Source organism: Triturus cristatus, chromosome 3_2 (genome assembly GCF_964204655.1).
Source record: "Triturus cristatus chromosome 3_2, aTriCri1.1, whole genome shotgun sequence".
NCBI lineage: Eukaryota > Metazoa > Chordata > Amphibia > Caudata > Salamandridae > Triturus > Triturus cristatus.
In genome coordinates this window covers 900,638,540-901,215,255 of record NC_140584.1, presented here as the reverse complement: position 1 = coordinate 901,215,255, position 576,716 = coordinate 900,638,540, and the positions used below count along the sequence as shown (strand labels likewise).

The 576,716-nt window shown below is 45.6% G+C and overlaps 2 protein-coding genes and 2 pseudogenes across 3 annotated transcripts; all 4 read right to left on the bottom strand.

Moving 5' to 3' along the window:
* Positions 1 to 114,023: 114,023 nt before the first annotated feature.
* On the bottom strand, positions 114,024 to 538,175 carry ALDH3A2 (aldehyde dehydrogenase 3 family member A2). 2 transcript variants are annotated; one of them, XM_085649335.1, is made up of 12 exons: positions 538,032 to 538,156; positions 483,313 to 483,476; positions 403,133 to 403,364; positions 346,227 to 346,312; positions 342,146 to 342,354; positions 319,506 to 319,623; positions 313,159 to 313,300; positions 273,267 to 273,433; positions 248,599 to 248,698; positions 189,860 to 190,095; positions 165,605 to 165,730; positions 114,024 to 117,680 (listed from the first exon to the last, which is right to left on the bottom strand). In XM_085649335.1, exons 2-11 carry the CDS (start codon positions 483,472 to 483,474, stop codon positions 165,647 to 165,649), a joined length of 1,536 nt encoding a protein of 511 aa, XP_085505461.1. In that variant the 5' UTR covers positions 483,475 to 483,476; positions 538,032 to 538,156; the 3' UTR covers positions 114,024 to 117,680; positions 165,605 to 165,646. The 2 variants fall into 2 exon arrangements, with proteins under 2 accessions (XP_085505461.1, XP_085505462.1); XM_085649336.1 differs by lacking the exon at positions 165,605 to 165,730 and having other exon boundaries at positions 538,032 to 538,175.
* LOC146858421 (uncharacterized) lies at positions 197,038 to 200,035 on the bottom strand. The gene has a single exon (XM_085649337.1). The coding sequence runs from the start codon at positions 199,416 to 199,418 to the stop codon at positions 197,871 to 197,873; it is 1,548 nt and encodes a 515-aa protein (XP_085505463.1). The 5' UTR covers positions 199,419 to 200,035; the 3' UTR covers positions 197,038 to 197,870.
* Positions 215,671 to 228,270, bottom strand: LOC146858420 (uncharacterized; annotated as a pseudogene).
* LOC146858419 (large ribosomal subunit protein uL23 pseudogene) lies at positions 401,025 to 401,492 on the bottom strand (annotated as a pseudogene).
* Positions 538,176 to 576,716: the final 38,541 nt, after the last annotated feature.

Sequence of the window (576,716 nt, the reverse complement as noted above, 5' to 3'; positions counted from 1 at the left end):
TGTGTTGTGGCATTAATAGTCTAATATGCATGTCCCACGGTCAGTGGTCTGAAACAGCAGCGAAGGGAGAGGCCGTGGTGCCACCACCTCCAATTCTATGCATAGGTGTGGTATGTCTGGGAAGCCATGCATCCAATACTAGGCATGTGCACCCTTTGCAGCTCTAGAATATAAATTAAAATCCGGTGCCCCCAACCCGCCCATAGAGTAAGGTAGTACTAATATCTGCCACTTTACCCGTGGCTGCTTACCTGCCCATGCCAATCTAACCATGAGTGAAATAAGGCGGTCAATAAAGACTTGCGGGATAACCATGGATATATTGGTAAAAAAAAAAACAGAAGTCGTGGGAGCACTACCATTTTCATGATGGATATTCTGCCAAGAAGGGAAAGCAGTAGATTTATCCACTTCTCTATGTCATCTTCTAGCTTGCTAAAGGCAGTCCCATAATTCTCTCTGAATACAATGTCGGAGTTCGTGTGTACAGCCTCCGTGGTCCACAGCAGGGAATAATCCATGTCAAATTGGGGGGTGTTCGGAGTAAGAGGAAAGATAATGGACTTCGACCAATTGACATGTAGCCCCGAAAGGCCACCAAATGGCACCACCTCCAGTAGCACTGCCGATAGATTAGATTCCGGGTGTCGTATGTACAGGAGAGTATCATCAGCGTATGTGGATACTATAATTTTATAATGCGGGAAGCATATACCCCGATTCTGATGGTATTCTGGTACTGCACAGGCTAGGGGTTCTGCAACTAAAGCGTAAAGCAGCGGCGATAAAGGGCAGCGCTGTCTCGTGCCTCGTGTAATGCTAATGGGGTCAGTCACTATATTGCCTATTTTTATACGGGCCGTGGGCTTGCTGTAGAGTGTGCCCACTAATTGTAGAAAAAACGGGCTAACTCCCATCCTAGTTAGCACTTGTGTCATGAATGGCCGCTCTACTGAATCAAATGCCTTTTCTATATCTAGGAAGACCGCCACAGCCGGTGTTTCTGGGTTGATGTGTTGCAGGGTTCCAAAAACCGTTTGTAAGTTATAAGTTAAATTTCGGCCGGGAACGAACACCGCTTGTTCCAGAGCGACTAAGATTGGGACTAAAGGGACCAGACGATTAGCTAGAATCTTAGCAAATATCTTCGTGTCCACATTTAAGGAGGGACAAGGCACGATACGGAGCACAGTCCTCCAAGGGTTTTCCAGGTTTAAGGAGAGCAACTATCACAGCCTCAGACATGAAAGGTGGCATTTGTCCCGTAACACACATGTCGTCAAATAGTGTAGTTAGTCGCGGAAGCAATAAATCTATGAATGCCCTGTAGAATGTAACCGTGAGTCCATCGGAACCCGGAGCACTCCCTTCCCTCTCTTCGTCCGTGGCAAGGTTTCTGGAGGCATATAAAGCAGTATAGTATTGTCGAAACCTTTCCGCGACTTCTGTGTTCTCAGTTAAAAGCTCACCCTCCGCAGTTAACCACCACCCTATGCTGCACCTCCTACGTTTCTTAAGTAATTGTGCTAAAACTGTCCCCGGTCTCTCACCCTCACCATATCCCCTAGCAGTGGCATATTTACCAAGGTGTTTGATCTCATCGTCAGCCGCCATATTATATTCTTCCACCAACTCCGCAAGTTTTACCCTAGCCGAGCTATCTGCATCAATCAGCAGGCTGCGCTCAAGAGTTTTGATTTTTCCCTCTAAGTCCGTCAGGCGATTATGTATAGAGCGGTGAACCCCCGAGTGGTTTGACATGGCGATCCCCCTGATATAAACTTTAAAAGCTTTCCTGACGACTTGGTAGTCTTCCACAGAGCCCACGTTCTTATCAAAAAAGGTCTTAATTGCTTCTGCTAGTTCTTCTTTGAATACAGAGTCCAGTAGCGAATAGGGGGGAAAGCGCCAAGTAAATGGGGGTATACGCTTGCTAGGAGAGTCCAATATCAACAGGATCGGCGAATGATCCGAAAGCGTTTGTGAGAGGACCTGGCACGAACGAACCTTATCGCACAGGGAGCTAGCTGCAAGCCAATAGTCTATACGTGTGTGTAAATTATGATATGCTGAGTAGTGCGTGTAGCCTCCTGTGTTTGGAGGTTTCAAATGCCATACATCTCTCAAGTCAAACCGAACTAGCAAACATTCAACCTCTCTGGCTGCAGCTGTCATGTGTCTCACAGGACCTCCCGATCTATCTAAATTGGGATCTCGAACCAGGTTGATATCGCCACCCCACAGCTGAAGTGTGTCATCATGACCTCCCACTCTATTAGCCAGTGCAGTAAAAAACTCAGGATTATCAAAGTTTGGACCATATACATTCACGATATGCAAATCCATGCCCTTCCTGCAGCATCTAGTAATGACATATCTACCTTCGGCATCAGTTTGCAATGGGTGAATCGTTAGTGCAGATTTAGGGTTTACCCATGTAAGCACGCCCGCCCGTGTGTGGTGAAACCCGCAGCATGAATGTTTTTTAGCAAGCCCCTACTACGTAGCATGGGAGAACAAAGAGCGAGGTGTGTTTTCTGCAGGAGGGCCACATCTATATAATGCCTCATCAGATAAGAAAGGACTTTTCAAACTTTCCTGTGGTCATTCAGTCCCCTTACATTCCATGTGAGTGCTTTAAGTGTGTCTTCTTGAGGATTTCGATCGCTCCCATCTGATCGTGGTTTAGGATCGGTCATCGTCGCCATATCCCAGTAGTGTGGGAAACCGTGGCACCGCATAGAAAGTGTGATCGCTCAAGAGCAGGTACAATATAATGTCTGAGTCTTAATAACCCCCCACCCACATCAAGGTCCCCCCAACCAGCACATGACCAAAAAATACTCATAACTCCTCCTGTAACTGAACATACATTGCGCTGCCTCAAGCCAAAAGGCAACAGTCCCTCCCACCAAGAAGCAACTAAAACAATTCACCCTGGTGTGGATTACACTCGTAGGCGGAGGTTGCCGACTATGCCCCGTCAGCTTACTGGGCAGCAATTAACAACCCTTCGCACTCTCACACGCAAATTATAAGCATTAGTAAAGAACACACCCCCCCCCACACATAATATAATAATGAAACTTAATAAATATTCAAATCTGCAACACCCTTAGTCATCAGGAAATAAATCCACTGAAGTAGGCATTATCAAAACAACAGACCCGCCAAGTCACCTCCCAATGTTTCCCGGCTGCCAGTATCTTTAATAAACAATAATAGCAAACTACTTCCCCCCCCAAGGACATGGATCTTATCTGTGTTAGGAACAAGCAGATATCAGTCCTGCTCCTCCATGGAGCCGTCAACCGACCCAGCCGAGGCCTCCCGGTCCGGGCTGTGTTGCTTTTCCCTGGACCAGTCTTTCATGGCCTTTTGCAGTAACTTGGGGTCTGTAAAAATGTGTGACTTGCTCTGACGGTTGACGCGTAGGTGGGCTGGATACAGTATTGCATAGTCAATGTTTCGTTCTCTTAGCTGCTTCTTGATTGGCACAAACTGGCGTCTCTCCTCCTGCACTTTTATAGTAAAGTCTGGAAATAAGGCGAGCTCAGATCCCAAAGTTTGTTTCACTCTTGCAGATCTTAACGCCGCGTCTCTATCACGGTAATTTAACAACTTTGCTATTATTGGCCGTGGAGGGGCAGCAGATGCCGGGCGCGGGCCCACGGAGCGATGCGCACGCTCAACCACAAACATGGGCGAGAATGTATCAGAACCCAGGAGCGTGACCAGTAATTTCTCTACAAACTGCTCCATATTACCAGTAGCTGTCGATTCTGGCAGGCCAGTAATTCGTAGGTTTCCTCTTCGAGACCTCGCCTCTAGGTCTTCAGTCTTATCCTGTAGGACTTGTAGCATCCGGTCTATATGTTTCTGGCCTGAGTCCATTTCAGTCTGTGACTCTTCCACTTCGAAGATATGCCTTTCTGCCATATCAATGTGTTCCGCCTGTTTGTCGAGCCTTTCGGACATCCGGTCCATGCAATAAGAAAGTGAATCAATCTTCGTACCTAAGACCGTGAGTGTATTTTGCAGACCCTTTTCCATCGAGGCAAGCATATCCTTGATGTCCCCAGCTTGGGAAACTTGCTCTCGCTCATCGCCTTGCTCTCGATCATCAGCTGACTGAGCGCGTTCTCTAGGCTTGCGCTGCTCAAAAGATAACTTCTGTTGCGTTTTATCCGTTCTACCCATTGCCACCAGCAGCGAGAGAGCCCACAAGGTCCTGAAGTATTAGCGCACCAGCAGTCCATAATAGCGTATGTTGCAGCGGATGTTAAACAAGAGGAAAGGGGCAATGTACCACCACAGTTTGTCACACCGCTCACCTAAATGATAGCCGAGCACACCAGACCACTTAAAGGGCTCCCGATCCACCAGTATGTGTGACATCAGATCTATGAGCACTAGGACCTAGCGCATCGAGACCTACCCCACCGAGCAGTGTAAGCTCCCAGCAACACAGCACCGTGGGCATCAAATCAGCAGGACCACACGTGTCGACGAAGGTCAATAATAATGTACTTAGCAACTGTGGGGAGCAGAACCAGCAGCCAAACCGATTGATAGGCGTTTTAAGGATAGAAAGGCCAGAGGGGGGTTGTAATGCTCAGTCCTCCAAGCTGCCTATCTCACAATAGGTTCTATTGGACACTGCCAGCAGCGGGACGCCCCCCTCTCATTGTGCTATTCAGTTAGGATCGGACGGCAGGAGCAAGCTTTCACAGTTACGCGGCAACGCTCCCAGGAATCGGAGCGTGCCACCGGGCAAGGATGCCGCGTCTCACCCACCTCACCTCTGGGCCGAGCGCACCCACCCTCCGCAGCTGCCAGAACCACTCTGATTAACTCGACCTTCCAGGCAGGCGCGTCGGTAAGTCCCAGCACACCTTCTCACACCAGGACAGAGCGTCGCATGCCACGCACTGCCAGCCACAATCCACAGCTGCGTCTTGGGCGATTTACGCCGCCAAAGGCTCCGACTCGCTCCTTCCGGTGCAGTGACCTGGCGCGGATGCACCTCCGGCTAGCAAGTCGGTGAGGGGAGATCGGGGATGTGCGGCTTAGTCCGCTCACAGCGTCGCCTCCAGCAGTTCTTCGAGTAGCCCTTAACCCAGGGCAGTCAGGGAGCATCAGTAGGCAGAGAATCACTTCCGCCTCAAAATCCTGCAATTTTCGGGAGGTGCTGTCCCAAGCGAATACAGGATAATTGAAGGATTGTTAGTGAGAAGTCCGGAGCCTCTCTGTTAGGCGGCCATTTTCGGCTCCGGCAAGCTACACCCCCAGAATAATGTATTATTTTTTAGTAGTGGAATGCTGTTTTTTTATTGGAAATGGGTTAGGATAATGTTATGCATTTTAAGATTTTAGTTTTGCATTTAATAGTTGGCATTATCTATTTTTTATTGGTATACTGTTGATCTTTCTATATTTATTTGTTTAAAAAAATATTTTTTTGATTATTTAAAAAAAAAAATTTATTATAATTCTGAAAATGTTTTAAATGACATTTGGAATATAAATTAAGACTGTGATTTGATCGTTATTTTTTGTTTTGAACATAAACAAAGATTTTATTATTTTTTATTAATACATTTTGCATTAGAAAATGTTTTTTTTCTGTACTAAAATTCAATAAATATACTGTACATAATGTAAAAAATCAACAAATATATATTTAAAAAATAAATGTAAGGTATTAAACTAAATACCAATTTTTTTAATTAAGTGTTTGAAATGCATTTCGTATTTAACATTTATTAAATAATAGTTCAGCATAAGTTGTTATAGATTTATATATATTACAGTGATTTAGTAGTGTTTTGTATTTTTTAATCATTTTTGGAGTTAGTATAGTAGCAATTACCCCTTTTGAACCCTAGATGGTTTCATTTCGAGAGGAAGTAGTACATCTGACTCCTTTAGTGTCCAAAACCTTTCTCAACATGCTCCAGTCTGGATTGGGAATAGTACATCTAACTGCTTTAGTGTTCAAAACCTTCCCTAGAATGGATTAGTTTAGAGTGGGAATAGTGACTCTCATCCCTTTAGTGTTCAACACCATCCCCAACACAAGTGGAGAGCGCAATAGGCTCCCAAACCCAATGCTCACAAACCTTTCCATGGCGCTTCCACTGCCATGGAAAGGCTGTCCACATACAACATCGTAATTTGGCGGATGGTGCCTGCTAGGCACCGCCTCCATTTTACTGATGAAGACCGCTCCGCCAGGCAATCGTGAGGATTGCCTGTGGCGGTTCCGCGGCAGACAGTCTTTGCGACCTCCACGGTCTCAATGAGATTCCCCCGCCATCCAAATTTGACGGGGGAAAATCGCGGTCGGAGGATGGCAGGACCGCCACTGCATGGCTGGCGGTGACGGTCCTTCCTCTATCCGAAAGAGCCCCTTAGTTTGGAATAGGCATAGTACATCTAATCACTAAAGTGTCCACCAACCTCCCCAAGATCATTTCTTTTGGAGTGGGAATAGTAAATCTGACCTTTTTAGTGTCCAACATCTTCCTCAAGGTGGTTTAGTTTGGAGAGGAAATAATAAATCTGACACCCTTAGTATCCAACACCATCCCCAGGGAATACTTAATTTGACCACCTTAGTATTCAATACCTTTCCCAAGATGGATTAGTTTTGAGTGGGAATAGTAAATAGGACTGCTTTAGTGTCCAACACCTTTCTCAACATGGTTTAGTTTTAAATATGAAAAGGAAATGTGATGGCTTTAGTGTTCACATTCATGGGAGGTTAGTGCCCTAGGTATTTTTTCCAGGCAAAAAAACCATGAGGTATGGGCGCACTTCATAACCTTGCCTTCCTGTTGGCAAAGCGTCTCCTAACCATGCACTGGAGAGTCTCAGACCCCTCAGATCTCTACCAATGGCACAAAGCACTACTCAGATGGGGAGCTGTGGAAAGTTCTGCGCTGCACAGGGTAGAAGCCCAACGCATACGCCGATGCCCTATTGGCACAGCCTGGGACACCATGCTTATGCAGTTCTGGGAACTCGCTGACAAGGACCCCTTTTCCCCATCATCCCAAATCTAGAGGCCTTTTGGTCCTGGGTTCTTTCGGCACTGACCCTGAAAAGTACTTACAACCGTACTTGCCACTAACTCAATTTTCTCCCATAGGAAACCATTGACTGTTTTTCTGTGAAATTTTTTCTGTGTCGGTTTTTGCAAACTACAAATATTCTTAAAAAATCGTGCCAACTGTGAAAACGTAATTACTTACCTGTTTTAGATAGATGCCCCAGTACTGAGCCTAGGAGCCCAGCACTGGATTACAAAAGTAACAAGAACATACTTTACCCTTAACTTGAATTTTCTCCCTTAGGAAACCATTGACTGTTTTTCTATGAAATTTCTTCTAAGTTTCGATTTTGCTAACTTTTAAATATTCATTAAAAATCGCCTGTGTAACTTAAACGCAGTTTCTCAACTGCTTACAGGTGGTACACTAGTGCTGGATCTAGGATCCAACACTGACCTAGAAAAAGTAACCATAACCCCACTTACCTGCTAAGTGAATTTCCTTCCATAGAATAACATTGGTAATTTGATTAGAAAAAGTTTCTAAGTGTCAACTTTTAAAATAGCAAAATATTGCGTAAAAATCACAACAGTAACTAAAACAAATTTACTCACTTGTTTCCAAGAACTGTCCCAGGATGCAGTCCTGGAGTTAGAAAAGTAATCCTGAAAGTAATCAATTGCACATAACTTAAAATTCCCATTGAGTTCAATGTATTATTGTGTTTGAAATTGTGTTGCCTATTGCAACAAAACTGTAACTATTATCTGCAAAAGTCAATTGCCTATTGCAAAGTATTTAACTAAAGCATCTCACTCTGAGAAAGTATATTTTGATACCTATTGTTGGTTCTAAAATAAAACAACCATATATTTTTTATATAAACCATTGGCCTAGAGATCAGTTCTTGAGTGTGTGAGACCATTTGCTGACTAAGTGTGTACAACAAACACTTTACACTGTCCTCTGACACTGCCTTACTGCTCGGCCAAGCTACCACTTTAAAGAGTAAGGTTATATCTAACTTTAACCTCTGCCAAACCTCTGGGGACTGTGGACTCGGTACACACTGTACCTATTTGGGAACAGTATATACAGAGCCACTTTCTCACAGTGGGAGAATCTTTTCTTTTCAAAATGACATAGGACAGAGTGGTGTTTAATAAATACAGTCAGAAGGAGTCCACAAGTCAAATGATCTCTGCTGACATCTGAGAATATTCAAGTCATGAGTTTGGACTTTGCAAGTACTTCTAGGTAGATAATTTGGGTGATGGAAGAACACCTTCTTGAGAGTACACATTCTGTGTAGCGGCGTGCTGCCCTATATTAAGCTTATTTTCCAAGAACGAGAGCTACGGAAACCCAGACATTTAACATGTTAGTGGCATCCTTGATTTAAACTGCACCAACAAACCATAGGTGTCTCGTTACTTTTTGGTGAGCCCTTAGCTATCAAGTGTCTTTGTCTCATGATCTACTTGGAGTCGATCTCAAAATGTCCTACTAAACAGTCACCATCCACTGCCTTTTTCTGTCAATTTAGACATTTGCCCCTCTTACTGCTTTTAGCTCCATCTTTTCACCCTCAAGCCCCTTCACCACCTTTGCAATTATACCCACCTCCTTCTTGGATTTCTTTCCCTGTGAGATATCTACTCTCCTCCTCTGGCTTTTATTTCAGGCAAACTATAATTAAGTTACCCACAACGTTTTCCATGCTCTGTAGTCGGCAGCACAGTAAATACTGTCTGTAGGGAAACATTTATTTCCCATACCCTTAAATGTTACTATCCTACAAACAAATGGAGCACTCAATGGCGGAAACACAGACAGCACAGATACAAAGATAGAGGAGTAAAAGGCTGGAAGGCTGTGCTAAGAAAGTGGGTGTAAAGCGACAGCGAGGGGGTAAACAATGGGACTTTTTACAAATGAAGAAAATAAAAATGGGAGAAAAACCTTTGAGAAATATGCGGTGTAAAACCATATATTCTGACATGTGGTGGGCAGACTATTTACAACTGTATCAGGGGTTAAGGCCAGGACAAGGCCCTGCCATTCCAGCATCCTGACCTGACTAGTGCTCAGGGTGCACATGGTGCCCCGCCCGGATTATAGTGAGCAGAATTCCGAGGCCCGAGCAATCGGCGATGGGCGGGGCACCATGTGAAGCCTGAGCACTAGTCAGGTCAGGAGGCTGAAAGGGCAGGGCCAGGCCTTAACCCCTGATACAGTTGTACACTAAACCAGTAAGTAAAATCCAAACCATCCAAGTCACCACGCTCAATAAAAAGCAGCAGTAGGTTACTTAAAGTTGCATGTCAGCAACAGCCCACACCATTTAATCATGGTATTCCCTAACGCAGTTCTGTTAACCAAGTGGCAGTCCCAGCATAAGCTGCTGAAGTGGGGTGCTCTGTGGGGTTCACTATGACATTGATTCCCACTACTATTTCAAGTAACAACCCCACTTTATGTTAGCGGGCACAGACAAAGCTCTGCTTAATACAAATGTAGATAAGAGGTGAGGGAGAATTACGTCACCGCAGCGGTAATCTAACAATTAGTCGTAGCGTGAGCAGTGTGACCCCAACAGTCTGTGGGCAATGGGATCATGTGAAAATGCACCCCCAATTTGTTGGTTGAGGATCAAACCATAACAGATTATTTTGGTATTCACTTGGGCCTAATAGGACTAGGCCTGGGTGGTGAACTTTGCTCCATTTGCAGTGTTTGCGGAGTTTTCTGCACTCCACACTCCGCGGAGCTCGCAGAGTGCAGAAAACTCCACTTCGCGATGTGCAGCCGAGTCTTTTCCCCGCTCACGATCATTAAGTTCACAATTACAAACGGTAAGTTCGTGAGCATGAGCTGCCGCTCAGTTAGTATTTCTACCTGAGCAGCAGGAATAGCATCACAAACTGCAGCTCGCACTGCACTTCGCCACTCGAGGAACTTCGCAGAGTTTTTTTGTAACTTCGCGGAGTTCCGCTGAGCAAAACTCTGTGAATTACGCCCAGGCCTGAATAGGACAAGCCAAAAGATTGCATCTGAGACCTCAGAAATTGACCAGATTCTCTTTGCTAAAAAGAAATGCAAGTGTGAAGTCTATTCTTTGTGTCCTGGAGATGGAGAATCAGCGGTTACAATATGTTGTGGGTACTGTGTTTATCACTGGTGTTGTAGGGCCAGGAGTATTATTGCACACCAGTTTTATAACTGCATTGCTCCGGTTGCAAGCTTGACTCTCCAAGGAAAGTGATGAGTCACCACACTCGATAACAAGCATTTGCAATGCAATAGGTCTCGCATTTATAAGAGTTTGAGCTATTGGCATTGTAAAATTTCAATGCCTTTTATTTATGTTTTGGTTTTAAAACAAATAAAAGGCATTGTCATTTACAATGTCAGTAGCATAAACTTGCATAAAAGCAGTGTGCTGCATGCAGCAGTGTCATGCAGCATGCCGCAGTGAGTAATGCAGCAGTGTGCAGCAGTGTGCAGCAGTGTGTGGTGTGCAGCAGTGTGCGGCGTGCAGCAGTGTGTGCCGTGCAGCAGTGTGCGGCGTGCAGCAGTGTGTGGCGTGCAGCAGTGTTTCGTGTAGCAGTGTGTGGCGTGCAGCAGTGTGAGGCGTGCAGCAGTGTTTCGTGTAGCAGTGTGAGGCATGCAGCAGTGTGAGGCATGCAGCAGTGTGTGGCGTGCAGCAGTGTTTCGTGTAGAATTGTGCGGCATGCAGCAGTGTGTGGCGTGCAGCAGTGTGAGGCGTGCAGCAGTGTGAGGCGTGCAGCAGTGTTTTGTGTAGCAGAGTGAGGCATGCAGCACTGTGTGGCGTGCAGCGGCATGCAGCAGTGTGCGGCGTGCAGCAGTGTGCTGCATGCGGCAGTGTCGTGCAGCATGCAGCAGTGAGTAATGCAGCAGTGTGCAGCAGTGTGTGGCATGCAGCAGTGTGCGGCGTGCAGCAGTATGTGGCGTGCAGCAGTATGCGGCGTGCAGCAGTGTGCGGCGTGCAGCAGTGTGCGGCGTGCAGCAGTAGGTGCGGCGTGCAGCAGTGTGCGGCGTGCAGCAGTGTGCGGCGTACAGCAGTGTGTAATGCAGCAGCATGCATGGGTGAGTGTGAGAGGATGGCATTTAAGTGCTGCGGGAGAAGACTTTATGCTTTGCACCCTCACTGCAGGCTCCGTTCGCGGTCACGAGATCCGGGTTTAGAGCGAGTGCGTGATCTTCTGGGAGACCCATGTCCGGGCAGTGAGAGAGACTCACTGTTCACACAAGTTATTCACAAGCGCAGTTAGCGCACTCGAGGTGTCGGCGGTCGATGTGAGATGAACTGAAGCCCAGCCATCGCCTGGTTACACCATCTACTATGGGGCAACAAGATGTATGTAGTCTTTTAAGTGATGAAATGCCGACTGGAATTTGCGCCGGACTCTCTGGGGTACAAGTTTCGGGGGGGGGGGGCTCAGAGCGCTGCCGCTGCCATGGAAAGAGTTAATGTGCGCACGAAAGCGGTATCCGAATTTAGATGGGAGGCTCTTATCACCGGCAAACAGAGCTTCAAGTCTGTAACTTAAAAATAATAGAAGAAAAAAAACGCCTAGGCGTTCAAAGCCCTGCCCCTCGCAGAGCACGGCATCCAACAGCAACCACTTCGGCGTAGAGGCTGGGGTCGTTTTATAAGCTGCGCTCTGACTCCATGCCCGCCCTCCTAATGTATTTTGAACAGCTAGTGAAACAAGGAGTAGAAGGAGTGTGAGAGAAAGAAAGGGAGAGCAGGCCACAAACGCATAAAGAGCCTGTGTATGCAGAAGACACGTCAAGAAGTGTAGGAGAGCGTGAGTTTGAGGGACGGAAACCTTGAAAAGGCAAGGGAAAGAATTTGTGCTTGAACACCTGAAGTTAACCACATGAGAGATACAGGATAAGTGTGTCAGAGAGCGAGAGAGAGGGGTAGGAGAGAGAGAGAAAGAGAGAGAGGGATGAGTGGGAGAGGCACCCAGATGTGGGGTGCATTTATGTTGTATTGAGTAAGGTGTTATTATGTGGAGTTTGATTCTGCTGCAATGAGTGGTATTTTGTGGAATGTAATGATGTATGGTGTAGAATTGTGTGGCATTTCATTATTTGGTATTGTGTGGAATTATGTGGGATGGTTTGGAGTGGTATTATGTGGCATGGTGTGAAGTAGTATTTTATGGTGTGGAATTATGTGGCATGTTGAGAAGTTGAATTTATTTTGTGCAATGCCAATTGGTCATGCTTTTGCGAGAGTTAGAGCTATTGGCATTGTAAGTGAAAATGTCTTTTACCCATGTGTTATGGAGTAGAGTGGATGTATGTGGTGAGGAGGGGAATTATGTGGGTTGGATTGGAATTGTTTGTTGTGGAATTTTGTAGTGTAGAGTGGATGTGTGTAGTGGAATTATGTGGCATGGTGTGCAGTGGAATTATATGGATATTAATTATGTTGGTTTGAGTGTACTGGAATTATGCAGACTGGGATTATGAGTTGTAAAGACTGGAAGGGCTAGGGCAGTGTTAGCAGAATGGCAAACCCTACTTGATGTGCAACTCACAGCCACTGTAAAATGCAAAAAATATGGTGGCTTTTAAAACTAAATATGCTATATGTACACAGACCAAACATAAGGATGGTTGCATATTTGTAATCAGTAGTTGCACATAATATAATATTTAATGCAAACAATATATCTCTTAACACAGCTGTTTGCTGCGATTCATGAACCACAAACTGTCACACGGCCAAGTGACACTCATAACATGCACTGTTGAAGGCAAACGATCGGACTTTCAGGTACAAACACTTTGATGCTTGCATTTCATTTGTGCCTGACTATATTTGTGTGTGTTAGCTCCATAACACAAAACATGAACTCAAGCACTGATCAAAAATACATTCTTATCATTAGCAAGTCATGTACTCGGCGAAGTTCTGAAAATGCCGCCATTTGTAATGAAGTCTTCCTGTTTGACACAGGCACTCTTGCAAATCAATTCCAAAATATGCTTTTATCCTTAACGAACGACTTAAAATTAAATGTATTTCATTTATGTATGCCCTGCATTTCAGGAACATATCTATTTTGTTTGTTTGCACACATACAATATTAAAAGCAAGCACGATTTCCAATTTTGAATTAAAGTGAATAGAGCAGTATTGGGCCAATCAGTTTGAAATGAAAATGTTTCTCTTCTGGGCACAGCATGGTCATTTGGGGCAATTGACAGTGTTTAGAGCCCATTTCCTGTGCATGGTAAGATCTCTGCAGACTATGGAGCCAGCCAGCGTGCTTTCTTTCCACATTGTCACTCTGATGTGCACAACACAGGACTCAAGCTGTCAATCTATGTGTCAAGCACTATTGTTGGTTCACTTCACTTTACAGCACGTGAAAGGAGTGTGTCTTCCTTTCTTATTTATATTATAATTTGCGAGCGTTACCTTGAGATTATGGAGCACAAGTTGAAAGAAAAGAGAGGAAAGAAACAACACCAGGGATTGAGTAGATGGCTCTACAGTTCCTGTCACTGCGTTAGGCAGTGTGATTTGGGAACACATGCCTGCTTGGTACACGGAATGGAAAGTCTTTCAAGCACATCGCACTGTTTTAAAGCTTTTGCAAAGGACGCCCTGCTGCCCCCGAGTCTTGCTGAAAGGCCTTTGGTGGTGCTATCAGTCACAAGAAAAGAAGAGCTTTATCTGGGGGATACAGGCGCGCCTCTTTCTTCACTCAACAGAGATTTAATGAGGTCTCCTAGTAAATTATGCTCAGTAAACAGTGCAGTCTGCGAGTGAAACTCCTGTGTGCCGCGCATCGTAGGAGCGGCTGACCGAAGACAAGAGAGATATCTTTACATATCAAACCCTCTCACCAAACACCAGTCTGAAAGTATGCTATGAAACCCCACAAACCATTGCACTATGTCCTTATCTCATGGTTTATTCAGGAGTTTTGCACTGGACTGCATTTACCCTGCAAGTGACGGTCATACCCAAACAACAGAAGTATTTATTGTTATGTTTAGCATTTGTTTGCGCCTCCCAATATTATACAAATACTGAAAGGGAGTACGGAAGAAACAAAACTGCCAACTTTTGATCTGGGGACTGGGTTCGCATCTCCGCATCGGCTCCACCCCTTCGTGTGCTGATTTGTTGTTATCTCCGTTGTTATTGGCGTCATCATTTATGCAGCAAGTCACAACAAGCAGGAAGTGGGATAAGGGAGGGGGTGGCAAATGGTGAGCACTTTCGCGGCGGCTTTGATGTTCTCAGTGGCCGCGGCGGCTCACTGAGAACATCAAAGCGGCCGCGAAATGAGCTTTTGTAAACGGGGGATTTGAAAGTGCAAACTAGTGCTTTCAGGCTGCCAAATGGTGCGCGCGCCCGGCGCACATGCACTGTATTTGGAGGCCTGAAAAGCACTAGTTTGCACTTCCAGGTCCCCCTTTTACAAAAGCTCTCGCGAGAGCAGCGCTAAAGCGCTGGCTCAGCGAGATCTAAAAAGCAGCGTTAGATGGTTTGTATTTTACTTGCTGATTGACTTTACAACTGTATCAGAGCTTAAGAGGCAACAGCCCTGCCTTTCCAGCCTCCTGACTTTACTAGTGCTCATTACTGCTCACTCGAGCTGCACACAGTGCATTTGCCCCGCCCGACGCCGGTCGCACGATTGCTCGGGCGGCGGCCTTGGACTGCTCGGTTCATCATAATCATACCAAGTCACCATGCTCGAGAAAAAGCGGCGTTGGATGGATAGTTTGGATTGTACTTGCTGTCTGGTTTATTTTACTGGTGGCACTGCCAATATTAAGAGGCCTGTAGCCTGCTGCTTCTTCACGTAACAGTGCCCCCCTCCGCCTAGATGCCTGAACTGGTGCTGCGGTGTGTGTGTGCTGGGGCAAGGTCAGAATTTAATTTGGAAAAAAAGGTTACACAGGCTGCCACAGCCCCTACCCCCACAGCCCAATCAGTGGCCCGCCCACCGGCAACACTGAACCGAAGGCAAATACGCATGGATATTATGGAAGGTTTATCAGCTGTCAGCTCTAGTCTCAGGATGAGCATATTAGCAACACTTTTCTTCACCGGGGGACTCGGTAGACTGTACTAGTTTAAACAACACTGTGTAGTGTCGCGGTCTAGTGGACGCGCGCACTAAGGATTGACGTAGGGGCGCGTAGCGGCCGTCCGGACGCTACTGCGCATGCGCGAGAGATAGCGCGCGAACGAGAGACGCGATCGGAGCGTGTTGCCCGGCGCTCTCTCTATAGGTGTTCTAGAAGTTAGAATAAAGGTTCCACCAGCACCTAGAACGTCTCCTGTGAGTCTGTGGGGGGTGAGCAACATATACCTGGCACCCAGCAACATTACAGTGGCGACGAGACTGGGACAAGAAGAACCCCAGGTGCAACAGGCGGAAGGTGCCCCCCCCTAACCTGCATCAGAGAAGAAGCCCACCAGGAGAGACACCACCATACGCGGTGAGAAGACCGGAGGGACTAAGAGCAGACACCTACACACCGGGAGAGCGCGGCAGAGGCAGATAGAAGCCGGAGAGTGGCACGTGGGCAACGAAGGAGCCAGCCACGTGGTAGAGGATATCGCAGGCGGACGGCGGAGCCGCAGAAGAGATCCTGGCGGAGTCAGGGGACGACGGAGCAGCCGGCTCGAACGCAGTCCCAGGTACCCGAAGCAGGGGAGCGGGGACGGACGCACCAGGTAGCCCGAGGAAGCAAGTGGACGCCAAAATGAGTGCACAGTCGGCGACTCTGACGACGCCGATACCTTTCCTACCACGCCCGGGAGAACCCATAATGAAGTGGGAAGACTGGAGGGAGTACTTCAGAAACTACCTGGAAGCGCTAGAAGATGAGAACGAGGAGGCGTTCTCTAGCGCCAGGAGGAAGAGGATACTTCTACACAACCTAGGACCAGAAGGGATACGGGTGTTTCAAAATCTTACACCGATCACCAGACCAGTAGGGGACACAGACGTGTTCACCCACGCCATAGAAGATTTGGACAACCACTACCGGCCAGCAGTGTGCACCTCCATCGACCGCTATAACTTCCAGCAGAGGAAGCAAGAAGCAGGAGAAACCGTGGATGACTACGTGGCGGCACTGCGGAAGCTGGCGATGACGTGCAGGTATGGCGGACTGCAGGACGAATTCATCAAGGACCAGATCGTCATGCACACGACAAGCAAGTCAGTACAGGACAAACTATGGGCGAATGGAGATGCGACACTGAACGAAGTGATCGCCATAGTGAAGAGAGCGGAGCTAACAAAACGCTGTGCGGAAGCAGCCAAAAGGGAACAGGCCCCCAGACTCACAGTCAGCAAAGTAGACGACGCGGACCACCAGATGCGGGGGAAACAAACGACGGGGGAGTACAGAGGAGCGGCCACAGGGAAACCAAGACCCGGACCGACATGGAAACAAGGCAAAGGCGAGGCCATGAAATGCTACAGGTGCGGCAGCTCGAACCATGCAGCGCACGACAAACGGTGTCCCGCATTCAGAGCCAAGTGCGCGTTCTGCGGCCTAGTTGGCCATTACGAAAAGGTATGCCGCAGGAAAGGAAGACAGCAGGCGGTGAAGTTCGTGGCACAGGACGAGGGGGAAGAAGCAGAAGGCCGTGAAGAAGACGAGGAAGTCCTGTGTATTGAAGACCAGGTACTGGGCATAGAGGAGAGAAGATCGCGCAAACCCCAATGCGACATGATCATAGGAGGCATACCCATCACCATCGTGGCGGACTCAGGATCTCCTTACACGATCATTCAACGTTCAGTATGGAGCGAGAAGTTCAGACCCACGTGGGGCGCACACCTAGAACCCCCCGACATTCGACCTGTCACCTACACAGGGGACCCAATCCCGATGGTAGGGTTCAAGACAATGAAGTTCCAGTTCAAGGAGCGGAGTGCACTCTGCAAGCTGTACGTCGCGGAGAAAGGACCGTCAGTCCTGGGCTGGATGGACCAAGGAGTGTTGGGAATACAGCTGAACTCAGGAGGGGACACCCAGGTGCTAGTGACGCTGGACGGAGAGGAGTCGACGGCAGGAAAATGGCGGAGCGGGCACCCGAAGGTCTTCGGCGGGAAGATAGGGAGGCTGGAGAAGTTCTCCCACAAAATCGTCCTCAAGGACAACGCCCGGCCAGTTGCGCACAAGGTACGGAACATCCCGATTGCCGTTAGGGAAGCGGTGCAACAGGAGCTCCTCCGACTGGAAGAAGGGGGAATCATTGAGCCCATTGACAGCGCGGAGTGGTTGGCTCCCTTGGTGGTGGCCATGAAACCGTCAGGCAAAGTGCGCCTCTGTGTGGACCTCAGGGAGTTGAACAAGTGCATAGTGGTGGAGAGGTTCCCCTTGCCACGCATTGAGGAAATGTTGGCCCGCACGAAAAGAGTGAAATGGTTCTCCACCATAGACTTGCAATCGGCGTACCATCAAGTAGCACTACATCCGACAAGCAAAAAGTTGACATCGTTCATCACGCCGTTCGGATGCTACCAATTCTGCCGCATGCCCTTTGGTCTCGCCTCGGCAGCGGCGGTGTTCCAGAAGCTAATGGCCCGCCTATTCAAGGACATAGAGGGAGTGCAATACTTTCAGGACGACATCCTAGTGATGGGGACGGAGCTGGAGGACCACGACAGGAAACTGTCGGCAGTATTGAAGATCCTGGAAGAGAAGGGCCTAACAGCAGAGTGGGAGAAGTGCCATTTTGGGATGACATCAGTCACCTACCTGGGACACGAGATAGGGGCACAAGGAATAACGCCGAAGAGAGGGAACGTAAAGGCCATCTGCGAAGCACCGCCACCCACATCCAAGGAGGAAGTACGGTCGTTTCTAGGGATGGCAGAGTACTATAGTAAATTCGTCCACCACTTTGCCACGAAAACCCACCACATGAGGCAGCTCACGAGGGACAAGACGGCGTTCAGATGGACTGAGGAGACGCAAGAGGAGTTCGACACAGTGAAACGGGAGATTGGCGGAGCGATCCCGCTGCAAGGATTCGATCCCCAGGGGCGGTCGATATTGATGACGGACGCGAGTGAAAAAGGGCTGGGAGCCGTGCTCATGCAGGAAAGACCAGAAGGCGGAACGGAGACGATCAGCTTCGCGTCCCGGACGCTGACAGCATCGGAACAAAAGTTCAGTGTGATAGAGAAAGAGATGCTAGCGGTAGTGTGGGCCATGGCGAAGTACCGTCAGTTCCTGTGGGGAACCAGATTCCAGGTGAAGACAGATCACAAGCCTCTCGTGAAAGTATTGACATCAGATGGCCATGCCAGCGCCACGCCCCGGATTGCGAAGATGACACTGAAACTCCTGGAGTACAGGTACGACGTGGAGTACATCCCGGGCTCCAGGAACAAAATAGCGGACTACCTCAGCAGGGCATCTGCGATGGACAGCGCCTCCAACGACAGGGAAGACGACGACGAGATGGTGGCTCTGACGGACGATCCGGAAAAAGCCATCAGCAGGCAGGACTGGAAGAACGCGTATGAGGCGGATGCTGACATGGAGGAAATCAAGGCGTGCATTGTGCGGGGATGGCCGGACAGGAGGAAACAAGGATCAAAAATCAGGCAGTTTTACGAAGTCAGAGAAGAGCTGTCGGTGGGCAACGATGGAGTATTCGTCTACAGGGGTGACAGGGTGGTGCCGCCGGAGAACATCGTACCCACCCTGCTAGCCATACTTCACGAAGGCCATCTGGGAATTGTGAAGACAAAGGCCAGGACAAAACAAACTTACTGGTGGCCAGGGATGGACACGCATGTTGAGAGGCACGTGAAGGACTGCGCGCAGTGCCTAGGGGCGGACAAGACACTCAAACCGATGAGACCACCCTTAGGGAAATTCACTAACCCCAGCAACCCGTGGGAAGAGGTAGCAGTAGACATCCTGGGACCAATACTGGACGACCAAGGTATCCCCAAATATCTATGCGTAATAGTGGATAAATACTCGAAATGGCCAGAAGTGCACATCAACGAGGTCATGGACACGGACGTGATACTACGCTTCCTCAAGGAGGTGTTCCTTCGGGAAGGCATACCCAGGAGCATTATCAGCGACAATGGCCCCCAGTTCATCTCCGACAAGTGGGTCACGTTTGCGAACAGGAACGGCATAATGCTCAAACGCACCTCGATATACCACCCATCCAGCAATGGACAAGTAGAGAGGTTTAACAGGGTGCTGATGGGCTCCATACAGGCGGCCATCACAAGAGGCAAAGACTGGGAGAAAGAGGTGCTCAGCACGGTATGGGCGTACCGCATCACCCCCACCGGAACGGGGTACAGTCCCTTCCAGATCTTACGGGGACGGCAACCCTTTACCAAAGACAATGTGGCGTGGCAGGAGAAGACCATCACCAGCAAATGGTCTCCAGCAGTGGTGCAGCACAACCTGCAGAAGGCACAACGCATCTATACGGAACACTACAACCGCCACAAGAGGACTAAAGAAACGGCGTTGGAAAAAGGGGAGTGGGTCAGAGTGAAGCTGGCTGTCCTTAAGCGGAAAGGAGAAAGCAAATACTCCCCACCCCTCAAAGTAGAAGAAGTGTATGACCGGGCGGCACTGCTCAGTGACGGTAACGTGTGGTCACACGAGCGCATGGCCAAATGCAATAAGATCCTACAGTGGCCCCGAGAGTGCACGGAAGGGGAAACCCCGGCAGAAGGGGGGATAAAGGACACAGACTCATCCGAAGGAGGCCCCGGAGAAGACGTGGGCGGTGAGCAAGAGAGAGAGAGAGACAACTCAGGGAGAAGAACCTTGGGGGAGACCACGAGAGAAGATGGCGAGGTAAAAGAGAGAGAGAGTCCGGGCACTCCGAAAGGTACCGACGGAGGCCTGGTCACAGAGGGAAGCCGAGAAGGACATTCCACTCCGGTAAGACACACCCGGGGGGGAAGAGCAGTGGTGAGACCATCCAAGTTCAGAGACTTTGAAATGGACTGACCTCCGGGTCGGGGACTTTGTGGGAGTGGTATGAAAAGGGGGAGATATGTAGTGTCGCGGTCTAGTGGACGCGCGCACTACGGAGTGACGTAGGGGCGCGTAGCGGCCGTCCGGACGCTACTGCGCATGCGCGAGAGATAGCGCGCGAACGAGAGACGCGATCGGAGCGTGTTGCCCGGCGCTCTCTCTATAGGTGTTCTAGAAGTTAGAATAAAGGTTCCACCAGCACCTAGAACGTCTCCTGTGAGTCTGTGGGGGGTGAGCAACATATACCTGGCACCCAGCAACATTACACACTGCAATGAGTGAGTGAGTGAGTCAATTATTTTACTGTGAAATATGATGGCACGTGCAGTGAGTGCAGTTGAGTTCTTGATGTAAGTTCAAGTTGGCAGTGTAGACCCGGCCCTGTCGAATAAGTGCCAGTGCAAAGCACCAGAAAGCACCGGCACAAATTAAGCACTGCTTGCACCAAATGATTTCCAACATACTTCTGCAACCATTTTGACTTTGAAAGGAGATCAATGCCAAGTATATGTCGTAATCTCAGACTTCATTAAAAATCCATTGATCCGTTAGCCACTTGAAGTGCTAGAGACTGCAATACTGAATCAGTTTCTGATGCTATAAGAAATTCCACTACCTTTTGTATGAACTTCAAATTACAGATATGATCCTGATCTCCACCCAGTCCTGGGATAGGTGACAACTAACCTTCAACCATGTCAGTCAACCACTCAACCAGGCTGCTGTGTGTCGATGCACTTTCTTCAGGTAACATCAGTGGCTCCAAGCTGGCATGATGGAGCAATTGCATGCCAGGTTGACACATTAAATAATGGTTCAAGCAAAGATCCAATGCCCACTGAAAATAGACACCATAGACAGTGGAACACGGGTTGCATGCATCCAAAGCAGACCATTCGAAATGTCAGGGACCAATAATGCTCCAGTTCTCTCAAAACCATGGTGCTGAATATCTGAAGCATCCTGTCATGACACAATTAAAGCACCTGTTCCTCAAGGTGGCCCATAGACGGTGCATCCCTTGTTGAACAGTCGAAATATGAACAGGTCACCCTTATTTAGGAACAGCCACAACGTGGAGAGACCAAACACATAGTCAACTCTCGACTTAATGAAACTCTGAACAAACACAGTACATAAGTATCAGTCATAGCCTGAACTGATAACATATGTCAAATAAGCCTATACATTAGGTCTATGAAGTATGAACACTGATGTTCCATCTCTACAGACTACATAAAGGACAACTGAGAACAATAATGACTGTGTTTCACTACACATTCATAACACCTGCCTCACGAAGGTCAAGCAACCAAATCTGAGACCTACATCATGATTAAACCAACATGCACTCAGGCCACTTAGCTGATGAATTTTCAGAGTAAGAATGCAAGGCCACAACAAACTCCCTATCCCCATGTGTAGAGGAGGCAATGAGACACTGTTTGAACATCATACGAGCTGGGTCAGCATCGAAACCAAGGCCATTCACAATCGCATACCAAATACATTCGTGGAACACAAAGCAGTCCGACCTCAGCCATTGGCAGAGCATGAAACATAGGTTCAAGTATCGTAGTGCTGCAACAGCTGATCAGCAAATGAGAAGCAAGGTCCACAACAATTGCTAGCCTGGAAACTCCATACCCATCAACAAACATATGACAGTTGTACTATTGATAGATATACACAACAATGGCCAAATAATACCTTAGTCCATGACTTACGTAACAGGTAGGGCGAAGGTGAAATACTGTGTTAGACAACCTAACATCACCACAAAGATACAGACACACTGGTTCATGTGTCATGCATACTAGAAAATGAAAGAACCTGGTTATGTCTGACAAAAGACACTGTGTGGCAGCTACACAGCAAACTGACTGTCTGCTACATGCACTTCAAAGTGCCCCATGTGTCACAATGCGGAGCATGGGAAATGCATATGTTGCATGCCAAGGAATGGAATCATGTATGTGATTACAAAAACCACTACTGTAGATATCAGTCTGACCCAAAGATGTATGACGTTGAGTCTGTGACTTCTCAGCAGGGTTAGCTAACCAAAATACAATTGGCACATATTCAGATACGTGTCAATGAAAATGATTGATTGTCAATAGGATGCAAACAACATCTGACAGGCTTCTGCAACATATGACAAACTCCATCTGTCTGATATGTGTGAAAACAGATTCAAGGCAAGTAACCACGTTTAATGTTGTGTTGTGCATCACAGCAATGGTAAAAAAATCTCTTACCATGTGAAGGAGTTCATGCTACACAAGATCACTTTTATACTGACATACCTAAAAATATCTATCCAAGATTGGCCCCATCATAAGTCAATTAATTCACAAAAGGGATTTTGTGTAAACATGTGTGCCACATTCTCCAAAACGCTTGGGAAATGTGCGAAATTCCGAGTACACACTATGGAATGTGTACAATGTCCGTCATTTATTATACAAGATTTATTGCAGTACACTACGTATGTCATACACCATAGTGTGACCTTACATAAACACTACATTACCTGTTACTATGCACAATCATGTCCCGTTAGCATTGGTCAACAATTGCTAATGGCAAACATCATCATGCCAAGCATATATGCATAATTGTGGATGCTTAACCAGGGCTTGTCTGTTTGGGTAATGAGACAACTAAATATTTGTCAGTCAGCATGGCCACAAGTGTCTCTGAGCATTTCCATGTTTGTGTCTTCAGCTCCTTTTTCCGTATCTGATTCATAGAACTAGAAGGATTGGGTAAAGCACAAGGGCGTATAATGTGGAGTAACATATGGTAGGCCACATCCAATGTCAGGGTTTACTCTACAGTAAAGTCTTACAAACAGAAAGGAAGACACTGTATCGAATTAAATTCAAATGATGATGTTAAGCAGGATGTAAACATTGTCAGAGGTATGACAGTATATTCTCAAATGTAATGTACCATGCTGGTCATATGCCATAACCCATGTATGTGAAATGAAACTGACAATACATGTGAGCAGTGATTACACACCACCTTAAATCCTCTGATGATGTCAATGCCTACACCAGCATTGTACTGAGGTGTCAGTTGAACCGTGTCATTAGGTGCCCCTTAGCACAATTCTCAGCATTGCCACAAATGCCAGATAACAAATAAACTTACAATATTACACATGATCTCCTCGATACATGTACCTCATATGAAGCATCATTTGTAGGTCTGTGACTTAATGACTCACTGTTGTAAGTGTATGATTTGTGGAATTTCTTAGTTGACATTTAGAACATAGTAAACAGATATGTTAGAAATGTGAGTGAACTGACACAATATATGTCCTTTTCACTTTGAATGATTGAGCACACATTAAAAATATGAAGTGAGTACATATCCGACTAATGACTTACCAAGACATGATGGCATTACTAGGTGTAGCTGACATTGCCATCCAACATTGAATAACAAGGTATGTTGTCAAGTTTATTCATAAATTAATCAAAAGGATTCAAAGCTACCTTTGTTATGTTGGCATGTAATGCTGCATATCAGGAACATATGTTCTACTCATACTCTTGGTATTTGAAAAAACCATGAACATGTTAGCCTTCATGACATTTTAGCATGCTTGCAATCTTGTGCAGTGTATGCAATTTTAAACCACAGGTGTGTCATTATTGTACATAAAACTAAGTTAACTTGTCATTTCAGCATCCAGCCGGGCAAGTAGAGGAGACAGGGTCCAGGATTCTGGTGATGCAGCTGGCACAAGTTGGCCAAATCTGGAATCCGACAGCAATGTACTCAATTGCCAGGAGTGTGATGGGAGTACCACGGAGGACACAGACACTTCAACATCTTTTGAGTTGGACTCCAGTGGACACTTCCTGTGCACCCTGAGGCAGATCCACCTTTTTCTGCCACCCCCTATCTAATCTTCACCCTCCCTGCTGCTCACCAAGCAGATTTTCAGGGCCGCCTCTTTAAGAGAGGAGCCGTCTCCACACCTCCAGGCACCTCTGCTCCTGTGACCCCAGCTGCCCTTGGTGAGGAGGCCATTGACCTCCTGAATCAGATTTGTCTGACAGACTACACTGATGAATGCCATCCAATGTCTGGGTAGCCAACATGCTCAGATGGCTGCTTACCTTGGTGGCATTCATAGTGGTATGTGTGCCCTACAGGGATCTTTTCAGGCTCTGGCTTTTTCAGCAAATCAGTTTTAACTCTATCCCAGCCTTCCCACCCACTTCATTCATCTTCCTCATTCCCAGTCCACATCCCTAATCATGTGACTGTCCAGACTCAAATTACACACATCCGTGCATGCACCCAGACAGACAAATGTAGCACACAACAACCATCTTCCCCCCGTTACCCAACCCACCACACATCCACACAGCTAGCCACCCCCAGTCACCCAACTCACCACACCTCCACACAGCCAGCCATCACCACCCAATTACCCAACCCACCACACCTCCACACAGCTAGCCATACCCCAGTCACCCAACCCACCATCCCTCCACACGGCCAGCCACCCCCCCCCCACAGTCACCCAACCCACCACACCCCCACACAGTTAGCCATCACCACCCACAGTCACCAAACCTACCACACCTCCACACAGCCAGCCATCGCCACCCAACCCGCAACACCTCCACACAGTCAGCCATCCCTCCCACACACAACACTACAGTTCATTCCACTCCCGCTATCTACCCACCTGATCCCAACTTTGTTTTATCTGGACCCTCCGCCCAAGCCCAGTTCCTCTTGTGTTTTGGACATTGCCCTGTAGGAAACCACCCATCCATTCCGCCACCCAAGTCCGCTTTTACCATCCCCATTCCTTATGCCACCATGCCCAGATGGTCCCGTAGAAAAGTTGCCTCCAGAAAGAGAAGGAGGAGGAGGAAGGCTAGACCTTGGAAAAGGAAACAACCTTCAAGGGCAAAGTCCAACACCACACCTTCAACACCTCAGCCCCCCTCTTCTGCAGAGTAGTCTGTCCCTTCCATGTGTGGTGCCTGAGTTGATCATATGTTGCCCAGAGGTGGAGTAGTTTGTGGCATTTTACGGTAGGCAATGGTGTAGGCACATATGCCAAACATACATGTTTTAAGCCAAGTTGACATGACCTCATCATTATTCATTGTACATAGTTGTTTGTTCATTTTATTAAAGCTTATTTTAAATATGAACACTTGAGTACTGCCAACCCTTAATATCTAATTGGTTTCAGTGAAGACATTATTTGCTATTTATTTTAGCACATGTGATGACCTCACATATTGAGCCTTGTGGACTAATCTGAGAAAAACTTGATGGGTTTGTGATCCACAGATGTAGGAAAAATCAACAGGGGCATTTAAAGTTTGCTAGGTTTGGTACATGAAATATTCTGACAACACTGCTTTGCAACGTTAATGGCCATTATGTGTATGATTATTGATTGATGTGAAAGGTTACCGTGGCTGAAAGGTACCTGCACACTTACTTTAAGAAGTCTTTGTGCATGTTGTGGAGAAATTGTGTAATGTAGTCAGAATTCTGCATTCTGGAATATGTCCAATTCTTGCAGCTGGTGCTGAACATTTTTGTTTGTTGTGCATCATGTTGACAGTCATGCAGCATGTGGAGTTAACTGTGTGATGTTGTTCCAGATGGGCACAGGGTGAATCCACATATGGCTAAAAAGTCTGCTTCATCGTGTGTTGGTGATCTGGTTATATGGCCCTGTAAAACACAACAGGCAATGCTGGCCATGAACATGTATGTTTGTTGAGTTTTGTATTCCAGGACTGTGTGTCTGGCATGTTTCTCAGAGGCTGTAGGACAATACAAGTGTATTTGTACTTTAAAAAGGTGATCAAACAGATTTGAGACCTCCTTATGCAAAAGTATTTTCTTAACACCTAATATTTGTGCTGTGTCACCAATGATTCATTATTTGACTTGCCTTGTTCATGTCAACTTACAGACTGACATTAACTGGGTTATTATTGTACATATGTACAGGTCAACGCCTATCAGAAGCAGGCATTATGGACAGTGCGGGTCCTGGGTGTTTATAAGTGGTCCGGAGTCCACTGTCGGAAGAGGTCGGAGGACTTCAGACGTAGATGCCGCTAAATCGCAGAGTACCAGCTGGGAAGGTCCTCCCCCAGTGCAGGGTTGAGTGACTGCCCTTGACTCCTGTGATGGCCCGTGCCCTGGTGGTGACTTTTCCTGCCCATGATGGGCATTTGAGGGCCCAATAGCAGCAAGGAGGGGTTGGGTGTTGCACTAAGTCTACACAAAGTTCAGACATGTTACTCCCTTTCCAGAAAAATGCTTCGTACAGGAGAGGACCTGGTGTACTCCACACTTGAGGCTGGTGTGTTATGACATGGCTGAATGGAGAAAGATAGACATGTTCTACTGGGTCACTCATATCTGATGAAGGTATCCATTCTAAGAGAACATTGACATACAGCCTATTTAAGGTGTCACATTAGTTTTTGGTGGTCCATAATGGAAATAATGTGTGATCTTTGGATTGTCAGACAACCCGCTTATGACAGTCACAAGTAAATGTTCCTGCATTTTCTACAACAGATATGTGTGGCATGTCGTGTGGAATAATCACAAATGTAGAACTTGAAATGGGTCATTTAGTCCCTACTGTTCCCAATTTGGCCTTGCTCTGATGATGTTTGATCTGTATATTGTAACCTGTATATGTGCTTTCATCACATGGTTTGTATGACACCTGTTGTTCTGTGTGGCTCTGAGTTGATATTAAACATGTGTGAGAAGCTGGCCTGGTATATGATGTCCACTGATTAAAGTGGGCACCTTGCACCTATCCAGACAACTCTTAAGGTGATTTAAGAGGTCTCAGACAACCTTTTAGAAATCTGTCCAAGTGGTAGTTGTGGAGAGCAGCCTTCAAGCTTAGTCTTGAAGGATTGTAAATCAGCTTGTTTTACCAGAATTCAATCTTATAGTATAGATTAAATGAAAAGAGAGCCACACAGTAGTTATAAAAATATGTATTTATTATATAACACTATCTAGTACGTTACAGTATCTCCTTCATGGAGAAAGACATAAAGCGCGCAATACTTCAGCAAAGAAATGACAGTAAATAGCACTAATATACAGTAGACACCAAGGGGGACCACGCCATCCACTAAGAAAGTGGTAAAAGAACCACAACTCGAGTCAGGACGATGTCGAGTGGACGTAGAATTGCTGGGACCCCAAGGAAACAACCAAGGTGAGTAGATAGGGACCCCACAGAATGCGTGTGCAGTGTGTGAACACGACTGCGTGCTCTGTACAAGTCTATGTGAAAGTCGCGGTTGGAGTTTTTAAGATTAGAGACCCTTCCCAGTGGACTTCAAAGAAACCCAGTGGAAGACAGAAGGTTGGGGAGCAACCCCACCCATGGGTACCGAAGGAGCCAAGTTACCCAACCCAGGGGAGCCGGGTGCATAGTTATGAGGTGGCGCCGGAAACGGCCATCAAACCCAATGGAGGACTTTGAGAAAGTGGAAGACTGGAAGACGAGAAAGTGTCAGTTGGTATCCAAATGTGGATTCTTGTTGAGGAGTACATGAAAGCAGAGGAGATAAGAGTCTTGGCCACTTTAGGGTGACCAGGGGCTCGGTAGACAAGTACCCACTGATGCGGGTGCTTCAGGATAGTTGACGGTGAACTTTACTCTGATGCTGCGGGGACCAGGCGCCATTGAGGATGACCAGGAGCTGGATGCCAGCTTTCCCACGAAGGATGTCGAGTGCTGAGGGGTCCGGTGGGAGCACCAACAAGTCTTGGCAAAAGCCAACTATGCAGAAGGTCAAGGAAGTGTACGGTTCGGACAAGCAAGGTCCTGGAGACTCACCACAGCCAGGGGAGTCACGGCAAGCCTAGAGCAACCAGGGGAGCCCAAGAAAATCAAAGTTGACCCTCAATTGGACCCACAGGCCGGAGGCACAGGAGTCGTGAGAGGACCTCGAGCAGCTTCACAAAATAACAGGCCATGGAGCACTCGGTGTGAGGTGACTGAAGATCTTTGTAGGAAATGTTGCCAGAGGTTGGGGCTACTCGGAGCACAATGCACTTATCAAGGAATTGCCAACAAGCACATACACTTGCAAATGCACAAGGTGCATAGGGGTTCGGAATTGCAGCCCCCACGAGGGATACTGGCTTCAAACTCTGTGAGAGGGCAGCTCAGACCTAGACGGTTATAGAAAACCACCTCCTGTGTTGCAGGACCCGTCGGAGTCCGTAGAAGCTTGGGATCAGCAACTGGTCAGCAGTGTTGCGGTGCCTGTGAATGCAGGCGAGTGACTCCTTCACTCCAAGGGAGATTATCTTCAGTTGTCTTGGATGCACCACAGGTCCTACAGGGATCCTGTACAGTGCACAGGCACAGACGATGCAGCCGACTGAGAGGGAGACAAAGTCAGGCCCAAACGAAGTCCAGAGTGCCCAGACGGTCGAAGTGCAGTGGGTTCAGTTCTGAATCTTGTCCACAATGAATCTAGGGACCTACAGCAGGTAAGGTTTTAAGTATCCTAGGGAAAGGGTTGTGAAGATTCAGGGGACCCTCCCAGTGGAGCGGCTGGACAGGGGGGAAGGGGTAGTTTACTCCCATGTCCTTTGTTGAGTTTTGTGCCACAGCGGGAGCCAACGGCTTCCCAGGACTGATTTGAACTGGACTATGCACAGGGACACCAAATGTGCCCCTCATGCAGATTTCCAGGTGCTTTGCAGGCGCACCTATCCAGCCCTGATACACAAAATCCTGTCTGGGATGTGGTAACACCTCCCTGTGACAGGATGCCATTTTTCTGCCTTCCCCCGCTCGAGCTTGGCTCAGCAGCAGAAGGGCAGAAACGTGTCTCTGGCCGGCAGCAACAATTTTTTGCTGTTCAGGTCAAGAAGGCTGGTACCGGGATAAGCAAAAAGTGGGTGTAAGCATAAGAAGCAGATCCTACTTTCCTACAATATGTTAGAGAGTAGATTGTGTTTCCTGGTCCTGTTCTGGCAGGTATATGAAGTACATTGTGTTATCACTGTGATTTTGTGTCTAGTAGCCTCTACACATACAGTGTGTCATGTGTAAGTTGAGCATTCCAACATTGTAACAGTTTGTTGACCATTTGTTCATGGTCTTCTGGGTGACCTATGTCTGTATCTGACCGCATAGTCACAATTGAGCTCCACAATCAGATCATCTATGTGTGGTATGTGACATGTTTTGGCTAAGTGGAGTACTGTATTCCACTGTTGACGTATGACGCACATGACACAAAGGTAAATGACATATTTAGAACTGATGTAGTCTGGTAATGTGTCCATACAATGGTGGAGACTAATTGTTATTTTGGCACATGATATACACAGATGTTCCCTTCCTTGTTGGAGACAGGTGTGCCACCTTCACAGGTAAAGCACAATTTGGGATTGAATGTCTCTACTGTTTATTAGAGCTATAGTGTGGTGAGGATGTTGCTATGAGCAGGTCCTTTGTTGTGGTAGTGGTCTCTTGCTTGGGATACTATGTGTGAGCAGATAGAGTGATATTAAACCAGTAATGGGCATACAGGTATTAGTTGATGTTATTGATGCAGTACTGTATGCCACTTTGATGTCACTCTTGTGCCAATGTTTGATGATGGGTACGTACATATGTGTCACACCTGTTTCCACAGTTTATTTTCTGCACCTACATAGCCAGGAAGAGAAGACCGTGCGGACAAAATGGTGGAGGCAGCTGGACAGAGTGTCTCCAGCTAGGAGACTGACGGCAGCGGAGGCACATTTTCGGAGAGTGAGGGGTATGCCCTGGAGGAAACCTTCTCATCCTCATCATTCTCGGCGGAGTCAAACTCCAATGACAGCCCTGAAATGGTTGTGGAACCCACAGAGAATGTGTCACAAATACCCTTATCCAGCATCAACCCTTCCATCTCCACCCTCCCTACTGTTCCCCACAAAGTTGTCCGTATTTGTCCCCGTAAGGGGCGTGACATCAACTTTGCCCCAGGCACCTATTTTCCAGTCCTGGTGCCCACAGCTGGCCTGAGTGAGGAGGCTAATGGACTGTTGAGTGAGATCTCTGTTGGACAATGCACTCCAGGGGCAGTCCAACGTTATGACACAGACACTGGAGTTCCTGGAGGGCATTCACAGTAGCATGTCTGCTTTACAGAGATCTTTTCAGGCAATGGCCTCCTCACATATGGCAGCCTTCCCCCCAAATCCATCCTTTCACCCCTCAACCAGACTCTTCCACCTTCCACATCCCGTTACCCATTCATGTCTCAACTAAACACAGACATCATCACACTCACCCACAAGCACCACATTGTCACCAAAATGCAGGAAAATTGCCATGCATGCATCCGCAGGGCAGACACATACAACCCTCAGCATCCCCACTACACACATACCCACAGACCACCTACCATCAGACACAATCCTTTCAAAAGCAGCTTCAGACTCACAGACACCAGCAACAGGCGCACCCATAATACCGACTTCCTCTGCCTCCAAAAGCCCACCCCTTGTTATTTACCCTCTCCAAAGTCAAGTTGGAATGTCTGAGAGTCCCAGTGTGTTTCCCTGTTGCCCTTAAATATGGAGGTTTCCTTGGCAATGTGTTTTGGCACGTTTTGGGGTACTGCACAGTGATGGATCCCAACTCAGCATTGGACTGGCCTTTGTCATTCATTTCATTTATCTTCTGTATAATAATAAAGTTTGTCCAGCAGATACCATCTTGTTGGATTCATTGCTCATAATGATGAATGACGTAATGCTTTCATTCATTTCATACTACTACATTGTTGTAGTTTGGAGCTGGGAATTGGTGGTCCTTTCTCAGTGGTGATTGCGATCTGAGTTTTGCAGCTGTTCGGGAGATGTTATGGAAGAGGGGCAATGTACATGCACTGAATGTTTATCCTCAACACCTACTGGTAGCTATGTAACATTGTGCAAGTATTATACATTGTCTGTTTCTGCCAACTATGGCTGCCCTTCTCCCAGTGATGTTGTTGTGATATGTGTGCTATGTGTTTATACACATGCAGTGTGTGTGCCTGCCATACTTTTGTTGGCTTTCCATATTTTATGTCCATTTGAATGTGAGTAGGAATCAGGTACTACCTGTGGATCTTGGTGATGTGATTGCTAGCATTAGGTGCCACGGCTCATTCCCTACACGTGTGGGACAGTGTGTGGCTATTGTTTGCGCATGAGATGCTTCATGAGCCAAGTCAGACTGCATGACGCATCTCAGACTGCAAATGTAGTTTATGTACAATTGCCAACTTGTGTAGTTTCTCCCTGTCCTCATATTGTGTGCTTTGTTTGTTAGATGGTGTGATTGCTATTCTGCCTGAGGTGTTTCATTTTTTTCCTGGATATATTTGTCAATCGTTAGATGTTGTGCCTTTAGGTGACCTTAGGCTTTGTAGTAGAATGTGTCGGTGAATATGGTGTGGCTATGCAGGTTTGTGGGAGTTATTGGATTTTGCTAGACATATGGAATGGTTCTGGGTTAAGGACTGGGCCTAGACAGTGGAATACATGATGGGGAGATGGTGACTGAGTCTTATTGTTTGTGTTTCTTTGTAAATGCCTCAGGGTAGGTAGGTGCGTGTGCTTCATGCAGACTTGTGAATGTGTGGGGTGGTGTTGAGGTGCAGAACTCATGACGTTCTATGTGTACCAGGATGTATGGTGTTTTGGATGTGTGTTCATGGGTGCAGAACAACTGGTGGTGTAAGTGTTGTTGATGTCCTCAAACTGCAGACATCACTGACAGCTTGCATTGTTAGGTGACCCAAGTATTTTGGTGCGTGGTGTGTAGTTACCATTTAGAGACTGGGAGAGTACACTTCAACTTGCATTGGGCATTGTAATTGTAGTACTACGACATGTAGTGCTGATGTGTACCAGAGCGTGATATGGTCAGTGCAATGTGATGGTAGTGTGAGGTTGCTGTACAAGAGTGCTAGGTTCCTGGGGATGGCATGTTGGACAGTCGTAAGGCTGATGTATATGAAAATTCATTTGACTTGGGGTCGAGCGGCAAAGATTGGTTACATGGGGATTGATTGTCCTTTTTGTATGTAATCACATTTCAGTTTGTATTATTGACCAGTGTTGTAAGTTGACATATGTTTTTCTTTATCTTTCCAGGTAGCCTTTTCCTTCCCAGTATGCAAACCCTTTGTTCCTGTAGCAATTTGACTTTCTTAATAAGCCATGCCGGCCATCCCTGAAATCTAGGGTTTGGCTGGATTGGCAGATGAGGTGGCCGAAGGAAACACCAACCTTGTATTTAGTCCCTGCCCTGTCTCCCCAGCTCATTCACTCACAACCCATTAATCTCCTATTGTTTCTACTATGCTCAGAACATTACCTACACCACACTAGACGCTACACTATAATAACATTTATAGCCCTCATTGTATTTACCTGGGTGTTGTGTTGCTGAAAGTTTGTTGTATTCAGCATTGGTTCTGGTGCGCTCACTTTCATGACAGTAGGAAGTATCAAAATATGTACAAGGATGGCAAGTTTTGATTCCTCTTAATAACTAACAGACATCCCATGCAAAGATGGCACAGTTCATAACCTTGCAATTCACATAGAATTCTTCTTTAAAAGCTTACAAATGGTCCCATCTTGCAATAAAATGTATGATTTTGCAGTAGCACCGTAACTGAACACTCTTTGCAATAGTCACTATGTTAGACCTGGCATCCTTGGCGTAGTTTTCTCTGACTTTTTGCCTCCACCGTGTGTTTTTGATGCTGCGCTGGAGTTTGTCTTTGCTGGCTTAGATGCTTTGGACACTGCCCCTTCTGATCAGTGCAAGTGCTCACTGTGTAAATTGGTATTGTGATTGGTTCTCCCCGAGTGGCATATTTAATTTACTAGTAGACAATTTGAAGACCGGCTCTCTTGGACGGCATGCCCCATGCTCCGTTTGCCTCATCTCTCACCACAACAGGATGATATTCTCTGTCCCTTGGACCTGAACTCTAAGTCCACAGCCCCACGCTTTTCCGAGGAATCTGGAACATATTAAGCCAAACCCTCACCAGTCACGCCTGACAATCCTTAACGCTAATTGCCATCTCATCCTTTTCATCATTTTTTGCGATTTCTGTCACACCTTAGTACCATTTTATACCTTCGCTGCCAGGTTAGTTCTCTCCTACGTATCTTCCCTTTGTTAATATGTTCTTGCCCTCGCGTTCTATTTCTTCCTGCCTCTGTTTATCATTCTCAGCCATTCATCGCCCACCTCCTATCGAACCCCGCTCTCATGCACTCTACCTACCTGCTCTGAACTCTCCCCTTGGAGAACCCCCCTTTCACTCTCATTTTCCTCTACTTCCCCTATATGCTCTCCTCCTCCCCATCCCTCCTCATTGCTTCTTATATCAAATCCACAAGTACCTTAAAATAAATATATTGATCCTATTACCTTTTAACTATTGTCTCTTTCCTCTCACTTCCTGTCATTCTATTCACCTCATGGTCTAATCTCGATCCATAGACTCACACACCATAACTCCACCTGTAACGGTTTCAGGACAGACTAAATTCTATGACACTCTTGTCTCTCACTAATCTATCTCATACTCCCCTAATCACTCGCCATTTCAACGGACTGTGTATGCACCATCACTTCCTGTCTCGTTCCTATGTTCACTATTATTGCTGGGTTTTTTTCCACTCCCTGCATTATATTGTATTATCTTCCCCACTCCTCACCCACGAGGAAACACCACTGTCTACTCGAACTCTGAATCTAACATCACTCTAACCCTCCTGCGTACCTCCTCTCAATCCCTTACTCCAACCCACTGCCCCCCCCCCCCTATCTTTCTAGCTCCGAACACCAGCCTGGTCATCTACCCCTATCCGCTCTATATTGGCAACCTTCCAAATCATAATCTCCACCCGTCCTACCCTACCTTGCCCCTAAATCTCTCATTCCCCCCTCTAACCCTGCCTTTTCTACGTCTCTCCGACCCAACCCCCCCGAGTTCTGCTGTGTCTCACAAAACGAACACTTCCCTCCCTCCCACTCTCCCCCCATCCGCACTCTTACCTTAATCCTCCTTCTTCTAAACCTCTCCCCCCTCTTTGCCCGCTCCCTTACTCTCCCCCAGCCAAACCTCACCAGCATGTCCCTCCTCAATACCACTCACACACCACACCCCCATCATGCCCCAACCGACAAACACTCTGCCCTCACCAAACACGGACCCAACTCTTGGACCATTCCATACCCTCCCTACCTCTCGAAAAATGCCAAAAATAATCTTAAACATAAATTCCTAATCCGACATCCTGAAACCCTAATTGAAGACAACTACCACAGCCCCATGTTCTCCATTAAAACTAACTATATCTTTTACACCAAACGCCCCTCCAAATGGAAGAGCACCTTTTTACACATCCTCCCAGTATCTAGCGCAATTAAAATCCCCCACGGCTACAAACTTGCCACTTCCCCTACCTCATATTTCCCTGGTGAAATTACCATTTCCATCTACAAAACTGGAAACGTCCTGATTCAAGCCTCAGAACAGCACCTCACAATTTTTGAACTCCTCTTCAGCACTCTTTATAACCAGTTGACACTACCTACTCCTCCCCCAACACCCTCTCCCTAATGACAGTCCCCATATAAATACTCCTACCCTAGCAGCCTCACTGGAACTGTCCCCTGCCGCAATCCCACCCCCTCTCACCACACCTGCTCCCTCCCCCACCCACTCCCAAATCTCCTCCGCCTCCCAGAGACAAACCCCGCTCCCCCATGACACTCCTTCCCGTTGTGACACATCCCTCTCCTTAACTCCTAATCTACCTACCTCTCTGGAACCATTCACCCCCCTCTCCTCTAATTCACTCCTCCAAATTCCCATGTCCCTTAATGACCGTCCACCTCAAACACCCTCTCACCTCCCTAGTAGCCCACCCCCTTCTAAACTGTCCCATAACAGCCGTAACCCCTCATGTTCTTTCCCCCTCCCTCCACAAACGTCACTTCTCTGCCAACCTCTCTTGAACTCTCCCCTACAGCAATCCGATCCTCTCTCCCCACTCCAGCTCCCTCCCCCACCCACTCCCAAATCTCCTCCGCCTCCCTGAGATAAACCCCACACCCCCTTGACACTCCTACCCGTAATGACACATCCCTCTCCTTAACTCCTATTCTAACCACCACATTACCCCCACCCCTAACACCCTATCACCTCCCTAGTACTACTTCCACCCATTACACCGTTACCACATCCCCTCTCGCACCTCACATTCTCCCCTCACCTCTCCCCCCTTCCCCCTCTCTCCCCTCCAGGCCATCTCACATCACACCCATCCCTCCCTCCCTATACCGGACCACACCTCCCCCCCTCCTCCCCTGGCCTCCCACACTCCGCATTCAAACACTGATCTTCCCACATTATCCCCTCCAGATGAACCGCTCACCCCAAGCGGTCTACCTTCTCACCCTACCCACTCCGTCCCTAACTCCTCCTCCATTCCAACCACTTCCACTTCCCTCCTAACCAACCTCTACCAGACTCTTCGTAACTTGGACCACAATCTATCTACCATAGCTACTGAACTTACCCTACTCAGAAAGGATTTAAATCGGTTCAAATCCCACAAACCGCCCCTCTTGGCCCTATTCCCCATATGCTAGCCCACAAAAACACGCATATCCCAAACATTGGTTAACAACGCCTCTCCTCACCCGCTCTCACAGACCCCATCGAACCTTGAATACCTACACAACCCTGGATCTCTCTGTCCTCTGCAATGCCTACCTTAACAATCCCCCACCTAACGATCTTTCCCCCCTCACTCCAATATCCCTGTTATCCTGGGAACCAGCAGAATCCCTGTGTCTCCTAGCTTCCCCAGACCCCCCCCTCAACTCACCAGCATTCAATTACTCCCCGCCCCTATCACCAACCCCAAGCCCCTTTCCTGCATGCTCGTGAACTGCCGCTCGGCTGTCCGGCATGCGACCGAAATCGCAGAAACCATTCTCAACGAAGGTACCGACATCACCTTCCTCACCGAAACCTGGCTCAAAGACCACTCTACACCCATCATCGACCTTCTTGCCCCCCCTGGCTACTCTATTCTCAGAAGAGACAGACCCAAAAAAATAGGGGGTGGTCTAGCAATCATTTTTAAAGAAGAACTACAACTTTCCCTGATTATCAACCCTGACTACACAACCTTCGAATACTTAGGAGCCGAACTCAAAATAAAAAGCTCCCCCCAATACGACTGCATAACATCTACCACCCTCCTGGTGAGCCCCTTCCCTTTGCCGAAGAACTCTCTGACCTTCTAACTAAATCTCTACTTTCCAGCTCCAAAAACCTCTTCCTCGGAGATCTGAACCTCCACTGGAATGAACCTGATGACCCTGCAATCCTTCTTCTCAATAACCTCCTTGAGAACAGCGACCTCAAGCAACTTTGCCACTCCCCTACCCACGCCAAAGGAGCTACTCTAGACGCCATCATCTCCAACCCTGATCTTACATCCTTATCCAACATTATCCCCATCGACTGGTCTGACCACCATCTCATTCTGTTCACAATCTCCCCTCCTGTCCCACCCGCCCCTATAAAAATCAATAAAACTACAATTGTGACCAGAAATCTTAAGCAAATCCCCCCTGGCGAACTGGAACTTAAACTCCAATCCCAACTTAGTCTCACCCCCCCCTCTTCAAATGCAAATGAACTCACTGAGCACTTTAACAAAATAGTCTCTGATGCTTTAGACTAACTTGCCCCTCTAAAAACTAAAACATTAAGAAATACCCCATCCAAATCATGGTTCACCCTAGACCTTAATAAAGAAAGACGCTCACTGAGACTGGCAGAAAGAACATGGAGATAACATCCCTCCCCATCCCATCTTGCTCTCCTCAGAGTTGCGAAATCCTCTTACAAAAAACACATATTTTCTGAAAAAGCATCATTCTTTCGTCTACAACTCTCTTGTGCCAAAAACAGACCTAGGGAACTGTTCAACATTATTAGAAATCAAACCTCCCCTGCACCCCTTAACCTGGTGGCCTCCACTAACAAATGCGAAGAAATTGCCAACTTTTTCAACGAAAAAAAATCGCAAAAATTGACCGTGCTTTCCTCTACACCCAACCCTCGCTCACCCCTCAACTTTCCCTGGAAACCACACCTCATCCATCCCTCCCCTTGAACACTCCCAAGACTCCCTCGCTCCCCCTCCCATCACATACCCCTCCTGAACCCCCCCCCCCACTACCCTACCGCTAAAAAACAACGCCTCATGGCACAATTTCCACTCCGTCTCTGAACGGGAAGTCTTTAACATCCTAGCCAAACTCAAACCTTCCTCCCACACCCAAGACCCTCTCCCCTCCGCACTTGTCCAAGATCTCAAACACGTCATTGTCCCCCACTGGACCAACAGCATTAACGCCTCCCTCCTAACAGGGAATGTTCCCATCTACCTTCAACTCAGACCAATCACTCCCATCCCCAAAAATCCCAAGGCTGACCCCAATTACCCTAACAAGCTCCACCCTATCTCCAACCTCCCCCTCCTCTCCAAAGCCCTCGAAAAGTGCGCCCTACTCCAACTGGACAAACACATTGACATGTACAACCTTCTTGACCCTCTTCAATCTGGCTTCCGCAAAGGTTGCAGCACTGAAACCGCACTGTTCAACATGGTCGATGATATTCACTTAGCCCTGGACAAGGGCGAGACTTACCTACTCATCCTTCTTGACCTCTCAGCGGAGTTTGACACAGTTTACCAACCTACTTTACTCAATACACTCAAAAATCGCTTCGGCCTCAATGGCACTGTCCTTAACTGGTTCACCTCCTACTTCCAACATAGAACCCAACAAATTAAAATTCAAAACTGCCTCTCTAGCCCAACTCCTGTCTCCTTATGTGTCCCTCAAGGATCCATCCTCTCCCCTACTCTTTTCAACCTCTTTATGGAACCCCTTACCCATATTCTTAAACAAGCGAAAATCAACTATCACCTGTACGCTGACGACACCCAACTGTACTATAAAATAAAATCCCATGCTGATATCCTGCACCTTAACACTACACTAACCAAGATCCAAACCTGGTTCCACCACAACCATCTTAAACTCAACCCTAACAAATCAGAAATCATCCTCTTCTCTCCCAAAAACAACCCTCTCCCCATTCAAACATGGATCGCTGACCTGAACGCACTAAATTGCTCTCTCTCCCTCGCCGACTCTGTTAAATCTCTCGGCATCACCATCAACAATAAACTCACACTAAATTCCCATGTAAAGAACTCAGCTAGAAGTGCACTCTTCACACTCTGGCATCTCAAAAAAATCAAACCTTTTATTCTAGCTGAAGACTTCAAATTAATTTTCCAGTTTCTTGTCCTATCCAAAATCGACTACAGAAATGCCCTTCTCTCTGGTACTCCCAAAATCCACCTTGTCCCCATCAAATCCGGCCTCAACCTCGCTGCCAGACTAACAACAAACTGTAAACGTTTTGACCACATCTCCCCTGCCCTCAAAACCCTCAAGTGGCTCCCCATTGAAGGCAGATCCTCCTATAAAATTGCCTGTATTACTCACAAAGCCCTTCATCAGAAGACTCCAACCTACCTTGCAACTAAACTTAAAAAAGCCGGCTGTGCCCGAACACTGAGAAGCACAACCACTCTTCTCCTCGTACCCCCCCCCTACTAAAGAAAAAACACCTTGAAGTCCCGCTCCTTCTCTGGCAAGGCCCCGACCATTTGGAACGCCCTCCCCAAAGACCTTCGATGCAACCCCTCCTATTCCAGCTTCAAAAAAGCCTTTAAAATTCATTTTCTCACTAAATTTTGGGGATAGTAAATCCCGGTACTCCTTTCTGACTACATCCCCCCCTCCTTCCTTAGGCAACTCCTCCTACCCCCCCACACTCACCCACACCCTCCTGACACCCTCCTCACCTCCATCCCCTCATTTTACCCCCCCCACTCCCTACTATGTCCAATGAGTCCACCTTGGCAAACTGTGAAACCTGTATTTTCAAGAACATTCTGGTTCTTTCAATTTGTTTTTCTGTTTATCCTACATGTACCTCTGCCCACGATGTCCCCTTAATTGTTCCCTTTACTTTGTTCGACCACCTGTGTAACCTGTTTCGTTGAAATGCTATGATTGTATCTTTGAGTATGTACTTTGCTGATGTAAAGCGCTCGGATACACTCGGGTGGAGTTAGCGCTATATAAAACCTTCAAATAGGTCCCTAGTAAAGTGCACTGAGTGTGCCAGGGCTGGTAAATCAAATGGTTCTAGTGGCCCTTCAGCACTGATTGTACCAGGGACCACCTATGTGGCAATATCCTATGTACCATCAAGGCCCTCCACCACCATTTTTTCCACCTGGCATGCAACAACCTTTTCCATCTGGTATGCAACAACCTTTTTTAGACAGAGGCTGGGGCAGAGGAAGAGGGCGCAGAAGAGGGCGACAACAAAAAAGAGTCCAGTGGCAGGAACTCCCCCCCAGGACAATGGAAACCAGGAGTCAAACCAGGGACACGAGAGATTGATTGTCAATCTCTCCCCCCGAGTAATTACTCCTGTAGAAGAATTGGTACTCCAAAAAGGACTGGGTTATGTTCCTACACCCAAAATTGATAGGTTTCGGGACACATGCGAGGTTCAGAACCTTTTTCGTAAAGTGAGACTTCAAGCATTCTTCCAGGATCGCCCCCCGCCAACCATTGACGATTCAGGGCTTCACAGACCATCGACCTTCACACCTACTCGTAGCATGGTCCCCCCTGAAGTACTGACTTTTGAGCAGGCAGTCCTGAAGGACCTGAATACTGAAACCAAGCGCGTTCCCTTCAATAATTTGTCCAATATTGAGTCATTGGCCATTAAAACCTTGGCCGATGATAAATCTATCGTTATCAAGCAAGCAGACAAAGGTGGTGCCACTGTGATTTGGTCCTCAGATGAATACAATATTGAATGTCGTAGGCAACTTAACAATACGAGATACTATGTCCCCATCAAAGATGATCCCACCCTGAGGTTGACCAGAACCATTTGTGCCATGGTCTCGACTGCGGAACTAGAAGGTTGGATTTCGAAAAAGGAGGCCGGATTTCTGACAGCAAAAGATCCGGTGACCCCCTTTTTCTACTGTCTCCCCAAAATACACAAAGGGACCACACCGGTGCCCGGCCGACCGATTGTGTCAGGCATAGGGTCCATTCTGGAACCGTTGTCACAATTTGTTGATCATTTCATTCAACCCTTAGTGACCATGACACCCTCCTACATTCGCGACACGACTGATGTCTTGCGCCTGCTTGAAGGGTTTCCTAACCCAGAGGAAATAGATCTTTTGGTGACTCTTTTTTTTTTTTTTTTTAAAAAACCTTTATTAGCATTTCAACCAATAACAAGTATGGGCCTACAACCCCCCGGGGCCGGCCGCTAAGCAATCAAAGCCACAGAGATCCAATGTTGACACAGGCAGAACCTCGGGGAGCAGAATCTCCATGCTAATATATTCTCGGCCAGTGAACGGCGCAAGCAGGACACCAGGATTAGGAAGGCTTTCATTTTATAATAGGGAAAGACAAAAGGATCAGGTGCCAAACAATTTCCCAGCAGCGAAAAATGGCAGGCAGAATAACAAACGTAAACAATAAACGGCAATCTATTGAGTCAATGGCGCTAAGACAGGAAGTGCAGGATGTAGAGAAGTATCATGACCAGTTGCGCCTGCAGTCCCATGCCCTAAAGCCCAGAAAAACACCCCGGAAATTGTGGCACACATGAAAAGGCAGTGATTCACAACAAAGGAGTTGTACCACGCTGATCCCTGAAAGAAAAACAAAGAAGAATCAGAGAGGAAAAAGGAGGCCATGGAAAAAAGGGGGTAAAGACTAAAGAATCCCCTTCCCCAACCCCCCACCCTGCACCTCTGCAGATAAGTACGGCCCCCCCCCCCAGCAGTGTGCCTGTCGCCCTGGAACTAGACCCGAAATATAGAAGAACAGAGAAAAGGGAGTAAGAAAAGAACCCCACCAGACGGGGGGGTAGAGAGAGTATTAATAAACTGGAGGAGGGCCTTCAAAACATGCCCCCGGCTTCTCCCTCCCGCACGGTAAGTTTCCCCCAAAGCAAACAGTAAGCAGCACAGAATCGACCATGTCAAAGAAAGATGGGGAGCATCATGCACCAATTATACTAATAGCTATGCCATGAGAGCACGCAACCCCTGAGCCCGCCCGTGTACTAGATGACCACCCCTGAAGGATCAGCCTTATCCTTGACCACTCTTTGCAAATCTGCCCATGTATACCCCTCGACCCAGCGCCATGTCCAATGTTACAAGGTAAAGGAGTGTCCAAAAACGACCGGGAAGCGACGCACACAGGTGGGGTGGAAGTCTCTGAGTACCAACACAGTCCGCATCATGGAGGGACGTCTTTCCCAGTGTTGCCCCAGGATCTGCACTGCACACAAGGTCCAGGAAGGCGGAATCAGCCAAAGTAGACAACTGTTGCTTGAATTTTCCCTGGGTCGCCGGAGGCCGTGCACGGGACGAGGCCACCACCTCCCACTCAGGTCCAATACCTCCGGAACAGATCAGACCCACAGCCAGCCGATCACACGGAAGCATACTGTCCGGAGTTTCCAGCTGTTCACTAATCTCAGGGGTGGCCGCGACATTGTCCTCCTGTGTGCAGTGTGGGAAGTCCCTGTGTACCTGAGGACAGGCAAGCCGCAACCGTCCCGGCGCTGATGCCACACCATCGAGCTTACTCCCCAAGACCCCGATGCCATGAATCAAGGTGGAATGAAGGGCACCGAGAGCCTCGAGGAGGTCGCCGTACCCCAGCACAGCTCTCTGCGATCGCTCTGCCACACTCACAAAAGTCACACACTCCCAATCCTGCTGTGACCCGGTGGACAGGATGGTAGGCTTCATCATAACAAGATGGCCGCCGGGTAGGCCCGACCCGTATTGGGACCGGGACCCAGGGACAAGCGCCTCAAGGTCCACGTCGCTGGAAACAGGGTTCCGGGGGCAGGCAAAAATTTATCCATTGTATGGTCACGGGCAACAGTCGTCCCCACCACGGACCAGCGCCCGCGAAAATCCGGGAGCAGCCCGCGAGAATCAGGGCGAGTTACGGGCGGCGTCCGGGCAGCTCACCGTCGAAGGCAGGGGCAATCGCCGGAGTATCTCAGAATTGCCACCCCGGGCATGCACTCGGTCCGCTACGTTTAGCGGTAGGAACGACCACGGCGAAAGGAAGGCCGAGGTGTGCACCGCTCCGGTGGTCCGACTCCACCCAGTCACCACAGGCCGCTGTTGTTGAACTGCCACCCGGCCAAGGCGTCCACTCGAGGTCCTGGCTCCGGGGCTGCACGGGCCGCAAATTTCAAAGGCACATTTCTCCGGCGGTACCGCCGCCAGAAACTTCGGAGTCACACGGTCGGTTGCCACTCCCATTCACAAATACGAGCGCATAGCGCAGGCTGAGGATCTCATGCAGGATATCCGTGCGGGATGCGGAGGTTCACGGAGCCGGGAGTCTACGCTGCCGTCCCGGTCGCCATCTTGGCTCCTCCCCCCTTTTGGTGACTCTTGATGTTGAGTCGCTTTACACTAATATACCTCAACAAGCGACTCTTGAGGTTATTGAGGATGCCTTGATGAACAGCGATCATACATCAACCACTCCTGTGCCATTCATCATGGAGTGTGCCAGTCTTGCACTCAACCAAAATTTCTTTGAATATAATACCCAGTTGTATCACCAAATCCAGGGTACTTCCATGGGCAGTACATTCGCGCCGAGCCTAGCATGTATGTACATGTCGGCTTTCGAAGCGAGGGACATACACCACCCTTCCAATCCCTTTTCCGCGAATGTACTGCTCTGGAAGAGATTCATTGATGATATCCTCATCCTTTGGAAAGGAGAATACACTGAGTGCTTAGCATTTTGCACATGGATGAATACATTGAATCCTTATTTGCGATTTTCACATACTATTTCTGACTCAGAAGTTCCCTTCTTGGACCTTTGTATCCGCCTTAGTGACAATAAGGTCACCACGAGCCTTTACCGCAAACCCACTGACAGGAATAGCCTGCTCCTCTTTAGCAGCTTTCATCCAAAGGCATTGAGGGAAAATCTGCCATTTGGGCAATTCTTGCGCATTAGGAGAAATTGCAGTTCTTTGACAGATTACCAGAAAGAATCAGGCACACTCTTGGCAGATCTGCTCAAACGAGACTATCCTCGTCATGTGGTAGAAAAGGCTCGTAAACGAGCCCGGAATAACAACAGAGAGAGCTTGTTGGACATTAACATCAGGGCACCTGACAAATCCATCACTTGTGTCACGACCTTCACTCCGGACTCCAACAGGATCAAATCCATCATAAAAAAACACTGGGGTATTCTTAACACTGGTGATTTGGAGTTAGAGACCCCCAGATTTGCATTCAAGCGCACAAGTAACCTGAAGGATCTATTGATCCATACCAGACCGAAGAAATCTACCAGCAATTCGCAAAGAATGCTATGGCATCTTCCCCCAGTCAAAGGGCACTACCCCTGTGGGTCTTGCTCCATGTGTGCCCAGACTCTCACGAGCAAAGAAGTGACATTCCCTAATGGTCTAACATGGAACATTCCCAAACACACAAACTGTAACTCTTCGAACTGTGTCTACATGATGAAATGTCCTTGTGGTCTGCCCTATATAGGCATGACGACCCGCCCAGTGAAGACACGCATGTTAGAACACAAGAGTAGCTTTCGATGCGCGAAAACTAATACCAAAATGACTACTCATTATCATCTTGAACGCCATGCCCCCAACTCATTTCAATGGATTGTTCTTGAAGCACATCCTCAGATGTCACAGAGAAGCCTTTTTAGACTCGAACAGCGTTGGGTCCTAAGACTGGCTGCTGACACCACGGGACTCAACGAGGAAATTCCTTGGAGTATATTGACCTGAATTGACCAATTTTTCTGCCCATACCCCTATACTCCTCGTGGTGCTACTTCCTGTTGATTGTCACCCCCAGAAAATAATATTTTCATTCCAATTAGTTAATATGAATGTTTTGGGTCCGTTTAATACGATCTCCTCAGTTCCTTCGCGACGTCACAGTCCAGTGCGCGCCACTCTGACCCATTTTGAGCCTCTCATGAAACCCTAGTGCCCCCTGCACACTGCCACTCTGCGCTGACCTGGCGTGTGTTTTTTTTAATAATCCTGGGTTACCTTCGTGTATTTGTTTACGTTTCTATGACGACGAGCAGGACGCACAGCCCCGTACGCTTTGGGCTGTTAGCGTTCCAGCTTGCTCGTCGTCATCACGCTGTCTTCCGGCTTCACCGGCCTCTCGCGTGAGTTCGCCGTTGGGGGGCCGTTATACAGACACGGCTCACTTACACACCACCAGTCTACAGCGGCTGGCGCGTCACTAGGTAGACGGCGTCTTCGGAGCAACGGAACCGTGAGTACTGATACTAGACAATGCGATAGTCAGCATTGACATTAACGCTTCGGTTCCCCTTGCACATCATGTTTGTAACTAGGGCACCGCGCTGGTCCTACTAATACGTTTTTGGTCCGCGCCCCCCTTCAATGGCGAGACTAACTCCTTTTTGTTTATGTTCCCCCGATCGCTTGCGAGTCCAACCTTTGTAGCTCGCACACGGGTGACAGATCCTTAATTGATTATTTGCCTTCGCGCGCCACATGACAAATTGGTAGCCTCCTGACCTCAGCGTCCCTTTCAGGGTGTCGAGGCGATCGACACTGAGTTGTTTACCGCTTAGTTTGCGAGTAGTTAGACAGTAGTGGTGCTGGGAACGCCGCTTCACGGACTGCTTCCAACTATGTAAGACACATTTGTTTAACAGTTTGTGATTGTTCTACATCCACTTTGTCTCCCTCATCCCAGGACACTAGCATTTAGTGTGTACTCCCCCCGGCCCTGGATGCAGCACAACCCAGGAGGGTGAGTTCGTTGGATGATTTATCCAGCATAATCTAATGGGTTCTGGGCGCAGTGATTTGATATTGTGTCTCCTCCTTGTATTTGCGTTTGGTTCATTGATAAGTCCTCCATACTTTGCTCAATAGCTTTGCATGCCACGGTTGGCTTGACACCACCATTTGTCTTAAGTAACTGTTGTTGCAATGCTTATGTTGTCTTTTAATTCTATTTTGTCCCCTTTTTACTTGTTGTTATTTTCCTTCTCTGCAGGTGTGCTTTTTAGCTACGGTACCACACCTTTTTAGGGTGCTGTATGCGTGCTCACTAATTAGTCTCTTATAGACATTGGGCACCACCAAATAGGTGTAGGTAGCTACAATAATTCCCTGGTCCTGATGAATTGCCATTTATTATATACAAAGGCAAGAAACATGTTGACCTATTGATCACGTTAGCACATACACTCACTTAACTACTGGTGTCACATGTGCGGATTATACAGTTTTTAACCAGGATGGTGACCACACTACATTAAAATTATTTAGTGGATCACCTACCCCTGTTTTAACCATTGCACTTCAACCTCATTTGCACCTACACTCACCTATGTCTTAATATTGGTTTTCCCACGCCACACACACATCACTCACCGGCGTTGGAATAAAAAGATCTCCGCTAGGAAGGCCCTATTAGGTGCCTGATCGGGCATTGCACCCGCCGGCCCGATAAGGAGCAAAGACCCGGTGATGAAGCAAGACACCCGCTTGTTGGGTGTGTGAGGGTCTTCATTTTCCAAATAAGGAGTAACTTATACTCCTGCTCTTCACCACAGTTCCCTGTCAGCACCGTGTTACCCTCTTGTTATTCTGTCACACTTTGCATTTACGTTAGGAACTGCATACCTTCTGTTTTCACTTATACTTGGGCATGTATGCTGGACCTTGATAACAATAAATTCATTGTTATTTCTTCAAGCCCTCTCTTCCCTCGATTTGTTTGATATTGATTGTGCGGGTGCCCCCCGCGGGAATATCAGGATACCAAGTGGTTAGACACTGTCTTCTTGGACCATTGACCTCTAGAATTTGTCACATTGTGACTTATTCCTATCTGTACAAATTTATGTATTTTATGTAACATACAATATCACCCCCCTTTTTCCTTACTCTCCTATGGAGGACTTTCAAGGACTAAGCTTTGATGATGAAGCTGCGGCAGCAATACTTAGAACACCTTCATTGCTGTCCGCTGATGGCTCTGTGGCCTCTGGGAGCCATGGAGAAGATTGGACGTCCTTATCCAATCTTAAACACGAGTGGCTTAAAGTGACACTCCATGGGGCTATGATGACTGAATATTTAAGAGCAAATATAGCACCCAACGGACTTATCGTGAATAACTTTCCCCGGTTATTCCTAGAGGATGCGCTATTCAAAAAAGAGTGGTCCCTGGTAGCATGGAAATGCACCAGGGACTGGCTCATTCTCATTATTAACACCGCAAAGAGAATAGCAGATGCCTTGCTTATTAAGATTCAGACAGCGGAGGGTGCGATTAAGGTCAGCATTCAAACCACAACATACAAAACCAAGTTAGCAGAAATTAATGCTGAACTTGCTGAGAATAGGGAGTACCTGATGAAGCAAAAGATATCCAAGCTTCAAAAAGATATCAAAAAGTTTTCTACAGTTAAGGTATACCCCTATCTCCAAGCAGACTACACCTCAACAGTCACAGGGTATTCGTCAGATGAAGGTTCAGGACCCTCTAGACGGAATTCCTCAACAAATAGCGATTCTAGTACAGGGAGTTGGAACGGCAGTAATAGGAAAGCAAGACCGTTCCAGGCCCCTAGATTTCCGGCATTTAATATGCCCCCGTACCAGGGACCACCTATGTGGCAATATCCTATGTACCATCAAGGCCCTCCACCACCATTTTTTCCACCTGGCATGCAACAACCTTTTCCATCTGGTATGCAACAACCTTTTTTAGACAGAGGCTGGGGCAGAGGAAGAGGGCGCAGAAGAGGGCGACAACAAAAAAGAGTCCAGTGGCAGGAACTCCCCCCCCCAGGACAATGGAAACCAGGAGTCAAACCAGGGACACGAGAGATTGATTGTCAATCTCTCCCCCCGAGTAATTACTCCTGTAGAAGAATTGGTACTCCAAAAAGGACTGGGTTATGTTCCTACACCCAAAATTGATAGGTTTCGGGACACATGCGAGGTTCAGAACCTTTTTCGTAAAGTGAGACTTCAAGCATTCTTCCAGGATCGCCCCCCGCCAACCATTGACGATTCAGGGCTTCACAGACCATCGACCTTCACACCTACTCGTAGCATGGTCCCCCCTGAAGTACTGACTTTTGAGCAGGCAGTCCTGAAGGACCTGAATACTGAAACCAAGCGCGTTCCCTTCAATAATTTGTCCAATATTGAGTCATTGGCCATTAAAACCTTGGCCGATGATAAATCTATCGTTATCAAGCAAGCAGACAAAGGTGGTGCCACTGTGATTTGGTCCTCAGATGAATACGATATTGAATGTCGTAGGCAACTTAACAATACGAGATACTATGTCCCCATCAAAGATGATCCCACCCTGAGGTTGACCAGAACCATTTGTGCCATGGTCTCGACTGCGGAACTAGAAGGTTGGATTTCGAAAAAGGAGGCCGGGTTTCTGACAGCAAAAGATCCGGTGACCCCCTTTTTCTACTGTCTCCCCAAAATACACAAAGGGACCACACCGGTGCCCGGCCGACCGATTGTGTCAGGCATAGGGTCCATTCTGCAACCGTTGTCACAATTTGTTGATCATTTCATTCAACCCTTAGTGACCATGACACCCTCCTACATTCGCGACACGACTGATGTCTTGCGCCTGCTTGAAGGGTTTCCTAACCCAGAGGAAATAGATCTTTTGGTGACTCTTGATGTTGAGTCGCTTTACACTAATATACCTCAACAAGCGACTCTTGAGGTTATTGAGGATGCCTTGATGAACAGCGATCATACATCAACCACTCCTGTGCCACTCATCATGGAGTGTGCCAGTCTTGCACTCACCCAAAATTTCTTTGAATATAATACCCAGTTGTATCACCAAATCCAGGGTACTTCCATGGGCAGTACATTCGCGCCGAGCCTAGCATGTATGTACATGTCGGCTTTCGAAGCGAGGGACATACACCACCCTTCCAATCCCTTTTCCGCGAATGTACTGCTCTGGAAGAGATTCATTGATGATATCCTCATCCTTTGGAAAGGAGAATACACTGAGTGCTTAGCATTTTGCACATGGATGAATACATTGAATCCTTATTTGCGATTTTCACATACTATTTCTGACTCAGAAGTTCCCTTCTTGGACCTTTGTATCCGCCTTAGTGACAATAAGGTCACCACGAGCCTTTACCGCAAACCCACTGACAGGAATAGCCTGCTCCTCTTTAGCAGCTTTCATCCAAAGGCATTGAGGGAAAATCTGCCATTTGGGCAATTCTTGCGCATTAGGAGAAATTGCAGTTCTTTGACAGATTACCAGAAAGAATCAGGCACACTCTTGGCAGATCTGCTCAAACGAGACTATCCTCGTCATGTGGTAGAAAAGGCTCGTAAACGAGCCAGGAATAACAACAGAGAGAGCTTGTTGGACATTAACATCAGGGCACCTGACAAATCCATCACTTGTGTCACGACCTTCACTCCGGACTCCAACAGGATCAAATCCATCATAAAAAAACACTGGGGTATTCTTAACACTGGTGATTTGGAGTTAGAGACCCCCAGATTTGCATTCAAGCGCACAAGTAACCTGAAGGATCTATTGATCCATACCAGACCGAAGAAATCTACCAGCAATTCGCAAAGAATGCTATGGCATCTTCCCCCAGTCAAAGGGCACTACCCCTGTGGGTCTTGCTCCATGTGTGCCCAGACTCTCACGAGCAAAGAAGTGACATTCCCTAATGGTCTAACATGGAACATTTCCAAACACACAAACTGTAACTCTTCGAACTGTGTCTACATGATGAAATGTCCTTGTGGTCTGCCCTATATAGGCATGACGACCCGCCCAGTGAAGACACGCATGTTAGAACACAAGAGTAGCTTTCGATGCGCGAAAACTAATACCAAAATGACTACTCATTATCATCTTGAACGCCATGCCCCCAACTCATTTCAATGGATTGTTCTTGAAGCACATCCTCAGATGTCACAGAGAAGCCTTTTTAGACTCGAACAGCGTTGGGTCCTAAGACTGGCTGCTGACACCACGGGACTCAACGAGGAAATTCCTTGGAGTATATTGACCTGAATTGACCAATTTTTCTGCCCATACCCCTATACTCCTCGTGGTGCTACTTCCTGTTGATTGTCACCCCCAGAAAATAATATTTTCATTCCAATTAGTTAATATGAATGTTTTGGGTCCGTTTAATACGATCTCCTCAGTTCCTTCGCGACGTCACAGTCCAGTGCGCGCCACTCTGACCCATTTTGAGCCTCTCATGAAACCCTAGTGCCCCCTGCACACTGCCACTCTGCGCTGACCTGGCGTGTGGTTTTTTTAATAATCCTGGGTTACCTTCGTGTATTTGTTTACGTTTCTATGACGACGAGCAGGACGCACAGCCCCGTACGCTTTGGGCTGTTAGCGTTCCAGCTTGCTCGTCGTCATCACGCTGTCTTCCGGCTTCACCGGCCTCTCGCGTGAGTTCGCCGTTGGGGGGCCGTTATACAGACACGGCTCACTTACACACCACCAGTCTACAGCGGCTGGCGCGTCACTAGGTAGACGGCGTCTTCGGAGCAACGGAACCGTGAGTACTGATACTAGACAATGCGATAGTCAGCATTGACATTAACGCTTCGGTTCCCCTTGCACATCATGTTTGTAACTAGGGCACCGCGCTGGTCCTACTAATACGTTTTTGGTCCGCGCCCCCCTTCAATGGCGAGACTAACTCCTTTTTGTTTATGTTCCCCCGATCGCTTGCGAGTCCAACCTTTGTAGCTCGCACACGGGTGACAGATCCTTAATTGATTATTTGCCTTCGCGCGCCACATGACAAATTGGTAGCCTCCTGACCTCAGCGTCCCTTTCAGGGTGTCGAGGCGATCGACACTGAGTTGTTTACCGCTTAGTTTGCGAGTAGTTAGACAGTAGTGGTGCTGGGAACGCCGCTTCACGGACTGCTTCCAACTATGTAAGACACATTTGTTTAACAGTTTGTGATTGTTCTACATCCACTTTGTCTCCCTCATCCCAGGACACTAGCATTTAGTGTGTACTCCCCCCGGCCCTGGATGCAGCACAACCCAGGAGGGTGAGTTCGTTGGATGATTTATCCAGCATAATCTAATGGGTTCTGGGCGCAGTGATTTGATATTGTGTCTCCTCCTTGTATTTGCGTTTGGTTCATTGATAAGTCCTCCATACTTTGCTCAATAGCTTTGCATGCCACGGTTGGCTTGACACCACCATTTGTCTTAAGTAACTGTTGTTGCAATGCTTATGTTGTCTTTTAATTCTATTTTGTCCCCTTTTTACTTGTTATTTTCCTTCTCTGCAGGTGTGCTTTTTAGCTACGGTACCACACCTTTTTAGGGTGCTGTATGCGTGCTCACTAATTAGTCTCTTATAGACATTGGGCACCACCAAATAGGTGTAGGTAGCTACAATAATTCCCTGGTCCTGATGAATTGCCATTTATTATATACAAAGGCAAGAAACATGTTGACCTATTGATCACGTTAGCACATACACTCACTTAACTACTGGTGTCACATGTGCGGATTATACAGTTTTTAACCAGGATGGTGACCACACTACATTAAAATTATTTAGTGGATCACCTACCCCTGTTTTAACCATTGCACTTCAACCTCATTTGCACCTACACTCACCTATGTCTTAATATTGGTTTTCCCACCCCACACACACATCACTCACCGGCGTTGGAATAAAAAGATCTCCGCTAGGAAGGCCCTATTAGGTGCCTGATCGGGCATTGCACCCGCCGGCCCGATAAGGAGCAAAGACCCGGTGATGAAGCAAGACACCCGCTTGTTGGGTGTGTGAGGGTCTTCATTTTCCAAATAAGGAGTAACTTATACTCCTGCTCTTCACCACAGTTCCCTGTCAGCACCGTGTTACCCTCTTGTTATTCTGTCACACTTTGCATTTACGTTAGGAACTGCATACCTTCTGTTTTCACTTATACTTGGGCATGTATGCTGGACCTTGATAACAATAAATTCATTGTTATTTCTTCAAGCCCTCTCTTCCCTCAATTTGTTTGATACTGATTGTGCCATCCACATGAGTAGCCCTGAAATTATGTCTCAGACCTGCCACCGCAGTGCCTGTGCGCAGTTTGTCAACTGCCATGTTGACTTCACAAGTGCCCACACTTGCCAGGCCCTAACCTTCCCTTTTCTTACACATAGGGCACCCCAATGGTAGGCCCCAGGTACACCCTGGGCAGGGTGCAGTGTATGTGGAAGTACAAATATGTGTTAATGTATTTAACATGTCCTGATAGTGAAATATTGTCAATTTCATTTTTTACTATTGCAACACTAGCTTGCCCCATAGGACAGAATGGGGAATGCTTTGTAACATTTTACAAGCATGTCTTCCCATGGGGATCAGATAGAAAACTGAAGTTTGGTATCCCTGAACTCAGGATTTAAAAACTCATATTTTAGTAAAGATGGTTTTTAAATTGTGTGTTTGATAATACCACTTATAGAAAGTGGCTATTTTCTTGTTCAACCATCCTGTGTGCCTCTGCCTGTTTGTGGATTGACTGGTTTCAGTGTGACAGAGACAGAGGATGTGGATTCCCTGTAGACAGCCTCTGGGGGGAGGTGTGCCTGACCCTTCCTGGATGACTCAGCCCTGAGCGGAGTAGAACCTGGCTGAATATAGATTGGTGGGAGAAGATTTACCTTGCACCTGAATGGAGCCTGTCTCCCTCGCACAATGCTGTCTCCACCTCCTCTGGTCGTGCTGCCCCAGTGAAGGCAGAACTGGTTTGAACTGGGCTCAGAGCCCCCTGTACAAAGAGAACAAAGACATTTTGGGGTATAAGTATCAGACCCAAAACCCCAGACTGTAGACCATTCCTGGAATTCAAGAGGAATCTTTGCCAAGGAAAAGAGCTGGAGAGACAGAGGAGGAGTACTGCCCCTTTGCTGTGTGTGTGTGTGGGGTTGGCCTGCAGGTGTTGTTCCTGCAAATGAAAGGAAAAGGACTTTGCCGTGTGCTGTATCCCCTGGTTGAAGGAGATCTCCTAGGGCCTGTGTGTGCTTGCTTCCTGTTCTGAAGTCTCAGGGACACAAATACTTCACCCCCAGCTCCCGTGAACTCTGCTGTTGTGAGTTCTGACCTACCCAGAGGTGCCTGTGCCAGTTTTGGGCCTCTGGAGGTTTTTGCTGCTGTTTGGGAGCTGGAAGAAAGCAGAAACTTAAAGAACTACAGAAATCGACGAATCGCTCTTCTTGAGGCTGTTTTTCTGATGCATCTTCATGGAGCGAGAAGAATTGCCACGCATCGCCGCGCCTCTGCGAAAACCGACGCAGCGCCGGTCGTCGCTGCAAAAATTGACGCATCCCAGATTTCCACGCATTACACCTGTGCAGCAAGTTTTCCCGATGCATCACCCGTGGACTGGAACCATCACGAAGAATCAACGCATCACTTCCCCCTACAGACCGCATTCCACACATAACTTCTCCTGCGTGCAGCGGAACTGTCGCATTGCCTCTCCAAGGTCTCAGGAACTAACGCATCTCTCTGTTTTTGATGCTTCCTCACTCTGTGGCTGTTTGGCCTTGTGAATTTTGATTCATCTACAGGTACTTTGGTGAAAAGTCACACATCCATAGTTTTCTATGGTACAAGTCCTTGAAAACCTTTTGAAAGTCATATTTTTAACTGTGTGTTAGATTTTGTCATTTTGGTCCTGTTTAGTCTAGATAAAGATATTTTATTTTTCTAAACTGGTGTGGTGTCCTTTTGAGGTGTTTTCTCACTGTGTTACTCTGTGTGTTGGTACAAATACTTTACACATTGCCCTTGGGATAAGCCTGTCTGCTCATGTCAAGCTACCATCTAAAGTTATCTAAAGTGTGTATCCCCCTTTCCCTGACTACAAGCAAGGATTCCTATTTGGCTAAAGGTACCTACCTCTGCCAACTAGAGACTCCTAGATCTAACACAATAATATTATTGGTCAAATGTTTATTGCTGCGTGTCTTGGCAGCCTAATGAAGATAAACATTCATAAGAATCTTGCTATTGAAAATTCACCAGGCTTTTTTTTAACTGTGTTTTGAGATGTGCTTGCTTTAACTTGAAAATTGTTGTTGGTTCCCATTGCATTTCTGGGTTGCTTGCGTTAGCTTGATTTATGGAAATTGGCAGAAACGGGATTCCTGCTTGACAGTGTGATCAAGAAGGGAAATGATTAAAGGGAGCTGATATCTCAAGGTGATCCCTATTGCTACTAAAAGGTAGAGCATAGGTCACTTAATATGCCACTTCTGTCCCATATTAGTGGAGAGCAAGACACAGCAGATTGCAATTGTCAACAGTTTACAAAAGCAGTAACGAAGTCTAGGAATTAACTATCTTTTGTGTGATGTGCTTCCCCCAGATGTATGCCCTGCCTGCTTTGCTAGCTTTAGAACTAGGTGCGCTTTACCCCTATTAACCAGTAGTAAAGTGCCTGTGATCCCTCTTCAAACATGGTTTAAGTGGCATGTCCCTAATTGGCACATTTATCTTGCCTATATGTCTCTAGAATATGATATAGAAAATGCACCCAGGGCCTGGAAGTTAAATGCTATTTGTGGACTGCAGCACCTTATTGTGTAATACAAAACAGTGACAGGGCAAAACTGGCTCAGGTCTACCCTGTGTATCCTGATTACTGCTGTAAAAAAGCTACTCTGAAACCATTTTAACTGGAGATAATCTTCCTTTAAATTAATTAAGATGGCAACCCTATGTAAAACTTGCACCTCAAAAGGCTGGATGTATACTATTTAAAAGCAGGGTTTATGGAAATGTGAAGTTAACATGTCCTTACAGTGACTAGCACCCAGAACTATTTTCACAGTAAGAAGGTTCTAGCTGTCGCATAGGAACTAATGGGAAGTGGGATTAAATATGAATTCTGCTATTTTTGGATTGTGAAAAAGTAGAAATATCATTAACCCACTCATGTTAACATTTAATAAAAGACCAACTTAATGGTGAAGTCAGATTTTCAATAAACATTAACAAAATGTAACTTCTGGAAAGTCACCTTGCACTGCTGAAAGCGCCTGAAGGCTAGTCTGCATTGCTCTCGGGCAGTAGTCCAGTGGGTGATTAACCTGATGAAGTGTGAAAACTCCTCCCAGAGCAGAAATAATGATCTGAGTGTTGGCAAGTGTTTTTCTTCCCTTGGCAGGAAAACCATTTGGAGTGTACCAAGGAACTTAATTTAGTTCAAAGGGGTCTTCCCAGTCACAAGTCAATGGTAGGTGACATATGAAACGGCCTTAGCGTGTTTCCTCCCAGCCAGGCAGTTCCAAAACCCAGTGTGGGAGAGCTGCTCTCAGAACTGTTTGGAGTGGACTGCTCATCATCACCCTGAGGAAACGTCTGTGTGGGCACACCAGCACTGCAAAAGGGGAGAAGAGTTTCCTCTTCTTGAATTTTGGGAGTGAGGTGCACTGTGGGATTGTTTGTAGTAGGGCAAACAGAAACTGGTACAAAAGTGGGTAAGGTCAACACTAGTAACTTTTACGTTTTGGCTTAGGATGGGCCAAGCTTCACTCCCATCCACTAGCTGGTTCTAGGCATAAATGGCATCCCTATTCACCCTCTTCAGAACACTTTCTGGATCTCCAGAAGAAGAGAAGAGGACTGGACCTGCTGTGCGTGACCTAAGGGGAGCCCTCACGACTGGACCGGCTCCCTCATGTACCCAGGACAAAGAACTGGACAACAAGGGTCAGCTGAATGTAGGGGGGCACTGCTTGACACCAATGTAGAAGGAAGCGGACCTCGAAACTCCGGCCCTTGGCTTCCCTGTCCGACAACATCCTGAGCCCCCAGTGCCTCAAAAAACGGAGGTATCGGGCGCTCCCCTCCCGGGAACCTGCCTGCTTGAGGGGGTGAGGCGACCAGCAACAAAACGTCGAGAAACTCAGAGCCAGGAGATGCAGAGGTCTCGAGGGGCGGTGCTCAAGATGGGGCCTGCGGCCTAAGCTGGAACACGGAATCTGACATCTCTGAAGAAGTGCGGTGAAGAGTGGCTCGTAGTGAGCACTGCGGTGGCTGAGCGGCCATGCAGGGCAGACACAGGGCGTGGTCATATGCAGCTGTCGCGTCAGAGAGAGCTGGGAGTGAAGTGTGAGCCCGCCTGACAGCCCCCTCGGTGTATGAAGTGTAAGCCCTGAGGGGAGCACAAGTCTATAAGACGCTAGGTCTACAACTTGGCGTGTGGAAGTGACCGCTAGGTTCTGATGAGAAGTGTCTCGTTGCAGGGGAGACGAGCCATGGAACAGGACCGTACTGAGCGGTGATAGAGAGCATAGACCCTTGTGTGGAACGGGCTGTGACAAAGTTCGACGCCGGCGAGACCTGGTCCAGGGCCTAGGAGTCTTTTAGCCCTGCACAAGAAGCAGGAGGGAGCAGTAAGACCCCCTGAGGGTAGACGGAGGAGGTGTGGGGTGGCGCAGGGCGGTGAGAGGAACTGAGGCGTAAATTGCTCACTGTGCCCGGGCAAGAGAAGAGAACCCAGCTGCGCAGGCTCCCATCTTGGACACGCTGAGCGGCCATTACTGCACCATCTAGCCTAGACCACTGAGAGATTGGCATCAGAGGGTGATTCCCCAGAGGTGACCTGCACATAGGTTGCCACAGCCCACACATAGAGGCCCTGGAAACCAAACCAAAATAGACGCCATTGGTACCGATCTCGGCCCCTTGAAGGACGATCATCGCCGACTAGTAGAGAGGGTAACTGGCACAGAGAAAACGCTTTCAGATTACCCTTCAGAGGTTACAGAACTAAAGAAATCTCTCACGGAGGTGACGGCGAAAGTTAAAATCCAGGAGGTCCTCGCTGAAGATAGTGATGGGAGGTCTCGCCACAATAACCTGCACATAGTTGGAGTGCCCGAAAAGGAGGAAGGGGATGACATAGTGCAGGATTGGATCCAGAAAGAAGTGACGCCTGAAGGACTGTCTCCATTTTACGCAATTGAAAGGGCGCATAGGGTGCTGGCTAGGCCTCCCACACTGGACTGACCAAGACTGATTATAGCTCGCCTGCTCCATTTCAGAGAAATCGACCATATACTTAAGCAGGCTTGACAGCTGACGGACCTACAAATCGGAAACAGCAAGGTGATGGTATTTCCAGATTTTGCAAGGGAAGTGCAGCGGTAAAGGTCTACATTCCTAACTGTAGCTCCCCTATGCCATGCTGTTTCCTGTCAAGTTGCGGGTCGTGGAGCCCAAAGGCACACTGTTCTTTTGGACGCCGAAATTGGCTGAATACTGTACCGGGACGGAGATCGGGTGGCAGTTCGCCGAGATCGATGGCAGTAGATGGCGGAACGAGTCGTGGCCCACTGAGAGGGCCAACTTCGACAGAAGCCCGAGTCAAACGGAGCAAGGTCATAAGGGTGGCTGCGGAGCTCAGTCAAGCGGGTCTAGTCCTAGGTGATCAAGGAGTGATCGGGACGATGGTCGGTCGGAGAGTTCTCCAATACTGAGTGCTGCGGAGGATTCCAAAACAGAGTTGCCTGTTGTGACGCCTCACACCGCAGATGAGTTGAGCTGACTTTGTTGATCCAGAGGTCCGGGAAAACAACTGTTGGCGAACTGTATCCTTTTCGTGGAATAAATACAAGGGTCTATATGGAGGGGGGTTACGGTAAGCAGTGTTGTGGACACAAGAGCTGAGGGGCTGGGAGGGGCCAATAGTTTTCGTTTAGGGAGGGTTCTGAGGTGAGGCGACAGCCACTACATCCATATACACATTATTGTTGAAGCATTTGGATGGAATGGGGGTCACTGCTGCCTGTCCTGGGGAAAGGGAGTTGGGTAGTTACATTGTTTTGGGAATTTTCACTGGGGACCAGGCGTGTTTGAAAATGTCTAGGGTCTAGCTCAATGCATTTTCCATGGGATCCAACATAGATTACAATTGTATCTCCTGAAATGTCTGTGGGATGCACTCCATGACAAAGAGGCATAAGATGCATGCATTCCTAGAGCATAGAGGGGTGCAAATTGCAATATTGCAGAAGACCCACATCAATGCAAGTGAGGGGCCTGCTCTAAAGCGCCGCTGGTGAGGGCACTTTTTTACACAAGTTATTCGGCTTTTGCCAGCGGAGTGTTGGTGTGGGTGTGAGCGGGCCCCCCTTCAGTGCACCAGAGAATTTATAGATCCATACAGGAGGTATGCAGTGGTGCTGGGTAAACTGGATCGGAGGGATGTCACGATCGGGATCATATATGACCCAAATGTAGACTAAGCTTCGTTCTTAGCGGTCTTCTCTCGATCACTGATGCATGCGCTGATGGGAACGGCACTCCTGGGCAGGTATTACAATAGTGTTGAAGATGTGGGGTTTGATCGGTCACATTCCCCACTCCATGACTCACCTGCTCACAGAGCGGCATGGGCACGCAGAAACTGGCAACAATAATGGGGATTGGCGGACTCTTGGATGGCACACCACCCCTGGAAATGAGACTACTCTTTTTTCTCCCCGTAGATGAACTACATGTCCGATTGGGCGCCATTTTGTGCACTCCGGGTGTCCTTGGATATGGATATGTAAAGACTAGCGAGTTCTTGGCACGTACGGTTTCTAACCAAAATCTCAGCTGGTCGAGGGTTAGAACGAGTATTCCCACCTGGCATCTTAGGCCAGACAATTTGGAGGATACGGTGTACCAGACTGAAATCCGCAAAGTCATTGAAAAATACTTTGCGGAGAACGCAGGAACGGCCTAGACACTCACGACAGAGTGGGAAGTGTTTTATTTGGTGGCTAGGGGTAGATGCATTTCCACAGCAGCAGGAGTGAAGATTACTATTTTACAGGACACACTACAAGCAGAGCAAAGGCTGCGACACATTGAACGCGACAGTCTAGAGAATGCAGATAAACAGAGGGAATTACTGGAGACCAGGGAGGAGGTGGCGGTTTAATCAATCATGCATTTGTTAAGCGCTACTATGCACCCATGAGGGTCTCAAGGCGCTGGGGGGGGTTCGCAGGTTCCAGTCCATCAAGGAGGTGGTCTGTCGAAGAGCCAGGTTTTGAGGTTTCTTGTGAAGATGGGGAGATATGTTGTCTGTCTAGAGTGGAGAGGGAGGGCGTTCCAGGCTCTGGCCACGAGGAAGGAGAAGGAGCGGCCACCTGATTTGGTCTTTCTGGTGCGGGGGACCACAGCGTAGGAGAGCTGGGCTGATCGTAGGGTCCTTTGGGGTGCGTGGAATTCGAGTCGGCTGTTCAGGTATGCTGGTCTGGTGTCGTGGAGTGCCTTGTGAGCGTGGCTGAGCATCTTGAAGGTGACTCTAGCTTCAATGGGCAGCCAGTGGAGTGTGCACAGGTACTGGGAGATGTGGCAGTGTCTTGGCAGGTTGCGGACCAGTCTTGCGGCGGCGTTCTGGATTTCCAGTTGTCGGGGAACGATGCGGTTGCCAGGAAGCGGTTGATGGTGTGGCGGAGCATGGGTGCGATGGTGTCGGCGGCTCTTTGAAAATGTGGTGGGGGCAGGGGTCCATGGGGGCCCCGGAGTGGATTGAGTTCATTGTCTTCAGTGTGTCTTCAGTGGTGAGGGCTGTCCAGTTGTTTATCGTTGGCTTCATGGTGTCGGGGTGGTTGGTGAGGGTTCAGTGTGTTGGTTGAATTCGTCGAAGTTGTCGTAGATGCTCTTGATTTTGTGGTGAAAAAGGTGCTCAGTTTGTCGCAGAGGTCATGTGAGGGTGGGATGTCGGTGGACTCGCTGGTAGGCTGGGTTAACTCCTTGATGATGTTGAAGAGTTCTTTGCTCTTGTGTGCGTGGGTGGGGATTCTGTCTTCAATCGCTTTTTTCCTCGTTTTTCTGATGAGTTGGTGGTGGACACGTAAAAAGGTTGCCCTGTTTTGATTATAAAAACTATATGGCTAGGACGCATTCCGAGATAGACAAGCTTGGCTGGCCAACCTGGCTAAGAGGGGATCCATTATATTAGAAATGAGAGGTGATCAGGGGGAGGTGTGGTACCGCCACCAGACTATCAACCAGCACTTCAGCGACTATTAGACCCACCTTTATAAAAATTAAGCTTCCCCTACAGCTGCTGAAGTCGCCGACTTTATGGAGAGTGTTCAATTGCCAAAATTAGGTGAGGAAGAGGCAGAGGTCTTGGGGAAGGAGATAGAGCAGAGCGACGTCAAAAGCGCTGTTAAGACTATGGCCAGGAACAAGACACTGGGTGCAGATGGATTCCCAATAGAAGTCTAGGCTGCATATATAGACCAGCTGAGACCCCGACGCGTAGCGCTATATAATCAGGCAAAGCAGGAGGGAAAACTTCCAGGGACCGCTAGAGAGGCCCTGATCATCCTAATATTAAAGCCTGGAAAGCAGACATGTGACAAGATGGCATATCGACCACAGTCGATGCTCAATCTTGACTATAAAATCCTGAATAGGATTCTGGACACTCGACTCCTGCCACATATGATGAGTCTCATACACTGGGACTTTATACCGACACGCAATACGGCAATGAATGTGCAACGGCTGCTACGAGTACTGGGGGCGGACCCTTATTGTAAAGAAGAGGCTACTAACCTGACAATAGACATCGAAAAGGCTTACAATAGTCTTTAATGACAGTATTTATTTAGCGTGATGCAGGTCTTCAGGTTAGGGCAGGAGTTTGGGGCATGGACAGCTCTGTCTCTGTTGTACAGAGACTCCAACGCCCAGGTTTGGACAGGGAAGCTTATATCGGACACATATGAGGTAGAAAGATGGCAGGGGTGCCCGTTATCACCACTGCTGTTTGCGATGGCTATGGAGCTACTGGCTGCTAAAGCCAGAACTGGAAATTGGTACCTCGGGCTCGAAGTAGGGGTACATGTCCACCACATAGCCTTGTACGCAGATGACCTGATTCTGTTCCTCAGCAATACAGAAGCAGACCTTGAGGGAGCCAAGGACCTGCTGTTGGCGCTAGAGAGAGTAGCAGGCCTCAAAGTGAACTGGAATAAGTCATGTCTTTTTCCCATCATGCAGGGGCGGGAGAAACCGCAGACAGTGGAGGGGATTGAATGGGAGGGGAGAATCATCCTGTATCTAGGGGTGCAAATATATCACGACAGGGCAGATATCCTGGAGGGGAATGTGGTAAAGGTCATATGGAGGACAAAAACCAGTTTTGACTTCTGGGGAACCCTCCCCTTGTCACTAGCAGGCAGGGCCTGCCTACTAAAGATGATGACTCGCTCAAGGCGTCTGTATGTATTTGGGGTGGTGCCGGTGTGGATCCCAGTGGAGAGGTTTCAGCAGCTCCGCACGATGGTGATATATTCCCTAAACGGGGCTGGAAGGAGGCTTTAAAGACCTTGATGCAGCCCAAAACAAAAGGTGGGCTGGCAGTGCCGGATTTTGAATATTATTATATTGCAGCACAAATGCAACGGCTAACAAAATGGGTGGCTAGCCAGCTACGGGGAACAGTGCAGCGGGGGGATGGATGTCCAGCAGCAGAACACTTTCCTAGAATAGTGCTGAGATTACCTGTACCAGAAAGGGATATGTTGGCAGGACTGCGGGTGGCTTGAAGTGTTGGGCCCTCAGATTGCAGAGGGCTAAAATGAGGTGCCCCTATGTGCAGGAGATACTTCTAAAGTACTGCCTGGTACTATCACACTGGGCAGATTGGAGGAGGGTAGAGGTGTGGGAGGAGGCTGGAGTGCTCACTATGGGGCAGTTGTACGAGGATGGCATGCTACTACTGTTTGAAACATTTAGTGAGAATAATGAGATACCTGGGGGCGACTTCTTACTTTCTGCAGCTCTGACAGCTGAAACCTGTAAACATTGTAGGAGAGGACTGACTGAACCTCCTTTAAATGAAGGATGTCAATATGTGGTGTCGACAACAGGGACATTTACGGCGGTTACATGTTTATATAGGAGGCTGAGCATGGCGACGCGCCTACCGCTTCAGGGGCTGCAAAAGAAGTGGGAGGAGGACTTAGGGGAGCCGATAAAAAGGAAAAAGCATGGGAAGAGCTCACGGAGAGGATCAGTAAGATCTCTAGTAATACTAGGTTCCAGCTGGTAAACTTTATGTCTTTCATAGGGCATACCTTACCCCAGGGTGTCTCAATAAGCATTTTTATATGGTAGCGGCAACTTGTCCAAGATGTGGAGAAATAGGCATAGAGGTCCTTCATATGTTCTGGGGTTGCCCAGCGATAGGACATTTGTGGAGAGAGATGACAGAACTATTATCCAAAATTACTGAAAAGGAAGTGCACAGGAATCCAGCATACTGCTTACTCCACAGATTTCCACACACTTCCAAGAACAAGGTCATCAGTAAAATTCAGGACCTGGCATTGAAACTAGTGAAGCGGGATATTACGAGTCACTGGAAGGCAAGGAGAGGTCCTAGCATAGGCAGATGTAGAAGAGAGTTTGAGCGGTGGGTAGGCTGTGAGGGAACGGCAAGGCTAAGAGACGCTAGGCGGAATGAGAGTGAGAAGATGTTGGACGCAGTCAGGGCTTGGGAAGCTCTGACGCTGCACCTTAAGCAGCTCAACAACATCTCGTAGACGAGGGTAATAGGGAAGCCACATAGGTTGACTGTTTGTAAAATGCATTGGATTACTGCGTGGAGGGGAGAGAGGACACTGCGGGGTGCTCCTTTACCAGCAATCGTCTGGATCCCACGGATCCCACGATGACGGGGTGGAAATTACTAAAGAGTAGCCCTAGGAAGATTGCCTGAGCACAGTACGTCCCGACACGTGGGGAGGGCAGAGAGGGTGGGGTTGCCACTTGGCAGAGGGTGAGGGGTTAGGTTTCTCATTCCACTGCTTGTCGACGTCGGATGTGAGCTTTTTTGTCAATGCATCTCCTGAAGGACTATTGACTGAATGTGGCAGTCTATGCAGCAGTGATGAGATGCACGTATATAAACAGTGGATCCATGTTAGTTCACATGCTCTCTCAAATGTCTATACTGTACTAGTATATGCCTCGTAAATGCCTAACAATGTTTGTTTACAAAAGGGTCAGTTGAATGTATGCAAATTGGCAAGATGACTTTTACTGAAGTCCCCAGGTGACAAGTACCAACTGGAACTCACCCTTCTGGTGGTGTCTACTGGAGTGAGTCTTGATTCCGGAGTACTGTTCCTGAGGTTGTGGGACCTTTGACTGTGTGGATGTGCAGTTTTCCTACCACTATTTAAAACCTGTGACTTATAAATATTTAAATTTCCATACCTATAGAGGACCAGGACAAACCCTACCATCCTATCTGATCATTGCACGACCTTCCTGGCCTAAGAAATCAGGTTACTCCTGCTCAGAGCTTCTCCACAGCAGCAAATCTGTTTCAGCGGACTCAGCAAGAAAGTAATCAGCCCTATGAAACTCCGCATGGGATTGAGTCACAGGCTTGCCCCAATGAAGCATTCTGAGCACCAAAATAGTGGCTTGATTTAGAATTCAGTGAATGAGTTTCTCTATCACAAACATGACGGATATTCCGTCCACTGCATTACAATTGCATTATATCCTGTGGTTCTTGTAATATGGCGGATGGGATATCCCTCATATTTGTGAGGGAGTAAACAGTAAATCAGGCCCTGAATCTAAAGGTAAAAATTGCGACTGGCCGAAGGCGCTAAGAGTATCCGATCAGTGAGTGGGCTGCCCTGGGTACGAAATTGTAATTTCTCCTGCTCTGAACTTTCCAGGCCAAAACCAAAGACTTCATCTGTACCTCATCCAACAACTATCCAACTTTGTGCAGACTTCCTTGGATGCATCCTACTGCTTTGCTCTGCTAAAGGATATTCACTTCCAGAAAAAAATTAAAGATCCCAAGGTAAAACTTCTTGACATGGGAAAACCTGGTTGATTTATCCAACTAGGCTCCACCGTGGTCACCCTCAAATCATGCCTAGTTTCACGTGTACTGCGACCATTGATTACTAATGGCGCTTTGCAATTTGTGGCACTATTTCCACTTACGAATTTAAAAATTCATATCTCAAATTCCCCTTGTTAAATTTCTGTTCTTTTGGTGTCATATTATTATTAATTATTATTTATTATTTTATTTATTGCACTTTAATCTATTTTTTAAATTCAGTTTGATATTTTTTTTTGCTTCATGTTTTGGGCTTTATTACTGTTTTAGATTTGCCCTAGGCTAGGCTTGCCTGCTCTGTGCCACAGCTACGAAAGGGTTGAAGTCAGGTTAATTTAGTGACTTTGAGGGTTCACCCTGACAAGAGATGTGATTATTCCTTGAGGTTATTATTCGCCCACCCCACAAAATCCAATTTCCTACAGAGAGGTTTGGCAAAACAATCAGAATTTAATTTGTCATGGATCTCCCTTCTTTCATACACCGTTTGTAATTGAATTTGTACTCAGATGTTCAATGGTATCACTTGTCTACGTATGCGTATACAGAACCCTTACCAAAACTCCCACTACTAATACAACCACTGCAGCTATGAAAATCAAAACATGTCCTAAAATCATTGTCTTCTTGGGCCGGAGGTCCTTTTTTGCAGGCTCCACAGGGGAAGAGAAGTCCTTAAATGGTTGCTGATCAAAAAGATGACCGTCTGAGATTCTATCAGGGAAATCTATATTGCTCTGGTTCTCTTCTTTCTCTGTAACAAATGAAAACAAAATGAATTACATTAATTATCATGTGGAAGAAAGCTGACACTTAGCTCTAGACAACTGCCTGAGCAGAAGATCTGAATGATACAGACATTTAAGGCCTGATTACGGGTCTGGCGGTCCGAGGACTGCTATACTAGTGTGGACACGGTGTTGGAGGTCTCTTGACCGCACAATTACAACTCGGGCGCAGGGACCGCCGCAGCCACCAGGGAACTGCTGTTCCCTGGAGGTGGCATGATAATTCTGAGGCCGCAATATGCTTGGCGGGACCGCCGTGGTCCTGCCAAGCATATTACGAGTTTCCTCTCCACCAGGATTTACATGGTGATTCCTCCTTCATGTAAATACAGGAAGACAGCAAACAAAGGGGGACCTACAGTGCCCCCGTGTGCCTCACGCCAGGTAGATGCACACAGGGGGACACAACATGTGCCCCCAGTGTGTATGCACATCAGTTCCTGCACGGCATGGACTTTTGAGTTATGCTGTGCAGTAACTGTTTTTGACGTTCCCATTGCGGTGCCTGTTTTAAAAGGCGCTGCTGTGGGAATGCCATAAAAAAGCCCCCAAGCACGAAAACACTAAGAATACATGAAGGTTCTCTAAGTTTGGAATACTGATGAGGGGATACGTAGTCAGTTGTGTTTTAGGGTCCGCAGAAAATACAGATAGTTGTTTTCAATGGCAGTTATTGTTTATTTTTAGTTCCATTAAATTGAAGAAATGTTTTGCATTTCAAAAAAACACTTATCTGCTTTAATGTAAACATTTATCAAATGAATCGGAAATAACATTCATGTCAACAAACCAGTTAGGATTCTGGCACAAAGGCATTACTATATGTCCTTTTCATTTGTTTATAAGCTCTAAGACAGGTGTGGCCTAGCCAAACTGGGATATTGGAGATTTCTTGACAGGCCAGTGACTCTGAAAAGCTTACTGTCAGGCTGGTTGAGGCAGAGGCAATTGCATGCAACCGTATCTTGCCCAAGTTTTAAACAACCAATTAATGAAACCGTGGGCATATATGTTGTCTCACGGTTTACTGATCCTCGCAAATGTCCAGCTGCATTTGCATTTCACAATATATAAGTTCGATGGAACCTGCAGGCTGGGAGATGCGGACAGGCCATGACCAAAGGTTTGGTAGTGCCTTTTAAGGGTAGGCTGCACACAACGCAGTTATCGCAACAAACATGTTACACTCACGACTTAATGAATTGTGCAGAGGATCACAAAAAAGCAAAAGTCTGTTATCAAGTTGTAGGTCACTACACATTTGAAACACACTAAAAGGTTTGTTTAGCATTCCATAGATGACATTTCGAAAAAGAATTGAAATGAAAGACATTCAGAAAAAACTTTGGTTCTAATAACACAAAAATGAACATGCCATCTTAGGGCCTGATTCCGATCTCGCTAGAAAAGCCCTCCGTATGACTTAGATCCAGAGGGCTTTCCTTGCGAATTGCGCTCTGCGAGTCCGAGCGACCGATTCCAATGCACCCGTACAGTGACGGACTTGGTTCGCTCGGACTCCTATTGAACTCTATGGGAGCCTGTATACTGAACGCATGCACAGGCTTCCATAGCAAAAAGGGGTGGGTTGGGAAAAGCGTACACCTTGTGGCGGGCACCCCATGGTGCCATCACACTGTGCATTCAAGGAAAGGGAGGGATCCATGGGTACCCCCACGGGACCGATTTGGAGGGCCCCGGGTGAAGGGATCCTTCAATGGGTCCCCAAAGAATGATTCCAGCAGCCTTTTTATTTTGGGCAAACTGATTCGGAAAGGCTGTCTGAATCGTTCATTGTACTTGCTCGCTCGGAAAGCAAGTCCATAGAGTTGTACACATCGGCTCCGGAAAGGCTCGATCTCAGCGAATGCTTTTCGGAGCCAATTCAGTCAGTGCTAAGGGTTTCCAGGCATCGTATTTGGTCGTTCGGAACTGGGAACCATTTGGTCAGAAGCAAGGGCTCCAGATAGGTTTTGGCAAAGCCAAATCCAAACTGGAGCCCTTCCGACCATAAACTAAGTGTTTATTGCATCAGCAGAGTGCTTTTTGAAGATGGTTCGGTTGTTTAGCTCAAGACTGATTTTGTTTCATAACGCGACAAGATGCACTAATAACAAAGATCAATTTCAGCTCCTTCGGTATGAAAGTAATGAACTAATAACTAAACATGCATTGGAAATTCCAATCGGTCACGCTTGCCAATGTTGAACGTACAACACATCAGCTTTGGGATGAATTACTGCACTACAATGTATGGCAAGTACCTCCCTTTAATTACCCTGTGCCTACATTCACCAGAATGCAGCCATTTGTCTGCTGCACATCTATTCATTACACTAGAAAAATGCTTGCAGAATCTCCAAAGGAACCTTCCTACAGTACAGCCATTGCTCATTCTAGCTATAACCAATTCAATATGTCAGTAACTGAGCAAGGGAAAGAAAATGCTAGTAAATGGATTCAGATGAGTTAGCTTACTATGGAACCTTCCATAAACTGACACTGTACATAGAGTGAATGGTACATATTAGGCCTTTCAGGTAGATTAAACTGGTTTTGTTAAATACATATTTTTATATCAGTCAAACTTTTTAAAATGGAAACAATTATGGCTGCAAACGAGGAACATACTGTGAGGAGAAAAGGGTGATTTACTTTCACAACTTAGCAGCCTCTTGCTCCTAAAGGGAGCCTATGGGCCCGTTTTAGATGTTGGCAGGACTGATCCTGCCACCGCTTTTTTGGCAGTCTTCCCCCCCGCCACCCTAGTGGTCCGCCCGCCTGATTAAGATGCTGACTGGCAATGGAAAAGAAGAACGCCACAGTCTCGCCAACTTCGCCAAGACTTTGCTCCCCGCCCCTTCAGTTGGATGGGCTGCAGTGAACGTCTGGGGGACTCCAGCCAGGATTCCCTTCCTCCAGATTTGGATGTGGGCTATTTCGAAAGGAATTTCGGTGGTAATCTCTACTACTTCGAGTTGGCGAAATGGGATGAGAAAGGTTGAAAGTTCACCTTTTTTCGGGGTACAGCCTGCGTTTTTAGTCTCTTCTCCTTTGTCCAGGTCCCCCCCTTACCCGCTGCACCATTCATTGAGACAGAACGGCACCCCATTTTGACAAACCCAAAGGTAGGTGCTCATGATGTGTGTGGATATACACTGTATGGTGTGTGTAGGTTGATGTGGTGGAATGCAGAATTTACAAAATATACTCACTGAACATAACCTATGTAAGCAAGTAGGATCTGCTTACATGGTTACCCCCACTTTTTTCTGGTGTCATTCTGTTTTCTGACTACTCTGACTGTGATCCTGCAAATCAGGACCCCAGTCTCTCTGCTACCTCCCTAAAATGGACCATGGTGAGTACTTAGGTGGTGGTGTACCCTTGTAGGTCCCTAGTATATGGTACTAAGGTACCCAGGGCATAGGTACCCCAGGGCTACGCTATTGGCTGATGCATATATTATCCCACCCATGGGGGACCACTCAAATTCTGACTACAGGCCTGCCGTTGCAGCCTGTGTAAGCTGGTGCTAGCACCACTTACAACAGATATACGTTTTCCTATATCTGAAGTCACTACACTTAAAAGCCTAAGGCAGGCCTTTCAATCCTGAAGGCAGAGTGCTTGGTTATAAGTGTGTGGTGCCCCTGCATGAGCAGGATGCGCCTATAATCCCCGGAGTCCATTCTCTAGGCATTGTACGTGCATCAGCTATTACGATATATGAAGTGGCTATGCGTCATTACGCGATAGCTAACTCTAAACTGGCTGTAACGCACCCTGGCACGTTTGGTATCAAACATTCTGGAATCATACCCCAACACCATAAACGGTGTTGAAGGTATGATTCAGTTCACTGTGGGGCTCCTACGGGAAGCCCTCCGTGCTCCCGGTATTATTCTTTCAAAATCTGACAGCAAGCTAAGGCTGCTGCTGCCCACAGACATGATTCTGCCTCCCTGCTGCTGAGCCAGGCTCAAGCAGGGAAAGGTAGGACAATAGGTTTTCTGTCACAGGGAGGTGTGACCACCTCCCAGACAGGACTTAGTGTATTGGACTAGGGTAGGGGCACTTTCCAACCCCTCTAGACTGCTTTGAAGAGCACATTTGGTGCCCTCCTTGCATATTCCAGTTGGAACCAGTTCAGGGAGCTGTTGGCTCCCGCTCTGGTGCAAAACTGGACAAAGGGCATGGGAGTTTCCTCCCCAATGTCCAGCCCATCCTCCAGGAGATACCCCTGAATCATCCCAACCCTCTCTCCAGGTACTTAAGGGCTTACCTGTCGGTGGCTCTTCAGATTTGTCATGGGACAAGATTCAGATCCAAAACGACTTCATCTTCAAACATCTGGGCACTTTGGACTTCATTTGACTTTGCTTTGGGAACCGGGACTGCAACTGGAAGACTGCTGCTGCTCCTGGTCCCATCATCCTGCCAGTCTTCTGCATCTGCTGTGCCTGTGCATCATACAGGTTCTTCTCCAGGCCTGTGGGTATCCAAGACAAAAAAAAAATCTCCCTTGGAGTGAAGGTGTCATGCCTCTGCATCTGCAGACATCAGAACAAAGCTAACAGGTGTGCTGTTCCTGATATACCCTGGACTCCGAAAGGTTCAGCAATACAGGTGGCTGTTCTGCAACTTCCTCGAGGCGTGCACTGTCTTCACAGCAAGTTTGAAGCCAGTATCCCTTGTTTGTACCGCTGGAGCAGTACCCCTGTGCACTCCATTGACTTGCCATTGCCAACGCTTGCTGACTCTGTTCTCCAGAGATCTTTGGGCTCCAAGAAGCTCCAGCCTTCAGCATATCTTGCTACCAAGATCGTTGCCCTCACTGCATCCTCTACACCGTGGGCCTGCATCATTGATGAAATGCTCGAGGTCCTCTTACGACTCTTGTGCCTCCAGTCTGTGGGTCCTCTTGAGGGTTTTCTTTGGCTCCAGAGGGCTCCACTGCTTGCTCGGGGCCTACACTAAATTACCTGCACTTGGTGAATCCCTTGGACCGTGCTGGTCGACACACTGCACCTTTTTCATCTGCCACCGTTCTTGCTGCTGCCAAGGCTTGTTGGTGCTCCCACCGGACACGGCCCCCTTGGCTCTTGACATCTGACATGGGATAGCTCGTAAACGGCTCCTGGTCTTCCACAGCATCACTTGGTCCACACGGCTATAGCACCAAGGTCACGTCAATTCTCATGCATCTTCCAACATTGCTGGGCATTCATCTTCCGTGCCTCCTCTTCATTCCTGAGTGGCATAAACTCTGTCCCCTATGCTTGCAGGTACTTCTTTGCCTGAATCTACCCTTGGGTTCCACAGAACTCTTTCATCTTCTTCGCCAGCGGCGTCTTTACTGAAGTCCTCCATTATGGTCTACTGCGGTTTCCAACGTCAATACGCACCTATACACCCGGCTTCCCTGGTGTGGGTATTCTGGTTCCCAGGTTGTCCACAGGTGGGGTGCCTCTCCAACTTTCCATCTTCTATGGGGTTTCTTCAGGGTCTTCTGGGAAGGGTCCTTCTTCTTGAAAACTGCAACCGCAACTTCCACTTTGTCTTGTATTGAGCATGCAGTTATGTTTCCACTCTATACACGCCCTCTGTGGGGTTCCTGGATCTCCAGCTCTTCTAAAGTCTTATGGGACAATCTTGACTTAGGTTGTGGTCCGCATTCCCCTTTATAAGTATATGGTTTGGTCTCCCCCTGTAGACCACTGTGTATTTGTGCTGTTTACGTGTTCTGTTACTGAAGTATTGTGTTTATTGTGCTTATATCACCGGGGAGGAGATATTGCAATGTGTCAGTGAGTGTTTATAATAAATACATACTCTTATAACCAAACTGTGTGGTACTTTTTCACTTAACCTACATTATATGATTAGTACTGGTAAAACAAGTTGCTTCACACTCCTTCTAGACTAAGCCTGAAGGCTGCTCTCCAAAGCTACCATTTAGAGAGATTTCTAAGGTTGTCTAATACCACTAAAATCATCATAAGGGTTGTCTGGATTAGTGGAAGGTGCTCTACTTAAATAAGAGTGCACCATATACTAAGTCAGCCTCCTACACCTACGTACACATATGTAAACATACACATCATATATGTGTTTTACGTAAATATTTTTTTTTACTTAACTGGCTCCCCTCCACCACGGTTGCCCCTGTAAGTACTCTACTGACAGGACACTGCCAGCCCAACGGAAGAATCCAAATCTGCTCAGCAGGACCCTGCTATCGAGAGGGCGGGCAGTTCACTGGCACAGAAGACTGCAGCGGTCTTCTGTGTATCGCATTTACATCTAAATATGGTGGGTGGAAGACCGTCAGAATAGCAAAGTACTCAGTCCCATCGCTGCGGCAGGATGGTAGGAAGACCACCAAGATGTAAATCAGGCCCTAAATCAGCCACTGCATTGACACTCCTAACATTTTAAGAATTTTGAAGAAAACATAACACTCCTGCTGAGGGGTTGGAGCTCACTATTACCCTCCAGGAATTTTATTTGACATTAGTTTGAAATTCAGCTTAGTGCAGCATCATGAACAGAATTGTCTATGGGTGCCGTTGAAAGACTTTCTGAATATTATTTAGGGTCAAATGGGACATTAACAACTACATTAGTTGTATTAAGTTTTCCACTCTGACTTGAATTGTTCTTTTTTTTATTTTTCAAACGTGAGGCACGTGCAAAGATTAGATGGAAAGCAGTCCTACCAAGTAGGCCTGAGGTACAGTGGTTACATGGTTTTTACAGGTCCAAGTGGGTAGCATTTTATTCACAAATTGTGTGATGTTTGGCAAAGTGTGTGGTGTCAAAGTAGATCTTGCTAAATCCGAAATCTTAAACATTGGCCTCCCTCCAGAATTCACCCACGAACTGATAGAGAAAACCCCCTTTCATTTGTGCAATAATAAACTAAAATATTTATGAATGTACATTATAACAAAACGTAGCACACACTATGCAGCTAACTCAGACTGCAACACTCCATCACTACTGACTTGCACAGACGGTGAAATCATTGTATGTCATGGCGGGGCAGAATAGCTGTGATTAAGCTGAATGTGCTTCCTCGTCTACTTTATATCTTTCAGGCCCTCCCAGTAAAGATTCCAACAAGGATTTGAAGATTCTTCAAAAAGCTATAAGAACTTTATTTGGGAAGGCAAGGGAAGAGCACATAGGAGATCGGGTGATTGGGCTTACCTAATATAAGACTTCTCACTAGGGCTTTCAAAACTTGATTTTGAGGTGTGGGATGTAGGAGGATGTCGAATGTTGATCTAAGGACATCATATCTATACTACACTGGTAGATGTAAGCCCAAGTCCAGCATTGCCATATATGTGTGAATTACACGTCTGCCAGGGATTTCGTTCTTTCTCATGTTTTGTGTTGCAGGTGGAAGAAACACTCTTGTTAGTTAGAATAATGTCTTTGTTTTATTGGTCAGGCATGGAGAGTAGGAGATACATTGTAAGCTCAAGCAGATAAGGGTAATTGTTGTGTTTTCACAATGGAGAAGGTCTGAGAATCAAGTTCAACATGTTGCAAATCAGAACACAGCTATCACATGGAAAATTACCTATGAGGCCATGTTCAGATCGGATCATGTGACCTGCAGGGGCTCTTGGGAAAAATACCTGTAATATTGGGATGTTGAAAGTAGGGAAAGTGCCCCACTTCTTCTCTGCCTTCAGAGAGAGAGCATCTTAGAACGAGCTCTGTCTCGACATCTTTATGCTATCCGACCCATCGATGGTGGAGAGGTTTCTTAGGAAGACTCCACATACTGACATTTTGCATTCCTTTTCCTGAAAATGCTTAAGTAGGGATGTCATTTTAGCTCAAGAGTAGGGATAGATATATGCTTTACTTTCATTAATCCTCGATGCAGGGAAATTTAGAATCATGCTTTTGATCCTCTGCATCCTACTTCTTGAGTTAATTTTTTTCTACATGTTGCACCGCCTAAACTTTTTTGCAGATTTGGCTTTATGCTGCTTCTGATGTATTTTTACACTCTTGTTTTAAGGTGTCTTTATGTTCAGTTATTTTAGACTTCCTAATAAATTAACTAGTCTTACCTAGTTGGCTGTGGTTACTTTGTGTGCAGAGAAATTCCTCTTGAATTGATTGGCATTGATAACGACTTTCTCCCCTCTACACTTACATGCTGCTCACAAGAACTTACATGCTGCTAAAAAGATCCATAAGATTGTGATTCTAGAACAGGTCCAGAAATTATGGGCCTGGTCCTTTTAACTAGTTTCATTATGTCATGTAGAGGAAAGCTACATACCATAGACAATCACAAGCAAGGTAGAAAGAGCTAGGCTGCTGAGGATGTACAAACATTTTGGCTGAGATTGACAAGAAAGCCACTTACTCAGGAGAAAGAGTTGACTCTGTGGAGTATTTTATATAGTGCTGCCTGCAAAAGCCAGCTTGACCTGTCGGTAGCAGGATCGAAAAAAGTGTTGTCTTAAGCATTTTCAAGTCATCTTTCTTTTTCTGAGCCTGGCAGTAGTTAGCGTACCCACTTCACTTCTGGTTCTATTTACAATCGCCCATGATCAAGAACTGATCAATGCTTTTTGTGCATCAGATATAACGTTTTAGGATGTCACCGGTAATTAACATTACAGAGTTGAATAATTAAAAAAAATTCCAGAATCATAAACCTTTAGTATTTATGTGGAAAACACATGCAAACCTGCAACTGCCCAACTTACATATTCTGCTATGTCAAGAGGAGCAGAAAGGGAATGCCCACGTGAAAATACCCCTTTAAAATGAAGAGCAAAACATGTTTTGGAATAGCTTGCAGGTATCAACACTTTCACAGCTACAAATATAACACTTTCTGAAAAAACTTTCTGAAACAAACCTGCATACCAGAATTAATATATCTTGTCTCAAAACAAATATTGTAGAAGACAGAATTATAGAACATGTAGCAAAAAAATCTGATGTGGCAGAATGGATATACTTAGTGAATGACATCAATAACACGTATGCAAAATACAATAAGACATACGAAAATGTGTGTCAATCATACTGTATTGAATATGTCCCTCACTAAAAAGAATATAGCACTTAAATATATATGGCATGCAGTAAAAGAACATCGCAATTGCTAAAGGGACTGGCGCATGTCCAATGGAATATGACATGTTAAAATAATATGCTACAATGAAAACAATATATAACCTACAATAAAATAAATATTTTGAAATGAGTATAATACATGTTGAAAAATATGACACACCTTGGAATGGACACTACACAAGATGATTGGTGTTGAATTGAACAGGATCACAATAATATGTGTATATTATTTTTTAAACTTAATGACACACTTAAAAATGAATATGACACACACATGAAAATTAACCCTTAGCATAGTCCGCGAAGTTACAAAAAAACTCAGCGAACTTCTGCGAGTAGCGGAGTGCAGTGTAAACTGCAGTTGGTGCTGGAATTCCTGCCACTCGGGTAGAAATTCTACCCAAGCAGCAGCTCGCGAACTTACTGTTCACGATTGAGAGCAGGGAAAAAACCCTGCTGCACATTTTGAATCAGAGTTTTCGGTACTCCGTGAGCTCCGCGGAGTGTTAAGTGTAGAAAACTCTGCAAACGGAGCGAAGTTCATCGCCCAGGCCATGAAAATTAATACAAGATATGATGAAGTTAATATAAGTCATGTTTAAATGAAAATTACACTTGTTCAAATTAATTCAGTATGGCTTTGGAGTCGTTCATGACTTTGGGCAATTATGGTCAAAAGCGTGGGTTCATGACATCTTCTGGTTCACCCATTAGAAATGGGGAACACAACAGGAACCTTTTACAGTCCCTACAATTGCCAATCCAAATTGATGTTGTGGAGTGTGCTGCTCATCGTTAAGGTACTGACTATGTTACAGTTGGTAACCAGTATATAGATGAGATGGTGAGGTAGTGTGCATTGAATGCACACACAATCAATGAAGAGATTCTGAAAAACACATCTGATGTTACTGGTTGTACCTTGATGTTCTTACACACACTAAGAGTAATCCTTCCCTTGCTCTCCAAGGCTACACAAAAAAAACACAAAATGAGTAACATGCAAAAAGGCTATGACCAAACTGACAACACACGTTTTCAAACAAAAACACACAGAAAGAGATATGCAATGGGTGGTGTAATGTCGTGATATGTGCTGGGCGCTAGGACCAGCACATGAGAAGGGGATGTGGGAGGAGAGCGAGGGGCAGCGGAAGAGGAGGAGCGAGGAAAGGGCGGAGTAGAGTAGGGTCAGGAAGGAGAAGGAAGCAGGGAAATAAAGATCCTACAATAAACGTAGTGTCTGCGTCGTCTATGATACAAGGGCGACACTACAACTGGCAACGAGGGTACCACAACCTGCGCGTACCGCTTACCTGCTTCCTGCTGTGCGTGCGCTCCGCTGCCTTGAAGCTGTGCTGCGGATCGGGTGCCCGTCCCGACCGCGTTGTGCCTGCTGTCGCGCTGCTTCGCTCCACTGCCTCGGAGCTGAAGAATCCGTGGAATCGGTGTTGCGCGCCCTGGGTGGCCACCCCAGCCGCGTGCAGTTGTCCCGGTGAGGTCGCTGGTTTATGCACGATCTGGGAGCCCACCCCGGTCGCGTGTGGAAAAGAGCCTGCTGGTTTACGCGCGATCCGGGAGCCCACCCCGGTCGCGTGTGGTGAGGAGGCTGCTGTCTTGAACTCCTGCTGCCCGTGAATGCCTGCTCGCCCAGGAATAAGGCCCAAATCTCACGAGGAGTGAGATCTCACAGGCGGCCATCTTAAAATCAGGCACCTCACCCAATCCCCTGCGCAGAGGACCCGGCGGCCATTTTAAGGTCAGGCATTTTGCTGTTATTGGAAACAAGCATTGGCAAATGGCCATGAAAGCTGATTTCTGAGGCACTGTCAGGAATCACGGGAGGTTTCCTCCCTCTAATTCCACTGTGGCTACTATTTTTGCTTTACAAAACCATTCAAGCACAAACGACCTCTTTAGCTGGAGCAATTGCTGGCATCGCAGAAATTCCAACATGGCTGCCAATAATCCAATACTGCAACAGCATACCGCTGTTTAGCAGTCTAGTGTTTTTTATATCAACTGCCTGAGGAATGTTCTTCAACATTCCTCAGTGCACTTCACTGAGGAAATCACGAGAGGAACACCTGTTTACAAGCGTCGTGGAAGATAGTTAGGGTAGAAGCGTTCACTCGGGGTTAGTAAGCGCCGGTCTACATACACTTCAGGAAACAGGTCAGCCTAATTCATTCTTGTTTAATAATATTGTCTGAGAGAAAAAATATCGAGTTCATTAAAAGACTAAACAGTTGTTAGAGAATTCAAAACTACTAATTATAGAGGTGGTTTATAGGTAATGAACATTATTGGCAAGCACAATAATTTCTGATCTGACTAGAGTATTCAAGTGCGAGCGTTTATCTATTCAGACGCTGCACTTGACTGAGAAATCCCTTTGTAGCACACAACGTAAATCCTTGGAACAAAGACTCCGGTTGAGCTCTCGTCAACAGTGTTTCAGAGCGCAAAACCGGCACCCCTTGAAACCGCCAGTCGGAGGCTTCCGCTGACGTGTTCTAAATTTAGCCTGCCAAGTAATCAATTAACTCGACGCTGGCTTTCCTCATGCAGCGTGACACAGTAAATTAGGCATTCACGCTAACCGAGGAAATACGGTCTCGAGCAAGTTAAAAGAAAAAGAAAATAAACACGAGGCTAATCTCATAGCACTCCGTTTTCGATTCTTGAAGAAGGAGTCATACTCACGCGGTTGTGTAAAATAAACGCGTGCATTAAAAATCACATTTCCGAATAGAGGAAGAACAAAAGGAATAGCGCTACAAGTATTTATAGGATGCTGTAATCGGGTGACAGGTCTAAAACTCCAGTTAAGGAAAAATAACTATAAAGACAGCTGACATAACGGAGAACCCTTCTCCCCGATTCCATAATAACTGACAGCCAAGAATCAATCATCCAGAGACTATTATACCAGGCTTCACCAGTTTCTAACCTCGTGAGTGGAGAGAAGGAACAAGAAAGACATATAGCATCACAATCATACTTATAGTTAGCAACATACTCACCCTATTTTTCTCACTCCCTCTTAGTGCAGAATCAAGCAGGGGGACAGCCTGTAAAAGAAACAGAGTGAAGACTTCACTTGGTGTAATACATCACACAAGAGAAGTAAGAAGAGTAGCAAGCTCCAAAAGCCTTCCTGGTAAGATAAGTTATCTATAGATTAAAATACAGTAAGTTAAACAGAAGTACAGATTATAAATTGCATAAAAAATGTTTTAGCCAGAAGACCAGAAAGAAGACCGATAGAAGACGTAGCAGGCCTGGCAGAGTTTTTGGAGCTGTCTCTTCTCGTCCCATTCCCCTTTTCCCTTCTTTGGAACTTACCTGCAAGGAGTCCTAATATCCGGCGGGAAGTTCCGAGCGGGGCATAGGGGGCTTAGCATCATTCTGCTCCTGTGCATCCTTATGCAAGTTAGTTGCAACCTCTGACAGAGTGAAGTGCCCACGTTGGTACTAGCACCCGAGCAGAATGGCAGAAGGCTTAGATCTAAAAAGGCTAAGCGACATTCTGAGCAATATACAAAGGGATTTGGAGGCAGTCAGGGAGGATAATAAGGCGTTAAGACAGGAGATTATAACCTTTAAGACAGGAGCTTCAGGTCAAGGAATTAGTCAGGGTACCACATCCTTTGGAACTCTAAATCCCAACCCAAGCACATCGTCTTTTGCCCCCACACAAGTCATACACTCCTTGTCCCCAGTAATTCCTCTAGCCCCACCAGAAAGATTTAATGGAGACCCACAGAAGGCCCAAATTGTTTTAACTCAATGTTCACTCCACTTTATGTGTCGCCCCACGATATTTCCCGATGCCCAGTCTAGGGTGGCATTCATTTTATCCTACCTCAGCGGGGATGCAGCTTCATGGTCCATGCCATTAGTGACTAAAGATGATCCAATTCTATATAATTTGGATGATTTCAAGAAAGAATTCCTTCGAATATTTGACCGGAGAACAGCTTCCCAGGCTTCAGATAATGAGCTCTTAGAGTTGAGACAGGGAAACAAGGAACTCGTAACTTATCTAGCTCAGTTTAATAAGTTAGTAGTGGAAACCAGCTGGCCCGAAGATAAACAAGCGGCAGTGTTTTATAGGGGATTACGAGAAGAATTGAAAGACGCCTTATCGCAAATTCCAAATCGTCCTACCGACATCTCAGCATTGGTGGATTTGACATTGGAAATCGACTATAGGCTAAGTGAACGAAAGGGTGAACGAAGAAGAGAGTTTAGATCTAGTGTCCCACGTTTCGACCGAACCAAAACGGAGGCTGTTCGGTCGGCAGAAAATGCTTCAGGAACAGAGCCTATGCAAATTGGAGTAGTTAGAGGCCCGCTCACGAAAGAAGAAAAAGAGAAAAGAAGATTAAACAAACTATGCCTATACTGTGGAGGAAGCGGGCATTTTGTCAAAAATTGTCTAAAAAGACCCAAGTTACCGACAAAGGAGAAGGGAAACTAGAGGCACCACAGGTAAGCGGAGTTGGACCTGTGGATGCGAATGGAGCAACAACTCCAAACACTCACCAGTTGGCAAACACCTTACAAGTTTCTTCACCCCATTTGATTATGACAGTGACACTAAAATTCCGAGGGAACATTTTGAATGGAGTGGCTGTCATGGTGGATTCTGGAGCAACCGGGAATTTTTGTGACCACAAATTCGCAGACCAAATTGGATTGCAAGCAGTCAAAAAGGAAAAAGTGGAAAAGGTCCGCGCAGTGGATGGTACGGAGTTAACTTCTGGGCCAATTACTAGCCACACTGAAGCAGTACATATGACCACAATCGAAGGACATCAAGAGACATTGCAATTTAACTTGATCGACGCCCCCCAATTTCAATTGATTGTAGGACTTCCATGGTTAACTGAACATAACCCTTTGATAGATTGGGGAGCCCGAACAATTCAAATGAATTCTGAATATTGTATGGAACATTGTTTTGCAGAATGGGCTAACCATACTGAGGCCGGAGTGGTTACACCGTTATGTACTAATGGCAGTTCTGTATGTGCGATTCAAACAATGGAGATACCAGAAGCATATCAAGATTTTGCAGACGTTTTCGATGAGATCAAGGCAGAAACGCTACCACCTCACAGGCCCTATGACTGCAAAATTGATCTAGAACCTGGTGCCAACTTACCTTGCAGCAGAATATACGCCTTAACTGAAAAGGAGAATACCCATTTGAAGGAGTATCTAGCAAAAAATTTGGAGAACGGTTTTATCAGACCATCCCAGTCCCCAGTCTCTTCTCCCCTTTTCTTTGTTCCGAAGAAAGGAGGAGATCTTCGGACTTGCATTGACTTTAGGGCCATCAACAGAATCACAGTAAAAAACCGATACCCATTACCTCTTATATCAGTACTGATTGATCAAGTGAAGGAAGCTAAAATCTACACTCGTTTGGATCTACGAGGAGCGTACCATCTCATTAGACTTCGAGAAGGCGACGAGTGGAAGACTGCGTTCAGGACCAAATTCGGACTTTACGAGTACTTGGTGATGCCGTATGGTCTCTGTAACGCACCCGCGGCCTTCCAGTATTTCATCAACGATGTATTAAGTGACTTCATTGATCAATGTGTCATAGTCTACATCGATGACATTCTGATATATTCCCATTCGACCGCTGAACATCAGGACCAGGTTAGAGCCGTGTTGCAACGTCTACGTGAGAACTCGCTCTACGTAAAATTGGAGAAATGTCTATTCAACACCGATACCGTGGAGTTTTTAGGCTTTGTGTTGTCCCCTAATGGAGTTCAAATGGATGAACAGAAGGTGCGGGCAATAACTGATTGGAAATCCCCTACTTGTATCAAGGAAGTTCAAAGTTTTATCGGATTTTCAAATTTTTACAGAAGATTCATTCATGGGTTCTCTTCCAAAATTTTGCCACTGACTCGTCTCTTGAAAAAAGGTGTTTCCTTCCAATGGTCTGCAGAGGCGGAACAGGCCTTCCAGTCGATGAAGAACAGCTTTATCACAGCACCAGTGTTACTCCATGCGGATCCTTCTGAACCCTTCTATTTGGAAACGGATGCTTCGGATCTAGCCATTGGAGGAATACTTTCTCAGAGGCACAAAGACACGGGGCAGTTGCATCCAGTGGCCTTTCGCTCCCGCAAACTCAACCCTGCGGAATGCAACTATACAATTACTGAAAAGGAACTCCTGGCCATTAAGGATGCCTTCAAAGATTGGAGGCATTACTTAATGGGGGCTAAACACACTGTCACCGTGTTTACAGACCACCGCAATTTGAAGTTTTTGCGTTCAGCTCGCACTCTGACTCCACGCCAGTTGCGTTGGTCTCTGTACTTCGCGGATTTTGATTTCGTTATCACTTTCCGTCCGGGATCAAAAAACGGGAAGGCTGATGTTCTTTCCAGATTGGATACCGAAAATCAAACGCCAGTCATTGAAAATCAACAAATCATTCCAGAAGAAAAATTCATCGGACTCATTGCAGTGGAACCGTTTGAGCAGCTTGTTCGTGATTCATTGTCGAATTGGGATATAGAGACCTGGGCCTCTGAGGATCCACTTCGCTCCATCCGCCTTGGCCTCCCTTACCACGGTTCCACTCTGTATTTACCCACTAAAGAACTTCAACTGAAAGCAATGCAGGAATGCCATGACAACCCTCTGGCTGGCCACAAGGGCATTTTTAAAACTGAAGATTTACTCAAACGAAGCTTTTGGTGGCCATTCATGTGCCGCGATGCTCGTCAATATGTTCTAAGTTGTGAGCTGTGTGCACGGGGTAAATCTGATAGGCAAGCTCCCAAAGGTTTATTACAACCCATGCCCACTCCTCCATATCCCTGGCACACGGTTTCCCTTGATTTGATTGTTGATTTACCTTCATCTCAGGGCTACGACACCATTTTGGTAGTGGTTGACACCTTCAGTAAAATGGCGCACTTTGTCCCTTTCAAAGGTACACCCACTTCTAAACAATTGGCACACCTTTTCAACCAACATATAATTCGCCTTCACGGTATTCCTAAAGTCCTCATTTCGGATAGGGGTTCCCAGTTTCTCTCACATTTTTGGAAGGCTTATATCAAGGGCCTCCACATTGATCATCGTTACTCTACTAGTTTTCACCCAGAAACTGATGGTCAGACTGAACGTGTCAATCAGGAACTTGAACAACACCTTCGCTTATATTTGATTGACGACGAGGGCGACTGGCCTAATCATTTATGGACTGCTGAGTATGCTTACAATAATGCATTCAATGTCTCTACTGGTTACTCCCCCTTTTTTATCAATTCAGGCAGACACCCGAATTCCTATGCTAATTTTGACAATGCTACCACTCCTGCCATCGGAGACATTGCCCAACAGTTCACTAGGATTCACCACACTGTAACCCAGAATTTAACAACTGCTAAGACCCGTTACAAACACTTTGCTGATCGTAAACGAAAACAGGCACCTGAACTTCATGTGGGAGAATTAGTCTGGTTGTGCACAAAAAACCTCAAACTCAAGGGCCCACGTAAATTCCAGCCCCGTTTCATGGGTCCTTATCCCATTGAGAAGGTCATTAATCCTGTCACTTATCGACTATCTCTCCCTGGTTCTACCAAATTCCATCCGGTCTTCCATGTTTCTCTACTAAAACCAGTTCACCCAGGATTGCGTAGGTCTTCTCCTCCTGATCCTTTAACCTTACATGGTGAGCCTGAGTATGAAGTCAAACGGATCTTAGATTCAAAATTCATCCATAATGACCTTTTTTATCTTATTGACTGGAAAGGTTATGGTCCGGATGAACGCTCTTGGGTAAAGAATACTGATGTCCATGCTCCTCGTCTAATTAAAGCATTCCATGCCAAATTCCCTGCTAAACCTCATCTGGAGGAAACCCCGTTGGGAGGGGTTCTGTCAGGAATCACGGGAGGTTTCCTCCCTCTAATTCCACTGTGGCTACTATTTTTGCTTTACAAAACCATTCAAGCACAAACGACCTCTTTAGCTGGAGCAATTGCTGGCATCGCAGAAATTCCAACATGGCTGCCAATAATCCAATACTGCAACAGCATACCGCTGTTTAGCAGTCTAGTGTTTTTTGTATCAACTGCCTGAGGAATGTTCTTCAACATTCCTCAGTGCACTTCACTGAGGAAATCACGAGAGGAACACCTGTTTACAAGCGTCGTGGAAGATAGTTAGGGTAGAAGCGTTCACTCGGGGTTAGTAAGCGCCGGTCTACATACACTTCAGGAAACAGGTCAGCCTAATTCATTCTTGTTTAATAATATTGTCTGAGAGAAAAAATATCGAGTTCATTAAAAGACTAAACAGTTGTTAGAGAATTCAAAACTACTAATTATAGAGGTGGTTTATAGGTAATGAACATTATTGGCAAGCACAATAATTTCTGATCTGACTAGAGTATTCAAGTGCGAGCGTTTATCTATTCAGACGCTGCACTTGACTGAGAAATCCCTTTGTAGCACACAACGTAAATCCTTGGAACAAAGACTCCGGTTGAGCTCTCGTCAACAGTGTTTCAGAGCGCAAAACCGGCACCCCTTGAAACCGCCAGTCGGAGGCTTCCGCTGACGTGTTCTAAATTTAGCCTGCCAAGTAATCAATTAACTCGACGCTGGCTTTCCTCATGCAGCGTGACACAGTAAATTAGGCATTCACGCTAACCGAGGAAATACGGTCTCGAGCAAGTTAAAAGAAAAAGAAAATAAACACGAGGCTAATCTCATAGCACTCCGTTTTCGATTCTTGAAGAAGGAGTCATACTCACGCGGTTGTGTAAAATAAACGCGTGCATTAAAAATCACATTTCCGAATAGAGGAAGAACAAAAGGAATAGCGCTACAAGTATTTATAGGATGCTGTAATCGGGTGACAGGTCTAAAACTCCAGTTAAGGAAAAATAACTATAAAGACAGCTGACATAACGGAGAACCCTTCTCCCCGATTCCATAATAACTGACAGCCAAGAATCAATCATCCAGAGACTATTATACCAGGCTTCACCAGTTTCTAACCTCGTGAGTGGAGAGAAGGAACAAGAAAGACATATAGCATCACAATCATACTTATAGTTAGCAACATACTCACCCTATTTTTCTCACTCCCTCTTAGTGCAGAATCAAGCAGGGGGACAGCCTGTAAAAGAAACAGAGTGAAGACTTCACTTGGTGTAATACATCGCACAAGAGAAGTAAGAAGAGTAGCAAGCTCCAAAAGCCTTCCTGGTAAGATAAGTTATCTATAGATTAAAATACAGTAAGTTAAACAGAAGTACAGATTATAAATTGCATAAAAAATGTTTTAGCCAGAAGACCAGAAAGAAGACCGATAGAAGACGTAGCAGGCCTGGCAGAGTTTTTGGAGCTGTCTCTTCTCGTCCCATTCCCCTTTTCCCTTCTTTGGAACTTACCTGCAAGGAGTCCTAATATCCGGCGGGAAGTTCCGAGCGGGGCATAGGGGGCTTAGCATCATTCTGCTCCTGTGCATCCTTATGCAAGTTAGTTGCAACCTCTGACAGGCACATAAGTAAATTTCAAGGCCATATAACAAACGTATGAGACTGCATGCACATCTAGGTGCATACTCTCAATGTCCAGTGGTGCGAGTGACCAGTCATATCTGTCCAGGGGCTGGTGGACTGTTTGTTACGCCATAGGCGCCTTCATACTGATCCTACATATTAGAGACACTAAAGAGGGGCGTTGACGGTGCCAGTCTGGCCTGAGCAGCAAGCGCTTGGAGGACCCCTGTGACTTGCACATTTCGCACAGCCTCTGCCTCACTAGTTTCATATGCCATGTCGGGATCGCCAACGTCACGACAAGGTCATGCCTTTACCAGCGCCAGCACCAGGCCGGACTTCTCTACATCCACCGGGCACATGGCTGGACCCGGATTCGGCACGCTCGGAGTCTCCTTTCTATGCCCACCGGAACCCCTGGCCCTCATATCGGGGAGAGGTATGTGCCTTCGCTGGCAGAAGACTTCATGAAAGGGTCTTGTGTAACCGAGGAAGAGCAACAACTGATTGCATTACGCAATTTATTAGGGAAGGACGTTGGTCAGATTATAAAGGAGCTTCTGGCCGCGGCTGCTTCGTCCTATGGCAATGTGCGCGACGCACTAAACAGAAAATGTTTCACAAACGGAATGTTGACTATGAAAGATATACATTCAATTTGGCGTCACAAGAAAAAGATTAACCCATGAACACTTTCATCACGCGACTCCGACGCTTGGCCCGCTACTGTGAATTTGATTCTTTCTCGACGGAAGACGCACTTTGCCTGCGAATCATAGAAGGAGGTCAGTCCAAGTCGTTACGTAGACGTCTGCTAAAGAAGAGCTACTCGCTGCATGAGATCGAGGAAATCACGCGAGTACATGATCAGGCAGAAGAACATGCCAAGAAAATGGAAGCTGGAAGAGGCGAAAAACGTGAGCAAGCATTTTGGCTCCAATCCTGTACCACCAACAGGTCCTCCCCTACAAAGCAAAGATCTTCAAGATCCAAAGTTCAGTCACATTATGCAAGTCGCCGGCGTCGCAGTTCGAGCCGGACTGATAACCGACCGGCGCGCCAACTTAAATGTTATCGCTGTGGATATGGCTTCCCTCACACGGAGACATGCCCTGCCTTAGCCAAAAATTCAGGAAGTGTGGTCAGGATAACCACTTTGAAAACGTTTGCGGAACCTCTCGCAAGGACACCCACAGAGACAATTACAGACAATTCAGACAGCCTAACACTCGCCATCATGCTAAAGCAGTGTGGGACTACAGAGATTCCTCCACTGGGTCATCACAGTCCAGTCGTCAGTCTCATGGGACATTTCGATCTCGCCGATCGCCATCTCGTGAGTTAAGGTCACTGTCACCAATATCTAAGGACAGTGATGAGTACGTCTGCATGGTTGCGGACCCGGACCCGGATCGACTAAAGAAATATCCGCGACTAGATATTAAAATGGACACACACTGGGCCAAGTTTGTTCTGGATAGTGGAGCGTCTCTCAATTACATTTCAGTTGCATAATACAAGAAAATGAGTCCATCACCACATTTGCATAAAGCCAACGTGCGAGTGTACACCTGGATGTCGAAGAAACCTCTTCCGTGTTTAGTACAATTCCCAACTAATCTTACCTACAAGGACAGAACTATTCCAGCTCACATTCACGTTATTGATGGTCCAGAAGCGGATTGTCTTCTCAGTTTGCCCACGGTGGAACGTCTTCGACTAGTGAACATTTTGCATAAAGTAGATGATGAACTGGACATAGTCCACAAGTTTCCAAAATTATTCACCGGCCTTGGAAAGATGGCCCACTGCCAAGTTCGACTGCACATAAACTAACGAGTGACTCCCATAGCGCAAATTCCATTTCATCTGCAACAGTCCGTAGAGGAGGAACTACAGGATCTTCTCCAGGCTGACATTATTGAGAGAACGTCAGGACCCATGCCCTGGATCTCTCCGGTGGTTGTCGTGCCTAAGAAGGGCTCTCCTGGCAAAGTACGCCTCTGTGTCAATATGAGGGTACCCAACAACGCAATCGAACGAGAAAGACACCCGGGACCCCACATCAGCGACATGATTGTGTCACTCAATTGTGTGCAAATATTTTTCAAATTAGATCTCAACAAGGGCTACCATCAATTGGAACTTCATGAAAAATCCAGATTTATTACCACCTTCTCGACTCACCAAGGTATATTTAGATACAAAAGGATTAGCATTGAGGTCTCCTCGGCCGCTGAGATATTCCAGGAGGCCATCAGAAAGGTAATCCATCACATTCCCAACACTCTAAATTACAGTGATGACATCCTGGTATATGGTGCAACCATGCAAGAACACGACACAGCGCTGGACAGAGTTTGCCATGCTCTATTGGAGGCCAATCTGACTTTAAATAAGGACAAATGTGAATTCCATAAGTCCACTTTGAAATTCTTCGGACACATCTTCCCAGGCGCAGGGATGAAACCAGATCCAGAAAAAATCGCTGCGCTACATTACACTCCCAGGCCGCGAGATGCGGGGGATGTACGTTCCTTCCTAGGCATGGCAAGCTACTGTGCAAGATATGTCAAGGACTATGCCACTATTAGCTACCCTCTGAGAAAGCTGACCAAACAAGGACACCCATTTCAATGGACCACAAGATGTGATCAGGCATTTCGTGAAATCAAAACTGCGGTTGAATCTGCCAACAATCTGGCATATTTCAATCCGAGAAGAAAAACCGAAATCACGGTGGATGTGCTGCAGATCAGAGCTTAAAAATTCTCCCTACTTCCACGGACAGAGTAATTTCACAGTCATGCGCACATACATTCATCATACGCTGGTGGGGCCCATTACACCAACATTCATTCTATTACTCTATCCACACTGAATATAAGAAAGAATCCCTAAATCAATCTGCACCTAGTCAGACGTCAATGCAACCAAATTGATTTGCCTTGAGTCATGATTTCAAACAATTTAACACATTTGAGATCTCAATAACATGACAAAGAAATAACCACCCGACACTGTAATTCAAACAGAAATTTTTTTATCTAAATTAGTTCATAAGAAAGCCATTCAATTGCAAAATTATTATTCTCATATTTACCTATTCTGGCTAAATGTCGTACTCTAAGTTAGGACAGGTCTCTCAGTAAAGAATCAAAGTCTCTCGAGTCGCCGTCCTTTCAGTCAGCATCGATCCTCTTGAGCATAAGTTCAGGAAGAAGTGGCCTTAGACCCTCTCTAGTCTAACAATATTTATACTAAAATTTACATACTAAAAGTTACAAACAAGCTCTAAAACGTCAGTTGAGCAGAGCGAGCAGGAAAGGATGTTAGCTTGCAACATTAGAAAAATCTCCGCTCTCGGATATCTCAAAATTCAAAACAAGGAAATAGGAAGTCCAAAACTAGTTTGCAACATCCATGGATGCTCTTCTCCGGAATTGTATCACTCGCAGTGAAGCCACCGCAAGTTTATCAAAAATGTTCATTTGTGACAAATGTTCTCTACCAAGGATAATTGGCGACCATCCCAGAGTTGTCGTTTTTTCATAACTTTTAGTTCAAGCAGAGGCCGAGGTCACAATCAGCGAGGCCTCTCTTCATATTTCATCTACTCAAATGCAGGCTGTAGATGTCGGCCATTTTCTTAGCAGGCCAAAATGGACAACCTAATTAAAAAGAAACACAAAACAACGTTACTACATTGTATTGATTATACAGTGTTAATTCCCACTAATACCCTTATGTGTATGTATTTATCTAGCCATTTGCGACATAAAGAAGCATTAAAACATATTATTTTAAAGCGCAATCACATAACAAATATCACATAAGCAACACTTATTTAATTAATTTGCTCACCAACTTAGTTCACTTATTAATTTAGCAATTGCATTCCCATGTATAGTTCTTTCATTAGTAAGGTTGGTTAATAAAAAAAAACTCTCGACAAAACTTAGTACTTAATAATTAACTATTAGTAATTTTAGTTATGACATACAAAAATATAAGCTGATGTTTGGGTTTAAGTAGAAAACCCTGCTCCAGCAGATGCAAGTCCCGTAGGATTAGGGGCGATATTAGCTCAATATGACAATGAGAGTGACCAACGGTATATTGTCGCATATGCCAGTAGGAGCCTCATGGACACAGAGAGAGTCTACTCTCAGCCAGAAAAGGAAAGCCTCGCGGTAGTCTGGGCCTGCGAGCATTTCCACATTTTCATTTATGGGAAGCAATTCACTCGTATCACGATCACCAGGCCCTGATAACCATCTTCGGAAATCCCCGAGCCAAAATGCCACCTAGAATAGAGCGCTGGGGCATCCGCATTCAGGAATACACTTATACTATAATCCACAAGCCAGGAAAAGCTGCAAACCCCGCTGACTACATGTCACGACATCCCAAGGCAACGTTCAAATCCAATCCATCACTGGCTGAGGAGTACATTCACTTTGTAGTGGCTCAAGCAAAATTGCCTGCAGTTCCCTTAGAGGCCATATTGGAAGCTACAAATGAAGACGTCACACTTCAAGACATCAAACATCGCATTCAGGCAAACAGCTGGAGGCACTTGAAAGGAGTAGGACAGAGTGAACGGATCGACAAGCAGGAACTGGCTTCTTTCAAACACATGACGGAGGAACTGTCCATCACCGTTGACGGCCTCATACTAAGGGACAAGCGGATTATCATTCCGAAACAGCTGCGTCAAGGAGTCGTCAACCTAGCACATGAAGGACACGAGGCATCGTAGCCACGAAGCGAGCGCTGCGGGAACGGGTCTGGTTCCCTATGCTGGATCAAATGGTGGAACTTACACTGAAGGACTGTCCACAGTGTCAGCTGGTAAGTCGAGAGGATCCCCCTGCGCCGCTTCAGATGTCCGAACTGCCGGATGGTGTGTGGCATCATGTTGCAGTGGATTTCTTTGGACCGCTACAATGCAGCAAGTATGTCCTAGTCATCATGGACGAATATTCACGTTTCCCTATTGCGCATCTCATAGCGTCCACCAAAGCGGCCACTGTTATACCGGTACTTGATGAGGTATTCGCAGTATGAGGCATACGAAGGTTGTAAAAACAGATAACGGCCCTCCCTTCAATGGACAAGACTTCGCTGAATTTGCCAGACATCTCAAATTCAAACACCGGAAGATCACGCCTCTGTGGCCCCAGGCCAATGGAATGGTAGAAAGATTTATGCCCACTTTAAAGAAGACAATACAGCAGGCAGAACTCTCAAAGCGTGATGTACAAGTAGCTCTAAATGAAGTATTACGCGCCTACCGAACCACACCACACATGACCACAGGCAAGTGTCCAGCAACCTTAATGTTGGGTCGCACCGCACGCACCTGAATACCAGCTTGGGAAGATGCAACTAGTGGTTTGTCTCAAGTCTCTGAGCACGAAGAATTAGCAGCCACAGACAAACTGAAAAAGGAGAAAATTAAGGAATATGCAGACCGACGGAGAAAAGCTGCACAGCCGTCTATCCATGAAGGGGACTGGGTATTGGTGAAACAAGAACAGAGAAAAGCGGACTGTCGATATCAAGCCTGCCCACTCCTAGTGACAAAACAAAAGGGAACTATGATTACGGCTGAGACGGAGAACAAGAGGGTCACGAGGAACGTGACGCATTTTCAGAAATGCACGCCCAATATCCAAGAAGCGTTGACTGTGCCTATCAGTGTAGAAACAGGGGATGCATCTGGGTCAGTAAGTGATCATCGACCGTCCATGCCTCCTGACAAAAGTGAACAGGTGGATAGGAATGTTCATCCCTGGCCACAACGAACTCATAGAAGACCAGCTCGCCTAATTGAAGAACTGTAACTATGTTAGTTCATATTACGTTGTACCTTTGACATGCATGGATACAGGTAACACAGTTAAAAGTGTTTAAGAAGGGGGGAGCTGTAATGTCGCGATATGTGCTGGGCGCTAGGACCAGCACATGAGAACGGGATATGGGAGGAGAGCGAGGGGCGGCGGAAGAGGAGGAGCGAGGAAAGGGCAGAGTAAAGTAGGGTCAGGAAGGAGAAGGAAGCAGGAAGCAGGGAAATAAAGATCCTACAATAAACGTAGTGTCTGCGTCGTCTATGATACAAGGGCGACACTACAGGTGGTGATTGACAAACCTTTACTCCCGATAAAAATCACAGACTGTAGCAGCTTTTTACTGTAGCTGGAACAGAGATGGGTACATAGACTAAATAGAAGTGAAAGGGGTCTGAATGATGCCATTCCTTGGCACCATTTAGACAATATCCAATAACCCATAATTCAATAAGAAAATAATCCTAGATCAAATCCTTAAATCCACTGAACGAATAAAAGGGACTTAGGAGAACAGATGATGGAATAGTGAACTGATTCTCTTCCTAATCTAATATGGCGACCGCATTTATATGGCCGCCGCATTTATCAGGGAGGTTCGACATAGATTGTGGTTAAAGCGTATTACTAGTAATTAGAGGTGGTCTGTGAATTAGAGATCAACATCATGAAGATTATAAATCTCTTCAGAATTGATGTATGTTTTTAATTACATGAGAAAATGAGGAGGACTCTGTAACTACCGGTTAAATTCTTTTGGGAAAAACCACCCAAAATGCATGGCCTCAGAGCTTTACAAGTAATTCAAAAAAGCCCCAATACGATGAACCTTGTTTATAATCCAACATGGCATCCTTATTCAGTATGAAGGAATGCTTAAAGTTTCCATTCTAGTGGCAAAATGGAAGCCAGGGAAGGAGTCATGTGATCTATGATTCCGATACAGGGGCTGTCGGAATGTAGACTCTGTAACTACCTGTTAAATTCTTTGAGTAGACACACAAATATAGAAACCGCCCAATATGCATTGCATCAGAGATATTACAAGTAATTCAAAATAGCCCAAATACGAGGAACCTTATTCATAATCCAACACGGCGGCCATATTCAGTATGAAGGACTGCTTAAGGTTCCCGTTCTAGTCGCAGAACGGAAGCCAGGGATGGAGTCAAGTGACCAGCGATTCCTACACAGGCTCAGTTAAAATGGAGAGGCTGAGTGTAAATGCGACACCATCAGAGGGTTGCAAGTTGCCAGTAGGGAGACGTTACTCCTTGAAGAAGTAAGTGGGCAAAAAATCGGGGGAGGTGCTCTCTCAATTTTGCACCGTAGTACTAAATTAAGAGCAATACCGTGGGCGCTGCCTTGCTTCAGACTATGCCCTAAAGCTGGATCATGCACCACATATTGACAGAGTAGCATGTGTTCTGGCAAACTAAGCATCCCTTTTGAAAGGAGTTTGTGAGAATATAGTGCACAATTAATCTCGAACAGCAAAGTATAACTATTTGAGTTCGGTGCTAGAGGGCAGCATTGGGCAATTGGAGTTGCTAGTCATTTAGCTACAATATGCTGACAGCACATATATTGACTGAGAGTTGTCCTACAAAGCACCAGTTGTTCCAGTTACAATTTCTCTATGTGTATCATTTAATTAAGAGTGTGACTACAGGAGAACGTTCCTACTCAGACCCCGAGTTGAGATTAGCATCAGTGAAATTCAGACCTAAGTGGCACAGATGATAAATCAACAGCTGTAAGGAGATCAAAAAGAGCAAAGGTACCGAGTCAGAGGCACGCATCTCCTGAATGGACCTATCTGGCGGCTAATGAGTGGGAACAGGAATATTACAAGTTTTGTGCGAACAATACGGGTTCATTTGAACCTCCCTGAAGCGAACTGTGTTTTTGATTTGAATTTCAATTTGGGTGTACCAACTAATGGACTGACAGTCCTTTTTGGATGTATTCATTAATGAAGCTGATATGAGAGTTTCCCTATACATGAGAACATTTTTACCTTCGCCATAATTTTGCTGAAATTGCTCAAACCATTGCTGCTATTTATCTTTTTCTAAAGTTCAAGGTCTGAATCTTGATCAACCACGTAGTCTGATTCTGGAATCACTTTCAAATGTAAACGTGTATATACTGCAATTCTTTCTACTATTGTTTTGATATTAGTTGTAATGCTTATTTTCCCAAATCTGCCACATTACGTTTCTGTCAAAGATTCAAAGCCTACTATTTCTGTTGAAGCTACAAAGAGAAATGTTTCTGATTTACTTGACATGAATGATGTGAATCGGTTCCATTATGGTGTGCTGAAAATGATTTTTAGCTCAACTGTTTATGCTATGAATACACTAAATCCATGGATGTTGGTGATTGCTACCTTTGCATGCAAATAGCTTCTGCAGTTGCTGAGGGTGCAACATACCACCACCACTGACATGTGAAATCTCTTGCAATGTGCTTGCTAGTCTATTTTATGGTACAGATGAATGGATGTATTATTTCCCAAATCAAGATGGAATCTTTTCTTAATTTACTGTGCTCAGACATTTAAATCTGCATCCTGAAGTTACAACCATTGAGACTATGGGTTACATTTTTAGACCAAAACAAAATTTGAACTTAGAAATAATCTGACATGTAAACTAATAGGGACAGAAAATAATTTTATAAACTTGGTCGAAAACAGACAAAATCATGAGGAAAATAATGTTAGTGTTTTTCCCACATTAACTTCTTGGAGTTTGCCACAAGAAGTAAACAACATTTTAGAAGGAATTGCTGCATTAGCTTTAGAATGGCAACGTAAAGGTAACATTTTTTATATAGAAAAAAATCAAATGTAAATATAGTTTTTGTAGGAGTTAGTGAATGTGCATATATTTGAAATGCATGAAAACTGGGGGAGATATTTAGGTGTAGACCCTGTTTTCCTTGGAATACGTCTGTGGAAATAGGGTTTATGATAAGTTACCAAAAAAATGGTATTATATGTAATATGGGAATATTGTTTCCTAAAATGTATCATATTAAAAAGTTAAAAGAAGAACTAATAAACTATCATGAGAGAGCAAAGAGAAGTGCAAGTGCCAGTGAAATTGTAGGTGATATATTTGGATTTCTAATACCTTCAGTAGGAGTAGCCTTAAATTCTCAGAAAATATGAAAGTTGTCTACTATTGTTGATAATTTTGCTACCAGTACAACTGGAGGATTTCCGGTTGCAAATGAGGAGAGAATATCGAAGAGATTGATGGCAATTCAAAATCGACTTGCCATTGATATCCTTCTCGTGAAGGAGGGTGGAGTTTGCCAATAATTGAAAGTTCAACATTGCTGTGCTTATATACATGACAGGAGTAAAAACCTGGAAGGTTACATTTAAAATATCTACAGTTTAAACAAAGACCTGAAAGATTTAAAAGCAGATGGTATTTGGGAAACCATTTGGAAAGGATTATTAAGTGCAACCAGTTGGTTAGGAAACCTAGGAAATAGATTAATGATTTATTTTTTGAGACCTGCAGTGGTAATGTCTTTGTGCACAAATCCCTAACGAAAGGGGGTTCCCCAGGGAAATTGCCTTAGTACTACTCTTTTTAATATATATTTGCTCCCCCTAGCCAATATTATCAGAGATCATGGCTTTGTTCTTTTTTCATATGTGGACAACACACAACTTCTTCATTCGTTTGATAATAACACAGAGGAAACAAAACAGCTCTTTGCAGACAAGATGCCAGCAATCTCTGACTGGATGACGAAGAATTTTCTCCAGTTGAATGCTGGTAAAACAGAAGTTATTCTGTTAGGCAAAGCACAAATCTTGTGGTCCCCCGATTGGTGGCTGCTAGAATTAGGCCATGCCCCCATGCCTACATCCAAGGCTAAAAATCTGGGTACGTACCTAGACCTCTCTTAATCTATGAAAGATCATACTACGGCTGTTTCAGGAACTTGTATTTTGAAAATCAAAATACACTACACATTTATAGGTGGAGTACATGAAAAGGATGAAATATAAAATTACACATGATAGACAGGATACATAAAATAGAGACAAGTGTAGTAGAAGCATCGTAAAAGGGTGCTTTTAAAAAATCAGATGTAGAAAACATATGTAGAATAACATTAATACATATAAATGAAGTTGCACTACTGAAACTTACGCTAATAAATTAAAGTCTGTGCTAAAATGAAGTGGCTTAGTAATATGGTGCCTATTGTTAACATGCATCATTTATAAAAATCGGTGCAAAAATATGTAAACAATTAAATATAAACTTGATATTCTACAGCATGATATTACAGATGTAATAGACTATGAAAACATTCAAACGAGATTAGAATTTTGAACTTTGCAAAAAATGTGCATTTATGAAATTAATGTGAAATTTGTGGCAGGATATTTTAACATTAGACATTTCATGTAATAATATTTGTGAAAGTTTATACATTATATATGAATTGATTTAAATTAATTAGAATTAAGTTAGAGTTAAAACCTATTTAAAAAACTATTCAAATCTTACTTAAAGGCCTTCTTTTCTAGATGCTTTTTCACTGGTATTGACCTTTCCCCTGATTGAATACAAAGGATCGCTCTTTGCCAAGATGTAATGTCACTTGTTTGTTATGTACACTACAATACCTTGACATAATGATTTTTTTTTTCAAATGTTCACACAAAATGTTCCTGTGGAAATAGAATTTTAGCTATGACCGTAAACTGAAACTTTGTATTTCATTTTTAGCAATGGCAGGCCTATGTGGACTGGCAAAGTTTTGTTTCTCATGACAAGCATGGGAAATTAGCTTGATATTTCAATAATTTAAGGTGACATCATGTGACCATAAGCCATGTGATGGTCTTTCGATGGTGGTGTGATGCTACTCCAGTAGGCCTTTACCAAAGAACTTATAAAAGAAGAAAGCCCAAAGGAAGGGCAACACACTTTCACATTGACACCATTTGATTTTACACTGACAACAAAACCTTTCCTTTTTAGATGCTTTTCCAAAGCATGCTACATTGCATTCCAGATTAGGACGCTACCCGATTTTTTAACTCCTGTTAACTTTGGACTGCCTAGTCTATGCTACAGTCAATGGCAAATGGACTGAGTTTTTATGCTGAAACATTCTTAGATCTTGTTCAAGCTTTACTTATGGATTTTCCCTTATTGGACTCTTACTGAACCCTTTCCATCCCCTTAGAAATCGAGCTGTTATTGTACAAGTTTTCCTTGTGCCTATTGTCAGCCAGACTTTAAATAATTTTGTGGCTATTTTTGATTGAAAACGCCTACTTAAATGGTTGGCATTATTATTAAAGCCTGCAACAAACACTACCAGGAAAGCCCTCACCTGGACCCTCAAGGAAAAAGGAACAGAGAAAGGCCATAAAACACCTGATGTCAAGGCTTCGAGGTTGACTGCAAGGAGGTGGGTTACACCTGGAATCAGATTGAAAGAAAACCACAGGACAGAGATGGCTGGAGAGTCCTGGTTGTAGGCCTATACCCCAGGTGGAGGGGTAGGCATAAGTAACACGGAAGCAGCATTTCCCTGCCAGGCTTCATACTTCTCTAGCTGCCGTATCCTCCTGAGCGCAGGTTCGGGCCTTGGGGAAAGTGCTGGAGCCTGAGGAGGAAGAACAAACTCCTTCATCAATTTCTTTCTGAGGGGGATCCTCCTTATATAGCCTAGCATAAACGACAACAGACCCTATTCAAGTGAGAGACTACTAAATGTGAATTGCTTTATTTTAGCTTTCTCTTGTCTGTAATTGCTTCTGCTTCAAAAACAGTTAATGGGGAAAATGAATTCCACTGATTACTTTCGGTTGTGCAGTATTTAATTGGGCCACCCATGGTGTATGCAGCCCATTCGATCTGGATTGTTTTAAAATATTCAGATGCAAAGTACACACCGGCTGGTCTTCATCTATTATGTCATTGGGGATATCCTGTGTAATGCCATTAATTAACTTATTGAGGTAATTTGTGAAATCTTTGATGATGACATATAATGCATCTATAGCATGGAATTTGTGGGAGGAACTATTGTTACACAGTTAACATGCATTTTGACGGTTTTAAAGATTTGGATTGTAACAAAAATATACCTTCAACTGCAAAATATTCAGGTAATTTTAAATATTTTATTAATTTAAGTTAATCTGTGAAGTTATTAGATAATTAAAACATCATCTTTTTCTCAGTGAATACATATGTGTATGTGTATATATATATATATATTCACTGAAAAAACCATAGGTTTCACACATGTTATAGTTAGCTGTACATTTCACTCGTAAAAAATCAATGAAATTCCACGTTATAGTTAGTGCAGGCAACTATAACTCACGCGACCGCAATCCTCTGTTGATGCTAATACTGTATCTTTAGCTATACATATATTACAAATATTTATTTTTCATAAAGACACATATGTCATCAGTGATGTAATATCTGACATCATCAGCAGAGGATTGCGGTCGCGTGAGTTATATTTGCCTGCACTAACTATAACGTGGAATTTCATTGGTTTTTTACGAGTGAAATGTACAGCTAACTATAACATGTGTGAAACCTATGGTTTTTTCAGTGAATTTGCAAGGTTTTTTAAATGCTAATTCCTAACTATAACGTGTGTGAAACCTATGGTTTTTTCAGTGAATTTGTACGGTTTTTTAAATGCTAAGTTATGTATTTATTTTTAATTTTTGCGCGCGTACGGTAAGCTTACCGTACGCGCACCCCGCGATTTTTTTTAAAAATTATTAAATTTATTTTTCATACTTTTTGGTCCTTCGTGAACCCCCTGACGAACGCTAGGGGGTCTGCAACTCTCTTCGTTGCCCCCTTTTCATGTTATCAACCTTTTTTTTTCAGTGCGACAGACAGAAAATGGCGGCCGATACTTCCTGGTTTCGACCGATTCGAATGTTTACTTTGATCTAACAACCAATCAGAATCGCGCTCGCGCACGGCACCGTACGCGTACGGTAAGCTTACCGTAAGCGCACGGTAAGCGCACAGAGCGCTGCCACAGATATATATATTGATTTAAATGCTATTTTCTCAGGAACTACTGAACAGATTTACACCAGACCTACAAAAGGCACTTCCTTGACCTGCGGACTACCTCTCTGCCAAATTACAAGTAATTCTGTTCAGCCGTTCGGGCTGTAGCTGTGTCTAAAGGTCCTATGGAAAAATGCATGGGGAAAACGCATTTTGGGACCCCCCTTTTTCTCAGCCCCCGCTTGACGAATCCCCCCGAGACTTTCAGGGTAGGAGCGTAGCGTAGCGCCCCATTAGTTTTGAAAATTTCGCGAGGATTTGTCGACCGGCGCCAAAGTTATTCCAAATAGAATGTTGCGGATTTCCTATGGAAACAGGGTCCTAACTATAACTATCTACTGGCGACCGCCAGTAGATAATATATGTGTGTTTATATATATATATATATGTGTATGTAGACATAATACTTACGCGTAAGCAGTTAACTAAAAGAAATTGTGTTTTTGAAAGTTGTATGGAGATTAAATCCTGGTGCCAGGTACTCAGACTAAGAGTTATCCAATAAATAATAAAGCAATCGTTTAGCAGGCAACAACATTAAAACTGATTATATATGCACAGGCCTGGCAGCCATGTGCTTCAATGCTTTTTGAAGCTCTCAAAATATATCCAGTTCCCCTTTATTTTACATTCCCAAAAACATTATTATAGAACCCCTCCAAGACTTGCGAGTTCGCTCTCTCTTACCATTTCCGGCCCCATTCGTCACACCTCTTCCTCCTCCCACATCTTGAAGGACACAAGGTTATGGTGTAAAAGGTCTGCAGTTTTATTGCATGTTACATAAAGCATGGATCAACATTTCACAACGTTCATGGTTGGTCATTCGCGACCCATGTTTAGCCATTATTAATTTTTTTTAGTCATAATGTCCCCCTCATTCTGTTTCTTTCTACCCGACAGCACAAATCCTGAGCAATGGTCAGCCCCGCAGGTATTCCAGAGTTTCCGGATTCTAGGCTTCTCTTGCTACCTACCATGTGGGCGGCCGTTAGACCTGCCCGGGCTGCAAGCAGATGGAGATGGCATCCTATTCGAAATACCTGAACATTACCATGCTGCATTTTTTTGTTCCTGAATCGTTCTCGTGGTTATAAAATGTAAATGTACAGCAAAACTACTTTAACAATGACCATTTGTTAAAATATTGACACGGCTTGAGAGGTTTGTTTTTTGTATGTTGTGTGCACTGAGATACACACCATACTGCTATTCATAAAACATGACCACTGGCAAGCATAAGCACACTGATTTTCACCAAGTACAACAAAAACTAGCACCAATGGAGGAGTGGTGTTGAGGAAGACTAAAGAGTGTGGCGGAGGGAAGGTATCAGAGTTCAAGGAAGAGATAAGGAGAGGTAAAAGGTTTGAGAGAGAAGCAGAGAAAGATGGAGAGAGGATCGGAGATGAGAGTTGTATGTAAAAGAAAAAAGGCAGGACTGGAAGGGGACGGAAGAGATGCACTTGAAAAACAGCAAATGTGACAAGAGTGGTGCTAGGAACTACATGCAATATAAACAAGAAGAATTTGGAGCATCCCGACCTTGGGAGGATGACAGGCTGAGTACGCCGTTTTCAGCAATAAATTGGTTTTAGGGTTTTGTGGGCCCTAAGGTGGTAGTTCCTTCCTCTTTAGGAGCTTGTATGTGCCCTAAAGCTGCAGGCTTGCAGTAGGCATGAGATATTTATGAAATGGGAGTCTCACACTATGACCCATGCATGCTTGGCACCCGAATGCCCCAACCTCCTTCGATGTGACTTAGGTTTATCTCAAATTACTCTGGCACTATTAAAATGGCAGAGGATGTGGTGTTAACAGCTAGAGCGGCTGACCTTGAAGCTGGGTAACCGGGTTCGAGCCTCAACAACCTAAGATTAACAAATCACATCATCTCTACGTGCCTAAAAAAAATTAATATGTGTCCGTCTGTAATGCAACTAGTGTTCCTGTAAAGTGCTGAAATACCTTCGGGTCAAGAGCTCAAAACACAAACAGGAAGTTACAAAACAATCCGAGTAGTGCACATACCAAAACATATGGCCCAAATAGAAAAGATCCATGTACCAGGGGCAGTCTGCAGGGCAGGTAGAAAACAGCCACAAGGCCGAGCAAATGTTCTCTATTCACCAAGGAATTTGTAAAGGTAGACCAAGCAGCCAAAGTAAAGCGGTGAGCGTGTGGTGGGTGTGTTCAAACTCCACAGAGGGATTCCAGCATGCCGCGCAGAGCAGTGCATGCGCGCTGCTTCTAGGCTCGACCTAAAAAGTAGATCAGTAATTTGGAGTGAAATGTCTGAAAAGTATTGACCCAGCATGAAACGTAGTTCCAATAGGCTAATAGGCAGAGGCCAGTCTGTAGTTGACATGCAATCATGAAACTCTTCACACAGTTAGTGCAACTGGGTTGTTGGCACTGCATTGGTCTACAAAAACAGTTGAGTTCCTTACAAACATCCAAAGGAAATAACTAAGCACCTTGTGTGACTTGAATTGCAAGGTAGCTTATTCACAAGAACAAACCCAGTTAGGTCACCGCTCTAACTTCAGCTGACTCCAACTGCCAATCTTTTGCTCCCATCCTTCGCCTGCGTGGATACCAATAGAATCTGTAAGGCCATATACAACAAAAATTCAATATTGTCTGGAGCGCCGATTAGCAGGAACCGCACACACTTCAAAATGGTCAGTGACGCCTCCAGAGGGCACTACAGTTCACCATCTTTGCAGTGAACTGAAGACTTTTGAATCAGAGTCACTACTTTGAATTAATTTTATCCTTCACTCAAAGCTCCCGGTTAGACTGATCAGAGGTCAAAGTGCATGTAAAAAAAAAAAAGTAAAGGAGCTGCGATGCTGTGCACAATGGGGGCGGGGTCAAAGGCTTGGCTAAAAAATAATATATGCTGTAACTTTTTTTTTAGCATTTCCTTAGGTATGTACATATAAAATAACAGCTGAAATATAAAATATATGCAAGTCATGTTAGTAAGTGGGAAATGCACTATTGTACTCTATGAAACCTCTATTAGTTAATACACTGCAGAGGCCTGTGTATGTAACCAACCAGCCATGAAATTGAATCCTGGCGGAAGCTGTGGAGAAAGATTAGGGGCTAACACAGGCCACTGCTCAGCTGGTAACTCCTTTCCAATGCCACTCAAAAAGAATAAATCTGTGCCATCAGGAAGCATCAAGCGAGTATATTAATAGAAGCCAATATTTGCTTCTGAGCTCCCTATACATTTGCGGATTGACCCGTTGAGCCCGTACATTCCATTCAATGAAGCAGGCACCCTGGGAAAAAGCTGGTTTCGCTGTCTACCCGCCTTCTGTTTCACAGTCCAGGAGACTCCCTGCCTTACTAACACTGCAGCTGTAGCAGTTGAGCTCTCGGAAATAACCATCTCGGGCCGGTCATCTTTTCACAGAAAGTAGGGAAATTGTTCATAAATTTAAAAAGTATGGGCATGTCATGACCCTCCGATCCCGCCTACTTCAACCACTGTTTATCAAACAGGGGCTTGCAGGAGGAATCCAATAGACAAAAGGGTTGTATGTTTTTCCTCTCAGAATATCATTTGGTATAAACATTCAATGTATTCCAAGTTGGAAAAATTGACGAAAGAATAGGACGAGTCTGTGAAGAACATTGGTCGATATTGTTTTTTCTGAGACCTTCGATTCCTTAGTTCAATGTTCTGTGTAAAAAACTATTTCAGCCACCCTAAATTGCTGGGACAAAATTTGAAAGGTGTCAGCTTCCAAGCTTGGGTGCCTCTCCCCAGTTATGAGGGAAGAAAGAAAAGATCTTATTGGAACTCTGGGTCATCGGACAATCATGAACAACCTCAGTACACCAAGGCTAAGTCTAAATCCAACCGTTTCCATCTCACTACAGTGGTCAATAACTGATTGAACAGGACAGTCATTTCACAAGAATATTTAGGTCAGGACTTGCCCCCTGCAGCTCTCATTTATTAAGAGGGCAATTTGTTTCATGCACAAGGCTATGATCTTCACTATGCTGTCAAATTATGTTCGTTAAAACATTGCAGGCTCTTTGAGCTGGTTTAATTGTGCGTTTTAAGCAACAATGTTGGGAAGATGACTCCCTCCTTCACTTGTTGCCACCAACTACTTGATCTTCAATGCCTTGCAAATGTTTTAATTAATCCCTAGTGGATTACTCTTTCCTCCCTGTGATAGCTGTCTGCTTATGTGTATGTGGCATTTTATTTGCACAAACCCAGTCAAAAGTCAGGCGAGCGTTGTAGATATACATCTTAGTGTGGAAATGTGGATTTTCCTGGTCAGTTATGTCCCCTATCTTGGACCCCAACGGTTCTATATGCATGTTACAAGTACATGTATGTTCCCTCCAGTTCCAGTTTCTAAGACGCAAACATATGTGTGTCTACCGTCGACATGTTCTCTGTCAGATCCGCCATCAATGGGCTGGATATTCGATTCCTAAGTATGAAAGGCCACCGACTTTATATGGCTAAGTTACTCCATTTTTACAGTTCAGGCAAGTAGGCCCGATTCTGTCCTCAAAGCCTTTCCCTGCTCTCTGTCTCTGACAGCTTCAGCTTGAGCTCGCATCTGTATCCATGAACTTTGTCCTACTCCCTGTGCAGCTAACGGTGCCTGCCTCGGCCAGTTTTCGCCTGCCTGCCAAGAAGCTGTATTTCACCTTCGAATTATCTATTTTGCTCCTCAGCCGATGCATTCCTGTCTAGTAGTTTAAGTAAACATTCTTCCAGCTACCAAGCAAAGGACTCAGCCTTTCCGTCCTCCTGCAAGTGATTCATAGCCCTGTTGCCATGGAAAGTTTTCTGCCTCTCGCATCTCATATAGACACTTAGGCGTTTGTGCACGCACACAGTCAGTATAGACTAGATTCTGTCCGAGAGTCCTTCCTTGTGGATAACATAGTTCTCTAAACATAGGATGTTAGATATGATTTGGGATTAGGTTGACTTGACCCCCCAGACTTCTTGTCTCCACATGTAGAGCTAAATGTCAAGTCCCCTTCACCCCCTAGTTGCACGTCAATCACACGTCATACTGCTGCGCACGCATCTATGTTAAGTATTATCGTATAGATCCACCTATGTAAGATAACCAGAGCCAATCATGTTTCTTTTTTTCCTTATTACGCCTAGTTTCGATTACGTACCTGTTATGTCACTTTTCTTATCAAATGTTACGCCTTCTACATTCGTTTCATTGTAATGTAATTATTATAAAAATGCATGTCTGTCAATAAAGTATTGTACTTCACTTCCTGAACCCTCGTGGTGACGGAACCTGAAGGCCGCGACTCGAGTCGGCCATTTTTGATGGAATAAAGCCCATTTAGAAAACCTCTTATACCACGGATTCTGCCTCTTGTTATTTTGAGCTATTTTACTTTATTTAAAGATTCCGTATGAAATTCAGTCCGGTAAAAAAGATTTTATTTACCACATAATGGCGCCCGAATAGGGACACTTTCTCATCTCACGCGCCGGCGGTGCGTTGCAGGCCCGGTCTCCTGCCACAGCTGGACGGACCATAAACGCGTACCAGCAGGATTTCCTGTAGCTCCCTCCGGTCAAGCGGGGGCGACTGAGGCTGCGATCAACCCAGACGAGGCGGTGAGAAGTGCGAAGTATCCCAACCAGAGCCTAGCTGAGAGAGCAAGATCCGAGGTATACAGAGGCCCACCAGGTTTCTCGAAATCCCGATGTCCAGAGGGTCCGCTGTCCGCAGTCATCGAGTCCTGTCCATTCTCTGAGGCCTTCCGTTTCAAGGAGCTACTCGGTGAGTACCATCGCCGGGGAGGCGTGTTGACGCGCACATAGGTTGTGCCGGTCAAGACGGATTTGGGTACACAAATCCGGTCTGCACTGTTTAGCAGTGTATATGTACTGTTTAGCAGTATATCAAGTATTCCGAAGTATGCAGTTATTGTCAAGAATTCAGCGTGGTGATTAGTTAGGCAGACTGTCATCATTGTCGGTCATTGTTAAATGTTTAATGTTTAATGTTTTTCAGAAATGTCTTGCATATTGTGGTATGAATGATTGTTCATTGTACACTGTTCATTATTGGGGTTTTTTCCGTATTAAGTAAGTTCAAGAGTAAGTATCAGATCAGTTGTCAATATGCCGCTCTTCTCGAAGTTAAGACAGATTACTACCAGAAAAGGGGTGCTTGAAGAAGCAGTTCCTATTCCTCCTAGGGACACTCCAGGGCATTTTATGTACCATAAGCATGGCTTAGATGCCATATTGTTTCTTGATCTATGGGTAGATTATACCAAGGAATTGCCGGAAAGTCAAAGGTGGCCCGTAGCGGGAACCTGGGATGCAGAATGCATCCTGAAAGTGGAGGAAGAGTTATGGAAAAGAAAGGTCAGACAATCACAGAAAGACGCTGTTGAGTTATGGCGTAAAGAATCTCATAGACGAACAGAAAAAGCACGTAGACGAGAAGAGAGGAGTAAAGAAAGTTCAAATAAAGTTCAGGAAAATCTATTAATTAAGGAAGGTATCCGAGTGAAATCAGAACAAGTAAATAGACAAAGAAATGCCCTTATGAATGGTATGTATCCCCTTCTAGCCGAAGGACTACCTAAGGCTACTCCAGAGATGCCAAAAGACTTGCCACCCCCATTATTTCCAATTAAGGTACATCCAAAGGGGCATCCCAGAACCGCAGAAGATGTTTTTCTTTCCTCATATCTAGACGACGCAGCTCCCGAGTATGCTAACGCCGCACCACATAGACCGTCTGGTGTAGGTGTTCAACGTCGGGATCAGGTATCTGTCCCCGTGCAACAGCAAGTCCCGACACAAGCTTCGGCAAGCACATCTGTTTCCGCATCTGTCTCCACAGTCGACTCTACAGAGGTATCAACACCCATAGTTGCTGTGTCACGTTCAACGAACCCATTCACACCCGACGCCCCAGATGGGGCCACGGGAGGTGCTAGCATTACCTTTACACCACCTAGAATAAATAAACTTGTCTTTCAAGAGTCAGCACATTCACGTACACCTAAATTCGTAAGTGAACGTACGCTTAAGGAACTCCTTGTAAATTGTAGATATGACCCGGTAGTTGGTAAAGAGGACGAAATGGTCCTGGCATCATTACGTATCAGGCGAGCCGCAGAGTATTTAGCAAGGTTACCAGGAATGACTACGCATCTAGATAACATATATCATTTTGTTCAAACAGGACGAGATCCAGGATGTATTAACAGAGCTATGGAATTCCAGAAAGTAGAGATACAGGGGGAACTGTTACGTTTCCTCATAAACTGTGTGATCAGAAATCAAGACCGTCCGGGGGTAGACCCGAATGCAATGCTTATTCTTACAAGATGGAGTCAGAATATATCAGAAGGGAGACACGATAAGCAAAATTGTATAATAGCCATGTGCCGAAAAATCCGTAAAGAAATAGAGCGTATTCATGAAGAGAGATTGGGAACAGACGAGTTCGAGCAAGATGAAGTGTCCGAATCAGGGAATTCCGCAAGACAGTCAGAGACCATAGCCTATGTAGGCAGAGGAGGATCCTGTGATAATGCTAGATGTTTTTCTGATCCCATACACTCAGTATGCCCAAATAATAGCAGAACGTATCCGACGCCTATTATAAATCTGAAGTCTCCTGAACATTCGTTTCAAGCCGCAGATAAAATACTACGAGAACGAAGGGGTTACCACCTCCTCGATTCCATGGATGAGCAAGAATTAGCCAGATCAGCTGTTCACTGGATTGAAAGTCCTGAAAAATATGGTGATGAGACCGTAGCACACACGTTTTTTAATCTCAGTATAGATGAACAACGTTTAGCTGGAATCTATATGATTCAGCAACTCCTCATATTATATAAGAGCCAACATGCTGACCCTGGTCCTTTACCTGATATATTAACGGAACTACTCACGAACAGATGGAGAGGTTCTAGTAACAAGCTAATTAAAGAGATATTAGTGTCACGTAAGCAGTATGTCCTTTTTGTAAGTCCGGATTCTCTCTCGCTGCCCCGCAGAGAAAGAGCGCCGTACTATATGGATAGACAAAATCCCCTACGAGAAGTGCACCCAATAAAAGGCGAGGACAATGAGTTTCACCGTGTATTTGTTTACACACCCATATCAAAAATGGAATTATTAGAAATGAAAAAAGTAGTACCTAGTCATGACAAAGACCCAGCGGGTTTCCACCGAGAAATTAAAGACATGTTACTGATGGGAGAGTATACCTTTCCTGATATTATGACGATATTAAAGGTGCTTTTGCCTGCTGGCATTTATGAAAAACTGAAAGAAAAAGAGTGGGAAGTGGGTGACCAAAAGATAGACTGGACAGCATTAGCAGAGGAAGAAAGGGGCCGAACTGCAGGTTCAGGGCTCGGGGATAAAGTTAAACTGTTACCAGGTTTACTAGTACAGGTACTGCCACGTTTATTAACTACAAAAAAGGAAGATTGGGGTGCAATCACAGCCTGCAAACAAAAGCAAGATGAAGACACAAGCGATTATTATGCTCGATTTGAAAAATGTTTTGGTATAAATAGTGGTATAAAAGCAAGTAGTGACTCATATCCACATTTATTTGTGACAAAATTAGTGGAAAATGCATTGCCTCCAGTAAAGAATAGAATATTGAAATTCGAGAGTACCTGGCAAAGTAACACTCCGTCGCAAATGCTACAAATGTTACAGTATCATCACAATAGAATTAGGGATGAACAAGAACACGAGCATAGACGCATGAAGGATACAAAAATGAAAATGCTAGTTTCTCAGACAGTACCAGCAGATGGTCACAAAAAGGGTGTGACACATTCTGGTGATTCTGCAGTTCCTGTAAAAGGAACCTGCAATTACTGTAAACAACTAGGCCATTATGTACACGATTGTCCAGTCCTGAAACGTAATATAGCTACAGGTATTGCAAAGGAGAGACCACGATTAGTTAGACAAGATCAGAATGAACAAGGAGCTATGCAGCATGGACAGTCCATGCCAGTTCAACAGCAATCCATGCCAGCCTCACAGCAACCCATACAGTTTGTGCCAGCTGCACCACCGTTGCCTGCTACTGCCACACAAACCACAACACGACAAATGTATCAGACTGCACAGTATGAATACCCTGAGTATCAGCGTTACGCATGAACCAGCCTAGAGAGGGAAGTTGACTTACCGCTTATCGAGATTCCTGTAGATCAAGAAGGACCTTATGTACATAGTGAATTATTAGGTCAAGATAGAAAATTCTTACTCGATACAGGGGCAAGTCGAACAACCATAAAACGTAGTGAAGTTCCAGGGGCACCCCTCTCAGGCTCTCAAAATGTTTCCCTTGGTTTTTCAGGAAAACCTATTGTTAATGAAGTATCACAGCCTCTACCACTTACGATAGGACCTTTGACACGAACTACAGATTTATTGCTTACTAAATCATGCCCAGAAAATCTGTTAGGAATTAAAACTCTGAAAGCACTAGGAGCCATAATATGTTGTTCTCCGGAAGGAGTAAAGTTGTTTTTACGTGATTTTAAAGGTCACTATGTGTCTAGAGACATGGATCCCCGACTACAGACTTTACCAGTACATCTATGGGCACAAGGCCCTACGGATGTTGGCTGCATGAACATTACACCCTATCGAGTCACACTGAAAGCAGGAGTGGTACTACCACGAATGCGACAATACAAGTTACCGCATGATGCTGTAGTGGCTTTGCTGAAAATCATTGATGAGCTGATTGCCCAGGGAGTAGTTGTAGAAACAGACTCCAATGTATGTAATTCACCGATAATTCCGATTCTTAAACGAACTGATCCTACTGCCCCACCAGTGTACCGATTGGTTATTGATTTGCGTGAACTAAACAAGTGCATTGTACCACAATTCCCTGTGGTCCCTGATATATCATCATTGTTGACAGCAATTGATTCCGAAGCGACATTCTTTACTGTAATCGATCTCAAGAATGCCTTTTTCAGCGTCCCAATAGATCCGGAAAGCCAATACTTGTTCGGATTCAGTTTAAATGGGCGCAGCTTTAAATTCTCACGCGCTCCCCAAGGATTCACAGAAAGCCCCAGCATCTACAGCCAAGCACTGAAACGAGAACTTGACAGTATCCACATGCCAGTCAATACTGCACTGCTTCAATATGTCGATGATCTGCTGATCACAGCGAGAAGCGAGCCAGAATGTGAAAAAGCTTCTCTGACAGTTTTACATTTCCTAGCCGACAAGGGGCACAAGGCGTCTCCTTCTAAGCTGCAATTCTGTGTCCAGCGAGTTATTTATCTTGGTCACTCGCTGTCCAAGGAGGGAAGGCAGCTTACACCAGATCGCATCCAGTTAATTGCTAACATGTCAATACCCCAGACACAAAAGGAGGTGCGGGCTTTCATAGGCCTCACTTCATATTGTAGGCAGTGGATCCCTCAGTATGCATTCCTAGCAAAACCACTCATTCAGTTAACCACACAGGAGGCAGCCACATCGACTGTTCTCCCTTGGACTCAGGAACATACACAAGCTTTTGAAAGCCTAAAGGAAGCTTTATGTCAAGCACCTGTTTTAGCAACACCATGTTATAGCAAACATTTTACACTCTTTGTTACAGAACGCGAAGGTACTGCCTTGTCAGTACTCACTCAGGATCAAGCAGGATCACGCAAGCCATGTGCTTATTTTTCCAGTACATTAGATCCCGTAGCTCAGGCTTTGCCTGCATGCCTGAAATCAGTGGCAGCGACAGCTTTAGCAATCAGACAAAGCGATGCCATAGTATTAGGACACCCATTGACAGTACAAGTACCACATGCAGTAGAGGTTCTTGTGAACCGAACACAAACACAACACTTGACCATAGCAAGATTTACCGGTTATGAACTGACATTGTTTCAACCACACATAGAGATCCGACGGTGTAATACATTGAATCCTGCTACACTATTACCTGTAATTGGAACAGACCCACTAGCTCATGATTGTGTTGAAATCATTGAAATAAAGACGAAACCTAGACAAGACTTGACAGACGTTCCATTGTTAGATCCAGACCTGACGTTGTACGTAGATGGATCGTGCATGAGAACAAGTACGGGAGATTTAGTGGCCGCGTATGCAGTCACAACAGACACTGAAGTTATTGAGACAAATTGTATAGATACTTTGTCAGCCCAAGCAGCAGAACTTATTGCTCTAACACAAGCCTGTATTCAAGCCACAAATAAGAAAGTTAATGTATACACTGACTCACGTTATGCATTCGGAGTTGTACACGACTTCGGCGTGCTGTGGCGAGAGAGAGGTTATTTAACCTCCCATGGTGCCCACATTCAGCACGGACCCCTCATTCATGCCTTGTTAGACGCAATACATCTACCCACTGCTATATCGATTATGAAATGTAAAGCACACACGAAGGTTACTGATACCATTTCTCAAGGCAATGATTTAGCTGACAGAACAGCTAAACAGACTGCTCAGAATCGCACATTAGACATGATAAAGCCAATAGTTCAGACACCAACACAGTGTATGACAATTAAGGATCCCGCACTTGACGTAATTGACATACAGACACATGCCACAGCAGAAGAAATAAAGAAGTGGACTGAACTAGGAGGGATCCAGACAGATCAAGGATGGATGACGAAGGAGAAATCTGTATGGTTTCTCCCTGATTCCATGGTTCAAGCCATTATAGCTACAGTTCACAGTCCAGCACATTTAGGAGAGAAGGCTATGCTAGACAGCATTCAGCACATTTGGTTCAACAAACATTTACGAGCAGCAGCTAAACAAAAAGTTTGTACCTGTATGATATGTTGTCAGTTTAATCCAGGAAAGAGTGTTCCCGTAGAGCAGGGTGGATTTCAGCCTCCTGACCATCCTTTTGAAGTCCTCCAGATGGATTATATTCAGATGGAACGTTGTCGAGGATTCAAATATGTTCTCGTAGTTGTTTGCGCTCTCTCCCGTTGGACAGAGGCGTACCCCGTATCAGATTACACTGCCCCGACTACTGCCAAGCAGCTAGTTCGAGAATTCTTCCCACGGTACGGTTTACCACGTGTTGTATATTCAGATAACGGCCAGCCTTTCTCATCCGAATTAATGAAACATGTCTCGCTTTTGTTGGGATATCAGTGGAAATTCCACTGTGTCCGACACCCTGAGGCAGCAGGTCTCGTAGAAAGACATAACCAGACACTGAAAATCAGACTGTCCAAAATATGCAGAGAGAAAGGTGTCGACTGGATAGTAGCATTACCAGTTGCACTCTTTTACATGAGAATGGTAGCACACTCGAGAACAGGGCTATCCCCGTATGAGGTGATCTTCGGTAGACCACCGAATATGTGGGGGACGCCTATACCCCGTAAAATAACTGATGTTGACTGTAATATGCTGACAGATTACCTGGCTTCCTTGATGTCTGCACTACAATCTTCTCGTTCACAGGTAGCTGCAGCCTTTCCCGACAACACTGAGGCGAAACCCCATGACGTTGTTCCGGGTAATCTTGTCTTTGTGAGAAATTTCGACAGGAAAAATCAACTGGAGCCCAGGTGGAAAGCACCCAAGTTGGTCCTGTTGACCACAAGAACAGCCGTGAAGATCGAGGGACGCAAAGGTTGGATTCATTCAAGTCACATAAAAAAATTTCATGGACTACCTTCAGATATAGACACTGTGCCCTGCACTCCCTCACAGACTGATTCAAAACTTCCTTTGGTGGAAAAAACTGAAAGCGAACTTTACAGAGTTAAGTTAAGGCCTAGGACGTCGAGCAATTTGATTGTTTAAGTCCTCTCCAAGGTGAAGCGGTTGAATTGTCTCTGACATGTATCCCCTGGACCTAAGTAGAGGAAATACCGGAAAAATGTTGAAACGACAGGCGTATTGTAAATCACTGCGTAGCCACTGCATAGTGACATTATTAATCTTGTTTTTATTGAGTCTTTTAATAACTATTACAAGTATGTTGTTGCACATATATTACCCTATTTCTAGACATGTTTATAATGTTACTGCTGAACATTCTTTTAGTGACTTACCTCCGCATGAATTGTCTTATAGACTTGCGCTGCGCAACAACACCTTCATTAGTATGTTGCATCATTCCCATCAGACTAGTAATGCCACCAATTGTTGGGTGTGTGGCCGACTCCCTCCCTATTAGAATAACAAAGGAGTTCTGCCTTTCTTTCCACATCCGTTCACACACAATGGCTCCTGTGGAGCATGGTTTAATTTATTAAATTCCATAGACCCAGACACAGCAGTTTATCAACAACATTGGATATGGGGAAATCTGAATCTAGTTTTATTCAAAGTCTGTCACCCTAATAAGGAGGGTCACCCCAGTAGAACAGGAACTGATTTAGAAAATGAAGTGTATAAATTAGGTAATTTTACGCCTAATCTTATGATTTTGAATATCAAAACCGAAGTTGAACTAATTCTGCCCACTATGTCTGTATTTCCAGTTAAGGGTGAATTATGTGTGAGAAAAGTTGGTTCCATACATATGGGCCATAGCCAATGCGTTACTACAGTAGAATATAGTGATCAAGGTAAATCTTCATTTAGAGCTTCTCGCCATTCTTACTTTATATGTGGTCAGACTGCATATATGCGTCTGCCTCTAGATTGGGATGGTACCTGTTACATAGCATTCCTTTTGCCACCTGTTTTCCTAGCTCCCCCTGATTATTATCGAAATGTTCATTTAGTACACAATAGAGAGCGAAGAGATCTCCCAGTTGTCGATTATACTGAGACGGCATGGGACAAGTATGTAGATTTCAATAAGGGTATCTTTCCCTATATAGGTACAATATCAAATAGTAAACTGATACGCAGACTAACCAAGACTCTTGAAGCTGTAGTAAACGAGACTATAGCCGCCCTAGGCAATCTGACAGAGGAACAATAAGTGATAAGAATTGTTGTTCTCCAGAATAGTCTTGTCCTTGACGTCATCCTGGCCGATAGGGGCGGAGCTTGCAGGGTCATCGGATCCAGCTGCTGCATATTCATACCAGAAAATTCGCCATCCGTATATAAAGCCATCACTCGCCTTCATAAGATAGTAAGCCAGATACACCAGAACCCAGGCACTTGGACTTGGTCCAGTTGGTTCTGGAATACGGTATCAGCCTGGGGATGGAGAGTTCTATCCTTCCTAGGTATTGGCCTTCTCATACTATTCAGTTGCTGTCTATGTCTACAATGTGGACCAGCAATTTGTGGTCTGTGTGCCACATCGTGCATTCCACATCAAGATTTTCATTCAAGATCACGGAAGAAGAAAGAAGAACAAATGATGCTATATGAACAGATCAATGGATTAATGAAGATTGATATCTCGTGAAGGGCAAGAAGGGGACAAGGAGGGAATGTGGAAATGTGGATTTTCCTGGTCAGTTATGTCCCCTATCTTGGACCCCAACGGTTCTATATGCATGTTACAAGTACATGTATGTTCCCTCCAGTTCCAGTTTCTAAGACGCAAACATATGTGTGTCTACCGTCGACATGTTCTCTGTCAGATCCGCCATCAATGGGCTGGATATTCGATTCCTAAGTATGAAAGGCCACCGACTTTATATGGCTAAGTTACTCCATTTTTACAGTTCAGGCAAGTAGGCCCGATTCTGTCCTCAAAGCCTTTCCCTGCTCTCTGTCTCTGACAGCTTCAGCTTGAGCTCGCATCTGTATCCATGAACTTTGTCCTACTCCCTGTGCAGCTAACGGTGCCTGCCTCGGCCAGTTTTCGCCTGCCTGCCAAGAAGCTGTATTTCACCTTCGAATTATCTATTTTGCTCCTCAGCCGATGCATTCCTGTCTAGTAGTTTAAGTAAACATTCTTCCAGCTACCAAGCAAAGGACTCAGCCTTTCCGTCCTCCTGCAAGTGATTCATAGCCCTGTTGCCATGGAAAGTTTTCTGCCTCTCGCATCTCATATAGACACTTAGGCGTTTGTGCACGCACACAGTCAGTATAGACTAGATTCTGTCCGAGAGTCCTTCCTTGTGGATAACATAGTTCTCTAAACATAGGATGTTAGATATGATTTGGGATTAGGTTGACTTGACCCCCCAGACTTCTTGTCTCCACATGTAGAGCTAAATGTCAAGTCCCCTTCACCCCCTAGTTGCACGTCAATCACACGTCATACTGCTGCGCACGCATCTATGTTAAGTATTATCGTATAGATCCACCTATGTAAGATAACCAGAGCCAATCATGTTTCTTTTTTTCCTTATTACGCCTAGTTTCGATTACGTACCTGTTATGTCACTTTTCTTATCAAATGTTACGCCTTCTACATTCGTTTCATTGTAATGTAATTATTATAAAAATGCATGTCTGTCAATAAAGTATTGTACTTCACTTCCTGAACCCTCGTGGTGACGGAACCTGAAGGCCGCGACTCGAGTCGGCCATTTTTGATGGAATAAAGCCCATTTAGAAAACCTCTTATACCACGGATTCTGCCTCTTGTTATTTTGAGCTATTTTACTTTATTTAAAGATTCCGTATGAAATTCAGTCCGGTAAAAAAGATTTTATTTACCACATTAGGCAACACTGCACTTTTCACTTTCTCTTAGTACTTAAAAGAACATTTATTTATTTTATTCTTATTTAACATTCCAAATACTTAATTCAGTGTATTTATCAACATTGACCCCATGTTTCTAAATCCACCACTCTCTTAGGTTACCTTGCATTAAATGTGTTCTCATTTGCACATCCTTCTTTGCGGCATGATCTGATCACTGAATTTCCCTGTTAGTTTATTTTTTATTGGAGAACATTTCATACAAAATATATGTTATAATTTTCACTGTGCAATTCACACAATATCATGATAAACTATAAAAAAAATCATATTTTACATTTGCCTCTCTCAACCAATTACAGGATCATTTTAGTTTATCGATTGTGTAAATATTATCTCACTTTTTGTTTTTTATTCCATGGTTTTAAATAAATCTTGCTCGCTGCTATCCTTACTGCATGGTTTTTTATCAGTTATAAAAATGTTTACATTTGCAACTTCACTCCACAACATTAAGTATATGGTTTGATTTACAGTAGAAAGTGATTACCAACCTTCTCACTAATATACACACAAAAATTACTCATAATATGCAAAGGCCATCTGTCAAACTAGTTTGAGTATCATAAAAAAAGCTAGGATAGGATTCAAAGGGAGGTTAACCTTCATTTGAACTGTAATATAAGTACAAAATATTCCTCTAAAATGAATGTATTCATTGCCACGTTATATGAAACCATGTTCACTCAGTTTGTGTAATTCATCTGACCAGCCACAGCTCGTACAGGTAAGAGCGGTGTGGGGGGAGTCAGGGGGGGATTTTGACAGACGACCACGAGGAAATTAAATAAATAATTAATTTTCCCTCGTGGTCGTCTGTCGAAATCCCCCCTCACCCGGGCCCACAGCTCTTACCTGCTCGACCAGCAGTTGCATCTGACACAATGTGTCCTAATATTTTGGTAATTTTGTTTAAAAACATAGGGGATATATTAAGTAACAATTTAGCAAACGCATTGCATTAGCCTAAAATTGGCCTCTCCAATGGCTTCCAGGTTCATCGGATTACTAGTTTTCATTATTTCAGTAGCTAAGGTAATTTGTACTTCATTTCCGCATCATCTCTTTGTGGCTTTTAAGAACTACATATTATTCTTACTTACCACAAGTATGTTGTACCATTCCTCAAATCCATGTGGTGATCACAGTGATATAAATTAGAAAATAGTTAGCTATTTATTTGGTGTACTTTGTGTCTTCACTTGTAGAAATATGCTTTTTCATTTTTGGCACTCTATTGTCTACCTACAGTTAATACTGGGATCAATCCATTCCCAAGCAACTTTTTGTCTTCACTTTTGGAATCGTTTCTTGCTGTAGTTTTAAAGGGTGTTCAAACGCATTTGCTATGTTACCTTCTGGATTTCGGATCTGCATTAGTAATAAATGTTAACTTCATCTTCTACATTCTTAAAATTCTCAGTTTAGTGGAATACGAACGAGATACTTTTCTGCTTTGAAGCTTTTGAAATAGCAGTTTGAATGGTAAATCTACATTCTCTTTTCAAATTCCACTTTTTTCTTCTGTGTGTACTATTTTCATTCTTTAGCGAGTAATCAGAAAAATGTATTCCTGTTTATGTAATTTTACACAGGAGCTTTCGGCTTCACTTTCTTCTCATTTTTATTGCTATAAGAATCTTTATCTTTAAACTTTAGCTCCAATTTTGCATATTTAAATTAATTATTTGTTTTTTCTTATCTTTTAGTTTCTCCTACTGGATTGATGATGACAAATGCTTTGTAGTCAATGTTTCAAAATTACAATGTGACCTCAGATTCTTTGTCATGGTCTTCTCACTATTTTGTGAAGCTTGTCTTCCTAGTACATACTTGTTGCAGTCATCATTGTATTGGTGAAGGCCCATATTCTTGCCTCCAGCATTGCTACAAAGTTCCCCTTTTATCTTTCCCCCTATTGCCTACTTTATGTAGCACCACAAAAATACCACGATTTCAGTTTTCAATCTAATACATGGACCCTTAGTCAAAATTCGATCTACTTTCTCCCACGATAAAATTGTCACCATATGTTAAATAAGCCTTTGTGTGGACACCAATACTGCAAACGTAGTATTTAGTTTTGAAACAAATAAGGGCTTTCCATACTATAACACTATACACTTATACTAGCTCAACGTGTGTTATGTTTCATTTTTATACACATCTTCATTGAAAGTTTGAAATTATGACTGGATCCATACTGTGTACAATTTCAAATTAAAAAAATAAAATCTACCTCAAGATAGTCAGGGTTGTCCAGATGACACACTGCCTTGCACTTAAAAGACTATCCATTGTTTCAACCTGAAGGTCCGAATTCAAATTACAAAGCCAACTTATTTGCAAAGGTCTTTGAATAATGTAGCTGAACCAAAGGCTCTACCATTGGAAACAATTGTGCAAAAGTGGTGACATGGTATTTAAGGATGGCACTGTTGCAACCATTGGAACTTTGATAATAAATGCCCTAAATTTTCATTCACTTAAACCACATCTATTAAAACAACAAAATGCATAATCTAAACGTGAAAGAATGATGCAAGCAATGCATATTTTATTGATTTCTTGCTGTAGAAATGTGTTATACAAATTTCAAAATGTAGTTCGGATTTTCTTTTAGATACACATTTACAGATGCATAAAACTTCATTCTTGATATCCTAATTACATAAAAAAAATAAGTAGAACGTTTGACAGACATTATTTTTAAGAAGTTCAGTTTTAACATAATCCAGTATAGATTGGAACATTAAACTCCATCAATGTTAATTCATTCACCTATTTTTAATAACTCATTACAAGTTTTATACACAGATTATTCACATGACAGAATGGCAATATGCAGTCTTTTAAATAAAATCATACTAATGGGAGTAGACTTAATGGAACTATACCTACAGCCCCACATAAGCCCCTCTTAAAGTATTGCGTTAGTTCCCTAATTTTATCACTCATCCCATTTACCCCAAACAGTCCTGAATAAAAACACATCTAATTTAAGGGCATATTGAATGCTATCTAGAGAAAATATAAATGCAAGAAAGGTCAGCGTGTCAATATCCATTTCAAACAGAACCACCAAACTGGAAGTGCAATATATTGAACAGAGAGATATTCAGCCCTTTATTTCTCACCTTTCTCTAGGATGTAAATCAATTACGCCTACTCCTTCTTGAATACGCTTAGTAATTCTGCTTTGAACTTTATCACAATCGTCTGGTCAGTTACGACTTTTTCAAATTTTCAAGAAAAAGGCACATGCCGTGTATTGTATTTTAAGTCATATACTCCAAATGTATTTTTCTATAATAGGCTCATTATTGCTAGCTTTTATGTATTGAGATGATTTGGTAGTTTGTCATCTCAATGTTTTTGTTCTTCTAGCGTATATGCACCACTCCTCCCTCATATTCCTCTATAGCATTTGATTGGTTGAGTAAACTCCATCTGTCTCAGTTTTCTTGAATATACTCACTCCTACTTTGGCAAAATTGGGTTGCTGTAAAGAGATTACTTTTCTTTTTGTTGAAAAGGCAGACTTTCAATGTATGACTATTACACTGGGTCAGCTAAGTCATTTGTCTTCAGATTTCTTAAAAAAACAAAAACCTACTTGCCATACGGTATTTCATACATTCCAAGCAACTTAAGTAAAATAACGTCATGTGCCTTAGATTTTATTGCTATAGTGGTTGTGACCCATTTACAGGAATGGTCTAAAATACTATTTACTAAATGTTAGAAATGGTTATGCTATGCAAAGCTAGTCCTTCAAGATTAGGTTGAACCATGTTAAAAATGGTACATGATAAAATAAACAAATTAAATGACCTCTAATGATTGAGGGATACTCATCTGCAATGAATAAATATTTGGTTGCATAGATATGAAAGAAATTGAATGCTTGGTTTAAAGAGGAAATTCAACCTCATGTATTTAAATCTGTAGTCTCGACTTCTTTCCCTTCACAGTAGATTTTTGAATCCCTCAAAGAGGGTGATTTTTAAGTTACCAGAGAAGTTAAGTTTTCTTTTCTGTGTTAGACGTGGGACGTCCATCGGGTGTCTGCAGAGGCAATGTAGCAAGGTATAGTTATACAACAAGAGCCCCTTTCAGTTAACACACAACTCATCTTGCTAAACATTGACTGGGAAGACACACCTATCTGGAAATCAAGACCTGCAACATACCAAGAGGTATCAGACAAATTATGACTGTGGCCTCCACATCGAAGTACTGAACTTTCTATTAACCCTCTTGAAACTGAAGGAAAGAGAGAACGCTGAGGCTTGAGTAAAGCAACAGTGGTCAAAGACAAAGCCCTCATTTGGAAAAATGTTGATAGATATTAGAAATTATGACCCTGGTTCAATATTAATAATCAGCCTAAATTAACATTATTACTTCAAAATGAGCTTATAAAAAGCACTTGCCATAATTGAAAATCAAGGGGAAAAACATCGAGAATGCATTCATCTAGAGGTGATCAAGTCTACTGCTGAAACTACTAAGCTGAGACTACTAAGCCATGAGTATGGGCTGAAGAAGCATGAATTGATAAAAAAAAAATCCCTTGAAATAGTGGTAAGAAGAGAATTATATAAATTACCTAAATGGTGAATATGATTGCCGATATACGGTTAACTCAACAGCACCGATAAATGTACTGCAAACCACTCTGGAACGTTTGATGGTCTTTAGAGACAACAGAAAAAATGTATCCCACAGAACAGACGCAACGTCAGGAGACAATAACATGTCTCAAACAGCAGGCCTCATCACTGCTCAAGCTGGTTCAATTCAAAGGGATAAGTTATTTTCTGCAGCTCTCTGGGTTTATAGGCCATCTGCTTTTGTGACAAGTAATAAAAAACAACAATAGGATAAGGTATTCAGACACTATGGGTAGAGGTTTCATTGAAGTCTCCCCAGATGTCTGCAGCAAACTGGTAATTCTTCAGCCAACAAATGAAAGAGAACTGGTTTGTTTCTCGGGTTCACAGGTCCACACATGTTTGCTCAAAGCCTCTGCAATATCCCAGCAACTGTGCAGCTGATTCAATAACTTGGGGCCAATTTGCAAACAAATTCAGACTGTAAACTGACAAAGTGTTACTAGGCTAATGGAAAGGTCTCTTGTGAATTCACATGCAGTGCAAATTCTTGCACTGCAACAGGCCATACCGAGTGATGCCAAGATGTAATTCAGAGCATGTAACGTTTGAGACCTCAAACGTGATATATTCATGTTGCAGTTTTAGAGTGGCATTCTTTAATGAAAACATCATAAAGCATCGTAGTTCGCTCAATAATGAATGCAAATGAATTCAAGTATTAATTTTAAAAGGTGCCTACAAAGAAGTTTTGACAAAGACAACAGGTCTTCACTTTGGAAGCCTGCAATCTTTTTAAAGTCATTTTTGCGAGCATATGAAATGTGAATTACATGTGTTTAAGCACTAAAAGCTTAGAAATGTGATTCTGAAGACAGTGTTCAGGTGTTTGCAAAAACATGATTAAAAAATGAACCCTTGCAAAAAGGAATTTAAAAAAAGTTAAATTAAAGTAGAAATTGGTCCGCTAGCTCTGGCACTAAAATAGACTATTTTGAAGGAGGTGTGCACATGTACACAAGCAAAATTCCATCATCCATCACTTACAGTAAGAAAGCCAAGAGCTGAAGTGTGTGGACACACTTACCTATACTGTATGATGTGGTGGACACAAACAAAATGTGAATGACACCTGAACTGACCAATGGATGAAGAGAGTTGTCCAAAAGCCCCTGCAAGTATATAAATATAAATGTATGTATTTTAATTTTGGATTTTTGGGAAAACAATGTGCTGGTGAGTGCTAAAGTTGTCCCTAAACCAGACCTAAAATGATCATGTACGCCGCAGTGTGTACATGATACATATCTATACAGTCATGTCCATCAACGGATTTCAGTACTCTGCTGTAGTATTGTTAGTTATGATTTTGAACAGTAAGGCTGTAATGAAAAAGTGCATAAAAATCGGTTGTATATTTGGTTACTTTCAGCTTCAAAATATTTCTATACGGGACAAACTAAAAAGATACAATTAAAAACACAGAACACGATGATGTAATTATGAAGAGAGGAATAAACGGGTCCTGCCGGTTTCTCAATGTAGGTTTTGATCCTTCTTAGTTGGACAGCACCATCTGCAAAGGAAGAGAAGAATAAAAATCACGGGAAATGAAGGCTGTGTTGAATCACGTTCATTACTAGAGCCACTTTGTCTCTCGTTTATATGCTATACCAAAAGCAGAATATACAACGCAAATAAGCAAACGCGAATTATATTCACCTTTCAGTCTGCACTAGGACTTCCATGCTTTTATCAGCTACTTGAAATGAACAGCTCCATTAAACGACAAAAATTTCTAAGCCCTGGATTGCTAAACATTTAGACTTATTAGCAGAAGACGGAACAACGCATGACTCCTACTTTTAAATGCACAACACAGAATTACTTGCAACAAGGACATAGGTGAAGCATGGCACAGTAATCAAATTTGTTTAAGAGTAGGTCTCCATTCACACAAATATTGGAGTATAAACGTGGCATAAGAGACAGAACTGCCGACTTTGGAACTGAGGAACCAGGGTCGCGTCTCTGCATTGGCGCAATATCATGTGGTTCTGGGCAAATCACTTAATCTCCTATGCATAAATTTAAAAAAATGAATGTGTCTTGTGTAATGTAACTGGTTGTCATGTTAAGTGCTCTTATACATTCGGGTCAGCTTCGCGTGAGAAAGAAAACAAAAACGATTTTAAAAAAAATACATTGTTCTGATGATAAAATTCAATGTTGTCACTTCACTTGTACCAATGAAATTTGCTGCAATTCTGTTCTGAAGAAGATGCGCTGCATCAAGATCAAAACGTTTATCATCCACCACCCGAAAGCAAAGCTACATCATGGGTCACATGCCTGCGGGGCCAGAAGGACAACCCAGATTCTGGCTAGACGGTTAGAGCCCTATTTCACCCCCCCTCCACCTTTAATCCACCATCAACAGCAATGCCACCAGAAATACTGTCCTTTGAAAGACTTGTCCTACGTGAAGTTATGGGCCTCCAGAAACAATTTGAATATGTCCCCTACAACCTCACCTTGGTGGAGAAACAAGCACTCCTGGGCCTCAAGGAAAGGACCGATCTCATCATTAAACCCGCAGATAAAGGGGGAGGAATCGTGGTCATCGACATTGACAAATATGACCTTGAGATAAAGAGACAACTATCCAACACTCTTCATTATCGCAAACTCACGAAAGACCCACTACCCGATTTAAAAATCAAGATCGAACAAGTTACCAACCTAGCCAAAACTAAGAACATCATTTCACAGAAAGAATTTTTATTCTTGAACAATCAACATCCTCAGACACCAGTGATTTATGTACTATCCAAGGTGCATAAAGACAGCAGGAACCCACCTAGACGACCTATAGTTTCTGGTTGTGGCTCCATTCTCGAGCCACTGGGAAAATATATTGATGCCATCATCAAAAAATGTGTTCCGCTGACCGAAACAATTATACGTGACAGTATGGACCTGATCAAAACCATTGAGGACAGACCGAACGATACCAACAGTGAACTCATGGTGAGACTCGACATAGAGTCCCTTTACACCAGCATCCCCCATGAGGAAGGCCTCTTAGTCATTGAAGAACTACTCAAGCAAAGACGTAGACCTACCTAGATCCCCACGGACTTTATCATGAATCTACTACACATCGCCCTGGAGAATAACTACTTCCTCTACGAGGACACATTTTATTTACAGATCAAGGGTGTCTCTATGGGCGCATGTTTCACCCCAAATGTTGGGATTCTTTTTGTATACAATCTCAAGATGGCACACATACTTACCCCCAATAACCCATTCCACACACACATCAACTTATGGCGTCGTTACATAGATGACATCCTTCTGCTGTGGAAAAGCCCATCTGACTTATTGGACTCCTTTGTCAACTGGCTAAACCAATCCCAACCCCACTTAAAATTCAAATCAGACCACAGATCCAACAATTTACCTTTTCTGGACATCACCATCCCTGTAGAGGACGGCATAATCGATACCACCCTGTATCGCAAACCTACTGAACGCAATACTCTATTGCATTACTCAAGCTACCACCCACGGGGCCTCAGGGATGGTTTACCCTACGGCCAATTTTTGCGTATCCATAGGAATTGCAAATGGCGAAAAGACTACTTCAGGGAATCAGATATCCTCTATCGCAAACTTGTCTCCAGAGGTTACCCGCCACGCTTGGTTTTCCGTACCCGCAAGAGAGCCGGATACTGCCACCGGGATCAAATCCTTACACCTCAACCTAAAAAAACAAATACCAGAACCCCATTCACCAACTGCCGGTCCCAAAACGTGATCTACGCAATCAGATGCCCGTGTGATCTCGTTTACATCGGTCAGACTACCCAAATGGTGAAACAGAGAATAATACAACACAAAAGCAGGATTCACTGCAAAGTCTTGACTGCCCCCCTTGGTGACACACTTCCATGAAAAAAAACACACCGAATTGGCTATGACCTGGCAAGTGATCGATCAACCATCGCTACCCATCAGGGGCAGCAACCTTCAAACCTTACTAAACAGAAGTGAATGTAAATGGATTACACTCTGCAATTCAGTGGACCAGGGTTTGAACACCATTGATGAATGTAACAGTACAGAATAAGGAATATGCTACTTACCAGTATGCATCTGTTCTTGGCATGTAGAGCTGCAGATCTACACACTATGCATAGATCGCCATCTGGTGTTGGGCCCGGACGTTTGGACTTGTTTTTGTCCTGGAAAGTCTTTGGAAGTCACGAGATAGGCGACTCCTCCTTTGGATCACAGTGCGCATGGGCATCGGCTCCATCCTCAGATTGTTTTTCGCCAGCATGGAAATGATGGAGCTTTGTAAGAAACAGGAAAGATGCCCATGTATGCTGTATCTAAATAAGATAATACTGGAACAGATAAAGGTAGCCGGGGAGGCGGGTGGGCGTGTGTAGATCTGCAGCTCGACATGCCAAGAACAGATGCATACTGGTAAGTAGCATATTCCCTTCGAGGCATATGAGCCGCAGATTACATACTATGCATAGATTGTATAGCAGTATCCCCTCTTAGCGGCGGCCACCAGTATCTGTTGCGGTAGTTTGAAATAGTGTTTTGAGTACAGCCTGGCCCAAACTAGCTTGTTGTTTAGTTTGCACATCTACACAATAGTGTTTTGTGAATGTGTGCGGTGTAGACCATATAGCTGCTCTGCAGATATCATCTAAGGGAATGCTCCCTAAAAATGCCATTGAAGCCCCTATCTTTTGTGTAGAGTGGGCTTTAGGAGGAACAGATGATATACGTTTTGCTTTGTGGTAGCAAATTTGTATGCATTTGACAATCCACCTAGCTATCCCAGATTTTGATGTGGGGTTGCCTTTGTGTGGTGGTGAGAAAGACACGAAAAGTTGTTTGGTATTACAAAAAGGTTGTGTTGTCTCGATGTTGTAAAGCAATGCTCTTTTGACATCTGAAGTATGAAGAGCTCTTTCTGTGACTGTTTGTGGCAGCCAGAAGAATACGGGCAGCTCCACAGATTGATTGAGGTGGAAGTGAGAAATGACTTTAGGAAGGAATTTAGGAGTAGTTCGGAGAACAATCTTATAATGATGCATCTGCAGAAAGGGTTCCTGAATGGTTAGTGCCTGCAGTTCGCTAACTCTTCGTAAAGAAGTAATGGCTACTAGGAAAGCAACTTTCCTTGTTAAGAATTGTAGCTCACATTTATGTAGAGATTCAAATGGAGGACCTTGCGAGAACGATGTTTAAATTCCACACAGGTGAAGGTTGTACTCTGGGGGGAATTATTCTTTTGAGGCTCTCCATAAAGGCTTTTCTGGCAGGTACTCTGAAAAGTGATAGATGTTGTCTATTTTGTAGATATGCTGCTATGGCAGCAAGATGCAGTCTAATAGACTTGTAGGCTAAGTTGCATCTTTGGAGGTGTAGTAAGTAGCCTATGATGTGTTGGATAGACACATCTAGGGGATTGGAGTTGTTGTTACGACAATATATTACAAAACGTTTCCACTTGGCTGCAGAGCATGCTCTAGTGCTGGGCCGTCTAGCTTCTTTAATGACATTCATACAGTCAGGGGGAAGGTTAAGGTAACCAAATTCTAGGACCTCAGGAGCCAGATCGCAAGGTTGAGCTGAGCTGGGTCCGGGTGTCTGATCTCTCCATGGTTCTGGGTTAAGAGGCGTGGAGAGAGGTGTAACTTCTGGTGCGGAACTACGGAGAGTTCCAGCAATGTGGTGTACCACGGTTGTCTGGCCCAAATTGGAGCAATTAGGATGAGAGTTAAGGAATGTTGCTATAGTTTGCGCACCACTAGTGGAATGAGTGGGAGAGGCGGAAAAGCGTACGCAAATCTACCTGACCAGTTCATCCATATCGCATTGCCTTTGGACAATGGGTGTGGATATCTGGCGGCGAACCTTGGGAATTTGGTGTTTTCGTGGGTGGCGAAGAGGTCTATCTGTGGTTGCCCCCACATTGGAAAAAACGGTTGAAGAACTTGCGGATGAAGTTCCCACTCATGGATCCGTTGTGTTTGACGGCTCAACAGATCGGCTATGGTGTTTTGGACTCCTGGGACATGTTGGGCTAGGAGAAAAATGTTCTGAGGTATAGCCCTCCTCCATATGTTCTGTGCTAGCTGAGAGAGCTGCAGCGAGTGTGTCCCGCCTTGTTTTTGTATGTAGTACATGGCTGTCATGTTGTCCGTGCGGACTAAGACAGCCGTGCCTGATATTTGTTTTTGAAATGCTTTTAAGGCTAGGAATATGGCTAGTAACTCCAGGTGGTTGATGTGGAGTAACTTTTGTTGAGTGTTACACCTGCCCTGCATGGTGTGATGTAGTATGTGAGCTCCCCATTCAGAGAGCGATGCGTCTGCTGTCATAACTATTTGAGGAACCGGCTCTAGGAACGGTCGCCCTTTGGAAAGGTTCTTGGTGTTCCACCACTGCAGAGAGCGATGAGTACGACCGTCTACCAACACTAGATCTGTTAACTGACCTTGAGCCTGGTTCCATTGGCGTGCTAAGCACTCTTGGAGAGGACGCATCTGGAGTCTTGCAGGAGGCACTATGAATATGCAAGAGGCCATCATCCCTGTGAGTTGCAGGAACACTCGAGCTGGAAGAGTGTTGCGATTGGAATTTGGTGAGAAGAGCCTGCATGCTTGCTATCCTGGCGGGACTGGGATAGGCTAACGCTTTTGAGGTGTCTATTGTGGCACCGAGGTATTGTATTGTTGTGTGTGGGACAGTTGCAGATGGGACATGGTGTGGTTTACTGTGAACCCCAGGTCGTGGAGTAGTTGGATAGTGTCGTACGTGTGTTGTACACACTGGTTGTATGAGCTGGCTTTTATGAGCCAGTCGTCCAGATATGGGAAGACGTGAATGTGCTGCCACCACCGCTAGGCACTTGGTAAACACTCGTGGTGCTGTTTTGACTACAAAAGGGAGTACTTTGAATTGATAGTGCTGACCGTCCACTACAAATCTGAGATACTTCCTGTGAGCGGCGTGAATGGGAATGTGGAAATAGGCGACCTTGAGGTCTATAGTAGCAATGAAGTCGCCCTGTGAAAGCAGAGGAAGGACCTGGAGTGTGATCATGTGGGAATGGTCTGAGTGTATGTATAGGTTTAGGGGTCTGAGGTCTAGAATAGGCATAGAGAGCCATCCTTCTTTGGTATGAGAAAATACAGGGAGTAAAGTCCCTTGTTTTGTTGGTGCAGGGGAACTGGTTCTATTGCTCTTTTTTGTAGGAGGGAGATTACCTCCTGCTTTAGTAGTAACAAATGTTCTTGTGACATTGGACGCTGTTTGGGTGGTATGTTTGGGGGTTAGATGTTAGTTCGAGACAGTAACCTGATTGAATTATCTGTTGCACCCACCTGTCTGAAGTGATGTTGGTCCAGACAGGAACAAATTGTTGGAGTCTTCCCCCGACTGGAGTGGAATGGTCTGGGGAAAGTGGAGGGAAGTCAATTGGTGGAGGCAAAGCGGGAGTTGTTGGTTTTTTCTCTGCCTTTGTTGTTGTTCCCCCTGTAACCACCTTTTTTGGTAACCTCTAGTAAAGGTGGAGTGGGTGGGAGCTTTGTAAGAAGTGGAGTGGCTATCCGAGGAGTAGCCTCTGGGGGTGCTCCTGAAGGATGAGCAACGAAAGAAACGTCCGGGAGCTTGCGACTGCAAGGCTCCCATAGATTTAGCTGTGTATCCTTCTTCATTTTTTCAAGGGATACGTCAACCTTAGGGCCAAATAGGTGTTGCTCATCGAATGGTTGATTGTGAGTGGAAATCTGGACTTCAGGTTTGAAACCTGAAATGCGTAGCCAAGCATGCCTATGCAAAAGGACACTGGTGTTTATTGCCCTTGAAGCGGTATCTGCTACATCTAAGGCACAACGGATGGAGGTGTTAGTAATGGTTTTACCTTCTTGTATGAGTTCATTGGCCCTATTTTTATACCTGTCTGGAAGGTACTGCATTATGGACTCAAGCTCATCATAATGTGCCCTGTCATACCTAGCTAACAGCGCTTGAGTATTGGCAATGCGCCAGATGTTTGCCACCTGTGACGCCGTTCGTTTGCCAGAGGCGTCGAGGAGTTTAGACTCCTTATCTAGTGGTGGTGCGTCACCTGATGATTGGGAATTGCCTCTTTTTCGTGCATTTGAGACTACAAGAGAGTCTAGTGGTGCGGGGCCTTTAATGTAGGCTGGATCAGTAGGGGCGGCCTTATACTTTTTTCGATCCTAGGGTTGATGACTCGAGCCCTGACCGGGTCTTTAAAGACCTCTGGTGCATGCTTAATGACCTCCTTAAGCATGGGTAAAATTGAGGTTGACTTTTGTGTGGTGTCAAAAGTGTCCATGAGAAAATCCTCCTCCACGGGGTCTGTGTGTAGGGCAACCCCGTGGTACTAGGCAGCTCTGTGGAAGAGTTGGTTAAAGCCCATAGTGTCTCTGGGGGGGGGGGGGGGAAGGACTGGAGGGGTAGATGTCTTCTTGTGGGAGGTTAGGGACGTCTGGGATGCTATAATCATCCCAGGGGTCTGGGGAGCCAGTAGGAGTAGGGTCCCCTAGTGGTTGATCGTCCGCACCTCCCCCTGCATCATCCGAGGTGTAATCATCATCACCATCTACTGGAGTAGGGGATGGTGTAGGAGAGTGGTGTGGTGGGGGAGGAGGAGGAGGAGGAGGAGGAAGAGAAGGGATCCTTAATGGAGAGGTAGAAATGTCTCTCTTTTTTGGTGGTGGAGCCGGTGCAGGCGTATCTAGTGGTCGTTTCTTGGAGCTAAGAATCAAGTGACCAGTCTTAGGATCCTTTACAAGAGTTTTTTGGGTAGGATCTGGTCGAAACAGTTCTTCTGTGGGAGGCAGATCCTTCGGTTCCGATGCTTTTGGTTCCGTAGGCTTTTTGGGCACCGACTCGGTAGCAGTTCTGGTTTTGGTACCGTGCGGTTTTGCAGTGTCTTCGGCCAACGGAACCTGTTTCCTCGGTTCTGAGGTCTTTTTCGGCTTTGAAGCATGGGCGTCGGGGCCCTTTGGTGGCAGTTTTTCGCTCGGCTCCGAGTGTGTTTTCTGTATTGAGGAGCCGGTGCCAGTCTTCGGCCCGAGTGCTTGGATGTCGAAGCAGCGGTCGGCGTGGATGAGGAAGAGGACGGCTTCTTTTTCGGTGCCTGTGGATGTTTTTCGGCACCAAGGGTAGGCTGACTCGAGCCCGAGTCACCTGAAGGCTTAGTAGGCTTCTTTACCGGGCCCGGAGGTGGGGCATGGGAAGCAGTCTCTCGGTGTGCACCTGGGCCCAAAGGTGAAGGTGTGACCGAATCCTTTTTAGATGGTGGCGAGTGGGGGTCGACATCTGTACTTACGACCCTCTGTGCCGGAGGTGATGTCCTCGACGTCTGAGTCATCGGCTTCGGAGGCGCTGACAAGGCCTTCAACACGCCCCTGCTCTGAAATGTCGACGCCCTCTTGGAAGATGTCGTCGGGGATTGAATACGACGAGCGAGCCATGGTCCTTCGAGGCCGTCGGTCCCAAATCGTCTTCTTGGAGCGGAAAGAGGCACAAGCTGGACATTCTCTGGCCTCGTGCTCCGGTGAGAGGCAGAGGTTGCACGCCTCATGCAGATCGGTGTGGGAAACTTCGACCCACATCGAGGACACTTTTTGAATGGCATCCTTTCCATGAGCCAGATGATAAGGCCCAGGTAGGCCCGAAGGCCTTTGTCGACGACCAGAATCGAAGAAGTTGTTTAGAGTCGCGCCGACTGGGAAACGCGATCGAGACAATACCGTCGAAAAAGGTGAAGGATTGCGCGTCGAAAGTAAGATCGTAAACGGTTCCGAACTGGAGCACGAGAAAACATCCTAGCCCGATGGCGGAAAAAAACAATCTGAGGATGGAGCCGATGCTCATGTGCACTGTGATCCAAAGGAGGAGTCACCTATCTCGTGACTTCCAAAGACTTTCCAGGACAAAAATAAGTGCAAACATCCGGGCCCAACACCAGATGGCGATCTATGCATAGTGTGTAATCTGCAGCTCATATGCCTCGAACACATGATTTCCAGATCCGATCTTGTACCGCCCCCTAAGCCTCAGCTTGTGCTATAGAGCTACTGTTTGTTGTCCCTGTTACACCTTTAGACCCTGTCCCTGACATCCACAGAAACTTGACCCCTTTCTGTATGTGTCAACTTTATTATGGCTTTGTATATAACACACTATTCCTAAATCATGTTATTATTTTTAATCTCAGTTGGACTTTGTTAAACTGTGGGTGATCTATATGTCTCCGCTGTGTGCTTCATATGTTCGTCTACACTGAATACCAGTGGATAGCCTTCACTGTACTATATCCAATTGCTCTGATTCCCCTTTGTTCCAGGCTAATTTTGTATAAATAATGTCTTAATTTTATGTATTTTTTGTGTGTCCATAATGACCTCTGACACTGAGATCTCTGCCAATGGTTTTGAACCGTTTAGTGCGCTTATTGTATTTTATTCATTTTGCTTCACTGTACCATTTCATCTGTTCACTTCCGATAGGATCCATCATTCAGCCCGAAGCTATCCTTCCTTGTCATGCCCGTCTTTAAATCAACAAGATCTGTCTCTGCTCCCTCCTAGAGTCAGCTTTGTTCTCTCCTCCTTGTCCGCCTTGCTCTACACGCCTCTTCCTTGTGCACTTCACTACGCCCAGGCGTCCCTAACAACACCCCTCCCCCCTTTGACATGACCATGCCCAGTCATGGCCATGTGACACCCTGACGTCACATATGCGGAAAGACGTTTACTTTACCCGCATACAGCCGTCTTCATTCTGAGACACCGGCCGACAACCGCACACGTTCGTGGCGGTCCGGATTCAATCGGCGTCCCTCCAGCCCTTTGATTTACTAGAGCTGACAACTGATTTGCATAATACGGTAAGCCTGTGCCTCCCACTTCGGGTTAGGCACCCTTCACTCGATTTACCGATAATTGCTACAGTGGCCGCCAAACTTTTTTACATGGCCCTCCCTCCGCTTTCTATCTAGGTACCCCTGTTTGGACCGCCGCAGTGGATCGGGGATCCGACCCTGCCCACGAGGCTATCAAGGACTACTCCGATAGCCAATAGAGCTTTTCTAGCTTTAATTCAGCAGACGCCTCCCACGCTGAACCATACCCGGTTTTCCTTTCATCCTTGCTGATACCTGGGTCCATCGTAGGTAAGTTAGTCTTCTCGCCTGCCCATGCGTGCTCTTCCCCTCCCGGTACAGATTGCTCATGCCTTAGTTATGTCCTCTAGGTATCCTCCCTTACCTCGCGTAGATGGTATCTACACTACGCCTTACCCGTGTCTCATCCCATACACGCTGGCACTAGTTGATTCACTTTCAACTGACTTGTTTGCTCCCTTGATCTACAGGTAGGCCATTCTCCTACCACCCTTGTTTAACCACAACTTCTGCACCCCCATACCCTGGTTCCCTCACTGAACTTCTTTTTCCTCCCCTTCACAGCACTCCAAATACTTTGGCAATCCGGTCCTGATGATGGTCCTGAATATATGGGGCTGAAACGCCGTCGACCTACCTCTCAGTGCAACTCACGGCGCACATTTCACTCTGGTTCTTCAAAATCAGAAACCCTGTACAGTCACTGTATATAATTATCCATGCTGAACCAGTGATCATTGTATATAACTTTTTGTCACTTTGCGCTGTCCTTTTTTTTTTTTGCACTAGTCACTTGCGCCGTCACTCTTCTTGTCACGAGCACAACGTGCACCAAGCCCCTTTGGGTTGCCATCACAATTTATGCTCACAGTGCTGTTATAACTGTTCTGTATAAACTGTGTTTCTAAATATATGCCGCAAGGAGCACTTTTGAACAAAAAACAGGAGTCTCCCTCTCTTCTTCTTAATGTCATGTACATACCAATGTATTTGCCTTTCCCATTGAATCCAGTTGAGACATTGTTGCTAGTCTTTACTTACTCACCCAGATGTCAACCTGGTCTATGGGTTATACTCCTGTTGTTATTTACTACTTCTCCCAATAAGCTCACTATGTGAGGGAGCTCACAAACAGAGGACCCCGGGACCATGAGTCTGGTGTGATGTGTTCTGGTTACATGCGCTACACCCACCCACACATATGGGGTAGTTTTTTATTAGAAGAGTGAAACCACTGGGTGGTAGGAATTGTATGGCTCTGCACACATTCAGAGCTTTCCCCCAAAGAAATGAGAATAAAATATGTGATTTTAGTTTGAGGTTTTCCGTTCTTTTTAGTTAGAAAACTTTGTAGGATCAACACAAGGCACACCACCCTGGACTTCCACAAGTGTCTACACATAATCAAAGAATGCAAACCATAACACAGAAACAAATGCTTAGGATGTATATTGAGGACTCCATTCAAGACCTGATCCAAGTGTTTGACCTCAAAGTGGTATGCTTATCTCTGCTAGGGTTGATTTCATGAATAGCATGATCATGGAGTGTTCTTCAGTTGAATGTCCCGTTCTCGAAGTGAAAAGCCATCCTCCTTCCTGGAGGTCAAATGTCTATGGAGACAGCGGTGAAGTGGGTTCAAGATGGATTTTATTTAAATGACAGATAAAAAGGGATAGGGATAAGGTTAAAATACCCTTGGTCACTTAGGGCGAACATACCAAACACAAGATGATGGACAGAGTGCTGAAACTTTTCAATCACTCACTCATAGTCGAGAGAGAATATTTGATTTGTTCCACATTCCGTCCATCATTTGTGTGTTTTTTTATGTATCTGAGTTGGCATGGGCTCTTGATCATATAGATCACATACGTGTTCAGTTGGAATGTCTCCACAAAGCTCAATGTACGTCATAATTTAGTTGTAAATTTTTTGTCGCCTTAGATAGATGACATACGGTACAGGATCTGCATGGGTAGTGGCCCATGCTGGTTGAAAACCCCAGGTTGAAAGCACAGTGGAGGCCTGGTTTGATGCTGTGCATGGGCAGTGTGGACAAGATGAGCCCGTAGGTTATTTTTCCTTTTATGGGCAGACCGTGGATTTAGCAAATCTAAGTTGTTTGATGTTAGGATAATCTTACGTTTATTGATGGCTTTTTTTACGTAGATTTAAGGCAGAAAGATATGTTGTGACGCAAGGGAGAATGTTGTCATCCTTAGTTCTATGGGATGGTTCTAAGACTTTCCTGATTTTGGTTTCTTGCTCGTTTAAGATTTGTCTAGGTTTGGCAAATTTTCCTTTTTGCCAGATGACCCCCCGAACCCCCTCCCCCCCAATCTCCAAACAATGTCTCTATTCTGTTCCTCCAGCATCGAGTGAGAGACACCCCCACATTACACTTACCTCACTAAATTGACTGATTTAGTTAAAAGATTCCTCTACTTGGTCATTCTCGGTCTCACTTAAGCTCAATGTTTACTGTTCTTGTGAACTCTAGTTCTCCCCACCTGCAACAGGAGAATTCCTGATGCACACTACCGAGAAGCAACCATGTATATTAAGGCTCCATCCATATTGTCCACAGAAAGATACTCATGACTTGTTGGACGACTACATCTCAAATATTGCTCTGGCCATTGCAACCACCGCCGAATTGGCACCTATGATTAACCTTTCACAGAGCACGATACCAACTATCTTGTCCCAAAGAACCAAACTTCTACATTTCTCTGCAAAGTCAATGGCAAACTGAAGCATCATTGTGGTCCAGACTGATGCCTGTACACTCTGTTCATCACAACTATTAGCTCAGCGCTGAAGCAAAGCTGGAAGTAGTGAACACTAAACAAACCACAATCTTGATTTACTAATACTCGCTCAAATCGGGTTCTGTGACACTTCACATACTATTATGAATCTTAGGATCCTTCTGAATTACTCCACCACCAGTCAGGAATGTTCTTCAAAGTAAAGCAATACCCAACACTGTATTTTCATGTTTTGTGCGTCTTTCTCTAGACTTCAACCAACAGCAAACTTCCTCTATCAGACTAACCATTAACTATCACTGTCCTGCTGACAATTATGTATTTACAGAAGAATGCATGGAGCTCATGACGAACCAATCAATTAGTTGCAACAATTACATCTTTCTTAGAAACTTTAATCTTCACTGGAGCAGCTGTGATGAAGCAGCAGTTAATCTCCTTCCCACATTCATCTCTGGAGATTACCTGAAATAACACACTCTTACCCCTACCTATGCCGTAGGCTTCACTCAGGACTTGATTATATCAAAGAAGGGACTTCTGATCGCAGCAGACCCCATAGGTGGAAATTGGTCCGATCATCCGCTCACCCCTTTCTCCATTCTCCTCTCCCACTGCATAACCAGAGGCAAACATAACAGATGCCAATTTATTTACCCAACACCAAAAATAAAGCCCTAAACAATTTTTCCAGTAGCAGATAGAATCGACTCCTACGAATTAAACCCAACTCTGACATTAACTACTTCACCACTCAGCATGTTAGCTCTCTCACATCTAATGGACAATCAAGCTCCACTCAAAAGCAAAATGAAAAGACCTAAACCACTAGCTCCCAGGTTCGGTTAGAATGTATTTGAAAAAACAGAAAATCCCTGAAATTAATGAAGAAATTATGAGATTTGCCTTTCACATCCAAACAGGGCAGCAAGATCTCTTTACAGCAAAAACAAAAATCTTTAGCACGTAGGTGACCATTCCAGATTCTTTATCAAAAACAAGAAAAACAGCCCCAAGAAACTTCAATTGTCAAGATCTGCTAACAACCCCCCTCTATCTGTTAAATTTGATGACCCAGCACAAAATCAGAAGAATTTGCACACTTCTTTAATAATCAGGGATATCCACTGAATAATCATTAATAGCCAATTTCTGACTTGCAAATCAATTTGGGCATCACCTGCAAATTGAAGATTGCATGGCAATAGTTTGACTTGGAGTTAGAGGATGACCTATCGCAAATCATCTTGAAGGACAAATGTTCTAACAATTTTACAGATTCAGTACTTGGGAATATTGCCAAATACTTTGCTCGTTGCCAGTATCCTTGTTGGACAAACCTAGTGAACCTCTTAAAAAACCTTAGACAGACACGGGTGATCTCAACAATTTCCACCCTGTACCTAATCTTCTACTTCTTGCAAAAGTTATTGAAAACTGTGCAGCAACAGAGCTAACTCAGCCTATCCAAGAGAATGACATTTTGGATAAATGCCAATCTGGCTTTAGTAAAGGCTGCACCGCAAAACCTGCACCATTTCAAGTTGTAGACAGCAGGGTCCAGAGCATGGATTCAGAATACACTTGCCTCATTATCCTTCGGAACCCATCTTCAACATGCAATACAACAATTCAAAGGAAGCTTATAAACACACTAAAGATACAATGGTGCTTAAATGGTTCACTTCCGACCTAAGGATAGCTCACATGTATGCATGTTTTGCATTTAAAAAAATGCATGTGTTTCTGAAGCCAACTCGTGTTTTCAATGATTTTGGGGTTTGTCTTAACAACACTGTCTCTCATAGATGGGGCTTTACTGTATGTGATGGACACCCTCTGCGGTAGCAGGGGTCCAATCACAGGGTCATTAAGGACCAATGGCCAATTAGCTTAAATGATCTTTTGTACAGTCTTATGTAGCCTGCTGTACCCAATGAGGATTCTAAATTGATTGGAATCATCAACCGTCCCTGATCTCTTGGTGTCTGTGACTGCATGATATTGTAGCTTGTCTCTCAACAAAATATCTCTGTCCATCAACATGGTTTTTGAAATAGCTTTGTTGATGGTATTTAGGGAATAACCTCTCTCCAAGAATCTGAATTTGCTGTTTTCTTGTGCCAGTCTTAAGTCAGATGCGCCCGAGCCGCAACATCTCTCCGTAGGGTATGCTGTTGATCAGGTGCCAAGGATGTGCGCTACCGGCATGCAAGGTGGAATTACCTGCAGTTTTTTTAAGATATAGACGTGTCTCAATTTTTTGGTTCTGGATATAGACCTGGGTATCAAGAAAGTTGACTGTGACTTTGTCAATGGTGGCTGTAAAGTGTAAGTTGATACTATTTTGGTTAATGGTGTGAATAAATTCTTCTGCCTGTTCTTGTGTACCATCCCAAATAACCATACGATGATCAATGTAACTAACGTAGCCACATTTTGATCTTAGTATCTACATGATGTCTATGTTCCACCCTTAGGACCAGCTCCTCCCACCAGCCCATGTGGAGACATGCACCATCTCAATCAACATGCTACTGTGTTCCTTATAATGAGGTGCTCGCTGCACCAAATAATTTTGAATAGCGTTTATGCCGTCCTCATGACGAATACTTGTATACAACGGTGTTACGTCCAATGCAATCAATAAGTTGCCATACAAAGTTTTTGATTTTTCTCATGAAATCACTTGTGTCTCTGACGTATGAAGGTAAAGATTTGACATGATCTTTTAAAAAAAAGTTGACATACTTGGGCGCGTTTTCTAACAGTCCATCCCTGGCTGTAATGATTGGTCGTCCTGGAGGTTTGATGGGATTTTTGTGAATTTTTGGGATGAAATACATAGACTGAGTAGTGAGATTTTTCTTGATCATAAATTTATATTCTTCCTCCGTGATAAGTCCTTTCATTTTCCAGGCTGATAGTTTGATGTAAAACTCATATGTAGCCTTGAGATTGACCATATTACTTCGATTGTAGCAGGATCTGTCATTTAATTGGCTGAATGCCTCTAATTTATAATCTTCTTGTGCCCAGATGAAGATATTGCCGCCCTTGTCGCTGTTATGTAAGACAATAGAGTTATCATCTTGCAGTTTTTTCATTAGATTATTGTATTGTTGGTCTTGTTTATTGTATTTTTGTTTAGTCATAGAGGTGCTTTTGTGCAATTTCTTGATTTGTGCAGTCACTGTCTCATGGAAAAGGTTGATAGAATCTTGAGGCGAAATCGAATTAAAGGTGGATTTAGCTCTAAATGGAGTGGGTTGTATTTTATTATTCTCACTGTTTATACTGGCCGAAGTGCTTGGTTGAGTGCATCCCCTCTCATTACTTTCCCATAGATCTTACATGTCTTTGATGAGGCGATAATTCGATTGTGTAAGATGGAGTAGTTTCTTTTCTGTAACTCCAGTTCTGTAGTAGGGGTATCTCTGTTATAGTCATAATCTAGTGAATAGTCCCGCCCATGTGCGTGGACCCCGGAGCAATACAAAATAATCTCTAAAGGTGACAAATCATGCAGACCTGCATACACCTTTAAGAGAGAATTTAATTTAAAGACAGATAATGCAGCCTACACCCACAGGCTACACTGTCCAGTACTTCAACTAGAATTCCACCAACATCCACAAACAGCACTGCCTGTCCAGCTTTTCTCCACATAGGAAACAACCCTGCCTCTACCAGCAAAAGCCTCTGGAATGATAGAGAGGAAGGAGTGGACAGACAAGCCCCATAGGCTGCCATTATGTGGCTTAGAACAGGATACTGTGCCTTTAAGAAAACTTTCCAGATTTCCAGAACTTTCCCCAGTATCCCAGAATGCCCAGCAGGTCCCTTTTACTTTCAGTTCTTTTTGAAGGCGTAGCACGCCAGACCTGTAGCATTCTTCATATGAATAATTATCTCTCCACCGGGGAGGAGGGCGGGCGCTTATGACTATAACAGAGATACCCCTACTACAGAACTGGAGTTACAGAAAAGAAACTACTCCTTCTGTAGTAGGGGATCTCTGTGTATAGTCATAATCTAGTGAATAGAATGGCAAGCCCATCCCCACACAACAACAGCGGTGGAGAACAAACAAGACAAAACCACTACTGTGCGAACAAATTTCGCAGCGAAGCCTGCCCAACCTGAGCATCTGCCCTGGCATCCGAGTCCAGACAGTAATGCGCAGCAAAGGTATGGACCGACTTCCAAGTGGCCGCCTTGCAGATTTCCGCAATAGGAACATTACGCAGCAAAGCCGTTGTGGCAGCTTTGCCCCTGGTGGAATGAGCCTTAGGTTTACCCCCTAAGATCTTATTAGCCTTTTGATAACACAATTGTATGCAGGACACAATCCACCGAGAAATGGACTGCTTAGAGGTCGCGAGACCGGTCCTGACTGATCCATAATTAACAAACAATTGGTCAGACCTACGAATATCCTTTGTCTTATCCAGATAAAATTTCAACACCCTCCGAACATCCAGGGAATGGAGAGACCTTTCCGCTGGCGAAGAGGGATTCTGAAAGAACGTAGGTAAAGTTATGGTCTGGTTGACATGAAAATCAGAGATAACCTTAGGAAGAAATTTAGGGTGAGTACGCATCACAACCTTAGCAGCATGAAATACAGTATAAGGTTCTTGACAACATAATGCCTGAAGTTCACTCACCCTGCGGGCCGATGTAATGGCCACTAGGAACGCCGCCTTCCAGGATAGGTGCTGCAATGAAGCCTTGTGAATGGGTTCAAAAGGCTCCTTCATCAGTCTGGACAGCACCACATTCAAGTCCCAGGAAGGCGAGGGAAGTCTGAAGGGAGGAAACACTTTCTTCAAGCCTTCCAAAAAATCCTTGACCACAGGGATCTGAAAGAAGGAAGTCTGTGAAGGGCATTTCCTGTAAGCAGTCAAAGCAGCCAGATGAACCTTAATGGAATGGAAATTAAGGCCAGACTGCGCCAGATGTAAAAGGTACGGAAGGATGACATCTTCCTTACATGTCGTCGGATCAAAGATCTTGGACTTACACCAGATACAGAACCTCTTCCACTTGTAGGCATAGGATGTCCTAGTGGAAGGTCGATTAGACTCCTTCAGTATGTCTATACAATCGTCTGGTAGATTCAGATGGCCATATTGCACTATTTCAGGAGCCATGCCGCCAAACTCAAAGACGAGAGGTTGGGGTGCACCATCCGCCCCCCGAACTTCGTGAGAAGGTCCGGCCTGCACGGCAACCGCATGTGAGGAAGGAGAGACCGGTGAAGTAGGTCCGTGAACCACCACTGCCTGGGCCATTCCGGGGCGATCAGGATCATCCGCGCCCTGGACTGGGACAGCTTGATGAACACTGCCGGAATCAGGGGAATGGGTGGAAAAGCATACAGAAAGCTGTTCGACCGACCAATCGATACATAGCGCATTCCCCAGCGTCCCCCGCTGGTAGTACCTGGATGCGAAGTCTCGGCATTTGCTGTTTTCGGCAGTGGTGAACAGATCTACGTCTGGAGTCCCCCACCTTGCGAAGACTTCTCCTAGTACTTCGTCGTTTATGACCCATTCGTGGTTTTCCTGAATCAGCCTGCTCAAGGCGTCCGCCTGAGCATTCTGCACCCCTGGCAGATGCGTGGCCGTAATCGTCAGTCCTCGGGCCAGAAGCCAGTGCCAGATCGCCTGCGCCTCCTGCGACAGAGTGCGCGATCTCGACCCCCCCTGCTTGTTGAGGTAATACATTGTGGTTGTATTGTCCGTCTGTATCAGCAGCGAGTTCGTCTGGAAGGACGGAAGGAAGGCCTTCAGTGCCAGGAAGACAGATCTGAGTTCCAGGAAATTGATGTGGTACGTTGATTCCAAAGGAGACCACTTTCCTTGAATCTGCAAGTCCCCGGAATGCGCTCCCCAGCCCTGGAGAGACGCATCCGTCACGACACTCGTCGTGGGAATGTCCTTGTGGAAGGGAACCCCCTTGAGGAGGTTTTCCGCCGAACACCACCACTTCAGAGACTGAAGAGCATGCAGAGACAGTAGTATCTTGTCGTCCCAAGAGCCTGTCCTCTGATCCCACTGATCCTCCAAGCACTCCTGCAGTGGTCTCATGTGTAGCCGTGCGTGAGGAAGATACAGGAGGCCATCGACCCCAGTAGAGAAGACACCTTCCTCACTGTCGTCGATGGAGCAGTCCTGAGGTCCTGAGCCTTCCGAAGGAGTGATAACCATCTCTCCTCCGAAGGAGACACGCTTGCTGACCGCGTATCGATGGAGGCTCCCAGGTACTGTGTGCACTGGACCGGAGTCGGGACCGATTTGGACATGTTGACGTGTAACCCCAGCTTGTGCAAGAGGGCGCACGTCCACCGGAAGTGATCTTGCGCTTCCGAGAAGGATGAAGCCTTGATCAGCCAATTGTCCAGATACGGGTAGACAAACACCTTGTTCCTTCGCAGATGTGCCGCCACCACCGCCATGCACTTCGAGAAGGTCCTGGGCGCAGACTTTAGCCCGAATGGCAGTACTGTGTATTGATAGTGATTGGCGCCGACTTGGAATCGCAGGAACTTCCTGTGCTTCCGTGCTATGGGCACATGGAAGTACGCATCCTGTAGATCTATGGCACAGAGCCAGTCTCCCCGTTGCAGCTGAGGGTAAATCTGATGCAACGATAGCATGTGAAACTTCTCTCTGCGAATCCATTTGTTTGCCCGTCGCAAATCCAGAATGGGCCTGAACTTGTTCTTGTCCTTCTTGCGAACGAGGAAGAACCGAGAGTACAGACCTCTTCCCCTTTGAGACAGAGGTACCTCTTCTACCGCCAAGATGTCTGCCTCCGCCTGGAGCTCTCTCAGCTGGAACTGAGAGCTGACCGGCGGAATCGTTGGAGGCGGGCTGATAAACCGAAGACTGTATCCATTGCAAACAATATTCAGCACCCACTTGTCCTGAGTAATTTTTCTCCACTCTGCCGGAAAAAGTTGAATGCTTCCCCCCACTGGAGTGGGTAACGGTTGAGGGGGAAGTAGCCGCTCAGGGCCGAGACCCGGCCGGGCCCTTGGTAGTGGTAGCCGCCTGCTGGCCTCCTCTACCCCTCTGGCGTTTCTGGAAGGGCTTGAATGAATGAATGAAAAGAAATTTATATTGCGCAGAACAATAACCCTCAGGTATCAAGGCGCCTAACAAAAACCAGTAAATGATCAAAGGAGGAGACAGGAGACCTTACATGTAGGCTTGCCGAAAGAGAAGAGTTTTTAGAGCGGAACGAAAGTCCTGTAAGGACGAGAGAGATCTCAGGTCCAGGGGGAGGTCGTTCCACCACTTAGGAGCAAGAGTGGAGAAGGCTCTACCCCCCCACTTGGCTTTCCGCACACGGGGAGTAGTCAGACGCAATTTCCCAGAGGAGCGCAAGTTCCTTCCTGGAATATAGTGGGAGATGATGGACCCAATTCCTGTGTCGCTATTTTTGGCAATGGCTCTGTAGGTCATGCATAGGACCTTGAAACGAATTCGGTGTTCTACCGGCAGCCAATGTAGTGTTTTCCTGGCTGCGGAGGCCGAAGAGCGTCTGGGGGTGTCCAGGACAAATCTGGCTATAGCGTTTTGGACTACCTGTAAGCGATGCAGCTGGCCTTTGTTAAGCCCAGCATACAGTGCATTACAGTAGTCCAAGCGCGATCCAATGAGCGCCACAGCTATTTGTTTTCTTGCCTGCAGGGAGAGATAATTCCTGATCCTTCGTAGGGTATGAATCAGACCCCAGCAGGTGGAAACAGTTCTGCTCACCTGGCTGCATAAGTCGAGAGCAGGATCAATTAGCACCCCGAGGTTCTTGGCAGAAGTTGTAGGGGAAGGGCATGTCCCTAGTGAGTCAGGCCACCAATTGGCGGACCAGATGTTTTCTTTCCCCCCAAACACCATCACCTCAGTCTTCTCCCCATTCAGTTTTAGAGAGTTCTGAATCATCCAGTGACCAACCGCCTCCATACAAGATCTAAACCTGGAGGCGATTAGATCATCAGAATGGGGAAGAGAGACGAGGATTTGAGTGTCATCTGCATAAGAGACTACCTCCATCCCGAAAGATCTTATTAGTTTGGCCAGTGGGGTCACATAGATATTAAAAAGGGTTGGGCTAAGAGCCGACCCTTGAGGGACCCCACATAGCACAGATCGGGATGGAGATAGGAACTCCCCCAGCTTGACTCTCTGCTCCCTCCCTGTGAGGAAGGAGGTCAAAAGATCCAACGCTGCGTTCTTCACCCCCACCTCCCTCAGTCGAGATGTAAGGACTGAGGGGGAGAGGGTATCGAAGGCCGCAGTTAGATCCAGCAGGACCAGGAGAGAGGTCTGGCCCTCATCTACTGTCGTGCGAATTTTATCTAACACGATAGTGAGGGCTGACTCGGTGCTGAATTCTCTTCTAAATCCATGCTGGGAAGGATCTAAGCATTCCGAACCCTCCACAAAAACAGCGAGATGCCCGTTGAGATAAGTCTCAAGCATCTTCGCTGGGGCAGGGAGCAGAGAGATAGGCCGGTAGTTTTTTAGATCACCCGGGTCCAAGGAGGGCTTTTTCAACAAGGGTTTTACTACCGCCTTCTTCCATTCCATAGGGAAGATACCATCTCTGATAGCTAGATTCATTACCTGTAGCAGTGGGGGTAAGAGGGTATCCCTACACTGCTTGATGACTTTCAGTGGACAGCTATCCAGAGGGGAACCAGACTTAGTCTTAGTTAGCAGTAAATCGAGATCTTGCAGGACCAACGGAGGAAAAGAGTCCAGGGTTCTTGAGGGGGAGATTTCTGAGATGGTCAGACTCATCTCTACCCCAGGTATAGAAGCACTAAGACCAGCTCTTTGTTCCTCGAGGGCCAGATGGATATCTTGGATTTTAGTGTGGAAAAAGGAGGCTATCTTGTCGCATAGATCCTGCGAAGGAATAACAGGGTCAGGGGCTTGCAGTTTGACCAGGGAATCCACCGTTTTAAAGAGCTCCTTCGAGGAGGAGAGCGAGGTGGTCACAGTAACAAAGTAATCTTGTTTAGCTTGCAAGATTGCAGCCTTGTATTTTTTAACAAGGAGTTTATGGGCTTCCTTGTTCTTAAGGTCCCAGCTAGTATGCCAGAGCCTCTCCTTTCTCCTCACCTCCTGCCTAAGGAGCCTGAGGGAATCCGAAAACCAGGGAGCAGATGGTCTCTTTCTGGCTCGGCGCCGAGATTGTACTGGGGCCAGTTTATTCAAGGCCTCGGTAGTTACCTTTTCGAAGCGAGCGACTGCAGTCTGTAGATTATCTTCCGGAACTGCTGCTGTTGGTGCTGCTGCTGTCCCGAACCCTGCCCACGCCCTCTGCCCGTAGACCCGAACCGCCTCTGGAACGGGCGCTTCTTCTTCTCGGCCTTCTCCAACCCGACGGCCGTCAGGGTTTCCGCCTCCGCCTTCATGCGGGCCATCTCATCATCCGCATGTTTTCCGAACAGGGTTTCCCCCCGAAAAGGGCAGGTTGGCCACTCTGTGCTGCGCCTCTGGTTTGAGGGACGTCAGGCGCAGCCACGAATGCCGCCTCTGGTGGACGCCATGACAGTAGGCGTGGGCGGCCAACAAGGAGACATCCGCCGCCGCGCCGATCTCCTGATTCGAAACCAGCATGCCCTCGCGCACTGTTTCCAAGAAGTCCTCCTTCCTGTCCCGGGGCAGCAGGTCCGCATACTGCTGCAGGGACTCACACAGGGCCCGGTCGTAAAGCCCCAACAAAGCCCCTGCACTCGCCGCGTTCATGGTGGTGGCGGCGGTCCCACACACCTTCCTGCCCGCAGAATCCAGCCAGCGGCTTTCTTTGTCAGGCGGGACCGTCGATGAAGGAGCGGTCGCATGTTGTTTCTTCGCCGCCGTCACGATGACCGAATCCGGCTTCGGGTCCACCCTCAAGAAGGTAGGGTCCGACTCCGGGGCCCTATACTTTTTCATGAGCCTGGAGGGGGCGGCTTTCGTCACCGCAGGAGTGAGGAACAGCTCCAACGCGGGCTCCACCAGTCCTGGTACAAGAGGCAGTAGAGGGCGAGACAGATGTTTCTTATGAAGTGTCTCGAATATCACGGACGTCGTGGGCGTTGGAACCGTCACCGTGATACCCAACTTTGCTGCTCCTCTCAACAGCACCTCTAGGAAAGAGACCAAATCGTCCACCGGAGACACCCTAGTCCCCGGCGAGTCCGACAGCGTCGGGGAAAAATCTCTGGTCGAGGACCGCGTGTGCGACCTGGACCTGTGCCTCCTACGGCGTCGTCCTGAGTCCGCCGATGACCGTCCATGGCTCCGTGATCTTCTCCTCCTGAGAGAGCGGGAGCGTGACCTCTTCGGCTTCGGTCTGCCCGCTGGTCTAGCCGGTCCCGGCGACCGCGGACGTCGCGGCTTCGGAGTCCCCTGCGGCGGAGTCGGGTACCTTGGAAGGGAAACCGACCGCGGAGGAACCGCCGGCAGCCCCAACGGAGTGCGTGGTAACGACCGAGGTGGGGGCGGCAGAGGCAGTGGTGCTGGCTGCGGATGTGGAGGCGGTGGTGGCGGTGGAGGTGGTGGCGGTGGTGTTGGCGGTGGTGGCGGAGGCGGACTCGGAGGTGGTGGAGGAGGAGGCGGTGACGTAGGCATCCGAGGAGGCGTATACACCACAGAGTACATCGATCCCGATGACTCTCTCTTCCTCGACGGCGACCTTCGCCTCGATGGCGATCTGCGCCTCGACGGCGATCTGCGCCTCGACGGCGATCTTCTTGACGTCGATCGTCTCGACGTCGAACCTCTCTTCGACGGCGACGTCGACCGTCTCCTCTTCACCGACTGCGAACAGCGATCTCCCCTCGACGGCGAGCGCCGACGCCGGGTCCAATCTCGACGCCGACTGCTGGACGTCGACGGCGTCGTCGCAGAAGATTCCGATGTAGTCGACGGCGGCCTGTTCAGGTCCCTCGACGTCGACCGTCGACGCCGCTTCTCCCCAGAGCCCTGGGGAGACGGCGAACAGATGGTAGTCATCCCCCTCGACGCCGCCGTCGACGCCCTCGACGTCGACGGGGAGTGGGGACGCTTACTGGTCTTCCTGCCCCTGGGGAGCCCCCCAGAGGCCTCAGTATGGGCAAATCAGCCCCTCCAGACCCACCTGGTGCCTTCAGCCTTCTCTCCTCCAGGACTGGAAGCCTGATCTTCATTCTGTCCCTCAGGGTCCTGGCTGAGAACGAGTGGCAGATTTCACAGTCTTCAGGCACGTGGGACTGGGGAAGGCAACCTATACACACCTCCACCTGTGGAGAAGTGTGGCTCAATGATTAGAGCGGCAGACCCTGATGCAGAGGTCTAGCCCGGGACCAGGGTTCAATTCCCCACCTCGGCGGGTCTTGGGCTCAAAAATTCCACGGACCTGATAATTCTTGCCTCGGTGCCTATTCCAATCATCGAGTCCCACTCTGCAACTCTGGGCAATAGCTTGCTTAATCTCCACAACGGCCCCCACAACGCTAAGGATGCCTGGCCTCCACCTTGGGGGTGCCCAGGAGTGGACGCCTCACAGGGAAAGCCAGGATGGGTTCCACAGCGGTATTCGTACAAGCGCCTTGAGACCCTTGCGGGTGAGTAGTGCGCTATACAAGTATCAAATTTACATTTACAATTTACATTTCACCTCGTGTGGATCTGTTTTAGCCTTTTTTCTACCACACTCCGGGCACTTGTCGAACAAGCCAGGCATGTTGACAGTACCAGCCACTAAGCACTTGAAAAAGTGACAAAAATTGACAAAAACTACAATAAACCCTTGAAAAGGGGAGAGCTCAATGCTCCAGGGTCCTGCTAGCAGGAGCCGGAAAAAAGAACTGAAAGTAAAAGGGACCTGCTGGGCATTCTGGGATACTGGGGAAAGTTCTGGAAATCTGGAAAGTTTTCTTAAAGGCACAGTATCCTGTTCTAAGCCACATAATGGCAGCCTATGGGGCTTGTCTGTCCACTCCTTCCTCTCTATCATTCCAGAGGCTTTTGCTGGTAGAGGCAGGGTTTTTTCCTATGTGGAGAAAAGCTGGACAGGCAGTGCTGTTTGTGGATGTTGGTGGAATTCTAGTTGAAGTACTGGACAGTGTAGCCTGTGGGTGTAGGCTGCATTATCTGTCTTTAAATTAAATTCTCTCTTAAATGTGTATGCAGGTCTGCATGATTTGTCACCTTTAGAGATTATTTTTTATTGCTCCGGGGTCCACGCACATGGGCGGGACTATTCACTAGATTATGACTATACACAGAGATCCCCTACTAAAGAATTACATATGCACTCATTTTGGCAGTAGCATTGGTTTGTTGCTGATTAACTGGTACTTTTTAAGTTTTAATTTTCTCACTCCTTTGTACAACTCCATCTGTGTTGTTGCATAATTGAAATTACTGGGTGGAGAATACGAGAGACCCAGGCTGGGTATTTTGACTTCTTCTTTTGACAATTTGATTTTGGACAGGTTCACAACTGTATTGTTTGTTGTTCCGTTGTCATTTATTTCTTCTGCCACTATCCTCTGCCTCTTTTTTGTTGGCATTTGTAGCGCTTCCTGTTTGCTTTGCGCCTCTGCCTTCGCCTGAGGTTTTTGGCAACTCTGCGTTATTCCTCTGTGGTCTGGGGCGGAGTGTCAGCCTCCGATCGTGACATAAAAAATTAATTTCCTCGATCAGTGATGGTGTGATTAGTTGCCTTTCACCCTGGTTATTTCTCATATCTGACTCGGATTCGCTACCTCCAGCTGAGCTAAGATCGGATTGAGATGTGTCATTATTCGGTGCTGCCCTCCTTGATGTCATTCTTATTTGGCCTTCTGTTGGTTTGTATTTAGACACTCTCAGTGCGTCATACTTTTTAGCGAATGTGAAAATCTGCCCCAACTCATAATCATTCTTATCTCTTTGGAACTTATATGCTTTGCGTTCCTTGATTTTGTCTTCTTCTTTTTTAAGTCTGGTCATCATTTCATTGTGCAATCTGGTCATTTCCTCAGTTTGCGTTAATTTGTCCAAATCCTCGTTTATTTCATCAATGTCTTCGATCAATTGAGCACAGTCAATATCTGCATATTTGATTAATATTTGGGTCAATCTCCGAGAGGATTCAAGGTTACATTCAGCCCATTCACGCATGAGATCAGGGTTTGGATCCTCATAGGTGGGGGCAGTGAGAATTATTAATCCCCTTGGGATTCTGCCTACGTCAATATACCTTTGTAGTGATCGTGACTCCCACCATCTGCTTTGTTCCATTTTCATTTTCTTCTCTAGATTTTTTTATTTACTTTTAACGGAGTCATTGTCTATTGTGCTGTCAGTGTTTCTTTCTTTGGCATTGGATGGCCCAGGGAGGGTATCGGAAAACATTTCCATTGCTTCCGCCTCCCTGTCACACACCGTGTCGGCCGACATTGAGAATTTGAAGTATTGGCGAGCTCCAAGCGAAATACAGTCCCGTTTTAATACAGCTGGTTCCGCTCTACGCGCACACTCCCCCACCCTATAATACCCATATCTCCTACCTGGGCTCAGATGTTTAATCCGCGTCCTCTGATTCGGTTTTCGCACCGCTCCACAGGCAATTTGTGATGTCGGGTTCAAGGGGGGGCAGGCACACAGTTTCCTGTTTGGAATCCAAGATGCTTCCAGGTTACCCCGGGAGTAATGTTCCACTTCGTGCGTCGTCCAGATTAGAGGAGGCATCGGTATAAAACCGAGTGAAACAGAATGGTCCAATACATATTTTTTCATCCGTTTATCCTCGGATTCAATCAGATTCCTTCAGAACGGACACAGACCCAAGATAAGTGCAATGATTTTATTCTTCTCTAGTTGCCATTACGCGTTTCAGCTCCAGCGAGCCTTGTTCACATGACAAAGTGCTGTGAATTAACTAGCTTTTTTAAAGTGACAGTGCTTAATTGGTGAATATCACGTGGCAACAGGGAATCATAGGCATGAAAGAAATATTCAAACTTGCTCGATTCGGCACATGTAACATAAAAGACAATAGTGGCTAGTACATTTCTATAGCTATCTGTATGAGACGTCCTAGAACAGTAAATAAATGCATGATTAAATATCTTCATTCCATACATGCACTATCTAAAAGATACATGTAAAATATATATATATATATCATACTAACTTTAATCAAAGACGTTTTGATGTATACACTATTTTGCTAAAATCTTTTCACAGACACTAATCATTCTTTTAAGACTGTTTGATGATATTGAGGCAGTGACTACCTATTGGCTTTGTTTTCTAATCTATTCATCCCAAATTTGGGAGGGATACCCCCTTTGATGGAACTGTGCTTTGATATTTTTGTAACGTTTTTCAAACTTTTACCCTCTTATGTATTCCATTTGACTTTCCAGTTTTCACAGCAGGAGAGGTGTTTGTTCATACTTTTTTACTGAGAAATTACATTCGTTTTTTACAGTTTTAATAGCATCACTTTGAAAATGACTGTGTTCTATTGAAATGAATTATGAACAGCGTTATTGTGAAAAGCAATGCTTAATTGTTTTCACAGTGAACAGATAGACTGAAAATAACTAACTGTTATCAACTCACTTTTAAAAAATTTCCAACAGTGCCACTAGACAAATGTAATCATAGTGGTTAACCCCTTCGGTGCTCATGACGGAACGGTTCCGTCATGAGCCACGGTTGAGCTGTGCTCATGACGGAACCGTTCCGTCATGACCACGCCCGCGCAAGATTCCGTCAGCACAGCGGCGGAATTTGCGCAGCATGGAAGGGGTTAACGCTTTACCCCAGCCGAACAACCATATACTTACTTAAAAGTCTTAACCTATCATGAATCCTTTTTCTTTAACCCTTTAACATTAGCCATTATCCTATAATCCCTATACCCTAAACTCTGTTCACAAAACCAGTATACCTATACTCAAACCCTTGAGCCTAACCCATAAGCTTAACCATTAGCATTATGCCCTGAAGCAGTAAATCTTAATAAGATAATAACAGAACATAATCCCATAATGCTAACCCAACACTTAATTTCATATCCTAAAGCATTAATCCTAGACCTTTGTCAGAACCCCTTTCTAAGGGCTAAGGGGCATGCAGGGGCTACTGGGCCCAACCGTGGTGCGTGAGGCCTTTTAAGCCCCTCCTACTATGGATCTTGAGCAACTGGGTCAAGTATCCTTTCGGCACTTGACACTCCATGTTTGCTGTGATCGAGTAGTCGAGGCTTCCCCGGGGGAGAGGGACCCGTCTGGCCACTGGGAGCCAAAGAAGAGATGCAAATCCAGAGCGTCAAACACATTTACTGAGGTCCATGATAAAATGAGTGATTGATGCCTGGGGGCACAGGGGGTTAAGAGGAGGGAATGTTACCATAGATTCTTTGCTGTGTTTGTCCTGCTTAGATACTTGAACGTGGGTCCTGCTCAGATACTTAAACGTGGGGAAACAGTGTGAGAACTGGATTAACATTGTACGTTTACCATTTGCTTATTACAATTTACTTTGTGACTCAGCATGTCGAAATGTACTGCCAATGTCAAATGTCCCTGCACTTACAAGGATGAAAGGTACTTTCTGACTGACTTACACAGACAAAAAAACAGGCCTTGCATTTTAGCAGGAAGTCCTCTTGGTGGGCGGTTATGCACTCACCGGGAGAAAATGAACATGGCAGCTCTTAACAGATTCATACACCACTAACAGAGAATATAGACACAGGACAGTGAACACGACTCCTAACTCAAAATGCCTACAGTGCACAGAAAAAAAAGAAGAAAATCAATGACGGTCCAATACTCGCTTTTCTATTTTATTTCCAGATGTACATATGCAAAGGTATACGACACACAGAAGCAATAACACAATCGGCATGGAGACAAATATAAACTGGAGAAACTAAAGGAAATGCTTGATACTATCCTAGAGATGAGGGTCACAAAGCAGTGGAAGGTGAGCAAGTTGGCTCACTTTGAGTATGGGGAGGGGGCAGGAGACTACTGGTCTGGAAAACGAAAACAGACAGAACACGCAATTTGATAAGAGAAATTGAGGACGGCGAGAGTAAGGCCAAATTAACTACTGATGCAGAAATAGAAGGAGCTTTTTAGGACTTCTTTCAGAAACTATATTCGGAAGATAGCGTGGTTAACAAACACGAATTTGAGGAATGGCTGAGCTCGAACATTCTCAACCCTTTAGACACATCGCAACAGCATCTCTTAGAGCAGGAAATTGCCCAGGAGGAGGTTATAAGAGCTGTATTTTCAAGTAGAGGAGGAAAGGCGGCAAGCCCAGATGGTTTGCCAACTGAGCTATACAAAATCTGGGTGATGTTTTAATTCCAGCTATGACCGTGCTTTTCAAAGAGATCTTAAGCGATGGGATAAAATTACCTGGTTCCTGGGGCGGGGCAATGATTACTTTAATAATAAAGCCAGGGAAAAATCCTACTAGCTGTGAGTCATACAGACCCATATCACTGCTTAATGCTGATTATAAGATCTTTGCCAAAGTCCTAGCTGATAGGCTGGGTACAGTTACAGGTGATATGCTACACCTTGACCAAAAGGGGTTTGTCCAGGGCAGAAATCTGTATGAACTTACTTATGGCCTCATTGGTGCGATAGACCTAGCCTCAACACACTCACTCCCTCTAACAGTTATGACTTTAGATACCACAAAGGCTTTTGATAAGAGTCAACTGGGTATACCAGGCAGTTGTGCTAGAAAAGTATAATATTGGCAAGAACTTCCGCAGAGCTATCCAGTTGATCTATCAGGATCCATCAGCAAAAATGTTGGTTATTGGAAATGTAACTCAATCTTTTAAAATAACCAGTGGTACCAGACAGGGATGCCCCCTATCCCCTCTTCTTTTAAATCTTTATATCGAGCCGTTTGCCCAGAAACTTAGAGACTATGTGAATATTCTACCATTTAGGCATGAAGGGTGGGAGAGAAAAGTAGCCCTTTATGCCGACGATATACTGTTATTTTCCTCCGATATCTCTGCTGCCCTGCCAGCCGTCATAAAGCATGCAGAGGAGTACGAGAGGGTGTCAGGGTACGAGGCTAACTCAGGAAAAAACGAGATTATGACATGTAATCTAAAGGAGAGCCAACATCGGACCAAAAAAGATGAGATATCTTGGGGTGAAGATAGTACAGGATATAGAAAAAAAATCACAGAAGCCAACATGTCCAATGCTACAAGGGAGCGCTCGTGGCTTATGAAAAGCTGGGTCCACCTCCCCCTGTCAATCTTCGGGAGGGTGGACCAGGTTAAAATGATAATACTCCCTAAAATCACCTTCTTCTTTAATACAATCCCTCTACATTTTGGCAAGTCCTCCATTGACAAACTTCCGCAGGCCATAAATTCTTTCATCTGGGCCTATAAAGGAAGTAGAATTACTTGGAAAAAGCTGAGACGTAGAAGGGAGAAGGGAGGACTATCCCTCCCGGACTTACAGTATTATGCGTGGGCCTTCCTACTGACCCACTCCAGAATGTTGTTAAAATCTCCAGATTTTTCTGAGGTAGGGTCAATGTTCTCAGCTATGTTGAAGGGAGCTAACCTTGGCAAGGATGGTTTCATGTTTAAGTTCGGAGACCCCAAGTTCTTTAAAAAGATAAGGTTAAAGGTGCTACAGGCAATGGCCAGAACATGGGCAAGCATCCGACAGTCGATGGGCCTCAGCTATTTCTCTAGTCTTGCCCCCTCTGGAATTCCCCCGGAACACCGGACTGTTTGAAGGACAAACTAGTGCAGCCACTAAGGGAGGCTGGGCTCAGCGTATGGCAAGACCTTGCTCAAGAGGGTACAATTCAGCCTTGGTTAAAGTTACATGCCTCTCTGGAGGGGGATATCTCTAAATTTAAGTATATCCAACTGAATAGCTGGGCCCAAAATCTGAAATCTTCAATTGGCTTAGGCAACTTCTTAGAGGAACACTTGATGAAAAAAACCCAGAGAAGAAAGAGGTTTCCACTTGGTATTGGGAAATTGAAGAAGCAATAGACGGGGACTACAGATTGGCAGAAGATCTTTGGTGTGCTTGCCTGCCGGGAGAGCCCTGGGAACAACTCTGGCAAGTATCACTGGGCACTTTGTTCCTTACAGTTAAGCCGGCCTGGTTAAGGAGGAATCATCTCTTTTCAACTCACAGGGCTTACCTAACCCCTCAAAGATTAGCAAACATGACAAAAGGGCCTCCTGTAAAATGCAATAAATGTGGCCTGGAGAGAGCATCAAAGATACACGTTCCAGGAATGTCTGGCTATTCTTGATTTTTGGGTAAAGGTCGGTGATACCATCTCGAAAATTCTTGAGTTTCAAGTCAAGATAAGCCTCTCTGATTATCTTTGGAATCACTAATGTAGTCACAGGCCCTGCGAGATCATTTCTTTTCTATGTCATATTGTTAGCAAGAATGGAAATCTGTCGCAGATGGGTGCAATGTTCCCCTACCTCCCCACCCCCACAACACTCGGATTGGTTAGAATCTGTAATTTCGACGTCTACGTTAGATCTGAGAGGGAATCAATCTAAGCAGAAGAAAACCCTTTGGAACTTTCTACTGAGATGGCTGGATATAGAGGCAGGGGTAAAAAGATCAGGGCTTCTCTATATATCTCGACAAAATTGCCCTATGATTATACCTCTCTGGATCTCTTTAGACTGATGGGCCCTCCGTTTCTTCTTCCCCTTATGCCATCTTAGCAGTCGCCGGGTTTATACCGGACCAAATCTGAGAGTGACCTTACCCGTTTGGGACAGTACCTTTCCAGTATGTAGGTGTACCCGCAGGGGTGATGATTCCCACACCTGCTTCCAGGGCATATTGGGTACTGGCGTCTGGAGCGGTTATTGTGGTCAGAGGTGAATGAGGACCAAAAGAAAAACACAATCCTCCCTTGAAGTCGTGCCACTAGTAGTTATCAGGCATATGCTTGTCCCACCTCCGTCGTGCAACGTGTTTGGCGTTATTCCTCCATTCACCGGTTGCCACATCCAAGGAGTGAAAATTATTAGGCAGTATTCAAGAGTTCCTCCCTTTGACTCATTGGGAATTAGTCAAAAGTGTGTATGATGCCGCAGCACCTTTAGCCGCAATTCTGCTACTCTGCAGTGTACAAATAATTGATGCCATTAGAGAGCATGTATCACAATTCTAATTGTTAAAAATAACTTCTGAGTTGATGCCACCATGTAGTAAAAATACTTGCCAGAGCAGTGCCAGTTGTAACCAATTTCCATAGGAAAACAGATGTATAAAATAGGATTTTCAAGTCAAGGAAACATAAAATACTTGACTAATCTATTTCCTCATAGCATTCCAACTCTAGTATGCGAATATCCCCCCTCATTACCCTTTTTTCTGCAATCGAGAGGACAGAAAAGGCAAAAGTCTTCCCATCATTAACAGGAATCAGCATAGCTGCAGGATCCTCCCCCTTAGCCATTTCAATCCTTTGAGTGCATGTCACTGGGAATATTTTCACAAGGCAGCCCAACATCAGGTTGAATGTGATTTACCGCTCCCAGGTCAAACCAACACTTTCATTGAGGAATGCATGCAATTCCGCATATCACAATCAGCTCAGACATCATCATCTTCCTCGGGGACTTCAATTTTCACTGGGGTACCGAGTGCAACAAATCTCTGGACTCCTTCAACTTCTTTCTCAATAACAATGACCTCTGAAAACACTGTTAGAAGCCTACACACTGCAAGGGATCCATTCTGATCTAATCATATCCAGAATGCTCCACTTCTTGGCAAGTGATTACATTTCAGTAGACTGGACTGACCACTGGGAGATCCCTTCTCAATGTCCTTCTTCATCTTTAAAACTTCTGGCCAACCTAAGAAGGAAATCATTTAATTCAAAGACACAAGTAACCATAACATCAATGCCATGGCCAACATGGCCCTCCCAAACCTTGTCCTGATTATGCATAAACTTGATATTACGATGCCACAGAAAAATGCAACTTTTTCATGGAATCCTTGATTGAAGTTGCTCCCCTCATGATCAAATACAGCAGACCCAAATCCTCTCCTCCTTGGAACTTAAAAAACCTCTATGAAGAATAGACGTCACTAAAAAAGCTTGAGAAAGAATAGAGACAAGCACCCTCCCCACTTAGTCTGTAGAGGTTGCAATTAGCAAGGAAAAACTACAAAGGTCATATTTCGATGGTCCAAGTCTGCTCACATTACATCTCTCTTGGACTATTCAAGGAATAGACCTAAACTATTATTTGTGGTAATCAATCATGCTAGCGACACTTCTCCCCCTTTCACACCCAAGCCCTATGCAACAAATGTTTCAAGTTGTACAACGAGAAAGGGATTTAAACATCCCCTTTCCAGCCACATGGCACACTGTAGTGCGAAAGAAACGTTCCTGCAAGGCACTGCAGCCATAGTTCTCTTTCTCGCCAATCCCAGAATCTTACCTACTGCTGATCATATTCAACCATCAAACCATCCCTGCGACACTATTCCTGGCTCCATCAGAAAACCCCTCGCCAAACATCTACTCCCCAACGGACTACCCTGGTCAACTCCTCCCTTGAACAAGGTTTATTCCCTAACAGTCTAAAAGGGAGTCAAATTTCCCCTCTCCCAAAAACACACTCTAGCTCAGCTAAACAACTTCAGTCCAGTTACCACATTACCAATCTTAGGTAAGGTCACTGAAAGCTGGGTAGCCTCTCAATAAGCACGAAATATTCAAGCAAACCTCCTTGATCCCCTCCAATCAGGCCTCCTTGAGGCACAGAAACTTCTATTCTCCAGATTGTGGATGACACTCTTTGTGTCCTACACAAGGGACATTTATGCCTTATTGTCCTCCATGACCTCTCCGATGTCTTTGGAACAGTCAACTACCCAGCTCCGTTAATACTTTGAAGCAGGAAATGGGATGTGAAGGCGTCATGTACTGGTTCACCTCCTACCTGACAAACTGCTCCCAAATAGTGAAAATTGGAAACTTTGTCTCAAGGGCAGTTGACCTGCTGCCAAACTCAGTAGGCAGGCCCTGTAACACTGGGGGACCACCAGTACATGGACTGCCCCAGAGCCAGGAGCCTTAGACCCACAATATAGGAGAGCATTCTCCCAGTAGATCAGGTGATCCCCAGAGGTTTCACTTGCTGCTTGGGCTGCGGCTTGCTGCCTCTAGCCCTCAAGCGTGAGACACTCCTTCTGCATCCTACAGAATGTCTCCCTTGTGGTCCCACCCCCAACTTGCCAACCAGTAATTTCAGGCAGGTCACCCAGGGTGGTAATATTCTCCCTGGTTTGCTCAGGGGCTTTGTTCGCAGGAGCCCCATCAAGCTTAACTGTGGGAACTTCAGGGGCTTATTTCTCATGCACCCTAAACCTCTCCTTCTTGGCAGCTGTCTGAGCCATTGTTCCAGGCTCCAAATAACCTTGGCGCCCATTTCAGGCAGCAATGGATCATGTGGTCATACAGACCCACTCAGGCAATCAAACAGCTCCAATTGTGACCTGAGCTCTACCTCCCTCCAGGCAGTGTGCTCCAGTTCATTGCCTAACAGACAACCTGACGGCATGGCAGGGATCATAGCTACTTTCAGAGAACCTGAGCCCTCCCACTCAAAGAGAACTAGAGCCACTAGTAGATGGCTCTCGTGATGGTAGGCAACTATGGCTTGGTGGAATGTGTTCAAAAGGACCTACTCTGATGACACCAGCTAACTCTGGACAGTAGTCATACTGGCTCCGGTCTCTCTCAGCGCCTTTCACCTGCTGCCTCGTGAGGGGGACATACTGTCTAATCCTGGAAGTATTAGCAGGCAGACTGGGACTGGTTACTACTGCTCCCTTGAGAATTATTTAGGGAGCCTTTAGAGAACTCCTTACTTTTAAGTTTGTATCCCCCCCCCTTTCTTCTGGTTCAAACCCGGACCACCTTTGTGGGAATTCTCACCCTCACCCCCAGATACCTTTTTGGACACCCTGGTGCTAGCCCAGAGGTCCGACTCCCGACCAAGCTTCCTGGGGTCAGCCAGCTTGCTGTTAACTTGGTACTGGCGCAACTCTGTAAAACAGATCCTGAGCATTTGCTCTCTCATGATCAAATTGTACAACCTAACAATCATTAACTTTTCTGCCCCGCACCCCATCGTTAAGTGCATTGTTGGAGTAATCCACAAAATCTACCCAGGATTGACTGGGGAGTTTCTGGCTGCCTCTGAACCCTATGGGGTACTTCTCAGGGGTCAGCCCACATTTGCCCAGTAAAATGTACTTCATGGGGGTGTACTTGGTTTGGTCCCCATCCACTAGTGTCAGTAGTGTGTCCCACCCCACAGTAGGTATGTGTTTCCACAGACCATTCCACCAGTGCTCTTCCGGTACCTTGTTAACCCTCAGTGTGACCTCATAGGCACAAAACTATTTGTCTATGTGAACTACTACCACATAACTTGGCACCAAATCCTTGGGTATGCAAACTCCTTTTTCTACCTCAGACACTGCAGGTATGCTCCTACAATCACTTCTGAAATTTGCCTGCCGAGCCTAGATGTCCAACTCTTTTAGAATCAGTTCATGAGCCAGTAAAACTTTCTTTTCTTCCAAGTCCCTTTCAGCCTTGGCCTCCTCCATGGCCAGTATCCTTTCCTCCATTTTTAAATGGACCAGCTGCAGTTTAAATTTTCTCTCTTCTCTCCTCTCCCCCAGTTCCTCTGGGGATAGGCCATGGGGAGGGAATGCTCCCTGCCCTTGCAGGGGGCTCCATTCCAGTGGGTAAGTCAACCCTTTCTACTGAAGGCTCCTCCATCACCTTGACTTATCCTGTGGTCTTACCAGTTATGGAGTGAGCTTCTGCCCAGATCCTCAGAGCCTTTTGCAGTTCCACCTACCTGGTGGTGCTCTTGGTAGGAAGTTCAAACTCCTTGCAGAAGTCCTTGAGCTGGGCTAAAGTGTATAGCTCCATGTTAGCCAGCCCAAATCCTATGCTCGCTGGTGTGGTTGCAAATCCAACAGACAGACATGATTTTGGAAAATCCAAAAATGCTATTCAGGGAGAATTTAAAATTTGAATGGGTCTCGGATGTGGAATAGTAATATACACCAAATCAATGTAAGACACTGTACAACCCCAAGTCCTATCCTCAATGCTGATCACTAATGTTAGAAATTGGGTTGGTACCTTACTGGGTCTACCTAGTCAAGACGCAACCACAATCCTAATCAGGGTAAGAAGTAGGCAACCTTAAATTAACCTGTACTAACCCCTTGGTAGCTTGGGAGAGAGCAGTCGGGCTTAACCTTAGAAGCAATCAAGTTAGAAAACCAGAATTTCATTTAATAAATAACCAAATATAGACCAAAATGACAAAACTCCAATCTGTATTATCAGAGTTATGAATTTTTAAAGAATACTCTGTAAAATAGTGCCTAGAAACAAAGCACCTACAGTGTCTATATGGTCGTGCAAAGTCAAACGTTCAGGCCCACAGCTATGAAGCGCTAGTCCGATGCAGTCTCAGATTAGTCACGTGAAGGTTTACATTCTCAAGTTTTGTGCCAAGAGTCCAGTTCGTGGGAAATATGTTCACCGAGAGCAAGCAGAGCGTCACTCGTGATAGTCGGCAGGACACGAAGAGCAGGCCAGGATTCGCGGTTGGCAGGGCTGGAGCCACGCAGTGGCGATCCATGCAGGCAGACGTTGCTAGCTGTACGAAGAAACAAACTTGCAGTGGCTCACACTAGTTTCAGGTACGAGCGGCGCGATTCCAGTGCGAACGGGCCCATTCGCAGTTGTGAAGAGCCCAAAAGCTTAAGACCTCGAGGACCACACCAAGGACCCAGGACCTAAGAGGCACCTCTTGGGGGGGTCGGGAACTTGAAGATGGGTCCATGAGCTGTGGGGAGCCTGTTATGTCCCTGAGGCTCACATGAGGAGGCCAGCAGACTAGCCCTTTGAGTCACTCTGGCCCAGAAGTGTACTGAAATGGTGGTGCCCAAGGTCCAGTACTTATACCCAGTGCAGCCTTTGAAGTGGTAAGACTTCAAAGATAGGCATTTCAAGTGCACAGAGGTCATTTTCTTCCTGCCCTGGTCCCAGACTCCCTACAGGGGGTATGCAGCCCTTTGTGTGAAAACAGGACACAGCCTATCCTATTTAGGTGTAAGTGAGGCTGGGTCCAGCTTCTCCCTCCCATCCTTCCAGGATGGCCAATCAAGTCACAACTAAGCTCGCATTCTGTGTGGGTATCTATGGGGAATACACAAAGTCCAGCTGTCACTCACCCCAGACATGATCAGAGACAGGCAGCAGGCACCAAATGGCTAAAGTAAGAAAATGCCAACTTTCTAAAATAACCCTTTCTAGAATTGCAATTTAAAATCTGACTTCACCATAAGTTTGTATTTTAAGTTGTGATTCCAGAGACACCATATTGGAGGCATGCATATCTCTCCCTTTGGAAATTACTCTTATACAATGCAATAAGGTAATCCCGATGTTCTCCTATGAAAGATATAGGCTCTACAGTAGTGAAAAACGGATTTAAAAGTTGACTACCAGGACATGTAAAACCTAAAAGTTCATGTCCTCCTTTTTAAATACATTTCACGCTGCCCTCTGGGCTGTCCAGGGTCTACCCGTGGGCCTGGCTAAATGGTTTATTTTGCCAGGTCGACATGGTAATGTAACCTCACACAAAGGCTCTGCGATGGCAGGCCTGAGCTATGGTTAGAGGGCTACTTAAATGGGCAGCAAAATAAGTACTGCAGGCCCACCAATAGCATTTAATTTACAGGCCCTAAGCACATGTAGTGCACTTTACAAAAGACTTAGAAGTAAATGAAAAAAGCCAATTGGGGATGAACTAATATTACCATGTTTACTTGAGAGAGCACAAGCACTTTAGCACTGATTAGCAGTGGTAAAGTGCGCGGAGTCCTGATCCTCATGTAAAGCGCTCTGATACCTCCGGGTCTAGCCAGCGCTATATAAAACTTTGCATATAAATAAAATAAATAATACCAGCAATAACTGTTGTGTAGTTTCAACCTCAGCGTTTGTGGACAGCATAACTGTTGGAATGGTGCCAGACAGATTCCATGCCCCCCTCAGGATATGTCATCCTATAGGCCTGCTAGCTCACAGAAAATGATAGTGATCAGAGGTATTAGGGCAGTGAACGGAAAGAAAAGTTCCACTATTGTGCTAAAACAGTGTATACATGCAAGCATATAAAACAATATAGAAATCTGGCATACTCCTACTATGCGTCCCCTAACCTAAGTGTCTAGGGCATGTGTATGTGTTCTGCCAAGAATACCCATACCAACCCCTATTGCCTGAAGGGAAAGAATGTAGGTCCCCGTAATGGTCACAAGCTTGACACCCCTCGTAAAGAAATCAGCAGGCTGCTGGGCCGAAGCATCAGCATGTAGAGGCCTCTCCAATGACATGGAAACAGATGTCTATTTATAAGAAAAGGCATTCGTGCCTTGGGAAGAGATCTTGATCACGCTGCCATTGTTTGTGTGTTATAGATAGCTGTGTCGCCATATGTACAAAAACAACAAGCACATTTGCACAACGTATGCATAAACCTTATACACTGTGTCAAGGTGGCATGATAGTGCTTTTGCAAAGTGGATTTTGTAAGCAAGAATAGTTTCTAAGAAACTAATTCAGATTGTCACTGTTGCTAATGTGTTTCAGAAGTCATCGTGTACAAATTTAGACAACTTTAGGAAATACCCTATACATATAAAATGGCAGTGTTTTCTTCCAGGCCTAACTGGGACACATGACAAAACGAGTTCAGAATAAGTGGAGGAGAAAGGCAAAATGTTAGGGGAAGACCACTCCAAGGCTGTCAGGTCTAACACCAATCCTCTCACTCTTCAGTCTATGCTCTAATCTGTCTGAGATGGTTTATGCTATTTACATTGTGAATGGTTTTCGGGTACTGGTCCCATTATAAACAAGTATTGGTATAGCCAATAGGTCTCGCTTTTGGGACCTTCTAAGTATTTAGTTATGCAGCACAATATCCTTGGTGCAACCACATCAACTGTTGCGTGGCTAAACACTTATAAGGTGCCAAAAGCGAGACCTATTGGCTATGCCAATGCTTGGTGTGGTTATGTGTGTGGTTGTGTGTGTGTGGTTGTATATGGGTTTGTGGGTGTGGGTGCAGTTGTGGGTGTGTGGTTGGGTGTGTGTGGTGTGGGTGGTTGGGTGTGGGTGGTTGGGTGTGGGTGGTTGGGTGTGGGTGGTTGGGTGTGGGTGGTTGGGTGTGGGTGGTTGGGTGTGGGTGGTTGGGTGTGGGTGGTTGGGTGTGGGTGGTTGTGTGTGTGGTCGTGTGTGTGTTTGTGGGGCTGTGTGAGTGTGGTTATGTGTCTTTGGTTATGTGTGTGTAGTTATGTGTGTGTGTGGTTGTGTGTGTGGTTGTGTGTGTGGTTGTGTGTGTGTGTGGTTGTGTGTGTGGTTGTGTGTGTGGTTGTGTGTGTGGTTGTGTGTGTGTGTGTGTGTGTGTGTGTGTGTGGTTGTGTGTGTGGTTGTGTGTGTGGTTGTGTGTGTGTGTGTGTGTGGTTGTGTGTGTGTGTGTGTGTGTGGTTGGGTGGTTGTGTGTGTGGTTGTGTGTGTGGTTGTGTGTGTGGTTGTGTGTGTGTGGTTGTGTGTGTGTGGTTGTGTGTGTGGTTGTGTGTGTGTGGTTCTGTGTGTGGTTGTGCATGTAGTTGTGCGTTGGGTTGTGCATGGGGTTGTGTGTGTGGTTGTGTGTGGTTGTGAGTGGGGTTGTGTGTGTGTGGGTTGTTGTGTGTGTGGGTTGTTGTGTGTGTGGGTGGTTGTGTGTGTGGTTGTGTGTGTGGGTGGGTGGGTGTGTGTGTGGGTGGGTGGGTGTGTGTGTGGGTGGGTGTGTGTGGTTGTGTGTGTGTGTGTGGTTGTGTGTGTGGTTGTGGTTGTGTGTGTGGTTGTGTGTGTGGGTGGTTGTGTGTGTGGGTGGTTGTGTGTGTGGGTGGTTGTGTGTGTGGGTGGTTGTGTGTGTGACTGTAATACTAAAAGCATCTCAAAATAAAGGAACACAAACATCGAGTTTGTGGAAAGAGAAAGCACGTTGTAAGTCAAACGGGCGCAGCAAAGCATTGACACAACAACAAAACATGATCACTTAGCGAAGACTGAGTGCTGATAATGGATACACACAGCCCATCATCTTAAGAGTTCGATTGCAGCCAATGTGCACTCAATCCTGCCCCCTCCTTGTGAATTGCACCCCATATTTCATAAGTTGTAACTGCTGCACCCACCATAGTGCTTTGAGATCTAAAGCGCTACATAGGTCTAATCGATTAACCAGTCGCCAACATGCTGTGCTTTTAAAGAGAATGTGCCAAAAGTTTCCAGCTTCCTCATCATGTCCTCAGGAAAGCACCAACGAAAGGACTCCCTGAATATTGCAACGGACATGAAGCAGCCGCTGCGATCAGAAATAAACACTGTGAACGTTGTCTAGTTTCACAGTAACATTTCCTTAATGTTCTTTAAGTCACAAAACAGTAATACTAAAAGCATCTCAAAATAAAGAAACACAAACATCGAGTTTGTGGAAAGAGAAAGCACATTGTAAGTCAAACGGGCGCAGCAAAGCATTAACACAACAACATGTTCTTTGATGTTCTTTGAACGAGAACATCAAAGGGGCGCCGCAAAAGTGGTCGCGGGTCAAGGTGAAAGTGATCGCGGGCGCTTAATGAGCATGACGAGGTTTGCCATATGGCGCCTCTGCTCCTAAGCGCGCACATGCACTGTAGCTCTAGGCTGGCCGTGGTAGGACTTTTTTGAGCCCTCACAAAAAGTCGCGCCAGACCAGTGCATGCGCTGGGTCAGGCGAGACCTAAAAACACTCTGATGCCCATAGGCCAAGTCCACACTATATATACGGGAACATTGTTTGTATTTCATTCCAATTGCATCTGTATAGTGCTATAACGCTGATGAGGCACTGGAAAGCATTTTTAGACAAACGGTTTTAGTGCTGTGTGTGATAAGAATTGCGCTGGTGTTGCTACTCCCATGGTATGTATTCAATTAAAAGGCATGAGATTGGACGCCAAGGCTTATAAGGCACCCATGTATGGATGGAGATGTGCGTGAATGCAGTGTCGCCCGTGCAAGGAAAGTTTTGAGTAAAGCATAGTACAATAGAGGGAAGGGTAGCTGTGGATGTGCTTACTGCCCAGGGAGGTGATTTAGGCCAGGTTAGGGCAAGTACGAAGATTAAGGTTCAGAGTTGAATTTCAGCAGTGGAGCACACAACAGGCAAACCTTTGTCACTGTATTAAATTACAATGAATGGCAAGGGCGAGGTGTACCTGGTAGTGGAGGGGGAGGTGGTCAGGGTACATGGGAGGAGGAGCATTTGTGTAGACGTGGAAGGAGGTACCATGGTGATGGAGCAGTAGTGCTATGAAGAGTGAGGTGCCATAGTCTAATTAAGAGGAAAGAACGAATAGTTTCTTACCTGTCGGTGTAGTTTTGCAGCTTGAAGATCTTTCTTGATTCACTATGCTGTGCATTATTCCGCGATCTTGTGGTTGGGTCCGGATTCGTAGTCTTTTCTTTGTTTTTTTTTTGTTTTTTTTGTAGCCCAGGTGGGCGGCGACGACCCACCATTTGGTGCACCTCCCGTGACGTTGTCGTGCTTCCTGCGGAAGTCCCACCTTTGGGGCGCCATCTTCGGGTTCTTTTTTCCTTTCCTTTCCTTTTTTTTTTTTTTTTTTTTTTAACCCTAGGCGATTGATTAATCCTTCTTGTCCATTTTTCTGTACGTTTTCCTTCCTTTTGATCTTTTCCATTTTACCCCCTTTTCCTCCAGCCTCATCTTCCTGGCAGAGGTGGGTGGGATCGCTAGTGAATCCAGAAAGATCTTCAAGCTGCAAAACTACACCGACAGGTAAGAAACTATTCGTTATGCAGCGTGAATCTTTCTGGATTCACTATGCTGTGCATAGACTTTGTAGCGGTTTTCCTAATTTTGTGGCGGCTGGGTGGTAGATGAGCGTTGGTCGTTGAAAATGTGTTGAAGCACCTTCTGTCCAACCTGTGCTTCCTTGTTCATCTGAATGTCCACGCAGTAGTGTTTCGTGAATGTGTGCACAGATGCCCAAGTTGCCGCGAGACATATGTCCTGGATGGGCGTGTTCGCCAGGAAGGCAACGGTGGCTCCCTTCTTCCTTGTGGAGTGAGCCTGAGGCCCCTCCGCTAGCTCCTGTCCAGCCTGTTTGTGGCAGAATTGAATAGTGAGGGCAATCCATCTAGCGATGGTGCCCTTAGTCACTGGCCTACCCATGAAGCTAGTAGCAAAGGACACAAACAGCTGCTTCGACTTCCTGAGATCCTTGGTTCTCTCAATGTAGTGCATCACCGCTCTTCTTGCGTCGAGGGTGTGCAGGGCCTTTTCTGCGTTTGAAGTCGGGTTTTGGAAGAAACTTGGTATCTGAATACTCTGATTCATGTGGAACGCCGACACCACCTTGGGCATGAAGTGTGGGTCCGTCCTCAGCACTACCCTGTCCTTGTGAATCTGAATGTAGGGTTCCTGTAGTGTTAGTGCTTGAAGCTCGCTCACTCTGCGTAGTGAGGTGATGGCCACTAGAAAGGCCGTTTTCATCGTCAACATTTGCAGTGTGGCCTTGTGAATGGGTTCAAACGGTGCCTTCATGAGCTCCGTCAGAACCACGTTTAGATTCCATGCCGGCGGCGGCACCCTTTTCGGAGGGGCCATTCTTTTGGCTCCTTCCATGAATCTCTTCACCACCTGCGAAGTGAAGAAACTTCCACCCTTTTCACCTCTGGTGTATGCAACGATCGCCGCTAGGTGTACCCTTATGGAGCTCGAGCAGAGGTTACTCTTTAGAAGGTGTGTGAGGTACCTCAGTACTGTTGAGTCTCTTGTCATTCTGTTTTGCAGGCCCTTCTCCCTGCACCACACAGTGAATCTCTTCCATTTTGCGCTGTAGCATTTTCGTGTAGTTGGTTTCCTTGCCTCCCGTAGCACTCGCATAGTGCTCGGAGGCAAATCTTAGGTGTGCGAACTCTAGGTCTTCAGGAGCCATGCCGCCAGGTTGAGGGTCTCTGGCTCTGGATGCAGGACCTCTCCGTTTTGCATTGAGAGCAGGTCCTTTCTCCTCTCGAACCTGTATGGATTGCCTTGTGCCATTTCTTGAATTTGTGAGAACCATGTCTGCTTTGCCCACTGCGGAGCCACTAGGATCAGTCATGTTGCTGGTTCTGCACTTGTCGAGCACTCTGTGCAACAGGGGTATCGGTGGAAAGGCGTAGGCAAATGTCCTCGACCAGCTTATCCATAGGGCATTTCCCTGGGATTGCTGATCTGGTTGCCTGGACGCGAAGCTTTGGCATTTCGCATTTTGGCGTGTTGCAAATAGGTCTATTGTGGGAGTTCCCCATCTCCGGAAAAGCTTCTCCGTTTCCTGGCCATTGAGCTCCCACTCGTGCGATGCCGAGGTCTGCCTGCTTAGCCAGTCTGCCTCCACATTGTCCTTCCCCGGTAGGTGAATTGCCAGTAGATCTATCCTGAGAGGTATGGCCCATCTCCAAATCTCCTGAGCCAGAGAGGAGAGAAGGAACGACTGTGTCCCCCCCTGTTTGTTGATGTAGAACATTGCCGTGGTGTTGTCTGTTTGAACCAACACCCTCTGGTTGTACAGGTGCCTCTGGAATGCCTTCAGGGCTAGCAGGATTGTTTTCAACTCGAGGTAATTGATATGGTGAACCGCATCTGCTCGAGCCCACAGACCCCTCACTCTGAGGTTGTCCATGTGCGCTCCCCATCCCTTTTGCGATGCGTCCGTGGTAATGGTAATTGTTGGGTTTGGTGGTGTCAGGCTTCTCCCTCCTGTCATGTTGTCTCTGTTCCACCAAGTTATCTCCTCCTGCACTGCGTGCGTAACAACCACTAGATCCTCCCAACTTCCGTTTGCTTGTGACCATTGCTGTTGTAGCCATTCCTGGAATGGTCTCATGTGCAGGCGTACATTCGGCACCAGCTGGATAAACAACGCCATCATCCCCATCATCTTGCTCACTGACCTCACTGTCAGAGCTCGCCCCTTCTGGTAGAGCCGCGTCTCCTTCAGCAGGGCATCTGTCCTCCTGTCGCTGGGTACCACTGTTCTGTTCAGGGAGTTGATTTTTGCCCCCAGGAAAATCTTCACCTGCTCCGGTTCCAGCGATGACTTCCCCCAGTGAATCGAGAACCCCAGATTCGTGAGAGTGTCTGTTACGCGTTTTGCGTGCCTCTCGCACTTCTCGCGTGAGTTTGCCTTGACCAGCCAGTCGTCTAAGTAGGGGTAGACTTGTATCCCCTGCCTTCGTAGGTGGGCCGCGACCGCCGACAGGCATTTTGTAAAAACCCTTGGCGCCGATTTTAATCCGAAGACCAGGGTTGTGAACTGGTAGTGTTCCTGGTCGATGTTGAACCTTAGAAGGCCCTTGTGTCTTCTGTTTATTGGGATGTGCAGGTAGGCATCCTTGAGGTCCACGGTGACCATGAAGTCCCCGTCTCTTATTTGGGGCAGTACCTCCTGCAGCGAAGTCATTTTGAACCTTTGCGTTCTGATGAACTTGTTTAGGTACCGCAGGTCCAGGATGGGTCTGAGGTTTCCGTCTACTTTCGGGACCACGAAGTAGTTTGAGTAGACCCCCTTGTTGCGTTCCCTGAACGGCACTGCCTCTATGGCTCTCTTTTCTAGAAGTTTCCGTGTTTCTTCTCTGAGTAGGGCCAGTTCTTGAGCCGATTTCTGCCTTCCCTTTGGTTTCCTGTTTGGAGGTTTTTTCTCCAAATCTACGCAGTATCCGTACTGCATGACGTTCAGTATCCACTTGTCTGTGGTTATACGCCGCCACTCCTGAAGGTAGAACCTCAGTCTTCCGCCTACTGGTGTTGTATGCTCGTAGGCTTTTGATTCTTCTCTCCCCCCCGATGTTACTGTTTTGCGCCTCACCCTTGGGGGCATGTCGAGGGTAGGCGTCCTCCTGCGTGCTGAGTCACTTTGATGAGGGCTGATCACCCCCTCTCCTCCTCTGGCCACGTCCGTTCCCTCTCCAGCGAAAGGACTGGCCCAGAGGTTGGTACTGCCAGTTTTGCTTCTGTTGACCTTGACCGTGACTTTCACCCTGCTGACCCTGCTGGAACGTCTGGTGCGACGCCCCCTGCTGGCTTCCTCCCCTACCGTAGGGTCTCCTCGATGGATTGCCTCGCCTCATTCCCCTCAGCTGTAGGGCCCCCATGGACCTCGCCGTTTCGTTTTCTTTTTTCAGCTGGGTGAGTTTCTCGTCTACTGTTGCTCTGAACAGTGTCTCTCCGATGAAGGGGGTGCTAAGGATGTTGTTCTGCACCTCCGGTTTGAATCCCGAGATTCTTAGCCATGCATGCCTTCTCTCGGTGACCCCTATGGCCATGAGTCTTGCTGAAGTCTCTGCCCCGTCTAACGCCGTCTTTATACAGGAGTTGGCGATGTTTTTGCCTTCGTCTACCAGGTGCGAGGCTCTCTGGCGGTATTCTTCGGGGAGGTGCTTTACTAGCTCCCCCATCTTGTCCCAGTGCTGATACTGGTGTCTATTGAGGAGTGCATTGGAATTCGCCATGCGCCAGTGCATTGCGGCGTTCCTCTCGACTTTTCTTCCTGTGAGGTCTATCCTCCTGCTCTCTTTATCAGGTGGTGGGCCCGAAGTTGCTGGTACGTTGGCCCTTCTCCTGGCCGTGGAAGCTATGATGGAGTCGGCGGTGACGCTACCTTTGATGTAAGGGGGGTCCAGGGAAGAGTGCTTATACTTCTTCTCAGTCCTGGGCGTGATCGAACGGCAGGTCGCTGGTTCCTTGAAGGCTTCTCTCCCCTGATTCATCACACTTTGTAGCATGGGGAGGAATTGGCTCCTCGTCTGGATGGGGAGCAGGGTCTCGAGGAGAAAATCGGCTTTCGGCTTCTCTTCGTCGAGTTTGACGCCGAAGGCTGTCGCTGCGCTCCTGACCACCATATTGTACACCCCGATGTCGTCGGGTGGCGAAGGCCTCGAAGGGTACGTGTCCACGGGCTCCTCCGGGTTTTCGGTGTCGAGATCCTGCCATTCGATGTCGTGGCTGGTAGATGGCGCCGAGCCGTAGAACGACTGCTGGTCTTCTTCCTCGGCTTCGCCGTCATGATAGGTCTCGTCTTCCTCTTCGAGATCCCTCGTCAGGCCCTCGGTGTCGAATTCGACCTCGACGAAGTCCGTCGGTGGAACCGTTGGAATCTTGAATTCCTTCATCTTGGCGTCGAACTCCTTCTTCCTTTGAAGGATGTTCTCCATTTCGGCCTCGAGCCGCCTCTTCTTTTTCTCCATCTCGGAGATGCTTTCGGCGTCGACCGCGGGTCTTTGACGAAACTTGCGTCGACGTCGACCGTTCTTTCTGCGTCGATCGTCCCGTTTCCTGGGTTGTCTTCGACGACCCTTGCTTTTCGGCGTCTTTCGGCACCAGGGAGTCCTTTTCGAAGGATCCGCTCGGCCTCTTGTCCATGGTTCCCCCTTTGGTCGAAGTTTTCGGCGCCGGGGCTCCCTTCGTGGACTTTGACTCTGATTTTCTCGAGTCACCCTCGTGTTTGAGGTATTTTCTGTTTTGCGCTCGACGATTCTCCTACCTCGTCTTCTTTTTTCTTGTCGGTCTCTACGACCGTGAAGTTTTCGGCTGCCTCGGCGACGTTGTCCTCATCGTCCGTGGAGAGGCCCAGATCGTAGAGTGACGGGGCCTTACCCTTGCCATCCATGCTGGCGTTGGCTCTTCTCTGCCGATCTCTCACCCGGAGCGTCTTCGGCGCGAAGGCTGAGCAGGCGTTGCAGTCCTTACTCTGGCGTTTGACCGTTAGGCAGAGGTTGCAGACCGGATGCTGGTCCTTCTGCGCGAACTTGTGGTGGCAGTTTGGGCAGAACTTGAATGGCGTCTTGTCCATTGCGCTCAGGGCCTCTGAGTGCGCATTCTCCAAGGTCGTTGAAGAAAAAAGGCGCAGAACCTCCTTTCTTCGCGCTCCTGATGAAATCTCTTCCTTTCCCGTGATATCTTCGTAGTATTTATTGACGAAACTCGCTTTTCTTTCTTCTTCCTTCGATTGTAATTCTGGAGCTTCCCGATGACGATCCAGACCCAACGGCGGAAAAAAGAATCTGAAGATGGCGCCCCAAAGGTGGGACTTCCGCAGGAAGCACGACGCAGTCACAGGAGGTGCACCAAATGGTGGGTCGTCGCCGCCCACCTGGGCTACAAAAAAAAACAAAGAAAAGACTACGAATCCGGACCCAACCACAAGATCGCGGAATATCCAGAAAGATTCACGCTGCAAAACAGCAATGCCATGTAGAAGTTGGAGCAGTATTGCAACGAGGAAGGGGGTGCAGTACTGTAACGAGGTGCACGTGTCCAACTCTATCATCATATCTCTCTAGCCAATATGTTCTAATTTGTACACATGCCATGCCCACCTATCCAGTTTCAAAAGCTTGGCAGCTGTTATAAAGGTAGGTATTTTGTTTATAAAGCATGTTCATTTTGTCATTTTTCGTCTTTGTATGAAATTGGTGCTGCTCCCAGGTTAGATCAGCTGCAAAACTGGCGAATTCTGTTTCAATGCACTCTTCACTTCAACTTCATGTTTACTAGTCTGTAACACGAAAGTCAAGAAAACTGCCATTCCAGGGTTAATTTGCATTTCCAGAATACCATGGGCGCTAACCACCGATTTGGGCTGCTTTCTTCTGTTAAATTGTCTTTTAGCTCCGCCAGTCATCTGCTCGAACATTGCGCGTGGACAGCACAGAGTGCGTGGGAAGTGCACCCTGGCTCTCAAGATCACCCTCACTTTGAAAACTTTCCAGATTATACCTTTATATACCACTCTGTTCTGGTTTTCCACAGCTCATTTTCTCTGCAGGACCCTACAGCCTCTCCCTCCTGCTGATCTCAATGTGAAAATTGGAAGCAAAACAGAGGTTAGTGGGAGCCGACCAATGGTGAGCAATGGGGGGGGGGGGGGAGCGGGGGGGGGTAATGTTCTTGGTAAGCCACATTATGCTTTTTGGGGTGACCTAAAAACGTGCAGCTGAACATGTGGGAAACTTTCACTGGAGCTGGCTCGCTGTGGCTGAACCACATGAACAATACCCGTGCCTTTTTACCATAGCCAGTGGGCAACTAAAATGAGGGCTTTGAGCGATTCACCTCAAATGTAATGAAGCAGGGTGGGTGAAGTCAGCTAATTATAGGAGACCGGTGTCTGGAGATATGAGTGTCAGCATGACAAAGGATGTTAAAAGTGGAATAAGACAGCAACCATTAATCTCTCCAAGAAACCAGGAAGACTCTTTCAAACTATATAATTTAAACCAGCTAAACCGAACCAGCACTTTGTCTCTACATTTTACAAAATGTAGAACATATTTGTTACAACAGACCATAACCTCACAATTTTTCACAGGCCATTTGCTGCCTTTACATCCGATATGCCAAACACATCGCCACGGTACACTGTAAAGCATTGGCACACAAAGCCACACGCTGGCATAAAATTACCACAGTACATTGTAAAGCCTCGGCATGAAGCGCCAGGCGGTGGAAGAAAAGCAGTATGTGCCACACAGATCACCAACAGGATGAGTCTACATTTCATACCTCAAAGCAACAGTCCATTTGCCGAACTCGGAAACCTGTTGCTCACTTGTGCTCACTGAGCCCATCAACTCTGAGAAGTGGCAGCAAAAGCAACAGCGCTTTGCCTTTCAGCACCCAGTGGTATTTCTGAGAAAACCCAAACGATTTAAAAATTATTACAAACGTCATACAGCAAGCTTTGTGATACATCCAATACAAAATTGGAATTGGTCTTAGAATCTGAAACAGATTTCTGTTAAGGGGCCTTCACTGGGCAACCAAGATAAATGCATTCTAAAAAAGGTACTTCATATTAACTTTCATATTAGAAAGTATATCAAAAAGAAAGACATACTTACCATAGTAACTGTAGCCCTCTTGTTCCATAGCTCCTTCACATTATTAGCCTGCAGCAAGAATTGTACTCTGCGTGGACATCTTTGAAAAATGAGGCAATGATATGCACAGCCCATTTTAGGGTACCTAGCACCCTGCTCTCTGGACCAATCCAAAGAGCAGGATGCCGGTCAAGCCAGGCAAGTTGACTGTGAATGTGTGGTAAGAACGTTGAGTTTGACACAAAAAACAGAGTATAGGCAGCTATCAAACTTTAAATAATAATATGCCTGGCCGTTTACTTCGTCTTGGACCCTCTGATGGAAAAGATGTAGGCCATCCGGAGGACAACCACAGGAAAGCTGCATTCATGCATCCAAGGGAGGGAGTAATACGACTGATGGGGGCTTAGCGAGCTGAAAATCTTACTTTTGGACTTCTGTGACAGCAGTAGGCTTTACAAGATGGGCCTACTAACAAAAGCTGACTGACTGAAGTACAGAAGAAGGCACTTTCTCATACACAATTTGGGGGTGCAGAATTTGGACAAAATAGTCAAGAACTCTCCCACACAGTTGAAACTTCAGTCCCGCGGATGCCACAATGTCACATGAAGCATCCTGAATGATGCTGACGTCGCCAGAACTAATCTCACCCTGTGTCCCCTTGCACTACTGATGGCTAAAAAACGGCATTGTGCTAGAATGTGGAAATTCAACATGCGCAAAGAGAGTGAGGTAGTGCATACACTGTGAATTCTGTCAGTGGATGCCAGTAAAGCATTTCATTCTGCGAAATTGTCCTAAATATTATGGGTGTTTGAGAAAATGGGATTAAGCTCCAGACAAGTGACATGGATTAAGCCGCTTTATAGGTCAGCAATGCTAGGGTTATGTTGAACTGAAGGTTGCCTCACCCCTTCTGTAACAGAGGCACCAGACAGGTTTTTCCCACAGCATCAATTCCTTGTGCTGTGGTGCTGGAGGCACTTGCACGTAGGATACAAAAAAGATGCATAATTAGGGGAGTGACATAGTGCCTGGAGTGGAAAAGACAAAATCAGGTTGCAGGGAGACAATATTTTGTCACATATCACAAGCTTTACAAAAAAATAACTATTTCGGATAATATTTCAGATCTTCAGCTGGTTCTTGGGTTTTTTAATTAACTGGGGAAAGTGAATACTGTACCCTGCACGCGAGTGGCAGCGCACAACCAACACTACTTCTCCACTTAACATAAATACAGAAGGCTTTAAATAGCTGAGCATATCTGCAACAAGAACTGAAAAGAGTTTTTTTTAGTTAAGAACCGCTACCTGATCGTTGCGGGCAGAGAGTGCCCCCGAGTGGACTCCCCCCGCGGTCTCTTCTAGTGTTAGAACATGATAGAATGCTCTTGCCTTCTTTATATTTCGGAAAGAGCGCTTGTGGATTTGCCAAGTGCTCTTGTGGGTCACAGACTTTTTTTCTTAAACGCCCTTCACATTTTACAGGATTCCTTATGGGAGGGTGGTGCACCAAGAATCTCCTTGCAGATCCTCTTTAAGAGGTTTATGATGGGGGAATCTTCCTGAATGATGGGCAGAATTATTATTCGGGAATAATCAACGAGTGGGTTTTTACGGATCAGAGTGATCCATCTCGTAATATAGCTACATTTGCAATGGGTTGGAAGGGATACCGGCACTATCGATTCAGGGGAAGGACACTCGTATCCCTGTTCTCTCCAACAAAGGTGATAATAAGATAGACAGGACCACCACTGGCACAGGATGGAAAGAAAGCAATCCATAATACTCCATTATGCATAGAAAAATGTATGAAGGAGGTCAAGAACCTAGGTTTCAAATACCGGGACAAGTACACAATTGGAATTGCTAACATGAGAAAACAAGCATTGGCATAGCCAATAGGTCTCGCTTTTGGGACCTTATAAGTGTTTAGCCATGCAAGTTGCATAACTAAATACGATAAAGGTCCCAAAAGCGAGACCTATTGGCTATGCCAATGCTGGTTTCTGTTTATTACTGCTCTGTAGTAATGGCGCCGCACGGGTGCCACCATTACTACATAGAAGTAATAAACAGGAGAAAAAGCAAGCATTTGCAATGCAATAGGTCTCGCATTAGGAAGAGTTAAAGCTATTGGCATTGCAAATGATAATACTTTTTATTAATCTTTTTGCTAAAAGTAACAAATAAATGAAAGCCATTGTTATTTAAATGGCAATCGCTCCTCGCATGTAAATGCAAGACCTATTTCCTTTGAAAGAAGCGGCTACTATTGCCCCTGGCTGTTTGAAAAGTGTAAGTGCACATGGCAGTGCTTGTTGCAGGAAAGCATGTTATACCTGCAGCAGGAGAAACACATCAAAGAAAATAATCTCTACGGATTAAATAAGATATAGTGTGTAACAACAGAAGTGAAAAGGCCAGTTGTTATGGGAGGTTAGGAATGTTGACAAGGCAGTACTAAGAAGGGACTAACAAGCTTAGCAAGGCGAGACCTAAAAAGGTACATTTGGTTGTACAGTGTGTTTGTGGATTCCAAGACTGTTGATCTTTAAAGGCCATTCAAACGTTTTCTTTAGCTTTTTCTTGAATGTAAAACCGTATACCGCATAATCTTGGATTGCATTATTTAAATCTTGGCATATTCCGGGCCAGAACATTGTAGGGTAAATATTTCCAATATTTGAGTAGTAGATATTCTGGCTGTGGTTTTTTTGCTGCAGGGTATTTTTGTGCTCTATATTCTGACAGTCTACCGCTCTCTAGAGTGACACTCCATTTCATGTCAGTGAGAAATACACACATTTTTTGCTTACAGTTTTTCAATATCTATCTTTTCCGGAAGTTTTAGGAGGTTTACTAGCAGGATGGGATGCGTTAATGAAGACTTCTTTTCTGAACAGTCATAGGCCCGTGTGCAGGGTGCGTGAGGTTAAAGACCTAAGGGGCTCTGTAAAAGGCGATGCGGAGGCTGCAGAAGAAAGGAGGGCGCGCGAGCAGCATGTGGAGGGAGCTTTACAAGGTTCTGCCTTCAGCTATCCATACATGGCGGTCTCTTCACCAGCACAGCGCTGGAGTGTCACAATGCGTGATATTATGATAATTAGGATGATATTCCAAACCCTGCACTTTGTACAAATCATCCGTTTACGATAGTGTACTTAGTATGGCATGCAACAACCAGATGAGCCTCATAACATTTTTTGCAGAAACGCAGACTATGCTTCACTAACATACGAGAAGCAGATTTTTTGTTGAAATAGGAGGTGGGGGGGGCAAGGTATCTAGTTATCCGTTTTTTTAAGATATGAGGACATGCATACTGGATGCTATTCTAACATCACAGCCATTGTTTCCTGTTATTTCGATGCGAGACAAACGAGCTGCACGAACGTTCTATTTTCGTTTGCAAACCACCATTTCCTGGTTCTCGCTTGCCACGCTGCATTGCTGTTTTTGCAGGCTCTGCGCCAGGGCTGGCAATTCGGAGCGTAGCGGGCAGAGAGCTCATTGCAGGGCTAATGAAAGGTGTCAAAAAGACAAGGCTGTGTCACTGTGGTAAAAAGTGCTGAGGTGACGCTACCAATGCGAAATGGTAAATGTAGCATTGTTCCACGTGTTAGTGCGTGTTTGAGGCACCTCGATAGGTTAGTTGTGAACTGTTGCTTTATAAACATTAAATGCTGTGCATTTAAATTGAATGTTTGGACGGCTATAGAGAATGCAAACTGTTGCATTTTTCCCCCTTGTAGTGCATGTTTTAATATGTATGAGAGCCCAAGTAATAGCTAACGAATGACCTGTGTTGTTGCTGGGGCCTCACTGTTCTTTCTGCCTGTTTTTTGCGAGCGTTTGAGGAATGTGCTTCCTTGAGATAAGCACAAGTGTTATGGGGCTCCCTTTGCTCGACCAGAAGAATTCCTTGGGTTTGCTTTTGAAGTGGAGTGGGGGGCGGGTGTTTTATGACCCCCTCCGTCCGTCTGCTTAGAAACCTTTTGCAGACGTGAGCTGCATCTGGTGCCGCGTTGTGTTGAGCCAAGGTATTTACTGGTTGTGATCAACAAAGGCTACCTACCGTACCTATATTTGTAATTACAGAAGTATAGACATTGTGTTTAGTAAAAGAAATGCATGAACTTCAAGTGATATGCCGCAGTTGTTTTTTAAAAAATGTAAGTGAAGTTAAATCCAACGTGGAGTTAGTAAATGGAATGGGTTTGTAAGAATACGCGTAGCAATGGTGAAAGGGTGTGCCTAACTGTGGTTTGAAAGCGCATATTAAGTGAGTGGGAAATCGATGGCGCCGTTGCTAAGAAGGGCTTTGCCTGGAACTGTGTGAAGGTGGCAAACAGTCACAGCATGTGACTGGAGCCCAGAACACTTTGCTCGACGGTGTGAATTACAGTGTAACAAGAGATGGTGAAAGAGATAGTTTAGAATGAGGCGCCAAAAGGATAGGCAAGAAAATGGAAAGGCTTACTAGTTTTTTGTGCGTAGTTTCAGGAACACTAAAAATGGTTTGACGTGTTAAACTTGCTAATATATAAACGTGCCTTTGTAGCTTGTGTAAAAACAAAAAAGTCTGTTATAGAAATGGGATATGAAAGGTTGGGATTGCTGCAAAATAGCTAAGAGGCACTTTCCTAACCGAGGTCAGGGCACTGCTCATTCAATTCTAATCTAAAATTATATTTGCAATACCTAAATGAATAATGCATCTTAAATATCTGCCCCTCTTACACACTCTGTTCTCTTTATGTTTTGTAAATCGTCATCATATGTTAAAGGAACTAATTCTACTGGGCGGCAGACCTTTTCACTTGCGATGTCTAGAAGGCACGCATTTCTCCTGAACGTACAAGAAAATGTCGAACCGGGCACTTCATTGAAGATGTGATGTTAAAGAATGATATAAGCTCAAAAATTACACTTTCCTCGCAGGTGTGGGGAAAGAGGGCATCGAAAACAAACAAACACCCAGGACGGTTAACGCTACTGACTGCATTTCACGGCCGAAACTTTTCCAATTGCATACAAACAAACACCCAGGACGGTTAACGCTACTGACTGCATTTCACGGCCGAAACTTTTCCAATTGCATTCTGCAGTTAACAACAACGTAAGGCTTTGGTCCTGACGCTTTGCAGTTCCATGGACCAGGGCATTCACAGCCTCCCAGAGATGAAGGGGTTCAGTCTGCGCGCGCCGGAGCACCCCGACATTTGTAGTCTGTACAAGAAATTAGAAGCAACCGGCTTTGTGCGTAGTTTCAGGAACACTAAAAGCAACCAGCTGATAAACAGCCAGAGAAGGAAACCTATAGGAATACACAGACAAAGTCAAAGAAAAACATGAAGCGATGGGGAGAGAAAGCGTGTGAGAGACAGCAAGAGAAGGAAAAATATAGGAAAACACAAAGTCAAAGAGGGACATGGAGCGATGGTGAGAGACAGCGAGTGAGATAGACAGCAAGAGAAGGAAAAATACAGGAAGAGATAGACAAAGTCAGAAAACTGTGTAAGACCCATAACGTGTCCAGGACAAGGATTTTATCAAGAAACGGGGAGAAAGAGTGCATAACAATGAAAGAGTACTTTTAAATCGCGCGTAGAGGAATTTCAAGGAGGGGGACAGCGGGTGGGAGAGGGGGAGGAAAAGCCAGCAATGCGAGAGAGAGGGAGGAGCAAGTGGGAGAGGAAAGGCTGCCATGCGAGAGCTTCAGGCTTGCAAGGGGGACAGCGGGTGGGAGAGGGGGAGGAAAAGCCGGCAATGCGAGAGAGAGGGAGGAGCGAGTGGGAGAGGAAAGGCTGCCATGCGAGAGCTTCAGGCTTGCAGCTGTGCGCGTGCACAAACATCGGGAACGCAAGCTGGAGGCCTGAAAAGCCACTGTTTGCACTTCCAAAACTCGCTTACTAAAAGTCTCGCCAGAGCAGCGCTAAAGCGCTGGCTCAGGCGAGACCTAAAAACTGGCACGCGGAGAACATCAAAGCGACCGTGGGGCCTCGAAAGTGAGGCGCGCCCACGCACTGTAGCTTTAGGCTACAGTGGTAGCACTTTTTTGAGCCCTCACAATAAGTCTCGCCAGACCAGCACATGCGCTGGGTGACGGTCAGGCGAGACCTAAAAATGGGGACTAAATGCTATGCAGTCCTTTTCGCAGCTACATAAGAATTAGAGATGCTTACGGCAGAATTCTTTAGATATCTCTAATTGCACTACACTATAGTGGTAACAGTTACATGTGACAGATTATCCCCTGCTCGAAAATCGTCTGTTGGATCACATGATGGAGGTCAAAGCAGTTTTGTGGACATATAAAAAAAAATTACAAATTATTGCCAAACACATGCTAACCAAATTGAAACTAAAAGGGGAAAGATACACGGGTGATGCTAGATGACAAATGGCAAGAGTCAAGGAAGTGTCAGAAAGAGTAATTTTTTATATTCAATTAAAGAAATAACCAGTGGATGGCAGTGTTGTCCAGGTTTTACAATATGGGATGCGTGACACGAGATCTTCACATGGTTCGTGCAGGCACACTAATATAACTGCAGAAAACAAAGTCATAAAATCAATCAAGAACGTAAGCCCACATAAAACGTAGAGTGAGATCAAATGAATACGCATCAGTGGCATACCAATGAAAAGATCTGGAATGTAACACAGTTGTTTCAATGCGTGCAGCCAGGGAAAGTAAACAAACAAAAAAAAAAGTTACACACAACAGCAGATGGACACAGTAATTCGACTCTCAGGAAACGATAGGAGCCCCCGTTTAAGATACAATAAATACAAGAGATTTCACAAGAACAGTACAAGCGTTGCACAGGCAAAACCTAAAAATATACCCAGACTTTACAGGCCTGATAAAAAGCACAATATAAAAAAAAACATAGGACTATGAAGGAATACAGCAAAAAAAGAACTTTAGTTACTGATTTTGTGAACGTGAGAAACGTTAGAATAACCATGACAGAAACTGGGCTAATTTATTTTATTTTTATATTTGTAGAGCGCTCCGAGACCAGGGATAGGGTGACCTGGTACTGTTCTTACTACATATTTCAAGGGAGAAAGAGCTGCAAAATGGTTATGAAAACATGAGGTTTCAGTTATTTAGGAATTCCCGGGCGGCAAGGACAGTAAGCAGAAGAGAGGAGCAATCAGGTAAAAAAACGTAGGGACATTTAGCTAACGAAGGTGAGATCCCTGATTTAGATTGCCTACAGAGAAACCCTTGAAGAGGGCTCGTCTGGCAACCGGGAGACAAAAAGAGATACACAATGCCCAGAGCGTCGAGCACTCTTACTGAGGTCCATGATAAAATAGGAGATTACACCGGATGATAGATGCACAGGGGGTTAATAAGTGGGAATGTGAACCATAGATTCTTTGCTGTGTTTATCCTGCTCAGATACTTGAAAGTGGGGAAATACAGAGTGAGAACTGGATTTATATTGTATGTTTACCAACTCCTCATTACAATATCTACATTGTGCCGCTCTCACCTGGCATTCCTTGTTTCCACGCCCTCTGGTCTGGAGACCGGGGGAAACCATCGCCTCTTGCCTGCCTTCTCTGTGGCGTGTAGCCGCCACGTCATCACACCGTGCCAGGAGGCGCTACATAATCTGCCGCGGGCTACCGCAGCGCGGGTCACGCGCAGGCGGGCCGGTCTGTGCCCGTCGGAGACCGAAAGAGGTTAGGTTGGGCTGGCTCCCCCCCCCCCCCCCCCTAAAGTGTACGGCACAGTGGCCCTAGTGGACTGGGTTGGACTCACAAGATGGGGAAACGGCAATCGCCAACTACAGCTAAAGGAGGTGAGCCTATATGAACACTTTAGATTCCTTTCTTATAAAAGCTACTGATGCGCTTGATAGGGAGATTTTATCTGTCGAACGAAGACTATCTATGGGGGAACGGGTGTGCCAGCTGCTGGGATCGATCCCACAAATAGGGGCCACATCACACCAGTAATAGAACCTCAACGTATAACCTCAGAGCCTACTGCTGCTCGGCCTAAATGCCTGATTTCCCGTATACCTAATGCTTTACTCTACCCTCCGGGCCCATCAGAACCAATCCCCCCGAAGGAGAAGAAAGGTGGGGGGAGGCTAACAAAAGAAAAAACACCTCAAGAACTCAACTTTTCCCACCCATCTTCTACAGATTCTTTGATTTTAAAGATAGAGCAGTCAATTACTATTTTACTTCAACTGCTGATAGACAGATTGTCCAGGATCGAGACAAACATAAAATCTGCTCGAACTGTAAGGGGGCACCAAAATAATGACAACACTGGCTGTTGTACTACTCACCCAGCCAATCAGGACTCACCGACACCTGGCAGAAATGTGACAGTGGGAGGAATTGCAACAGACTCCCCTAGCAACCAGCCGCCACTTGTTGCTCAAAATATCAATCACATGATTGCAAGAACAATTATTGCCAACAATTCGGGAAACATAGTGCAAGGAACATTCAAGGACACTACCAGGCCCCCTGTAAGACTCAAGATAAAATCAAACCAAAGGACCGGACAGGCCAAAAGTGGCCCAAATGATAATTATACGACCCTGGCACTTCCCCCGGCAAATTGCCCTTATGCTGTAATATTAACAAATGTTCCAAAACTACATAATGCCCGAGTGGAGACAACCGAACAATTGATGTCTAAAGCAAGTAATTGGTTTAAACAATTTAACTAATTCAATCAATTTGTAGGGGGTCAAAAGGCGATGCCGCCATAGATCTTAACGGCCAGGAGAGTGGGCTCGATGGGAGACTCGGAGAAAAGTTTTGAAGGCGATTGTGTGGTGGGCAATTTTAACTCTCCCCAATTGGTTCGACACTTATTACAAATACTACCTACTGGCCCAACATCACCCACCCAAATATTTGCCTTACCATTGGTTTATTTTTATAAACCAAATACAATGGGCCTGCAAGATTGACAATCTCGTGTATCGGATCTGGCTCCTCTCCCCTTGTTTAATCCTCCCCAACACTCTTTGGGCATGTTTTCTGCTCCCCTCCCCACACATAACAGATTCAATGTATTAACAGACCTAGACGGTTGTGATTGACACACCCCGAACAGGAGTGTTCCCACTCCTGTTCAAAACTCACCTTTACGGGTTCCTGAAACACAACTGTCTGTAACTGAAACATCTGATCAGTCCAAACCAGTCGCATTCGCGTCCTGGAATATCGCTGGTTTGAGCAGTAAAATCCAGGACCCAGATTGGATAAACATTATAACCACATATGATCTGCTCTGTTTTCAGGAAACATGGGAGGTCGAGCAGACCGACCTGGATGGTTATCACTCGTTTTATACCGTCACCCTCCCATCAAGATCAGGCAGAGCCAGGGGAGGGATTTTAACTTTATTACGAAATACCCTACGGGTGGAAGTTGTTTCATTTCACAATGCTTCCCCTTTTTATCATGTATTATTCTTAAAAGGTTCAGATTTAGATATTATTCTCTTAGTTAATTTTTATTACAATAATTTTTCAGGTGATATGAAAAAGGTGGCAGATCAGTTGGAGATAGATATTAAATAATTGCTCCAGCATTTTAAAAGTTACGCCAAAAATTCTGTGGCTGGGCGGTTTTAATGCACAGTGCTGCCAGCTCTCAAATTCAGAAGCGTGTGGTTTTAATGATGATGAAGGGGATCCCCTATACCATTTTAATCAATCAGTATGGGGAAGCCCTGAACAGACTTTTAGCGATTAATAACTTAGAGATATGTAATCCGATATCTCTTCTGGCACGCTATATAATACGTTTTGTTCACCCTCGCAGGGAAGTACAATTGATTACATAATCGCAGCAGAACCGCTCAAAAAACATATTTCTAGTTGCGAGATCAACTACCTCATGCAGCGATTACTGAAAAAATGAAATGGGCAGGAATATTTCAGGAACAGTTAAGGCACATCAAGCCCACAATTGCAAAAAGTAATAGGATAACCCTAAATTGGGCCTGAGCAGATAAAGCATCCCTTGTCCCAAAAGTAATTAAAAAGAGCCAGAGGGAGATCTTTATATGCCTAGGACCTGCTTTTAATCCAACTCAAATAACTATAGCATTTGAGGCCATATTATCTGAGGTTAGGTATCGCCTATCTAGGAAAAAACCAACTACTTTAACAGCAGGGCCCAGGTGGTTTGATCATTCATGCACCAAATCACTATCAACTCTACACATGGACCGGAGGGTAATTCCTAGAGATAAAACCTTAGTGAAGCAACTTCGTTGTCAATATAACGAGGCCAGGAAGGAAAGAATCAAAACTTTGAAGGAAGAAACATGGGATCAACTCTATCAAGCGGCTACTGCAAAAAACTCTAAGGTGTTTTGGAGTATTATTAACGCCCCTTTCCTTAAACCACCAACAGCTCCTACATTGGATTGCCATGCTGATGAGGAATCTTGGGTCGGGTATTTTTCCCACATATTTGACCCCAATGCGGAGGGGGTGGTACCACAGAATGTATCTGTGATCCCTTTCATTGAGCCACCACTGGTCTTTGAATACTATGAGGTTAAAGAAGCCCTTGCCCAGTGCTCCACTAAAAAAGCGCCAGGACCAGACTGTACTCCCGTAGACTTCTTCATTGACCAGCCAGATCTGTGGGGCCCTGTGCTGAAAAATGTTTTTAACGCAGTCGCAAAAGTGTGCCCACCTGACTCATGGAAGAAATCAATTTTAATACCAAATTTACAAGAAGGGAGACAACTCTGAACCAAAAAAATATAGGCCAATATCATTGCTGGATACACAGCTAAACTCATGGGCAGGGTTCTATTGAACTGCTTAGAGGAATGGGCAGAAAAAAGCAAGGCTTTAATTCCGGTCCAATATGGTTTTAAAAAGGGTATGGGTAACCAAGATCAGTGCCTCAACCTTTGTCTATTAATTGCCAAGTGTACCCAAGCAAAGCCCAGCAGACTATACTTGGCCTTTATGGACTTGTCGGCAGCGTTTGACTGCATGGCACACGAACACCTATGGAGGATAATGGAGGAAATGGGTATAGATGGGGCTATTATACTATTCATCAGGTAGCTTTACTCATCAGCCACAGCCTGCGTCAGATACAGGAGGGAAGGGGAGTGCACCAGGGCGTTCCCAATCAATAAAGGATTCCGCCAGGGCTACGTACTCACCCCATTTAATTTTTCTATCTAGTCCAATGGGGTAAAAGTGCCCCTGATGGACACAACACCAGACTTCCCTAAAATTAACAATGCCTGCTCCCCAATCATCCTGTATGCGGACAACACAGTGGTAATTGCCCGCACAGGCCTGGCCCTACAAAAGTTACTAAACATCTATGTAACCTACATGCTAAATTTAGGGCTGAAAACTAATGAGGCAAAGTCTTTTATTCTAATCCCTGGTCGGAAGGTACCAAAGTTTTTATATTTCAGGGGGAAAAATAGTCCACACCGATACCTTTTCTTACCTGGGCGTAACATTTCACAGCCAGCTTTCACGGTCCTATATGCTTGCTACTAGAGGGCTATCACTTGGGAGAAGTATCATTGCTCTCCACTCCTTCATTAAAAAACTGGGGGCGAAACCTATCGATAAGGTCTATGCAGCCAAATCAGTATCAGTAGCAACTTATGGGGCAGGCATATGGGGCCATATTAATCCGTCTGTCCTCCAAGTGATAGAGGATACCTTTTGGAAAAAATGAATGGGCCTCCCCGTTAGCTGCTCTAACTTACAGAATTGGAGATCCCATATCTGTCTGATCCAATCTCTGTGGCTCCAATCATCCTGTGGCATTCCATTTGGAGAAGGGAGTCTATTTAGAGTACCCAAAAATCAACTGAAGATTGTCTATCCATGGAAAATGCCCACAGGATTCCATGGATTTCGTACATCAATTCTTAGGCTTGGAGCGTCTATTTGTTATCCCCAGGGACTGTATGAGCATTTCAAGACAGGAGCTGAAAGCCTGTTTTCTCAAACAAGGAGCAGATTCTAGATTGCAAACAAACTGCACAAAGCTATTGGTAAAATTATACCTTGAAGGCCAAAAGCGTCAGGAAGGGACAATGTCATAAATATTTACTATGACAAACCCACGTCACAGATTCCTTTTTATTAGATTCCGATAACATTTTATTCAGTGTATGCTGGCACACCTTGAAGGAATCTATTCTATAAATGATTTACCCCCTTGTCCCTGCGATGGCTCCTCTGCGCCGTCAAATTTACATTTCTTCTTTTTCTGTAAATTTTACAGGGAACCCCGTAAAAGATTTATCCTCTCCCTGATGTGCAAACTCCATTTCAAACAAGGTTGCGTAGCAATGTTCTTTTTACAGTCTCTGCCTAATCAACTTTTATAATCTTATACTATAAGTATCAAATAAAGTAATTGACTGACTGACATTGACTCAGCATGGCGAAATGTACTGCTAATGTCAAATGTCCCTGCACTTACACAGATGAAAGGTACTTTCCGACTTGCACAGGCAAGAAACAGGCCTTGCATTTTCGCATGAGATCCTCTTGGTGGGGCTGCAATGCACTAAATGGTGCAATTGAAGGTGGCACCTCTTAACAGCTTCATACACTACTAACTCTAGAGTGGTAACAAAGATGGTGCCTTTTGTAGTCAGTAGGTTAGGACATTACAGGAGCCAGTAAGGGGTCGCTAAGTATTGGTAGTCAGAGTACACGTGGGTCAGGAAATTTTCCTTCTAAATATTTATAGCCTAAATAGAAAGAATCAGCCATTTAGTGATTAATTGCCGTAGATGAGGACTCCCCTTATCTGGGAATAGCAGTATTAAGAGGTGGAGATATGAATTGCACACTAAGCAATAGAAAGAAAAGAGCGTTGGCAAATGCAATAAGTTTCAACTATGTGATTAATAATTTTTTGTGTGTAAGTTTTAGGTTGGTGAGCAGTTATGCAATATAACAAAGAAACTCTTTAAAAGGCAACACTGTGCAGCATCTGGTTGTTAGATAAAGAGGTCCTGTACCTTCAGGTGACGTAGGCGCTATATAAAGCAGATCATGAAATAAAATTATGAAAAGCAGGTTCGTAGGCGATTAGTTACCTTTGTGCTTGTATGAAGTGACTGATGGTAATATAAAGCGCTCCTGTACCTTCGGGTGATGTTGGTGTTATATATAACTGACTCTAAAGAACAAGTTACTTACATTTGGTAACAATGTATCTGGTAGAAACATATGTTAGTTGTAGATCCCTTACCTTAGAATTTCCTACAGGTGTCAGTCTGGATCCAGAGATTTTTTCTTCAGCTGTTCTCCTGCGCGTTGTTAGGTGGCGTTGGTCGGCTCCGCATCCGTCGGCGTCGTCGGGATGACATTGAGGGACCTACATAGGCGCTGCCCATGCTCACTGACGTCCATTCTTAACACGACTTTCCTCACCAGAGACACTGACCACTGGGGAGAGTCCCGATCCCTAGAAATCGGGGAGGATGAGTGGGGCAGTAAGGAATCTACAACTAACATATGTCTCTACCAGATACATCGTTATCGAAGGTAAGTAACTTGTTCATCTGATAGACAGTTGTAGATTTCTTACCTTAGAATAGATACCCCAGCAATACCATCCCTAGAGGAGGGTCTGCGAACCAAGATCATTCCAAAAAGTCCTGGAGGACCCATCCCTCTGGAGAAGGATGCCCATGTTGCTGCCATCAGATGTCAAGGACTTAACTCCACGTGCTAATGCCGTCATTTCTGCCGTTGTTCTGATGGAATGAGCACGCAACCCCACAGGAGGGTCCTTCTTCGCCAAAGCATAGCATATTTTGATGCAAAGGACAACCTGTGGGAAGCTGACCTGGTATACGATGTCCACTAACGTAAGTTGGCACCTTGCACCAGTCCAGACAACACTTATGGTGATTTAAGAGGTCTTAGATAACCTTAGAAGCTCTCCAAGTGGTAGATGTGGAGAGCAGCCTTAAGGCTTAGTCCAGAAGGAGTATAAAGCAGCTTGTTGTATCAGAATGCAATCTTATAGTAAAGATTAAGTGAAAGAGAACCACACAAGGTATTTATAAAGATATGTATTTATTATACAATACTCTCGAATACGTTTAGATATTTCCTACATGGAGATAAACACACTGCACACAATACTTTGCATAAAAATACAGTAAATAGCCCTAAATACACAGTGGGCCCAAGGGGGGGATCAAACCATATACTAAAGGAGTGGTATGAGAATCACGACTCAGGTCAAGACCGTGTTGACAGGATGTAGAAGTGCTGGGGACCCAAGGAACCACTCAAGGAGCGTAGATCGGGACCCACGGAGAGTGTATGCAGTGTGGGAACACAACTTTGTGCTCTGACCAACTCTACAGGTAAGTCATGGTTGGATTTTTAAAGATTAAGGACCCTTCCCAGTGGACTCTTAAGAAACCCCACAGAAGACAGAAGGTTTGAGAGCCACCCCACCCGTGATACCCTAGTACCCACGTTTCCTACACCAGGGAAGCATAGGTGTGAACTGGTGTCAGAAACCGCCGTAGAACCCAATGGAGGACTTCAGGAACCTGCCACTGCAGATGAAGGAGAAAGTGTCCAGTGGAATTTGAAGATGTATTCGAGATGAGAGGTACCTGCAAGCAGAGGGGACAGAGTCTATGTCACTCAGGAGTGACCAGGAGAGCTGGAAGACTAATGCCCTTCGATGTCGGGTGTTGCAGGATGGATGACAATGACCGTGACTCTGCAGCTGAGAGGACCAGGCGACACTGAGGAGGACCAGGAGCAGTGCACAAGCTGTTTCACGAAGGATGTCGAGCACTGAGGGTTCGGTGTCCAGCTGGAGCACCAACAAGCCTTGGCAAATGCAACCAACGCAAGAATTGAAAAAGGAGCAACGTCGGGATCAGCAAGGTTTAGGGGACTCACTAAAAGCAGGGGAGTCAGGGCAGGCCTGAGCAATCAGGGAAGCCCAAAAGAAACAAGTATGACCCGCAAATGGACCTACAGGCCATAAACACGAGTCACGAGAGGACCTCGAGTAGCTCACAATGCGATGTGGCTGAACATTCTGGTCATTGGAGGTGATGGAGGTTGGGGCTAAGTGGAGCCCGAAGATTTTCTTGGAAGGAAGCCAACAAGTCTTTGCAACTGCAAGTTGATGCGGTGTACAGGGGTTCGGTTATTGTAACCCCCACAAGGGATACTGGCCTCAAACTTGGTGAGAGGGCAGGGCAGGCCTCGGGAGCTGTGGCAAACCACCACCTGTGTTGCAGAACCTTACAGAGTCCGGAAGAGCTCAGGATCAGCAGACCGGTCGACTTATCTGCAGTGCCTGCGAATGCTGGGGTGTGACTCCTTCACTCCAAGGGAGATTCCGCTAGGTGTCCTTGATGCCCACAGGCCTTGGAAGGTTCCTGTATGGCGCATAGGCACAGAGGATGCAGCAGACTAGAAGGGAGACAAAGTGAAATCCAGCGAAGTCCAGAGTGCCCAGACGGTAGAAGAAGTGGTGTCTGATCTCAATCTGGTCTCACAACGAATCTAGGGACCCACCAACCGGTAAGCCCTTACGTACCCTAAGGAAGGGGTTGGGACAATTCAGGGGACCATCCGAGGGGAGGGTCTGGACAGGGGGGAGGTTTCTCCCATGTCCTTTGTCCAGTTTCATGCCAGAGTGGAAGCCAACGGCTCCCAGAGCTGGTTTGAACTGGATTATGCATAGGGACACCAAATGTGCCCCTCATGCAGACTGAGTGGCGCTGGCACGCACACCCACCCTGCCATAATACACTAAATCCTGTCTGGGAGGTGGTCACACCTCCCTGTGACAGGATGCCTATTGGTCTGCCTTCCCCTGCTCGAGCTTGGCTCAGCAACAGAAGGGCAGAATCGTGTCTCTGGTTAGCAGCAGCTACTTTGTGCTGTTCGGGTCAAGAAGGCTGGTACCGGGAGCACCGAGAGCCTAATGGAGGGCTCTTCCAGTGCTTGAAATCATAGAATCATACCTTCCACATCGTTTACGGTATGGGAGTATGATTCCAACATGTTTGATACCAAACATGATAGGATTAGTTGAAGCCAGTTTCAAGATGGTCATCGCGTCATTACGCGGTGCCCCTCTATTGTATATGGCTGCTTCACTTACAACCCAGGAGAACAAACTCCGTAGGCTGTAGGGGTGTTGTGCTCGTGCAGAGACACTCTCACACTTAGTACCAAGCACCCTGCCTTCAGGATTGCAAAGGCCTGCCAGAGGGGTAACTTATAGGTTTTAAGTGCAGTGCCCCTAGATCTAGGAAACCTATATCTTTAGTAAGTGGTGCTAGCACCAGATTACACAGGCTGCAATGGCAGGCCTGTAGTTCCATTTTCAATAGTCTCCCATGGGTGGCATAATGCATGCTTCAGCCCATGGTACTAAGGTACCCAGGGCATAGGTACCTCTGGGGTACCAATGCCCTGGGTACCTTAGTACCATATACTAGGGACTTATAAGGGTACCCCAGTATCCAATCTGGGATATAACTAAGTACTTGGCATACCAATGTAAGGAAGAAAGCCTGGAGACTAGGGTTCTGATTAGCAGGATCCCAGTCAGACTAGTCAAAAACAGCTTAGCATCAGGCAACATGTGGTAATAACCATGCAGAAGGATCCTACCTTCCTACAGTTAGCCAATGAGTGGCAGTGATGGACCCACAAAAACATTATGTATAATTACAGAGTCCATATTAGCCACTGGCGTACAGAGCGAAAAAGATGCACTTGGTAAGGAGGCTAAGCCTCGGAACCATCCTCAACATGACCCAGGACTAAGCCAGAAACGTATGGATCATATCTTGAATGTCCCCTAATTGCTACAATTGTGAAAAGGTTTTTAATGCTACCATGTCCAGGACAACCCCTGTGAATGGAATCCTCTGCATAGGGCTCAGGGGACTGCAGCTCACTGATGAAAAATCCTAAAGAGATAAGGAACCTAGCCATCATCATTATGTAGTCAGTCTGTTTGTGGCAACCCTGCCATGAGCAGCCAGTAGTTGAGGTACAGGAAAACATTTATTCCCAACCTCTGAAGATAAGCAGCAACCACCACCATTATTTTCATTAACACCGAAGGTGCCAGGTGTGGTCAAAGGTTGTACAGCAAAGTAAAATGTTCTGCCCTCACTGTGAAACGCAGGCAGCGTTTCTGGGAATGCAGGACTGGTATAAGAAAACATGCGTCTGCAAGTCCTAGGCCTCCATCCAATCCCCCGGATCCAGACCAAATAGGATCTGAGCCAGAGTGAGCATTTGAATATGCCCTTCTTCAGAAAGGCATTCATTGGTTTGTGGACCAGTATGTCATATGCTTGAAGCTTCCATCCTTCTCGAGGATTAAGTAGTGCGAATACCATTTCTCACTCCTCACAGAATCCAGTACCTGCTTGATGTAACTTTTGGCCAGCATAAGATTGACTTTTTGTAGCAAGATATTGGTATGGTCTGCCAAAAATCACTGGTATGGGATGAATATAGGGATGAAAGGTGGGGCATAGCCCATTTGAGCAATCTGTAAAGCCCATTAATCTGAAGTGATGGATTTCCATCTGGGGGGAAATAACCTATCCTGCCCACACCAGTGGATTGTGGGCCTGAAAGGGCAAGTCAAAGTGAATTGGGGACAACTGCAGCAGGGGAGACAAAGAGTTGGAGGATTGTTATTCCTGATAGAGTAAACGTAACTGGCTGACAAGCCATTTACGGCGACGTCTACATCACAAGCCTTTTCATGTACTGATGTCTCATCAAAAAATCAGGATAGCCAGGGACAGGTCTGTGTCGCCTGGCCAACGGTGAACTGATAAAAGGGGCCAAGCAGTGCGTAGACCAATTGGCTATGAGAGCGTCCATAAAGGCCTTGCTAAATGATAAGTGGCTCAGATGAAGTTGAACCGCGTTGAAGAATTTCAGTCAATAAATCTGCTTTAGATTCTAAAGTAGGCAACTGCATGCCAAGCACTTCTGCTGCTCCTCGCACCACTACACTGAAAGAGGCACTTTCTTTTGTATGTAGACTAGGGAGAGAGTCTAGCTTCATTTTGTTGTAGTATATATCCAACTGACATTTTGCAAGTACATCCCTTCCCTGCCGTAACTGGGGGGACAGAGGTGGGCAGATGGTCTTCCTCATCATCAGTGTCATGAGCGACATTAGGTGTGCCCTGGATATGGTCTGGTCATAAATGGCCTCTATCTTCCATACAGGTATCAAGTAAGAGGTCCAGTCTTGAAGTCTGTCTGTATGACCAGTAAATGAGCCTTATTTATTTCACAGAAAGACACAGGCCAACATCACTTCGATCCAACTGCGACCCCAATCTGCGACAGCGGCACAGATGAAGTCAGCATCGGTACTAGCACAAAACTGGTATGGAACCTGGGGTCAGAGTGGAAGTCTGGACCAACTGCATGGCAAGCTTGGGAATGAGGCCGACGGGGTCAGTCCGCATTGGGAGAGTGCCCACTGACAGATGTCGAACAGGGAATCCCTGTGGCGCTGTGAGGCCAAAAGGCATGGCAGAGAGAGCTGGTTGCATGTAGGAATTCTGCAGCATGGTGCCCTTGACGGCTGCTATTTGCTATGGGGTTGCCGATGACCTGAGAAATTAGGGGCTTAATGCAGGGGCGGCTACTCCGCAATGGTGGAGGAGCGTCGCGCCACTGGCTCAGAGTGAGCAGGTGAAAAATAAAGTGATATTCTATCATCGTTTTATTTTTCACCTGCTGGGAGAGCGTCAAACCAGCCTACGCAGGCCAATCCCCGTGTTGCTCCCACAGCATGAGAGCAGCGCGGGGATTGCACAGGGAGTCTGTGATGCTGTCCCAGTGTCTGCTGGGACAAGGAAGAAAGAGGAACACCGAGGTGCGACGCGAGAGACGGCTGGAAGCTTCAGGTAAGTACCTTTTTAAAATTATTATTAACACCCCTAAGTGCTCTTCTCACCCGCACTCCCTCCACCCACCTCACCACTTTATAGGTCTCGCCTAGCGACGCAGCGCATGTGCTGCCTGCTTGGTGAGATCGATTGTCGTCGATTTTTCCTCCAAAGGGGGACAGGAGATGTGCACGCATACGGACAGGAGATGTGCACGCGTACGGACCCCGCATGGCGTCAGCAGTAACGAGTGCATGGTGCGCTTTCACTTTCCCTCCCTCCCCCCGTCGGCTCCAGATCATCTCGGAAGCTCCCGGGGACGCTGCACGGCATCAGCAGTCTCGGAGTAGGCTCACTGTTCTTTGATTCTGGACAAGTGACTAATCCCCGTCTCTTCCGCCTTGTTAATTATGCGTTTCATGGTTATCTGGTCTCAGTCTGTGGGGAGACATTTTCTGACACAGGTCAGGACTCGGCTCTTTTACGCCCCCAGGCCTGTTACACCATTTTACGTTAATGTGCGTGATTGATTGGAACCTGTTACAGACATTCGGCAGTGAAATTTTTGTTTTCCGCACTATACAACATCCATAAAAGCGGTTATTTATCACTTAAACTTACTTCGTACTGCAATGGTGCCATAAGGCGCGGAGGCCACGGAGGGTGCTGCTCCGCCATTCACTGTTGGCAAACAGGAGGCTGAAGACGGACAGTTGATTCTATTTATTCTTTTAATATCGAGCTGTTTCAGTTTGAGGGTACGAGTCACGTGGTCAGGAGGGGTAAAGAACTGGTTTTGCACCTTTGTATCACATTGTCTGGCACCCGAATCCTGTTGCCGTGGGAAGCCATATGACTTCATCCTTTTTAAAGTAGTTTTCTTTATAGACTTTGATTTTTTTTTAAGCAGAATGCTCTGATGGGGGCAGTTTTGGACAGTCTGTGGCTGCTTGTTTGTTCAGAGCTAGGTGGGTGGCTGGGCTGCTTGCAGATGTTGATTCGCCCACTCACTCTGCTCCATTGGTTACCTGCACTGCAGCACATACTCCATTGCCATTCAACATGCTTTGGGGCACGACTACTTCACATTGGGTCTGTTTAGAACAATAGCTGGCTGTTCTCCTTTAGGGCCTTCATGGCTGTGGTTGTCGAGTTGACCCAGCACGCAGGAGGTCCGATTAGACATGGTGGGTTGCATGTTGGTCTTTAATTTGTGGCTCTTTCCGGGTTCTCATGGGACTCCCTATATCATGGTCTGGAACTGGAGGTTCTGTCAGCGATGGCCACAGTGGGTATGCTTCAATGTTTGGCAGGAAACGGGCATCGGAGGTGAAATTTTGCTCAACCTGTGTCCCCAAGATAGGTCAGAGCAATGAGGCTGCTTTACACTTAGTCCAGGATTTAGAGGCCTTTTTGTTAGCAGGGCATTAAGGTTGTTGCCTTTGACCCCGCCAATGTAAGTAGAAGGTTTTCGCCATATAGATGTGATGATTGCCCCTGCGTTCGGGTGCAGCACAGTAGGGGAGTTGCCTGTTCCTTGTCAGAGAGCTGCAATTATAGAGCAATCTGAATTGCCACAATTTAATTCATATCCTGCTTCAGAATCAACGGGGTTCGCTCATAAGCCTCGTCGTGGTATTAGTTTCAGGACTTCATTTCATTGAAATTTGAGTCCATCAGCTGATTAACTAACCACGTTGGCATATTTCATTTGATGAAATTAACCTGCAGCAAACTGTTTTCCACCCTACCGTGTGTTGTGTGATTTATTTGATTCACTGTGTGCTAAGTAGTAATTTACCATTTACAGGGGAGGGTTGCCGATATCGGTAGTATGTTCATCACCAGTTTTGTTAAAATACTGTGTTTTTGGTACAATATAAACAGCTAAAACACTGACCCCGGATGTTTGAGCCAAGAATAAAGTTATTTTAATGGTGACTGGCATTCCTAGATAATGGTCTCTTTCCCACTATCAACCTCTGGGTTTCCACAGTGCCTAGTGATGGGACAGACCCAGCTTCGATCGTTTGTTAAATACAGATTTTTGCACGCTGATACCGAATACTCTTGTACACATTTTAGCGTCACATCTCGATCGCTTCTTATATTCCGTACCTTAACCATTTTAATTTAAACAAGCATTGCATGTCAGGCCTTAGCAAGCCTGCAATGATTTTTATTCATGATTTGAAAACATGTGCAACAGGAGTTAATAATATAAAAGTAATAAGAGGTAAAAGTGCTGCCTAGAGATATTATGCATATTTGCTGAAAAAAACAGGCATTTGCAATCCAATAGGTCTTGCATTTGTGAGAGTTGAGTTATTGGCAGTGTAAATGACAATGGCTTTTATTTATAAGTTTTGAAAACTTTCAAGAGGTGCGTAAACACGTTGCTTACGAAAAGCGAGGCTGGCAGTAACTGTGCCTCTTTTACTGCTAGCCTTGCTTCTTGTAAGCAAGGACTACAAGTACAAAGTGTGTGTTTACGCATACTTGCAGGTTTTCAAAACACACAAAAGGCATTGTCATTTACAATGCCAATAGCTCAAACCCTCACAAATGCAAGACCTATTGCATTGTAAATGCTTATTATTTGTGGCGGCAGCCACTGTCCTAATGGGACCAAATGCAGGACCAGCTTGGAATCAGAAGACACCCAACTCTTCATGTGACACCATGCAACTTCTCACCAGACTGAGTAGCAAGATGGAGATGTGTTATGGTAAGCTTTATTGGGCTAATGCGCGTTTTTGGCTATTCGAAAGACTTTGATGGGAACCTGCCTTCAAAACTGACCAACTTAAAGTAGCTCTGTGACTTGGAGAGCGATCCTGACCTCTTTCTTGAAAGCGATCTCTTTTTATGCTCAACGACGAAGGTTAGCCTCCCACGCCCTGGTTGCCTCTACGCACACAAGGGATCACTACTTCGAGTAATACCTGTAGCCCAAGCACCACAGGCCCACGTCGTGTGGGTCTGTGACAAATATCTGCTTTTGCAGTTACAGCACTATTTAAGTCCTGTGGTGTTCAGGGGAAACCTCCTCTCTGGCACACATCAGAAGAATTTGGAGTCATCAAAAAAATAAGTTGGAAGCAGAGCTCCAGATTCACATTAAACTCTACAGAAATAATAGGACCTACGCTGGGGCACTGTGGTCGCACTTACATGTGGCTCAGGTCTGTCACTTCTAGGGTGATATGAAGTCACCACAAACCCATGTGGTGCCACCTACCGAAGCATGGGAAGCCGTCTGGCACCTCATAATATTAAATAGGTTAGAAATCTGCGGTTACAAGTGAATATCAGAATTTTAGCCAGTAAGCCAAATATGAGTGAAAAAACGAAAATGGAACTCTGGCTTAGGAAAGGGAACTACCGGAACCATCATATACAAAAACAGCCAGAATTGATGCAAAATTGGCAGAGAATGTACTGACTGCGAAGGAATGCTTTGAATGCCGTTATGCCCGCTAAACAACAAACTACCTAGAACGAAGTGATTTAGGCCAACAGATCTGCCCACATTGTTGTAGAGTAGTGACACCTATAATATTGGCGAAAACAGAAGAGCAGTTTGGGTCCAATCTAGATTGGGCCTAAAATGAGAAGGAAAAATACACAATTTGATATAAAGAGCATTTCCACAAAAAAGTTTTAGTCTCTGGCGGGTGATGGTACAGTGAGGCACTTAAGGTTACAATGTCTAATAGTTTTTTAAATATGCTTGCATCATATGCTGAAACATTAAAATCACAGTAATGTACTCATCAGTATAAGGATTCTGTCCGGTCACTGGTCTGGAAAAAACTCATGCCGGGAAGCAAAGCCTGACCCAATGGGGGCCCGGACAAACTCCGTCCGGGGGCGGGAAGCTCCTCCCTGCCTATTTACATAGGCCGCTAGAGGGGGGCGACCAGGATTGGTCACCCCAAGGCAAGCTCGGGCCCCCCTAATCCAGGGGCGAGCTGAGCAGGACGAGGGGGGGATAAATAGGGGCAACAGGTCCAAGAGAAGCACCCCCCCGCAGAAGAGAGAAAGAACCCCGCCCACCCACACCGGAAGTAGCGAGTGTTGCAGCCGCAAGGGTAGAGGTGAAGCGGAAGGAACACAAGGAAGGTAGAAAAAAGTTAGGAATTACTAAAAGGTAGATAGAAGGCTCACACAGTGTCCTTGGAATGCCTCTAGGCAGGGGCACGGAGGGAGCCAAGGGCAGCGTACCCCCATTTAAGGAGTAGATGTGATGCTCCTGCAGGACCCTTGGGATGCCTCACGGCAGGGGTACAGAGGGAGCGAAATCCAAGGACTCAGCCTCAGGAAGGATAGAGTAGATGCTCAAGCAAGGTCCTTGGGATGCCAAACGGCACGGACCCCTGGGAGAAGGGAGGGCCCATGAAAGGGTCCAGGGCAAGCAGGACGGCACTTGCAGCTCGGGCAGGTCCTGACGGACACCCTCCAAGTCGGTAGCAAGTTGAAGCCTAGACTCAGGAATCTGAGGCCTAGACAAGGCCCCCCTCTCTTCCATGGAAATTGAGAAGGCTGGGTACACACAGCGACAAAAAATGATTGCAAAGACAATGAAATGTGTTAACATGGACAGTAATACAGCAATTGGTATGACCATGAATTTTGCAAAATGTATAAACATGTTATGTTGAATAAACTGCAACCTTTTAAGGCACCAAAGCACGTTGTCAGTGGTGTGATTTGAGGGTTAATATGTACGCAGTTTTTGGGAGGGGGGGGGGGGGGGGGAGGCAACTCGCCTCCTGGAGGGGTTGAGAAGCCTCCAAAAATTATTATTCCTGTGCTTTGTTTATTCAAATATCTATGCATAAAGTTGCAAAAAAATAATAAAAAGAGATTGCAGAGCGGATAAAGTAAACAACATAATTTAAACGTGGAAACCAAACTCATCTGGATCTGTTGTAAGTCATTAGTAAAGCAACAAATTATTTTTAACAGCTTTTCCATAAAAATACGTTACCTTTAGAATCACCGCTGCTATGATACCAAACACGGCGAAGAGACTGAGCGCAATCTGGCGTTTGTTAATTTTCTTCGTCAAGAAAAACTTGGCCCATTCCACTTTTTTAATGCTGCTCGGTGGGTACCTCAGGCTGTTCACGCGCTCCATTCCGAGAGACTTGATTAAACATGAACGCCGATGAGAGAAGGTGAGGAAGGTGTGCTTTCCATGGTAGGCGCCCATGCCGCTATGACCTTAGAAAGAAACAGAAAGAGAAAAATGACTTATTGCAGCTAAAGCCAAATACACAAGGATCATCAGAAAAGCGGAGGCCCGCTCATGCTGCGGTATTAAAGTTTACAGCAGTCTTTATTATGGTTTTAGAACACCCTAACTCAGCAAAGCTCCTTTCAAGCAGGATTACAATACTAAAAGGAAGTTATAAAGATGTGAATGAGGGTACGATTACCTAAACTAACTGTATAACAGGCCTGAGAAGTAGCAATACTATGATACAATGTTGTACAAGTCCACACGTATCTCTTCAGCCTGCAGGGCAGAAATGGGGCACAATTTTCACTAGTACCTCTATTACTTGCAAGCTGCTTTACTTCTGTCCGCTTTGGGTGGACAAGAAATGAGGAAACGCCTCATCACCAACGTTAAGGATTGATGATACAAGAAAATCCCAACACAACTAGGTTACGCAAGGACCACCCCTTTTCATCAATAGCAGTGTGGAGGGCAGCCCCACCCCTAAACCGGCTCAGAGTCCCCAAGCTACTAAGTGGCTGACAACTGTGTTCCAGGCTGAGAATGTTGTGACATTCCCCAGGCTACTACATTGCCATTGCGTAAATGGACATACATGATATACAATTATGCACTGGGAAAATGCAGCTCGACATGCATTTTCGACAAGGCGAATATATTCTTTTCCACATGCAAACCCCTCTTCTATACATCCCTTCTATGTCAGGACTGGTGGGTAAAGGAGTTACTGCAGCTGTTTGCTGGAATAAAACGCCAATCATTTCCAAGGTGGGAAAGCACTGAATGGAGTTTAAGAATGGCTACAAATTCACAAGTTTGTGTCTGTTCATAAAGTTACAAGCCAAACAACTCCTTGTTCTCCTACTCCCCGCCCCTTGCATGGGATGTACTAGTGTGCAAATGTTTGTACTTGTGTAACCGGAAACATTTAATCCTGTCGGGAACAGCTGTGCGAACTCCTGAAACTACTTTTGGCCTTAAATGTATGTGTACAGTGGAAGATGCCTACATGAATCGCACCAGAGTATTTCCACACATGTATCCAGCCAAGCTGTGATTATTCTGCCTGAAACCTAGTGTTTCTTCACCTCTAAATGGGGTGAGGGAGTGTAAACCTGGGCGGATGAGACAGCCATCAATTTTTGACAGATGTCTCCTTATCAGTAAGTTCTAAATGCCCCACTTAGGCTCACACTATGCTCAACCTTTAGATATACATTTTTTAATCAAGTTCAACTCGACCAAGAAGAGAGTCTTCCATTGCAGATAAAAATTAAATAGATGGCCAAAATCCACAAGTGATAATTTAAGACATAATTCTGGCTTTGATGGTTGAGCCACAGATGTCATTGTATTGTGAGAATTGTTACCATCTAAAGGTCTTAGGGAAGCCTCATGCTTTGATCATTAATCTTAAAATGCGAAATGAGGAAAGGTATTATCTCAAGAGTGCTGAAGAACTCCATAAAGCAAAATTTAAAATAAGATGAAGGGTGAAAATAACATACTAGCATCTCATCAGAATTCACAAATACTATAAGCATGGGTTTTAATAGAAAACGTTTAAACACATCACAATGCTTTCAAAAATAAAAAAACAAAAACCAGCTACGACTCCTATAACTAATTAACCTTAAGCTTGCCTGTCACCCTGTAAAGCACTCTGCTGCCTTTTTGGATAGGTTTGTGCTATAGAATTAGCACATACATACATGCAAATATTCAAACCTTTACGAGTGACCCACATGAGTTTTTGGTCCTTTAGCTGTTTTTTTAAATTAAAAGTACCCATCTCATGAGTCTCCTGACAAAGGAGTAAGCTAGGGTCAACATCTGAGTTAAATAATTTACCCAGAGCCTAATTAACTTTCAGAGATGATATAAGTGAAGTCTGATACCAATGACCATCTCAGGATCAAACAGAAAGGAGTAACTAAGTGTAGGAGATTGGACTTTCCTAATTGGGCACTAAAACCGGAGGTACATCCTCACTACTGTATGGAGGCACTAGCAATTGTGGTACTGTACTAGGTATCAAATCCTCCTAAGAAACATGTATACTGGGACTTGTTGAAAGCAGAAATAAACTTCTCAATAACGTCAGTTCAGTTGTATCATACACTTCAAGGAATTCACCAGATGGAAGCTTCTGAGGTTCTTCCAGGCAGGTAACAGGCTCAGTCTTGGCCAGACTCGAGACATAGACTGTGGCAAGTGATGCATTATGAAGAAAGCAACTTGATGAAAGTGAATTGTATTGCTTGCAGCTACACCTAGGAGTGTCCCAGCACCTTGGAACAGATCGAAGAAGGTGGAACAGATTGCATTTATTCCTGCACAGAAAGCCATGTTTTCAGTTTTCTTTTAACCACTGCAACATTGGTCAATGCGCAAAGCTCCAGGGAGAGCAGATTCCATGCTTCTGATAAGTGACTTTCCTCCCTCTCTGACACTTCGAATTCTGGGAGTCACTACTAATAATCTGTTAGCAGACCTCAGGTTTCTTGATGGATTGTAGAAGCTGACCCTGGTTCTAAGATAGACCGCACCGATCTCATAAACCTCATGCACTAGTGCTAGAGCCTCAAACAAGCTTCTTTTCTGGATAGGAAGCCAGTGGAGTGCACGCAGATGAGAACAGATCCACGTTCTGATAGGCAAATTTAGGCAGTCAGCTGCTACATTTTGGACCACTCGAAGTCTGTCCAAGAGATGTTCCAGTATCCCATAATAGAGGGCAATACCGTAGTCCAACCAGGAGGTTATCAAGGCCTGAATACCCATTTTTTGCTGTTAAGGACAGGGGGTGTAAGAACTTTAAGGAACACAGTGAACCAAAAAAGTGCCTACCACTCAACTAATCTGAAGCTTAAAGGACAAGCGGTCATCAAATTTGACACCTACATTCTGGACTATGCCTCCCTCCGGGTTTCGAAGAGGAGCATCTTTGGGCTAGAAAGTCTGCCAAAATTCTGGAGGAATGTTGGCAAAAAAAAAGAATTTGTTTTGTCCACATTATACTGGAGTTGGTGAACTGTCATTCAGTGGAGAACTGCAGTCAGGCATGTTTCGATCTGTAATCCTGATCACCTTGCCACATGAGAACAGCAGTTGCATGTCATCAGCGTAAGCTATACCGTTTGCCCCAATGTCTTCAGCTATCTGGGGCAAAGGGAGGAAGATAGATATTGAATAAAGTTGGGTTTGGGCAGAGCCCTGGGGAACTCCCACTGTTAATTTGCGGGGTTTTGAGGAGAAAGGAGGAATCCACACATGTTGGCATCTGTCTGCCAAAAAGAGGCGAGCCAAGAAAAAGAGTAGTGACTGAAAATGCCAGGAGAGGGATACAAGCATACTTATTGGATAATCAATTAAACGCAAAGTTACACACTAATTAGAGAGAATTTGCCTAATAGAGGTCATAGGAATAGTAACAGCATTCCTAAAGAAAGGTAAATAAGAAAAGACATTTGTCAAAAGGTTAAGAACACAAGGACTTGAAAATTATTACGTTAAGAACATCCTCTTAAATTAATAAGTGATGGCGCTTTCAAAGTGTTTCTGCAACCTTCTATATCCAGGTTTGCAGGAAATGCTGTTCAGATTCCCATGTTCCCCCAAAATACCACTAGACATGATAAAAAGGCATTTCTTCATAAGGCAACTAGCGAGATCTGGAGGTTTGGGCGGAAGCTTTGGCAACCAAGATGGGGGATCCTTACAGAGATGCAGAGCTGTTCCCCTTCGAGGAGTTCCGCATGGAGTTTGACTTACCCCGCAGACAATTTTTATTGCACAGAGCGCTCACAACAGCAATACACAAACACTGGCATGTGGAAACTACTTAACTGCCGCAGCAGCATAGTTATCATTATATGGCCCTATCTGCAGGCTCCATTAAGGCAGTCTCATGTTTGTACAGAGCGCAACACGCAGATCAACAGTGCCTGTTGGAAAAGTAATGAACTAAGAGGGAAGCAGACCTAGTCACCCAGATTCCAGCAAAAGACTGGGAGAACATCCTCGCTGAAATACTCAAAGTATCTAGAAATGCTGACTTTAAACTCATTAAATACTATGTCCTTCACAGATCCTACCTGACTCCAGAGCGCATAAACCAATAGGTAGAAGAGGCGGCCTGCCCTCGGTGCGGGGAAGAAAGGGTACATATCCTTCATATGTTCTGGACCTGCCCACTACTGCACGAGTTTTGGGAGGGGGTTTTGCACATAGCAGAAGAGGCTATTGAGAGAAAGGTCCCACACACCTCAGCCCACTGCCTGCTGGGATGGTTTCCCCACACATCCAAGACTAAAGTCACCAGCAAATTTCAGGATCTAGCGTTTGTCCTTTCTAAACGTGAGATAGCCAGAAACTGGAAGGTATCAGGAGGTCCTAGACATGGAGAGGGGAACTGTGGAAGTGTGCAGGATGCAATGGAAGGATATGACTCAAAGAGGCTAAGAGGGGGCTGGGGAAAAGGGAGGTGGCTAGGTCCTGGTGAGCCCTACCAGACGACTTGTCTCACCCAGGCCTGAAGACGCCCAGAGGAACGCCTGCGAGACCCACAGGAGCACTTACTGGAGGGTGCGCACCCTTACGAATGTGACGTGCTACATTGACCGTTTCAAACCAAACCCACCAGGTTATTAAATCGATCTATGACTGCCTTAGCTCTCACCTAAGTATGACACTGAGATATGCCACATATAGCAAGAAGCCACTTAAAGCATCTCACACAGCACTGACTCACAGGAGCGAGGGAGGCGACACTTTGGTCTAATGTTTTGGACTGGTACTAAGATTATGAATTTGTAAGATCCATAGGTATATGTGAAGATGGAACACTTGTAACCCCGGCTTGATGGATCAAACTATAATGTGCTGGAGCTTGAAAATCTGGCATGTCTCCATTAGTTTCTCTAAAGCCACGTCGATCCAACAAGGGCCTTGGAGCACTGATGAGCTTGGGTCCTCCCTGATCTCCCCAGGAGTTTCTCAGCCTGTTTCAGGGCTGCAACATCATTTTAAGGGTGTGGCTGGATTTCGGTCTCCCATGGGCACGGCACGCTCACCGCGTCACATCTACTACTGCTTCACTTGCAGTGCCCCAATCTTATTAGTTGCAGCTGCACTGTGGGATTCCGCAGTCACCACTTTAGATCCTGGCAGCACTGCAAACTCCTCAACCCAGTCTCGAACTTGATGCTTCTCTCGGTTGAACCTTTGACCTCCAATGTATGCTCAGGGACTTTGCAGCTGCTGCCATCTTAGGTCAAGCCACACCCTTTTGTATTTGTAAGTTTTAAGCCCATTACTGCATTCTCAGGTCTAACAAAATGTAAATATAAAAGTGAGCGACATAACTTTCAACTTTCATTAGTGGTGCCGGGGAAAGGGAAATCTCTTGTGACATAAGGAAGCATGCATCATTGCATAACAAACACCTTCACTGCCTTTAGTCGAGATCAATGATTTATATACTCTATCTACACACATAGTGTAAGCCAACTCAGAGGGATCTCCCATGCAAGTGTAATTCAACTCAATTTCCTGCAATTTAGACACTAAACAACCTCTATCCCAACACGTCAACACTGTACAGTCTCCTTTCATTATTGGGTTTCTGCAAATTGCACACCTTTCATATCAAAGGTTAGAATCTACCCTGAAAGCTATCAATATTCAATTTCCTCTAGCCTATCTCTAAATCTCACCAATTATTTGCACATAACCGATTTTAGATTATCATAAAAAAAACTGGTTCAAATCCAATGAATTGTTTCATTGAGACAACATGAGACTAATACCCATACCGGACAATACCCACTGGCTTACCACTTATCTTGGTCTGGGAGCAGCGTGCTGCTCAGCGTGAAGTGCGTCAACGCTTCGTAAGAGGTAGTAAGGAGTACATAAATGAAATTAAAATTACCTTTATTTTTAGGTTTGACATGTAATGGCACTTGAGCAATTTTAGTCTTACTCCTTTTAGGGTCAAGCCTGCGAGAGTATTCACTAGAATATGTGTCTCGCATGCAAGAAACGTTATTAAAAAATAGGGCTTGGAGCCCGCCCGTTGCATACCATTGGTTGACTCGCATTGCATTTATCTTTACAGCCTCGTAATACCTCAAGGCAGGCCTAACAGTTTCAAACCTATCTGTGGAGCCGGGTATAAATACTGTTTGATTCAACTTAATCAGTGTCCGTCCCCTGCTCCCGTCGCGACTGAGGTACTATTTTCTTCTGTTTAACTTTAAGTGCCCTGCTAACAGAAGGCAAGTGACTGGGGAACACGTGCCCAACAGGACAAATACACTGCAACAATGTCTTTTCTTTAGCTAACCATGTTTTATTTTGCCAACTCGACTTTTCTCCCCATGCACAAGTTTTCTTTTGATTTTGCTCATGAGCTCTGTTCTCAAAAGATGAGGATTATTTTATTGCAAAGCAACATAGTTTCTTTCTTGTGTAATTTCTAAAACAATGCTTTAGCACATAATCGTGCAGTACACCCCAATCCACCCCACTCTAATCCACCCCACACTGATCTGCCGCACTCAATCCAAACCAATCTACCTCCCTCCAATCTGCCCCCTACAATCCAAAACAATCTGCCTCCCTCCAATCTGCCCCAGTCCAGTCCAAAAGAATCTGCACACTCCAATCCGCCCCGCTCCAGTTCAAAATATTCTGCCCCACGTCAAGTCATCCCACTTGAATCCGCCCCACTCCACTTGAATCTGCCCCACTCCAAGCCATCCCACTTGATTCTGCCCCACTCCAAGCCATCCCACTTGAATCTGTCCCGCTGAAGGACTGGGTTTTATTAAGCCCCAGCGGTGCCAGGGGACAACACCTGAAACCTTCGTGGGTTACCTGTTCTGGCGTACAAAACACAGAGACACGGGACACTTCCAGCGACGTCAGAGATCAGCGTTTATTTACTGCAGGGATACAGAGGTCACAAGAAGTACACAGCGTGTAGGTTCTCGGAGACTGCTTCAAATTCGTAGAAGTGGGTCGCTCCTTTTATACACATTTTTGCCATAGCACAGTATGGCGAACAAAAAGGTTCAACTCAGTTCCCACAATAAACTTCAAAAGGGTCGCGTTCATGTTTCAGGAGGCCGGGACATAATTACAATCAACCTTGCTGGTTCCCAACTGTAAAAACATATTCCCTCCGCAATAAACACATTTCCTCTCAACCATAAACACATTAAGGAAGGACGGAAAACAGAATGTAAGGAAAGGATGAGGATGCACAACAGGTTAGAAAAAGAGTGTTAGGGCAATAAAGGAAACTCGATAGAGGGATCAAAGACCTCGTGTCTAATGTATGCGTGACTGAAACAATAGACCGGAGCGGCAAGATGAGCCTCGAGCGGGGCCATCGGCCTTACTCGTGTCATTCCCCTCGTCGTAAAAGTCACCTCAAAGAAACACGTGTCCTTCGTACTATCTTGGAAGTCCCAGGGTCACGAAGCGGGCAAAAGCCCGTTCGCTGGCTACTTGAGGGCAAGAAACAAAATGGACGCTGTATCTAAAATGGAGCCCAAGGGTTCAGATGAACGAACATGAAAATGAGACGAACCATACATGGGTGTATTGCGAAACTTCGCACACCCACTGTACTCGTCATTTGCGGTTCATAGATACCACACTCGTCCATATTCGTCACCACTCAAAAAGTGCCGTCCCGTCTCACACGGAACCTCAGACGCTCCTTTTGCCCTCATGTAGGCAAGCACTAGTCTAGATCGGAATCTATATCGATATTCATCAGATCGTTCAGATGCTGCTGGAACATCATTCTATCCATCAATGTCTCCTTGGTAACAGATGGCCGCCTTATACACGTCGTAGCACATAGGCCACATAAGGCAGGACCACACTGCACACAAAGACAACACGTGAACAGATACGCTACAACAGCCCCTACAATCATCAGAATACTCCAACCCCAAGTTGACATCAAACCCCAAAACCATCCTAGAAGCGTCCAATTACCTTCGTCCACGTGTATGGACTCGGAAATCTTATGCAACTTCGAGATGGCTTGATAAACAGTTGGAGCATTGTCAGGGATGAAAATGCAACAACTAGAATGGATAATTTTACACACACCCCCTCGATCTGCAAGAACAACGTCTAGAACCATACGGTTCTGCAACGTCATGAGTCTATCCGCCTGTAGTTCCGCTGTTAGATTACCAAGGGCAGTTGCAGTAATATTAGCAGTCGACTCTACCACGCGGGTCAACTGTCTTAGGTTCCTACTATTAACCATAGGTCCCCAAAACGGCAGGAAACCCTTAAAGAAGTCTCCTGCTTCTTGACCAGCAGTATCCTCTTTGCTAATTACACCTCTCACAACTCTAGTTTTGTGGTAATCCGAAGCAACTGTAAAAGTCGGAGGTAAGAGATTCGCAATATAACAGGTACCCGAGAAATCACGGGGTAACCATGTATATGCGCGCTCATAACACAAAAAATAGGTGCCCTTGGCAGTTAGGAAAACAGGGGAGGAGAGCATCGGTAGGACGTACGTTTCAGTGCAAGCACTGTTCCCAAGTTGTGCTCTCGGATTTCGACCCAAACCCTGCAAACAGAAATTACCAAGGTGCGGTACAATCCATATCGGGGACGAGCTCTTCAGCTGTCTATCTCCCACTGACGTACCATACTCAGCCTCACTCAGATCCTTATAAGCCTGCACTTCTTCATCTGGAATGAGTGATGCATCGAAAACATCTCTGTCCAGATCTGCTATGGCTATCATCAGAGGCTTGTGGTACGGACCAGGACCGGATTTAACAGATCTGGGCTCTCGACTGGGGTAGGAGTCTAGTGCGCTACGAAACATTGTTTGAAATGCTCGAGCAGAACCCTGGGAGCTGTACGGAAGGACCAAGTACGGAATACCCCTATCCATGGTGTGTGGCATTAACCCACATACCCAACAATTTGTAGTATTCACCACTAACTGATGCGGATGTAGGAGTTGAACAAAGGAATTATTCCTGAATTCCGCACGTCTAACCTGCTCGTGTTGAGGCAAAGGGTGAAAAGAATGTGGAGAAACAGTGGTGGGGGAACTTAGGTTAGGAGAAAAGGTAGGTGAAACAGAAGGCATAAATTGCGATACCCCAAAATACACTCCACCCACCAATAACATAGATACAGTTAGGAATAATAGAAACACCTGAAACAGAAAACATTTTGTTCGCACGACCCTCCATAACTCTGATCTCTGTGCCAATACCCTTTCTTCTTCCACCAGCTTAGAGAAAGCCATCCTCTACAAACCGTCCGTGACGTACTTGACGCACTTCGTTCTGAGTAGCGATTATCAATCCCCAGGAGTTCCCAGGAATCGACAAAAGTAACCAACCTAGCGTCAGAAACCTGCTAAACAGAAAGAAGTACCCGCACGGCCCTACGGTAACCCGGATGGAGAGGTTCAAATTTGTTACAAGTCTCTTAGCAGTGGAAAGCACAAAAACTCAAAAAGAAAGGATGTAATTGTTCATAACATTCATAACGTCGAAACCACTATACTATCAATTTTTATTAGTCCTTGAAGTCCTTGAACGAAGAAAGTATCGACTTCTTCCAGGTTGAGTTTGCTCTACGAACAATTGTTCAGATGGCGCAGCAGTGTTCAATGAAGCAGATGACGAGTCGGACCTTGGGTTTTCTGCTACTGATGACTCCACTTGTGGATCTGGCAACAACGAATCCTCCACAAGTTGAGCGTCGCTGAATGGCACGAAACGCAAAGGAGCCTCAGTCTCTTCTGCCGGAATCCCAGTTCTCACCCAACCGTCGGTTGGTAAGGGGATCGGTACCTTCTTTGTGTGACTGGCGTGGACCCAATGCTTCCGGCCCTCCAGTCGAACCGCTGTCCTCGTCGTCAATAAGACTAAGTGGGGTCCAACAAATCTTGGCTCCAAATTACGCTTCCGACCGAAATTGCGGGTGACCACCCAGTCACCTGGCCGGAGCTGATGTCCAGGACCCTCTGTCTGCGCCGGTAGAGCTTCAAAGACCTGTTGATGAATTAATCGTAGTTTAGTGGTCAAATCATACAAATAATCGATCAACATTGGATATTCAAGACTATCAAAAGCCCTAGGTCTCGGGACTCCCCAAATATTCGCAGGGCGACCGAACACAATCTCATATGGGCTGAGCCCTACTCGGGAGTGTACCGTCGCTCTGGTCGATAGGAGAGCCAGAGGCAAGGCATCCGGCCATGACAGGCCAGTCGAAGCCCGAATCTTAGCGAGTTTCAGCTTCAGGGTACCATTGTACCCTTCAACCAAACCCGCTGCCTGAGGATGGTTGGCGCTGTGGAATTTCTGCTTTATTCCAAGGCCCTTACACACACTCTGCATTACACTTCCCACAAACTCACTTCCATTATCCGACCACACAATCCGCGGCATTCCATACCTAGGGAAGTATTCCTTCAGCAGGATTTTTGCTGTGGACAGGGCAGTATTATCCTTAAGAGGATAGGCCTCGATCCATCTGGAGAACGCGCAAACCACAACCAAAACATACTTCAGGTTATTGCATCTCTCCATATGGATGAAGTCCAGCTGGATAACCTCAAAGGGACAGGTAGGAGGAGCGAAATGACCAGGTGGAGTGGGGGTACCTTTTCCGGGATTGTGCATCAAACACACCATACAATTCTTAACCACTCTTTCAGCACATTTAGCGATACCGTCATTCCTCCACACAGGAGACAAGAACTTGCATATTCCTTTCGCACTGATATGTGACAAACCATGAGCCATCGTCACAACAGCTAACACGTATGCATCTGGAAGCATCCATCTCTGACATTCTGTCAGATCAACCCAACACCCATGCATATCCAATTTCCCTGTAGTTTCTTTCCACTTGGTCTTTTCAGCTTCAGTAGCTCCATTCTGAATTTCTTTCACACTTTCGACAGTATTTTCACACATACCAGTCTCTTCCGGCCATCTCACTGAACTCGTAACATACATTCGAGTCGCAAGATTCTTAGCCGTTTCTTTAGCAATCTCATCCGCAAATGCATTACCACGGCCAACATCATCCGTCACTTTCCGGTGCGCACTACATTTCACAATCGCCACTTGTTTAGGCAATGTAAGTGCATCCAAAAGATCATTCACTAGTTGTCCATGCTGGATCTTCGTACCATGCGATGTCATAAATCCTCTTTCTCTCCACAATCTTCCGAAGTTGTGCGCAACACCAAATGCATACTGACTATCGGTAAACACATTCACACGCTTTCCTTTCGACAGAACACACGCTCTCGTTAATGCAATTAATTCTGCCGCTTGTGCTGAATTCTGGCTCAATCTCGCAGTCTCCACAACCGTGCTCAATGTCACCACAGCATACGCAGTCGTCACATCACCATTCGGCAATTTGAAGCACGAGCCATCCACATACAAGGTACCATCGGGATCTGACAAGGGAGTGTTTTTCAGGTCCACACGACCTTTTGTTTCTTCCTCGGTTCGTAAATAACAATCATGGGGCAGTACATTATCTGATTCCATATTAATCGGCAACAATGTCGCCGGATTCAGTACATTACAGCGCTTAATCTGTATATGACTCGCCAAAAGGGTAAGCTCATACCCAGACAACCGTGCACTCGTTAGATGTTGAGTCTTTGTCCGATTCAAGAGCGTATCAACTGCATGCGGAACCATTACTATGAGCATGTTGTCCATGACCAAACCTGCGGACTGCCGAATAGACGCCGCAGCTGCCGCCGTCGCCCTCAAGCAACTTGGCAATGCTCTAGCTACCGGGTCTAAGGTCGAGGAAAAATATGCACACGGACGCTGCTTATCGCCAAATTGTTGCGTTAGAACACTCAACGCACAACCGTCCCTCTCATGGACGTATAATGTGAAAGGCTTACTGTAATCAGGAGTGCCTAACACAGGAGCCGAACACAGAGCGTCACGTAGTTCAGAAAAACTTTTCTGACATTCCTCCGTCCAAGGCAAAGGAGTCGAAACGTCCTTGCACGTGAGAGCTACCAATGGTTTCGCTAACAGTGAAAAGTTCGGGATCCACTGTCTGCAGTACGATGTGATACCTAGAAAGGCACGCACATCTCTCTGAGTTGTCGGCACAGTCATTCGAGCAATTGCTGCAATTCTTTCAGGGGTCAATCTTCTTCCCGCCTTTGACAATAAGTGACCGAGGTAGGTTACTTCTTGACAACAATATTGGAGTTTGGAAGGTGACACTTTATGATGTAAGTCGCAAAGGTGCTGTAACAAAGACACTGTAGCAGATTGACAAAGCTGTTCAGTGTCAGCAGCAATTAACAGATCATCAACGTACTGAATCAAGGCTGCACCAGCCGGTAACACGAATGCATCGAGCTGACTTTTAAGAGCTTGACTATAGATTGATGGACTCTCACAGTAGCCCTGTGGAGCGCGTTTGAATCTGAAACTACGCCCACCTAATGAGAAACCGAACAAATCTCTGCTTTCTACAGCAATCGGAATACTGAAGAACGCATTCTTCAGATCGATGACCGAGAACCATGATGCAGTAGCTGGAATCAGAGTCAGTAAAGCCGTAATGTCTGGCACCACAGGAAACTGTGGAACAACAACTTTGTTCACCTCCCGTAAATCGATAACTAAACGATACACGGGAGGCTTGGAGGGATCTGTTCGTTTCAGAATAGGCAACACGGGACTATTGCACACATTACCTCGTGTCTCCTCAATAACATCTTTGCCGATCAAGTCGTAAATGATCGCTAACAGCGCCCTTTCACCATCAAGGGAGATACGGTACTGAGGTATACGTGGCAAACGCGCACCCACTTTTAGTTGGACAACATAAGGTGGTATATCCAACAGGCCCACATCGTTGGGACCTGTTGCCCACAAGGAATCTGGAAGAGATCTCAATTCCGGGGGAAGTTTGTCGATCGATAAATACATAGGGGAAATCACGCTCTTACCCAACGTAAGCTCCACACCCGTAGGGGAACAGTACAAAGTCGCATGTAACCTTTTCAACAGATCTAAGCCCAAACGATTCTCACCACAACCAGTAGTCAAAATCAAAGGAGCTTCCAGCTCATGAGGCCCAATTGTAAGGGGCAAAGGGCTAGAGACCGGATTGCTAACGGGGGCGCCAGAAAATCCAATGGAAACATTCGTTGAGCCAGACAAGGGCGCGCCAGGGATTTTCGAATGCATGATGGAACTTTTCGCTGCACCAGTGTCCAACAGAAAAGGCTCAACAACGCCCAAAGTGGCTACTGCAACATAAGGCCCTCTCTGATCAACCGGAACTGATACTTCTCCCTTCCTTTGTCTACGGCTGTCCTAGTAAATACCATCCGTATCAACATCACATTCAACATAATGATCATCCACATGATACTGTGCAGACCGACCAGACGATGGTTCGCGTCGATCAAAACAATTTTGCGAATCCGAAGACGTCGCAAAGCGTTCGGTCTGATTCTGGGTAACTCCGCGACCTCTACCACGAGAAGTCTGTTGAGGACCACCACGTCCTCCCCGAGCCGACACACCATTAGCCCTATCACGGAGAACCGGACAATCAAACTTCAAATGGCCTTCCCCACGACAATATGCGCACTGATTATATCCCAGCACAAAGCGAGGCGCAGGCGAAGCATTGCGCGACTGTGGTCTAGAAAACTGTGGTTGCGATCTATTCGGCTGCTGCGTATCACTAAAATTTGAACGCGGAGGATAAGCCTGCTGCAACAAGACCTTAGTTTTGAGATCCTTCGTTTTCTTTTCTGCACGCTCACTTTCCTCTTTTTCTCTATTCTCATAATATTGGGCCGTAGCCAATATTTGGGCAGTAGTAGAAACAGCCCACGCACTCTCAGAATTTTTCAGTTTGTTGCTCAAGTCGGGCAACAAATTCGATACAAACTTGTCAACGAACAACCGCTGACCACCCTCAGAACCCATGTCCTGACCACTATGATCAAGGAACGCTTCTTCGAACCTAGTAAAGAAGTCAGACACACTTTCATCCTTCTTTTGCCTACATGCTGATAATTTGTCCCAATTGACGCGCATCGCTGGCATAAGCGTCTTCATGAGGGTAATTATCCTCTGGGGTAAAGCCGCAATAACCTGTTCAGGTTTAGCCCCACCGACCTGTCGGGCATCTGCCGCTGTAAGGGCAGCCCAGTCGCCGCCTAACTCGGCTGCATGATTCTCATGACGGATTTTCGTCCAAACCGGCTGAGGCACCACATTACCGAACAGCATGTCAATATCGGCTAGGTTCATAACTGTAGCATCCACCAATTGGGACAGCTCCTTATAATAACCCGCAGGGTTCTTACGAGGATCGGGTAGCGATTGCTTCACTTGCAAAACTTCCGATCGCTTCCAAGGGAGGTGTATCCACACTCTCTGGAAATGCGGTGGGACAGGAGGATTAGCACCAGCATTACCCGGCATCCACACTGGGGGAACTTCTCGCATTGGATATTGACCAGGTTGTGCCATCCATTCCGTGGTTGCGTCCTTAAACAGTGCACGCGGTTGCACTGTACATCGAAAGGATAGCAAGCGCTCCAGAGCCTCTCGAACTTTATCACCTACAATGACACCCGCGGAAAACCGAAACTGTAGCTCGGAAACCTCAGGTGGGATATCGTCAGTCATATCATCGTCCCACTCCTCTTTTAATGACTTACACAATTCTTCGAACACGAATCGTTGCGTGGGCACATTGAACTGAGAAAACGTTTCGAACACTACACGTGGGGTGTATCTAACAGGGTTGCGAATCCATCTACGCGCAGTCTTTACCAACGTCTCACGTTCCCTATCATCGGGAAGCTGACTGCGTCTTTGAGCGACATCTGAAAGAGTCGAGCCAAGTATCGGCCCAAAGAACGGAGAATAAAGAGAAGCAACAGCAGTCAAGAGACGACTACGGACAGAAGGAGAAGAGGAAGAAGACGAAGGTGTAGCAGCCATAGGGGCAGAAACGGTAGAGGTAGATGCAGCAGCAGGAGTACCAGGAACAACAGACTGAGGAGGGACTTGGAAAGGCGCAGCAGGGAGAGAAGCCGGAACAAGGGGATGTACGATCTGTGGCCCAAGGGGATTCGGGAGTACAGGAGGAACGGCGGGCTGACCAGCAGCCGCCAAAACAGCAGGTTGAGGAAGAGGGGGATTAACAGGACCCATAGCATCAGGAGCATAAGGAGGTGGCGACTTCATCAGATAAGACAAAAGCGAATCTTCCACCGATTCTTCTCCTGTCTTATCGATCGCAGAAGGTAGCGTCGGGTAACATTTGTCCACCGACATATGGTGAAGCCGAGCACTAACTTCTTGCTCCTTCTCGTTCTTATCTAACTGATATTGTTCTGCATTACGCATCACCGTAATGACACCTTCTCGTTTATTTTTCTTATTCTGTTTGATTTCTTTCTGCCTGGCCTCTTTCCGCCATAACCGGAAGGAATCAAACATGGCCGGCCTAACTTTCTTCTTAAATAATTTCGCTTCCAAGTTATCTAAAATGGCAGTCTCGAAACTACCATGAGGTGGCCAACTAAGGACACCATCCTTTTTAGTATAACGAACCCAATATGCATTATATACGATAGGACCCACGCCATGGCGACTATAAAGCTCGTAAAGCGGAGTTCCAGCCGGAGGGATCGGGCATGAATCCTCCAGCCGGGAATCCATGCTGCAACATTTGAGAAACCCAAACAAAGTACTACGGCCAGGCATCGTGCACACTAGCCAAGTATACAAACTTCAAGGGCTATCGAATTACGATGTCCTCGCAAAAATGCAAGACCCTCGGTTTTTGGCAATTGCAATCGTCAAATAAAACCCAACAACTAAGAACCAACAACTAAGAACCACAAATGCAATGGAACCATGCAAACAACAAAGCGACACTGGGAGCGACCCACAAATACTTAACTGAGAGAACAATGGCGTCACCAGGAAGGCCCGTCAATCGTCTCGCCGTACAAAGGACTACGCCAGGCGCCAAACAGGTCGACAGTCAGGGCATCGGTCCGTCGCAGCCGTCAGGAGGCGGGGGTCTTCGCGGAAAGGACGTCGGGCCACTTATTTCGACAACTGGATCGATGAAGCGGGGTGCACCTTCCCTCGGAGATTTCACACGAAGTTCCTCACGATCGTCGGGCTTTGGACCGGTACCGTTGATGTCGCCCCACGTTGGGCGCCAACTGAAGGACTGGGTTTTATTAAGCCCCAGCGGTGCCAGGGGACAACACCTGAAACCTTCGTGGGTTACCTGTTCTGGCGTACAAAACACAGAGACACGGGACACTTCCAGCGACGTCAGAGATCAGCGTTTATTTACTGCAGGGATACAGAGGTCACAAGAAGTACACAGCGTGTAGGTTCTCGGAGACTGCTTCAAATTCGTAGAAGTGGGTCGCTCCTTTTATACACATTTTCGCCATAGCACAGTATGGCGAACAAAAAGGTTCAACTCAGTTCCCACAATAAACTTCAAAAGGGTCGCGTTCATGTTTCAGGAGGCCGGGACATAATTACAATCAACCTTGCTGGTTCCCAACTGTAAAAACATATTCCCTCCGCAATAAACACATTTCCTCTCAACCATAAACACATTAAGGAAGGACGGAAAACAGAATGTAAGGAAAGGATGAGGATGCACAACAGGTTAGAAAAAGAGTGTTAGGGCAATAAAGGAAACTCGATAGAGGGATCAAAGACCTCGTGTCTAATGTATGCGTGACTGAAACAATAGACCGGAGCGGCAAGATGAGCCTCGAGCGGGGCCATCGGCCTTACTCGTGTCATTCCCCTCGTCGTAAAAGTCACCTCAAAGAAACACGTGTCCTTCGTACTATCTTGGAAGTCCCAGGGTCACGAAGCGGGCAAAAGCCCGTTCGCTGGCTACTTGAGGGCAAGAAACAAAATGGACGCTGTATCTAAAATGGAGCCCAAGGGTTCAGATGAACGAACATGAAAATGAGACGAACCATACATGGGTGTATTGCGAAACTTCGCACACCCACTGTACTCGTCATTTGCGGTTCATAGATACCACACTCGTCCATATTCGTCACCACTCAAAAAGTGCCGTCCCGTCTCACACGGAACCTCACCGCTCCAAGCCATCCCACTTTAATCTGCCCCGCTCCAATCCAAAACAGTCTGGCCCACTCCAGTCTGCCCCAACTCCAGTCAAAAGAATCTGCCCACTCCAGTCTGCCTTAAATCCAGTCTGCCCCAACTCCAGTCCATAAGTCTGGCCCAACTCCAGTCCATAAATCAAAAGTCTGTCCCGCTCTAATACGCCCAACTCCAGTCTGCCCCACTCTAATCCATCCAACTCCAGTCTGCCTCACTACAGTCCAAAAGTTTGCCCCACCCTAATCCACCCCACTCCAAGAATCTGCCACTCCAAATTGCCTCACTCCAAGCCATCCCACTTGAATCAGCAAGGCCATTTTAAAAGATGTTTTATATGCCCTGGCGAGGGAAAAACTACCAATATTTTTTCCCCACTGTAGCGTTTTAGCTCTGTAGGTGAACATGGGGATACTGTAATACGGTGTAGCTATTGATAGGAAAAAGCTAAAATAATATTTCAAGAACGTAAAAGATTGGCAATGATAGATCCAACAATTTACCATGGTTGAATTTGTCATAGCTAATACAGGAAAGACGTTATAGAACTTTCTTTTCTGGGACCTGAAATCCAGCCTTCTAGAAGCCTCTCTTGATTGGCCAGCCTTAACAGGCTTAGTCAATCTGCTTTGATGGGGTGACAAGTGGCCTGCTTTGAGATAGAGGTTATCTCAGGGGGTGCGGGGGGCCTCTGGTCAGGGGGCCCCTCTACTTGTCACCCCAGAACATTAAATAAATATGTGACAGTTTCATAGAAACTCAGATCTGCTGCCTGAAACTACAAGGAGAGGAGGATTGCCCTGCTGGAACCTTGGCCTGCACCAAGACCATTGCACTCTGTACCTACTGAACACTAAGGAACTAAAGCCCAAAGGACTTTGCCTTGCTTCAAAAAAGAGAAGAGGACTCCCTGAAAGCAACAGTTTAAAAGAGCTTCACCTGCATCATTTCCAGCAAGAAGAATTCAGCTGACTGCCTTCAGCTAGACTTTAACAGATTTGGCAAAGTGCACTGTGGGAACTGCAGTCTCAACTTCCGAGGAGAAACTCAAAGACACTGGAACTTTGGATTTTGTTTGTGAACACATCAAACCGCCAAATGGAAATTGGGGAAGCACTACCTGAAGTTCGGAGAAGTTTGGAGCAACATCTGGAAAAAACTACATGAGGTGACCGGATTGTCGACGAGTGTCAGGCCGCCAATGTCGAACCGCGACTCGCCTGGATTTCAGGTTGGTCCCACTGAAAGCTAAGGAGCTCAAGATGCCCAGGATTTCACAGAGGCCTAGAGCTGAGCAAAGCTGCTGTCGTCAACTAAAAACTCGCCCTGAAGAGGAGCCTTGCTCGACTACGAGAGAAAACTCTCCAGCACAGTTTTTAAGTGTCAAGGTAAAATTTTGACTGAGGCATCCTGCTTAGTGTATCCGACCCGTGCTCCATCGCGGTCGGCCTCAAACTTTGACTTTGTCCCGGTCAAGCGCTACCAGATGTCCCAAGTTGGCAATATATGTTTTTAAGCACTAGATAGTAATTATTCTTTAAAAATTAATATCTCCATTTCCCTACACAAAACGACAATAATATTTCCTATGTTTATAAAGGGGTGTGGGATTGTTATTGTATAATGTCTTATTTAATGAATTGATGTTTTTAAAAGCTTTACATACCCATCTCCTAAATTGAGCCCACCTACTCGCAGCCAGCTACCAAAGGTTGAGCCGTGGGCTAATGTAATGAGACCATGACTGGACCATATATTATGCTGGTGTCCTTATTGCTAGTGCTAGGTACATACTTACCCCTACCAATAACACACCTCCCAACACTGCCCCACTCCAATCATGACCGACTCCAATCCATAACAATCTGCCCCATTCCAGTCCAAAGATATCTGCCACACTCCAATCCCAAAAATTCGCCCCACTACAATCCAATACACCTCACCTCAATCCCCCTTAGCGCCTTGAGACCCTCACCGGTGAGTAGTGCGCTCAACAAATGCTTGATTGATTGACTCCGACCCCCCAAACCCCTAACAAATCCATCTCACCCCAATCCAATCAACCCCACTTTAATCCACCCCACCTCAATCACATCCACCATAATCCAGCCAAATGCAATCTATCCCATTCCAATACACCTCACCCTATCTAATCCAATCCACCTCAATTCATTCCACCCTTATCCTATTCACCCCACCCTAATCCAGTTCACCCCAATTCAATCCAATCTACCTTAATTCAATCCACCCAATCTACTCCACCCCACTCAATCAATCCACCCAAAGCAATGCCAATCCAATTCACCCCACTCCAATCATCTCCACTCCAACCAGGAGGAGGCATCACTATCGTACATAAAAACACCCTCCGCCTCACAACCGGCTTCAACGACCACTCACCCGACATGGAGCACCTCCACTTCCACTTCCACTTCGAGAACCAGACCAACACGACTGCAACCCCCCTGCACCCTCGTCTACAGACCTCCTGCACCCCGCCCACCCTTCAGCTAAGCTATAGCCGACTTCATCACTCACCACGCTCTAGCCTCAATGGACAACATCCTCCTCAGCGACCTTAATTTCCACCTGGACAGCCTCGATGACCAAAACACCTCATCTCTATTGGAGAACCAAGTTACCATCCAACTCAAACAACTGGTCACATCTCCAACCCACTCAGCAGGACACACGCTTGACCCAATCTCCTCCGCAAGCAACATCTCCATCAGCCACACCTCAGAGCCACAATGGACTGACTACCACTGCGTCCACTTCAACAAACCCATCGTACCCCACCACAATCACCACGATCTTCGCAGAAGCTGGAACCAGATCACCGAAGACCAGCTCACCACCTCCCTCAGCAGAACCCCACCACAGACATCCACAGATACCAACACCTCAGCATAAAACCTCCACTGTTGAGTATCCGACTGTGCCAACACACTGGCTCCCCTGAGGAAACCCTCAGGCAAGGAGCCCTCCAAGAAAGCCAGCTAGTTCTACCTGGCTTTCCAAGAGTTCAGGCACGCCTGCAGACCGCTCGAGAAAAGATGGAGGAGCAGACCATGCAGCCTTAAAAACCGGCAGTACCTCACACCACCACCTCATCAGAGCAACAAAGAAGGCAGCAATACCGGAACGCATCATCGCCAACACACACAACAGCAAAGAACTCTTTGAGCGGTCAAATTATTTGCCAAACCCAGCACAGAGACAGCAGACATTCCCCCCCCCCCCCCTCTCCAGACTTGTGCAGAAATCTCTCACCTTTTTCCACCGCAAGATCAAGGAGATCTACGACAGCTTTGCAACCCAAGATCCACCCACCCCACCATTAACCACTGCACCCAATGACTCCGTACCCCAGCAGATCTTGTCCAACTGGACCACCCTCCCCTTGGTCGACACCCTGAGGATCAAGAAGAGCATCCACTTCAGAGCCCCCTCCGATCCCTGCCCTCACCACATCTTCAACAGAGCCTGGCACTTCCCTCGCACCCAAACTCTGCCGCACCATCAACTGCTCCATAGAGTCCGCCACCTTCCCTGAATACTATAAGCACGCAGAGATCAACCCCCTGGTGAAGAAACCCTCTGCCCACCCAACGGACAGCAAAAACTATAGACCCATCGTTCTCCTCTCCATCTCAGCTAAAGTAATCAAGAAAGCCATCAACACCAAACTCTGAGTTCATCGAAACAAACTACATCCTGGACCTCTCCCAATAGGGCTTTGGAAGCAACCATAGCACAGAGACAGCTCTCTCCGCCACTACAGATGACATCTGCACCCTCCTAGACCGAGGCGAAACTACTGCCCTCATCCACCTGGACCTCTCAGCTGCCTTCAACACCGTCTCCCCCCACAACAACCTCTGCGCAAGAATCCACAACTAAGGCATCCACGACAAAGCCCTAGAATGGATCTGCTCCTTCCTCACCAGCCGAACGCAGAGTCAGACTTGCACTGTTCAACACACAGAGATCAGCTGCAGAGTGCCTCAGGGATTCCCCCTGAGCCCACCCTTTTCATCATCTACATGGCCTCGCTTGCAGGCATCGTCGGAAGCCACGGACTCAACGTTGTCTTCATGCCGACAACACCCAGCTGATTCTCTCCCTCACAGGCGAACCCACAGCTGCCAAGAGCAACTTCCACAACAGGAGGAAGGCAGTCGCCACCTGGATGAAGGAGAGCTACCTCAGACAAAACTGAAGTCCTCATCCTGGGCTCCACCAACTCTGCCTGGGACGACTCCTTGTGACCAGCAGCGCTCAGAATTCCGCACCTCCCCTGTTAGACCTGGCACCATTGGTGTGGGTCTCCCTCCCATTTTTTTGCCTTAGCCTCATGTGTTTTGCTGCGTGTTGGTTTCCATTTTTGCTGGTCCAGGTACTTTGGGCACTTTGCCACTGGTGTTCAGTGTCAAAGTGCAAGTGCTCCCGTAAGTAAATTGTTGTTATGGATTAGTGTTTCCATGATTGGCTATTTGATTTACTGGTCAGACCCTAGTATAGTGCACTGTGTGCGCCCAGGGCCTGTAAATCAAATGATGCCAGTGGGCTGCAGCACTGATTGTGCCACCCACAGAAGCAGCCTGTAAAATATAACTCTTGCCTGCCATTGCAGAGCCTCTGTGCAGTCTAGGACTGCCATGACGACTTGGCAAGTGCACACACTTGCCAGTTCCTAAACCTTCCCTTTTTCTACATGTTAGTCACCCCTAAGGTAGGCCCAAGGTACCCCTGTGGGCAGGGTGCATTGTATGTGAAAGGTAGGACATGCGTGGCATGTCCGGATAGTGAAATTCTGCCAATCTAATTTTTCACTATTGCAAGGCTACCTGTTCCCATAGGACAGAATGGGTAGTTTGTTTATAACATCTTATAAACATACCTGGCCCTGGTAACAAGGTAGAAAAATAAAGTTTTGTATGCCTGAACTCAGAATGTTAAAATACATCTTTTAGTGAAGGTTATTTTTATATTCTGTGTTTGAAAATACCACTTTTGGAAAGTAGGTATTTTCTTGTGTAACCATCCAGTGTGCCTCTGATAGGTTTGTGTATTGCATGTCTGGCTTTGGGATGACAGGGGCTGGAGAGGGGCAGTGGCTCCAGAAGTCTGATGAGTCTGGGCTGGGCTGAATAGACCTGGGCTGCATTTAGAGTAAGGGGAGGAGATTTCCTTGTCAACTGAATGGGCCCAGACTGCCTTCAAAAAAGCTGTCTCCACCTCCTTCCAAGAAGCTGCACCAGTGAGGACAGAACTGGTTTTGGCTGGGTACAGACCCTCTCAGCCTTCAGAGAAGTTTGCGATGGTTTGTGGGTCGAAAAGGTTTGGAAAACACAGTACCGAACCGCAGCGCTGATGTTACATCCGAACCCGATGATGGAAAAAACTAATCTGAGGATGGAGTCGATGCCCATGTGCACTATCGTCCAAGGGAGGAGTCAACTATCTTGTGACTACAAAGACTTCTTCCAAGACAACAACAAGGTGCAAGCATCTGAGCCCAACACCAGATGGCAATCTATACCAAAGTATGAATTCTGCAGCTCATATGCCTCGAACATAAAGTTTAGTAAGCCTGAACTCAGAATGTTAAAATACATCTTTTAGTGAGTTTGATTTTTACATTCTGTGTTTGAAAACACCACTTTTAGAAAGTAGGTATTTTCTTGCCTAACCATCCAGTGTGCCTCTGATAGGTTTGTGTATTGCATGTCTGGCTTTTGGATGACAGGGGTTGGAGAGGGGCAGTGGCTCCAGAAGTCCGATGAGTCAGGGCTGGGCTGAATAGAACTGGGCTGCATTTAGAGTAGGGGGAGGAGACTTCATTTTCACCTGAATGGGCCCGGACTGCCTTCAACAAAGCTGCCTCAACCTCCTTCCAAGAAGCTGCACCAGTGAGGACAGAACTGGTTTTGGCTGGGTACAGACACTCTCAGCCTTCAGAGAACAAAGGATTTTGTGGTATAAATATTGGGGCCCAGACCCCAGAACTTTAGATCACTTCTGGGAAATCAAGAGGAACCTTTGCCAAGGAGAAGAGCCAGATAAGCTGAGGAGGATTACTGCCCCTGTGCTGCCTGGAGTTGGCCTGCAGTGGCTGCTTGCTGCCAAGGAAAGGAGAAAAAGGACTTGGCTGTTTACTTTGCCACCTGCTTGAAGAAGAAGATCTCCAAGGGCTTGAAACTGAGCTTTCCTCCTGAAGTCTCAGGGACACAAAGTCTTCATACCTTCTGTCTCTCTGCATTGGAAGTGCTGTTTCAGCTGCTACAGAAGGAAATTGCAACACAGACGCCGGCGAGTGACGCAATAACCTGCACCGAAGCCGTGGGCACTGCTCGTGAAGAGCACGTCGCCCCGTCCGGCTTGCAATGCAGGCCCGATGCCTGCTAACACCGTGCCGTATCGACTACGAAGACATCGAGGCCGCTGCCTGCACCTGAGACGAGGACACCACTCATGACGTCCATGACGCACCATCCCGACTTGCAACGCAGCCTCGACTTTACCAACGCAGTGCTTCATCAATGCAGAGCCGATCCTCGATGTGGGTGACTCCCGAATCCATCGACCTCGCACAGTCGTGAGGTACCGCCGCCTCACCGCCATTCGTGATATCACCTCCTCGACACAGTAAGGAACCAACGTCTCACCTCCCCTGCCCTGCAATAAGGAAGAGAGATCTCCCCTCCCCTGGGGTCGTAAGAAACCGACGCCGCAGGCGCCCAAGAAGCATCACCTCCCCGACGCCGAGCACAGTCTTTGCTTTCATTAATTCCAAGGTACCTTTTTTTGTGGGTCTGCTTGACTACGGGGCCAATGCCGCGCACCTCGTGTCATGCTCCTCCCCCCTCGAACATCGTACATACCGTGTAACCCTCTGACCTCGCTGAGTGGTGGTGGGGGCATCCATCAGGAAACTAAAGCAAAGGCCCTTTGGGGGTGGCTGACCGAGTGGTGGGGGCGACTCGAGGAAACAACGGAGACGGAAAGCCCGGACGGGGACAGGCGCCACTTAGCCGAACTACAGTTCCCAGGATTCCCGGCTCTCCGTTACGGACGCCGATCACGTGGGCGTAACCCGGAAGCAGCTCCAGTTCAAAACGCCGCTCGGCGTTTCACTCGCTGCTGGTTATTCTTCGAAGCAGCCGAGGACTTCTAAGCAGCTATTGATTTCCAGATCTCCAGTCCGCCCGTGTAGGGTAAGGGTGCACCTGCACCACTGAGAACCTTGTGAGCCGTCCGGCTCTCGTAGCGATAAACGCGGAAGAACGCGTTTGCTCTTAACAATTCATACGCTACGGGCGTTGTTCGTATTCCAGTATTTTGAGGACCTGAACCTTGTAAACCAGTTTGAAGTACCGATGCAAGCCTTGAGGGGGTTAGGTGATTAGGAAACCAGTACCCAGCAGATGCATCGTGACCCCAGTGACAATTGCTACGTTCATGGAGTTGAAAGATGTATTTTAACTCACCTTCCTTTGTGTGTATTAACAGGGGGTTTAAGAGGCAGCAGTCTGCTCTTCCCCTGTGACGTGAAGCACGGCATTAATTCTGGTGTATATGGTTACCGGGCGAGGCTGAGAGTTGTTGCATGGTGGATGTGTGAAGGGAGCAAGTATTTACAATGCCTCCTTTTTCTCCGTAGAAGCCATAGTGGCATCCAGAACATATTATTGATTGTGTGAAGTCCAGGATGATTACACCTGGAGAACAAGAGTTTTATTGATTTACAGGTGTGTTAGATACGATATCCCTACAGGCTTGAGTTACCTCCACAGTGTTCAAATGAGGCTAATGTATTAGTGTCTTTTCTTTTCAGATCTCCCTCCCTGCTGTTTCCATCCTTTCCTTCCCCCGCTTGACCATCCCGCTCTCCTGTGCTTTAACAGCATTCAGGGTTGGGGCTGTCGAGAGGTGGACCCCTTTTGGCATCGATCCGCTCCCGAGGAATCTTCGAGGCAACACCTCGCGGTCGGCGCTATTCTTTAGGATTTTTCTCTGCCACGACGCCGTAATAACTCCAGGTGGAAGTATTTGTTGCTAGAACCTTAATTTGCGTGAATAACCTATTCTGAGGATATTTTTGATGCTGTATTGTGGATTTTTGTAGTTTGGTCTTGTTTTGGTTTAGATAAAGATTACTTATTTTAGGAGTGTATCCCCTTAACCCTGACTAGAAGCAAAGGTCCCTATTTGGACAAAGGTACCTTCCTCACCCAACTAGAGACCCCCCCTTTCTAACATTGGTGTCACCGGTGGGATCCTGGACTTGTATTTGTGATATACATACAGTGATTGGTGTACACTACTAGTAAGTGCAGACCATTACACGACCACATACATTTTTATTGAGTTTTTTTCCTTGGACTTTTTTGCATCTTGTGAACTGCCAATTTTCACCTTGAGTAAAGCAGCATCACTTGCATCTGTGGATATTGAATTTGAAGAGAAGAGGGTTGATACCTATACTGTGCTACAACTTAAAGCCATCTGCAAAAAAATTAAAATCTCTGTGAGAGGCCTCACCAGAAAGGAGTAATTCCAAAAGGCGCTGAGGGCCTGGCTGGTAGCAAGGAATGCCAGTGCGCAGACCGAGGAGCCTATGGTGGAGGGGGAGAATTTAGAAGGGCAGCAGGATGGGCTAGTGTGCCTAACTGGAGGGGGTGCCTCCCAGGGAAGTCAGCAGTGTGTCTTCAAGCGGTCTGTCTCCAGAGGAGTTGGAGGACAGGGAAAGAAGCAGAGTGCATCAAATGGAGCTTCCTATGCTCAAGCAGGAGAGACTTGGAGAATAAGAGGTTGGAGTTGGAGAGCAAGAAATTGGCCATGGAAGAGAAGATGCTTTTAAAGCAGGAGAGTGTTGAGGGAGTTGGAGCTGAAAGCAAAGAGTCTAGAGATCACTCCCTCTGCTGGCAGCACATCATCAGTGCCTGGGGAAGGAAAAGTATAAATTCCCAAAGATGTTATCAAAGATTTCATGAAGCACGAGGACATTAAGCCGTGGTTTAAGGCCGATTTAATAGCAATGAATTCCCACCGGGTCCCTGAGAGAGATTGGGGAGCGATGTTTTGGAGCCTCTTCAAAGGTGAAGGGAGAGAGACATTGCTAGCCTTGCCCACTGAGGATCAGATGTCCTATGCCCCCATGAAGGAAGCCTTGATAGCCAGGTATGGGTTGACCCCAGAACGTCATAGGCAGAAATTTAGGAACTGCAAGAAGCTGGAGTCAAGTACTTGGGTGGAATATTTATCTCATTTTTGCAGAGCACCGGATGGATGGGTGAAGGGTAGCAAGGTAACTGACTTGCAGGGGCTCTATGATTTTGTTGCATGGGAGCACTTGTCCAGTAGTTGTTTTCCAGAGCTACGCCAGCATCCGATTGATAGTAAGCTGACTGACCCCAGGAAGCTTGCTGTGGAGGCGGACCGCTGGGTCAGTACCAGGGTCCAGAAAGTTCTTGTGGGAGACTCCGACAAAGGTGGGCAGGGTCCTCAGCAGAAGAGTGGGGAGGACAAGGGTAAACAAAAGGAGTTCCAAAAAGGGCCCCAAAGTAATCCCCAAGGGGACCAAGGTAAGGGTTCCCAGCCTCCCAATGAAAAGAAAGCATGGGTCCTGCCAGGTAAGCCTGCTCAGAGGGGTCCCAAGACCTGTTTTAGTTATGGTCAGGTGGGCCACTTCCGAGGGGATCCTATTTGTCCCAAACCGGTTGCCACTGCACCCACTGATGCACCGCTCTGGGAACTGGCTAGTGTAGCCTTGGGGGAGGAGTTAGGTACCCAAAGTGGGAGGAGTCCCGCAGAGATGTCCCTGGTCTCTTTAGGAGACAGTGAGATGGGTCCCAAAGACTCATCTGCCTGATAACACCAAAAAGTACAGGCAGTAGGTGGCCATCAATGGCCATAGTGTGGAGGCTCTGAGAGACACTGGAGCCAGTGTGACAGCTGTCAGTTGTTGGCTGGTGTCTGAAGAGCAGGTGGTCCCCAACAAATTCTACCCAGTAGTTGCTGCTGACAACTCAGAGTGCCACTGCAAAATGGCACAGGTTCCATTTGAGTGGGGGAGGTCTCGGGTACCTTGAGAGTAGGTGTGAGGCCAGCCATGCCTGTTGACTGTCTGCTAGGCAATGATTTAGAGAGCTCCCCTTGGGAGAAGGTGGAGCAGAGGTCTCATTTGGAGATGTTGGATTTGCAAGAGTGGGCACGTGTGACCACTCGGTCCATGGCAACCAGTAAGGGCATTCAGGAGGACCTGAAGCCTGTAAGAGTGGCCCAGGTGCCTGCCGGGAAGAGAAGAGGCAGGGGGTGCAGGAAACTGGCCTCCGAAGTTCCCACGGTCCAGGAGGAGGTAGACCCTGAGGGGGATACCCCGAGTCGTATAGAGGCACAAGTGGCTGAACTGGGGAACCTGCCTGTGCTGACCCATTGGCAGCAAGGAGGAGGGCCCACCCTGGAGGAGTTCTGCCAGGAGCAGAAGACGTTCCCTTCTCTCATTGGTTTGCGGCAGCAGGCTGCAAACCAGGCAGCAGGTGATCAGTCCGGATCACATTGGATATACTGGGAGAATGGTCTCCTGTATAGCGAGCCTAAGGTTGCTGAGGCAGAGTCAGCCCGTGTGCTGGTGGTACCCCAGCACATCAGAGCCTTCCTACTGGGTCTGCCTCATGATGTGCCTTTGGAAGGGCATTAGGGGCAAGACAAGACAGTTGAAAGGCTTGTCACCCACTTTTACTCACCCCAAATTCGCAAGCATTCTGATGCTCACTGTAGATCTTGCCAGACTTGCCAGGCAAGTGGTAAGAGTGGCAGGAAGTGTAAGGCTCCGCTCCAACCTTTCCCTGTAGTCAGCACACCCTTTGAGAGGGTAGGTATTGACATTGTGGGGCCTCTGGATTTCAAGACAGCCATGGGCAACAGGTTTATCCTGGTCTTGGTGGACCATGCCACCCGGTACCCAGAAGCCATCCCTCTCCGGACTGTCCCCGTGGTGGGTCGAGCATTGATGGGCATTTTTTCCCGTGTGGGGTTCCCCAGAGAGGTGGTGTCCGGCCGGGGTACCAACTTCATATCCAAGTATATGAAGTTCCTGTGGCAGGAGTGAGGTGTAACTTATAAGTTCGCCACTCCTTACCACCCCAAAGGTAACGGGTTGGTTGAGAGATTCAACCGGACCATAAAAGGCATGTTTATGGGTCTCGGTGAACCCATGAGACATAAGTGGGACATCCTCTTGCCATGCCTGCTGTTTGCTTACAGAGAGGAGCCCCAGAAGTCCTTAGGGTTCAGTCCCTTTGAGCTGCTGTACGTCCATCCTGTAAGAGGGCCTCTGAGTCTGGTGAAAGAAGGCTGGGAGAAAGCTCCCAGTACACCTCACCAGGATGTATATACCGACATGCTGGCCTTCAGAAACCAGACTAAGCGCTTCAGGCAACTCGCTCAGGCGAAACTGGAAGCCAGCCAGGAGGAAATGAAACGCTGGTATGATCAGAATGCCATTCTGATCGAGTTTCAACCTGGACAGAAGGTTTGGGTCACGGCTCCAGTGGAGCCTTGTGCGCTCCAGGATAAGTGGACCAGACCATTTGAGGTGGTGGAGCGCAAGAGCAACGTCACCTACTTGGTGGACTTGCAGTCTCCCAGGAACCCTTTGCAGGTCCTGCATGTGCACTGCCTGAATCCCCATTGGGTCCAAAGTGGGCATGCTCCTAGCAACAGATGCTGGGATGGAAGAAGAGACTGAACCTCTTCCTGACCTCGTGTCTGCAAAGGAGCAAGATGGGTCAGTGGATGTGTGAACCTCTCTCACGCCCTTACACCTGAACAGCAGAGTGACTGCCGCCAACTGTTGGGAAAGTTTTCTAACCGTTCTCCCTGACCCCTGTTGTCACTCAGTGGTGCGTCCATGATGTGGACACTGGGGACCGTCCTCCAATAAAACATAAGATTTACAAAGTGACTGACAGTGTCAGAGTTTGCATCAAGGAGGAGGTCTCCAAGATGCTAGCACTAGGGGTTACTGAGCCCTCAACAGCCCTGGGGCCAGCCCAGTGGTCTTGGTCCCGAAGGCTGCCACACCCGGTACCACGTCAGAACTCTGGTTCTGTGTGGACTACAGAGGGCTCAATTCAGTCACCAGGACTGACGCGCACCCCATCCCCAGAGCTGATGAGCTAATCAATCGGTTGGGGGATATTGCAGTGTTCAGCGCCACTTGAGATGAACACCTGCACCACTTCTGGGAAGTGTTGAAGGCGCTGTTGAGGGAAGGAATCACGATCAAGGTAAGCAAGTGCTAGATCAGGCAGGGTTCAGTGGTGCACTTGGGACACCAGGTAGGGAGCGGCCAGGTGGCGCCCCTACAGCCCAGATTGACACCATTCTGGCTTGGGAACCCCAAAAGACCCAGACAGAGGTGAGGGACTTTTTAGGACTCAGAGTATTACAGGAGATTTGTCAAGGGATATGGCACCATCATTGCCCCTTTGACAGAGCTGACTTCCAGGAAGTAGCCCAGGAAAGTGAACTGGACTGACACCTGCCAGAAGGCTTTTGATGCTCTGAAATCCACCATGTGCACAGCGCCCGTGCTTAAGGCACCCTACTTCTCAGAAGAATTAATTGTGCAGACAGATGCTTCAGAGCATGGTGTTGGGGGTGTGCTCTCACAGCTAAATGAGGCGGCCCTAGACCAACCTGTAGCCTTCATCAGTAGGAGGTTACTTCCACTGGAACAGTGGTGGAGTGCGATTGAGAGTGAGGCATTTGCTGTGGTCTGGGCGCTGAAGAAGCGAAGGCCATACTTGTTTGGTAATAACGTCCGGGTTCCGACAGACCACAGGCCCCCTAAGATAGTTGATGCAAATGAGGGGTGAGAATGCAAAGTTGTTGAGGTGGTCCATTTCCCTACAGGGGATGAACTTCACGATAGAACACCGCCCTGGTACAGAACACGCCAACGCTAATGGTCTGTCCAGAATCTTCCGCCTTAGTGAAGAGAACTCCCAAGAGAGTGGGTAGTTCGCCCCACATTTCAGCTGGAGGGGACACGTGTTAGACCGGGCACCATTGAGATGGGTCTCCCTTCCATTTTTGCCTTTGCCTCCTGTGTTTTGCTGTGTGTTGGACTCCATTTTTGCTGGTCTAGATGCTTTGGGCACTTTGGCACTGCTGTTCAGTGCCAAAGTGCAAGTGCTGCCTTTTGTAAATTGTTGTTATTGAATAGTGATTCCATGATTGGCTATTTGATTTACTTGTCAGACCCTAGTATAGTGCACTGTGTGAGCCCAGGGCCTGTAAATCAAATGCTGCTAGTGGGCTGCAGCACTGATTGTGCCACCCACAGAAGCAGCCTATAAAATGTAACTCTGGCCTGCCATTGCAGAGTGTGTGTGCAGTCTGGGAATACCATGTTGACTTGGCAAGTGCATACACTTGCCAGTTCCTAAACCTTCCCTTTTTCTATGGGTTAGTCACCCCTAAGGTAGGCCCAAGGTACCCCTGTCGGCAGGGTGCATTGTAGATGAAAGGTAGGACATGCCCTGATGTGTGTGGCATGTCCCGATAGTCAAATACTGCCAATCTCGTTTTTCAATATTGCAAGGCTACCTGTTCCCATAGGACAGAATGGGGAGTTTGTTTATAACATCTTATAAACATAACTGGCCGTGGAAAAAAGGTAGAAAAGGAAAATGCTACATACCAGTATGCATCTGTTCTTGGCATGTAGAGCTGCAGAATATCATACTTTTGCATAGATCGCCATCTGGTGTTGGCTCGGATGCTTGCACCTCGTTGTTGTCTTGGAAGAAGTATTTTGTAGTCACGAGATAGGTGAATCCTCCCTTTGACGATAGTGCACATGGGCATTGACTCCATCCTCAGATTGTTACTCGCCCTGATGGGAAATGATGGAGTTTGTAAAAAACAGAATAGATGTCCATGTGAATGTATCTAAGTAAGATAACACTGGAACAGATACAAGTTCCGGGGAGGCGGATGGGTGTATGATATTCTGTGGCTCTACATGCCAAGAACAGATGCATTCTGGTTAGTAGCATTTTCCGTTCGAGGCATACGAGCTGCAGAATTCATACTTTTGCATAGACTCTACAGCAGTGTCTCCCCTAGCGGTGGTCACCTGTATCTGTTGCAGTGGTTTGGAAAAGTGTCTTTAGAACAGCCTGGCTTACAGAAGCCTGTTGCTTTGCCTGCACGTCTACACAATAGTGTTTGGTGAAGGTGTGTGTAGTAGACCCTGTCGCTGCTTTACAAATGTCTTTTACGGGAATGTTCCCCAAGAATGCCATGGAAGCCCCTAGTTTGCGTGTTGAGTGCACTCTAGGGGGAATTGTTAATGTACGTTTTGCCTTCTGGTATCATATTTGAATGCATTTGACTATCCACCTGGAGGTGGAGGGAAAGCTACAAACCATTGTTTTTTCTTTCTAAAAGGATTAGTTCTGTCAATGTAATAAAGTTAAGCTCTTTTGACGTCAAGTGTGTGAAGAGCTCTCTCTGCTACGGAATGTGGGTTTTGGAAAAACAATGGTAACTCTACAGATTGATTAAGATGGAAACCAGAGATTACTTTGGGAAGGAATTTAGGATTTGTTCTAAGAACCACCTTGTTATGATGTATTTGTAAGAATGGTTCTTGTATGGTTAAAACCTGGATCTCACTTACTCTCCTGAGAGGTGATTGTGACAAGGAAAGCTACTTTCCATGTAAGGAACTGCAGTTCACATTTGTGTAAAGGCTCAAATGGGGGACCTATGAGCCTAGTAAGAACAATATTTAGGTTCCACATCGGAGAGGGTGTCAGTGTGGCAGGAATTATCCTTTTAAGGCCTTCCATAAAGGCTTTGATAGCGGGTACTCTAAACAACGACAAATGTTGTGCGTTTTGCAAGTAGGCGGCACGGGCACACAGATGTGATCTTATGGATGAGTATGCTAGATTACATCTTTGTAGATGCAGCAAAAAGCAAATGATGTTCTGTATGGAAGCATCTAGCGGGTCAATTTTGTTGTTATTGCAGTAAATGACTAATCGTTTCCATTTGGCTGCATAGCAAGCTCAAGTAGTAGGGCATCTGGCTTCTTTGATAATGTTCATACAGTCCGGTGGGAGGTTAAGGTAGCCAAATTCTAGGACTTCAGGAGCCAGCTTGCTAGATTCAGTTGTGCTGGATCTGGGTGCCTTATCTCTCCATGGTTCTGCGTCAGCAGCTTTGGGGAGAGACGTAGTTTTTAGTTTGGAAGTACTGAAAGTTTGAGGAGTGTTGTGAACCATGGTTGCCGTGCCCATGTGGGAGCAACTATGATTATTTTGAGAGACTGTTGCTTGAGCTTGCGTACTACTAGCGGAATGAGTGGGAGTGGCGGAAAAACGCAAATCTGCCTGACAAGTTCATCCATATCGCATTGCCCTTGTACAACGGGTGTGGAAACCTGGCGGCGAAGGTTGGGCATTTTACGTTTGTGTGTGTGGCAAACAGATCTATGTCTGGGTGGCCCCACATCTGGAAAAATGGTTAAAGAACTTGAGGATGAAGTTCCCATTTGTGTATCTGCTGCGTCTGACGACTAAGCAGATCCGCAATCTGATTGTGCACTCCTGGAAGATGTTCTGTCAGAAGTTATATGTTTTGCGGAATGGCCCATCTCCATATGCTTTGCGCTAAATGAGACAGCTGCAAAGAATGTGTTCCTCCTTGTATGTAATACATTGCTGTCATATTGTCTGTGCGTACCAGGACAGTCTTGTTTAGGAGATGTGCTTGGAATGACTTTAAACGCTAGAAATATTGCCAGTAATTCTAGGTGATTGATGTGGAGCACTTTTTGTTGAGTAGTCCACCTGTCCTGAATTGTGTGCTTTAGGAGATGGGCTCCCCCAGCCGGTGAGGGATGGGTCCGCTGTTAGCACTATCTGTGGAGCTGGCTCTAGGAACGGCTGCCCTCTGGAAAGGTTGTGTGTGTTCGAGCACTGCAGAGAGCGATGTGTGTGGCTGTCCACCAACACCAGATCTGTAAGTTGACCTTGAGCCTGATTCTACTGACGTGCTAAGCATTCTTGTAAGGGGCGTATCTGAAGTCTTGCGTGAGGTACGATGAAAATGCAAGAGGCCATCATTCCTATGAGCTGCATAAAAACTCGAGCTGTAAGGGAGTGTTGGGGTTGAAATTTTGAAATGATGAGGGTTTGCATACTGGCTAACCTGGCTGGATTGGGGTATGCTAGAGCTTTGGAAGTGTCTATTGTGGCCCCTAGATACTGATGCAGGTAGGAGGGCTGTAGATGTGACTTGGCGTGGTTTATTTTGAACCCCAAGTGATGTAGCAGCTGAATTGTTTTGTCAGTGTGATGAAACACATTGACAGTGCGACTTGGCTTTTATCAGCCAGTCGTCCAGGTATGGAAATACATGGATCTGCGGTCTTCGCCAGTGTGCGGCTACTACTGCGAGACACTTTGTGAAGACCCTGGGTGTTGTGGTTACTCCGAATGGGAGAACCTTGAACTGATCATGGTGGCCATCCACTGTGAACCTTAGATATTTCCTGTGAGCAGAGTGTATGGGAATATGGAAGTAGGCGTACTTGAGATCTAATGTGGAAAGGAAGTCTCCTTGTTGCAGCAGTGGAAGGACCTCTGGGAGCGTGATCATGTGGAAGTGATCTGACTGTATGTAGAAACTGAGAGGGCTGAGGTCCAGCATTGGCCTGAGAGTACCGTCCTTCTTGGGGATTAGAAAGTACAGGGAGTAAACCCCTGTCCCTTGATGCTCTAGGGCAGAGTTCTTCAAACTGTGGGGCGCGCAACACCATCCTAGGGGGGGTGCGCACTCCACTCTAATCTTACCTTTGTTCCCTGCGTAGTCGAAAGTCTTCTTGGAGAACTCCGGTATGGCTGGAGGAGGAGGGAGGGGAAATCGATGGGGCACGGCCTGCCCATGCTTTTGTTATGTTAACTGTCACAGGAGGGGGTTAATTCATGGAGCTGAAATGCTTCAGCTGCAGTGAGAGGCAGGAAGTCTCCTCTGCTAAAACTGAAAGCAAAGGAACAGACAGTCCTGTTCCTTCGGGTTCGTAGCAGAGGAGACTCCTTGCCTCCCACTGTAGCTGAAGTACTTCAGCTCTATGAATTAACTCCCTCCTGGGAGGGTTAGCTCTTCCCAGAACGGAGACAAGTTTATTTTAAACTTGGCGCGCAAAATGCCAGCCAGCCATGTGTAGTTTAAACAGCCTCCAAATTGTTGTCTTGACACTAAAATATGATTATATAAATAAAGAAGCATGTATTAATTTGTAATGTGATTTTTCTGTCTTTGTTCCCTTTTATTACAGTCATGGATTATTCAGGCAAACCCTAGAACACAAGTAAAAGTTATTTCTATTTTTATTTGCTGTTCAAAGTATGCACAGACAAGTACTGACAATACAGCTTTTGGTGACGTTTTATTTTTGTACCGCCTGGGACATTAAAATAATGAGCTGGCAACCCTAATCACAAGACTGGGAGTTTGTCGCAAGATCAGCACATTATTTATTTTCTCCAGCCTGATCCCTGGTTACTGGCATAATAGCAATAGTTTAAGGCTGGCCGTTATACTTCATTCAAGCTTCCTCTGGTGGCCAGTTAGTGGGCAGGGGGATTGAATGTGTTATTTTATGAAACTCAATAAAAGTCTGTTAAAAAAAAATATATATATTAGCAATAGTTTAACACATTTGAAACCCTACGCTGCCGTCAATAACATTCTGAGTCACTTAAAGTGTCTGGGAATGCACCCTGCATTTAGACAACTCGCTCCTCATTCTCGCCCTTCACTTTCAGCTCACCCTGCACTCACAACGATCATAATGCACTCACTCTGATCCCGATACACTCACACCATTCACACACTTACCCTGCACTCACAGTGATCACTCTGCACTCACAATGCACTTGCGCTGTTCACCCTGTACCTCACCCTGCAGTCACACGAGCACACTACTCCTTCACTCACTTGTCCCCCTCACTGCTCAATCTGCAATCTCACTCAAATAAGCCCACCAATAACCATACATTCATTCGTCCCACTCTGCACTTACATCCATACCCAAATTCATATGGTCACTTCACTCACCCTGCAGTCACTCCTCTTACCCTACTCTCACAGTCGCATGGCTCACCGTGCACTACCTACATATGGCCCTAAGTACCGTTCAAGACTGGATGTGGAGCACAACCTGAGGATGGCAGTAGCAAAAATCCATCCACAGATTGACCATCACTGTGGTGAAAAACAGGCACACCCGACACATTAATGTTGGTGGTGTTATTATCAATCTATGTCATATGTAAAAGAAAGCATCCTAGTAAAAACAATTTGCGCACATTTTATCTTGGAAAATGGTGTTTGAGCTGTGTAATAAGCCTCTGTCATTTCACCACACCCACTCGCAAACCTGCACTTTACTAAACACTCTTATTGTGTTGAACATTATTTGCTGGATAAGGCCCGGGATATGCGTGTGGTGGTCGCTTATGTAGTGTACTAGAATCCAGAAATTTCTGTCAGGTGGTGGGGGGCCCAACATCTGAATAAATTGAGCTGGGGGGGCTCAACCTACAAAAGTTTGAAGACCTCTGCTCTAGGGGAACTGGTTCTATTGCGTGCTTTTGAAGCAGTGAGAGAACTTCTTGTTTCAGAAGCGTTAAATGTTCTGTGGACATTGCACGCTGTTTGGGGGTATGTTGGGGGGAGTTGCAGTAAGTTCCAGGCAGTACCCATATTGGATAATTTGTCTTACCCACCTGTCTGTAGTGATGGAATTTCAGACACGTAGGAACTGGGAGAGTCTGCCTCCGACCGGAGTGGAATGGTCTGGAGGGAGTGGAGGGAAGTCACTGTTTGTTAGTGGGGGAGGTGCGAGTGTTGTTACCTCGGCCTCTCCCTTTGTTGTTATTTCACCTGTACCCACCTCTGAAATATCCCTTGTTGGGGGATGTTTGTGTGGAACTTTTGTAGGAGGAGGCAGCAGTGTCTGTGCTGATGTACTTGGATTCGCCCCTATAAAAAGAGATATGAAAGGAGCCTCGTGTAGATGGAGACTGTAATGCTCCCATAGATTTTGCAGTCTCAGTGTCTTTTTTCATTTTCTCGAAGGCTGTATCTACAGCAGGGCCAAAAAGTTGTTCCTGATTGAACGGCTGATTCAGGATAGTAGTTTGCACTTGTTTGAACCCAGAAATGCACAACCATGCATGCCTTCGTAATAACACACTAGTGTTGACTGATCTAGATGCAGTGTCTGCTGCATCAAGGGCACATTTAATGGATGCGTTTGTGATTAACTTGCCCTCCTGAATCAAATCATTTGCTTTGGCCTTGTATTGGTCAGGCAAATGCTGCATTAGGCCCTCAAGCTCGTCGTAGTGAGCCCTATCATATCTGGCAAGTAATGCTTGTGCATTAGCTATCCTTCAGTGATTAGCTGCCTGGGAGGCAACTCGTTTGCCTGAAGCGTCTAGTAATTTAGACTGTCTGGAGGTGGAGCATCACCGGAGGTCTGAGAGTTGGCACGCTTTCTAGCATTGGTCACTACCAGGGAATCTAAGGGGAGTTGGCCTTGAATGTAGGTGGGATCATTAGGTGCGGGTTTATATTTTTTATCAATCTGAGGATTGAGAATCCTAGTCCTGACAGGGTCTTTGAAGATGTCTGGAGCATGTTTGATGACACCTTTCAGCATGGGTAATGTCTGTACTGTCTTTTGTGACTGTGCAAAGGTGTCTACCAGGAGCTCTTCCTCTGTGGGGTCTGAATGCATTTGAACGCCATGATATTGGGCAGCCCTATCAATGAACTGACTAAAACCAATGTTGTCATCTGGGGGATATGGCCTTGTTGGGTATGCATCTGGATCAGGAAGGTCTGGAGGATCTACAGGGTCACTGTAGCCGTCCCATGTGTCCTGTGGTAGGTTAGTGTCATCATTAGGATCATTGAAAGGGTCATTATGTCCACCCCCAACCCCTAGGTCATCATGATCCTGTGGTGGTGGTGAGTATGGAGGAAGTATGGGAGACTTTGGAGGAGAGAAATGCTTAGTAGGAAGAACAGGAGAAGAGGGTCTTAATGGTGAAGTTGCAGTCTCTTTTCTTCACAGGCACCTCAGGAATGTGTGAGGCGTCCAATTTCCTCTTGTTCTTCGAGACAATGACAATATGGCCTATTTTAGGGTCCACATGCAGTGTTTTCTGTTTCAGATCGATGGGATCTGGTAGAAACAGTTCTTCCTCATTGGGGTCGGCTTCCGGCGCCGATTTTTTCGGTTCCGAACGCGGTTTAGATTTCTGCTCTGGAGCCTTAGAAGGGGTTTTTGGGTCCTTCGGCTTCGGTGTCTAGTCCGAAATCTTTTTCGGATCCGAAGGTTTTCGAAGGGTCTTAGGATCCAAGGCTTTTTGTTATTTCGGTGCCGAAGGGCTTGATGCGGGGGCCTTTTTGGAGACAGCGGGAGTAGGATGTGTTCCCGCTTTCGGCACCAATGGTGTTTTTGGGGCACCAATGTGCGGCTTGCTCGGTCCTGAGCCGCCAGAAGGCTTCTACTTTGTCTTCGGAGCCGGGCCCAGAGGCGGGGATTCTGAAGTTTTCTTTCAGTCACGACTAAGGCCTTCAGCAAAGTCTTGACCGGAGCCAGTTTTTTTTTCACGTGGGGTTGGGGCAGGGGCAGCTGTACTCACTTGTTGTACAAAATGCGAGGTGGGTCGCACACCGCATGTCATACTAGCAAATAGTACTCACTTGTTGACCTGGATTGATGTGGTCATCAGAGTCGCTCGCTTCGGATACGATGTCAAGATCCTCCAAATCCACTGCGTCTGGAACGTCGGGGCCTTCATCGAAGATGTCCTCCAGCACCGGTGCAGCCTGTTGCACCATAATGTGTCGTCGAGCCCGGCGATCACAGATAGTCTTCTTGGACCGGAAGGAGGCGCAGGCTTTGCAATCTTACTCTTCGTGTTCGGGCGAGAGACAAAGGTTGCAGACCTTGTGTTGGTCGCTGTGTGGGAATTTAGCTCCACAATGGCGGCATTTTTTGAATAGAGTCCTTTCCATTAGCCATAGGCTTGAATGATGTTGATAGGCCCAGCGGCCCGCGTCGACGACCGGAACCGAGTATTTGAGTTAGCGCGTCGAAAGACATGCAAATGAAAACAATACGGTCGAGTTTGCGATGGTGTGCGCGTCGAAAGGGTTTGGAAAACACAGTACCAAACCACAGCGCTGAAGTTACATCCGAACCGCATGATGGAAAAAAATTATCTGAGGATGGAGTCGATGCCCATGTGCACTATCATCCAAGGGCGGAGTCACCTATCTCGTGAATACAAAAGACTTCTTTCAAGACAACAAGGTGCAAGCATCTGAGCCCAACACCAGATGGCGATCTATGCAAAAGTATGAATTCTGCAGCTCATATGCCTCAAACAAAGTTCAGTAAGCCTGAACTCAGAATGCTAAAAGACATCTTTTAGTGAGTTTTATTTTTACATTCTGTGTTTGAAAACACCACTTTTAGAAAGTAGGTATTTTCTTGCCTAACCATCCAGTGTGCCTCTGATAGGTTTGTGTATTGCATGTCTGGCTTTGGGATGACAGGGGCAGGAGAGGGGCAGGGGCTCCAGAGGTCTGATGAGTCAGGGCGGGGCTGCATTTAGAGTAGGGGGAGGAGATTTTTATGTTTATGTTTATTGTAATTTATATAGCGCTAATCACCCAAGGTCTCTAAGCGCTTCACATTAGACAACAGACAATCGAGGTAACACTCTGAACATGGCCCCATCCCGTAAGCCTACGCAAAGGCCTCCGAGAATAGCATAGTCTTCAGCCTCCTCCGAAATGAGAGTAGATGTAGATCTTTCCGGAGCACCTCAGGGAGTTTGTTCCACAGCTGCGGGACACAAACAGAAAAGGCACGACCCCCAAGTGTCGATAAATTGAAGCGGGGACAAGTAAGAAAACTGGCCTGCGAAGAACGGAGGTGGCGATCTGGGATGTAGGGCTTCAGACGGTCTTTGATATAATTGGGTGCTCTGCCGAACAGGGACTTATGAGCAATAACCAAGCCCTTGAAGCATACCCTTTGTTTAATAGGGAGCCAATGCAGCTGCCGCAGCAGAAGGGTGGCATGTGTTTTACGAGGTAGCTTGAAAATCAATCTAGCTGCATCGTTCATGACTACCTGGAGTTTCCTCAGGAGTGATGCAGGGAGCCCAATGTAGACTGTATTTCCATAGTCAAGCCGAGACAATACCAAGGCAGTTACCACCCTTTGCATGGGAGTGAATGATAGAAGGGCCGATAGTTTCCGGAGCTGACGTAGTGATCCGACACAGCTTCCCACCACAGCGGAAACCTGGTTCTTCATTGTCACTCCGGAATCCAGTATAATCCCTAGGCTCTTCACGGTAGGTACCGGAATGGGGGTAGGGCCCAACTCTTGGGGCCAAAACAGATCAGACCAAGGGGAGGAATCTGGAAAGAGTACCAGGACTTCAGTTGTGTCAGGGTTTACTTTTAGCGAGTTCAGAGTCATCCAATTCATGGTGTACCGGAGGATGTTCTGAACATTCCGTTGAGAGTCACAAGAGTGGTTGATGCGAACTATTAACTGAGTGTCGTCCGCATAGTTAAACACCTGACAATCTAGCCCAGCCAGGGCCTCAATCAAGGGTTGGAGGTAGATGTTAAAAAGCAGGGGGGACAGTGCCGAACCCTGCGGGACCCCCCAGGGCAAGGAGCCCTGCTTGGACATAAGAGCCCCAAGCTGGAACTTCTGCTGGCGGTCTTCCAGAAAGGAAGAAAACCACTGGAGAGCCGTACCTGTAACTCCCAGCCGCTGCATACGGGAGAGTAGTCGCCCATGATTCACCGTATCAAAAGCGGCTGAGAGATCAAGCAGGATCAAAGCAGAGTGGGCCTTTCTGTCAGCTGCAAGCCGCAGGTCGTCCAAAAGTGAAAGCATGACCAGTTCGGTGCTGTTATGTGCACGGAACCCTGCTTGCCGATGATGCAATAGGTTGTGTTGCTCGGTATACGATGTCAGAGCTCTGAGCACATGCTGTTTGAGGACTTTAGCCAGGAACGGGAGTTGGGAAATGGGGCGGAAGTTCTTCAAATTTTTAGCATCAGCACCGCTTTCTTCAGCAATGGGAGTACTATAGCCTCCTTGAACTTCCGGGGAACCAGTCCGGAACTAAGGGATAGGTTCAAAACGGCCAAGACCTCGGTCTCGACCAGAGGGAAGAGCGTTTTGAACACTCTAGGGGGGCAGAAGTCCTCTGGGGACCCAGACTTCACCCTAGACATTATCCGGGCTAGGGCCTCAGGTTCAAGCAGCGGGAGCTGAGCGAAAGGGGTCTTAGGAGGATCGAAGGGTGCCTCCACCACTGTTAATGGGCACGGGGCGACACGTGTTTTTAATAGCCAGAATAATATCTTCAACTTTAGATAGGAAATAATTCTGGATTTTATCACAATCGACTTGAGTAGCGGTTGGCTTCTGTTCGGGCAGCCTACTCAGTTCTTTAAGAATAGTGAAGGTCTCTTTTTGCGTGTTACTGGCCTTACAAATCCTATCTTCATAAAAAGCTGATTTAGTTTTGATAAGGGAGTCCTTATAATGGGCTAATTTGGATTTAAAACACTCCTTATCGGCTGAAGCTAGTGATTTCCTCCAAGCTCGTTCCGCCCGACGAAGGGCCTGTTTTTCTCCTTTGAGCTCACAAGTGTACCATGGGACTCTAGCAGTTTTGTGCAGGGACTTAGTCCTTTGGGTGGGGATGACTACGTCTATGGCTGTTGTCAGCCAGGTAGAGAGCTCTGCCGAGGCCGAATCTGGGTCTGTAGACCCCGGCCTGAGTGCTGACGTCATCCTAAGAGCGTCTTCTAAGGTGGTGGGATCTAAGGCCTTCCAATTCCGAAATGACTTCCACCCCACTGGCGCTTGCTTAGGGCGGTTATCAAAAGGGAGCAGAAGGCTGACCAGTAAATGATCGGACCAGCTGCAGGGAGTACAATCGGCCCGCAAATCGGCCGCCGACGTAGTCCAAATCAAGTCTAAGATGTGGCCCTTCTCATGTGTGGGGGATTACATATCTTGCTGCAGTCCTAAGGATGACAAATCATCGTCCAGTCTGCTGGCCGCACCTTCTCTTGGCAATACATCCCAATGATAATGGAAGTCTCCGAGAACCAGGATATGTTGATACCTGGTTCGGAGATCACTCATAATATCAAAAAATAAATCATTAAACAAAGGCGAAGGATGGGGGGGGGGGGGCGGTACACCACTATCACTATCAGGCAGTATGAAGTAAGATTAAGCTTAATGCCCAGCACCTCCGCCCCGTCCAGACATTCCTCCACAATGTTTTCCGAGGCAAAGGTGCCACGACTAAACAATGCGACCCCGCCACCTCTTTTGTTACCTCGGCGATTGCTCGTCAGAATGGTAAACTCAGGGGGGAGGGAGGCCACTAAGTCAGGTAGCGTAGAATCATTCAACCAAGTCTCAGACAGTGCAAAGATATCCACATCAGAATCTTGCAGCAGAGTGAAAACCTCGAGACAATGTTTGGTGAGAGATCTTGTGTTTAGGAGGACCGTCTTCAGGCCCAGCGGCGCAGCTGGTTGCAACTGGTGTGGCTTATCGACTGGAAGCCGCAGTAAATTCTCGTCAGCCAGCGCCCTACCCATCTGGACAGGAAGGACAGTCGCCGAAGGTAAGGGTCTTAGCTGCAGCAGGTCCTTCTTAGAATAGTGCTTAAACCGGCCAGGAATCCTGGCCTCTGGACGTGGTCGGGCGCGGACGGGCGCAGACGGGCTTGCCTTAGGCGCGCCCGTTGCGCGCCTCCGCTGTGCGTCCGTTGCAGCATGGGTTATGTAGGCACGAGAGAAACTAGAGCGCCGCCCTGAGGGGGCGGGGCAGAGCCAAAGCTTTCTCCACACAATCAGCACCAGCTGTGATGGACCGGAAAGCGGCTCAGGGGGGAAGTGTGTGAGTTTAACAAAGTAAGTGAATGGGGGTAAACACGCAGCACAATGATTAAAGTAGAAAAGCAATTGGAGCTTTTAAAAACACAGCGCGGTTCCTCAAGGGATACCCGGCACACAGTAATACATCAATCAAAGTAATTAGCAGCGTCAGGTTAAAAACAAAGGCTAAAAGCGCTATTAAGAATTCCCCAGCAAATGACTTTCAGGATAGAACACCAAGGAGAGCATTTACACAGGTGATCGTCAGAGTCTAGTCAGTTCACCTGAATGGGCCTGGTCTGCCTTCAACAATGCTAAATCAAGAGGAACCTTTACCAAGGAGAAGAGCCGGATATGCTGAGAAGGAATACTGCCCCTGTGCTGTTTGCTTTCTGGGGTTGGCCTGTAGTGGCTGCTTGCTGCCAAGAAAAGGAGAAAAAGGACTTTGCGGTTTGCTTTGCCTCCAGCTTGAAGAAGATCTCCAAGGGCTTGAAACTGAGCTTGCCTCCTGTTCTGAAGTCTCAGGGACACAAATACTTCATCCCTTCTGTCTCTCTGCATCTGGAACTGCTCTTTCAGCTGCTACAGAAGGATATTGCAACACCGACGCCAGCGAGCGACACCGTAACCTGCACCGAATACGTGGGCATTGCTTGTGAAAAGTACGACGCACTGCCCCGGCTTGCACCGTAGGCCCGACGCCTGCTGATATCGTGCTGCATCGACTCCAAAGCCGTCAACGAGGCCGCTGCCTGCAACGGAGACAAGGACACCGCTTGTGACGTCCACGACACACCGTTCTGATTCGCACTGCAGCCCTCACTTCACCACCGCGGTGCTTCATCAACGCGGACCCGATCCTCGACGTGGGTGACTCCCGAATCCATCGCACCGTCATAAGGAACCGACGCCTTGCCGCCATTCGTGACGTCACCTTTCCGGCACAGTAAGGAACCGACGTCTCACCTCCCCTGCGCTGCAGTAAGGAACAGAGGCATCACCTCCCCTGGAACTGACGCAGCAGGCTCCAACGAAGCATCACCTCCCAGACGTCATGCAGAAGTCTTTGCTTTCATCAATTCCAAGGTACTGTTCTTAGTGGGTCTTCTGGACTCCGGGCCCTACGCTGTGCCACCTCGCGGTCGGTGCCGTTCTTTGGGATTTTTCTCTGTGACGATGTCGTAATAACTCCAGGTGGAGTGGTTTGTTGCTAGAATCTTTATTTGAGTAAATAACCTATTTCTAAGGATATTTCTGATACTGTATTGTGGATTTTTGTTGTTTGGTCTTGTTTTGGTTTAGACAAAGATTACTTATTTTTCTAACCTGGTGTGGTGGCCATTTGTAGTGTTTTCACTGTATTACTGTATGTGTTCATAAATGCTTTACACACTGCCTCTGAGATAAGCCTGTCTGCTCATGTCAAGCTACCAAGGGGGTGAGCAGGCGTTATTTCAGGAGTGTATCCCCCTTACCCAGACTAGAAGAAAGGGTCTCTATTTGGACAAAGGTACCTACCTCTGCCAACTAAAGACCCCCATTTCTAACATCCCCTCACCCACAGATAACACACAAAACCAAGGCATCATCATTGACTCCTCACTCTCAATAACCGCCAGATAATCGCCGTTCCATTGTCCCGAATCCACAAACTTTGCCTGCCTCGTATGATCGTCAAGTGGATTCCTACAGAGCCCAGAAAACTGTCAGCAGCAGACTAGACTACAGCAATGCACTCTACGCTGGCACCACCAAGAAACCCCTAAAAAAACTGCGGAACAGAACATCCAGACTCACCCTGAACATCTCACGCACGCTGCAGCAACATCACTAGTCACCTAAGAGAGATTCACGGGCTACCTATCAACAAAAGAATTACCTTTAAACTCCTTGTGCACGCCTACAAAGCCCTCCATAACGCCGGATCTGCATACCTCAACCACCGCCTCTCCTTCTACACTTCCACCAGACATCTTCACTCCGCCCAGCTGGCCTTGGTCACCATCCCATGGATCTGCAAGACCTTGACCGGAGGAAGATCCTTCTCCTACCTCGCTGCAAAGACCTGAAACTCCTTGCCTCTGCACCTCAGGCCATGACCATCGCTGCTGCAGTTCAGGAAGGACCTCAGACCTGGCTCTTCAAATGAACCGCAGATCCTACCCCCTCTTCCTGCCACTAACTGCCTTGAGACCCTTACGAGTGAGTAGTCGTGCTTTATAAGACACTGACTGATTGATTCCAGTGCAGTCCACCCACCAATCTAGTATAGTCCACACCACTTCAATCCAGCTCACCCCACCCCACCTCAATCCAATGTAATCCAGCCCTCCCCACCCCATTTCAATTCACCCCACTCCAATCTTATCCACCCCACTCCAATCTAATCTTATCCACCCCACTCCAATCTAATCTTATCCACCCCACTCCAATCTAATCTTATCCACCCCACTCCAATCTAATCTAATCCACCAATCTAATCCTCTCCATCCCACTCCATTGCAGTCCACCCCACGCTACTCCAATCCACCCCACACTACTCCACCCCATGCTACCCCAATCCACCCCACACTACCCCAATCCACCCCACCCTATCCCAATCCACCCCACGCTACCCCAATTCACCCCATCCACCCTACTTCAGTTCACCCCACCCCAGTTCAGTTCATCCCACTCAATCCAATCCATCCTGCCCATCACAATCCAATCCACCCCATTCTGATCCAATCCAATCCACCCTATACCACTCCAATCCAAACAAATCCACCCCATTCCTGTCCAGTCCACCCCTCCACTCTAATTCACCCTACTCCAAACGACCCTACTTTAATCCAATACATCCCACTTCAATCCAATCCACTCCACCTCAAACCAATCTAATGCACACCAAACAATCCACTTCACCCCATTTCAATCAAGCCCTCCAATACAATCCACCCCATCCAGTCCACCTACTTCCATCAACCCCACTCAATCAAGCACACTCTACTCTAATTCAATCCACCCCACTACCTCAAACCACTTAAACCTATTCCACCCCACCCCACTCTAAGCCACTCCACTCTATGACACAGCACTCTATGATACAGTCACTGAACTCTACTCCCGTCTACTCAAATCTACGACACTCTACTCTCCCTATTCCACTCTACTACACTCTACTCCAACAAATCCAGTTTACAACACTACACTACCCCCCCCCCCCCAACTCCACTCTAGGACATGCCACATCTATAACTTTTAGCCATTCTTAACAGCAGCCACTCTGGTGTACAACATGGCAAATATGCATTGCCAAAGCCAATAGCTCTAGCATAAGCAAGACCGGTTGGCTATGCAAATGCTTGTTTTGATTGACTGTATTCTTCAGCCTTCATTGCAATGGATTCTTTTACTCATCCATAAATTGCACACAAAGTGATCCTTCATTTGAATAGTTTATTACGTTAGTCAGTGCTCACATGTAAGCGTTAAACCTAATGGCTTTGTGAATGCTTGTTTTATTGGCATAGCAAGTATGTTTTTCCAATTTAACCCTGAAATCTCTTATGTTGTGTTCCACATAAAGAAGACTGGAATAAATGATGAGGGGAACAAAAATAAGGACACAGAGGGATTAGGGTTGAATGAGTGAAGAGTAGGAACTAGTATATGGTAAGAATAATTTACTGAGGGGGTGTAAGTTAAATGGCACTAGTGGACTGCAGCACCTATTGTGCCACGCTAAACATCTCAAGATCTGCCCTTGCAGGGTAGGTTGGCAGTTTTAAAACTGCTGATTCAGCTTGGCAAAATGCACCTTTTTCCAGGCCTAAACCTTCCTTTTTTTAATACTTATAGGTAATTTCTAAAGTAGGCCCTACTTGCCCATTGAACAGGGTGCATGGCAATTAAAAGTAGGGCATGTGTACTTCTGTTCTACATTTCCTGGCTGTAGAAAATCTTCAAAATCGTTTTTCAGTGTACTAAAGTTGGCCATCCAATAGGAAAATACAGACTTGCGTTATAAAACCCTGCAATGCTTAACGTTATTTTGGGAATAGAGAGGAAAATGATTCAAAAGCTCATTCGAATTGTAATTTAAAATCCAACTTAATGGTCATATCGGATTTTGGATTGCTATTTTAAAAATTAAACTTTCAGAAAGTTTTCATTTTCCTACCCGAGCCAAAATGTGCCTTTGTGCCAGTATTCAGTGTCATTTGTCTGTTGTTGGCTTCCCTGTGCTGAAATGTATATTGCTCCCAGGGAGATTACAAAGAGCCTGGGTGTTGGGAGATATTTTTCTCAAAAAGAAGACGACCATCTGGGCTGCGCCCAAGAAATAAATTACTTTCAATAGGTACCCACCTTGTCACAGGCAGATATAGCTCACGTCTGGGCCTGCCAACTCAATTGGCCTGCAAGACTGCCATGCTCAGAACCCAGAGGGAGATGGGTACTCCAGAACCAGTTTTGAGTGACACCAAGTTTTTACCCAGAATGCAACCAGGCTTTAGGGCTGGTATGGGGACATCGACAAATCTAACAGCTCTGGCTCTATTAGCTGAAAAGGCCAAAAAATGGAATACGCAGCTATTCGCGGGTTTAATGGACCTCAAGTCTGGCTTTGACCGGATGCCGCAGGAGCACCTATGGAAAATAAATGGCAGCATGGGGTGTACCAAACAGCATTTTTAAGGCAATCAAGGAACTCTACACAGGAACCTGGGCTCAGGTCAAAATAGGAGACGGAACATGTGCAACTAACAACATTTATACAAAAAACTGCTGTGGATTGGCTCCATGCCTATTTAATATATTCCCTGGGACCACTGCCTGCTCCTAAAAAATATTTTCGCACCCATTCACAAAGGGGAAGGTGTTCCCTGGGGACCCCTTCCCGTTTGCGAGTGGTTTACCACCTACTTGAAGTAGGTGGTAAACTGCAATTGTTTTGCGACCACAAATATGGTCACAAAACAATCATAGAATGGTGTTAAACTCGCTATTAGGAAAGGACGACCTTGGCACGCCCCTTCCGAATACCAAGTCGCAAACCATATTTTGTGAGTCGCTAATAGGTTAGTGACTCACAAAATATAGTTTGTGCATGAGGCAGACCAATTTTGCGCTCGTAAACGGGCCGAATTCCAGTTTGCGACTGCAAAAAACGATCGTACATCTGCTCCCTAATCCCCTAGTGGAAAGACCAGACATCAAACCAAGAATGTCGACTATGTAAATACAAGGAAGAAACCCTGGTACATATTTTCTGTGTCTGCCCTAAGTTCTTGAAAGAAAGAACACATTGGCTGAAAGAAATTTTCAGAGATCTAAAACTTAGATCTTGCAGGCAAGCGGCAATTTCGTGGCTAGGCAGAGCCTCAATCCCACTCATTTGCCGAGGTGCAACATTTGTTAAAGCAAATCTAAAAGCGATGGAACAACTAACATAAGGCTCTAGTACTATAATAAAGAAGTACCATTGGGGAACAATATCTGCAGAACATGTAAGAACCAAAGTATTATTGACTAAGTTCCACAATGCACCAGCACTTTAAACCTATTGGATCAGAAAAGGCAAAAGGGAATAACTGTCTTAATCACAGAAAAAATTCAAAAGAGGAGTTAATTTACACACCAACTATGGAAATGGGGCTATGAAGGAAAACAACTACCTCTCTAGATAAGTGATTTAAAGAACATTCAATTTGAATAATAAGTATTGAAGTAATACTTATGTGGGGATTGTTAATGAAGATAAAAATTGTGTTTAAAAGATAGCCGCTGTAACAACTGAAGCATAAAATAGGATTTAATGTCTATTTTGTGATACAAGTGTCTGTATGACCTTTAAGAGATCTTTAATATATTCTTTTAAAATGAAAATAACATTGAATTTGCTCAGGTATATTAAATGTGTATCCATGTTTGGGGCTATCGTTTTTGTCCTATATGAACAAGTTACTTACCTTCGGTAACGATGTATCTGTAAGAAACATTAGTTAGTTAGATTCCTCACCTTAGAATATCCCCAGGCGTCAGACTGGATCCGGAAGATTTTTCGTCAGCAATACCCCTTGCGCGTCGCTAGGCGTCGTCTGCGGCTCCGCGTCCGTCGTCGGCGTCGTGCGCCGGAATGACGTCATCGGAGTACTTAGACGCCGCCCTCGCGCGCTGACGTCAGTTCTTGTACATAGCCTTCCGCACCAGGAACGCCGAGCCATGCAAAGACCGACACTGGTGCCAAAAATAAAATCTAGGGCCCTGAAAGGACAACCTTAACCCTAGATGTCAGTTCGCAGAACGGGGAGGATGGGTGGGTGGGTGAGGAATCTAACTAACTAATGTTTCTTACAGATACATCGTTACCGAAGGTAAGTAACTTGTTCATCTGAAAGAAACACGTTAGTTAGATTCCTCACCTTAGAATAGATACCCAAGCAATACCATCCCCGGTGGTGGGTCTGCGAACCAAGATCACACCAGAAAGTCCTGGAGGACAGAACGGCCAAAGAAGCCATCCCTCCGGACTTGGCTGTCAAGGCAATAATGCCTGGCAAACGTGTGTAGCGAAGCCCACGTCGCCGCCTGACAGATATCCTGCAAAGGGACTCCCCGTCCCAAGGCAGTAGTAGCCGCTGTGGCCCGAGTAGAGTGGGCGCGCAGCCCAACAGGAGGGTCCTTTTTAGCCAAGGAATAGCAAATTTTGATACACAAAACGACCCACCGAGAGATGGTCCGTTTGTGCACAGCTTTCCCCTTCTTAGCGCCCACGTACCCAACAAAAAGCTGGTCGTCCACCCGGAACTGTTTTGTGCGGTCCAGATAAAAGGAGAGCGCACGTTTTGGGTCCAGACGGTGGAGCCTCTCTTCCTCTTTGGAAGGATGCGGAGGCGGAAAGAAGGTGGGCAAGGTGACAGACTGCCCAAGGTGAAATGGAGTCACCACTTTAGGAAGAAAGGAAGGACGAGGCCGAAGGACAACCTTGTCCGGATGAACAGACAGAAAAGGAGGCTTTGAAGATAAAGCCTGGAGCTCACTCACCCGTCTAGCCGAGGTGATGGCTACCAGAAAAGCAGTCTTAAGAGTCAGAAGACGAAGAGGACAATTGTGAAGAGGCTCGAAGGGAGCGCACATCAGGAACGTCAATACCAGATTCAAGTCCCACTGAGGCATTACAAAAGGGACAGGAGGGAACGTGTGTGTAATGCCTTTGAGAAAGCGTGTAACCACAGGGGACTTGAAAAGAGAAGGCTGATCAGGAAGCCGCAAGAAGGCGGAGATGGCAGCAAGATAACCTTTCAGGGTGCCCAGGGCAGAGCCCTGCCGGGCCAGAGAAAGAAGGAAGAGGAGAACCTCAGAAAGAGGGGCGGAAAGGGGATCCACAGCCTTTGCTGTGCACCATGCCAGAAATTTGTTCCACCGGCAGGCGTATACCGTCTTTGTGGAGGGACGCCTGGCTGCCAGAATGACATCACAGACTTCAGGAGGCAAGTCAAATGGCATCAACTGCCGCCGCTCAATCTCCACGCATGGAGGTGGAGGCTGGACAGGTTCGGGTGGAGGACCGTCCCCTGCTGCTGCGACAGAAGATCCTCCCGAAGGGGCAGACGTATCGGGGGATCGGTCAACATACTGAGTAGCTCGGGATACCAGTATCTTCGTGCCCAATCCGGAGCCACCAAGATGACTTGGGCCCGGTCGTGCCTGATCTTCTTCAGCACTCTGGGCAGAAGTGGTATAGGCGGAAAGGCGTACAACAGACCGCAACTCCACTCGTGACGAAAAGCGTCGCCGAGCGAGTGCCGCCTTGGAAATTCCAACGCGCAGAACTGCTGACATTGCGCGTTCTCTTCGGTGGCGAATAGATCTAACCAAGGCTCTCCCCACTGCTGAAAGAGACCTTGCGCCACTTCGGAGTTCAGACGCCATTCGTGATCCATCATGCACCGGCGGCTGAGTTCGTCTGCTCTGGCGTTCAGAGAGCCCGCCAGATGTTGAACCACTAGGGTGACGCCCTGGTGTTCCAGCCACGTCCAGAGGCACAGAGCCTCCTGACAAAGGGTCCACGACCCCACCCCGCCCTGTTTGTTGCAATACCACATGGCGGTGGTGTTGTCCGTGAACACCTGCACGACACTTCCCCTGACAGAGGGAAGGAAGGCTTTCAGTGCAAGCCGGATCGCTCTCAACTCCAACAGGTTGATGTGGAGCCGAGACTCCGCCGGAGACCAGAGGCCTCTGATCTCCGCCTCTCCCATATGGCCACCCCATCCCAGGAGGGACGCATCCGTCACTACGACATGCTCCGGTTGGGGAAGGGAGAGGCTCTTGCCCTCGACCCACTCGCGGTCCGTGAGCCACCACTGCAACTGCTGTGCAGTGCCCTCCGAGATCAAGACATGGTCGGACAGGTTGCCGTGATGCTGGGCCCACTGAAACTTCAGGTCCCACTGCAGAGCCCGCATGCGCCGCCTGGCGTGATGCACTAGTAGGATGCAGGAGGCCATCAGCCCCAGAAGCCGCAACACTAGCCTGACCGAAACCCGGGATAGAGGCCGAAAGATGGGAATCAGGGCCTGTATATCCCGGACCCGCTGTTCCGGTGGATGGACCCGGAACTGCGCCGAATCGAGAACCGCTCCGATGAAGAGGAGCTTCTGAGAGGGACTCAGGTGTGACTTCGGCACGTTGATGGAAAACCCCAGCAAATGCAGGAGATCCGCCGTAGTCTGGAGGTGGGAGACGACAGCCTGGGGCGAGCCCGCCTTCAACAACCAGTCGTCGAGATAGGGGAAGACTGGAACCCCTGATCTGCGCAGATGAGCTGCGACCACCGCCATCACTTTCGTGAACACCCGAGGGGCACTGGTGAGGCCGAAGGGGAGCACGGTAAACTGAAAGTGCTCTTGGCCCACCGTGAACCGCAGGTAACGCCGGTGGGCCGGCAGGACGGGGATATGGAAATATGCGTCCTGCAAGTCCAACGCTACCATCCAGTCTCCGGGGTCTAGGGCAGCTAGAACCTGAGCCAACGTTAGCATCTTGAACCTTTCCTTTCGGAGGAAGGCATTGACGTTCCGGAGGTCCAAGATAGGGCGTAGGCCCCCCTTGCCCTTCTTGGGAACCAGAAAGTAGTGGGAATAACAACCACGACCTACTTCTGGACTCGGAACGCGCTCGACGGCCCCCTTGGCCAAGAGAGCCGAAACTTCCTCGCGGAGAAGATCCAAATGATCCCCCGAGATACGGTGGTGCTGCGGTGGCATGGCTGGAGGGGTCGTCTCGAAGGGGAGGGAGTAGCCCCTTCGGACGATTTGCAGCACCCACCTGTCCGATGTTATGGACCGCCAGTGGAGCAGGTGATGGCGAACTCTGCCGCCCACTGGCGTGGTATGGGCCTGAAAGCTCGGACTAGGAGGGCTTGGAGGCGGATGCTGCCGGGGTGGAAGTGGGCTGACCACGTCGGCCTCCATTTCCGCCACGGCGGAAGCCACGTCCGCGACCGCGCGCAGGTTGGTTCTGCGGCTGGTGGCTTTGCGGACGTGAGGAGGCGCCCCTTCCTTGGCCACGAAAGGGGCGAAAAGCGGAGGTGTGCGCCCGCGGAGCCGAGAGGCCCAAGGACTTGGCCGTAGCCCGGGAGTCCTTAAAGCGGTTCAGCGCACTGTCCGCCTTCTCACCAAACAGGCGAGTGCCATCAAAGGGCATGTCCATGAGGGTGTTCTGGACATCCCCGGAAAATGACGTGGACCGCATCCAGGCGTGGCGGCGGAGCGCCACCGTGGTGGAAATCGCCCGACCTAGCGAGTCCGTGGTGTCAAGCCCACATCGTATGGCGTGCCGTGCCGCATCCCTCCCATCGGCCAAAGCCTGGGTAAGACGCGTCCGGACCTCCTCCGGACACAGGGGCAGCACGTCCTCCACCGTATCCCACAGGGAATGGGAATAACGGTCCAAGAGACAAGCGGTATTTAAGGACCGCAGGCCCAAACTAAGGGACGAGAACAGTTTCTTGCCAAACTGCTCGAGTCTCTTGGAATCCCGGTCCGGCGGAGCGGTCGGGAAGGAGGATTGGGATGTAGAGGCCTGGATAACCTGACTCTCGGGGGTGGGGTGTTGGGACAGGAAACTGGGGTCGCCCGGAGCAGGGCGGTGGCGCCTGGCAACGTTCCTATCCACAGGAGGAACTGTGGAGGGCTTGGACCAGGTGCCCTGCAGAACGTCAGTGAGGGCCTCGTTGAACGGCAGCAGAGGCTCAGTGGAGCTTGCTGGTGTCTGAAGCACCTCAGTGAGGATGTTGGTCCTCACAGCCACGGCAGGCAACTCGAGCCCAAGGGCCTCAGCCGCCTTGCGCAGCACCACAGAAAATGCTGCACCCTCCTCCGAAGCCACGGTCGGAGGAGAAGTGAATCCAGTGTCTGGCGAGGTGTCCAGCCCACTGGCCTCCCCCAGTTCATCTGCCCAGTCCTGTGAAAGCTGTGACTGGACAGCCAGAGGGTCCTCGAACCCCTCCCAGTCGCCCCCTCCTTCCGATTCCTGATAAACAGGAGGAATGACCGGAACCGGACTGTAGAAATGGTAGGTCTCAAGCGGCGTCGGGTGCGGCGTCGATCGACGCCGCTGCGGCGCCGGGTCCGGATGAGGGCTAAACTGGGGCAGAGTCGGCGTCAAAGGCGCCGGCGGCACCGGAGGTGTAGGCGTGTGCGCCGGCGGCGCCGGTGACGGCGTCGGTGGTTCAGGCGTCGACGCCGGTGGAGGAGTGACTAGGTCAACCGGCGCCGACTGGGGCCCAGGCATGGGCCCCGCGGGGACCTGCGGCGTCGAGACCGGAGTCGTCGACGGCGCCGGGGCCGGAGCCGCCGGCAGGCGAGGTCGCCCAGTCGAGTCCGCGGGGCCCGAAGGCGCGCCAGCGGGCGTCGACGGCGGGGCCAGGCTCCTCATGGCCGAGAGGAAGGCACTGATCTCCGCCGGCGCCGCGTCAGTCCCAGGGACCGGAAGGTGTGGGGGCGGACGCGGCACCTGCGGCTCCGGCGGAGCCGCGGGGGTGGAACCACCCTGACCCTCGGCCGAGTCGCGCGACCGGCGAGGGGAGTCCGAAGAGCGGTGTCGCCTCTTGGACTTCTTTGAGTGTTTGGACTTACCCGACGACTTGGAGCCGGACGATCGATGGCGTCGGCTATGGCTCCGCGAGCGATCCTTGGACCTCCTCCTGGACCGGGATCGCGCACGACGCGGAGCCGAGTGGCGAAGCTCGAGAAGCTTGCGGGACCGCTCCCGCCTAGCCTTCGAAGTCAGGGCCTGGCAGTCGTTGCATGACTCCGCGTCGTGGTCGGGGCCTAAGCAGTAGAGGCACCGGCGGTGGTGATCGGTCACCGACATCAGTCGATGGCAATCGTCGCAAGGCTTGAACCCAGGCATCCTACCGGCACCAGATGTCGACAGACAGGGATCAAAAATGATCAAAAAAGATTTAGTCAAAAAAGACTAAAAGGGGTAGCTCTCCCGGATCTGCGCTTACTGGCGCGGAAAAAAGAAGAACTGACGTCAGCGCGCGAGGGCGGCGTCTAAGTACTCCGATGACGTCATTCCGGCGCACGACGCCGACGACGGACGCGGAGCCGCAGACGACGCCTAGCGACGCGCAAGGGGTATTGCTGACGAAAAATCTTCCGGATCCAGTCTGACGCCTGGGGATATTCTAAGGTGAGGAATCTAACTAACGTGTTTCTTTCAGATTCTTATTTTTGTAAAAATGTTAGAGTGCAGCTTATCTCCAGATGGTTGCTTTTATTGTGTTTTTAACGGGATGAAGACAGTATTAAGTATATTTTTATATCCCTGCTGTTACTTTTATTTCCTGTGTGTTCAGTGGATGGTCTCTGTACAATAAGATGAAATTGAGCTACCCCATTTTTTTTAATCACAAGTGTACACTATTTGTTTTATTGTCACTTGTACTTTTATGGCCCTGGTGGCCGAAATAAAGGTATAAAATCGAACTGGGAAATAACAACAAAATGGTCAAGGTCTACATTTTAGAGTGGTAGTATAGAAACGGTTTACGTTTATGACATGCAGTGAACGAATGTTTGTGTAATGGTTTTTTAATTGACTAAACACTTAATAAACATTATATTGAGTGACCACAAGGGAGGGTTTGCCCATTAGCAAAGCCACACCTTTCCGTGGGCACAGAGAGCTCTCTTTATGCCGCTAGTAACTTGCTTGAGGCATCGAGGGTTAGCCGGCTAATGCCTGATAAACCCACCAATAAACTTCCCGGAGTCCTGAATTAATGTAATTTAAAGTGCTAATCAGTATTTAATTCAAAGTGTCTTGTGCAAATATTTAAAATGCTGTGCAAGACCAACAAATGCCCTCTAGCCAGATTCTGCGAGTACCCTAGAGCATAATTTGTAAATTTAAAGTGCTCCTCAATGTTCAGCTTAAAGTGCCTTATACAACATTGTAAGAGGCCACGCAGGCCCGACTAATACCCTCGAGTCCACAAATGGCCCAGTACTGATTTCACCGTACTTCTATCTATCGTGGCAGGTGGAATGTGTCCAATTCAATGCTGGTTACAGGATGTGTTTTAGGCTGCTAGCCTGAGCTTGTTTCGCCTTTAGGCAGGATGCCAAGAATGTAGCATTCAGAATCAGCTGTTAAGACATGTTAAATTCGAAGCAAATTTGAGCATGGGTTGTAGAGTCCAGTAAAGAAAATATCTTTCTGTAGCAGTTGATCTAGGCTCAAACTAGCCAATTAGCCATTCAAACTCTGAATGTCACCTCGTCATAGGCAATGGTGGGCATTCATTTGCTGGGTAGCCACCTCTATTAAGTAGCGAGAGAACTCTTCACATATCTGCTCAAGATGGAAGATTATCAAGAATAATCACTGAAGTTATTGCCACACTTATGTTCAGTGCGCTAGTATGTAAATCACCACAACATCACCCATAGCAACAATATGCCATTGCTTATCTTTCTACCACTACTATGTCCTTCTATATCACTTTTCTGTTCTTCACACCTTTCTCTTTCTTGTTGCATCTCATTTCTCCATCTCACCTATCACTAATTCTTTCCTTTCTCTCCACAGGATTTCTATATCGAAGCCCACCTCTGACTAATTGTCAACTCTCTGTACTACCTCTATTTCTCTACCTCATCCATCTTTCTCACGTCTGTCTATATACTAGGCCTAGGTGGAGTTCACGAAATTTTGCCACGCGGAACTCCGCAAATAGGCCACGCAGCAGAATGTGATATGTCGCTCTGATTTTTAGCGCCGGGTATTTGTCCAGCGCTGTAAAATCAGCGTGAATGGCACCATGAACAAGAAGGTGCTGCTTCTTTCTGAGGCTTGAATAGATATTCTACTCAAGCGGCAGCTTCCTCAACATGAGTAAAAGGTTTCTCAATGTGGACGATAGTGACCAGCTGTGACAGCTCGTGCTGGAAATCTCGTTGGGAGGTGGTCTGGAGTAAGAATTTCCTCGCTCACCAACTTAGAGTTGGTGAGCCGCGGGAGAGGGAACAACTCTGCTCCGCTACATGGAGTTTTTGGGAACTTCGCACTCTATGCGGAGTGGGAAAAACTCTGTAAACAATGCGAGCAGAGAGGAGTTTCATGCCCAGTCCTGCTATATACTTCACCATACCTCTTCTACCTCACCCCTCTCACTTTCTCTCTCTTTATCTCAATATACTTACCACATCTCTATCTCCAGTCTCTCAATTTCAGTTTTCTCTATATCTTGGTTCTCATTTTGACATTCTCTCTACATCAGCATTCTCTGCCTTGCATCTTTCTGCATTTCTCTCACTATCGCCTTTCGATACCTCATCTCCTTCTCTACATCTTTCTCATAAGTCTAGCTCTCTCTATCTAACTTTATAACCTTAGCTAGATCTCTACTTTTCTTTTTCTCCCTACCTCTGTATCACTCTTTCTGGCTACCTCACGTTTCTACCTTTACCAAATGACCTCCTTACCTCATCTTGTAACTTAGGTCTCTCCCTAACTCATTTATCTCATTACCTCATCTTTGTCTTTACCACGCTTCTTTCTCTACTTTACCCCTCATGCTGTACTATATTTACTTTTCGGTCTTCGTCTCCCACTTCCTCCCAGTCCTCTTACTGAGCTGAGAAACTATTGTGCTGCACTGCTTTCTCCCTCTAATGCAACAAAACGCAGCAACTTTAGTTGCTACCCAGCCTGGAGGAAGACCGGGCGGGCACTCGCAGCTGAAAGGTGCACACTGCTTACAGTGGGAGACAAAGGAGCAGATTTTTAAATAATTCACGCAATGCAGTGCTGCGCAGCGCAGCAACCATAGTTGCTGCATAATAGGGGAGAGCAGGACAGCCCCCTATCTAATAGGATGTAATGTTTTTGCTCTCTTACCAAGTGCTAGTGGACTTTAGGTTGCCTAGCGCCACACGCGCACTTTTGCTCCAGAATACAAATGTGTGTGCGCGATGTCTAGCAGAAGCACACACCTTAGCAGCACGGCGCAAACCTGTGTGCAGAATATCTACTATTGGTTTTGCACTCGAAGGATACCATTAGAGTACAAAAAACTATGCTCAGTTTTATTTGTAACATTCCTCACACTGCAAGTGTGCTGCTCTGTACATCACACATTCAATGTGTGAATGCAAGGACAAATCAAACATTTCTCCTGTCTTAAGCCTCCCTCAATGAGGTATTATTGTTTGATGCAAAGGTAGGTCAGTCAATCCTTTAAGATCTGGGTTTGCATCAGAAACCATGGGAGGGACTAATGGAATGCCCAGGAACCACTCAAGGTACGCTCCTTTGACGCAATGTAGCAAAGCATAGCATAGAACAATTTGCAATACAAAAAGGGCAACATTCAAGGGCAAAACATGTGTTGCACTGGAAAGTAATTTGGCCATCAAGACTCTTTGCATCAGTTTGCATGGCTTTAGGAAGGCGCAAAGTCTGGTTAAATATGCCAACTTGTGTTGTTGTCTCTGTTTGAGCCCCTCCAATAAGTCAGAGAGCAGGAATTGTGATCCATTTAACTTCAAAAAAGTCAACAATTAATTTGATAAATTAGCCAATCAGTGGGCTGCTTACAATTGTAAGATGCAAAAAAATTACCTGATCAAAATGGGCACCAGGCAAGGGGAGCCTTGGGCACATAATTGCAAGCCAGGAGAAGAGCATGACCTCCCCTTAACTCTTTTATTAGCATTACAACTGTAAAGACTTGGGAGGATATGTGCATCAAATAATCTGCAGGAGAGCTCAGAATTGAAAAGTTGCAGCCCTCCGGAGTTAACGGTGGATTCTCCAGCAACTGTTCCCCAAATCAGTGAAAAAGCCTATTGCCTTTGAAGTGCTTATTCCACCTTGTTTTCATTTTAACGGGACACTCTGATCTTTGGCCAAAAGAGGTAGTGGGCCATTCTCCGGGACCTACTGAGAAACTAGGGATTAAAGCAAGGAGGTACTGTCAGTGTCAAAAAACACCCATCTGCAGAGAAGAGAGTGAAAGCGCACAGCCATGCTGGTAAGTGAGCCTAGGCCAAACTTCAATAGGAGACCTGAAGCTCAGCATCCAGGAGATCAGCTGGGAAAGCCAGCTACTGGAGAAGAGAAGTCTGAACAAAAACCAGAGAGCTACTGGAGAAGAGAAGTCTGCCCAAAAAACAGAGAGCAACTGTATACTGCGCATCCTGGAAATATTGCATTGTGCTCTTGTAGATAGACGGTCTCTATAATTAGTCCACCTACCCTGCCGTGCCCTCATATCGTCCAAGAGCAGATGATTTGCCTCAACTCACTCATGCGTCTCCTTGGAGAGGAATCCTGCATATATTGTTCGGAACTTTGTATCTTGCTAGAGAAGATTCACAGAGTATACAAAGGACTGAGTAGGCAATGACCCAAGAATAACAGTTACGTGTGTGTCTAGCTCTAAGATAACTTCAGGCTTATATACATGCCACATGTGCTTGAAAATGTATTTCATCTCCAAAAAGAAATGTGAGAGGTGCCTGAAAGGCTGGGGGACTCGTAATGTCCAAGGGATAATAGCAAATTTAGGACCTACTGCAAAAAAAAAAAAAATTATCAATACAAACGTATTCTAAGGATCTTGACCCAATGCCAGGTATTTCTTTAACAGAGCACGTAAATTCACAGAACATTTTCTTGTTTAACTGTATGAAGGAGTGCTTAGATTACTGTAACACCATAACTCACCAACACCCCCAAACGGCAAAGCTGTAACGGAGTAGTGCATAATCACATCGTTCGCAGTGACGCCACCACTGGAGGTCTCAGAGATCACCTTTTTAATCACCTGTAATATAAAAAATATTAGAATAAATTCAGTAGGCGTATTACGGGCTGAAGACCTTTGGAATATTGCTTCTTCATATTTGCACATTGAGTGTACAGGTCTTGAATGATGCCGCTGGTATGCAGATGACGGAAGAGTTACACTGATATGAAATACAATTAGCTCTTGCATGTGCACACATTGCTGTGAAAAGAGAAATGTGAGTATTTAGCAAAAGAAGAAATGGCCTGCAAATCTACAGATGATTCAATCCCAATCTTGCTTTTTTCCATAATACATCAAAAGTGAAAACAAGACTTCGGGCCAGGTGTGCAAAACCATTTTGCAATTGCAAACCTTGAAATTATATTAATCACAATGTCTGCAACCACAAAATGGTTTTGGTATGTATTTCCGTCTAACAAAGTGGGTTTAGAAACTCATCAAATTGAAATTAGGAAGGTACATTCCTCTCAATTCTGATTCGGTATGGCACGAATCAATGGCGTGCGTCTACAACAGAGGTTGAAAATCACTGATCAGTTACAGACTCCTCAAAAGTGGTGGTAACCGATACGTAAAGGAAAAGGTCTCCCCTTGAGACACATTTGTTTTTGTGAGTGCTGTGGGAAGCCTTGAGGGGCTGACTTCTCCTCTTGATGTTTTTCCCAACTAGTACTTTTCTTTAAAAATTTTTACAAACGGATAAACAGAAAGAGAGCAGCAAAAATCACCCCAGGCACCCTTAAAGAACGCGTGCTCCTTTAAAATAAATAATGCAGTTTGAGAATGCGAACACAAGGATGGTGGTCTGCTGTTTCTTTACCGGGGGTGGCAAACAGAGAACTACCTAGACAGGTCGTTCGATGACCCCCTGCAAACTGGAGATTTTGCAAATCAGCCTTTTAGTACACAAGTCACATCGCAAAACTAAGAGCTAGTCACAAAGTTGTGGTGTAATTTGCAACCAGTCACATATAAATGCTCCCCTTGAAAGGGAGCTAACAGTACTTCTCCTCTGAAGGGATTATAGTCTGTCTTTGGTTAGTGTCACTGCTTGACAAAGTATTCATGCAGGGGTCTCAGTCAGACATATGAAACAAAATATTAAAAGTCATGATCCCCAGCATGAACTACACTGTTCTCTCTGTTACAGTACAGTTCTCACGATCGCGTGGCGTCTCTGAAACATGGCTGAGAATCTCTTTTGCAAAGGAAATGGCTTTCCTGCCTATGTGTCCAGAATCGCTCCTGGTAACAATACCGTCCCACGGGTCACTGTTCACAGAGGAGCCCGGCTGGTGCAGCAGCCACGGTGTAAATACGAGATCTGGGAGTTGCATAAAAGAGGTTTTAATTCAGGAGCCAAAAGTAGAGGTAAGGACAGAGTAAATAACTTGCAGCAACTTGGGCATCGGAAAACCTGCTAGGCTTTCAATAGACAACGATGTTTGGATGAATGTTGATGAAAATGAAAAACTTAAAAAATCCACAGCCAGACTTGAAATATCTCTGATAAATTCCTTTCCTAATTGACTCAACCTGTCATCTGGAGGTGGCGGTGGTTGAAGCCTCCATCAATGAGTAGGAGACCTCAATGATGAATGCCTTCTCGAGGTGTCATATTCCAACTATGAACATCTCATGTGTGATCAGCTCCTAATTTACGGGCCGAGTAAAAGGAAAACTGGGAAGAAACCTACACCACCGCTCTCACAGGGATGCTGACAGAGGAGATGGCCCTTGTTTCTTTTCCTCTTTCTCTTCCTCTCAGAAGTCTTGACTACTTATATTGTAGGCAGATATTTAAATCCTGCGCCAGCCACTCTGATTTTGTATATGCTCACCTCTATATCTAGACACCATATGTCTTTAGCTATTTTTCCCTACCAGGAGAGGCTGGATACACTTCTTACAATAGGATTACTGGTCAGTGGGAATATAATACCATAGTCCTTTTTTCTAACTCTTTTTCTTGCTCGCATCACAGGCTATTAGTACAGTTCAAACAATATTTGACAACATTGCATCAAAATGTCTATGGTAAACTATGCCCATCCCTTCTTCTTGTTCATGGACTGTTTTTGAGGCCAAATTCCGAATTTGTCCTGGTATGTTCCTCAGCTCTCCTCCAGCGACAAGCCCGGAGGGGAGGGGAGGGGGGGGGGGGGGTGATACACATCCCTCCCCTGTATGCACTCCATCCTCCCCACACCTGCTCCCACTTCTTGGGGCATCCCCTATTTCCATATTCTGCCTTTTCGGCATTGATTATTGATCGCATCATAGGTTATTAGTACAGTTCAAACAATATTGGACAACATTGCACCAAAAGGTCTATGGTAAACTATGCCCATCCCTTCTTCTTGTTCATGGACTGTTTTTGAGGCTTAATTCTGAATTTGTCCTAGTATGTACTTCATCTCTCCTCCAGCGACAAGCCCGGGGGTGGTGCGGGATACATATCCCTCCCCTGTACGTATTCCATCTTCCCCGCACCTGCTCCCACGTCTTGGGGGTCCCCTATTTCCATATTCTGCCTTTTCGGCATTGATTATTGATCGCATCATAGGTTATTAGTACAGTTCAAACAATATTTGACAACATTGCATCAAAAGGTCTATGGTAAACTATGCCCATCCCTTCTTCTTGTTCATGGACTGTTTTTGAGGCTTAATTCTGAATTTGTCCTAGTATGTACTTCATCTCTCCTCCAGCGACAAGCCCGGGGGGGGGTGCGGGATACATATCCCTCCCCTGTACGTATTCCATCTTCCCCACACCTGCTCCCACATCTTGGGGCGTCCCCTATTTCCATATGCTGCCTTTTTGGCTACCATGGCCTAATCCATATCTTTGCACCATTCGGTACGTGTTGGTGTAGGATGCACTCCCCAATATTTAGCAATATTGCGCTTCGCAATCATCATGCCTAGTGTCACCCAGTCTTGGTTTTTGCGATTAAGATCTGTGGCCTCCCATATATTTAGAAGGCATTTTTGGTGTTCAGGTGGTACAGGGGCCCCGCAAACCTGTGTAATTATATGCATGATTGTTTCTCAATTGCAGCACAGTCCCATAAAATGTGGTAAAATGTGCCTGCTCCTCCACACCGTCGCAGACAGAACTGGGAGTCAACTTTCCCCATTCTAACTAGTGTTTCCCTGGATAGGTATGTTCTATGGAGCACCTTGAGTTGCACCAAGCGCAGTCTAGTGGGTATTGCCACCACCCGCGGGGACTCTAATGCTTCCTGCCAGTCAGTGTCATCTAATTCCCCAATGTCTTTTTGCCATTTCCCTCGGCATCGCGTTGGATCTGGCAAATTATTAATTAATTTTGATACATTAGGGAGATTGCCTTATGGTCCATCCGTTCCATAAGTAGGTTGTACTCCAGTGGTGATGCTTCTAGTAGGGTTGTAACTGCCGGAACAACAGCCATGAGTGCATGCCTGATCTGCAAGTAGCGGAACGTTTCCGTTGTGACCATGTTGTATTGTTGTTGCAGCTTTTCGAATGGGATAACTTCCCCCTTGTCCCAGAGGTCACCCACCCTAGAGATTCCTATAAGATCCCATTTTTTGTAATCCTTTACAGCTAATCAATATGCCCAGTTTCTTAGTCTCCTAGAGTGGGGTGAACTGTGTCATTCTGTTATGCCAGCCCAGCTTCTTGTGTACTGTGTGCCATAGGTGGACAGTTTGTGCTGTAGGTCCAGAGAGACTTGTATTGTTTGCTTTGGTGTATAGTGCTCGTAGGGTACCCCCTTCCCCCTGGACGTGCCGGTCCATTCGAAATGTCAGGTCGGCCTGAGAGGAGTGCGTCCAGTGGTTAAGGACTATGATCTGCAAAGCCCAGTAATACGCTTGTATATGTGGGAGTGCTATACTGGCATCGTACCATCCTCTGACTTTACTGATTGGTGGCTTTGGGGGTTGGTTTCCCATCCCATAGCAGGCTATGAACCTCAGCCTCTTTTGCCTTGAAATAGGTCTGTGGTACATGGAAGAGTGTGTCCTGAAGGGCGTATAGGAATCTAGGTAATGTCATCATCTTAAAGAGTGCAGCGTGCCCTAGTAACGTTAATGAAAGGTGCATCCAATGTTTGACATTACTTCATAGGCATCTCAAGGTTTCTTGGAGGTTCCTATTCATGAATTCCTCAAGGTTCGTTGCGATGAAGATACCCAAATAGCGGAAGCCATTTACCACCACCCTCACCTCACACTTCCTGGGTATCTCTGGGGGCGAGCCGACAGGGACATACAAAATTGATTTATTCCAATTTATCGTGTACCCAGAATACTTCCGAACGTTTGTGAAAATATTCATTATTCTGGCTAGGGAGCGGGTTGGTGACGCCATGTACAGCAGAATGTCGTCCACATATAATGATATCTGGTCCTACCAGTCCGCAGCCCAACGGAGTCCCCATATAAGGAGGTGCCCCCTTACGACGCTGTTAGCGGTTCTAGTACAAGAGTGAAAAGGATTGGAGAGAGGGGGCATCCCTATCATGTCCCTCACCCGAGAGCAAATGCTTCTGATAGTCTAGTGCTAGTGGCTTCGTGTACAGAAGACAGACCCAGGACCTGAATTTGGGTCCGAGCCCCATGCCCTCTAGGACTGCAAAAAGAAAGGGCCATTCAATAGTGTCGAAGGCCATGCTGGCGTCCAAGGAGAGGATGACTGCCTCCTGGATGGTATTTCTTCGTCCCAATACCCAATGAAGATGACGTAAGTTAAGGGCTGTGTTCCTGCACGGCATGAAGCCAGAATGCTCTGGGTGTAAAAGTTTGGTAAGGTATGGTGTCAGTCTAGTCGCAAGTGTTTTTGCCAGTATTTTAGCTTCTGCATTAAGCAGTGAAATTGGTCGGTATGAGGCACACTCCTCCTCTGGTTTGCAAATTGTGGCTATTGTCGCCAGACGTTGGTCCCTGGGGAGCTCCCAGGCCTCCAAGCTGGCCTGGTACATTTCTATCAGTTGTGGTGTTAATTTTGTTGCTACCTTTTTATACAGTTTGATTGGGATGCCGTTGGGTCAGACAGCCTTTCCTCACTGCATACTACCTATAGCTGATGTTATTTCTTCTACTGTGAGATCATTCTCAAGCTGTAGTGTCTCTCCTTCAGTGAGTGTGGCAATGTGAATATCTCTGAGGAATTCAGCTGCTTCTGTTACTGTAGCAGTGGTTACTGGGGTATACATTTTAGCATAGTATTGTGCAAATGTTTCTACAATATGTTGAGGGTCTTTGGATAGGTTGCCTGAATCGGTCTGTAGCCCAGCTACCCATCAGTCCACTTGCGCGCGTCTATCTAACCAGGCAAGCAGTTTACCTGCTTTGTCTCCTACTTCATAAATCTTGTGTCGGGTGGTTGCCTCTCTAGTTCTGTCTTCCTCTCACGTGTTCCTTGTATTCCTGCTTTTTGGTGTGAAGTCAATAAGTGTTGGAGTCAGTGGGGTCTTGAGAGTGTAGTGCTTCTAAGTCCTGCACTTTCTGTTATAGGAACTCCGTCACTCGCTTCTTCTCCTTCTTGTTGCCTGATATGAGGGAGATAGCTTGTCCCCTGATCACTGGCTTATATGCTTCCCAAAGGATGATTGGGGAAGTGATTGAGGGTTCGTTTTCTGCAAAGTTATATTGTGTGGCCCTGGAAAGGCCCTTCAGTATTTGAGGGTTTTTAAGATAACCTGGGTATATAGAAAACGTACGGTGTTGGTTTTGTGTTTGTGAGGCATAGCTGGCCAGGATAGGAGAATGGTCCGAGATGCCTCTCGCTAGGTGGTGCACCCCCATGAACCTAGCCACTCTGTCTGCTAATGTAGGCTTGGAATCTATTTGTGATAAACTATTATGTGCTCCCGAGTGAAACGTGTATTGTCGTAGTTGTGGGTATTGTGTTCGCCAAACATCTTCGAGTCCCATGGATCCCAGGAAGTCAGCGAACTGTGACGTGGTTCGGGCGGTTTCTTGGGAGGCAGACTGTCTATTTGGTCGCACGGGGTTATATTGAAGTTCCCCGCAAAGTATCAACTCCCCTTCCGGCAGTTTGAGCAGGAAGGTACTCAGTGCAGGAACGGCTATTGCATGTAGTGCTGGGGGGATGTAGACTGTTACTATGTTAATAGGTTGCTCTTCCCACTGGCCCGATATCGCTCCAAATCACCCTTGTTCGTCCGTCTATGTCTGTTGTATGATTAGGGGAAATTGTTTCCTGACTAGGATCCCTACACCTGTCGAACCAGAGGTGAACTCAGAGTGTGCCACTAGTTTAAGACCCCATCTGGCAAGAGCTTTACATGAGGTGCCCACCAGGTGGGTCTCCTGGAGTAGGACCGCATCCGGTGTTAATCGTTTGACATGTTGTAATACCAGCCCTCTTTTCAGTTTATCCTTCACTCAGTTCACATTCCATGAAGGGAGCTGAAGGTGTTCTGAGAATAGTCATTTCTTTGTAGCGATGAGATTTTACTGTAGCCGATATGGGTTGCTGGTTTACTCTGCCTCACTAGTGGGTAAGAATACTTCCGTTGCCATTGTTGCTGCTGTGGCTCTGTCTTCCAATAAGGCATATTAACCATATGGTGTAGTCCTTGCCATCCTACAAATGGAGTACCTACCGGTCTGTGACTAGACTGGATCCAAAGTGGGAGGGAAAATCATGAAAGCAGCAGGAGTAGGATCTCATGGATAGGCCGCTTTAATAATTAACAGAGAAAAAATTGACTGCAGCTTTTGTTGCAATATTGTCTGATGTACCAGACCATTCCTTCTTAAATTATTGTTGAAGGTCATCATTCTTCTCTCTGGAGAAGAAGTCAGTATATTATTCCATTAACTTCCAGATTGTAAAGTTAAAGAAACTAAGGGCCATATGTAGGTAGCCTAATACCGGTCGGTAACAGCCGATTTTCGGTAAATATACTGTTACCGACCGGTATTTAGGCTTTTGCTATGTAGGGGGACCATTTCAGGATTCGGTATTTACCGATTCGGTAATTTTACCGATTCGGTAATTTTACCGATTCGGTAAATACCGAATCCTGAAATGAGATGTAGGTGACACTCAATTGAGTGATGTGTAGGGAAAATAATTCGGTATTTAGCACCAAATATATGTTGGTGCTAAATACCGAATTCATTGCAAAAAGCAAAATTTTGCTGGAATAACAGTGCCATGTGGCAGACATACATGCCCTTAGGGCATGTATGTGCGCCACATGTGCACACATGCAGGAATCAGGGGTGCAACAGGGTGTCAATGTGACACCCTGCCACCCTTGAATGTGCTCCCCCCATTACCCAATCGGTATTTACCGATTCGGTAATGTGGCATACCTTCCCATTGATTCAATCAATGGGAAGGTATGCCTCATTACCGAATCGGTAAATACCGATTCGGTAATTACCGAATTTCTCCGATTCGGTAATATTTACCGAATAATTACCTACATACGAGTTACCACTTCTTAAATACCGAATCGGTAAAGTTCGGTATTTAAGAAGTGGTAACTTGTATGCTACCTACATATGGCCCTAAGGAGGGTGGATTAACTGGTGGCTCTGATAAGAAAATAAGGTAGACTCAGGGACAGTGAAAAGGTGAAATCTGGCATGCACTGTGGTCCCTCTGCAACAACGTGTGCCTTCAGTTCAGTTTGAGGTGTAGGCTGGAGATACCGGACCAGTTTGGGGGAAGAATTGTTCATTGGCCCCTGCATTACGGGTCGTTATGTGATTGGTTGCTGAATGAATCAAATGGCTGCAAGGTTTAGGTCGCTGGAAATTGTGGCCCCTGCACAGCTTTAGCGATCTTCAAGATTGCCCTGGATGCATGGATCACTTTCTGATTTGCACTGTTTGTGTCCTCTAGTCTGGATCCAGATAGCTCTGGAGTGGTCAAGAGAATTTACCCCAAACCTGAGGTCAAATGGTTTAGGCCTCCATCAAACATTTGAAACTGGCTGGACACTAGGTCAGTTCTTTAAGCCTATGTACATCCTCCCTTTGCTTCTTGCTCGGATGAGGTGAGAGATGGAATGTATGGCAGCCTTCCCACTCTGTCGTGCAAATATCAGAAAGGACATCTGGCAGTGACTATAACTGGTTGCTAAGAGTTTCACCCATGCACACCTAATACTTGTTGAATACCCCTAGCATTTAATTGTGCAAGCAACTCATACTCATCAATATATACTTTAAAATAATTGTTGGTGTAAACTCTAACGGCACTGCCGACTTTGGGGGTGGGGACTTGGTGGTGACTGCATGCTCCCAGGAGATGAATGTTGTCACCTGGAGAAGAACTGTACAGGACTTTTAGTGCAACACCACTAATTGTTTGAACTTGGGGTGGGATGATCAGAACAGCTATGATGGGTCTGTGTGGAAGGTAGGAAGGCTGGTGGATTTTGATGACAGTAGGTTTGCTTAAGTTCATGTCAAAACTTGCTGTAAAAGTTTTTCCACCCTATGCTCTTTGAGTAAAATTAGAAATATTCAGAATTAACAGTTTCTCTTCTCGGGAATGTAATGTTGAGTGGCCACAAAGACCAAACCTTACTGTGGGCTGTTCTTGTTAGACGGGGTTTCATACTCTTGCCCACCTTTTCTCCACAGGGGAATAAGTAGTACATGACAGAACAGCATTCATGACTTGGTGGCTAAATGGCACCACTGCAACCCGGGGGGGTAAAAGATATACCATTTACTTATATATTCATAATATGAACTCTATCTAGGATTGACCCGATCCTCACTGGGGGAATTGTGTGTTAAATCCTACATAAAACACGGTTTGATTCTCCAGTATTTATGGAGCGAAGCCTCTCGGCACCCTGTCTGCCAGCTAGGGTCTGGAGATTCAAAGGTGAGGCACTGACAGATGTTGCATCTCAAAACCAGTCCTTTTTTTTATAGCGAAGAGGATTCAGTTGGGAGAGCTGCAGGACATTTTTAAGAGAGGTTTGTATCTGCGGGAATGTAGTGTCCACAAATCAACTTAGTCAGTTAAACAAATTGGAGGACAACCAGGTGGGTGTGGAGGACAGCTAGGTAGATGTGAGAAATATGTACTGAAACAAATTAGGGATAGACTAGCGGTGTTTCAAAAGGCAGGGCAGTCCAAGCCTAAATGTATTTATCGGAATAGTGTGGCAAGGCATTATGGTGAGGGAGAATTCCATGGACGCTTCTTAGAAGTTGGAAGTAGTAGATGAAAAAGAGAATGTTTGTAGAGCACCTAATCTAATTGCAGAGGCATTGGAATGATATTATTTGGCACTTTAATCATATAAATCCTCCAAGAGAGAGCAGAGATTAAAATGTATTTAGACTAGGTAAATCAACGATGGATAGTGGAACATTAATACGCACCCCTAACGGCTGAAGAAATTAAAGAGTCTTGTTCAGACTTTTCTGGTGGTAGGGCCCTGGCTCTGATTGCATCAGTAGCAGGTTTTTAAAGAAATATGCTGATCTGATTGTGCCATATCTTCTTTCAATGCAGGAGTTGTCTTTTACAAAGGAGTCACAGCCAGAGACCACCAGAGAAGCGGCTACTACACTGCTTTTGAGACTTGGCAAACCACAAGTGGAATACCCCTCGGTACATGCCACTTTCACTCATCAATACTCATAATAAAATACTGGTGAAGCTATTAGCATACCTTCTTTACCTCCCCCCCCCCCACCAGGTCCACACAGATCAATCTGAGAAAACATTTCACATTATTCATAATAGTGATTCATAATTCATAGTGGCAACTCTGGACACAGAGAAGGCCTTTGATTCAGATAAGTGGCCTTACCTGTTCAAGGTTTTGTGGGGTACTGTAGTTGGAAGCTACTTTAACTCATTGGGTCGGTCTACTATACACCTTCCCACCAGCTAAACTACGAGTCAATATAGTACTCTTGGTTGTCATCTCTCCGAGTAGGGAAACATGGCAGAATTGCATGTTGTCACCCTTATGTTTCGCCTTGGCAATTTAACTACTGACTTTTTATATCCGTGACGCACATGCTAATAGAGACATTAAAATATTTTCATATAACCACATTATTGTTTTATAAACTGTTGATATTCTTCTTTACAGTAAGCACTATCAGGTTAATCTAGTTCACCAAATATCTGGCATCACAGCCTTTGGTGTCTATGCTGGGTTACATAACAATTGGTACATGTCGAGACTCACAGCTCTTTCCTACTTCTCAACGAGTGGTGTATGGGTCTCTGTTTCAGTAGTCTCCCTCCACTAGGGCATATTTCGGCATGAGGAGTGTGGTTGACTCAGAAACTTTGTAGAATAGTAACTACATTGCAGTGCCAACCAAGCTGGAGACAAAACTGTATAATTAAATTTGGCTGCTAGTATCCCTATTAGGTGGCATCTATCTCATCAAGATGGTGGAGTTGCCCAACCTGCTATATAGTTTTCATAATGTTCCTATCATTGTCTATAAGTAGTTCTTTAAAAGTCTACAATGACATGCTTTATAGGTGAGGGGTGCTACCTGAGAATTAGATACAAGTGTTTCCCTGCACACTAAGAGGCCAGGGGTTGGATTCCCTGACTTAGATGGATAATATCTTGTTGTACAGACTCAATATGCAAACTACTTGAGTCAACCCGGTACAGACCTCCCACACGTTAGCGCTTAAGAAGTAATCTTAAGTGCTCTATCATCAAATACTCTCTAGACACGTGCAGAACAGTCCCCACACAATGAGATGCAGCAATCTTTCACTATGTTGGCAGCATGGAGTAGACTGATGGACTTCACTGGAAAACACCTCTGTTCTTTCTGATATTTCAACTCTTGAAAATTCAAGATCTTGGGGAAACGTTTGACAGCAAGTCCATAAGAGAGTGTTAAAAATCTTTCTGATCGGAAAAGCAATGGCAAATTCTTGATCTTGGACTACCTGGGGGTGACGGGAAAAATGTCAGGACTAACGGGGTTTTATTATTTTCAAGTGTGAAGGAGAAATTTCATACCTTTCCTACACTAAATGGTTCTGGTATTCCCAATATGTGTCCTAGCTGCAGGTAGAATGGGGAAGGTTGTCTGCACTTGGCGTGGATGTGTCCTATGTAGCAATATCAAAAATAATTTGTTCAAGAAGTTTAATAAGCTTCTACCCATAACACCTTAAATATGGCTTTTGGGATCGTTTGCAATACAGCCTTCCATCAGGAGACTATTGTTATGCTATGCTGCTAATATCGCCAAAAGGGTGTAGAAATATTTGTTGGTTATGAGGCTTGAACCCAAAGTAATTGGGCTGGCTTAAAGGCATGGTATATTTGTTATATATAGTTTTTGTATCCTGGTGATCCACGTTGCAAGGTCTAAAAATAATTGTTAGGATTTTCTGCATATTTCAAAGAATAGCTCATATCGTAACACCAATATAGTACATAAAACCATTCCAATTGTATGATGCATTGGCCACACCACTAGACATGATGTGTTTGAGTAATCATACGCAAGTTCTGTAATTTGTTTAAAGTTCTATATATGATGTTAATTGTGTAATCCATGTTTAATTGTGGCATTGTTTCTCATAATTTAGGAATAAAGGTTGAGGGGGGAAAAAAGTTAGAAAACTGGGAAGCCACCAACAGAAATAGTATTTCCCCTTCGATGAGAAGAACAACCAGGGACTACAAGTTGCATTAGGCCCGAGAAATTGAAAAACATTGCCCTATTCAAGGGAAGCAATACCAAGAAGCATGCCAGGGGCATACAGCCTGTCCCCACCCTCCAGACACCCTTAATCCTGCAACTGTACGAATTCTGAAAGTCTTTCTACTCGCCTGGGAGGGTAGGTCAGTGATATAATGCCCACTCTCCAATGTGCAAATCTCTGGGGGTAAACACTAGAAACCAGGATATAGAAAGGTGAGTGAGCTGACCCTTCTTGACAGTGGCCTCACTCCACTCGGCTTTTCTGCCATAGTCTTTCTACGCCACTCATGATTCAAATTGGTGTACTGTCAGCATGTTTTGCACTTTTGTGCATCCAAGAAAGGGACTGAAATTGTAACTCCTTGGATGTAGAGACAAGCAAAAAATCATCTTAGAAATTGGATAAATCTCCCCTTTCCAACATTGCCCCTTCTGAAAGGATTTCTGATCAGTGACTGCAGAAGGACCACGCTCCTGAGCACGGATCATTTCAGGGGGATACGCACAAATAGCATCTAAAAACATTTTGAGTGTAATGGCGCTTGATAATGGTATTTATACTGCTGGACTGAATGCTGGAGAGAAAGCCATTGGGTATGAATCTTGAGCAGTCAGTGCCATTTAAAAAGCTGGGTCTTCTTATACTTTCAGAATTGTAGGTGGGTGGGATCGATTTTGAGGTACTGTTCTTGATTTTGGATATGTAATTGTATGCATGTAAATAGTATTTGATTAGTGCAAGCCTAGCCAAATTGCAGTGAGGCTCTGTAGAGTATCAAATGCAAAGATACAGTCAAGTAATTGGAAAGGAAGCTGGGTTCTGAGAGCAAAAGAGGACTGTCACTGCACCGTAATGTAGTGTTCTTTGAAGAGTCGGCTGCTTTTTCCTAAATTGGAACCGGGTCTAAATAGATACAGCTATGTTGTTTCATATTCTCAGTGTTCCTTTTCTTAAACGTGGTTGCCATCCTGATGACATTCTGGCTGAGGGTGTGCCAAGAGCCACCAGGGATGATGATCTTGTCAGCCAGATATGAAGAGGTGCGGGTGGGGATAGCTTTGTGTCTGATGCATCAGGTATTGAAGAGGGTGTGAGCCAGTAAGAGGATCCACTGGAGTTCAATCCATTTTACATTGATGTGGTTATATTTATTCAGGTCTTAAATAAAGCATGCAACAGAGTGTCTTTAACAGGAGGTCAGTCCGAAGTCTGGGAGGGCTCGAAGAAGGACATTGATCCTATCCAAATGCAAGAGTATTGAGCCTTGTTCAGCAGTTCTGAAATGGCTTAATACAGAGAGTTGATAGCAGGCAGGCTTTGTTTTCTTGTCAGAATGTTCCTCGAGGTTGAGATTAGTGTCCATGATGGAGCAAAATGAGTTGTCTCCTGATGGATCGTTGGAATTCATTCTCTCTGTGGATGAAGAACAGTTGTTTTCTTTCCTTTTCCTTCTTGCATTTCTTCAACTCTACTCAGGTCATATTTATTTCACAGCCATAAATAAGGTGATACCATTGCTAATGAAATTTTACATGATGTAGCTGGTCTGGAGGAACATTCTGGCTTGAAGTGGTAACCAGTGTCATTCTATCAATGTTGGGATAATGTGGTTAAACATCTAGACATTGATGAGATGTGAATTGGGAAGGTCTCTGAGCAGAACCGTGCCTCAATCCAGGTGAAAAAAGGACTCAGGCAGCCACTGTTTTTTGGTAAATAGGGTATTATTTTTTCCAAAAGAGGGAGAAGATATCCAGCTAACTTTATTTTCTGGGCGATGGTTTCTTGGAAGGCACGTCCATGGGCAGGGTAAATCCAAGCAGTTTTATATTAGCTGCTGGCTGGGGAGTGAAACCATTCCTGATCAGTGTATAACGGTTCGAGGGTAATCATTGAGAACTTGTTTTCAAGATGGTCACTATCAGAATCTGCCTCACAGTGAAATGGAAAGGCAATTGGTGGGTGGTACGGTGGAATAGGGCCCTTTGTTGGGGCATGCTGACACTTTAGATGCCCCAGGTGCCTAGAAGGAAGGATGATTATTTGTGCTTTGTGAAACGGTTACGGTTCTGTAGGAGGCTGACTTAGTATATGCATGCAGGAGGCTGACTTAGTATATGGTGCACACTTATTTAAGTGAAGCACCCTGCACTAATCCAGACAACCCTTATGGTGATTTTAGTGGTCTTAGACAATCAAAGAAAGCTCTCCAACTGGTAGCTGTGGAGAGCTCCCTTCAGGCTCAGTCCAGGAGTGTTAAGCAGCTTGTTTTACTAGAACTAATCATATAGTGTAGGTTAAGTGAATAAGAACCACACATTGTAGTTATGAAAATAGTTATTAATTATAAACACTCACTAACACATTGGTATATCTCCTTACCTGGAGATATGAACACAATACACACAATATTTCAATTGTAGAACAGGTACGTAGCACAAATGCACAGTGTCTCCAGAGGGATATACTAAGAAAGTGGAATGTGAACTTCGACTGAAGTCGGAATAGACCCAGAAGACTTAGAAGAGATAGAGAACCAAGGAACAACCAAAGGTAAGTACCCAGGAACCCCATGGAGGCAGTGTGCAGAGTGGAAACACAACAGCACACTCAATTAAGGTCAATGGGTAAGTCGCAGTTACAGTTTTTAAGAAGGACCCTTCCCAGAGGACCCTGAAGAAACCCTGTGGAAGATGGAAGGTTGGAGAGTCAACCCACCCGTGGATATCCCAGGATACCTACACCAGGGAAGCCGGGGCATAGGTGCAAAGTGACATCAGAAACCGCTGTAGACCACAAAGGAGGACTTTAGCGAAGATGCCGATGGGGAAGGGGAGAGTCTGGTGGAATCCAAGGGTGGATCCTTGAAGAGGAGTACCTGCAAGCAGAAAGGACAGAGTCTATGCTACTTGGGAGTGACCAGGAGGAACGGAAGACCAATGACCACAGATGAACAAAGATGCTGGAGGGTTGACAGTGACCTTGTCGCTGCAGCTGTAAAGACCATGCGATGCTGTGGAAGACCAGGAGCCCTTCATGAGCTGTCCATGTCGGAAGTCGAGAGCCAGGGGGGTTGGTGTCCAGCAGGAGCATCAACAAGCCATAGCAGCAGCAACAGATGAGGAAAACGAAGACGGTGCAGTGTCAGGACCAGCAAGGTCCAAGGGACCCACTAAATGCAGGAGAGTCCAAGCAGGCCACGAGCAAGCAGGGGAGCCCACTGGAGCCAAAGAAGGCCCTCAAGAGGACCCAAAGGTCGAAGGCACAGAAGGCGCAAAAGGACTTCGAGCAGCTCACCAGAGGTGCAGGGCCACAGTGCAGAGGATGCGGTGAGGACGAAGATCTTGGTAACAAGAGATGCTGGAGGATGGAGCTTCTTGGAGCCCAATGATCTCTGGAGAAGAGAGTCAACAAGCCTTGGCAACGGCTAGTCAACGCAGGGCACAAGGGTACTGCTCCAGCGGCTCCAACAAGGGATACTGACTTCAAACTTGCTGTGAAGACAGGGCAGACCTCAAGGGAGTTGCAGAACCACCACCTGTGTTGCTAAACCTTTCAGGGTCTGTGGGAGCACAGGAGCAGCAGACCGGCCAGCTTTTGTTGCGGTGCCTGCAGATGAAGGAGAGGGAGTCCTTCACTCCAAGGGAGATTCCTTCAGTTCTCTCTGATGCCTGCAGGCCTGGAAAAGAACCTGGATGGAGCACAGGCACAGACAACGCAGAAGACTGGCCGGACAACAAGACTAATCTGAAGAGCCACCCACAGTTAAGCCTTTAAGTACCCTAAGGAAAGGGTTGGCACAATTCAGGGATCCCTCCCAGGGGTGGGACTGGACAGAGGGGAGGATACTCCCATGTCCTTTGTCCAGTTTCACGCCAAAGCAGCAGCCGATGGCTCCCTGAACTGGTTCCAAAAGGAGTTTGCAAGGAGGGCACCAAATCTGCCCTACAAAGCAGTCTGCTAGAGATGTCATGCGCCTCCACCCCAGCCAAATACACTAAGTCCTGTCTGGGAGGTGGTCACACCTCCCATCAACAGGAAACCTACTGTCCTACCCTCCCCTGCTCTAGGCTGGCTGAGCAGCAGGAGGGCAGTATTGTGTCTTTGATCAGCAGCAGCTTGCTGTTAGACCCTTAAAGGATGGTACCGGGAATACAGGGGGGCTCCCTAGCGGAGCCCCAGAGTACATGGGATCCTACATCAAACACTGGAATCTGTGTTGGGGTAGGATTCGAACATGTTTGATACTCGTATTTGCCTTGAAATTCCCTATATGTATAAAATGGCTGCCCGCACTTATAAAGCTTCTAGAACGACTCCTGGGTTTGAGGGGGTGTCATGGTCATGCAGGGCACCCTAACACTTCGAACCAAGCACCCAGCATTAAGGATTGAAAGGCCTAGCTTAGGGGTGACTTATAGGTTTTAAGTGCAGTGACCTTAGGTATAACGAAACATCTCTGTGGTGAGTGGTAAGCACCAGCTCACACAGGCTGCAATGGCAGGCCTGTAGTCACAGTTTGAGTGGTCTTCCATGAGTGGCATAATACATGCTGCAGCCCATAGGAGGATCCTTGGTCTACCTATGCCCTGTGTACCTTAGTACCATATACTAGGGACTTTTAAGGGTACACCAGTAGTCAATTAGGAAGGTACCAAAGTACTTACCATAGTCCAACTTAGGGAGGGAGCACAGTGACTGGGGTCCTAATTAGCAGGATCCTAGTCAGAAAAACAGAATGACACCAGCAAAAAGTGGGGATAACTATGAAAGCAGATCTACTTTCCAACAGGTCCACAACAGGATTGTTTCCCACTGGAACTAAAGACCTCTGGATGGATCTGTCCCATTGCACAGGGCCCAAATCTGCCCCCCTAGATCCTTTCACACAAACATACACAGCCTAAATAGTGTTTTTTGTGCAGGAGAGGTATATCCGGGTGTTACTTGCCAACTCCACAAAGAGAGAGGAAACATGCTTTGCAACATAAAAAGTTTGCCGCCTGTTCTTTAGAATAACTGCATCTGAGGTATCGAGACTGACGCATAGGAACCTTTGGAAGGGGGCGGCTCAGGGGATTAATTAGCTTAGAAATCCGTCCTAAAACAGAAAGCAAAGTTAACACCATGCAAAGGAATTAGTGACACTATTCACAGTCAAAGTAAGAAATCGTGGCATCGGAAGGAGTAAGGATTACCATTCTGCTGCAATCCAAGAGGATTCTTTTGGGAGGGAGACAGTTACAAAGGGAAACTGATGAGGGATGTTGTCCTATTATGCCACCTTGGCAAAAGTAAAATGCCTCCTTGATGCCAAGGATAATTTCTTATCCAGTGAAGAAATAGATAGAGGAGCTGGTAATCCTGGCACAAGGCACGCCTATCCCGAGTCTCTACCCATCATCTGCATTTCAGCTTACCTGGAGTAGCAAATTGGAGGAGATGCTGCTCTGCCCACCCTTGAAATGCCTCCTTCAGGGTGCTGAATTGACATCAAGAGAACTGTTTGTTCAGAAACAAAAACATACAAATGGATAGGGAAGCTATGTATGAGGTGCCAAATGTCCTCTCTGGCCTCCATGCACCATCTATGTTGCTATTCTTCTGTGGGAGCAGATCATAGCTTTTATGACCCTACTTGGTATGTCCCCCTTACTGCAGCTATATTTCTCACGTGCAAAATGGAGAGGGAAGCTAGGCATCATGGCACAAAGTATAGCTTTCTTTGGCCTCTACCCACAGTATGCATTTCCTCTCCCCTATGGGAGCAAATCAGGGATGTCAGCACCAGACCTTTCCTTCAGTCCCTCCAGCCAAAACCACTATCATGATAAGCCAAAGTAATTTGACATAAGCCAAGGTCTAGGCCTCTTCCTATCCTGTACAAAGTGCCCATCCACTGTTTTTGCCAGAGAAAATGGAAAGGCAGGATGGTAGACTTGCCATGAAATACATTCTGGTGCTGTCTGACACACAAATGTGAAGTAGTTGCTTTTCTTTTTCAATCCATTGTATCACAGATGCATGGCATTCTGGTTAGCAAAAGGGGTGGGACCAATGCAACCCACACCTCCCTGGAATTCCCTGAGCCTACGTAACATGTCTATTTAGTAGTCGGTCCCTGGATGCTAGCCAATATTAGGCCCAAATACTATTGTCAACACCCATCAAAAACTGGTACAACTTTTCCTCAGGATAAGGACCTTTGATAGCTTTGCAGTTTATGCTGGTTTTTATCTTGTATGCCAATTCATGCAGAGAGAACCAATTTTTATTGGGAGGCATATGGGAACAAAGGACTATGATACAATTGCTATTAGCATCAAATTCCAGTGTGAACCCTAAAAATGTGAGCAAATTGTATTTATTTTATTTTCAGTCCTTTTGTGACGTTTGCAGAGTACTCTGGGTAACGGGTGGTTGGATCCAAATGAGCCACACCTCCCTGATTTCTCTTGGGTCCTTAACTTTCAAATATCTGTTGGGATAGCAAGGTTCTCTAGGTGACAGCCAACCCTGAAACCAAATAACCATACCCCCATGGAAATCATTTATGATTTTTACTGCTCTGTATGTCATTCGGCATGGGTGTGGTTTTGGCAGGTTCTTGTCCTGTACAATATGCCAATCCTCTAAGTGGGTTACTGGTGTCATTGACAGACGTGTGGTAATACATAATGGTAGAACATTTGCTATTTCATTTTTGTAAAATGTACATTTTCCGATCATAAGTGAATGTTCACAGAAAATGCTTTAAAAGAAAAAACCTCAAAATCTAATAGCATTAGATGTAGTCTAGGATTGATTTGTTTGGGACTTATTAACCAATCTACACAAATGACCCGACTCTCTTTGCCCTTTGACTGCCCCGGCTGGACCCTACACCTACCTCGTGGTCCTCCCTGCGGGGCAACTGCTGCTGCTGTTGTGGCCTGTCCTCTCCCTCCCGCCGCCGCGAATCTTCCGTGGCCGCAGCGTGGAGGTGGGGCAAGAGGCGGACTCCACTTCCCAGGCTCCCCGGACGCCGGAAGCGACGTCACCCCCTACGCGCCCTGAGGCGCTATTAAACCGGCCCTACACCCCGCGTCGCGGGCTCGCGCGCGGGCTAAGCCCGGGCAAAGGGCGGGCCGTCTGTGGCCGTCCGGGGCTGGCCGCGGCTGGACTGGGCCTGACGCTGTGCAAGTGACTTATCAAAGGACTGCATCTGCATCTGTGTGTACCCAGGCCATAATACACATTTGCACCTGGATTTTACTGGTTATTAATTGTGTCACAGATATTTCTATTTTATATTGTAATATCTTAAGTGATTAACTGATATAACAAATCGATTATTTCTGATTAAGGCTGTTCAGAGTGTTTAGTTTAGTTTTATATTTGTGGTTTCATTATTTAGCAAGTTAATATGTCTACACTTAACAAGGAGACTGTTCGTTCTAATTGTGCCACCCTTGATAGTTATCTTGTGAAAGTCGTTGATAAAATCAACAAAGAGCGACGACTTTCTTTAGGCCGGGGGTGCCCTTTGGATTCCTTACCTAATACTCCAGATCTACCTATTGTATCACCAATATCATCAGTAGACGGTGGTGTCAATACAGAATGCTCGCAACGCCCCATAGTGATCTCCGTACCCGATTCTGATCCTACCCTGATCATGCCAGAACCGTCAGACCCGTCATTAGCTTTATGCTCTCCAGTTCCGAGAGTGCAGAGAGTGTTAAGATCAGGGAAGGGTGTTGTTAGGTCAACTATTCCAAAACGAGGAGGGAACCATAATAAAAAAAGATTGGACCCCCCATCTAAGTGTGCAGTGAGTAACCCACCTACTGTTGTCGAAAACACTCAAGTAACATTAGACCCCAAGCAATTAGAGTTTCTAGTTAGTCTAATAGATACTAAGTTTGACAAAATTATTTTGCCTCTAATGGACAAACTTGATATTCTATCAGAAGAAATTAAGAGACTGGGGGGGCTTCTAGACTCCCATTCAGGGACTAAGGTTAATAGAGTAGATCCACTAGATCCACTAGATTCTGTAACAGTTATGGTATCAGAACCGGAAACTCTTAACATCCCTAATGAGAGCCTTTGTCCTAACCCCACAGTTGAATCGAAATTAGCGGCTGGTTCTAATATTCCACCTTTATCTAAGGTAGTGGATAATACTTGGAAGATCGCCAATAAGCCTAAAAATTATCGTTATTCCTGTCCTAATTTACCCCCGGAATGTGCACCATACGTGGCAGTTTTAACTAACGTTCCCCCACTTCTGGACAACGGGTCTCGTGGCAATCTTGAAAGCCACGAGTCCCTTAAGAATAAAACAGTGGCTTGGTTAAAACGAGAGTGTGGCTACCCAGTGGCTCTGTCTCACGAAATTTTAACTACTACCAGAGCCAATTGGATTGGGAATTCACCCAAAAGTATTAGTGGCGATTGCGTGATCGTTAATTTTAGCGACCCACAATTAGCTACTACAACTTTGCTTAGAGCCACCTCACGACCTACAAATGAACAGGGTATTTCTCTTAGACCACTTGGGTTTTTCTACCAACACGTTATCAGCAGACCCCTTAATGTTCCTATTAGGGGTGGGGGCAGTGCCCCAAATGTGCCTAATAGGTTTGAGCTAGTTTACTCCAATCGGTTCCAGTGCTTGAGCGGTTTAGATTGTAATGACTGACTGATCTCTGATGTAGCACACCGTGAAGACGGGGTTGTACACTGTGACGCAGCACCAGTAAGAGTTACTCCGGGGTTGTTAAGAAACGTTAGTTCCCCCCATGACCACTGCCCGTTAATCGATTCTGGTACTGTTTTTGAGGGGGCTAAAGGAGTATCTCATATAACCAATAACCACAGCAAGTGTTCATGTGTTTTCCCCCCGGACGAAGGCACTGAAATATCCACCAGAAGCCATTTTGTTAGTTGGAATATTGCTGGCTTAACTTCAAAAGAAGCGAGCTTGGGTTGGCCAGAGTTTATTAATCTTTTTGATATCTGCTGTTTTCAGGAAACTTGGTGTAAAAAATTTTCGGGGTACAATGGTTTTGTCTCTTACCAGCTACCTGCAACTGCATCCATTTCTGGTAGAGCCAAGGGAGGGCTTTTGATCCTGATTTCTATCAAAATCCCCATTATTGTTAAGAAGCATGTTTTAGTGGGGACCCATGCACAAATCTTGTGGCTGTACGAGAAGGATGGTAGAAATATTCTTTTAATTAATTTCTATAATAATATTTTTGATAGTACCAGGTATGCGGTGGTAGATTCATTGTTCAGTGCTCTAGAAGATATTATTAATGGTTCTAAAATTGTTTTTGAATTTATTTTCGCAGGGGATTTTAATACTATAGTTTGCCCCCTCTCTAGTCATTGTCCGTGCGGAATTACTGACCGCTTTGGGGATGTGGATCTCCATTTTCCTCATAATAAATATGGGGACTCTTTGAACCATCTTTTAGCGGCTTTCGACATGGAAATATTGGATACCAAAAATAATGACCCTGCAGAAAGTATCCCGACATTTACAGGGAGGGGGGCTAACACTGTCATTGATTTTATATGCTTGTCTTCAAGCCTTGTCCCATGGAGTTTGGCTCCTAAGGTCGTGGACATCGCGCTTAGCGATCATAATTGTATAGTTTTAGAGGTTGTTTTCTGGAACAAAATATCTGTAGTCCCATCTGGGATTATTGATAGTATTGAACCACATAGACCCAATGGTACTAGGTTGAGATGGAAAGGTGACAAATCAGTAATGACGTCTGATAGTATTATTAATAGCTGTCTACCTGAAATTACCGAGATCCTTGAGCAGGATGACGTCAATGCCGATCTTGTCCAACATTTTGTCCGAATCAATACCATTATTGACCAAAAATTTACTAAATTAAGTGATGGCAAGCCAAAACAGCAAAGAGGATGGTTTGATCGTGCCTGTACCTGCGCACTAAAAGAGCTTAAAGATGCTATGGCAACCAAACCTAGAGATAAGAAGCAGGTGTGTCAGCTCAGATCTAACTATAAGAATATAGTTAAGCGCAGGAAGACAGAATTACAACACGAGGCTTGGGACAAATTGACGCAGGCCGCCGAACTGAAAGATTGTTCGCTTTTCTGGGCCACGGTTAACTGCCCTTTCTTAAAAGATGAGAAGGCTCCGGAGCTCACCTCTGTGGTTGGCATGGATACCTGGATTTCCCATTTTTCTATTATTTTTGATTCAGCTAACTCATTGCTAAACTTAAGTGATCGCTGGCCAATAGTGCCCCTAAATATAAGTCTCTCGGAGGTCTTGGGTAGCATTGCCACAAGTAAAGGTGGTAAGGCCCAGGGCCCTGATGGAGTACCCATTGATGTCTACAAGGTAGCCCCGGAGATTTGGGGTCCTGTTCTGGTTAAAGTATTTAATGCAGCAGTCAGTTATGGGATACCCCCAACCTGGGAGGAATCTATTATTATACCTATTCATAAGAAAGGAGACAAGGGGGATGTGAAGAATTATCGCCCCATTTCCCTGTTGGACTCCTCAGTTAAAATTATGAGTAGGATTCTCCTGGTTAGGTTGGAAGAATGGGCAGAGACCAATGGCATTTTGGCTAACTGCCAGTATGGGTTCAGAAAGGGCCGTGGGACGATCGAGCAATACCTGAATCTCGAACTTTTGATAGGGAAATATACCCAGGCCAGAAAGGGCTCTATTTATCTCTGCTTCGCAGATTTAAGTAGTGCCTTTGATCTGGTGGATCACGCTATTCTTTGGGTCAAGCTGATCGATATGGGGGCTCCAGAGGGCATCATTTTCTTTTTGGCCAGACTGTATGAAAAACTTCGAACTAGTGTTAGATATGGTTCTAATGGGGAGTGCACCACTAAATTTAGGATTGGGCGGGGAATAAGGCAGGGGTGTGTTTTAGCCCCCCTGCTTTTCACCCTTTTTATTAATGAAGTGGACACTGTGCTACAGTCAGTCGTGGCCGACGCCCCTAGAGTCAATAACATCACTGTCCCGGTTCTACTCTATGCGGACGATGCCGTATTATTGTCTAGGACCCCGATAGGCCTCCAACGTCTGATGGACAGGTTTTCACAGTTTATTACATCGAGAAAGCTTGTGATCAACAAAACCAAAACCTATACCATGGAATGCGGCACCGGAAAGAATAAGCCTCACTCTTATTACATTGATCAACATAGGGTCAAAGTGGTTGATAACTTCTGTTATCTCGGAATTAACTTCTCCAAGAACTGTACATGGGCTTGCGAACTTACAAGTGTTAGAGCCAAGATGGTCAGAAGCTCTAATGGGGTGTTCACCTTTGCCACCAAACTAGGTGATAAGCGAATAAGTGATATGCTCAAGATCTTCCAGTCACGATGCCTTTCAACTGCGCTTTATGGAGCTGGGATCTGGGGCTTTACCCAGGCAGGGGGTTTACAGGTGGAGGAGAACGTCTTTTTGAAAAAATTGTTGAATTTACCCAAATCTGCCTCTAATGACTTAGTCCATAGCGAACTTGGTATCCCTTTTTTAAATGATTTGATACTCTTAAGGCCACTATTGTTGTGGCGGTCAATTTGGCTCAAAGAAGAGACGTCACTAAATAGAGCCATTATTGATGACTGTCTCTCTGCTGATAATCATTTAAAGATACCATGGATTAAGTATATTGTTAACAGTTTCCAAGAATTCTATGGGATTAACATTAAATCTGATAGATATGGGGCTGCAGCAATTTCTAAGGCTGAAATGAAGTATATCTTTCTGCTGTGTAAATCCGAGTGTCGGAATGGGAAATGTGAATCTCTCTCTACCTGTGTGCAATATAACACCTTGAATGAACTGAAAGGATATCAGCCATATCTCACCATGGTGAACAGAGTTTGCCACAAGTTTGTTTTAACCAGACTCAGAATGTGATTGTGCATAAATTGGTCGCTTTCCCATCTGTAAACAAGCAGCCCATTGGTTTTTGTCCTTGTGACAATTTGTCTGCACAAAGCACGATGCACTTTCTTTTGATGTGCCCACTGTATGGGAATCTTCGTGTAGCTTTTTTAAAACCCATTTTTATAAAATTCGGTGTTAGAACAGTACATGATTCTTTTAAATTGCTTTTTAACTTGCATCACCCTGATATCTGCTTTTTTACTGCAACTTTCTTACTTAAAGCAATTAATATCAGGAAAAGTATGTGCTTTTAAATATTCTATTCTCCCCTGTTTGTAATACTCTCTTGTTTTTAACCATATGTTGACCATTGTGGCAATCTGTTATGTTATTTTGTTATTTTATGTATGTGCTTATATGGACATTTTTCTTTGCTCCGAATAAAGCCTTATGAAATGAAAAATGACCCCAGCTGATTTTGAATTTTGTCTGGGTTTCAGAAATATAAAGCTTTGCAGATTCCTCTATATATCACATCAACCGTCCCCACAAGTTATAAGCATGTACAAAATACACAATTTTGACATTTTAACAATTCCTTACACAAGAGCAAAAAATAAGGTTACCATCCAGTGCAAATGCCATTACCAAATGTAATCAAACACTTTATAAAATGGCTAAACCTAGTCATTAATGTCTATTAATGTGTTTCAAGATTCAAGGAACTGACAGTGAAGTGAACTTGTGTGAATTGTTTTCCAATCCAATTTTAAGCCACAGCTCTTTTTCACACAATTATTTAGTAGGCTATGTACATGTTTTGCCAATGATATAAACCCTAAAGATGAACGTTGTAATGTTCGGTCAACCAGGATTACAGCAATTGTCCGGATACAAATCCATTACTTTGCAAATCTGAACAAATAAAAAAGGAATTTAAAGCATAACTATCAATATCCGGCAGCATGTTTAAAATCGTCACACCGCCTACCTTTTTGTCATTGGAGAAAACATACAGGGCCAATGGCTTTTCACGTTCATTAATGAAGTTAATCGCTTCTTCCACATTTCTAACCGTCAGTATTGGAAGGATTGGGCCGAAGATCTCATCTTGCATAAGTTTTGATTCTGGATTCACATCGGTAATAATGGTTGGAGCTGAAAGACACAAAAGCTTTCATCTTTAAATGGTGGAACTATTTCCTGTGCACATTTATAGGAACTTAGCTAAAGAACCATGGTTTTGAAGGAGAGAGGTAAAATGGTGGACGTCAGACCAGAACTACGTTAGGTGCTCCTAACTCAGGACAAGTCCCCACACCAGACGAGCTGCCACAGTGGGTAGCGTTGGCAGATCTGGCTACTTTTTCAGTGAGCCTCGTGCATTAACACATCAAAGAAGTTCAATTAAGGCAAGCCAGTACTAAGTCCTCCTCTACACATTTACTCTATGGAAAGGACAGAGGCCATTCACATCAATGAAGTTCATTCAAGGCATGCCAGTACTAAGCCCTCCTCTACCCATTTGATCGATGGAAAGGACAGAGGCCACTTGCACTCAGCCTGTGGAAAGCATTGCCTCTGAGGAAATGCTCTGACACCAGGTTAGGTGCGTGCAAGGTTTGGGGCAGGGGTGTGGTTTGAAGTGAGGCTAGTGCTTGAAATTAGCAGCCTTCCAATGATAATTATTAAATAAGTAATAAATAATCTTTCTTCTTCAGAAATCCGGGGGAGCCTGATGAAGGGGTTTGATGGCAGCAGGAACTTAAGAGACACTCTTAGGACCGTGATTCACTGTACGTACACCACCTGCTACATGGCAGCTGCCTGACAAAGTGATCATGCAGTGGGCAGCACAAGCACTGCGACTAGCCCTGGGAGTGATTTAATTACACCAAGGAAATTTTGTAATTGCACGTTACTCTTTAACATGGAATTAGCAATAATTATGGGAATACACCCACTCGCGTAATTAAGATTCATTTGGTGGATGGGGGGGGAGGGGAAGACATAAGTATAGAAATAAAAAATGTAGCTAGCGCGAGCAGCTGTTAGCGCTGCTGTTCGGGCTGTTTTGCATTTAGTGCTATTTTCTTATCGTACAATACATTCTTGGATCAATTTTGGACGAGAGGGTTAATTTTGACCTATTAAAAAAGGAGTAAATTGGGAAAGAAGTGTGAAATAGCGCTGCTATTTATGACCAGTTGTCTTTAGCTCTATTTCTTAAAGAAAAATGCATTCCTATGGTCCATTTTGGATGCGAGGGGGCATTTTTGTGCTCAACAAAATAGCGCTAAATGCCAAATTACTAATCTTGAGTAAATATGCAGAATCTCTTTTAATTTTACAGTAATTACTGTAGGTGGCTGGCTTAGTATATGGTGCACGCTTATTGAAACGCCCTGCACTAATCCAGCCAATCCTGTGGAGCAGCCTTCAGATATACTACCGAAGGAATGTTAAGCAGTTTGTTTCAACATAACTAATTATATAGGGTAGGCTAAACGAAAAAGAAACACACAGTGTAGTTATAAAAATAGATATATTTATTCAACACACTTACAAACACACAGGTGTATCTCCTACCTGGAGATATTAACACAATACACATAATATTTCAAATGTAAACAGGTAACTAAGCACAAGTGAGACACCAAACCAAATACTAAAGTGGAATGCGAACAGCGACCAAAGTCGGGACTTGGACCAGATTGCAGTTTTCAAGAAGGACCCTACCCAGTGGACCCTAAAGAACAGTGTAAGACAGAAGGTTGGAGAGTCACCCCACCCGTGGATACCCCAGGAACCAGGATATCGACACCAGGGAAACCGGGTGCATAGGAGCGAAGTGACGTCATTAACTGCCGTAGTCCACAATGGAGGACTTCAGGAAAGATGCTGCTGGTGAAGAAGGTAAAGGAGTCCGGTGGAATACAAGGATGAATTCTTGAAGAGAGGAACCTGCAAACAGAGGGGACAGAGTCTATGCCACTCAGAGGAGACCAGGAGGCACAGAAGACCAATGACCACCGATGACAGAAGAGACAGGAGTGTGGGCGGTGACCTTGTCGCTGCAACTGTGAGGACCAGGCAACGCTGTGGAAGACTGTCCCACGTAGGAAGTCAAGAACCAGGGAGTTGGTGTCTGGCGGGAGCACCAACAAGCCTTGGCAGCAGCAACAGACGTGGTAAATGAAGAAGGTACAATGTTGGGACAAGCAAGGTCCAAAGGACTCATCATTCGTAGGAGAGTCAGAGCAGGTCTCAAGCAAGCAGGGGAGCCCACTGAAGCCAAAGAAGACCCTCAAGAGGACCCACAGGCCGAAAGCACAGGAGTCTCTAGAGGACGTCAAACAGCTCACCTAAAATGCAAGCCCACGTTGCAGAGGATGCAGTGATGAAGATCTTGGCAGGAAGAGATGCTTTAAGCTGGAGCTTCTTGTAGCCCGAAGGTCTCTGGAGTACAGAGTCAAAAAGCATTGGCAACGCCAAGTAGAAGCGGTGCAGAGGTATTCTGTTCCAGCGGGTCTGTCGAGGTATACTGGCCTCAAACTTGCTGAGAGATCAGGTCAGGCCTCGAGGGAGTTGCAGAACCACCACCTGTGTTGCTGAGCCTATCAGCGTCCGTAGGGCATCAGGGGCAGCAGACCAGTCAGCTTCGTTGATTTGTCGCAGATGCAGGGGAGTGACTCCTTCACTGCAGGGAAAATTCCTTCAGGTGTCTTTGATGACCACCTGGATGAAGCACAGGCACAGACCACGAAGAAGACTTGCAGAACAGCGAGACCAGGAGCAGTAGGAGTCTTCCTTGATGCAGTCTTGGTTCCAGACCACGTCGAAGGTGCCCAGACAAAGGTGAAGTGGTTTCGGGTTTGAGTACTGTCCCAAGACGAATCTGAAGAGCTACCCATATGCTGAAAGGGTTGGGAATATCCAAGGGTTCCTCCCAGGGGAGGGGCTGGATAGAGGGGAGGATGCTCTAATTTCCTTTGTGCAGTTTCGCACGAAAGAGGGAGCCAAGGGCTCCCTGAACTAGTTCCAACTGGAGTATGCAAGGAGGGCACCAATTGTGCCCTTCAAAGAAGTTTGGTGGCGCTGGCAAGCTCCCCCAGCCCAGCCCAATACACTAAGTCTAGTCTGGGAGGTGGTCACACCTTCCTTTGACAGGAAACCTATTGTACTACCTTCCCCTGCTCGAGCTCAGCTCAGCAGCAGGAGGGCAGAATCGTGTCTGGAGTCGGCAGCAGCACTAACTTGATGGCAGACCCTGGTAGGATGTTACAGGGAGCACTGGAGGCTTCCCGGAGGAGTCCCCTGATGCATGGAATAATACCTCCAACACTGGTTAATGGTGTTGGGGTATGATTCCAACAAGTTTGATACCAAACATGCCTAGGTTTGGCACAGCCAAGATATATTTAGCCATTGTGTAATGACACGTGGTAACTATATGTATCAAAATGGCTGAGAGCACTTACAAAGCCTGGAAAATCGACTCCGGGGTTTGCAGGAAGTGCCCGGCTCGTGCAGGGCACCTTCACACATATACCCTAGCACCCTGCCTTCAGGATTGAAAGGCCTTCCTTAGGGGTGACTTATAGGTTTTAAGCGCAGTGACCTCAGATATTATAAGTAAAATTATATCTTTCGTAAGTAGTGCTGGTACCAACTTACACAGACTGCAATGCCAGGCCTGTAGTCACAGTTTGAGTGGTCTATCATGATTGGCACAATACATGCTGCAGCCCATGGGAGACCCCTTGTGTACCAATGCCCTGGTTACCTTACTACAATTTACCAGGGACTTAGAAGGGTACACAAGTAGCCAATTGGGAAGGTACCAAAGTGCTTACCACTGTCCAATTTAGGGAGAAAGCCCAGTCACTGGAGTCCTGATTAGAATGATCCAGTCAGAAAACAAAGTAACATCAGCAAAAAGTGGAGATAACCATGAAAGCAGAGCCTACTTTCCTACGACACCATGGCAAACTATGCACGTTACCGACCCTAAACGGCAAGACACAGCTGTGTTGCAATAGCCCCAATGTATGCAGCTGCACAAGCCTTTAAAACCAGCCTTCAGGCCACCAGAGCAGAAGATAACATCTGAAGCTAAATATAGAGCCCTTTTTATTCCCACTCAACTCCTACACAGGTTTCCAAAAATGCACCGAAAAAACAACAGTATACGCTCCTCTGAGATAACAAGATGAATGAGAGGCGAAGAAGGGTACTGCAATCGCCACAGAATGAACATTTTCTGTTGTTCTATAATCCTTCCTTCTCAACATGTAAAGAATCTGATTTGATAGTCAAGTATACATAGATGGGATTGGGCTTTGGGCAGGAAGGGGGAAATGCATATAAACAAGGTGTCAACCAAGAAAACTGAGGAACTTCCTTCCCTAGCCAAAAGCAGTATTCTATCAGGATCACGCACTCAGTAAGAAATGACTTAAAAGACCATGAAGGAGTGGTTGCAATGAAAGGATGATTTCATTCTGAATCGCAGTCTTTGCAACTACATAAAGTCTTAAGATCCAATGTTCTCAAGTGTACGAATATGGGACAATGCTGAATATATAATTCTCTTGGTTAGGTTTGGATGTCTGTAAGCAAGGTAGCAAGAGGAGGTTGTGCTGTGTGAAAAGCAAGAGTTCAGAGAAGCAAAACGGGCAAATTCAAAATAGGGTCAACCTCTAGTATCATCTTGGAGTTTACAGATCTTTTGAATTTTTAAAGAGTCAATACGAGGAACAGTGTTTTCGAAAAGGAGACACATGAAGTAAATGCTTAAAATGTCCCCAACCACTACAGTAGAGAAGTATTTTCAATGGACATTGATTCAGCTCCAAAGCCAGGAGGTATACTCTGCATGTATTTTGTGCTGCCAAAGGTCCATCTGTAGAAAGTCCCAGTCCTTGAACAGACAATAGCACTTTTAACTGATCTCCCAGTTTTGTGGTGCAGATAGAGTCTGCTCTACTTATCTGCTGCCATTATCTTTTTTTACTTCTAGATGGGAATTATGAACTAAATTGTTCACAAGGGAAAAGTTGCAAGAAGACCAAATAAATAGAACTAGTCCTTACCAATATTTGTAAGTTCAACAAGGCAGCAGTACTGTCCCTAAAACCTTTACAATTCCCTCTAATATATATATATATGTGGTCCACATCTACTATGGTTAATAGGACGATCTGGCAATAACCGCCAAGAGCATATGTAAGATGGCTCTGCAAAGGTTTTCTCTAGGTATGCAGTTATTAATCTGTGGCTTGAGGTACAGAATTTATTGTATTCTAAAACGTTTTCAATCTGAAATTTCAAGTCCCCTACAGTCCCAAGGGACAGTGCCTAACTCTTTCAAAGAGCCTATTGTTATACAGCTGCAAAAGAAACAAAGAGAAGATAAATTGTCTATGAGAAATTACCGCCAGGTTTTGCTACTACCATTATCTTCCAAACTCGTGGAAGCCTAGGGTGTGCAGGAATTATGTCGCCACTTACAAGAGACCAAATTTCTTGATCGTTTTCAGACGAGCTTTCTGTCAGTCCATAACATGGAGTCAGTTATGCTTTCCGTACTTGATGATGTAAGTAAGGGTAAGTAAATGGATTTGATTCAAATTTTGTAAAGTGCACCATACGCCCAAAGGCTTCTTGGCGATCCCAGTAGTATAAAGGAGGAAACACGCCTAGAAGAAGCCTATAAGGGGAGAGTAAACAACCAATTTTTAAGTAACTTTGTAAAAGCAAGGAAGTTGGATTGATTCCTCTAGTGCTCTGGCATATGATTCCAGAGACGGGGGGTGGCATAGAAGATGCTTCTACCTCACCAAGAGGCTTTGTGAATAACAAGGACAAACACTTTCTTAGCTGTGGCTGAGCAAAGAGATCTATCTGGAGTGTACCAAGAAAATTTGTTTTTAAGGTAATTGGGACCGTGATGGTAAAGTGATTTATGTGCTATACAGAGCGCCTTAAAATCCACTTTCTTTTTGATGGGTAGCCAGTGGAGTTCTTCCCTGGATTTGAAGACTGGTTCAAACTTATTGATCTTTTTTATAGAAAACACAGACTGCAGCTTTTTGCAGTCTATGAAGTCTTACCAAAACCCCTTACTGGGCTCCAACAGAGGGCATTGCAGTAGTCTAACTTTGATAACACAAGAGAATAGACCACTGTTTTCTGTAAGTCGAATGGTAGGAAAGGGAGGATATTCCTCAGAGCTTTTAAAATGAGTAAACATGAGGAGGTAAAATAATTATTTTGATTTCTAAATAAGTTATTAGAATTGAAAATTATTCGTAAATTCCTCACTTGGTTACTGGGCTAGGAAGAGAGCCGAGGGACTGCAGCCACTAGGTTTTATTCCAGAAGGAGGTATCACGTACAAAGAGTAGAACCTCTGTCTATTCTGAATTTAATTTAAGACAGTGGGAGCTCAGCCACTCATGCAATTATTGAGTCGAGAAGCCACCTCTTCTGTATCATATAGAGGACGATAATAGGGGTGTTGTTCACATAGGAAACTGTAAAGAAGCCATACTGACTTATCAGTCCCATAGGGGGATCCACATATATATTAAATAATGTGAGAGATAATGAAGACCCTTGCGGGACACCACCGGGCTAAGCGACAGACTTGTAACCAAAATCTCCCATATTGACAGTTTGCTCCATTTCGTCCAGAAAGGAGCAGAGTAGCTTAAAGACAGAGCTTTGTATACCTATTTCCATCAAATAATGTTTCAAAATCTCCTGACTTAACGTGTCAAATGCTGCGGATAAGTCCAAAAGGACCACAGCAGCCTTGCCTTCATGGTCCAGTATGTCCCTGACATCCTCTGAAACTGCAGCCAACACAGTTTCAATGTTCACAGAATGGATAGGTTTGTGTCTACAGACATTATCTTAAATCTCAGGGTTGATGTGATCCCAGAATATGGATTGCAAAACAAGAGATTCGAGGTGACACGGTCTGTCGTTGTAATCTTATTCTTCAGTATGCAAATAAATGTAAAATGGTCGTTGCAATCTTGTCCTTTTAATTTTTTATTTTTAGAATGCAGGTGAAAACAGCCAACACGTCTTTCGCCCAATGGCCTGCAGGCCAGGGCTTCTTCAAGGCAAAGATAATAGCTTTAATCAGTCTAATCATCAAGGATGCCGAACAATCTCCAGGCGGGATGCAACGAGAATTACCTGCGGTCTGGAGCACGTCCAAAAGGACTATCGCAGCCTTGCCTTCATGGTCCAGTATGTGCATGATCTTCTCTGAAACTACAGCCAACACAATTTCAGTACAATGGGCTTTGATAAAGGCAAACTGGGCATTGTCCAGAATGCCATTCTGGTCCTAGAATGTGGAGAGCGAGAAATTTAGATGTGTTTCTAGTACTTTCACTAGAAGGGCAAGTCTCCATAGCGGACAACAGTTCTTTTCTTCTACCTGGTCAAAAGGTGACTTTTTTTATAAGTGGCAGAATGGAGGCCTTTTTCCATTCTGAAGGAAAAGAGACAGTTTTTAGAACATTATCGAGCAGCGACGCCAGTGGGGGTGCAATACAATTGGCTATGTCGTGCAGCACTTTAGAGGGGCAAGGGTCTGAGGGAGCTACGGACTTTGGTTATTTTTAGAAGTTCAATCATACATTCAGTGGAAATAGTAGGAAACTCGCAAAGAACTGAACGGTTATGATGTGAGGCAGTGACAGCTTGGATAGAATAGTCAGTCCCATTAATAAGGTTAAGGTCATTGTACACCCCATCAACTTTGTTTCTAAAGAGTCGCACGGTCTGACGCCCTCCAATTTGCCAAACTCAAAAGAAAGAATGTTTGATTTACCCATTTTTAGACTTCTCATTTAATCTTTTTAAAAGACGCACAAAAACGTTAACGCTTCATTTTGTTTACAGAGCACGAGGACACGCTGGCCAACTTGGAGCCAGCACAAGCCTAATTGAAGTAAGCTTACAGCTTCGTGTTGTTAAATATTTCCATTGCTGCCCCCTTTGAGTTCCATTACAAAGCTTTGATTTATTACTAGTAGGACACAGTATCTATTGAATCGGGAGTGCACAAGCCAGCATACAATAACAAAAGCACCGTCCGCTAGGTGGATGTAAGTTTCAATTTTGTTTCTGTGGCTACAATGTAACTCGCATACCATTTCGAGCACCATAATTGACAGCAGCCTCATTTCATTCTTGATTGTGCCATTCATATACCAATTTGGCCCTTCAAGCCTGCATCGTTTGAAAACCCTTCTCTGTTTAACCAGGTACTTTTCATGGGAACTAATCTCATATCCTCAATATATGGGAGGTTGGAAGTTCTTTCATTATAATAATTCACACCCCCTCTATGCCTAGATGGAAGAGTTACTTACCTTCGGTACCGATATGTCTGGTAGAGACACAGTCTAGCCGCAGGTTCCTTAACTTAGAATATCTCCCCAGGTGTCAGACTGGATCCGGAAAATCTTTTTTCCCCAGCAATACCTCTGCATGCCGGGAGGTGGCTGCGTCCACGGAAGTGACATCAATGGAACCATATAAGCCCCCTCCCAGCATGCTGACGTCAGTTTTCTACAGGAAACTTTTCCACGCCACAACGCGGAGCCATGCAAAAAACTACGATAGCATAGCAACATTGCGTGTTAAAAAAGAGCAAAATCGTTGAAACAACAACTATAAGTAACATGAAAATAAGAGTCAAATCATTTGAAATGAGAAACAATAGGAAGTTGAAAAAGCACCCAGTACCCGGAGGGACTGAAGGGAGCTGACAGAGCACTTGCTGCAAGCAAGGGCCCAACAAATTGCCAAGTAGTGCCCCACCTCGAGGGGGTAACGGCTGCGGCACAAAAGACATGACTGGCCAGGCACAGCTTGTCACCACAGGAGGGAAATTAAAAGAACCACAATATCGAAGGAACATGTTGCAAGACAAGTGACTAGAAGTGAACAACCACCAGAAAGTTCACTACACACACCCTCCAGAGATTGAACAACTTTATTGTTTAAAAAATCCATAAAATATACTACACTGTAATCGGTGTGTTAGGGGTTCCTTCGTGCTCTGCCGTTATCTAAACTCTCTATATTGCGCTTGTGCTTATGTATCATAACCCCATAGTATATTATTCCACAGGAACCAATGTTTTTCCTATATAAAAATGAAACAGGGGACAGTCCAAAGACAGTCCGGCCAAGAACAGGAGCCGCAACAGGAGGCCCGTGTGTGTAAGAAAAAACACGCATCAAATGTGTACCCCCATGTGACAACAGTGGCAGGGCCAAACCCAGAGTCTAGTGCCAACAGAGACAGAAGAGCCACCATTGAGCAAATGCTCAGTAGGTAGGCATGCAGCTGAAGGTACCACTGTGAGGGAAGAAGCCTGATACTGTGGAAATATGGATTTTTGTGATCAGTTATGTCCCCTATCTTAGACCCCAACGGCTCCATGTATATGTTACAAGTACATGTATGTTCCCTCCAGTTCCAGTTATGAAGACGCAAACACATGGGCGTCCACCGTCAATATGTCCTCTTTCAGATCCGCCATGAATGGGCCGGATATTCGATTCCTAAGTATGAAAGGCCACCGACTTTATATGGTTCATCTACTCCATTTTGCAGTTCAGGCGAGTAGGCCCTGAATGCTGCCATCGAGCCTTTCCCTGCTTTCTACCTCTGACAGCTCCAGTCTGAGCTCGCATCTGTATCCATGAACTTTGTCCTACTCCCTGCGCGGCTAACGGTGCCTGACTCGGCCTGTCTGTCTGCCAAAAACTGTATTTCACCTTCAAGATTATCTGCTCCGCTCCTCATCCAATGCATTCCTGTCTGGTAGTTTAAGTAAACATCCTTCCAGCTACCGAGCTAAGGGCCCGGCTTCTCTGTCTTCATGCAAGTAATTCATGGCCCTGTTACTATGGAAGATTTCTGCCCCTCGCATCTCATGTAGACACTTAGACGCTTGTACACGCACTCACAGTCAGTATAGAATAGATTTTGTTCGAGAGACCTTTCCTTTTGGATAACATAGTTCTTTAAACATAGGATGTTAGATATGATTTGGGATTAGGTTGACTTGACCCCCCAGACTTTTGTCTCCACATGTAGAGCTAAATGTCAAGTCCCCTTCACCCCCTAGTTGCACGTCAATCACACGTCATGCGGCTGCGCGCGCATCTCTGCCAAGTATTTCTGCTGACATTGCAAGATTCTTTCATGGATCCACCCATTTATGACATCATGTATAATGACGTTTTCTAGTTACGCCTAGTTACGCCTATTTTAGTTACGCATGCATATCTTTATCTATTTTATCAGCTGTTACGCCTCCTGCATCTGTTTCACTGTAATGCCTTTTCTATAAAAATGATTACCTGTCAATAATGTATTGCCCTTCACTTCCTGAACCTCCGTGGTGATGGAATATGATGCCTACAATTCGAATTGTATAAGGAATAAAGCCCTTTCCGAACCTCTAATACCACGGATTCTGCCTCTTATTTTACTGAGTTATTCTTAATAGTTTTCCGCATCAAAAATAGTACCGGTAATTAAATTATTTACCACATAAATTGGCGCCCGAATAGGGACACTTTCTCATCTCACGCGCCGGAGGTGCGTTGCAGGCCCGGTCTCCTGCCACAGCTGGACGGACAACAACGCGTACCCGCAGGATTTCCTGTATCTCCCTCCGGCCAAGCGGGGGCGACTGAGGCTGCGATCAACACCCAGACGAGGCGGTGAGAAGTGCGAAGTATCCCGACCAGAGCCTAGCTGAGAGAGCAAGATCCGAGGTATACAGAGGCCCACCAGGTTCCGAGGTTCCGAAGTTCCGAGTCGAGTCCAGTCCGGTCCATTCCAGTCCAGTTCAGTTCCGAGGCCTTCCGTTCCGAGCTACCCGGTGAGTACCATTGCCGGGGAGGCGTTCTGACGTGCACATAGGTTGTGCCGGTCAAGACGGGTTTGGGTACACAAATCCGGTCTGCACTGTTTCAGCAGTGTATCTGTACTGTTTAGCAGTATATCTAGTATGTCTAGTATGCTAAGTGACTAGTTCCCTAATGGCCATTATTGTTCGTTAAATGTTAAATGTTAAATGTTAAATGTTTTAAATACGTTCTACATATTGTGGTGTGAATGACTGTTCATTATTGTGTTTATTGTATTAAGTGTGTTCAAGATTATGTATCAGACCAGTTCTCAACATGCCGCTCTTTTCGAAATTAAGACAGATCAAAACTAGAAAAGGGGTACTCGAAGAAGCTGTTCCCATTCCTCCTAGGGACACTCCAGGGTACTTCATGTATCATAAACATGGCCTAGACGCCGTATTATTTCTTGATTTATGGGTAGACTACACCAAGGAATTACCAGAAAGTCAGAGGTGGCCCGCAGCTGGGACCTGGGATGCAGATTGCATCATGAAAGTAGAAGAAGAATTATGGAAAAAGAAAGCTAGACAGTCACAGAAAGATGCCATTGAATTATGGCGTAAAGAATCATATAGACGTACAGAAAAAGCACTCAGACAGGAAGAGAAAAGTAAGGAGAATTCAAATAAAGTCCGAGAAAATCTATTAATTGAAGAAGGTACCCGAGTAAAATCAGAACAAGTAGATAGACAAAGAAATGCCCTTATGAATGGTATGTATCCACTTCTGGCCGAAGGGTTACCTAAGGCTACCCCGGAGATACCAAAAGACTTGCCACCTCCATTGTTTCCGATAAAAGCACATCCCAAAGGGCATCCCAGAACCGCAGAAGATGTTTTCCTTTCCTCTTATTTAGATGACGCAGCTCCCGAGTATGCTAACACCGCACCACATAGACCGCTTGCCGATGGTGTTCAACGCCAAGATCCTCCGTCTGTACCTCCACAACAACAAACTCTGACACACGTTCCGACAAGCACATCTGTTTCCACAGCTTTTCCCGCAACTACGGTTGCTGTCTCACGTTCAACAAATCCTTTCACGTCCAGCACCCCAGACGGTGCTACAGGAGGTACAACAGACATTTTTTCCACACCACCCAGAGTAAATAAATTTTCCTTTAAAGAATTAGCACACCAACGTACGCCCAAACTACCAACCCCCGACATGCTTAAAGAACTTCTAATGGATTGTAGATATGATCCTGTGCCCGGCAAAGAGGATGAAATGCTGCTGGCATCATTACGTATCCGACGAGCTGCAATATATTTAGCGAAGCTACCAGGAATGACTACACATTTAGAAAATATATATCACTTTGTCCAGTCAGGGCGAGGTCCTGAAAGTATTAGCAGAGCCATGGAGTACCAGAAAGCGGAGGTGCAGGGGCAACTGTTACGTTTCCTCATAAACTGTGTAATCAGAAATCAAGACCGGCCTGGGGTAAATCCGGAAGAAATGCAAATACTTACCACATGGAGTCGGAATATATCAGAGGGGAAACATGATAGAATGTTAAGTGTAGTAGCTATGTGCCGAAAGATCCGCAAAGAAATTGAACGAATACACGAAGAAAGATTAGAGATAGACGAGCCTGAACAAAACAGAAGGGAAGGGGAAGAATCAGGAATGCCAACAGGACAGTTGGACACGATGGCTTATGTAGGTAGAGGAAGATCTTTTAATCATACTGGATGCTCAAATGATTCAATACGTCCGACACGTCCAGAAAGTAGCAGAAATTACCAAACCCCTATAATCAATATAAGATCTCCCGAACACTTATTCCAAGCCGCTGACAACTTACTTCGAGAACGAAGGGGACATCATATACTTGATTCATTGGACGAACAAGAATTAGCTAGATCAGCAGTACTATGGGCTGACAGTCCCGGAAAATACAGTGATGATGCACTAGCACACACGTTTTTGAACCTTACCCCAGACGAACAGCGTTTAGCTGGTATATACATGATCCAACATCTCCTTATATTATATAAAAGCCAACACTCCGATCCTGGTCCTCTACCTGATATATTGACTGAATTACTCACGAATAAATGGAAAGGTTCAGGTACTGATTTAATTAGAGAAATACTAGAATACAGAAACCAGTACATTCTTTTTGTATGCCCAGAACATGTCTCACTGCCCATCAAGGAAAGAACGACGTATTATATGGATAGACAGAATCCCTTACGCGAAGTGCACCCAATAAAAGGTGATGACAATGAGTTTAAACGTGTATTTGTATACACACCCATATCTAAAATGGAACTATTAGAAATGAAGAAAGTGGTACCCAGTCATGACAAAGACCCAGCGGGTTTCCACCGTGAAATTAAAGACATGTTGCTCATGGGAGAGTATACCTATCCCGACATTATGAAAATATTAAAGGTATTAATGCCTGCTGGCATTTACGAAAAACTCAAAGAAAAAGATTGGGAGGTAGGAGACCAAAAGATAGATTGGACAGCATTAGAAACCGAAGAAACAGCCCGAGGTCCAGGTTCAGGGCTTGGGAACAAGACTAAAATGCTACCAGGTTTACTAGTGCAGGTACTGCCACGTTTATTAACTACGAAAAAGGAAGACTGGGGTGCAATCTTAGCCTGTAAACAAAAGCAAGATGAAGACACTAGTGATTTCTATGCCCGATTCGAAAAATGTTTCGGTATAAATAGTGGCATAAAAGCGAGTAGCGAATCATATCCACATCTGTTTGTGACAAAATTAGTTGAAAATTCCCTGCCCCAAGTTAAAAATAGAATATTGAAATTCGAGAGTACCTGGCAAGGTAACACCCCGTCACAAATGTTACAAATGTTACAGTATCATCACAATAGAATTAGAGAGGAACAAGAACATGAACAAAGACGCATGAAAGACACGAAAATGAAAATGCTAGTTGCCCAGTCAGTTCCAGCTGACGGTCATAAAAAGGGTATGACACAGTCCAGTGATTCAGCAGGTCCTGTGAAAGGGACATGCAACTATTGTAAGCAGCCAGGTCATTATATACACGATTGTCCAGTCTTAAAACATAATATCGCCATAGGTATAACAAAGGAAAGACCACGGCCACCTAGACAGGAGCAGAACCAACAACAGTCCATGCCAGCTCCACAACAGTCCATGCCAGCTCCACAACAGTCCATGCCAGCTCCACCACCGCAGCCTATTGCTGCCACACAAGCAACGACACGACAGATGTACCAGTATGCACAATATGACTATCCTGATTATCAACGATACGCATGAAACAGCCTAGAGAGGGAAGTTGGCTTACCCCTTATCGAGGTCCCTGTAGATCAAGAGGGACCTTATGTACACAGTGAACTATTAGGCCAAGATAGAAAATTTTTACTTGATACAGGGGCAAGCAGAACAACAATACGACGTAGTGAAGTTCCAGGGGCACCCCTCTCAGGCTCACAGAATATTTCCCTTGGCTTTTCAGGAAAACCTATCATTAATGAAGTATCACAACCTCTTCCACTTACGATTGGTCCCTTGACACGAACTACAGATTTATTGCTTACTAAATCATGTCCAGAAAACTTGTTAGGTATAAAAACATTGAAAGCTCTAGGAGCTATAATATGTTGTTCTCCGGAAGGAGTAAGATTGTTTTTACGTGATTTCAAAGGGCACTATGTGTCTCGAGACATGGATCACCGACTGCAGAATTTACCTACACACTTATGGGCACAAGGCCCCACTGATGTTGGTTGCATGAACATTACACCATATCGAGTCACACTAAAGACAGGAGTGGTACTACCACGAATGCGACAATACAAGTTACCACCAGATGCTGTAGTGGCTTTACTGCAAATCATTGACGAGCTTATTGCCCAAGGAGTGGTTGTGGAAACCGACTCCAATGTATGTAATTCCCCGATAATTCCGATTCTTAAACGAACTGATCCAAAGGCCCCGCCAGAATATCGATTAGTTATTGATCTGCGCGAACTAAATAAATGCATTGTACCACAATACCCCGTGGTCCCAGACATCTCGTCATTACTGACAGCTATTGACTCCAAAGCAACGTTCTTTACTGTAATTGATCTCAAGAATGCCTTTTTCAGCGTCCCAATAGATCCGGAAAGCCAATACTTGTTCGGATTCAGTTTAAATGGACGAAGTTTTAAATTCACACGCGCACCTCAAGGATTCACAGAAAGCCCCAGCATCTATAGCCAAGCACTAAAACGAGAACTGGACAGTATCCACATGCCAGTCAACACTGCATTGCTTCAATATGTCGATGATCTGCTGATCACCGCTCGAAGTGAACCTGAATGTGAAAAAGCATCACTGACGGTTTTACAATTTCTGGCCGAAAAGGGGCACAAGGTGTCCCCTTCTAAGCTGCAATTCTGTGTCCAGCAAGTTGTTTATCTTGGGCACTCGCTGTCCAAGGAGGGAAGACAGCTTACACCTGATCGCATCCAGTTGATTGTTAACATGCCAATACCCAAGACACAAAAGGAGGTGCGGGCTTTTATAGGCCTCACTTCCTACTGTAGGCAGTGGATCCCTCAATATGCATTTCTAGCAAAACCACTCATTCAGTTGACAACACAGGAGGCGGCCACATCGACTGTTCTCCCTTGGACTCAGGAACACACACAAGCTTTTGAAAGCTTAAAGAAAGCTTTATGTCAAGCACCTGTTTTAGCGACACCATGTTACAATAAACATTTTACACTCTTTGTTACAGAACGCGAAGGTACTGCCTTGTCAGTACTCACTCAGGAACAAGCAGGATCACACAAACCATGTGCCTATTTTTCTAGTACATTAGATCCCGTAGCTCAGGCTCTGCCTGCGTGCCTGAAATCAGTGGCAGCAACAGCTTTAGCAATCAGACAAAGCGATGCCATAGTGTTAGGACATCCATTGACAGTACAAGTACCACATGCAGTAGAGGTTCTTGTGAACCGAACGCAAACGCAACACTTGACTATAGCAAGACTTACCGGTTATGAATTGACATTGTTTCAGCCACACATAGAGATCAGACGTTGTAATACATTAAATCCTGCCACACTTTTGCCAGTAAACGGAACAGACCCACTAGCACATGATTGTATTGAAGTTATTACTATCACGACGAAACCCAGACAAGACTTGACAGATGTCCCATTGTTAGATCCAGACCTGACGTTGTATGTAGACGGTTCATGCATGAGAACAAGTACAGGAGAGTTAGTGGCCGCGTATGCAGTCACAACAGACACTGAAGTCGTTGAAACAAATTGTATTAACACTTTGTCAGCCCAAGCAGCAGAGCTCATCGCTCTGACACAAGCCTGTATTCAAGCCAAAAATAAGAAAGTAAACATATACACTGATTCACGTTATGCATTCGGAGTTGTCCATGACTTCGGCGTGCTGTGGCGAGAGAGAGGTTATTTAACTTCTCACGGTGCCCACATTCAGCACGGACCCCTCATTCATGCCCTATTAGACGCAATTCATCTACCCACTGCAATATCGATTATGAAATGCAAAGCCCATACGAAAGTTACTGATATCATTTCTCAAGGCAATGATCTAGCTGACAGAACAGCTAAACAGACTGCTCAAACTCACACAACTGACATGACAAAGACAATAGTTCCGACACCAACACATTGCATGACGGTTAAGGATCCCGCTCTTGACGTAATTGACATACAGACACATGCTACACCAGATGAAATAAAGAAATGGACTGAATTAGGAGGGATCCAAACGGATCAAGGATGGATGACGAAGGAAAAATCCGTATGGTTTCTTCCTGACTCTATGGTTCAAGTTATCATTAACACAATACATAGTCCAGCGCACCTAGGAGAGAAAGCTATGCTAGACAGCATTCAACACATTTGGTTCAACAAACATTTACGAGCAGCAGCTAAACAAAAAGTCCGTACCTGTATGATATGTTGTCAGTTTAACCCAGGTAAAAGCATTCCCGTAGAACAAGGTGGATTTCAGCCTCCTGATCACCCTTTTGAAGTCCTCCAGATGGATTATATCCAGATGGAACGATGTAGAGGATTCAAATATGTCCTCGTAGTTGTCTGTGCTCTTTCCCGTTGGACCGAAGCCTACCCGGTTTCAGATTACACTGCCCCGACTACTGCCAAACAGTTAGTTCGAGAATTCTTCCCACGGTATGGTTTACCACGTGTTGTCTACTCAGATAATGGCCAGCCGTTCTCATCCGAACTGATGAAACACGTTTCACTTTTGTTAGGCTATCAATGGAAATTTCACTGTGTCCGACACCCCGAGGCAGCAGGTCTCGTGGAACGACATAATCAAACTCTGAAAATTAGATTGTCAAAAATATGTAGAGAGAAAGGTGTCGATTGGGTAGTAGCCTTACCAGTTGCACTCTTTTACATGAGAATGGTAGCACACTCTCGAACAGGGCTATCCCCGTATGAGGTGATCTTTGGTAGACCACCAAATATGTGGGGGACGCCTATACCCCGTAAAATAACTGATGTTGACTGTAATATGCTGACAGATTACCTGGCTTCCTTGATGTCTGCACTACAATCTTGTCGTTCACAGGTAGCTGCAGCCTTTCCCGATAACACCGAGGTAAAACCCCATGACGTAGTTCCCGGGGACCTGGTGCTGGTACGAAATTTTGACCGGAAGACTCAGCTAGATCCCAGGTGGAAATCGCCTCAACTCGTACTGCTCACCACAAGGACAGCCGTGAAGATCGAAGGTCGAAAAGGATGGTTACATTCGAGTCATATCAAGAAATTTCATGGACTACCATCTGATGTGAGCGTTACACCTTGCGTTTCTTCACCGATTGATTCAAAACTCCCCTTGGTTGAACCGTCGGATAAAGAACTGTATAAACTGAAATTAAGGTCTAGCAAGTCAGACAATTTGATTGTTTAAGTCCTCCAAGGTGAATCGGTTGAATTTGTCTCTGACATGTATCCCCTAGACCTGAATAGAGAAAGAAATCGAAAGATGCAGTTGAAAAAGCATGCGTACTGTAAATCACTGCGTAGTCATTGCACAGTGACATTATTAATTTTGTTTTTCTTAAGTCTTCTGATCATCGCTGCAAGTATACTGTTGCACATATATTATCCTATTTCTAAACATGCTTACAATGTTACTGCTGAACATTCCTTTAGTGAATTACCCCCGCATGAGTTGTCCTATAGATTTGCGCTGCGCAATAACACTTTCATTAGTATGTTACATCATTCCCATCAGACCAGCAATGCTACCAATTGTTGGATATGTGGCCGACTCCCTCCCTATCAGAACTATAAGGGAATTCTGCCTCTCTTTCCATATCCGTTCACACACAATGGCTCCTGTGGAGCATGGTTTAGTTTAATTAATTCCTTAGATTCAAACTCAGCAGTTTATCAAGACAATTGGGTATGGGGAAACCTGAACCTAGTTTTACTCAAAGTCTGCTACCCTGACAAGGAGGGACTTCCCAAAAGAACAGGAACTGATCTAGAAAATGAAGTATATGGATTAGGTAATTTTACGCTTAATCTCATGATCCTGAATGTTGAATCCGAAGCTGCACCAATTTTGCCCGCTATGTCAGTATTTCCAGTTAAAGGTGAATTATGCGTAAGAAAGAATGGTTCAATACATATGGGCCATAGTAAATGCACCACTGTGATAGAATTTAATGATCAAGGCAAGTCTACATTTAGAGCTTCTCGCCATTCCTACTTCGTATGTGGTCAGACTGCATATATACGTCTGCCTCTAGATTGGGATGGTACCTGTTACATCGCATTCCTTTTGCCACCTGTTTTCCTAGCCCCTCCTGATTATCACAGAAATACCCATTTAGTACACAATAGAGAACGGAGAGATCTCCCAATTGTCGATTACACTGAGACGGCATGGGAAAAATATACAGATTTTAATAAAGGTCTCTTTCCCTATATAGGTACAGTCACCAATAGTAAGCTGATACGTAGATTAACTAGGACCCTTGAAGCCGTAGTAAATGAAACTATTTCCGCCTTAGGCAACTTAACAGAGGAGCAGTCTGCGATGCGGATTGTTGTTCTTCAAAATCGTCTTGTCCTTGACGTCATCCTGGCCGATAGGGGCGGAGCTTGTAGGGTCATCGGATCAAGTTGCTGCGTATTCATCCCAGAAAATTCGCCATCTGTATATAAAGCTATAACACGCCTTCATAAGATTGTAAGCCAGATACACCAGAATCCAGGCACCTGGACTTGGTCCGGTTGGTTTTGGAGTGTATTGTCAGCCTGGGGATGGAGGGTCCTATCCTTCCTAGGTATTGGCTTTCTCATACTATTCAGTTGCTGCTTATGCCTGCAATGTGGACCAGCGATTTGTGGTCTGTGTGCCACATCGTGTATTCCACATCAAAGTTTTCGCTCAAGATCCCGGAAGAAGAAAGAAGAACAAATGATGCTATATGAACAGATCGATGGATTGATGAAGATTGATATCTCCTAAGGGTCAGTAGGGGACAAGGAGGGAATGTGGAAATATGGATTTTTGTGATCAGTTATGTCCCCTATCTTAGACCCCAACGGCTCCATGTATATGTTACAAGTACATGTATGTTCCCTCCAGTTCCAGTTATGAAGACGCAAACACATGGGCGTCCACCGTCAATATGTCCTCTTTCAGATCCGCCATGAATGGGCCGGATATTAGATTCCTAAGTATGAAAGGCCACCGACTTTATATGGTTCATCTACTCCATTTTGCAGTTCAGGTGAGTAGGCCCTGAATGCTGCCATCGAGCCTTTCCCTGCTTTCTACCTATGACAGCTCCAGTCTGAGCTCGCATCTGTATCCATGAACTTTGTCCTACTCCCTGCGCGGCTAACGGTGCCCGACTCGGCCTGTCTGCCTGCCAAAAACTGTATTTCACCTTCAAGATTATCTGCTCCGCTCCTCATCCAATGCATTCCTGTCTGGTAGTTTAAGTAAACATCCTTCCAGCTACCGAGCTAAGGGCCCGGCTTCTCTGTCTTCATGCAAGTAATTCATGGCCCTGTTACTATGGAAGATTTCTGCCCCTCGCATCTCATGTAGACACTTAGACGCTTGTACACGCACTCACAGTCAGTATAGAATAGATTTTGTTCGAGAGACCTTTCCTTTTGGATAACATAGTTCTTTAAACATAGGATGTTAGATATGATTTGGGATTAGGTTGACTTGACCCCCCAGACTTTTGTCTCCACATGTAGAGCTAAATGTCAAGTCCCCTTCACCCCCTAGTTGCACGTCAATCACACGTCATGCGGCTGCGCGCGCATCTCTGCCAAGTATTTCTGCTGACATTGCAAGATTCTTTCATGGATCCACCCATGTATAATGACGTTTTCTAGTTACGCCTAGTTACGCCTATTTTAGTTACGCATGCATATCTTTATCTATTTTATCAGCTGTTACGCCTCCTGCATCTGTTTCACTGTAATGCCTTTTCTATAAAAATGATTACCTGTCAATAATGTATTGCCCTTCACTTCCTGAACCTCCGTGGTGATGGAATATGATGCCTACAATTCGAATTGTATAAGGAATAAAGCCCTTTCCGAACCTCTAATACCACGGATTCTGCCTCTTATTTTACTGAGTTATTCTTAATAGTTTTCCGCATCAAAAATAGTACCGGTAATTAAATTATTTACCACAAAAAGAACCTAGTATGCAAGCACCCCTGTGGCGTGTAGAACCTACGACATATACACAAAGAGACAGGAATGTTGCCATACATACATGAAGTGACGAAACCCTAAACAGGGGAGTCGCTGAATCGGCACAACAGTACAGGTGTGCAGCATAACAGTCACAGAACGAAGAAAAAACAACAGTTCCCAGAGGGGGGAGAAACCTGGTCTCCCGTGAGGTAGACGGAAATATAGACCACAAAACTGCCAGTAAAGGATCGAGAGAAGGCACAGACAGAAGCCTGCCGCCAAAAAGCATTCACCGTCATCGACCGACACCGTCTAGGAGAATGTCGAGAAGAATACATGCACAGTTATCCTACCTAAAGAAGCAACAGTGGCAGAAGGGGAGTAAGAACTCCCAGCACGAAAAACAGCTGGTGGGGAGCCTATCACCAGTGCTACAAAGGTAAGAACCCACACCCTAGTAACAGCTGGGGTGGGGCAGAGATCCGGTGGAAGAAAGTCATAGACAAGAGCCACTCCTTGAAGAACTAAGAAATATGCACAGGGCAGGAACGGACAAACCGGACCTCCCGTTTCCGGTGACTCGACCTCAGATGGAGAACTACTGCAGTGCCCTGCAGTCCTTTCTTGCTTTGCCCCCCCTCCCTGGCGCGCCTTCGGTCCCTACAGGGGTGGTAGGGACTCAGGTCGGGACTCCGCCGGCGGGTTTACCCTCGGCTCCGACTGAGTGCCCCGACTCCGATGCCGGAGTTGCCGCAGCGTCGGGACACGGCCCGGAGGGGCATCCCCGACGTCTAGCCTTTCAACAGGCTGTCGCACAGCCTTCCGAGGCTCCCTGCGGCGTCGCTGGAGGTGGCTGCAGCACGGTGCACGACACCGCTTCGGCGCACTCTCTCCCCGCAGGTTTCCACCTCGGTGGATGTTGAGTCGACACCGGTCCGACTCCGACCGGTCGAGGCCTTTTTGGAGGTCGCCATTGCCGGCTCGACTCTGCCTCGTCGCAGTTCGACGCCAGTACCATCTCCGGCTTTATTGGTGGAGGATGTGGTCCCAGTGGATTCCCCACCCCCGAGTCATTTCAACGCTCTCCGGAGCGAGCGCCAGAGGGGCATTGGCCTACTCATCCTTTTGCTGAGCCTCTGTTAGGTGGCCGGATTAGCATGTGTCCATTACCTACTGATGACTTGCTATCACCGCCTCGCGGGGCAACGGAGGCTAGTGTGACATTTGTAAGGGCTGTTTGCAGGGCTGCAGATATTTTGAGGATGCAGCCCCCCTCAGTCTCCTGACCTTCGGAGCCTTTGCTGGATCTTCTCCACCATGGCGTGGGGGACATGGAGCCATTGTTGCCATTTGTGGAGTCATTATTTGACATCCTTCTCGGGACGTGGGTGAGGCCTTCTTCGGGGAACCCAGTGGATCGTGCTGTGGCGCATTGCCATTGCCCGGCTCCCGAGGACCCCACCTGTTTGACCCTCCATCCTGGGGCTGGAGGACTTGTGCTTCAGGCAGCTCTCTTTACCACTCCTGTTCCGTTGCATTGTCCCACTCGGGAGTCTCGGTGGTTGGAGTCATGTGGCCGTGATGTGTTTGCATCCGCAAGCTCTGGACTCCGGTCCCTAAACACGTTGTGTGTGTTTGCTCGGGCTACATTTTGCCCTTTGGGACTCTGTCGAGCAGCTCCCCACCTCCTAGCCAGAAAGCTCTTGTGCCGATCTGGCCTGCCTAATCTGTGATGGCCATGATATGGCGCAATTTTCGATTCTGTCTGCCATGGACACCACTGACTATTCTGTGAATACTTGCCGTATTGGTGCATACAGGTTGTGCTCCACGTCTTTTCTTGTGGCTCAAGCACTGTCGGGGTTTTTGCCTAGGGCAAGGGGTGTTCCCGCCGGCTCTGTCTCGGCAGCGTGTTGCCTCCTACCCCACTTCCCTAGCAGGGTCTCCGGTCCCTTGCTTCTTGCAGAACAGGGGATATGCGAGGTCCGACTCCTTGGGGCCAGAGTCCGGCAAAGACCGTGAGCCGCAGGCCCAGACGTAATGTCAACACGATGCCGACGACTTCCGCGACTTCTGTTTGTGCTTACCTGAGGTAGGCGAATGACGGCGACAGTTCCGGGACCTGCCCCGAACAGGAACGTCCTCCTGTGAGGACTGGCGCCGCGTGGAAGTCTCGGCTGGAGAAGGAGACTGGTGTCACGAGGGGTCTGTTCGGGACATCCGGGCAGACAGCAGCTTCATGCGGCATTCTTGCAGGGATTTCGGCCGCAGCTGGCGGCAAGCGTCGCACTCCACGGAGTCGTGGTGCTCGCCCAAGCACCACATGCAGATTTCGTGAGGGTCCGTTGCTGACATCTGTCGCGAGCAGGCCCGGTACGGCTTGGAGCCCGCAGGCATCAAACACACGGTTCTTTGACGCAAAAAGGCATCGAGAAGGCCTGAAGATAACAAAAACAGGCCAGAGGTATCACTTTACCGAATCTGTGTTAGGGTGCGTAAAAAAACAAAGCGGACGTCAGCATGCCGGGAGGGGCTTATATGGCTCCATTGACGTCACTTCCGTGGACGACGTTAGGACGGAGCAAGGCGACGCCACCTCCCGGCGTGTAGAGGTATTGCTGGGGAAAAAGGATTTTCCAGATCCAGTCTGATGCCTGGGGAGATATTCTAAGTTAAAGAATCTGCGGCTAGATTTCTCTATCATATAAATCAGTCATCGCCCTGAAGAAAATCACGCAAGCCATCCAGGGAACCGAAACATGTCTGCCTTACACAACGCAGAGACTCTTGCATTTAATTAAGTTCTTCCTAGTAGAAATGTTATATACATTTCTAACTACTAGGTCCATTGGCTTTTTTCAGTGTGTAGCAGCATCAAAAATGTGATACATAATTTGTATGTTGAAATTGTCTAGCTGCTGCTATTGTTGTGAATTAAGACTGGTGTTATATCGCACATATTTGATACTGTATTTTATACTTTATTCATTGTATGATTTTTCACATTGTCACATCACAAAGCTGTTTACAATACTTTTTTGTGTTTTTGTCAGTTTTGTTATAACATGCACTAATTGATATGTATCCTTACCTTCCTGACCCATGAAATAATGTGGATCGAAGGTTCATTAACTAAAGAATGATTTAGCAAATAAATGCTTCAAGTCCATATTAATTGAATTTATGGTCTGTAGTCTGTTAAATCGTTTTAACAGCGAATGAATGTGACAGTCAGGACAATCTCCTTTCATGGACTAAATAAAAGGGCCTGCTCTTCAGTGGATTCAATCCTTTTGAGACAGTCTCCTCCAAGCGGTAGACCTCGGCTCATTCAAAGCCGCTGCAGTTCAGGTTAAGTGTGGGGTAATTCAGGGTTCCTTGTCATCTCCTCACCTTCTTAAGCCTTATGTTACGCCTCTCAAAGAACTTGGAATAAAAGTGTATTTTATATAATTATGCTGGTGACTCTGTTACTTTTCCAGTTGGAGGGCGCTCCCTACTCATTTTCAAAACACATGGGTTTTATTTGGGAGTAAATGGCCAGCAACCAGCTGAAACAAAATGTAGATAAGAAGAAATGTTAAACATTAAGGACTGTCTCTGGAATCAACTACACTAGCCATCACAAGGCGCCTACCAAATGGCGCAATAGTTGAACGTAAATTTTAAATGCAATGTGTTCTGTGTATCACTAATGCACCTATTAATGTCACTCTCTTTACTGCAAATGACGGATGTTTAATAAGGAAAATGCTACTTACCTTGTATTCATCTCTTCTTGGCATATAGAGCTGTAGAGTCATATGCCTTAGCTTAGATCGCCATCTGGTGTTGGTCTGGTGATGTTTGCACTTTGTTTTTTGTATGAAGAAGTCTTGCAGTCACGAGGTAGGTGACTCCTCCTTTCGGTGATAGTGCACATGGGCATCGACTTCATCCTTAGATTGTTTTGCCATAAAGGGTGATGATGGAGTTAGTAAAGTAGTAAAGCTAGATGTCCATGTAAATTGTATCGAAGTAAGATATCACTGCAACAGGTAAAGGTACCCGGGGAGGTGGGTGGGCGCATATGACTCTACAGCTCTATATGCCAAGAACAGATGCATACTGGGTAAGTAGCATTTTCTGCTCGAGGAATACGAGCTGTAGATCATATGCTTTAGCATAGACTGTACAGCAGTTATTTCTGAATCGGTGGCTAACCTATAGCTGTTGCAGTGGTTTGAAATAGTGTTCGTAAAACTGCCTGGGCCACACTGGCTTGCTGTCTTGCTGACACATCAACACAATAGTGTTTTGTGAATGTGTGTGGTGTAGAAAATGTTGCAGCTTTGCAGATGTCATCTATGGGTATGTTTCCTAAGAATGCCATAGAAGCCCCTAGTTTGCATGTAGAGTGTGCTCTAGGGGGAATTGTAAATGCACGTTTAGCTTTAATGTAACATATTTGGATGCACTTAACTATCCATCTAGCAATGCCTGATTTTGATATGGGATTGCCTTTATGTGGTGGAGAAAAAGCAACAAAAAGTTGTTTGGTTTTCTGAAAGGTTTTGTTCTTTCTATATAGTATAGTAATGCTCTTTTCACATATAATGTGTGAAGGGCATGTTCTGCCACTGAATCTGGTTGAGGGAAGAACACAGGCAATCCAACAGATTAGTTGATATGAAAGGCAGAGATGACTTTAGGTAAAAATTTTGGGTTAGTCCTAAGAACCACTTTGTTTTGGTGTATTTGTAGAAATGGTTCCTCTATGGTTAGTGCCTGAAGCTTACCGACTAGTCTTAGAGAAGTGATGGCTATAAGGAAGGCCACCTTCCAAGCGAGTAATTGCATTTCACATTTGTGCAATGGCTCAAAGGGTGGACCCATGAGTCTTGCAAGGACTATGTTCAGATTCCCCACTGGAGAAGGTGGAATTCTGGGGGAATGAGTCGAAGTCTTTCCATAAAAGCTTTTATAGCAGGAACTCTAAAAAGAGACAAGTGCTGTCTATTTTGTACAAATGCAGCTTTTGCAGCCAGATGCAAGCATATGGATGTGTACGCTAAATTGGAATGTTGTCGGTGCAATAAATAGCAAATGATGTCTTGAATGAAAGCATCTAGTGGATTGATCTGATTGTTGTTACAGTAAACGACAAAACTTTTCCACTTTGCTGCGTAGCATGCTCTTGTGGTAGTGCGCCAAGCCTCTTTGATAACATTCATACAGTCTGGCGGAAGGTTAAGGAAGCCAAACTCTAGGATTTCAGGTGCCAGATCGCAAGGTTTAGCTGATTGGGATCTGGATGTCTTATCTCTCCATGGTTCTGAGTAAGAAACTTGGGGGAATGGTGTAGTTTTTAGTGTGGAATGACTGATAGCTCCAACAGAGTTGTGAACCATGTCTGTCGGGCCCATGTGGGAGCAACTGGATAAGCGTTGGGGAATGCTGTTTGAGTTTCTGAACCACTAACGGAATGAGTGGGAAAGGTGGAAAAGCTTAAGCAAAAATCCCTGACCAATGAATTTATAGCGCAGTGTCTTTGGACAATGGGTGTGGAAGCCTGGAAGCGAAGTTTGGGCATTTTGCGTTTAGGTGGGTGGCGAACAGACCTATCTCTGGGAAGCCCCACATTTAGAAGAATGGGAGGAGAACTTGAGAGTGGAGTTTTCACTCGTGGATCTGCTGTCGCTGACAACTGAGTAGATCTGCAATTTGGTTGTTTACTCCTGGAAGGTGTTCTGCAAGGATATATATTTTTTGAGGTATGGCCCATCTCCAGATTTTCTGGGCTAAGTGTGAGAGCTGGAGATAGTGTGTCACCCCTTGTTTTGAATGAAGTACATTGCAGTCATGTTGTCTGTGCGAACCAGGACAGCTTTGCCTATTAGATGAAGTTGAAAGGCTATCAATGCTTGAAAAATTGCTAGCAGTTCTAAATGATTTATGTGGAGGTGTTTCTGTTGCAGAGTCCACATGCCCTGAATGGTATAGTTTTCCAGATGAGCTCCCCAACCAGTGAGCGATGCATCTGCTGTTGGCACTATCTGTGGAACCGGGTCAAGGAATGGCCGTCCCTTAGAAAGGTTTTGTACGTTCCACCACTACAGACAGCGATGAGTATGGCCATCTACCAATACCAGAACTGAAAACTGACTTTGAGCCTGGTTCCACTGACGTGCTAAACATTCCTGTAGAGGACGCATTTGAAGCCTTGCATAGGGAACGATTAGAATGCAAGAAGCCATCATTTAAACCAATTGCATGAACACTGGGTGCTGTAGTTATCCCGAATGGGAGAATGTTGTCCGTCCACCAGAAACCTGAGATATTTTCTGCGGGCAGGTTGAATGGGAATATGAAAATAGGCGTCCTTTAAGCTCAGGGTGGCCAGAAAGTCACCTTGGTGAAGTAGTTGGAGCACCTGCTGGAGTGTGACCATGTGAAAGTGGTCCGACTGTATGTACAGATTTAGCTGTCCGAGGTCTAGTATTGACGTTAGAGAGCCGTACTTTTGGGGAATTAAGAAATACAGGGAGTATACCCCGGTCCCTTGGTATGTTAATGGGAATGGTTCTATATCACGTTTTTCCAAGAGAGATAGAACCACATGATTTAAGAGGGTGAGATGTTCTGGTGACATTGCATGTGCTCTTGGAAAAATATTTGGGGGAGTGCTTGTAAGTTCCAGGCAGTAACCATATTGAATAATTTGTAGCTGCCACTTGTCTGAGTTGATTGAATGCCAGACAGGTAGGAACTGGAAGAGACGTCCCCCGGAGTGGAATGACTGGGGAATAGCTAAAGGAAGTCACGGTTTGTTTGAGGGGGAAGTGCGTGTGGACTTGCCTCTACTTCTTCCCCTACCATTGTTCCCTCTAAAACCTCCTGTTGAATAACTCTGGGTGAGGGGGATTGGTTGTTGCCCTTGTAAGAGGAGGAGGAATCTCAGTGGACGCTGTTTTTGAACCACCCCCGTAAAAAGAGCGGCTAATGGAACCTCTACTGGCAGGTAATTATATAGCCCCCATTGACTTTGCAACCTCAGTGTTTTAATCTTTTCCAACAAGGTGTCAACAGCTGGGCCGAAAAGATGCTGTTTGTCAAAGGGTTGGTTAAATATGGAGGTTTGTACCTCCGGCTTAAATCCAGAAATTCAGAGCCAAGCGTGCCTGCGTAATAGTACACTGGTGTTGATTGCACGAGCTGCTGTGTCTGCTGCATCTAGTGCACATCTAATGGAGGTGTTGGTAATGAGTTTGCCTTCCAGAATAAGGTCATTAGCCTTAGATTTATATTCATGAGGCAAATGTTGCAGGATTTTTTCTAGCTTATGGTAATGAGCTCTATCATAACGAGCTAGTAGCGCGTGGACGTTGGCTATGCGCCAGGTGTTTGCTGCCTGTGAAGCCACTCTTTTGCCTGAGGCATCAATAAGCTTGAACTCCTTGTCAGAAGGAGGAGTGTCTCCTGTGGCTTGTGAGTTAGCTATCTTGCGTGCATTGAAGACTACAAGAGAGTCTAATGGTAGCTGGCTTTTAATATAAACAGGGTCGGTAGGAGCCGATTTGTATTTTTTATCCACTCTAAGTGTGATTATTCTCGTCTTAACAGGATCTTTAAATACCTTGTCTGTGTGTTTTAACATGCCTCTCAGCATGGCCAATGTAGAAGTGGCTCTTTGTGATGAAGAAAGTGTCTCAAAGAGGGAATCCTTGTCTAAGGGTTGTTTATGGAGTTCTACCCCATGATAATGAGCAGCCCTGTTTAGGAGCTCGACATAGCCAATGTTGTCATCGGGTGGGGAGGGTCTGGCGGGATAAAAATCAGGGTCATTATCTATATTTGGATCTGCGTGGTAATCCTATCAAGGGTCAGTGTACTGTGGTGACTCCTGATCTTGATTCTCAACCCCTTGATCCTGTGGGTCAGGTGTAAGTGGTGGTGGTAAATGTAATGGTGTGATATCCGAGTTAGGATAAGGAGGAGGAGAAGGAGGAGGTGGAATATAAGGAGGAGAAGGGTTAGTACCCACATTCTTCTTCTTAAGAGGGATATGACAGTGCTCTGGTAGGTCAGTTTTCCGTTTTTTGGGAAGAGTTGCCTGAATATGTCCTGTTTTAGGGTTTATCACCAGCTTTTTCTGTTTCGGGTCCAAAGGTGGCTCATCGGGCCGAGGTTCTTTAGAGAGAGTTTTTGTTTAGATGGTGAGTTCGGTGCCGAAGGCTATGGTTTCAAGCCTTTTGGTGTCGGAAGGTTTGGGGTCCGACTCTTTGGTCTTAGCAGTTTCGGCTCCGAAGGTAAGTTGACCAATAAGATGCTTGGTCATTTGTCTTGGTGCCGAAGGTGTCGGTTCGACATCAGAGCGGGGCTGGCTTGAGCTCGAGCCAGGTGGCTTCTCTTTGTGTTTCGGAGCCGGGCGGCGGGGCATCAAACATTTTATCGGTGCAGACCTGAAACAGAGGGTGAAGGAGGGCCCGGAGCCTTTGTCTTTGGTGAATGGGCAGAGGGGGGGATCTGTACGCGCGGTACGCTGACCTGGAGTGAATTTTTCTTCTTTTTCCATGTCGGCTTCGGACACGGAGATCTGCTCTTCTTCCTCTGCTCCTTGAGCTGGTTGTTGGGTATCAGAATCTTCACTGAAGATGTCCGGAACAGCGTCGGTCTGATGTTGCATCTTGTGGCAGCGAGCCTGACGATCACGAAGTGTCTTTTTCGATCGGAATGATCAACGCGCGTTGCAGTCCTTCTCGTCGTGCTCCGGGGCCAAGCAGAGATTGCACACTTCGTGCAAGTCGGTGCATGGACATTTAGCACAATACCATCGAGTGTAATGATTTGTGCGTTGAAGGGGTTCAAAAACGGTACCGAACTGGAGCGCCGCAATACACATCCGAACCCTATTGGTGGAAAAAACAATATAAGGATGGAGTCGATGACCATGCGCACCATCACCGAAAGGAGGAGTCACCTACCTTGTGACTGCAATACTTCTTCGAACAAAAACAAAGTGCAAACATCCTGGCCCAACACCAGATGGCGATCTATGCTAAAGCATATGATCTACAGCTCATATGCCTCAAACAATTTTTTTTTTTAAAGCAATCTGACTCTTAATGCTCAAATTGATTTGAATAATTTCATTTGTATACTGGCACTGAAAAAGATAACAATTTGCCAATTTTCTCTCTCAAAACTTATGTTGGCACTCGTATCTTAACTAGATTTTTCCAATTCTTTATATAATAGCCTCCCAAACATAGATATGATTTACATTTTACAATCTGTTCCGAATCAAGCAGCCATGCTGATTTACAGAGCACTGGGGTATTCACACACTACTCCTTTACTTAGAAAACGTCATTGAATGCCCGCGGAAAAAATAAATAAATTTACGGTTTGTGGCCTCACCTTTAAAGCAATTGCAGGGAAGTGACCTCGATTTTTATCAAAAAAATTGTGGCATGAAACTGTCCAGTTCGAGAGCTGCACTCTGCCCCTTGGTTTATGAAAGGCGGGAATGGATGTCAGCCTCTTCTCTTTTGTGGCTCCATCCTTTTGGAATTCTACTCCATCTTCAAGATCTAAAGACTTGACTTTTTAAACAAGCTTACTCCTATTCTCAATTGCATTTTATGATTCCTTTGGTATGCAACCCACAGCGCAAAGAAACCACTAGTGATTAAAAGGCCTAATAAATAACTGAACATAATGGAAAATTAAACATTGAACCGCTTAACAAAGTGCACTTTCGTCAAGTATTATACCCATTAAAATTAGTGTTTAGTGTGACTGGTATGTCTAGCAGTGGATTTCAGGCTCACTGTGGCGCAGCACTGAACTGCAAATCACTGTTAAGGAACAACAAGACCAAAATCTGTCTGGGTTTGCTTGTGTTCCCCCTCAGGGAGGAAGAGGCCCAGCTGTTAGGACCAGAATGTTCCTCTAGCGACAGGATCAGGTTTCAATGTATGTGGTAGATTCAGGTCTGCAGGGGCATAGTAGGCAAAACATGATGGACTACAATGCAGCAAAAAATGACTGCCTGTGGCTCATTCTCTTGCAAGGATTTCATCCATCAATTCTGTGTTTCAGTAGAGCACTTTAAGTGGGTTGAGTATGCCAAGATGTAGAGTTTGAGCTCACAGTGCAAGAGGACTAAAGCTCCACCTCACTGATGTATTCCATAAAGAGCAAACATGTGCCAGGGTTGCTTGCATTCCCATTCAGAGGACATTCTGGCCAGGCCATTCAGACAAATTCTCCAAATGAGGCAGGACCAATTCTGATTTGCATATGGCTGGTCCGCTAGGAGGTTTCTGTTGATTTGTTTTACAAATCCAGATTGTGGCATGTTATGCCAACTAAACTAAAGGTGCTCTTGGCTGGTCTATTGAGATGAACTTTTCCCAAACCATGTATCAAGCTGAGGATAAAGAGGAATTCCCTGATGGTGGAAATGGGCACCGCAATTTAGAATACCTTCATGGGTGCTTTGGTAGCTATGTTCAGGCCAAAGGACACACATCTGTACTGACACAAAAGTGATGGCAATCTCAAAGACTGCTGGTTTATTTCCTTTCACTGGTATAATAATTTGGGCATCTTGGAGGTCTACTCTTTCGTCTGCATGGCGTACGAGTTTCAGCTAACATCACGACATGGAATGATTACTCTAGGAGTCAATTCATTGCAAATTAATCTTAATTTGGATATAGAAATCCATATAAGGGGGAGGAGCCAAGATGGCGACCGGGATGGCAGCGTAGGCTCCCGGCTCCGTGAATCTCCGCACCCCGCACAGATATCCTGCATGAGATCCTCAGCCTGCGCTACATGCCCGTGTTGGTGATTGAGAGCGGCAACCGATCGTGTGATCCTGAAGCTTCTAGCGGCGGTACCGCCCGAGAAATGTTCGTTTGAAGTTTGCGGCCTGTGCAGCCCTGGAGCCGGGACCTTGGGTGGACAACATGGCCGGGCGGCAGTTCAACAACAGCGGCCATTGGTGACCGGGTGGAGTCGGAATACCGAAGCGGCGCGAATATCGGCCCGAATCTCGCTGTGGTCACTCCTATCACCGAGAATAGCGTGACGGGTGCATACCCGGGGTGACGATTCCAGGGGTTATCGGCGATCGCCTGGACCCTCGCCAATGATCTGATCGGTCGCGGCCTGTGGCTCGTCCCGATCTGCGCGGGCTGCTCCCGGTCTTCGCAGACGCTGGCCCAGGGGGAGAACGACTGTCACCTGTGACCACACACTGGATACACATCTTGCCTGCCTCCGGACCCTTGTTTGCAGCGAAATGGAACTTGAGTTGCTTGTGCCTGAGACCCGGTCCCCATCTGGGGTGGCTCTGCCCTGCGGCCATCTTGGTAGGATGGACCCTATCATCCTGTACGCTGGGTCGCAGCAAGATTGGGAGTGTGTGGCGCAGAGGAGTGTGGCGGAGCGAGCGCGGGGGGCCGTGCTGGGGTACGGTGACCTTCTCGATGCTCTTGGAGCTCTTCATTCCACCCTGGTTCACGGCGCCCGGGTATTGGGGAGGAAGCATGATGGCATTGTGTCAGCGTCGGAACAATTGCGGTCTTCCTGTCCCCAGGTACATAAGGCACTGTCTCACCTTCCACAGGAGGAAAGTACCGTGACCGCCTCTGTGAATAAGGGACGGATGGAAACTTTGGACACTGTGGCGGCGTGTGGTCGGCTGGCGGTGGGGTCGGTCTGTTCTGGAGATTTTGGACTTGAGCGGAGGGTGGTGACTTTGTCCCATGCGCGGCATCCGGCGACCCAGGCAATCTTCACGCAACGGTCGCCTGCTCTGGCTGATTCCTCCTTCCTGGACCTCGTGTGTGGCGCAGGCCCTGGGGCAGTCCTGGGAAAGGTGATCTCCCATGACGATGACTGTGTTGGTGTTCCGAAACGTCCTCCCCACATGTGTGTGTCCCTTCCTGGTCATCTTTGGACGCTCCTCTTCCTTGTAACCTCGGACAATATAATGGATCGCTGGGTATGCATTGATGGTTTCGCAAAGAGTGGCCAAGGATGAGGATGATCCTTTAGAGGCTGTCATTTAATAGGCGGGCGGGCTTGGGGGTTGTGTGCTTTCACGATGTAACTAATAGTGTAGTCGGTGAATACTGCTCCCCATTTCCCTCAGACATGGCTGAACTTTTGCTGTTTAATGTTCGTTGGGGAGGAAGATATTGTGCGGGAGGGAGACGCCGGGGGCATGGTTGAAGGCCCTCCTCCAGTTTATTATTACTCTCTCCCCTTTTCTGTTAGGGGGGGTTTCCTCTCTTTTTCCCTTTTTTCTCTGTTTCTTCTATATTTCGGGTCTGGTTCTGGGGCGACAGGCACGCTGCGGGGGGGGGGCCGTAGTCATCTGCAGAGGTGCAGGGTGGGGGGTTGGGGGAGGGGCTTCTATAGTCCTCTACTTTGTTTCTATGGCCTTCTTTTTCTTCTCTTATTCTGCTTTGTCTTCTTTTCTGGGGTCAGTGCGGTAGGTTTCCTTCGTGGCCAATCATTGTTTTTCATTTGTGCCTCATTTCCGTGGGATTTTCTGGGTCCTAGGGCAGGAGACTGCAGGCGCAAACGGCTCGTGATATCCTTCCACATCCTGAACTTCCTGTTTCAGCGCCATTTATTTGATGGATTGCTATTTTATTGTTTGACGTTCACTATTCTGCCTGCCAATTTTCGCTGCTGAGAACTTGATTGGCAACTGATCCTTCTATCCTTTATTGTAAAATGAAAACCTTTTATATCCTGGTTTCCCTATTGGGCTGTTCAGTGGATAAGAGAATACTAGCATGGAGAATCTGCTTCCCGAGGTGCTGCATGTGATTATAATCTGCTTGCTGTTACTTTCACTGTTTAGCGGCCGGCCCCGAGGGTTGTAGGCCCATACTTGTCTTTATTTGCAATGTCAATAAAGGTTTAAAAAAAAAAAAAAAAAAGAAATCCATATAAGATGCCAAACATAATGCAAAAAAATCAATCCTCATACATTTTAATTCTCTGGCAGCAGTGTACCAATATAAAACAATTATTTAAAAGACATCCAGACATCCTATCATAATTATAATCTAGTCACAATTTACTAATTAAATACATAAAGCTAATCTCTCATACAACATGTTTTCTAGGTGAGCGTATTCCTTTGTTTTACTCTACATGTCATTAATTTAGCTACTGCAAAGCAAACCACAGTATTTAATTTAAATTTAAAGTTTAAAGCATCTTTAAAATAAATAAATCTATTTACAATAAATAATCCTGATAAGATTTACAAAAAAGAATAACATGATGAGTAGACTGTACAGATTTGCCATTGCATGGGCAATTTGGTAAATTATTTGCCTATGATCCCAATTGTGGACATGGAACTATAAAGTGCGAGGTGCATAGCCGAAACCTAGTAAGGTAAAACCTATCCTATGTATGTTACAGTCGTTAGATAACTCTGGATAACATTTGGCACATGACAATTAAAGTAGCACTTTACAGATGGTTGTTTAATATGCTCCCTGGTTTCCCTTAAAACGTGTCTCTGGTCCATAACAATCATTTATAATTATTTTTCACTATAATTTAATATAATGTATGGGTCATCGAGAGTAGAATTAGTGTCTATAATTTTGGAAAGATTTTTCACATGGGCAAACCAGGGGACTTTATCCCTGTAATCTAAAGCCAAACAGTCCCTAGTAACATCTTTAGTAAATTTTGTTCCTGTTTTAGCCCAAATTCCTTACAAAGACAAACACGGATTAGCATAAATACTATCTTCTATATTTGGGGTTGCAAGTTCTTTATGAACAATGTATGCTGAGGTAGAACGGGGTACACCAAGGACCCTGCATTGGAAATTATTCTCCACGGTTTGTAGTGATTGTGCTGTTGACGACCCCCACAAAGCAGCCCCATAATTAGCACTACTGATGCATATACTTTTGTACAATTGTAATGTTTTTGTTATCGGTTTATTTCCAATTTTTGCAGCAAATCTAAAATTTGCTTCTGCATTACTTCTTAATTATTTTTTTATTTTTTATTAACTCCTTCCGTGCTCATGACGGAACCACGCCGTCATGAGCCACGGTTGCCGTGTGCTCATGACGGAGTGGTTCCGTCATGCTGCGGCCGTTGGCGGCCGCGCCGCCCACGCGGCGCTAATTCCCCGCGGGCTATTAGCGCTGTGGGCGGAGTCATGACGGAACCACTCCGTCATGAGCACAGCCCAACCGTGGCTCATGACGGCGTGGCTCCGTCATGAGCACCGGGCCACCGCGCTGCCCCCCCGCACCACCCCAGCGCTGCGGCGGAATTTCCGCCGCAGCGAAGGGGTTAAGGAGTTTTATATAGCGCTAGCCTGACCCGAGGGTATCGGAGTGCTTCACAACAGTCTTTGAGCAAGATTCATACAATAAAGCAGTATTCTACATATAGGTTAGGAAGTTCAAGTGTGCTGAGCAGCATTGAGGTAGTACGTGAGTCCTGAGATAACCTCAGAGTGCACGTTGTCTTGGGGTTGAACCACTTAGGGGGTGGGGGGAGCAGTTAGGGGCAAATAGCAGGGAGGAGGTAAGTCTTAGAGCTACAATGTCTGGGAGAGACGACCAGCAGGGATTTGCGTTTAGATGGCGGCTATCCATTCAGGAGGGAGCGGTTGAGGAAAAAGACTTTCAGATGTTTTTTTAATTTTGTGAAGGACGAGATATTCCTGATACGGACTGGGATGGCGTTCTCGATTTTGGGCGCGTTTCCGGGGGAAGGATCGTGCTGCAGTTTTTTGTTTGCGTGTTTTCATTGGGATGAGTAGTAGGATGCTGGAGCTACTGAGGTTCCTTGTCTGACCAGCCCTCTTGAGTTTAGCAGCCAAATACTCCGGTTTTCCTGTGAGCAGAACTTTGTGTGCGAGGCAGGCAGTTCTGAAACTGGCACGCAATTCAACTGGGAGCCATTTTAGTTCTCTGAGTGCTGGCGAAATGTGGTCGTATTTCCTGATTCCAGTGACCATTCTAGCTGCTGCGTTGAGAGTAGTTTTGAGGGGAGCTAGGTGAGATTTTGTTGTACCAGTGAAGGTGGCATTCCCATAGTCGAGTTTGGATAGCTCCAGTGATTGGGTGGCTTGAGGTCATTGGTTGGGAGGAATGGTTTTATTCTGTTAAGTAGCTATAGGTTGACGAAGGCACTCTTTGCTGAATTCTTGATGTGTTTGGCCATGTCGAGTTTTAAGTCTAGGGTGATTACTAATGATTTTACGGAGTGGGTCAGAGTGTGATTGCTGTTAAGAGCATCCAAAACTTTTAGCTATTCTGAAATATGAGGGTTCTCTTCTTTGTTAGAGATGAGGAGGATTTCGGTTTTATCTTGGTTGAGTTAGAAATGGTTAAGCGACAGCCAATGTTGGATTTCTTTTAGAGTGACATTTAGTCTGTGAATGTCCTCTATGGAGGAGGTTTCTAGATAGATCTGGGTGTCATCTGCATCTGTGGAAAGGGATGTTGGCATTTTTGCGTAGGGTGGTGAGGGGTTCCATGTATATGTTGAACAGTTAAGGTGAGAGTACTGAACCTTGGGGATGCCCCTGTTGACGGGGTGTAGGTCGGAGGTAAAGTTTTGAATTTTTATCCTTTGCGAGTGGCTGTGTAAGAAGGAGGAGAACCAGCGTAGGACCACCTCATCAGCACTTTCTTGCAAAGCCTTGATGAGAAGTTGGTGATCAACCGTGTCAAAGGCTGCCGATAGGTCTAGGAGAATGAGGAGGCAACATTGGTCAGTATCGAGGGATTTGTGGATGTCGCCTATGATGTTAAACATCTCGTCTCGGTGCTACAGCCTTTTCTAAAACCCGATTGGAGGGGGTCAAGAAGGTTGATGGTATCCATGTGCGGAGTCAGTTGTTGGAGGACGCATTTTTCAAGGATTTTGGAAAGGAGGGGGCGATTGGAGACGGGTCTGAGGTTATTCAGTTCCTTGGAATCAAGGCCTGGGTTTTTTAGTAGCGACGTGACTTGGCCAACTTTGAGGCATATCTGGCATGATGCCGGTTCTCAGGGAGCGGTTTATGATCTTGCACCAGAACGGGGCTATGGAGAGTTTCAGTTTTTTGGTCAGTTGGGTGGGTACCGGGTCGAGGACGTGAGGGGCTGGTTTATTGGTGAAGATCAGTTTGAGGATCTCTTTTTCCGGGATGGGGTTAACAGATTTCCAGGTTTTTGTGGGGTGTTTGAGCGTGCTATCTACTGTCACTGGGGTAGGTTTTTGCAGACAGGGTTGACGTTAATGTCCAGTTAGAGCTCAATCTTGGTGATCTTTTCTTCGGAGAAGTTGGCGAAGTTTTCACGCAAGTACTTGGAGGACTGTAGGGAGGATTCCAGGGGCTTGGAGGTTTGTTGCCTGATGATTTGGAACAGTTCTTTGGGCCTGTTTTTTGCGATTGTCCAGGGCCGATCAGAAGAAGATGGATTCTTCGCTCCTGATGTGTTTTTTGTATTTCCTTCGGGCTGCTTTGAGTTTTTCGAGTAGGCTTGAGGAGGAGTTTCTCCTCCATAGTCTTTCAGTAGCTCTTAGTTGTCTTCTAGTACATTTCATACTAGCAATTTTTAGATGAGGGTTCCACATATTTTATTTGAAAAATGAAGGCCCAAATATGTAAAATGATCGACTTCAGCTATTATCGGCCTTTTTAATCTATGAACCCTCTTCTTTATGTTGCCTGTACCTCATGCCATCACAAATGTTTTAGATAGATTAAGTCTCATATCCCTTTCCTCCATAAAAGTGTTAAAACCTCCGATCAGGGATTGCAGGCCTTTCGCAGTTCGCAATATCAGAACTCAGTCATCTGCATACAGTAGGGTTGTGACTAAGCGCTTTCTTATTTTGGAGAAATACATCCATCACATTAATACATAAAGAAAACAGAAGTGGTGTGAGAACGCACCCTTACTGAATGGCTTTCATGATCTTAAAGCCCAGGGTACATTCTCCATAACATATATGGGCAGTCAAACAGCTATATAATTGTGAAATATAGGATATATATCAAATGAGGCTCCCAAATCAACCAATATTTTCACAACTTGGAGTGACTAACAGGATAAAAGGCCCTACTTCGATCTACAAAACAAAAATGAAGTCTACCCATTTTTGCTACTGCATATTTATTCACAAACAAGTTTAGGTTGATACAGTGTTCTAATGTTCCATCCCTTGTGGTTAGTGGGTGGATCCTTGCTTGGGGATTGCCTCCTCTGGCGATCTCCAATCAGGGATTCAGTGGGCAGAGGTAGCATTGGAATGCGGAGATTCTCCCATTTCCGATACCTCTCCTAAAGGAATAAGGGCTCAGGAAGCTGAGATATGCCCCTGAGCAATGATTCTGTGAAAGTAAAAAGAGCCCATCGGTTCGTTTTACTTTCACTTTCCTGTAATGACGTCAGCGCACCCTGCACACCCTGCACACCCTTGCAGAAAATAAAAACAATCAGGCTGCTTGGGAAGATCTTCTCGAGCAGCCTGATGTAGAAAAATAATACATAACTCCCTCAGGTGCAGAGCGCCACACGGGCCTTTAAGTGCCTTACCCGTTTCAGTCAAAGGCCGACGCTCGCATGTTTAGTTAGTGAGACATTAAGGTTAAGTGCCACTTCATTTATTTTTTTTGTTTAATGGAGTTTATTTGTATTGAGACACTACCTAGTAAACATAGTACTGGGGAGAGTGCTAGAAAAAATGTACAGGTCTGGAGGTATCTTATGACACGTTGAGGACAGTATCTCTGGGGCTCTTTGTGCTGACCCATGCCACAGGAACATTGATCCTGCCAGTGTGTACAATGGTCATAACCTTCGGGGTTTTCAATGCAAATGGATATATTCCAGTTATAGAAGTCCTAAACGATTCTGGTTCCTAGAAGAATTCTTCATTAGTACCACTCTAGCCTTTATTCTTGTGCAGCGTGTTTCTGCCACTCAAACATTTGAGACAGAGCCTCTTTTACAGACTGTGCCAAACAGCACCAGATGCAGAGTTTGGAATTTTTTTCCATTGCCCTGTACCAAGCATAGACAAACCTGAAAAATCATATAAAAGTTGGATATTCCACACTAATAATGAAAAGCATAAAGCTGGACATGAGTATCTACAACTATTGCGCTGCAGCTTTTCGTCCGGGAGCCTGGAGCTCAGCCCTCAGAAGACACCCTTCAAAGCCCGCAGCTGTGTGCTGGGAAAGTCTCTTATCTGGGTCTGTTCCATCCAGTGCTACTTCTAACTTCTATCTTGAGATCCACAATGGCAGTCACCTGCCAGAGAGTTTGCAGCTGCCTTTTAAGAAGACCCTGCAGCTAGTCAACATCAGGTGTTTATTTCCCTCTGTTTTCCCAATCCATCATGGCTGTTCCTCCCTTGGAATCTTCCTTAATTTCCCAATCCATTATGCTTCTTTTCATGTGGGGTTTTCCTGCACTTTTACTGTTTAAATTCCTTAGTCTGGCTGGAGGGCGAGTTCCTAGTTTTCGTCATTCCTCTGAAGTCTTTGTTCAGCAAGGTTTTTTTTTTTATTGCCTTTGGCTTTTTCCTCTCATGAGGTAGCAGCTTTTCAAGAGCATTTGTCTACCCCATATTTCAGTGTGTGTTGGCTTTGTACATTCTGGAAACAGTCAACTATATATTGGACAGCGGATAACCCAAACAGAATTAAGGGTAAGCGCCCAGACCTAAAAAAAACTGATTAATTTTGCAAATAATGACCATTACATGCTATGTCTCTATTAAGGGATTATAATCAGATTAGTCAGATTTAGATGCCTTCCTACTCTTTGATGGAACTGTATTCATGAACCTGAGAAACCAAATATGCCAACAATTGTTACACTGCTGTTTGTCCCCATCCTGATGGTAATCTGCTTTTGTATAGATTGTAAACATCCAAGTACAAACCCAGTGTAATCACAGGAGAAACAAACAGTCTGAAATAAAGAGTATAAATGTGAGGAATCAACACTGTAGTCCTTAATGTTAACATTGAGGAAGTACAATGGGCATCAAACTTAGCATATCTTTTTGTTAGAGTATTTGAGTAAGAGGAATATGTTTGAGAAGTTCCTTCACAACATGGTACTGCTATCTTGTGCTATACAGTCCAGACTAAATATAGAAAGCAGATTGACAGATCTTGATTCAGTAATTGTTTAGAAGCCAACACTAAATATATGATACAGCACATACCTATGAATCGGGTAGATTCATCATTCTGTCCCCCATAGGCGATTTTCTGTCCTTCGAGCAAACCCACCAGCCGACTGAAGTGACGTTTGTTGATAATTCTTTCATAATCTGGTGATTTCTTTACATCTTCTCCATAAAACTCCTTGTAATATGAAAAAAATAGTTACTTAGCAGCAAGAACATTGAGGATGCTACAACACTGAGGGGCGGCGGGATGGGGCTTTGAATCAAATGCCCTCATTAGGATTTGGCCGGATTTAGGTACAGAAATACCAGAGGTCCAAAAACTTTAATTTTAGACTGTATACCAGTACCTCATTCCAGCCATTACATGTTTCGGTGCCCAGAATCGAGAACAACTATGTGTCTTAAAAATACAGGCTGAAAACCAGAATCTTTTCCGCAATCCTGGGGTTAATATCAGCAGGGATTAGTGAGAGTTAAGTGATGTTGGTCAGAGAGAGCCCCTGGGGTAATAGACTGTGAGGGGGTGATGGGGTGGAGAATCATTGTGCTGGAGGAGCAGGGGCCCACTGTCCCTACCCTCTTCATTCTTCATTCATGGTTATACCAGTATGAACAGGTCATGTGTTTCCAGACCCATTAACTTCCGATCCAGGCACACTGGATCGCACAGTGTCCCAGGGTGATATCGCACCCAGTATGATCATTACAGGAAAAGCATATTGAGGGCTTAAGTTTGCTCTAGTAAAAGTACTAAGCAAAATAAAATCTCTCTCACCAAAACATGGTACAACACAAAGCTCTGAAATACTACTAGCACAATCAAGAATTGTATTGTCAGGTTTTCTTTGCCCTTTTGATGCAAGTCTAAAAGAAATACATTAAATTCTATGTCAGAACCGGTGGCCAGGATTATGTTCATAGCTCTTTAACTCCTTGTCTCAGCATCGTAAAAAGTTCACATTTAAATTAATTTGCAGAAAAGCCCATTCATTTGGCCTTTCTCTTTTCATCCTGCCCGGCAGTATTTTAGTGCCTCGCAGTGCAATTTGGCTTGGTTGCGCTGTATTTAATTGACAGTGCTCGAGGGTTTCTCATCAATTCTGCTCTCGGCCCATCCATCTCAACTGCCTCAGCACCATTCGCTCTGCCGTAGTGTGGTCCTCTGCCCCCTAGGGGATGCTGGATGCATGCACTTCCAGGCTCCACTGCACTGTCTTTAGGAGTCTGTATTTAGGAGTGTAGTTACTCGACTCCTAGTAGCGTGCTGTAGGCACATGGATCATCTTGTGCTACATTAGAGTAGAGTGTTTTTCGGTTGGGAGTACTTGTTCGGGTCTCTGTTCCCTGAGTGCTGCTCCTGCTTCAGAGGGCAAATTCAGGAGAGAGCTATTAGTATTTTTCCCAGAATTGTTTTTCTGCTCGTTCTTGGGCTTTGTGTGTTGTCAGACTGGGTTTGGGTGAGAATCATACCCATTTATGATATGCATCTCCAGTCTCCAATGTATCCCCCAAACCCACACTTCAATAGAGGAGGCCTATTTTTTAGTATCCCTACTAAAGGAAGAAGTCTTACCTCGCATGCTAGACTTGTCCATTACGAAGGCAGTTTGAGACGTTCCATCACCTGGGAAGACAATTTCTGCTCCTGGCAGCAGCTCACCTTAACCACTCCCTGGAAAGGGGTGGGGGTTATGATACATCTAGGCCCAGGGAGGATTTCAAGCTAAGGGACCAGAGTTGCCAGGGGAACCAAGGTAGGTAAAGCTAAGTGCAAGATAGATGACCCTATACGCTCTGTTGCATTTGAATGCCTCAAGGGCCCTTTTAAACGTGCCCATACCCCAGAACAAGAACCCTCTCCTGGGAGGCGGATGTGGTACTTCTTCCATGGAGGAGGATCTAAAGGCCGACATGGGCTCAGACACTTAACAGCTTAGGATGGAAATGCAGGCCCTAGTCATCCCTGCCACCAGTCAGCACCCTATGCCAGCCTGGCCCAGCCACTTTGACATGTAGGAACCAGAAGACTTTTACCATCCTATGTCCTCAGAGTGGTGCCCTTCAGAGAATATGTGGCACAGAGCATCCACAAACCCCTGAACAAGGAGGTTCTAGAAAGACAGGCTGAGTGACCACACCCCTCTCTGGAGGAGATGGCCCCTCTCACCTGGGATAGACAGGAACATTGTCACCTTTCTGTCTAAATGTGTGAAGGACTTTTAGAGAGTACTATTAATATGTCCTGGAGGGCCTGCTAAGGTAAGCTTTTAGATACTGGTGAGCATCTTACCAAAATGTTTGATATGGCACAGAAGCCAAGGTCTCTGGAAAGCTGATCTCTCAAGAGATCCTGCAAATTGGGCCAAGTTGATCAAATGTTATCTCTGCAATGCTATTTGCATCTTGTCAACAGAGCATTAATGCTCATGGACATGAAGCTGGCCATGTTGGCTACTTCACGTGGATGATGTGAGTCTTTTTAGAGACCCGTTCCTGAAGGACCCAAGGAAGTTTGCCTCTGCTTTCTCAGTGTTGGACAAGGCCCAAACCTCCATTGAAAGGGTCTTCAGCCCTTTGAATTTTGCTTGGGCAGTTAGCGGAAAGGGATACTTGCCTTTCATTTCCCCTCAATCCTTCAAGAATTAGCTTTAGCTCCAGAATGCTTCCAAGTTCAAAGATTTCTTTTCATCCACAATGGCACATCCTTGCCCACAGTAGATTCAGAAGAGCCATCAATGCCCCTGGAGGTTCCTCAAGGGAGTCTCATCCCTTCCTCCTAGCTAAGGCATTGGAGAAGGTTGGCAAGCTTTTTCCCAGTCTGGAAAACTACTACAAGGGATGCCTGCATTCTTCAAACCATTTGAGGGTTTCAAATAGAGTTCTACTACTGCCCAAGGCAAGACAACTACCCATGTCTGCTCCACTTGTCCCCCAATCAGTCTAAGTGGACAGATGAGGAAGTGGAATATATGAAAGCCAACAGGGTTGTGGTTCCATTGACCCTTCACCGCTGTGGTTTTTGAGCAACCATTTCCTGATCAAGAAAAAAGGGTTTTGTCCCAGGATCAACCTTCATGAGCTCAAAAGTTGGTTAGTCAAAAGACACATCAAAATGGAGGAGAGCCACGTGTCCTGGTATATTGTTCTACAGAACAACTGAACAGCCTGCCTGGACCTGAAAGCTGTGTAACAGTCAGTACCAATCTATCCACCTCACAGCTTTCTTCAGTTCTGCTGTTGGGAGCAAATTTGAGTTCTCTGTTCTTCTGTTTGGTCTTTCATCAGCATGTTGGCCCTTCACCAAGCTTCTCAATCCAGCAGTAGATATACTCAGGTTTAGGGGTCTCCAGCTGGTTATCGGTCTCATAGACCAGTCCCAGGAATGACTTGAATCTGGCAGTGGACTTTTTACAGAACCGTGGTGTCATTATCAACGTTGAAAAGTCAGATCTGACACCCAGTCAGTCCACGTCCTTTCTGGAGTTTGTTATCAAAGTGATCAGTATACAGAAGGAACTGGGAAAAACCCTTTATATAGTTGCACAACCTGGCAAATAGCGAGTCTCCTGTCATCATCAATTCAGGTGATTTTCCCAGGTGCATTGAAGAGATTCAAGGCTATCCATCTCCGCAATGGCTTGGCATAATCCTGAATTGAGCTCCTTGTCTGCGGAAGCCAAGTCGGAAATTCAGTGGTGGCTAGATAACATGGCAGCTGGAATGGCAGATCAATCTTTGAGAATGTGTCAGATCTTGTCATAGAATCAGACACCAGCCCCCTGAGCTGGAATGTGATTGCAAATGGGAGCTCCAGACACCTGGTACACTACAGTGACTGGATGATGGACCCAGGTGTCTTGCAGGAACTGATGGCATGTTAGGGCACCTGTGAGGAAGATATGTTCGCTTACCACCTCAATCATCAATTGTAGAGATATTACAGGTGGGGCCAGAACCCAGGCGCTTCGGCTGTGCACACCTTCCTGCCAGACTGGACTGGGTGGCAAAGGACCAATTACATCTTTCCCTCCTTTGCCAAGATCACTATGACGGCAACCCAGTTGAGGAGGCAGAGGGTGAATCTGGTGCTATAACACCCCTGTGGAGAGTTTAAATATGGTCTCTAGTTCTTGTGGAACTTTCTTGAGATTGTCTAATCCTTCTCCCCCTTTTTCAAGAATTCCTGAGGCACAGTCAAGCACACACACTCACCAGCTGGTCTCACAAGGCCTCCGTCAGCTCATAGCCCGGCGGATTTCATGAGACGCTGGTCATTCCCCGGCATTTTGTAACAGACTCAGGGCCTCATTAGCATACCTAGCTCGGAAAGCACCGATATGCGGTACAGACATACTTGGAAGTGAATATTAGTTTATATCTGCAAGATATGGATCTAATGGGGCAGACCATTTCCATATACTGAATAACTTGACTGAGCAGACCATTGCAGGGCCGGAATACAAGTCTGTAAACACCTTTAAATCCACCATTTCTGTGGAACACCTCCCCCTCGAGGGGATGATGCAGGCTAGTTAACACATTTTTGGTTTACAAACTTTTGAGGGATATTCTCCTTTCTAAGCCTCGAGGTTCCAGGTACTTTACACTCTGAAACGTCAAGGCCCAATAACTATTTCCTTCCTAGGAAGGCGATTCTCTTCTTCCGTAAGAGGGTTGCGTATGTCAGAGCCCTTGATCTCTCTGGGAAACTACACATCCTGAAGGGGGTAATTTTTTACCATAGCCAGACTGAACCAGTCATATATCCGCATAGTCTCTTACTTGAAATCTGACCACAGTCCAAAACTGTGTGGTTTGATGCCTTTCGTAATATGAGAATAAGACATCGGCGTTCCACTCAGAGGGAGTTATTCAACTTTTGATTTGCATTAAAAAACCCTTTGGTACACTTTCTGCACCCACCTATTACTAGATAGGTATGGTGAGCTATGTCGGACGTTGGGATTGACATCGCTTTTTGGACATCATTCCGCCAGATACACAATGGCACCTAAAGCCTTCGTTTTGGAGAGGTATACTGGAAGAGATCAGAAAAGTGGCAGAATGACCTGCAAAGTCGAACCTCAAGAACTTTTATTTTAAGCGGGAAGAAAGGAATAGCTTCTCTGGTGGTGAACTAGCCTAATCCTGGACTCTGATTCTGGCACTAAATAAAACATTTCCTCGAATCCATGACATCATTTAAATTCTATTGAGGACACTGAGTCCATGATTATCCCACCAGGCTCTGCTGTTGTCAGAGGACCCTATCTAAATTGTAAGGTACAAGTATAATGCCTACGTTTATTTAATAAGGGGTAATATTTCCTTCTTAGAATGCACTGTCTTGTCCTAATGGTGCTTATGTTAACAGGTATCAAATAGTTGTAGGTTGGTTTCGGCTGCTTAGTTTTAGTGCAGCAGGAGGAATAAGGGTGGACGGAGACTTCAGAAGTTCATCAGTTTATATGAAGAAAAGAGGAAGGTAAAAGGAAGGAGAGACATAGTAACAGCGTGCAAGACATGAGGACTAAAGACAGATTCAGAAATATATGCTGCCAGCACCAGATGGCTGATGAATGTGCAGTTTGACTATTTAAATAACCATAGAACAGGCATAGGATTCAGAATGCCAATAGTCTCACTTTCTATAAAGTCTAACCTGAGGTTCTTACTATGCAATGGCCACACTAATAGGGGAAGAAAAATATAGCAGAAGAAATAGCATGTTGCCAGTTTGCTATTCTTTGAAGACAGAAGTAACCAAAGCTCAAAGGGAAAAGTAAGAGGCTGCAATATACAAGAAGATGGGTAGGGAGCTCAAAGATTCAACAGTTCCAGGGCAATGAAATAAAAGCTAGAAAAAAGCAGTGAACCTTACTGCAATTTCTAGTTCTGAAGTTCTCAGGATAAAACTATTACAGCTAAATATGCGTTTGTTAGGAAAAAAGATTTTAAGTTACTGGGTTGCAACCAATACACCAGTTCATCACAGATGAATGCCGGTGCACTGCTAACCAAGGTTCTGAATACTAATAAAAATACCACCACGAAAGTAGACTGGCATTATGAGAAAAAATACATGATTTTCAAGATGAGAGACATGAACCAAAGCTGAATATATGATTATGCGAGGCTGAAGTGCTCAGTGCCATTACCCAGAAAATCTCATTTACTGAAATTTATATTCAGAAAAAAGACCATTTCAAGCTCAGCCATTAAAACCATATTTATAAATTCCCACACAAAGGAAAGCAAAACTGGCTAATGAGGCTGTGCCACGTTTTAAAATAAGCAGCATTGCATCCACACCCCAAAGGGAAAGAGGGTGATTACAACTAGAGTCAAAAGCAGAGTCCTGTAAAAGAAACGCGTCTTACCTTTAAGGTTTCTTTAATCTTTTCCACTATTCTTCCCTGCAAGGATGGGTCACACAGGATGTAGTCTGGAGCAATGCATGTCTGTCCACAGTTGGCATATTTGCCCCAGGTTATCCGCCTTGAAACAAACACAAAACAACATGCAACAATAATAGCGACACATTTTCAGTGCATTAGCTATCTTGAGAAATCACTTAAAATTAAGACTGTTAACCAACTTTTCCCAGTTCCTCTAGAAACTTTGAACATCAGAACAGCGTCCACAGTTAAGAGACCAGTAACTGTTTACAAAGTTTAGACTGTTTCCTGACACCATTCCCAATTCAATTTATAAAATCACTTACCAAAAAAAAACAATTCCAGTTTACTTATTTAAAAGGACTTTCTTCTACAGTCTTTTGGGCTAATTGGCAGAAATGTTTCACAGATCAACCCTCAGACAAATACTCCAAGAGGGTCAGCCCTGCGTTGGACAAAATCATGACCACTTATCAGGAACAAATCCAGAAATGTAAACCCAAAATGCCAAAACTCATCTGGATGCCTAACCATTTTACACAGTGGCTTAGGACTTTACAACATTTCTGAAGGTTTCTTCATGCATGCATTCTACCAGTCACTAGTAAGGTTAGAGACATTCCTAAATAAGTCTCACTCACCTTAGAAAACAGCAAAATGAGATAGGGCCTCAATGCATTTGCTTTAATTAAGAGACGGGCCGTCATGAACTGAAACTCGCAGTACCACCAGTGAACCTGTACCATTCCACATCTCCTGCTCTGGCATAATGACAAGGGCCTGCTGCTTCCACTCAATTCCACTTATCGATGAGGGTAAGAAGTTCATCATGGGGGGGGGAGAAATAGGGTTAGAATGGCAGACTACCACTCTATTATGCAAATGCCTTGGCTTTTTCCCCACCAACGCATTCTTTTGTAATTAAGTTATTCGTGACAGTTGCAGAATGAAAATCTGTCTCTTGTGTAGCATCGCAGCACTGAGTCAATCTACAAAGACTCTGTAAGCTGGAGTGTCTATATGAGACGGAGGGTTCGAACACTGGCTACGCTGGGTGACAGTCAGGTATGTGCTTCTATTGGGTCCTGACGACCTTAGTACTGCAGCCAAGTAAGATAATGTTCAAAGGAAGTGAGAAGATCAGGTAGAAATTGCAGCTAGTTTATGGATGGAGAAGTGCATGTATGCTGTGCAAGAGGGCCCTACATCTGCTATCATGTCTTGGTGAACACGTTGCTACATGTTATGTGTACTAACCGCAGAGCGGTTATTTGGTTGAAGAGTTACGGGAGAATCTCACACCCCAATGGAGCAGTGTTTCTACATGAGAGTGGTAAGGATTCCTGCCTATTTGTCATCCGGCAAGCAGAAACAGCCTAAGTGCTAGGAAGTAATAGTCACATTTTAAAGGGCGCTCAAGAAAGAGAAGTGTTCCTCGATTTCTCAAATACTTGCTAGTTACGAATTCAAGAGAAGACGTTTCTGCTAAGCAGTCTTCAGTAAAACAAGTTAGTTCTTGGAATGAACACTCCTGCTGAGAAGGCTGCAGCACAGATTTTGTTTCAGAAATATTGGCCCAAGTCTGTATTGGCTGTGATGTGCAATGCAGCAGGATTCAGAGGATCATTGCCTGCCAGATAAGTCAAAGTATCTATTTGATACCAATCGCATATACAAAGTAGGAACATTGCAGCACAATGTTGTAATCTTTCATTTCTATATAGCAGGCTGAGTGGGGCACCAAGGTAGAGTCAGTTAGCTTAACTAAGGCATAAGAAAATGAACATTGGTGGCTCAAACAGAATGTTGAAATATTTGAATATTCATAATATTCTTATGGAAAGGAAGGATGCTTTTATAACTCCTGTATCTCTTGCATCTTTAGGGAAGCCAAGGAATACACAAACCAGTATACATTTATATTTTAGAGTAAATCCTCAAATTCGTAAAGTTATTTTTTGTAACCCCTTTGACTCCTCATACTGGCTTATGCCACCTTGCAGTCAATTATGCACAGAAATTAGTTTCCAAAGTTTGGAAATCTGAAGGAGGTTGGAAACCAGAATTCCCTTTTACAAGGCTCTTTCAGACAGTCATTGCCCACCCACCCTGGTTAACGCTAGAACCAGCCAAGCACAGTGACTATAAAGGTGGGTGGTGACTCCGACAATAAATGTGGTTATGTCTACCTCTGATTGAAAAGAAAAACAGACCATTTTTTGGCCTTGTGAAGTGTAATCCTGCATTTCTAGTTGTCTCCTCACTGTCCAGCTCAACGTCCTCATAATTTGGCAATGCAACTTCAAGAACATTTAAAAAAAAAACACCAATATGGAACACAGACCTAAAATAGAGTTCAACTTACAGCACACTCCTTGCCTGTGACACCATATACAGAGTCTGGTACTTCAAGATTACCTAGGTTAACTTTTTTCACAGCGACACTGAGTTAGAAAACGCACTGTCTGAATTAAGCCAGAAAAATATGGCTCGGTGAGTGAAGCATTACTTGCAGACATCTGCGGTGTATTGCAGCCACATGGGCGAGACTCAGCAAGGCCATCACTGCATTTCTTCCTTCTTAGATTGATAAAGTGATTACGATTTCATTGGGTGCTACCCTCAAGACCTAAAGATGGCAGTGTTATGAAGGCAGCAAATCTACAGTAGAAAACACTCTACAAACCAAGGTAGAATGTTGTACTGTGCTATTTTTGCTTTCACTAGGGGTTTAAATAAGTGTTTATCTTTGCTCTGGAACCCTGCTCTGCAACACAGAGATGAACATCTCTGCACTGTCACAATTGACATGCCTATGTGCTTTGGTTCGTCAATGTTCATATGCCTTCAGGGGGTTTCAAACCCCCTGGTGCACGGAGTTAGTCAATGTGCCAATACAAGCTAGAAATCCACTTGCACTGCAAATCAAACTACCCACTAAGCAATATGGTGTAGTAAGTGTTTCCTGATAATGATCAATCCCATAAGATGGGGCCAGGTACAGACTGGTACTCCAAACTCTTTTTTGTTAATAACACATACAAGAAGGCATTAAAAGTTGGGACATGAATTTTAAAATGTTTATTTTAAAATCCTAATCTAGTCCATAAAATATGAATGGTAGCCACACGGAATATGATAAGTAATGCAACAAGACATGTCATGGAGAACTAAAACAACCAGAAAGATTCTAACATGGTCACCAAGTCATCCTCACACCCTCAAGCTATTTCTTCTGAGAATTATGCTAAGTTTTAATAGTGTTTAATTTTTATTTACATTTTTTTAAAGTACGTTAACCATCATGATTTCTATCAACATTGTAGGCCATTCAATCACATACCAGCATCAAAACCGCATCAGTTGTATGTGATTTCATACACAAACCATTTAATGTAATACCGTTACCTAATCATTTTTTGTGTTTTTGGCTCATTAGAGAAGTTATTTAGCTTGGGTAGACATTGCTGAGCCAGGACGATTTTTTTCTAGACTGTATTTAAAAAAATTGCGGATGTGTTTCAGGGACGATTTAATAATTCAGAAACCATGAGACCTATATACTTCATTTTAGTGTGAAAAAAGGTTTTGGGGGTCAAATAGTCTTATAGAGACAGAAAATACCTACTCAGAGCAATTCCTCCCTCATTTTTCAAAATGGCTTCTATAATTGAGGAAGACGAGACGTAAAAATGAAACTAATAATAATGTTTTTTTAATACATTTATTTGTACACCAATGTTTATGATCTGAATATGAGGAAAATAATATTTATCACTCCCGTTTTAGACACATTTTCATAGTTCACTTTAGTTATTTGTTTCAGAAATTGCTTGTGGTACATTTGGAGAATGATGCATATCGACAGGGACATCTTTTTTGTAGCACAGGTCTTGCAAGTACATGTACGTATAAGTTCTGTGAGTAGAGGCTTTCGAAATTTCGTAGATTTTAGCACCCCATCAATATCTCTAGAACCAAATTCACATGGTTCTTTCTCTACATGTGTATAATCCAAAACATTTAAACATCTTCTGATCAAGTAGACCACTCTTTTATTGTCTTCATGCACAGAATATGACGTCGGTGGAAGGTCATTTAGCGAGACTGGTCTCTTGAACTCACTGTACTGAAGATCGTCAAATATGTGACATTCAGAACTCATTTTCAACACACATAAAATATTTTTCTACATCTTTAAATTCACATTCTTCTTCTGTCTCAGCAATACTTTTAGAACTTCACAGGTTCAGCAGTTAAAGCTCTAAAGTTTTGTTCCAATTTTGCTCACAGTGTCATCACCCGTAAGAATATGTGCCTTGGACATCTCCGAGTCAAGTTTCCTGTACAGAATATGAAGCTGGATTAAGTGTCTTTTCTCGCCCGTTCCATAACTGACAATCCTTGACTTATGAACATTGCAACAATAATAACATCTGTGTCATTTGACAGTACAATTACTCGATTGAAACAGCCCACTCAACATGTGGCACAACACAAAGGGCATCTTCCTCCAATTTGCTGTTAAGTTCTTGAACAATATGGCCCGTACCTTTTGAATATAGGTCTGCAGACACCAACTACTCATTGACAATCATTCCACTTGCAATAATTAGAAATTCAGTTCACTAAAGCATTAGCAATGTTTTTGCAAGTTAACATCTCCAAGTTCATCATACTTGATGTTAAAGACCAGAATTTATCAAGTTACACAGGTATAGGTGTGATGCTGGCAAGGTCAATTGTTCCACTTGTAAACATTTATTTCATTCTCTCACATTACTGTCAGATAGTTCAAGATAACGGTCATAGACGATGTGCAGTTCTTGCAAGGTGCACCCTAACTTTCATATCTGAAGAACAGTTTTAACAACCTCTCCAAAGTTTTGCATGGATGAAATCTTGACCATTCAGAATTGTGACATAGTCCACAACAACAACAGTTTTCAATGAGTTCACCTTTGCGAATTAAATTCTTTCAGGTGAACTTTATTTTCGAGCTCTTGTACGAGTTTGTGCTTCTCTGGTTTGGTTGCAGCATCTCCTTCAAATAATGAGATTGTTGGAAAAAGATCATGCGACAGAATGTCCTTCATAAATGAACCCTTTTGTTGCTACATTCATCTCTGTGTATGCTCGCAAAAGGTATTGTGGCTGGTTGGACAAAAGACTTACCATGGCAATCAAACTGTGGAAGTTCAGCTTTAGTGATTATGTCATACAGTTCTTTCTCTTTCACAGCAAATCTCTCAGTTTTGTGTATGTCATATGGAAACACCCATCATTGGATAAAGAGCCTCAAATTCTACTGGATTGCTCATAAAAATGTCAGCTACAATAAGGAAAAGACAATCACAGAAAAGTGGCAGGATAGGCTGGTCTTCAAGCTGAGCACGCACATTTTGAAAAATTGTTTAGAGCTGTGTTTACTGTCACATAGTTTGTGACTGGAGATGGTGCCACTGGTAAAAACCCGCCCTTCTTTAGTGAGACGGTATTCTGGAAGATCAGAGCATGAATTCAGCCCAAAGAGGAACTGCCTTTTCTTCTTCCTTCAGTCCACACTGAATAAGCACTATGATAAATTCAGTTAAATCAGCTTTGCAAACTGCAGCATCAGGTAGAAGATCCATGTCGTCAGCCACTTTGAAACTTTCTGGTAGACTGGGACGTGATGATGGCTTGTGGTGCTTTTGCACATGTTGGCAAGGTAGTTCAGTTATAAGTCTGCAGCTTTGTCTGTTTATGCCTACAACTGACATAGCTTGTTTTCCAGCAGCTACTTCATTAGTACAGTCTTGAAAAAACACCATGGCAGTATCATGTGTGCTTGATGTTTCAGACAGAGGGAGCGGTCTTCAAAGTTAAAATTATCAAGAGCAGTAATCGTAGCACCCTCATAAAATTGATATCACCGAAATCACTTTAGGGGGGAAACCGAATTTCGCAAGTGAGTAAAACAAGGTTCCCATGAACACAAGGTCGAAAGCCTTCTCGGCATCTAAAAGCATAATTTGAGTTGGAATTTTGTTTTGAGTAAAATAATCTAGTAGGGTGGGCGTTTGCAGAGTAGTTAGGGGGACAAGACAGGGTTGCCCCCTTTCTCCTCTGCTTTTTGCATGTTTTATAGAACCCCTTGCCATAGCTATTCGTTCAATCAGTAGGACAACATCTCCAATAGCTGATATGACCAACATAAAATTGTACGCCGATGATGTAGCTTTTTTTTCCAAACCGAAACGAGAAGTGCAAATGCACATTTTTTATCTGTTTCGGGAATTTCAAGCCATTGGGGGCTATACAATTAATACATCTAAGACTGAGATTTTGCTCTGTAATTGCACACCTGAATTATTAGTGACAGATTTAGCTCCATTGTTTAACAATCAGCCTAAGAGGTACTTAGGTGTGTATGTTACGGAAAATGTTAATGGTTTCTATGTCCCTAATTACATTCCTCTTTTTAACAAACTAAAAATAAATTATTAAAATGGAAAGATCTTCCAATATCAATAATAGGTCGAGTAGCCATTATGCGCATGATGATCTTACCTTTATGTAATTTTCTTTCCTTAGCCATACCAAATTCGGTCCAAATGAAATTTTTTTAAGGAAGTACAAGGTCTTTTCTCTACATTTATATGGTCAAATAAAGTGTCTAGACTTTCAATGGACACACTTGTTAGAACAGTGTCAGAAGGAGGACTAGCTCTCCCAGATCTGAAAGGGTACTACTTTGCTAATTTTGCACATACCATATACAGAACAACAAAGGATTTAAACCTAAACAGATATGACAACTTCTTTTTAGACCTAATTTATAAAGAATACCTAATCTCAGATTTTATGCGTTTCATAAAAATACCCAAGAAATTTAGATACAAAACCCTTCAATGGAGTTTCAATCTGAAAAAAACAGATGTTTGGGCATTATTCGATTCCCATTTTAAATGTAGGAACTTTTCTTTCTGATATACAGGTAGGTCAAGATCCATTATTAGACCCAGGGATAATAGCCAATTGGAGGAGTCGGGGCTTCAGTTAAATAGGAGACTTTCTAAGAGGAGACTGGAAAACCTGGTCCGAAATAGAACCATTCATTAAACATAGTAAAATATTTTTACAATGTTTGTTTGCCAGGGTTAGAGGTTACCTGTCGAAACTTAATCCTACACATATCATCAACACCAGTGACCCAGTAGTGCCCCTACTTGATCCTACACATCGCATTTTGATTATTGGCTGGGCCTCCCTCTTCTGTGCTAGAGGGGTAGACATGCTATATCAGAAAGTACAGAGAAAATGGGAAAATCAAGAAGGGCTGCGAATTTCTACTGCAGCTTGGAGCCAGATTAATAGGTTTAACAGCTCCTTGCTGAAAGCGGACAATTTTAAATGCATGGAATTTTACTCTAAATGGTTACAGTATCGAACACCGGACTTCTTCAACAAAATAAGCCCTCAGATTTCCTCAAACTGCTTTCAGTGTAATAGCGAAGGCAGGGGAAATTGGACCCACATTATAGGTGGGTGCCCGAAGTTAAAAGGATTCTGGGAGATGATTATTAGATACTGACACGATACATTGAAAGTCCCACAGATGTTGGCTATCCAGACAATGGTTCTAGGATACTCTACGGAACTAATAGCATCAGCCCTACAAATAAAGAAGATATATATAGTGGTTTTGACTGCCCGGTTGCTGATCCTTCAAAAGGTGGAGGTCGGAGGGTATTCCAACTTTTCCTCAGCTATTTAGTAAATTAGGCAGGATCAAGGAATTTGAAAGAAGGTATGCTTTAAGATCAGACTCATATAGGAAGAATAAAACTGTATGGGAGAATTTAAGTTAAAATGTAGGAAGGGCCAGTTACGCATTTAGATTGGATATACTTTTATAATGATTGTAACTTTGATTACATGATTGCCGCTGTGGAATATTGCACTTTATAAATCTCGTCGTTTTTACTGTATATGGTTTTAATAGCTGCTTAAATCATGCAAATGAACACAATGTGATATTAATGAATTAACATACTACTTCTTTCTTTTTTGTAATATTACTGTATCAATGATTGATAAACTGTCTCTAATAATCCTAATAATAATTATTTTTATTTTTTTAAAGCGCAGTAATCGTAAATCCTTTCCTGGTAAAGTGACTTGGAAGTAGTATACTGTCGGATTCACAAGATTTTACAGCCTGAGCTACTAAAAAGTTCCAATCCGTACTATGTCTGGTCTGGTGGCTCAGTGGACTAATGTGTCCACTTCAGGGTCCTGTGTTTAACCACATAGTCACAGGTTCAAATTCCATCTGGTCCACTCAGCCTTTCATCCATCTGCGGTCGATAAAATGAGTACCATTGAGTTGGGTAAGAATAAAAACATCTGTTATTCAGTGCCAAGATGCGTCCGGGTAAACGTGCGCTTACAAATACAGGATATGTTAGGTCATTATAACTTGTTGATGTAACAATCCTATTTATTGAAGTAATTATCTCTCTACTATTGCACTTGTCAGATGGTGTGGTGGAGTCATGTGTAGTGGAGTTTTCTTTTTTGCTGTGATGTAATTCATAAAACATGATTTGGAAAAGACAGTACATTTGCACAGCATAAGCAGGTTCATGGGATTGTCTTCCACTTATTTGCTTATATCTTTAAAGCCATCATCAATGATGTTGGCTTCTGTTCTGAACTCAATAACTTCAGTTTGCAACAGTTTCGCTTTGCTGATATTAAACAATGATGTTAAATATGTAATGACAACATCAGGCATTCTTATTGACTCTCATGATTTGCGGAGCCCTGGGGCATCACAAGGTTTGTCATCAAGTCCAAAATCTAAATCTTTCAGGATGTTTCTTAAAATTGTTTCTGCTGACTCTACTGCATCCCGTGATCTTATTTTGGCAGCAAGAACCTCAGGAGACAAATCAGCTGAGAACACCTTAAAGGACTCATTCTTTCTGTTAGACTGACAAAAACAAATTCTGTCATTGTAAATTCTCACCAGAAAATCTAAATTTTATTATTATGGATCAATACAGTTTCATCAATGTAGACCAATATTTCTCTGATCTCACTGAGTGTTAACCCCCTAGCCGGCACTCAAGAGTGGCTTTAAAACTTAATTTGCTTTTTCAAAGAGTGAAAACTTAACTGAAGGCTGGCAGCTACGTTGCTGCACATTGTACGTTCATATTTTTAAATGTAAGCACACATGCAGTTTGGGTGGGCATACAAATCTGCTGAAAGTACATTCACCTCACTGTTTAGATCAGCTACGTGGCTGAAGATTTAATCTTGGAAGAAACTCACTGTGAATAAAAACATGTTTGCCCTTTGAGACTCACATACACTCTAGTTTGTTTTCTCATCAATCCCTTTGGTCCTTGTTCTGGCTAAACCACAGATGCCACATTGAAGATCCTCTGCTTTCAGATCAGTTGTTGGCGGTAGATATGAGGTAGCCATCGATCTTTTAAGTGAATGGGCATTGGGTTTGGTTTCAGATTCTTGATGTGATTCACAGTTTTTTTCCATTTTTTAAACCGATTTTGTCCCAGGCTTTTTTCCATTGAATAGGACTTGTAGCACTTGTTGTTACAATTATAAAATATTTGTTTCTCTTCACCCATCAGTTTCAAACTTTTGTGAACTTCCTTTTGCCATATTTCTGCAGCATCTCAACCTCTCTGCTGTCCACCCGCAGTTGATGGTAGCTTTCCTTTTGGATTAGTTTGGCATATGACATTTGTCTTTGTTGAAGGAGTCCTCAGATTTTGTAGTTAGCAATACTCTGTCAGGAGGAAAGGATCCTCTGCTACCACCTGCTTCGCTCGTGTTTACAAATTTGAATCAACAGAAAACCTGAAACAAAAACAATATTAAAATAATTTACCAATATGATGGCTAAAACACATCACTTATAGAGCCGCCATTTTGGAAAATGGTGGGAGGGTTGCTCTCAGGTGTAATTTTCTCTCTCTATAAGACTACTTAAACCCCAAAACCTATGTTTTGACAACAAAATGAAGTATATAGATCTCTTGGTCCTGAATTATTACAACACCCCTACAACACATCTGCCGTTTTTAAAAATGCCGTGCAGAAAAAACAGCCTGGATTAGCAATGTCTACCCAAGCTAAATTACTTCTCTAATGCTACTAAAACACAAATCAAAAATGAAAACCTCTAAATAACATTTTTTTAAAGGCAGTTTATCAAGGGGGCAGGACTATACTGAGAAACCAATTCATCTAAATAGGTTAATGGAAATTTTCAGAATGAATAGCCTTCACCATTTCATAGAAACCAATTAATTGAATGTCTTTTTCAAAATTGGCTTCTGAAAACCTATTATTAGGTCTCCATCGGGACAGCGCATGTTTACCATTCAATGGCTTCTTTGCCACTCACATTTTCTGCCTTGTAATTAGGCAGTGCATGACAACTTGACCTGTTCTGTCAGCTGGAGCTTAAACCAAGTACCAACTGTTTTATCTTGTGGTGGAAGATAGTCATGTGGATAAGTAAAGTTCTTCTCTGCAAGGCACAAATATGTATCGTATCCCAAACGAGTTTCTGGAAGCAGGGAAAGCAAATACATTGGAAAGCTTTCAGTGATAGAGGATTCTTGGTTCCTGTTTCTCTGAAGAAGGTGTTTATGCAGTAATAATTCACTGAAATGCTAGGGGTGAGCATGTTTTGGGTTTATTTTTTTGCATTGTGAGTTGTGCCAATTATGTTCATGGCCGGGCTTCCAGTTTCAACTTGCCTTGACAGAGGAGCCTTTCTAACAAGAGGATCAGTACGCACAGCCGGCAGGCATCGGAGAGAAGAGCAGCCTTACCAGTGGCAGTTTGGCTAGCTCTGGCAGCAGGGACAACAAACAATTTTTTAGGCTCCCTTCCATAGATCTGCAGAACATCCAGGGCACAGACAGGTAAGTGTCAGCAAATGTAATACACATGTGCCCTTTTGGAATCTTGCTGCAGGGCTAGAAACATGCACACACGAACAGTCCCAACCATTAATTTTCTCTGAAATAATCTGTAAATGCAGGATGAATCATTATGGAACAAGAGAAACCACTATTACCACAAGTCTCAAGAGGATTGTGCAGCACAAGGCCACTGATCTGAAAGGCTTTGCTCTGGGTAAAAGAAAACAGCACAAATGTAATAGGTATCCCCTACGAAAGAGCTGTTGGCTTTTCAATGTTTTCTTCAACCATGTTATACAGCTGCCAGGCTAATATGTAGTATAGCTGCATATAAAGAAGAAAAGTAATGTGACGTGGCTAGTGCTAACTGAGTCATAGCATTCCTTTTTCCCTTACTTTTAGCCATAATAAAGCCAATGGCTCTCACACAGGCAAGACCTATTGACTTAGCCAATGCTTGTTTAAGGTATAAAAGAATTGTTTGCAGGTCTTATTTTCAGAAATATGTTTAAGGGGACATTATTTTAGATTCATTACTTTTACACTGTTAAACATTTCCTTTAATGCTTTTAACTTGCTGAACTCTCACCACCGATCTATGCCCCCTAAATATGCCTCCCCACGCATAAACCACACCCATCCCTGACCTCTAAACTCTACTGATCCCTGAGCCCTAACAGCCCATTCTAACCCTAAACTCCAACCACACCTGAACCCTAAAAAATCCTCACCACACAAACTAAACATCTCTGACCCCTAAACCCCAACCATCCTTGAACACTTAAAGCCCTTTCTACTCCTAAACTCTATCCATCAACATAAAACCCTCTCACTACCCCTAAACTCCACCCATTCCTGAAGCCTAAAAACCCTTTACTGTGCTTCTACTCCAACAATTCATGAACACTTAAAACTCTGCCACACCTAAACTCCACTAATCCTTGAACCATAAAAAAACCACCCCTGAAAACCACTGATTCCTTACCCCTAAAATCACACAACACCCATAAACTTACCTAAACCTGAATGCTAAGAACACTTTCTTCATATAAACTCCACCAATCCCTCAACCCTTCCAAACCCCACACCACCCTTAAGTTCACCCATTACCAAACACTAGAATCCCTTCACCACCCCAAACCCTACCTTAAAAACACTCACCAGCCCTAAACTCTACCCATCTATAAAACCTAAAATCCCTCACACCCCAAACTCTACTCATCCGTGAACCCTGAAAACACTTTAGCACCCTAAACTCCACCTATGCCTGATCCCCAAAAAACCTTCTTCGCCCTTAAACATCACCCATCCCTCATTACTCCTTACCTTCACCAAAGTGTGTGATTTTGAGGTTTCCAAAAATTATCTTTCCTTTTAAATGTTTCCTTTAATTTTTGATGTATTTGTATTTCCTTAAAACCGTATTTCCTTATAATTAGTTTTCCATGATGTTGTTTCTTCCAATGTATTTCTCAGCTTTTGTTTTTCCATTAAAATAATTATTTTTAAATTATAAACTTGTGCATAAAATATGAACGGTAACCACAAAGAATATAAGTAATGCAGCAAGACACGTCATGGAAATCTAACACAACCTGAAAAAGTCTACCATGGTTACGGAGTTGATTTCATCCTCACACTCTAAAGCCATTTCTTTTAACGGGTATGCTAAGTTTTATTTGTGTTTAATATTAGTTCACACTTTTACCAAAGTGCATTAAATTAACCATCATGACCACCATAATACTGTAGACAGCTCAATTACATACCAGCATCACAACAGCATCATATAGCATATCAATTACAATACATATCAATAATAATCCATTGTGTACTTGGCTTTGTATTTCATTACATCCACTCTATATATCCCCCAGGTATATCAATTTCACACCTCATTGTCTGTTATATCAGTATCTTTACATTGCGTTTAACTTTTATTTCACTCTCATGTATCTTTTAGGTGTAACTTCGGGTGTATCAAAGCACTCTATATCTCCATCATTGTATAGTAATATTCCATATCATAACCATGTATCTGCAGTGGGTATCTTGGAACCCATTCAGATCACCACTTACTGTGTTTTATGCAACATTAGAGCCAGAGATCTAAATCTGCGAATGTTATAGGGAAACTCATCATTAATACCCAACAGCACCATTTCTGGAGAAGGTTGTTATCGAGACCAACCATTTCGGATAGTATCCGAAACACTCTAGTTAGCCATGACTGGGAAATTCCATGCAAAGTGCAAAAAAACATTTATAGCTTTGCAATTTTTACACTAGATGATAGAGTTTGGGGAACATTTGTTGATAGGTTCCATGGTATTGTATAGACTGTATGAATTTAAAATGTAGGAGCTTGGGCTTATAAGTAAATCTTTAACTTGAGCGATACTGAAATGAGTTTTTTTCTCTATAATGGGTCTGTCTCTTTGTGCCATTCTAATTTAGCAGCATAGTCTTGAGCCACTCCATGGCGATTATTTTATTATGCATGAAAGACTGTTTTGCTGTCATCTTCCCCCCCCAGCCCCCCCACCCCCACCCCGATGTAAAGATTGTTAGATTAACAAACTCAATTGGGGAAAAGTCAGGGAAAACTGTGCAAGCATCTTGTTGTCTGAGTCAGCGATTTAATACCACTAATCTGCCATCTCCCCATTACTTTTAAATTCCTGAAGGTTTTAGAAAGTTCATTCTGGAAAGAAGTCTCCCATCATAATAGTAAGCTTCTGAAGCAGTGTTTGGGATGAGTGTTCCATCAGGGGTGCTAGGAATGTATTATGTGCAATACACAAAAAGAGAGAACAGTGTATCCAGCCCCCTATATTTTGATTTTTCCCACCATTCCCAGCCTGTAGTAGCTATTATATCAGCTTCAGTGAAGCATATTTGGGTGTCTACCCCAGTATCGTTGAGAGAGTGGTCTACACAGCGTTTGTTGTCCCTTTACATGTACTGGCATCAACATTTCTAGAAATCAATATTAAGCAGGCTGTGCCTGTGCTGTGATCAGAGGTAATATAAATAGGGGTCTGGTACTATTAATCCCCCTTTATTGGTTAATTCAAAACTTCCCATTTAATACAATTTTGTATACCTCCTCAAACCAATCTTATAAACAGCTGCCATATTTCTTAAAAAAAACTCTTGAGATAAGTAGACAGGTACATTCATTTTATAATTTAAGTATTTTAATTGATTTTTAGGAGTATAACTAATGATATTCGGCCAGCTACTGACAATGGGAGCATGATCCATCTACCTACTTGTACTCAGATATCCTCCTGAACCACTCTAAAATTATTCTGTATCAGCTCAGCCATCTCTCTGGTAATATAAACCCCAAGGTGCATCAGTCCACTCGGTTTCCACCAAAGAGGATATTCCGCTGTCCAGGGGCTAGTTTTATCTGTTAGTGGAAACGTGTCAGACTTTTAACAACTGGTCTGCAGGTGCGAATAGCCACCGAAACAGACGCTATCTCTAAGTATATGGGCTATATTTTCAACTGAGTTTTAGATATATAAGGTTGTCTGCATATAATGATACTAGCAGCGTTCCATATTTACAATAGATTCCCCCCCCCCCCCCCCTTTAGGTGGATGAAATTCAAGCGACCAGGACACCAACAGTTCAACATAAAGAGCAAAAATCAGGGGTGAGAGTTGACAACTCTGGCGGTGCCTCTACCTATGGGAAAAGCTTCAGCTTGCACAACGTTCAATTTCACACATGCTATACATAGGCTGTATATACAACAATGTGATCCCATCCACTTAAGCACTTGGTGCATGTACTCACAAACGACTGCTCTACATCTATTAATATCACAGCTGCTGATATTTAGGGGTCCAGTCAATGGAATATAGTCATCAGTATGCCTAAGCTAAACGCAGTTGACAGAGGAATAAACCCCGATTGTTCGAGGGGGGACATATTTTTGCATTATAGAATTGTAATCTTTGCACCGGTATCTTAGCCAGACTTATTTTTAAAACTGAGTAATAACAGTGGTTTATATGAAGCTGATTGACTAAGATTGCAACCTGGCTTTGGCAGTACTGTGATCACTGTTTCACGCATCGGAGGGGGAAAAAAAATACAATATCTCTAATAGCCTTGGATATCCCTATTATTTTGGGGGCAATTATGTTGGAGAACTCCTTGTACAATTCAATGGGAAAGCCATCATTACCGGGAGCCTTCCCACTCACTAGTGACTCTATTGCTAGTTTTATATTGTCAACCGTTAATAGTGAGTTAAGGAGCTCGCAGACCACCCACGCCAACGCTATGTTATTCAAATATTTCGTTATTTCATCTACAGCATAGCCCAAGAGTGAGGTATACAATTGTTCATAACAGATTAAAAGTTTTTGGGTTAGCTACTAGGTCTGTGAGCACGCAAACATCCTGCCGAAAGAGACTTATTATCTGCGGGTCATCCTTATGTGCTTTTAGGATCCACGCTAGCATCCTACTTGGCTAACCTTACTCTCCGAATGCCCTATCTCACATTTGTTTAGTTAAGTATAAATCCTTTGTGCACGATACCTCCCTGAACTCTTCCAGTGTGTCCTGAATCTTGCCCAATGTATTTGACTCTTGCATTCCCTTTCTGAACGTTTTGCTTCCTTCACTAGCAAGTTTAATCACGATCGTAATGATCCAACAATCCCTGAGCTTTTAGATATAAATATACCATGAATGTAAGACTTAAATGTGTTCCATAATGTCACTACCACAGTCTCTGAACCTTCATTCAACTGAAAATTTTCCAATATGCACATTACGATACCTGCCCAGAATACTTTGTCCTGTAATTTGTTCCCGCCAAGCCTCCATGGCAGAGGTTGTTTCGAAGGAGCAGGTTAATTTAAAATTACCAAAACACTCTCAGAGCATTCCACAGTGGTAATGTCTGTACCTACCTGGCAAAATGCACTAGATTCAGAAATTAGCTACATTTCTATATGTGAGCTGGCATATATCGACAAGTAATATGTGTAATCTGCTGCAATGAGGTATATAATTCTGCAGACATCGACCCACTCAGTTACATCATCTTAGCCAGCGCTGCACTGGTTTGTGAGGTGGATCTATTGGGGTTAACAGATTGTGTCAAAAATACCAATCTGAAATATCCTACCCACGGATTAGCGTGCTCTACAAACCTCTTACATACTACCATTAACTCACTGTAAAAGTTCAGAGAGCCTACAAGGGGCCCATAAACATTACGCACATCCACTAGTGGCTCAGTCAAATGACTTACTAACAATAACAAGCACATTTGTGTTTCCATTATCCATCCTTGAAGTAGGAAGTTCACATTTTGTTTTATTCAAATGTCCATCCCCACTGGAGTGTCTCAAAAACGAGGAGGCATATCTGTGATCCCCATGCAGTTGCATGGATATGCAGTGCTCCTGGTGGTGCGTGAGTTTCTTCAAAAAAAGCCACATTCACCCCTTGTTTTTTAGGATAGGTTAATACCCAACAGGTTTTGTGGGGATTATTAACCCCCTGTACAAATAAAGCTGATCAATTTTGGAGTGGTGCAAGCTGTATCGTCTGCAGTCACACGTTGGATCAATTATGACCGTGTCAAACCACACACTGAGAAAAATTACAGTGAAATATGACTTTGCATATACATCATAGTAATGTATATAGAAGTCCCTTAAACATAACTTGGCCTCCCATTCCGACCCCAATGGCTGGTAAATATTACCTCCCCAAAGTTTTCTCAATCATCAACATGGGTGAGATGGGGGCTCCCAAGAGCACGCTCTCGACTCAGGACTTATCTATAACACCCATACTATAAATATTTTGGAGAATACATCGATCCCATAGCTTGTATTCCAATTCTGCCTCCATGTTATCATTCTTATATATATATATATATTTTAAAATCTTTTTTATTAAAGAATAACATACAGTACTTAAATCAACCAAAACAAGTGCAGTTCAGTGCATCGATCAAAACTTCCAATAATCGTAAGTTTCAGTACACAAATATGTCCAGGCACTGGGTCTACAAATCAGAAAACACATATCAATTTTCCATATTGTTGATCATTGAATGTCTTCATCGTCTACCACTAGAGAAGGAGGGCGGATGACAGGCATGCATATTAAACCTCTTCTTTCATTCCAAGGGCCCCACATTTTTGTCCATTTATGCGGGCAACCCGTGCTCCCATAGACAACCCTTTCCACCTGCATGCACTAATACATATCCAGCTCCCAGTCAATATATCTGGGCTGGACTCCACCCCTCCATGTTGTAGCTATGTTACACTTTGCCATCATGCAGCCCAATGTAACCCACATCCTCTCCGTGCGTGACAAATCCGTGGCCTCCCAGATATTCAGCAGACACAGCCGGGGGGAAACCTCTATAGGTGACTTACATATGCGAGACATACCGTTTATAACTTTTTCCCAATACTTCTGAAGGATCAGGCAATGCCACTATTGATGTATGTAGGTACCCTCTTGGTCACACCCACGGGGGCAGTCAGGAGAATTCAATACCCCCATCTTGACCAGTACCAAGCTAGTATAGTAGGTCCAATGCAACAATTTAAGTTGCATAAATTTGAATCTGGAGCGAATCGCAACTTCTCGGGGGGAGGCCAAGGCTTCCCTCCAGTCGTCATCATCCAAGTCCCCTAAATCGTCAACCCATTTTGTATGGGTTTTCTCCTGGGCGTCTGGAGTATGATTGAGAATTTTACAATAGGTCAGTGAGATTGCTTTCTCTGGAAGATACTCATCTAATAATCTATCTTCCACAGGTGAAGATACCGGCAAGTCCGAGTCTTTCGGAATAGCTTTGTTTAATGCATTTCTGGCCAGGAGGTAGCAAAAAGGTTTCCCTTTCGTGTAGTTGGTGGTCCCTTTGCAGGCCGCTGAATGGAATCACTCCACCCTTCACCCACAAGTCTCCAACTTTCGAGAGACCAATCAGATCACACTTGTCAAACCCTGGTTGTTTCGATAACATCCCAAAACGGGCAGTCTCCAACAATGTAGTAGCTTGCGTTATTTTATCTTTTCAACCCAGTGTGTGTGCAGCCTTGCGCCATAAAACTACAGTGGAAGACGTAGGAGTAAATCTAGGTGTATACTTTGCCCCCGCTACTAACCCCATTAAGTCCCCCTAAGTAAGTGCCAGGACGCATGTTATGCCTGTCCATTCTGTAAGCGGGGTCAGATATGGGACGATGGACCCAGTGATTCAAAACAATTAATTGTGAGGCCCAGTAGTAAGATCTGATGGCGGGTAAGGCAATGCCTACGTCATACCGGCTCTTTGTAAGTTTAGTGAGGGCTATACGGGGAGAACCTGGATTCCAAAGCAGGGCACGTACTTCGCAATCGATTAATTGAAAATAGTGAGGTGGGACTAAATATGGTGTATTTTGTAGGGCATACAAAAAGCGAGGGAGTGCCATCATCTTGTATAGGGCCGCTCTGCCTCAAAGTGTAAGGATAACGTTTTCCAATGGTGTATATCCACCCAGAGGCGGGGCATCAAGTTACAGTCATGGAAAACGGAGGAATCAGGTGCGATATAAATTCCTAAGTATTGGAAGCCGTCCGTAACAATTTTAGCATCGCAATCCATTGGTAAACTCAGCAGGTCCCCACTTAATACATAAATCAGGGATTTATCCCAGTTAATGGTGTAGCTGGAATATTTCTGGAAAACAGTAAAGATATGTAGCACCCTACGAATAGAAAAGGGGGGCGAGCCAGATACAGTAAGATATCGTCGGCATAAAGGGAAATCTTATCTGTCCACTCCAGCGACCAATTGAGACCCCTAACAAGGGGGTCTCCTCTTATCCATATAGCTAAAGGATCCAGGGCCAAGGCAAAGAGTAGGGGCGAGAGCGGGCAACCTTGTCTCATACCCTTGCCTAATTCAAAGGTTGCTGAGTGAGGACCATTCACCGAAATCTGTGCCAGGGGGCCAGAGTAGAGAAGACGCACCTAGGACAGAAACCGACCACCAAATCCATATCTTTCAAGTGCCGCAAACAAAAAAGACCATTCAATCATGTCAAAGCCCATTTTGGCGTCAAGGGACACAACAATGGAGTCCTCCTGTATAGTGGAGGCTCTACCCAGGACACCGTACAGATGGCGGAGGTTCAGCGCTGTATTCCTAGTAGGCATGAAACCGGATTGATCAGGATGCACTAATTTGAGGAGGTACAGGGAGAGACGTCGTGCTAGAATCTTAGCTAAGATTTTTACCTCAGGGTCCAATAAGGAAATAGGTCGATAAGAGCTACATTGTTCGGTGGGGATTACCCTTTTTATGAATGACGACAATATTAGCAAGCCTTTGCGTCTCAGGCAATATACCCCGAATTGCGCTCTCCTCATACATCCGCACTAGAAATGGGACAATAGTCGTGGCATTGAATTTGTACAGTTCTATTGGTAGGCCGCTCAGGCCCATGGCTTTACCGGACTGCAGAGCAAAAATCCCTTTAGAGACCTCCTAGGCCGTCAAAGCAGCATCATGGTCCTTAACGTCTTGGGAGTCTAATATCATTCTATTATTAAACGGATGCAGTGCGGTCAAGCAGAGGAATAAAAAATATTTCTAACATCATAGTCTTCATTCCCAGTACATTGACAGTGAGACAATTAAATTCTTGGGTTCGCTACTCACCCATTCAGCACAGTTATTGAAAACAGGTTTCCGGTTATACTAAATGTCAACAACAAGCAGAGATTTTAAGAAATATAATAGTCGTTATTGATGCAAATCGGAAGACTTTTCCGGCTACCATGACCATAGTTCGGGCTACTGGCTCCTGACCTGGACCCTCCTGCGGACCTGAAAGGAGTGTCTCAAAATCACAGCACTGCCTCCAGCTAAGTGAAAAGGATACTTTTCCACTATTCTCCATCCTCAGTTTGAAAGTGAAAATCAGGGAGTATCAGACTGCTTGTTTGCAACGCAGTTTTTTTTTTTCCTTTCTTTTATTTTGATTTCCAGGAATAATTTCCTAGATTCCTGCACCAACTGGGTAAAGTGAGGAAAGAACGCCACTGGAGAGCCATCTTCATACTGAAGGTCAGATTGTGCCCTTTTTGGACACAGTAGTGTCTGTGTCCCTGTAACTAAGTAAACAGGCAATAATTGGCCTGGGGCTTTGATCTGGCTGGGGCCTAGGAGCCAGGAATCTGTGGAATCTTTCAATTAGAGACACTGGTGAAAAGGCCCCTCTCACAAACAAAGAAGCCAGCTTCTTCTCCACAAAGAGCTCCACTGAAATAGGTTGCTCAGCCTCTGCAACACCCATTACCCTGATATTATTTCGGCATGAACGCCCTTCAAGGTCGGCATGTTTACGTTTCAGTTTCATTGTGTGAAGTTCTTCGGAGATGGCTGCGAGTCGTGCAGCAGAGTCTTGACAGGAGTCCTCAACATCTGACACTCTGATCTCCATCTCTATTAATGGATTACCGTGTCTATCCTGCCTTCCCTATATCTTTGCGATACATTTTTAAGAGTATGATGATTCAAGCCATGTGCCGGCAGAGCACAATCCCGGTACTTGTCAGCAAGCCTAGAGCCCCCAGACAGTGCATACTCTGTTATGGTGCGTTCTCCTCCCAGTTATGATCTGAAGCAATAAATAGCAAGCCTGTTCTTGAGTTTCAGAGATGGTTCCAACAGTATACCTGTGTTTTCATAATTAAATAACAAGCAAGCTAATTCCTAGGACAGCTTGTTTGAGGCTGGAATATTAACAGCCAACAGCGGTCGTCTCCTTCGACGAAAGTTGACTCTGCAAACTGGCATGACCTCTGTCTCAATAGCCCTGGTGGGCAATCCCACTCTAAAGTATGTTCTGTTATGTTCTGTTACCTAGGTTTTTATAGTACCTGAAGAGCGATCTTGTTTTAGAATTTTAAAACAATAGTGGGACTAGCAGACACTAAACCAGCGATAAGACAAAACAGACATGGCAACAAATGTGCCAACTCTATTATCATGATAAAAGCAGGCACACAACGAGCAGGCATTTTTAGCATTTCTACACGTTTAAAACTTTACACTTTCCATGAGACAAATAGAAACTTCTGAATGAGGCAAAAACAGAAAGGATAAAAATAATGGAACTAGAAAAAGTAGGAAGAGGAATTGTCACCATGCTTACAACAATGTTAACAATTACTAAATGTTCTTATGCTTAAAACTTCTTAAGACACAATTATTTTTTCAGTGAATCAAATAGAAAACAAGCAAACTATTTTTGTATATGAACTTTGTATTCGTACCCAATGGCATCCCATACTGTAATAAATGGATTCCAAACCTGGATTAAGGTTCAAGCTAAACAAATTAAGTAACTGAGGAAGTATTTTTAAAAAGTATTCGCCGTTAAAAAAGAGAGCAACTCAAAATATTTACATGTTATCTTCACTTTGAGACTTCCTATTAAAAATCATGTCAACCTCATCATTAAGAACTACCACAACCACAGCTTCAAGCACACCAGCCAACATCCAAGACCAGGAAGCAAAGTTAAGAGGCATATTAATTAATGGTTAAGTAACTAGATCTCTGCCCATATTTGTGGCAAAGGAGTAGTGACTAAGTAAAAGAACTGCCAGGAAAGCTAGAAGCCCAGAAGAGTTAGATTGTTAGTAGCAGAATTTCACACCAACAGCTGTCTTTTGAACACATTTTCCCCAGTCTCATGAGCCCTTTGGCTTTAACACAACAATGTAAAGCACACATTCACACAGGGTGATCTTTGCTCTATGTAACAGGTGTCTTATTGTTACACAGCTCAATGGTAATCATTTTATTCCCCAAGGACGAATGAACCCACCAGGACTAGAACTTTTGATCATGCAATCACACACAGATCCCTGAAGTGGATTCATTTAGCGCAAAGCCACCAAATGTACATTTACCATTATAGGAAAGTGCACCTTTCTCTAGGGATAAATTCTGAAACGGGTTGCTTATTCAGAGCTAAGACTAGTGGTCATGAGAGCATGCTTAATGGTATGCAAATCACATGCTACATGCTCTTGGTGGTGTTTTTTAGAGGCTGTCCCATCCAAGAATGTTCGATGTAATAACAGGTCCATTTGTCTTTTGTATTAAAATTATGCTTAATTCAGCCATTACCAGTGCAGAATTAACTTACAAGATACGATATTCAGAGTTCGCCCAAAATCTGAGAACCCAAATGAAAATACCTAAAATATTGTTGAAATAAACATCAGAGAACACATATAATATTTTAAAGTGTTGGTGGTGTTCCATGGCAAAGAATCTCATTTGCAAGCCAGTTCCCTTGGCTATGGACCAAGTCGACATATCTACAACATGCACATGCTTTAATGTTGATAGCAGCTGTTATAACAAAGGCTGCCTATGTGTTAGTTATAAGAATGCTAAAGAACATTATATCTGAAATTAAACATTACACAAACACTGCCAAGTTAGTTAGTTCAATATATATGCTGTCTTGTAGTATGAATTCAGATAGTTCAGCTACGTGGTAGAGCGAGGAGGACATTCATAAAAACTTGAAAGCTTCACAATTGCTGTATCTTATCTGCCTCCACCTTAGGCCCAGTAAGATAAGACAAATAACCCCCTCTCACCTGCAAGCCGTATCCACGTCACAGTTCTGATCAATGTAGCATGGACTTTTGCCACCCAGTTCAAGAGTGACAGGCGTTAAGTGCTTGGAAGCAGCCTCCATGACTATCTTCCCCACGCTGGTGCTCCCAGTATACAAAATGTGATCAAACCTCTCCTTAAGAAGTAGAGTTGTCTCCGCCACCCCACCGTTTACAACTTGATATGCCTCCTGTTCATAAAAAACAAAAAGTAGTCAGTCTCAGAAGAAATCTCTACAGCCAGAAGTAGTGCACATGCATGATCTCTACACAACTGGGCAAGTGCAGATGAGGATTATCATGAAAGTGGATTAGGGATAGGTTACTTACCTTTACTGATTGGCTATTTTAGATATTTTTGGAGTGCTGAGCATGTTTTGGGGGCTGAAGCGAAGGAGCTGTATTAGTGCAAGAGAGAAGAGGTTAACAAAGAAAAGATAGTTTCTAGGCCAATGTTCAAAACCTCTATTGTGGTGTACTAAGAATATGGAAAGCCTTAGAAGTAGGAGATCCATAAAAGACACTGATGTATAACGGCTGCGACAACTAAAAAACAAACAAGTTCTTTCCCTTATGACTGCAGTATGAAGGAAGGATGAGAAGCTTTGAAAGCAAGTATGGATGGTTAGTTGAGAGGAAGAGGAGGTCAAGACCCACTCTAAGCCATGAGTGGGGACACAAGATGTGAATCTTTAGTCATCTATTAAATTTCAGAAGTCTAACTCAAGTCTGAGATGTCGCAATAGGGCATTCCTACTATGTGAAGGGACAATGTGTCAAATCATTTGTACATGTCTTTGTAGACAGTCATACTGGGGTATCTACCTTTAGCATACAAATATGCAGAGCCTTGACTGGGAACCGATGGGCATGAGCAAGTACTTCCTTGTGAACTAGATACAGGGTGCTGGATTGTGTTCTCTTTCACTGGGGGAAAGTGTAGACTAGAAAATGCAGGTCTGATATGGTTATCCTGTAATGGCAGTAAATTAGCTAGGCTGTGCCCCTAAAGGATCTCTTCAGCATGTAGAGATACTTTTTCTGCATCTTTGCACTGAAAGCTACAGAAGCACAAGGGAGATTTTGATGGGGAGTTGCCGCAAAGGGCAGTTTCTTTAAAAGAGTTTTTCAATGTGGTAATATACCCTTGGTGTTAGCATTTAACTAAGTAATAAAGTAGGGGGCGTGGTTTCGCCGGGCAGCAAGACGGACAGTCTTTACGGGCTCTGCTGGCCGGACCTCTAATCCATCATTTATCCACCACCAACTGGGCTCCCATACGCAAGCAATAGCCTGCACAGGGTCCCCTCACACCTACGACCCTGCCTGTGCCACCGGAATCCCTGGATTTGCCTTCTAAGCGGGACTGGGGAGGAGGCGAGTGGTGGCCTGCAAATGGCCCTGAACTGCCGACCACGCAGGGTGGAGCCAGGCAGGGAGTGTTTCCCCCGGAGCCGAAAGTTGTGTCTTGGCTGCGGATGACTCTGCAACTGTGAGCTGTTGACAACTACCTTCCATGAGCTTGCGGGTTCACCTAGGATAGGAAAGATCACTGTGAGACTGATGGTGCCCATCTGGGCCTACGGGCTGCGGCAAGGGCGCGCTGCCCCTTTACACTGATGGCTTGTGCGTTGTGAGGTCCGGCGCTATATCACGGGCGTGCCCGCTAGACCCATGTGGCACCGTTACACTCTCACCTACTTCTTACCAACGCTGCAGCCAGACGGGCAGTCAAAGCAGAGCTGTCCTAGACCAGATTGAATGTGACCATGAGACCGCCCTTTGGCTCCCTGGGCTAGGAGTCGCACAGTGGGCAGGCAGCCCTGTGCTTTCTTTTTTAACACGTTTTGTCCTGTCCCGCATCTAACAACGACGGATGTTGGAAGTTGTTGCACCATGTACACAGACATAGTGTACTCCAATAGGAAGGAAAATAGTTGGAATCCAAGTGCTTGACCTTGGTCCGTCGTTGGGTTTGCTTAGCCCTGTGCTTTCTTCTCTGGCTGTGCGTGGTGGCCCTGGTTATGCAAGCAGTCAGATGCCCCCTACCATAGGGCGGTGATTTGGGGCAGGGGCCCCTTAACGTTTCGCCGCATCTTGCTGCTTGCGGGTCTGCTGCGACCTGCGCATGCTCCCCATTGGCCGACATTCCATGTGCGGTCGGACCTCAACATCCTAACTCCTGGGAGCTGCGGGGAGCGGCGCATTTGCAGCTATGAGTCGTGCATCGAGGCAGTCATCTGCAGTGCGTTTACTACTTACCCTGCGGTACACTTCAGTGTGTTCCTCAGAATTGACTGCAGGCCCATTTCTCTTGGCTGCTTGCTGGCTTCTCAAAAATCAAAGGGGAAAGGATCACTTGACCTGAGTAACCAGGGTTTGCAACGTTTAAGTGGTTAATAAATAAAAACCCTCATTCACGTACTCAAATCGTGAGGCGGTATATCTTGGTTCTCCGCCTTGTCTTTACTAACGTGACAGCATCATCATTGGGTTTCTCTTTTGTCAACAGCTTACTCCATCCGGAGGAGAACCACTGTTTTTTGCAGTAGTGATCAACGGAAAAGGAGGTGATTGGTGCTTGAGTGAAGTGAATTGTGAAAGTGATGTTAAAAAAACTCATATCTCTAGATTCAAAAACCTGGTTACCCATAACCAGGTTGTCAAGAGCAGAGCCAGCACAAGTCGCGCTGCGTCCCGCAGCAGGTTTAGACGCTCAATGACTATCTGATGAAGTGCGTACTATAGGACTTTAAGGTACTATATGACCTTTTTTTGAAGCCGGTATAATTGACCAGGTTTCTTTGAGACTGTGGAAACACGCGTTCTCTTCACTTTTCTTAGGTCCTGAAGAAAGCCCCCTTGACCCATATGTGCAAACCCAAGGGCTGAAACATGTCGATCTTTTTATGGACACTCTAGTGCGTTAGACTAATAAAAAGTCATCATACGCACAACACATTTTTAAAGAACTTCTTGAACCTAGACCAATTGAAGATTTTGAATCTAGAGATCCGAGTTTTTTAACATCACTTTCACAATTCACTTCACTCAAGCACCAGTCACCTCCTTTTTTGTTGATCACTACTGCAATAACCAGTGATTCTCCTCCAGATGAAGGAAGCATACGACAAAAGTAATGTAATCGTAATGGGCTACTTGTTAACCATCCATGCTTTGGTTTGGGGTCTATTTATGCGCTCCAAATGCTCCTTTTACATTATGTCTATGTAAGACCTATATTACTGAACTACAAGTATCTTCTGAAAACATGGGAGAACATCTCAATTATATGAATAAGAGAGAGAATCCACTCAAGAAATGTGCTACTCTGGGAAACACAGACTATTGATGTCTGGAAAATGAAATAGTGTTACAACAAATAGCATAATAGGTGACCTTTGTTGGCCTTATGATGGTGTGGATAACCACTTCTGAAAACAGGTCTCAATGATTATAGCACATATATAAGGGGACCAATATAAAAAGACAAAGCTTGCACTCAAAATTTTCTATGATTGTCCGTAGAATGGCCTAAATGTACTGGACATCATGTCCATGAGAAAGTTGCTCTATAACATGAAATTACATCCAAAGAGCTGGAGCTTCGTAAATCAGAGGGAAAACTTCTTGCTGCCTATCCCAAACAGTCACTTGATACCTTCACGTAGCTCATTTACACTAACTACAGCTAAATCTAAAAGCGCTTTAATGTTTTCACATAGCCTCAACATAGGAGACAGGCTATTCATAAGCTTGAAGAATTGGTATTTTTTTTAAATTATTACTTTTATATTTACCGTGGCCCAACTCTAGTAGGTGCACTCACTTATTCTAGTTATCCACTGGTAATACAATTCTTGCAGTCCAAGATTCAGTTACTCTAGTTTTCAACATGGTTATCATCCACAAAAGTATCTTTTTTGACGATAACCACACCGAAAACTAGAGTAGAAATAATAACGATGAGCATTCAATACTATGTCACTAAGTTAATCGTACAGCACATAAAAGGCTTTTGAGCCCTATCCCATAACTTTAACGGTAGGCACAACAAACACACCTTGTCAAGGTATTTTGGAACCAGTTGCTCAATCAGATTTGCAGTGTGCTCGCTGACCTCCGATGGCTTCAACACTACGGCATTTCCTAGGACACAGAAAAAATCAATGTTGTAGCATAGAGTTTTTAAACATACTTTGCACAGTCCAGCATTATTTGACAGTATTTCACAACATCGCCTGCTTACTCTACAGAAACCTTACAGCAGCTTGCAATGTCCTGCACTCATTTTCCAAAGTCTGCATCTGAGATGGTTTTACCCTACACGAATGGCCCACAGTTCAAATGAAAAGTGGAGGAAGCCTATGCCTGTATCGAATAATGCTTCTTGTTGAATCCTATTATAGGCAAGAAGCAGGGGATTCTGAAATACTAGGCAGCAGGTTTACAGTTTGTTTGCATTTTGCAATGCGACAAGAATAGAGAAAAATATTAAAAGCTAAGTAAGGTGTGGACGAACATGAATGGTGACCCTGTGACCACAGAGTTTAATCTAATGGGTTTCAGATATGACCGAGACCATGATCTCGATGAACAAAGTCAGGAGCAAGAGATACCTAGTCACTCACACTGATGATATTATTATTTTTTTAAACTACCACAATTAGGGGGCAGGTCACACATTTTTCTGTAAGTACGATTCACGGCGGGAGGAGGGGGCTGTGACATGGACATGATTGAGCGTATCAGTGGAATTCACAAAGACATACGTCAAAATCAATAGTGTGGAGGTTGCATCTTTGTGTGCAGAGCGCACAAAAATGATACGTAGATCTGGAAAAAACATAAAACGGAGGACTTTCGGGAAATGCATTTAGAATACCAAATGGCAGACACTGAAAACGTCCGCTATATACAGCTTAGACATGCGCTGAGGATGCACGTAAGTTAGGGAGAACAAATACCAGAAGCAGCTCCCCTTGAAGATAGAATACTGGGTGACCCAATATCGAATAAGGCAACATCTCTAATATATAAAAAAAATTATGAACAATGCTCCGGACCCATTACAGGCCCTACATGAAAAATGGGAAACAGATGTTGGGATACTAAAGGACAATGACTTGATGGTAGTCATACAGAGTCCCAGGGAGGTAGCTATTAGGGCGCGCTTTAGATTGATACAAATCAGAATAATACACAGATCCTACACCCCTAGATCACTACTCTATGCAATGGGTAAATTTGACTCTGACAAATGTACGAGGGGTTGTGGGGGGATAGGTACCTTTTCCATACCATATGGACTAGCCCAAGATTGCAGAGATTCTGGAGGACAGTGGTAGCTGTGATGTCCAGATTGATAGGGCACGAAGTTCCAATGGAGACCTGATGGCACCTTCTTTGTGTTACGGGAGAAATAGCTTGGCCAAGATACACCAGACTTTGGTTGATGCTAGCAGACATAGTTGCCAAAAGAAATATTGCCAGAGCATGGGGGAAGCCACATCCACCAACAGTGAGGAAATGGGAGCAAGATCTTGATTGGGGTTGTGCAGCGTAGAAAACAAGGGTAGGGGCTGCCCACGAAAATGAGACAAAATATGGGGAGCATGGGATAAATATAGGATTGTAATCATGGGATGACGACCAGTTGTAAATCAAGAAGGGGACAACAATGACTAGGTGAATGCATTGAAAGAATAACTGTTGATAACCAAAGCACGGGGACACGCAAATGAGGGGGCTAGTTGGGAATGCCTCCATCTGGAGGAACATATGGCAAGGTATTCTGACCTGTATTTGTGTTAATGTACTATGCATGATTGTTTTTCTTTACAATAAAAAGATTTTTTTTTAAATGTTAGGTAGATTAATCACTTTTCAAATTACTCTCATGTTCAAATGTGTTTGTTATAGGACTCGGGGGTAAGGAAAATCCATAGTAAATGAGCACACAGGCATGACTGGGATTTTTCATTAAGTTTTAAACGCACGTCACAGATACAAGTTAAATGTGCAGTTAACAGAGTTCAGTCCTGTTGAAAGTGTGGAAAAATCCCTAAATTTCCCTCACTTTCTCAGGATGCATGAAGATGATCGATTCATGCAAATTATTAAGAAGAAAAAAGTTATTCCGTAGAAAGATGAAGAATTTCACACACTTTCCAACTCTATGCAAAAAAAAACTATGCAATGCACAGATCTTGCAAATGTTGGGTTCGAAAATACAACCATAATGTTTTGTCAAACCATACATTTACATAGATATTGAAACTCAAACTACGCACGGTTGGGAATGTTATGAATCAAGTAAGCAATCATACATTTTCATGATGCATAGCTATATACTACATAAGCGGACATTTACATAATTTTTCCTGAGCGGGTTAGTGGATATTGTGCACATATGATGACCTTTCATTGTTCTTGTACTCTTGATAGTAGGGAAGGTGTTGTTTTAAATTCCTTTGGGTGGAACAACTGTTTTATTGCAACCGCAATGTCATGAAAGGGAACACTGCGCTCTGCTATTTATTCATATGAAATATGGTGGCTCAGTGGACTAAAGCAGCCACTGCAGGGGCCTGTGTTCGACCTCATGGTCACAGGTTCAAATCCCGGCAGGTCCACTCAGCCTTTCATCCTTCTGAAATCGATAAAATGAGTACCATTGAGTTGGGTAACAATAAACATCTGTTATTCAGCACCAGGACACCTACTGGTAATCTTGCGCTTTACAAATACACCTGTTATGTTATGTTAATATACTGACAATATGGGTTTAGGAATGGGAGAGGCCCCACGGACCAGTGTATAAACTTGCTTTTACTGGCCAGTAAGTATACGATTGCGAAGAAAGGAACGCTTTATTTGGCATTTATGGATCTTTCCTCGGCCTTTGACTGAGTAAACAGGTCCAAACTTTGGGGGTTGCTATTAAAATTAGAAGTGGACAAGAATATTGTAAATTTCCTGGCTCACCTACATCGGGAACTAACAGCTACAGTGAGATTTGATCAAGATGGAAACATTACGCAAGGCATCTGCATTATAAAAGGAGTCAGACAGGGATGCATCTTAGCCCCACTATTATTTACTTTGTACATTACCAATCTTGACTCCACTCAAGTGGGAGCAAGTAGGGACATCCCGCGTGTGGGGGAGAGGTTAATTCCGTCTCTCCTATATGCGATGATGCCGCCCTACTAGCTAGAACAACGATTGGCTTACAGCGCCTTTTAACTACCTTTGACGATTTTATGAGATCATTGGATCTAGATGTGAATTTTTCTAAATCTCACACAATGATTATGGGCCTTGAACCCAGAAAACCTAAAATGCATTATTTTGAAGAAAATGTGATATCAAGGGTTACATCATTTACATTCTTAGGTGTTTTTATTTGATGAAAGGGGTACAGGGGTACCACAAATGAAAGCAAAAAGAAATGTAATGGCCAGATCCACCGTGGCGGTCCTTGACTTTGCACGTGGATTAGGAACAAAGCCAATGCACGCAATGTTAAATATATATATATAGGGCCAAATGCATTGCTATATCAAATTATGGCTCTGACATATGGGGATATAGAGAAGTCAGGCAAATAGTTTTTACAGGCAAGGTCTGCTTTGATATATTTACAAATGTTGACCAATGTCTGGGAAATTTTTAATATGGCTAGCTTTTTTAACAGCAGCAGTCAGAATAAGGAGAAAGATAGCTATGAACTAGAACATGTTAATCATTTTTTTTAAATAGTTTTAATGAAGCCCATCATGAATTATTTGTATATTGATGATTAAGATGCATGTTTATGTAATTTTGGTGGTATTTGTGCTACATCAGTGTCTTAAACTGCTTTTATGTAGTATACATTTATGGCTTTAATTAACCGAATAGGGGAGGAGCCTAGCGCGCAACCAAGATGGCCGCGTAGGTGCGAGGCTCCCGAGGACCTCCGCGACCTCCTGAATAAATCCTGGAAATATCCTGTCCTTGTTAAGGGGACTGTGTCGGGGAACCCGAGCTGAGGCGCTACCCGTTTTTTGGGCTCGAATCGGACCCCGAACACCGGTGGGAGCATCGACTGAAGGTTGCGGCCTTCTCCTCGCCGGCCCCCCGGATTGGAGTAGTGGGGCGATCCGGGGACAAGGTGAATAACAGCGGCGAGCGGGGCTGGGCGACTCGCGTACCCCGCACTTTCACTTTCGCTTTTGCGCCCTCCTTGCTCTCTGGCGAGGTCGGGCTGCGGAGCGGGGTGCGGTGGTGTGGCCTTGTCCAGGTGCCCAGCTGACCCGCCGGCGGTGGGTTGACCCGCGGCTCGGTGGTCGCCCCCCGCCCCCCCCCTTGACACCCGTGATTTGGTGTGGCGGCCCGTTTGGAGATCTTGGCACGACGGTGGAAGGGCCAGCATGGCCACCAAACAAGATGGCGACCGGGCGAAGGTGAAGACGACCCGCCGTGGCACGGCGCACCAGGCCAATAGTATGGACCGCTACACGCTCCAAAAGGGTTCTCCGGAGACATCGCGGTCATCCCCGGTGGGCCCGACGGAGGCAGCTGCCCATCCGGTGGATCTAACCCTCCGGGACGTCATGGGCGCCATCGCTGAACTGAAGGCCTCAGTGGACCAGCGTTTTGATACCTTGGCGCAAAAAATTGACTCGGTCCTGGTGGATGTGGGCCTTGTGAGGGCGGACTTGTCAAAAACGAACGACCGAGTCGACTCCCTGACCCACACCACAACGAGCCTCACGACTGACGTGGTGGCCCTCCAGAAGGAGGTGCGCCGGCTTGGCCAGGCGAGCGCCCTGATGGACCGGCGGCTGGAGGATTCCGAGGGTCGGGCCCGGAGGAATAATATCCGCATTATTGGTGTGCCGGAGGGACGTGAGGCGGAGGCGGCGGATCTCTTCGTGGAAGACTTGATCCTGACCCATCTCCAGCCGCGGGGGCTGAGTAAGCTTTTTGCGGTGGAACGTGCCCACCGGGTCCCCGGGGGCCGCCCTAAGACCGGTGCCCCGCCGCGGCCCCTTATTGCCCGAATTTTTAATTTTCGGGACCGAGATGCCATCCTCCAGACCTCCAGGCAACAGGGACCGGTCAGGTTGGACAACATGGACGTAAACTTCTACCCAGACTTTACCCCGGCGGTCCAGAAGCAGCGGCAGAGCTTTATTGGCATCAAACGTCGTTTAAGGGACCTGAATCTTAAGTACTCAATGCTCTTCCCGGCTAAGCTGCGGGTGGAGGTGGATGGTCGCACGCACTTCTTCGACCGGCCCGAGGCGGCTGGGGACTGGTTGGACGCCTTGCCTGGAGGTCGGGGCCGGGGGGGCGGGGGGAGCGCGGCTGGCGAGGAGGGCCCGCTGGATCAGAATTGAGGGGTGACTGTATTGCCTTGCTCGGGTCAATGTTCCTTCACCATATACTGCTTCTGTATGTTCCCCTCCCATGGAGGTCATGTGGGGTCTGCTGGGGGCTTCCCTCCTCCTCTGGGGGACTAGTTAGTATTTAGCTATGGGGCGACAGGCACACTGCACTTTGGGGGGGCTGTCTGGGCTCATGCAGGGGTGCAGGGAGGGGGGAGTTTTGTTGGGACCGGGGGGTGGGGGGGGTGTGTTGTTTGTTCGTACCGCAAGGCAAACCTGCAATTGTTTTGTTGTCTTTAGACTGCTCGGTGGGGGACGACCGATTGTTTCGACGTATGATGGGGGGTAGGGACTTGACTGTGTTGTCATGGAATGTCAACGGCCTGGGGGATAGGATTAAGCGTGGTGTGGTCCTGCAGTATTTAAAACGTATTTCCCCAGATGTTGTCTTTCTGCAAGAGACGCACCTTATAGGTAACACCTTTCATGCAATGAATCGGAGGGGATACCGTTTGGCGGCCCACTCTGGCTTCACCTCGGGCTCGCGGGGGGTGGGTATTATGGTTAAGAACTCGCTCCCGTTGGAGATTGATGAGGTGCGCCACGATGAGAGGGGGCGTTACACTGCTCTGGTGGGACGTATGGAGGGTAGAGTGTTCAGTTTTGTGTCAGTGTACGTCCCGCCGGGGCTACAGGCCACTACATTTGCGGACCTGGGGCGCCTCCTTCTGGAACTTCCGAGTGGCCTGTTGGTGGTTGGAGGGGACTTTAATGCGGTTGCATCTGGGTCTATGGATCGCCATCCCCCTAGGGACCTCCCCCGGGCACAGGCGTGGCTGCCTGGCCTTTTAGACACACTGGGCCTGGTGGATTGTTGGCGCCTAAGGCATCCCGTATTGCAACAATACACCTTCCACTCGGGGGCCCATGGTAGTCTTTCGCGGCTTGATTACATCCTTGTCCCGGCGGCCCATGCGGGGAGGGTGGGGGAGGTGCGCCATCTGGCACGGGGTATTTCAGACCACTCCCCATTGTTGTTGCGTTTCGATGTCTTCCCGAGGGGGGATGGCAGGGTGGCCCCGATCAATGCATGGTATTTGCGCGACCCCACCATTCGTGCCGACTTGATCACATCCTTGCAGCGCTATTTTGAGGAGAATGTGGGGTCGGTCCCATCTGCCATCTCCCTATGGGAGGCTTTCAAAGTGGTTCTTAGAGGGGAGGCCCTCTCCTTTATTGCCAATGCCCGGCGGCGCGAGCGGGAGGAGGTGACCTGGGTGGAGGCCGAGATTGCGGAATTGGAGGGTGACCTGGGGAGCGGGGTAACAGACGCCAAGTTACATGTTCTGCAGTTAAAGCAGGCGGCCTACCGGGCCCTCGTCACGGAGGCGGCCAGGGGCCTTGGTAGAGAGCAGCAGGGGCGCTTGTATGATGTGGGTGACAAGGCCGGCAAATTGATTGCGTGGTTGGATAAGAGAGAGAGAGCGAGCCGCGTGGTGCCTTTGATTGAGAGTGTGGATGGTGCGTGTGCCACGGAGCCGGAAGCCATTGTCTCCTGCTTCGCGGATTATTTCCGCGGAGTCTACTCCCCTGTTTCTCCCTGTTCGGAGGCGGATTCCCATGCCCTGCTTCGGGACATTGCACTGCCCTCCCTTACGGCGGAAGACAGGGATTCGCTGGACGTCCCTCCCACCTCGGACGAAATTGCCTCGGCTATTCGCTCGGTTGCATCCGGCAAGGCCATGGGCCCCAATGGCATTCCCATTGAGCTATATAAGCTACGCCCGGATGTGCTGGCACCCCACCTGCGTGCGATGTTCCTCGCGGCCCACTCGCAGGGCTCCCTCCCACCGGACCAGCGTCTGGCCACAATTGTGGTAATCCACAAGGAGGGGAAGCCCCGTGAACGGGTCACATCCTATAGGCCGATTTCGCTTTTGAACGCGGAGCCCAAAATCCTCGCCAAGGTGTTGGCCAACCGGTTGGTTGGCGTGGTGGGCGATTTGGTCCACCAAGACCAATCGGGCTTCATCCCACACCGCAACACGGCGCTTAATTTACGGCGCTTGCACGGGGTGCTTGCGCGTGTCCCATTTGTGCGGGAGCCAGCCATCTTGGCGTCCTTGGACGCCACCATGGCGTTTGATACGCTCGAATGGACATATCTCTGGGCGATGCTGGCGAAGTTTGGGTTTGGCCCGGGTTTCATTAGCTGGGTCAAATTACTATATTCGGGCCCGATGGCGCAGGTGGTGGTGAACGGGCGTGTGTCGGCCCCGTTCGCGCTGGGGCGGGGCACGCGACAGGGTTGTCCCCTGTCGCCTCTTCTGTTCGCCCTGGCCCTGGAGCCCCTGGCGGAGTGGCTGCGGTGGCACCCTTCCATCCGTGGTCTCCGCTGGACCCCCGAGCACGAGGACCGTGTGTCCCTCTACGCGGACGATATCCTTTTGTATCTTGCCTCCCCGCGCAAGTCCCTGATCGTCCTAGTTGATGTTTTGCGCTCCTTCGGTCGCAACTCAGGCCTAGTCATTAACTGGGCGAAATCCTGTGTCTACGTGCTTTCCGGGGAGGCTCCGGTCCTGCCGCGGGACTGCCCGATCCAGATTTCCTCCCAGGGTTTCCGGTACTTGGGTATATATATCACTCTTGACCCGGAGGCCCGCTATGAGCGGAATCTGCTGCCCCCTCTCCAGCGTTTGAAGGAGGATGTGGTGCGCTGGCGGCGTCTCCCGCTCTCGCCGCTCGGCCGAGCGGCCTTGTTTAAAATGATGTCCTTGCCGCGCTTCCTCTACGCCCTCCAGAACACCATGGACATGGTCCCGGCACGCTACTTTCGTGAGGTGGAGGGCCTTCAGCGGCGCCTGTTCTGGGACGGGAGGCCGCGTATTGCTCTGGCTAAACTGACGCTCCCGTGGTACGACGGAGGGGTCGCCCTTCCGGACATTAAACGGTATTACTGGGCCTCCCAACTAGCTGCAATTAATCATGGCCTTTACGGGCCCGCCCTGAACCCGGCATTTGAGATGGACAAGATGCTCCTGCCCGGTGGCGATTACAATCGAGCGCTGTACTCTGGCGCGCCCGACTCCCGTCTGACGGGACCGACGCGTGTCATGGTGCGGGTTTGGCACGCGGCTAATGCAGCTATGGGGTGGAAGGACCGTTTGACCCGGGCGTCTCCACTGTATGCATCTGAGAGGCTGGGCTCCCTGTGGACATCGAAGGGCTTCGAGAAGTGGGACACGATCGGAATCAGCACAGTGGGGGATCTCTGGACGAGGGGGGGATTCAAAACTTTTGAGACGCTGCAGGCGGAGTTCCAGCTGCAGGGCAGTGAGTACTTTCGGTACCTACAGGTCCGCCATGCGCTGGGCTCCGTCTTCCCGGATGTTGCATCCATTCCGGAGTCTTCCCCCCTAGAGGACAGAGTGCTAGATGGCCATGTCCCGGACAGCACGATCTCCCTCATATATAAGAAGCTGATTAATGATAGATCGTGCCTGTTAACTAGTCTACGCGAGGCTTGGGTGGCCGACGGGCTGGAGCTGGACGACGAGGATTGGATTTCCGCGGTGGCCTCTCCGAAAGAGGTGGCCATCCCGGCTCGCCTTCGTTTCGTCCAGCTCAAGATCCTTCACCGGGTCTACGTGACGGGGCCAAGGCTTCTACGTATGGGTTTTGCCGGTGACGGATTGTGTAAGCGTGGCTGTGGTGCGTTGGCGACTTTTATGCATATACTGTGGGAGTGCCCGAAGGTGGAGCGATTCTGGCGTGGTGTGCATGAGGTCCTGCGTGTGGTCACGCGTGTAGCGCTGCTGCCTGAAGCGAGGAGGTGCTTGTTGAATGTATGGGAACCGAATGACTACTCGGTTCCGCAGACGCGGTGGGTGACTCTGGGATACATGATAGCGAAACGTGATATTGCTCAATTGTGGGGATCCCAGAGGCCCCCTGCGGTGTCGGCCTGGAAAGAGCACATGGATTGGTGTATGTTCCGTGAAAAGGTGGTGTATGTGGCGAGGGGTAAGCCTGGGGCGTGGGTGAAAATCTGGGGCCCCTGGAACGCCTACCGTGGGGGCATTTGTGAGCCGCCACAGCTGCCGGCTGCCTCGCCTGCTCCGTCTCCCTAGCTGGACCCTCTTGCTCGGCCGCGGGCACGCGGCCCCCCAGTCCTTGATCTCCTCCCATCCCCCTCTTCAGATTTTTCCTGCCAGTCTGGATCCCCCACTATGGAGCAAGTGTTGTCACCTTGAATCACGGGTTGCCTTGCGGTTGTGGTTTTTTGATGTTGTTTAGTCTTTAAAATGAAACCGTACTCTGTGGCATGACGCCGTGAGGCCTGCACCATTGATTACTCCTGTGTTCCTACTGTGCACCGCTGAGAGACCTTTACTGTCTGTATGTACTATGTTTGTGATGCTTTAGCGGCCGGCCGTGCGGTTGTAGGCCCATACCTGTAACCTTTTTTTACGAATGCAATAAACGGTTTCAAAAAAAAAAAAAAAAAAAATTAACCGAATAAAGTGAATTTGACTGACTGACTGACATATGAAATATTTATTTTATAAAAATGTTATTTATTGTACAACTGGTACATTTTAAAGTTGTAAGAAAGTGGTTTCAAATCGAAAATACAACCATATAGCGATTCAAATAAGGACTCAATTCATACTTCTTTTACACCCGCTCTTATATAATGCCAGTGCTCTGGGGAGGAATAGAGGAGGGCACTAACTAGACACCTTTTCTCATGCTCATGAAATAGCCACACAGTGGAGGCCTCTGGCTGTTTACCCGCTAGAAAGGATCATCCCACGATCTACAGACCTGAAACCTTTAAGAGGTGGGAGCGAAATTGTAGGAACTCTTACTGAATGAAGCAAGATGTATTTGAGCGTTTGGGCTAAACCTCACTTCCATTTACACGTCACATCATTTTGTAAGTATTGCTGCTTGGCGGGGGTTGGATGAGGGGCCTATTTAAGATTCTGTGAATGCACAATCTGGCGTCTTGCAAGATCTACAAGACATTAAAGACAAAGATTATCTTTACTGGATACACTGCAAGCGGTAGCAATTTAACATTGAAAGGATGGCTGCATTGTGTGAGCCCAAGGGGTTGCAATGCCCTTTTACAATTTTCAGGGAAGGGCACAGCTCTAGAATGACTTTTAAAGAGTTCTCTTCATCCTTGTACTTTGACTGATTGAGGTTTCCTATTTATTTCAAAATGGTTTCAGTTGATGTGTAATTCAGAGTACTATAGGCACACAAATTTACTTTCATGAACACACAGCAGAGAACTGTGCTAAAGGCCTTTTAGTAGAAAGGTTTGGATTCCTCTGACCTGTTAGCAACAGATGTGGTGATCTTTTAAGGCAGATATATACATACACTTTTGTGACCAGCTTGATTTGACCAGGCCTTACCTCATGCAGGGCTCCCAGTCTGTCGTTTGGCGTGTGGTGACTATCCTGGCAAAGAAGTTCAGCTGGAGACACTGGTGCCTCTTGTTTTAGCCTACCAAGACTCCAAAGTGCCACGCCTTCCTCCTGTCTCCTATTCCTTTGTCCTCTGGGGGCCTTCCACTCCTGTGCAGTCCCTTCAGTCAACAGGACCTTGTGCACATAAAAATCAAATTAACTGGAGCAAGGCACATTCAATAAGCTGAGGTCACAATCACCGCTGCACGACGAGTCGTTGCTCTGCAGACTTCCATTTCTTGATGTTCCTACTCTTCTTCTGCTTGACTTTCTTCCATAAGACTACTCTTCTCCTATCTGCAGGATTTCCATGTTGCATTATTACATTTATTTGCTTTTCACGAATGAGAAGCAACCTTCATGGATGAGTTGTAGGTAGGATTATAACTTTCCTGCAATGGGTTTGAAGCTTAGCCTGAAAGCTGCATCCGTTTCCGAGTCCAGGTCTGTTAGGGCTATTAAGTTATATTTTTGTGTGTGCTGATTTCCTTGAATGCTGCAGATACGCTCTTCCATCTTGGATTTAGGAGAATAGGTTCGAGATTTTCACTGACTACCTTGCTAATTCTGTGCTTCTCTCATTTCAGCCTGGAAGGCCTCACTCGAAGTACATTGCACAAAATGTTTGCAACAACTACTACAGTTCCATGACTTCTGGTTGGTATCCTCCCTTTCGGCTAACTTGTAAAGCGTATTGTTTTGCGGACGTGTGTGTGGGAGGTGCAGCTGTCTTCCTGGAACACACGTCTGCCTTGAATGGGAATGACAGCAGCGATGCACTAAAATCTGCTGTTTGGAGATCGCAGGAACTTTGATTACTTGGAGCAATCTGATAGTTGTCTTGTGTACAGGGGTCTTAAGAAGAGCAGTCAGCTTTTCATTAATTACAAAGAGATTAAAGCAGAAGGACCTCGGAGGCAAAGGGCATCCTGCAGCTGCAACTCCTTTGTAACAGCTTTAGGTCTCACAACTGTTTTTATACACTAGGTCATGACAGAAACCGTATTGGGAAGCCCACTTCCTCAACGGTTGTGTTTCTCTCTAATTGGGTAACCTTTTTCCACCCAGTTTAAGGTTGTTACACAGGGCTGTTGTATTGTCTGTCGAAATTCCTATCGACTAACCACACACACAAGAGCAAGATAGTTGTGGGGATAATTTTACAGCACCAAATTGAAAACATTTATTGTGTATATAGCCCTTTCTTCTGGAGTATTGCATTCATACCCATTGTACTAACAACTCTTGTCTGCACCCTGTCCCATTTGGCAGGAATCTACTATTACCATATTCCCAGAGTGTATTGGAACGGAATAAATCACCTGTTAGCTGACCTTGTTCATCCACAACCCTAGTTTCCGTCCCTTTTGGCATGTGGTGAACAAGGCCATCCCACTGCCTGGTGCCAGTTCACGCTGTGGATCCGATCATTATAACCTGGCCACATTAAGACCCAGAATACAAAACGCCATTAAACCCAAAATGGCTTTTTAAATACATGAGATACAAGTCTGCATCTTGGAGCAATTGGTCACGTCCAGCAATATTTAAATTCTGTCCAATGAGGCTCTAAGTACCATTAAGGATTTCCTGATCATGACTTGCAGAAATTATTTCAGCAGTGTAGGCTTTATGGACATTTCTCTCAAATTATATATTTCCACAAAGATATTATAAATCACACAAGGCTAGTTTAATTCCTATGCTGCCAGGTCTTTTAAAAAAATTGTTTGGAAGTTGGTAAAACTTCAAGGACAGTACAAGTTAACTTTTTCCCGTCCCAAGGCCATGTATGCAACCATAAGTTAAGAAAGGAGCTAAATATGAAGTTACTGTTTGGATGGCAGAGTCTCAAATGAGTCAGTATTCCAAATAATGATAGATCTGTGTTTTTTTCCATCTCAAGAGTGTCATGACTAAGGAATCAGACCTTGTGCCCATTTAAACTCTAGGTAGATCCACCAGTGACTGTGGAGGTGTTATTCCAACATTCTCCAGCAACAAACAGATTGAAGATTGTTGTTAAAAATCAAAGTTTCAAGTGTGGTCTGAATTTGTTCAAAGTCACTGCTTCTGGGTTGATAGCGAACTTTAATACCATGCCTCCTGCCGGGCTGCTGAGAGTAGCTGGGGAGAGGCTGCTGAGTCAATGTTATTTAAGTGCTTGAATTCCAAGTTGATCAGAAAGGATTCTAAATCATGGTGCTGATAGACCTGATGCTTGCCCCATGCTGTCTGGAATTACGGCTACTTATGTAACACCTACATTGTGGAAAAGATGTTGTGTCTTTAGGTGCCCAAGGATGAAGGAAATAAGGTTTCCCCTAGATTACAGTGTTAAGTCTTGTCCTGTCTTTTGATGTCGGGCAACACAGGAGCTAAAGAGGGTAAACTTAGATTCATGGGATACCCTCCAGTTTAAGCCAGTGCACAACAACAAAACTTTACCTTATCGGGGAGATTTTTTCGAGTATGTGGGTGAGACAACAGAAAATAAACAGGAGTAGTGTCAAACAGTAACCACCACTGGCATGTTAAATAGTTTTTCATCATGTGTGGAAGACTCATTGAATTAAATATGTTTATTGGGTATTTCTTACTTTTTTGTGAAATTTTGGGGTCATCTATGAGAGGGAATAAAGAGAGCGCTCATTTTATAGAGGACCTTCCCTTCTTTAATGCAGGCACAAATGCCCAAGCTTTTGCAAACAGAGCTTTTTAGGCCTCTCTCCACAGCAAACTTGGAAGTAATGGCCCTTTACCTCCATATATAGGAAACCGCCGATGATGAGATACTAGCCAGTCTGTAGCACTGTGACAGGCTTTCGGTGACTATCTACGGAGGCACTTCCTATTTTTTTACATCACTGATTTTCACTCTTTGACACTTCTCTTGTTTTTTTCATGTAGCCTCACCCCATACTCAAAAGTACTCCCACAACAGGAGAAGGGCCTTTAATTTTGAAGTTTCCAAGAGCAGTGGATACACTGGTTAAGGCATCCTGGAACTGAAAAGATCGTACTGCAAGCAAGACTGACAGAAGGTTGGTTCTGTTGGAGTTTTGAGATCTTTCTTAATAAGAGCAAAGTCAGGCTGTTGGCAGAGTGAAAAAGGAACAGTTCCGATTCTTGGAAATCAAATAGAAAAAGGAACGCCCACCACACCTGCGGCAGTATATGTGAGCAACGGCTGCCAGATGGAGGTTTGTAACAAACAACAATGTCTCAAGGGTATTATTCACAGGTCAATTATATGTGGCACAATTAATTGCGACGGATTAAATCCAAAGGGGGATAAAACCAGGGAGACATTTTCAAGCAAATGTAAAGTATATTTCAATTGACAAGCATGTTGGACATATTAAACTTCATATGAACAAGCACATGGGTCAGTAGCACTGCGTTACATTAAATGACATGTAACCAACAACATACTGTGGACAAGTGGTCGTGAAGTCTGATGACGGCGCGAGTGACAAGTGACATGGATTATACAGCGAGGGCAGTGGGCGCAACAAGAGACAAGTGAGATATAAACACAGGTTTACATAGTTAGGCTACCGCAACAATTAACAGTGCATTAATACAAATTTCAGATGAATAGGGTAGCCTTGAATAGGAGCGCCAAGAGTTCCGCTGTTGAAGTCAACGGCGTTTCGGCCTGCAGAAGTGTTAGGCCATCATCAGGACCAGGTTACTTTTATTTAGATTGCAGTGTCGAGATAAACAATGGGGGATCAGTCCAAGAACGTTGTTTTGGAGTCCTCACAGAACTGGGGGATCACAGAGACAGGGTAACGGGATTACTTCCGAAGACCTGTAGGGCGGGATATTCAATATCAGCTAAACGCGCAGGAATGAATCGCGACGGCCGGCAGGAGTCACACTCCTGCCGGCCATCTCGATTCCTGTAGTCTGTTACTGCCAGATGGAGGTTGGCAGAGCACAAGTAAAGGGCAGGATGTTGGAAATTAAATTTCTTATTTAGGTTGAAGGAGCATTTGTAGTACAGAGCTTTGTCCGCAGAGCAAAGGGCTTTGAATACAGCACATCTGCACACATGAAACCAATGAAGATCAATAAGAGGCTAATAAATGTGAGTAGAGGTAGGAAGATTACGAATGAGCCACGCTACCAAGTTTGGAATCACTTGCTGATGGTGCAGTAAATGGTCATCCAGCCAAGGTAAGAGTGTGTTACTGTAGTCAAGCCATTAAAAATATTTAAACCTTGAACAATAGTGTTCCTTATCGATTGAGGTCTACCAAAACTTCACTGTAATAACGCAGGTCTCGGGGTGGAACAAGACCCTTCTGCTTGGACCACAAAAGCAGCAACTGCTTTTGCGTCAAGACCTTGTGCTGCTTGTCTTCACTGGAAGTGCCGCATGCGTCTGGATCTGTAAATCGTTAGGGTAGTTTGTCAGCTGACCAGGTCAGAAACAGCTCATGTCCATGCTTGTCAGAGGTAAGGCAAGCCACACTGAAGTCACTGTCCTAGTAACACATCACAACTGAGTGTGTGAATGGTACATGGCCGAGCTTTAGGTGGCTGTGTAATCAGAAGTACTGGAGGCACATCACTGTTCACACTGTAAATATTCTCCTATCCTTTTTGCTTTTTATGGCACCTGAATCTGGAATCCACTGAACTGGATCAGTGGGGTATTCGTGCGCAGCTGGAAGCCACGCAAAGTCTCTTCAGTAATGGCCCCTGGCTCTGCAATTGAGTACTGTACTGTTGAGTGTGTCATTTTGGAGTGGGACAGTTCTTCCTTAACCTCCTACTAGATATGGGGCACTTTACTTCTTCCACAGTGGGGTTGCGGGAGGTACTGTTTATTTTCTGCGCCTGTACATTATGTCACTGTTTTTTTCTGCCTCCTAGCACTGCCAATAGGCATGCACACAGATTATAAGTCACGCCGCCACCTTCATTTCTTTAAACACCAGAATGCTGTCAATCTGTTGGAAGTACTGAATCAGGACCTTCAATGTCCATCTTGGGGCCTGTGATTCAGTTTTAATCCTAGCAGGAAGAGATGGACATTACACCATCGCTTGAAGATCGGGGGTCACATTTTCAAGCACTTGCCAAAATGTGCATCAGAGGAAAAAATATATATATATTATATTTTTGTTTTTGACTGTATTACTAGTTTTGCTGTGCACCATTTTCAACAAAAAAGTTAACTCTGTTGTGTCTCAGTTTTATGATGTTCCTGTTAAAGGTTCTATGTGAGATTTAACTGAATGTCCCCTTTTTTATTTTTTTTTTAGTACATCTGGGCATCAGGCCTGGGAGATAGAGCAAATAACAGGTGCTGATCAGGAGAATTGGTATTGGAATTAGCTTCTGTTTTTTCCCCTATATTTATATTAGGATCAAGTAAATTGAATCAATATGGCAAAAATAATCATATAAATCACAGAAACATAAAATCATATCAGCAGATACTCCATAATTTTACCCCAAATACGTTTAAATCTGACAGTTGGCCACACACTTTAGCTAACTGAAATTCAAGTTCATATGCTTCCGTGGTTTCCTTCCACCATTCCTCGTACAAGGGCACAGATACAGGTTTCCATTCTTTAGCAATCATAAGCCTAGCACTAGTTAAAGCATTAATTAAAAACAAGCATTTGCTGTTTGGGACGCTACGGACCTCACCCAAGCAGAACAATCATGGTCCGCTATGGGATGGACCATTGCCAAAAGGAATATTGCCCAGAAATGTGGGGTGGACACTATACCGCAGCTACGAGTTTGGCCCAACGATAGGGATCATGCCATGATAGCGGAGAAAACTGTATATAAAGGCCGAGGCTGCCCGCGGAAATGGGATTAAAAGTGGGGACGATGGAACAAATACCGGGGGGACATCTGTATTTCTCCCACAGTGGAACTTAGACGGGATAGACTGGCTATATTGGTAACGGCAGGGGCAGGCGCTGTGACCTGAAACCTCCAGACCAGCAGAAACTGTATGTGCACAGGGGGCCTCCCTGATCCCAACATGTACATGTAACCCCCTCTGTAGTGCTTTACTAATTGCTCTGAGTTATTTTTTGATACCCCTAATATATTTCCTGTTATTTCCAACGGACAAATGTATATTTCTCCTGCTGAGGTCACTGTGTAAGTGTCATTACTGCTGCTGAGTTGTGGTTTTTATTTTCAATAAAAATTATTTTTTTTAAAAAAGCATTTGCAATGCAATCGGTCACGCTTTTGGTCGTTTTCAAAGCAGTTAAATAGAGGCAGTTGAACAGAAAAAAAAGTCCCTAAGCAGAAGCAGACAAGTCCTAGAGCTGAACTCCAGAGCCCACAAAGTACATACACATATAAGTATATACTAAAGTATATACAAGAGGTCTGGAATGCTCGACCTATTAAATAAGTACAGATGCGCAGGGTCAGACTTTTTATCTGGTATTGTCCTATTAAATGAAGCTTCAGATGTTGAGCACATTTAAATGCCTACTTTGGAAATGGCCACAAACGCTCAGCAAAAACACGTTGACAATAAAGAAACAAACCAAACAGATCATAAACAGGCCTACATACTACTCAAAATCACAAAAGTCTATTCAAAATCTGTGTAATTGTCATGTACTTTTCATTTATACCAGTACAAAAGCTCAGGGACTAATGCACCTTCTGCAAAAAATTGAAAGGCATATGTTTGTATGCAGTTAGGCCTGGATCTGCCTTTCATCTGCCAAAGGCAGATTAACACAATTATTTACAATGCAATCAGTCTCGCCTTTGGGACCTTATATATATTTAGCTATGCAACACATTGGCCTGGGTGTTCTTTAACATGGAGGGAAAGTAATCACCAAACTGGGTGACACGCCAGGTATGGGAACACATGGAGAGAAATATTGCCTTTCAGAGGGAAGAGTTATAGTCCAAAGCTCGGTTTTTAATATAAAATCAGGGCCTTTCGGTGGTCATATCACTGAAAATACCAGATTTGAAACAAATATTAATTGTTCACGGGTGCTTGTGGAAGACCATTATCATGGAGTGGAATCTAGAGAATGCAAAAGTGATTCTGGTATTTTACTGACCTCTGCTGGTCGTTTTCTATCAAGACAGTTAAATAAAGGCAGTTGAACAGAAAAAAAAAGTCCCTAAGCGGAGCAGACAAGTCCCAGGGCTGATCTTCAGATCCCAGAAAGTACATATAAGTATATACTAAAGTATATACAAGAGGTCTCGAATGCTCGACCTAAAAACGAAAATCTTCTACCCCAATGCCCAACAAAATCATTTTACAAGTGAGTGGAGGATATGGATTCTGCTGAGCGCCAAGTTGTACCCTCTTCCACTGCTCTCTCACCCTTGCATTTCCCTCCCTACCCTCTCCCCCACCTTTTATTTTTTAATCCTCTCTTGCATTTCTGATTTTTCTCTCCCTGCTACTAGCCCTATGACTTTCCTTAAGCATTCCAGGGATGTGGGAGTGCCAAGTCGAACAGCTCCTCTATGTATACGATTCCTGAATGCACACTGTCTTGTTACCATGCTGTAATTGGCTACTGCAAAATTCAATAAATAATAATGGTCTAACTTTCCTGAAAGATTTATCGCTATTAAATTTGCCACTAATAATACAAGTATTTTTATTGATGGAAATAGCGTGAAACCCTAGAAATTCACTTAAATATCCAAAGGTTATACAGGGTCGTTATAGTTAGGAAATAGAATTTTAAAAAAACTTAAAAATTCACTGAAAAACTAAAGGTTATAGGGACGTTTTAGTTAGGCGCATATATCACTCGCACAAAACCAGTGAAATTCTGCAAATCTAGTTACTTGAGCTAGAACTATAACTTAAGCCCCTGCATTGAACTGCTTATGACCTCATATATTACATCACTCATGACATGGTCTGTGACATCACTGATGACATCAATATGGGTTTGAAGTCATCTATATAGCGGTCTTCTAGCAGAATCGTATTCTTTCCTTTTTGAGAGATGAAGGATTGTGATACGCCTTTAATGAAAGCTTTCATAGTATCCCAGACCACAAAAGAACAAGCTGACCCTTGATTGAGATAAATTCCCCGAGTTTGAATGTGTAAATATTGAAAATAATTAGGCTGATCAAGTACGTATTTAGGAAAAAAGCAAGATCGCAATTTATTGCTAGTTGTGCAGCTAGATTCCCATTTCAGCATAATGGGAGAATGATCAAATATAAAGATGCAAAATTTGAGTTTGACCGGAGGATGCAATTAAAATGCTAATCAAGCATAGGCCAATTTGGTAGTATTGTTTCTGGGGTCTACAGAAAAAAGTATATCCCTGAATACCAGGATTTTGGTCCCTCCATGCATCCATTAAATTCAAATCTGGCATCATATCAAAGATGCTTGCCCTAGTTCTCTTCATCTGTGTTGTGCTTGTAGTGTTAGTACTGTCCAGAGTAGCATTCAGGATGCAGTTAAAATCAACCAATAAAATAACAGAAATATTCGAGTTACTTAGTTCTAATAATAAATTAATAAAAAACGGAGGACTCTTATAATTAGGAGCATATAGATTGACTAGGGCAAAATGGCTGCTATTTTCCTGGTCAGCTATTTCCCCTATTACCCACCTACCCTCCTGATCTGCTTTGAATCGAATGATTATAAATGCCTTATTAAGAAGTATAATAGAGACTCCAATCCGCCTCCAGCAATATGTGGCACTAACTATATATTAAATTCTACGTATAGTTTACCCTCTGCAGAATTTGGATATATTGGAGATTTCGGTCTCATTTTTAGTAAGGTGGGTCTCCTGAAGGGCCAAGATGTTCGGTCTCAAGGGCCAAGCATCAGAAAAAACGTTAGTCTTATACCATTTTTTATACCATTGAATTTCCATAATAAAATATTAAGCATTTTCCCTCTTTTAGTTTGCTACTTTTGTACTCCTTACAGCGTATTGCCTTATCTTCAAATCTTAAATGTTGAATTAGCAACCTGGACCGCTCCTGTTATTCTTTGTGGTGATTTGAATATTAATCTCCACTCTGGTACAATAGGCAGTGATCAATATAGGTATGTAGGTAGGAAACCAAAGGTGTATAGGGCGTTAAGCTCATTGGTGAAAGCACATGGACTAACTGATGCTTGGGCCTATCTTAGAAAAACTGAGCCCGGCTATACTTTTTATTCGGCTCCCCACCAAAAATTATTTCGCCTAGATTATTTTTTAGTTACACATAACCTGCTTTATGACGCACAAATACAGGTCTATCCCCGAGCAACATCTGATCATGGGCCAGTTGTGCTGTCCATCCGGGCTTTATTTCCACCCTGCAAACCCCGGGATTTTTCTTTTGACCGCAAGCTGTTGTTGGACGTTAAATTTCAAGAACATATGAGTGAGTGGATTTGTGAGTTTTTTAATTTAAACAGGGGAAGCACAGGTGTTGGGATAGTTTGGGATACGTTTAAAGCAGCCTTCAGGGGGGAGGTGTTCAGCTATGGTTTGTATGCTCAAAAACAGATGCGAAAAATGCTAGAGGAGCTTTACCAGGATTTAGGTACCGCTGAAGAGCTTTTGACACAAGACATTGCACATAACAGGGATACTTATAATACATCAGCCGCAGTGACGCGAGGTAAGGCCAAGGTTAACAACTATTGGAGTAAGGAAGCAGCAAAGACTTTTGAGGTCAAGAGACAGGTGTTGTATGAATACGGGGAGGCAAGTGGGAGGTGTCTAGCCCAGAGAATGAGGAACAGGGAAACTGCTCAACGAATTAAAAGTATGAAAAATGAGGCTGGGCATTATGAAGAAACCGAGAGTGGTATTTTAGAAGTCTTTAGAAGATTCTATGCTAGTCTATATGCAGCAGAAGAATATGATAGTAATAGTGCTTTGTCCTTTCTCAGACAAAACCTTGGGCCGAAACTGGATCAAGGACTGGCAGATATACTGGAGACCCCCATAGAGATGTTTGAACTAGAAGCGGCTCTTAAAGCATTGCCAGTGGGCAAGGCTTCGGGTCCTGATAAACTTCCGCTTGAAGTATATAAATTTTTTTTCCAAGTTTTAAAACAGGATATGTTAGTTACATTCCGAAAGGCTCAGCAAGGGGAGTATCCTATAACATGGGGGGAGGCGAGTATAGCAGTGTTTAGGAAAAAGGAAAAACCGGCGGACTTACCAGGCTCATACAGACCTATTTCATTATTAAACACAGACGGGAAACTATATTCTAAGATCTTAGCTACCAGATTATCAGAAGTGATCACCCCTCTGGTTTCTATTTATCAGCACGGGTTTATCCCAAAGCGTGGTACAACCGATCATGTTAATCGGGTGATCACTATAATTGATCATGCAAAGGTGTCGGGGGACCCACTTAGTCTTATATTATTGGACGCAGAGAAGGCCTTCGACCAAGTATCGTGGGCCTTCTTATGGGACCTGCTGAAATTACAGGGATTTGGGCCAAACTTTATTAAATCAATACAGGTACTTTATCAACAACCTAGTGCACGGATTAAAGTAATGGGTCATCAATCCGCTGCGGTATTAATACAACGAGGAACTAGGCAGGGATGTCCATGCTCTCCACTACTGTTTGCTTTGTATATAGATCCTTTTTTAAGAATGATCGAGCTGAGCAGTAGGGTACCTCCAGTTAGGATACAAACACAGCAGTACCGTGTATTGGCGTATGCTGATGATGTCGCTGTGCTCTCACCAAGACCGTCTATGGCTATGAATGAAATCGAAAAGCTTGCAAAGAGATATGGATCGGTATCGGGATATAAATTAAATGCTGCCAAGACTCAAATACTGTGTATAAATATCAAGTCTTTTGCTGATCCACGAGTCTTAGAAGAGGTTTCTTATTTGGGAGTGCAGATTTGTGCTGGGGCTTTGGCTACGGTTGAGGCCAACTGGCAGAAGCTGATACAGGGGGTTCGTAAACAATTGGACCAGTTTGAATGTTTACATTTGACTCTTGTCGGCAGATGTAATATTTTGAAAATGATGGTATTACCTAAGGTGTTGTATCTTTATAGATGTCTACCATTAGAGATTAGTTCTGTACGTATTTCACAATTGCAAGCTATATGTATGAGATTTATGTGGTCTCAGGGGAAAGAGCGACGGGCTAAGAAATATATGATGCTGCCTAGAGCAGTGGGTGGTTGGGCAGTCCCTGATTTCCTTTTGTATTATTATGTTTGTATGTTGCAGCGAATGAATATTTTATTAATTGGCCAGGGACCGGTGGAGTACGCACTACAACCTTCTATATACTCTTTGCTTCTAGGGACTGATGCTAAGAACTGTCTTTTTATTAACATAGACTGGAACTACTACAAACGTACAAGGTTTAAGGTGATAGCTGCCGCATATAAGGTTTGGAAAGCAATAAGGAAGCTATATAATATTCAAAATGTGTCTTTCTATACCCCTTTAATTGCATCGGTATTGCATCCCAATATATGTTGGGATTATATAGTAGTTAACTGGCGTTTAAGAGGCTTAACAAAAGTGGGGGATGTTTATACACCAGATGGGTTAAAATCTTTCTCCCAATTGAAGAAACAATACCTGTTACCCACTGCGCATTTTTTTAAGTATCTACAGTTGCGCGAGTATCTTGCTAAATTGAAAACTGTGATTGTGTCTAACCCCCTTATTGAGGCAAATAAAAAGTGTTCCCGTATAGGAGTATTATATAATATAATTATCGAGACAATGCCTAACGATCTGGAAACTCATCGCATGAGGTGGGAAGAAAGACTGGAGTGCTCTGAAATACCGTTGGAATTATCGATTGAACTGGCGTGCCGTCTATTTATGTCGGCTAATCTTAAGGCACAACACTATAAGACTCTGTTCTATCTTTATCGAACGCCCGATAAAATCGCAAAGTGGGGAGGAGATCCTGATGGAAAGTGCTTTAGGTGTAATACTTCACACGCTGATGTAGTACATATCTTTGCCACTTGTGTTAAACTATCGGAATTGCTCAGACATATAAATGGGTTCTTATCCGAGATTCTAGGTGTCACTATACAAGTGTCAATCAGTGAGATCTTACTGGGTATAGATGTAGATGGAGTACGTTCAGACTCTGGTAAGGAAGTCAGGTACCTGATATTTATGGCAGCCGCAGTGTTAAGGATCTGTATTGCCTCAGTGTGGTTACAAAGTGAAGCCCCCCCATTTGAGATGTGGAGAACTCGCTTCTTGTTTACGTATAATATTGAATATAACCTATATAGTGTTAAGGGGAAGCAGAAAATGGCTTTGGGACAGTTAATTTGGGGTGCTGTATGTACATATATGGACAAGTAGGATGGTCTTGAGTTATTTGGTGTCTTTTATTAACTGTTTTCTTTTTCTCGGCAATGGACGATATAATGGAATTACTTCCTTTTTTTGGGGGGTATTAGATGTACCAGCCGTCTCACAACTGTAATCTGCCGAATATTATTGTAATTCAAATTTACTGAATTGAACCTGCATTGTATAACTAATGGAATGTTGGGTTATGTTTTCTTTTTTTTTTTCTTTTTTCTTTTTTTTTTCTTTTGTACCCGTGATCTCTATCTAATAAAGAAATTTAAAAAAAAAAAAAAATCTTAAATGTTTAATTACTTCCTTTCCTTGGTTTTGCCTCAAGTGAGAGTAACTTCCACCTCTCCGACCACCCCCATTGCTTCCTTCTCTTTCTCACCCCTCCATCCCCACCTCTGGATTGCCCAAAATACCCTAGTTTGGCACTGCTAGGGAGTAGAGATCGCCCATCCTGTTTAGATCTCACTTCTGACATCAGGGCAACATTGGAGTACCACCGGGTGAGGCAATATGGTGTACGCCAATGAGACTTCCTGAGAGTTAAACATTCTGCGCTCTTCTAAGCGACTTCGCCCCCCTAAATGAACATTTCCTAGTCCTGAGGGTAGTGTGACAGCGAGGTCCCAGATCGACAGAGTGAAAAGCAGATAATAAGGATCATCGACCTGCTAACCCTTGCCTGCGTTATTAATTACTATCTATGCGCTTTTATTTAGGGCAAACTTTACCAGAAGGTGTCAGAGCGCTTTACAATAGAACCAGTTGGCTCTACTCTGTTCCCGATTCCAGCTTCTTGCTGTGTTCCCCGCGCCACCAGAGGGGCACGGGCGTCTATGCTCCGGAGCATTCGGGAGCGGGCTTGGCAATTCAAAGACGCCATCCACCGAACATCTTAGAGCAGCAGTCCCAAGGCGAAAGAGAGAAGCTGAGGAGTGTGGGGGGCGACCGAGATCTGCACATCGTGCAACGGCAGTCTTTGGGTCCCCTTCACCACGCTTGTTTACATGATGTATTCGCAGAGGAGTAGGGAGGCCTGTTCGCCTGTAGCCAGCTCGAAGCTTCAGCCCCAGTTAGCTGAAGCCTGGGATTCTTTTAACTGCATTTCTGATACAGGAGCTGAGGGGTTGCTAAAGGCAAAAAACAGACTTTGTGCTCTATTTTCTTGGGAACTGCAACATGGTTGCCTGCCACATCTGTTGGAAGGAGCAGGGGCCAAAAAGGAGGTCTGGCAGTACCAAGACTTATGCAACTTTGCTTCCTGTCCATGCCAGCTGCTGGCTTGCAGGAATTCGAGACCAATCGATGTGGTCCTCCATCGACTTAAGCCTACAACTACAGGTACAAAATAAGAGTATTTCCCCCTGCTATGACACTAGTTTGCTCTTCTTGCTTAGCACCATCACTCCCCAGCCATTGATCCTTCAGCCATACGAACACTGGGTAATACAGGTTAGAAAGAACCTGATGGTGGGTGTCAAGCCCAGGGGCAAACGCCACAAAAATCCTGGGCTGTGTAAAACAGAGACTCTGAACCTCTTCAAATTGAACAATGAAAGAGGAAGGGGGCGTCATGAAAATCCAAGTTTAACCCAGGAGGGCTAGCGGCAGTATCAGCAACCTTGCACGAAACAGCAGTTGCCAGTCCTGGCATCTTCTTCAGGGACTGTGATAATATTCGAGAGAGTGGTCATAAGAAACACGGAGATGAACCTCTCTTAAACTAAGCTCATATGAGAATGTTTGCTCGAACACCCCACGTCTTGCAGTCTGCCCTGACGCCTCTAGCTCGGACTTCCATCTGGAGGGAGGCCTACAAGACCCCCTTCAACTTGCCCCTACGACTGAAACAACGAGATCTGCAAACTTGCTACTTCCACTAACATATAGCCAGGAAAATAACCTGATTGAAGTCCCAGGCATTCAGTTGTGCTATCTAGAGAAACAACAAGTAAATCCAATCACATCTACTGAACCAAAGAACTCCAGCATGAGAGTCAGCAACCGTCAGCAAATCCTTAATCAAATCTGTATCCAAATCAGATAAGGGTATATTAGACGCACAGAACAAGCTGTCGACTCAGCCTTCTAACATTACTGGGAAAGGGGTAGAGGAGAAGCAACTACCCTAATCTGGGCCAGTTCAATCTCAATCCGTTTCTACAGACTCTAAACCAACTAGATTTAAAAGCACCACTCAACCCCTGCTGACAAGGCGCAGCTTACCCAACATCAGGAATAACTTCCCTGAGGAGGCTGAAGTAAGTGATCCAAGAACACAAAGAGCACTAGACGTACTGGCTAAAGCTAAAACCCACAAAATAAGCTTCTGAGGCATGATAAAAAGGGGGAGGTTCTGAGCCGTAATCCACTGACAATCTATGCTACTTACACTTGGCATTTCCAGAGGAGAGACAAATGAATAGGTACTCTATTTTGGACTCCCCTAGTATGACTTCTACAGAAGAAACAAGGGCAGCTATGGGCCAAGATTTAGGGGGTATAACATGGAAGGTATTTGGACACTGTATATATATCTGAAGCTGAAGATAACTACTTACTCCTCAATATCTACTAAGTCCATGCTCAAAACTATTTTAAAGGAAGTTCCCACGGTATAAATCAATCAGACCAGGCTGCTAAATTCGAGAATTTAACACAAAAAGTACTGTCTCTTGAGCAACAAATACTAGAATTTGTAAATACCAATAAACAATCAAAAATGGGGGGGCAGGGCCAAGGCAGCCAACATGGCGGTTGCCTGCTAGCGGAGCTCCGTCCTGAACCCAGCTATCCGGTCCTAATCAGGACTTTGACTGCTGTCGGGCAACCGTTTCAGGCAGAGAGTGCCAGCACATTGGAGACACCAGTCTTGTCCGCGATCGGGACTGACCGCAGCAGCTATGTTGCTGGGGAGCTGGTGAGGCCTGCATCTGCCCGAAGCAGGGCGCTGCGCCCGCAGATCGGCCCGGGCCCTTCATCTCGCTTCGGCCGTGCTATTTGTTGCTGCTGGAGGGCCTGCTGTTCTTCCGTCCCCTGTAGGCCTGGAGAGGGGGAGGGTGCAGTTGGGCAGTGAGGCCATTGGCAGGGCCTGTCACCTCCTGTAGACTGGGGCCCCAGTTAAGCCTGGTGGGTCATGGCCCGGTCAGCCCGACATTGGGGCAGTATTGCTGCACACATCAGAGCAATGCCCATGGGGCATGGCCCGCCCTCTGCCTGACAATTGGGGGCAAAGCGGGCGCTCCCGCTCCGCCTGGCCTGGTGGTTGATTGTGGCCCATGCGGCCGGCATTGGGCTCGCTGCCTCCTGGGGTTACTGAGCAGTGCAGTGGCCCTGGAACGAGGTGCGGCCTAGCCTAGAGGGGCAGCTCCCTCACCCTGGCATCAGGGCGAACTCGCTGCACACATCGGTGCAGAGTCTTTCAAGTGAGGACCCCCACCGTTTTTGTCCTGAGGCCTGGGTGGGCAGTTCCTGTCACTGCTCTTCATTCCTATATCCCGCCCGTGCGGAGGGCCTGGCCTGGAGGTGGGGCTTGACCTGGGGACCATACCGGCCGGTTCAGGGCCCTATGACTGGAGGGGCCCACCAGCCGCACCCTTTGGGGCACCCGTGACTTGTGACCAACTCTGGAGGAGGCTGCTTTGCTTGATGTACATGTGTTGAGCTGCCTGGGGGTGAGGGCCTGCCGCTGCTAAAGCTGATCAGCCGTGCGGCCACCGACATCTGTGGGATGGCCAGAGACTGCAGTCCGCGTGCTTACTTGTTGGGGCGGGTTTGCTGAACGGATCGGTGTGGATCCCCACCCCCCAAGAGAGTGGGCCTCCCTCCCTCATTGAGTCAGGCCATCCCTCAGTGGTGCAGCGCTTCCAAGTCCTCAACCTTCCCCGGGTGGGATACACTGCCCTTTCCTCCCCAGCAGAGGGCTGAGGTGTTTGCTGGAAGTGATTTCCACTGGTGGCTGTTACCGGTCTTTGGCCTGCGCTCTGCCTTCGCCGCCGCTCCCTAGAGCAGACCAGTCTATTGCGACAGTTGCGGTTCCCAGTGGTGCTGCTGTCAAGGGGAAGGACAAAGCATCGCACTCTGCCACAACGCAGATGCAAATGGAGCATTATACCACAGGGTTCGTCTCCGGTCCCGCCGGCTCTTCCGAGGGTGGGAAACCCAAGTCTGAATCTAACGACCATGCGGTCATCCTGCCAGCTATCCAGCCCTCACAAGCGGTGGTGGAGGAGGCCAAGGTCAAAGAGGTCAGAATGGATGTGGCACTGCTCCAAAATCTCCGCAAAGCCACGGCTCAGATCACAGAGACTGATTCCAGATCTCCACGGTCGAGGATGACATCTCCACTCTTAAAATCCAGGTATCCACCCTCCTTATTCGTACATCTGAGCTTCATGCTGAAGCTGAAGTTGCAGAGAATCGCTTGAGGCACAACAACATTCGCATCATTGGGGTACCAGAAACTGATGATGGCATTGCTCTTCAGCAAATGGCAGACTTAATCGAGAACTAGATTAAGTTCTGGATGCCATACTCGCGTCTGTCCCCTTGGATTGCTGTGAAGAGTGTGCACTAGGCTTTGACTGTCTTGAACTACTGAGACAAGGATACGATCCTGAATGTGGCCCGCTCACACTCCAATCTCCGGTGCAGTGGCACGAAGGTCCTCATATTCCCAGATTATACCAGGGAGGTGCAGCAGCAGAGATGGTCCTAACTTGAAGTTAAGCAGAAGTTAATAGCCATGGGGCTGCAATACCACCTTCTGTTCCCTGCGAGATCCAGAGTCCTCTATCTCAATAAGCCTAATTTCTTTGATACCCCAAAGCAGTTTGGCAGTGTCTCACGGAGGAGCGGCAACTCAGCAAATGGGAAACCCGCCTCCACCAATGCTTGACGGGCTGCTCCTGCCCCGAAACTCTCAGTCGCTGCCCAGGTCCCGGAAGCACTGAATTCGCTCTTGGAGGAGTCGGCCGGCTCTGCATCACCACAGACTGGTTCCCAGGCGCAGCTACAGCTGTCCAAGTGTCTGCATACGCTCTCATTGGTGTAAACTTCCAGGCGCAATGCCTAGCTGGGTCTGGGGCACTGAACTTTCTGTTGACCGGCAACAGAAGTCTTCTTAAAGTCTGCTCAACTCTTAGGTTGCCCCTGCTTAGTCATGACAATTTCCCAATGTGGCGCATATTCTTTTGCCTGATGCTTGAGGATACGCAGAACGCTACACTAAATCGTATGCTTTTCATTCTTTTAAAATTTGTCATTAAGGTTTTAACTAAGTTGCTACGGAAACTGTTTTAACTACTTATATTTTGTGTAGTATCTTGTCTGCTTATTGCGCATTTGCACACTACTGAAAGAGGCTTACCTGCACGCATTTTTCTCTGATATACCGCGTTGCTTCTTTGCCCGGTGCTCCAGTTCCGGGTTGGGCGGGTTGCCGATCCCGGTACAGAGACGTGGCTCCTCGCCCCCACCGCACTTCCGCTTCCTGGGGGCTATCTTTAAAATCATGATAGGTACCCGGCCGCACAGCGGGCGCGCCCAAGGCAAGCCCAAGGCAAGCCCGTCTGCGCGCGTCCGCGCCGGTTCGGCGCCGGACGAGGATCATGCTGCTAGTTCACTAAGACCCAGGTATGTATACTCTCGGTCTGAGCTGTGTGTAATGGGGAACCATGCGGTAAAGTGCTTCCGGCCTCGGCCGGTCGGCCTTGAAGGCCCACTCGGATGTATGCACTGAGGCTTTTCACCCTTAGCTCTGGGTAAACCTAGCAACTCTACCCCCCCCCCTCCTCGGTGTTGGTCTACTTGCTTAACTGTCGTTCGCTTGTCAAACACTTTACTGATGTCTATTGTCTCTTGGAGGACAAGTCGCCTGATGTTCTGTTTCTCACTGAGACCTGGCTCTCGGAGGATACAGTGATGGAGCAGATACATGCTCTTCCGGAAGACTACACGATGTATACTCTCAACAGACCTAGGAGAGGAGGTGGCATTGCAGTTATTTTTAAAACTAAGTTTTCTTGTACTTTTATTAAACAGACTGTTGCTGACTGTGAGTGCGCTTCTTTTAAAATAGCTTTTAACTGTGTAATTATACGATGTCAGAATTATTGATTTACCGCCCCCCCCAGGTCCGTCCACAGAGTTCCGAGCTGCCCTACCAGAGATACTTAGTACCTTAGCAGTCAATGCCTCTAATTTTTCTATCATAGGTGGCCTTAATTTACATCTAGAAAACGATTCCGACCCTATTGTAGCATCTTTTTTGGCGGACCTTATGGCCTGTCAGCTTGTGCAGCGGTTCCCGACCCCACTCATGTGGCCGGACACCTACTCGATCCCATTTTTACAAATATTTCATCTTCTGAGGTTCTTGTTCCAGACCCTATAGATTGGTCAGACCACTATTTAGTCACTATGGTGATCTATGACATTTGGCCTATACGTAAATCAGTAAACACTTCATCTATCAAGCGCCCTTGGCATAAACTGAGCTGGGAGCATTTTCAAAATCATCTTGCAGCCACCTCTCCGGTCTTTCCGGTTGATCCTAATGAGGCTTACTCTCTTTATTGAATGGATTCTGCAACCTTTGAACGCTTTTATACCTGCTAGGCTCTCTAGGAATCGGGTCAAGATCCCAACCCTTGGTACAATGCAAAATTGGCTACCCTGCGTAAGTTGTGTAAGAAGTTGGAGAGAGTTTGGCGACGGGATTTTGATCCAGCCTTTAAGGTGCTTTATCGCGCAGCTATAAAGCGCTATCATAGGGCTCTCCATGCCGAGCGGGCCGCCTTTTATGCTGAGCAGATCCGGGTCAGTTCTAATCCAGCTAAGACCATCTTTTCCATAGTGACAGGGCTCAAGACTCAGAAGAATGTTGTAGGTGCAGGGATCTCTTCTGACTCACAGTGTGAAGATTTGGCCAATTTCTTCATTAAGAAAGTCAAGGATATTTATCAAAATTTGCCTATGGTCCCTTTAGGCCTTTCTGAGACCTCTAGTAATTCCCTTCACGGGGTTCTTGAAATCTTTCCTCCCATTACTCGAGAAGTGCTTCTGACACTCTGCGCTAAGGTCAAATCAGGCTCTCGGGCTGATCCCCTGAAGCCTGATAAATTTAAAAGAATACTACCCACTATTATCCATCCTCTGGAAGAAGTGATTAATGGATCTTTGCATGAGGCAGTTGTGCCGAGGGCCTGGAAACAGGCCAAGGTCCTTCCATTACTCAAAAAACCCTCTTTAGACCCCCGGAAACTTGAAAGTTTCCGCCCCATCTCCTTGTTACCCTGGGTTGCAAAAATTACTGAGGCATATATTAACTCTCTCCTCACAGATTTTCTTACGGCTCATCAGAGGTTCGATGTGTCTCAAAATGGCTTTCAACCCGGCCATAGTACCGAGTCAGCACTTCTGGCCGTCACTGAACACCTCTGGGCGGCCTTAGATGCAGGGCAGACGTCGGCACTGATCCTTTTGGATCTTAGTGCCGCATTCGATACTGTATCTCATGTCATCTTGCTGAAACGCCTTTCTGAGGCTGGGGTCTCTGGGCCAGCTTTTAGATGGCGGTCCTCCTTCTTGGCTGGCAGGACCTTTCAGGTAGCCGCCCCCCCTTTTGCCTCTGGCACTTTTCCTATTGGTCAGGGGGTTCCACAGGGCTCGTCCCTGAGCCCCCTGCTCTTTAATCTTTATGTTCAACCTCTGGCGGGAAGTTGCCAGGAGCAGGGGGTTGACCATGGTTTCCTATGCTGACGACACGCAGCTGGTGGTGGCCCTCTTGAGTGACCACGAGCAGGACGCCAGGAAATTTCAGGGCGACCTCTCTGCTGTTGCCGAGTGGATGACCGCCAACTGTTTACAACTGAATTCTAACAAGTCTGAGGTGTTGTTGGTGGGGGGGAACCATGAGCACTGGAGTGACCTGTGGTGGCCTGCTAGTCTGGGTGCGGCACCTTCCCCAAAGCCGGTAGTAAAGAACTTGGGGGTTTGGATGGACAGCTCACTCAATTTTTCAGTCCAGGCGAAGAAGGTGGCTGGCACTTGCTTTGGTCTTCTTCGTGGGCTGAAACCCATTTTGGCCTTTTTTGATGCCTCAACTAGGCAGATCGTTATTCAGGCCTTGATTTTGTCAAGGCTAGATTACGCCTGCTCGTTGTATTTAGGAGTAAACAAATCTGAAATAGAGAGGCTTCAGAGAGTCCAGAATATGGCCGTCAGATCCCTCCTGGGCTTGCGTAGAACATGCTCAGTGACTAGTGCCATTCGTCGCCTTCATTGGCTGCCGGTGGCCAGGCGCATTGAGTTTAAGGCACTCTGTTTTTCCTTTAAAATTCTGAAGTTGGCATCTCCTTACATTTTGTCTGATCTCCTTTCACCTTATATCCCTAGACGACCTCTTCTCTCTATGGGACGATGATTAGTAACGGGCCCCTGGGTTAGGAAAGCCTGTGCTGGCGGACGCTCCTTCCGGCATAGAGCGGCCCTGTTGTGGAACTCTCTGCCGATTCACATTCGGGAGCTTACCAATTATCTCCAGTTCAGGAAAGCAATTAAGACCTTTCTGTTCCCCTCTTTGTAGACCCTGATCGTTTTTTCGTTTCGCTCTGCCGTTGCTTAGCGCCGGGACGCCTCTTAGCTGAGGCAGCTGTTGCGCTCTATAAATCTGGCTAACATAACATAACATAACTTGGGTTTCCTTGGGAGACAGATGCTTCTTGGGTAGAAGTGTGGGGAGGGATGGGAGTAGGGGGTGGGGTTTTTTGTTTTTATGTTCACTATTTGCTTCTTTCCTTTTTAGGCACTGGCACTATTTGTTGCACCTACCATGACCGCAGCCAAGTGGTGGGCGCTAAGCTTTGATACTGTATCGCTGACATCTGATACACCACAGCTCCTTAAGAGCCCCCCCTCACCAGCCCCAGCTCCCCTGTTCCACACATATGACTTTTCAGGCCTTACCGTGGAGCATTAACGGTCTGTTGGACGAGGTGAAACATACCACGGTCTTTACGTTTGCTCACCACTATCTCCCGGAGGCTCTTCTTCACCAAGAAACACATCTTCTTGGCAAAAGGTGTCCCTTCCTGGCTCCTAAGGGTTATGAAAGGGCCTTCCATGCAGTGTACTCCTGAGGTGCGGGGGGGGGGGGGGTGACCATCATCCTGCGCCACTCCTTCCCCCCTGGTAGTTTATTAAGTGTTGCGCGACCCACAGGGGCACTTTATCTCCATAGAGGGCACACTAGAGGGAAGCCTGCTGTAGTGGTGAGTGTTTATGTCCCACTAGTCTCCCTAACACTGTGCCTTAAGGTCCTCAGGGACACACATACGGTCCTCCTCAAACATCCAACAAAGGTGCAAAACTAGCGCATACTCAATTTTACGTTTATCTCCAGATTAGGCATGCGCTTTGTTCGCACGTTCACACCGACAGACCCCTCTCTGAATTTAAACCTCTGGAGGCCGAGCTCCTTAGCGGTAATATTGGCCATAGAGGGGTTTCTCAGATTGCCCGCAACCTCGTTATTAATTCGACTGGCTCCCTTGACCCCCTCAAATCTAAGTGGGAAGGTTGGCAGGACTCCCTCATGGCTCTCAAGTGCTTACAATCTCCTCTAGACTACGATTAGTATAGACATACTATCTCGTGCTGCTCATCTTTCCCCTACCCGCTTGTACCGAGCAGGCCTTCGCCCTCAGGCTGCTTGCCTATGGTCTGAGGTTGATCCGGCAGTCTTCTTCTATGTGGTGTGGACGTGCACAAAGATACATCGCTATTGGTCGGCAGGGACTACAGACCTCTCTGATGTCTTGGGGTGGGATGTCACCCTTTCCCCCCTTTTGATTCTACTTGGGGTACTAGAGGGTGTCGATGGTATGCGTGTTGAGAAGGCCTTCTGGGGAATGGCCCTCCTGGTTGCAAAGCACGACATAGCTACAAAGTGGTTGAATTCTATCCCTCTAACCCTCACTCAATGGAGGCGAGGTGTGGACTGGTGCACCCAGCTGGAGCGGGTCGTCTTTGAATCATGGGGTTGTCCCCAGAAGCATGGAGGAAATTTTTGGGTCAACTATTGTAAGTTGATTGTTGCTTGAGGCCCTGGATCAGCATGTACAGTGTCCACTTTTATGTATAATTATGCTGTTCTTTTACTGTGATTATGGTGTGCTTTTTCACAATGTATGCTTCACGTACCGTACCAGCTTGTTTCGCGTAGCCAGTTCCTTTGGCCTGAAACTTCAATAAAGTAGGTTTATAAAAAAAAAACAATTAAAAATAAGATCCTAAGCTTGGAGAATGCATCGGCCCATGTGGAAAAGAAACAAGAAGCTCTGGGGAATCATATTAGAACCTTTAAATGCAAGTGTGAAAATCTCATAGGTCTAATCTGCGGATTGTGGGGATACCAGAAGGTGCTGAGACAACAGATGGTGCGGATATGACTAGGATTAAGTGATTTGTCAAACGTATCTCCACGTATGTCCTGGGCAAATCAAAAGACAATGACCAAGGGGCCATTTCGTTACTTTCCATTGTACGGGCACACAGAGTTCTACTGGGTCCACTCAAATCAGGAAGTAAACCTCACACCATCATTGCTTGCTTCCAACAGTTTAACATAAAAGAGAGAATACCGTCTATTGCCATGGAAATCAGAAAGATTTACTGTGTCAGAGGGTTACTCCTTTTCTATTTTTACAGATTTGGCCTGAGAGAATGCTTCCGTGATGCAAGAAATGAGGGCCCTCATTCCGAAGGTTTAAGGCTCTTTCGATCCAAGTCTCCCTTATAAGATGGCTCTTCTCTTAAAATTAACTGGAAAGGGTCCTTTATTATATTTGCAGAACCAGAAAAAGCTAAACTATGTTTTGAAGAAGAATATCAGAAGCATTAATAAGCACTGACACTGTAGCATGATAGAAGATGGTATAATGAAAATGATAGGGTGAGGGGAGGGATAAGAACGGACCAACTTAGAATCTTGGAAGTGCCAGAATCTACTCCTTTAGTAAGAAGGCATTCTGGAATCTACTGCTAGTTGTTTGGCTTGTCTGTATCCTACCAGTTGATCGTTAGCATGACAGTCTCCGTTTTGACTAAAGAGTTGTTTTTACTTTTTGTCTGGTGACTCCTCACTTTCCCATATAGTCATCAATACATTTATAAAAAGTGGGCACAAAGGAGTGGCATGACTGCAGACAGGAACATTTATATAGTAAACTGCACCAAGGATTACCAGTTAGACGGCAGAGAATGCTAAAAGCATCTGAAACTATAAAAGGGAAACAATGATTCTGATTTTTATCTTGAAGCTTAAACATGCATCAAACACTTGACTCAACGGGTGATCAATCCTCATCGCGTCTAACCTGTTCAAGCAGCTATTAGATTGGTCGGCTGCCCTTGGTCTCTGGGACGCCTGGAGGGTTTGGAGCCCCCGGGCGCAACAGTACACTCACTTCAGTGGCCCACAGTACCCACTCCGAATCGATTTGGTCCTCCTACCTGCCACCGATTGCCAACAGTTCTCTAATGTCTCTATTCTCCCCCGTGGTATCTCAGACAACTACGCCATCTCCCTCCCCTTGGGAGGCTACGTTGATGGGGTGCGGGTCGTCTGGCCACTGAAAGCGTGGTTTTTGCAAGACGCGGACATTAAGTACGCGCTTGCAGTAGAGTTGCGGCACTACTTTCTTGTCAACCAAGGTTCGGTCCCTTCCTCGGGCACATTATGGGAGGCCGGTAAGGCTACCCTACGTGGAATAGCCAGAGGTCTGGTACACGTGAAACGGGTGGCGCAGACTGAGCGCCTGACCCAGCTTGAGGCGCAGGCCATGCAGCTGGAATTGACCCTCGCAGACACGGACGATGCTCAACCCGTCAGACAGCTGGCGGCGATCCGGGATGAGATCAGTCAGATCTCCCTGGAGTCGGCCAAGATACTGTGGCGCTCCTCTGTGGCCCGTGTGTACGGATGGGGCGACAAGAATGGAAAGTTGCTTCATAACAATCTCCTACCCCAAGGCTAACATAATAATCCTTGAAATCCGAGACGCTGATGGGACCCACCATTGCACTTCACGGGCCATTGCCCAAGCTTTCGTGGGCTACTACACCCGGTTCTATTCCGCCCGGTCGCTCGGGGCCTCTCTGGTTGGTTTGCTGGAACGAGAGCAGGGGTCCAGCTACCCCGCCTTTCCCAGGCTGAATCGACAGAACTGGATCTCCCCCTTACCCCGGAGGAAATCCATGGGGCTATTTCCCTATTGCATTCTGGGCAGACGCCAGGGACGATGGCTTCCCACAAGAGTACTATGCGACATATAAAGACTTATTGGTGCCCCACCTTGTCGACCTCTTCCAACATGTGGCCGAGAAGGGCTTCTTTCCCTCCGAGACCGATGTAGCCACTATAGTGGTCATTCCCAAGACCCAGCCACCTTCTCTCGCCTGTGTGGACTATCGTCCGATTTCTTTAATTAACACAGAAATGAAAGTCTTTGCCACAGCCCTGGCCCAGCGTCTGCGTCCCTTGCGCGGTACTCGGCACTGTATAAGACGCTTTCACCTTGCCTTGGCCCACTGCCATCTCCTCACACCCTACCCGGCCCTGTTGCTCATTGACTTCGAGAAGGCCTTTGACACGGTTGACTGGGGCTACTTGGAGGATGTTCTCACCACGATGGGTTTCTGCCCCCATTTCAGACGCCTCATCCATGTCCTGTATTCCAACCCCATTAGCCAGAGTTTTGACCAACGGTGCCCTCTCGGACGCGTTTCCAATCCGGAGAGGCACGCGTCAGGGGTGTCCTCTCTTGCCGCTCCTATTCGCGCTGTGGATGGAGCCCCTGGCCTGCCTCATACATAATGACCCCAAATCCGAGGATGGTCCTGGGACCTCCACCAGGTGGATAAAATCGCCCTGAAGGCGGACGACATCCTGCTTTTCTTGGCAGACCCGGAGAGCTCTGGCCCGCGTTGCCAATAGGTGCTTCAGGCCTTCGAGAATGCCTCAGGCCTGCGACTCAACCCAAAGAAGTCCACTCTGATCCCCCTCCATCCCTCGAGGGCTTGCTTTGACTGTCAGTCTAGCATCCCTTTACGGCGGCAATTGTTCAAATATCTTGGGATCTGGGTGGCTCTGCTCCTGGAGTTGGAATGGGCCCTCAACATTACACCCCTGGTCACGAAAGCCAAACACGACCTCAAGCACTGGCAATCTCTCCCCCTCAATCCCCTTGGAAGGGGGGCACTCTTTAAAATGATGATCCTCCCCAGTTTCCTATACATTCTACAGAACATCACCTTTCACCTTCCAGGTAGTTGGTTCCGAGACTTTGATGTTGTAATTACCAGGTTCCTGTGGGGAAGGGGTGGGAGACCACGTATAGCCTTGGCCCGCTGCCGGACTCCTCTCTTCGATGGAGGCATGGGTATGACAAATCTTCATCTCTACTACTTGGCCACCAGACTTATTGTTGTCCATGATTGGTTTACTGGCGGCTGGTCTGACCCAGCTTACCGGACCGAGCTTAACACTATGGACTTCCCGCAAATTCAAGCCTACTTATACGGGGCTTCCATTCCACAACGATTCCACCTATCACCAGAGCGGCTCTGGTGGCCTGGTGCTCCGCCCTGCGCTACACGAGATGGGAAAAGAGACTTATCCAACATCCACCTCTGTGGCACAGCACGTGGCTGCGTGAAACATCATCCCTCGAGGGATTTCGGGAGTGGGATCAGGTTGGGATCTCGTTAGTTGGAGACGCCTGGGTGGGACATCACGTCAGGGCCTTCCCCCATCTGCAACAGCGTCACTCTCTTCACACCGCCCAATTTTATATGTATCTACAACTCCGCCACGCCCTCACTGCACATATTCCACCAGGCACTTTGCTTCCTGAGTTTAGCCCACTGGAGGCTCAGGTTATGATGGGAAACTTGGGCAAAGGGGGGGGTGTCCCGGATATACCGTTCCCTCATGAACAATGGCCCTGCCACCCTAAACTCGCTGCGAACCCGCTGGGAGGAATGGTTGGGTCCCCTGGAGAAGGCAGACTGACGCGACGCCCTATGGCCCCCAAATCTCTGATGACTTCCTCTAAACTGCGTCTCATCCAACTTTATTACCTTCACATGCCTTATCTCATTCCTGCGCGCCTATATAGGGCAGGGCTGCGATCCTCCCCAGAATTCACACAATGCGGCCATGCTCTGACCGATTTCTACCACGTGGTCTGGTTATGCTCTTGCTCTATTTTGGTCGGGCGTGAAGTCTGAGCTTACACAAACTCTAGGTTGGCAGGTCCCTCACGATCCTATTAGCCTTCTTCTGGGCGTTTGATGGCCTGGACGGCTCTAGAGCCGACAAACGCTTTCTGGGCACAGTGGTGGCGGTGGCCAAGCGAGACACCGCAGCGGCCTGGGCTCAGGCCAAACCACCTACCGTACAAAAGTGGCAACGGGGGTGGATTGGTGCGCGGCTCAAGAAGAACCCCTCTTTGAGGCCCGGGGATGTCCTGAGAAATTTCATAAGATATGGGGCAAATGGCTAAATCTAGTGTCTTGAGTTATGTGCTTGTTCTCTCTCCTATATCGTTACACTGCTTTTCAAATGGAGGGGCTCGCTTGAAAGTTTTAAATCATGGCTGGGATTTCTGTTGTCTGGCGGAGATGAACTTTGATTTACTGTGCAATCATATGCTGTCTTTTGTATGCATGTTTCTTTTAAATCCAAATAAATGCGGTTATCAAAAAATAAAACATGCATCAAACATTCTTACTGCCATGGGTAGCATAAATAGCAGACGCTGACAACGCAAAATGAACACATTCCGTACGAAGTGCACTTTCATTACTCAAAGCCAACGTTCTCAGAGACTGAGCCTAAATATTTGGAATTGGGCTCCCCATTAGGACGTGAATGATGACATTAATAAGGTAGGCTGCACATCATAAAATGTATGAGTGAGACTCCTCCATCAAAGGTTTTTATTGGCTAAAGTATGGTTTGCATGTTTGCCTACACGGTAGCTGGTAGAACAAGCAACTGAGATCATAACTTGCATGTCATGAGCAATGCATGAGCACTGTTGCAACTTTCACGTATGCAAATGTATTAGTATCTGGTTATCTATATTTTGCCATACTCAAGTGAAAGTGAAAATTGTCAAGCACAGTGTGAGACGTGTACTATACCCTTAATCTAGTGGAGCGTGTCCATCTGAATAATGATGGGACATATGGTAGATATGGGGCAGGCTAAGGTTGAGTTTGGACATCTTGATTAGAAATATCTGGAGATATATAGGTAAAGGAAGCAGTGGAGAATCTCAAAGAGATCATGACTATGAGCAGGATTCCAAGAAAATCGATAGTGATGTTAGCAGGAATTACCAAAAATAATCCCCAAACTCTGGAAATGTGTGCATATGGCTGTACTTCTGGCTAGGCGCCGTTTTGCTATGAACTAGCGTGAAAAGATGACTTGTAAAAACCAAGCTCTTGGAGAAGCATGCTGGCTGTCGGCCAAAGTCGCTTGGATTCCTTAGCGGGTGTATTTGCTCAACATTGTAACAAAAGAAGCTTCTGGAATGTGATAACTGTTTGTACTGCTGTGTATTTGTATTTTAGGCTGGTTGGGAATGGGGTTATGCTTGGGTTTTGGCTCTTAGGTTAGATAAAATTGAGTGATTTTGTGTGCCATGAAAAGATGAATCATTTCACTGTGTATTAAATATCAACTGAGGTTTCACTGTACTTGGCAAAATGTTGCAGAAAAGTTTGAAAACAGTGATGAGATGGCTTTCCTTTTACTTTATGACCAAAACGTTAGCCGTCCCCCTATCTCAATCTGGCTAGATTGGGTTTTGTGGTATTGTTTCATGGAATATTGTGGGGCTTCAGAATAAGTTAACAGCCGCAGGTTGGCTATACATCACTTCTACTACACACATTATTTGTATTCAGGAAACTTGGCGGCTGGACCCTTTGCGTGTTGAAGGTTTTTCCTCTCTATTTAGTGCTGCAACACCGTCATCATCAGGCCATGACAAAGGTGGTTTACAGACGCTGGTTTCAAATTTGCTACCCGTTACTACTAGAAGATCTGTCAAATTCTCTCCTTAATATCAAATTGAGCAACTGTCTTTTCAGGGGGTGTGAGGGGGGGGCTGACCTTATGTTAATTGATTTCCATAACAATGTGTTTATTCCACACACAGTGATGTTGTTGCTGCCCCTCAAGTGAACTTAGATGCATTTTTCTTGCTATCTGACCCTACCTGTCTAATTGTATGAGCCAGTGATTTTAATATCTTAAGATGTAGCCACTCTGCGAGACGGGTGTGTGACTTTAAAACCTTTCCATTCACACTATGTGAAAAGACCCCTCCCACCCAGTTGGTAAACACTCAGATGCACAAATACGATCTTCTTTTGCTGGAAGACTGTCATACCTCATTCTATTTACAGACCAATGAATTTGTTGGCAGAGGTGCACTTAAGACAATTGATCACTTTTTAATTAGCTATAGTGCTAGTCATCTAGTTTCCAATATTGGGGTACAACAAATTGAGGGAAGTGATCATACCCCAATTGTGTTATCTATGACTCCTTATGCTGCTAGCCTTACAGCCCATAACCGTGTGGCAAATATTGTTCCAGTTAGGCCAAATGGCATCCATTTTAGATGGTCAGAGGTGTGTACTGAGGAGGCCGTTAGCTATGAATGTAACCATTCTGATGTTTGCTTAGACTCAGACGTGGATAATGTTGGTTTGGTCCATGCCCCTGAGTCAATTACCAGGATCTCAACACCTTTGTGATGCTCCCCACTGGGATGGGGACCCTCAAGGGACATGTTTCGTTCGATCACTAGTGTACGCAAGCCTCTAAGAAGAAGAGGGCTACTCTCCATTGAGTCGCAAGGGACCACTCTGTCATCAAGACCCTAAGGAAGTAATACAACGGGGTGCTTGCTTCTAGGAAAAAGGAGCTTAAGGAAGGGGATTGGTGGAACCTGGTTCAGGCAGCTGAGACTAAGGACGATATCCTGCTTTGAAATACAGTAAATGCCCCGTTTTTGAAAAATGATTCTACATCCTATTTAACATCGCACATCTCTCTTAAAGCCTGGGTTTTAAAAGGATATTCGACCCTTCTGCTAATAATGAGTTGACGCATATTCACCCAGCCTCAGAGGAGGCAGAAATTAGTATTATTCCTAAGAGTGGTATGCCCCTTGACTTTAACCTGGATGAGGTTCTTGAGTCTTGAAAGGAAGTGCCAGAGGTGAAGCTCCTGGGCCTGATGGGGATCCGGCTGATGCCTTTAAAGATATGAGTGAGTGCCAATAGGTACCAATTCTGGTTGGAGTCTTCAATGTGGTGGCAATGGGCTCGGTAACCTCTAGGTGGGCTAATTTTCTTATTGTCCCCATTTTGAAGAAGAGGCACAGGTCTTGCACAAAGTGTTATCGCCCCATCTCCCTCCTGGATTCATCTAGGAAACTCCTGGTTAGGGTCGTCTTGCAGAGACTGGAGGAATAGGCTTTTGATAATTCTTTTCGAAGGGATGTCCAATATGAATTCTGGAAGGGATGGGGGATAGTGAAACAATGTGTAAATCTCAAACTTCTTATTGGGAAATTCGCCAAAGATAAGACCGGATCCTTTTACCTGTGCTTTGTTGACCTCAGTAGTGCTGTCGATCCGATGGACCATTCGATCCTGTGGCATAGTTTGCTCTCATATAGGCCGCTTAAATATTGTCAGTCTTCTCTCTCGGCTGTGTAAGAATCTCTCAGCCAAAGTAAGATATAGCCCCAATAGGGAATGTTCCCCATCTTTTGAAATTAGGTGGGGTTTTATACAAGGGCACCATTTTTATTTTCCCTTTTTATATATGGCTAGGCTGTCATTTGGCTGTACAGGCCGACGCACCAATTATTGCTGGCTGCCCGGTCCCTGTTCTTTTATACGCCGACGACGCGGTCCTAATGTCTAGGATCGCCGTCGGCCTACAGAGATTAATGGACAAAGACATTTACAACGTCTTTAATTCCTTTTGTTACTTGGGCGTGCTTTTCTCCAGCAATGGCTCATGGGCCCAACATATACAGAACGGCTGGCTTAAAATGAATAGTGTGTGTGAGGGTGTGTGGAGGTTCTCTCGCAAATTCAGATGCCACCCCATCAGGGAAATGATAAACATATATAAAAGCGAGAGTACTGTCAGCTGCAGTTTATGGTGGGGGGTGTCTGGGTGTGCACTTAGTAGCCCTTTACAGTTTGAAGAAAACGCCTTTCTAAGGAGTCTTTTGTGTAATCCTTCTTCATCATCTTCCTCTATTATTCATACGGAAGTGAGGTTAGGCCACCTGGAAAATCTGTTGTCACTTAAACCTATTCCACTGTGATGTTCAACATAAGCTAAACCCGAGACAGAATTTACGAAGGAAATTATTCCATACTGCTTAGCGCTAGATTATGGCTTCAACATTCTTGGCTCTCCTACATCAATGACACCCTTCAATCAGTGTTTGCCTTCCATGGGCTCCAGGAGCGTTCCACAATACTTGTGCCCCGTAAATCGGAGGTTGAAGCCCTTTTACTTGAGCTAACTGTAATGTACCTGATCCGTAAACTGCGCTCAAATTGTAAGCTCACTGGAAAATATTTTTATTTTACAGTTGCCTTTTTCTTCATCCTCACATACGAGTGCACCTTCAAACATTTCAGTTCAGTATTTCTGCTGAACGAAACAAAACTCTTTTGTTTGATTAAACAGACTAAACGTTTTCTCCACGTGTAAGAATTTAGCCCACATATGGGTACACATGATCCCCGACATGCCTTAATAGCATTGCAACAGGGCATGGGCAGGAGTGTTTCTCAATTCATGTTTAAGCACTCACTTTTAATAAATATATTCCTAAAGCATGATGAGGTAGCACACTGATAAAACGGTATGTCGTATTAACAATAATCTGTTGAAACTGGGTTTCAGACAACATATTTATCATGTGCACATCATGAAGTAAAGTTTCCTGATTTGTTTTTCACCCTAATTAAATATTTTGTTCATCATACAGAAGTATGAACAAAATGGACCTTCACAACTACTCTATAGCCTTTCATTTCATACTTTGTACAGCGGGTCAGACAGTTCACTTTACAAAATCCTGAAACTCTGCAGTCAGATAAGGAAAAGGAATTGTAAAATGACTTTTGACCTCTGTCTCTGAACAGAGCAGATTTGACAAGATAAAAAAAAGAGTTAAAGGCATCTTTATTGCACCCTTCCCCTTGACTGAACAGAACACCTGTCCTTTGTCAACTTACCAGAAGGTCCTAATTATAGCTTAACCTGATAAAAGCGGACTTGCCATAGCTAGTGGGGAACTAAATTTTTCGAGGCCCGATTAATTAATGGTACAGAGCGTTGGTCCCGTACCTCTGTGATAGTGCCTCAAAACAGAACTCTGCACTTTATGCTTTGCTGCCAATTTTATCTGAAACCAATTTTTATTGCACATAATATCAGGGATCATAATCCTGCAATGCATTTTCTCCATATCATGGTGGCACCTGCAATATGTTTTAATGTTGCTTCTTATATTTGAGAAGCAATATGTATTAGGAAAAGCATTTTTTATCAATTGTAGTGCTGTCTTATGTCTGCACTATGTTAAGCTCTGAATGTGTATTTTAATGTTTTTAAACTTGTTTTTATGATGTACTGTATTTTAAATATTTTCCCTTTTATGGCCTATGATGATAGTGCTGAATAGTAGCAGAAATACTTTATCCGGTTATGAATAACGATCAAAGTGCACACAAACCAAACTACAATAGTACATTCACACAAACATATAATACAATCAATCACATTTCAAGGAATATGTTTAGAAAAAAAAACTATGATCATCTCAGGTTTCTGCAGTAAAACATTTACAGTTCATCATCATTTATTTAGGACAAAATAAAAACATAACCACCTCATGTAATTTCATAGACAATATACCTCCAAAAGCGGTATGCAACAGAGCGATATGTCCATAAGTGAGGGTGCATAGTGCAACCAGAACTAGTGTGCAAAAACTGGATAGTTAAAATACATAATTCGTATAAGACAACGGGAACATAACTAAAAACAATTGGCCATAAAAAATAGTTTTCTTGACCTAAGCAGCATTCTAGAAATTTGCCATCTACAATCCACTGCAATCAATTCATGGGGCGACCGACATCCTCATTAAAAACACTAAAACAGTTCAGTAAAACCATAAAGTGACCATGCATAGTGCAAAAAATACTGATGTGCAAGGAACAATCTAATTAGAAAAGCATATACATATTTAGTTAGCACAGTATTAGCACATCTTTAAACAATTAGCTTTAAAAAAATGTTGTTCTCCTGAACCAAACAGCTTGTAAGAATTTGCCGACTACGAATACTACTATTCTTATCGATCTATCACTTTTTAAAATCCTAAATGCTGCCAGATAACTGTTTGTTTCCATATCACGGCAGATGGGCACAATCCATTTACGATTATGATACTCAGGACAAAAGAACATTAAATGCATCTCCTCTTCGTCGTTCAAACCACATGCGGGACAGATTGTAAGATCTTGATTTAGATACCATTTGCATGAGAAGGATAGTAAAGGGAGAGATCTGTGTCGGAAGCGTATAAAGAGGCTCCTAATTAAGGACGGGATATTAGATCTGAAAATCTCGAATACTGGGGAAGACTTGAAATCTAAGAACAGGGTAGTAAGAGACCCACTTGGGCTATTAGTTATATATCTCTCATTTATGTAGGTGCAGTATCGAGCTTTTATCACCAAGAGGTAATTTTTAGGTCTCGCCTGACCCAGCGCATGCGCTGGTGTGGCGAGACTTATTGAGAGGGCTCCAAAAAGTGCTACCAGGCCAGCCTAGAGCTACAGTGCATGTGAGCGGGCGCGCGCGCCGCGCTTTACCACAATCACTTCCACTTTCGCGGCCGCACGGCTGCTTTGCATAGCCAATAGGTCTCGCTTTTGGGACCATATAAGTATTTAGTTATGCAACTCTTGCATGGCTAAACACTTATAAGGTCCCAAAGGCGACACCTATTGGCTATGCCAATGCTTGTTACAAAGGGCAGTTAGATCGTCCCAATAGCTCTGCATGCCGAGTTTACCCAACTAGCCTGAAACAAATTTAAACCATGGGATATTCCAGCTCCTGGGAATTTTCATAGATCTATCAGTGAGTTTCTGTAAACTACTAGCTCTGGTGTGGTCCAAAGTCAAACCCAATAGACTATGTTTTTTAAAATGGCCAGATCTGCAACTCTTTTCAGACCCACATCGAAGTAAATGGGGGTGGGAGGTGAACTAGATGGCAGAGCAAGCAATTTCCTAATAAAGTTTTTTTCCCCAGTTGTCAGCCAATGAGGGTCAGCTTAACCCCAGATCTTAGCCTCATAAAATGCCGCACCCTGAGCTGTAGCTCGATAAACTTCCAAGGCGGATGAAATTACATGTGATGTTGTTTGATTATAGAACCTTATGATGGTATTAGATCTGTGTTTTATCGGTAGTGTGCCCTTGTTCATTTGACTTGTCCACCACTGGTTGTCTATAAGTCTGACGCCCAGATAGTCAAAATTGTGTACTCCTTCAAGAACCTCCCTACCTGCACAGACAGTACGACTTTTCTTTTTAGTCTTCTCAAACACTATGTACTTCGTATTACTTGCATTCAGTTCTAAGCCTCTAGAATTACAAAAGCTTAAAAATGTTATCAATTCAAATTTGGAGCCCCATGGGTATTTTAGAGTTCAAGATGAAGTCATCAGCAAAGAGAAGAATTGGTATCTTCCTAGCATTTAGGACTCGTGCGTCATTTATACATTGATCTAGGATTTCTTAAACATCATTAATGTATGAGGAGAAAACAGTAGGAGCCAAGAAACAGCTGTGGCGAACTCCTCTCTCAATGGGGAAACGATCTGTTAATTCTCCATTACGACCCCAACGGACTTGAGCATAATTATTTGCAAGTAATGTATTGATTAAATATACTAAATTACCAGGAGCCCCTATTTTCATCAGGGCTTGCAATAGTTTTGGATGTGGGATAAGACTGAACGCTGCTATAAGGTCAATAACAAGCATTTACAATGCAATGGTCTCGGCATTGTAAAAGTTAGAGCTATTGGCATTGCTCATGACACTCTCAAATGCGAGACCTCGTTCGTCATCATCAAGTTGTAGCATAATCACAGTGGTTCATAATGTGAACAGCAGTGACAACTATCTTTAATCATTGGACGTAAGGAACGAAGTTGCATAAACCCCAGCAAGTGTAAAGACATTAACGTTTGCCTACATTGCCCCAAACCAAACGCAACCCGTTCTAATTTTGCGTCGGGCTAATAAATGGAACCAGCAGCACTTTCATATTTTTTTGTTACTTAATAGGCTCCGGTACCACTGCACATGCTGGACCACCGATAGCTACACACGTGAACGACCTACAACGTGAAGAAACATTGTGCAGGCTTATCAATACTGCCTCCAAAAAGTCAAAAGGAGACCCACACGATTAAATTTAAAATAGACTGCCACTGCACTACTTAAGATGTGACATCCAGGGTATATCGGTGCACATTTTGAGACAACTTCCAAAACAATTGAAAAAAATAGCCCAAAATAAAGACTTCCCAAATGTTTTGGGCGCTTAAGTAAGATCTGCCAAGATACAACAAAAACATCAAAGCCTCATTAAACACAAACCGTCCGCAGCGAATACTACTTTTTACTTTCTAGAGGGATAAGAACATTTAAATGCGATTTTATCTAGCGCGAACATTAACCGTAGGTTTTCAGAACGCTTTACATAAGATCCAGTTGCATTACATAAGGACTTTGGATTACATAAAAAAGGTACAAACAGCAAAAGACAGAAAAACGCTACATTCACATAGGAGCAGTAGTAAGTACAAAGGTCTACTACAAGTTGCATATTCACTCATGGTTACATTTTAGAACGCGCTTATATATTGCATATTTCCAGAGCATGACATTTTGCCATCATGGGTCTGGAGGAATCTCCTAGATGGAGGATGTCCGTATGGGTAAAAAGCCTAAATTATTGAACGATGCCTTTATACTCTGTATGTGACTTGTCACGCTCGTGGCGCTTCAAAGACATAGCTTGAATACGAGATTACGTCTTCTGATGAATTTCTGCTTGATGTTATTAGGTATTTTAACACTGGGATTGGTGCTTACACACCCCTTTTATTATGCAGTCGGAGAAAGGAAAGAAAATGTAAGGTAACCGCTGTTACCTTGTATTTTTAAATGGAAATGGCCGCTGAGTATCGGAAAATGGCAATGACATTTGCAACCAGTTCCAATGGCCACAAAGAGAGTGCTGCGTGGGAATAACTTTGTCGGGTTACAGTTTGTGGGAGGGGACTGCTAGCACAGCCTGGGTGGCTCCAGGCGTTACGATGCATGTTTCTGTGCACACCCACATGTTATTGGCGGTGGGATGCACCGCACCCTTCGACGTGAGGGCTCTGCGATCCAGCGCAGGAACATGGAAATGCACAATACGCAGGTTCCAGTGGCTCATTTTGAACACTGGTTTGCCTATTCTACGGTCGCTATGGATAAGATATGCTGCAGTATCAGAGCGCCACGCTTACAAGGCCCCGATTATACAGACCAACCAAGCCAGGCCATAGCCGGAGACACGTGCTCCTCTGTGAAAGGGATTCCAGCGGAGCTGAAGATCTGAGATGACGATATCGTTGATGACGAAGGAGATCAGGTGAGGGAGCAACGCCGGGACACCACCGCCTTTCTCCGAGGCACAGCAGAAAATGCCTCGGAGAAACGCCACGTCCTTTTCGGATTTGGGGGCGTGTTTTGCTGTTGTCTCCTCCCTGAGACTTCTCGCAAAAAACACGCCCCCCGATCCGAAAAGGACGGGGCTTCAACGGAGTGACTGGACCTCTTCTCCAGTGGCTGGCCAGCATTTAAGAGGCCAGCCAATGGAGAACAGGAGAGAAGAGGGGCGGGTGCAAGCCCCTCTTCTCAAAGTCATTAAATCTCGGAGCGAGACTGCGCAAGCGCAGCCTTCGCAGCCGAGACCTAAAAAGTACATAATGTTTTTGGTTTTGTAATAAAACGCATTTCCAATGTAAAATAGCAAACCTAAAAATCTGGTTTATTTTACTGACCTTCACTCTAAAATTAGCCTGAAGGGGGGGACAAGATTTTATTTGTATTCACCCAATCAAGAAGTCTCTGCAAAATCTGTTCAGCATAAATGTTTTGGGCATTGTCAATAGGGCTAATAGGCCTATAGTTGATGGTTCACTTGCATCGCCCTTTTTGTAAATTGTTATAATTTCAGCCCAAACCCAAGAGTCTGGTACCGTGTCCAGGCTGCTATTGCATTAGACAATCTAGGTATGCAGACCAGATCAGGGGTTTGGATTTATACAAGTCTCCGGGGATTTTATCCGGGCCAGGAGCTTTGGCAGGTTTTAGGGAGTCGATCGCTCTGCTTGTGTCGTCCAGGCTGAAGACGACCAGGGTGGTGGGATCCAAGGTTTTAGGGACATCAGGATTATTGATACTACTACTTAAGTCGTACAAACCCTTGGGGCATAAAGGGTAGAAAAATGTGCCAACCATTTATCTGGTAAGATGTTGTAGTGATGTAGCTTGGACTTATCCGACTTCATTTGGGCCACAAGGTGCCAGAATAATCTGATATCATTAATTTTACTGGCATCCAGGATTTCCTGCCATAATTTGTTGTCTTAACTCCTCTTTGCCTTAGTTAGAGCTACCTTATAGGTGATTCTTGCTTCACTAATCCTAACACGATCACCCTCGATTACAGCCTTTCTTAACGATGTCTTTGCTGTTTTACATGCTTGATCAAACCAGTTTTCTTCCTTAGCGGGGTTAGATTCCACATTAGGAATTTCCTCGTAAAAAAACCCTTCTCAGCTCTTCAAACAAGCCATTATGTATATTTAAAATCGGGATTTCATCCTCACTAAGCCCCACATATTCCTCCAAGTACATTACGACAAGTCAATAGATCTGTATATATAATTTTTAGTTTGATATTACATTCAGCCATGAAACATAAACGGTTATTTGTTATAAGAGGAGGTGGTACTATAGTTGTGCATAGATTGTTTTCTTGTCTCAAGGAATCACCCATCAGAGTCACTTATAAGGAGTTGTGGTCACTATCTTATTGCATTGCCACTGTCATATCAACCCAAAGTAACCATAATCTCAGATCAACAAGGGCATAATCGATAACACTGGTGTAATCCCCACTTTTGAATGTTGCTGCTCTTTTGTAATCAGACGCAGTATGCCTGTTGCATGCTCTAAGGCCCCTGCCAATTGTTAAGGATGCTAACTGTAGTGCAAGGTTAGAGACATTTTTCGTTGATTGTCCTAATAGGGAAGGAAGGTCCCATGGGTTCAATCGGGGTGTTAAAGTCCCCAGTCTGACATAGATATTAAAAATGGCTAAGCTAAATCCTGATGAGGTCACTGTGATCCCTATTAAATCAGGACTGTCAAATGGTCACTGGTGATAGTGACGAATAAAGGTTTTCTATTGAATCAACCAAAACTATACTAACACCTTTCATGGTTTGTTGAACGGATAGAGCAACACTTGCTGACAGATCTATGGCGAGGTAAGGGAACTAAAAAATGATGGTGGATTCAACCCAGATCTGTGACTGGGGGTGAGTGCTTGAAAAGTACAGAGGGGGCCTGAGCCACTGGTATATATCGGAAGCAGTGCGGTGTCTCCCTTATCGCCTTCATCCACTGGGGACATTTATCAATTTAATATAGCCATTATGACAGGAATGTAGTACGGAGTATGCAAAATCCACTTGGGCGTACATATCGGGACTACAAGTATGGCGGTTATTTGGTGGACTACAATAACCACAATTCCAACGCCCATTGGGGCGGAACTTTTTCACTCAAAGCAGCTGTCCTGGATTTGTTTGCTGTCACCGTCATAAATGATAATGAAGTAGCCAGTGATCAAGAGTACACCGATACTCGAAAAGCGTTTGGCTTTTAATGGAGCAAGCGAAGGGGAGCGCTGAAATTGCAACCACCTGTGGCATTTGTGTATATACCCTTCTGTGTGGGACAAAAATGTTTGTGTGATATATATAAATATATGTATATACATACATACATACATACATAGCTGTACTCCTGACTGATGGATGTGTCTGTGGTGCAGAAACAGCTAAATCTATGATAAATGACCCCAAAACGTTGCGCAATCAGAAAGTTGCTGACGCTTACTGGAGAACTGCAGAAATGCGGTTTATTTTAAAGTGCTTGTGTGCTTTCCTGATGCGTTTTGGCTGCCCTGCAGCCTTGCTCACAGACAGCAAGGCACCATTTTGTGACTGTATTTACAAAGGGTGACATGTGACCTCATTCTGGTCAGTGTAAACAGACTCTGCAAAATAATATCTGATAAATGATCTCATTACAGATGTGCACACAATCTGAGATGGGCGACAGCAATTACCATCACAGGTACAGCAAAGGCGAAGCAGGAGGTCTCAAGGGTCACAGGTCCCTTCTGTCATTTGCTTATTCCCAATGTAATGATAAACATGTTTATTTGGAAGGTAGGAGGTGTGTGAACAATGAAAAGGTCATGTGTTCTTGTGACAATGTTTCAGCAATAAATTCCCTGCATGAGAACATAATTACACTCCTGAAACCTATATGTACATATATACTTTCTTCCAACCAGCTGTACCATAAGTTGATCACATTTCACTGACTACTGACTGTGTGAATATCCCAGGAGGACTGCAGTTTATAGCTTGTGCAGCAAAGCTGATCCCAAGGGCAGTATTCCATGTATGGGAGAGATCAGCGCTTAACTAAAAGAAAACTTTGGCAAGGGGTGGCGGCACATATTGCAGAAGCAAAAAAAATAACGAACCAGAGATCAAAAAGGTAGGCAACCTCTGTACCAGCCACGAACTGTAAGCAGTGAGTGAAAGTGTCTGCCCACAGATAAGATATAAATGTGGAATGAGTGCCAGATGTGTCCTATTAACTACATACACACTGAACTCTTGCCTTGTTTTCACAATCTCGGGATAAAGCAACTTTCTGGGTGAAGTCCAGTGCAGTGAAAAGAGAATCAATAAAAGACTGCCTGGAAGCTTGCTGACTGAGGCACCTATTTCAGTCATTTTCCTGCTGCCCTGTATAACAATTGGTTGCTATATGAGGTTTTAAGGTCAGGGGTGTGTGGCGCGGGGGGATTCACAGTTTGAGCCCATTCATTTGGCTACAACAAATGTGCTAATCTTCAAATTTGGCTAGTGCCAATCTTCGAACCCATACCACATTCTCCTTACTTGCTTGTTTTTCTATGTGTAGAATTTGTTTGATTGACTTCATGGGGCTCTAACAGTGTCCCTTTGATGTGAGCCTACACTTCACACAAAGAACAAGTGTAGGAGGCTGGCTTAGTATATGGTGCACACTTATTTAAGTGAAACACATTGCACTAATCCAGACAACTCATTTTCTTTTTTTTATTGGTTTTATTACATTTTGAGTTAACAACCCAGACATACACAGTGTAAACTACACTTTGTATCAGCCATTAATGGTTGGTTACTTAGTAGACGGTATATATTAGAACAAATGCAACCAAGGTGTATCTGATTCTCTGACGGTGACAAGCACGCAGTTGTGCGGCCCGCAAGACTCAGGGGGAGGCTGGGGGGAGAGGAATGGAGGGGTTCGCACGGTGGGGTGGGGAGTTTTAAAAATAAAACCTTACCTTACCGGGTCCCCCGCCACCTCCGCTACTGGCCGGATCACACGTTTTCCTGCTGCTTTACTGCTCTCCTGCCTTTGGCAGGAATAGGAAGAAGGCAGCCTCCCTCCCCTCCTCTAAGCCTAATCACAACGCTGCAATGGCAGCGTTGTGATTGGTGAGGACGGCGCCCAGCCGGGCGCCTATGGGGAGGCCATTTTCTCTATGTAGGCTGCATGCAGCTACAGTTTGTAGCATTTGAGGTCTTACGAATGTCCAGTTTGTCCTCCGGATATAGCGCAACGCTCTCTTATTTAGCCCATGTCAGCATGGAGAGCCTCCAGGCCAATATGTGAGGGGACTCAGGTGCTTTTCAATTCCTAGTGATCCGCCTCTTAGCAACAGCTAGTCCTATATCTAGGAAGAGAGCGGTCACCTTGTGTTTTTTACTTCTATAGTAAAGATGCAGGATTCTAGGCCTCTAACTCGAAGGGAAGGGTGCATTCAGTGCAGCTGGAGAGGGCATCTGCCAGTGGCCTTAGACAATCATAGAAAGCTCTCTAAGTGGTAGTTGTGGAGAGCAGCCATTAGGCTTATCTTGAAGGAGTGTTAAGCAGCTTGTTTTATCAGATCTAATCACTTAGTGTAGGTTAAATGAAAAAGAACAACACAGTGTATATATAAAAATATTTCTATTTATTACACAACACTCACTAACACCTTGGTGTATCTCCTACCCAGAGATATAAACACAAATACAAAATAATACTTCAATGGTAATAGGTAGATAAGCACAATATACAATGGTCTCCAGGAGAGAGACCAAACCAAATATTAAGTAAGTGGAATGCGAACTGCGACCGAAGTCGGGACTTGGACCAGGAGACTTAAAGGAGCTGGGGACACAAGACACCACCCAAGGTAAGTACCTAGCCAGTGCTGAATTTGAGCTGGTGGTTTCAGGTGCTGAGCACCAGCACTTAATTGTCAACACCGGCACTTATGAAAGCTACCACATGGTGGCGCTGTTTGTATAATTTTGAGACTAGCAGGACAGCAATTGTTTATTCATTCAATATACACTAAAACAACTAATACTTGCAGCCAAAGCAATATGTATAGCTTTGGGGGCCTGGAATAGTCTGAAGTGTCACACTTGTAGCAGTGTGCTGCTTAGCAGTTGTGTAGGTACTGTCATTGGTAATGCTGGCAGTGGCAATGGGTGGTGCAAGCTGCGTAGGCCTCTTGATGTAGGACTTAGCACCTATTTATTTTTTTAGAAACTAAGCACTGTACCCAGGAACCCCACGGAGGCTGGGTGTAGAGTGAAAACACAGACGTGTACTTAATAGAAGTCAAAGGGACAGTTGCGGTTGAAGTTTTGAAGACGGACCCTTCCCAGTAGATCCTGAAGAAACCCTGTGAAGACAGAAGGTTGGAGAGTCCACCCACCCGTGGATACTCCATGAACCAGGATACCTACACCAAGGAAGCAGGGTGCACAAGTGTGAAGTGACGTCGGATACCGCCATAAAACCACAATGGAGGACTTCAGAAAAGATGCTGCTAGTGAAGAATGTGCAAGAGCCCGGTGAAATACAAGGGTGGATTCTTGAAGTGAAGAACCTGTAAGCAGAGGGGACAGTGTCAATGCCACTCAGAGGTGAGCAGGAAGCACGGCAGACCAATGCCCACCAATGACTGACTGTTCATATAAGTTGAAGGTGACCTTGTCGCTGCAGCTGTGTGGACCAGGCTATGCTGAGACAGACCAGGAGCAGCAGCAGTCTTCCTTGATGCAGTCTCGGTCCCAGGCAAAATAAAGCCCAAGTCCAGACGGTCGAAGAGTAATGTGGTTTCAGGCTTGAGTCTTCACCGATGACAAATCGGAGGACCCACTAAAAGGTAAGCCCTTAAATACACTAGTAAAGGGGTTGGGACGACTCAGGGGTCCTTTCCAGAGGAGGGGCTGGACAGAGAGGAGGATATTCCCATGTCCTTTGTCCAGTTTCACGCCAGAGCAGGAGCCAAGTGCTCCCTGAATGGATTCAAAAAGGAGTATGCAAGGAGGGCACCAAAAGTGCCCTTCAAAGCCGTCTGGTTGTGCTGGCAAGTGCCCCACCCAAGTCTAATACACCAAGTCTTGTCTGGGGAGGTGGTCACACCTCCCTGCGACAGGAAACATTGTTCTACCTTCCCCTGCTCGAGCTTGGTTCAGCAGGAAGAGGGCAGAATCGGGTCTATGGTTGGCAGCAACATTAGCTTTCTGTCAGACCCTAAAAGGCTATACTGGGAGTACAGTGGGGTACCACAAGGGAGCCCCCCAGTACATGGGATCGTACTTCCAACACTGAAATCAGTGTTGGGGTGTGATTCTAACATGTTTAACACCAAACATGACCGGTTCGGTGTAGCCACTATATAGATAGACGTCTTGTAATGATGGAGGTCCACTACATGTATAAAAATGGCTGACAGCACTTACAAAGCCTGGAGAACCGACTCTGGGGTTTGTAGGGGTGTCCCGCTCATGCAGGGACACCCACACACTTCTAATCACGGAGCCCGCCTTCAGGACTGACTAGCCTACCAGAGAGTTGACTAATAGGTTTTAAGTGCAGCGACCTCAGTATTAAGGAATCTTATATCTGTCGTGAGGGGTCTCTCATCGGTGGGACAATACATGTTGCAGCCCATGGGAGACCCTTGGTTACCTATGGCCTGGGTACCTTAGTATCATATACTAGGGACTTACAAGTGTACACCAGTAGCCAATTTTGGAGGTACAGAAGTACTTACTATAGTCAATTTAGGGAGGAAGCACAGTAACCGGGAGCATTAGCAGCAGCATTAGCATAATGACTGATTAGCAGGATCCCAGTATTTCTAGTAAAAAAACAAAAAACAGACTGACACCAGCAAAAGGTGGGGGTAACCATGCTAGAATGTCCTACCTTCCTACAACAAGTACAGCAAATAAGACAGAGTCTAACATTTTGAGGAAATAAAACAAAATGTAGAGGCATTTCTATTTCTCATTCACCTTCTGAACTCCAGCATGGCTATTTTAGGGGTGTTGAAGGGCCCCCCGTGCCCCTATGTCCAGCACATATGCACACATTTCTGCATAGTGATAGGAGCTACACCTCATGGTGACTATAAGAGACGTTGAGATGTGCCTTGAACCTATATGTATAGGGGTCTTGCGACCACAATTTGGTCATGATCCTCTAGAAAGAATGCTGGTTTTTTTAGTTATTCAGAAACCCCTAGTAGAATCCACCAGTGGTATGGCAACCAGAACATATTGTTTGGGGCCAAGGACAACAAGTGTTCATGTTTATTTTATCTTTAGGACAAGTAACCCCAGCCACCTGCAGGGCAAAACCTTTGGCTGCCAGTTTACAGAACCACATTATGGATCTGTGGAAGCGCATTTTCTGCAGTTAAGGCAAGATTTGTAACTTTATGTTCATGATATCGGAACTTCAATTTATGGTCCATTATTACAAAGTCTTTATTATTAAGGTGGGTGCTCAAAAGGAATGCTGTGTGCTTCACATGCACTACTTACAGTTGTTTTAGTATAAAAATGAATACACACGTTTGTAAAGTTTAACATAATGAGGCTACCTATAATGCACCCAGAATTCTCTCTGTAAAATGTACATGAAAAATGCAACTAAAAGAAAAAGTTTGCTAAACTGCTGTGCAATTTTAGGTACCATTTAATTGAAGCACAATTTAAATTTTATTCTGATCTGTACCGGCGTCTACAGGAAAGGCTTAGATGATGCCAATTGTGTTGGCTACATCCAGTGCATCATAGTCTGGATCTAGACGCACACATGCCTTCTTCTCACCGTCTGGCCTGATCAGTGTGTTGACCTTGGCAACATCAATATCATACAGCTTCTTTACAGCCGGTTTGATCTGGTGCTTGTTAGCCTTGACATTAACAATGAAGACCAGCGTGTTGTTATCTTCAATCTTCTTCATGGCAGACTCCGTGGTAAGCGTGAACTTAATAACTGCATAATGGTCAAGTTTGTTCCTACGAGGAGCACTCTTCCTGGGATACTTGGGTTGCCTCCGTAACCTCTAGGTCCGCGGCCTCCTGAAAGTGGGGGCTGTCCTAATTTTCTTCTTTTTGTGACTGTGTACCCCTTAAGAACAGCCTTTTTAGCTTTCAAAGCCTTGGACTTTGCTTCGGTTTTAACAGGGACAGCTTCCTTCTTGGCCTTCGGTGCCATGTTGGGGGGGGTGAAAGCACAATTTAGTAAAACATGTTTGATACATGCTTGTATTTTCCAAAAGTATTAATAATAGTACTTATTAATAATAGAAAATCAGAGAAAAGCCAGATTCGGCAAGATTATGGTTATCATAAAAAATAAACAAGCATTGGCAAAGTCAATATCCAGGCGTTGGTTGTCAGCTTTTTGTTTTGGCATTGCTTTTGTAAAATGTGGTGTGAGAGTCCCTCACCAATATAACAAAAATCCTGATTAAAAGCAAAGATATATTTTGGGTCTGAAACCATAATCCTAGAAGTTTTTGAACTGCAGTTTAGCCTTAACAAATAAGCATGCATGTGTATATTTGCTCATGTGACAATCTCCTAGTGATTGCAAGTTCACTATCCCTACAAACCCCTTTTCCCCACCTTCCAGAATGTTTTAATTCTGCCCTAGTAGGGAGTAAAGATTCAGCATTTCCTGGTTGATTTGAGAAGAGTTGGTGAAAATCCTTAAACATGCAAGTTAGTAAATGTGCACAGACTCAAGAGTATTCCAACCCCGGAAATACTGCTTCCCTCTACTTCCAGCCCTATTATGTAGCTCTGCGGAACAGTGGCAAAACCAGGCCATTGCTAGAATTTAAACCCTCTATAATGTTAGTCCTGGCATAATAAGAGATGCTATTATCAGAGCTCTCATATAATGAGAGCATTACAATAATTTGTCACCTCATTGAAGAATCCCATCCCAAAGACAAGTAGATATTTTATAAAATTCCACACCTCTGTCAACATCACTATAATTTAGAAAGTCTCAATCAGAAGATAATTTTTTTGTTTGGACCCAGAATTATTTTTCAAAGATTGTTCTGGGCTCATCGTGACACTTCCTAAAAATGTTGTTTTGTGGCTTTTAACCCAGATACCATATAAAGCCTCCTCTGTCATCAACTTATGAGTCATGAAAAATACATTCAAGTAGTATTGCTGCAGGTGCAATATCCACCCAGCAGGACTTCTAAGGTATCCACCAAACATCACAAGAATGTAAGAATAAATGGCACCAGTGACATTAGTGTAAGGACATTCTGAATTTACAAAGTAAATTATGTTGATGTTGCCCTTGAATCTAATATGCTACCTTTAATCCAGTGCTACCAAGAAAGGAATGCTTGGGAGGGCTCTTCTCACAGTGGTCAAAAGCAAAAAACAGCATAGTTGCTCCCAGAGATTCCAAATCGCCCAGCATCCAAACTGGATTTCTAATGGGCCTTAAAGATAAGCCTAATCTATATAGTGAGGCATAACAATAACCACTGATCCTCATCTATGAAATGTATTGCAACTGTATTAAGATCTTGGACCTCTAATTAAAGAACGCACGAAGTATTCAAACTGCCCCGAAGAGTTCACAACAATGTTTGGTAAAGAAGAAGAGAAAATTATATACAGAACCATAATATCCAAGCTTATAACAGGTAGAATGGATACACGTAAATATCTGGAATGTTTACATACTTCATGCACTTAAAAATCCATGTTTGTTCAGTTTTAAGGTTTATGTGAAAAAAAGCCATATTTAAGTACCGTTTGGAAAAGGTCTGAACAGTAGCGGAAACACGATAGTCAAAAAAGTAAGTCTACAAAGTCCTACCAGCTGCTATAGCACCAATTAATGGCTGGAGAAGAAGGACAAAGGGGTAGTTCCAAGCCCCAATAATCAGGACTACGCCCAGCGGCTCATAATGGATGTAGACGTCATCTGTCAAGGTCATCAGGTTCTTCTGCACAGGCTCTGGAGCTATCCACTTGGGGAGATTTTCAAGAGCGTTGTTCACCTCCTCAATAACCCCAAAAATCTCATACGTATAAGCAGTGTTTTCATTCTATCGAAACAAACACAAAATGAAAAATTTAATTTTATTCAGAGCTGCGAGAATCATCAAAATATTTCATATTTCCCCTTGACTTCACTTTCAATTTAACTTTGTATGAAGGCTATCATAAGGGGAAATTAAACTGCTAACTATAAAAGGATTCGCTGATCGAATTTATATGCTGGGCCGCTGCATTTCTACAAACAAGGAGGCTTGAATTGCCAACACCCCAACATGTACATGGCCAAACAAAACAAATCAGTGGCCCGCCCTCTTTTGTGGTTTTAGAATTCTTGCATTTTTTGGGGCTAAGCAGATTCTCAGCATTTTCAAGTTTAGGTCTCACACCTGACATACTGCACACAGCTGCATAAATGAACAAATGTCTGTATGTATCAAAGCAAATCAATAGCATAACAAAACTTGAGGGGTCCCCCCTGCAAGGTACATGGAGGGGCCAGCTCCGGATTTAATCAGGCGCGTTCCGGCCAAAGTACTGTGCTAAGGGGCCCCCCACGCACTCACCGGCCACCCGCATCGGGGGTGCTGTGGTGGCGTTTGTTACGCTACTGGAGCATACGCTATAGAAAAAAAATATTTTCAAATACAAATTACATATTAGAGCAAGAAAAGTGTGTCAAGATGCTTAAAAGAAGAGATCCAAGAATGTTCATATTTAGACAATATCATTGCAAATCCTTTTATTCCTTGAAAATATTCTGATCAGGTCACTGTTAGGGTTAATCTGAGTTACTCTTTTAGCACCGCTTCACAGTTTCTTCGTGTTCAGCTGCTTTAGGACTTGACAGAATAAACTACAAATTGCTTTGGCTGTGAAAACAGGGTGAAAGAGGATCCCTTATTCTGAAACTGGTCCCAAGATATATCTTTACATAACGGGCGAAACATAACTTTAGAGTTTGGGGATTCAATACTTAATGCAATGAAACAAGTGCAACCAGCCCTACAGAAATAAAGTCGGACAAAGCTAAGATGCCTTATCTTCTTGAATGCCATCAGGATCCAAAATAAGTCAACATGTAGCATAGTGGGTCACTCAGGGATAAAACAGACTTCAACCCAATATTGAAAGATAATCTAGCACAAAGGACATCACTGTAAAGCGAGTCCCTCTCTGCCAGTGGCAAGACAGGAAATGCCAATCACACAACAGGCCCAACTTTAGACTAACTGTCAGGATCACTAAGTTTGGAGACCTACCAGAGCTCGTCAAATAATCGCCCTTAGCTTACCAACATTTCTCTGAGAAGTCCATGGGTGAAGGTAATGAAATCCCATTCCTCAGTAAACAGGATTATGTTCCTGAAGACCTTTTTATCAGATGCCTCTGGAGGCATTGCATGCCAAAGAAGAATAGATCAGATAAGCATGGCAACAGACAACAAACAACAAATTATATTGGCATTACTTTGATAAACAACTAAGGGCCTGATTTAGATCTCAGCAGACGGGTTACTCTGTCACAATGGTGACGGATATTCCGTCCGTGGAAATATAAATCCCATTATACCTTACAGGATTTACATTTCGGCGGACGGGATATCCGTCGCGATGGAGTAACCCATCCGCCGAGATCTAAATCAGACCCTAAGCCTTCAAAGCCTTTTGAGATGTCATATGATTCAGTTTCTTTCTCATCCACGTTTCTGTGATAGATCTATTTCTTAATGCAGCAATGTACCTCATTTTCCCGAGATGGGCAAGTACCTCCACCATTCACTCAGAAAAACGGTGTTGTGAAACTGGTTTAATATACAAAATAAAATTTTGGCTTTGTAAAGACAATGAGTTTATTTATTGGTTTGAGTAGGGATGTGGAATTCCTATAGCCCAACGCCCAGGACATATTATTTGAGGTCCAGGGCAACAAGTTTTCATGCGTATTTTGTCCTTGGGACAAGTAGGACCATCCACCTGCAGCACAAACCCTTTGGCTGCCAGTTTCCAGTACCACATTATGGATCGGGGAAGGGCACAGTTAACTAATATTTTTATCCATATGTTACCGCTGTTCAAACTTGCATTTATGGTTCATTAATTGAAAGCATTTATTATTAGGGTGAGCGCACTAAGTAAATGTTGTAGGCTCGGACTGCACTATTGAAAGTGGTTCCAATATAAAAATGTGTACACACGTTTTTTCAAAGTTTAGCAATATGAGGCTATGTATAATACTCCCAGAATGTCCTCTGACTTGATGCAAATATTTAAAGTAGCTTGAAAGCAAGATTGATGATTCTTTGCTTTCAAAATAAAATGTTGATAAAAAAAAAGGAAAGCAGGAAAATAAACATTTTGCTAAACTACTGTATAATTTCAGGTACCATTTCTTTTCAGCATCATTTAGTAACATGTGTTGATGCATGATAATATTTCCCAAAAATATTCATTATGGAAAATCAGTGTAACCAGTTTCAATAAGAGTATGGGAAACAAAAATAAACAAGCAATGGCAAAGCCAGTAGGCCTGAAAATGGTGGTCAGCGTGTGTGAATTGTTTTGGCATGGTGTTTGTAAAACCTTATTGGTGTGGGAGCTGCCGGGCCCTCACCATTATAACAAACATTGGCAAAAATAAAAATTATTTTTGGTTTCAAAAAGCACATACTGACACAGTTGTTACTGGTACTGAACAAAACTACTTTGGGTGCGGATATGCTCCTTGTGAAAGAGCAGAATGCTGTCACTCGCAGTGAATCCACCCGATACAAAGAGAGACACTGAATTTTAATAAACGCAAAAGGTCATGGTCAACGCCAGACCAAATTAGGGGCCCAATTATTAAGGAAAGTATCAAAAGTGCACCCATGGGATATGCCCTTGCAATAAGTGCAGCTATATGGTTTTTGTGAATTCCCAAGAATTTATAGAAGTAGGACAAGAAATATACTCCTAGAAAATATTTGTGAACTGCAATTTAGCATGAGCAAATCTGGGTGTTTGCAAGTTCACTTTCCCTCCAACCACTTTTTTACCAACTCTGGAAGAAGGTTTACGTCTGCCATTGTCAGTATGGGAAAAGATTTGTTGTTGAAAACCCTTAAAACATGCAAGTTAGTAGGTTTGCACAGACACAAAAGGGCATTCTAACCCTGGAGCTATAGCTTACCACTTCCTTCAGCCCCAGTATGTAGATCTGCAGAAACGTGGCAACATAAGGGGAATGCAAGTATTCAAACACTACTATGGTATGAGCCCTGGCCTAATCAGAGCGGCTATATCAGAGCTCTTATATAATGAGATTGCTGCCATAATTTGTCGCCGCACTCAATGACACGAAAGGGACAAGTGGATTTTGTTACAAGACAAGTAGATTTATGAAGCAACCTGCCCCATGGACAAGTAGATATTCCAAACCGCTGTTTGAGGTTTCTATAAAACATGTACATGACCCAAGGGTGTCTAAGCGATCTCCATGAATATTAACTATACATAATCAGGTTCCGTATGTAATTAGGTACAGTCAGTCAGACAGATGAACTTCATTTCGGTTCAATGAACCATAAAAGTGCACACTATAAAATTTACAATCCATTAAAAACTTCCATCATAGTGACATTCCATACCAGTTTAGATATCACGATCTATAAATTGCATATTGTTTTTAATACAGGATAAGGCCACAAGACTGCGATCAATACCTAGTTGACAAACCTCAAATAAAAGTGACACAAAGGGCCAATAAAGGGTCCGCCAAGTCGCCCAGGTTCCTATTTTATTTCCGGCCCAGATTGGATTTGGGAGGTCATTAAGATAAATGAAATGAAGAAATAAAATACTGCACCTTAGTTAATTAAGAGACCTTAATGTAAGTAATCAGAAATCATTAAGTACTTAATACAAAGTAAATTAAAAGGTTAAAATTGGAGCTATTGAGGATTAAGCTAATAGTAGCTGGCCAGATCCACCTTTAATAATGCACTTTTCCTTGTTGTGCCCTGGGCTCCTGCCAATCAGGTGCCCAGGGCCTGTGTTCCTTCCCTAAAAACTGCCTAACAGCCAAAACCCAAATTGGCAAACCCTGGCCACATGTCAGCCCCTGGTAAATAGTACCCTATGTGCCCAGGGCCTTGTGACCAGGGAAGGCCTCTAAGGGCTGCAGCACTCATTGTGCCACCCTTAGAGGCCCTGTCCCCTAACACACACACACTGCTCTTGCAGGCTGAGTGTCTGGATACAAGACAAAACAGAGAGTCGACATGGCACACATCCCTGTGTGCCATGCCCACAACCTACACTGCCCTGGCATACATCAGCCACCCCTCTAGCTGGGTGCCCTATGCCAGTGGTGTGGGCACAGAGGCAGGAGCCCTGTGCACCTACAGTACCCAGGTCCATTCCTGGGTCCTGTTAGTGCAGTGCTGCCAGCTAAGAGTATATGGTGCTGGAAGTTTGTCAAACACGAACTCCACAGCACCATAATGGCAGCACTGAAGACTGAGAAGTTTGGTATCAAACTGCTCAGCACAATAAATCCACACTGATGCCAGTGTGTGATTTAATGTACAAAGCACCACAGAGGGCATCTTAGAGAGGCCCCCTGAAACCTAAACCAACAATCCACGTCTGTTCTGAGGCTGCCTAGGCTGCCGCACAGCAGACATGTTGCTGGACCCCTGGGTAGGAGAGCCCCTGCTCTCCTGGGTCTGCAACAATGCACATCCTGGGCGAGTTGCTAAATCTCCTCCCCCAGGATGGGCAGGGGGAAGCTTCAAAGGCATGCCGCCTCTGTGAGCTTCCCCAGGCCACTGCAACCCCCCGCTCTGGCGGGAAGCTTGGCCGGAAACCCCAAATAAGGACAGGGGATGTGCCAGCCTGCCAACCCCACCCCTCAGGTGGGGGAGGCGAGGTGAAGCACATCACCGGGCTCTCGCCATCTTGAAGATGGGAAGCCCTGCCCAATCAGGACTAGCTCCTGCCCTCCTCCCACAGGAGAGAGGCAGGATAGGGGGGTGTACCCACCCCAGGACAGGGACCCATTGGCCCCTGCCCTTCACCTACCTGTAACGCCCCTCTAGTATTTAGGGGCACCCTGAACCTTCCTTCTCCAGATTCCAGACTACAAAGAAGAGCAAGAAGAAAGAAGACCTGCCCTGCAGCTGCTAAAAAGAGGAAGACACCAACTGCTTTGGTCTGTCGACCCTCAAACCTGCTCCTGCTCCTGCTCCAACCCGGCATCTCTTGTGGCCAGCAACCTCACAAACCCCAGAGGACCTGGCTACATTTTGGCTCTAAGCCCCTGGGACTCCCATGAGTAGAGGCTCTACTCAAAACCTACCTCTAATCCCTGGCAGCAGCCCGGAACCGCGAACCCAGCACACTCTGCACCAGCCAAGCCTGGCCAGTGCGGAGTGAACAAAGACCACGAGAACGACCCCACGGCGACTGTGACCCCGAGTCCGGCACCCAAGGACCTCCCTCGACACTCCTGAAGAAGCCTGCAGCCTCAGAACAAGGTGCCCCCCCACCGCGATCAACAGAGGGTAAGATTTCCCAACACCAAAAGGCACCCCTGCACGCGGCGCCCCGCGGCCCCCTGTGCCCAATCCCGGGGTACCTACCTATCCTCCAACTACCCAACTTACCTCTCGAAGTGGTGGTGGCACCTGAAGATTCCTCGTCCCCGAGCTTGCAGTCTTTTTCTAAACCGGAGATTTCCCATTGAAATCAATTGAGCGCCGGAAGGCTCAAAAGCAGTCTTTACCCAGCCGCCCGAGTGGCCCTGGCAGTGAAAACTCTACACCTACCTACTTCCCCCACTTGCCCTGAGTAAGTGACCAGGAGCCCAGCTCCCACAGCTGCGTGGCTTGCCAGTCAGCAGCCACCAACCGAGGCCCCCCTATCCCTCATAGGATAACATTGGGCCTAACTCTCTCTGCACCAGCCGTCCTAGAGTCGCTGAGGGTGAACCAACTGTACCTACCTGACCCTGGGGGACCCCTGAGTCTATGCCCAGAACCTCAACTCTGCCAGTCGAGTACTTACCCTTAAACCGATAACTCTATTTTCCTCATAGGGTAACATTGACTGGCTTTTTCCTGAAATTTCTTTTAAGTGTGGACTTTTCAAATCTTAAAATATTCACCAAAAATCAGCCGAGTAACGAAAACGAAATTACTCACCTGCTCTTAGGTGAGCTCCCAGTGCTGGATCTTGGTGCCCAGCACTGACTCTGAAAAATACTTACAACTGTACTTACCCTTAACCCAATTTTCTTCCATAGGAAACCATTGTGCAATTTCTTCTAAGTGTCGATTTCTGCAATCTTTAAATATTCTTCAAAAATCGTATAATATCTGAAAACGTAATTACTTACCTGTTTTGGATAAAGGTCCCAGTACTGAGTCTAGGCACCCAGTACTGGATTACAAAAGTGACGAGAACATACTGTACCTGCAACTTGAATTTTCTTCCATAGGGAATCATTGACTGTTTTCTTTGAAATATTTTCTAAGTGTCAACTTTTAAAATAGCTAAATATTGTTTAAAAATCATTACGGTAATTAAGTCGACTTTCATCACTTGATTCTGAGTACTGACCCAGGACTGAATCTAGGATCCAGTCCTGGAATTCCAAAAGTAATCCTAAAAGTAATCTGTGACAAATAACATGAAACTTCCATTGAACTCAATGCATTATTGTGTTTAAAATAGTCTATTACATCTTGCAAAAGTATTTATATAAAGCATCTCATTCTGAGAAAGTATATTTTAATTCCAATTGTTGGTTCTAAAAAAAAAAACAAGCATATATTTTTTATATATAACCATTGGCCTAGAGTTCAGTTATTGAGTGTGTGAGACCATTTGCTGACTGAGTGTGTACAACAAATGCTTTACACTGTCCTCTGATACTGCCTTACTGCTCGACCAAGCTACCACTTTAGAGAGTAAGGTTATATCTAACTTTAGCCTTTGTCAAATCCTTGGGGACTGTGGACTCTGTACACCCTGTACCTATTTGGGAACAGTATATACAGAGCCACTTTCTCACAAGCAGTCAATGAGTGTAGATAGCTAAAACCCTCGCTATATATGCACGGTCGGAACTTTCTCAATAATGGAAGCCGAATTCTGACTCTCGCTGACTATAAGTGCACAAAATAGTACAAAGTGCAATGTGCTTTCCTTAAATTGCCACAGGGGCATGGTGTGAGCTTATCCAACCATCCTCCTACCAAAAAGTTCATAGTGCCTGCCTGAAACCTAGTGAGATCAAATCTGGTAGAAATCCTTTGACAACAAGCAGGTAAAATAAACTGTAGGATGCAGGCGTCCAATCATATTTGTTTTGCCAATTCACAAGGCTGATGCCACACATGGCCAAAAAGCTGCTGCCGGTCATATCTAGTCCATCTACAGCCGTTGGTGACAATAGCATGACAATTCCAGCAAGTGTCCAGCAAAGCGATTTCCCATATGCTGAATGTTTCAGGCAGTCTCCTCGGCATACATTATATGTGTGGTGAGGTTGTATCTTTTATACTTGCTTTAAGAAAGGATAAAACTGAAATACCTATGAAGTCCATCCAATACACACTGTTTAGAAGCTGATAATTCTGGTGAAGTAATATTTATTTTTCATCGATTTTTTAGGTTTTTTTTTTTTTTGTTTTTTTTTTAAGATCTGGAGGTTTTCATCTCCTTGTCTACCGCCAAGAGATAGCACCACTATATCCCCCTTTCTTTTGTGAATGGGGCTAATCGGATTACATTTTTCGTCATTCACTGCATCTCTTGAATCAGCTGGTCCTAATAGGGGAGATCTGGATTATTACTGTAGACCGGTTTAGCACTGCGCTAGAATTTGAAAGCATGTCCATTCTACACAATATTCAATACTCAATTCTCTATGGTTATCTTGCTTCGGCAGAAAAAGTGTTCTGATGTTTTTCACAAACCTGGGTGCTCGAAAGCAGATAGGGAGCAATGAAGTCATTAAACTGCATAAAGTGGAGGGTTTTCAGCTACTTCAAAGTGAGGCCTTTCTCCTCTTTCTTTTATCTAGGAGACTCTAGGAGTACTTGTGGTAGAATAACTTCTACATGTGACACTCTTGTTGCAAGAAGGAGTTCTGACGCTGACTGTTAGAAATCAACAGATAAGATTCCCAATAATCAGATCATAGTTTTTCTCATTCTGCACGAGGCCCATTGATTAGAGTTTCAACTTCCTTTTCTAGTCTTGTGATTCCACAGCCAACATAAGATTGTAAACACGATTTGCATGAAATGTTAGCAAAAGGGAATGTATCTGAGCACTAATTTATAATACCTTGACCTCACTCATGTTGATCCTTTTGTAGATTGATCATACAGCATGGACTACAGCAGTGGGTATTAACCTTTTGAATTCTCTAGTGGCCCCCCACTTTGCTCCCCCTCCCCACTTAATCTCTACTGAAAGCTAGGGACTGCCACCTAAGTAAATCTTATGATTTGAACTTCGAAACAATACACAATTTCTAGGAAGCATACATGAAACAGAGACACATGTTAGGGAATATTTTATTTTATTCAGAACCAAAAAAAGGAATCCAAGTTTTAAATGAGAAGGTTAGAGCTTTTCAAAATGTAGTTTTATTAATAAAGATGAAACAATATGCTAGACTTTTTACCTCCTAGAGCAAGCTCTCGTTTTGTTGGTGCACAACAGTGCTGCTTTAATAGAGGCCACTTGCACGTTTTGGTGGGGAACATGCAGGCGAACGCATGCTTTGACAACCGTCTACCCTAAGGAACAAATATAAAGGGGAATGGCAATAAGGATTTGCCACTTCACATTTCGCGTTACCATTCTCATACACACTAAAAATTCAATCACGGGGAAAGAGACACCAGATATGATGTTTTCTCAAGGAAATGTCAGTAGGTAACTGGTAGCAGCAGTTCGTAGCATCCCCCCCCCCCCCCCCCCAAGTTAAAAGTAGCACAACTGAGGGAGGATACCAAATACCCAACATAGTCTAGCTCTCAATAGGCTGCCAAGAAACTCGTACAACAAAACATACTGGGCTTGCCAGAAGTAGAGCATATGTTACATGGACACCGCTTCAAGGGCTTTTTTCCCAGCCCCCACCATGCACCACTCTTTTTCAATCTCAAGGAAATCACTCAGCTGTCAGTCGGTAATTGAACAGATCTTAGCTGCAGTCTCATAAGTACTTGACACACCAGACGGGTTGGTCTGCCCAAAAAAAGGGCCCAAGTGGGGTGCAATGAATTTATTTTGTCTCTCTAGGCATTTGCAGAGTAGAAATTTAACTGCAAAACTGTCAATTAGGAAGATATAACAAATAATAAATGTTTCCGTTTGTGGAGTAAATGTGGGGATACTCAGCTTTGCAGCAGTTCCTTCAAAGTGTCTCTAAAATCAGTAAAATCTTCTACTCAAGAGGTCCTGGAAAAAAGTGGTACGGATAAAGTTGGAAATAAAATACTGCACTCGTACTGCAATATTTTAGAGAATTAGACACTCAATGTCCTTTATGGAGAATGCACTAACCTTGGCTATGGTCGGACATCTCCAAGGTGCCCTACTCCATGGAGACGAGTTTCACTTGACTTTCCTCATGGAAGGAATGATGTCTGGGCTTTACTGCAGGTGATTCAAGCGATGATATACAGCAGCCAGAACCTATTGACCCTTTCTTAGTATCCTCACTTTTAAGCATAGCCTCAAAGTATAAACTCTTTATGTAGAGTGCCTCTAACACAAGACTCGCTGATTTTTATGCTTTAATGAATAAGTCCTTTATGTCATGGAAGCTCTTAACTTTAAGTGATCTCTCAATCCACTGATCTGCATTTTGACATGGAGACCCTCAGCTTCAAAAAATGGAGAAAACTGTGACAATCCAATTTGCACTCTGATTGACAGAATGGTGCCCTTGAAAAAAAGGTTCTGACATAGTGCCAGGGTGAAAGGGAGAAGAAAACAAATATTTGTGAGGGTGGCACCCTGTATACTACCACAGAATATGATTTTGAAGGGTAAACTCACCACAAGAGAATTAGAGGAAGTAAAAAAAAACTTAAAAAATGACAATTTAGAGCTTAACTTCAAGTCTAATGATGATGGAAAGGAAAAACCTGAACTAAACAGATAGAGACAGACACTGCACTTCACGCCTCATTGTCTGTAATAAAATCTTAGATTGCCTAAGAAAAATCCCTATTTACAAGTATTTTTTCTTCGCTTACAATTCCTTGGCAAATCGGAACCTCCCATTTATGACCTGAGCCTATTCCTACCAAAAAGAGGTCAAAGCGTTTTACAGACAGAGGAAGACATGCCAGGGAAGATGCAACCAATTAGGCAGTTGTGGAAAATCTAATCAGACTACATCTCTCCCAGCCCTAATCACACTATCTCAGAATGAAATCGGCTAAAGAGTGGTCATTAAGGGACGCACCGCAGAAGTAAGCTGCTGAAATTATGTGGGTTTAATAAACTTGTCAAATGAAAATGAAGTCAGATTATACATGGCTATCATAATAAAGGCTGAGTGACACTGTGTCCTCTAGCATTCTATGCATTGAATTCAAGGTAAATTGGACAGAGCACTGAAGATTCATAATGACAAGGGTAAAAGGCGAGTTCCAGTGCATGCTTCAACAAAAGTGTAGGTCCAATAGAATGGATTTGAAAGGAATGTTTCTATTTATTAAGAAGGACAAAAACATATGTCGGCATCTCTAGCAATTATGACTAATTCCTTATATGATGTCCAGAGATTCAGAGCATTAAGGCATTGGTTTACCTGAGTAAAAGAAATTTGCTAGATGATTACAAGAGGTCAGCGGTCCCAGGTGGCCCAACTAAACTGGCAACTACTCCACAATTAAAGAGGGAGCAGGTAGAGGAGCTAAACTGAGTAAAATTCAAGACCAGTGTAGGAATAGAAACACTTACTTCCAGCAATTCTATCCATCAAGGTCGGATGTACAACAGAACAACGCATGCCTTTACCACAGATCATTTACCATGCATGGCTTTTACAACGCAAAGTTTTTACCACGCATGCCTTACAACGCAAGTATATATATATTTCACTAAAAAAAAACATAGGTTTCAGGGACGTTCTAGTTAGTTGGACATTTGACACATATAAAACCAGAGAAATTCGCACGATATAGTTAGTTGAGCTAACTATAACTCGCGTGCCCGCAATGCACTGGTGATGACGTCACATATTACATCACTCATGACATGGTCAGTGACATCACTGATGGCATCACTGATGACATCTCAAATGACATCACTGATGACATCATCCAGTGAATGTGTGTTTCTATAAAGTTTAAATATTTTTCATATATATCCATGCCAAGGTATATTGAAGAATGAGTAGATTTACAAGTGCCTGAATGGATTATTTAGTAGGTGCGTGACTGACTGTATAAGTGAGTGATTGAACGTGTCTTACTGAATGCATGGGTTGGTGACTAAACTGTGTGAAAGTCTGTATTAGTCTCTCGGTTGGTGTGTAAGCGCCTGCATGGGTTGGGGACTAGCTACATGAGCGTCTATATAGGTTATTGATTTGTTGTCCGAGTATCTGTATGGGTGCCTGAGTGTCTGTGTGGGTGGGGGGTGCAACTCTGTGCATAGGTGTCTGAGTGGGTGATTCACTGGTTGTATGGATTCAAAAGTGCATCTGGGAAATGGCTGCGCTCCCTGTGGTAACAAGTATGTCCGACAGAATACGCCTCTACGCGAAGCTACATCAATACTGTGAACAACTTTTCGGCTACCTGCCTCGATCTTTTATTAGGGCCAGCTACAACATGGCATTTGTTTACACATATGCAATCTGCGTGCAACCATCTTTTTATTGCAAAACTTGTCCATTCGACTGGCGAATGGTTCTATGTCCTGCCAACATCCCAACAATCGCTCTTGATATCCAGCAGGTAATGGAGTATCTTGAAAACCATGAACTTGATTGTTCGGGCAGTGGAACAATGGCGGATGCAACGCAAAAAGGTATCCTGGCGGAATGGGATTTCTGCACATCTGAGAAAGATCTCCTGCAACCCGTGACTTTTGACAACATCGCAGATTGCCTGCCAATTCAAATTGCCGCTCCAACATTCGAGGAACACTACTGTCCCTTCGAGGATATGAATTGGATCGCTTCGCTTTTCTCACATGATGGCAACAATCGCCTCTTGGAACATTACGCATCTCAAGCCGCTGGAGAACTTCCCGACTGCAATCTCCAAGACTTGTAAGAAATTCACGTTATTCTTGGATTGATTTTTTTCCAACTTTAACTTTTTCATATAAACATTTTTTAATACACTTCAATTGAACTATTTTCATATAATAACTTTCTAAGTATGCTCAGGCATTTGAACTCTGTTTTCATTATTGCCCCTTACGTCTCCAGCCTAACCTGGGATGGGTGATGTATGGCCTATGGAAATACGCTATTTACTTGCTAAATTAGCCTAAACCTGACATTCATTTTGAAACCAGGTCTATTCTTTGTGCACACTTCTCTCTGCCTGCCTGTTATCCAAGAAGCCCTTTCAAACAAATTAGCTCATCCTTAGCCCACGAGCTGGCGATCAAGATAAAAAAACACGACATTGTATCCTACCTTTATTTTCATTATAGAATTTAGTAATTCATGTCTAATAGCTATTGTTTATGTCACATGGAACCGTAACATGTAACGTGGAATTCACTGATGCAGGAGCTTAGGTTTGAATACAGCAGAAGCGGTTGGAGTTTGCCTCAGCTTGATGCCTTAGCTCTTGCACAAGAATGTTTTTTTGAAAGGGCTGAAGACAATGTATGGTTTGATGAGAAGGGTACCGAATGTGCTTCTGAGAAGCACAATGTTTGTGTTCCTCCTCAAAGTTCCGATGTGAGTAGAACTATTACCAATTCTGACACGCACCAGATTGAATCTACTGTAGAAGAGATTGCTGACTGTTCTGCTGTTGATAATTTTGTGTTACAAAAAAAGGAGTACCAGGGTACCTAAGAAGTTTGATGACTACATTTTGCAATATATATTTTTTTCTTTTTTCTTAAAGGATACATGTGGTAATCGTATCCTACCTTTATTTTCATGATAGAATTTAGGGTCATTCATGTGTAATAGGTATTGTTTATGTCACATGGAACTGTAACATGTAATGTGGAATTCACTGATGCAGGAGCTTAGGTTTGAATACAGCAGTAGCGGTTGGAGTTTGCCTCAGCTGGATGCCTTAGCTCTTGCACCAGTGGGTCCATTTATGGTACTTAAAGACACTTTTTATATAACTTGCAGACTCAATCGCTTTATTTCACACAGCCACTTTCTTAGACACACCTGATTTCACCATTTGTCTACTGTGGCACTGCAACATTCTGCATTATATTACTACACGATTATTTCTTTATTCCTGCTTGCTAAAACACTGCACTAGAGTCTTCAGACCGGTAGTGGAGAGTAGTTCGCTTCCCACTCCCTGTATAGTATAAACGCATACTAACACTACTTACACAGGTATGCCACAGCGGCCAGTATTCTACAGCGCCCAGAACACATCAGTTTACAGCAATCAGCTCACGGTTTAGGTGCACGGTTTCATCCGAGAGTGTACCGGCACCTCACCTCAGCACCATCTCACTCTGGGCAAACCAGCACTTTCACTCCGGTAGGGGTGAATACTTCGCTTCACACACCCTGTATAGCACACCCTAACCACCCCACAGAGCTCCAGCGCTCCTACCCTCCTCTTTCCTATTTTTATCGCCCTTTTATCCCCTTACTCGCTTCAACAGAATCACAACATGGCTGCCAACACTTCGTGGTGTCAACGTTCGCAGCCAATAACCAGGAAGCTCGTGCTTGTAACGCCTCAGCCAATCAGATGGCAGAATTCCCAAATATCGATATCTGTAAATTTCGATATTTCTCCAAAACTACTGAATGGATTTACACCAAATAAACAAAAGCGTGTTTTCTAGACCAAGACCCTTCTACCTGCCAAATTTGGGGTAATTCCAGTCACCTGTTCGACCTGTAGCCTTGTCTAAAGTTTTGTATGAAAATTGCATGGCGAAAACACGTTTTGGGACCCCCCTTTTTTCTCGGCCCCCCCTTGATGAATCACCCCCAAACTTTCAACATAAGGGCTGATGGGAACAAATAATTGGTTTGGAAAATTTCATGAAGATTAATCAAACGACGCCAAAGTTATACGCAAAACAAAAAATGCTCTTCCTATGGAAACTTGGGCCTAACTATAACTACCTACTGGTGACCGCCAGTAGGATGATATATATATATATATTTCCATATCCCACTGCGAAACATCCCAAGCTCAATGTTACACAAGAACAGAAAATGCACGCACTGCTGACAGAAATGGGACTGACCTCTATGGGAGAACTATACCCTGATAACGTTTTCATTGAATGGACAGACCCCTCACTTTGCGCCCACCGGCTCCAGCTAAAGCACTTTGCATATATACGATTGCGGTCAGGTCCTTATAAGACACATTCCCGGACGAACCCCCACAACTACAAACATTACAAATATTATTAACAGCCCCCAACCACCGACACCTGGTAACACGTCTTTTTAATGCAGCCCAGGAGGAACAGGCCGAGAAACATACTGCAGCATTGGGCAGATGGGCGTGGGCGCTTGGCGTATCCATACAAGAACAAGATTGGCAATATAGCAGCACGCAACTCTCCCTCCTCACGTCAAACTGCAACCTACGCATCATCCATTTCAAATTCCTACACCAACTGTACTACACGCCGGCCAAGCTACACAGACTGGGCCTAAGAGAGACGGATAACTGCCAAAGGTGCAAGGCACCATGCGCTGACTTCTTGCATACCTCATGGTCATGCCCTCACCTGCAGACATATTGGGATGAAGTCACAACCACACTATCGGAAATGTTGGCAGAGCAGATCCCCAACACCCCTCTGGTGTGCATACTGGGCGTCAGGAGACTTCAACATGCTAGACGCAGGAAATTCTTAGTGGTAGCACTACTGCTGGCGAAAAGACAAGCAGCGATGAAGTGGGGGAGCAAGAGACCCCCCCAGGCTCAAAGACTGGATCACGGACATGACCTATTGCAAAACTACACTGGAAACCTACGATGAGGACATTCCCATTGCTTCGCGACCAAGGGACTTCTGGGAGCCGCTTGTCCACTATTTGCAGGCAGCGCAAGAATCTGAATCACGAACTGACCCATGATATATCGAATACCTCAGATAACTAAGGGCACAACATATATAATGTCTGCTGGGGTGGTGTGGAGGGGCGGGCTGTCAGCCGGGAGGTGTGGGCACATATAAGTCGGGATACTATCTGCTGGTGCGGGCACTGCGAGCTGAGACAGCCAACATGTGTATGTTGAGGACTACCATCACAAAATGCTGTTTGCTCCTGAATATCGTTGATTGTAATATTTGTATGCTATGTAGCTGCTGGTTGGTTAAAAAATAAAATGATATATATATATATATATATATATATATATATATATATATATATTATCTACTGGCGGTCGCCAGTAGATAGTTATAGTTAGGACCACGTTTCCATAGGAAAACCTCAACATTCTATTTTGAATAACTTTGGCGCCGGTCGACGAATCCTCGTGAATTTCTCAAAATAGGTGGGGCGCTACACTCCGCTCCTACCCTGAAAGTCTCGGGGGGATTCGTCAAGCGGGGGCTGAGATAAAAGGGGGGTCCCAAAACGCGTTTTTCCCATGCATTTTTCCATAGGACCTTTAGAACGAGCTACAGCCCGAATGGCTGAACAGAATTACTAGAAATTTGGCAGAGAGGTAGTCCCTAGGTCAAGGAAGTGCCTTTTGTAGGTTTGGTGTAAATCTGTTCAGTAGCTTCTGAGAAAATAGCCTTTAAATCAATATATATATCTGAGCCAGCTTACGGTACGCTTACCGTACGCTTACGGTAAGCGTACGGTGGCGTGCGCGAGCGCGATTCTGATTGGCTCTTAGATCTTAGTAAACATTCGAATCGGCCGAAACCAGGAAGTGGCGGCCGCCATTTTGTCTCTCGCACTGAGTGTTGTTTATCAAACATGATGGCCAAAAACATGTTACGGGGCTGTTTTGAGAACTCCCTCCCACATAGTTATGTTGAGGGAGTCCCCAAACATCCCCCAAGTGCAAAAACGGTTTTATTTTTTTTTCGGCAATTTCGCGGGGTACGCTTACCGTACGCTTACCGTAAGCGTACGGTAAAAAAAATAAAAATAAAAAAAACACTATCCACACTTACCCCACCCCCTGTGCTTTTGGTGGCCGAAGGCCACCAAATGTACAGGGCTTATGTTAAGGGCAAAAAACACTATCCACACTTACCCCACCCCCTGTGCTTTTGGAGGCCGTAGGCCACCAAATGTACAGGGCTTATTATACGGGAAAAAAACTTAGCATTTAAAAAACCGTACTAATTCACTGAAAAAACCATAGGTTTCACACACGTTATAGTTAGGAATTAGCATTTAAAAAACCTTGCAAATTCACTGAAAAAACCATAGGTTTCACACATGTTATAGTTAGCGGAAATTTTACTGATAAAAAACCTGTGAAATTGCCCCGTTATAGTTAGCGCAGGCAACTATAACTCACGCGACTGCAATCTTCTGCTGATGACATATGTGTCTTTATGAAAAAAAAATATTTGTAATATATGTATAGCTAAAAATGTATGGAAGAAGACATGGGCAAATAAGTGTCTAAATACAGTATTAGCATCAGCAGAGGATTGCGGTCGCGTGAGTTATAGTTGCCTGCGCTAACTATAACGGGGCAATTTCACAGGTTTTTTATCAGTAAAATTTCCGCTAACTATAACATGTGTGAAACCTATGGTTTTTTCAGTGAATATTCACTGAAAAAACCATAGGTTTCACACATGTTATAGTTAGCGGAAATTTTACTGATAAAAAACCTGTGAAATTGCCCCGTTATAGTTAGCGCAGGCAACTATAACTCACGCGACCGCAATCCTCTGCTGATGCTAATACTGTATTTAGACACTTATTTGCCCATGTCTTCTTCCATACATTTTTAGCTATACATATATTACAAATATTTTTTTTTCATAAAGACACATATGTCATCAGCAGAAGATTGCGGTCGCGTGAGTTATAGTTGCCTGCGCTAACTATAACGGGGCAATTTCACAGGTTTTTTATCAGTAAAATTTCCGCTAACTATAACATGTGTGAAACCTATGGTTTTTTCAGTGAATTTGCAAGGTTTTTTAAATGCTAATTCCTAACTATAACGTGTGTGAAACCTATGGTTTTTTCAGTGAATTAGTACGGTTTTTTAAATGCTAAGTTTTTTTCCCTTATAATAAGCCCTGTACATTTGGTGGCCTTCGGCCACCAAAAGCACAGGGGGTGGGGTAAGTGTGGATAGTGTTTTTTTTATTTTTATTTTTTTACCGTACGCTTACCGTAAGCGTACGGTAAGCGTACCCCGCGAAATTGCCGAAAAAAAAATAAAACCGTTTTTGCACTTGGGGGATGTTTGGGGACTCCCTCAACATGACTATGTGGGAGGGAGTTGTCAAAACAGCCCCTTTACATGTTTTTGGGCTTGATATTTTTAAAATCACTCTCAGTGCGAGAGACAAAATGGCGGCCGCCGCTTCCTGGTTTCGGCCGATTCGAATGTTTACTAAGATCTAAGAGCCAATCAGAATCGCGCTCGCGCACGCCACCGTACGCTTACCGTAAGCGTACGGTAAGCGTACCGTAAGCTGGCTCAGATATATATATTGATTTAAAGGCTATTTTCTCAGAATCTACTGAACAGATTTACACCAAACCTACAAAAGGCACTTCCTTGACCTAGGGACTACCTCTCTGCCAAATTTTGAGTAATTCTGTTCAGCCGTTCGGGCTGTAGCTCGTTCTAAAGGTCCTATGGAAAAATGCATGGGAAAAACGCGTTTTGGGACCCCCCTTTTATCTCAGCCCCCGCTTGACGAATCCCCCCGAGACTTTCAGGGTAGGAGCGGAGCGTAGCGCCCCACCTATTTTGAGAAATTCGCGAGGATTCGTCGACCGGCGCCAAAGTTATTCAAAATAGAATGTTGAGGTTTTCCTATGGAAACGTGGTCCTAACTATAACTATCTACTGGCGACCGCCAGTAGATAATATATATATATATATATATATATATATATATATATATATATATATGCCACGAACCTCGCTTTACTGCTTTTCCAAACAAATGAGCGTAGACCCAGGTTTGGTGCAATTTTGTTTATTTCAGCACACCATCAATCGCCATGACGCGTTTCAGCAGATCCCTGCCTTGATCACATGACAGCATTGCATTATGTGAAACCTCGATTGAAAGTGTAAGTGCAATTGATTGGTACTAGACAGAGAAAATACTGTGTAATTTTACGCCTAAATGCATACAGTTTCACATTGTTTAAATACATTGGTATATTGGAGTGGAAAGGTTTTCCAAATGTGATAACACAGTTTTTTAGAAAATACGTCATTTTCAATAAAATAGTATCTTGCATTTCTTTCTAAAAGATAAAAACGGTTATCTTCCAGTTTTACACTCATTTTCAAGCTGTAGAAAATGTTTGCTTAATAAATGCAGTATTCTCATGTCCTCTCCACCAACATCTATGTAAGTACTAATTAAATTGATAAGATAAAGAAAGAGAAAAAAAGTGTGCGAAGTCCTAACTTATACTATAATAATACCCCACCAGTGCCTCCTGTGTAAAGTGCTAGTGCAAATTGAAGAAGTCATATCTATTGCCTAAAATAGCACAGTATTCTTGCATTATCTCCTAGTTTACTATTCTGGCTGAAAGGACCTTGTGAAAATGACAGAATGTGCAAAAAATGAGTTTTTTGGGGAGATAGGCCTAAACGTTTCTACAGTACTGAGACAAACGATTCCCACAATCATAAATATGTCCTTAATAATGTAAATAGATAAATAATACATATAAAATCTATAAAAACAATTCATTTGTCCTAAAACCCCATAAAAAGACTTTCGTGCTTAAAAGGATGTTATTCTATCTAAAAACTCATTATCAAAGATTTCATTGACGAAAATGTGCAAAATTTAGGACCACACTCATATGTCATATTATAATAAACTAATAAATGAGACAGAAATATATTCTAAAAGATTCCAGTAATACATGAAAATTAATATATACAAGCAGGCTCCTCCCTTCAGGTTACATCTAAGGGAAGCTAACATCACTATTTAAAGATATGTATAGAGGTCCTCACTCAAATTTAGCCCCCCTGGCTGTTTGGTGTCTAGCTCGAGGATGTAGCGAGTCTCTAGACGTCTTATCTTCCCTTCTCTGTCTCCCCCTCTCCTTTGTGGAGGAACAGTGTCAATAATATAGTACCTGAGATGTTTAAAATTGCTTGTGGTGCTCTTTAAAATGTCTGGCCACCGGATAAATAGGGTAATTGTTTGTGATTGCCCTAATATGTTGGAGGACCCTTTTGTGTGCTGCCAACTTTGTGCTCCCAATGTATGCCAGCTTGCAGCTGCATTCAAACACATACACCGCAAAGTCGGTTCTGCACGTGAGGTGGTATTTGATTATCTGTGGCTTGTCACTGAAAGCAGTCAGATAAGATGTTCTATTGCTTCCATATACACACGCTTTACAATTGGAGCATTTGAAAAACCCTTTCTTGCAGTGAACCAGCCCTCCTCTTCCTTGTGTTCTGGACTACTTTTTACACGAACATTCGCCATGGACACTGATTTCCTGTAGGTTATTGAAGGAAATCTCGGAAGAGAGCTGCCTATGATAGGATCTTCCCTGACTATGGGCCAATTGTGCTGGATAATTTTGCACAATTGCTGTTCCTGTCTGGGGAAAGTCAAGATGAGTCTTACTGGTTCTGTAGAAGCAGCTAGACTTGCATCTGGAGATTTCCGAGAGGTGTCTTTGTATTGTAACAGGTCTTCCCTGGCTAGGGCCCTCGATTTGCTAATAGCTGCATCAATGATTTTAACGCTATATCCCCGCTGCAAAAAACGTATCTTGCTTTCAGACTGGTGCTTTTCCAAGTCTGTGTTATTGCTGCAAATCCTGCGTAACCGCAGCATTTCCCGGTAGGGGAAGATGTGAATTAAATGAGGGGGATGCGCCTGGACGCATGGAGCAGGGTGTTGCCAGCTGTCTCCTTACGCAATAGGGAACTAGTTATGATTTTGTTGGCTACTGTGACCGTTACATCCAAGAATGAAACACTGTTGTCACTTATACAAGATGTGAATGCAAGATTAACATTGTTTACATTGATTTGGGCAATGAATTCCTTGGCTTCTGTCTCAGTTCCATTCCATACAATAATCATGTCATCAATGTATCGTATACACACATATATACAAAAAAAAAACTCCTTCCTACTACTAAAGTGCCCTGTCACTCAAGGGAGGGTGTGGCCAAGAACGTTAATTTATTAAAGTTTGATGATTATAACCAGAGATGCGTTTCAACACTTAAAATGCCTTTTTCAATCTGGATTTCTCAAAAGCGTGCAGTTAAGTATTTTCAAATGTTCAGTTCATTTTTGTAGAAATGAAAAAACAGCACTCCGTTTGATTATTAACAAGCTGGCGTCCTGGTGAACATGCGATATGCAGCCTGCTGCGAGCTCGCTGTTTGATGTCTTGGAAATGTAACACTCACGCTCTCAGTTCAAAGGATCTTACAGCAAAGCCTGCATTTCTCCGTTCTTGCCCGCATTCGGTTCGCCAGTCGCCCTCGCCGTCACTGTCAAATAACAGTGCCCTGCTCCATAGTCCTCCACACTGTCATGCACATCCAGGGATCAGGCTTCAGTATGAGGAGCCTGCACATCCCGCGGCCAGCCTCTCCTTTAGACATGCCGGAATCCTAGGTACGGGGACTAAGAGTTTGATATATATATATATATATTTATATATATATATATTTATTTTTTTACATACATGCAGAGTTAGGAATTGCAACCCCTATCTTCTGAATTAAGTGTACATTTACATTTATTTCTTTACTTACCCACCTTATACTTACCCCTACACTTACACACCCGAGAGCCTTTAAACACCTTTACCCAAATACCCCTACCCACCCCAAATACTAAATACACTCTTGCCACCCTAAAAATATCCTTACCACGCTACCCTCCCACCCACCTCTAAACCCTAAAAATACCCTTACCTCTCTATACTCCTACTCACCCCAAAACCTTAAAATATTCTTACCAAATTTATATATACACACACACACACACACACATCTAAAATACACACACCTTGCGTTGTAAAGCAATGCATGGCAAAGGTATACGCGTAGTAACGCCATGCGTGGTAAAATGGTCCTCAAACGATTGAAATGATAGTCAGATAAATATAGTTCGGAATCAATACTATATTCTGGATGTCCAGCCGGACAAATGGTTTAATATTATAATAAGAAAATGAACATATATAGGAACAAAATTCAAGTGGGACACAGTCCTGTATCCCGTGGGAACAACAACATTACAAAACACACAAGGGCATTTCAGGCAAGACAGTTGGAGCTTTGTAAAATATCCGGTGTCTCAAGCTTTTGAAAAACAGTAAATACACCAAAGGACTGCTACTGCAGCCTAGGTAAGGTGGTGCATGCACCCCTTACTGAGATATAGGTTCACTATATCTCTCCATATCACTGCACATATAAACCTATCAGTCACCCCTATGGCAGGCCTTACTAATCCTGAAGGCAGGATGCTGGGTTTTATGTGAGAGGATGCCCATGCATGAGCAGAGCCCCTCTGCAGCCTTCAGAACCTTTATTACGGGCTTGTTTGCGATGCAGCCAAACCATATACTCTTAAGTGCATTATAACCCAACGGTAAATGCTAACTTTGGGATGGCTGCACGGAAACATGTTGTGTTTAGTGTCAAACACCTTGGAACCATACCCCCACACACATAACTGGTGTGGGAGTATGATCCTACCCTTCTAGAGGGAGAGACATGACAGCACCTGTATACCTGGTACCAGCTAACAGAGCCCTGGCATCACAAAATAGATGCCGCCAGCCACAGACACGAGTCTACCCTCCTGCTGCTGGACAGAACTCCGGCATGGGGAGGACTGCACAATATTTTTCCTGTCACAGGGAGGTGTCACCACTTCCCAGATAGACATTAGTAATTGGGGCTGGGTGGGTGCACTCCACGAGTGCTTGGAAGTTCAGCACTGAGGGCACATTCGGTGTCCCTGTGCATAGTCCCAGCTCAAACCGGTTGCAGGGGCTACCAGCCCCTTCTCTGGTGAGAAACTGGACAAAGGAAATGGGTGTAGCCACCCCTCTTTCCTGAACCTCCCATAGGTGGGTCCCTAGAGTTTGTCCAACCCCTCCCTATCTTGGGTATGAGAAAGGAACCCCTGGCTACAGGACTTTAGATTACACCTGGACGAAACTCTGATTCTGAATCCTGGAACTTGGGCAATCTACATTGAACTAGATGACTGAAGAATCTCCCTTGGAGTAAAGGAGTTACTCCCCTGCAAGGCAGGCACCAAAGACGCATCTGTCCGGTTTGCATCTCCGAAGCTCCCGCCGGACTCCGAAGAATTTTGCAACACAGGAGGCGGGTTTCCGTGGTCTCTGGGTTTAATCTGTGCACTCAGCAATTCTGAGGCCTATATCCCTTGTGGAAGACCGTGCAACCCGAACACCTGGATACCGCGACCATTTGCAGAAGCACCAGCTTGCCAGCGACTCCTGCAGCTGAGCTTTGGGTTACTTGTAGCCCTGACCCCGAGCAGCATTTTCACCAAAGATTGCCCGCTTACACTCCACGAGTGTTCCATGAGCTGGCCCTTTGTGTTTTCTCTCAAGGTCCATTCGCGATCCCTAGTCTGTCGACTGGTGGGTCCCTGCGAAGACAACTTTACTTCTAATTGGGCGTACCTGGTTGCTCCAGACGTGCCCTGACTCTCCATTGCTTGGGGAGTCCTCAGGACCTTGCTGGTCCGCACCGAAGCATCTTTTTTCTTCCTGCGTGTGTTGCTGTTGCCAAGGCTTGTTGGGTCCAATCCAGACACCGGCGCACTCTGCATCCTTCGCAGGACAGCTCGAACCCAGCTCCTGGTCCTCGTGGCTGCAGAGTCAAGCTTCACCTCTTCGCACCTGAAACACCCGACATCTGTGGGCATTCGTCTATCATGCCCCTGGTCACTGGCAACTGACCCAGACTCTGTCCCCTCTGCTTTCAGGTTCTTCTGATCTTCAATCTAGGCTTGGATCTCACCAGACACTTTTGTCTTTCCCGGCAGCAGCACTTTGCAGCAGGTCGCCACTGAAATCAACGATTCTCAACACCATTTGACAACTAGGCACCCAGCTTCCCCGGGTGAGGTAACTTGAGTACTCCAGTGCTCCCGTGGGTGCTGGCCCTAGAACCCTCCCAAGTCTAAAGGGGTTTGCTCAAAGGCCTCTCCTTAGTGCCCTTAACTTCTAAAATTCCAACCACGACTTTCCCATAGAATAGTACGGGGCTCGCGGCTGTGTTCTCACTCTGCACACGTCCGCAGTGGGTTTCCTGTGTCACTACCTTGGGTGGTTCCTTGGGGTCCCAGCGATTCTACGTGCTCTAGGCAGTGTCTAGTCAAGTTGTGGTTCTTATACCACTTTCTTAATATATGGTTTGGTCCGCCCCTAGATTAGAGATTAGTAGTGAGTGTTTAGAAATAAATACATATATTTTATATATACCTTGTGTGGTTCTCCTTTCATTTAGTGATTTAAGAGGTTATAATCTGGTAAACCAAGCTGCTTTACACTCCTCCAAGACTTAGCTTGAAGGCTGCTCTCCATAGCTACCACTAGGATGGCTTTCAATAAAGGTTGTCTTTAAACCTATAATCAATAAGGGTCGTTTGGACTGGTGCAAGGTGCCCACTAACTAGTGGACAGCACATGCCAGGCCTACTTCGCACAATGAACAGATGAGAAGAGAAGGCTGCCGTTTCATGGGGCCATAGAAGAACAGAGGGGAGCAAATGGTGTTGGGAATAAGACTGGACTACGCCAATAGGTCAGAAGCAGGCCCTGTGCACTCTTCGTTCAGCCCCACCACATGGTACAAGCCATCCCTTCATTAGAACAACAACAGTTTAAACGTTCCCAGATATGCAAATTACACCGCGACACAAGAATGTGGCAGGCAGCTAGTGTAGGCGAGAGTTAGGGGGTACAACAAGCGGAAACAGAGAGAGGAATGCAGCCCTGGTGATGAAGGTAATAAGCTGGATCCGGAAATTACAGACCTTAAGCGGTACCCCCTGCTGACACACCGAGTGACCTTTGGCAGATTGCCAGCTGGCTCCCAATTTCACTCGTCATATCAGGTGCTCTTGGAAGCTGCTGGATTTTGACTTCCTCTGTGTCTTTCCTTTCCACCTTTAGGTGTCCTGCACTTGCCGGACCCGTGACCATTAAATCCCTAATGAGGTCTGTGCCCCAGATGGCCTTGCGGGAGCAGGGCTGCCCACAAAGAGCAGTCAAGCAGCGTGGCTAACACGCTTTGTGGCCGAGCACACTTCTGCTATCAGGGGATAAATGCTCGCCGGCCGGGGACGGTGTGGGAACCTCGGAGCTCGGCAGGCGCCCGCAAGACACTATGCTAATGCGCCCCCCCTTACTTAAAGGGGAAACAGATGCGGAGGTCGACCAATGCGCATAGAGGTAAAGGTGAGCGGGCACCTGTTCAAGAAGCTGTCGCTTTAGAGAGACCAAGTGCAGACAGGTAAATGAACTCTAAAAAAATCTTAAGTGTCGGGGGCTACAGGTGTGTACTACAGAAACTATCGTAATATTTCCCAAATTTCTTTGCACTGGAATTTGGCATTTCTGTACCCCATCTCAATGTTACTTAATTTGCTGACATGTTAAATTAGTTTTATTACACGCGACAGGGGAGGACCAAATTATGCGGCATGCTTCACAAAAATATGGGGTTAACAAAATTATTCTGCAAAAAGAGGCACAGTATTCCTGCATTATTTTATCTTTAGGTTACCACTGTCTGGGCAGAGGTACCACTACATTAGTAACAGTTAACACACAGCTAGAGCTCTAGGCAATTGAAATGTAGTCAGTAAACTATTAAGAAGAAGACCCATCCACTACGCGTTGCTTTATTTCTAGCAATTTTTGATCCGTTTAAGCTAAAAAAAAAAAGAAGTTGCGGCCTCGGAATCAAATGATTCCAATCACCCTGTCTATAAAATATTTACCCTCCCATCAGCCTCCAGAACGCCCTCAACATTCCAGCATCTAGCAAACTTGATAGCCTCCTAGACTGCCTACTGACACAAAGGTGCGACATGGCTAAAGAATAAAACCAGCATTAGCATAGCCAATAGGTCTCGCCTTTGGGACCTTATAAGTGTTTAGCCATGCAACAGTTGTTGTTGCACCAAGGATATTGTGCTGCATAACTAAATACTTATAAGGTCCCAAAAGCGAGACCTATTGGCTATGCCAATGCTTGTTTTTAATGTTAGCGACATACTTAGGACAACAAACAAGACATACCGAGGGGAGTGAGAGGCCTTCTTAGTATGAGAGCAATTTTGTGGGTGGATGCACCTTTAAATGTAAAACTTTTCTCACTGGAAACCTCCCATTGCCTTCTCCATACTGTCAGCAACGGTTTATCAAAAAAGTTTAGACAGGTTATTAAAAGATAGTACATTTGTATTCGAATAGGCGAACGATCCATTTAGCAACCTTGAGGAGGGGACTAGGCATTGAGCAACTAGGGATTTGCCCTTCTGACAAAGGAGAGGGAACTGCAAGGGGCCAGGTGGCAAGACAAATGGCGGCACCCGTGCTTTAGCTTAAACATCTTAAGCTAAAGTCGGGTGCCGAGATTGCTTCAAAAGTAAAGAATTGTCTATTTCTTTACTTTTGAAGCAATCTCAGCACCCGACTTTAGCCTAAGATGTTTAAGCTAAAGCAAGGGTGCCACCATTAACAGAATGGCTCACTGAGAACATCAAAGCGGCCGTGCGGCAGCGAAAGTGAAAGTAATAGCAATCAAGCACGGCGAGCGTGCCCGAGCACATGCACTGTGGCTCTAGGCTGGCCATGGTAGCACTTTTTGGAGCCCTCACAAAAAGTCTCGCCAGACTGGCGCATGCGCTGGGTAAGACGAGACCTAAAAAACCTTTGACATAGCTACCTTCGTCATTCGTTCTTCTTAAATTACTCGGTAAGAACTTTAAAAAAAATTATTATTCACAATGTGTGACTGCCAGTCTAACATTGTGGTAGACTCAGCTGTAATTTTTGTGCTGTTTTATTTTGCTTTGTAACTTGCAATGTACTTTATATCTGTGTTATTTCACTACTTTTTAGGTCTCGCCTGACCCAGCGCATGCGCTGGTCTGGCGAGACATTTTGTGAGGCCTCCAAAAAGTGCTACCAGGCCAGCCTAGACCTACAGTGCATGTGCGCGGGCGTCGCGCTTTACCGCGATTACTTTCACTTTCGCTTTGATGTTCTCCGTGAGGCTTCAATACATTGCAGCAGTTAAAACAAGCATTGGCATAGCCAATAGGTCTCGCTTTTGGGACCTTATAAGTGTTTAGTTATGCAACTGTTGCATGGTTAAACACTTATAAGGTCCCACTAAGGCGAGACCTACTGGCTATGCCAATGCTTGTTTTGTATTTATTATTGTACCGCCTAACTTGCGATCGGCCTTTGTAACCTTAGATCGTGTTTATGCTGTTTTATTTTGCTTAAATAGTAAGCAAAATAAAACAGCATAATCGGCTTTTGTAACCTTCGATCAAGTGTGAGCTGTTTTATTTTGCTTAGTATTTTGCATCGTGTATATGCGGTTTTATTTTGATTATTATTTCGCAATATACTTTATTGTTGTATTATCTCACCACGTTGTTTTTTATTTATTATTGTGCCGCCTAACTTGCGATTGGCCTTTGTAACCTTAGTTCGTGTTTATGGTATGAAGATTACAAAAGCCAATCACAAGTTAGATGGCACAATAATAAATAAAATAAAACTAGTTTTTGCATTGCTGTGTTATCTCGCCACGTTATTTTTTATTTTTTATTATTGTGCCGCCTAACTTGATATCGGCTTTTGTAACCTTCATAGCATAAACACGCTCACTTTCACTCACGCTCACTTTCTCTTGCTGCAGGTAAGACGTGCTCTGGTGCCTTCTTTACCCCCCACTTCCTCACGTTGTTGTGCCTTCTCCCTCCCCGTGCCCCCCGTCCCCGCAGCCCGCCCGCTGTCTGTGCCTTCTCCCTCCATGTCGATACTTGAATATATCATGCCTTTACAGTTCTGTTTCGCCTGCATGGGCTTTATGCTTCCTTTAAGGCAAAAGTGTGCCATGTGTTTGTTATGTCGTATGGTTTGGACGGTTGCCGCCATCAGGAAACGTTTTGCCTGATTTTAAGATGGCACCTTGAGAAGCAACGTATGCACATGCAGCTGTGTGTAAATGATAGACACAAGCATTTGCAATGCAATAGGTCTCGCATTTACGCAAGTTTAAGTTATTGGCATTGTAAAGGATAATGCGTTTTATTTATGTTTTAAAAAACAAAACATAAATAAGAGGCATTGTCATTTACAATGCCAATAGCTCAAACTCGCGTAAATGCGAGACCTATTGCATTACAAACGCTTGTTTTTTACAGTCTTGCAAAACGCTTTGGCTAGACTGTCATGATCTTCTCCCTGGTAGTTGGCCTCCAGCTAAAGTAATTTAATTTTCAACAAGTGACACATTTAATGATTTTTGTTCAAGAGATAGTTTAGGAAGAGTTAATCCAAATACTCTTGTACGTTCTTATCATTTTCCACCAAATTAGGAGTGGATAATTCTTTGTAGAAATATGCAAGTATGTATTTATTTTAAATCACGTGTGGGGACTTTTCTTGCCTCATTTTTATTGTGTTCATGTAGGATCTCTTATTTCAGTTCCTAGGAAACTGGCTGCAAATCTTCAAGCTCTGTTTAGACTGCAGAAACTCTTGACATTTTGTAGTCATACTGGAAAAACCTGCTTCACAACTTGCTAACCCCATGTTTTTCTATTAAAGCACAACGCAAGACACATACATTTTGAAATAACCTATTTATCGCAAAAACTGAAAAGGTTTGGTACTGAAACAATGGAACTAAAACTTTTGTATTGGAGTAGTATATTGAAAAGGATCGAGGCCACAAGCCGACAGATCACAGTGCCTTAAACATGGCGTGTCTCAATGGAATAGATGATAAACTTGTAGGAATAAAATTATCTAATAAAAGGTATCAACAGGACGACATCACTGGGCCAGATTGTTATGCTGAAGGGGAATATATCAAAATCAAACAAAGGAGAGGGACATTTATTTGCAAGTTTCTGGATTGGTACTACAGCATTATTACTTGACAATGTCAGCCTCGCTGTCCTCCGCCAGAAATTGGCTGAAGGAATTAGCATCTTCAAAAGAATGAATAGCTCCCTTAAAATTAGACTTGAAGGACCTGTGAACCAATTTTGGATATCTTCCTCATCTGCGACCTTGGGGCTAGAAAATCTTTCCTCTTCTTTGGTAGGTCTCTTCCAGTGTGCTGGGTAAAGACGATCCCATTCAGTGCTGGGGCTCTTCCTTGCCTTTGGGAGTATCAAAGAAGAGTGTCGAAAGCATTGAGGTTTGAAGATCTTTGCTCTTGGAGCTATACGGTTCTTAATGTAGTGGGTAGGCATTCTGTGATACCTCTCAGAGTGCAAGTCTCTAGGCTTAGGAGAACCCATCATTTTCAGAATCCAGGCTTCTCACAAAAACTTAGTAAGGAGTAGCATCACTCGCATCCTTGCACCCGAAACATAAGTTTTGATTATTGCCTCTTCTGTTGGAGTTATCAAGTCCGTAATATTGTTATAAACACTCTGTCTCCGGAGGTGGAGTTATTTATATTTCTGATCTCTTGAGATGTTAGAGTCCCCCAGATTACTTGTCCTGGTTTTAATTTAATTCTCCCTGACGGCCAATTTCCTCATTTCCTGACAAATTGTTGCAATTGAGTAAGATCTGTATTTGTTTTTGCTGTTTATATCAGATCATGCATCAAGTCAAATTCTATCTAATTCCCATCAATACTCTGCCACATCCATTCTGCCTTAATTGGAGAACGAGGTTTCAGAGGGTCCGTTTTTTGATTTTTTAAGCACCAAATAATTTTGCTGTAGAACCTCCTTCCTCCATTTTGATTACTTTTTCACCGGAGAGTTCATAACAGGCGAGTTTACCTTATCAATAGTTCATCTCTGATTTGGCAATATTAACAGATTATTACCTTAACTCATTTTTCACACTCGACTCACAGGTTGCAAGATTGTTTGATCCAAGATGCAATATCAAACCTCTATACCTCCATGTTTTCAAACGCTACTGTTGTAAATTGTTTTATTGCTGAAAATATAATTGCATGTCTCTCAGCGACTCTAAATAAGCAAAGCAAAGAGCACTTTTTGCATATGTTGATCTTTATTTACACACAACAGTACTTTTCACATACATCGGCAAGACTGTCTAGCTTAAAACTCATTATGCTGCTCATTTGTTCAAAGTGATCAAGCTAGACCAGGAGCAAGCCACATAAAAATAACACAGACTCACCCACACCCATGAATTACTTTGGCAGGCGAGGATGAGGGTCAACAGCCACTACAACGCGGTCGTTTCCACGCATACACTTAACCACGCATGCTTTACAACGCATGCGTGGTTACCACGTATAGCCTTTACCACGCATTCCTTTACTACGAGATACATAGTAAAGGCATGTGAGGTAAAGGTAAAATTTAAAAAAAGGGGGCTTGGGGAGGTCTCCCCCGTCAAAACAAAAAAAAAAGAAAACTCTTACCTGGAAAACACTCTTCTGTGCTTCTTTGTGCGAAGAGCCTCACTAACGACGTTATTACGTACGTGCGCCAACGTACTGCATTTTCACAAAAATAGAAAAAGGACCACTTAACACAGAGTTAGAAAAAGGAGAATTGCATCCATAGAAAGCTATGAAAAACGGAGTATATTTTTTAAATTATACAATTTTTTTAAGTTAGGCCTTTTAAAAAATATATTTATAGTTTTTATCTAAATTATCAGCCCTGCAGTCGGTAAGGGTGTGGTTGGACTGGGGGCGGAGGGTCGCACAGGGGTGCAGGGATGGGGTATTATACAAAAGGAGGGCGCAAGGGAACATGAAAGGAATTGGGGCAGGGATTGGAAAAAAACCTTTACCATGAAAATGCAATTATCATGCATAGTAATACAACGAATATCGTTGTAAAGGTATGCGTGGTAAAGGCATTTAAGTGGTAAAGGATATGCGTGGTAAAGGATATGCGTGGTAATGGCATTCGCATTGTAACGCATGCGTGGAAAAGGCATGCGTTGCAACGGAATGCGTTGTAACGTCATACAACCGAGGAGGAGATGTTCTGCAGTACGGGTGGCAGTCACAGCTGCTTCAGAGACCCAGACTAGGTTATGGGAAATAAGGTTTGTTTGCAGGTTCTGCCATCCTACCTTGCTTTCACTGTATATTACATTTGCCTATGGTAAACTAGTGTGTACCCCTGCCCTGAGTGCCCAACTGCATGAGCAACTGATATCCTGACTGTGGCCCGCACCGTAAAATAAGCTAGCAGAGGACTAGGCCTGTCCAAAGTAATGTGAGGTCCAAAACCAGCTCTATGACCTGAAGGGGCGCACTAAGCATGCCCTCAAAGTGGGCATTGGACTTTCTTTGGGTGCATTATATTAAATGAAGGTGGCAGTGTACCATGTTTTGTGAAAGTTTAGTGTGAACAGGCCCTTTTCTCGGTGTCCTAGACAGCGTGGTCTGCAGACCCCTCTCATTTTAAGTTCTGCTGTTATGTAAGCAGTCAGAATCTTGCTTGGGCATCTAGTGTGCCGTGAGTGCATGCAGAAAATGGGTAGGATATGTGTGGTAGTAGGACAGGAGTGGTATGAGTCAAAGTACTGGAGACAGTGGGAACCATTTAGATGCCCTTGGTTAAGCATGGTACAAGGTGGAGGAGGACAGTTTCCCCAGCCAGTAGAAGTGTATTGACTGCATACCTCTTCCTTGAGGGTGGAAACCAAGAGACTAAAGTGAGAGTGGATAGAAAGAATACTTCCCCTAGAAAGTCAACGAGGAATTTGTTAGCAAAAGGATTCGGAACAGTTCTTCCTGAGCAGTGTAATTTCGTAGATGGTAGGAGTGAGAGACTGCAACTGCAGCTTTGGTTGTTCAAGGTGAGGAAGTTTCTAGGCAGGACCTGCCCCTTTGTCTCCCTAATTGTCACTTCAGGAAGGGTGATGATAGCCAGGTGCAGAGATCTCACATGTCATGGTGTCCTTGTTTTGAATACTGCTGCTTAGAGGTAGTCATTTCATTACCTTTAAACCACCGCCTTGCGCAAAGGCTGTGTCTGAGGAGCAGCAGAAAATAACATTTGAAAGGGAATCAATCAAAATCCCATGTCTGGAAATTGTGTTTAAATATGGGATCCAAACCATTCTACTTAGTCCAAGATTCAAGCTCGTACTGACCATGGGAGGCAAGTGGTCTACAGAGTGCTCTTTTGAACTGCGTGTGTGTGACCAGGGCTGGTTGGTGCCTGCCTGACAGCTAGTCTCCCAAAGGTAAGCGGATATCACCTGAATCCTGCACTTTCTGCTGGAGGGTATAGGGTTCGCTCAGTGCCCAGAAGCCCATCTACAGGCTAAGAGAGCAAAGTAGAGGGCAGTCCTGCAGGAGAAGAGACTAACCAAGAGGCAAAGCCAAGCATGATCCTGGTGTGGGAAACACGCAGAGACAGCAAAGCCAGAAGCAAACCAAGCTGTGAGTGGAACCTGCAGTCTCTCTGCACTGTTCCAATGCAAATTTCACCAAGGCTTTGTGAGAACAACCATCACTATGCAGTACGGCAATCTGTCAAGAGGAAAGTGCTGGTGCTAGCGTTGTCAGAAAGGAGTCCCAACACTAGAAGCTTTGTTTAGCCAGAGACCACAGCTGCCAAAGTCACACCAACCCTGGGGACTCAACCCAGAAGCTTCAACTGTTGTAGCTGTGCACCTGGCCAGAAAGGTCACACGTGCAGAAGACAAGTGCCGATGCACAGACCTGCTACACGGATTCCATCTAGTGGTCCCAATCATATTAGGGTTAAAACCAGTAGAATCCTTTACCCCAAAAAGAAAATAAACCCTTTACATTGAAAAGGATAACTAGCTGGAGGTGTCTCCTACTACTCCTCCTCTAGCGAATTCTGCTCTATCTGATGAGGAGTGTTGAATGTCAGAAAAACCAGTTCTAGAATCTCTTATCTGCATATTATAAAGACAGCCCCGCTCTTCTACCCCGAATCTGTACATACACACAATAGTCTGTATTTTACTATCATTTGATTATTTATTTTGTAGTATTTATCTACAAATAGTGTCTTGTCAGAATGATGAGCAGATAGTATCAAAATCAAAGAGAATGTTAGATAAGCCCAATCAATACTTCACACATACCTGACCAGGTCGATTATGAGACAGTACAAGGCTCTTATTCAGACAGAGTTGGGCAGGGAATAGATTAAATCAGTGGGCCATATTGGCTGGGGACGACGTCTGCACACTCTGCAAACCACATGTTCAAAATCTAGGACTGGGGCAAGCAGTCTATTACTCCATAGACTATGAAAGGAGTATGGGTATGAGTAACACTGATCTTTTAAAGTCCTGGAAATCCAGTTGACTGAAGTAGCTGGCACTATATAAAAATAGATGTAATATATTTCTTTGTACTGTTTTTACAAAATAGCTGCACTGCCATTTAAAACTCATACTAATACTCAGGATGCAGTAACACTTATTATAAGAGCCAGGCACCCACGACGGCTCAGTTTTCCATTTCAACTATTGGACAACCTCTATTCCCAAACCCCCAAGTACTCCAAGTGGTGACAGTGGCAGAGTGAGTGAGCACTTGCTGTGTCCCAAAAACAGCACTAAGAGGCCGGAAGTAGCCGTTAAAGTGGAGCCATTCCTACCACTGTGCCCAGTACCATGAACCAGCAGTACCAATGATCAGCCTAAAGGTTTAAGGGAACTATAGTTGATGTACCCTGGTTGAATAGTTACACTACCTTGTATCGAGTTAAAAATCTTATAGTTGTTTGAACAAGCATAGCATACTCAAATAAAACCTATGACTCAATAATTCCTACAATAAAAAAAACACAAGTAACACAAAACTAAAACACAATCATAGAAAAATGAACCAAAAATTAGTAACCCCAAAAATATGGTTTGAACTAAGTAAAAATAAAACTAATGTTAAAATGTAGTTCTTTGGCAGGAGTACATTTTGTAAATTTGCATGCTATCCTACATCTTTTCCTTGGTCAACAAGAACTGGCAAACCCAACATGTCTGGCCTTTAATAGCGGACTACAGAGCTACTGGTTTTACCAATGCAGGCAGCTATCTGAAAATGTTGTCTCCATTCTTTATTACTAATAAACTATAGCAAAAACTATTGAAAGAAATCAGATAAAGATGGTTGCCAGTGCAAGCGCATACTTGGGGATCCATCTTTGAATGTTTTTTAAGTACTTTATTATTCTAAGATGGCCAACGCACTGCCTTCAACAAATGCACTTCTAGAGACAACGACCCTAAAACAAATAATTTATTACAGTCATTCGTTTTGGTTTTTTTTAAACATTTTTATTGGCATTTTTGGTTTACAGCTACACACAGAGTAAAACAACCAAACAAACAGGTCAGTATTGAGCACCACCCCCACCCCGCCCGCCCTCCGCCCCCACCCTTCTCTCATCACACAGGAAGTCTGTTTCGGACTTATGCTGCGGGTGGCACCAGCGTCTTCAGTATACACCAATGTCCGTGCCCTAGGGCTGTACACGTCAACCATGAACCATGCCGGCCCCCTCCACTCCACCGCCCCACTAGAGTCCCCCCTCCAGGCCGTGATACCTCCGCCAGCGGGACCACACCCTGGTGAATTTTTTGGGGCAGCCTCGTGCCTTGTACGTGACCCTTTTGGCCGCCATGTAGACGTCAAGACCCCTCCTCCACTCCTCCAATCGGGGTGGCGAGGGCGCCCCCCAGTATTTTGCTACGTCCCTCTTTGCCACCACCAGAGCCAGCACCAGGAAAGTCAACAGCGGGCGGGGGAGATCCACATCATGTGTCATACCCAGTAACACTAACTTGGGGTCCTCCTGCAGTGGCACCTCCAGCACCTTACTCAGTTCCCCTAGGATCCCCCGCCAGTACCCCTGAATCTGCGGGCAAAGCCAAAGTACATGGTAGAAAGTCCCTCCCTCCCTTCCGCACCTCAGACACGACGTGTCTCCCACCCGTCCCATTTTGAACAGTCGGAGTCTATCAAAGTACGTTCGATGCAGAATATTGAATTGGATCAGCCGCGACTTAATCGCCACCTCACGTGGGTGCATGAGAACTGTATCCCAGTCCACCTCGTCCATCTCAACCACGTCCGCCTCCCAGGTCGCCCGAAGCGCCCCCATATTATCAGGCATATTGTTCATGAGGGTCCGATATGTGAGGGACACCGCCCTTTCCACCATGTGTTCCTGCAACAGTCTCCCCTCTAGTGGTGCGTATTCGGGAAGAGAAGCCGTCTGTATCCCCTCCGCCTGCCATGCATGTTTCAGTTGCGCGTACTTATAGTACTGCGTGGGGAGCAATCCAAATTCCCTGCGGAGCACCGAAAAGGATTTCAGCTCCCCCCTTGCTAGCACGTCTCCCAGTGTCGACACCCCGATGTTATCCCAGTGTGTGAACCCCCTCAACTTGTTCAGTTCTGGTAGCCACGTGCAGCGCCATAGGGGCGTCTGTCTACTTAGTTTCCTGTCCCAACCAATCTCCCGGGTCGCCCTTTTCCAAATCGCCAGTGTGATTTTAGTGGCCATCAGTAACCGTCCCATACCCTTGCCACCATACAAGTAATAATGATACGAGTGGGCGCCCATAACATGTCCTTCCAAAGCAAACGTCGGGTGCATTGCCAGGGTGTGAAGCCAGTCATTAATGTATACCAGGTGTTCCGCCCAGTAGTAGGCCTCGATGTTGGGAAGCGAGATCCCCCCGCTATACTGGTGCCTCTGCAGGGTCTTTATCGCCACCCTGGATTGTCTACCGAGCCAGAGAAAGCTACGGAGTTCCAAATCAATTTCTCGAAAGACCCGCCTAAGGACCAGATAATATTCATTCTGGAACGCATACAGGAACCTGGGCAGCGTTATCATTTTAAACATGGCTGCACGCCCCAGTATCGTAAGCGGCAGCCGACGCCATCTTTGCGCATCCTCCACGAAATTGGTCAGAACCCTCCCAACATTCCTGTCGTAGGAGACAGTCCGGTCTAGTGAGTCCGGTCTAGTGTTATAAACACTCCAAGGTATTGAAACCCCTCCGTCGTCGCCTGGAGCCTGTCTGGGAGATATGGCCAGTCCTCCCGCCCCTCCGGGGCATATAGCACCGACTTATGCCAGTTCACCCTGTAACCCGAGTGGGCACCATATCGCTCTAGCTCTGAGAAAATTACCGGGATTGTCGTGTCGGGGTGCGTAACATACAGAAGGACGTCGTCCGCATAGAGAGATATTTTTTCCTCCAGGTCATCTAGCGGACCCTTCCGAAAACCTCGAATCTCCAGGTGTTGTCTGACCCGCGCCGCCAGCACTTCTATCGTCAACGTGAAGAGCAGGGGGGACAACGGACATCCCTGCCGTGTACCCCTGCAAATAGGGAATTCCCCCGATGTAACCCCATTTACCCGCACCCGCGCCCTCGGGCCCATATACAGTAGTCGCACCCATTGGCGGAAGACAGGTCCGAATCCCAGCCGCCCCATGACTCCCTCTAGGAAGGGCCAATGCACCGCATCGAACGCCTTTTCCGCGTCCAAGGAGAGAAACCAATGAGGGTCCCGTCGGCCACTCACCACCTGTAGCCAGTTGTGCGAGTGCCTCAGATTCAATCTCGTCGCCCTACTGGGGAGGAAGCCCGTCTGATCCAGGTGGACCAAATCTGGGATCACCCGCCGCAGCCGGAGGGCCAGCACCGTCGCCAGTAATTTCACCTCGGTGTTAAGCAGCGAGATCGGGCGATACGACGTGCACTCCTCCGGCAGCTTCCCCTCCTTGAAAATCGGGACGCTCGTGGCCAATCGACGATCCGGGGGGAGGCACCCCTCTCCCCGCGCCCCCTCAAATAACGCCACCATATGGCGAGCCAGAAGATCCGCCGTTTTTTTAAAGAATTCCGCGGGGAACCCGTTCGGACCCGGCGCCTTCCCCACCCGCAGCTTAGCCAGCGCCTTTTTAACCTCGTCTAACGTAAGGGGGGCCTCCAGCTCCTTGATGTCCCCATCCGCGAGCGTCGGTAGGTCTAAATCCGTCATGTACTGTAGCGCGTCCTCTTGCGAGCCCAGGTCTCAAGCAGCATAGAATGCCCGAAAGTGCCCTGCAAAGGCCTCCGCGATCTGCGCATCGGAAGTTACTAAATTCCCCCTATCATCTCGCACCTGTTCTACCCACCTTGCATCTCTCTCTTTTCTACTGAGCCACGCCAATAGCTTGCCCGACTTATCACCGACGTCATATAAGCGGTGGAGCGTTGCCAACGCCTGTTGTTTGGCTTCTCCCGTAGCCAGATCCCGGTACTGCAGCTGAACGTCAAGCAACCGGCGCTGTCTCCCGTGCCAGGTCCACGAGGTACTCCCTGTCCAACTGAAGTACGCAGCTCTCCAGCGCCTGTAGCTCCCTTTGCCGTTCCCTATTTTCCTCTGCAATCCTATCCTGGACTCTACCCCGCATGACCGCCTTCATAGATTCCCAGAGGGTCACCGGCGACGACATCGAGCCCACATTGTCGGCTAGGCAGACTCTAACATCCGCCCGAATGCCCTTCAGCACCTTCGAATTCTGGAGGTCCCATGCTGAGACTCGCCACTGCCCCCTCCCCGGTACCCGGGGGGCCACTGTCACCAGAAGGGGAGAATGATCTGACAGGCCCCGTGCTTTATATTCAGCTTGAACACCCTCATTCAACATGTGACGCGCCATGAAGATATAATCCAACCGGGAATACACCCTGTGGGCCCCCGAGAAAAAGGAGTACTCTCGCCGTGTCGGGTGTAACCAACGCCACACGTCCGTCAGACCTAGAGTCTCCATCGTGGTGGCGAGGGCCGTCAGAGGCCGGTCCCTTCCCCTATCGCCCGTCCTGTCCAATGCCGGGGCCAGTACATCATTAAAGTCGCCCCCAAGCACTTGCACCGTGTCTGATGTGGCAAGCAGTATTTCCGCCACACCTTTTAATGTGGACGCCTGCAGCTTAGGTGGAGCATAGACCGACACTAACGTGTACTCCCGTCGGCGCCACACTCCCCGGACCCCCACGTAAGTTCCCAGTGAGTCCGTCCATGTCTGTGTCACTCGAAACGGGTGTGTTTTTCGGACCAGTATCGCCACCCCTCTCGAACCCTGGGTAAAGCCCGCATGCGCTAGAACCGTGTAGTGACCCCGGGCTAGGAATCCACATTTAGTCCCCATAAGGTGCGTTTCCTGTAATAACACTACGTCTGGGCCGGCCCTCCTAATGTATGCGTTTACCAGGCCTCTCTTAATTTTGCTACCAAGCCCATTGACATTCCACGTTAGGATTGAGAGCCCTTCCTCTGCTACACCTTGTGTTACCGTCGTGGTAGGCATTGCAACTCCATCCGCGTGTACTGTCTCGGGGGTACCTCTCCGGCGGGCAAGCCCCTTGGTGTGTCGTGTGTGCCTGTACTGACCTGTCCCCAACCCCTCCCCGCCCAACCATCCCCAACCGTCCCGTTCCCCCCCCCCCTCCCGTCCCCAAACAAACCCAAACTGTAAATCCCCAACACTCCCCCGCTCCCACCCCCTCCCCACCTCCCCCCCCACCAGTCCCATTTCCCACAAACACAGGACTGCTGGCGGAGTAGGCCTGTCGCCCTCCCCCGCTATCCCACCCGTCGTTAACCTATCCCGTGCCCTCTATGGGAACAACACTAGAACAGTCCCAGTCTGCCCGGCCCGAGAGCACCATACATCAACGACCAAATGAGACGACTAACAAAAGATATACATAAGCAAGAAATAACAAAAATAGGGGGGGGTATGTGACCACTTGCGTGCTCCATCAGGCAAAAGCTGCATTCAAGATTGTCCGGTCCAGTCTCTCTCAGGAGTGGGAGTCTTGGGTATCAGGCCTCCGCTCCTCCGTAGGATCGGGAGCATCCCGCTCTAGATCTCGGATCGCCACTTCCAACGGGTGTATGGAGCTCAGCGCCGTCCCTCCTTGTCCCGGCCCGTGGGTCGTATCCTCGACATCCTCCTCCGAACTGCCACTCCCCGCCAGGCAACTAAAGCGAGATCCCGGCACTCCAGCCCCTCCGGATGACGGGGAGTCCCTCTTGCGGCGTCGTGGCGAACCACCTTCCGAGCAGGGCGTTTTACGCAACCTCTTCCCAGTTCTCCGCCCCGACTGTCCCCGGGACTGCCGGAGTGTCAGCTCCTTGGGGCATGCGCCACTGCCACCCGGCCGCTCCCGGCCCTCCTCCCTGTTGGCGGGCCGTCGGTTCGTCGTCAGTCGTGCCTCCAGCCACTGCCAGGCCTCCTCCGGATGAGTGAAGAAATGCGTACCACCATCATAGATCACCTTTAGCTTTGCCGGGAAAAGCAGCATGTAGGTAAGGCGGAGTTCTCTGAGCTTTGCTTTGACCGCGTCAAAGGCTCTCCTCTGTTTTTGCACCTCCTGACTGTAGTCCGGAATATCATAATGCTCGTGTTTTCTATCCGGAGCGCCCCCTTTTTCCGGGCCTCCCGCAAGATCAGATCCCTGTCTGCAAAATTGAGGAACCGGGCAATGACGGGACGCGCCCGCGCCCCCACTGGCGGCTTCACCAGGAGCGCCCTATGTGCCCTTTCAATCATAAAGCAGTTCGAGAATGGGGCATGCGGGAACGTGTCCGTCAGCCAGGTGCGGAGAAACAACGCCATGTCCGATCCCTCAATTCCTTCCCTAAAGCCCACAAAGCGGAGGTTATTGCGTCTCGCCCTGTTTTCCGCATCGTCCACCTTCCAGAGTAGTTGTCGGTGCGATGCCTGCAGTTCCGCCACATCTCTGCGGAGATGGGTGATGGTATCCTCAGCCTCACTGATCCGGGTTTCGGCCGTCTGCACCCTCTCCGACAAGTTGCGGAAGTCCTGTCTCAGTAGCGTGACTTCGGATCCCACCTCACCGATCTTAACCTCCAGCGCTGCCCTGGACTCCTGAATGTCCGTCCTGGAGGCTTGTATGGCCTCCATCAGCAGCTCCGTGTCCGAACGCGCCGCCGGGGGGGGGGGGGAGGCGGTGCCCCCGTTTGCATCCGGGTGCGGGTATAGTCGTCCATAGTCCCCTGCCGGGCAGGTTTCTCAGGCGGGGCCTTCTTCCCCATCTCCGGCCTTGAAATCCAGTCTCCAACGGGCCTCCAGTCAGTAATCTGCCTCTTGGTCTCTGGGGGTGGCTGCACCGTCCTCCTCCTCCCCCGCAGGATCCCGCCACAACGTCCACTCCACCCGGCGGCTCCGCGCTCCGCGTGCCTAACGGTGGCGGATCGGTCCCCGCAGGGCCCCCCGGCAGAATGGGTTTCGCCGCCGCTGGCGTGACCCCTGTCGCAGATTCAGGTGCGGCCGCCGCTCGTGGTGGGGGGGAGGGGGGGAGAGGAGGGAGGGGGAACAAGGGCCCAGCCGTGCCGCTCCGGGCCGGGTAGAGATGTGCCCAGGGCCTACCAAGGCCTGTTCCTCAGTGTCGCAGGCCTTCCTCCAGCCGGAGCTTCTGATGGCCGCAGGACCAGATGTCCAACCGAGTGTCCCCCGTCGCTTAGTCTCAAGGGCGCCGCACCCGAAGCGGCCGGCGCAATGCAGTGGTGCGCCTGGCGGATCGATCGCCCCGCTCCTCACCTCACAGGTCTGCCAAGTCCCCCCGCAGCGGCACTCCGATGCGGGCGAAGTCCAAATCTCGTCGGAGCACCGAGGGGAGGCGACACGCGTCCCAGCTCCCCCGCTCCAGCCTGTCACTTCTCAACCGTGCAGGCGAGCCCCGAACAGTGCATTCGGGGCATCCAGGCTACCTCTCGCCGGTCGGCGCCGCACTCAGTCTGGCCGCGGCTCCGTCCCCTAGATCGCGGGGGCCGCCGCCATCTTGCCGCCTCCAGGCCTCGCTCGCTCCTCGGGCAGCGCCGCACGGGTTCCGGCTACCAGGCGCTCCGCGGGTCGTCCCCCCGCCACCGTGAATGCCTCCGGTCCCGGGGCATGGGATTCCCGAGTCCTTCAGACTGCCAGATTTAGATAAATCGCCGGATTCAGAGCAGCTCAGTCAGAGCTCTCGCGAAGCACGTCTTACTCGGCCATTGTGCCGGCCACGCCCCCCCCTATTACAGTCATTCTTGATACAAAAATCAGTTCCATAAACATAGTCAAGGATCAAAGATTTCAATTTTATTACTACAATTCGAACACAAATTTGAATTACCCCAGCCGGAATAATTTGAAAAACCAAAGATCAAGAGAGCAAAAATACAATGAACTGAAACACACAATGGTTTTATCAGGTTGAGCTATCTTTAGGACCTACTGGTTCACAAGTGAACTTGACCTGGAAAGGAACATGTGTTTAGTTTATTCAGAAAGTGAATTACTTCCTTTCAGTCATCTCTACTTTGCTGAACACTTAAAACTGGCTCACTGATAACCACCTCATGCTCAGCACTTCCAAAACAAAATTCCGCCTCATCGCTACTCCTAATCACACTCCCAAGATCGACCTCTGGATGAAGCATCTAACAGTCTTCAACTGTTCTCCCCACATTATTGAGTCTGCTAAATCCCTTGCAATCACACTAGACAAACACTTAAACATGCACAATCACATCAGCAATGCCACCAAGGGAGCTAAATACCAGATGAGTATTCTAAGAAAACTCAAACCCTTCATACCACAGGATGACTTTAAGCCGACGGTCCAAGCTCTCGTATTGCCGCAGCTAAACTACGGAAGCTCCACTCTTTGCGGTCTTTCAAATATAAGTTGGCCCCACTAAGGGCCCCGCTTAATGTCGCAGCCAGACTGGTAACCGGTACAAAAAGAAAAATCACATATCCCCAGCCCTAAAAACCCTAAACTGGCTGCCGTACAAAGCAAGAATACAGCTAAAGATTGCCTGCATGACTCCTAAAGCGCTATAATTAAGACCCCCATATCCGGCACAAAAGCTAGAGTTATCAGGGGGAGGCAGACCCTCACGATGTGCAAGTTCACTGCTTATGAAACCACAGATATGCTATATAAAACATTATAAATAAATAAATAAAATAATGAGCATAAAAACAATAATGTACAGTGTTTTTTGTGTATTATTTTTTGCTCGTTGTTTGTTTCAGTTCATTGTTTTTTTACTCTCTTGATCTTTGGTTTTTGAAATTATTGTCTCTAGAATTTTTTCAAGTACCCTTGGTCCCTTATGATTTTTGGGTTTCTCTTGTGTAAAAAGGAGTTGGCTCAACAGCTAGGGCTGTCGACCTCGAATCTGGAGAACTGGGTTTGAGTCTCGGCAATGACGCTGAACATCCTGTGATTCTGGGCAAATCACTTAATCTCCCCGTGCCTAACAAAAATGAATGTGTGTCCTCATGTAATGTAACCGGTGCAAAGCGCTCTGATACCCGATATTCTGCTCAAGTTTGCACTATATAAAACTTTGCAAAAAAAAATGCCAATTAGTCTGGAATTTCGTAAGTGAAAGTGCTTTTTCAATGAGAGGCAAGTCAGTGTGTATGGTTTTATGGATGGGTGAGTACATCTAACAAGGAGTCAATGGTTGGATGAACAGATAGACAATGGGTGAATAAATGCAAGAATGAGTCAATGGTTTAATGACTGCAAGGGAGTGCCCAGTAAGGTAGATGAGGGAGTGGTGTATAAAGCAGGGGCGACTCCTCTGCTAAGGCGGAGGGGTGTCGCTCCATTGCTCTATGAGCAGTTGAAAAAGGAAAAATAAAATGAGAATAACTAACGTTATTTTATTTTTCTGTGTGTCTCAGCTAGTTAGGGGCTGGACGTCACAGGAACAGTGGTGGCGCTCTTAAGTGCGCATGAATGTTTGGCCAGTCCCCAGTCAAACTTGGGCTGGTCAAACAGTCATGCACACTGTGCATGTTCTCCACCCAGGTTGTATCACAGTCCCTCTCTGAACTGCAAAACACTGTTTCCACCCCCGGGACATTGCAGTTTGTAATGCCTTGGAGGGGGCGCAGGCGCAGCCATGGTAAACACTGCTCTGCTTTGAATAAGCAAGAGCATGTAAAATGCTTACTCAAAACAGAGTAGAATTTCTTTTGGACAGAGGTTGCTCCCTCCATCCAAAAGCAATGCAGGCTCCCGCAGGGGGCGGGGAGCCTTCAGGCTCCCCGCACTGTTCCCAACGAGACAATACTGGGTCCCCTGGGTGGGACCAGGACAACCAGTACTGTGGCAAGGCCCTGGGGGATGCACCCCCCTTCCTTTATTTAAAAAAAAAAAAAAAAAAATGGAAAACATTGGCAGATGTAGTCCTTGGGGGCCGAAATCAGCTGCTGCTCAGCCCCCCCCTTCCCATTCTTTAAATGCCTGGCCCCAGGGGATGGTGTTCCCCGGGACAAAATCGGAGGCCTGCCACTTTTCTCCACTACTCTGCAAATACGCCCCCTGCCACAGTACTGATTGGGGAATGAAGTCCACTTTACTCCTAAATGACTTGGGGGGGGGGGGGGGGGGGGGGTGGTCAAGATGCCCTCCTAGTACCTCCTGTAAGTCCTACACAGCAGGATTCCTGAGAGCTGTTTGGAGGCTCAGCCCCCTTTCTCCACCACTCTACATATGAGAATACTACTTAAAAAAAAACAAAGGTTACAGGGACGTTTTAGTTTCTCAGATTTTCATCGTACATAACCAGTGAATTTAGCAGTTATACTTACACACCAGCAACGCACTGCTTCTTACCTCACATATTACATCACTCATGACATGGTCAGTGACATCACTCATGGCATCTCAAATGACCACTGATGACATCATCCACAGAATCACTGACGCACCCACTCACACTCCCATAGAACCATTCATAAACCTACTCCCACTCAACCATTCACAAACCTAATCACAGACCAATACCAGTACTTACACACCCACTCACTGATCTACACACACATCCACTCACTCACCCATACAGCCACTCATACACCCACTTAGTCACTATTACGGCTACTGACCTATCCACTCATGCAGCCATACAGCCATGTGTCAGTCATCCATAGAGCTACTCACACAGCCAATAACACAGCGACTTACTCACGCATATAGAGATACACGCACACACTCACTTACTCATCCAGATACTTACACATACTCACTCACCTACACAGTCACTGACAAGCATACACTCATTCATATATTCACTCTCACATTCACTCACCCATACAATCACTCATTGTTGGACCCGGTCTCGTGGCGTGGTCCTTAACCCCGTGGATTGTGCCCGTTCCCCGCCCCGGCCTTCACGGGCCACCCTTCTGAACTGCACCGAGGCCTTTCATCCTGAGCTGCACGAGGTCGCATACCCCTCGTGGCTCCGCCATCTTGTTGACATCCACGTGACTCTGTGCACCAGCCAGCGCGACCCCGCTCAACCCGGCCTCGACCCCAGCGAAGCCCCGACATGGAGGCACCACGAACTGGCCAGGGGGTGCCGCAGGAACCATTCATCGCCCCCGGCGGAGGACAGTATCGATGGGACCCCCAACTGTCCTCCCCTCTCGAGGTGTGATCGCCCTGCAACTCCCTTGGGCCTGGCGCCTCTCCTGCTGGGCGTCTGGCCACCTCCACCCGGCCTCTCCGCCCCCCCCCGGGCGCCTGGGTCCGGACATCAAAGGGCTCCAGACCTATATCTGGGGCGACCCCGCCACAGATCGGCAGTTGTATCCCGGAGTCGAGAGCCCTGCTGATTGAATCGCGGCTGACCCTACGGAGAAGAACTTTTGTCGGAACCATCACGAGCCCTGCTGACTGCGTCGCGGCTCCTTCTTGTGAACACTTTGAAGCCACCTGGAACATCGGAGCCCTGCTGACGCTGTCTCGGCCCAACATCGCTGAAACCTCCCTCGGAGCCCTGCTGACGACGTCGCGGCTCGAGCTGAGCAGAAACCATCTTGAGAGCCCTGCTGATTGGATCGCGGCTCTCCACGAACTGTACGCCAGAGCCCTGCTGACGCCGTCGCGGCTCGACCCCTCCGAGATCCGGAGGTCCTCCAGCTTGAGGATAAGAACTGGGCCCCAGGTACCCTCGTACCGCACTCCTGCCAAAAGACTGTCCCGCTACCCCTACCCTTCCAAAGAGACACTGAGACTTTTGGTGGATCCCTCGATCCCTTCGTGTAAATATTGACCTCGTAACCTTTTTATTGCTGATAAAGAATTGCTTGTCTTGAGACAACCTCCTTGAGTCCTGTGTGGTGGTGTTACTGTGCTAGTATGTGATAGGAGAAGGATCTCTCAGGAGACTTCTCGGCAGCGCTCAGCTACTTCGTACAGTGTGAGGGCCCCCCCCTTGGTGGTCTCGCCGACTCCTCGGGGTCCGCCTTCCAACATTTGGTGGCCAGCGACGGGATCCGAGCCGAACGCAGTACGTACCAGCCAGTACCCACTAGCTACCCATCCAAACGAACAGTAATCATGAGCAGCCAGGAAAACAACGCGACAATGGAGTTCCAGCCCGAACGGCTGGAAGAATATACGCACAAAGAGTTAAAACAGTTCTGCAAAGACAAAGGCATTGCAACCACCGGCCTAGGGACCAAAGAGGAGATGCAGAAAGCTCTGAGGTCATGGCTGGAGGCCGGGGCAGGCCCCTCCCAGGAAGAAGGTCCCTTGCCCCTGACTGAGACCACATCAACCGCACTGACTCCGGCAACCGGAGGAAGAAAGAGCCTAGAAACCGGCCTCTCTGAAGAAGAAATACGAGAGCGGGAGAAGGTCCGGAACCACGAGCTAGAGCTCGCACGACTGCGGCTGGACGGCGAACTCCAGCTGGCGGAAAAGAAACTGGCCCTAGAGCAGCTACGGCTTCAAGAGGAGATAGAAGAGACGACACCGGGAGTTGGAGAAAAAGAAACTGACCCTTGAGCACGAGCGCAGTCTCAAGGAGCTCGAAATCAAGGCCAAGAACGGAGGGACCGACGCCCCCAGTACTAGAGACACTCTACCGCCTTCCGAGACCAAGGTACATATCCCGAAAGAGGTCGTCAAGGAGTACTACAAGAATGACGACATCCAACAATGGTTCAAGGCCTACGAGGTGGCCATGGCCTCTCATCGGGTGCCCCGAAAAGACTGGGGCGCGGGCCTGTGGGGGCGGTTCCTGAGTGAGGGTCGAGACACACTGCTCCAGCTGCCGGAGGAGGTGATGACCTCCTACGATCACATGAAGGAGGCCCTGCTCACCCGCTACGGGCTAACCGCGGAAATGTACCGCCAGCGGTTCAGAGACTGCAAGAAAATCCCGGGTACCACCTGGGTGGAATATGTGGACTTTTTCAGTCGGGCCCTAGAAGGGTGGATCAAAGGTAGCAAAGTAACCACCTACGGGCAGCTGGTCGACCTCATCGTGTGGGAACATCTCTCCAACAATTGCTTCTCGACAGCAAAATGACTGACCCACGAAAACTCGCCGTCGAGGCCGATCGATGGGTCAACTCCCGGGTCCCCCGGAACTCAAAGGGGGAGTACCAGAGGAACCCCGCCGGACCTCCCCGCCAACGCGGTGGAGGGGGAGGGCCGAACAGGAACCGAGACCCTCCCGCCGGGGCCCCCAGGAGCCCCCCTCGAGGGCCACCGCAGCAACAACTCTCCCCGAGCCTAGCCCGAAGGGGGGCGCCCCCGGCCAGACCCGGACCACGGCCACCAGTAACGTGCTACGGCTGCCAACAAACCGGACACTATGCCAGCGATCCGGTCTGCCCCCTGAACCGAAGAAACGGGGCCGGCGGGCCCCCGCCCCGACAGCTGGCGGCCGCCGCCCTGGGAGAAGGAGAAGAGGAAGAGGAGACCCTCGACCGAGGGGCCACTGATAGCCGAGGTATCAGTGTCCCTGGTCTGCCTGGGTAGCCGAGAAATGGTACCCTGCACCCCCATCCCAAGCAACACCCAGAAGTACCGGCAGCAGGTCATGGTCAATGGACAACGGGCCGAAGCCCTTCGTGACACCGGCGCCAGTGTCACCGCTGTCCGCTGCCACCTGGTGACCCCTGAACAGATTCTACCGAATGTGCTGTGCCCCGTCCGGACGGCCGACAACAGTGAAAGCCTGTGCCAGATGGCCCTGGTCCCCTTCGAGTGAGGAGGGGTGACGGGCCTGCTGAAGGTGACGGTACGCGACGACGCCCCTGTCGACTGCCTCCTGGGGAACGACTTGGAGAGTTCCCCCTGGGCTCAAGTAGAGCGACGAGAGCACCTCCGAATGCTGGGACTATCTGACTGGGCCTGCGCCATCACCCGGTCGGGCCCCCCGCTCATCCTCGGCCTCCGGGGCCGCCCAGCCCGAGGGGCTCGCACCCCCTCCCGCCAGCAGCGAGGAGGAGGCAGACACCGACCCTGGACCTAGTGAATCCTCCCCCGAAGAGATGGCTTCCCCGTGCGCCCTACCAGAGCTGACACAATGGCGACACGAAGGGGGCCCCACCCGGGAACAGTTCCAACAAGAGCAGCAGTCCTGCCCCACTCTCGAAGGGGTCCGCCAACAAGCGTCCGCCCAAACCAACGGGGACCAGACCGGCACCCACTGGGTCTACTGGGCCGAGGGCCTGCTATACAGTGAGCAAAAAGTGGCAGAACTCGGGGCCAGCCGAGTGTTGGTGGTCCCCCTCCGCTTCCGGGAGTTCCTGCTCAACCTGGCCCATGATGTGCCCCTCGCCGGACACTTGGGGCAAGACAAAACGTACAGCCGTCTGGTGACCCACTTCTACTGGCCCCGGATGCGGAGAGACGTGGACAACCACTGCCGGTCCTGCCAGACCTGCCAAGCCAGCGGGAAGACGGGGGGTCGGGTCAAGGCCCCCCTCCAACCCTTTCCAGCCATCAGCACCCCATTCGAACGGGTCAGAATCGATATCGTGGGGCCCCTGGACCCCCAGACCGCCCTGGGCCACCGCTTCATCCTGGTCCTCGTGGACCACGCCACCAGGTACCCGGAGGCGGTCCCGCTAAGAACTATAACGGCCCCCGTGGTAGGCCGGGCCTTAATGGGGATCTTCTCCCGAGTGGGATTTCCCCGCGAAGTGGTGAGCGACAGAGGCACGAACTTTATTTCCAGATACATGCGGTCCCTGTGGCAGCAGTGCGGGGTCACATACAAGTTCACAACCCCCTATCACCCGCAGGGGAACGGACTGGTTGAGCGGTTCAACAGAACATTAAAGGGAATGATCCAGGGCCTGGAAGAGCCCCTCAGGCGGAGATGGGATGTCCTGCTGCCGTGCCTCCTGTTTGCCTATCGGGAGGTCCCGCAGAAGTCCCTGGGGTTCAGCCCGTTTGAACTATTGTATGGACACCCGGTCCGCGGACCGCTCAGCCTGGTCAAAGAGGGCTGGGAAATGAAGCCCCAAGGCGCCCCTCCTGACGTCTACCGATACCTCCTGACCCTCCGAAACCAGACCCGCAAGTTCCGAGCCATGGCCGAAGCCAACCTCGAGGCCAGCCAGGAGGACATGAAGCGGTGGTACGATCGGAACTCCTCTACCATAGAATTCGAGCCAGGTCAGAAAGTATGGGTCATGGCCCCGGTTGAACCCGGCGCCCTCCAGAACAAGTGGACCGGGCCCTTCAAGGTAGTGGAGAAGAAAAGTCCCGTCACCTACCTGGTCGACCTGGAGTCCCCCCGGAACCCCCTCCGGGTCCTACATGCTAACAGGCTAAAACCCCACTTTGCCCGGACCGGACTGAGCCTGCTACTGGCGACCGACGAGGGGGGCGAGGACGACTCCGAGCCCCTGCCCGACCTCTTGCAGTCCAACGTCCATGATGGATCGATCGAAGGTGTCCAACTCGCCTCTTCCCTGACTCCGGAACAGCGCAACGACTGCCAGCAACTGCTGCGGGACTACGCAGCCCTCTTCTCCCTCACCCCGGGGGTGACCCACTGGTGCGTCCACGACGTCGACACCGGGGAGAGCCCCCCCGTGCGACACAGAGCCTACCGGGTACCCGACCGAGTGCGGGCATGCATCCAGGCCGAAGTAACGAAGATGCTGGCCCTGGGGGTCATCGAACCCTCCGACAGCCCGTGGGCCAGCCCTGTCGTCCTGGTGCCAAAGGCCGCAGCTCCCGGCCGCCCCCCAGAGTTACGATTCTGCGTGGACTACCGAGCCCTGAATGCAGTGACCAAGACGGACGCCCACCCTATACCCCGGGCCGACGAACTCATCGACCGCCTAGGGGCCGCTCGCTACTTGAGCATGCTGGACCTCACCGCCGGGTACTGGCAAATCCAGCTCACCCCGGCGCCCAAGAAAGATCCGCCTTTTCGACCCCGGATGGGCATTACCACTTTCGGGTGATGCCCTTCGGAATGAAGAACGCCCCGGCCACTTTCCAAAGACTGGTGAACAAGGTTTTGGCCGGGCTTGAGGCCTTCAGCACGGCCTACCTAGATGACATTGCCGTGTACAGCAACCACTGGGCAGAGCACCTCCTTCACATTAAAGCCGTCCTGGCCGCCCTCCAGCGGGCCGGGCTCACAATCAAGGCCAGCAAATGCCAGATCGGCCACGGATCCGTGACCTACCTGGGCCATCAAGTGGGGAGCGGGCAGGTGGCCCCTCTCCAACCGAAAATAGATGCCATCCAGGCCTGGGAACCCCCCACTACCCAGACCGCTGTCCGGGCCTTCCTGGGTCTCACCGGATACTACCGGCGGTTTATCCGGGACTATGGGAGCATTGTTGGCCCCCTCACAGAGCTAACGTCCAAAAAGCAGCCCAAGAAGGTGCACTGGACACCCCGCTGCCAAGCAGCCTTCGACACCCTAAAGACAGCAATGTGTACGGCCCCGGTGCTGCAGGCCCCTGACTACAATAAGGAGTTCGTGGTGCAGACGGACGCCTCAGAGTATGGGATCGGGGCCGTCCTGTCCCAAGCCGATGAAAAGGGGCTCGACCGACCAGTGGCCTTCATCAGCCGACGACTACTGCCCCGGGAGCAACGATGGACCACCATCGAGCGAGAGGCCTTCGCTGTAGTGTGGGCCCTCAAGAAGCTCCGGCCCTACCTCTTCGGTACCCACTTCCGGGTCCAGACCGACCACCGGCCCCTGCGGTGGTTAATGCAAATGCGGGGCGAGAACCCCAAGCTGCTGCGGTGGTCCATCTCGCTACAAGGGATGGACTTTGACGTTGAACACCGGCCCGGCAATGACCACGCCAACGCCGACGGCCTGTCCCGCTTCTTCCGCCTTGACGAGGAGAATCCCCAAGGAGATGGGTGACTCTCCATGCCTTCGGCTGGGGGGGGGAACGCCTGTTGGACCCGGCCTCGTGGCGTGGTCCTTAACCCCGTGGATTGTGCCCGTTCCCCGCCCCGGCCTTCACGGGCTACCCTTCTGAACTGCACCGAGGCCTTTCATCCTGAGCTGCACGAGGTCGCATACCCCTCGTGGCTCCGCCATCTTGTTGGCATCCACGTGACTGTGCACCAGCCAGCGCGACCCCGCTCAACCCGGCCTCGACCCCAGCGAAGCCCCGACATCGAGGCACCACGAACTGGCCAGGGGGTGCCGCAGGAACCATTCATCGCCCCCGGCGGAGGACAGTATCGATGGGACCCCCAACTGTCCTCCCCTCTCGAGGTGTGATCACCCTGCAACTCCCTTGGGCCTGGCGCCTCTCCTGCTGGGCGTCTGGCCACCTCCACCCGGCCTCTCGCCCCCCCCGGGCGCCTGGGTCCGGACATCAAAGGGCTCCAGACCTATATCTGGGGCGACCCCGCCACAGATCGGCAGTTGTATCCCGGAGTCGAGAGCCCTACTGATTGAATCGCGGCTACTTCTTGTGAACACTTTGAAGCCACCTGGAACATCGGAGCCCTGCTGATGCTGTCGCGGCCCAACCTCGCTGAAACCTCCCTCGGAGCCCTGCTGACGACGTCGCGGCTCGAGCTGAGCAGAAACCATCTTGAGAGCCCTGCTGATTGGATCGCGGCTCTCCACGAACTGTACGCCAGAGCCCTGCTGACGCCGTCGCGGCTCGACCCCTCCGAGATCCGGAGGTCCTCCAGCTTGAGGATAAGAACTGGGCCCCAGGTACCCTCGTACCGCACTCCTGCCAAAAGACTGTCCCGCTACCCCTACCCTTCCAAAGAGACACTGAGACTTTTGGTGGATCCCTCGATCCCTTCGTGTAAATATTGACCTCGTAACCTTTTTATTGCTGATAAAGAATTGCTTGTCTTGAGACAACCTCCTTGAGTCCTGTGTGGTGGTGTTACTGTGCTAGTACGTGATAGGAGAAGGATCTCTCAGGAGACTTCTCGGCAGCGCTCGGCTACTTCGTACAGTGTGAGGGCCCCCCCCCTTGGTGGTCTCGCCGACTCCTCGGGGTCCGCCTTCCAACACTCATATACCCCATCACTCACCTAAACTGCCTTTCACATACCCAGTTGCTCACCCATATACCACTGAAACATCCACTTACTCACCCACACAGCCATAAACACACTCACCCATACAGCCATCACACAAGCACTCACTAACCCATACAGCCACTGACTCACTCATCCATACAGGCAGTCACACACCCTCTCACTCACCCGCACAGACACTCAGACAACCATACAGGTACTCATAACCAATCACACATCAATACAGCCATTCACACACCCAGTCTCTTAGACACCAACTGACAGACTGATACAGTCATTCACACAACCAGTCACTCACCCATATAGTCACAGAGACACGTAATCCACTCACTTATACAGTCAGTCACACACCCAATGAATCATCCATACTTGCACTCATACACCCACTGATTCACCAATGCACCTTGGTATATATATGTAACACTCAAACTTTTTAAAAACAGTGACTGGATGATTTCATGAGTGACGTCATTTGAAAGGTCATGAGTGATGTAACATGTGAAGTCATTAGCAATGCACTTGGGGGCATGAGTTACAGTTAGCTCAGCTAACTATAAACGCTGAATTTCACTTTTTTTGTACGAGCGAAATCGCAGCCCAACTAGAACGACCCGGTCACCTTTGTTTTTTTTAGAGAAATATATAAACACATACATATACATACATATATACATACATATATAAATATATATATTCATCCTACTGGCAGTTGCCAGTAGGTAGTTCTAGTTAGAACCTAGTTTCCATTGGAATAGTGCTTATTTTGCCATTAATGTTTGTCACCGTTTGACGAATCTTAATGAAATTTTCTGAATTAGTTTTCCACTTACTTGCTGCTATCTGGAAAGTGTTGGGGTAATTTATCAAGAAGGGACCGAGAAACAGGGGTTGGGTCCCAACACGTGTTTTCCCCAAGCAATTTCCCATAGGGATTTAAGACACGATTTCAGCCTGAACTTCTGAATGCAATTAAACCAAATTGGGCAGAAAGATAGATCATGGTTCCAAAAGAATGCTTCTTGTAATTTGGTCTAAATCTGTTAAGTAGTTTTGGAGTTATTAATGACAAAAGATTTATGTATATCTAGAGACACGGATCCACGCAGTGTATTCACGGATGCACGCGCCAAGAGCAATGCAGCGATTGACTGACCACAAACTGAGGGAAAGGTTGTGGCTGACATTTTGTGAATAAGGTCATGGTTCCCCGGGGAGCGGGATTGAGAAATTAGAAATAAGCTATAAGGGGCTGGGATAGAGGTATGGGACAGATGGAAGGGTCTATGAGGGACCCTTCAGGGGGGAAAAATTGTGGAAAAAGATTTGGGAGCGCGCGAGGATCCTCTGATCCACAGTGGCACTCAGCATGGCCCCTCTGTGTCAGTCTGTAGCAGATCCAAACATCGATACACCAAATACAAAAACACATATACCCTCTTACACACTCGCACCCGCTCCTACACACAGCCATTAACACACCCACTCACACATCCACTCAGACCCAGAGAACCACTCCCAAACCTACTCAAAGGTACTCCAACACACGCACGCACACAGCCACATACACACCCACTCACAAACCCACACAGCCTCTTACACATCCACTCAACCACCACACTCACACCACCTTACATTCATACACCCCTCAGAGACCCAGAAAACCAGTCACACAGCCATACAGATACCAACACACCTAGTCAGACATCCATACAGCCACTCACACACCCAGTCCCCAATACAGTCACAGATACAACCATTCAAAGACCCAGTGAACCATTCACACACCCACTCACAGACCCACACAGGCACTCACACACCTACTTACAGATCCACACAACCACGCACACACCCACTCTCTCACGGACCCAGAAGACCACTCATACATCCACACAGACTCACAAAAGGTACTCACGCACACATACACACTCATACAGCCAGTGACACACCCACTCACAGAGCCACTTACACATCCAGGGGCCCGCGGCTTGGCTGCTTTTGGGGGCGTTGGCCAAAGGGCCTGGCCTCAATGCACATGGCCAAAGATCATACACAGCATTGGGTTGGCCGCAGGTTAGGCCCTGCGGTCAACCCCCCTGCCACGCACAGCCAATGGCGGTTGGATTAAAGTATAGTATTAACTCCAACTGCTGAATTTCTATGGGTTTGTGTATGTAAAATCTGACACTAACTAGACCGTCCCGGGAAATAAAAATATATATCTATATCTATCTCCAAACGGAAAAGGAGGCAGGGTAGGACTATCTTGACCCTCTAGCCCTGAAAACAGGGTAATTCTTTTGTTTCCACTAAGTGTCACTTTCTGATTTCCAATAATTCAAAGAGTTAAGTGTATTACACTCAGACCCTTGTATCCTAAGCCATGCAACACGAGTTTCCTATCATTTCTTCTTGTCGGCAAGAAGAATTACTCTGTTTTTTCGGAGAAGTTCCACTGCAATTCATTATCATTGATTACAGAAACTTGGTGGCACTTCTGACTTTACCACTACTTACTTACTTTTGGCCCTGATGAAGTTCCCGACAAGGGAATGAAACGCGTTGGCTGGACAGTTTTATAACAGATGAGCTTATTATAATCGAAATATAAAAAAAGCTACTTTTCTACTACTATTGGCCTACTGGACTCTCCTAGCTGCACACCCCCCATTTAATAGAACTAGGTCCCTCCAAAACAAACTCAGAACACACCAGGAACCTCTGCATCATTCTTGACAGCAGGCTCACCATTAAAGCAATATAAGCTCAGTATCTTTAGCTTGCTTCCTATCGTACCCATGCTCCGGAAAGTCTTCAAGTGGAAACCCATCAGCACCAGACGCACCTTCACCCAAACCCTCATCACGGGCCGCATGGATTACAGCAACACCCTCTACGCAAGGATCACCACCCAGCTTTTAAACAGACTACAAACCATCCAGACCGCAGCAGCCAGGATCAACCACGACCACCTGTGGAAAGCCCATATCAGCCCTTACCACAGATCCCTCTACTGGCTCCCCATACTCAAGAGATGTCAGTTCAAAATGCTGTCCCATGCCTACAATGCCCTTCACAACGTGGGACCAGCCTACCTCAACCCCCAGGCTTAACTTTCACCAACCCACCAGACGACTACGATCTGCTGCCCTCGCCCACACTCCTCAGTACCGCCATAGCAGGACAGATGGCCGCTCGTTCTTTCTACCTGACCTCCAAACCTGGAACAGCCTCCCCCTCAGGCTGTCTCCCACACTGCAAGAATTCAGAAAAAGCCTTAAAACTTATCTGTTTATGATGAAGGTCGATGATTGTATAAAATATCTTTTGATGCCAGTTCGCTTGGACGGTTGTCCATGTATTTTGTATGTTTAGTTGGGAAAATAAAAATTTGCTTATCAAAAAAAACTTGTCTGTTTAACTGACGACGTCCAAAAACAGAGCCCCCCAGTGCCTGGATATCCGCACAGGTCATACGCAGCACTTTAAAAATCCTGTTTGATTGACGATACCACAGATTTTAGGGTGAAGATGCTCGAAGAACAATCACATTGCCGAAAATACATGCGTGCCTCGTGATCCTTTACGCAGCTGCAGTGTAGAATATGCACAGGACATTTACTCAATGAGTTAGCATTTACTAATTAAGCAAACGAAAGTACTCCAGTTGGGTAGACTTTTTGGTAAAACTGAGAACTCTTATTGGAAAAAATGAGGTTTGATTCTGGGGCTGGTGTGTATTTCACAGAAATTAAACCTCAACGGGAAGCACTTACAAATATAAACATAGCAGGTGCCCCAGCTGAAGCTCCACTTTAGTAAAGCACAAACAATCCTAACTTTTTGGGCTTGGCGAAGGAAAAGCAAGTGTGTTTCCTCTCGTACTACACATTAAAAAACAACATAATGTGCTTAATGGAGGTAAATTCATTGTTGATCTATTGGAGCTCAATCTAATGTATAGTGACTATGATGAGTGGTTTCTTTCTAGGTATCTCCAGGTGAGAGCAAAGTCCATGGTTCTCTCTTTTAAAAACCCAAAAGAATGCAAATGTCCCAAATGCACAGCACCACTCACACACCGACTCACAGACATACACAGGTACTCTCAGACCCACAGAGGCACTCACACCCATTGAGACACTCACATGCACTCGCAGCCCCACACAGGCACTCCCAGACCCACACAGGCACTCACAGACCCACTCACACAGGTACCCACACACCCACTCACAGACATTCACACAAGCACTCATACACAGGACAGGCACTCACAGATCCATACAGCCACTCACACACACTCTCCAGCTGACAGGTTAGAGTTAGCATTAAAAATGTTAAAAACCTTGGAAATTCACTGAAAAAAAGGAATGTTACAGGGACGTTATAGTTTGGCTCGGATTTTGCTCAAGCAAAACCAATGATATTCAGCATATATAGTTACCTGAGGCAACTATAACTTATGCCTCCAGAATGCACTGCTTAGGACCTCACATATTACATCACTCATGAAATGGTCAGTGGTATCACTGATGACATCATCTACAGAAACACTCACACCCTCGTATAACCTCTCATACGGTCACAAACATCCCCTTTCAATGACACACACTCAATCACTCATGCAGCTTCTAACACAGCCAAATCACTCGCCAAAAAAGCCACTTACACACCCATTCATTCACCCATGCTGCTACTCACACACCTACTAATTTATACAGCCACTCATACTAGCATTCACTCACCCATGCTGCTACTCATACAGCCACTCACTTATGTATACAGCTACTCACACATTAGTTTAACTAAACCAGTTAACCACTTACATATCCATTCACACATCCTTACAAGTAATTACACACCCACACACTCACCTATACAGCGAGACCCTCTGACACGTACTGTGCAAACCAGCCTCTAACACACACTCACTTACCCGTACATCCATGCAAACAGCCACTAACGTACCCATACAGCCTCTAACACTCACCCATCCATAGAGCCACTCTCATAGACAGTCCCCAAAACAGCCACTCACACACTCCCCCACCAATATAGCCACGAAGGCAGCCACTCACCCATGCAATCAATCACACACCTATACAGCTACTCACACACCCTTATACACACAAACACACACACTTACACACACACTCACGCACACACACAGTCACATACCCACTTAGATGACATGTTAGAAACAATATCACTCATTGCTAGTTTAGAAAGAATATTGATTTAACTTATGGAGCAGCTTACTATATATCTTTGTCTCAGAAACATTTACGAAACACTTTCATTCAATGGATGATGTCATTGGTCAGGTCATTTGAGATGTCATCAGTGATTCCTATCATTTAGCCACTAACCTTAGGTTCTAGAGTAGCATGCTGCCTGCGTAAAAAGCTTCAACGCCTCCTTAGGGGTAGTAAGCCCTACATAAATGCAATAACAATTTCTAGAAGTCATTGCTTTCTTTGTAAATAGCCGTGATGGGTGTGTTTTGCCACTGCCTGTTGTGCAGCGCAAGGTTTTGAACATTTGATTTTGTACTCCACACGATTAGGCCAGATCTTCAAAGGAAGCCAGGATTGCATGTATGCATGATGCACTGTTTGCGGCGGCGCTTGAGAAGGGTGAGTTACCGAAATCTATGAGGGAATCAGTACTCGTGACTTTTTTGAAACCGCATCGGGACCCGCAGCAAATGGCCTCCTATCGCCCCATATCGCTGTTGTCCGCCGATTGCAAACTCCTCGGGAAGATACTTGCGGACAGATACATACAAATAATACGTCCCTTGGTCCACCCGGATCAGTGCGGATTTATCCCCGGCCGGCGCACATCCCAGAACATACGCCGGATTTTCCACATCCAAGACCAGGTGAAGGGGATTTATCCCTGGGCGGCCTGTCTCATCCTAGATCTCGAGAAGGCCTTTGATTCCCTCACATGGCAGTTTCTTTTTGCAGTCCTGCGGCGGGCGGACATTGGTCCCACCCTCCTCGCATATACGCGCCTTCTGTACACTAAACTGACTTCGCGAGTGCGCCTAGGCCGCTACATCTCGGCGGAGTTTGCGGTCCAGAGGGGCACGCGGCAGGGATGTCCATTGTCCCCCTTACTTTTTGCCCTGGCAGTCGAGCCCCTAGCCATACGACTTCGTCAGGAGGGAGAGCGTTGGGGCATCCCTATAGCAGGCACAGTGTTTCTTTGTACGCTGATGACCTGTTAATATATGTGCGAGACATTACGGACGACTTGACCCCCCTCTGGGAGACTTTGACGGAATTTACGGCGGCCTCTGGACTACGGGTGAATTGGGATAAGTCCACGATATACCCACTACACCCGGGTCTACCCCCGCAGGAGGTTAGACTGGGTACTCAACGAGTGCCCTGGACTGCGGAGGCCCCTAGGTATCTTGGGATCCGTCTCTATCACTCCTTAACAGATATTTTCGACGGTAACCATAACAGGGCGTTGGCAGGCATTAGAGCTGCAGTCGGATTTTGGAAGGGCCTTCCGCTGGCCCCAATTGGATGAGTGGCATTGGCCAAAATGATCATGGTCCCACGATTGTTATACTTTTTTACCAATCTGCCAGTGATCCCGCCTAGAGCCTTTTTCCGGGACTTGAACTCCCTCCTCAGCGTGCTAATTTGGGGGTCTACCAGACACAGAATAGCTTTGGAAAAATTGCAATTGCCAACCACACAGGGCGGCCTGGGCGCTCCTTCATTCGAGGTCTACTTTTTGGCGGCACAGCTGCAGTGGCTTTCTCACTGGACGGCAGACAGGTACACTGTGGAAACTCACACCATCGCAGGGCGGATATCGGTTCCAGAGATCCGTCGCCTACTGCTCCCAGGCACTAAACCGAAACGTACGTGCCCCCTTCAGGTGGCGGTAGCACGTAGGTGCATGCTCAGAATTCACCGCATGTCCTCGGGGACGCCATTGTATTCCCCTTTACTCTCTTTGGTTGGATGGCCCAAACGGGAACACTATTACACAAACAGAGTGCTTCGCACGTGGACGTCTTGTGGCATTACAGAGATGGAATCCCTCTTTGAAGACGGACAGCTAAGACAATTCCGCAATCTTGTGGATGAATACGACCTTCCTCCGGGGCAGTTCCTGCTTCACCGCCAACTACTAGATAGCTACCGGCCATACCACGACCTTGCAAAGGGGGAACCGCACACACACCCAGTTCTCCACACGCTCCTACACATGGGCGCGGGGTGCCATCTAATCACATGGCTCTATAAAGCCATACGAGAACTGACCAATAAACCACTAGAGACCCTGCGGGCCACATGGGAGGTAGAAATTGGGCGCGTGCTTCACGAGAAGGAGTGGGAGAGGGCTCTGGAGCACCCCAAAAAGGTATCTAGAAATGCACGCTTTAAAAACATTCAATATTACATACTTCACAGAGCTTATTTAACACCGGCACGCCTCCAACGATTCTACCCCGACACGCAGTTCCTTTGCCCCAGATGTCATGCGCAGGATGCAGATTTCCAACACATGTTCTGGAGTTGTTCTATTATCCAAGTTTTTTGGCAACACATTCACACTGCTCTGGGTGACCTTACAGGGATTACCTGCATGAACTCATGGGAAGCCAGTGCTCTAGGTATCTATCGCGCACGCAAGCAACACCGGGTGCGGACTCGCTTCCTCTCCCTTGCGGTACTATTAGCCAAACGCAGCATTACCATGCACTGGCGATCCCCAACCGGCCCTCCGCTGGCGGCATGGGTGGGAGCTACACACAAATGGGCGGAGGAGGAGACACTGCGGGAGGAGGAGGTGAGAGGGGTCCGCAAGACCCCTATATCCATGGAATGGGCCATGTTATTATATCAGTTCAAGCAGCTAACCCCGGGCGAGGACCCTAAAGACGACACACCCACATTGTCAGCCCTGCAAGCGCAGTCGCAGACCCTAACAGACCAACCCCATAATACACCGACGTCATGATCACATACAAAGCCCCAGTATTGGATATACTATCACAGTTGCAGGTCAAACCTAAGAGGAAGTGCAATCACGAGTCATAGAGGCGCCATACCCATACGACGATTTATGCACTCGCTTGCGAGGACCGGATATGACCTTCCATGCCCCTTCCCTAGTTTATACCTGTGTTACGCCCCAGTTCAAGTGACATATTATGCATCAGAGCCCATTGGGTACACACATCGTGATGTATTTGAATGTTTCTTCTCCCCGCTGACTCTCCACTAGTCGATGCAGGTGATGTGTGATACCGCATACTGTACTATATGGCATAACTGCTCGTTAGATCTGTATAATGTACAGTATATGAACTTTGAAAATGTCAATAAAAATATGTTACAAAAAAAAAGCCTACTAGGAGATAGGAAAGGGATGTCCTTCAGTGAATCTTCAAAAGAACAGGCAATGATGGAATAACAGGAAGAGACGTGTATTTTCAGCCTGCCCTCCACTGAAGACTAAAATCAGAGGTTACCAAACCAGTGTAGGTCAGACCAGCCTCTGTATTCAATAGAAGCCTTAGCATTCAACCAAGGTTGGTTTTCAGTTGAGTACCTGCCTTGGTATTCAATGCACAAGAGCAGCCCAGTAACTTAAAAAAAAAACTTGAACTGACCTTAATTTAGCAGGATCTTTGCTGTAAAGGAGAGACTGATGTACATTGTAGGCGTGGGGAATTACAATAGGACGATTAACACCATGTCTCGGTGCTCTATTTCTTGGGTTTCAGTGAGAAGGATTGGATTGGACTGGACTGGAGACAGGCGTGGAGTGGCTGCCTGTCACTCACCGAAAAGCCTTGGAAAAGCAGACCCTCTGAAGTAGGGGAGTTAAGGGTTGTGTAGTGCCGGATAGCTCCTGAGACCCGACTTGGACGCATCTGGAAGGCGACAGAAGGAGACACAGGCAGGTTTGTGCGATGCAGGTCCTTGGAGTGGATCAAATCTGTTTGTAATGTGGGTGGGAGTGCGACTCACCCATACCAAGACATGTGTTTTGTTCGGCAAAAGCTTTAGAGTCAAGACAGAATTCCCCATTTGGCTCAATCAGACAAGCACCAAAGAGCATCCAAGGACTCTTCTTTTGAAGCAGACTAGTCAACTAGTTATAACTGGTCTGGCACTGGACTTGTTAGGAGGTTCATTTTTTGTAACTAGAAAGTTAATGACAAATTTATCTTACACTTACCATATACTGGTATCTGGGAAGGGGACTCTCCACAGGACTTTGGGTTCACCACCAAGGACTGGGCGCTGAGAAGGAGACGAGGGAAGGGGAGGGGAGGAAAGAGCCGCCTGCTGGCTTAGTTACATTCAAAAAGATCACAGAGACACTGTCTGCCATGGAGACGCAAGGTAAGATACCCCTACATGAACTCTGAAGTTTGAAAGACATAAACTGTGCATACCTGCACTAGACAACTGACTTTTATCCAGTCCCTCTGGCCTGATGGAACAATAGAGGCAACCTAGAGATGGGAATCATGCTGTGCAACTGAAGAGAGAAGGAGCCTCCGATGGCCATTTGTGAATACTGCGCAGAAACTTTCATTGACTGTCCATGCAGAATGGAAAAGCCATGTGGAATAGAAACCTCAGTTTAAGAGCTAAAGCTTTCAAGTGACTGATCCAATTTTGGTCCTTTCGGCTTTAATTTAATTATAAAATAAGTTTTGATTTTACTGCTTTAGTCTGGAGCATTACAGAGTTTACTCTTGAGGCAAGGGTTGTGATAGTACTGTTAATCCTCAACACACGTTCTCTGAAGGTGCCTTTCACCTTGGACCTGTATTACTAAGGGACAGACAAGACTGTCTTGGAGAAACAGTGTTTGCCTTACTAGGAGCTTGATTTACACGCAGTTGGAGACTTGCCCCGTTGAGCGACCTAGTTTGCTACAATCTCACACAGCACTTGTGCCTGGAGGTCAAACAGGTGGAGATTCAGCGCAAACTGTGAACGGAGTAGGAGACAAACATCAGCAACTAGGGCGCCACGGAGGATGACTACTATCTCGTAACTGTGAAGACATCGGAATTAAGACAGAACGAAAACAGATTTGCTGTGTGCACCATACTGGCAGAGCTACGGAGTCACCAAGCTACCAGAGACAGCAGCATCCCAGAGCCCAGAAGAGCCATGGCATCACTGAGCCACCTGAGCCAATGGTAGCTGGAACCCACCAGTTATGGCGTCACAGTCACTTGACCCTGTGGTAGCTACAGCCAAGCTGTGAAAACCACCAATCAGAGGGCCGCAGGTCACGCAGGGCTTACTGGGCTCAACCATGAGCGTTGTGGCCTTTTTACTCTGGATCTTCTGAGCACCAACCTACAATGGAACTTGAGCAACTGGGCCAATTATCCCTTCAGCATTTGATTCTCAGTAGTAGCGTGGGTCGAGCAGTCCAAGGCTTATGTAGGTGAGGTAGATACAGTGGGGTTGAACACAGGCTCAAAACTCAAAATACACATATCAGCAGCAATACAAGATTGACCAGTCAGATACCTTCTTTTATGAAGAAAAAAAAAGTTGTATTCATTTTACAGCTATAACCACAAAGGGAAATACAACATTCCTAAACAGCTTACACAGTCTCCTCAGGCCAGGGCTCTAATGTTTCTAAAGTGGTTCCCGGAGTCTCACTCCCTCCTAGCTCTAGCAGTATTGGATTTTCACCATATGCAACATTCAGGTGTAGCCCCACTAGTAGGTTGAGTCTCAGGAGTCCCACTCTGACTTTGCATCAAATTCAAAAGTGTTCCAGTGCCTTAACACTATCTGGCAAGCAAGTTCTCCTGGGGCCAACTGGCCCAAGATCAGTCTTACCCACACCTGCAGGATCAGAGAAACCAGAGTCTCTGAGAGCACCCTCTCCAGAGGCACAGGAGCTGCAGCAGTTGTCTCCCATAAGTTCCAGGCGGACTATGCTCAGCAGTCCTCAAGTTCCCCACATGCAGTCATGCAGCTGCAGCAGCCGGATGTTCTTTGAAGCTCCTCCAACCTGATTAAGTTCTTTGCTCCTTCCCACAGTTGGGGGAGAGGGGAGTGTGAAAGTCCTGACGCCGGTTCTCTGTCACAGTGCAGGCCCATAGGGGCCACAACGGAAGCCTCGCTCCTCCAGTGACTATCGCAACCAGGCCACACTTCTTGCTTGGTACCCGTGGCCCCCTCTGGCATATGGGATCACCACCTCTTCACTACAGATGGGCTTCAGCCTGATCAGTGCTGTGTTTTTTTCACAGTAGCCCCTACTAACATATGGTGTCTCTGGCTCACCACAGCATATAGGCTATTGCCCACTCAGTACGGCAATCTTTTCACGGTAACCCCTGCTGGCATACAGGATTGTCAGTTCCTCACTGCACACGGGTGATGATCCATTTGGTGCACGAATGATCACGACTCACTTCAAGGTGGCCATCCTTCAGCATAGGAAGGCCGCCGACTTTTCCCGCCCATGGGCAATGACTCGATTGACTCACAACATGCTAAGCAAATCCACTCGACAGGATTACCCATTGGATCTCACTCACTCCAACGATCTCCACTTCCTCACAGGGAACACTGGTCTTGGCAAGCAGGTAGGCGCTGGAGCGCCAGGCTAGGAGGTTTTGGATTGCCTGGGTGATGTTGGTCCAGCTGGGAGACTAACATGCCTTGGCCCCCAGTCCTAGTCACAGGAAGAAATCTTTTAAGGTTTCTCCTCCTTGCACTGCCCAACTGGCCGCTTGACAGATGGCTATTTTTGTAGTCTCAGACGTCCCCTTTTCTAGTACACATGCAGACACCAAATGTTATTTAGAGTCTGAGTCTTGAAGTTTATGCTGGGGGTCTGCTTCCTTTTGAAGTGCCGATTCCACTGCCTTCTCCAGAAAGGTGTCTGTCAAGGCAGGAGCAACTCCAAAGCGGATAGCCCCTTAAAACAGTTCACTGACTAGAGCTCACACCTGGATGTCAGCCACACTATCTGGCTGGATCCTAACTGGGGATGCACAGTCAGCAAAAAAACGATGAATTTGACCCAGACCTGTGGGGTGAATGTTTGACAATGTTCAGCATTTCGTCCAACGTCTTTTTGTGTTGCTACATACACACCCAGCACATGTAGACTACACATGCACACTAAACCGATGCAGGCGAAAGGTGAGTTAGGAACACAGCAGCAGAATTTTAACTGAGTGAGCCTGTAGGTCTCACTCCAGTGAAACAGCTAAAAAGGACCTGTTCACTCTTACTGATCAATACAAGGTAGGCTTCCACCACCGCGCTAGTGCTGCTTATCTCCTGGTAAAGGTAATAGCCTTGTACTACTATGAGGATAGTACTTTGAATGCCTGCTCTGGTTCAACAAGACCACAATCTGTGAGACAGGCAGATGTAATCATTGGAACACATGCAAGATGCAGGGGTGTACATCCTTTACCATGTGGAGGAGTTTTCTGTCCCAACACAAGCATAGCCACGGAGCCACTTCAGCCTGTGGTAGCCCAGACTGCAGCAGAAGCATGTATCATGGAATCACCGGAGCCCATGGCAGAGCAGCATGCAGCACAGCCACTGAGCCACTTGAACATGTGCTAGCTAAAACTACAGCAGAGTCACCCATCATGGAGTTACCAGAGCACGTGGCAGAGAAGAATTCAGCGTAACAACAGAGCTACACCCGAGACAGTAGCAGCGCAGAAGCTAGCTAGCACCAGTAAAGGTTATAAAAAAATATATTTTTTTTTTAAAAAGCACAAGTGCGTGAGTAAAACAGTCCAACAAAAGCAGACATTTGCTAGACTGTCATTGAAGGCCGTTACGTTGAGACAAAACCCCTCTCAACGGATAGGATTTCTGAACATTTAGCACTCTAGTCGATGCACCAGGCAATGCTCCTGCTGCATTACCTAGGGTTTCCATTAACAAGCCATTGCGTCCTCACATCTTAACGTGCTGGACATGTTAGACGCTCCAGCAGCCAATAGGAGTGCAACCGAAGCAATATTTTATTTGTACTCAGATGAACCAACATCTGGGAGGAGCCACAGCCCCGCTCTCTGCAGTACTCTTGACAGCTCTTTTTAGGCTGATCCAGGGCTTTGAGTGGGCCGGGTCTTGCCGGTGCTGAGCACCCACAATTCTTAAAATGAGATGCTAAGACGGGTCCCTATCGGGACCTCCATTTCTGCCCTCACCCTCAGGTTGGAAAAGAAAATCTGAACTATGCAGCATTTTACTGATCAAAGACTTTGATGTAACTTCAAAGAGTCGTTTTAGTTCTTTCACAGTCTTATCATTTTAGAACTGAATCATTTTCCATATTATATACATCAAAGCCTTAGTTTTTGCTTATTTATTATATGCAACTAACAACCATTGACAAAGCAAATAGCCCTGGCTTGTTGTAGGTGTATGTTACTTGCTATATTATATATCTGGATGCAGAAGTTAAGCAGACCTAAAAATGTGTGTTCCGAATAAGTTTACCTGTGAAAAACTGCTAGGTGTTATATGACAAAAGTTAGACTATGGAGAATAGATGGCACAGCAGCAATTGTCAAGCATTAAAGCTAATTAAAAAAGGCTTCTGTTCTAAAAGAATCACACTTTTAACAAGCATTTTCAATGCAATAGGTTTCGCATTTGTGAGAGTTTGACCTATTGGCATTATAAATGCCAAGGCCTTTTATTTATGCATTTTAAAAGCCAGCAAGCGCGTGTAAATATGCACTTTGTACTTATAGTCCTTGCTTGCGAATTGCATGGCTGAGAGTAAAACAGACACAGTTACTAACAGCCTTGCTTCTCCTAAGCAAATACTACTAAAAGTACAAAATGTGTGTCTATGCACTCATTGCAGGGTTTCAAAACACATAAATAAAAAGCTTTGTCATTTACAATGCCAATAGCTCAAACTCTTGCAAATGCGAGACCTATTGGATTGCAAATGCTTGTTTAAATATGCTATGAGGGCACATGGCACTTTACCAATTCAAACAATCTGCTGCTATTTGTAATCTCTCTTTTATTAACATTCCTGAATATGTTTTTAACTGGATGAAATGTTTATTTGTTATATGTATGTTACTTTTTTGGATGGAAATTTCACCTAAGAAAGTGTTCAAACTGAAACTGACATGAGTCTCATCTAATCTTAAAATAGCAAGTACAACATTGTCTGAAATTATGTGATATAATGTACCATATACAATTAAATAAAATTTAACATATCATTATGATTACATATTCTAACACAAGAATACCATGAATTTAGCATATTATACTAAGCTTTGATATAACTGCATAATATGCTCAAACAATAATTTACAAGCAACCTGAATAACATAGCATAAGTTAGCTTACGTATCAGAGCATGGCGTGGTATATCATTACATGACTGAACATAAGGTAACATTAACTAACATAAGGGAGTGTAAACTAACATGGGAGAGTGAGTCTGTGGAATAAAGGAAAAATAATGTTGGAGAGGTGGGGGAGAACACACTTAAAAACTAAATCGGGCAGATATAAATAAAAATATAGTAGAAGTCTTTGGAAGGCAATAAATCTGTGCGAAGTAAGTGGGGATTCATTGATGGGAGTGTGGAAAAGTGAATTAAGGTGCCAAAGCTGCAGTGGAAATGGGCGTTGTGCCTGCTTTGGAATTCGAAGACAGGAGTGACAGCGAGGATCCACGCAGCATTTCAAAGCCCTGCTCCTAAACTATGTAATTGCCTCTTTGCCGGGCCTTTGTTATTGTTAGGGACCAGTGGGCGTGACCTCTCCCTGCAAACAGCTTCTGTCAGCCCCGGCCAGGTAAACTTTACTCAAGGGGGGTTTTCAGGCCATTGTGTGCCGCAGCCGCGGCCCTCCATCCGGCCCTCGTTGACTACAGAGCGAGGAAGTCGGTGCGTGGAGTTGAGAGCAACAGAGAAGGGAGCCCGGGGACGTAAAATAGACATGTCAGGCTGCGAGGTGATTAACGTCGCTTTGGCGAAAATGCAAGGTGTGGCTGTCGCGAGGGCAGAGGTGGGCTGCAGGCGCAGTTGTTTTGGCCAGTGCTTATTTATGGAAGGGTTGCTACGCTACGATACTCAGCGCGGGGTTGGGGGGCTTTATGACTCTGCCTTATGTCCTGGGCTGCATGCGCTTGTTAAAAAGAAAAAAGCATATGCGGGGGCATGTGTTGTTGCGGTAGGGTGGGGTATCACAAAAGCAGAAGGGGCCTGATAGAGGGAGAATAAAAAAGTAAAAATCGAGTGAAGAAAAGCGAAAGTAAATACCGTGCGGCAACAAAAGCAAAGCGCGTGCATATGGTTTGTCCGGCCGAAAGCAGAGCGTGTGCATATATTGTGTCCTGCGTGCGCACAGCGAAGCTGTTAGACAGACGTACGCGTGCACATGTACTGTCCCCCTTCGCCCACCAAACCAACAACAAGCATTTGCAATGCAATAGGTCTCGCATTTATAAGAGTTTGAGCGATTGGCATTGTAAAATTACAATGCCTTTTATTTATGTTTTGGTTTTAATACAAATAAAAGGCATTGTCATTTACAATGTCAGTAGCGTAAACTCGTATAAAAGCAGTGTGCGGCGTGCAGCAGTGTGCGGCGTGCAGCAGTGTGCGGCGTGCAGCAGTGTGCGGCGTGCAGCAGTGTGCAGGCGTGCAGCAGTGTGCAGGCGTGCAGCAGTGTGCAGGCGTGCAGCAGTGTGCAGGCGTGCAGCAGTGTTTTGTGTAGCAGTGTGAGGCATGCAGCACTGTGTGGCGTACAGCGGCGTGCAGCAGTGTGCGGCGTGCAGCAGTGTGTGGCGTGCAGCAGTGTTGTGCCGCATGCAGCAGTGAGTAATGCAGCAGTGTGCAGCAGTGTGTGGCATGCAACACTGTGTGCCGTGCAGCACTGTGTGCCGTGCAGCACTGTGTGCCGTGTAGCATTGTACGGCGTGCAGCAGTGTGTGGCGTGCAGCAGCGTGCAGCAGTGTGCGGCGTGCAGCAGTGTTTCGTGTAGCAGTGTGAGGCATGCAGCACTGTGTGCCGTGCAGTGTCGTGCAGCAGTGTGCGGCGTGCAGCAGTGTGCTGCGTGCAGCAGTGTCGTGCAGCATGCAGCAGTGAGTAATGCAGCAGTGTGCAGCAGTGTGTGGCGTGTAGCAGTGTGCGGCGTGCAGCAGTGTGCGGCGTGCAGCAGTGTGTGGCGTGCAGCAGTGTGTGGCGTGCAGCATTGTGCGGAGTGCAGTAGTGTGTGGCATGACGCAGTGTGTGGCGTGCAGTAGTCTGCGCCGTGCAGCAGTGTGCGGCATGCAGCAGTGTGCGGCGTGCAGCAGTGTGCGGCGTGCAGCAGTGTGAGGCGTGCAGCAGTGTGAGGCGTGCAGCAGTGTGTGGCATGACGCAGTGTGTGGCGTGCAGCAGTGTGCGGCGTGCAGCAGTGTGCGGCGTGCAGCAGTGTCATGCAGCATGCAGCAGTGAGTAATGCAGCAGTGTGCAGCAGTGTGTGGTGTGCAGCGGTGTGTGGCGTGCACTACCTGAACTATGGTATTCAGCTACTTGGCATAAGCCATAAACACACTTGCTTAAACATTCCCTGGACTGGAAGTAAACTCGGCGAAATACTATTTATACTATAATATATACTATGCCAATAGCTTAAACTTGTGTAAATGCGAGACCTATTGCATTGCAAATGCTTCTTATTATTGTATCGGTTACTTCGTTATTTTCCACATTTTTAACCTTTAATTTCTCTCCTTCCCAAGGCTGCACTTTGGAATAGAAAAATGGCCCAAAAAGACGACATTTCCTGAGGGAATTTTTTTTTTGGGATCCATTTCACGGAGAAACAAATGAAGGAAAAGAGGAAGTAATAACTGTTTCTTGAAGTCAATAAGTGAGGAGGAGCAAGACAGAAAGAGAGGATGGCAGAGTAAGACAGTGTGGGGGGCAGCTGCTGGGGGCGGTGGGCAGCTGCCAGCAGCAGAGCAGGAGACATGGACACTGTCCTTGTCTTCCCTGGGCAGGAAGGAAGAAACAGAGTCTTTTTCCTTCTCGGCCACGCATGTAAAATCACGATCACTTAAACCCCGTATCGGGGTAGCAAGCTCAGCTCGAGGCGACTTGTAGGCAATGGTTACCCCCTAACCAATAGAATGTTAATTGTGTAAACGGATAGTTCATTATTTAAAGGCAACGCATTTAAAAACTGGCAATGTCACAAAGGAAACTGAGAGATTAGTAAAGGGAACGTGCATCCCTTTGAAGTAATGAGTGCGAAAGGGCAGAAGGGTAAGGCATTGAGAGGAGCTGCTTCTGTGTCTCAGCAATAGAGCGCTTCATGCATGCCTTGTACACAGTGAGCGAATTCCACGATGGAGCGCTACATGCTCGCTTTGGGTCACGCAATGAATTCTGTGATGATCGGGCGCTTTCTGTATCTGGCACACTGAATGAATTCTGCATGGAGCGCTTTATACGTCCCTTGGGCCCACTGAATGTATTCTGCAATTCAGCGCTACATGCTCACTTTGGGTTCACTTAATTAATTTTGCGTTGGAGTGTCAGGTACGCGTGGAGCTCGCTGAATGAGTTCTGCAATGGAGCGCCTGAAGCGCACATTGGGATCCCGCCATTACTTCTGCGATGGACCAATGCAACTGAGCGCTTCATCACCCATTGGCTCATTGAATGAATTCTGGAATGGAGAGCTTTCTTGTGGCTTTTTGGGCTCACTGAATGAATTCTGTGAGGGACCGCTTCAAGGAAGCATTGGGTTCACTGAATACCATATGAGATTAAGCTCTTTATGCGGGCATAGGGTTTACTGAATTAATTGTTAGATGAAGCGCTTTATGCGTGTGTTGGACGCACTGAATTCATTCTGCGATCGACGGCTTCATACGCACTTTGGGCTCGCTGAATGAATTCTGAGAGATGGCACGGTCATGCTCACTGAATTAATTCTGAGATGTAGCGCTTCGTGCTCGCGTTGGGCTGGCAAAATTAATTCTACCACGGAGCGCTTCGGTGCGCCTTGGGCTCACTAAAAGAATTCTGCGAAGGAGCGCTCCCTGTGCACGTTGGACTCAGTGAATGTATTCTGTGGAGGAGCGCTTTAAGCGCGCCTTGGGCTCAGTAAATGAGTTTTGCGACAGAGCGCTTTATGCGCTTTTTGTTGGGCTCACAGCGCTATCATGAGCGCACTTGGATCACTGAATGCATTTTGAGATGCAGTGCTTCATGCGTGCCTTGTACCTACAGCGCTTCGATGCGTGTGGGGCTCACTGAATGAATTCCCGCGTTGGGGGACAGGAGCGAGGCCCGGCATCGCCGCAGCAGCATTGTGTGCCCTGCATCCCGGATGCCGCCCTCTCCAGCCGGCCATATTACCGTTCAAGGTTGGAGAAGCCCCCGGGAGGGGCTTCCGTGATCATTAATCAGCACCGAGGCTGCAGGGGGTGAGGACCGGAGACAGAAGGAAACAAAGGGAGGGGGGTGAAGGGGGAAGAGGGAAGGAAGGAGGGAGAGACGGTGCAGGACAGGGAAGAAGGGGCGAGTAGAGCCAAAGGAGGGAAAGGAGCACAGAGAAGGAATGATGGAGGGGGTAGGGGGGAGCGGGTGCTCAAAGGTAAGAAGAATAGGAGGAGGGAGAGACAGGTCAGTGAAGAAAACCTGGGAAGAGAAGAGAAGAATAGAAGGAGGAATGGCGAAGAGATGAGTTGTGGAGTTGGCTTAAGGATGTGAGACAGAAAAAGTAGGGAACGAAGAGGAGACGAAGGAAGTGGGGGACGAATGGAGAATAGGCAGGAATTGAAAGAAAGTAGCGTCAGAGTGTGAGGGGGGAATGGGGGGTGGACTAGGGAGAGAAAGAAGGAATAAGGAAGAGAAAGAAGGAATCAGGAAGAGAAAGAAGGAATCAGAGAGGGAAAGGAGGGATCAGGGAGAGGAAGAAGCATTCAGCGAGGGAAAGGAGGGATTAGGGAGGGGAAAGAAGGATCAGGGAGAGGAAAGCGGGATCAGACAAAAATAGAAATCAATGAAATAAAGGCGAGCTCTAGGAGAATGGGCAGGAGAAAGAAGAATCAACGGGAATAGGGCACACATGCTTTTGTTTACATGAAAGGGGCGAGGCCTGTCACGGGCAGCTGATTCTGCTCAAGACAAACGACATTAGCAGAGCGGTCCGTGCCCAGAGGAGGCGGTGTCCACAAGCAGGGGTCACCCAGAGAAGTCCGCAGAGAGGCAGAGTCTGGATGCCTGAGGGGAACCAGAGACAAAGTAAACAAGCAAGAAGGGGGTGGCAAATGGTGTGCACTTTGATGTCCTCAGTGGCCGCGCCGCTCACTGAGGACATCAAAGCAAGTGATCAGGCAGTGCTTTTCAGGCTGCCAAATGGTGCGCGCGCCCGGCGCACATGCACTGTATTTGGAGGTCTGAAAAGCACTTCCAAAACTTGCTTACTATAAGTCTCGCCAGAGCAGCGCTAAAGCGCTGTCTCAGACGAGACCTAAAAATTGGCGAGACCTACAAACGAAAACTTAGGATGCGTAAGGAGAAAGAGAGAGAGAGAGAGAGAGAGAGAGAGAGAGAGAGAGAGAGAGAGAGAGAGAGAGAGAGAGAGAGAGAGAGAGAGAGAGAGAGAGAGAGAGAAGAGAAAGAGAGAGAGAGAGAGAGAAAGAAAAAGAGAGAAAGAAAGAGAAAGAAAGAGAAAGAGAGAGAAAGAGAGAAAGAGAGAAAGAGAGAGAGAGAGAGAGAGAGAGAGAGAGAGAGAGAGAGAGAGAGAGAGAGAGACTGACTCATAGCACTTCAAAGACGTTGATTTTACTCCCCAAAACTAAAATAACATCGCATTGAAGAGATATGAATTCGGTGGTGTAACTTCAGGGTGAATGTTGGGGGTGTGACACCACCCCATAATAATTCGAGTGTTTTCAGTCCTACGGTCGGGTGTGGCACTGTGTCGGACTTCCAAAGGGATTAGCAGCACTCACAGCTCAAACACAGCCAAAAAACTTGTAAAGCTTGTATACAACTCCTCCTCCCCACCCTCACACAGAACAAGCCAGGATTAGCATGGGACATAAGCGTCAGCCGAGGGCAGCCTTCTGTTTTTCACAGGGAGATCGTGCAGAAGATTAAGACAAAAGTGCAACACAATCTTGCTTGTATTTAGGTTTTATAAGGAAGGAATTAGGGAATGCAGTTAGAGTAGACTTCAAATTCTTAATATATATATTTATATTTCAGAGTTACTTTTTTAGCTAGACAATTGTGACTTTCAGGCTCAGGCTCAGGCTCAGTTCCAGGATTTGGGATCTGGAAGGGCTATGAAAATGCATGTGTGGGCCTAAAAGATGTGTGGTTGTCCAAAGACTCCCAGGGTCTGACAGCAGGGTCTAGGCATGCTGGGTGGTCTTGAGCGGATGTGAGCTACATACCCTATCCACTGCCAAGTTATGTCTACTAGTTTAAACTGGGTATTACTAGAGGTCTAAACCTTTGGGGTTGATCTTTACTGCTCTTTACTCCTCACTCTTCATTCTCTGTCTCACCTTCCTCTACTGATTTCATCCTCTTTTCTCTCCACTCCACCTTGCTGTCCCACTCACCCTGTTTCCTTCCACCTCACACTCTTCACATCATCCTACTCTTTTGTTACCTTATCCCGTTACCTTTCTCCACTTCGCCCTCATATTGCTCTCACCTTCCCCTCCTCTCTTCACCTTTATCCAACGTTCTGTCCCCAGACCTCGCCATCCTCTCACTGTGCGTTTACTTACTCTTGCTGCACTTCGCCCTTCCCTTCCTCACCCTTCTCTTCCTCACAAATGTCTCTCTCCCTCCCCCTCTTCTGCCCCTCACCCTTGCTCACCCTCCTGTCTCTCGGACTCGCCCTCCTTCTCTCCAGCTCACTGTCCTCCTTTCTTTGCTCACTATCCTCCCTTCTGCCTCAGCCTCCTCCAATTACCCTTTATCCCTCTGCTTCATCTTCCCCTATCTACATCACCCTTCTCTCCCTTATTAGTTTAGGATCCATGGGGTAATAACAGCACTATAATGAGGGCCACTAGAATTATGCAATACAGAAGTACCACATTATGCAGCCGGGTTGACTTTTTTTTTTTTAGTATTACTTTATAATGTTTTCCTTTTTTTACATGTTAATTCTGTCTGGAAAAATGTTTTACTTCATGGGGCGTGGTCTCGCCAGTGGCAAGATGGCTACGCGCCGAGCGAGCTCTGTCGGCCGAGCCATTCCATCCGGCAGCATCCGTCATCTGTGGGAGATATTCAGCCATGAAAAAGAATGCCCCGTTAACTTGAGCCATCGCTGGGGCGCCTGAGGGCCGAAAAGAATCGACATCGGGGGCGCTTTCCACGCTGAGGCCGGTTTGCCTGTCTGCCCGTCCCGCGAGGTCCCTAGGCCTTCGTATGCTAAAGTGCTGTAGCCTGGAGGCGGCTGGGGCCTGCCGCAAATCCGACGCTAGGTGGGGTCCCGGGAGGCCCGCTCATCTGACCTGCTGCCGGATCCGTCATAGAGGCCGCCCGGTTGAAACGGCTGCTGCGCCAGGTTCTCCAGCACCTCTAATCCGCAAGTAAGGCTGCTGTGCGCGTGGGGGGCCGCTTTGTGGCCTGGTTGGCGGCTCCTGTGGGCTGCATCAGCGGGGGGTCTGGGGGCAGCGCACTAGAACTGGCTCCTCTTCTGGCCTGTCCTGTACGGGAGTGACAGTGTGGCCTGCCTGGGCTCTCCACCGCCCAGCATCTTGGCCTACTGGTGCTGGGGAGGCCTACATCTGGGAGCTTTCCTCTTCCTCCATCTTGTCTCGTCCGGTACGTGAATCCGTGCCGGCGGAGTGGGGCTCCTGTGGCGCACCTCTGACCACACCGGTGCGACTGCATTGTGGGCGCCGACAGTGGCGGGTGGGGCTCTGGGTTGCCCGTGATGGTGCGGCGCGTGGTGCCCCGCACTACGCCTGCTGCCCTGCCCACGGCCAGCCTTCAGTCCTGCCTGCACCATTCTCAAGACCTGCAGGGCCCACGCGCGCCTACCCGGGGGCTGTCCTGTTGCGCCCTCCTGGAGTTCTGCCTATGGGGGGGGGGGGGGGGGGAGGATGGTGGGGGAGGGCGCCGGGTCCGCACCCCGGCTTCTGCTGTCCACTGCGCCTACTATCTCTACGTCGCACACAAACACCGGTAGCCTAAACTTTACTTCTCTGAACACGGTGCGGGCAAGAGTGGTGAGCCCCCTCCAGACGCTGTTGAGCAATCTACCCAAACCGACCCTCCTGGCGAAGATGATAATAGCCTAAGAACCATTCTCCTAGATGTGAAGTCCAGCTTAAAGAACATCGATGCAAAACTCGACCACCTATCTTCCTGCCTTGACCAGGTAAAACACAGGGTGGACTCCCATGACGCACGCATTAACCAGCTTGAGACAATAGTTTCAGATGCGGAGGACGCCAGAGCACCAGGAGCGCAGAAGCTTCTAAAAATGGACAAAATCCTTGAAATTATTCATGCCAAGAACGAGGACTTGGAGGCTTGCTCCCGGAGGAACAACCTTCGGGTCGTGGGTCTTCCGGAATCCACCGCAACAAGGAAGATGGAGGACTTTCTTGAATTCCTGCTCCGGGACCTCTTTGGCCCAGTTTTGTCCACCCACTTTATTGTTCAGCGGGCATACAGGTCGCTGGGCCCTTGCTCCCCCCTCCACCCAGGGCACCAGCGCGGACAATCATTGCCTGTCTGTTGAATTACCGGGACTCCATTCTATGTAGGGCTCGGGAGCTGGGCGTGATCAACCATCAGGAGAACACGTTGTCCTTTTACCCTGACTTTACTTTGTCGGTCCAGGCGGCACGCAGCGATTTCCATACCATTAAACGCATTCTGTAACAGCTCCACATCACATACGCGATGCTCTACCCTTCCAAACTTCGCGTCGACTTTTGGGAGAAACCCAAATTGTTTTTTACAGGCGCAAAGGCCGCCCTTACCTTTGCGAAGCAGCTGCAAAAATCATCACCACAAGACCGCCGCGCCAACCCTGAGGAAGACCGCGCAAGTGACAATGAAGGACTTCTTTCATGCCTGGTTCTACCCCTATGTTTTTTGGAAGACTCATGTTGTTCTTCATATGCCCTCTGTTTGACATTATGGCGTAGGCCGTTTTCAACGTATATAGGCTCCGGACACCCTGCATGATATGCGGATAAGAAGTGGTCAGGAGCAAAGGGCCTCTCAGGATTTGTGGGTCCCATGGGCAATTTAAATTCCCTGCCTGTTCTGTCCACAACCCAGTATTGCTTCGAGGGTGCCCTGATTCACATTCTCCTACACTGAGTACAAATACCCACAGTCTATGTATCCTTTGGGGACTAACAGTGGACAGCCACACGTGGACTCTCCAGGACTGGGATCCCTGGGCCACTTGACATGTCATGTCCAGCCTGTTTGAAATCAAGAAGCGTTCCCATGAGCGCAACATTTCTCCACTAAGTCACCCCCTGCTGAGCTACACCATGCTTGGTCACCCTGTCCATATGGCTTGGGGGGAATGGCTGTGCCCACGCACAATGCAGGGATGATTCCCTTTTTGGCACCTAATTTTCCAAGTTGGGTTCCCAGGGTGGGGTGGGTCTAAATGCTCAACCTAATTGGGGGGTTGGAGTGAGTGGAGGGTGGGCTGGGGTTTCTTTTTGCAGGGCTCCGATTCCGGTGCCTTCTATAAAGGCTTGCACCATTCTTTGTTCTGTTTGAATTTAGGCATGTTAATGTGGTATGCATTTTGCAACGTACTGTACATGGTTGCACTCACTTTCGACACCCTCTCCATGGTCCGTTGGCATTAAGTTGCTCACTTCCTCCATGCCGTAACATGACTGACACCACATTTTGGACCTGGAACATCAGGGGTCTGAATGACTATCGTAAGGCACGACTTATGCATGCGCATCTCCTCAGGCACCAAGTTGATGTTTGCTTCCTTCAGGAAACGCACCTCCTTCCTGAGACCTCCTCTAGGCTGCTCTCTCGTCACTGCGGCGACTCATACTCCTCCTTCTATTCTAATTACTCACGTGGCATCTCTAGCCTTTTCAGGAGGGGCCTTCCTTGGCACAACACTCACTCTCTCATTGACCCGGGGGGTCGTTACGTGATCCTTGCTGGCACACTTTATAATCAACCAGTGATATTAGCAGCACTCTATGGCCCTAACTTTGATGACCTTGACTTCCTCACACATGTCTGGCAACTCACATCCTCCCTGGGGCCCCATCCTCTGATTTTGGGGGTGACTAACATAGCTCCCACGTAGGCGCTAGACCACTCTGGAGACTGCATCCAACACCCACAGGCCACTACCCTCCTCCACTCCATCATGACTGGACGCCTGGTGACATGCACACCCTGGTCGGGTCGTGGGAACTTGCTTTACAGGCTCGCGGGGTTCCTGGTCCCGTCTCGATCTTTGGATCACCACCTGTGACATTGCCTCCTGGACCACCTCTGTGAGCCACGAGGCTCGCACCCTGTCCGAACACGCCCCGTGCACTTATGTCTGCGACTCCCGCTCACACTTCCCCGCATGTTTGCTTGGCGCCTTCCTCCTGATGCCCTCCGCGACGCTGCCTTGCGCGAAGACATACGCAGCGCCATCATAGCGTATTTTGAGCACAACGTTGGCTCCATTGAGTCGCCCTCAACTCTCTGGGAGGCCTTCAAGGTGGAGATCTGGGGGATTGTATTGCTCGGCAATCTGGGGTGCTGAAGTCTAACAGGGGCACCCTTGAAAGACTAGAGAAAGACATTAGAGCTTTAGGCCTCAAATAATCTCAAGACCCCAGTTCTGCTACACTCGCACTGATCAGAGCCAAACTCACCAAATTTCACGAGGAGGCTGGTAGTGAGGTCACATTCCTAAACAAAGAAGCCTGTGCTCATCGCTATGGCGAGGGTAGGACCCTAGCGAATCTCCTACGGAAGCCGACACTGCTTCTTATAGTGCCGCTTTGAGTGAGGATGCCACGGGTAGGGCTACCTCCCCCACGGGGATCCTTCCCAGGATCTCCGCCTTCTATTCCCAACTATACACTGCTGGAACGGCAGCTCGTCTGGAAATTATGGACCAATACTTTGATTTTATTGAACTGCTGTGGCTTGGAAATAGTCACCGGGAATACCTGGACGAGCCATTTACCCAAGAGGAACTCTCTACAGTCATTGCAGGGCTTCCGGGTGATAAGGCCCCCATTTCAGATGGGCTCACACCTGCATTTTAAAAGCAATACGCGCCCCTTCTAGTCCCGCATCTGGCCGAAATGTACAGTGACACTCTTGATCAGGGTAGTTTCCCCCATCCCTCCACGAGGCCCTGCTCACCCTCTCCTCTTGAAACTGGACAAACCTCCCAAGAGCTGCAATTCGTATCGTCCCCTTTCACTAATAAATACGGACAATAAAATCTACGCAAAACTGATGGCCAACCGCCTTCTCCCGCTCATGTCGCTAATCGCTCGCCCTGATCAGTCAGGCTTCATCCCGGGGCACGCCACCTCGCACAATTTGCACACTATCTTCTCTGTCCTTCACCAGATCAACCCCTCCCTACCGGTTGAATTGTGGAGGTCCAATTTTGGCAGGTCAATGGACTGGCTCGAAACCAAGATACGTGCGTGGCAAAACCTCCCCCTATCATTGGCAGGGCGCATCGCCATCGCTAAAATGGTGGTGCTCCCTAAGCTCCTGTACCTCTTTCTAAACATTCCCATTCCTCTGACGTCGCAATTTTTTCAAAAACTACGCTCTAACATTATCGCATTGATTTGGGCCGGTCACCAGTCCATAATCGCCTATGACATTTTAACACTTGGCTCAGGGTGGTATGGGGGCCCCTGATTTTAAACTCTACGCGCTCAAGCAAGTTTTCTCCACTTCTGGATTCATCCTACACCTTTACAGCCTCATGTGGCAGTTGAGGCGGACCTCGCCTCCCCTTGGCCACTGCAGACTGCACTTTTCATGCCGCACAAAGTTCCCTGCGGGGAGGTCGACACGATTGGATGTTTGCGCTCGGCCTGGGACAGGCTGCGTAAATACACCGGTGCCGGTACTCTCTAGGCACCATCCATGCGCCTCGCCAGCAATCCGTCATTTTCCCCCACTGCAGACAGCTGGTATGGCCCGCTATGCGGCTAACCTGGCCATCCACACCATCGCCTACATTTATCCCAATAATAACTTTTTTACACTTCAAGAACATCCTGCTCCATTCAACAAGTTAATCTATAAATTGATTGTGATGCTCCTGTTGCTTGCCAAGCGCCGGGTGGCCATTCTCTGGGGCCTAAGCCAGCATTCCAGGCCAAATGCTGGTTAGATGATGCTGCCCACTGTCAGATGCTTCTTGGCGAATTCAGGGATTGGATGCCTGCGGCTAGTAGACCTCCTGATATATGGGGCCCTCTCATTTCCTACCTCCAACGACAGGCCACCCCTGAAGAACCTGCAACTGACCCCCCCACCACTGACGCTCCGTCCACCTGCCCTGACCCTAGGGACCCAGATCATACCCAGGGCCCGACTTCTTGTTCCCCCGCCATAATGCGACGATTATAGCTCAAAATGAATATGTATTGTGTCCTGTTAACGTCTAATTACCAACTGCTCTGTAATGTTGACCTTATTTGAAAGTGCAACCTTTACCATGATCATTGATGAAGTGATGACCTGTAACATGCCTTACCGAGCTTTTCCTTTTCAATAAAGGTTTTGAAAACCAAAAAACACTTGCTTTACTTTATTAGTATCAGTTTAAAATGCAAGTACAGCAACAAGCAGCTGAAAGATGACGAGTAAACCTTTGCGAAGGGCTTTCCACAGTGTAGCAACATGTGACCACATTTTAGTAACTTTTGATCCGTTTAAGATTTTTTTGTTAAAGTCTGCATATTACGCAGCAGATGATGGATTATGCGACAAATGTGACAAATCCATAATTATAAGTAAAACACTGCGGCTGCAGATCACATATTTCCAGTTGGCCTCACTATGATCCATTTCTGTCTGTTCATGTGACATAATGAGGACTTTGTTGGCAGAGAATAAATGTGCATTCATCGGGGCCCCAAAGTGGGGTGTATGTTCTTCAAGTTCCTTCTATTTACATTAGCGAGCTCTACCTTCTGTGAGCACCTCTTGAGTGTAAGCAGGACAGTGGCAGAACATGCTGCCAGTGCTGCCATGAAACTGCAATCAACCTACATTGTACACATGGACCTCATTTTTCGAAAATAGTTTATTATTGTGACAGAATATTTCTGTGAATTTTTTTTTTTTTTTTAATAAAGAAAGATTAATAGTAAAACAGAGCACATATGTCGTAGAATAATGAACAACCTATTTAGCTCCATTTTTGCGGTCATATAACTCGATTCAGTTGAACGGAGTTATTTATTTTTGGTATAATATAAAAAATACACAAGATACATATATCCCTTTGCGCGGGTTTGTTTCAGTGAGTAGTGTTGAGAAGTAAGTGATAAAGAGCCCCAAGTAAAGTAAATATAATCAAACATATAGAGAAGAGGTGATAGTATAGTGACTATATATATATATTTTTTTAAAGGGGTTATTAGTGTAAACAAGGACGTCTGAATATTCTTTTAACAATAGCAAAGGAGCGACCAGATTGTCCTCTGGTGCTTCCGCCTTGAGACGGTCCTTTAGTTGGTGTTGACGATGTTTCAACCCTGCTTGTAATGAGAGGGTCTCATCAGGACTGTAATGACATGGGGACTACAAATGGCCCTGTGTTAAAACAATATCTCTGGTGATCTCATGAAATTGCTGCTAGTGCTTTTCTTTGTATAATAGGTGCTTGCACTGCTCCTTCTCATTTGCTATCTGTATTCTATTAGTGAAACTTGAAAAGTATTTTTACTTAAGAGTCAAAACTTTTTACTATTGTGCGTGTTTTTTTTACTTAATATAGTGCCATAAGCAGGGTCACTACAATTATGCGGCTGCAGCGTACTCCTCATAGTTATGGATTTGCTACATTTTTCACAAACCATTATCTGCCCCATAATTTTCAGATTTAAACAAAAAAATATTGTAGTCCAAACGGGTCAAAAGTTCCTAAAACCCTAGTGGCATGTGATGCTACGTAGATGAAGGCCCTTCGCAAAGGTTGACTAATCACCTTTCAGTTTCCTATTCCTGTATTTTGGTGTTAAACTGGTACTAATGCAGTGTAGCTTTTGCCAAGACAGTGTTACAGTATACAAATGTGAAAATAATGAAGTAATTCGATCACAAAATGTGTCACATTATGAAGTGTAATTTGCCTTTTCTTGCCACACAATTTGGACAATCCTGCAGTATAATTTGATTTTCCCAGGCCACATAATTCCAGCAATAAATTAGGAATAGCGTCAAAGCAAAAATAACATTTTAAAAAAACACTACTAATATCTATATCCTGCTTGTAGTCACATTTCCATTTTTCTTGAAATGGCAACAAAAAAACACTATTTCTGCCATAAAACTGGTTTAATCTCTTAATTACTGTGTCACAGGAGCTTTCGATCGCGATATAGTAGGGTGTCTCACACAGTGCTATTTACACTTGCACAGCAATAGCAATCACCCCTGAGACCTCACCCCTGTTCCCAGGCACTTATGGTAGCCCAAGGCATTGGCATTATACATGAAAGCTGCATATTTAGGCTTTAATAGCGAGGTTGCAGAGCGGTTTTATTTTTGCCTATCAAGTAAAAGAAGAAATTGTTTTCTACTTATAAATGGGCCTTGGGTGGGCAATAGGGCTATTTTGGCCGGGGCGTGGCCCACCTGGCCAATAGTGAAATACTTATATACGTGTGAATAAACCAGTATATACATTAATACATATGCTATTTACTATAAACTAGCGACTGCTGCTTCCAGGAGAAGTCTTAAACATTCGGTGTCCCTAGGAACTTAGGAAAGATTTTAACGGACTACGGATGATATGCATAGACTACAAACCTTGTTTAGGTCGGCGCGCAACGCTTTCTTGATTGCATCCTCATTTTCTGCAAGCATCTTCTTCACAGCTTTTAACTGCTGCATGCGGAACGCCAGAGGCCGGGTTTTGCCAGTGCGAAAGGCTGCCCTTGCACGGTCGACAACTTGCTTCATATTTGCCATGTCTGGGATGGACACAGAGGAAGAGAGCATGTCAGTACAACTTCAACAAACTTTTAGCCATCAATTTACCAAGTATTGAAATTTATTAAGTCAATACTGTCCATATAACAGTCTGCACTGCACACTTCACTTCAACTGTAATCAATCCAGATCATTTATTTGCAAAACAATTTAGGAACAATGTTCAAAACACAAAGACCTACAGAGCGGACAAAATAATGAGATATATACTAGTGAACACAAAGTAGCAAAGTATACTTTATTTATATCTCTTTATATGTTGATTATAAAGGAGATTAGATATCATATTCATATATTTTGAAAACATAGGAGACAAAAATTATAAATTAAACATGTGTCTCATACACTGTTATATACAATTCATTTTTGACGAGAAAGTGTATCCGAAATCAAGCATGATGGATGAGCTCAGATATGTATCTGTAATAGATTGGTACAAAAACACAGGTTTCAATTATAGGTAGTCATGGCTTGGTCGGTGTTAGATCAATCCAGATCATGGTAGGACAACCACTGATTCAAACATAATTCATCCAGTGAGCATGGCATGAGACCAGGAAAATGAATGCAACATAGATTTGTTAGATTGCAAATGTTAACTTTTTTTTTTTACATTTCTTTCACTTAATATTGCGGGTTAGCTTGTTTCTGAGCACTACTAATTTTTAGCAGATAAGGAACCAGAAAAACATGGAGACAAAGTGGCTTATTCATGATGATACAATCTGCCAACTGAGGAAGCCAGGGTCGCCGAGTCCAACATTTGAGAAGTAGGTAACCAGACCAATTGCTATCCCACTAAAATGATTAGCCAAATTACACGAACAAATAAACACATTAAAATTACATTGCAACACACTAAACACAAGTTGAACTGGAGAAGACTTGTTCCAAAAAGACTGACAAAATAACTGGAAAAACAATATTTCAGGAGTAGTAGGGATCTGCATGTATTATATTCAAGCAACCTTTTTCGTCAAGACAGGGTAAATTTAGATGTTCACTGACCACGAGGAAGCGAGATGAAGTCTTACACCTTTTCCAATTGGCTGCATCACACTACAGACTTGGAATATTTTTTGATATTTACAATTTACGGTCTAAAGGAAAAGTCTAGTTGGGACCGATCAGAAGTCGGCCATATCTCAAAGAGGATCCTATTACAGTGGCCTAAGAGCTTTGTTTTATATGCTTTTTTATTTCTAAAACTGACTTCATAAACTAGCTAAATATCTTAAGTGACAAACTTCAGCACGCCTCCTCATACATGACTCTGCAACCTAAGCTAGTAACTAGTCTCGAAATAAAACTAATTGAACAGCAAATTAAACTTTACCTACAAAAGACCCTTCATGTCAAACTCCATTCCCCTAAAAGTGAAATTAATCATGCCTCTGTCCCAGTTTTAGAAGGTGCTTACAACTTTGGTTTTGTGGAAAAATCCGTCTGGAGTCCCCAGTACCCAGAGATCACCTGTGAGGTACAGTACGCTACATAACAGCTTTACTCATTCTCACTACATGAAACATAGTTAAACCAAGATAGCAGGGAAAATCAGTTCTGTACTCTTTCATAGCCAGAAACTTCTGAGTTCTACCCTCTGCGGATATTACTTTTCTATTGGCATGAGCAACATCACAATGGATAATCCTCACTCACTAATCTAGTTTCACATGAATATCCTATTCAGAAACCTTAGTTGACTCCTGTCCTTCTGCCAGCTGGCATTACATTAGCACAGCCCATAGATGTGCAACGGTGCAAGTGTGTATTATAAAGGCAAATCACATTCCCCAGCAGACTTGTAAGATGGATGCCTAGATATTATTTTCAACAAAAACAATAAAAAAGGCATGCATTTTAAATAGCAATGAATTCTCAAATCTCTCTCTCTCTTGCTTTACTCTGTAAGACAGGCAGTGGGGTAGTATCATTAGAACAAATACTCAAATAAAAAGTCCCAGCAAAAGTCTTATTGACGGAATAATTAGTGAGTGTCAAATAGGTCTTAAGACTTCTCTTATCCATTTTTCACCGAGGGCATCCAGCTACAGCTCAGAAGATAATTAAGGTCCACTGAGCCCTCAGCGTTGAGTCCCACAATTCAAGACTGCTCCAAGAGGTGCAAGAAGGGTTAACTGTAAAAACTTCTCCTGCTAAACAATAAATTTGCCATTAGCTAGAAGGCACACAAGGGCTTTAGAGATTTCAATCCACCCTATTCCATAGCAGCGTAAAAGGGCTTTATAGATTTCAATCCACCCTATTCCATAGCAGCGTAAGTAACAAACACCTGAAGACTATCTTGGCAGTACAAAGACCTACTATCTTGGCAGTATAAAAAGACCTACTATCTTGGCAGTATAAAAAGTTACCAAAGTGTTTGCTCATTCATTTTCAAAAACTGTGTTAGCCATGCTCCAAGCACTAAAGAAATTATTTAACCAACATTATCCGTTAAAAAGTACGTTTTATTACACCAGCAAACAATACGCTGGTTTCGGACATCAGGCTACTACAACTGACAGTGCTCCCAAATCCGAAGTTCTATCTAAGAGGCCCTCAGAAAAGCCTCTTTGAGGACAATACTGCAGGAACTGTTTTGTGTGGCAAACTACCACCCTAATGGAACGTTTCTAGCAAAGACATTCAATTATTTAAAGAGATTTTAAATACTTTCAGGTAAAAAATAAGTTTTAACACGTGGGCTTAGAGAAAAGAAAGAAAAAAAGGGGGTGCTTTATAGAGGTCTTGCAACTTCGCTTGACTCTCCGCGCCCACACCACCAAGACACAAAGTGTGAGTTGCCCAGGGACAAATCCATGCTGGTCAGCTTAGCCACCTTTGAAGATGTCAGCCTTTTTTATATTTATTTACCCAGACGACAAACATAAGCATTCACCTGCTTTTTAACTTTAGATCACCGTCCCAAAAATATGGCAGGGCATCTTTTCTTTTATATGTTCAAAACAGCAAGGTATGGTGGAACACATGATTTAATGCTGGTAGGCCAATTAGACAACAAGCACAATTCTAGGAAGGTTTTCCATAGGATAGCTTACATGATCCAAAAAAATAAAATCAATCTTGTGTTCATCGAAAAGGCAATGTGCTTTATGTGCGTTGGTGGGATCTGAATATATGACTAGGCCTGGGCAGATTCAAAGGAATTTGGTAATTCCGCGTTACTTGGAAATACTGATGAATTCAGCTGCTCCGCCGGCAGACTTAAAGTTTTAATTAAGCAGTGCTTTTTAAAAACACAGAAGGACTGCTCCCTCTTCCCACCGTATTTAGTAACCACTGTATACCCTCTAGAGCACTTTCATACTCTGCAGTGATTAAAAGCTTTAATAACTGAGGATTATGTAAGAGCGCACATTGCTATTTTCTTAAGCAAAAATGAATGTGAGGAACCATTTTGGACTATGAAAATAGTGCAAATGCTACTCCGCCCGGTTGTGGAATTCCACGGAATTTAGCAGAACTTTAATGTAATTTCGCAGCATAGCCCCGAATAAAACTCCGCAAATTCCGCCCACCCCACATATGACCAGCAGATCACTACTTAAGGGAACAGTTTGCTTTTTAACCACATGGAAGCATTTTACCGGTGAAGGATGTCTTTATCTCATTCCTCTCAGATTCCTCAAAAGTCAAATCTCACCATTCCACAATACCATAACAGGTTTAAACACCGGTAGTGTAAAATATTAAATTTATAGAACATCAACTAATTGACACAAACGTTTGCATTTTGTAATGTAACACACACAACTGCTATTCAATTGTAAATAATAATGAAACATCCCACCCCATGCTCACCTTCAAGCCCACCTCTTCCAAAGTATTTTTCTCGACCTGCACCCAGTCGCCTCCAGTGTTCAATTGCTTCTGTTCCTTCATTCCAATTGGTCGAGCCCCCTTTAAAGGGCCACAGGACACGCAATACACTGGGCCCAACTGTGGGGGTTGAATCCTTCTACTCCTGATGATTTAGGACCCAAAAAACAACTATGTATTCTAAGCATTTGGGCCACGTTGGGGTGGGGGGGGGGAGGGGGCGGGGGGTTGGACACAGATTAGTGGACAAGGGCTTACAACTCAAAGAGCGTGTAGCAGCAGCAATAAATCAACGTCCAGCCAAATGCTCACTATCATTTTTAAAAGTATTTCTTTTTATTTCTAACACTACTCATTCAAAAGAAGAATACAACATTCGCAAAGAATAACATTTCCCCTTGAGGTCGGGGCTCTTGAGTTTTAATGCCAATTCCCTGTTCCAGCACAGACATAGGGGTTATTCCCCATTCACTGTAGGCCACGTCCAGAGAATACGCAACTAGCCGTCCATTTCTCAAGAGTCCACTCAGACTCTTGAAGTCTATTTGCCGGAGCGCTTTCAGCAGCGAGTACCCCCTTGGGCCAGTAGGCCCAGTACAAGTCTTACCCACTGCAGTAGGAGTGAACCATCTACGGACACTCACAGAAGCTCGGTTTCGAATCAGGTGAGTCAGCTGCATGCAGACTCAGCAGACGCATGCTGTCTCTCTACCCGCCTCGGGGTCACGCTCCACCAGAAGGCCGAGGTTTTTCTGCACTATTCCTGCAGGGTAAGTTACAATGCTCCGGAAAGGGTGGTGAATCAGAAGCTTCTGTCCTCCATCCTGGGCTTTAGTGGCAATGCTTAAACGGCATCATCACGAATTCTAAGGAGCCGGGTCAGTCACATCCCTCACCGCTCCTGTTGACTTATGGGTAACCACTGCTCACAGTTTACGGACTCCTGTCTACATGGCACAAGTACTTCCAGCAAACCCTTCAGGCATTCGGGGTCACCACTACAGGGGTCGTGCAGGCTTCGGCGCTTCTCCGCAAGGCAGTCTTTCCCACGGTGGCCCCCTCCTGGTGGCACATGGGGTCAACACAACGGTGCTGTGCAGGCTTCCACCTTTACCACATGCCAATCTTTTCCACAGCTATTTACATGATAGCACTCTCCTGGCATATGGGCCAACTCAGTTCTGCACATGGGCAACGACCTGATCATTGTAGAAGCAGTTTCCTCTCACCAGAAGTCCACTCGACAGGGCTCGCCCCAGAGCCTGCTCCCTCCAACACTCTCCTCTTCCTCACAGGGTACACTGGTCTTGGCAAGCAGACAGGTGCTGGTGCTCCAGGCTGCAGGGCAGGTGGTCTTTCCCTGGGTGATGTCTCCTCATCCAGTAGGGAGACTAGCAGGCCTCCAGTTGTTGTCACAGCCATAAGTCTGGCAGAGCATCCAACCTCTCCACCCGTCTGGCTGCTTGGCAGTTGACAATTTCAGAGGTCTCAAACTCCACTACTTATAGTCCATTTCGAGACACCAAATATGATTTAAGATCTGGTTCTGCTTCCTTTGAAGTGTATACTCCTGTGCACCCTGTTGAAAAGCCGTCTGTCACAGCAGGGATGTCTCCAAAGCAGATAGTCCTGCAGCACAGGTCATGAGTGACTAAAGTTCTCACCTGATGTCAGACACAGTGATATGTGCATAACAAGCATTGGCATAGCCAATAGGTCTCGTCTTTGGGACCTTATAAGTGTTTAGCCATGCAACAGTTGCATAACTAAATACTTATAAGGTCCCAAAAGCGAGACCTATTCGCTATGCCAATGCTTGTTTCTGTTTATTACTGCTCTGTAGTAATGGCGGCACCCATGCTTTAGCTTAAACATCTTAAGCTAAAGTCGGGTGCCGAGATTGCTTCAAAAGTAAAGAATTGTCTATTTCTTTACTTTTGAAGCATCTCTTTAGCATAAGATGTTTAAGCTAAAGCACGGGTGCCGCCATTACGACATAGAAGTAATAAACAGAAAAAAAAGCAAGCGCCCACTTCTAGAAATGACTGCCGTGGTGGGGGAAAAATGCTACCACCGGCCACAGCTTGCAGTGCATGTGCGTGAGTGGTGCGCGCGCAGCAGTAATCACGCCATATGGCGCCTCTGCTCAAGCGCGCACCCGTGCACATGCACTGCAAGCTGTGGCTTGCTGTAGCATTTTTACTTTAAGTCTCGCCAGACCAGCTTAAGTGCTGGGTCAGGCGAGACCTAAAAAGGGTGATCTCTGGCTCCCAGCCCTAATATTCGTGATTCCCTTATTCAGCTTCATCCCCTTCATAAGATGTGCCCTGTCCCCTTCCTTGTGATCTCTCACCGAATCAAGGAGCATCCTTTGAAATGTAGAGGCGGAGTCTCACTCTCCCATCCCCAGTGTGTCCCAACCAGGTCACAGGAAGGTAGCAATACACAAACCTGTCTGGGGGATTCCTCTACCTCAATATGTCTGCACCATGCAGGCCTGGGTATCCCAACATAGAACCCGGGGTTCCTCCATGCAATTTATCATTACAGGCACACTTGCACTCAGTGGAAGTACACAGCACACACACTTTCCAATACTGTTACCTCTATGTATTGTGCCACCACAGTCACACAAACACTCAGCACACACATTCCCTTTGTGTGCACTGCACAGCACTGTAGTCTTTTTGTACTGTTCCACTTGCAGGCACACATATACCCAGTACATGCACTCACCATACACGCAACGTACAGCACATCCTTTGCGTACTGTACTGCTCACACGTACACATACGCCAAGTACATGCACTCACCATGCACGCACTGCACAGTACTGCTCTATCCCTGTATTGTACCTTTCAAAGGCACATATACATCCAGTGCAGAGTCACTGTTCTGGCGCTGCGCATCATTTCCCATCCAACTGATGTAGGCCAAAGGGCGAGTTAAGCAAACAGCAGCAGAACTTAGAAAAGTTAGTGGGCCTGTAGGCCTTACTCCTGAGACACAGGTTAAAAAGAACACGTTCACGCCTTCTGATCACTACACGGTATTATGCTATCACTATGCTCGTACTGCTTAGCACCTGGTTAAGGTGGTAGCTTTCCACCATTTAAAAGGCAGCGCCCCTCCCAGTCAAACAAGACCATAATCCATGAGATAGGCCTATGTCAAAGCACACATGCATGATCCAGGTTTGCCTATGACAACAAAAAAGCATCATTAGGGATCCAAGCAACAGTAGAGTTGGGCACTCAGTGCATGAAGAGGACTTTTCTGTTCCAGCATCACTGTTGCCTGTCTTTCTCTGCCTACCAAGCTTCTAGCTGCAATCCGCTTTACAGCAGTTCAGTTGCTGTAAAAACATGGATGGAATTTGTTAAAGTGTTCTGGGCACAAGCAACCTCCACTTCCTGGCTTCTCATAGGTTTATTTTTCCCCAAAGAGTAAAGAAATAAAATCCATGAATATATTCAGTTCAACACTGGACTCCACAACAAATTATACAACTTACTGTACATATTACTTTGGTCAAATTAATTTAGACATTTGCATAGGTATATACAGAAACATCCCCACAGTCATAATATAGAACTAACTTATTACCGTAAATAAATTAGATTTATCAAATGCAATTCTCATAAATATTCATCTTTACAAGAACTAGATATCGGATTCTTGCAACTCCTATGGAGAGATGAGGTATTATCAGAGTATTTTTTATTTTTGATAATCTACAGGTCTACGTCAGAGTTTCTTAACCTCTGGTCTGGGGACAAGCTACCCAGATGCTCTGCAATACCTACTCGCCGTTTCCACAACTGCTTAGACAATGAAACATTAACATAATAATAGTGTTTATAAATAAAAAAAAATCAAAATTGAAAATATTTAAAGGTTCTGTAAATGTGAAGGAATTTGAAATTAAACATTAAGTTGATATCTTCAGATTGATGTACCTGCCCTGCTCCCACAAATCAAACAGAATATGCATGCATGATGGGTGGCCTCAGTTGAAATTAGAAAAGCTCCAACCTTCCCACTAATAAAGAATTATATTTCAGTATTAAATCAAATATTTCATAATTGGTGCATTTGGTAGATGACAGCTTGCATCTCTATTTGTGTATTGTTTTGTGGTTCAAATCTTCAAAATTGCTTAGGCAAGCGTCCTGGGCTTCCATTAGTGACTGTGGGGGCCAATAGATTCCATAAATGATTAATTTGGGATTCACAGAAGTCAAAAGGTTAAGAATCATTGGTCTATACTGTCACTCAAATTATTTTTCCACTCGCTTTTGACGTCCAACAAGGGCATTAGGTCCAAACAAAAACACAGAGTTCCTTCTTTATTCCTGCAGCAAGTCCTCCACCAATTAATGTGGAAATATAATGCGCCTTAAGAGGGAAATAGCCTCAACTTTCTAATCCAGTGCTTAATTTGTAATAAAATATGTGCCAGGGCCCTTGCCTGCCGGCCACTGCTGCTTTAACCACCCACTGACTAGCCAGAGCTGCTAGGAATTAATTGTTTTTAATGTATATTGAATTAATAAACAGTTGTTCTGCTCATCTCTAAATTACACAGAATGCGCCACCATGTGGCAAACTGTCATAGTACCAGTGTTCAAAATTAGGTGCCTGTGCCAAGCACTGGAAACTACCTGCTCAAATTAAGCCCTGGTCTAATCAGGAAGATGGGAATCATTAGATCAATAGTCCGCTTTTTCTGTTAAAGTAGATCTAGATGCAGACTTTGGAAAATTGCTACCATAAAACAAATCTTTCAGGGGGCGTGGCTGCATGAACAATGGAGGAACAGACGCAGAGTTGCACTTCCCAATACCATTTCCTCAAAGAGCATCTCAATAAATGTGAGGTCTATTTTTTAGTAATAGACATTAAAATGCATGAGGCCTACCAGGGAGCCTGGCTGCTCTCGCTTTGACGGCTTGCTTCTGTTATTCCAAGGTGGACAGATCATCTCTAAATAACTAGAGTTTCAAGCGGTCGTGTGGCACTGTAATGCAAGTTGCTGAATGAGACGCATTGTGTCGGGCAGGGAGATAACAACCAATCCTTCCGTCACTGTAGCTTACTGTACTATGCTTCAACCTGTTTGACAACCGCTATAGGTCATTAACATTTGTGTGGAATAAGGTGGGAATCAGTAGGTGGCAAGCTTGGCAACTAGAGTCTGTGAAACCTGTACGCTCAAGTGGAGGATCAGATGAGATGTGCTCTTCTGTTTACATTGCCCCGACAGAGAAAATCCCCTGGGAAGGAGACTAGTGAGCAACATGAATTTTGTTCAAGCAAAGTTTACTATCAAGGGTATATGAATAAATATTACCACATATATTAAAGTTGCATCCTAAGAAGACAAAATGGAATAATGGTTGGAATATATATATCAAAATTCATCTCCGTTGCAGCCTCTTCTTTTCGCTCTTCACCATGGACGGAGCAAGGATACAGACGCATAGCCAGGTTTTGTAGAATCCTTATTTTTATTTAGTAAGTTTCACCATCGGGTGCGGACATGAGACCAATGCGTTTCAGCCGTAACCTTCAATAGGGTCATAGGGCCCGATTCACAGAACAAACTTAAGACAAAATCCTAAACTTAGTACCATTTAGGTATTCACAGAATGCACTTACTACTTCTGGAATTCATAGAATGAACTTACTACTTTTGCGATTCACAGAATAAACTTACTACTTTTGCTATTCACAGAATGGATTTACGACTCCTAACTTTACGTCCGCACTCGGGCCGGAAATTCCGGCCCGGAGGCGGAGCTTCCGGCCCGGAGACGGAGCTTCCGGGCCGGAGGTGGGGATTCCGAATCCCCACCTCCGGCCCGGAAGCTCCGCCTCCGGGCCGGAAGCCCCGCCTCCGGGCCAGAATTTCCGGCCCGAGTGCGGACGTAAAGTTAGGAGTCGTAAATCCATTCTGTGAATAGCAAAAGTAGTAAGTTTATTCTGTGAATCGCAAAAGTAGTAAGTTCATTCTGTGAATTCCAGAAGTAGTAAGTGCATTCTGTGAATACCAAAATGGTACTAAGTTTAGGATTTTGTCTTTAGTTTGTTCTGTGAATCGGGCCCCTAGAGTTTTACAAGTGCAGATTGTACTTTTACAGGGACAAGTCCTTTATCTCCACCACCATTTAAAAGACAATGACTAGACTGATGCCTTCTTTTCAGTTATGACACAATGTTTCTGATAGTAAGCAAAAACCATATTCAATTTCTGTGGATCTCCCATATCCCATTGCAAAATTCCTTGACTTTTCAATGAAGTCACAGTTTATATTCTAATATTTTTTTAAATTTTTATTTCTGTCTTTTTATTTGTTAAATTATTTATGTTTGTTGATCTTTTCCTCTACATTCATGGTAAAGTACCCATTTTATTACTAAAAAGCACAGAAATGTATAGACACAGGAAGGTAAGAATAAGCCTGATATAGGAAATGGGAAGGAAAGTTCTAAAATGCAATTCAATTGTAAACATTTTCACTCTTCCGTGCAAAATCGCATTTATATCTCTCGCTCAAGGTACAATCCTAAGCATTCAATTTACTATGGGACTGGTTCAAGCAAATTATATAAATACCCAAGTATATAAATATATAAAAAGTATATAGATATTACAAATATATTAGAACCTGTGCAGAAACTTTTGCGCAAGAAATTGCACCTTCTCTATTAGGTTTATAGACCTACATATTATTGTGAGGAGATGTTAATCTTGGTAACATCCTTGATCATAGGTGCAAATTAGTATACAGTGCTCAACTATTTTGTCATGAAACTAATGTTTTATCCTCTTTTGGGCAGAGTGTAATATACTGCATTGTGCCGAACATCCTTTTATTAATCAAGGGCAACTTGATTTTTCAAGAATTTAATTCTTCTCTACAGATAATGGTCTTTCCCCAAAGTAGTCCTTTGTACAAATCTTGCCTAGGGTGCTGATCTTTATCAGTATTTTTATGTGCGAAAAACACATTTCAAAATTGTGCCAAAAAGATCCCAACTTCATGTATATGTGGAAAAAATCATATGGTTAGATATTTTTAATTTTAAACAGATTGTTCTTCTAAGTAGAACCAAAATCCTCCCTGCAAATTCACATATAAAATCATACTTTAGGTTATTTTCCCATAAATATAATGATTAACCTCAAGATCAAAGTAAACCATCGAGAGAAGAGAAATTAAAGAAAAAAATAAGAAAGTGGGATTATATCTAAAGTCCTAAATCTCTACATTCCCCACCCTTCTATCACAGAAGCTTTGTAAAAATGAGAGTGAGAACAGGGTTAGACCAATAATGCTTCCTCATATTCTGTATCTTCCCTATTCTTAGTTACCACTGTGTCTTCCTATGGGTTCAGGTCTACAAACTCTTGAGAAAACTATTCCGAGGCAATCACCTAAAATTCCTCTATGTTCTATTACATTGTCCATAATGTGAGCAAAGAGGCGCATTGAAAAAAAAAATTCCATCAAATATACATATACATGGATGTGCAACTCTGCATCAGTGTTCAGTCCATGAGGAATTTCTGTGCCATCAATATTATCATTTTCTATTCTTCTCGACGGAGTTCCAGTTCTCGGTTTCCTCCTCTTGTTTTTTTTTTAAATGTTTTACTCTGTAGTATGTCATGGTCCCTGCTTTCCCTTCATGGAATTCCCAGATGTGTTTGGCCATAGCATATTGAAAGTCCCAATTCTTATTGCTCGAAAATATTGAAATATATGGAGTTTTACTCACTAAAATGATGATCCTCCCACGGTTTTTATACTACTTAATGAACCTGCCACTATATGGCAGGTTCATTAATGATGGTACTCCCAACATATTTCATACCACATATACATTTGAGTATATAAATCACAAAGTCTGTTTCACATGTAATCTATTGCTACATTTTCTTTGTTTTTCCCTATATTTTATATTCTTTGGTGTTATATCCATTTTTTTTCTCCAATCTGTTTTATTTAGTTTTCAGTTTACCAGAAACTATACAGACACACACAGTATATAATGCATTTGAAGATGGCTATACTGTGGGTATAGTCATAGTAAGTATGTAGTATTGAGAGTACAAACAGATGAGATCTAAACTTCTAGCTGCAACTTATATAAAAAAAAAAAACGATGCATACATAGGGTTCTATAATATTTGTCATTAGTGCCCATGCATTCTCAATAGTGTCTCGGTGTGTAGTGTGTGTCAGCTCGTCAGCTTATTGTTGCGTATTGTCTTGTGGGCTAAGGAGGCAGGTTGTAATGTAACATGGACAATTCAAAACATAATGGGTATAACCAGTTCAGAGCTTTCCCCTGGTTCCCCCGCCTGAAGTATCCTGTGCATTGTCATGTGCATTGAGAATTCTGGCATGTATCCAAGGAGTAGTGCTGGGTGGTGTGCAGTCTTATTTGTTGTCTACTGTGCCTGCTCTGCGTCCTATGCTAGAGCTTTCCTTCTCTTTAATTTGTTCTCCTAGGCTATGGTGATGGTCATGGGTAAGACCTCTGTGTTGGTATTGTGAATGTGTACTAATTCAGCCAGCATCACGTCTCAGCATGCAGCAAGTGGGGTCCTGCGTATGCCCATAGTATCCTTTTGGTGGAGTGGGATACTCTCGGCTTTAGCCTATATGAGCATAAAGATCTCCATCCTAGTATGAGAGGGGGATTAGGAGCCTTTCATCTCCTGGTGAGCAGTCTCTTTGCTAGCGCCATTTCCAGGTCTAGGAATCCAGAAGTCAGTTTGTTATTTTGGTTTCTACGATAAAGATGCAGGATGTAAATGTGCCATCGAATAGCAGTGTGCGGTCTGTGCATTAAGTCAGGATGTCTGCGGCTTCCTTCCAGTACGTTTACAGGCTGGGATATTGCCAAAGCATGTGTAATAGATCCACGCCAGTAAGGGAGCAATAGAGGCAGGCGGCATCTGTACTGCTGAAGTATCGATTCATTTTAGCGGGTGGAAGATACGCCCTTTGTGTGACGTAGTACTGGATTTGGCGCAAGGGCACGTTTCTGGGAATGTGTACAGGGCGTTCTAACACGAGGTCCACTCAGAGTCTGTAAATTACCGACACATATCCCTTTCCCAGGGGAGCAGAAGTGGTGTTAGGTTAGCTGCAATGTGGTGTCTTAGTGAGTCAGCGAACCACTGAGTAAGATGTCTGTCTTGTCCCATAACGTGCACGTATTGTATGGTGAGATAAGTTGGAGGTTCATTGGTTAAGCCAATCCATCTAGAAGTGAGGGTGGCCAATAGTGAGCGGTGCAACAGGAACTGACCTGGGGGCAGCTCATCTTCTTCTATTAGTGTCATATATGGGGTTAGCACGCCCTCCCAATATAGGTCTCCCATATTTTGAATTCCCGCCTCACGACAGCCCTGCAGTTCGATGTCTGTGGTCGTTGTTTGACCCCTGGGCGTTCTTACCAGTGGTAGAGCAGGTCGGTACGACGTAACATTCCAGGTAAGGTAAAAGCTTCTAAGTAACAATCTGTATGCTATGCTAAGCATTAATGATTCTGGCGGTTTTGTTTTCGCTTTGGGGTAAAATAGTCTGATCAGCTCTGCTAAGGCATAGGGTGGATATGTGACTGTGTTGTCACTGTGCTGGTGATCTGCCAACCAGCTAGCCACCCTCTGCAGCTGAGCAGCCAGGTAGTACTCTTCTAAGTTCGGGGCCACATGGCCTCCCTGGTCTGTGGGCAAGTAGAGGTTTTTTTTTTGTTTTTTTTAAATCGCCACTCGGTGCCGGGTGTCTCCCCATTTGAAGTCTCGAACCAACTTTTCCAGTGGGCGGAAAAAGGAAGGGGGAACATATAGTGGCAGGTTCATTAAGTAGTATAAAAACCGTGGGAGGATCATCATTTTAGTGAGGGTCACTCTAACTGTCACAGATAGTGGGAGTGTGCTCCAAAATGACATTTAGGAGTGGATGGCAGTCAACGCTCTACCTAGGTTGCCTTCCAACATGTTTACTGGCTGCCTGTACACCCTTATGCTTAGGTAACAGAAAATGTCTGTCCTCCATTGTACACGCACCCCATTAAGGACATATCCTGGGTCTCAGCTCATCTCACTGAAAGGATAGAGATAGGACTTAGCGGCATTAACTTTCAGCTTCGAGAGGGAGCTGAAGTCTCCTAGGATATACGCCAGCTGCAGGGGGACCCAACTGATGTCTTTAATGTATACCAATTGGTCGTCTGCATACAATTATATCGTATGTGCACCATCTTTCAATGGAATGCCTTTGTTTATCTTAGTGCGTATTGCCTCTGCTAGTGGTTCTATGGCTAGTGAGAAGAGGAGGGGGGGGGATAAAGGGCATCCTTGCCTGGTTCCTCTTCACACCAAAACTGGATCGGATATATATGGGCCTACTCTTAGTCAAACAGCTGTTTCAGTGTACAGCAACCGTACCAAGTTTATGAGCGTGTCGAACAGGTTGTAGCTCCACAATGCAGCGAATAGAAATCCCCATTCCAGGGAGGCAAATGCTTTCTCGAGGTCCAATATTAGGCAGCCTGAGTGGGGCTAGCGAGGCACGGAATAAGTTGCGACTCTGAAGAAGCACCTTAGATTTTAAGAGATACTTCGGGAGGGCATGAACCGTTTTGGTCTGCGTGAACCAGGGTTGGGACTACCTGCACAAGCCAGTCAGCTAGGATCTTCGTTAATATCTTGTAATCGATGTCAAGAAGGGCTAGTGGCCTGTAGGAGCACAAGTCTGTAGTATTTTTGTGAGACTTGAGTAATGACACTAGACTCGTCTCACGCATAGACAGGGGAAGTCTGTAGTGTAAAGTGTGTGCAGACGTGTGGTCTGGTTGTGGCACATGCCTTATAATATTCTGCTGCAAACCCGTATGGTCCAGGAGTTTTCCCTGTTGCTTATGCTGCTATCGCGTCTCAGATTTCCTCGGACAAAATTGGCTTATGCAGTATCTTTTTGCTCCGGTGTTGCCCCTGGTAGGCGCACAGTCTTTAGGAAAGTAGTTAGATTTCGTTCGACGCATAGCCCCGAGGATTGGTAGAGTGTGGTGTAATGGAGTGTCACTGCTGCGTGCATATCATGCTGTGTATATAGCATTCTTTGGGGTTATATGCATAAATACAAGCCTTGCATTTGGGACATTTACTGAAGCTTTTCTTTTTGTTCATAAGCAAATTTGCAGAATTCCCCTTCAGCATAATCTCTGGTGTTAAGTAACTTTTCGTGAGGAGGTCAACTAGGGAGGCTGATTTCCTGTAGGTGATTCTTGGAAACTCCAAGAGTACAGTTCCTAGATCCTTGTCCATTTTTAAAAAAGTTTCCAATTCTCTCATAACAGTTCTCTTACTTTCCGGTTAGATATGTCAAAGTCTGCAATGTATCCGAGTACTTGTATTTCATTATCAGACTTGAATTTGTTATTTGCCACCAACGTTTCTTGTTTTTTTGTTATACTTAGGGAATACTCTAAAATCATGTCTGGCTATCCTCCGATTTGGAATCTTTTATACATTTCTTTAGATTGCAGTTTAAAATCTGATTCTCATGAGTAACTGCGTCTAGCTCTCAAAAATTACCCAAATGGCACACTAAATTTCCAAGATTAGGGATGGCCACTGTTCTCATGTAATATGCTGTTGGTAGTTGTGGGTTTTCTAGAACGTTTTGTGCAGGTTTTTCAGGACTATTTGCTCGTTTTGTTTTGTTCATTCCATGCTATCTCTGCTTCCCACCATCCCATTAGAAGGTTTGCATACGTGGGCAAAAATTACATGCCCATTGCAGTTCCTGGACCTGTATAAAATACTTGTTGAATACAGAAACATTATGATGAAGGCACAAATTGATCATCTCTAACAGCGCGCTTGAGATAAATATATAACTGCTCGTACCACCTTTGACTGTGAACTCGCGGGCAGGTGCCATTTTGTCACGGGGGTGTATCCATGTTTATAAATTATATAAGTAATTACAAGAGTATCCCCCATACCAATATTTAATTCTTATTGCAAATACTCCGTTCATTTACTCATCATTCCTCCAAAATTCTATAAACTCATTATACTGAACCCAAATGTATGCGAAAATGTGTGTTGTTTATTAAATTATAATAGTATACATAGAAAATCACATACAGAATTCATTAAAAGACATTGTTTTTCTCAAAGTGACTAGGTGTTTGTATTTTATTTATACACCTCCTTTGACTTCCTATATCAATATCGTTACTGAACCGTCCAAAAAAAACCTCATTCACGTACACAAGATTCAGGCAGTATATCTTGATTTTTCCGCCTTTCTGTAACGTGACAGCATCATCATAGGGTTTCGTTTGTGAATATGCTGACCTCCACCTGGCGGTTGACCAACTGGTATTGTAGTAGTGTCCAGAGATAGTGGCACGTTGTGGCGACTACTGAAAGTGGTTCACTTACCACTTTCCCTGTGTTCAGTCAGCTCAATAGTACCTGTAGCTCAGTATTCCCAATCTGGGCTTTCTCGAGGTGCTGGTCGGCTCTATGGACCTGCTCGGTAGCAGCTCGGTCCTCACTTGTGCTGGCTCTGTGCACGTGCCACTACAAACTTACCGATCCTGAAGAAAGCCTATAGATCCTCCTGGACAATAAGGCTGAAACATGTCGACCACAATCAGTGCAGTAGATCAGTAACTCGATCTACACACGCACCACTTTGCTTTTACCTTTCCACCCCAACAAATCTATTAAAGCACCAGCCTACATGGTGGCGTAGGAAATTTTAACTCACTTCACACCTGCACATCACTTACCTCTTATTATCTCTGGACGCTACTGCAATACAAGTTGGTCAACCTCCAGGTGGAGGTCAGCATATTCACAAACTAAACCCTGTGATGATGCTGTCACGTTACAGAAAGGCGGAGAATCAAGACATACTGCCCGAATCTGGTGTACATGAATTAGTTTTTTTTTTCTTTTTTTTTTCTTTTTTTTTAGACGGTTCAGTAACGATTTTGACCCTGGTACACAGAACGAATGGTCCATTCTGCCCCTCTTGATTATTTCTACTGATGTATGAAAGCTGAATGGACCATAGCTTCTCCTTCCCTCCATCCTGATAAAATGATGTTCCTATATCAATATACTTCACGCATCAAATTTCATAAGTTTAAAATCTAATTTTAAAAACCAATAGAAAGCATCTTGAACTGAACCGCTGCTTAAAGGACTCATTTTTGGACTGCAATTCGGAAGGCCTGCTTTTCTCGTGTTGCACTGTTGCTCTCGATCTGCTGAAGGAGCGCTGGACTTTGCCTTCACTCTAAGTGATTTCCAAGGGCTTGTTAGCTTGTTGCTGGAGACTCAGGGAAATCAAAGTCTCCATCCCTGCTCCTGGCCCTGTCTCACTGGAAGTGGCCCAGATACTTGCAACACAGATTTTGATGCATCTCATGTCTGCATGTAGCAGAACCGCCGCATTGACCAAGTTTCAGGAGTACAATCAGCGCTTTGGATCAGAAACAGCGATTTGCCTTCAGAGATCGAAGCACCGGACAATGTATTGCCGCTGCTGCAGCTTGGAGAGATCAACACATCCCCTCCACAGTGTGGCTGAATCCAGCTCATGGCTTAATTTCTCTCGACTCCGGCACCCAACTCCGGAAGTGACCCATCTCGTTCACTGCATGGAGAAGAGTGACGCATTTAGCTGTTTGCACAGAAAATGTACTTTGCTCACCAAGTACTGCTCAGGGTCATGTAGCCAGCCTGTGCTTCCACTAGGTCAGCCCGAACTAGGACTTTGTCCTGGTCCAGCACGACCTAGAGTAACCTTTTTAACGCTACTTGCTTCTAAGCACTTTACTGCATTTATTCTTTTAAAATTCAATATTTCAACTTCTATACATTGGATTTTTGTCATCATGGTCTTGTTTTATTTTAGAATAAAATCTATTTTTCTAAACTTGTGTGGAGCCTTGTTGTGGTGTATTCATTGTGTTACTGCGCGAGTGTGTCGCAAAAATACATTACACAATGCCTCTTTAGCCTGACTGCTCTGTGCAAAGCAACCAGATGCTGAGCACACGTAAACTTTTAGTGAGCATCTTACCTACCTGGACTAGGATTCTGGCTTCCGATAGGACAGGGTGCATACCTTTGACAACCAGAAACCCAATTTCTAACACTGCGTTTTAACTGCCTAAAACTGGGGCTACCTGTCGAACAGGTTTCATGCCCATTGCTAAGAACAGAAAAATATGTGGGGGTCATAAGGTCAGTACAGAAACCAGTGCCATTTTAGACACGCTTTTGAGATAGTGTGATTGACCTGTTTGCCATTTGCAGTTTCACAGTTCTGAGAGCGGTTGCTGTGCTTTATTAGTCAGCGCTTGAATATGTTTTTGTTCTGAGTCGTGGGTGGGTGGTAGAGAACAACCTCCAAGACTCCACAATTCCATACTTTTCTTTTGGTAAAATTATGTGGATGGGGGTGGGGGGAGGGTGGATTAGGTGTTATCATTAGTAATTGAAAACTATATTTTTCTTTTCTTTTTAGCATATGCAAGTATGTATATTGCATTATTATAGCGCAAACCTAGCCAAAGCCAATGGAGCACTGTCTGTGGTCAAACAGGGGGAACCAATAGAGTTCCATCAGGATAAGGGAAAAGTAATCATATTTCTGCATGAGATGCGCTGCGGCATGTAAGATGCCCTGGAGGGTTGCCAGTTTGGGGTCTGTGAGGCCATGGAGTAGGGCATTATCACTATCCAGATGCAGGAGTAAAATAGCTTGACAGCAGTTCTGAAGTCACTTTCTGGAAGAGACAGGATGACTCTTTAGTAAAGAGAGCAGGTACAAGGCTGTCAGTTTTTCTGGCAATGTGTTTTTTAAGGGTGAGGTGGTTATCAAGGGTGAATCCAGGTAACGTGGCATTCGATGAAAGTTGGGGTTGGTAGCTATTACGTTTCTTGTCATTGAGCCAGGTTTGTCCCGTATCTCAATGTTCTTCCTTTTGACTTGCTGTTTCCCTTTCTCCAGTGTACAGATCAACATGTATATCTTAATATTCCTGCTTAGAGGATTCGAGTATCAGATTGTGACAAAAGAATCATTAAATTACATGCCCTGCCCATTGCCTTGATGGTACCACATGCCTTTCTGTATTGGATGGACAAGGGTTTGATAAAATTAACCCTATTTAGTTTACTAATCTTAACCCTTGTAAGACCATCCAAGTATGATGGCCTTGATGTAAATCTCATCACATAACAGTAGAGACAAAACATTCACTGAACAGAAGATCGACATTGCAGCAAACTGCAGGGGGACATAGTACTATTGCAAGAATCTAAAGCATCAATTCAAGATTCACTCTCCATGAGATCATTTTAAGTTAATCCCACGCAAGTGTTCATGTAAAAATAAAAAATTAAAAGAAAGAAACCTATTGTGATTTCCAATTACCCATATTTTTTAAACACACAATAGAAAACTGAGCAAATTGCCTACTGGTGTCAACCTAATAATGGGGGAGGATGAGCTATTTTTCCCATGGATAAAATACTGGATAGGTTATTTTGTTGTAAATTTCGACAATCTAAGACACATACAAAAAGGTTACATCCATACGCTCCCAGTATAACTTAAGACAAGTGGATATTACACAACTTAAGGTTAGGTTTAATTCAACACCAAAGTCATTTAAGAACGTATTATATTTTGGTTGATGGGGCTCACCTTGCACTAAAGGATGTGTGAGAAATAGAATGAGTATTAGTGTCAAAACACATCTGTGTTTTAAATTTTTTTCTACGAAATTAGTAATTCCCCCTCATACTCTAAACTTTGAAGAATGACAACTTTCTATTGGATTCATCAACACTCTTCACCATTAAGAAACCTCACAGTCAACAGTTTAACAGATTTTTTCAAATGGGGCACAATGCAGATACTCTGGTGACTTTCAGAAATCTTTAGGTGAAGGCATTTCCAGTAAAATTCTTCAGGCACAATAATAATTAACTTATATTTGTTTTCTTAAAAATTGTAAAGACAACATCAAATATCCGGGCTAGTTCTCACCATGGCAGACTAAGAAAATTCGAATGAATTAGCAGTCGTTGCCCAAAAGCTTAGTTCTTACTGCTCTCGGCACTATTTACAAAATGTCTTTCAACTCTCATCACTTTCATATTTATCCCATGACCACCAATGGTGTTTGTTATGCTCTGCTTTGCTTGTTTTTGAAATCTCTTCATGAGTCAAGTTTGAGACAATAGCACTAGCGTATCACCACAAAACCGTCTGTCTTCAAAAATGCACAGAGGTCAGTCAGTTAATCGAGCCACAGCAGATTTTGCTTACAGTCAACTATACCCAAAGGCTATTTGCCAATAATTTAGCCAACATTTTTAGAATCTAGATTGAACATAGATAGGGTGGTTAAATACTAATCTAAATCGATCCCTGCCTGGCTTCAGCTGTGCCATTATTATTATTGCTCGGACATAGTAGAGGGCAATTAAGTGACGTCTCTGGATGCCAAAAATTCCTTCAATAACCAAGGTGCAATTATATCATTAGAAGCAGCATAAAACTCTTGTGGCAATCCATCGCTTCCTGGGGTTTTTCCCACAGCTATTCCCTCTATTGCTGTTTTCACTGCCTCACTCTTTAATGGGGAGTCCAATAGTGATCACTAATCAGTTATTAGTCTCTTTAGCTGGGTATAATGGACATACTCCAGGTGGATTACTGTAATCTGTGTTCCGGTCTGCTTATACAGCATTTAATTTATATCAACTTGAGTGGTAACTATAGTATCTGCTGTGTGTAATGTAGTCAAGCCCTAATTCTGGCCACTTTAACAAATATAGCAATAGTGACAAAGTAATGTATGCTTTATAAAGGTCAATGTGAAACCTATTTAGGGTTCCCTTCACTATTTTCTTGTTTTTAGCTAGGGAGACCTTGTTCCATTCATAGGAACTACAGTCTCCAACACTTTCAGTTTCTAGTTTTGTTACGCTATGTTCCAGTTCTCTCTGCATTGTATGCGTCATGCCCATGCAAAACATGCTTTATTGTCTCCTCCACTTGCCTCCTCACCCTTTGAATGCACAGGAAGGTGTTCAGATGGCTCCCACCCAACACCAGGCGTACAGTCACACAAGCTCTCGTCAGCACCAGACAAGACTACGGTAACTCGGTCTATGTTGCCCAACTCATGACAAAACACCAGACTATCCATAACACTGCAGTCAGACTCATCCTCACCCTCCCCAGATTGACTCACATCATCCCACACCTCAGGTAACTTCACTGGATAACAGTCGCAAAGTGATGCCAGTTCAAGCTGCACACCCACGCTTACAAGGCACTAAATGACGAAGGACTGACATACCTCCACACTCTAATGAACTTCCAGCAACCTACCAGAAAACTCTGCTCCTAATCCTTTTTCTTAGCAGCCACACGAACAGAGGAGACTGCTCCTTCTCCCACCTGGCGGCTAAGACCAGGAACAACCTTCCCCTGTACCTCAGAGCCTCACCATCGCTCTAGCTGTTCAGGAAGGACGTCAAGACTTGGATGTTCAACAAACAGGAGAATTGGCACCTCGTTCTCCCAGGGCCTCGATACCTCATGGGTGATGCAGCGCTATACAAATCAGATTGGATGATTAATGGTGTCCAACTTCATAATCGGGACTTTGCCTGCCTGGTCTTCAAAAAACTGTGCAAGTGTGGTGCGATGTGGGGCAATTAGGATCTACCACCCATTTTCTTATCATGGCGTCCACAAAGTCTAGGCCCTTTTTGAGTAAAATCTACATTAAAGGTGTGTGGTCCAAGCTCACTATAATGGCATTTGTCCACAAGAAAGTTCTAAACTGCTAGATGGCTCAAAATGCTGCATGAACCTCCTTTTCAATAACAGAGTAGTCAAATTAATTCCTTTTAAGACCTCAAGAAGGACAGCAATAGGCTTTTACATTGTGTCAGCAACATGTAATAGGACTTCTCCTAGTCCCTTGCAACTGGCATCAGTCACCACCACTATCATTCCCATGTATGAATGGCAGAAAATCAAGAAGAACAGATGATGGAAGGAATGCTGAACAACGCAAATATTCACCCCCAGTCAACAGATCCAGGTTTAATACATCTTTTTTTGCCCACCACGCCAACCCAGTTTGGACCCAACCATATGCAAATCAGTCCTGACCCTGCTCCTCGTGGAAACAGTCCAGTCGGAACTGCCAAGCCAGGTCCTCCCTGGACCAGAAAAAAGCACCCTAGAACCAGTTTTGAAGTATCAACCCTCATCAGCCAGGCTAGCTTGAATCCAGTGGTGCAGTGATCACAGGACCCACGTCTGAGCATATCCTTCCCACTTAGGACGACAAAAGCAAAACAGATGATGGACGGAATGCTGAACAATGCAAACACTCACCCGCAGTCAACAGATCTGGTTTTTATCTAATTTTTTGGCCCACAACGCCACCCCAGTTTGGACCCAACAAATCAAGAGCAGACTTCCGTTCTGAATTTCTCAACTCAATTTCCTGCCTCAGTCCAGTAACAACCTCACCCATTTCCTAAACAAAGGCCTCATACAAGTGGCTTTGTCAGTTCAATTGTTGCAAAAATATCCCACCATTCTTGAAAAGAGATCGCCTCCTCTCTAGACTCCAAAACCTTTCAATTGTACATTGAATTGTAAACTTACTCACAGGAGTGTGGAATTTAATAAAATATCTACTTGTCCATGGGCAGGTTGCTTCATAAATCTACTTGTCCTGTAACAAAATCCACTTGTCTCTTTGGTGCCATGTAGTGCGGCGACAAATTATAGCAGCAATCTCATTAAATAAGAGCTCTGATTTGGCCTCTCTGATTATGCCAGAGCTCATACCATAGTAGTGTGTGAATACTTGCAATCCCCTTATGTTGCCACATTTCCACAGATCTACATACTGGGGCTAATGGCAGCGGTAAACAATAGTTCCAGAATTAGAATGCCCTTTTGAGCCTGTGCGAACCTACTAACTTGAATGTTTTAAGGGTTTACAACAACTCTTCTCTAATCTTTTCCCAAACTGAGAAATGTTGGAAACAATGGCAGAGAAATACCTTCTTCCAGAGTTGTGAAAAAAGTGGTTGGAGGGAAAGTGAACTTGCAAAACACTCAGATTTTCATATGAGCAAATCTACAGATGCAGATTTGCTCATGCTAAAATGAAGTTCACAAATATATTCTAGGAGTGATATTTCTTGTCCTACTTCTGTAAATTCGTGGGAACGGACGAAAGCCGTATAGCTGCCCTTAATGCAAGGACATATAGCATGGGCGCACTTTTGAGACTTTCTTTAATGATTGGGCCCCTAATTTAGTTTGGCGTGGTCCATGACCTTTTGCGTTTATTAGAATTCTGCCTCTCTCTGTTTCAGCTGGCTTCACTGTGAGTGACAGCATTCTTCTCTTTCACAAAGAACATATCTGCACACAAAGTAGTTTTGTTCAGTGCCAGTTACTACTGTGACAGTGTGCACTTTTTGAGACCAAAAAATGTTTTGCTTTTGCCAATGTTTGTTATAATGGGGAAGACCCTGCAGCTCCCACACCAATAAGGATTTACAAAAACCAAGCCAAACCAATTCACACATTGACAAAACTAACAAGCATTGAAAATGCAATAGGTCTTGCCTTTGATTAAGTTAAAGCCATTTGCTTTGCTAATGGTATTGTATAGCAAAGCAAATGGCTTTAACTTAATAAAAGGCGAGACCTATTGCATTTTTAATGCTGGTTTTGTTTGCAAGCATTTAACACTGCTGCTGGTGGGGTGACAGGAGGGTGTGTGGTGGGTAGAGTGGAGCAGAGGGGCTGGGGAGCTGGGCAGGTTCTCCTTTTGTCATGAGCTGTAAACAGGGAGAAGTGAGGTAGCCTGCAATGGTGAATAAATGGATAAAATGGAGAGAGGGTGGAGGGAAGGGGCAGGACTGCGGGCAGAGGGGAATGGAAGACATCTCTACTTTACACACACTTCTAGTAGTGAGCTGAAAACTTTACAGAAAGCAGCGACGTGAAGGACTGGGGATCAGGAGGGAGGGAAGTGCAGAGAGTATGAGAAGGACATGGGGCCTTTTAACCACGGACTGAAAACTTTATGGGAAGCAGCGGAGTGTGGAGGGTGCCGGGCAGCGCCAGGGAGCGGGCGAGGGTGGAGGGAAGGGTAGAACGAGTAAACAAAGATGGCGTCTGGCTGTCCGGCTGTCCACATGCGCATGCATTTTTTTGTCCCTCCGTATGCCTGCACAGCTTGAATCGATTACAAAAAGCCCTCGCAGGGCGAGAGCAGCGCTGTGAACGCCAGGCGAGACCTAAAAGGCGGACCACCAATTTCAGACCTACTGGCTTTGCCAATGCTTGTTTATTTGTGTTGCCCATAATCTTATTGAAACTGGTTACACTGATTTTCCATTATGAATATTTTGGGGAAATACTAGCATGCATCAACACGTTTCTAAATGATGCTGCAAAGATATGGTGCCTGAAAATTTACAGTAGTTTAGCTAAATGTTTTTTTTCCTGCTTTCATGAACATTTTATTTTTAAAGCAAAGAATCATCAATCTTGCTTTCAAGCTTCTGCAAATATTTGCATAAAATCAGAGAGCATTCTGGGAGCATTATACATAGCCTCATATTGCTACACTTTGCAAACGTGTGCACACATTTTTATATTGGAACTACCGGTCAGTAGTGCAGTCAGAGCTTACAACATTTACTTTACTTAGTGCGCTCACCCTAATAATAAAGGCTTTCAAATAATGAACCATAGATACAAGTTTAAACAGCATTAATTTATGCACAAAAGTATTACCTCAACTGCAGACAGTGCGTCCCTGATCCATAATGTGGTACTGCAAACTGGCAGCCAAAGGGGTTGGGCCTACTTGTCTCAAGGAAAAAATACGCATGAAAACTTGTAGCCCTTGACCCCAGCCAATATGTCCTCTGCGTTGGGGCTATAAGAATTCCACATCCCTGACTCATAGGTTTCATCCATTTAACCTGCACTGTCACCCGAAAGAAGTCTTTTACTCTTTTCCAAAAATAAATGTTTCCATATTCAGAGTCAAACAAGTGTCCTGCAATTTCATTACACTTCACATGCTGGTACGTTTTGTTCCCTCTAGGTCAAACCAAAGACCAAGACATCGTCTTGGAAACACCTTACACCAGCCGTGTTCCCCAGAACTGAGCATAGTTTCTAAAAAACTGAAGCAGTAGACACCAATCCAAATGGCATTCTGAAAAATGCAAAGGCTTCTATGGGTGTGACAAATGAAGTCAGCTTGAGAGCCAGGGTGAAGGCGGATCTGAAGATATGCTAACAGTGGTGGTGAACAACCTCCCACCTGACAAGTTCAACACAATCTCTACTATATTGGCAAGGGGAAATTTGTCTACAACGGTCTCCTTTTTGAGTGTTATTAGACCTACACAGAGCCCAATTGCCCACTTGCCACAGAGTCCCAGGGAGAACTCTGGGGCCAAGAGCTCCACAGCAAGTGATTACTGCTAGACTGCTTAATTTTCGTAACCACAATCACATCCTACAGGTGGGGCAAGCACATGGGCCTTGCTGTATCAAGGGGTGCTCAATTATATATACCGTGACTACATAAACTTTGTACTGGAAATATACACTATGCTTACCGACAAAAATTAAGGTGACTGCTTGTGAAAAATCATACCTTTTCACGACAGCGGAGGCAGTATGTTTCAGGCTAGAGAGCTCAGGGCACCCAATGCCAGAAGACCACAAACTGAGTCAATCCACAAGCTTACAAGTGCAGACATCTAACCACCATACCACCCCAACACCGGAGGCTGTCCCTCTCCAAATACCTATCACTATCAGAAAGGGAAAGGGTAGTGAAGGCGGTACAGAGCGGTTGCCCTTGGACAGCCGGGAACAGGTGGTGACCACTAACTGTGAACTCAGAGTCTGGAGAAAGCATAGAGACCTTTGGCGAGGAGACGAAAAACTGAGAATGTTGGTGGGCACCCCAATGACAGTGGACTATATAGCCTGAGGAATGGCGTGACTCTAGGCGCCACACAAACTTGAGGGGCCTAAAGAGCTGCTATAGCTTTGCAATGTAAAGGAGATGAGACACTGCCTGTGGGAAAGAGTCCAGAGGAGATACCACGATTCCCTTGATTAAAGTTGGTGATGTGTGATTTGTTTATGGGGCTGTGAAAGGCATCTCGGGCATGAGGGTGGGGTGCTGTAGATTTAAACCCATCACACGAGGTGGTAGGGAGGGGGAGACGGGCTATAGAGGTTCCTATGATGGTATTTCATGTAGATAATCTAAGATGTAAATAGGTGTCGTTGAATGCAAACATACATTTTCCCTTACATGACACTTACGACGGGACCAGATAACGTGGTAGACACATCGCTCAAGGTTCTACTCAGGAATGTGAATGGGATGGGTAACAAATAGAAGACAGGGGTGGTTATGTCTTACCCATCATGTCAGTCACCAGACTTAAAGGTGCTGGAACTGATATGTCCCTGGCCAGTCGCACACCCGGGAGTATGGCAATACTCATACACAGCGAACTCAGTACAATCCTTATAGGGTCTGGACTACTTCCTGGTGCCATCACGTTATGAGCACAGATGTAGAGAATCAAGGTACCTGCCGATGGAGTATATCAGATCATTCACCACCAAGCATAAGGCTGCAGCAAACTGCGTCATGTTCCATCATGGGCTGGCGATTTGAGCTTTGGGTACGGACGGACTACGTGGCGAAGTGGTTCACCCTGTAGGTGACAGACAGTTACTCTAGGGAGAACAAGTGATCACAAAAGTTAGGGTGGTCCTCTGGGAGGCATACACGATCCTATTTGCAGTAGTGATGGAGTTAGTGGCTTCTGGATCCACAGAGACATTATGCTCCGGAGGCTCCACTGGGACCGTGACTGGGAGGATATGATCTCGCTATATGCAGATGACATCCTGCTGTATAAGGTGGATCTAGAGAGAGGTCACCTGATAAGACTCTTGAGAACCTCTGGATTTTCGAAGGTTACTCTGGGATCTGCATTAACTGGAATAAGTCCTGGGGGCATGGTCTTGCCAGCGGCAAGATGGCTGCGTGCTGAACTGCAAAATCCTTCACGATCCGGCCTCAATGGGAGGCATCCTGCTGCCATACTGCCTCCCCACATCTTGTAATTAAGTTGTGACGCCGTGGGAACCGCAGGGGAGCGACGCGCGGGGCGTGTGTGGTGTGTGGTGCCTCACGCCCGCCTACCTCCCTTGTGGTGCCTGGGGGCCTGCTCCAGCAGCGGTCCCCTGTCGTGCTCGGAGGGTCGACTGCCCGCTGCTGCTGCCTGCCCTGTGCTGTGTTGCTTCCCCCTGGGACCGCTCCATGCTCGGCACAGTGGTGCCTGCATCGAGAACTCAGGGACCGGGCTGCCTGCATAGCCTGCGCCTGTCGGCGGCCGTGCCTCCCAGCTGTACCAGCCTGACTACCTGGGACTTGCACGTGTGCGGAGAAACTGCCAGGGCTGTGTCAGGACCTTCATCAAACCCATCCAAGTAAGGTTGCGCGCGGCGGGGATGTCTTGGCTGCCTGACGCCCTCCATTTCCACTTTCTGACTACGTGGGCTGGGTGCCCCCTCACTCTCCACCTTTGGTGGCCCGCCTTTCCTGCCCGTGCCTGGCTCCCCCTTTGCCCTACATCGTGTCCGACTGGGCTTGCGGGCGATCGGACGCCCACACTGCAGCGGCCTCCACTGGATTTGGATAACTCTGCCAACTAAGATTTTGATACATTCTGGGACCTGGTCAGTTGGCCCAATTGTCTTCCTCTCGGTTCTGGGGCTGTGGGGTTTGTGGGGGCCTGAAGGCCTGAGACAACTCCGGCCTCGGCGGCCCGCCTCTCCTTACGGCACCCCAGCTCCTCCTTGGCTGCCACTAAACGCCCGTGACTTTGCCTGCAGCCTGGCCTGGACTTCCCTGTGCACCCTTTTCGACCCACCGGGCCCTAACGGGGTCACACCCAGGAACAGTGCCTTTTGATCTCCCTGCGGCTCCACCTGGCTGGACAAGGCTTTGTACCTGCATCCTTGCCCTTCAAAGGCGGCTGGGCCTCGCTGGGAGCAGTCATGGGGTAAACGGATAATAGGCAACCTAAAATCACCTTCTCAGGGTGTGGTGCGGGCAGGGACGCTGAACCCCCTCTTGAAGTTAATGAACACTCTATCCAGACCAACGCTCCTGGCGAGCAGGAGGACAGTCGCAGAACCATCCTGCTGGGAGTTCAATCCAGTTTAAAGTCCAAAGGCGCCAAAATCGATCACCTCACGTCCTGCCTCGACCAAGTGAAGCAGAGGGTGGGCCCCCACGATGCGCGGCTGGTCCAGCTGGAGGTGAGGGTTTCGGATGCCGAGGATGCAGATGTGTCCAGTGCACAGAAACTTCTTAAAATGGACAAAATTCTTGAGCTCATATGTGCTAAGAATGAGGACTTAGAGGCACGCTCCCGAAGAAATAAAATCTGCGTCGTTGGCCTGCCAGAGTCCACCGCCACCGGGAAGATGGAGGTCTATCTTGAGTCCCTGCTTCGTGAGCTCTTTGGCCCAGTTCTGTCTACCGAATTCATTGTCAAATGGGCACACAGATCACTTGGCCCCCCGGCCACCTCCCAGGGCCCCAGCACGTCCTATCATCCCCTACCTGCTGAACTATCGGGACCGTGATTTCATCCTCCGCAGGGCCAGGGAGTGGGCGAGATCAACCATCAGGGAAGCATGCTATCATTCTACCTAGACTTCCCTCAGTCCGTCCAGGCCGCTCGCAGGGATTTTCTCCCTGCCATGCACATCCTGCAGCAGCTTCACATCATGTACGCGATGCTTTACCCTGTCATGCTTCGTAGTGACTTTGGTGAGAAGCCCAAACTCTTCACGGATCCGAAAGCCGCACTCACCTTCGTGAAGCAACTGCAGAAATCATCTCCCCGCAGCCGTCACTCCGATTCCGAAGATCACCATGTCAGTGACAATGACCGACACCCCCATGTCTGTCTTTGTATTTCTGATGATGTTTTTTTTAGATCGAAGCCTGCAGGCAGCGCGCATGCGCCGTCGGTATGGCAACGATCTATTGTGTTATATAAAAAAAAAAAAATAATCAGAAGGGGCTTTTATCCCACCCACACTTACCATAGGTTAAGAGCATGGTGACTTTGTGTGCTGCCTTCTAATTTGGCAGAAGTCACCATACCTCACTTCCTGTGGCCTGAGTGCAGCACCGCTCAACTACAGATCAATTAAACCTAATTAGTGTCCCTCCGCTGCAAATGGCGGGCTAATAAAGAGTAAGTGCTGGCAGGAAGTGGCGCCATTTCTGATGAAAGAGCCCCGCAGCTTTGTTTCTGGGAGGAGTTTCTCCTGTTGCTCTATGCTCTATGCTGATTGCTGCGCACTATTTGTATTTTTCCTCTCGGTTTGTTATCAGTTGGGAGGTCTTCGGAATGCTTTTGTTTTTGCACTTTAAATTAAAAGCGCTTATCGCCGAGGTAGATAAATAATCCACATTGAGGGTAGAGGGCAAACAACAAACATTGCTGGGGTGCAATTTCTATGCAGTAATGCCCCTGCCCGCCGTAGCCTCGCTGTGTGTCCTGCAGACAGCCCGCTCCTTTAATTGCCCATTTACTCTCATGGGCTCCTTGAACCGGGCGGCATTCATGATTCTTTCCCTGGAAAGGAGCTCCTGGGCAGTAGCTGCTGTGTGCTGCAGCCCCCGGGTGGCAGATGTTTCCTGAACTCAGGTCTCTGTGTGCACTCTAAATTGCTTCAGAACCGTCAGTTCTCTGCTACACACACAAATGGCATGATTGCTCTATGCTCAGTGTGTGTTGGGGGGTGAAAATGTAATTTTGTCTGTTTTTCATTCAAAGGTGGCAAAGTACATCGTACTTTTTATGTGTAAACATGGAGCTGTATACCTAAATATGTAATGTGTTTAGCAGAACACCCTAGGGGGCATTACTGCATCGTAATGCATTTACATCGTAATGCATTTACCTTCTATGCCGCAAATGTCTTTTTATATCTGTACACATGAAGGTTATTTAATCTATGCCAGTAGAAATAGATGCAGCCTAAGCAAACATGTTATTTTTGCAAGAATACGCGTCCACACGTTGCTTTCCACAGAGCATAGGACATATTTCATATAATTATAGAGCTCCCTCTCCTGTTGCCATTTCATTCTCATGCAGATTATTTCATATCAGAGGTGTGGCCACAATGCTAGGAAGACCAGATTTGTGGCTTAATCCAGGAAATGTATGTTGCAAGTCCTCACGTTACGTGCCTCAATTGAGAGTACACGCGAGGTGTCCTTATCTAACTACTTCCTTGGATTTAAAGATTCATACCACCTAGAGCCCGTCTTTGATGATGTAGGCCCTCCAATTACAAGGAAGTTATACATGCAGTGGCGTTATGGTACTCTTCCCCTTAGGGCATACACTGATCGCTGGACTAAACCCCAGCCCTCAGTGCAATGCCCAGCATGTCCATACCCGCGAGAGACTGATCTGCACATTATATTTTTCTGTCCAGCTTACCAGAGAGCTAGGAATTACTGGCTTGTCCCTCTCCTTAAAAATTTTGGTTTCAGACATTATTCCCCAGCATATAGAATTTTAAAGACAGACTTATCCGCCCTAATTGTATTTGCAGTCGCAAAATTCCTAACTGCAATGTGGTTCATCCGTAATCGCTGCATCAAGTCTAACATGGCTATATGAATATTCCTGATGACTTCAACTAAATTCTTTTATGATTGTTTTTAACTTAACCAAGTGCAATCTTTTTATTGTGTAATTTATAATTGTAAAATCGTTGCATTCTTTTATGGTCCAAGGTGACCGAAATAAAGATCATGATGATGATGATGATTCACAACACATTTTTACGATAACTGTTGATAGTAAATTGTTTCCATTTCTATTCACAGTAGGGAAATGTGGATATCCTGAAAAAGTGTCAGTAACAACCTGAGACGATTACTTTTTATATGAAGGACTGAAGGAATTCGTTTTACAGTGCATTAACGAAAGACAGATCTCTAGATGCACATCCTTGAGCAAAGTTTGCAGCATTGCAGCTGCTTTGGCAGAAACGCACTTAAAATTGCAGGCGCTCTACTCTATTTCATCAAGATGTCTTCCTAGTTTAAAAAGCAGACATTGGGACCAGAGGCACGTGTCTAGTAAAGATTTTACGAAAATTAAATATATTAAACCTTCAAACTGTCAACCGTGAAAGGCCTGCCTTGTCAGAAAGGGGTTGCACATGTTGTCTCAAGTTCGGTCTGTGCCCGTATCAACCTACATGATCGTCTGTTTATGTTTGTAGCAGTTGTTTAGCACATTGCTATCATCTGTCTAGCCCCATGCCGCACTCAGAAATCCTTCTGTCTGGCTCCACCCTGGAGTGCCTCTACATACAGTATGGTTTGTTCCGTGTAGTGCTTCGTGATAGTTCTCACTGGTTTAAGGGTTGAGTCCTGTTAGGCACTATGTGCGAGTTTGCATGGAGTCTTTGGTCTGTGTTTGCAGGGACAAAGTCATACGCACCACTCATGAGAACAATGCAAATTCGACTGAGGATCAGCTGTCACACTAAAAGGGACGATTCATACATATACTTAAGCATTGTGACCTGAACCCGCAGCCGTGCTGGTTTGCGGAAGAGCGCAGGCAGCCAGAGGTAGCTTGAGGCCGCATAAACGCACTGTACACATTTGGCTGCAACCAAATGTTTGCCTGCAGCGGTGCAAGAAAGCCAGTCGTAGTCCATTGGTCAGAGCCTGGGACTACTGTGTGGTATCCAGGCCATGTCAGTTTGACTAATCGGGCACTTAAAAACGCTGCTGCCTGCACTGCCTTGCCACCATAGTCGAAGACCCATGCTACAGTGCACGGCTCTGCCCGTAAGTGACCTGCCACAGCACCGTCAGCCCGGTCTGTGTGTCCCTGTCTCGGTACAGCCAGGGCAGGCCTCCTGTGAGTGAGTTAATAACTATTCAGTACAGTACACTGTTCAACCACATACTTTAAAGATATTGCCAAAGCCAATAGCTCTGGGTAAGCACTTATGCGGTCCCAAAGGCGAGACCTATTGGCTATGTCACTGCTTGTCTTAATTTGCAATGTTTGCCGCAAGTCACCTTTTTCTCCTCTCTGTGTCTGGGTCCCGGCGGCAGGTGGTGGGTGGCCGTGCGCTGTCCTGAAATGGTAGTGGTCCCCAAGTTACCAATATATCAGGCCCATCCGTTGGCGGTTTGTTATGCGTTTAAGGGAGCAATTCCCCTCTTTCAAGTTACCTCTCACTGAGCTATACCAAGCTCAGCCACCCTGCCTATCAGTCATGGGGGTAATGGCTGAGCCCACACACCCAGCTGGGATGATTCTCAATGTCAATCTCATTTTCGAAGTTTGGGTCCCCGGGTGGGGTGGGTATAGATGCTCAACCTAATTTGGGGGGTTGGAGTGGGTGGAGGGCGGGACGGGCCTTTACTCCTGGGGGTTCAAATCTGGACCTCCTGTGTGATGCTTTTATTTTTTTTGTTCTGTTTTAATCATGGCATGTTGTTATGGCACGTACTCCACATTGCACCGCATATTATTGCTCCTGATTTCGTCACTTGCCTCATTGACTGTTTGCACTTTACGACTTACTCTTCCCACACTGATACATGGCTGACACTGCATTTTGGACCTGGAACATCAGGGGTCTGAATGACCACCGAAAGGCACGTCTCATGCATGCGCACCTGGTCAGACACCAGGTGGACATCTGCTACCTTCAGGAGATGCACCTTCTACCGGCTACATCATCTAGGTTAGTATCTCGCAACGGGGGGGTGAGAAGGGGGAACATACACGTCCTTCCATTCGAACTACTCGCGCGGCGTCTCCATCCTTTTCAGGAAGGGTCTCCCCCTGGCACAACACTCACTCTCTTTTTTTTTTTTTTTTTTTTTGAAAACCTTTATTGATATTTCAATCAATTACACGTATGGGCCTACAACCCCCGGGGCCGGCCGCTAAACAGTCAGAATAACAGAAAGCAAGTCTATCACAGTCAGCACCTCGGGGTGCAAAATCTCGACGTTAGCATACTCTCAGTCTCTGAACGGCCCAAGTAGGAGACAAGGATAATAAAGGTTTACATTTTATAATAGAAGAGGATGGAAGGATCAGGCGCCAAACAGTTTCCCAGCAGCGAAAAATGGCAGGCAGAATGATGAACGTAAACAATAAACAGCAGTCTATCTAGGCAATGGCGCTGAAACAGGAAGTTCAGGATGTGAAGGATTGACACGGCCATTTGCGCCTGCAACCCCCCTGCCCCAAGACCCAGGAAACTCCACGGAAATTATGGCACTCCGGAAACAGCAGTGATTAACAACAAAGGAGTTCTACCATGCTGATCCCAGAAAAAGACGGAGAAGAATAAGAGAAGAAAAGGAGGCCATAGAAAAAAGGGGTTAAAGACTAAAGAATCCCCCCCCCCAACCCCCCACCCTGCACCTCTGCAGATGAGTACGGCCCCCCCCCCCAGCAGTGTGCCTGTCGCCCCTGAACCAGACCCGAAATATAGAAGAAACAGAGAAAAAGAGTAGGAAAAGAACCCCCACCAGACGGGGGGGTAGAGAGAGTATTAATAAACTGGAGGAGGGCCTGTAAAACACGCCCCCGGCTTCTCCCTCCCGCACCATACGTTTTCCCGCAAAGCATACAATACAGAACACGAAATCGACCCTGTCAAAGTGAAGTAAGGAGCATTACGCACTTGGTACACTAACAGTTATGCCGTGAGAGCAAACAACGCCCGAGCCCGCCCGCCTAGTAGATGACCATCTCTGAAGGGTCAGCCTCATCCTTGGCCACTCTTTGCAAACCCACCCATGCATACCCCTCGTCCCAGTGCCATGTCCAGTGTTACCAGGAAGAAAAGCGTCCAATAAAGATCAGGAAGCGACACACACAAGTAGGGTAGAGGGCTCTGAAGGTCGACACAATCAGCTCTATGGAGGGTCGTCTTTCCCAGTGCTGAGCCAGGATTTACACTGCACACCAGGCCCAGGAAGGCGGAAACAGGCAGAGTAGGCGACCGTTGCTTGGATGTTGCCTGAGTCGTCGGAGGCCGCGCACGGGACAAGGCCACCACCCCCCACTCAGGTCCGAAACCTCCGGAACAGACCAGATCCACAGCCAGCTGATCGCACGTTAATATACTGTCCGGAGAGTCCAGGCGTGCACTATTCACAGGGGCGGCCACTACACTGTCCCCTCGTGCGCGGTGTAAGAAGTCCCAGTGTACCTGGGGATAGGCAGGCGGCAACTGTTCCAACGCTGATGTCACTCCATCGAGCTTGCTCCCCAACACCCAGGCGCCGTGAACCAATGTGGAATGAAGGGCACCGAGGGCCTCGAGAAGGTCACCGTACCCCAGTACAGCTCCCGGCGCTTGCTCCGCTACGCTCCTCAGAGGCGCACCCTCCCAATCTTGCTGCAACCCAGTGTACAGGATAGTGGACACTGTCCTACCAAAATGGCCGCTGGGTAGATCCAACCCAGATCGGGACCGGGGCTCAGGCCCAAGCGCCTCGGGTTCCATGTCGCTGGAAACAGGGTTCCGGGGGCAGGCAAATGATGTGTCCGGTGTGTGGTCACGGGCCACAGTCGTCCCCACCACGGACCAGCGCCCGCGAAAATCCGGGAGCAGCCCGCGAGAATCGGGGCGAGTTACGGGCGGCGTCCGGGCAGCTCACCGGCAAAGGCTGAGGCAATCACTGGAGAGTCTTGGAGTTGCCACCTCGGGCACGCACCCGTTCCGCTACGCTTAGTGGTAGGAACGACCACGGCGAAACGCAGGCCGACATTCGCACCACTCCGGCAGTCCGACTCCACCCAGTCACCGAAGGCCGCTGTTGTTGCACTGCCGCCCGGCCACGGCGTCCACTCGAGGTCCCGGCTCCAGGGCTGCACAGGCCGCAAACTTCAGACGGACATTTCTCCGGCGGTACCGCTGCCAGAAACTTCGGGGTCACACGGTCGGTTGCCGCTCGCGTTCACCAACACGGGCAGATAGCGCAGGCTAAGGATCTCGTGCAGGATATCTGTGCGGGGTGCGGAGGTTCACGGAGCCGGGAGCCTACGCTGCCATCCCGGTCGCCATCTTGGCTCCTCCCCTCAACACTCACTCTCTTATTGACCCGGAGGACCTGTATAAGATCCTTGCTGGCACAATGTACAACCAACTGCTGATATTTGCTGCTCTGTATGGTCCCAACTTAGATTACCCTGACTTCCTCATGCACGCCTGACAACTCATATCCTCTTTAGGCCCTTTTTCCTTAATATGGGGAGCTGACTTTAATATAGCACCCTCGCAGGAGCTGAACCGCTCTGGAGATCGAATCCAACACCCACAGGCCACCTCCGCTTTCCACTCCATGATGGCTGATAACTCTCTCCTAGATGTCTGATGGCATGCACACCCTGGCGAACGCGGGTGAACCTGTGTCTCGGGATCGTGGGGCTCTTGGTCCCGCTTTGACCTCTGGCTCACCACTCGGAATGCTGCCTTTTGGGCTACCTCTGTGGACCACATGGCCCACACACTGTCCGATCACGCTCCTGTACGCTTACATTTGCTACTCCCACTCACGCTGCGTCATATGTTCACATGGCACCTGCCTCCCAACGCCCTTCGCGATGCCACCTTTCGAGAGGATATTCGCGGCGCTATTATAGCGTATTTCGAATACAATATTGGATCGGTTGAGTCGCCCTCAACCCTTTGGGAAGCCTTTACGGTCGTATTCAGGGGGGAGTGCATCGTCAGACAATCCGGGGTGTTGAAGTCCATCCGAGGATCCCTTGAGCATCTGGAAAATTACATAAAGTCCCTAGACCTTGAGCACTCCCCAGCCCTGCCACGCTTGCGCTGATCAGGACCAAGTTTACTGAATTCCATGAGGAAGCCGACTGAGGTCTTGTTTCTCGGTAGAGAGGCCTGCGCCCGGGCATTATGACGAACGAACGAGCCCTGGTAAAACTATTGCTTATCTCCTTCGTCAACCACACCCTTCTTCTTATATTACGGCACTGCATGATGACGCCGCAGGCAGGACTACTTCACCTTCTGAGATCCTAACTAGGATCTACGACTTCTACTCCAAACTTTACACTGAGGGCACGGTTGCCTCCTGTGAGATCATGGATCACTACTTTGTCTCCATTGAACTGCTGTGGCTTGGTAACAGTCACCGAGAGTACCTGGATGAGCCTTTTACCCACGAGGAAATTTCTAAAGTTATTGCGGGACTTCGTATGACAAGGACCCCTGACGGGCTCACTCCTGCATTTTACAAACAATATGCGCCCCTTCTCGTCCCACATTTAGCAGAGATGTTTAATGACTCTCTTGAACAGGGTAGACATCCCCATTCACTCCGCGAGACTCTACTTACCCTTCTCTTGAAACCGGACAAGCCCTTGGAGTGCTGCGATTCGTATAACAAAATCTATGCTAAACTCCTGGCCACCTGTCTTCCGCTCATGCTGGGGATTGCTCGCCCTGACCAGTCAGGTTTCATCCCAAGGCGTGCCACCTCGCACAACCTGCGCACTATCTTCTCAGTTCTCCATCAGATCAACCCTACTCTCCCGGCAGTGGCCGCCTTATTAGATGCTACTAAGGCCTTTGATATGCTAGAATGGGCCTTCCTCTTTTACCTTCTCCCTCGATTAGGTTTCAGTCCAGATTTTGTGCGCAAGATTCAAATGCTGTATACCCACCCCAGGACACACATCAGGGTAAACGGGCAGGTCACTGATCCCATCATTATCTCGCGGGACACCAGTCAGGGCTGCCCCCTCTCCCATATGCTCTTCGTCATTGCTTTGGAACACCTGGCGGTGTGGCTGCCTCAACATCACATGCACCGGGGTATAGGTTTCTCAGCCAGAGCCCTAGTCATCTCCTTATATGCGGACGACATATCGATGTATGTCCGCGAGCCGCAGAAGAATCTTGCATCCATGACCAGGGAGTTTGTCCAGTTTGGTGGCCGCACTGTAGTCCAGGTAAACTGGAGTAAATCTGTCCTATTTTCACTCATGTACGTGACTGTGCCCTTCATCCTGGACTATCCTTTGATCTGGGCAACTGGCCCCACCGGGCACATGAGCATCTGGCTAAGTAGGGATGTGGACGAACTGTGGAGGTCCAACTTCGGCAGGGCAATGGACTAGCTGGAGTCTAAGATACGAGCATGGCAGAGACTTCCCACTATCACTTGCTGGGTGCATCACCATTGCTAAAATGGTGGTACTCCCCACATTCCTTTATCTCTTCTAGAATATTCCCATCCCTCTCACGTCACGCTTTTTTCAAACATTGCGCTCTCACATCATCACACTGCTTTGGGCAGGGTGCCAACCTAGACTCGCCTATGACATTCTAACACTCCCCCAGGCACAGGGTGGTTTGGGGGCTCCCGATTTCAGGCTCTATGCACTGTGCGCCCAGGCCAGTTTTCTCCACTACTGGATCCACCCTACGCCTTTCCAGCCTCATGTGGCGATTGAGGTGGATTTAGCCTCCCTATGGCCACTGCAGACCTTTCTATTTTTACCACACAAAGTATCACGCGGCGAGATTGACACGGTCGAGTGCTTGCGCCGGGCCTGGGATGGGATGCATAACCATACTGGACATGGGGCACTCTACGCACCATCCATGCCACTTGCAAACCATCCTTCATTTCCCCCCATTGCAGAGTGCGGGTATGTCCCGCCACACTGCCGATCTTGGCGTTCGCACTATGGTGGACATTTCCCCAAGAATAACTTCTTAGCTCTACAAGACAACGCTGCACTGCTCGAAAAGCGACTATTACCAGATCAAAGCAACCTGCAGAAGCGACAAACCCGCTTTTCCACTCACTCCCCAGCCCAATGCCGTGCTTGAGCTCATTTATTCTTCAAACTCTCCGCAGAAATTGGTCACTAGACACTATGCCCTCAACTTTGTTGCTTCCCCCACCAACATGGACCGTGCCTGCAGCGCATGGGGTGCGGACTTAAAGATTGACCTCTCCCCTGAAAACTGGCAGTACTGCTGCAACCAGATAAGACGTCTCTACTCAAACTATCGCCTGCAACTTATCCATTTTAAGTTTCTACATAGACTCTATCGCACCCCGACATTACTACACAAGATGGGCCGGATGAACAGTGACAGATGTGCGAGGTGTTCAGCGCCTGTGCAGACTTCGCGCACCTGGCTTGGTTGTGTCCCGCAGTCTCCTCTTTCAGGCTGGAGGTGTGTGCCACCATTAGCGAAATTACATCAGAGCGCATTGGCCCTGATCCCTCGGTGTGCCTCCTGCGCTACGTTAAACACGTACCTGACGCTAACCGCAAATTGACTGCAATGCTCCTGATACTTGCTAAGCGGCCGGTGGCCATCCACTGGGGCCGCCAACCAGCACCCAGAGCTAAATGCTGGCTGGATGATGCATCCCACTGTCAGACGCTCCTGGGCGAATTCTGGGATTTGATGCCTGCGGCTAGCAGACCTCCAGACATATGAAGCCCTCTTGTTGCCTATCTTCACCAACTTGACACTCCCACACACCTCACCATTGACACTCCCACTCCTGACGCTCAGTTGACAGACATTGACCCAACTGACACAACTCTACCCTTAGACGTGACTTCACGTGTCCCCTATGAATAAGAATGACCGGACCTACATAAAGGTGCAGAGCTATGTTTGCTTTTAACTATCAACTTATCAACTGCCATGTACTTCTGAGTATAATTGTAAGTGCAATCTGCACCACGCTAACTGCTGGAGTGATTACCTGTAACATGCCTTGATTTCTTTTTTCAATAAAGGTTTTGAATTTTTTTTTATTAAATGGAATAAGTCCTGCATGTACCCCCACTCACGGGGTGACGATAAAGTGAGAAGCGGCATTGCCCCATCCCTCGGGAAGAAAGGGGCTTAACATCCCTGAGAATACATATAACTTCAGACCGGAAATGATTCTGTGAACAAAACCTAAGAAAGCTACAAAAAGAATGTAAATCACTAGCTTCAGCTCCAGCTGTCCCTGCTGGGCAGGGTGGCCCTATATAAACTTATGTATGTGCCCAAGTTCCTGTATGCACTCCAGAATATTCTTTTTGAGGACTCTGATCGGTTCTTTGGGATGGTGGAGGTCGAGACCAGACTACTGCTGTGAAATGGGAAAACAGCGAGAATAACACTCAACATGAACGACGAAATCTTTCAACCAGGCAACAGCCTTGCCGGATCTACGCCTCTACTACTGCGTGACCAAATTGGTGGCAGTTAATGATTGATCTTAGGGAGAGCAGATGGAGCCATCACTAATGGAGGACCGCAAAGTCATGGACCCATAAGGGTTTGTTAGACAACTGTACAGGAGGAGGAATCAAAAGCAGCCGGGTCATAAGAGACTGCACCACCAGAGTCAGTCACTAGCAACATGCGATATTGCCCACCTCAAACGATCTGCTGCTTGTAGATCGCAAATATACACTTAACAATTCTTTGGATGAGAGGCAATATAATAGCACAGGTAATCAAACAAACAGTAATATTTCAACATAAAGCATTTCGCATGTGAATGTTTTTCCAATCTTTTTATTTTCTTGTTGCACTTCATATAAAAACAGCCAGCCAATGCTTTTCGCCCAAACATGGGCTTCTTCAGGGCTGTAATGGCATACAATATAAAACTATTTTTAGAAAAGGTGTTAGACCTGGCACCATTGGCGCGAGTCTCCCTTCCATTTTTTCGCTGTGTCTCCTCTGTTTTTGCTGGTTATAGATGCTCTGGGCGCTGTGCCACTGCCATTCAGTGCCACAGCGCGAATGCTCCCTTTGTAAAGATGACATATGAATTGGTACATCCATGATTGGCTTATTTGGTTTACCTGTTAGTCCCTAGTAGCGTGGCCTGTGTGTGCCCAGGGCTGGTAAACCGAATGCTGCCGGTGGGCCTGCAGCACTGGTTTGTGCCACCCACAGAAGCAGCTTGTAAAGTGTGTCTCAGACCTGCCACTGCAGTGTCTGCGTGCAGTCCAGAACTGCCATCTTGGCTGTGAAGTGCACCCACTTCCCAGCCCCTAAACCTTCCCTTGGCATCCTGTAAGCCCCCCTTATGATAGGGTGCATTGTATGTGTAAGGTAGGACATGCCCTGATGTATGTAGCATGTCCTAGTAGTGAATTACACCCCATTTCGTTTTTCACTACTGTAAGGCTACCTGTTCTCCATAGGCCAGAATGGGAGGTCTGGGCTATTACATTCTATAGTCCTAACTAACCCACAGAACATGGTAGAAAAACGAATCTAGTATGCCTGAGCTCAGAATATTAAAATACGTCTTTTAGTGAGGGTTATTTTTATATTCTGTGTTTGAAACTACCACTTTTAGACTATAGGTACTTTCTTGCCTAAGCCTTCCAGTTTGCTCTGCTATGATGTGTATTGGCTGTCTGGTTTTGGAGGGACAGGGCAGGCTGAGTCAGACCTGGGTTGAATAGAGCGACCTGCCTTGGTGTGAGGGGAGGGGTAGCTCCTGCACTTGAATAGGACTGTGCCTGGCAAGGTGAATGCTGGCTCCACCTCACACTGTGCGTCTGAGGCAGACCCCCTCTTTCTGAAAGGAAGGATGCAGCCTGATCAACAAAGGGCTCCAGGGCTGGGCAGAACTGGTTCTGGCTGGGTTCAGAGACTTGGGACCCCTAAGAACAAAGACTTTGGGGGTATAAATATTTGTGCACAAACTCCTACAATTTGTATTGCTCCTGGATAACAAGAAGAACCTCTGTCCGTGTGGCTACGGGAATCTGCAAGAGAAGGACTGTCCTTGTGCTCTGTGTGCTGTTTCTGGGACTGGCCTGCAGCTGCTACTACTGGACTTCAAGAAGAGGAAAAGAACTTTGATTGGACTTTTATTTTTGCTACAGCAATCACCCAAGGGCTAGAAGAGAGCTAGCCTCCTGCTGGAGTCTCAGGCACATCAGACTCCACCATCAGCCTCCTGTTTCCTCCCAGCGAGGATTACTATCTGCAGGTGAGGCCCCTGTGTGTTCCAGGGCCTCTATTTCTACTGCTGAGAAGAGAGCGCTGAAAATCGTCGCTAACCCCCGTTAGCGAGCCGCTGCAGCTGGTGAGCGTGAGGAAAATCGCCGCGCCGCTGTCGCCGAGTGCTCGCTATCCCCAAGAAGATCGCATCATTTGTCAGCGGGCCCGAAAACGCCCGCTATCTGAAAATCATCGCAACAGGATCATCGCAGCGCGGACGCAGAGCGTGCGCCATTTTCCCCGCATCGCATCCGGATCGTCGCTCCCTCGCGGAGCGCCATTTTCGTCATCGCAGCACGATCGCACACGCAACAGGCCCGGTGCGTCATCCTCCCTTCGCGGCAAGGATTTCATCGCATCACCGGCTTAGCGGGAAGAAGTCTGTCGCTTTGTCCTGCCCGCAACCCAGCGCATCATCCTCCCTGGCGGTAAGGATTCAACGCATCGCTGGTTAGCGGGAGGAAATTTATCGCTACAGCTCTTTAGCGACATTTTTGTTGCTTTGCTCCAGGAACCAGATACTTTGTGAGTAAAAAGGTCGCAGAGACCACTGCCTTGAACTAAACATCATTTTGTGCATCCTGAACTATTTTTCCTTGCAGCATCTCTAAAGTAATTATATTTTTATAGTATTGTGGATTTTTACTGTTATTGGTCTTGTGATTAAGTCTATATAAAAATATCTATTTTTCATAACTACTTGAGTGGTGTCCATTTGTAGTGTTCCTCATTATATTACTGTGTATGGTCGTAAATGCTTAACACACTGCCTCTGAGATAAGCCTAGCTGCTCGTGCTACGTTACCACAGGGTTGAGCAGGGGTTGTCACAGGGTGTAGGCTGCTTACTCTGACTTAGGAAGAAGGGTCCCTACTTGGACAGTGGCCAGCCATTGCCAACTAGAGACCCCCATTTCTAACAAAAGGCAAAGAAAACATCATTTTATTACAGTGACTATAAACTTACACTAAGGAAACGTAAGAGAAGATAGAGAGATAAAGAACCCACATTGTGTCAAACCAAGATTTGTGTAAAAGAACACATAAAAAAAACGAAAAGTACATCCAAAGAGACTAAAAATCTAATAAACTAGGATTTTGCACCCGTGAAAGGAAGGATACCTGAAGAACAAAAACCAAAGTTTGATGAAAAAAATGACCATCATAGTAGAAAAAAGTAAAAGGGGTGTAGAAAATAAAATAAGAGAGAAAAACTGCCTTAAAACCCAAAGCTAGCATGGGTACATAAAATTTAAAGTAGCCAGTAGAACTAGCTTACCAAGATGATGTAAGTGCACAGTGTGTCTTCTGGCAAGCAAGTCAAAGAACAACTGGACACGAAGTCTATAAGAATGGATTAGCCAGAAAAACTCCATATTAGTATAAAAGTGTCTAGAACCAGTTGTAGAAATAGGAACACAGACTAAAAATAAGTATGATTCAAACATACCTAAAGCAGAATGATGTATCTCATAGTGAAGCATAGATCATCAATAAATGTATGTTGGTAGAGTTATCTGTAAGGAGAAACAATTCCAAGTGAAGAGATATGCCCTTATTATGAAAGAGCATGAAAGATTCCAAATATACCCAAAAATTCCTTGTGGTCATAGTTTCCCATCAGGTATCTATATTTATGCATAGTCAAAATAGAACCCCTATATTATAAAAGTCAAAATGCTACAATGGCACAGACACGTGACTAAGAAAATCATATACATAAGGAAGAAGAAAAAAAACTACAAAAATCATGACACTTAAGTGAAAAAAGCAGCAATAATTGAAAATTTCAAAAAACGTAAACAGACTACAACCCCCTGATGTGAGGCATTTATATGAGAGGTCTAAACCACATGCAGAGTAAAGATAACCCCCCCTCTTTACAGAACACAGATTCTGTATTATCTTGCATCGGAAGCAAAATCGTACCAACCAGGACACACGATAGAAACGCGTTGTGTCTATAAATATCGAGAAATATGGTAACCAATTCCATCCGAGAAGAAAGAATAATGACCCCCGTTTACAGATCAAGAATTCTGTGTTGTATTGCGTCTAAGGCAAGATGGAACTAGCCAAGACAAACGATGTAGAGAACACGCTGTATCTATACATGTCGGAAAAGACTGTAGCCAATAATATCCGACAAGAAGAATATAGTAACCCCCCCGTTTACCAAATATAATTTCTGTATTATATTGCATCTCGTTGAGAAAAAAGGAATTATTTGGGGTCAATAATAAAACCTATAGCCCGACCATTTTGGACAGAGGTTCGGAAACGGAAGTGAGTTTTTTTCAGCCTCTCTATTCACGGTCTAGTTTTTATTTTTCCACAGTATGACCCCGGAAGTGAATTGCAATACTCACTTCCTGTGGGGCGGCCCGATACTTGGAGTTTTTTTCTATTGGTTGACGCCTTTAAATTGCTTCAAAATGCTCCGTTTACTTCCTTGCTTATCGTGCTGGCCTGAGGACGCCGGATAAGGCTCCTATACACTTTTTTCGGATGCGGCTAATACCAACATCAAGTAAGTTGATTGCGCGCTTTTCGTTGAAGCTTGTGACCTTTTTTGATGGCCTTCAGCACTACTGATTTGGCTATCGTGACCATGCAGCGATAATCTATTTTATTAAACTTTAATATAGGTCGTACTGCCATGTTGAGGTTGGGCTATAGGTTTTAATATTAACCTCAAATAATTCCTTTTTTCTTAACGAGATGCAATATAATACAGAATTTATGTTTGGTAAACGGGGGGTTACTATATTCTTCTTGTCGGATATTATTGGCTACAGTCTTTTCCGACATGTATAGATACAGCATGTTCTCTACATCGATTGTCTTGGCTAGTTCCACCTTGCCTTAGACACAATGCAACACAGAATTCTTGATCTGTAAACGGGGGGTCATTATTCTTTCTTGCCAGATGGAATTGGTTACAGTATTTCTCGATATTTATAGACACAGCGCGTTTCTATTGTGTGTCCTGGTTGGTACAATTTAGCTTCATATGCAAGATAATACAGAATCTGTGTTCTGTAAACGGGGGGGGGGGGGTTATCTTTACTCTGCATGTGGTTTAGACCTCTCATATATATGCCTCACATCAGGGGGTTGTAGTCTGTTTACGTTTTTTGAAATTTTCAATTATTATTGCTTTTTTCACTTATTAAGTGTCATGATTTTTGTAGTCTTTTTCTTCTTCCATAGGTTTATGATTTTCTTAGTCACGTGTCTGTGCCATTTTGACTTTTATAATATAGGGGTTCTATTTTGACTATGCATAAATATAGATACCTGATGGGAAACTATGACCACAAGGAATTTTTTGGTATATTTGGAATCTTTTATGTTCTTTCGTAATGATAAGGGCACATCTCTTCACTTGGAATGGTTTTATGCTCTCTCGTAATGATAAGGGCATATCTCTTTACTTGGAATTGTTTCTCCTTACAGATAACACTACCAACATACATTTATTGATGATCTATGCTTCACTGTGAGCTACATCATTATGCTTTAGGTATGTTTGAATCATACTTATTTTTAGTCTGTGTTCTTATTTCTACAACTGGTTACAGACACTTTTATACTAATATGGAGTTTTTCTGGCTAATACATTCTTATAGACTTCGTGTCCAGTTGTTCTTTGACTTACTTGCCAGAACAGACGCTGGGCACTTACATCATCTTGGTAAGCTAGTTCTACTGGCTACTTTAAATTTTATGTACCCATGCTAGCTTTGGGTTTTAAGGAAGTTTTTCTCTCTTATTTTCTTTTCTACACCCCTTTTACTTTTTTCTACTATGATGGTCATTTTTTCATCAAACTTTGATTTTTGTTCCTCAGGTATCCTTCCTTTCACAGGTGCAAAATCCTAGTTTATTAGATTTTTTGTCTCTTTGGATGTACTTTTCGTTTTTAATGTGTTCTTTTACACACATCTTGGTTTGACACAATTTGGGTTCTTTATCTCTCTATCTTATCTTACTTTTTGTTAGTGTAAATTTATAGTCACTGTAATAAAATGATTTTTTCTTTGCCTTTTCTAAAAATAGTTTTATATTGTATGCCATTACAGTCCTGAAGAAGCCCATGTTTTGGCGAAACACGTTGGCTGGCTATTTTTATATGAAGTGCAACAAGAAAATAAAAAGATTGGAAAAACATTCACATGCGAAATGCTTTATGTTGAAATATTACTGTTTATTTGATTACCTGTGGTATTATATTGCCTCTCATCCAAACAATTGTTAGCTGTACAGGAGGGATAAACTAACTACCATGCTGACTCAAATGTTGTCATAAAGGGGTGGAAGAAGGCAACCCAAAGGACAGGATGGCAGGGTAGGCTAACGCTGGAAACAACACTATGGGATACAAAAATCCTGGCCCTCCTGTGGAGGGTGGAAGGTTACAGAAAATGGGACATGCTGGGCATCTCTAAGTTAGGGAACATCTATCTGGGACAGTGCTGGGATGATAACCTTCACTGAACTGCAGACAATATGAGCTAATAGGGAGCCAATATCTGCTATACATGAGGATTAGATACATTTTGAAAGATCGTACTGATACACTAAACAACATTCCTGATGAAAGACACATGGAATATAGAGCGTTAGAAGTGCCCCCCTGCACAGGAATACCATATCTACAATATACAACTCTTTATTGGCAAAGAGCTTGCCTCCACTGAGGGTGTTAAGGGAGAAATGGGAAGCTGACCTTGGTACTCTAGAGGACGAGGACTGGGAGCGGCCTGCAGGTGACCCAGGCTAGTGGTGATCTGGGTTAGGTTCAGACTGATTAAATTGAAGCTCCTTCTTAAAGCGTACTTCACTCAAACACTCAAACCAGAAAGAGCGCGATGGGCAGAGCGGACAAAGATAGATGCCTGAGGGGGATGTACACTGAAAGGCACGCTTTTGCACATGGTGTGGGAGTGCCCCAAAATTAGACTGTTTTGGTAGCTGTTCAGTAGGGTGTCCCAGGCCCTAGAAGAGCCACTGGAGTTGTTTCTATTACTGATTATGCTAGTACCATGGGGAGATCTCTCGCTGGATAGGTACTTATTCTCTTTTGTAACATGGCACTAATGGTGGTTATATGTGACATCATCCAAAAGTGGGGAACTGCAGATATCCTTATGGTGGGTGGATGGGAAGCAAACATTAACTGGTGCATGTGAGCCAAGGAGCAAATGTATAAAGCACATGCATGCCCCCAAACATCTAACAAAGTATGGGGACCATGTAAAACCTGACTGAGGAGACAACCTAAAATACTGGGGTTTGAGATCAGATAAATTGTGAACAACTGAATGTGGGCCAAGAAAGGATGAGACACTGAATATCAGATGGGTAGAGATTGGGGACTGGAGTGAAGGGACTAGACTCCTGGAAGACATAACCTGTTGGATACCAGCAATGTACTCCTGTTCTTCGAAGGTTGCACATGTTTGCCCTCTATGGGGTGTTACCAGATATGTTGCTTTTAACAGTAAATGATGTCAATAATGCAAAAGAAAATTGATTTTGAGAAAGAAAAAAAAACAACATAGTGAACTATAAATGAACATGGTGTGGGGTAAACAACATCATTTTAAAATCAAAGTGCAATTATTTAAAATTGCTATTTCTTATGTGAAACACCAAAATACAGAAACGGCGTCCTCCCATGCACATCTCAGTTTACAGTAGTGGTCGAAGTGCACTTGTTAAAAAAAAAAATAAAAAAAAAAAAAAAATGTATGGGGCCTGTGATCCTGACTCCAATGGGGTCTGGTTCAGTGAACGTGGGGGTGGGATCAACGGTGCAGCTAAAACAAAACTTCTGTAATTATTTTGGTCTTTCATCTTTAAGTAACTGCATATAAAGTAACATACACATTAAATGAAAATATAAATGCAAGTTAAACTAATGAGTGAGAGTTGCACTTGTTATGTTGTGAAACCTCTCTATTAGTTAATGCAATCACTGCAGATATCTGTGTGTTTAACCAGAAAGCCACAAAATTGCATTCTGGTTGGTATGTGGGGAACAGTGAATTGTGCATATTTAGTGTTATGAGGTCCCAGCCTGCGAGAGAAAGCAATGTGAATATGTATAGCATTATAAAAAGTATAAGATAGGTTGCCACAAAGTGGGGAAAAAAGCTTTGGTTTAAGATAAGAAAGTGCTTCCCAAATACAGATCTGAGTAATAGTGAAAACATCTTTTCTAACTGTACCTTAAAAGCACACACTCCTAAGCTTATCAGGTCACCTTATAATACCTCTCTAAAAGAATGCTCATGTCACTCCATCAATTAAAGCAAATACCTTCTACGAAGCAGCCTCTACATTTGCAGATTAACCAGTTGCGCACATTTACATTTCTTTCAAGCGGCAGGCACCCTGGTAAGAAGGCTTATTGTTCAGATGTCTGCCCATCCCTCAAATTCAAAGCACAGGAGACTCTTCTTTTCCAGTTCTGCAGAGGCATCTCAAATGTCGGAATTAACTGTCCTGGTATGGCTACTTTTTAACATTAAGTAGGAGAACTGTTGTTGTGAGATTAAGCAAGCATTTTCAAAGCCAATAGTTCTCACCCATGCAAGAGCTATTGGCTCTGCCAATATGTTGTAGCCATGTTGCACACCAGGGAGCCTGCTGTTCAGGATGGCTACAAGTTAGACGGGTAAAGGAGAGTGGCGTGGAGTGCAGTGTTGCAAGGTAGAGTACAGTGGAGTGCTTCGGAGTGGTGTGAAGTAGAATTGAGTGGCGTGGAGTAGAGTGAAGTGTAGGGGAGAGGAAAGGAGTTGGCCTAACGGCAAGGGCAGTCGACCTCAAATCTGGGGAACAGGGTTTGAGTCTCGGCAGGGCCGCTTAACATCCTGTGACTCTGGGCAAATCAGTTAATCTCCCTGTGCCTAACAAAACAAGCATTGGCATAGCCAATAGGTCTCGCCTCTGGGACCTTATAAGTGTATAGCCATGCAACAGTTGCATAACTAAGTACTTATAAGGTCCCATAAGCAAGACCTATTGGCTATGCCAATGCGTGTTTCTGTTTATTACTGCTCTGTAGTAAAGGCGGCACCCGTGCTTTAGCTTAAACATCTTAGGCTAAAGTCGGGTGCCGAGATTGCTTCAAAAGTAAAGAAATAGACAATTCTTTACTTTTGAAGCAATCTCAGCACCCGACTTTAGCCTAAGATCTTTAAACTAAAGCACGGGTGGCGCCATTACTACATAGAAGTAATAAACAGGGGAAAAAAAACGCTACCGCCGGCCACAGCTTGCAGTGCATGTGCGCGAGTAGTGCGTGCACAGCAGTAATCACGCCATAATGCACCTCTGCTCAAGCGCACGCCCGCGTACATGCACTGCAAGCTGTGGCCGGCGGTAGCGTTTTTTGAAGCCCTTACTTTAAGTCTCGCCAGACCAGCGCAAGCGCTGGGTCAGGCGAGACCTAAAAATGAATGTGTCCTCATGTAATGCAACTGGTGCTCGTGTAAAGCGCTCTGATACCCGATACCATCAGGTTGAGTTCACGCTATATAAAACTATTTTTTTTTTAAAAAGAAAAGTGGAGTGTCATGGATAGAGTAGAGTGAAGTAGACCTCAGTGGCGTAGAGTGCTGTGGAGTGGCGTAGAGGCTGTTGCGTAGAGTGTTGTAGAATAGAGTGGCATAGAGCAGAGTAGATTGATGTGTTGATGTGGAATAGTATAGGAAAGTGGAATGGCAGAGGAGTTGAGAGTTGTAAAGTCGAGTGGCGTAGAATAGCACTGAGTGGAGTGCCATAGAGTGGCATGGGTGTTGTAAAATAGAGTGGAGTAAAGTGGCATGGAGTGGCATAACTAGTTGCGTAGAGCGTCGTAGAGTGAAATAGTGTTGTAGCGTGCGTTGAGTAGAATGTCAGAGTGAAGGAGAGCGCCATAGTGTGGAGCCGCCCAGAGTGGAGCCGCAAAAGTAAAATGGTGCAGAGTAGATTGGCGTAGAGTGCATTGGTTTTTAGTAAAGTGGTGTAGAGTGCACGGACGTTGAGCAGAGTGGAATAAAGAGTCGATTATTTCAGAGTAGAGTGAAGTGGCATAGAGTGGAGTGGTTCAGGGTAGATTCAAGTGGTGCAAGGTAGTGCAGAGGTGTAGAGTGGCGTGGAGCGATGTTGAGCGCAGTGAGACAGAGTGTAGTAAAGGGGCGTCAAGTTGATTGGTGCAGAATAAAGTGCAATAGCATAGAGTGGTGCAGAGAGCAGTGGCATAGAGTACAGTGGTGCTGAGTAGAACAGAGTGGCATAGAGTGAAGTGACGTACAGCGCAGTGGTGCAGAGTAGAGTGGTGTTGAGTTAAGTAGCGGAGTGTGTCTTGCAGAGTAGATTGGCAAAGGGTAGAGTGGTGCAGAGTAGAACAGAGTAATGTAGAGTGCAGGGATAGAGTGCAGTGGTGTAGACTAGAGTGCGGTGGAGTGAACTGGTTTTGAGTAGAGTGGCATAAAGGGCAGTGTCACTGAGCAGAGTGAAGCACAATAAAGTAGCACAGCGGAAAGTGGAGTAGAGTGGGGACAGTACAGTGGCCTAGAGCAGATTGTAGAAATGGGTGAACATGTTCCACTCAAATTGCCACTCAAACAACACCCAGACACCTCAATTTAGACTTTAGACAACCAAAGTTACCCTCGCACATCCCCAGACTTCCCAGAGAGATCCAAATTATCAGAAATCTCCTAACCTATACTCAGCTGTCCTTTTGACACGTTTAGTGAGCTCTCCAATAACTTCTGCCATCCTCATGTCAGCTCAAACCCCTCTATATGCTCTTTGCCAGCACTCAAAATACCCCTCTGCTTGCCTGCTGTCATTCTCAGCCACCTTCAGTGGCCTGCAAGATCCCCATAAGAGTTCTCTCAGAGAGGTCAGGAGTCACCAGACATCTTTTACGGTTGTTGGAGGACCCCAGAGGCTCATGCTTTCATTCAATCATTGCTCACAGACTTTCAGCCAGTCCCAATATAATCAGCCACCCTTTGTCTGGCGAAGGAGACCCATAATAAGCCTCACCTCAAATCAGCCAGTCCATGATCAACTCACTGAACCCTCGGGTAGTCATCATAAACCTTGAATTGGCAATCGCATATCCGCAACATGTCTGAAGGCACCCGGAGCCGTTGCTAAGAGACCCCCTGATTTGACCTCTGCTGGAATTTTAATATCCTCATCCAGCACCCATGAAAACCAGGACGGAAAACAGCTTGTCCCAAGATAGACTCAATCTTCCACCAGACATACTCAGCTAGCCCTCGAAGTCGGGCAGCCATTAGAGCCTGTCACATTATCATCCTAGATAGTCTCTTTAATCCAAGGACCCTCATGCCCCAAGAGGTCTTTAACCAGCCCAGACCACATTTGCTGACTCTTATTTCCACTGCATCTGCTCAATTCAAAGTATGTTTTGGTGATTACTATTCATTTTTAGGTCTCGCCTAGCTATTGCATTTACGCAATCGCTATGTGAGACTCTAGTAAGAGAGGCATTTCAAAGTGCTCCCAAAAGTGGATTGCATGGCGAGCACGCTGTACTGCTCGATTTTCCCGGCCTTTTTGTGTTAAAGGGTGACTAGTGTGACTTCAGTCTCTTACCATCCAAGTCTAAGGGTTAGAGTAGTGAATGGAGCCTATTTACTAGGCACTTCGACATGATCCTGTGTTCTTCCCCATAGATCAGGGCTTGCACACATATCCTAGGGGATAGATTCGTTAGTATTAGGGATAACCTGTCCTGTAGTGAGGGTATTTCATGGAGCCGTGCTGAATTCAGGCCTGGTAGGCCTCAAACGGGAGAGACTCCATCTTTCTTTCTGCCCCGGCAGCTTGAGACGCTTCTAGGTTAAGGGTAATGTTTTAGTTATGAGGTGTTATTCACTTGGAGAGAACCGGTTCAGGCCGGCCCTTATCGAAGGATTGTATTTTTCTTCATGCCGAAGACACTACATCAGGCCGGCCGGCTGGGAACGTGTCCTTGGTACGGGGAGGTACAAGAATTTGGTGGGCGGCAGGTTACGGGCCGGAATTTTCCATGAGGAAATGCACCTCTATATTAGTGAAAGTCTGAGGCAGATACTGGCACTTACTTCAGTCCGTAGGCGGCATCTAGCCGTTAGCAGTAAAGCTACTACTTATTCCAGGGAAGACAGACGACAAACTTGAAGGCGGAGAAAAACCGAGAGACAGATACTCTTCTAGCAGAATAGCCAGAGAGGAGAGAGTAGCCGATGAGGAAGAGGTCCCAGTGACTCGGAGAAGGGAGAAGGGAACAGATCCGTGACTGCGGAGGTGTGACTTCCAGGCGAGCCAAGGCACAGACGAGAAGGGAACCTAGATGACCATTGAGTGCAGGCTACACACGACTAAGGTGATGTCGACCCCTTTCTTATTAGAGTGTACAACCTAATCTTTCACTTTTCTTTGCAGGTTATGTGTTACATAGTAATGTTATCTGATTGCGTATGTAATGATTAATAAAGTACCCAGTTTGTAGTGAATCAACATGTGCTGCGTGTTCTTGTATAAGAGGGTAGCCTATTCTTCTAGTCAGCTGTGACTTGACATGAACAGATGTTAACCCTGATCAGGTAAGTGGTAACTGAATAAGGGAGAGAGGAGCCCCTCGAACCAGAGAACAGGTTGTGCTCAAACTGGCAGTTCTTGTGTGATCTGATAAATAGTTGTATGTTATGGTAATCATAGGATGAACTTGTGCTGAGGCTGCCGTCTGGGTAGGAAGTCCTGGGTCCGTTTGGGACCGCGAGGCTGAGGCTGCCGTCTGGGTAGGAAGTCCTGGGTCCGTTTGGGACCGCGAGGCTGAGGCTGCCGTCTGGGTAGGAAGTCCTGGGTCCGTTTGGGACCGCGAGGCTGAGGCTGCCGTCTGGGTAGGAAGTCCTGGGTCCGTCTGGGATCGCGAGGCCACCACTTGTATTATAAGAGGTCTTGATAGATATATATAGATATATATATATATTAGGAATTTCCTGTCCTTAGGTGGTATATACACGTGGTTACTTGTTGTGAATAGGCCCTAGGGAGGGGGTAACGTTCTGGCTGGGTTAGAGAGGCTCTGCTGAGCGGGTTCTATCTGATCTGAAGACCCAAGCAGAACACACGCGCACAATCACGTGCATCGTGCCGCCATGCAATCCGTTTGGGGAAGCGCTTCAGCCCACTGGCGCGTGCACTGGCGACGGGCGTGCGGTTACGCGCACAATGACGAGCAGAGGCGCCATATGGCTTTCCTCTCTCATGGTGCGCGCACATCGCACACCACTCGCCAGCCAGCCTGCTTTCACTTTTGCGCCTCAGTCTTGCCTGCTCGGTTTCAATGATCCTCCCCCTCCCCCATCACAGAGCACGTCTCGCGGCCGCGCGTCTTTTTGTTGCTTGTTTCTGATGAGTAAACAGTTCAGGATGAAGCCAGGTCTAGGGGATCCTCCGCCGGAAGGCAGGCTACTGAACAGAACGATACAAAACACCAGCTATATGCACGTCTTCCGGTACTCTGTTTTCTAAAATATTCAACATCAGCATGCTGGGCTGGAGCGACATCAAATGCACAGTGATTATTAGCCTTGTTTTGACAGTTACATGACGCATCGGCTGTGTGAGCTATTCCCGCAGAAGCACCCACGCTTCCGCTTCTCCCTCAGCCACTCCCCCATTGGTGGCTAGGATAGCACATGCTCCTCCCCCCGGCACGTCACGAGAGTTCTATGGCCACCCATCCGCTGTCTAAGTCTCCCCTGGGTCTCTCCTGCCACCGGCTGCACATTGCACCGGTCGTCTCCCTCCTGCTCCTCCCCCGGTACAAGCAGCAGCTCCAAGAAGCCCCGTTGTATCGTCACCATGGCCTCCCCGGTGGCCGAGGAGCCCTTCCCGCTCCACGGACTTCTGCCCAAGAAGGAGAAGGGTGCCGCCGGCTTCCTTGCCCGCTTCCCAGAGTACGACGGCCAGGGGACGGTTATTGCTGTGCTGGACACTGGCGTGGACCCTGGGGCGCCGGGTATGCAGGTAACAGAACATGCTTTCCGGGTGTGCTCACCACAAATTAAGGGGGCTGAATGTACCATTCTTTTCTCCATTTATTCATTCAATGAAGATGCCCATGATCTAGAATGAAGTGTTACTCTCCAGTAATTTTAGTTTTCAATAGTGTTTTCATTAATATAATAAATGGGGCTTCCGGGTTTATGGTGGTAATTGTTTTTGCATTTCCCTCTGCATTTTTTCAAATGTATCTTTGATTATTTTATCCTTTATATGTATATTTTGATTTGGGTGAAAATTTGAAGCTGTAATTAGTACATTCCACAGATATAGAACAGCGAACTGTAAACTCAGACTTGAGCGCCTGATGGGTTGTAATGCTTTAAGCACTTGGAAATGATAAGTTATTACTCTCCTTCTTGTCCAGTGGTGTATGCATTTGCGGCTATTTAAACTTCATTAGGAAAACTATTGTTTTCTTCTTCTATACCTGCCAGTTTGCACAGCTATTGGCCTGACAGTCATGACGATCATAAAAAATATCTTTAGTTTTCTCCATATTTAAAAATAAATACAGGCAGAGAAAATAGATGGTGTTCTGTTTAAATCTGTAAAAACATAAAACCTGTTGTCTTCATAAATCAGCCATGCACCCCACTTCCCAGTTATGTTAAGAGATTTGTACTGAGCTGTATTTTGCCATTACTAAGCTAACAAGCATTGACATAGCCAATAGGTCTCGCTTTTGGGACCTTATAAGTGTTTAGCCATGCAACAGTTGCATAACTAAATACTTATAAAGTCCCAAAAGCGAGACCTATTGGCTATGCCAATGCTTGTTTTATATTATAAGCAACTTTGGAACGTAATTATAAAGTAAGACTATAGCAGAGCAGCGAAGCAGAGAAGGTACGAATTGAAAGAGCAAGGTTTACACCCGAGACCAAGACCCCAGCGAACATTGGGTGAGAAGCAGAGTCTTCAGTGATCTAAGGACACAGGGGTTGCAGTTGTTTGAACACACGCTCTGCGCGCACGAAATTCTTATCAAGATCTCTTTACGTCAGACCAGCTTCTGCAACTGGACCAGTACGTCTCCCAGAACAACCACAGCTCACTACTCGCCACCCCCATGTTAAGCCCCAAGCTGCTCTTCGGTATCATTTCAGCCCCGATTATATTATTCTGTCCAACGCTGATCTCCAGCTGCTCAACCCCGCCTGGCCGCACTCTTCCATCAATCTCCTGATTCGGTCAGTCCGCCTACTGGTCATCCCACCCTCTCCTGGCACAACTTTCCCCTTCAGTGTCACAAGGCCACCTCGCCGCACTCCACTGCCATTCGGGTCTCCGTCTTCCGTGTCACTCAGCCCTGGTGCACCCCTCCACTCACCTGAGGTAAAAGAACGAGCCGCGCTATCGCATGAGGAACAGAAAGCAGCGACGAGAAATCGCACTACAAAAACTCAGCAGCAACGAGCTGTCGCCCTACTCCGCCCACAGGACACGCCCACTATCACGTGACTAGTAAAAGGCCGGAAGAAAAACTGTTTCCAGCAAGAGGTCTAGTTGTTCTAGAGGCCGGCGCCACCCTCATTCGATCTGTGCTAAACGGCTACGTCAACCTCAGGCCACACTTTACGGACTATTTACAAGTAATGGTGCTATTTATTGCACCTGTTAAATAACTGAACCATATGGTTCGTTTTGTTAAGGTCGAGCCTGGGCAGCGCATTCGGTGCTCTTCGAGGCATTATCCTGTATTAGAGTGTGCACTTGAAGCCCTGCCCACTCTCCGCCCATATTTTTCATTGGCTTGTGTCTTTGTCCTTTGTAAATGCTGGCTTCTGATTGGTAAACTAGGCTTGTTGGTCCCTCCTTAGTACCGCCTTTTCTTCATTTGTAACCTCCCCAGAGGACTGACCCTTTTACTTCTGATGTTACCCCATCTGTGTTATTCAGTGTTAGAAGTGGCGGGGAACGGAAGGGTACGGCGTGCCCCTACTTTTAAAAATTATGCTAGTCCGTTCCCCTACTTCTTGATTTAAAAAAAGCGTCCCGGGACTGCCCTAATTCAGGCCCGGTTCTAGTAAGGGCTTGAAGGCAGGCGCGAAACGCCATGGGGCTCAAAGTGCTTCAAAGCCCCCTACCTCCCCCGTCGTGTGTGTGCGCCCGGGCGCTCACACACAGACAGTTTTTGAGATTATCGCAGCGGTACCTGAGTACTTCACAGGTCTTTAAAAGACCATTTACATGTTAACGAGGCTTTGTTTATTTTTTCACCCCTTCATCTCCAACAGGGGCATGGCGAAAGGCGACAAATCCTTTCTTTGGCCGCGGTAACCTTTGCCTACTGTCCTGCTGCGTGGATATTCTTTTTCTATGCAGCGCAGGAGAAAATAAGTTTGTTTATTTTGATTCACCTTTCCCAACCCCTGCAGCTGCTTATCATTTCAGGCTGCGACACTAAGATTGACTAATGGAGTAGGTAGGAGAATGTGTCACTATTTGTTTTTCTTTTTAAATTCTGCGCAGGCGCAGCAGGACATGTACTTCGTGTGTGCTTCATTTAATCCGTTTTTATCATTATCATGGCTGATGCAGGACAACAATAGGACAATAAAAAAATGCCCAGATAACGCTGGGGATTAATGATCCTGCTGGAGAGCAATCATTTCTCTGTTAGTAGTTAAGTGCAGATGAACTGTATTTTATGTGGAAGCTCAGTGGGTTACTGTCATTGTGACCGAGATCCTTGTGTTACTTGCAGTTCAGAAGTTACAATCCTAACATAGGACAGTGACCAATGAACTGTCATCAAAGAGCTGTATGCAAACCTGAATGATATAGTTAGAACTTCGCGTTTTTTGTTTTGTGATATAGTTAGAACTTTCCCAGTCTTTCATTATTCTAATGTTGCTAAAATGAGTTTCTTTGGGCAGATATACATTTTTATCAGTAAAGCCAACCCCTAACCACTGGAGTACTCTTTAAATCCTGAGTTTGTGCTTCTCCAGACCAAACCCTCTTAAAGTAACTGCCCACCAGTATGGAGGACATGTGATTCATACACCTTGTAATCCTCATTGGCTTATGTGACATTCCCTGTAGGCTGATTTACATACTTGTATGATTCGTTGTCTCTGTATAATGTGTGCGTGGTGTAAAGTACTCACACACACTACACTGATATGAGTAGCGCTACACAACAAATGAAATGCATATGAGAGAGGGGCTGCATAAAGATGAGGGGCATTGTTGGAGGGTGGCAGTGAGGGAATCCGAGGAGGAGGTAGTGGGAGTGGCTATGGAGCGATGAGGGGCACTGTTGGAGGGTGGCAGTGAGGGAATCCGAGGAAGAGGTCATGGGGGGAGGGGGGAGCTAGGGAGAGATGAGGGGCACTGCTGGAGGATGGTAGTGAGGGATTCTGAGGAGAAGGTCATGAGGGGGAGGGGCTACAGCGAAATGAGGGGCACTGGTGGAGGGTGGCAGTGAGGGAATCTGAGGAGGAGGTCATGAGGGGGAGGGGCTATGGGGAGATGAGGAGCACTTGTGGCGTATGGCAGTGATTATTGGTGTGGCGCCAAAAAAGACTTTCGCATCAGCGCTAAAGCCGGCCTTGTCATGGCCTTTCTGTTTTTGTTTATTTAATTAGCAGTCGGGTCATAAGGGCTACTGTGGAACATACTTCAAAGTGTGTGCTAATTATATTTACTGCTATATTCAATGTTTTAAGTTTGAAGGTGATTTTACTAATGTTTTTACCGGGAAAAATGAAAGTGGAGCCCGATGGTGCCTGATATGGGGCTGGGGCCCAAGGTCAGCTGTGAGATAAGGTGCACTGGAGAGGAGTAGTGGATAATCAAGCCTATAAGGGAGTGCGATGCGGAGTCTGGGGTCAGGTGGAGGTAGCAATGAAGAGGGATCCTCCATGAAGGCTCGAACAGAGGGAGCCCAAGTAGTGTCACTTGCCTGATACTACCACCTCAGAAACCTCCTCTTCCCATCAAAGGAAAATTACATAGAAAAAACAGTTTTTGAGAGTGATAATATTTAGAAAGAGATTTGGAAAAGAGTGCGATTTACTGGGCCTTGTAAGACTAAGAAGAGATAAAGGAGGGCCCGGAGGATTTGCAGTCTGGGTGTTGCTAATCCCAAGATAATTTTGAAAAAAAAACTATAGGGTCAAATACTGCATTTTATTTTCAACACCCCATTTTTACACAAATTCTCTCAAAAGCCATTACTGTGCCAAGACAACATCCCCAGGAGTTGACCACATTTTTTTTCAAGATGCACAATATGTTCCTCCCATAAGTAAATATTTACCTCCACTTTGCCAAGGCCTGTGTTTTGTCCTGCTTGCTCACATGTTATCTCACTCAGGCTCACTACCCCCATTATTCATTCTCTTTCACTTTCCCTTTTACTCAGAATTGCTCACTTGCACTCACTCTTCAACATTCGGTATCACATTCTCACTCACTCAGTCTCACCACTTTTTCCTACTCTGATTACCTCATTCTAACTTACAGTTTCACTTACTCTACGTGACTCCTTCTCACTCACTTTCTCTCACTTTCATCGACATACACTCTTTCACTCATGCTCAGTTACATTCAGGCACTCAATGATTCCCACCCACATTTACTTACTCGCACTCATTCTTCTTTGCAGGACACTTGAATACATATGTGCTATACTATGTTTGAGCAGCTAGCTGGCTGACATGAATAAGAATTATGTATTTATTTATCTCACTTGTAAAGCGCACTCTCACCTAACAGGCATCCTGGCGCTGACAATCAAGAGTGCACAATTTGTGGATAAGAAGGAGCCCTTGTGGGTTTCCGTGAGTCAGATCAGATTCTCTTAAAGAGTTCCTTTGTCTCTGAGCCCTGCTTAACACGTGTACAGGAGGAGCCCTATATTCATGTCCTCAATGTTTGAGACAAAAAATACTCATTGATTTCTGAACAAGAGTAAAAGCGTTAAGGTAACATGTCGTTCCTGCTTATATTTTGCATGCTTTACATAATCCTGCATTCCCTATGAGTATTTGCTTTTCCCAGAATGTTGTTACTTTTTTTCAGGCACTGCGTAATTTGAAATGAGTCACATCCAGGTGCTTATAATGGGGCAGAATTGGGTTGTAGGTGAAGACAGTGCGAGTTTCACTCAGTGGGGCAGAAGGGTGTTCGGTGGGGATAGGATGTGGCATTATGGCCAGAGCTACCAAATTTGGAACTGCGGAACCTGGTTCAGCCTTCATGCCTTGTCCATCAGACCACTCCTGAGGGAGCACCCATGATAGACTTTAGAAGGCCCCACTAGACCTTAGAAGCCCTGGTCTCTTAGCACCAGCAGGTGAACCCTACCGGTGGCCAGTTGGGTAAACTTGAAGCCCTATTCACCACAATTCATACCCAGGTTCACCACCAGTCTTGCGGGCAGGTCTACAAAGCAACACACCCTAGAGCAGCAGTGGCTTTGTCACGCAGTAGTTTTCCTGCAATAATAAAAGTCTCCCACACAACCCCCACGGTTTTTGACGCAGTCATAGATTTACAAGGACTTGTAATCCTGGGAATGCGGCAAAATCTTGCGCTGCCCCAGAGCAGGCATAACTAGGAGAAATATCTTTATTTCTTCTTGCTTTTTCCTCTTTCAAACTGTGCTTTATTCTGCAGCCCACATAGAAAGATGAAAAAGCCTCTCAAGATTGTTTTTGTACAGGAAGGTGCCCCTTCCTGCACAAAAACAATCCTGCATGCAAAGGAGGCACCCTTGCACCATGGGGCAAGTGTGCCTGCGTTGAAGCTAGGCTGTCGAAATGGCGCCAGTGCAGGGGGAAAAGACCGGAATGCACCATATTGGATAAATACGGCACATTCCCGCCCTTTCCCTGTGACGCAGGGCAGCGCAGCAAAGTAACTTGCTGTGCTGCCCTGCGCCACCATTCCCATAAATATGTCCCTAAGCTCACAAATAGTAAATTGACCACACTAATTATCTGTGTAAGAGCATGTATTGATAAACACAATGAGCCACTGACCTTTTTCTTGGACCTTGTTGAGTTGCCAAGCACAGCAGCAGATCTAATCTTAGATACCTTACTTGCATGCTTAGAGGGACACGGTTTTACTGATGAGTATTTAAAAAGTAATTTGGTTCAGCTTGTAACAGATGGTGCTTCCAATATGATAGGTAGGAAATCCGGTGTGGCAACTCTTCTGAAACTGAAATATCCACAGTTGAGTGTATGGCACTGTGCTAACCACAAGCTGGAGCTTGCTGTGGGTGATGTTTGTAAAGAAGTCGCAGGCATTAATCAGCTCAAATTTTTTTTTGATAAACTATATACCACCTACCATGCCTCTCCGAAAAATCAGAGAGCTTGGGAAATGTGCTCTGGAGGTAGAAGTAAGACTTCTGGCAATTGGAAAGGTGCTAGATGTACGTTGGGTGTCCTCAAGTGAAAGATCTGTGAGAGCTGTTTGGAATAACTACAAAGGACTTATTAAACATTTCATGGAATCTTCCGAAGACTCAACGAGGAGTGACATTGAGCAGAGGAAATATGCTGGTTTAAACCGTTTATTAACCTCCCTGGTGTTTGTTGAAAATATGGGCATTTTATATGATGCTCTCACAGAATTGGGTGACCTATCCAGAAGGCTGCAGCGGCGTGATATGACCATATATGAGGCCGATCGTTCAATACAGATGCAGATTTTAGTGTTTGAATCAATGGCTGATGCACCTGGGCCCTTTGTTTGCTACAACTGCATTAGATGCTGCTGAACGGATGCAGTTTGCTGGTGTAGGACTGCAACAGAACAAAGGCTGTGTTAGCATCAATAGGGCACAGTTCTTTAGGAGCTTAGCAAATAACCTGCGAAAAAGGATGACAATGTCTAATGCATCAAATGTTTCTAGATGCACAACCACAAACAATGATGAAATAGAATACAAAGAGTTAGTACATAGCATGAAACTCCTACAACCAGTTTATTGGCCAGATCCAGTAGACATCTTATACGGTGAGGGAGAATTACAAAACCTTTGTAGCAGGTTGCATGTATTTGATACCAGGCAGTACATCCTTGGTTTCAGAGAGTACAAACAAAATCAAAATTGCATCTCTGAAAGCCTGAAACCATTAATGCACATTATAAACACCTTTTGTACCTCAACTGCTGAATGTGAACGGGGCTTTAGTGTAATGAATGATGTGCTCACACCACTGCGGAACAGAATATCAATCAATCGTCTGTCTTCTACAATGTTCATAAATATCGTGGGGCCACCTGTCATAGAATTTAAACCTGAATTTTATGTTCAGAAATGGTTAGAAAAAGGGAGGAGAAGTGCAGATGAAAGAAACTGCATGGCTTGGAGACAAATGGCTTATGATTCCACTTATAAGCGTATTTGGAATATTCTGTGATTTGAAACATGTCCCACATTGTAAATGAATTAAATATAAACAACTTATATATTAAACCTCAAATAAACATGTTTATTGATTCTTTGAATTAAATAACGTTATAAGCTGTAACTGGTCAGTGAAATGCCAAACGTTCAAAAATTGGTATGTTTTGCTATTTCTAGCCACACCTCCGACTCCGCCCACTAATCCAATCCTTGGGTTACTCCCGCCCCCTGAGTCTCCGCCCACAGTTCCCCTACTTTTTTTTCCCCACTTCGACCACTGGTGTTATTCAATCTGTAAACACTATGGGCCAGATGTACAACCTTTTCTTGCGCTCGCAAATGGGAGATCGGCCCGTTTGCACCCGCGAGTCACTGAATCGCAAAATAGCGTTTGCGACTCTTGCTATTAGGAAGGGGCGTCCCATCCTAATAGCAAGACTCACTGCCATGTACAATTGTTTTGTGAACGGTTTTGCGTCTGCAAAACACTTGCAGATTACCTACTTCAAGTAGGTGCTAAACCACTCACAAACGAGAAGGGGTCTCCAGGGGACCCTTCCCTTTTCTGAGTGTGTGAGAATACATTTTTTAAGAACAGGCGTTTGCCCTTAAAAAATGAAACTGAAAGTTATATATTTTTTTTAAATGCATCCTGTTTTCCTTTAAGAAAAACGGGCTGCATTTTTTTTTTTAAACTGATTTATTTAAAAAGCTGTCCCAGACATGGTGGTCTGCTGACCCCAGCAGGCCACAGTCCCTGGGAGTGCTAGCCATTCCAATGGGGTTGCAAATTGTGCTTGCCTCATGAATATTGATGAGGCATGCAATTTGCGACCCCATTTGGAATCGCAAACAGTGTCTGAGACACTGTCATATATTGCATTTTGCGAGTCCCAAATTGTCAGTTGCAAAGCTACGCAATTTGTGAGTCGCAAAATGCAAGCGTCATACATCTGGCCCTATTTCTTTAGTGAGTTTTGTCTTACTTCACGCACACGTGCTTTGCAGCAACATTAGGCGCGCTTTCACTTTCCAAGCAGCCGGGACAATAGCTACCGCTTGTTTGGAATGCCATAGGTCTCGCATTTAGGAGAGTTTGAGCTATTGGCATTGTAAATTATTTTTTGTTGGGTTATTTCCAGGCTATTAGCGTTAGAAATGACAACTTAAACTCTTGCAAATGCGACACCTATTGCTTTACAAATATTTTGTTTGTGGGTTGTTTCCTGGCACCCCATGCCGCTTTCGTAATTGAGGCCACACCCCTTTCTTTAGACTCAGCTCATCTGAAGAAATGGGCGGGCCTTTATTAAGTGCGAGCGCGGCATAGGGCGCTTGGAAACAAATAATATTTGCAATTCAATAGGACTCGCATGGCCAAACATTTTTGGGAAGTGCATCAAGTAAATGTAACATCTTGTCAATATTATGGCATAAAACACATTAAAGCCCAGCTGCAAAGAGGTAATAGGGAACTGGAATTATGCAGTGTGATTTACGGATGATCATTCTTTTAGGCACTGATAGACCGTGGGGTCACAATCTTGATGCTGAGCTGCATGTACACTTATGAGTTTCAAGTCTTAGCCCTAAATCTATCCTCCAACTGTCTGTTTCATTTCTCCAATCCCAGTCCGGTTAAGATTTTAGAAGAGATTTTTTTGATGCTTGATACTATGATCTCCGAACTGGGGCACACTTGCTTCTATATGGATTAACCCTTCTGTATTTATCTTGGATGTCCACTACTGTATTGTATTTGCACTTTATATAGCACTTTATATAGCATTGGGTAATGTTGAATAGGGATCTTAAGCACTTTAGTTACAACATCTGATTCATATCTTTTTGTGGGGGAGAGTACAGCCAGTTCCTTTGGGGAGTCAGATGCAACAATATATGATTTATTTCATTCATTTTTAAGAAAGATGGGGGTTGTATGAATTTGCACTTTATACATGGATATGAGATTAAAATATTTATTGTATGCATTTTTGCTGGCTTTATGATTTTATTTGGGCCTCTAGAGATTTCTTTCTCTTTTTACAGTGTACATTAATGATAATAGTGGGCTGTTTACAGAAGCATTTGCACTTTACAATGGAGGAGGCTGTTGTAGTAAATTGAATAGTCTAATCCATTCTGTGCTTTAATTAGTGTCAGAATAGATATTGACACTATTGAGAAATGAGTATGTGCACTTTATGGGGTTGGTGCAATATGACTATGATATGAGCACTTACATTTTGAAAAACACTATAGGACTCTATATTTTGTAAATAATGTGTGCTAAAGTGTATTTTCAGATTTAATCATATTTACATATGCTGAAAAATGGGTACAGAGTAGTGCATTAATTACTAAAAATTACTGTGCTACCTAAAATAAAATGCCGCTGCACGGAGACTGCTACAAAAATATAGAGAAATTTTGAAACAGCAGTGGTAACCTTACAAAATAATTATGAGATACTGCTGTAGTACCACACAACTCCTTTTTTATACTCAAAAAAATATTTGGCAAAACCTATTACCACTTTAGTAAAGTGTTAATAGGTATGAAAAACCAAAAAAAACAATTACTTTCCTATATCCAAATGGCATAACGCAGAACACGGGAAAAGTGTACCTAAGAACAACTTGCATGCCTGTAACTTTTGTAAAGGCAGTCATTAGCCAATCAGCTAATGATTTGGCATCAATAGGCACTGTGGTAGTGCACCAAAATGCACCCATATTTCGCAAACATACCGCACACACTGATCTCATAACCTTTAAACAATTTATGCTATAAAATAGTTATACTACTTAGCTGCACTGGCCAAAATAAGCATCTGCGCACCATAATATGTAATCCAGCCATGTTTTCAGCAAATCCGAATTATGTATTTCACAATACACACTTTGATATAAATTAAGCAACATGCATTGAATTTAACCACCTTTTTGGACCTCCACAATATTTGCATATGTTACACTATTGCAGTCTCCGCTGCTACACTATAATCCACTGAATTGTACTGAAATGCACTATACGCCACTGCACTATACCACAATCGAATGTATGCTTTCAGCTTTACAAGAGTACATTCTGCACCACTCTGCTAAACCACACTTTACTGTACGTTACTACCCTCTATACCGCTATAGAATACGATGGAGCTGGATGACACTGTACAGTACGCTACTCCACTATGCAGCATTGCCCTCTACATCTAAATAGTTAATGCCTCTAAACGTAACTTTATTACAGTAAACACCACTAAATTCTATGGCACTTCACTGTATCTCCCTATAGTTTATGATACTCCACTGTACACTATAGCACTGCACTGTGTTACACTCTACCCCACTGTAGTCTACACTAGACCGCTCCACACCACTGCCCTATACGGCACTCCAATATACGCCTCTCCATTTTACGTGATTTAACTTTACAACACTACACTGTACCACACTCCACTTTGCGTAAGCCCTCTGTTCACCGCTCAACTCCCACTCCACGCTATAACACCCCAGTATACTTCACTCCAGTGTATGCTATTGCAGTTTACCCTGCTCCACTGTGCTACTGTATGCCTCTCCACTACACGCTATTTCAGTACACTTATAAATATTTTCCATACCTATTACTACTTTAATAAATTGGTAATAGGTATTGGAAAAATACCAAACCTAATACTTACCTACATTGCAAGGTGTAACGCAGAACACAGGGAACCTCAAGGTAAAAAAAAGGCTGCCTTTAACTTTTGTAAAGGCAGTTATTAGCCAATCAGCTAATGACTTGTCATCACAATGTACCTCGGGAGTATGGTGGTACTACAGTGGCCACAGATATAGTTAAGAAAAAAATAGGTTAAAACATATGAAATACCTACCCTACTTATGTGCAGTACCCCCAGAGAATCATCTGCGCACCATAATATTTGATCCTTACAAATTTCGTAAAAATCCAACTGCCGGTTTTAGCGCCACACAAAATACAAAAGTCCATGTAAAAGTCATTGGATTTTACGCCCGCTTTGGGACCCCACCCCCATTTTTAGGTCGAGCATTCGAGACCTCTTGTATATACTTTAGCATATACTTATATGTGTATGTACTTTACGGGCTCTAGAGATCAGCCTTAGGACTTGTCTGCTTCCGCTTGGGGACTTTTATTTCTATTCAACTGCCTCTATTTAACTTTCTAGATAGAAAACGACCACTAGAGGACAGTAAAATACCAGAATTGCTTTCTGCTGAGTAACTTTCTTTTTTGAATTTTTCTGGCAACTGCCTCTATTTAACTTTCTTGATAGAAAACAACCAGCAGAGGTCAGTAAAATACCAGAATCACGATAGCATTCTCTAGATTCCAGTCCATAGAAATTGTCTTCCATGTGCACTCGTAGACAATAATATTGTTTTCAAATCTTGTATTTTCAGTTATATGACCTCCGCAGGCCCTTATTTTATATTAAAAACAGAGCTTTGGACTATACCATTCCTGGTGTGTCTCGCAGTTTGGTGCTTACTTTCCCTCCATGTTAAAGAACAGTAGATGTTTCAGCACCCAGGCTAATGGGCTGCATAGCTAAATACATATAAGGTCCCAAAAGCGAGACCGATTGCACTGCAAATGTTTGTTTCTTTTTACTTCTTTGATGAAACGCCGCAAAACTTTCAGGACTTCAAAATGAAATGGGGCAGTAGGTCTGTGAAGTTTCACGGATATTCATCAAACGGGTGCAAAGGCAGTAAGGGACAAACATTTTAAAAATCTCCATCTCTGGTCATGCTAATTGTAACTACAGAGTGGTGGTATATATACAACCACTCACACACCTACTCACTCACAAATACAGCCAGGCACACAGCCACTCCTACACCCATACAGTTACTCAAACACCCACTTATTCAACCATACAGTACCCACACACCCACTTCGTCACCCATATACAGCCACTCAGACAACTCACACACAGATACACACAGTCACACAGCCACTCACATAATACATGTTAGAAATAGTATCACTCATTAGCAGAACACAAAGTATACTCATGGAACTTTTGCAGTGCCTTTAGCACTCATAAACGTTCAGAAAACACTCACAATCACTGGATGATGTCATCAGTGATGTCATAATTGATGTCACTGTCCTTTTCATGAGTGATGTAATATGTGAGGTTATAAGCAGTGCATTGCTGGGGCGCTAGTTATAGTTAGCCCAGGTAACTATAACTACTGAATTTTACTGGTTTTGTACTAGGAAAATCTGAGCCAAACTATAACGTCCCTGTAACCTTTGTTTTTATCAGTGAATTTCTAGCTTTTTTTTAACGTTAAGTAAGATGCCCATCGCAATGTATAGACGCAGAGCCCCTCCCTCCTCCTTGCCCTTTTCTATCCATTGTCCCAGTCCATGCCCCTGCTCCCTCATTACAGGCCCGTGTGGTCATTGTTCTGCCAATTCCCTTCCCACATGCCCTAAACAGTTAGTTGCTGTCCCATCCACCTCCTCCCTACCCTCTATAGTCTGATTCCATGAACCAACGGTCACGATTCGCTCCCTGCACTCTCGTGCCTATTACCAGAGGGGTGCATAGTGCCACTTTCCTGTGTTCTAATAAGCTTCCAGATACTCCACTGCATGTATATCCCGACTTCCATCCATTTGGTCACTATTTGGGAATTGACATCCATTCCCAATCCATGCCAGGTTTTGTTGAAGCCAGCCTGCTAAAGTTTGGCACTCTGTTACCTAGAATTCCCTACTCACTTCTTTATCTCGACCCCTGCAGGCCAAGGATGGGTGAAGGAATTCAGCTCACCTGTGACTGGCTGCTGCTAGCCTGCTCCCACCTGATGCATGTGATTACTGTGAGCTCTTTTAAGCCCCAGCTCCCTTCAGGCCAATGTTGGTCATTGTAGCTGTGTACCGGGGAGACTGAGCCTTGTTTCCAGTGTTTCCTGAGCTTTTGATATCCTTGTTTCCAGTGTTTCCTAAGCTTTTGAAATCAATCCTTGTTTCCAGTGTTTCCTAAGCTTTTGAAATCAATCTTTGTTTCCAGTGTTTTTTGAGCTTTTGATACCTTTGTTTCCAGTGTTTTCAGAGCTTTAGTTATTTCTTGTTCCAGAGCTGCTGCTGTTTACATTGTTCCTGAATTAGCACTGCCTGCAGTGGTACCTTGACTCCCAAGCCTCAGCATTCCTTGTTTCTGAGCCGCAGCAGTTTCGCTTGGTCCTGAACTAGCACTGCCTGCAGTACTACCTTAACTCTTGAGCTTTTGCTTAATTCTAGTTCCTGCTCGAGCACAGCCTTCAGTGCTACTTTGTTTCCTTGATTGCTGAACTAGCACTATCCCAGTATACTCTTGTAGCCTTCCCTCCTGTATATCCTTTCCCAGTCGCTGCCTTTCTTCCCATTTCCTTGGTTCCATTTCCTAGTTTGCTGTCTTTCTATTCTGCTGTCTTGCTTCTATTATCTTGTATGTTTGTTACTTGCTTTCTGCCAAGTGTGTCCTGCGATTTCTTCCTTTCCTATTAAGCACTCCTCCTTGCTAGTTCCTTGTTTATTGTGCTTGTGTGTAGTTCTACCCCCTTGCTGTTACTGCCTTGATCTACCTGTTTGATCGCCAGGATCCGCGGGCACAGCTGACTACCTATGTGGTGTTTCTTGTTCACTGTGAGTATTGACTTTGAGTTACATTTATAACTTCACCATAGATATAAGCTCCACAGACCCTGCCTTTGCATGCATATCCTATATGTGGGTATTTGCAGTCAGTATCTGTAACAGCAACTGTGGGTGAGGAACTTACTGAGCTTCAGTCTTACCATGTGGAGCTCCTGAGTGTTTTACTCCACATTCCCTTTATTGTTAATGTTGTGGTGTGTGTGTGTGTGAATATATATGTATACATGTCTGCATTTCCATCCTGGGTGTAGTTATTCTGAATGCTAAATTGCCTCTTGAGTGCCCCTCCTTTGAGTCTTAGCCATCTTGTTCACTTGTACAGGCGTCCCCTTTGGATCCCTTTTTCCCCTCTGACTCCCTGTGTGATCCTGAGCAGCACTGTACTCCTCTTTCTGTGTACGTTCTCTACCCAGTTCCCAATTCCCAGTCCTTGCCCAAGTCCCTGACTGTGTTCCCGACATAGTCTTGGACAGTCCCTGACACCAACTCCCTACATCCTGCCCTGCATGGTCCAATGTGCTGCCACTGCCCTCTATTCAGCTAGAGGTCCCTACTCACTCCTCCTGCCCTTCATTGCACAATTCTATGCCCTATTATTGCCCTCCTCCTTAGCTTCTGTGCTCAGTTTGCTGCCCCTACTCTCCTTTCTCCTGCCTTCTGATGTATGTGTGCATGCCCCTGCTCTCTCCTTTTTGCCCACCATGTTTCATGCACCTGCCACTGCCCCTCCTATCAACTCTGAGTGCTCTGTTGAGCTGCCACTACCCCTCCCACCTGCCTAGCATGGTCAGATGGCTGCATCCTGTCCCTGTCACCTCCACCCTGCCTGTCCGAGTTTCATGCCCCTATCCCCTCCCTTCTGTACTCCATGGTCCATTCTGCTGCCACTCCCTTCTGCCCTCCATGCTCTGTGGTGCTGCAACTGCTCCTCCTGCATGCCCTGTGTGGTCTGTTGTGTAGCCCCTTCCCCTGCCCTCTCTTGTCTGTATCCAGCCCCTATCCCTCCCTTCTGTCCTCCATGGTCCTTTGTGCATGCCCCTGCCCCCTCCCTCTTGCCCACCAGGGCCTTTGTGCTGCCACTAACCATCCTGCTTGCCATGCATGGTCTTCTGTGGTGCCACAGCCTCTCCCACCTGCCCTGTGTGCGCAGCTTGCTGCCACTGGCACTCTCCCAACTTCCCTTCGTTGTCTGTGTGTATGACATTATAGTCTCACTGTTGCCCTCCATTGTGTATTCGGCTTCCAGTGCCCATCCTGTCTGCCTTCCATAGTCAGCTTGCTGATCTTGCCCTGCCTCCTTAACCCCTGCCCTCCGTTTTAAATGTGCAGATCCTTATCCCCTCCCGCCTGCCTTGTCTGGTCCATTGTCGTGCCCCTGCCCCCTCCCTCATGGTCCGTTATTCTGCAACTTCTACTCCTGTCTGTCCGGTATGGTCAGCTTGCTACCTTTGTCTCTTTTCTCTCTGTTGTCCATGTGCATGGCCCTGTCCCCTTCTTATTACTTCCCATGGTTCATTGTGCTACACTGCCGTACCACTTGCCCTCTGTGCTGCAACCCCGACGCCTACCCTGTAAGGTCAGTTTGGTGCCCCTGCCTATCTCCCTCCTATCCTCTGTTATCTGAGTCCATGTCCCTACCTCTGGCAGCGTTAGATGCAGGCAGCTTTCCAGTGATTGGCAGAGGCTTGTAAAGAATGATTCAGACACCAGGGAGAGCTGTTAGTGTCCCTCCTTATCTATTAAGGATCAGCTATCTTTCGCATAACTTGCTGGGGCTGTACAGTGGTGCAAGAGGAGAGTCACAGGTGCCAAGTTTACAGATTGCCTATGTGTGACATTTCCAAGGTTTCAAGGTACTTATGAGTGATCATCTACTGCCAAAGGTGTGACTCTTAGAGTGGCACTTTCTCATGTGTAAAACCAAGAAATTAAGTAAACATATTCACACAAATATTACTAAAGCATTGTGTGGTAGCACACTGCCTGTTATAGGCAGCACATTTTCCATTGTAAAGGCCACTTAATTTTCAAAAACAGTTTTAATTATAAACCTATGTGTGTACAAATGTGTTTCCATCACACTTCACAATAACAAAACAAATCAGCTTCACTTATGCTTTTCAAATTTTCTGACAAAATTGTAGTATTCACTTACATATATTTAAATGTTGTTGTGTGTTATGGAAAATATGGCATTTTCCATCCTTTCCTTTCCCACTCACAAGAAAATCCTATAACTTTTCAGTTTGAGAACGAAAAATAAACACCAAACTGTCTTTTAAGAAAATAAGCAGAGGTTAGTCATAAACCACAGCCTTACATGTTACCTCTGTCTTTGAACGTGCAGCAAATGTGACTAGATATAAGCTAAAAATTGAAAGCATTTTTATTCTTCTATGCATTCTGAACTCCAGCATGAGTATTTTGGTGGTGCCGCGGGGCCTATGCTATAATTACAAAAACAGGCATGCACACAGATGTACTTGCAACCAATCTCCTTGGAAGAAACATTACCAAAGTGGGGAAAATACTGCAGCTGCAGCAGGCCTTACAGTGCATTACTATGCAGTAGCTGTGCTAATTCACTGCAATCATCATGCTGCTGCTGGGGATGTGCTGGGAGGGGGAAACATCGTTTACAACGCGGGATTACATCGCGATGCCATTACATCGCGGTTTTGACACGACTTGCGCTAGATGGCGCTCTAGGACAAGGAATAGTATAATTTACTATCCAACACCTTCCCTACTGTACGTAGACTGGAGTTGGAATAGTAAATTATACTACTCCTAAATCCTATTCCTTGTCCTAGAGCGCCATCTAGCGCAAGTCGTTGTAACGACTTGCGTTGTCAAAACCGCGATGTAGTGTACCGCGATGTAAATGTATGCGTTGTAACGTCATACATCCGCTGGGAGGCAGTCTCTCACCTCACACCAGGGGCTTCTGTTCTTTAAGTAAAGTTCTGTCCAACTGCGACGGAGAAGTCCTCTGAGAGAGGTAAGTCACAGCCGTAATGGAATGGAGTGGACCAGGATGGCAGGAACCACAGGCCTCGTGAAAATAGTACTGCCTCTGAGGCAGCTGTGGTGGAGTCTCCGGTATTTACAATACGGTCAGCTGGGCCCAGCCCGCCTCAGCACGGCGCCTGAAATTATAGCAGCTCTGAGCTGCAGGCTCCTAAATTTAATTATATTAATGTTGCTTAATCTGTAGGTCAGTCAGTTTATTAACACACAGACTTGATTGAGTGGCCAGAGCAAGTCTTGAAAGACCATCTCCACAGCACTTACTGCTCTGCTGAAAGTGCAGCTCTGACGGTCGCAGTCACACCCAGCTTCTTCCTCACAGCGCATAGGTTGTGTCAAGGCACGATTAATGCAGTTTAGTGTGGTGATGCGGACCTCCACACTAAAATGCGTTAGTCTAATGCCTGATGCGTGGTACTTGGCTGGGCTGGAGAGCCGTAGCGAGCTGGTTGGTGCAACACTTTGGTAAAGGGGGCGTGATTCTTGGGTGAAATTTTTAAAGAGAATTGAGAACTTGGATTAGTCCAGAAATAAAGGCAGGAGTACTGGGGCAGTTAAGAGCTCCAGGGTATGCTTGGCTGTCTGAGAGCCTAGCTCGGCTTGTTGGCCCGTCCAGCAGCTTGCAGCCGCCCATCTGCGCCTGAGAGTCCATGTGTGCCCAGTAATTTCCAGGGAACAAATACTGTGGTAAGATAGCTCTGATGGGTAATTATCTTGCTAGAGAAATAAATGTTTTCTCTTGTCACAATGTTACCCATTGAGTAGCTTAGAGGGTTAATGTGGCTTCCACAAAACACAACTTTCAGGGTTGCCACTGTTCCCATGGAAACATTTTCACTTTTTAAGATTCTGCAGGGGTCCAGGTGTGACAGTTAAATTGAACTTTACATAAAATCTCCTGTGCTCATTCACATTAGGCTTTTCTGTCCTTATATATACTAATTATCAGTCACAGCTCAATAAGGCAGCGCTATAACACATTTGACATTGCTTCCTTGCAATATTTACTATTCAAACCATTACGGTTGAGGGGAAACTTTCTGGCTTTTGTTGATTGTGTATCGGCTGCGACCCTAAAATACTGGTTTTGTCAGTAAAAATCGGGCCATGTAGATTGCTTAAGTGTGTTAATGCTTTTGTCAAAGAGATACTGATGTTACTTGAAGTTAATACGTTGCATTCCTTCCAATATAGCCCCGTGAGCCATGAACTGACATCACAGAGCTTCATGCAAGCTGCAAGGCACAGGATTAGAGCCTTTTCATTTCAAGCTTTCGTTACCCCAAGGTTGCTAAAAATGGTTCTTTTGGGTAGCAAAAAGTCTTATTAGCACAGGCAACCACTGCTTTATGTTTTAGACCCAGACATTGTTTTTCCAGACCAGGGGCTCGTCACATACAATGCCTACCAGTTATGGATGCTATGTGGCACCTATATCTCCTACCCCTCATTGTCTTATGTAATAACCCTGTATACACTGATTTACCCACTTGAATGATTCATAGTCTCTGTAGAATATGTTTGTGTGATATAAAGCGTTTTGACACCCTACAATAGTAGAAAGAGCGCTATAAAAGAAATTACATCGAAAAGTAAATTAGTAAGTGGTATTTACATAATTAGTGTAATTACTCATACAGATATTCAACCCTCCTTACCCTTTACAGATTGCTGCTATGAAAGTAAAGCAGACACATTACCGAGGGACACATTCAAGGTATTGAACTAATGCTGGCCCTAATCCAGCTCAATAATAGTCGCCTGACCATCTAAATGTCTGCACTGATGAAATATGTACAGAAGGAGAGAGTGGAAACTGGTGCTAAAGAGGCAAAATGTGCTGAGAGGTATGCAAATAGAGGATTTCAAAATGATGTAGGGCTGAAAGGGGCCCACAGCCCTGACCTCACTTTGCCCAGATGAGCATAGTGAACGGGCCATGACCCAGCTTCCTGCTGCACACGTGCAATGCTTCTGATATTCACAGTTACCCTATATGTGACCATCACTCTGTGTGCTCTGCAGAGAGGCTCTGCAGAGAGGCCCAGAACAGCATGTGTATTTAGTCTGAACACCTTGAAGACCCACTGGCAGGCACAGTGATAAACTCCTACTGCTTTCAGCCTTAGGGCTCTCAGACAAGCCCATCATAAATGCCCACCCATAATCTGAACTCACCCAGACACCAAGAGGCTACTCAGTTCACAATATGTACTATACCAGCCACATGTTGCATGAAAATAAAAATTCAGAAACACAACGTTCGAAAAAAAAATCATACAGGTGAGGTAAAGCATGTGAAATGGAAACAGGGACTGCTTTGCTGTTTTTCCTAAGGTTTTTCCAGTCTTCGCTGAGAAGTCAATCAATGCGTTTGGATTCATTTCAAAGGCAGTTTTAGGACCTGTCGCACTGGAAGTCCATAAAGGAGCTGCACAACCTCATGAGATTGCCCAGGTCAGTGATGTATGATAGCAGAACAACTAGAAGGAATAGGCCTCTTGTCGTCCTGTGATGACCCTTCCAGTTTGCCAATCCAGTCGGGCTGGAATTGGTTTAACCCCAGGGTGGCTTTTTTATATGTGTATAATTGTGTAGTGTTAATCATGCAAGATCCATTAAACATACTGGTTAAATATACTGTTTTAGGAGCCAGATTACCTAAAGAATTCCACACTTGGGCTTAATTAAGATGGGTTAAGATGGGAGTCTGCTCTTGTAAAGTTCATTCATCACTGCCAGGTTCATATTTGTGGTGATAGAAGCGCCAGTTAAGAGGTCCTAGAGGAGACCAATCTTCAAAATTAGTAATTATTAATAGAATTTGGACATGATTGCAGAAGTGCATAGGTGCCCATTAAAACTCCTCCCATTAAACGAATATATAGACCTGAAACTAGATTTATGGTCAGAAGGTTTCAAGAAAGCTGTTTTGCATACTTTGAAGGCTTCCACTTTGGGCTTGTTTTTGGGCTGATACCAGTCTGTGTTGGGCTGAATTTAGGCTTGCACCTGTACAGCTTTGGGCTTTGGATGGGTCTCAAAATCTTGCAACACTGGTTAACTGGCAGTCTGCTGCAGATGTTGAAAGTGCATGTTTCAGTTTGCATGTCAGAATGTTTTAATGAAATAGAAGAGTAAGATATTTGTGTCCTAATTTTTCTATTTACAGCACTAACCATAATTTCTATGACAAAATGAATCTTCTCATTTTGTTCCTTCCTAAATTAAATGTTTTAAGTTTTACCAGTTTGTTCCCCGTCATAATACCATTACTCAGAAGGTTGTGGTAAGGGACCCAGACTTCAGGATGTAACAGGAATAAGTCACCAGGGATACCATCCAGCCGGGGGCCTTTTCTTTCTTCATTTGTTTTAATGCCTTCTCCATTTAAATCAGAGTAAAATACGAGTGTTTCCTCTTTGCGGTGTCCCTTCCCCTTCAATAGTTACTGAATTTACTTGCTCCAGTAAGATCGTCTTCCCCTCATTCTCTTCCTGGTCCTTTTCTTGAGCCCATTCACTATAGAGAACCCTGAAATGTGTAACCCACTTGTCTGGCTGCACTAGTGTCTCTAAGTGTTTATCAATTTTCTGCGTACCAGCTGCCACTAGCTTTCAGAAAGCCTTCATTTTCTTATTCTCAAGTGTATTAGTGAGTTCCGTCCACTGTTCTGCCTCCCAACTAATTTTAGCTTTAGTCAAGAAGTTTTTATATCCTTTCCTAGCAGAAATTAATTCAGTCTGGCTATCCTTCCTTGTAGCCTCTAGTAGGCAGAGTTTTGAAAGCTGACATTCTTTACTGAATCAACTGGGTGTGTTTTTTTAAGAAGGCTCCCCGTTTTACCAACTTTTTCAAAGAGGAGTCTCAATTGAGTCATTAATTGGCAATGCACAGTGACAATTTCTGACTTGAGCATCTCTGTGCTAACAGTTGAAGATACATTTCCCACAAATCTCTCATATATTAGTGTTTGTATAGCATAGTTAGCTGATATATCTGCCCATTTAACATTTCTCTTGCATTTAACTGTCTCAACAGGGTTTTTAGAGATTACAGATGACAAATTTAAACTCAGTCAGTCAGTCAGTCAAAATTACTTTATTCGGCTCATATCAAGAACCATAAAAGTGCAAGACATCACAATAAATACAGTATATAACAATTAAAATAAGCATGTACACATAATTTTAAAACACTACATTAAAATAAGACAAGGTCGAGTTTACTCACAATTCACAATTAATTTTAAACAACACTAAGTCCACTTGATTTTTTTTCTTAATCTCATTGCAATAGTCAAAAAATTTGCTATATTAAAAATCTCCCAGGTAGTACTTAGCAGCTGGAGATACAAAAGTGCAGGTTTGACTTGTCTGAATCCCTTATTCTTGATAAGAGGGATGATGAATTTTTTGCGGAGAGGGGACAAGTGTTTACAAAAGAAGATAAGGTGAACAGTATCCTTAAGAGAGAATCTGTCACAAGAGCAGATCTCCAGGTCCCTATCCTTCATCCATCCAGCGGAATCAGTGAACAAGAGATGGTATTTGTTCAGTCTAAACCTTGTCAATAAAAAGCGATGATTCATATTATTCACTATGGTCAAGTAAGGTTCAATGCTGCATGTGGTTATTAATAACTGATGGGCCTTTACTGTAGGTTTTATTAACTCCTTTTCTTCTCTGGCTAAAGTAGTTCTAAGCTTGTGTGTATCTTTTACCCATTTAAAGTCTCCCTTTGATAGATTATTGGGATTATCGAATATGTCTGGGCGACCTATTTCGTTACTTAGGTTCTTAACATAACGCAGCCATGGAATAGCCTTTCGGAACTCAAGAGATAAACAATCTGTTATAATTTCGCGATTTAGTTCAAGTTCCGGATTTAGCCAGATTGATAACCATTTTAATAGGGGGGCTAATGCTATCCGGTCAGTTAAGTAACCAACCCCACATTCTTGATGTACAATATAACCAGGGGTTGCCTGGGGAAGCGATAGGATGGTTTTTAAGAACTTGTCCTCTACCACCTGAAGTTCCTTCACATTTTTAAATCCCCACAGGTCCGCACCATACGTAACTATGGAGATACATTTGGCTGCATAAATGTTCAATATAGCTTGCATGGGTTTCACCCCCAGTTTGCGGGCAAAGTCCAGCACGCTTATAATAGATCTAGCAAAGGCATTTCGTTTTGCAGCTAATTGAGGGGCCCAGGATGACTTGTCATCAAAAATAACCCCCAAATATGGGAAGCTTGTGATTCTAGATAAAACATGGCCCTCACAAAGCATAGTCTTAGTTTTCTTGGGTTTACAACCTACAGTCATAACATGAGATTTGGCGAAGTTCACGCTTAAATCAAGTCTTTTCATGAAATCAGCAAATGTATCTAAAAGACTTTGAAGCCCTACTGCTGTGCGCGCTAACAGTGCAGCATCGTCTGCATATAATAATGCTGGGATTTGGTACTTCCCAGCCTTAGGGATATCCTTACAAGACTCTGTTAAGGCAGTGGCAAGGTCGTTAATATAGAGTGTAAAAAGGAGGGGAGCTAAAATACAGCCCTGCCTGACACCATTGGAGATTCCAATCTTGCCAGTGCAGTTACCCAATCGGTCGTATCTGACAGTGGCAGAGAGGTCTCTATGAAGATCTGCTAAAAAATAGACAAGGTTTTCATCTACTCCCTGCTTGAGGAGGAGTTCCCACAGTTTCGACCGATTCACTCGGTCAAAGGCCGAGGATAAGTCCATAAAGGCCAGGTATAACGTCCCTTTCTTAGCTATAGTATATTTGCCTATTAAAAGGTAAAGGTTCAAGCTTTGGTCTATGGTGCCACGGCCCTTACGGAACCCATATTGCAGGCACGAAAGGGTGTTGGTATCCTCCAACCATTCTGTTAATTTACCCAAGACTACTCGCCCCAGGACTTTAACTGCGGAATCAATGAGTGAGATGGGGCGGTAGCAACTAGGGTCCCCTCTATTACCCTTTTTAAAAATGGGTATGATCACGGACTCGGACCAGGTGTCCGGAATGCCTGCGACACAGACCCTGTTAAAAATGTTCATTAAAACTATGGACCAAGTCTCGATGTCTGATTTAAAAAGGTCCGAAGGGACGCCATCGGGACCTGGAGCCTTATTGCTCGTCATCTTGCCGATGGCCTCAACCACCTCGCCCTTGGTTACGAATAAAGTATATTGTTTTACAGTGGGAAGAGGGGGATTTAATCCACCATTCATACCCACTTCGTAGACTGACTTGAAGTGAGAGTGCCACTGGTGTACCCCAATACCGCAATCTAATTGAGTGTTACAGGGATCGCGAAAGAAAGGTTTATTTACGACAGACCAGAACTTTGCACTGTTGCGAAGGACGTCAACGGAAGAAAGTTCCTCCCAAGCGTCCTCCCGGATCTCCTTTTTCCTGGTTGCCAAGGTTTTAGTATAATCTTTCCTGAGTTGGGCTATGTTAGACCGATTCAATGGGTTACTGCTCAAGGCCGCCCTCAATTTTCTGTTGGCCAGAGAACAGTTTTTGTCAAACCAACCTAACTCTGCCTTGTCCATTGTTTTCGCTGGACACCGAAGATCAGCTGAGATCTGGGAGCAGATTGCGGTATACGCCCCTAGTACTTCCATGTTCTCTGCTTCCAAGTCAAGGCACATGGTCAACTCAGGGCCAACCTTCTTTTTCAAATTTGCAAAAAAATCATCAGGGATAACTTTATCCCATCTGATTCTGCGATCCTGATCTGTAGGGCGAATGTGAGACTTGTCCGTTCTGTCAGCGACTGTAACAGGTTGTGGAAAAAGATCAGACAAAATAAGGACCACAGGATTATGGTCACTGAAATATGTCCAGACTGCCGAGTATTCCTTAGTCCTGTTCCTCAATACTGAACTGAAGAAAATATAGTCGATCACAGAGTATTTCCCATTCCCTTTAAATGTTGGGGTATTCTCATCCACCATGGCGGGGAGTAGCAAGCCATGGTCAGCAAGAATTATTTCCAAAAAGGCACCCTGAGATGAGTGCTCAAAGTGGGCCTCCCGTGATTCTATTGGGCCTAAGGGATCCGCCAAATAACATTTCTCTGGACATCTATGAATATTAAAGTCGCCCATAATAATAATAGGACAAGTTGTCTCAGTTTTCTCTCTAAAATTAACCAAAAAACAATGTAATGCGGTGAGATAATCAACCGTGGTGTCTCTGTGAAAAGAGTTATAAAAATTAACAATTAAAAAATTACTACCCCCATTGAGGGAGATCTGAACTGCCAAACAGTTACATGAGCCTGTGTCTAGTTGAGTCAGCGAGCCAGAAATGCTAGCTGAAATCAGGGTAACCAAACCCCCCTTGGCCCTCCCCATATTAGACGGTACAGCAGGTGCAAAAAAGCTTTTATATCCATCTATACTCAAAGTGTTATCCGTATCCCAAGTCTCTTGGAGACAGATTACTTCGCCTGAGCAGATAAGATCTCTCCAGGCCGGATCATCTGTCTTATTTCTCAGCCCTGCTATGTTCCAGGAGACCAATTTAGTTAAAGGACCCGTGGGTCCGTTACTAGCGCTATTAACTATCAATGGTACCATATCTGGGACTGCTGGCTGAGTTTCAGGCACTATAATTGGTTCTTGCTGCCCTAGTCACTCATTGTCATCCAAGGTGGATAGGGCAGAGTATCTATTAGAGATAGGGACGACATAATCAAGGGGGGCGCAACTCTTTTGGAAGTTATTGGTCGTCCTTAGATCAAAGGCTGGGGGATAGAAAAAACCTAAGGGGAGGACATTAACATAATCATAATGAACTCTGGCAGAACCTGCCTGCCTCAGAATGTCCTCAACCAACCTGGGAGATCTGAAACTTATGACAATACAGTCACCGTCTAAACACTTGTTAATCTTGCCCACCCAAGGTACTCGTCTAATCATCAAAAAAATACTATGTAAGTGTTGCCCCAAAACAGTTTTATTCGATAGATAATGGAGGGCTTTGTTTTTTAATGAAGACCAGTGTTCCCTGTTCCCGTCCACAAGCTTTGGGACATTGGCTAAAATAATAGAGTAGGGGCAGGCCTCAGGAGGTAAGTGTAGTGTCAGGTCCCTCCCTGGGGGCCGATCCGGAGAAGAGATCCTCCCCCTTGGGTTCTGCTTGTGTGTTTCCCTACCCTGGGATATTTCTTCAACAATTGGGGGTTGGGAAATGGTAGAAGAGCCTATAGCTGGGGTAGTGCAAGGAAGTGTAGGTTGCTGATGTGTAGTGATCATAGAATCCAGCATATTATCAACTATAGTTGTACACGCATTTAGGGAATCAACTACTGCAGGTCTTGGGTCAACGTTTAAAACCTTAGTTAGAAGGTGTGACTCGATTTTACTGATGCGGTCCTCTATGCGTTTCAAAATAGCCATTAGCGGTACAGTTAATAGCTTAAGGCGGGCATCAATGATTGTCGCTATTTCTGACCCTATACATTTGTTACCAATATCGGGGCCCTGAGTTGTACAGTGGTTGATTTCCCCACACGTTGACTCACCAGCTAAATGGGGAACACTAAGGTTAACCTGAGGCAACCCCTGAGCAAGATTGCTCTTTCTGGGGATTTTTGCCTGTTTCCGTGCTCCCAGGGAGTTATTTGCCTTTCTTTTACCTGCCATAGTTTTGCCCCCATTAGATGGCTGATTAGAAATGCCTCTTGATTGTCTAGTTCTGACAGCTACAGGAGAGGGGGCAGGACTCAGATTGGGTAACAAGGCAGGTGTAACTATAGAAGTCTCCACTATTTCGGACCCATTTTGGGACATACAAGGGTTGGCATCATCAGGGGGTACATCAGCAGCAATTGTCGTAGGAGGGGTACAAGATGCAACTAACCTGGGAGGTTCAAGTGATAATCTACGTTCCACTGACGCAATTTCTTTAACAATAGCAGATTCAGCATGTTTCAGGTAACTGTCAAGAGTCCCCAAACCCCCAGTCCTTTTACATATTTTAGAGTTCATTTTCTGCTATGATAGAATACAATTGCGAGCCGTGGGAGACGCAACCAGCCCCCTGGAATCACCACTTCAATGATAACAGGAAAGTTGACACAGTTTTACCTATTGCGTACGGTCCGTTCGCAGGTGACGGATGGTGTCCCAAGATCACACGCCAAGGAGAAGGGTCCCAGCCCAGCCTCACTCGGCCTCTGAGGGCCTAAGAGGGCCCGCCCTTTGCCCGGGCTTAGCCCGGCGCGGCCCCGCGCGCGGACCCGCGAGGCGGTGGCGTTGCTGTAATTTAAGCGCCTCCGGGCGCGCCAAAGTGTCCTGCGGCTTCCGGTTCCGCCGCAAGTGCAGCTGGGGACTGTGGTCCGGGCAGGGATCGAACGCGCTGCCGGGGACCACGCCACGCACCAGGGGGAAATGCACCACACCACACCACAGTTAGCAGGTAACGACAGTCCACCTCCGCTTATTCTGACAGGGTCTCCCGCTCTGTCAGCGGCGTTGCTGTAATTTAAGCGCCTCCGGGCGCGCCAAAGTGTCCTGCGGCTTCCGGTTCCGCCGCAAGTGCAGCTGGGGACTGTGGTCCGGGCAGGGATCGAACGCGCTGCCGGGGACCACGCCACGCACCAGGGGGAAATGCACCACACCACACCACAGTTAGCAGGTAACGACAGTCCACCTCCGCTTATTCTGACAGGGTCTCCCGCTCTGTCAGCGGCGTTGCTGTAATTTAAGCGCCTCCGGGCGCGCCAAAGTGTCCTGCGGCTTCCGGTTCCGCCGCAAGTGCAGCTGGGGACTGTGGTCCGGGCAGGGATCGAACGCGCTGCCGGGGACCACGCCACGCACCAGGGGGAAATGCACCACACCACACCACAGTTAGCAGGTAACGACAGTCCACCTCCGCTTATTCTGACAGGGTCTCCCGCTCTGTCAGCGGCGTTGCTGTAATTTAAGCGCCTCCGGGCGCGCCAAAGTGTCCTGCGGCTTCCGGTTCCGCCGCAAGTGCAGCTGGGGACTGTGGTCCGGGCAGGGATCGAACGCGCTGCCGGGGACCACGCCACGCACCAGGGGGAAATGCACCACACCACACCACAGTTAGCAGGTAACGACAGTCCACCTCCGCTTATTCTGAAATCGCAAATCTAGGGCTGCCAACCAATATAACACAATATCTGCGCACAGCTCCTTGTAATCCTCGACATATGCACATAAGGCAGTATTCCTATAGCTGTTTCCTTGCAGTGCAATCTTTCGTCTTCCATACACGTGCCCATTACTAACGACTTTCATGCCCCAGCTGTGGATACAATTCAGTCGTAAATTCTGCATTATTTTTAGGTCAAGCCTAGTGCAGCGCTGCTCTAGGAGATTACCTTTAGAAATCAGGCTGCACTTTTCTGACACTCGTGCTTGCGATGGCATCCACCTTGCGGGAGCGAGCAGTGGCGAGTAGGGGCCATCTGTTTCTAATTAACGTGGCCGCGCTTGTTTACACATTTGTCTCTCTCGCTGCTTCCACTGGTCTATATGGGCGGCGACAGGCTTAAATCCCTGTGTATTCAATCACAGGTTCCTCGTGGAATTTCCAGTAGCATCCATGAAGTGGTTTCCAACTTAGCTCCTTTTGCCGGCCATTTGCAGTTTTAAACTATATTGACCTCTGCTAATCAAGTAGAAATAAATAATTTTATAACTTGTCCATTGCAGTGCTGCCACAGTTTTATCCTATCGTTGGCCCTCACAAGACACCCAATATATTTTCTCTAAGACTTATAAGCCATTTAGAGCGCCATGAAACTGCAGCACACTGCCAAAATCACTATATCAATAAGCATGTATTTTTATGCATAACAGTCATAGTAGTCAAATCAGCCACAATCTTATGTCTATATTGGTACTTCTGGACCAAGAAAGTTATTCAAATTCGAATCCCGGCTGTCCCGGTTGATCGCATTGTGTGATCTTTGACGCACCATTTTACTGCTTAGGTATTTTTCCTCATCGGAAAATTCGGAGCACTTGGAAACTAGCTAAATTTCCCGTATTCAGCGCTGTGAAACGTAATACATTCATTTGAGCACTGCAGCTAGAGAAAATGTTAGCTCTTAATTTTGTTTTTATCGAAGTGCATGTTGTTTTGTCTTATTTCCCGTGCAGGTGTGATCTGCTCTCTAGTTTAGGTTTGTTTTACTTAACTAAAACGCCATTTCATTCACTGAAATCTACTGCTGGTGTCTTGTTTATTTGCTCATTTTTTTATTTCCTTTTTCCGGAGCACCTTGTTTGGATTCTCAGTTGGTCAATAAGATTATTGCACCTAATTAATTCATACATTATTATTAGCATGTTTTAATTACACACCACACGTTCAATTAATTTCCCTATGGCACCTTGGTAATGATAACATCTTTTAATAAACACAACGGTAATCCTTTATCTGCCTTCGAAAGGAAAAGCAGGCACGCATTTGCTTCTCCTTTTGTTTTCTTGCTTTTTTCCCATATTTTTTTTGTATTTTATTCTGTTTATTTTGTTCTTTCTTTCTTGTGCTTCACTTCTTCTTTCACACCAGTGCAGCAGGTCCATTAACTGACTGAGCTATATGACATTGAGGCAAACATTGTTTATAGGCGGATTAAAATGTAAATGAAGCTGGTCTAAACAAGACAGACACCTACAGGGCAACCCTAACGTGCATGTGAAAGTCTGGGTTTGGCCAGGAGAAAGGGTAGTGCTCTTTTTGGGGCAGGATGTCCACATGGCCACAGCACGAGGGAGCCCAGGTGGCTCCAAGTCACAGGGACAGAACCTTTCCATTCCTGGACTTGTAGTCTTGGTTCATTTTAATTGATTTATTTGGACCAACACACCTGATAACAATGATATGTAAAAGCAAAGTCCAGGAATAGAGAAATGATGCTTCACTGACATTGCGCCATCTTGTCACGATATGCAGGTCTCTAAAAGTTACTAGTTAAACAAAGCATGACCGCTTTCACGGCCTCGCTTGTTTAAACTTTGTTTTTCTCCCTCTTTGATGCTAGCTGGTGGCAGAGACCGGTGTCCCTGACTCACCCGCTTCTTATACTATAACAAAAACTTGCAAACTTGCCTGTTTTGGGGCCGCATTACATGTCATGCGCAATGTTTGTGCAAAACCGTAATCGTAAGCATTGGCATGACCAATAGGTCTCGCCTTTGGGACCTTATAAGTGTTTAGCCATGCAACAGTTGATGTTGTTGCACCAAGGATATTGTGCTGCATAACTGAATACTTATAAGGTCCCAAAAGCGAGACCTATTGGCTATGCCAATGCTTGTCTTCACTGCTGCTCATCTTTCGTCCTATCTGAATAACAGACACCACAACTCGCTAGCACTGGGACACCTCTTTTTGAAGTAACTGCTGCTCATTATAAATGGTCTCCTTCATTCATTCAGGAGGCGTTATTTGCCGTAGATTACTACCCAGAATGTAGATATTGGCGCTCTCTCAGATGGTCCATAGATAAATCGCCTATGCGGGATCAAGGGCGGTGTTGCTCTCAAGAACATGAGTAAATGTACTCCTTAACAGATTAAGATTGACAATAATTCAAATAGCTTATTCAATTAAATTAACACTTCTCTATAAATTAGAAACCATAATGGTTTATTAAAAGATTTCAGTATTTTACAAAAAGCATCAGTATGGTTAGTTAATATAAAGAGAATTTGCATAAAGCTTAATCAAATGCAGAAATCCATACCTAGAACCAAATACAGTCTAGTGTTTAGATAATAGATGCAGCAGGAGGTCGAATGAGAGTCTTCCTCAGAAGTAGATAAAATAAAGTCCAGTGTTACTTGGACCAATGTGAGTCTGTTCTCTAAGAATCAGGAAGCAACATCAACTGACTCACCTCCAAAATGAGCTCTTTTATAGCAAAAGGCACAGTAAAGATCAGTCGGTGCAAAACGATACATAAATTGAGCAAATCACAATACCGACTAAAATGCTACAATACCTAACGGCATCTCCTAAATGAACAATAATTAGTACCCTTTTGCCGGAATGTCTTTGGATGTGATAGTACAAATCTGGTTCCACATAAGCAATGGCAGACATGTTAAATGAAGAGGCTCACTGCGCTGCAGGCAGGAAGAACCTTGAACAGTAATATTTGAGAGCAACGCTTCCTCTAGTGCTCACCAAGAACCTCTCATTGAAAAGAATTACAGGGTCACAAAACATATTACAGTTGATAATGATTCAATGCACATTTTGCTGTACACAGAGACAGAATAAATTGAAACACAAGCATGCTTCAATTCCAAAATGGAGACAGGGCATAGTGTGGAAAATGTAAGGAATACATAGTTCTCTAGTGTACAGGCAATTCATTTCATATACATGTTGTTCATGATACCCAGCAGATATTATTTATTCATTAAGAATTCACTCTAATAAACCTCCCTCCTCTGATTATGAACAAATCCTCATAATTCACATTATTCCAACTAACTCAATTATACCAGTCAGCATCAGCTTCTTGCATCTAGATTCCTCCAAAACCCTTAAAAAGACCGCCCCTTAATGTTCGCCAGTTCAATATTATGTCTCTTCCATTTTGGAGTAGTCATCACCTGCTTTTTACACCCACTGTCTAGACCCCTTTTAAAAAATATTATTTCTAGCAATTTCGGTAAAGCAATGAGACTATTTATGTGCAGAAGAATAACTATTCAATTAATTGGGTTAGAACCTTCAGAGTCATTTTCAACCCACATCACCAAACCATCCACCAACCTTTGTAATTATTTTTCCAATTTCACTAAACCATGAACTGACTGTCTCTTCAAGAACCTTTGACTCATGCACAATATTAGTATTGTTACTCATCTGAGTACCCCATGCCAGGCTTGAGCCTGGTAGAAGGAAAAGCTATTTCAGTCCATCAATGGCTTTCTCTCCATCTCACAGCATGGCACATCAGCGGTAGATCTACAAAGATGTCACACAACACAGTGCTGCATTGCATGAGAGAGAGAGAGCAGGAAAGCACCATATCTAATCAGATATGGCACTGCCCGGCTCTCTCCCTAGTGAAAGTCACACACTTTTTCACCAGAGTGCAAAGTTGTTCACATCATGTCTAACATAGATTTTGTACCGAAAGAGTACCCTTACAGTACAAAATACTATGCTTAGACAAACATGAAACCTTTTCCCTTTTTGGAAGTGTGAGGGCATCACCTTTGCAGAATTGGAAAAGTGTGAAGAAATAAAAGGCATTTCTCCAGTTAATGTTAATATGAAAGAGTTATTGTTTTTGGTACAAAACCCTGCATAGTGAAGTTCGTAGTTAGGGTTTGTGTCAAAACCCAGGGGTAGTTGCATCTGAACGCCCATGTACCATCCATGTAACATCCCAACACAAAGTAAAATGTTAGTTCCAGCTTTTTAGCACAAAACAGGTTTTGCTCTTGAAGGTAAATTCCAAATGAACATTTTGCGTCAGTTTGCACCACAGGAAATCCTGTTGTATTTTCAGCAAGAACACTTGTTGTTTAAAAGCAAATATGCAGTACTTCTTTAGCAGACCTAAAGAGCTGACTCAAACAGTGAAACATAACTCCAAACCTCAAACTGCACTTCCCCAAATGTAATCTATTGCCAAATGCAAGGAATCCCATGGTTCTTAAATATTTAAAAATAATTTCCAGCTCTCTTGCAAACTTTGTTGCCTGTTAATAATCTGATCCTAAACCCAAATCTTTTCCAGGTACTCTAAAAATAGGACACTACTCATCATTTACAAACCGACACCGTGCATGGCTCGGCAAAATATATATTGTTAATTCGCTTATCTCACGGATTTCTAAATGGAATCTAATAGCACCTTCCTAGTTTGACTTTCACAATGGCCACAGAACTCAAAAGCCATGAAAAAATATTGAATGACATTTGTTTCATATTGAATAAATAATATCCCTGCCATCCCATCGTTCTTGAGTTTTGCGCTGAAAAGTAAATTCCAAATAAACATTTTGAGCCAGATGTACGACCCTACCAATTTGCAAGTCGCAAATTGGTTCGTCCTGCGGCTCGCAATTTGCAACTCACAAATAGGAATGTACAACAGTGTCTCAAACACTGTTTGCGATTCCTAATGGGGTCGCAAATTGCTTGCCTCATTAATATTCATGAGGCAGGTGCAATTTGTGACCCCATTAGGAATGGCTAGCACTCCCAGGGATGATGGCCTGCTGGGGTCAGCAGACCACCATGTCTGTGACTGCTTTTTAAATAAAGCAGTTTTTTTTTATGCCGTCCATTTTCCTTAAAGGAAACTGTGATGTATTTTTAAAAAAACAATTTAACGTTACTATTTCTTTTCTTTAACAGTAGGCGGGGTCCATGGGACCACTGCCTGATTTAAAAAAAATATTTTCAATTCCAGTCAAAAAGGGGAAGGGGTCCCTTGGGGCCCCTTCCTGTGTACAAGTGACTTACCACCTACTTGAAGTATGTGGTAAACTGCAAGTGTTTTGCGACCGCAATTGCAAAACAATGGTACAAACCATTGGGACTCGCTTTTAGGAAGGTTCGCCCTTGGCACACCCCTTCCTAATAGTGAGTCGCAAACCCTATTCTGCGAGTCAGTAGTAGGTTACTGACTTGCAAAATACATGGGCCAGACCTCCTTTGCGATCGCAAACGAGCCGATTCCCCGTTTGCTACCGTAAAAAAATGGTTGTAAATCTGGCCCTATGTGCCTAATTTGCGTCACTTTTGGGACGCAAACAAGGCGCAAAATGTTAGTAAATCTGCTCCCAGCACTTCTGTGTCTTTTCAGTGATTTAAACATTGATGGCAAACAATTTAGTATTTGAAATCCCTGTCGGTTTTTAACAAAGCATGTTTAATTAGTTTTCACCCAATTGCACAGGATGTTTTCCCGTCTTCTGATATGATCAGTACCAATGGTGCTTAATGAACGCAATGCCTAGCCAACATGGCTTAAGAATGTTGTCTTCCTTGTATTTAGCAACTTTATTTGCCACCTCTTTAATTTTGTTAAGGAGATTTATTAAAATGTTTCTCAGCTGAACGCTTTTGGAGACCAAAAACGTATGTCTTCACGTTCAAGTGTATTTATTTGTATCCCAAGCATCCCCGATCATTAATTTGTTTTTTGTCGCTGACCAAGCCATTAGTGAAAGTCTTGATGTGACATCTAAGTGCTGGGGTTTTCAGCACTACAGAGTTCAGCATCTGTCTGCCTTTCTTCCCCACCAGTGTCCCTGGTTCAGAGGAATTCACAAGAATGACAGTGTACTGGAGCCAATGTCAGGGTAGCCCAGTCTACTTAGATTATTTTTACTCAAATTAAAGTTTGTTGGGTACATCAGAATGTGGATTATTTTTATTCCAGAAATGCTCTTCTCCATTGGTTAGAGTTTAGTTATAGGTAATAATCTTTGCTTTCACTCATCTTCCTTGGTCATCTTTCTTTGTTGAAAAAGTAAAGTATTTGAAAGAATGGTTTCATAGAATGGCTTTCCTGTCCTTGGAAGGACGCAAGATGATGTATCTTGTCCAGTAAGATTAATGGTTTTTTGGATTCCTTGTAATCCAGCTGTGTCTCTTGAACAAGTCCATGTCCCATTTAGTTTTTTTCAGATGGTGAGTATTGTTTCTCTTTAAATGTGGTGAGTGACTCCTCGGACGTTTTAATATAACATTTTAAGAGTCATCATGCACTCTTTAGTGACCAGCTACCTTCTATTCGGTGGAAAGATCATAGGTGTCTGTTGTGTACTAAACCGAGGAATGCAACCATAGGTGCCTTCATGGGAAATACTTTTTATTTCATAGTAAGGATCTTTTAAAGGCTCATAGGACACAATACTTGATTTTGATATGACTGGATCCATTTAATGTCGATCGAAATTCACTTAAGTAGGCTATCGAGGTTTATTTTATATGCAGAGTGTTTTAGAGCATTTGACAGAACATTTGGATAAGTATTAGTTAACACAACTAGCAGACAGTCTGGGAGCCTGGCTGAGTGTCTAGTTGCTTACTGACAGTGATTGGAGGCAATTTCTTTCATTTCACACTTCGAACTGGATGTTGTACAAAGGTTCTATTGATACTCCAGTGTCTCATCTAAAAATGGACAGAATGCCTATTTGTTTTTATCCGTGGAGCTAATAATATAGGCCTGTCATAAAAACCCACAAACCGAGCCAAATGGGACAAGCTAGACCTCTATCGTGCTAAGATGAGGCCACCATGAACAACGCTACTGATAAGTGGCATATCATCGTTCAGTGTTCAGATCTTTCTTTATTTCTTTCTTATTTTCTCTTGACTCTTTTTCACTATCCATTATAGACGCACACAATTTACTACGATTATACTGTTGTATCCTCTCTATATCGGTCTTTCTTCCCCTTCTCTATTTCCCTCCACGCAAATCTGCAAAATTCAGACATTGGAAGGCCTTGCTTTTTACGGCACATTTGTTCCATGTAACTCTGTTTAAAAAAACAATCAAGATTTTGAAATTAAAAATAACTGATTCACCATTACTAAACATATTAAGCTCATTACAGTCTGGGCAACTGGAATTACGCATCAATGGAGGGCTAAATTATATGGCACAAAAGGCAAATTAGGAGGTATAATGCGGAAGAATCTGATCTTTTTTCACTTTTTTGTAATTTTAACAGTTAATGGTATTGTTTGGACAAAGTTACACCTCAATATTATTAAATGAACACCTGAAAAAAGCTATCAGCAAGTCAAATGAAAGGTCGCCATTTAATCTTTGTAATGGGTCTGGCATTGTGCTGAACCATATTTTTGGCGGGCATTTACAAAATTTCGATCTGTTTGAGCTATAAACAATTTTTGGGGTAAATCTGCAAATTTTGCGGCATATAGTTTGTGGCAAATGTGGTAAAACACTAATTATACAGAAAATGTGACAGCTACTGAATCTCATAATTTCAGTGCCCATGATTATAGAAGACTGGTAGCGTAATTTATTTATAGCAATGGAAATATAGTTTCTGCAGTCTCCAAGGCAAATCAGTCGACTCCTAGAACAATCACAGAAACTCTTTGGGAGAAATTGGGTTGATGGTTGAAAGGGGTGTGAGCACTGGTCAAGCCACAGCCACAATCCCTTGCAGGGTGAATCACAAAAAGTCACTAAATTAGCCTGTGCTTAACCCTGGATGACTTGGCACAAAAATCAGTCAGCCTTAACTAAGAGGCAATGTGTACATTCTTTATGCAGCACCTAAGCAGTAATAAACTAAAAACACTAAACAAGAAAAATACCAAACCAATTTTGTAAAATAGGGTAAATGTTAATAAATTGTTTGACACCAAAATGACAAACATCCAACAGTTGAACTGAAATGATGAGTTTTTAAAGTATTACGTGAAATCTAGCACCTACAAGATCAAACCGCCAACCAAGGACATCCAGTCCTAAACAAGACTGGGTGAAAGTCGAAAGTGAAGTCCAATCACAATGGAGCAGGGTTCAGATACAAAAGTGGATTGGGCCAGGACAGCGCTTACCTTTGGACTTCAAAAAATGTCTCAGAAGGTCAATTTCAGCTGGACAAGGTTGCAGGTCGTATCATAGGAGGGAGCTTCATCATCGGATAGCCTTGGGTCAAAGCCTCGGTGAAGATTTCTATGTTCAGACTTTGTGGCCGAAATGAAAGTCGTAAAACTCCATCGCAATGAGACAGAAGGCTGTAGTTGTAGACAATTCCACAAGGTCAGATATCCCTTTGGCGAAGTACCGTTGAAACAAATTTGCTGCTGCGTAGAAAAACTTGGCGGGGGAAGTTGCAAATCATAAACAACAACTGGCCTGACCAAAAATACACCTATTACTACAACTTCGACACCGGAGGGGTTTCCAATGCTTTCCAACTCCCTCATAGGTGTATTCCCTGTCACTGGTCAGAGTGTCGTGGTGTATCAATTTTATAAAATCACTGTCATAAAACCATCAAAAAGCTTATCCCACCCAAAAATAACAAAGAAAAAGTGTGGGAAAGGAGAGAAAGCACCTCACAGTCGTAACACCAAGGGGGTTGCTGGCTGGTACTCACCGGCATACCCACTTATCATCATAGGTTACTTTCTCTCCATGCAGCAAAAGAAAGGTGTGTGTACTATCGTGAAATTCTCAAACCCATTGAAGTAGAAAGAGGCAGTGAAACCCAAGCGTAAATGAACTGTCAGTGCATAATGTCTTTACAAGTGCCCATTGGACCCCTGTGAGAATACAAATATATAATTCTCACCGTTAAATACCAGTAAAGCTTACTGGATCGATGTGACTTTATTAAGTGCTGTAAGCTTTCCCAATTAAAAATGGTTTTAATCAAACCATAGTCAATTTTCTTAAGCCAACATGTTTCGTTGCAAAACAATCATGCAACTTCTTCAGGGCTGTTGGGGTTCCAATTACAAACTTCATGTGAGATTCACATCAAACCTATGATGGTATGACAAGGAAAAAAACTGAGAACGTGCCATATGTAAAAGCCATCTAACATTTTAGTAGACATAATATAGTCAGCAGTTGCTCTAGAAAGTAAAAACAAATCCTTCATTACCAATTGGTTGCGGAGACTCCTCATACCTGCAACCGTCTTTTGGTGAAGCATGTGTCAGCCGATCACGTGCGCACGGGGTGACTGCCCAATGTCTAGTCCCCTACAATTGTATGCAAAATAACGTTACTTCACACATCAATACATCTCATTCTCTACTGACAGTGCTTCATTATAACATTATCCAAAAGGGGTCTGTCAAATCCTTCTTCGATATTCCCGCCGCATCACAACTTTACTTAATTTGACAAATCATGCTGCAGGCACCCAAATTGTCGATCAACGACCTCTCCCCTTCGAAACACAACCGAGTTTCCATCATGTCTGCGAAATGCAGCCATACCTTAATGGCTGCACCCACTGCTAAAAAATAACCGTGCACCCAACCCTGCTCACGCATCCACACTGAATGCCCGTTTCACGTTCATAACAGGTGAGGTAGAATGGAACTTTTACCCGCATTTCATATGGGCCCGCAACCAAACATCTTACCCTTGCCACGTCCCGCCAGCGTCTGTAGTGCTCCGTCTTGGAGCTCAAACAGCTGCGCGGTAGAAATATGTGACAAACCCCACCCTCATTCTACTGGGGCGCCTTGCATGATCAGTAGATATACTCTGCCTACTTTTTGGTAACATTTTGTCTAAGTCCTCAGTTTTGGAACTTGGCCATCTGGGTACCTTTAGCACCACAACCAAGGGTCCAGGACTGGTGGGACACCTCTTCGGGAGTCAGGACTCATTCAGGCTGGGCCCAGGTGTGGGTTCAAAACGATGGGACACTATTCTGAACCTGGAATCACTTCTGGTTGTCCTGGGTGCAGATGGAGACACATGGCTCTACAGCAGGGATGGCCTCTGAGGGTTCAAGAATGGCTCCATGCAGCAAATCAGTCCTTCCAGGCAAAGCAGCAGTCTGGCAGAGGGCAGAGCAGGTCACAGAAGCAGGCAGTCCTCTAAGAGCCCTTCTACAGGTCCAGTAGTGAACTGAAGAGTGGGTCTGAAGGTCCTATTTTTATACCCTGGTGCCCTTCTGGAAGATGGGAGAGGGTTCTGGAAAGGTTCTTTGAAGGGTTTGTTTTTTCCTGACTCCTCTTCCCTGGTTTCAAGCTGGCTGCATTGACAATACAGGGTCGTTAGGTTTTTTGTGTAAAGGCAGAGCACAGGCTAGTCAGGTGTAAGTGGGGCTGTGCTCGACTCCGCCCCCCTCCTGCCAGCAGATGGCCAATTCAGGCACACCTAATCCCTCTATTGTGGGACTGTCTGGGAGGAATTCAAAAAGTCTGTCAGCAATACCCAGTCATGTGACCAAGACAGGCTAAGGGCACATAGACCTAAGGGCAGGAAAATATCTACTTTCTTAAAATGGCATTTTGAAAATTGTGATGAGTAATCCAACTTCACCATTAAAGAACATTTATCATTAGATCTACCTCCTTTCAATTAGGAATTTCACCGTATTAAATAAAACGAGGAATCCCCAATGTTATTCTATGGGAGGGGTAGGCCTCATGGTAGTGAAAAATACATTTGGTAATTTTTCACTAACAAGACATGTAAAACTTAAAAGTACATGTCTAAAATTGTAATAAACAGTAACCCTCCCTGTGGGCGGTTACCTAGGGCCTACCTTAAGGGTGATTTATATCTAATGAAAGGGGAATTTAATGCTTGGGAAGGGTTTTTAAATGACAAGTCTATATGGTAATGTGACACTGTATTCAGGCTGCAATGGAAGGCCTGGGACATGTTTTAAGGTGCTACTTCCGTGGGTGGCACAAGAAGTGCTGCAGGCCCACTGGTAGCATTTAATTTACAGGCGAGTATCTGGTATACCACTCTACAAGTGACTTATAAGTAAATTAAATATGCAGTTAGGTGTATGCCAATCAGACCCTGTTTAGGAAAGTGAGAACAAGCACTGTAGCACTGGTTAGCAGTGGTAATGCGCACAGAGTCCTAAGGCCAACAACAGCAACATTTAGCAAACGTTGGAGTTAAGTAGTCATAACTTTTGGGGGGAGACATCCCAAGGCTGACAGGTCTAACATACTTTCATCTAAATCATGTTTCCAAAATTCAAAATAGCAAAAGTACAAACAGGATTATACTATTGCCATGTAAAATGTGATCGCTAAAATTGCAACTCACACAGAGAAGACCATACCCAAAAACTATAACCAGTGGTTCATTGCACCAATGGAATCTGCAAAACCGTGAGAGTATAGAGATTAAATAAGCCCCAGGAAATCCTTCAGTATTCGTGAGCTCTTTTTAAAAAAAAAAAATACAAGCAAAGCTACAGACCTTGCTTAACAGACCTAAAGAAGTGATTCAAACTGTGAAACATAACAATTCCAAACCTCAAACTGAACTTCCCCAAATGCAATCTATTGCCAAATGCAAGGATTTCCATGATTCTTAAATATTTTAAAATGCCCAGCTCTCTTGCAAAGGCATTTTTCCAGATACTCTAAAAATATGACAAAGCTCACAAATTAGAAATCAATGCAACCCGTAGCATAGCAGAATATACATTGTTTTTTATTTCATTTTTAAATATCTTTATTGCGTTTTTTTTTTCTCCTTTATTGTTTAATCAGTTTCAGGAGTCAATGCACATTGCACAGTGGACAATAATAGCCATTTTTACCATTGTTAGCAGAGATCAGTACATTACTGACTTACGATTTCCAGTGTCATTTACATTTACAGTGCATGGTTATTCGTGCATATATCAGGTACCATGGGCAACGAAAGCCTATACATACTGTCATCTCCAATCGAGAGTCGGATTATGTCTACCCAATGCGTCCTTATATAACTGCAGTCATTTATGAGTGAACATATCAATGTACATAAAAGCACACTGTTCATACACATCTGAACTCTGAAATTGCCACATATAGCGACGCATATCAGACATCTATTTTCCTCTTGGCTAGGCCTGCGTGTGGGTGGTGGGTGCGGGTTGCTGTTTCTGTTGTATGCTCTGCTGTCTGGATACTAGTGTAGCGCGCGGCAAGTGTCATGTCTATGTACTGTTCTGCAAGGAATGCGAGTTTCGTGTCTTAACTGACCTCCGGCATTTAAGTATCCTGGGGTTGTGGCGTGTCTTCTGCTACCTAGTGTTGTGTCAGGTACTAACCTTCGTGCGTGTAAGGGTTTTGAGCATATCATCCCAGGTGTTCGCTATGGGATATTTCCACAACCCTGCTGTTTCTTCCCTGTGTAGGGTGGTACTCTCTGCCTGTGCCCAGACTTCCAATGATTTCACCCAGTGCG

Coding starts and splice junctions, on each gene's coding strand:
- ALDH3A2 (XM_085649335.1), bottom strand. CDS start 483,474: ATGGCAAATATGAAGCAAGTTGTCGACCGTGCAAGGGCAGCCTTTCGC. Junction 346,313..403,132: donor AATTGGTGCTATAGCAGCTG/GTAGGACTTTGT, acceptor TCTGTGTCCTAG/GAAATGCCGTAGTGTTGAAG. Junction 248,699..273,266: donor TTTTCTCCAATGACAAAAAG/GTAGGCGGTGTG, acceptor TTTATATTACAG/GTGATTAAAAAGGTGATCTC.
- LOC146858421 (XM_085649337.1), bottom strand. CDS start 199,418: ATGGCTTTCTCTAAGCTGGTGGAAGAAGAAAGGGTATTGGCACAGAGA.